General features: G+C 42.6%; 7 protein-coding genes and 11 pseudogenes across 9 annotated transcripts in view; 9 read left to right on the top strand and 9 right to left on the bottom strand.

The window, feature by feature from the left end:
* Nucleotides 1-9,266, top strand: part of GABRE (gamma-aminobutyric acid type A receptor subunit epsilon) — a 19,242-nt gene extending 9,976 nt beyond the window's left edge. The window contains exons 5-9 of one of the 2 annotated variants that reach the window (XM_059678600.1): nucleotides 582-664; nucleotides 2,015-2,152; nucleotides 6,636-6,788; nucleotides 6,905-7,104; nucleotides 7,383-9,266. In XM_059678600.1, coding sequence (XP_059534583.1) covers nucleotides 582-664; nucleotides 2,015-2,152; nucleotides 6,636-6,788; nucleotides 6,905-7,104; nucleotides 7,383-7,745 — 937 coding nt within the window. In that variant the 3' untranslated portion in view covers nucleotides 7,746-9,266. The remainder of the gene's footprint in view (nucleotides 1-581; nucleotides 665-2,014; nucleotides 2,153-6,635; nucleotides 6,789-6,904; nucleotides 7,105-7,382) is intronic. The other variant, XM_059678601.1, reaches the window with a different exon arrangement.
* A 14,257-nt stretch (nucleotides 9,267-23,523) lies between these two features.
* LOC132224803 (melanoma-associated antigen 10-like) lies at nucleotides 23,524-24,534 on the bottom strand (the record flags this gene model as incomplete). The annotated part of the gene is made up of 1 exon (XM_059679906.1): nucleotides 23,524-24,534. A coding segment is annotated over one exon (1,011 nt), but the record flags the coding sequence as incomplete, so codon positions are not given.
* Nucleotides 24,535-82,488: 57,954 nt separating this feature from the next.
* LOC132223357 (sterol carrier protein 2-like) lies at nucleotides 82,489-83,352 on the top strand (annotated as a pseudogene).
* Nucleotides 83,353-110,633: 27,281 nt separating this feature from the next.
* On the bottom strand, nucleotides 110,634-111,630 carry LOC132224802 (melanoma-associated antigen 4-like; annotated as a pseudogene).
* A 13,673-nt stretch (nucleotides 111,631-125,303) lies between these two features.
* On the top strand, nucleotides 125,304-126,643 carry LOC132224801 (heat shock transcription factor, X-linked member 3-like; annotated as a pseudogene).
* Nucleotides 126,644-127,881: 1,238 nt separating this feature from the next.
* LOC132224799 (protein EOLA1-like) lies at nucleotides 127,882-129,206 on the bottom strand (annotated as a pseudogene).
* Nucleotides 129,207-131,835: 2,629 nt separating this feature from the next.
* LOC132224798 (melanoma-associated antigen 10-like) lies at nucleotides 131,836-135,318 on the bottom strand. Its single transcript, XM_059679905.1, has 4 exons — nucleotides 135,063-135,318; nucleotides 134,840-134,992; nucleotides 132,779-132,950; nucleotides 131,836-132,712 (listed from the first exon to the last, which is right to left on the bottom strand). Exons 1-4 carry the CDS (start codon nucleotides 135,316-135,318, stop codon nucleotides 131,836-131,838), a joined length of 1,458 nt encoding a protein of 485 aa, XP_059535888.1.
* Nucleotides 135,319-141,163: 5,845 nt separating this feature from the next.
* Nucleotides 141,164-142,138, bottom strand: LOC132224797 (melanoma-associated antigen 4-like; annotated as a pseudogene).
* A 15,864-nt stretch (nucleotides 142,139-158,002) lies between these two features.
* On the top strand, nucleotides 158,003-159,611 carry LOC132224792 (melanoma-associated antigen 9-like). Its single transcript, XM_059679888.1, is given in 2 exon segments — nucleotides 158,003-158,035; nucleotides 158,538-159,611. Coding segments are annotated over 2 exon segments (1,107 nt in total).
* Nucleotides 159,612-186,801: 27,190 nt separating this feature from the next.
* Nucleotides 186,802-188,410, bottom strand: LOC132224791 (melanoma-associated antigen 9-like). The gene is given in 2 exon segments (XM_059679887.1): nucleotides 186,802-187,875; nucleotides 188,378-188,410. Coding segments are annotated over 2 exon segments (1,107 nt in total).
* Nucleotides 188,411-204,274: 15,864 nt separating this feature from the next.
* Nucleotides 204,275-205,249, top strand: LOC132224790 (melanoma-associated antigen 4-like; annotated as a pseudogene).
* A 5,847-nt stretch (nucleotides 205,250-211,096) lies between these two features.
* On the top strand, nucleotides 211,097-214,579 carry LOC132224789 (melanoma-associated antigen 10-like). Its single transcript, XM_059679886.1, has 4 exons — nucleotides 211,097-211,352; nucleotides 211,423-211,575; nucleotides 213,465-213,636; nucleotides 213,703-214,579. Exons 1-4 carry the CDS (start codon nucleotides 211,097-211,099, stop codon nucleotides 214,577-214,579), a joined length of 1,458 nt encoding a protein of 485 aa, XP_059535869.1.
* Nucleotides 214,580-217,200: 2,621 nt separating this feature from the next.
* Nucleotides 217,201-218,525, top strand: LOC132224788 (protein EOLA1-like; annotated as a pseudogene).
* A 1,238-nt stretch (nucleotides 218,526-219,763) lies between these two features.
* Nucleotides 219,764-221,100, bottom strand: LOC132224787 (heat shock transcription factor, X-linked member 3-like; annotated as a pseudogene).
* Nucleotides 221,101-234,781: 13,681 nt separating this feature from the next.
* LOC132224785 (melanoma-associated antigen 4-like) lies at nucleotides 234,782-235,778 on the top strand (annotated as a pseudogene).
* Nucleotides 235,779-252,779: 17,001 nt separating this feature from the next.
* Nucleotides 252,780-254,912, top strand: LOC132223845 (axin-1-like; annotated as a pseudogene).
* Nucleotides 254,913-282,817: 27,905 nt separating this feature from the next.
* GABRA3 (gamma-aminobutyric acid type A receptor subunit alpha3) lies at nucleotides 282,818-510,788 on the bottom strand. 2 transcript variants are annotated; one of them, XM_059678914.1, is made up of 10 exons: nucleotides 510,615-510,788; nucleotides 432,673-432,838; nucleotides 424,387-424,508; nucleotides 415,364-415,431; nucleotides 385,551-385,771; nucleotides 360,392-360,474; nucleotides 343,782-343,925; nucleotides 334,715-334,867; nucleotides 324,111-324,322; nucleotides 282,818-283,324 (listed from the first exon to the last, which is right to left on the bottom strand). In XM_059678914.1, the coding sequence occupies exons 2-10, from the start codon at nucleotides 432,810-432,812 to the stop codon at nucleotides 282,989-282,991; spliced, it is 1,479 nt and encodes a 492-aa protein (XP_059534897.1). In that variant the 5' UTR covers nucleotides 432,813-432,838; nucleotides 510,615-510,788; the 3' UTR covers nucleotides 282,818-282,988. The 2 variants fall into 2 exon arrangements, with proteins under 2 accessions (XP_059534897.1, XP_059534898.1); XM_059678915.1 differs by having other exon boundaries at nucleotides 282,818-283,321.
* Nucleotides 352,834-352,917, bottom strand: LOC132225310 (U4 spliceosomal RNA; annotated as a pseudogene).
* Nucleotides 510,789-576,716: the final 65,928 nt, after the last annotated feature.

Below are 576,716 nucleotides of genomic sequence, written 5' to 3'. Positions count from 1 at the left end.
ATACAGACACTAAGGCCTAAAAATAGAAAGGTGGTACTTAAGGCCACACCAAGTTTCTGGCAGAGCTGTAACTGGTACCCATTTACTAGGCTCCAAGTCCAGAGCTCCCCTAATAGAATGTATCAGTATGACTGCATTGCCTGGACAATTCCATCCAGAGAGGGCACTGGATATAAGGACACATTCATAGTGTTGGAATTGTCTAGGTGGAGCAGTAACACAGTGGTCAGAAAGATAACAAAGACCAGGTTGGGTACCTGAATGCCTGGCAGGGGAAGGTTGTAAATGGCTGGTGTAGGGAGTGGAGAGGTGATAGAGAGTGGACAAGTGTTGGCAGTTTCTGGAAGCTGGGATGGGCAAGAAACAAAAGCCCATCTATGTCAGTTCTTAAAGTTTTCTGATGATGGAGACCAGAGTAGCCAGATACTTCCAAGCTGTTCTTCCTCTCTTTTTGTCTTTCCTTTGAGCTTTTTGACTCAAATCCCACTGTTGCCATTCATTGGTGGTGATCCTTGGGCCCAAGTTGAATGTATATGTAAGTGTTCAGAGCCAGCCTAATGAGGCTTCTTTCTCCCTTCCAGGATGACCATTGATGCTGGATGTTCATTCCACATGCTCAAATTTCCAATGGATTCTCACTCTTGCCCTCTGTCTTTTTCTAGCTGTGAGTACCTTCTTAGGTTTCTGGGGGCCCAGAGTCATACTGGGATCCTCCTTTTTCTCAACTTTGCCCTTTATATTTCTCTTAAGTTGGTGCCAGGGTTGCCAAGGACCACCCAATCCATGCTCATCTCCTTTCCTGCTGACAATACTGTGTTGCTAAATCTGGGTCTCATGTTGGGTTCTTTTCTCTCCCTTTCACTCCATCTCAAGTCTGTTATCCACCACTGAAGTGTATCTCATGTATGTCTGTTCCTTTCCATCTCCACTGTCACTAACTTGGATAGGTCTTTTTCATCTTCCATTTGGACTTTTGCAACATCTTCACTTTGAAGCTGAACATGTCCAAAACTAAATATATAGTCTACTCCCAACCTCTACCCCCAAAATAAATGTGCTTCTTCTGTGTTCTCACCCATCTCATTGAAAGGCATCATCACCCACTTCTAGCCAAGAACTTTGATGCTTCTTTCTTCTTCACCTGCTACATCTAATAAATTTCATGGTGTTGACAGTCCCTTCCAAATCGCTATTGATCTTGTCTGTCCCTCTGCATTTTCACTACCACAGCTTTGAATCCTGCCTTCATTCATTTTATTATGCCTGGATTACTGCACTGGCCTCCCATAACTGGTATCCTTGTCAACAGGCTATCTTCATATTATGACCAGAGTGACATAGCTGAAGAATCATTTAGACCAAGTCATTTCTTAGTTTCAAATCCTTCCTTATCTCTCATGTACCAATTCCAAATCATTACAATGTTCCTCAAGGCCCATCACAAATTGGCCCCTAATACCTACCCTTGTATACTTCATTTAACGTCTGTTAGCTATCCATCCTGAACTTTTAGCATTTCTTAATACAAAGATATGTTTATCTCTCTGTGCATAGAACACCCTCCTCACCCTTTCAGCATCATACATATAGAGAAAACTGACTCAACTTTAAAGACTTATTGGGAATGTCACCTACTCTAAGAAGTCTTTTCTGGATATATCCCTAAGTGATCTTTCCTCCTCTATCTCCCTACTGTCCAAAGGCAGAGGTTTCTCAGAACAATTTTATGAATTACAGATGTATACTCATTGTCCAACTCAATAAAATGTGAATGCTTAAGGGGCAGGGTTCCTGCCTTGTTCATCTATGTATTTCCAGAACAAGGCCTGGTACTGAAGAATGCTCAATAAATGCACTTATTGAATGGACTTCAACAATGAGGTAAGAGAGGCAAGGTGCCACACTGGTGAGGCCAGAGTCAGGACTCCAAAGCATTGTTCAGACTCCATGCTGGTGGAGACCTCCACAAGGCTTCCCAGTCTCACATGACCCTCCTTCCCATATTGCTTTACAGTTTCCTATCCTGAGAATGAGATAATGTACAAGTGGAAAGATTTCAAGCTTGAAATCAATGAGAATAATTCCTGGAAGCTCTTACAGTTTGATTTTATAGGAGTGAGCAATGAGACCGAAATTATCTCAACCATGGACGGTAAGTGCCCCCTTTGGAACCAGGGCTAAGCAGAGGCCCAGGAGGGTGGTAGGGATGAGTGAAGGTAGCCATCATACATACAAATGCTATGTAATCATCCCATGGAAATATTGTAGAACATGGCTCCTGTCTTGTTAATGCTAAGCACTTACAACTGTTTGCAGAGGAAACTGAGACTTTGTAACTACATCTCAGTCTCATCTGCAAAGAAGTAAGTGCTTTGCCAAGCCCCGCACAGGGTAAGTAGATAGAGTTGTATTGTCAGAATTTGCAACTAGCTTTGTCATGCAGACCCTTCAGTTTCAAGTCTTTGTTACAACTGACCTACTTGAATGACTATGAGGAATGTAGCTCATGTGAGTTCTCCATACCCAGAACCAATCCAACCCAGCTGAGTGAGAAGCAAAGACTTTCCTAACAGGAGATGGAAGCTAGAGTTCTAATGTCAACCAAGTGAGGTCTGGGGTAGTATGGAGGAAGTTTCAGCAGCTACAATGGCTGCTGCATCAACATTTATTTTAAAGGAGCAGCTCTGACAAGCACAGATTTCTGTCAAAGGCTTCATTATAAATTCAACATGGGTATGTAGTGACCACTGGTTTTCTGATCTTGTTCCTAAAAGGATCAGATGGGAGGGTCCTGGGTCTCATATTTTAGCTTCCAATTAGGTGTGAGCATCTTTGCTTGTGTTCCTAGGTGATCTGAATAAGGAGCCAAGGGACCTCCTCAGGGTTGCTCCCAGAGCAGCCCTGGAAATCCTCTTCACACATACTGGCCAAGTCAGGGCAGTGGAGGCACTGCTCTCATCATCTCCAGAATGCGGATGAAGCCATTCACCAAATCAACCATTTGCCATGGGAGGCATCTTGCTTTGTGTCCATGAGGCTAGGCAGGAAATATGCTTTTGCTTTACTTGTTGAGTGACTAGGTGAGGGATATCTCATGCTCATCTGGCTAGAGCTTTGCTTGCACAGTACTAGGTAGGGGGAGAGGTCTGCTTTACAAATGCTTTCCTTTTTCTTGGGAATTCTGGGTAAGCAGTTTTACTACTTTTGACTTGGAATCCTGATCTTCTGTCAGCTAACCATGGGCCTGCCTCTTGCCTTTCTGCATCTCAGTTTCCCCAAACAGGTAGGACCCATCATCAAAAGTGGCAGAGGAGACAAGGCCCAGGGGCTTTCAAGTCACTAGTGGTTCCGTTTAGTAGATGGTTGTGCATTGTTTCAAAATGGTACCCTAGTGACTACAAAGCCCCAGAGCCAGCATCATCACTAAAGCAATGGCAATAGGTAAGCACCAGTCTTCCCTGGGAGAGATAAGGGTTTTTATGGATAAAAAAAGGAGGGCTTTTTTTTTTTTTCCTGCTAGAGACTAATTGATTTGGAATCATGGTTTCTCCAGTATCACAGTTATCTTTGGGACTGATCCCAAACTCTTCCACTTCCAGTCGCCTCAAGGACAGTCTCTCCATAAGTAGCAAACTTAAGTATTAAGATCCTAAAGGTTCAGAAAGCAATGGTAGCTTTATACGCTGGCTACCTTTGGTGTAGAGCCAGAAGGTTCTCTGAGAGCCCAGCCTTGACTCCAGTGAGTAAGCCAGCCTTCACTGGTGGCTGTTGAGACTCTGATGGAATTTTACCTATGATTAGGACTTTGCTTTCTTTTCTTTTTTAAAATTTGTCTTTATTGTTGATAGTATTACAGATGCCCCCTTAGTTTTTGTTTTTTCCCCATTGAGTTCTTCCACCAGGCACCCACCCCTCCTAGGCCTTCACCACACTATTGTCTGTGTCCATGGGCTAGGCATATATTCATATAAGTTTCCCAGTTCATCTCCCCCTACCCACCTACCCACCCCTGCCTTAGGACCTCACTTTCTTGAGAGTTTCTTCCTTCTGTAGATAATTCCGTCCATCAGAAAGCTCTCCCTGTTCATCTGAAATTAGAGTCTTTGGAACTTCCACCCATCGGATCTAGTTCTTTCCCCCTAAAATCATTGAGCTTACAGTAAGTCCAGTCACTTTCCAACAAGGTCAAGATTAAAGGGTCAGTATTATGGTTGCAGCCCTGGGTCACATTCTTGTATAGACTATAGAACACTAGTTCCTTTTTCTTCCTTGTTACTCAGAATTTTGGGTCCACTCATCCTTCTAGTCTCAGTCCTTTGGACACAGTCTTCTTAATTGTGCCCCCCTGACAGTGCAGTGACCAACTGGGGTTCTGACCAAAGCAGATAAGAAGACAAGAGCAGAAAACACCTCTGCCTTTTTTTGGGGGCTTTGGTTCCTTAGCCCTAGGTATTTCCATCTTGTTTCCCCCTTACTCATTCTCCTGCATTCCTCAGAAATAGCAAAGTGGTATGTGTTAGCATCCTTCTCTCAGCCTTCAAATATAAATTTCTGTTGACAAGTGAAGAAGGTTCGTCTTTGGCTGGAATAAATAAAATAAAAATAGTAAAAGCCAATAAGATAATAAATCTTCTTGCAATAAGTATACACTGAACAAACTTTTGTGTGAGTGGTTGTAGCTAAATAGGGTTGTGCTAAATTTTAGTCAAGACCCCAGGACAACTTGATAAATTGGAACTAGGAACTTGATAAATACATTCTGGCTAGAGACAAGTGTGAGTGCTCCCTGCAGCAACCCTGGAGTTCTATCCCCAACACTACTAGTCTGGACACAAGCATTCCACTAACCCCAAGACATGTCCTTGCCTTTTTCCAGAATATTCTGTGAAATCTTGTCCATTGTCAGTGCTGCCAAGGTGAGTAGGAAAGGCTGTTGTTCTCACTCAGCTCCAACACACTTAGACTGGAAAGGTGATCTACTTTTCAAAATTGGAGGACAAATGGCCAAGTTAGTGTTCTGGTCTGCTTCACAAGGCTTTGTGAGGCAGCAGCAAGACTTGCTGAGCGTGTTCTAGGTTCCAGGATGTGCCAGGCTTAGATGATGGGCAGAATCAAAGTCACCGGGGTGCTCTGAAAGGGTTTGAAAGGGGTTTCAAGGCCAAGGAATTCTATAGTATCACTGAGGTGGGAGTTTGGAGCTTAGCTTCACTAAAGAGCCAACATTTGAGCTATTATACATCCAATGTGATGTTGAGAAAGAAAAGGGATGTTTTGGCTTCAGAAAAGTCCCCGAAATTTTTGGAGTCATGGTGGGCATGCAGTGTTTGAGATGAATGTTTCATAGTAGAGGGCAACATGAAGGGTACAATAGAAAATACCAATTGGAGAGGTAGGTTGTCATTAGGTCCTATTGAAGTCATCAACCATCTAGGGCAGTGGTTCTCAACCTTCCTAATGCTGTGACCCTTTAATAGTTCCTTATGTTGTGGTGACCCCCAACCATAAAATTATTTCCGTTGCTACTTCATAACTGTAATTTTGCTACTGTTATGAATCATAATGTAAATATCTGATATGCAGGATGTATTTAGGCGACCCCTGTGAAAGGGTCATTCAACCCCCAAAGGAGTCGCGACCCACAGGTTGAGAACCGCTGATCTAGGGAGAGAGCCAACATCAAGGACATGATGCCCAAATGAATGTCAAGATCTCAGCCGCCTGTGTGCGTATACTCTGCATACCTGACATCTAGAGGACTAAATAAAAATTTCACTTTCAGCTAATTCTTGTTTTTCCAAAACACTCAATTTGGGTTATGGTACTAGATTAAGAACAGGGAGTCCAGGGTTAGAATATTGGTATAAATATGCAAGTTATTGCAGGGAATCTGAGAATAGATAGGATTAGCTTAGGGTATGGTGGTGTGTGCATATGCGTGTAAGATGTTAGTTGGAGTCAGTCCATGGTGGGCCTTTGGTGTCAGGTACATAGTGTAAACTTGATTCTATAGCTCTTCTGGAGCAGGGAACCACCAGAGGTATGGGGTTAGGCTAGTGATTTTTTTTTGCCTTTGTTGGAATAGTGCTAACTAAGGCATTTCACCAGCATATGAATGTACGGAAGGAGGCCTAATGGATTATGTGCTTCCCCCACCACCTCAAAGACCACCCTTGGCACTTTTGCTGAGAATACATATTGTAAGGGCTAGTAGTGCATGTGTAAAGCTGTGATTCTGCAGAGTAGATGTGGCAACTCAGTGGACGTAAAGGCCTCAGTAAGACATCTGGACATTAGCTATGTGGTCCTAATATTTAGAGAGCTAGCTGATTTTTCACTTTCATCTGACTCTTCTGCCATCCTGGAAAGGCAGATGTAGGGTATGGGACAATGAACTGAGAAAGAAGCAATTAAGGTCCTTCTCCTGGCTTAGCTCTTAACTGACCATGGCTCTTGCAAGGTGTCTCCTTTCTGGGCTTCTGATTCTCTGTAGGTGGCACTAGAATAATATGCCTCTAACCTAGGACTGTGGTAGGGATCCCATGGGCTGAACAATGGGACCTTTAATATGCATGTCCTGCCTGGGGAAGACCCTTATGTCATTGCTGTAATAAAGTGGTATTTTTTATGTTTTCCAGGTGATTTCATGGTCATCACGCTTTTCTTCAATGTAAGCAGGCGATTTGGCTTTAATGCTGTTCAAAACTATGTCCCTTCTTCTATGACCACGGTCATATCCTGGATTTCCTTTTGGATCAAGAAAGAATCTGCTCCAGCCAGGACCTCTTTAGGTGAGTAGGTAAGGTGGGCATCCACCTGGGCACAGAATTGCCTTCTCAGGGATCCTTTCAGCAGTGTGATATTTGGATACGTAGCTAAGCCTACCTCCACTCCTGTGCTTTAACAGGCATCACCTCTGTACTCACCATAACCACATTGGGTTCCTGTTCCCAGAAGAATTTCCCACGTGAATCCTATGTAACAGCCTTGGATATCTACATTGCTATTTGCTTCCTCTTTTGCATTTTTGCTCTGGTGGAGTTTGCTGTGCTTAACTTCTTGATCCACAACCACACGAGACCCCGTGCTTCTCCGAGACTTCGCTATGTATGAACTGGGTATGGGCGTGGTAGCATGGTTTGGGAGTATTGAAGCATGCAAGTAAGGGCACTAGAATTCATGGCACATGAGTAGCCAGCTCACTGTGTAGTGTGTGTGTGTGTGTGTGGGGGTAAGCTGAAGTGTTATGGGGAGTTGAATAAACTTTCTAATGTGATGGTGGGAATTTGGGGAAGGGGCAAAAAAAAGTGTGCCAAGGACAGAATCTCTAGAAACCCCTGAGGCTTGGTTCATCTTTACTTTTTCCCCTTCCTTGTTCATTTCAGCCTCCTACCCGTGCCCGTGCCCGTGCCCGTGACCTTACCCCACCCCGTACCCATGCCAACCAACAGCAGCAGGAAAACGTTTTTGTGTATGACTTTGAGGAGTCTGATGAAGAGAATGATGAAGAGGATGGCCCATCTTGCCCAGCTCAGCAGTCCCTCAACCCAAGACTCACCCAGCGCCGTCGCAGCTGCTGCAGGATCTGCAAGTACTTGTGCGTGGTCCGCAGTTGTGATGGCAGTTTTTGGCAACAGGGCCGCCTCTTCATCCACATCTACCGCCTGGATAACTACTCACGAGTTATTTTCCCAGTGACCTTCATCTTTTTCAATGTGCTCTACTGGGTTATTTGCTTTAACTTGTAGGTACCAGCTGGTACCCTGTGGGGCAGCCTCCCAAGTTCCCCAGGAGGTCCCACACCCCTTGCCAAGGGAGTTGGGGGAAAGCAGCAGCAGGAGCAATTAGAAAGTGTCTTTCCTCCCCCCCTCCCCCAGCCCATTCAATGAATACCCATGGCAGCCCATTTAGAGTAAAATGGCTCACCTCTCTATTCCTCAAGGGGCATTGGTGATGTTCAGGCTTAAAAATTGCAGGCTGTCAGTGACCAGCTCCCTAAGACCATGCCCACGTATGAGCATATTAACTATCTCCCAACAGTGTTGACAAACACTGCTTTTTTCAAGAATCCTAATACTGCCTTTGTGGTGCTCCAGGCCCAGATCTGGCCTCAGCCTCAAAGTGCACCGACCAGCTGCTTCCCGGTTTCTGACACTTCCTTAAGATGCTGGTCAGCAGTGTAATAAGGTGTGTGTGTATCCTCCATCCTTAGGTGAGATTATTATATTATTGGTTCTATTTCCCTGCCCACCTTTCCCTGCAGATAGAGCTTGACATTATCCCTTTAAAAGGAGAGCCAACACTTGAGCTTCTTTAGGACAGTATCCCCACTCTGCTGCTGTGATGCCTCCCTCTCCCTCTCCTACCCCTGCCTCTATCATTCATCTGCACTACCAATTCAATGCCTTTCATACAGTGGGTTTATATTTTTGTGTGATAATAGTAATAACCCCCTGCTTTATATGCCACCTTCTCCCTCCTCCTTGACCTCTGTGACTCTTAATGTAACTACCCCAGTGACTTTCCCAGCCCCAACCCAGGTGCTAGGCCATGGTGACTTCCCAGGGTCAAGAAATGAAGGGAACTCTGCTTTGCAGTGGGCATTGCTTGCATTGATTGGTGCCCTCTATGGCACAGCATAGAAGTTCTGCCACTTCCTTGGTCCCTGGATCCATGAGCCAGTCCACTCTTATCCCTGGGGCACTCTCACAATCACAATCAATCAAATGAATTCCCTTAAATTTATACAGCACTTTACCTTTTTTCAAAAACACTTTTGAAAAACTATTCTATTATAGCCTTATTATAGCCCTGTGAAAGATTCGGGGCAGGATTCTTATCCCCATTTTGCAGATGAGAACCCTGAGGCACAGATTTCTATGGGACTGTGGATCTCACTGGAAACTACCCAGGAGCCCACTGTCATTTTCTAGACTACATGATAGGGCTAGGCATCTGTGTTCACCATGATTCAATTCTATAGCCTCTGCTGGCACCCCAGTGGCAGGGCCCAGAGTAGCAGCCTCTCTTCAGCTTTGTTCTACTCAATTCCTGGGCCTCAGGTGCTCAGACTGCCCTCAAGATCCAACCTCTCCTGGCTCTGACAACCCAGTGAGGTCAAATTTGAACATGCCCCAATGCTTGTATATGCTGAATGAAATCTGTGTCTGTATTTTATTGGGGGGGGGTAGGGTAGGGGTTCCATCTGCTTTTTGTCACCATCACCTGAAAAGGGGAAATATATGAATAAATATATCAGCAAAGCATACAACGTGTGACTGGTTTCTCAATCACTCAAGTTTGTTCTCAGCTCAGGTTTTAAATCTTAAAGTAGGGGGATGAAGACACATTTGTAATACCTTAATAAAAAAAAATCTTAAAGTAACGATCCAACCTTTTGACTGTTTCACTCTCCCATCCATGATCTACAGACCTACAAAGCATGCATATGAACCTGCTCTCAGTGCACGAGTGAAAGAGAGAAACTAAATAGATAGCCCCTTTTATTGATCCTTTTACTTGCTTCTATACCTCTGCATAGAAGCTATATACCTCTCCATGTCCATTTTGTTTCGCCCATGATTCTAGCCTCACTTAGAATGCTCCTACAGACCATCAAACTCAGAACATTTTCCCCACCATGTAAAGAGGGAGATGCCTAGGCACAGAGAAAAGTGTCTACAGTTATACAACTATTGAGTAATGGAGAGGGATGAGACCCCAGAAATCCCAATACCCTGTTTTGGCTTGGAGTAAGCCTGGAGATCTTGGTTGATACATCCTTCAAATGAAATGTCTCTAAAGATATATTAGGAAGTGTTGGTCCTAGCATCCTGTGACACATCCAGCTCTAAGGAAACACAGAAACAATAACAAGAACTGAAGAGACAAATGGCATCTGAACAGCCAACATTTTTGCAATAAAGTTTGTGAAATAATGCTGAAACACCTTCCCTATAAGAATTCCACATGTCCTACTGTGTATGTCCTAACCCACCACAACTTACAAGTAATAATTTAGAAGAAGGTAAATAGCTCTTCATTTTTACTTACATTACAATGAAGCTAGGAGAAAACAAAAGTTAGCCTGACTCTTGAGCAATGAAGACATGCAAATTTGTGAGCACTTATATGTAAATGCATTTTAAAACAAAGAATTAGTACAAATGGGATACCTTAGTCACAGTGCAATAAAGCTAAGAACAAAGAAAATTCCCACCATTTGTACAATTTGTACATGAGTGAGGGGGTGGGGGGCTAAAGGGGGGATAAGGACATATATACAATACCTTAATCAATAAAGAAAAAACTTCTCAAGAAAAAAAATTATTAACCAATGTCACCCCAATAAATTCAATAGAATTTTTTTTAAATGAAGAAATTGCCAAATAGGTCCAGAGACATGGAAGCATGCAAACAGTAATTTAAAAATGAAGAAATGGAGAAAGATAAATATCACATTATCTCACTCATTTGTGGAATATAATGAACAACATAAACTGATGAACAAAAACAGATCCTGAGACAGAGAAGCATTGATCAGACCGTCAAACCTCAGATGGAAGGCAGGGGAGGGTGGGGGTAAGGGGTAAAGATCAATCAAAGGACTTGTATGCATGCATATAAGCCTAACCAATGGACACAGACACCAGGAGGGTGAGGGCATGAGTGAGGGGTTGGGTGGCTAAAGGGGGGATAAGGACATATATACAATACCTTAATCAATAAAGAAAAAAGTTCTCAAGAAAAAAATTATTAACCAATGTCACCCCAATAAATTCAATAGAATTTTTTTAAATGAAGAAATTGCCAAATAGGTCCAGATACATGGAAGCATGGAACAGAGGACAGATCTCAGAGGGCTGAGTGTGGCTGGGAGAAATTAACAAAATAACTTGTATGCATATATGCATAGCCCATGGACACAGACAATAGGGTGATGAAGGCCTGAGGTCGGAAGGAGCCCAGTGGAAGGGGACAATGAGGGAAAAGATGGGGGACATCTGTATTACTCTCAACAATAAAGATAAATTTCAAAAACTAAAGAAATTAAAAACATAATTGGGGGCATAATATCTAAAATTAATAAAAACTAAATATTAAAACACATCAGATGCAGCTAACACTGCACTTAGAGAAAATTAATAATTTAAGCATTTCAATTACTAAACACAATGGAAGAAAAATGAGCTAAGTATTAACTTGGAGTTAAGAAGAAATTGGAAAAAATAATAAAAGCAGATTATACTTTAGAAAAGTTTTTGGGAAAGATTAATTTTAAAAATAAATAGTGTAGAGAGAGCTAGTTAATCATGTAAAAAAACAATAAAAAGACTGTCTCTACTTCTCTCTTTACATTGAAATTACAGATCAATTAAAGACATAAACTTTTAAAGAAAATCATACGACAATATAGGTGAAAATGTTTATATTTTGGGGATGGAAAATAAAACACCAGAAGCTATACAAATATTGAAAATTGTGTCCCTTTTAAGAATGAATAATAAAAGCAAAAAAAATGTATAGAAAAACACACTGTCACTGGTTAGTTTTTCTCTGCTGCAGTCTCTGAGACTGAGATTAGCATGCAGGGGATTGACTGGGGACTCCTCTTAGGGTCAATGCCTGTGGGAGAAGAGATTGGCTTGCAATGCATTCATAATAAGGGCCTCATCTGAACACATGGGGAATTCTAAGATTGGGTTGGGCCTTCTGAATTTTTAAATGGGAAAAGGGGCTGGTCTGGTATACTCTTGTGCTGACCAGTCACTGAATGCCAGTATGAACTTGGGACAAAAACTTGTGTATGTGTGGATAATCCCTCAACTATCATTCTCCAACAATCTTAGCAGCTGGAAAAACAAGAGCTTCTATGCCAATAATAATAACTTTCATTTCTTGGAGGAATTTCTGAGAAGGTCAAATTTGCCTTAAATTCCCCAACTTTTTCAATCACTACCATGTGACAGGAGATTTCAAATTCAGGATCATGTTTCATTTCCATAGGATCCTGTAAATATCAGCTGAGTGGGTTTGCTATTTTCCCTCAATAACACTTTTCTACACTTCCCTTTGAGATAACCTATATAATCTCAGTTGGCTGAGAATTATCTCTTTCCTTCTGATGCATGACCAAAATCTTGTGAGTTTCTGCTACCCTCTGCATGACTGAACATACCTGAACACCTATACAGGTGCCATCAGGTACACTGAAAATGATTATTTTCCTGGGGTATACACACACAGACATGAAACAGTGGTAGGGGGAGATAATTATTTTTAATTTGTAATTCGGATGAGCATGTCTACATAGAAACCATTTTTCACCTACAAGGGGGCTCCAAGTTTGGGGGAATTTAGCCTCTGTAGATGTTTGCTCCACAGTGATTTCCATTGTCTTCCTGAATCTACCACTTATGAAGGAGGCATTGGGATTTGACCCCCTAGGTAAGCTGATTCATCCATGTATGTGTTCAGTGGCCAGTTTCAAATAAGACATCCCATTACACTCCTGCTGTAACAGCAGGTATTCTAACAAACCTTCTTTCTAACTTCAGGGTGACATCCCCAAATTGGTAGATTATGGGCCCAATCATACTGTACTCATTGATTCATTTGGAAAGCATGTTAAGAATGTGCTGAAGGAGGGGCTCTGCCTCACAGAGTCCCAGCAACCGCTGCAAACCTTGGAGAGAAAGCTGCCCTCGAGTTCCGACCGAAGCCAGACAGTCCCACTTCTCCCGTTTGAGTCTGGCTCCCTAGAGACTCGCCCGGATCTGGAGCTCAGAATCTGAGACTCCCTCCCGATTGAAAGCACCAACTGCACCCTCCACCACCAGCCCGCTCCAAGCGCACTCAGTACCTGAGTATTTCACTTCAGCACTGCGCCTCCTCTGAGTCTGGTTAGAACATTAAGTTCCTTGCCAGTGATCTAAAACACATTGAATTCTAGAGGAGAGAAGATGGCGGCGATATAGGCAGATGCGTCCCAGGTCGTGTCCCGGAGCAAATGGAGTGAGCAGCTGAAACCAGTAGCACCCACCCCGAATTGGCGAAATTGCTCAGCTGGTGAGATGGTTTGCAGCCAGAAGAGTAGAACTCCCCTGGAAAGATCCAAGCAACGGCAACCTCCTGAGCACCACACCTTCTGCTGAGGAACAGCAGCTGTACGTGAAACCTCGCCCCACCAGCCAAAAGAGCCACCACAGCTGTGAACAGCACCCACCAGAGGAGCTGCTGCCAACTGAAGAGCAGCTGCTACTGCAACCACCCGAAGAGCAACCAAAGACCAAGGAGTCACTGCCACCAAGGGAGCAACCACTGAACGACTCAACGTCTAGATATGTCAGTGAGATCAAACATGGGTAGACAAAGAAACCCCCAAAGGAAAGAGAAGGAGGACTCTCCAGAAAAGCAGCTAAGTAATACAGAGGCATGCAACATGACAGAAAAAGAATTCAGAATAAGGGTCCTAGAGTGCATAAACCGGATGGAGGAAAAAATCGACAACCTCTACAAGAAGCAAGAAGAAACAGATGAAAAAATCAATAACATATGGAAGAAGCTAGAAGAAACAGATGAAAAAATCAACAACTTAAGTAAGACCCAAGAAGAAATGAAGAGTGATATAGCTGCAATGAAAAAAACCATTGAAAGTATCAACAGTAGACTAGGAGAAGCGGAGGACCGAATTAGTGAATTAGAAGACAAGGAAGCAAAACACACCCAAAATGTACTGCAATTGGAGAAAAAAATTAAAAGACGGGAAGAGAGCCTAAGGGAGCTTTGGGACAACATGAAACGAAACAACATACGAATAATAGGGGTACCAGAACAACACAAAGATGAACAAGGATTAGAAAACCTATTCGAAGAAATAATATCAGAAAAGTTCCCTGAGGAGGGGAAGAAAAAAGTCACACAAGCCCAGAAAGTCCCAAACAAGGTGAACCCGAAAAGACCCACACCAAGACACATCATAATTACCATGGCAAATGTTCAGGACAAAGAGAGAATCTTACAGGCTGCAAGAGAGAGACGGAAAGTTACATACAAGGGATCTCCCATTAGATTGTCAAATGATTTCTCAACAGAAACACATCAGGCCAGAAAAGAATGGACAGAAATTTACAAAGTGATGCAAAGCAAAGGACTGAATCCAAGAATACTCTATCCAGCAAGGCTATCATTCAAACTTGAAGGGGAAATAAGAAGCTTCACAGACAAAAAAAGGCTAAGGGAGTTTATCACCACCAAGCCAGCAATGCAAGGAATGCTAAAGGGACTAGAGTAAAAAGAAGAAATAAAAAGCTCAGAAAGAAAACAGCCACACAAAAAAAGAAATGGCTACAAACAAATACCTTTCAATAATAACTTTAAACGTAAATGGACTAAATGCTCCAAACAAAAGACATCGAGTGGCTGAATGGATAAAAAAACATGACCCATACATCTGCTGTCTACAAGAAACCCACCTCATTAGAAGGGACTCACACAGACTGAAAGTGAAAGGATGAAAAAATATCTTTCAGGCAAGTGGAAAGGAAAAGAAAGCTGGGGTAGCAATACTTATATCGGACAAAACAGACCTCAAAGTGAAGGCCATAACAAGAGATAAGGAAGGCCACTTCATAATACTAAAGGGATCAATACAACAAGAAGATATAACCCTGGTAAACATATATGCACCCAATGCAGGAGCACCCAAATTCATAAAAAAAAACTCCTGGAAGATATCAAAGGAGAGATAGACAACAATACAATCATAGTAGGGGACTTTAATACACCACTGACAGCACTGGATAAGTCCTCTAGACAAAAAATCAGCAAAGATACAGCAATCCTAAATGACTCACTAGATCAGATGGACTTAATAGACATCTTCAGAACACTTCACCCCAATGCCACGGAATATACATTCTACTCAAGTGCTCATAAGACATATTCAAAAATAGACCATATATTGGGTCACAAGCAAAGTATCCCCAAATTCAAGAAGATTGAAATCATAAAAAGCGTCTTCGCAGACCACGATGGCATAATATTAGAAATAAACTACAATAAAAACAACCCAAAATACTCAAACAACTGGAAGCTGAATAGCATGCTATTAAATATTGATTGGGTTACCAATGAGATCAAAGAAGAAATTAAAAACATCCTGGAAACTAATGACAATGAAAACACAACAGTCCAAAACTTATGGGACTCAATGAAAGCAGTCCTGAGAGGGAAGTTTATAGCTCTACAGGCCTATCTCAAAAAAACAAGAAAAAATGGTAGTAAATCATCTAACTCTACAACTCAAAGAATTAGAAAGAGAGCAACAAGAAAACCCCAGAGTGAGCAGAAGGAAGGAGATAATAAAGATTAGAGCAGGAATAAATGACATAGAGACCAAAAAAACAATACAGAAAATCAATGAAACCAAGAGCTGGTTCTTTGAAAGGATAAACAAGATTTACAAACCTCTAGCCAGACTCACCAAGAAGCAAAGAGAGAGGGCCCAAATAAACAAAATCAGAAATGATAGAGGCGAAATAACAACAGACCCCACAGAAATACAAATGATTGTTAAAAAATACTATGGACAGCTCGACTCCAACCAACTAGACAACCTGGAGAAATGGACAAATTCCTAGAAAAATACAACATTCCAAAACTCAATCAGGAAGAATCTAAAAATCTCAACAGGCCAATAACTATGGAAGAAATTGAAGCAGTCATCAAAAAGCTTCCATCAAACAAAGGGCCAGGACCAGTCGGCTTCACAGGGGAGTTTAACCAAACATTCAAGGAAGAACTAAAACCTATCCTCCTCAGACTACTACAAAAAATTCAAGAGGAAGGAACACTTCCAAGCTCATTCTATGAAGCCAGCATTACCCTAATACCAAAACCAGGTAAAGACAACACAATGAAAGAGAATTACAGGCCAATATCCCTCATGAACATAGATGCCAAAATACTCAACAAAATCTTAGCAAATCGGATCCAGCAGTACATCAGAAAGATCATACACCATGACCAAGTAGGATTTATCCCAAGGATGCAAGTATGGTACAATATCCGCAAATCAATAAACGTGATACATCACATAAATAAATTGAAAGAAAAAAACCACATGGTCATATCAATTGATGCAGAAAAAGCATTTGACAAAATTCAACACCCATTTTTGATAAAAACTCTCAGTAAGGCTGGAGTAGAAGGACCATACCTCAACATAATAAAAGCCATATATGACAGGCCCACAGCCAACATCGTACTCAATGGACAAAAACTAATACCACTTCCCCTAAGAACAGGAACAAGACAGGGATGCCCCCTCTCACCACTCCTGTTCAACATAGTACTGGAAGTGTTAGCCATTGCAATTCGGCAAGAAGAAGAAATAAAAGGCATCCAAATTGGAAAAGAAGAAGTAAAACTGTCCTTATTTGCAGATGACATGATATTATACATACAAAACCCTAGAGACTCCACCAAAAAGCTACTAGACTTAATACATGAATTTGGCAATGTAGCAGGATACAAAATTAACCCCAAGAAATCTTAGGTATTTCTATACACCAATAGTGAACTTTCAGAAATAGAGATTATAAAAACAATCCCGTTTACCATCGCACCCCAAAAAAATAAGCTACCTAGGAATAAACTTAACAAAAGAGGTAAAAGACCTCTACTCAGAAAACTACAGGACATTGAAAAAAGATATAGAGGAAGACATAAACAGATGGAAGAACATACCGTGTTCATGGATTGGTAGAATCAACATTATTAAAATGTCCATAGTACCCAAAGTAATCTATACATTCAACGCACTTCCCATTAAAATATCAATGGCATACTTCACAGATCTAGAACAATCTCTCCAAAAATTCATCTGGAATAAAAAAAGACCCCGAATAGCTGCAGCAATCCTGAAAAAGAACAAAGTAGGTGGGATCTCAATACCAGATATCAAGTTGTATTACAAAGCCACTGTTCTCAAAACTGCCTGGTACTGGCACAAGAATAGGCATATAGATCAATGGAATAGAATAGAGAGCCCAGAAATCGGCCCGAACCAATATGCTTAATTAATATTTGACAAAGGAGGCAAGAACATACAATGGAGCCAAGATAGTCTCTTCAATAAATGGTGTTGGGAAAATTGGACAGATATATGCAAGAAAATGAAACTAGACCACCAACTTAAACCATACACAAAAATAAACTCAAAATGGATAAAGGACTTAATTGTACAACAGGAATCCATAAAAATTCTAGAAGAATCCAAAGGCAACAAAATCTCAGACATATGCCGAAGCAATTTCTTCACTGATACAGCTCCTAGGGCACTTGAAACTAAAGAAAAAATGAACAAATGGAACTACCTCAAAATAAAAAGCTTTTGTACAGCAAAAGAAACCATCAACAAAACAATGAGAAACCCACTGTGTGGGAAAACATATTTGCCAATGTCATATCTGATAAGGGCCTAATCTCCAAAATTTATAAGGAACTCATACAACTTAACAAAAGGAAGATAAACAATCCAATCAAAAACTGGGCAAAGGACCTAAATAGACACCTTTCAAAAGAGGACATTCAGAAAGACAAGAGACATATGAAAACATGCTCAAAGTCACTAATCATCCGAGAGATGCAAATCAAAACAACAATGAGGTACCATCTCACACCTGTCAGACTGGCTATCATCAACAAATCAACAAATGACAAGTGCTGGAGAGGATGTGGAGAAATAGGAACACTTGTGCACTGCTGGTGGGAATGCAGACTGGTGCAGCCACTATGGAAGACAGTATGGAGTTTCCTTAAAAAACTGAAAATGGAACTCCCATTTGACCCTGTGATCCCACTTCTAGGAATATATCCCAAGAAACCAGACACACCAATCAGAAAGGATATATGCACCCCTATGTTCATAGCAGCACAATTCACCATAGCTAAGATCTGGAAACAGCTTAAGTGCCCATCTGTAGATGAATGGATTAGAAAACTGTGGTACATCTACACGATGGAATACTATGCTGCTGTAAAAAGGAAGGAACTCTTACCATTTGCAACAGCATGGATGGAACTGGAGAGCATTATGCTAAGTGAAATAAGCCAGTCAATGAAGGAAAAATGAAGGAAAAATACCACATGATCTCACAAATGGATAATAGAGACCATTATAAACTTTTGAACAATAATAGATACAGAGGCAGAGCTGCCTCAAACAGATTGTCAAACTGCAGCGGGAAGGCCGGGGAGGGTTGGGGGGCAGGAGGTAGGGGGGTAAGAGATCAACTAAAGGACTTGTATGCATGCATATAAGCATAACCAATGGACATAAGACACTGGGGGATAGGGGAGGCTAGGGGACTGTCTAGGGCTGGGTGGGGGGGGGAATGGACACATATGTAATACCCTTTGTAATACTTTAAGCAATAAAAAAAAAGAATGTGCTGAAGACATCCAGCAGGTTGTCTGAGTATCTAAAGGTCACTGTTCAAATTCAAAGAGATTTTTCCATCAGAGCAGTTCCAGGGTGAGGGATGGATGATCAGTACTTCAGCAGGGAGTAGACATGTTCTAAGCCGGGGGAGGGGGAGTGTAGGGGTGTAGGAGGTAGGAGATTTGGGGTTGTTCCACCATGAGTGGCTGCAGCCTTCAGAGGAGGCAACAGTGAGAAGTAGACCAGAATCCAGCGATGGACAAGGGGGCACACAGGAGAAGGGTGCTTTCATGTGGAAAAATGCATGGACTGGACAGAAATGCCAGCATCTCAGCTCTCAAGGGACTCTGGGACTTGGGCAGGAGGAACCTAGGTAAATAAAGGTCACAGACAGTACCCAGATTGTGTTTGATTCATACTGTCACCTTCCTTCCTCAGGCCTGCTTTTAGTATCTTGGGCTCAGGGTCCCTCTTTTTATTGCCTGAGAGACATCATGCACTACTAAGAAGAAAAATGATTTATGAGTCAGAAGGTTAGGCACAGTCTGGGATGGGTGGGAACAGCATGGACTTTAGAGGAATTCAGACCAGGGATCCAATCTCTGCCTGTCACTTACTAGCTATGTGATCCTGGGGACATTAGCTGGCCCTAAGAGCCCCAGGTTCTTCATCTGTGAAGTAGGTGGGTTTGATAAGCCCTTTTTCGTAGGACTATAGGAATGTATGGAGTGTTTGTAAAGCACTTCCCACTGTGTGTGTGTGTGTCTGTGTGTGTGTTTGTGTCTGTGTGTGTGTGTTTGAATTTATTTTTATTGTTGAGGGTATTACAGATAAACCCATTTCCCCCCACTTTGACCCCATCTACCTGGCTCCCACCCTACCCCAGGCTTCACTGCACTATTGTCTGTGTTCATGGGTTATGCATATATGCATTCAAATTCTCTGGTTTATCTCTTCCCACCACCCTTCTCCCTTTCCTCTGAGGTCTGTCTGTCTGTTCCATGCTTCCATGTCTCTGGATCCATTTTTTTATCAGTTTCTTTTGTTCATTAGATTGCACATATAAGTGAGATCATGTGGTATTTGTCTCTTTTTGATGGGTTTATTCCACTTAGCATAATACTCTCCAGGTCCCTCTGTGCTGTTTCAAAGGGTAAGAGACCTTTCTTTTTTACAGCCGGGTCTTATTCCATGTTGTAAACATACCAGTTTCTTTATCTACTCATCTACTGATAGGCACTTGGGCTGTTTCAAAATCTTAGCTGCTGTAAATAGTGCTGCTAATAACATAGGAGTACAAATATTCTTTCTGATTGGTGTTCAGGATTCTTAGGATATATTTCTAGAAGTGGGATTGTAGGGTGAAATGGCAGTTCCATTTTTAATATTTCGAGGAAACTCCATACTGTTTTTCACAGTGTTTGCTCCAGTCTGCATTCCCACCAGCAGTGCATTAGGGCTCCCTTTTCCCCACATCCTCACCAGCACTTGCTGTTTGTTGATTTATAGATGGTTGCAATTCTGGTTGGTCTGAGGTGATGCCTTATTGTCATTTTAATTTGCATCTCTCCCATGATTAGTGACACTGAGTATTTTTTTCATATGTTTCTTGGCCATCTGTATGCCTTCTTTGGAGAAGTGTATATCCAGGTCTTTTGACCATTTTTAAATGGATTGTTTGTCTTCCTTTTGTTGAGTTCTTTATATACTTGTTTTTTATGCATTAATATGAAATACAATAGGACACATAATGTTAAATTAGCCCAAAATACTGCTTTATACATAAAACTCAGTTCTATTTCATTCCAGAGGGTCAATTATTATTTTAAACTACAGGCCCGGGGCATGAAACTCATGCACAGCCTGCACCCTCTACAATCTGTGACCCCTCAAGAGATGTCTGACTGTCTGGTGGGATCGGGCCTAAATGGGCAGTTGGATATCCTTCTCACAATCCAGGACTGCTGGCTCTCAACCGCTCGCCTGCCTGCCTGCTTGATCACCCCCTAACCACTCCCCTGCCAGCCTGATCAATGCCTGACTGCTCCCCTGCCAGCCCGATGCCCCTAACTGTCCTCCCTGCAAGCCTGGTCACCCCTAACTGTCCTCCCTTGCCGGCCTGGTTGACCCCAACTGCCCTCCCCTGCTGGCCCGGTCACCCCTAACTGCCCTCCCTTGCCAGTCTGGTCACCCCTAATTGCCCTCACCTGCTGGCCCAATTGTCCCTAACTGCCCTCCCCTACCAGCCTGGTCACCCCCAACTGGCCTCCCCTGCTGGCCCGGTCACCTCTAACTGCCTTCCCCTGCAGGCCTGATAGCTCCTAACTGCCCTCCCTTGAGGCCTGGTCCCCCACAACTGCCCTCCACTGCTGGCCCGGTCACCCCTAACTTCCCCCCCCTGCAGGCCTGATCACTCCCAACTGCCCTCCCCTGCAGGCCCGGTCACCCAAATGTCCTCCCCTGCAGGCCTGGCCACCCCCAACTGCCCTCCTCTGCTGGCCCAGTCACCCCTAATTGCCCTCCCCTGAAAGCCTGATCACCCCCAACTGCCCTCCCTTGAAGGCCTAGTCCCTCCCAACTGCCCTCCCCTGCTGGTCTGATCACCCCTAACTGCCCTCCCCTGCCAGCCTGGTTCCCCCCAACTGCCCACCCCTGCAGGTCTGGTCCCTCCCAACTGCCCTCCTCTGCTGTCCCAGTCACCCCTAACTGTCCTCCCCTGCAGGCTTGATAGCTCCCAACTGCCCTCCCTTGAGGCCTGCCCCCCCCCCAACTGCCCTCCCCTGCAGGCCTGATTGTCCACAACTGCCCTTCCCTGCAGGCCCAGTGCCCCCAAAATGCCCTTCCCTGCAGGCCTGGTCACCCCCAACTGCCCTCCCCTGCTGGCCCAGTCGCCCCTAAGTGCTTTCCCCTGAAGGCCTGATGGACCCCAACTGCCCTCCCTTGAAGGCCTGGTCCCTCCTAACTGCCCTCCCCTGCTGGTCTGATCACCCAAAGCTGCCCTCCCCTGCAGGGCTGGTTTCCCCCAACTGCCCTCCCCTGCAGGCCTGGTTGCCCCCAACTGCCCTCCCCTCCTGGCCTGATCGCCCACAACTGCCCTCCCCTGCAGGCCATCTTGTGGTGGCCATCTTGTGTCCACATGGGGGTGGCCATCTTGTGTGTTGGAGTGATGGTCAGTTTGCATATTACCTCTTTACTAGATAGGATTGTATTTTATTTATTTCAGAGAGAGAAAAGGAAATGGAGAGAAAGATAGAAACATCATTGATGAGAGAGAATAATTGATTGGCTGTCTCCTACAGATCCCTTACTGGGGATTGAGCCCATATCCAGGCATATACCCTGACCAGAAATGGAACCATGACCTCTTGGCTCATGGGTAAATGCTCAATCACTGAGACACACTGGCTGGGCAAGGGTGAATTATTTAATTTGGGGGTAAGAAGGTCTTCCCCAGCTTCCCCTAGAAGCAGCTCAAACCTCCTAGAATATGCATCAAAAACCAACTTCTTCCTTCCCTCCCATTTTGTCTTACAACCAGATAATAATTTTCATTCATTTCAACCTTACTAAATATCAAGCCTTTGCTTAGAACTGTGCAAATTACACTCAAGATCATCTAATTAAAATATTTTCTTTAATAGAGTGGATCTGGTATTCCATGGCCAGAGAAAGGAGCGTCAGTCTTAGAGGCTTCTGGGTACCACCTCAAAGGAATATCACTGGATTTTCCAGAAATCCTTGAGGATGATGGGTATAAGACACATAGTATAGTGTATTCAAGTGTATTGGGACAAGAGTATAGGACACCTTCTCTACCTGTCCCAAGTGCAGACTGCTCTGGATTATCCACTATCCCAAAAATAACTGTTAATTGCAGTTTTCCATTCTGGGCTTTTCTCTCATCCCCCAACACATGCTGTCTGTAAGTCTGGCAGTGGCCATCACCCAGCTTCCTTACAATCAACTCCCACAGAAGGAATCACAGTTCCCCAAAGCCCCAAATGTCCTGGTTTTGGCTATTTACACTTGAGTGCTCTTCCCTAGAGCCCCATCACTTCTCCCTTTCTTTTACTTGTTCCATAGGTCTTATGGGACTCCTCACCCCCTTCCTTATATGTCTGTGGTTTCTAGACTATCATTCTATGGGTGGTGTGTCCTGCTTATACTAGTGTCCCCACTACTAACACAAGGCTTTCCTAAGAGCCGATGTTTAATTAATGATTGTAGAAGAAATGAACCAATGAGCAGGGGTCTTATTTAACCATATTTAATTTCTCCTACATTTTTAAATAAGCCACACATATACAGGTATACATCTGATCACAAAATAAGATGGAAGGTTTCCCAATTTGTTTTACAAAATACTAAAATGCAGAAAATCTTAAAAGCAGCAAGAGAAAAACAACTTACTATATACAAATGAACCCCCACTCAGTCCCATAAGACTATCAGCGGATTTTTCAGCTGAAATTTTGCAGGCCAGAAGGGAGTGACACAATATATTCAAAGTGCTGAAAGATTCAACCTTGAATGCTCTTCCCAGAAAAGTTATTCAGAATTTGTGGAGAGATCATGTTTTCAATATAAGCAAAAGCTAAAGGAGTCCATTACCACTAAACTGGCCTTACAAGAAATATTAAAAGGACTTCTTTTAAACTGAAAATAAATTGTGCTCATTTGTGACAAGAAAACATACGAAAGTATAAATCTCAGTGGTAAAGGTAAATATACAGTAAAGGTAGTAGATTAATCACTTATAAAGCTAGTATGAAAGTTAAAAGACAACAGTAGTAAATGACTATAAATACAAAATAGGCAAAACACTCACTTCTTAAACTGGATAAACTGCAACACATTTGTGACCAATGTTATTTATAAACTTAGAACTTTGAGTTAATTACACTTTCCATTAATAAGAACAACATCAGAAAAATTCCAAAAACAAAATATTTCCAAACCACCGTCACAGGAACACGAAGATGTCATATACTGAATCTCCCCAATCCCTATTCAGCTTATTCATTACTTAGAACATTTTGACTGCTCGCTTCAAAATCAGAGTGAAAAATCTGCCTCAGATTTCACTTAGGGTAAGAGAAGCTGATGGATGTGGCTCTAGAATAGGCCCAGACCCTGGTCCTAGCTGCCCCATTCTCACTGACAATAAATCTGCCCTGGGATCTCTCTTCCTCATCTTTCAAAGCCTCTTCATAGCAGTGAGGGAAGGCCATGGGGATAATATCATTGATCTGGGTCAAAAACTCCAAGACTTTCAACTTGGTGGTTTCAGCATGGGCCCTGGGACCCCACAGGAACTCATACTGTGCAGGATCACTTCTGGGGACCTGCCGGTACTCCAAGTACTGTTCCTGCACCCAAACTCTGGTGAGGAGCTCCCTGGGCTCCCCATAGATGAAGTGCTCCCTCCCATCATACACCCCCATAACACTCAGCATTTTCCAGATGACCGCCTCAGGAGCACAGTTGCCATTCATGAAGATAACACCCAGAATATTTATCAAGAGGCCAGTCTTGGGCACGCTCTGCTCATCATTCAACATCCCTTTGCAGGTGAGGCCCAAGGTGTTGACCAGGACATAGGTGTGGTTGGTAGGATCCACTTCCTTCACATCAATGCCAAAGACCAGCTGCATGCACTCTGATACTTGGTCAAAGATCTTAGGGAAGTGATCCTTGTACTCTTTGATGACACTACTTAACACTTCCGCTTTTGTGATTGGTTCCTTTGTTTTATATTTGAGGAGCAGGAACCCCACCAGATCAGCCACCTTATCTTCTATGGCATCTCTAAGCAAAGACCCAGTGTCTAGCAGAGCCTGCGAAGTGCTTGGCCCCTTCTTTTCCTGGCTACTGGAACCCTGATATGATTTGATTGATGGAGTGACTGCCATGACAGTGGGAGAGAAGTAGGCTCTCTGAAGAAGCTGGAGGGGACATGGTGCCCTAGCAGCAGCATCATGTACCTTCATGATTCCTGTTGTCTGAGGATTGCAGGAATGGGGGGAAGAAGAGGAGGAAGAGGAGGAGGAGGAAGAGGAGGAAGATGAAGAGGAGGAGGAAGATGAAGAGGAGGAGGAGGAAGAGGAGGAGGAGGAAGTGCAGGAACATGAGGAAGAGGAAGAGGAAGAAGAGCAGGAGCAGCAGGAGGAAGTACAGGATGAAGAGGAAGAGGAAGAGGAGGAGGAAGAGGAAAAGGAGGAAGAGGAAGAGGAGAAAGAAGAGGAGGAGGGAGAGGGAAAGCAGGAGTTGGAGGGGAAGGAGACACTTCTTCCCCTGTCTAAGGAGGCTTCTTCCTCCTTAGTTTCAAGAATCTGTCCACGCAAGAGGCCCTGTGCCTCACTTTGGGACTGAAGGCCTTCCTCAGGCATGCAGTACCAACACTTTGGAGTAGGAAGCATGATGACTCCTGTTGGCAGTAATATAAACAGGAGGCGGGCGATGAAATCCACACAGGCCTGGGGGAAAGAGGACATGTGAGTGACCTCAGTTGAGAAACACACCTTTGGAAACTCTGACAAAGGTGACTTTCAGGTCTCTTTAGGGATGCTTTTGGGCCTCATGGGAATCTCTCCTCCTGGGCAGTCTGCCCCTTAAGATATCCTGAATGAGGAAGTAAGATGGCTCCTCAGGGTGCAGCCAGCACTCCCAAGATTCTGGGGCTAACAATGGAGTAAGGTGGGGTTGGGTGCTGTGGGGTTCCCCCTGTTTTGAGATGGGGAGTCTCAGGGGACACATTAAGGTCATGCAACTCACCTTGACTGCTGGCACCACCTGCACCTCCTCTGCTCTGTGACCTGAGGTCATGTGCCTTTACCTCCCAGTTCCTGGAGCCCTGTAAGAGGCAATGAGGTAGCATCTCAGGGTACAGACTGCAAACACAGTCCTGGGACTCCAGTTCTCATAGGAGAAGTAAGCTGGACTCTGAGGCACCCTTTGTTCTGAGACACTGGTCACTTCTGTGCTCACTTAGGGTCCTCAACTTATTTCTGGGGTCCACCCCTCTGCTGGACTGAGACATAACTCTCTGAATAAGATCCCATACCTCTGAAACTGAACAGAATGAAGTGAGGGGGCCCTGTATCTAGCCACACCTGCCCAGGGCTTCCAGGGGAACAGAAAGGGTGGCCAAATACCATGGAGTACATCTGTCCTGGGATGTAGGGTCTACTCAGTCCTCACCTTGATGCCTGGCAGGTCTCTGTTTACTTGAGGCCACTCTCCTTAAACAAAGGTCTCACCTTTATGTGAGACCAAAGATGAAAATGACAGGCCACCTAATGCAGCCACACCACTTCAGGTCCTCTCATGGCTGACAAAAGGGACAGGGAGGGCTAGGCTTTTGTACATTCTCTTGTGGGTTCACTCAGTCTTCTCTCACAATCCTTACCATGACTCCTCAAAAGGCCTGGGCCTCCTCCCTCTGCCTCCCTGAGTACAGCCCTCTATGGTTAAACCTCTCCTTTCTCAGATGCTCAAGCAGGAAGTCATGAAACATCACATTCTCAGCCCCTCCCCCACCCCAGCTGAAGTGGCCTTGGATTGACAGCAGGGGACTTTCTGTGGAATCCCCTTTGTTCTGGGGTCCAGAGTCCCATAGTTCTCCCTCTGTGTTCTCACCTTGACTCGCAGCAGGACATTGGCCCCTCCTCTGTTGACCTGAGGTCTTCTGGTCATACCAAACCCTCAATCTTGCTTAGACCAAGATGCAGAAGTTAAGAAATTCCACTGTGGTCATCCTGCACTGAGGCATCCCAGGCTTACTCTACTCCAGAGTCCAGGTTCCCTCCATTCTCCCTTTCTGTTCTGGTATAACCTAGGTCCTCCCACTGCCATCCAGAGGCCCTGTTTTTTTCCCTTACACGAAGTTTCCAAAACATCTCAGACACCAAAGGGAAAGTCAGGAAACTGTGGTCCTCCCCCACCGTGGGCTCCTAGGAGTGAGTGTTCCAAGGTGCCTTAATCCTCCCTCTACATCCACGCTCTCACTTCCTGCTGGACCTGGGCATTCCCTCTGTGAACCTGAGGCCCTTTTCTTCTTCTTTTTAGGCCCTTTTTACATTTTTAAAATTTATTTCTTTAGTTAAACTTCACCTTAGGATATTTTTCAATTGATTTTTAGAGAGAGGGTGGGAGGGAAGGGGAGAGACAGAGACAGAGAAACACTGATGTGAGAGAGACACATCAATTGGCTGCCCCCTGCCTGAGCCCCAACCAGGGCCAGGGATCGATCCTGCAACCTAGGTAAGTGCTCTTGACCAGAGTCAAACCCAAGACCTTTCAATCTGCAGGTGGATATTCTATCCACTGAGCCAAACTGGCTAGGGCTAGGCTCTTTTCTTTATACCAATTCCCTAGTATCTCTCAGACTAGGATGTAAAAGTCAAGACACGCTGTGTATGGTAACTCTGCCCTCTGGGCCTTCCAGGTCTGATTCTCTTCTGGGGTCCAGGGTACCTCTGTCCTCCCTTGATTCCAGTAGGTTCTGGGCCCTCCCCTCTGTGGACCTGAGGCCCTTTTCCTGATACCACATTCCCAGGATTTCTCAGACACATATGTGGAAGTCATGAAACACTGCATGTGGTCATCCCACCCTGGGGACTCCCAGGGCTGACAGCAAGGGTGGGCTTCTATGGGGTCCCCTCTGTTATGGGATCCAGGGTAGCTACATCTTCATGTTGACTGTGGGAGGTCCTGGGCCCGCCCTCTGCCAACCTGAGACCATGTTCCTTAAAATGAATCCTCAGAGTCTGTCAGACTAGGATGTGGACATCAGGAAATGCTGCGCTTGGTCATCCCACCCTGGGGACTCTCAGGGCTTACAGCGGGGGAGGGCTTTGGTGGGATCCCCTCTGTTGTGGCTTCCAGAGTCCCATTAGTGTTTCCTTGGGGTCTTCACTTTGACTCTGGCAGGACTTGGGCCAGTCCTCTGAGTATCTGAGGTCCCACTCCCTATACCAAAGCCCCCAAGTCTCTGAGACCTGGATGCAGAAATCACCTGGTGTTGTAATCTTGCCCTGGGTGGGATGATTCTGTTCTAGGGTCCAGGGTCACTCTCTCCTCCCTCATGTTCCTCAGCTTGAGTCTTGGCAGGTCCTGGGATCCTCCCTCTATTGACCCAAGGCCGGACTCCTCAGATCAAGGCCTCACTGCCCTGAGTCCTCCGCAGGAAGTCAGTGTAGGTCACATCTGGTGCCAAGCCCAGCAATTCCAAAGCCTGGTGGCAGGGGCTGAGATGGATTCCATAGGGTCCTCTAGCCCTGCCTCTGATCCATACTTTGACAGGGCCTGGGCCTCCTGTTCTCTATGAACCTGAGTCTGCAATCCTCAGACCAAGGCTCTGACTCCCCGAGTTCCCTGAGGAAGTGGGGGTGGAGGGGGGGAGGTGCAGTTTTCAACATACAAACAGGAAGCCCAACTTCAGGAATTTAAATTCCTGTCTCATTCACCTTGTACTGTTAAACCCCAAATCTAGATACTGTATCTACTATGATCACCCCCAAGATTTTAAACAAAGCTAAGATAACCAGTTGAGCAACTCTATTCATTAAAGACAGCCTAAAGGCAACGATTTCAACCTTGAAAACAGAAAGCTGGGGAGAGCCACATGGACAGTGGAAAAAGGGGGGTGAGATGGAAAATGTCTCTGGTAGTAGCCAAGAAGTAACTGGTTTTCAAGGTGCATAAGAGCAACCTGTAATAGGGAAGCAGAATGATTCACATCTCCACAGAGACAGTCACATTACCTTGAAAAGATTTTAGGTAAATCTTATGAAAACTAGCTAATGGTGAAGGATGAGAAAGAACAATGAACCTCTGAAATGGGTGGCCTAGGGAAACATTTGGAGGAAGCATTATCTCCCTACCATGTGACCCATCAGAACTGAACATGGGGTCAATAAGTTTGAGAAGGCTTAGGAGTGCTAAAGAAATGCCCCCTTTCTCTTACCAAAGCATCTCGGCCTCCTCACCACTCCCCATGGAAGTGTCAGGATGGTGCTTTATGATGTCTAAGTTTCTCTCCCAGAGCTACCATTAGCTGGAGGAGAGGCTTCCTGATTAATTAAAGCCTAGGGCGTGTGCCCCCTCATTGTCCTAGAGAAAAGCATATGTTCAGGAGGCCTGGGGTAGGGCCCTGGGAAATTTTGGCATACTAAAGGTGACCAGGAAACCACAAACTCCTAGTGCAGTTATGGAACATTCAACCCCATTCACCAAAAGAAGGTAAAAGAGGAAGAAGCCCTGTTAACCCAGGTCCAGTGTCCAGGATAAAAGGATCACATCCAAAATTCTCCTCCTCTTCTTTAGTGGCATATCCCCAAGACTCCCTGGTCTTGCCTGGCAGATACCATCCTCAACCCATACTTTTCCTCATGAAGAATTTTTTCCCTTTCATCCCAGCCATTTCCCTACAAACCAATGTCCTTCTGTTCTCACTCTGTTGTCCTTCCAGGTACTAAAGACATCCATGGGGGTGAAAATATGTCTTTAAGTGAGTTCAAGGAAAGGAGCCTTTCCAAAAATTCCTACCCCTTCAAGAAAACCTAAGAAAGCTATAAAGCCAACAATATGTGGCCATTATCACAGGGCAAATGAGGAATGGAATAAAAATGATCCGGAGAAAGACCAAGATAATGTAGAAAATTCAACACCTCAAATGATAACTTGGGCAGCCAATAACTTCAGAGCAAATCCAAACACTTCAGAACTATGTATGAAGTCTCTGAAGTCTGGCCCCCAAGAAATGTTGACAGTGTGGAAGCCAAATTTTACACCTACAGGGTACACCAATAGTGATGATTAAAATAAAATTGATAAGTGGTTCACTTCTAGTCTACGCAAAATTTGCAGACAATTTTTATTAAATTTATTGGGATAATATTGGTTAATAAAATTAGATTTCAAGTGTACTCCTCTGCAACACATCACTTGTATATTGTATTGTATTGTGTATTCACCTTCAATAACTATCTCCCCTTTACCCTCTTCTACCTTCCTCCTCCCCCCTTTCCCTCTGGTAACCACCATATTGTTGTCTGTGGCTATATGGAATTTTTTTTGTCCTTAATCACTACTCAGCACCTGAAGCTCCCTCTACTCTGAGAGCTGTCAGTCTGTACTCTGTATCTATCAGTCTGTTTCTATTTTGTTTTGTTTTTGTTTATTTTGTTCATTAGATTTCATAAGTGAAAGCATATGGTAGTTGTCTTTCTCTGATTGGCTTATTTCACTTAGTTTAATATCGTCTAGGTCAGGGGTGGGCAACCCCTGGCATGCATGCCAAACATGGCACGCCAATAACTTTTGCTGGCATGCGAAACCCTCTCCTATAATCTTCCATTTACAATTTTTTTCTTAATATCAACTTTTTTTGTTTTTCAGATAAATTCCGTGTAGGTGCATCTTACATAAATAAATAATTTTACATAACAAGTTATCTTAAAGACCATAGACATGGATTGACGAGAGAGGGGAAGAGCAATTTCAATAGTGTCGAAAACGAACTACTGAAGACTTGGAATAGTGAACGTGACCAGGAAACCACAAACTCCTAGTGCAGTTGCGGAACATTCAACCCCAGAATTTTTTTTTTCTGTTTAAAAAACTTTGCAACAGAGTTACTCTCCATGTTTTTATCCACATACGCTTGTGAATCTTTGTTCTCAGTGATGAATTTTGTTAAGTCTCATAATAGGAGTAGCCTGATGGATGAAAGTAGTAGCTCCTGCATATCTCTGAAGGTCAAGAAATATAAACCTGATGTAAAATCTCTGTCATCAGTGATGCAGGAGCAAAAGTCTCACTGATAATATCAAATGGAGTCATAAAGTTTTCTGTCGGACTATCAGTGTACATGTATACATTAAAAAATAAATGTATTTTTCATCATCATATACTGTGTTTTTGTCACTCCAATGAATTTTATTATTTCTTCAAGGTTCTTCACATACGTACACCTTAAGAGATACCAAGTAGGCATAACATGTTCTCAAAAAATTAGGGTTGGCACACAGAAGAATTTTGAGTCAGAGATTTTGCTGGTTTTGGCACGCACTCACAAAAAGGTTGACCACCCCTGTTCTAGGTCCATCCATACTGCCATAAAGGTAAGATTTTCTTCTTTTTATGGCTGAGTAGTATTCTATTGTATAAATCTACCACACTTTCTGAATCCATCCATATAATGGTGGGCACCTGGACTGCTTCCAAATCTTGGCTATTGTAAATAGCATTGCAAGGAACATAGGCATGCATATATTGTTTCCGGTTTTAATTAAAAAAAATTAATCCTCACCCAAGGATAATATTTTTATTGATTTTAGAGAGAGGAAGGGAGTGATGGAGAGAGAGAGAGAAACATCAATCCGTTGCCTTAAGTACTAGTATGTGCCCTGACTGTGTGGATAGACCCAGCAACCTAGCTATGTGTCCTAGCTGGGAATTGAACCCGTAACCTTTTGGTTTATGCATCGATGCTCCAACCAAATGAGCCACTTGACCAGGGTGGTTTTTAATTGTTTTATTATTAGACTTTTAATTTTGAGATAAGTGTAGACTCACATGCAGTGGTAAGATATAATGCAAAGAGAGCCTTGTTCCCTTTAGCCAGCTCCCCTTAATAGTAATCCTATCTAATAAAAGAGAAACATGGTTATTGGCGTATGACTGCTACCCTTCCCATTGGCTAATCAGGGCGATATGCAAATTAACTGCCAGCCAAGATGGCGGCTGGCAGTCAGGCAGCTTAAACTGAACATGAGGCTTGCTTGCTTCAGTGACGGAGGACTGCAACGTTCCATGCCTGACTTGCCGGCCTCTGAGCTTGCAGCTTGAAACATTGTAACAAATATAGAAGCTAAACAAAACCCCAGAAGCCAGCTTTCAACCGGCTGGGATCTCAGAGCTGGAGTTGATACAGAGTTTCGATTATAGAACCTAAACAAACCAGATACCTGCTTTCAGCAGAAGAGGCCTCAGAGCTGGAGCCAGAGCTAAAACTGGCCCAGAATAAAAAAAGAAAAAAAGGAGCAGTTGGGAGCTTCAGTCCCAGCCTGAAAACATCCCTCAGCCCCTCACCCAGACTGGCCAGCACCCCAGTGGGGACCACCACCCTGAAGGGTGTGTGACCAGCTGCAAACAGCCATCATCCCCTCACCCAGGCTGGCCAGGCACCCCAGTGGGGACTCCCACCCTGATCCAGGACACCCTTCAGGGCAAACCAGCCAGCCCCCACCCATGCACCAGGCCTCTATTCTATATAGTAAAAGGGTAATATGCCTCCCAGCACCGGGATCAGTGGAGCCGAGAGGCCTCCTGGGACAGGAATCAGTGCGACAGGGGGCAGCGCCCAAACCCCCTGATCGCCCTAAGGCTCTGTGTGTGACAGGGGGCGGGGCCACAACCTCCCTATCCGCCCTGCTCTGTTTGTGACAGGGGAAGGCACCCCAACCCCCTGATCGGCCCTGCTCTGTGCCTGATAGGGGGGAGCTCCCCAACCCCCTGATCGCCCTGGGGCTCTGTGTGCGACAGGGTGCGGCGCCTCAACCTCCCCACCCCATAGGCCCTGCTCTGTATGTGACGGGGTAGAGCCATAACCTCCCCATCGGCCCTGCCCTGAGTGTGAGAGTGGCAGTGCCCCAACCCCCTGATTGGCCCTGCTCTGTGGGTGATAGAGGGAGGGGCCTCAAACACCCCCCCCCCACGGGCCCTGCTCTGTGTGTGATGGGATAGAGCCATAACCTCCCCATCAGCCCTGCCCTGAGTGTGACAGTGGTGGCGCCCCAACCCCCTGATTGGCCCTGCTCTGTGTGTGACAGGAGGCGGTGCCCCAACTCCCCTATCGGCCCTACTCTGTGAGTGACAGGGGGTAGCACCCCAACCCCCTGATTGGCCCTGCTCTTTGCATGACAGGGGGTGGCGCCGCAATCTCCCCATCGACCCTGCCTTGAGTGTGACAGGGGGCGGTTCCCCAACCCCCCAATCGGCCCTACCCTGAGCGTGACTGAGGGTGGCATCACAACCTCCCGATCCGCCCTGCTCTGTGCATGACAGGGGGCGGCGCCCCAACTCCCCAATAGGCTCTGCTCTGAGCCCGACCAGGGGCTGCACCTAGGGATTAGGCCTGCCCTCTGCCACCTGGGAGCAGGCCTAAGCCAGCAGGTCGTTATCTCCTGAGGAGTCCCAGGCTGCGAAAGGGCACAGGCTGGGTTGAGGGACCCCCACCCCCCCGCCCCCATGAGTGCACAAATTTTTGTGCACCGGGCCTCTAGTAATACTATAAAACTGTAGTAGTGTACTATCACAACTGGTATTTTGATATGGATGTATTGGAGATATAGAACAATTTCATCATTTCAAGAATCTTTCATGTTATCCATTTAGGGCCACTTCCTCTTTCCTCCTTTCTCTAACCCCCCCCCCCCCAACCCCTGGTAACCATTCATCTGTTCTCCATTTAAATACTGTTGTCATCTGAAGAATATTATATAAATTGACTTGTACAGTATGTAAGTATTTTGGATTGGCTTTTTCCCACTGAATATTCTCTACAGATTAATCCAGGTCATTTTTGTATATATTAATAGTTCATGTCTTTTTGTTGCTGAGTAGTATTTCATGGCATATATGTACCACAGTTTGTTTGACCATTGCCCTATTGAAGGACATCTGAATTGCTTCTGGTATTTTTTTTAATTGTGAATTTTGGTAGTTTGTAATGAAACTGTTCTGAATGTTCATGTTTAGGCTCTGGATGAAAACAGGTTTTTTATTTCTCTGTAAAAATGTCCAGGAATGTATGGATCATATGGTAGTCACATATTTAGTTTTATAAAAACTTGCCAAACTATTTTCCAGAGTGGCTGTGTGTATCATTTTGTATCCCCACAAAGAATGTATAGTACTTTTAAACTTCACTCTTGGAATACCACAGTGACATGGGAGATATGAAACAATGTGGAAATAGTGTATTCTCTTAAGTCAGGTGGACTGAGTTAGAAACTCAGCTCCACCACTGATAAAATGTATGACCATAGAATATCTACTTAACTTTTCCATACTTCAGTTTCCTCATGTATAAAAAGGTGATAACAGTAGTGCCAACCTTATAAAATTGTAGAGAATGTTTATAGCTTGGCACAATATCTGACACCAGGAAAACTCAGATACATTAATGGTGGCTATTATGCTTATTAAGACAAAAAAGGTCTCTTCCCTCTACAGAACTTACAGTTCTGATAATCTAGGCCAGTACTACTCACAGTGTGGCTCCCAGAACCATCCTTGATGGAAGTTGTGCCAAAATGTAAACTAAACACACTGTTTCATACAACTGACATTTATTTCCTAGCAAGGTTTTCTCAATGAATGAAGCAGTGCATTGATTTACATCCTGCAGCAAGCTTTTCATTTTATAACCAATGAGTACTCTGAGTAGCACTTCTTCAGAGAACTAACAGACCTCCCTAGTGTAACTAGGGAGAGGAAATGGCTCTGAGCTTTAAGCTAGAAACTAATATTCACTCTAGCTCTGCCACTGACTTGCAAAGTGACCATGCATCAGTCACTTAAACTCTATTTCTTTATCTGTACAGTGGTAATAATTGCCTCTGGCTCCTTCCTTCCTCCTCCATGAGTTTCATGTGCTCTTGAGGTTAACAACAATGCCAGGAGGTACTTTGATGGCCTTGAGTGGGGGAGTAAGTCAAAGCAGCCTCTGGGGACAGGTAAGGTTGGCAGCTCTTTATGGCTGCAGAAAAGTTGAGAAGGAAGAGTCTTTTTTAAAAACTTTATTGATATATAATTGATACATAAAAATTGTACACATTTAATATACATATCTTGATGAGTTTGGAAATATGCATACATCTGTGATAGTACTACTGTGTGAACTAGCAATCCCACTTCTGGGCATTATCCAAAAGAAATGAAATTAGGAACTCAAATAGATGCCTGCACTTCAATACTTTTAGAAGCACTAATCACAATAGCCATGATATGGAAATAACGCTAATGTCCACAAACAAATGAATTAATAGAAGAAAATATGTATATGTATATATGTTTTCCAGCCTTAAAAAATAAGGAAATTCTGTCATTTGTGACAACATGGATGAACCTTTAGGACATCATGCTATGTAAAATAAGCTAGTTACAGAAGGATAAATACAACATGATTCCACTTATATGAGGAATCTAAAATAGTCAAATCCATAAAAGAGGAAAGTCAAATGGTGGTTGCCAGGATTGGTGTTAGGGGGAAACGGGAAATTGTTGCTCAATGACTATAAAGTTACAGTTTTTTCCCTGGCTGATGTGGCTCAGTTGGTTGAACGCTGGTTGTCCTGTGCACTGAAAGGTTGCCATTTTGATTCCAGGTCATGGCACATACCCAGATCGTGAATTCGATAGATCCCCAGTCGGGGTGCATACAGGAAGCAACCAATCATTGTCTCTCATATCAATGTTTCTCTATCTCCCTCTCCCTTTCTCTCTCTCTAAAATCAATAAAAATATATATTTTTGAAGTTACAGTTCTACAAGATAATTTCTAAAGATGTGCTATTTGACAAAGTACCTAGTCAACAATATGGTGTTGTGCACTTAAACACTTGTTGAGAGAATATATCTACTGTTCAATGTTCTGAGAGAGAGAGAGAGACCGAAACTCAGATGTGGTGAATCCCACTCTCTTAGGTTGGAGAGAGGTATCCAAAGGCAACCAAAAGCATCATTCATTCTCTCGCGAATGATGTTTTATATCCAAGCTAAGTGCCTTCCACTTACAAAGTACTCTTTAATTTTGAGACTGACAATGACTTTGGTCATCTCATTGTTTAAAATCTTCCCAAACATTATTAGTACAAGCATGGGACAGATATAAAATGGTATAGGCAGCTGAATTTCTAATGGGGATGACATTAAGGCTCAAAGCGCCAAGTGCATCCCCACAGGCAATCAGCCAATTAAAAAAAAACATTGGCCCCACATTCTCATTAGAGCACTAATGTGGTCCTTCTTGGAATTAGTAATAGCCCAGCACTAATGGCTGCAAAAAGGACCATACTGTTTCCCCAGTCATTAATTCCCAGAAAAAAAAAAAAAAAGGGAGACCGCATGGACGTGATTACTGCTTTAATACACTCATCAGATGAAATGGGCAGGTTAACTTTCTCAGAGGGAGGCAGTAATCTCAGTACATGAACTCATCCCTCTCCCCTACCTCTATTATAGAGGCCCTCTGGCAGCAACAGTCAATTCTTTGCTAGGAAGCTGCCTGGATCTACCTGAGGACATTTCAGTTCATACTGTCAAGTTCTCTGCTGCCCACTTGCTGAAGGACTCAGCTAGCTGAGAGAGGAAAGGCCAAAAACGGGGGGGGGGGGGAAGAAGTTGGTACAAACATGCTACTGACTGCTGCTTCTGTTGCTATTGCTGAAGCAGAGTATTATAGCTTTTAATAACAACAACTAGTCCCCAGTTGTGGATTACATAGTACTAGTATGTCAGCCTTCATGAAGGAATTTTAAAACATATAATCTCCATTGAACAGACTGTCAAACCTCAGAGAGAAGGAAGGGGAGGCTGGGGGATAAGAGATCAATCAAAGAGCTTATATACATATAAACACAACCAATGGACACAGACAATGAGGAGGGTGAAGGCCAGGGCTGAGTGGCAGGGGCAGGCTGGAAAGATAAAAATAATAAAACAAACAAAAAACATAATCTCATTTTATTCTGACTAAAATACCATTATTAACCTCATTTGACAGATGAGGTTACTGAGGCAAAGAGGTCATGTAAATTACCCAAGGTTACATAGCTAGTAAATGACTCATCCAGAATTAGAAGGCAAATCTCTGACCCCACGTGCAGGTTTCTTCCCATTGGACATATTTTCCCCATGTAGTATCAGTGGAAACTATATAAAGTCAAGAAACACACTAGGATAATAATTATAGCTCCCATTGCTTAAGTATCTCCCAGGGCCTAGGGACTTCCCTCAATTCTTGCTTTGGAGATTAAGTGATACAGTCAGTGGGACTCTCTTAGCAATATTATGACTCACAACATCCCCATCCTCCATCCTCTTACAAGAAACTTCCTTTTTGCCTGTCTGTCACATTAATTTCTCTTAGTATGGAGCTCCCCTGGCAGCTACAGTGGAGGAAGGAGTGTAGTTTAGGTAGGGCAATGGATAGGTAGTCGGGAGAGAACACCATCAGTATGGAACTTGGGAAAACTGAGTTTTGTTTTGATTTTGGAAACTGGATTGGTTGTAGGAGTCCCCACAGCTTCTGTGGCTCCCCCACCATGAAATTTAGTTGGATGTACAAATTGCCTTTCCCATTACACCATGAGCTTCTGGAACACAAGGACTCTCTCTTTGTTCTCTTTGTGACCCCAGCATTCAACACAGACATGACACATAATAACTGTTCAACAAATGTGTTTGAACAAGTACATGGAAAACTGTCTGGCTACTGCCCTTGCCTTTCTTTGTTGCCTCAGATCACTAGATCAGTCAAAGTAGTTTGGAAAAGCATATTGAGGTATCACTGTAGAACAAACACCATGGATGAATAACATAGAGACAGTTTGTGCCCAAATTTGTATGTGTAAAGAGCCCACCAGGCACACTTTCTGTCAGATCACAATAGCCTGCCCCAGGCAGATTGGAACAAGCACTACCCTATTACAGCAAACTTTTCTGCAGACAACCTGAAGAGTCATATTCCCATGTATAACAACCGTTCACCCAGGACACTTGGTTCCACCACTGGTCTTAGTATTAAGTGGCCCTAGCCTGAGTAAGCAAGCCCTTAGGAGGAGAATTCAAATGTCCAGGGTCGGATGAGATGGGGATGTCCTGGAGGTGGAGTTGCTGAGTATATCGGCACACACAACCTTTCCTTGGCAAGCTGGGCAAATTGTTCATTTCCACTGCCCTGTGCCATAAGAGGAGGCTCCCAACCAGATTTGGGAACAGAAAGAATATTTAGGATAAGAATTGTGTATCATTTTCAACCCTATAGATGCCACAACAGTTATCTTTCTGCATCAGTGTCAGGAAGAAATATTGGTCTTACTTCTCTCTGTCTTCTTAAAACTGTTGATGGAGTTGTAGTTAACACTGTAATGCACAGGGAAAAATTGAGGCACAATTGATGACAGTCTATAATTAAGTGCTAAATTGTCTGGCATGAGTCTTAAGTGTTGTAGGAAGTCAAAGGAAGGGTAGTCCATGAAGGCTGATTAATGAGTGGGCAACTGGAGTTCTGATGTCTGAGAATCTATTGCTCTAGTCAGCACATATTTCCTGGAGAAGATGGGACTGCCACCTTAGAGGGTGGGGATAACTGAACTTTGTGGAAAGGGCTATAGATCAAGGCACAGGAAATGCTGGAACAAAAGCAAGGAGACAGATTTGAATTAGAACCAAGAACAGGAGATTTGGCTCTAACAAGAGTGGGGTGGGTTGTATAGGGAATCAGGGTGCTCATATGGCTGGCTACTGGGGAGGGGAGCCATAGAACCCAGGCTCAATGACTCTGATCTATTAGGCTTTTCAGAAACTAGACAGCAGCTGTGGGCAGATGAATCTAGACTCCAAAAAAATCCATTTTCGAAGGTGAATTCCTGAGAGTCTGAAGCACACCTCTATTTGTCAAGGAGTTCCCACCTTTGTATAGGCCAGTGATGGCGAACCTTTTGAGCTCGGCGTGTCAGCATTTTGAAAAACCCTAACTTAACTCTGGTGCCATGTCACATATAGAAATTTTTTGATATTTGCAACCATAGTTAAACAAAGATTTATATTTTTGATATTTATTTTATATATTTAAATGCCATTTAACAAAGAAAAATCAACCAAAAAAAATGAGTTTGCGTGTCACCTCTGACATGCGTGTCATAGGTTCGCCATCACTGGTATAGGCAATGCCTCATTCAATTCCTGTGACATCCCTAGGAGGGAGGTATTATAAAGAAACCATAGACTCCAAACAGACATAGGCTGAGTGGGGATATCAGAGTAGGTTGGACAGTCATCTCCCTTCTATTCCAAAGCAAGCACTTTGGGAAGGTGTAGAGGTAGCAGATGTCAACCTGTGCTTCTTAGAATCCAGAAGCATCTTACACCCATAATTCCTCTTTTTGTTCACTTCTCGTAAACATGCACCTGCTTAGCAAAGACAATAATACTATCATTGATCTTAGCTTGCGTCTATACCATGCTACGTACTTTAAGGAAACTAATTCATTTTATCCTCACAACAATCACATGAGGTGAGTGGTGGTGTTATTACCTCTATTTTACAAGAAAGGAAACTGAGGCAGAGAGTTTAAGCAACTTGTGCAAGGTCACATGACTGGTAAGTGATTCCACATCAGGTAGCCTGTCAACACAGCCAACCCTCCTGCCTGCCTCACTCCAATGCTGCCTTCTGGTCACATCCACCATGGACTCCCAATAGGAAATGTCTCATTCAATGCCCATAACAACCCTGGATTCAAGCGACTATTCAGGGAGCCAAAATTCTGAACAGATGTGGTCTGACTAGAGAGATTAGAGTATGTAGGAAAGTCATGGAGTAAAAAGCCCTAATTCAGAGCCAACTTGCTTCTTTTTCCCAACTTGCCATCATCATTGCTGCCCCAACCTATCAGCAGTAGTAACAGCAACAATAACCCTGGAACCTTCTTGGAGCCCCAAGCCAACTTGCTCCATTTGAGCACCCCTGGATTCCTATCAAAAGAGGCAGAGCATATGTAGCATTGTGGACCATCTTGGGCTACTAGTATGCTGTGGGCCTTGGAGGAAGGAAAAAGGGATATAAAGTGCTGGTAGCAGCCAGGGGAAACAGGTGGGAGAAGGTAATAATGAACCCAGGGCAAAGGAAAATGAGGGAAGGAGAAAAAAGAGGTCATGAGATGCAGGCATTTTAGCAGAGCCTAGATTGAATAGTTGATATTGGGGGCAAACTACAGTGAGATCAAAATAAGACCTGAAATCAGCCATTATGAAAATGAGCTGCCTTGATGTTGGACAATGAATAGGTATCTTCCAGGCTGGTGTCCTATATAGCGAGAGAGTAGGTTTCTGGAGTAGAATCTAGTGAGGATACAAGCTACATCAGGCTCTAAACTTCATAGATTACAGACCCCAGTTTGCCTTAGACAGCTGTGTTAACCTTTGTTGTGGTTTTGACTCCTTGTCATAATAATACTTTAAATGCATTACATTACAAAGGGAACAAATTATATCAAAATAGTAAACAAAATTTGTATGATATACTAACATAAATGCTTCCTTATTGATGTATGGAATAAAATACTTAGTGGTGAGTATAAAAACTACTGGAATTCCAAAGTAAGGTAGCTACAAAGGCTATCCAGAGGTAGATACAATGATAATGTGATATAAAAATATCCGTGATTTCTCTTGGAGACAAAGATTAACGTATTACTAATGTTGTTGTGGTTCATTGCCTACAAAATGGAATGAAATGAGAAATGTCAGAAGTTAACAAAAACAGAAATTCAATTTTTCTCCCAGTATCACAGGGTCCCTCATTGAGGAAGATGCATAAGGCAATGGGGATTGATTAGACTTGGGACTGGATGCCTGAAGAGCTAGTCCCAGGTTTCCTACTTATCATGTGCTTGAAAATGGATTCTGACTCTTGATGGCCAGAGCATAACTCCATTTTTTCCTCCCACAAATGTTTATGAGAATGTGAGGCTGCTGAATTCTCTGCCCTGGTTCTGGACACCAGGCACAGGGAAGCCCAACCCCAAGTCCAAATCAAAGTTCATTGACCTACCAGTGCCCTACACAGGTCCTCATGTTAACAGGCCCATTTTTGTTAAATAAGAAATATGGTTCCTCTTGTACTTTAACTGGTTCTGGGGGCCATGACTGAAAAGAAATGCTGACAAAGGTCATGATTCTGCATTGTTGGAATAAGCCAGTGTCACTACAGGGGAGTCCTATGAAGCAAGCACTGGCTGGATACAGTGTAGAATATTTTTTATAAAACCAGTTATACTTTTACAGTAAGCCAAAGGGAATTTGGCAGACAATGCAAATGACAGAGTAAGGAGTGTGTGTGTGTGTGTGTGAGAGAGAGAGAGAGAGAGAGAGAGAGAGAACGCAAACAAAAGAGAGCAAGAGAGAGATAGAGAGCATAACTGAGAAAGAGACAGTGAGTGAATGAATCCTAGAAAATAAAAATTAGAGGCCTCAGAGGCCATTTGATTCAACTTCTTTGTCTCAGTTGGAGACACAAAGGCCCGGGAGGGTATGTGCCCTAGTAAGCCCACACAGCCATTCAGGGCTGAGTCACTAGTCCGTTGCATGCTCTTTTACCTCTATATCTCTTGCTTATTTGATCAGAGATGAGCATGAGCCAACTGGCTTCTGGAAGCACTGTTCAAAATGTCTACCAGTTCCCCTTGTATCTATTCTGTTCTGTCTCTGGTGACAAGCACAAGAATAAATATCACAACCTTGAGGAAAGGAGCCATATGCTGGATATGGTTATACATTGGATATGCCATGTTTAAATCAATGGCGGGCCCCACCGAGCAGAAGTACAATGTGATTCTGTAAGCAGGATGTGGCCAGCCATGAAGTGGATTGGGCAGGGACTTGGGGCAGGAAGAAAATCAGAAGTAAGGAGGAGAATGGATTTCCTGCTGCTGCTTTAAGGTCAGGAAAAGGTGAAGAGAAGAGGGGCTGGCCTGGAAAATGTGACATTTAGTGGGATCCAGGCTGCTCAATCTGGCCTTGACCACAGGGTATGGAGTATGAGTGTAACGGGTTTCCCTGCATCTATAACTTCCTCCTCTGATTTCCAGAGGAGTCAATGAATAGGTGATTATTATTATATCATTATAATTATCACTTATTATTTTGCTCTTTTATTACTTAGTTGAGTTTTTTACCCATTTTGGTTGGCAACTCCCTGGTCCTGACTCACACCCACGGCCAAATGGGGCACTAAAAAAGGTTTAAGACTGTGAACTCCATCTCAGTTTTGAGGCCCAGCTCTGCCTCCTACCAACTGAGTTAGATGACTTAAGGGAACTCCCAGTCTTCCTGAGTCTCAGTTCCAAACTTGCAGAATGATAAAGCAGATTTCTACCTATCAAGAGGAGCACACCATGAGCTGATGTGACAAAGCTCTGATCACTGTACAGAGCTCTCCCTTTCTGTCTTTGGATGACCTAGATATTGCCTATTAGGAAGCAAGCTCCCTGGGGATCATGTTGCTTTTTGGCTTGCAAGAGGGAGCTCTTGACAGAGACACCAGCACATTCAAAAGTGAAATCTGAAAAGAATGTAATTTTCTATTTTTTCTTCTTGCACAAAAGGGAAAATTATTTACTGCATTGCTCCCCAGAGCTGGAAGTCAGTCAGCTATTGCCACATCCAGATTAAGGAGTGACAAATCTGTAGCTTGCCATTAGAGTTTATGGACAATTTATGAGACTAAAACATGCATCAAGCTCTGACCTTTCAGGCCAGAGAGCTGCAACAGGGGAAAGGCCAGAGGTCACCTAGCCAGCCTCCCACCTCTGAAAACACACATTTCAGCTCTATGTCAAGGCCAAATTGCCTGCAGTTATAAACATTAGTATAAGAATAATGTTTGCTGGGCACTGGAATACACAAGCCAATCTCCAACCAGAGGTGGGACACAAGAAAGAGCACAAGCTCTGGAATCAGACAGACCCAAGTAGAACTTTGCATAAGTTCCTTCCCTTTACTCAGCAGAGGTTTCACCAGTAACCTTCAAGTGCATCTGTAACCTTGACCTTTATTGTATCTCCTGGCTTCCAGATACTTACTAAAGAATTCAATATGGAGCACCTCCAAAAATATGAATCTTTTTCAAAACAATTCCTTGATTCCCCTCCTTTGCACACGCATCCATTAACCTATACACACATGTCTATAAACTCACTGTTTCCTTGATCTGGTGCCCTTTCACCTATTCAAGGACATCACTCCAGTAATTTCCTCTATCTGTAACATAAAGTTTTTCTTCTCTATTAGATCATCTCCATCAACATGCAAGCATGCCATATATCTCTCATTTTTAAAATACCTAAATTTTTGCCTGGCCAGTGTGACTTAGTGGTTGAATGTCGACCTGTGAACCAGGAGGTCACAGCTTGATTCCCGGTCAGGGCACATGCCCTGGATGTGGGCTTGATTCCCAGTAGGGGGCATGCAGAAAGCAGCTGAAAAATGATTCTCTCTCATCATTGATGTTTCTATCTCTCTCTCCCTCTCCCTTCCTCTCTGAAATAAATAAAAATATATTTTTTAAAAATACCCAAATCTTGAGCTTCATATTCCTCCAACTACCGCCTTTCTCTTAACCCACACAGAACCAAACACCTGCAAAGATTTGACTCTCTAACTCCTCTTCTTTGTTTCACATTCTCTCCTCAATCCTGTCAGCTTATGACCCATCAGTTCACCTAAATGGTTCTTATCAAATCACCAAAGACACATCTTCATGAAGCTCATGACACTCTTTTCTGTGGATTAGACCTAGAATTAGACTCACCCAGTTTTTGCTCCACTTTAGCTTCTCCCTCTGAATCTGATTCCTGAAGCTTCTTCCTCTTCCTGATCTCCAAATGTTGAAGTGTCCCAAGGATCCATCCTTGACCTTCTCTATTTCATCCACACTACCTCTATAGGCGATCTTGTGTTTCAAAATACAATTTAGGTAATGAGACCTCCCAAATTTATCCATGACCTCTCCCTTGTTTACTGCACTCACATATCAAACTATTTGTTATTTCCATGTGGATGTGTGATAGGCATCTTAGACTCAGCACATTACAGAACACAGTTTTTGATTATACAGCTCCAGCCATTAACATGTCAGCTTCTCCCACAATTTCTTCCCATATCAATAAAGGGCATTTGCTCAGGCATTCCTCAAACTTACTAGTCAAACTTGACTCTTCTTCTTCCATCACCAAGCACGTCCTACCCATTTACCAGTGTTATCAATAATATCTTCAACATTTAGCATTCAACCACTTTCCACTAGATCAGATGGACTCAATTGACATCTTCAGAACATTTCACCCCAAAGCCAAAGAATATACGTTCTTCTCAAGTGCACATAGGACATTTTTAAAGATAGACCACATAATGAGTCATATGGTAAAGTCTCTCCAAATTCAAGAAGATAGAAATCATACCAAGCATCTTCTCAGACCACAATGGCATAATATTAGAATTAAACTATAATAAAAACAATAAAAAAAATTCAAACACTCGGAAGCCAAATAACATGCTATTAAACAATGATTGGGTTACAAAAGAGATCAAAGAAGAAATTAGAAACATCCTGGAAATGACTGACAATGAAAACACAACAATCCAACATCTATGGGACACAATGAAAGCAATCCTGAGAGGGAAGTTTATTGGTCTACAGGCCTACCTAAAAAAACCCCAAAAAACAAAAAAACAAGAAAAGAGTGGTAATAAATAATCTAACTCTACAACTTAAAGAATTAGAAAGAGAGCAATAAGAAAAGCCCACAGTGAGCAGAAAGAAAGAGATAATAAAGACCAGAGCAGAAATAAATTACATAGAGACAAAAAAATATTAAAGATAAATGAAACCAAGAGCTGGTTCTTTGAAAGGATAAACAAGATTGATGAACCTCTAGCCAGGCTCACCAAGAAGCAAAGAGAAAGGACCCAAATAAACAAAATCAGAAATGATAGAGGCTAAATAAAAACAGACCCCACAGAAATACAAAGGAATGTCAAAAAATACTATGGACAACTCTACTCAACACATTGGATAAGCTGGAGGAAATGGACATATTCCTAGAAAAATACAACATTCGAAAACGAAATCAGGAAGAATCTAAAAATCTCAATAGGCCAATAACTATGGAGGAAACTGAAGCAGTCATCAAAAAGCTTCCAGCAAACAAAAGCCCGGGGCCAGATGGCTTCACAGGGGAGTTTTACCAAACATTCAAGGAAGAAATAAAACCTATCCTTCTCAGGCTATTCTAAAAAATTCAAGAGGAAAGAACACTTCTAAACTCATTCTATGAAGTCAGCATTATCCTAATACCAAAACCAGATAAAGACAGCACAATGAAAGAGGATTACAGGCCAATATCCCTCATGAACATAGATGCCAAAATCATGAACAAAATTTTAGCAAATCGGATTCAACATTACAGCAGAAAGACCATACACCATGATGAAGTAGGATTTATCCCGAGGATGTAAGGATGGTACAATATCCGCGAAACAATAAACATGATACATCACATAAACAAATTGAGAGATAAAAATCAAAGTCATATCAATTGATGCAGAAAAAGCAATTGACGAAATCCAACACCCTTTCTTGATAAAAACCCTCAGCAAAGTGGGAATAGAGGGATCATACTTCAACATAATAAAAGCCTTATATGACAAGCCTACAGCCAACATCATACTCAATGGACAAAAACTAAAACCATTTTACCTAAGAATAGGAATGAGATATGGATGCTCACTTTCACCACTCCTCTTTGACATAGTTCTGGAAGTGCTAGCCATAGCAATTAGATAAGAAGAAGAAATAAAAGGTATCCAAATTGGAAAAAAAAGACATAAAACTGTCATTATTCGCAGATGACATGATACTGTACATAGAAAACCCTAAAGACTCCATCAAAAAATTATCAGACTTCATAAATGAATTCAGCAATGTAGTAGGATACAAAATTAACACTAAGAAATCTATTACATTTTTATACACCAATAGTAATTTTACAGAAAGAGAGACTAAAAAAAGAAAATACACCATCACACCAAAAAAATTAAGATACCTAGGAATAAACTTAACTAAGGAGGTAAAATACCTGTATTCAGAAAACTATAGGGCACTGAAAAAAGAGATAGAGGAAGACATAAACAGATGGAAGAACATACCATGTTCATGGATTGGTAGAATCAACATCATTAAAATGATCATACTACCCAAAGCAATCTATAGATTGAATGCACTCCCCATCAAAATACTAACGGCATATTTCATAGACCTAGAACAAACTCTCCAAAAATTAATCTGGAATAAAATAAAGACCCCAAATTGCTGCAGTAATCCTGAAAAAGAAGAACAAAGTAAGAGGGATCTCAATACCAGATATCAAAAGGTATTACAAAGCCACTGTTCTCAAAACTGCCTGGTACTGGCACAAGAACAGACTTGTAGACCAATGGAATAGAATAGAGAACCCAGAAATCGACCCAAACCACTATGCTCATTAATACTTGACAAAGGAGACAAGAACATACAATGGAGTCAGGACAGTCTCTTCAATAAATGGTGTTGGGAAAATTGGACAGATACATGCCAAAAAAAAAAAAAATGAAACTAGACCACCAACTTACACCACACACAAAAACAAACTCAAAATGGATAAAGAACTTAAACATAAGAGAGGAAACCATAAAAACATTATAAGAATCCATAAGCAGCAAAATCTCAGACATATGCCAAAGCAATTTCTTCACCAATACAGCTCCTAGGGCAATGGAAACTAAAGTGAAAATAAACAAATGGGACTACATGAAAATAAAAAGTTTTTTATACAGCAAAAGAAACCATAAACAAAACAAGAAAGCCCACTGCATAGGAGAACATATTTGCCAATGTTATGACCATTAAGGGTTTAATCTCCAACATTTACAGGAAACTCATACAACTTAACAAAAGGAAGATAAACAGCCCAATCAAAAAATGGGCAATGGACCTAAAAAGATACTTTTTGAAAGAGGATATACGGAAGATTGAGAGACATATGAAAATATGCTCAAAGTCACTAATCATCTGAGACATGCAAATCTAAACAACAATGCAGTACCATCTCACACCTGTCAGAATGGTTATCATCAACAAATTATCAAATGACAAATGCTGGTGAGGATGTGGAGAAAAAGGAACCCTCATACACTGCTGGTGGGAATGTAGACTGGTGCAGCCACTGTGGAGAACAGTATGGAGTTTCCTCAAAAACTAAAAATGGAACTCCCATTTGACCCAATGATCCCACTTCCAGGAATATATACCAAGAAACTAGAAACACCAAACAGAGAGGATATATGCACCCCTCTGTTCATACCAGCACAATTTACCATAGGTAAGATTTGGAATCAGCCTAAGTGCCCATCAGCAGATGAGTAGATTAAAGAACCGTGGTACATCTACACAATGGAATACTATGCTGCAATAAAAAAAGGAATTCGTTGGAGAGAGAAAATGGCGACCAGCAAGAAGGTAGGAGGGAGAGAGTGTGAGAGCGCAAGGAAGTGATAGAGGAGTGTGTGGAAGCGTGTGGTGTGTGTGTATGAGCTAGGGACAGTTAGATTCTGCAGGTCTTCTAAGGGGCTGCTAAACCGGGCAGCCTTAGGCGGCAGAGTCCCGCTCCTTGCGCAGACACTCCTGGGCGGCCAGCACAGGCACTGCGACCACGCCATCTTGGGAAACAGAGCTGCTTGAGACTAGGATCCTGGCCTCAGCACCACCTAGTCTGATCTCAGACACAAACCAGGACCCTGCAGCCACTGGGGACAGAGACCTGTGATCACAGCTACAGACCTGCGGACACCAAAAGTTCAGAAATCCCTGCGGCAAATCCGTGAGTAACAGAGCCCATCTCCCCTTCCTGCAGGCTCACGGGCAGTGTCAGAGTAACTAACTGATAGACCCACCCCTTGTCAGGGTCTCAGCACTGCAGGAACTTTGGCCTGGAAGTGCACTAGCACCTTGGAACTGATCCCCTGTAGGGCCGGATTCAGGAGTCCTGGGCTGGGAGCAAAAGCCCGAACACAGGGAACATCATACGCGCACTGCCGGCTTCGGAGCCCTGCACACTGCTGGCTTCTGAGCCCTGGGCTGGGAGCAATGGCACGAACACCAGGAACTGGTCCTGCTCACACTGCCTGCTCCAGGAGCCCTGGGCTGGAAGCAAATGCGCAAACCCCAGGAACTGATCCTAAGTGCACTGCGGGCTTCAGAGCCCTGGGCTGGGAGCAATCATGCGAACACCGGGGACCCCGATTCTCTGGGCAGGAGGCAGCACCAAGCACCAGTGACTTGATTGTGTTTCTTACCACTTGCACTTGAGATCCTGATTCCTTGTGCATTCATACTAAGAGCCAGTGACTCCAATTCCTGGTGCAAGGGCACACAGGGACCCTGATTCTCAAGGCGAGGTCGCGCGAAGCAACAGAGACTCTGATACTGGATTCTTGGGGAAGTCTGACTCCTGGCGCATGCTAGGGGGCTCTGGTTTTCAACACGCTCCGGGGGGGGGGGGGTCTCTGTTTCATCAAGGTGCAGGCAGGGTCTCTGATTCTAAGGGCGCGCACGAGGCCACATTGAGCACTGACAACACTGACCCTGAGTGAGCCTGGTTCCCAACAACCCACAACAACCACACATCTTAGTGTCAGAGCTCTTCAGTGACACTAGGTTGGTGGGAGGCTCCCACTGCACACAGCCCAGGCCCACGCAACTCGACGTTTGAGCCATCGGGAGATAATCAGAATGAAGAGACGAAACAACACCCAGAGGAAAGACAATGAGGAGTCACCAAGAAAGGAAATTAATGAAGTTGAAGCATGCAACATGACAGAAAAAGAATTCAGAATAATGGTTGTACAATTCATTCACCGGATGGATGAGAAAATCAACAACCTATGCAAGAATCAGGAAGAAATGAAAAGTGATATAGCTACAATCAAAAACACCATGGAATGTTTCAACAGCAGACTAGAAGAAGCAGAGGACCGAATTAGTGAGTTAGAAGATAAGGCAGAGAAACAAGCTCAATCTGAACAGCAACTGGAGAAAAAAATTAAAAAGCAGGAGGAGAGCCTAAGGGAGCTTCGGGACAATATGAAATGAAGTAACATACGCATAATAGGGCTGCAAGAAGGACAAGAGGAGCAGCAAGGGTTAGAAAATCTATTTGAAGAAATAATGTCAGAAAACTTCCCAGATATGGGGAAGAAAAATTTACGCAAGTACATAGAGTCAAAAGCAAGATGAACCCCCAAAGACCCACACCAAGACACGTCATAATAACGATGACAAATGTACAAGACAAAGAAAGAATCTTAAAGGCTGCAAGAGGGAAACAGAGAGTTACCTACAAAGGATCCCCCATCAGATTATCAAATGATTTCTCAACAGAAACACATCAGGCCAGAAAAGAATGGACAGAAATTTATAAAGTGATGCAAAGAAAAGGACTGAATCCAAGAATACTCTATCCAGCAAGGCTATCATTCAAAATTGAAGGGGAAATAAGAAGCTTCACAGACAAAAAAAGGCTAAGGGAGTTTATCACCACCAAGACAGCAATGAAAGAACTGCTAAAGGGAATGGTGTAAAAAGAAGAACTAAAAAACCCAGAAATAAAAGAGCCACAAAAAAATAGAAATGGCTGCAAACAAGTACCTTTCAATAATAACTTTAAAGGTAAATGGACTAAATGGTCCAATCAAAAGACATCGAGTGGCTGAATGGATAAAAAAAACATGACCCATATATTTGCTGTCTACATGAGACCCACCCCAGAATAAGGGACTCACACAGACTGAAAGTGAAGGGATGGAAAAATATCTTTCAGGCAAATGGAAATGAAAAAAAAGCTGGGGTAGCAATACTTATATCAGACAAAATAGGCCTAAAAGTGAAGGCCATAACAAGAGATAAGGAAGGACACTTCATAATACTAAAGGGATCAATACAACAAGAAGATATAACCATATATACCCAATGCAGGAGCACCCAAATACATAAAAAAAACTCCTGGAAGATATCAAAGGAGAGATAGACAACAATATAATCATAGTAGGGGACTTTAATACACCATTGACATCACTGGCTAAATCCGCTAAACAAAAAATCAGTAAAGAAACAGCAATCCTAAATGACTCACTAGATCAGATGGACTTAATTGACATCTTCAGAACACTTCACCCCAAAGTCACAAAATATACGTTCTTCTCAAGTGCTCATGGGACATCTTCAAAAATAGACCACATATTGGGTCACAAACAAAGTCTCCCCAAATTCAAGAAGATTGAAATCATACCAAGCATCTTCTCAGACCACGAAAGCATAATATTAGAAATAAACTACAATAAAAACAACTCAAAATACTCAAACACTTGGAAGCTGAATAGCATGTTATTAAATATTGATTGGGTTACCAATGAGATCAAATAAGAAATTAAAAACATCCTGGAAACTAATGACAACGAAAACACAACAAGCCAAAACCTTTCGGACACAATGAAAGCAGTCCTGAGAGGGAAGTTTATAGCTCTACAGGCCTATCTCAAAAAACAAGAAAAAAATGGTAGTAAATCATCTAACTCTACAACTCAAAGAATTAGAAAGAGAGCAACAAGAAAACCCCAGAGTGGGCAGAAGGAAAGAGATAATAAAGATTAGAGCTGAAATAAATGACATAGAGACCAAAAAAAAAAAAAAAAAAAAACAGTACAGAAAATCAATGAAACCAAGAGCTGGTTCTTTGAAAGGATGAACAAGATTGACAAACCTCTAGCCAGGCTCACCAAGAAGCAAAGGGAGAGGACCCAAATAACCAAAATCAGAAATGATAGAGGCGAAATAACAACAGACCCCACAGAAATACAAATGATTGTTAAAAAATACTATGGACAACTCTACTCAACACACTGGATAAGCTGGAGGAAATGGACATATTCCTAGAAAAATACAACATTTGAAAACAAAATCAGGAAGAATCTAAAAATCTCAACAGGCCAATAACTATGGAAGAAATTGAAGCAGTCATCAAAAAGGCTCCAGCAAACAAAAGCCCAGGACCAGTCGGCTTCACAGGGGAGTTTTACCAAACATTCAAGGAAGAACTAAAACCTATCCTCCTCAGACTACTACAAAAAATCCAAGAGGAAAGAACACTTCTAAACTCATTCTATGAAGTCAGCATCACCCTAATCCCCAAACCAGGTAAAGACAACACAATGAAAGAGAATTGCAGGCCAATATCCCTCATGAACATAGATGCCAAAATGCTCAACAAAATATTAGCAAACCGGATCGAGCAGTATATCAGAAAGATCATACACCACGACCAAGTAGGATTTATCCCAGGGATGCAAGGATGGTACAATATCTGCAAATCATTAAACGTGATACATCACATAAATTGAAAGAAAAAAAACACACAGTCATATCAAATGTGCAGAAAAAGTGTTTGACAAAATTCAACACCCATTTTTGATAAAAACTCTCAGCAAGGTGGGAGTAGAAGGATCATACCTCAACATAATAAAAGCCATATATGACAAGCCCACAGCCAACATCATACTCAATGGACAAAAACTAACACCATTTCCCCTAAGAACAGGAAAAAGACAGGGATGCCCACTCTCACCACTCCGTTCAACACAGTACTGGAAGTATTAGCCATTGCAATTAGACAAGAAGAAGAAATAAAAGGCATCCAAATTGGAAAAGAAGAAGTAAAATTGTCCTTACTTGCAGATGACATGATATTATACTTAAAAAACCCTAAAGACTCCATCAAAAAACTATTAGACTTAATAAAAGAATTCGGCAATGTAGCAGGATACAAAATTAACGCCAAGAAACCTATGGCATTTCTATACACCAATAGTGAATTTGCAGAAAGAGAGACTAAAAAAGCAATCCCATTTACCATCGCACCAAAATAATTAAGCTACCTAGGAATAAACTTAACTAAAGTGGTAAAAGACCTCTACTCATAAAACTACAGGACGTTGAAAAAAGAGGTGGAGGAAGACATAAATAGATGGAAGAACATACCTTGTTCTTGGACTGGTAGAATCAACATCATTAAAATGTCCATAGTGCCCAAAGCAATCTATAAATTCAACGCACTTCCCATTAAAATACCAATGGCATACTTCACAGACCTAGAACGAACTCTCCAAAAATTCATCTGGAATAAAAAATGACCCCGAATAGCTGCAGCAATCCTGAGAAAGAACAAAGTAGGTGGGATCTCAATACCAGATATCAAGCTATATTACAAAGCCACTAGTCTCAAAACTGCCTGGTACTGGCACAAGAACAGACATATAGATCAATGGAATAGAATAGAGAGCCCAGAAATCAGCCCCAACCAATACGCTCAATTAATATTTGACAAAGGATGCAAGAACATACAATGGAGTCAAGATAGTCTCTTCAATAAATGGTGTTGGGAAAATTGGACAGATACATGCAAGAAAATGAAACTAGACCACCAACTTACACCATACACAAAAATAAACTCAAAATGGATAAAGGACTTAAATATACAAAGGGAAACCATACAAATACTAGAAGAATCCAAAGGTAACAAAATCTCAGACATATGCCGAAGCAATTTTTCACCGATACAGATCCTAGGGCATTGGAAACTAAAGAGAAAATAAACAAATGGAACTACATCAAAATAAAAAGTTTCTGCCTAAGAAGAAGAAATAAAAGGCATCCAAATTGGAAAAGAGGAAGTAAAACTGTCCTTATTTGCAGACGACATGATATTATACATACAAAACCCTAGAGATTCCATCAAAAAGCTACTAGACTTAATACATGAATTTGGCAATGTAGCAGGATACAAAATTAACCCCAAGAAATCTGAGGCATTTCTATACACCAATAGTGAACTTTCAGAAATAGAGATTATAAAAACAATCCCGTTTACCATTGCACCAAAAAAATTAAGCTACCTAGGAATAAACTTAACTAAAGAGGTAAAAGACCTCTACTCAGAAAACTACAGGACGTTGAAAAAAGAGGTGGAGGAAGACATAAACAGATGGAAGAACATACCGTGTTCATGGATTGGTAGAATCAACATCATTAAAATGTCCATACTACCCAAAGCAATCTATAAATTCAACGCACTTCCCATTAAAATACCAACGGCATACTTCAGAGATCTAGAACGGACTCTCCAAAAATTCATCTGGAATAAAAAAAGACCCCGAATAGCTGCAGCAATCCTGAAAAAGAACAAAGTAGGTGGGATCTCAATACCAGATATCAAGTTGTATTACAAAGCCACTGTTCTCAAAACTGCCTGGTACTGGCACAAGAATAGGCATATAGATCAATGGAATAGAATAGAGACCCCAGAAATCGGCCCGAACCAATATGCTCAATTAATATTTGACAAAGGAGGCAAGAACATACAATGGAGCCAAGATAGTCTCTTCAATAAATGGTGCTGGGAAAATTGGACAGATATATGCAAGAAAATGAAACTAGACCACCAACTTACACCATACACAAAAATAAACTCAAAATGGATAAAGGACTTAAATGTACGACGGGAAACCATAAAAATTCTAGAAGAATCCAAAGGTAACAAAATCTCAGACATATGCCGAAGCAATTTCTTCACTGATACAGCTCCTAGGGCACTTGAAACTAAAGAAAAAATGAACAAATGGGACTACATCAAAATAAAAAGCTTCTGCACAGCAATAGAAACCATCAACAAAACAACGAGAAAACCCACTGTGTGGGAAAACATATTTGCCAATGACATATCTGATAAGGGCCTAATCTCCAAAATTTATAGGGAACTCATACAACTTAACAAAAGAAAGATAAACAATCCAATCAAAAAATGGGCAAAGGACCTAAATAGACACCTTTCAAAAGAGGACATTCAGAAAGACAAGAGACATATGAAAACATGCTCAAAGTCACTAATCATCCGAGAGATGCAAATCAAAACAGCAATGAGGTACCATCTCACACCTGTCAGACTGGCTATCATCAACAAATCAACAAACGACAAGTGCTGGAGAGGATGTGGAGAAAAAGGAACACTTGTGCACTGCTGGTGGGAATGCAGACTGGTGCAGCCACTATGGAAGACAGTATGGAGTTTCCTTAAAAAACTGAAAATGGAACTCCCATTTGACCCTGTGATCCCACTTCTAGGAATATATCCCAAGAAACCAGAAACACCAATCAGAAAGGATATATCCACCCCTATGTTCATAGCAGCACAATTCACCATAGCTAAGATCTGGAAACAGCCTAAATGCCCATCAGTAGATGAATGGATTAGAAAACTGTGGTACATCTACACGATGGAATACTATGCTGCTGTAAAAAGGAAGGAACTCTTACCATTTGCAACGGCATGGATGGAACTGGAGAGCATTATGCTAAGTGAAATAAGCCAGTCAATAAAGGAAAAATACCACATGATCTCACTCATTCATGGACAATAGAGACCATTATAAACTTTTGAACAATAATAGATACAGAGGCAGAGCTGCCTCAAACAGATTGTCAAACTGCAGCGGGAAGGCCGGGGAGGGTTGGGGGGCAGGAGGTAGGGGGGTAAGAGATCAACTAAAGGACTTGTATGCATGCATATAAGCATAACCAATGGACATAAGACACTGGGGGATAGGGGAGGCTAGGGGACTGTCTAGGGCGGGGGGATAAAATGGATACATATGTAATACCCTTTGTAATACTTTAAGCAATAAAAAAAAAAAAGTTTCTGCCTAGCAAAAGAAACCATCAACAAAACAACAAGAAAGCCCACTGAGTGGGAAAACATATTTGCCAATGTCATATCTGATAAGGGCCTAATCTCCAAAATTTTTAGGGAACTCACACAACTTAACAAAAGGAAGATAAACAATCCAATCAAAAAATGGGCAAAGGATCTAAATAGACACCTTTCAAAAGAGGACATTCAGAAAGCCAAGAGACATATGAAAACATGCTCAAAATCACTAATCATCCGAGAGATGCAAATCAAAACAACAATGAGGTACCATCGCACACCTGTCAGAGTGGCTATCATCAACAAATCAACAAATGACAAGTGCTGGAGAGGATGTGGAGAAAAAGGAACACTTGTGCACTGCTGGTGGGAATGCAGGCTGGTGCAGCCACTATGGAAGACAGTATGGAGCTTCCTCAAAAAAAAAACCCTAAAAATGGAACTCCCATTTGACCCAGTGATCCCACTTCTAGGACTATATCCAAAGAAAGGAGAAACACCAATCAGAAAGGATATATGCACCCCTATGTTCATAGCAGCACAATTCACCATAGCTAAGATCTGGAAACAGCCTAAGTGCCCATCTGTAGATGAATGGATTAGAAAACTGTGGTACATTTACACGATGGAATACTATGCTGCTATAAAAAAAGAAGGAACTCTTGCCATTTGCAACAGCATGGATGGAATTGGAGAGCATTATGCTAAGTGAAATAAGCCAGTCAATGAAGGAAAAATACCACATGATCTCTGCAGGAGTCCATTCATTGTCTTCACTAGCTGAGTTTAGACAGAGACGCCCCCAAAAGCTAGTAGCCATTGAAAGTCCTAGTAAAGGTCAGGGCTTAAAAGTCCTAGCAAAGGTCAGGGCTGTGCACCACCCAGTTAATCTAGGAACCACCCAGTTAATTTAGGTAATAATAGTTGAAGCATCCCCACCTTAGTTCACTTAATTCCTTAGATACTTATGTAGATCCTTGTTGATTATTGTTAATCAGATACTCCCGGAAATCTATTGATGAGCTAATCAGATTGTCTATTCCTGGAAATTTTCTGCTGATCTGTGTGTCATTGAAACCTCCTTACCCTAAGGGCTACTCCAGATCAATAAAAGATTAGAGTGGCCTGAGCATGGGAGGAAGTCCTTCGGGACTTGCCCGCCTGGTCCCCCAATATTGCAAAATTATCTCATGTCTTTTTCTCTCATTTGTTGTGCAGCTCCTCTCTCAGATACCGAACCCTACTCCACGCAGAACGTGGAGGGAGTCTTACTCAACATCTGGCGCCCGATGGGTAATCTGGAAGTGCAGGCCTGGCTGGAGCGAGAAAAGAAAGTTTTCACCAAAAAGGTGTGGAAAACTCACCGAAAAAAGGTGAGGGGAAGTCTACCACACGCAATGCCCAGGATCAATTACAGAAGCCCGGGTCTGTTAGTACACTGTGAACGTTTTCTTAACCAGGCTAACAAACGGGGCAGGATTTGGCTTTAAAAAAGTAGATTCGGCTTTAAAAAGGTATATTTGGCTTTTAAAAACTAAGAAATTTTATTATAGACTTTTGATTTGCATGTTTCAAGTGTTAAAATTTTAGAAGGTAATCTTTTACAGTTTTTGCATGTTATTACAGAACATAACCTTTGTTTTTCTTGAAAAAGGTACTCTTTTATATCAAGCTGAAAAAATAGTGCCATGGTCATCTTAATGTGTTTTCCTACCCAAATTAAAATCTTAGTTTGTATTTGGAATATATCTGTAATAAGAAATGGAACCCCGCTGCCGAATCTCTCTCTGGTTTGGAGAGATTCAAAGGTGGCAGGAGAGCGCAGAGCAATAAGTTCTCCTGCAATGAGATTACTTAATGTTCTGTTTAAGAATTACCTGAGAACATGTCGGGAAGTGCAAAGTCTAGCCAATGTCACCTTGGGTGCTAGCTATTACTTTGGAAAACGAAAAAGGAAAAAAACTTTAAAATCTGTTTTTCTATTAAGCATGACTTTGGGAACAAATACGCCATCTGAGTCATTTGCTGAAACTTCCCCCAAAGCAGGATATGGTGGAAAGGAAAAGGGAGCACGTGGCGATCCAATATGGACACCTCCTCTAATTTAAAGTCTCCTTCTCATAATTGAAAAGTTTTACAAAAATTTAAAATGCGTCTGGGATTTCTGTTCATGTGTAAAGAGAAAACTTGGCTTGAAACTAATGCGCGCTCGTTCCGATTTTGGGCATTTAGATAGAATTTTGAGCTAGAGTCTCTCTTTACAAATGTGCAGAATAAAACCCAAGACTGATTATTTCCTAAATAAAATGGCGAATTTGACCCAGGGTAGAAATTCTAGCAACAAGATTGGTATTTTTCCATAATAATGTTAATGAATCCTATTCCAAAGATAACTTTAAGACCTCTAAAAGGAATATCAGTAAAATTGTCTCTGTTACAAAAATTTGCTAAAGTAAATGCCTTAAAATAATTGAATTTGAATCTCAAAAATTATTAAAATCTCTAATTATTAAAATCTAAATATCCCGGTAAAAAACCGGCCCTTTGTTTATTGAAAAGGCTGGCCAAAACATTTCTAATGAGAAAAGGGGCTAGTTGCTTCCCTCCTGTAGCAAATTCTTTAAGAATGTGGTCAATTTACATCTGATTGGTCCAGGGTAGGACAAACCTGTTCTTCCAGGGAAAACAGTTCCTACCCCAGGCCAATTTTGAAAATTCCCACCGGCAAGCAAGGGGAAGGAAACAATGTAGCTACAACCTTGTTTCTTGACCTTCCCCAGAAGAAAAAATTATGGTCATTTTAAAATCAAAGGCTGGGCAAGGCTTGCCTTGCCAGCCTCAAGTGTGGTTTTCCAAAGCTGTGTGAAATTTAAGACCTTGGAGTTTATACCTTGGTGTCTTGAAGTGACATAATACTGAATTAAATGAGATCTGAGTATGCCTTGTACAAATTCTAGAGGACAGTATTAAATCTGCTGGTTGATTATGTCTTGCATTTTTAAAGTTTAGTCTTAATGTTACTGATTGAGAAATGCTACATATTTGACTTGCAAGCTAAAAGTTTAAAATTCGGATTAAATTGGGAAAAATTGTATAATTATGATAGCTAAATGCCTTAAAAGTAAAAAATAATTTTTTATTTTTGAGAAAATAATTTTTGTTTTCTCTGAAATAATTGGAATTCAAAATATGTTGCTTATTGATCTGATTAAAAAAGAGGATTAATTTTGTGATCTCAACTGAAAATTTTTAATACAAAAACCAGTTTAAACTTAATTGATATTCTTTAAAATAATTATAAAAGATATAAACAGCTAATGGGATTTCTGCATGTCTGAATATAATGTTGGCCATTTATCTTTTAGGGATTTTGTTTATTGTGAGAATAAGGAAATCATCTTTCCTGTCAGAGAACAGTGTAGACAGCCACAATGTTGGGCTGCATGACTTGGTAGCCGCCATGTTGGCCGCATGGCTCACCACTCCCCCTGGGGGCCGCCATCTTGGAACAACAAAGGCCCCTCCCTCTGACTTAGCCTATCACAAAAGGAATGTCTGCTCACTGAGGCATGATGGGATTTCAGGGGTGGAGTTTTAAGGCGGAGTTTTACTGCGGAAATGTGGGTGAGGCAGAAAGTGTGCTTGCCTCTCAGATTTATTTAATACTACTTTTAAGAAGATATTTTTAATGCTTAATAAATTAGCAATCATGGTCTTAATATAATTTCAGTGGTATGATAGACCAATGTTTTGAGCAGTTGGCTTTATAAGGGCTGACAATAGAGCTCATATTTCTCAAAAGGCTTGTAGATACATTTTTAAAAGATATCATAAATTCTCAGTAGAACCACAGTTATTCATATATCATAAACAAATTAAGAGTAATTGATTCCATGGTCAAGACTAGATCCTATTATGTTGAGAACTGTTTTTAAGTGTTGAATATGTTTTAATTAGATATGTATTTGGAAGTTTTTCCCGAGTGCAATATTTTAAAATATAATATGCTTGGTTGCATAAGGAATTTCTGCCAAATAAAAGAAAGAATTGATTTATTAGTAGCAAAGTCTTTATTTAAACTAGAAATGTCTTTTATTTAAAAGCTCCTCACTGCTGCATTTTAAATTAGGCTGGTAGTGAAGCAGCATTGCATCTCGTGTATCAACATAAAACTACTAAATCTACTAATCTTTGTAAGCAATTGAATCCTAGTAAAGTAAAATTCTTCTAAAAAGTTACTGAAGGCTTCCCATGATCCCTCTGTATATGCAAATAAGCCAAAAGGGAATGCTGTTTAAAAACATTATTTTAAATTTAATAAAAAGGAGAAATTTTAATATTTTGAAATATTTTCCACTAATATTTAAAGGATAATCTAATGATTTGCTGTTAAAATACCAAATCTGAAAATAAGTACAGTCACCATAAATGTTTACTGACTTTGACTTGGAATACATGGCCTTGCGGCACTATCAGTCAACATCCAAGAAGTAACCCTATAAGTTACTTGGTGTAAAAAAGAAAGATTTTTCTTTTTTAAGTTAAAGTTCTCCAAGTGTAATCCAGCAGGAGGAAGACAAACCAGGCAACCAACAGCCCAGAGACCACCTGGAGCATGGTAAAGTGAAGTATGGTAACAATTCTTTCAGGTAAAAACTATAGTTTCATACTGGTCTTAGAAGGCACATTTTTCCTTTACCTGGGAAGGACAGCATAGCTATCCCAAGGTCAGGGGGCTCCAGATAACTTGTCTACTCTGCTCTGGAGACCCAGAACTGTAATTTAGATAGCATGCTGTCTCTGCTTCTGTAAATTTCTTCTCTTTTTGAAAACTAGGTTCCTCATTCCAAACCTTGAGTTTAAAATTAAGTTGTCATGACCTAGAGCAAAGAATATTCTTACATGGTATTATTCTACAAGTTTCATTAATAATTTTTGATGCTTTACAACAGTATATTGTGCATTTATCCCAAACAAATTTACAAATGAATTTGAATGTTTTACATGAAGGGATTTATTCCTTTCCACTGTGTGGAGGGCCTCCTGGAGAAGGCACTTAAGCATTCTGTATTGACCTATCTTGACTTTTTTTGCCAAGAGGAATCAATTGTCTACAGCTGTTATCTGAGCTCTCCATTCAAGCTGGGATCATGAAAAGCTGGTACCATGGATCTGTCTCTTGCCCAATGGTGTAAGCTGGGCCCTCTCTGGAGAAGAAACCTGGGTTCCCTATGATCAATGCCGGGACCCCGCCAGCAGGCAAGGGGATCCAAAGGCAGTTGCTGGGCATGGAGGTCAGAGGGACATAGGCTACCAAGGAGACAGAACTGAACCTCACATTACCCTACTTGGCCCAGAAATGGCTGGTAGTCAAAGATGGGTAAGACCCCACAGGGTGGGGCGACCTAAGACAGGCACAGTCGGGGGCCAGTAGGAGAAAACTTGGGGATCAACAGAGGTGGGGCACAGATCCTCACCCCCCCAATGGTGCACGGGCTTGAACACTCGCCCCTTCTGAGGAAGGTCTCCCTGTCCCCATGGCTGCTTCTTGCTTCCCATGCCCAGCCCAGATCAGGAACCAAATAACAAAAGAGATTTGGTCCAGCTGAAATCAGAATCCAGATAAACAGAGGCTTGGCTAACAGACCCTATGCCTAAATCTAGCCTAACAACAGGAATTCTCAGAGCCTTCACAAGGATGTAAAGTGATCCTTTTCATTAATATTTACAGTGTAAATTAAGATTATTGTTATATATTAAATTTGACAGCAAAATAGTTTTCAAATTAAAGTCAAGTTTTCAAATTAATTAAATTTGGCTAATTTGAGATAAGTAATTATTCAAAAACTATTAACCAAAATTTTCATTTTGTGGTAAACATGCTATGAACCTAAAGCATGTTCAGGTTCATTTGTTTGTGTGCAAAAAATTAATATTTAAAGCTATCTAGACTGCATTATAAAATTTCCAAGAAGCCTCCTAATTAAATCAAAAAAAGGGGGATAGTGGAAAAATGCCATGTAAGGAAATAGATCTTATAACTAAATTAAAATTTTTTCGTTAGCGAGACAACCAGAAAAAACACACATTATGCCAGGGTAAGCCAGGAAAGATCATTTTAAAGAAAAGACCCCAAGTAAGGTTTTTTCCTTTAACCTTTGGTCAAGAATATGTTTGTATACTTTCAGAGAACAGCTACAAGACCATGTGGATTCCTGTAACAACAGATCCCAGAAAGCCAGCCACAAAGACAGAAGAGACAGTTCAGAGATTTAGATGGTGCCATGCTAGCAGTCTGCAACTGTGCGTCGCTGCAGGGTGCCCAGGACCAGACCAGAAATGACCGGACCTGCATTTTCCACCATCCAGAACCAACATTTCATTGCTGGCATGTACACATGAACTTTTGGACATTGAAACATGGACCCAGAACTGTTGGACATTGAAATTGGGACTTGTTCTTATATTTCTAGTTTACAGATACTTGAGTTTTTAAAGAAAAAATAAGGGGGAGATGCCGGAGTCCATTCATTGTCTTCACTAGCTGAGTTTAGACAGAGACCCCCCAAAAGCTAGTAGCCATTGAAAGTCCTAGTAAAAGTCAGGGCTTAAAAGTCCTAGCAAAGGTCAGGGCTGTGCACCACCCAGTTAATCTAGGAACCACCCAGTTAATTTAGGTAATAATAGTTGAAGCATCCCCACCTTAGTTCACTTAATTCCTTAGATACTTATACTCCCGGAAATCTATTGATGAGCTAATCAGATTGTCTATTCCTGGAAATTTTCTGCTGATCTGTGTGTCATTGAAACCTCCTTACCCTAAGGGCTACTCCAGATCAATAAAAGATTAGAGCGGCCTGAGCATGGGAGGAAGTCCTTCGGGACTTGCCTGCCTGGTCCCCCAATATTGCAAAATTATCTCATGTCTTTTTCTCTCATTTGTTGTGCAGCTCCTCTTTCAGATACCGAACCCTACTCCACGCAGAACGTGGAGGGAGTCTTACTCGACAGATCTCACTCATTTATGGATAACAAAGACCATTATAAACTTATGAACAAAAATAGATACAGAGGCAGAACTGCCTCGAACAGACTGTCAAACTACAGCAGGAAGGCCGGGGAGGGGGGGCAGGAGGGGGGAGGTAAGAAATCAACCAAAGGACTTGTATGCATTCATATAAGCATACCCAATGGACATAAGACACTGGGGGGTAGGGGAGGCCAGGGGATTGTCAAGGCCGGGGGAAAAAAAGGAGACATATGTGATACTCTTTGTAATACTTTAAGCAATAAAAAAATAAATAATACAAAAAGGAATTCTTACCATTTGCAACAGAATGGATGGAACTGGAGAGTATTATGCTAAGCAAAATAAGCCAGTCAGAGAAAGATAAATATCACATGATCTCATTCATTTATGGAATATAATGAACAACATAAACTGATGAACAAAAACAGATCCAGAGACAGAGAAGCATTGATCAGACTGTGAAACCTCAGAAGGAAGGTAGGGGAGAGTGGGGGTAAGGGGGAGAGATCAAAGGATTTGTATGCATTCATATAAGCCTAAACAATGGACACAGACACCAGGGGGGTGAGGGCAGGAGTTTGGGGGGGGGGAGGGGGATAAGGACACATATGTAATACCTTAATCAATAAAGAAAATTTTTTTAAAAGCAAAAAAAAAAATAAAAAAGAAAGTTAGGCTAATATTTAGAGAAGAATTTGTAGGCACTGCACAGGTTGTGTTATAGTATGAACATGGCCTGGGAGGCAAGCGACATTGTTCTCACATGTACCTACCTGGACACTTCTCTAAGGAATAGCCTCTCATTTATCCATGGTACTAGCACCCATAAATGCTGTTGCTACTTTTTAAGATGCAAGCAGCAGGGCCCTATGTTATTCTGAGTTCTTTGGGTTATCTGCCTGGGAGAAGGGGTGTTAGACCCTCACAGTTCTCCCAGGGTAAAGGCCAGGATGGTGAGATTCAAGCCTCTTTTCCAAGTCCTTTGAGTAGGAGACAGTAAAGATGGGCAGCAGTGGCCATCTTGCATGTTAGTTGTCTACTGCCTGCAAGGTGCTGAAAAGACTATAACTGCCTCAATTGTGGAGCTCCATATTTACCTAGTAACTCTTGCAACTGGCGATCTTCCCAGTCCAATGGGCATTTGCCATATTTACTGTTTTACAACTGCCCCAAACCAAACCTCTTTCTCTCCACAGTGATAAGGGGCAGGAATTCATGGAAGGAGGTCTTCAGCTCCTTTGCAGCACAGGGCCTCTTGGCACTCTTGACCCCCTGGTGTGGGGATTCACAGGAGCTCCACACAAGCAATAGCTCTGCTTCATCAGACAGGTGAGTAGGACACAGTCCCACTTTCTGAGTCCTTGTAAAGAACTACTCTCTTCCACTTCATGCTTTCAGGTCATTTCCCCCCACCCCCTGACCAGCTGCAGAGCTACAGTGGTGCCTGGGCACATTACTCTCCGGCTCCCACCCTCTAGAAGGAAGCTCTCCGTCAGAAGGTGATTGGATTACAGGAGGATTATCTTTTTCCAGATATAATTGTTTCTTCAATCTTTAATTCTCTTTAAAGATTACACGCAACAACCAGCACTTGATAAATTATAAAGAACATTAGTAACTGATCTAGTTTTCAAGTGGCACTGCTTTCACAGAAATTTAAGTATATATGTTTAAGAGTGCATTATCTTTGGGAACAGCCTAAGTGGACAGCCTAAGTGCAGTGGCCTTTCCAAATTGTGCCTGAAACCTCTGCCAAGGGACCAGGTAATCCAGAAAGCTAAATGGGGCTCCCAAATACAGAGGAAAGCCAAGGTATTTATTTACCCATTTGCTTATTCACTCAATCACAGGTTCACTAGCTTATCAAATTAGTTAACTTATTCATTCAGTCGCTCCTTCTTATATTCAGTGGCTGGGTTATTTTTTCCCTTCCTTCTCATCTGCTCACTTGCTAGTTAACACACTTTTTTCTTCTCTTCTCCCCTTACTCACTTCCTTACTCACACAGTTTTCATCCATCTCCCCTGCTCTATAACACCCATTGAACCATGATGACTTAGGGTTTTAGCTGACTTTATAGATTTTCTCCAAATACATCTTAATGTGTAAAGAAAATCATGAGCTCTCACGGTATTAGCTGGCTTTTATTTCATTTATTTAATGACCCTGAGAGTTTTCTCTGTGCAGGAGGCAGAGAAACAGAGATGATATTGACCATAATCTTACCAGGCTTGCAGTCTACTTGGATAAGCATTTTAATAAATGCCTATATTTGCTACAGGAATCCAAAATCTCTTGATTCTGGCAGCAAATATGCATGCAGGCTTTCTTCCTGAGCATTTATTCTGAACCAGATCCTAGGGGTCCAGAGAGGACTAACACGTGGTCCTACCTTCACAGAGTTCAATATCCAATGGTGAAGAAAGATATAGGACTAGATAATTGGCATAAAATATGGGTAATCTGAGTTACTGGAGACATAGTTATACATAAATCAGGTAGTCATGAACTCTGCTTAGTGAGAATTTAAGAAAGAGTCAACATTAGCTTTAGGCCATAAAGGAGGGATAGGATTTTGTTGAACAAAGGTAGATGAAAGGAAAGTGTTTGTTAAATGTACAATTGCAGAGAAAATAATTTTGGACAAATTACCAAAATGTGTGATAGATGGGTTTGAAGATTTACTTGACTTATTCTATGCCCACCAACACTTGAACATAATCATTATTAGATCTTAGATTTAGTTGAGACAGGTTAAAAGCCAGGACAAGTGGAATAGGGAAACTGAGACAGATAACTAAATGGTCAAGCAGTTTACAGCCATTTATTAAATCCAAAAATCCTACCTTCCCTAACTAAGAACACTTCAGAGTATATAGTTTACACTTGTCCCCAACCAGAGGGTAAGTAGCTTAAATCACCCTACACTGGGAGATAGATAACAGAAATACAATTAGTGCTATTTGTGCCAACCACACCTAAGAGCAGATGAAGCTAGGGGACTAAATTCCATTTGAGTGTATCACCATAAAGCTGATGAATATTCTATTGAGAGCCTCTCCTAAGACCTCTCCTAAAAGTCCTGCCTTTAGAAAACAGTTAAGAACCCTCAAGAGAAAGACCCAGCCGGGCTCACTCTGAAGTATACCCACACCTTTCTTCCCTCTCAGATGTGCAACTTTACTTTTTTTCTCCTAAACTCTAAGGCAGTGATCAGCAAACTCATTAGTCAACAGAGCCAAATATCAACAGTACTTCTTCAAAATAGACTCGCCCAGGCCGAAAACTGACTTCTGTGCATGGGCCATGAAGTTTCAATCGTACTGTACGTGCATGCCCGTGTGGTATTTTGTGGAAGAGCCACACTCAAGGGGCCAAAGAGCTGCATGTGGCTCGAGAGCTGCAGTTTGCCGACCATTGCTCTATGGGCCCCCATGAGACTTGCAACCAGGAGAGCAGCAGGCAGTGACAGCTGGTCCCCCAGGCTAACCCCCTGGATCTGCCTCCAAGACTCCCTTCTTTCCGACTTTTCAATGAGCTAACAGCAGCCTTGACGTGGCTCACTTATGTCAATGTCTTTTACTTCTCAGTGAGTTCACATAGCTTGCGTGGCTCACTTTCCTATAACCTTTCTAGAGAGCCAAAGAATGCACTGCCTAAGCTTTCTTCTGTTGCTTCTTCTGCTCTAGACTTTTCAGTGCTTCACCTGAGCTCACTACTTTCCTGTAATGTTCCTAGAGAGCCAAAGCAGAGAACTGCCTAAATTCTCTTCTGTTGCCTCTCCTATCCTAAGCCCTTCCTTGTTTCACTGTCCCCAGCTTGTGTGTGTGTGTGTATGTGTGTGTGTATTAATTCTCACCCAAGAATATTTTTCCATGATTTTTAGAGAGAGTGGAAGGGAAAGGAAGAGACAGAGAGAGAGAAATATCAATGTGAGAGACATCAATTGTTTGCCTCTCACACAAGCCCAGACCAGGGCAGAGAATCGAGCCTGCAACTGAGGTATGTGCCCTTGACCAGAATCAAACTCATGACCCTTCAGTCCATAGGCCAAGGATCTAACCACTGACCAAAACTGACCAGGACTCACTGTCTCCAGCTTTAATAAACGTATTCTCAAAATCACCTGGACTTGTGTCATGACATTTCTCCTGCACAGTCAAAATCCACACACTACTGGCAGCCCCAAGGCAGGCCAGCTGTGGCCTGGTCCCTTTTTGGTGACATCAGTCACTATTACTGAGAGGAGTTAGTTTGACACACAAGCAGACAAGGCAGGGGTCCAGTGGAAAACAAAGGCAGGTGGAACATACGCAGGGGCAGACATAGCAGTTTGAGTAAGCCTAATCACAGAAACATGCAGGAATAACAAAATGTTTTTAGACACAAAGCGGGAGGTATGTGAAGCTAGGGAGGGTCTGCAACAATAAGGTGAACTGACACATAAGAACAAGGAAAGTTCAGGTCCGTTAATGGGCAAGAACAATTGAGGGAATCAATCAGGTGGCCACAGGGGTAGATATAGAGCAGGCTTGTAGCAAATATATACCCCTAGACTATAAGGCTTCACAGAAAAATCATTATAGGGCCTCCCTCCCCATGTGGGGAGTCTGAATCTGCTTGTAATAAAATTTCCACACTTTTGCTTAAATCTTCTGGTCTGTGATTTCATTCTTTGGCTTCACAAGACACGACTCTGGGAAAAAACCTTGGCTTGCCATCCTGGTTATCATTATTAGTTCTAAATATTATTCTAGGTGGTTACAGAGGAGGTGACAACTTTCCAGGCCAAATAAAAGCAGCATACTTGTGCAGCTCCATTTCTGGAGAAGAACATGGTATATCTCTGGACCATGTATTGTCTTCTTGCCCCATAGTCCTTCCCATGTTACCTTCCACCTATTCTCCAATCACCTTTGCCCTAGTCTGCCTGAGAGCAGTTCACTCATTGGGACTCAGAGAGAGCCAAAAGCACAGAGTCCAGTACCTGATCCTCGTTGAGGAGGAGAGAGGGCTCTTGGCTCAAGAAGGCAGGGAGGAGAGGTGGGGTAGATGAGAGGGCTCTGGCAGGTCTACTCAGCATGAGGCAAGTGGTGATGTTAGGAAAGCTTATGTATGTGTGAGATCAATAGAAGTCACCACACCCTCAGGACCCCAGCACTCCACAATCTTTCTCACTTCTGGAGGTTTGAATTGCTCACAGACTACAGCCCAACCTACATTGTGGCTATCTTTTTTTTTTGAAACATTACTTTTATTTTATTTTTTGTTGTTCTTAATCTTCACATGAGGATATTTTTTCATTGATTTTTAGAAAGAGTGGAAGTGAGGTGGAGAGACAGAGAAAGAGAAACATTAATGTGAGAGAAATATACCGACTGGTTGTCTACCACAAATGCCCTATCCAGGGCCTGGAATGGAACCTGCAACTGAGGTAAATGCCCTTGACCAGAATCGAACCTGGGACTCTTCAATCCGCAGGCCAATGCTCTATTCACTGAGCAAAACTGGCTAGGACCATGGTGGCTGTCTTGCATGTTCACTGCTCAGAGGCTGGTGCCAATATCTGAAGGCACTTCTTCCCTTTTGCCCACCACTACTTTCACACAGATCCCAGAGGGTCGGATAGATGAGTGTCATCTGTGTGAGAGAATAGGCTTTGAAGTAAACCACTTAACTCTTCAGTGTCTCAGTTTCTTTGTTGACAATTTGGGGTTAATGACATTTACCTTGAAGAGGCGTGCAGATTAAAATAAATAATGCATGCAAAGCAGCTATTTATGTTAAGTAATTCTTCACCTGAGGTCACTGGAATCTCATGGGGGGGACTAAAACCTTAATCTGAGAGTCACTTCAGCTTGGAAATACATATCATTAGGTATTCTCAATAAGTTTAAACCTTCACCTCCCACCCCCACCCCCATTAATGTTGTCTGACTTACAAGGAGAAATTTGTGATGGTAGTCACAGCTAATTTCTCTACTGCTCTGTAGAGGATTTGGCACTTTTGTTCTGTCCTGTAGGAGGAAATCCAGCCTTATTTTCCCTTGCCAAGTGCCTCCCATTGTGGCACTCTGTGGGTTCCCCTGTTAGACACAAATCCCATATCAAGACTGGCTAAATAATTTGTAGAGTTCAGCACAAAATAGAAATGTGGGGGCCCTTATTCAAAATGATTAAAAATTTCAAGATATGGACAGTAGAGCATTAAATACAGCATGAGCCTCCTGTGACTAAACTGGTTGAATGCCCATGAAATGGACCTTTCCCCAAATCTATCTCCAGTGCCCTGATCCTTTTGAAATACAGTCCATAGCAAAATCTTATATTAATCTGAAATATATTTACACTGGAAAAGATACCTCTGAGCAAAGAGTTCCCTCCAGGCTGTTCTCCAAAGAGCTCACCGGGCAGCTGTCTGGTGATTATGGACAGCTAACGCCCTCAGAATCAGAGTTCTGACACCACATCCCTGGTGCATAACTAGGTCTCCTCTGTCATCAACCAGTAACTGCCTTTTCTCCTGCTGTTAATTTTTTCCATTGTTTCAAGTGACTTGATTTGAATAAACTTTTGTTCAACTAATCTCTTAAAAATTTTAATATGCCTCAGTTTATCTTTTAACAGCTCTATTATTAGTCCATTCTTTACAAGGTTAAGTTTACCATAACTAATATAAGAGGTAAGGGTGTTCATTTTTTTATGTCCCCCTCTCAGCCAGTGATCTGGAATTGGATGCTCATACTTACTAAACTCAAGAAAGAAGCCACCAATTCCTCAAGATTTGTGGTTATCAACTTGTTACTTGGCCTCACTCAGAGAAAAGTACCTACATGTGGCACTTCTTGTCATGCCAATAATTGGCAGCTGGCCTTCAAGGGAAGTCACTCTTACAAAAGGCTCCAGGGAAAGAAAACAACACCAGGTAGAAGGGATTTGGGCCTGGTTTTGAGATTGGGGCACTCATAGCAAGCCTGAATGGTATCTTCCAGGCTTCCAGCTTTCTTGACTTCCCCAAGATTGATAAAGACTTTGTATCCTTCAAAGTCTATGCTCAGGGTGGCTCAGGCTTGGAAGTAGGGAGAGCATATTCTTTTACTCATATGAAAATAATTATTTGGTTGTAGGAAGGCCCCAAGATGAAGACTATCTCCAAATTCTTCAAGCTGCTTTATATTTTCCAAGAACATTATGCTTTATTTCAAAAAACTTTAAGGAACAAGAACAGAAATGAAACAAATACTCAATGAGCTATCTTAGGAGGAAATGAGGTCAGGTTATGAGGATTGTTTTGTGTTTTTTTTACAAAAAGCTGCCTCTGGGGGCTGGAACAGACTGGCACTTGAGTTAGTAGCTCACTGAGGGAATGTGGAATGCCACTGCTGATATACAGGGCTCAGAATCCAAATCCATTGATGTAACAACTGGGGCACTAAGGCCCAGAGATAGCAAGGGGCTTGCCTATGTCACCCAGAAATTCAGTGGTGGAGTTTCGATAATAATTTATTTGACTACCCTCTTGTGTAATTACTGCCCTAGCCTGAATCCAGGGCGACCAGGCTGGCAGGGGAGGACAGTTAGGGGTAATTGGGCCAGTAGGGGAGCAGTTAGCTGGCAGGGGAGTGGTTAGGGGGTGATCGGGCTGGCAGGCAGAAGCAGTTAGGGGCAATCAGGCAGGCAGGCAGGTGAGCAGTTCAGAGCCAGCAGTCCTGGATGGTGGGATTGGGCCTAAATGGGCAGTCGGACATCCTTCAAGGGGTCTCAGATTGGAGAGGATGCAGGCTGGGCTGAGGGACACACACGAATTTCTTGCACAGGGCCTCTAGTGTTGTCATAAATGACAGGATTTCCCCTTTTTTTTTTTTTTTTAAAGAACCTTTATTATTGTAAGTATTTCAGACGTCCTCCTTTTCACCTCTTATTAACCCCCTCCACCCTGCTCTTGTACCCTCCCTAGGTCTTCCCCACTATTGTCTGTCTATGGGATATGCATATCTATAATAATAAAAGCATAATATGCTAATTAGACCAGTTGTCCTTCTGGATGAAGGCTGGGCTGTGACGGAAGCCCGGCCCCAGGTGCCGGAGCGAAGCACAGGTCCCAGGTGTCAGAGAGAAGCTGGTGCTCGCAGCCAGGGAAGGAAGCCCTACTCTTGCACAAATTTCATGCATTGGGCCTCTAGTATGCATATAAGCTCATTGGTTAATCTCTTTCCTCAACTCCCTCCCTCTGAAATTCATCAGTCTGTTGCATGCTTCAATGCCTCTGGCTGAGTAATAATACTGCAATGAGCACGAGAGTGCAAGTATCTCTTTGAGATCCTAATTTCAATACCTTTGGATAATATATGCTCAAAATTGGGATTTCTGGATCCTATTACATTTCTGTTTTTAATTTTTGAGGAACTTCCACACTGTTTTTTATAATGCCTATACCCATTTACATTCCTGCCAACAGAGCATAAGAGTTCCCTTTTTTCATATCCTCACCAACACTTGTTAACCATAAATTGGAAAAATTAACATTGTTAAAGTGGCAATACTACCAAAAGCCATCTATAGATTTAATGCAATACCTATAAAAATTCCAATAACATTTTTCACAGAAATAGAATTTTTAAAAATCCTAAAATTCATACAAACCCACAAAGGACACCAAACAGCCAAAGCAATCTTGAGCAAGAAGAACAAGACTAGAGACATCACACTTCCTGATTTCAAATTATACTACAAATCTATGGTAATCAAAAGAGAATGGCATTGGCACAAAAACAGACATATAGTCCAATGGAACAACATAGAAATCCCAGAAATAAATTTACCCATATATGATCAACTGTTTTTCAACAAGGGTGCCAAGAATGTACAATGGGAAAAGTATAGTCTCTTTAATAAAGGATGATGAAAAAATTGAATATCCAATGCATAAGAATAAAATTGGACTCTTACCTTACACAATACACAGAAAAAATCATTTCAAAATGGATTAAAAACTTAAACGTAAGACCTGAACCATAGGCCTCTTATAAGAAACATAAGGGAAAATCTCCTTGACATTAGTCTTTATAATGATTTTTTTGGATAGGACACCAAAAGCAATAATAAACAAGAGGGACAAGGGATACAATAAATAAAAAAGCCTCTGCACATCAAAAGAAACAATCAACATAACGAAAAGTTGACTTACAGAATGGGAGAAAATTATTTCAGAGCATATATCTGATAAGAGGTTAATATCCAAAATACATAAGGAACACACACAAAACTCAATAGCAAAAACCCCCCACAAAAAACCAAAACAGCAGCAATAACAAAAACCTAAAAATTACAAAATTGGGCAAAGGGGCACTCACATCCCCCCACAACCACATCAAAATTATAATTAAACCACAGAACTGACTGAAATCTGGCTGAATGGAAGTCCTACAACTAGAGAATTAAAAAAGAATCCACATTGAGATGGGTAGGAGTGGTGGAGGTACAGAACAGGCTGGTCCTATACCCACATGTGTTGTTGTTGTTGTTGTTGATTTTAATCTGGAGGTATATCTTGGTTATGGAGATCTATGTGAGGAGCAAGACCTCCTTAGCCCAGGGTTCTAATGCTGGGAAGAGAAGTCCCCATAACTTCAGACTATAAAAACCAAAGGGAGTTGTGGCTGAGTGACAATGAGGCTGCTGGAGTATCAGGTGTTTCCCTTAAAGGGCAAGCACAATGATTTACATGGACTCACTCCCTCTGAGCTCCAGTTCTGGGGCAGCAGCTTGAAAGGATCCAGGAACATACAGAGAGGAATTAAATTGTCTGGTAATAAGAGCAAGAACTGGGGGACAGCTTTCTCCCAGACAAAAGTGCTGGGGGAGGTCATTGTTCCTATGCTGAGACCCTCCTTGCCCCAGAGCTCACTGGCAGGCACCATATATGAGTTTCCATCAACGTGGCTCATGCTGTTTGCCTGGCCCTGATGACCCACTGAGACACCACTCAACCCTAATTGTAGGCTCACCTAAGCTGTTTGAAATGGTCTTTCCATATGAATATCCAGTAATGGCTCAGGCTTCACACTTTTCTAAAATCTCTCAAACAAGAAGCAGCTGGCCTCAGCAAGCTCCATGCCTCTCAATAAAAGGCCCCATATCAGTGCTTGTGCAGCAGCCTGTCTTGGTTCACAGATTGGCCTCTCCTGGGCATCCTCAAGCCCAACAAAAGTAGCAGCCATCTGTAGATCTCTCTGTAGCTTCTGCTGGGTGGCCCCAGGCATGGCACAGACAGTAGTTTACTTTGCATCTCCTGAGCGGCCCTAGAGCCAGTGCACCTGATAGTCAGCTTCGGACTACACCATATTACAACCCTATCTATCACATCCATGAGTGACACACTCAAGGGACCACCAAAGGCCCACTGATGTAAGTCCTGCTGTGTAGGGGTTTCTCCTGCACAGTAGCTCTTCACCTATAGTCACAGCTGCTCTTCACAGCCAATTGGCCTGGGGCTCAATCCCTCCCAGTGATACCAACAGCAAGCATGATTAATTACAACAGGACAGTGCACACAGCCCACACAGTGTGTACTTAGAGTGTCTACCTCAGGTGATTGAAGAGACAGATCCACTGGGCCCTGTTGGACAACTACTACAAAATATCACTCTACCAGTTCCAAGAGATATAGAAGCTCTACCTAATACATAGAAACACACAGGGAAACAGCCAAAACTTGGGAATGAAAAAAACATGCCACAAAAGAAAGTACAGAAAAAATCTTCAGAAAAAGAACTAACTGAAATGGAAGCAAGTAAACTACCAGACACAGAGTTCAAAACAATGGTTACTCAAGGGTGCTTAAAGAACTTAATGAGAACTTCAAGGAACTTAGTGAGAATTTCAAGGAAATTAGTGAAAACATCAACAACATAAAAAGGACCAGTCAGAAATAAAGCATGAACCACCTGAAATAAAGAATAATTTATAGGGGATTAACAGTATAGTAGAGTATGCTGAGAATCAAATGTGGAATATAAGAAAGCAAAAAGCACCCAATCAGAACATCAAAAAGAAAAAAGAATAAAAAATATGAAGATAGTGTAAGGGGCCTCTGGGACAACTTCATACATACCAACATTCACATCATAGGGATGTGGGAAGGAGAAGAGAGGAAGGAAGAAATTGAAAACCTATTAGAAAAAAAATAATGAACAGAAAACTTCCCTTACCTGGTGAAAGAAATAGAGATTAAAGTCCAGGAATCATAGAGTCCCAAACAAGAGTAACCCAAAGAAGCTCACACCAAGACACATCATAATTAAAATGCTAAAGGTTAAAGACAAAGAGAGAATCTTAAAAGCAGCAAGAGAAAAGCAGTTAGTTACCTACAATGGAGTGCCCATATTACTGTCATCTGATTCCTCAACAACAAATTTTTAGGCCAGAAAGAAATATTCAAAGTGATGAAAAGCAAGGACCTACAACCAAGATTATTCTACCCTCCAAAGCTATCACTTGGAATTGAAGATCAGATAAAGAGTTTCCCAGACAAGAAAAAGCTAAATGACTTCATTACCATTAAACCAGTATTTCATGAAATTGTAAAGGGTCTTTCAGAAGAAGGAGGAGGAGGAGGAGGAGGAGGAGGAGGAGGAAGGGGAGGAGGAGGAGGAGGAGGAAGGGAAGGAGAAGAAGATGACAAAATATGAACAATAAATACATGCCTATCAACAATTGAATCTAAAAATCAAAATAAATGAACAAGGAATCTAATGAACAAAAGAAACTAATGAATAAAATAGAGGCATGGAAACATGGTACAGACTTAATCTCAGAGGGAAGGGAGGAGGGGGAGAGGGAAGAGATTAACCAAAGAACTTATATGCATATATGCATAACCCATGGACACGGGCTATAGACTGATGAAGGCCTGGGGTGAGGCATGATCTAGTTGGAGAGGGGCAATGGGAAGAAAATGGGGCATCTGCAATACTCTCAACAATAAAGATTTTAAAAAGAAATTAATAAAAATGGGCAAAGGACTAAATAGACATGTCTCCAAAGGAGACATACAACTGGCCAACAAATATATAAAAGATGCTCAACATCACAATCATCAGGTAAATATGAATCAAAACCAACTCACACTCATAAGGGATATCTACATAGACTGAGGCACTATATTTTATGCAGATCCACCTTCTGTAGCACTATGCCCTTCAGATTCCAGCCACTTCAGATACCCTTACCTCTGTATTCTGCCCTCTCACTCCATGAGAATGCCATGCTTTCCTTTGCTTTGATTCTAATCACTGCACTGTAATTGGAAAACTTTCTCCAGGCTGAGATTAGGTGACTTCAGGCTTACATTGTGAGTTTACTTTGTCTTCGTTATCTGAGTCACGTGCTTCCTATTACCTAGTGTCTGAAAACAGTTGTCTCATACACTTTTTATAGTTTTTATGGTAGTTATTTGCTGAAAAGCTTGTCTACTATACACAAATTGTGCTTATGGCATACAATGTATAACGTATCAAAATGTATGGAGAAAATAAAATTATCACAATACTACCACTCAGGGAAAAAACACTCTTGCATTTTGGGCTCTTTTCCTTTCATGCATTTTCCTATATATACATGCAATGTTTATGCAAAAGTGAGATCAGACTGCATATATAAAGTTGCATCCTGAGTTTTTCACTTAACATTATATGGTGACTGATTATAAAATCAGCACATGACAGCTATATAAGTTTTGAAAAGCATACAAAAACAAAAGGTGAAAATAACTACTCTAATCTCCCCATCCAAACATAACCACTGTGGGTGGCCAATTTAAGTGGCAGAAACATCCTGTGTCTGGTTTATTCTTAGATAATCAAATTCAATAGTGTTTAGCCCTTTTCCTGTTCCATGACACCAAGGGAATATAAAACACTCCCCTAAATAGTTTACAAAGTCTTCTCTCTAATCTGGTTTTATCCCCTTGTTTTACAGACAAAAGCCTGAAATCCAAGAAAGTTAACTTCTTGCCCATGATAATTGCAAGGGTTCTATCCAAGGTTCCAATTCCCTGAAACACAGCACATATTGCTATATCCAGCTATTTCCTCCTTTTTAAAGTGGACAATCTTTATTGTCACCAACATCCCCGCTCCCCAACCACCAATGCCCTGAGTGACTTACAGAGAGTTTAATGAAGTCAAATACAGCCTGAAGTGGCAGAATAAATAGAAGCTTTGAGGATACATGGGGAGTAACAGAGTAAGGCAGATTATGTGATTGGAAAGGAGGCCCTGAAGTCTTCCAATGAAGAGAGAAGATGGCTTATTTATTGAATTATTCATTTGTTCATTTATGGTGGGAAGAAAACAATTGTTATTTTAAGACCTATCTTCAGTTTGAATGTGTTGGCTCTGGAAGAAAGCTGAATTTTATAAGAAAAAAAATCCTTTGTTTATAAAAATCACCTTATTAGGGTCATGTGGCCATAAGAGGTAGAGCCAGTGGGCAAAGTGGAAGTGGAAGGGGAAAGATAAACAAGAATTAATTTTCTCAGCATAATAAAGTAACAGGTGCTTTCCCCTTTCTGCCAGTAAGCAGGGAAGAATGGAGTTTGAAAAGTAGAATTGATGGGGAATCTTGGAAGGTGGAGGAAGAATTTAGAGAAGTAGCACACAGGTCATAAGGGTGAAGGTGAGAGTGATACTATGATACTACACAGTGCATTCCCTGGGGCCACAGGAGAGTCTAGCATCACATTTAATTATACTTTGTTATTGTGCTGGGCTGTAATCTCTCTCTGCTAATAATTTCTTCTTTTTCTTCTTCTTCCTCCTCCTTTCTTTCTTCTTTTTGTTCTTGTCCTTGTTCTTATCTTCTTGTTCTTCTTCATCGTCATCATTATCATATGTATTGAGTGTGTACTACATGCAGGCACTGTGCTATTTAATGTGCTATTAAATTATGTCATTTAATCCTCACAAACAGTTCATGAAATAGAGGTTATGAATATTCTAATTTTCAGATGAGGAAACAAGCACAGAGTGGTTAAATAACTTGTTCAAAGTGAACTATCTAATAAGTGGTTCAGTTAGGACATAACTCCAGGTCTGTGCTTTAAAATAGTGATCTTCACACTTTGGTGATTTCCCATCCCACCAGTTAAATGCTTTGATCAACTATCCCCAATATATATACAAATATTCATTTATAACTCATATACATGTACCACTAGACAATCTCTGTATTATAAATATGTTGCACATCTATATTATAAAACATTTAAATCAAGAATTTTGAGCTATTTGTAGAAGACGGCGGCCAACAGGATGACAGTGAGGGAGAGAGTGTAAGTGAGTGAGGGAGCAATAAAGGAGTGTATGGACATGTGGGGCGTGTGCATGTGTGTGTGTGTGTGTGTGTGTGTGTGTGTGTGTGTGTGTGTGACAGTTATATTCTGCAGGACTGTTGGGGGCTTGCAGAACAGGCTCCCCTAGCTGGGCAGCCTCTACTACCATTGCAATCTCTCCCAGGATGGCAGGCTCTGCTGCAGAGACTGTGCCATCTTGAAGGGGAGAGCAGCTGTGAATGGAAGCCCAGCCACACCTCCACACAGGGAGACCTCAGACACCACCCAGGACCCTACAGCCACACCAACTAAGGACCTACTGCCTCAGATGCAAGCCCACAAACACCAAGACTCCAGCCTCCCCAGCTGCAGGCTCCTACAAAATTTGTCCAGGGGAGACAATATGGTGGCTGAATAGGTGGACATATCCTGTGATTCTCACAGAGCAATTAGAAGAAATAGCTGAATCTAATAATATCCACCTGGAATTGGTGAATTAAACACAGCTGGGGAGACAGTCCATGGCCGGAAAGGACAGAGGATGCATGGAGAATGAGAGTGAGCCACATAATCAGACACCTTGAGAGGAGCAAAAATAGAGAGACAAAGAAACAGCCCCCATATGAAAGAAAAGGAGGAATCACCAGAAAAGGAAGTAATCAAAATGGAGGCAAGCAATTTGTCAGAGAAAGAATTCAGAGTGATGGTCATAAGGACACTGAAAAGGATGGAAGACAAGTTCAACAACATGTGTAAGAATGAAGAGGAAATGAAGGAGAACCAAGAAGAAATGAAGAATAACATAGCTGCGATAAAGGACATAATGGAAACCATCAATAGACTAGAAGAAGCTGAGGACCGCATTAGTGAGCTAGAAAACAAGGTAGTAAAAACCACCCAAGCAGAGCAGCAATTGGAAAAAAAAAAAACTTAAAAAGCAGGAGGAGAGCCTAAGGGAGCTTTGGGACAATATGAAATGAAACAACATCCACATAATAGGGGTGCCAGAGGAGAGAAAACTGAGCAAGGAATAGAACACCTGTTTGAAGACATAATGACAGAAAACCTCCCTGATATTGGGAAGAAAAAACTCACACAAGTCCAAGAGCTCACAGAGTCCCAAACAGGATGAACCCAAAAAGACTGACACGAAGACATATCATAATTAAATTGGCAAACACCAAGGACAAAGTAAGAATCTTAAAGGCTGCCAGAGAGAGACAGAAAGTTACCTATAAGGGATCTGCCATTAGACTATCAACTGACTTCTCAACAGAAACACATCAGGCCAGAAGGGAATGGAATGAAATATACAAAGTGGTGCAAAGCAAGGGAATGAATCCAAGAATACTATACCCAACATGACTATCATTCAAAATTGAAGGTGAAATCAGGAGCTTCACAGACAAAAGAGGGTTACGGGAGTTTATTACACTAAGCCAGCAATGCAAGAAATGTTAAAGGAACTTCTGTAAAAAGAAGAAATAAGAAAGGGAGAAGGAAGACAGGCATCAAGAATAAAAATGGCAACAAAAAAGTACCTATCAATAATAACCTTGAATGTAAATAGATTAAATGCTCCAATCAAAAGACAGAGTAGCTGAATGGATAAGAAAACATGACCCATGTATCTGCTGTCTACAAGAGACCCACCTCAAAACAAAGAACTCACACAGACTGAAAGTGAAGGGATGGAAAAAAAAATTTCAGTCGAATGGAAATGAAAAAAACACACACAACAACACAAAAAGCTGGGGTAGCAATACTTATATCTGACAATAGACCTCTAAGTAAAAGCCATAACAAGAGATAAGAAAGGCCACTTCATAAAACAAAAGAGAGCAATTCAACAAGAGGATATAACTCTGGTAAACATATGCACCCAACACAGGAGCACCCAAATACATTAAAAAAAAAATCTGGAAGATATCAAGGGAGAGATTGACAACAATACAGTCATAGTAGGGGATTTTAATACCCCATTGACACCACTGGATAAATCCTCTAAACAAAAAATCAGCAAAGAAACATAAATCCTAAATGTAACTCACTAGATCAGATGGAATTAATTGACATCTTCAGAACATTTCACAGCAAAGCCACAGAACATACATTCTTCTCAAGTGCACATGGGAGATTTTCAAAGACAGACTACATATTGGGACACAGGCAAAGTCTCTTCAAATTCAAGAAGATAGAAATCATATCAAGCATCTTCTCTTATCACAATGGCATTAAATTACAAACCAACTACAATAAAAACTGAAAAAAATTGAACATGTGGAGGCTAAATAGCATTCTATTAAACAATGATTGGGTTACCAAAGAGATCAAAGAAATAAAAAGCATCCTGGTATCAAATGGCAATGAAAATACAACAATCCAAAACCTATGGGAACAGTGAAGGCAGTCCTGAGAGGGAAGTTCATAGCTCTCCAGGCCTACCTCGAAATAACAAGAAAAATGGTAATAAATTATCTAACCACACAACTCAAAGAATTAGAAAGAGAGCAACAGAAAAGCACAGAGTAAAGCAGGTGAAATCAGGAGCTTCACAGACAAAAAAGAGTGAAGGGAGTTTATTACCACCAAGCCAAACCAAAAGCAAAACAAACAAACAAACAAAAAAACAATACAAAAGATCAATAAAACCAAGAGCTGGTTCTTTGCAAGGATAAACAAGATTCATGAACCTCTAGCCAGGCTCACCAAGAAGCAAAGAGAGAGGACCCAAATTAAAAAATCAGAAATGAAAGATGTGAAGTAACAACCGACCCCACAGAAATACAAAGGATTATGAAAAAATACTACGAACAACTCTATTCCAACAAACTGGACAACCTAGACAAAATGGATATATTCTTAGAAAAATACAAGCTTCCAAAACTCAATCAGGAAGAATAAAAAAACCTGAATAGGCTGATAATTACCAAATAAATTGAAGCAGTAATAAAGAAATCATCCAGCAAACAAAATCTCTGGTCTGGACAGCTTTACAGGGGAGTTCTATCAAACGTTCAAAGAAGAACTAAAACCTACCCTCCTCAGATTATTTCAAAAAACTCAAGAAGAATTTCCAAGCTCTTTCAAGAAAGAGCACACTTCCAAGCTCTTTCTATGAAACCAGCATTACTCTAATTCCAAAACCATATAAAGACACCACAAAGAAAGAGAACTACAGACCAGTATCCTTGATGAACATAGATACTAAAATCCTCAAGAAAATTCTAGTAAATCAAATTCAGCATTACATTAGAAAGATAATACACCATGACCAAGTGGGAGTTATTCCAGGGATACAAGGATGGTACAATATCTGCAAATCAATAAATGTGATACATCACATAAAAAATTGAGACAAAAATTACATAATCATATCAATCAATGCAGAAAAAGCATTTGACAAAATCCAACACCCTTTCTTGATAAAAACTCTCAGCCAAGTAGGAATAGAGGGATCACACCTCAACATAATAAAAGCCTTATATGACAAACTTACAGCCAACATCATATTCAGTGGGAAAAAACTAAAACCATTTTTCCTAAGAACAGGAACAAGACAAGGATGCCCACTCTCACCACTCCTGTTCAACATAGTACTGGAAGTGCTAGCCATAGCAATCAGACAAGAAGAAGAAATAAAAGGCATCCAAATTGAAAAGAAGAAGTAAAACTGTCCTTATTTGCAGATGACATGATACTGTACATAGAAAACCCGAAAGACTCCATCAAAAAACTACTAGACTTAATAAATGAATTCAGTAATGTAGCTGGATACAAAATTAACACCCAGAAGTCTATGGCTTTTTGATACAACAAACTAGAGGTCTGATGCACAAAATTCATGCAAGGGGCTTGGCCCTCTCAGCCACAGTGGCTTGCTTTGGCCCTCGCAGCTGCAGCGGCTTGCCTCCTGAAGGTTGTTCGGCTGTCCAGTTTAATTAGCATATTATACTCTTATTATTATAGATTATGAACTCTCAGGAAGAGAAACTGAAAAAACAATCCCATTTACCATTACACCAAAAAATCAAGCTACCTAGGAATAAACTTAACTAAGGAGGTAAAATACTTATACTCAGAAAAATATAGGACAATGGGGGGGAAAAAAGGGGAGATAGAGGGTCAGTGTGCAGAGCTCTGCTGGCAGCTGCAAGGGGAAGCCAGAAAAAGACAAGTTCCTGGTGCAAAGTTTGCTCTGCAGCACAATTTAGGCATTGGAGGAGTTGTAGTTGTCACGATCTACAAGATGGGTTTTCCAACTTTTGGAGAGACGAGATGGTGGTGGAATAGGCAGGCACGTCCCAAGGCTTGTCCCGGAGCGAACAGAATGAGCAGCTGAAACAGATAACATCCACCCCCGAATTGGCGAAGTATATTCAGCTGGTGAGACAGTTTGCAGCCGGGAAGGGCAGAGTTCCCCTGGAAAGGTAAAAACCAGGGACCTGGGCAGGAAAGTTTGCCAGATCTCTGAGCCTAGAGGGTCAGAGGGAGACCGAGAGACACCCAGCCACATCCCTTGGGACAGGCACAGCCTCTGACTGGGGAAAGGAAATCTGCAAGACTGTTGGCTCCGGAAGATTTGAGATCTGGGTTCCATAATTACGGAGGACTGAGCCTAAAGGGGGCAGCCTGAAGCGCTGACCAGACCATGCAGTGCCAGTAAGAGAGGAGTTTACAGAGACTCAGTCTTCCTCATTTCTGCGGCCAGCATTTGTTTGTTTTCACTGAACCCTGTTCATAGGACATTTTGGATACAGACCCTCACCCGTGCTGAAGAGCAGGAGAAGGTGCGGATGAGTGGAATCTGGGAAGAGGCTAGGGAGAGAAGAGGGTCCAGGAGAGGTGGCAGCAAATTGAGTGCTGAGTCATGCCTGAGCCCAGGACTTGGGCAGCCATTTTCTCCTGAGGATATAACTCCTCCCTCCAGCCCCCAGGCAAGGAATACAGCCATACCCAGATTCCAACTTGAATGGTATGAAGGATTAAACAAATCTAATTAGTCCCTGGGAGTTAACAGGGTCTGGCCTATAGAGGGGCCTTCAGTCCCAACAACAGAAAAAAAAATCACAGACACTCCAGAAAACTGGGATCTTAAGCCAGCCAAAGGAATGACATTTCAAGTTTTCATTTTTATTTTTTTATTATTATTTTATTAGGTTTTTTTGCTTTTTTCTCTGTTCTCCTTTATTGTTCGTTGCTTTATTTTCTACTTTTTTCCCACATTATTTTTTCATCATTCAATTTTATTTTATTATTTTTACTTGTTATTTTTTATTTTTATACCATTTTTTAAAATCAATTTTTTTGTAAATATATTATTTTGTTCCCTTTCTATCTCTTCTTATCCACTCATCCCTTTTCTACCTCTGCTATACTGAAGTGAGGTCCTCTCCATATTTATCTAATTCTTAATCTTATTTCCTGTATATCAGCTCAGCCTCTACAGATTCTGCCCCCACCTTATTTATTGGGTGTTTGGTGTTTGTATTTCTTTGGTTTATCTATTGGTTCTGTGGTGTTTTCTCCATATATATATATATATATATATATATATATATATATATATATATATATATATGTGAAAAGAAAAATATATATATATATACACTCCTTTTTCCTTTCTCTCCTATATTTTTTTTTATTTTTTCTCTCTCTCTCTTAGGTATCATTTGTACTCTCTTTTCTCTCCCCTAATTCTCTTTTCTCAGGTGGCCACTTATATTGGGGTTATCAGTGTCATGAGTACATTCATGCTTTGTTCCCCTTGAGTCATGTCTTGTTGAGGTGAATTTTATCCAGTCTGGCTAAAGTGCTAGAGAGCAAGCCACATAACCAGACACCTGGAGAGGAGGAGCAGCGACGAATGCAGCTCATTCCCGTCCAAAGAGCAGCAGCTGTGCAAGCAGCCCACCCCCATCTGAGGAGCAGCAGACTTGAAATCAACCTGTCCAAGTCCAAGGAGAAGTAGCCTCACAAGCAGCCCACCACATCAGAAGAACAACAGCAGTGTGCAGCCAGCCCCCATTCAAGGATCATCAGCCACATGAGCAGTCCACCCCAGTTCAAGGAGTAGCAGCTGTGTGTGTAGCCCGCCCCCATCCAAGGAACAGCAGCCTCATGATCAGCATACCCTCTGTCTGAGGAACAGCAGCTGTGTGAGAAGCCTCCCCCCAACCAACCAGAGGAGCCACCACGGCTGTGAACAGAACCCACCACATGAGCTGTTGCCAACTGAGGAGCAGCTGCTACCACAACCGCCTGGGGAGCAACCGCAGCCCGAGGAGCCACAGCCACCCAAGGAGCAGCCCCTGTATGACTCAACATCTAAATCTGTTGGTGAGATCAAACATGGGTAGACAAAGAAACCCCCAAAGGAAAGATGAGGAGGACTCACCAGAAAAACAGCTAAGTGAAACAAAGGCATGCAACATGTCAGAAAAATAATTCAGATTAAGGGTCCTAGAGTGCATAAACCGGATGGAGGAAAAAAATCAATAACTTATGCAAGAATCAAGAAGAAACAGATGAAAAAAAATCAACAACTTATGTAAGAATCAAAAAGAAATGGATGAACAGCCACTAGCGAGGCAAGCCACCATGAGGCCACAGAAGAACCACCTTGCATTTTTGCCAAGAACCATTCATCTGTGCCTTAGTCCATCATGGCCAAACAAGATGAACCCGAAAAGACCCACACCAAGACACATCATAATTACCATGGAGAATGTTAAGGACAAAGAGAGAATCTTACAGGCTGCAAGAGAGATACGGAAAGTTACATACAAGGGATCAAGGGATCTCCCATTAGATTATCAAATGATTTCTCAACAGAAACACATCAGGCCAGAAAAGAATGGACAGAAATTTACAAAGTGATGCAAAGCAAAGGACTGAATCCAAGAATACTCTATCCAGCAAGGCTATCATTCAAAATTGAAAGGGAAATAAGAAGCTTCACAGACAAAAAAGGTTAAGGGAGTTTATCACCACCAAGCCAGGAATGCAAGAAATGCTAATGGGACTGGTATAAAAAGAAGAAATACAAGATGGGTTTTCCCAAAGCTGCCAGAACTCATCAAATTGAAGCTGCTCCAACCAGCACTGCAGTTAAAGGATTTAAAGCAAATCTTGTCTTTAAGGAGATTGAGAAGAAGCTTGAAGTGGAAGGGTAACAGCTTGTGAAAATCGGCAGTGTTTTTGCCTTCAAGGTGAAGGATGGCCCTGGGGGTAAAGAAGCCACCTGGGTGTGGATGTGAGGAATGGCAAGGGATCGGTGCTTCCTAACTCAGATAAGAAGGCTGATTGCACAATCGCAATGGACTTGATGGTTTTAATGACAGGTAAAATGAATTCTCAGTCAGCCTTCTTTCAAGGCAAATTGAAAATCACTGGCAACATGGGTCTGGCTATGAAGTTACAGAATCTTCAGCTCCAGCCAGGCAAAGCAAAGCTGTGAAGAACTTCCTGTGCGTACCTTTGAAAATCAAGATGAGACTTAGAGATATATATCTATGTTATTTCACTGTCAGAACTTAGACTGAAACCAAGCATTGGCAAATAGCATGAGATATTTTTTTAAGTGGGTTTGACCAATCCTGTTTTTCCTAAGCTCTGGGTGAATAGAGCCTGATTGTGTACTACTGCTTTGCTGAATTGCATATAACTGTACATTACAAAGTTAATATGGCAATTATGGTTTTGGGTAAAATTGAGATCCAGAATAAAATTAGGAACAGCAAAATCCAAAAACTGTGTAAACAAAAGCTTTCATTTTGCTTATGAAGTATATTTGAGTATTAGTCTGCTGAAGAGTTAATTTAAGTTTTCTTTGGCAGAACTAGGGGAGAAACAAAATACCAGAAGCTGGCCAGAAATTAGTGTTGTGTACTTAATGACCTTAATCTGTTTTCCATTAATACAGTGGTTCTCAACCTTCCTAATGCCGCAACCCTTTAATACAGTTCCTCATGTCGTGGTGACCCCCAACCACAACATTATTTTCGTTGCTACTTCATAACTGTAATTTTGCTACTGTTATGAATCATAATGTAAATATCTGATATGTAGGATGCATTTTCATTGTTACAAATTGAACATAAAGCATATTGATTAATCACAAAAACAATATCAATTTATATATTTATTTTCCGATGGTCTTAGGCGACCCCTGTGAAAGGGTTGTTAGATCCCCAAAGGGGTCGCAACCCACAGGTTGAGAACAGCTGCATGAATAGTTTTTAAAATTCTGTGCTGGCGTTAAAACAATTAAAATTTTTGCATTTTGTGCCAACAGAATGGTATTTTCTTCCAAGATCTAAATAAAAACAATATCAGAGCTTGGGGGGAAATTTTATAGCTGAACACAGGCCTATTTTTAAAATAAAAACATTTTTAAATTAGTTTTCTTCCTGAAAAATCAGTGTTAAGTTATTTTAATAAATTTTGCTTTGATATGAACAGCTTAAAAATTATCTCATTTTAATTTAAGTTTATCAAGTTCAATCCTATTATAATTTTTCTTTTTATATGTTTTGTTAAATAATTACCCACATTTATCTTTCGTCCTAGTTTTTCTAATGCTAATGTTATTTCTTATAACTCAGTAAGATATGGGGTACAATAATGGAAGAATGTTTAATATAAAATTAAAATTGCTCTTCCTAAAACAAAAAGAAAAAAGAGGTAGAGGAAGACATGGAAGAACATACCATGTTCATGGATTGGTAGAATCAACATCATTAAAATGTCCATACTACCCAAAGCAATTTATAGATTCAATGCAATCCCCATTAAAATATCAACGGCATATTTCACAGACCCAGAACAAACTCTCCAAAAATTAATCTGGAATAAAAAAAAGACCTTGAATAGCCACAGCAATCCTGAGAAAGAAGAATAAATTTGGAGGGATCACAATACAAGATATCAAGCTATATTACAGAGCCACGATTCTCAAAACTGCCTGGTACTGGCCTTGTGTTATAGACCAATGGGGCAGAACAGAGAACCCGGAAATAGACCCAAGCCATTATGCTCAATTAATATTTGACAAATGGGGCAAGAGCATACAGTGGAGTCAACACAGTTTCTTCAATAAATGGTGCTGGGAAATTTGGTCAGATACATGCAAAAAATGAAACTAAATCACCAACTTACACCATACACAAAAATAAACTCAAAATGGATAAAAGACTTAAATATAAGATGGGAAACCATAAAAATCTTAGAAGACTGCATAGGCAGCAAAATATGACATATGTCATAGCAATATGTTTACTGATACAGCTCCTAGGGCAATGGAAACTAAGGAGAAAATAAACAAATGGGACTACATCAAAATAAAGAGCTTCTGCACAGCAAAAGAAACCATCAACAAAACAACAGGAAAGCCCACTGCATGGAAGAACATATTTATTTGTCAATGCTATCTCAGATAAGGGTTTAATATCCAAAATTTACAAGGATCTCATACAACGTAACAAAAGGAAGGTAAACAATCCAATCAAAAAATGGGCAAAGGACCTAAATAGATACTTTTTGAAAGAGGATATATATAGAAGGCTGAGAGACATATGAAAACATGCCCAAAGTCACTAATAATCTGAGAGATGCAAATCAGAACAACAATGAGGTACCATCTCACACCTGTCAGAATGGCTATCATCAACAAATCAACAAATGACAAGTGCTGGTGAGGATGTAGAGAAAAAGGAACGCTTGTGCACTGCTGGTGGGAATGCAGACTGGTGCAGCCACTGTGGAAAACAGTATGGAGTTTCCTCAAAAAACTAAAAATGGAATTCCATTTTGATCCATTAATCCCACTTCGAGGAATATAGCCCAAGAAACCAGAAACACCAATCAGAAAAGATATATGCACACCTCTGTTCATTGCAGCACAATTTACAATAGCTGAGATTTGGGAACAGCCTAAGTGCCCATCAGAAGATGAGTGGATTACAAAACTGTGATACATCTACACAATGGAATACTATGCTCCTATAAAAGAGAGGAAACTTTTACTGTTTGCAACAGCATAGATGAAACTGGAGAGCATGATGCTAAGCGAAATAAGCAGCTGGAGAAAGATAAATATCACATGATCTCACTCATATGTGGGATATAATGAACAGCATAAACTGATGAACAAAAATAGATCCAGAGACAAGGTAACGCTGAACAGACAGTCCGACCTCAGAGAGAAGGCAGGGGAGAGGGGTTAGAGATCAACCAAAGGACTTGTATGCATGCATGTTAGCATAACGAATGGACACAGACACTGAGGCAGTGGTGGCTTGTCCTGGGGGGTGGGAGTGGTTGGTGGGGTCAATCGGGGAAAAGGAGATATATGTAATACTTTAAATAATAAAAAAATGAATTTTGAGGATGATATAAATATGAGCTAATGCCTATAAATATTGTATAAATACTGATGGCTTTACTCTGAAATTTGCTAATATCTCAAGGCATAATATACATTTATTGTAAGGTTCATCCTTAACAGTAGTGATGAAATTTCATATTGTCTTGATAATTTCAACTTTTTGTCAGTTTTTTTTTGTCACATATGATTTACTTGTCATGTAGCGTACAAAGGATTTGTTCCCAGATTAGTTGTAGTGTTTGTGGTGCAATTTTCTTGTCACTCATTTATGCTTGTATTGTTAGTGTTATTTTCAATCTTCTACTTCTTTGCAGAAAACTTTTTAAAGCAGTTATCTACTTTGGGAGAGTTATTGGAGTTAAAATTAAATGACGTCTTTTTAAATTGAATTTATTTGGGTGACAATGATTAATACAATAATATAGGTTTCAGGTGTATAATTCTACAATACACCATTTGTATATTGTATTATGTGATCGTGTCTTTATTTTAGTCATTCTAGAGTGTGTGATAACTTGTACACAAAGTTCATAACACTTTTACTCATGATGGCCAAACAGTGGAAACAACTCAAATGTCCATCAATAAAGGAATAAGTAAAGAAAATGTGGTCTAGGCATATAATCTAATATTATTTGGCTATAAAAAGGAATAAAGTACTGATACATACTGTAATATGGATGGATCTTGAAAATATACTAAGTGAAAGAACCCAGACACAAAAGGACATATATTCTATGAGTCTGTTCGTATGAAATATCCTAAGTAGGCAACTTCAGAGAAAGAAATTTAGTAGTTGCCTGCAGCTCAGGGGAGAATTTAGGGGAAATGAGGAGTGATTGCCAATGGCCATAAGGTCTCTGTTTGGGGTGATGAAAATGTTCTGTAATTAGATAATGGTGATGGTAATATAACTCTGGAATATACTACAATCCACTACAATATACTATAGGGGATAAAATGTTATTGTACTAAAGGGATGAATTTTATGAATTATATCTCTTTCCTCAGGATACCACTCCCATAGCGCAGGACTCAGGACTATCTGGCACATAAATGGACAAAACAAGGTAAGTATAACAGTTCAACATGCATACTCCATAGTGGGTAGATAAATTTGTCTCAGTTTTTAAATTTAAAACACTGGTTTGAGAGGTGAAACAATAACAGGAAATGATAAGTTCTATAGTGTGAATGCAGGAGTGGGTATCTGAGATAAAATGAGGAGGGTATTTGTAAAGGGGTTAAGGAACTGGCAAGTTGAAAAGTTGGATGAATTTGCAACATATATGGATGCTGAAGTCATCCATGATGGTAGAACTTAGGATGCAAAGGAACACTGTGATCCTGGTGCCAAGTCCTCAATAAATGGCTAAGAGATCTGTAGATTAGAAAATTAAAGAAAAAGAGAATGTGGTATACTTAAATGATATAGGACTCAAATACTAAACAAAAGTTTCTTTTTTAAAAAATTCTGTTTTACCTGAAGTGGGAGAGTCATAATCTGGAGCATAAAGGTCATCAATACCATTTGTAGATACTGAGGTATGCGAGGTGTGAAAAAGATAAATAATCTCAGCTTTCATTAAAGACAGCCACAAGAAAAGGAGCATTTTCAGAGGGAGCCTGAAAGTCATTCTGACAAGCATTGGAGGGAGGAGCAGCAAAGAAGAGGCAGAAAAACTGTAACAAGTAATCACAATAATACAAAATGCATTATAATTTTTTAGCAGGAGCAAGTATCACTCTTCCAGAGCTTCTGTATTGCAGTCAATGAATATCACACTGTAGGCCGCATACTATAGTTTCTATATGCCGCCAAAAATGTGGTGTAGGAATCATCACTAGTAGAGAGATTTTTTTTTTAAAAGTAAAGCTGAGAGAGGAAAATAGACTTGTCCAATGTTCCTTAGACAGTCAATGTCAGATTCACAAAGCAAGAAATTAGGTGTTGACAGCTATGGCAAGGGGGTTGGTTTATACTCTGTAGCTCCTTTATTCTACTATCCAAGAACAGATTCCTTGTAATGAATTAACTTCTAGTTCAGCTCATTTGACTTTTGATCCACAAAAAGGAGAGAGCCAAGATCCAGGAACACCTTGGGTCCTTCCATGCCTTGTTATTCTGGTAAGACATCTGTGGACGTTTTAAAACATGGCTTCAAATTCTTTATACACTCCTCATTGAGAGATGAGGTCTATATAACCTGCCTCATTTGAATGTGGGTGAGTTTGTGACTTCTAAAACCAATAGAGTACTAAAGAAATGATGTTATATCACTCTTGATGTTGGTTCATAAAAAAACCACTCATCTTCCTCCTGAGTCATTGAAACACTAGTTGTTGAAGCCTTGAACAGCCATGTAAAAACTCCAATCATTCTGAGGCCACTGTGCTGGTAAGGCCATGTGTAAGTGTAAGGAGCGGGTTATAGGGTTAAGCCTCGGACTGACCTGTTGGCAAAGCCACAAACAAGTCCCAGCTTAGAGGGCACAGCCCTCTTAGCATAATTAAGCTTGACCTTATGACAATCCCTAGATCTTATCTGGGTAGCTAATGGGCTGTGGGAGGTGAAGCAAGTGCTGCCAAAACAAGTGAAACTCGCAAAAACATTGTAACTATGGTGGCCAATACCTTGTTTACCTCTGGCTATAAAATAAAGGCTCAGCTTGCTGTCTGGGTCTTTCTCTGTAGCCTCCGCCAGGCACAGGAGATCCATGTAGTCCCAGCTTATTTTCTCTGTCTGTATTTTCTACATCCTTTACCGCCTCCCCCTCAGGCTCACCGAACCCTGGCTGAGCTGGTCCGGCACATGTAAGTGCTTGGGTAGACAGGCCCAACTGAGCCTAACCTTCCAGACATCCCTGTCAAGGCACCAAACATGTTAATGAAGCTGTGGTGTACTCAGAAGATCAGCCCCATCCTCCAGCTGAATACCTTTGAGCGATCTCCGTCAATGACAAGAATCACTCAGGTAAGCCCTGCCTGGATTCCTAACCCATGTAATTGTGAGATATAATAAAATGGCTGTTGTTTTAAGCGACTAAATTTTGGAACAGTTTGTTGTATAACAATAACTACCAGAACATAGGACCAGAAGAGAAAAACACTCAGTTCCATCCCCCTATTAGTCTCATCCCCTGCCACATACTCCTACCCTTGTATACCTTGTGCTGCTGACATATAGGACTTCTGGCTGTTCTCTGAGCATAACTTTCACTCTCCCATCACTGTGACTTTGGTCTTGCTATTCCATCCATTTGAACTTCCCTTTTCATCTCCCCACCTGAACTCACACTCAGCATTCAAGGTCCAGCTTCAAGGTCAGCTGCTTTATCCTTCTTTTACTGATTTCCTTGGGGATTTAATAGCTCCTTTTGCTATTGTTCTCATTTGCTTACCCTTCAATCCAGCACCTTATCTGGAGTCAGTATATTTTATGGTCTGCCTGTCTTAATTCCTAGATTATGCGTTCTCCAGAGGGTAAGGACCAGGTCTTGTTCTTTTTGGCATCTCCTTCTGTGTCAAACATGTTATCTAAGTGGGTTTCCAGAATGTATTAAGGATATATAAGAGGCCTTGATGGCATAAGCTCCATTTCTTAGAGGGAAGACAGCTCAGATAAGGGGAAATGGAAGTTATGGCATGGCGAGATCAGGTTTTCTGGTATTTATTTGCAGGAGTAGTGGGTCATTTGTGCACAGGGGTCATTCTCATGGTAAATGAATATAAAGAGCCTTCCCTAAGGACTTGGGATAGAGCAGGGATCATGGAGGCTACTGAAGAAGTGGACTTCCCAAAAAATAGATCTTTCCCTCAGAGAATCTCCCATTTTCATCATGTGGCTTACAAAGTTGTACATGGTACTGGATTGGCTGCTCAGAGCTGATAGATCAGAGCAATTGGGAAGCTGTGGCAATATGCCACCATGTACCACCAGGTAGTTAGAAGTTTGAAATGGCCCTTCACATATGTCCCCACCTTGTATACATGTAATGAGCCCTCAAGTTTGAACACATGAGCCTGGAAATCCTGGCCTAAAGGTTATGAACAAGAGAGCAGTGAAGAGAGAAAGAGAGACTAATTATACTATTTATTATACTGGCTTAGTTCCCCCAGTTTTTCAATCTTGGGGACCTGATTTTCTGTTTGGCATGGATTCTGATTCCTCCCAGAAATGCCCACTTCTACCCCAGGATGCAATGAGGAACTATCAAACCCTCTGCCTGACACCTGAGACATGGCAGCCTGATTTGTTCCCATGCTCTAAATAAGTAAGGATCTTGGATTTCCATCTATAAAATGTGGGACCTTGGCTGGCTTGTATCTCAGGGTTCCTTCTTCCCTGCCTCCACCAGCAGTAGCTGGAACTGAAATGAAGCCTGAGGTCTCCCACTGAGGAGGCTCTGGATCCTGGAAATTCCCATGCAACTGGGCATTGGGAAGTTTCCAAGGATATATTGGGACTTCTGTACTTGGTAAGGCCAGGGGAGCAATTAATAACAGGTTAATCACAGTCTAAGATGCCCACTCTACTTATTTACTTAGTCATTATTTGATGAAGTCAATTAATAAATTTTGGATGGATTTTTAATTCCTGTGAGGCACCTACAATGAGAAGGTGACAATGGGCAATTAACAAGGCAACAGGTTATAAATGACAATGACCTTACAAGGAGCAGAAAGTCCTGTCCCCAATCTCTTGGTTTCATAAACAGAGGAAGTATTTTGAGAAAGTTAGAACTGGTGATATAGAAGATGCCAAGAGAGAACATCACTAAGTAAACCTCACTGTGACTGATGCAGCTTTAGAAAACTCAAACTTTTATAACCTTTGTGGCATTATTAGAACTAGAGAATCAAGACTAAGGAACTATAAGCTGTTGCCCTTTGTGTTGGAAGCAATCAGACTCCTCTAGTCACTCTCTCAGAGATGTACAAGGGCCAATTTAAAGCTAGTGATGTGGATATTTAGGAGAAGTGCTGTGATAATAAACCCTAGATCACAGGGATTGGTGCCAAGGTAACTCAAACTTAGGGAGAACCAAGAACCTACGTGGGAAGGCAAAGCAAGGAAACACATGAGAGACCCCAGTCCTGGAGCTCAGGATGTCCATGAGTTAGGTTTTCTACTCTTCCTCTGGCCTTCACTAGAAGCAGTGTCCTTGATGGCATGTTGATAGCAGAAAGTCTGATGGGCTTGCCTGCCTTGCAGTCTGAGAGTATTGCATGTATAAGACAGCAGTTGCCAAGTCAGACTCCAGCAGTTGCCATGTCAGACTCCAAGAGTAGCTTAGGAGTTTTCCTATAGAACAGCCACTAGCCAGAAAAGCCACCATGAGGCCACAGAAGAACCACCTTGCATTTTTGCCAAGAACCATTCACCTGTGCCTTAGTCCATCATGGCCAAACAGCTAATCTGTGCCCGATGCCAGAAGATTACACATCTGCCTCAGATTAAATCCCAGGTGGGGGGTATAAGGCATTTACCCTTCCCAGAAAGTTGCTGCCAGATATTAATGAAAAAGTAGTTTCAGAATTTCCAAAATAAACCAGCTTATTTGAAAAAAAAATGATAGAGAAATGATAGATTTGTGGTGCAGGTCACCCTATAAAATGCCTGTAAATCCCCCTGGGGATCTTGTTTAAATGCAGATTCTGACTCAGAGTGTCTGGAGCAAGCCTGACATGCTACACTTATAATAAGCTCCCAAGTGATGCTGCTACTAGTGGCCCCAGGCCACCACTGGAATAGCCAAGACTAAACAATGTCCAAGTCAAACCCTAGATGGGCCAAGCCAGGGCAGCTACCTGGTGCCTCATGGGAAATGCCCAGGTAGGAATGGCATCCTTGGGCACAAGGTAAATAATAATGATGATAGTTGTTCACAGTACTGGGCTCAGAGTTGGGATTCCAGAGGCCCGATCTGTAGCACCTTTCATCCCTTATAGGTTCTGGACTGAAGAGGCAGACACACGAGTCAGGCAGGTGGATATGGCAGAAACAGTTCAACTGCTGGTAAAGGCTGGATGAAAGGCCTTGGCTTAGGTAAGCAGTCACCAATCCCTTCCCCAATTCTGCAGATGAGCGCTGCCCCCTCCCCAGGCATTGATACAGCTGGTCAATCCCTGCTTACTTCTGAAGGCCAGGGGACTTTCTGCTTGGCATAGAACATATCATTAAAGCGTCACTGCACCCTGAATGAGGGCTGGCCTCTAAAACAGAGGGGCAAGAGGGGCCTGCTGTGGAGGGAAGAATGTGTTCAGCTCCCTTTCTTAAGCCCTTCACCTATGGGGAGGAGAGAGGAAAAAGCAAGGAAAGTGGAGGATCTTGTCTGAGCTGTAAACAGCTCTGGGAGCTCCTCCTGCAAGGTGAGACCTGAAAAGCTGGTTGTCTGATCTCCTGTTTGTTAAGCTCAAAAATTCTCTTTTACTCACCTTTTCATACCTCAGTCCGGCTGGCTGTAGTCAGACTTAGCCAGGATCACCACCTTTTACTGCTCCTCTCAGCAGTCTCTCCTAAGATTCGTGGACATAGTTCTAATCTGGTCAGCCTCTCTGGGACCTTGGGCATCCTGCAAATTCTATTACTGCTTGACTGTGGGGAACTGCCCTGAGTCATGGTCTTTGCCTGGGAAATGGGGGTTGTATGAAAATGGCAATGCAGAAAATATTTTATGAAATAAAACTTTAGGATCAAATTGCTTTCCTTGTGAATCCTTCCATGTCTTAACAAAAGGAGAGTAACAGAGCAGGGAGTTCCAAGCATCCATTTCCTACACTGGAGTCACCATTAATCTGACAAAAATGTTTCAGAATCAACTTTTTTTTTGAATTTTGAAATCCAATCAAAGACATAAAACAAGTTGGAAAGTGCTAAATAAAGAAAGAGCTTGTTCTTCCAAAATGGCGACCAGCAGGAAGGTAGGGAGGGAGAGAGTGTGAGAGTGCAAGGAAGTGATAGAGGAGTGTGTGGATGCGTGTGGCGTGTGTGTATGAGCTAGGGACAGTTAGATTCTGCAGGTCTTCTAAGGGGCTGCTAAACCTGGCAGTCTTAGGTGGCGGAGTCCCGCTCCCTGCACGGACACTCCTGGGCGGCCAGCACAGGCACGGCGACCACGCCATCTTGGGAAACGGAGCTGCTCCAGACTAGGATCCTGGCCTCAGCACCACCCAGTCTGATCTCAGACGCATACCAGGACCCTGCAGCCACTGGGGACAGAGACCTGTGACCACAGCTACAGACCTGCGGGCGCCAAAAGTTCAGAAATGCCCGAGGCAGATCCACGAGTAACAGAGCCCATCCCCCCTTCCCCGCAGGCTTGGGGGCAGCACCAGAGTAACTATCTGATAGACCCACCCCTTGCCTGGGCCTCAGCGCTCCAGGAACTTTAGCCTGGAAGTGCGCGAGCACCTTGGAACTGATTCTACGTGCACTGCCAGCTTCTGAGCCCTGGGCTGGAAGCAAACACGCGAACCCCAGGAACTGAGCCTAGGGGCACTGCTGGCTTCTGAGCCCTGGGCTGGAAGCAAATGCACGAACCCCAGGAACTGAGCCTAGGTGCACTGCCCGCTTCTGAGCCCTGGACTGGGAGCAATCCTGCGAACACCAGGAATTGGTCCCACGCATCACAGGCCCAGGGACACCGATTCTCTGGGCAGGTGGCAGCACCAAGCACCAGTGACTTGACTGTGTTTCTTTTCACCTGCGCCTGAGATCCTGATTTCCTGTGCATTCATACTAAGAGCCAGTGACTCCAATTCCTGGTGCAAGGGCACACAGGGACCCTGATTCTCAAGGCGAGGTCGCGCGAAGCAACAGAGACTCTGATACTGGATTCTGGGGAACTCTGACTCCTGGCACATGCTAGGGGCTCTGGTTTTCAACACGCTTCAAGGGGGTCTCTGTTTCAGCATGGTGCAGGCAGGGTCTCTGATTCTAAGGGCGCGCACGAGGCCACATTGAGCGCTGACAACACTGACCCTGAGTGAGCCTGGTTCCCAACAACCCACAACAACCACACATCTTAGTGTCAGAGCTCTTCAGTGACACTAGGGTGGTGGGAGGCTCCCACTGCACACGGCCCAGGCCCAGGCAACTCGACATTTGAGCCATCGGGAGATAATCAGAATGAACAGACGAAACAACACCCAGAGGAAAGACAATGAGGAGTCACCAAGAAAGGAAATTAATGAAGTTGAAGCATGCAACATGACAGAAAAAGAATTCAGAATAATGGTTGTACAATTCATTCACCGGATGGATGAGAAAATCAACAACCTATGCAAGAATCAGGAAGAAATGAAAAGTGATATAGCTACAATCAAAAACAACATGGAAAGTTTCAGCAGCAGACTAGAAGAAGCAGAGGACCGAATTAGTGAATTAGAAGATAAGGCAGAAAAACAAGCTCAATCTGAACAGCAACTGGAGAAAAGAATTAAAAAGCAGGAGGAGAGCCCAAGGGAGCTTCGGGACAAAATGAAACGAAGTAACATACGCATAATAGGGCTGCAAGAAGGACAAGAAGAGCAGCAAGGATTAGAAAATCTATTTGACGAAATAATGTCAGAAAACTTCCCTGATATGGGGAAGAAAAAAGTTACACAAGTACAGAGAGTCCCAGACAAGATGAACCCCCAAAGACCCACACCAAGACACATCATAATAACGATGACAAATGTACAAGACAAAGACAGAATCTTAAAGGCTGCAAGAGAGAAACAGAGAGTTACCTACAAAGGATCCCTCATCAGATTATCAAATGATTTCTCAACAGAAACACATCAGGCCAGAAAAGAATGGACAGAAATTTACAAAGTGATGCAAAGAAAAGGACTGAATCCAAGAATACTCTATCCAGCAAGGCTATCATTCAAAATTGAAGGGGAAATAAGAAGCTTCACAGAAAAAAAAGGCTAAGGGAGTTTATCACCACCAAGACAGCAATACAAGAAATGCTAAAGGGACTGGTGTAAAAAGAAGAACTAAAAAGCCCAGAAAGAAAACAGCCACACAAAAAAATAGAAATGGCTACAAACAAGTACCTTTCAACAATAACTTTAAACGTAAATGGACTAAATGGTCCAATCAAAAGACATTGAGTAGCTGAATGGATAAAAAAACATGACCCATATATTTGCTGTCTACAAGAGACCCACGTCATTAGAAGGGACTCACACAGACTGAAAGTGAAGGGATGGAAAAATATCTTTCAGGCAAATGGAAATGAAAAAAAGCTGGGGTAGCAATACTTATATCAGACAAAATAGACCTCAAAGTGAAGGCCATAACAAGAGATAAGGAAGGCCACTTCATAATGCTAAAGGGATCAATACAACAAGAGGATATAACCCTGATAAACATATATGCACCCAATGCAGGAGCACCCACATACATAAGAAAACTCCTGGAAGATATCAGGGGAGAGATCGACAACAATACAATCATAGTAGGGGACTTTAATACACCTCTGACATCACTGGATAAATACGCTAGACAAAAACTCAGCAAAGATACAGCAATCCTAAATGACTCACTAGATCAGATGGACTTAATTGACATCTTCAGAACACTTCACCCCAAAGCCACGGAATATACATTCCACTCTGATGCTCATGGGACATATTCAAAAATAGACCACATATCGGGTCACAAGCAAAATCTCCCCAAATTCAAGATTGAAATCATAAAAAGCATCTTCTCAGACCAATGGCATAATATTAGAAATAAACTACAATAAAAACAACCCCAAATACTCAAACACTTGGAAGCTGAATAGCATGTTATTAAATATTGATTGGGTTACCAATGAGATCAAAGAAGAAATTAAAAACATCCTGGAAACTAATGACAACGAAAACACAACAAGCCAAAACCTTTAGGATACAATGAAAGCAGTCCTGAGAGGGAAGTTTATAGCTCTACAGGCCTATCTCAAAAAACAAGAAAAAATGGTAGTAAATCATCTAACTCTACAACTCAAAGAATTAGAAAGAGAGCAACAAGAAAACCCCAGAGTGAGCAGAAGGAAGGAGATAATAAAGATTAGAGGAGAAATAAATGACATAGAGACCAAAAAAACAATACAGAAAGTCAATGAAACCAAAAGCTGGTTCTTTGAAAGGATAAACAAAATTGAAAAACCTCTAGCCAGGCTCACCAAGAAGCAAAGAGAAAGGACCCAAATAAACAAAATCAGAAACGATAGAGGCGAAATAACAGAACCCACAGAAATACAAATGATTGTTAAAAAATACTATGGACAGCTCTACTCCAACAAACTAGACAACCTGGAGGAAATGGACAAATTCCTAGAAAAATGCAACATTCCAAAACTCAATCAGGAAGAATCTAAAAATCTCAATAGGCCAATAACTATGGAAGAAATTGAAGCAGTCATCAAAAAGCTTCCAGAAAACAAAAGCCCAGGACCAGACGGCTTCACAGGGTAGTTTTACCAAACATTCAAGGAAGAACTAAAACCTATCCTCCTCAGACTACTACAAAAAATTCAAGAGGAAGGATCACTTCCAAGCTCATTCTATGAAGCCAGCATCACCCTAATACCAAAACCAGGTAAAGACAACACAATGAAAGAGAATTACAGGCCAATATCCCTCATGAACATAGATGCCAAAATGCTCAACAAAATCTTAGCAAATCGGATCCAACAGTACATCAAAAAGATCATACACCATGACCAAGTAGGATTTATCCCAGGGATGCAAGGATGGTACAATATCTGCAAATCAATAAACGTGATACATCACATAAACAAATTGAAAGAAAAAAACCACATGGTCATATCAATTGATGCAGAAAAAGCATTTGACACAATCCAACACCCATTTTTGATAAAAACTCTCAGCAAGGCGGGAGTAGAAGGATCATACCTCAACATAATAAAAGCCATATATGACAGGCCCACAGCCAACATCATACTCAATGGACAAAAACTAACACCATTTCCCCTAAGAACAGGAACAAGACAGGGATGCCCACTCTCACCACTCTTGTTCAACATAGTACTGGAAGTACTAGGCATCGCAATTAGGCAAGAAGAAGAAATAAAAGGCATCCAAATTGGAAAAGAGGAAGAAAAACTGTCCTTATTTGCAGATGACATGATATTACATATATAAAACCCTAAAGACTCCATCAAAAAACTACTAGACTTAATACATGAATTTGGCAATGTAACAGGATACAAAATTAACCCCAAGAAATCTGAGGCATTTCTATACACCAATAGTGAACTTTCAGAAAGAGAGATTATAAAAACAATCCCATTCACCATCGCACCAAAAAAATTAAGCTACCTAGGAATAAACTTAACTAAAGAGGTAAAAGACCTCTACTCAGAAAACTCCATGACATTGAAAAAAGAGATAGAGGAAGACATAAACAGATGGAAAAACATATCGTGTTCATGGATTGGTAGAATCAACATTATTAAAATGTCCATACTACCCAAAGCAATCTATAAATTCAACGCACTTCCCATTAAAATACCAATGGCATACTTCACAGATCTAGAACAAACTCTCCAAAAATTCATCTCATATAAAAAAAGACCCCGAATAGCTGCAGCAATCCTGAAAAAGAACAAAGTAGGTGGGATCTCAATACCAGATATCAAGATGTATTACAAAGCCACTGTTCTCAAAACTGCCTGGTACTGGCACAAGAATAGGCATATAGATCAATGGAATAGAATAGAGAGCCCAGAAATCGGCCCGAACCAATATGCTTAATTAATATTTGACAAAGGAGGCAAGAACATACAATGGAGCCAAGATAGTCTCTTCAATAAATGGTGTTGGGAAAATTGGACAGATATATGCAAGAAAATGAAACTAGATCACCAACTTACACCATACACAAAAATAAACTGAAAATGGATAAAGGACTTAAATGTATGACAGGAAACCATAAAAATTCTAGAAGAATCCAAAGGCAACAAAATCTCAGACATATGCCGAAGCAATTTCTTCACTGATACAGCTCCTAGGGCACTTGAAACTAAAGAGAAAATGAACAAATGGGACTACATCAAAACATATTTGCCAATGTCATATCTGATAAGGGCCAAATCTCCAAAATTTATAGGGAACACATACAACTTAACAAAAGGAAGATAAACAATCTAATCAAAAAATGGGCAAAGGACTTAAATAGACACCTTTCAAAAGAGGACATTCAGAAAGCCAACAGACATATGAAAACATGCTCCAAGTCACTAATCATCTGAGTGATGCAAATCAAAACAACAATGAGGTACCATCTCACACCTGTCAGAATGGCTATCATCAAGAAATCAACAAACGACAAGTGCTGGAGAGGATGTGGAGAAAAAGGAACAATTGTGCACTGCTGGTGGGAATGCAGACTGGTACAGCCACTATCAAAGACAGTATGGAGTTTCCTCAAAAAACTAAAAATGGAACTCCCATTTGACCCTGTGATCCCACTTCTAGGAATATATCCCAAGAAGCCAGACACACCAATCAGAAAGGATATATGCACCCCTATGTTCATAGCAGCACAATTCACCATAGCTAGAATCTGGAAACAGCCTAAGTGCCCATCAGTAGATGAATGGATTAGAAAACTGTGGTATATCTACATGATGGAATACTATGCTGCTGTGAAAAAGAAGGAACTCTTACCATTTGCAACAGCATGGATGGAACTGGAGAGCATTATGCTAAGTGAAATAAGCCAGTCAATGAATGAAAAATACCACATGATCTCACTCATTCATGGATAATAGAGACCATTATAAACTTTTGAACAATAATAGATACAGAGGCAGAGCTGCCTCAAACAGATTGTCAAACTGCAGTGGGAAGGCCGGGGAGGGGTGGGAGGCAGGAGGGAGGGGGGTAAGAGATCAACCAAATGACTTGTATGCATGCATATAAACATAACCAATGGACATAAGACACTGGGGGGTAGGGGAGGCCAGGGGACTGTCAAGGGCGGGGGGAAAAAAGGGACACATATTTAATACCCTTTGTAATACTGTAAGCAATAAATTTTTTTTTTAAAAAAAGAAAGAGCTTGTTATGTTTTGTTAAAACAGTGATGTAGGATTCCTGCTTACCTCCTACCACCCCAATTGCCCTGCTCAGGAGCAGCTATGGGGATGATGGTCCACATTCATAGTACAGGATGCTCATGCCAGAGGGAAGAAATATAGACCTTATTCTCAAATAATTGTGGTTGTGCATTTTTCCTGTCTGATGGCTCCCTAAAATAATGATTTAGGGGATTGTCTTTGTTTACTCCCCTCATAATTCTCTCATTGCTGGAGTGGCCTCCTGAATAGTATTTTAGGAAAGCACTTAAAGGCATACACTGTCCACAGCTGATTGTGGCAAGAAACAACAGAAGGGGCAAACAGGAGAGAGAATGAAAGCCTGGCAATGAAGAGGCTGGGGTAGAAGATACATAGGTAAATAAGAGCTTAGAAAATCTTCCACACACATCCTATAATCCAGAAAAGCATGATCATACCCAAGGACAGATCCATGCTCAGAAATACCTGAGACCAGTTTAAGCTCTGAAAATTAGGCCCCACTTAAGCAGGAAGTGAAGGTTAAGGAAAAACAGTAGCTCCTGGCTGAGCCTTGAAGAGGCCCCAACTCAAGCCAGTCTTCAAAGACACACAACTACAACCCACAAGAAGAAGTAAGAACAAACCCTGGGGAGGGGAAAAGAGTAATATTTCCACAGTTACCACATTATAGTATTCAAAATGGCCAGTTTCAAACAAAAATTATGAGCTATGCAGAGAAACAGAAATTTTGGACCATTCATGGGTAAAATAAGGAAATTAACAGAAACTGTCCTCGAGGAAATCCAGATATTGGACTTACTAGACAGAGGCTTTAAATCAATTGTCCTGATTGTGCTCTAAATACTAAATAAAACCAGGGACAAAAAAACTAAAGAAAAACAGCAGAACTATGGCTCATCAAATAAAGAATATAAATAAACAGATAGAAATGACAAAATGCAAAAGAAACCGAACAGGACTTTGTGAAGGAAAACTACAGTAACTGAAATGAAGAATTCACTAGAATTCAACAGCAGATTTGAGCAGACAGCAGAGTCAGTAAACTTGAAAGTGGGTCAATTAAAATAATCATGAAGATCAAAAGAGAAAAGAAATGAAGAAAAATGAACAGAACCTAAAGGACCTGTGGGACACCATCTATATATATATAAAAGCCTAAGTAACTATTTGACTGTTCCACCATTCAACCATTCAACAGGTAGCTATGATGTGCACTTACCACCAGGGGGCAGACGCTCAATGCACAGGCATGGAAACATGGAACAGACTGATGAATCTCAGAATGAAGGGGGGAGCAGGGAGGGTGGGAAGAGATTAACCAAAGATCTTACATGCATACTAAAGGTCTGGTGCACCCATTCGTGCACTGGTGGGGTCCCTAGGCCTATACTGTGGGAGCTGGGCTGAAACCAGCAGTCCAACATCCCCTCCAGGGGTCCAGGATAGCGAGAGGGCACAGGCCAGGCTGAGGGACCTCACTGGTGCTCATATCTGTGCACTGGGCCTCTAGTGAATTATAACAACACTTGTATAATGAAAGCCCCAAAAGAAGAGGGAAATGAGGAAGGGTCAGAAGGAATATTGAAAGGTACAGTAGCCAAAATTTCCTAAATTTGATGAAGTACATGAATCTACACATCTAAGAGGCTCAATAAAACTCTGAGATAAACTCGAAGATCCACATTGAGAAACATTATAATCAAACTGTCCAAAGTCAACAATAGAGAATCATGAAAGCAACAAAAGAGAAGTGAATTGTCACCTAAAAAATAATCTTAAGATTAACAGCTGACTCTTTAATCAAAAGCCATGGAGGTTAGAAAGCAGCAAGATGGCATATTTACAGTGCTCAAAAACAAAAATGAACTGACAGCTAAGAATCCCTTACCTGAAACAACTATCCTTCAAAAATGAATAATTGTCACATTCCCAGATTTTCATTCTTAAAAAAGGGGATGACAGAACTTGTTCCTGGAAGACCCATCCTACAACAAATGTTAAAAGTGGTTCTTCAGATGGGGAAATGAAAGGAAACTAGATGGTTACTCAAAGCTATGTAAAGAAATAAAGAACTCTAGGAAAAGTAAATAGATATGTGTATATATAAAGCATAGATTTTTGTATACAGTGGGGCCTTGACTTACGAGTGTCCCAACTAACGAGTTTTTTGAGATACCAGCTGTATCTCGGCCGATTTTTTTGCATTGAGTTGATAGAGTAATTTGAGTTAGCGAGCTCCTTAATGAGCTCGGTCTCAAAACGAGTTAAACTCGTAAGTCAAGGCCCCACTGTATTTGATTTGTGACTCCATTCCTTTCCCAAGTATAGTTTTAAAAACAAATGCATAAAGCATTTTAAATAAACATGTGAATGGCCAATGTGTAAAGATATACTTTGTAATAATAACAGTATAAGAGGGGCAAGGAGTTGTACGGGAGCAGAGTTGTTCTGAATGCCATTGAAGCTAAGTTGCTATCAATTCAAACTAGATTGTTCTAGGAAAGGACAGGACTTGGTTGGAAAGTCTGTAAGGAGGATTCTCTGAAAGTCAGTGGCCTCTATGGCAGTGGCTCTCAACCTTCAGACCCTTTAAATACAGTTCCTCATGTTGTGACCCAACCATAAAATTATTTTCGTTGCTACTTCATAACTGTAATGTTGCAATTGTTATGAATCATAATGTAAATATCTGATATGCAGGATGGTCTTAGGTGAACCCTGTGAAAGGGTCATTCAACCGCCAAAGGGGTCGCGACCTACAGGTTGAGAACCGCTGCTCTAGGAGGACCTTGCTGAAGGCAGCAGGCCCTACCTTGACTTTTCCAAACAAGTCTGAGCCACCAAGTGTTTTACTGGAATCTCTATGTTTATTCTCAAGACCCAACCTTGTAGAAGCATGTGATTTCTCAAGGATACTTACCCTGCTGACCCTGCTGATAGCATGTAGTAGTTAATTTTAGGTCAAGCTGTTGTTACAATAAAAGTCTAAGGAGGCAGGTGAACAGGGTGGCCTGGTGCCTCTTGCCAGGCAGCCCCTTAGCTCTCTCTTTCACAGAAACGAGTGTCAAAGTAATCATTCATCTTCCGCTCAGGGTCTTCTGGTCAGTCCTAGTAGATTGTTATAATTTTAGATTATTAATTGTAACCACTAAGAAAATGATTTTAAATATATGTGGAAAGGGAGATGAATAGGGAATCAAAAGAGTACACTAGAAAAATAATCAAGTTAATACACTGGAATGTATTGGAGGAACTGGAAGAATAATAATGAAGGAGTTAATTAACAAAAATACGTAGAACATATAGAAAACAACTAGCAAAATGGTAGGAGCCCTTCTTAACCAGTACTCACTTTAAATATAGATAGATTAAATTATCCAATTAAAAGGCAGAGATATAAAGAATTCTCGCAAACATTTAAAGAACAATTAAAATGAATCTTTTTCAAACTCTCTCCAAAAATAGAAGATGGAATACTTCTTAACTTATTCTGAGAAGTGCCAGCATAACCTTGATACCAAAGCCAAACCATGGCATTATAAGAAAACTATAGGCCAATATCCCTTAGGATTATACAATCAAAATTCCTCAACAAAATGTTAGCCAAGTGAATGAAAGAGCTTATGAAAGGGTTTATACACTATGACCAAATGTGGTTCAACATACAAATCTCAATTCATACAATACAGTAAATGCCTAAAATAATGGAAAAAAACATGATCATTTCAATTGATGCTGAAATAGTATTTGACAAAATCCAATAACTTTTAATGATAGAACATTCAGCAAGTTACAAGTAGAAGGGAACATCCTCAACATGATAAAGGACATTTATGAAAAATTAAAAGATAACATTATAGTCAATAGTGACAGACTGAAGGAACTTTCCACTAAGATCACACACAGAAACACACGCAGATCACAATACTGAAAACAATGAAGAGGAGCACTGCTGAGTTGTGACACAACTTCAAGAGGCCTGTATACATACACTTGCAGACCCCAGAGGAGAGACAAATGGGGGGGATGGAAAATGTATATCAATGAAATATCTACAAATTTGATGAAAACCATAAACCCAGAGATCCAAGAAACACAGAGAATGGGAAGAACAAGAAACATGAAGAGAACTACACCAAGGTCCATGATATTTAAATTACTTACAATCAATGATAAACAGACAATCTTGAAAGTACCTAGAGAAAAACAGAGACTTTACTACAGAGGAACAAAGATAAGGGTAAGAGTAGATTACTTGTCACAAACAATGAAAGCAAGAGAGTGGAGCAATATCTTTAAAGTACTGAAAAATTAAACTGTCAACCAAAATTCTATATAGAGTGAAAATATATTGCAAAACAAAGGTGACTTTTTCTGAAATACAAAACCTTAAAGAATTAATCACCAAGAGGCATTCACTGTAAGAAATATTAAAGAATGTTTAAAAGAAATGTTAAAGTCCTCCAGGCAGATAGAAAACAACACCAGATAGACATTTGGATCTACACAAAGGAATGAAGAGCACCAGGAATTGCAACTTCATCCATAAACGTAAGAGTGTTTTTCTTTATGTAAATATCTTTAAGAGATAACTGTTTAAAGTAAGGATAATAACAGTGTATCATAGGATTTACAACATAATGTACAGTAGAAGTAAAATGTATGCCAACAGTAGAGGAAAGACTAAGAGAGGAGAAATGGAAGCATACTGTTGGTTTTTGTGTATTTGACCCTTCTGATCTAATGGGCATGGCAAACTGTTTTCCTTTTTGTACCAAGACCCCAGCAAAGTGATCAGGTGAGCCAGGCCTTGAAGTTGCACCCATCATTTAAATGTGAACACGGTGTAACTAGAGGGGCTGCATGCTGTGAATTGCAGATCCAAATTACTCCTCTCTGTTCTCTTCTCTGTGGAATAAGGAGCTCTTATAGAAAACACTTCCCCTGTGTTCTTAAAGTGGATTCAGCTACACAGCTGTAATAGGTTTTGGTTGAGATTAGGAAAGCTGAATATCCGTCAAGGAGATTGTGTACCAAGCTGGGAGCAGGGGCAACAGGTGAAAAGTAAAATGAGCCAAGAGCCCTGTTTTTGGTGAGGGCATTTCAACATGACCTATAAATAATTTCACAAGAGGAAAGTACAGGTGGGAAAACAGAAAGAGCCTTCCAAATTACTCAGTGCTGAGAGGATACAAGGTCAAGGGAGGGACCTCTTTCCAGAAGTGAGTTTGAAGCAGACCCAGGCCTAGGAACACAAAGACAGGGATTGGGATAAACACCAGGGAAGGGCCTGTGCAAAATCCTATGGGGGCTTCTGGTTTGGAAGGAGAGTAACCAGTCCCATGCTGACAATATGGAACAGACGAGTAGTTAGGAGGACAGTGTGGGCCTATGTGTATCTAGTTCAGAGGTGGTGGTTAATAAGGACTTGAGGAAACAAGAAATGGGATGGGAGAGTGTGCTGGGGCTGCAGAGGTTGGGGGCCACAAGTTGTTGGCAGTGCTGGAAAACCAGGATGAAAAATTGGCATTCAGTGTATTGGACAGAATGGACTCTACCTCTATACACCTGTGCAGGAGCATGAGGAAGTCCATGTCTAAAGAAAGGTCTTCTAGCACAGAACTTTCCCAGCTGTGCTCAGGGACAACCTTAGAGTTCTGTGCCTGGTGTCAGGACCCACTGCCCCCAAAGGGAAGAAAAGGTGCTGGACTAACAGGACTCTGGGTTTATAGTCTTCATTTCAACCAGACTACTCTGCCTTCCTTATGTGTGTGGAATGGATTAGTGTGGAAGGCTTTATTGGAATAAGAGGTTTCACTTTTAAAATTCTGACCACAATAGACTACCAGTAGATACAGGCTGCATCTTGGAAATGTATCAGTTAGATATAGGATGTATAGGATGGATTCATGAATCCTAGCCTCCTGGGCCCAAGGTTGCCTCCAGTCCCTTGTGCTGCTTGGCATAAGCAACTTTAGTTACTACAGAGCTGCCATCTGCCTAAACAAGGTTAGAGAAAGTATCTGAGTATTGGTGGATGTACGCTCGGCCTTGACAAGGATGCCTAGAGCAGAGTATTTAAAGTGGCATGTATATGACTGAAATCCATCAATCAGAATTTTTTTTCTGTTTTATATATATGATGACTATAGGGTACCATTCACTGTTTCAAAGTGGGGAGCCTGACCACTGCCTGGGCCTTCCCCTTTCATGGAAGAAACCCGAAGTGTTCTAACTGCTCACGTAACTTCAATATCGCTATGGGACTCTGTTACTGAGGGTGCCAAAATGGGCACCTCTTCCCTGGAGCCAAACACCATCTTGGAGATGGAGCTGCTCTCAACAGGATCATCCCTGGTGTTTCCTGCATTGGACCCCACACATTCCCAGGTTAAGGTCCCAAGTTAAGGTGCCATTCCCATGGATTTTCCATTCACCCTGAAAGCATCTACACCTAGACCAATCCGGTATCCTAGACAGTATCTGCTGGCAATGTAGGCCAGCAGTGTTATCCACAGGACACATGCCCTTGTTGTGCCAAGAAATCAGAAACCCCACAGGCAGTAGGACCAAGGAACAATGTACACATAGTTTTTCCAAGCATGTCCACACCCAGCCCATTGTCTGCAGAGTCTGAAATGATTAGTCCTGTGACTTTCCCCTTCTGATTTCACCTTCCTTGCAGCAGGCACAGCTCATGGGTATTCCTTACCTATCTCAGCTCTCGGTCCCCAGTCACCAACCCCACTCATTCACATAGCCCCAACCTCTATGTGCGGTTGCCCTACATGCAGGTGTAAAGTCCCCAGCTGCTAGTAGGCATCATGACAGCTCCCAGCCCCGGGACACCACTAGAGTAGTCAAGAGATGTGGTTCATCTGAACGATGCAGGGAGCCAGCTATACTCTTCCTGTCAGAGGCAGCGGGACTCTAAGGATAAGGACTGGAGTCTGGCAGGCCACCGGGCCATTCTTCAGATAGACCCTGCAACATCCAGCTGGTGAGGATGATTCAGAGATTTCCCCAGCCTAACCCTGCTCTTTGTCCTGTATTGCTCTCCTCCCAACCTACTCTCCTTTGGGCTCTTTCTCCCTAGCCTGAACTCTTGACTGAGTACCCTGACTGCCATCCTGCCTGGGGCCCTCTGAACTTGGTGCTGCATGTGGTCTCTCTTGTTGATTCTGGCAATTGCTCTCCCCTCAATCTTCCAATGCCCCTCACTGGCTGACGGTGTCCTGTTGGGTCCCCTTCCCTGGCTCCTGACTGAATCCGTGCTTCTCAAAGTAAAAGGGAAGTGTTTTGTTGACATTTCAGAATTTCAGAATGTTAACTCATGCCCAGAGGAATCCTGTTGCTCAGAACATTACTGCATGAATCCAGGTTTGTCTGGGAGAGAAATGAAGTTAGTATTATTTTCAATCAAATTTGAAAATGGGGGAGATACAAATTAAAACAAGAGTGAAGAGATAGTTTTGCCCACTATTCTAACCAAAATTTAAAGGAATGATAAAACATAGTTGAAAGTAAAAAATATTCACATAAAAAATTTGAGCATGTAAATGGTATGGCATTTTTTAAAATTTCAGCAATATTTATAAAAACCTGAAATATTCAGACCCTTTGCATTTTAAGCTTATAGCCACGCTGTTAGCTAGGGTCACCTCTGAGTAGGAGGCTGAAATTTGGAAGGACTTCACAAGGAGGCAGCTATCTACTTTTAGAATTTTTTCCAAGAGAATACATGCATTATATACAGAATTATGTTTATAATTAAACTATTTAAATACACCTAACAGCAGATAACGTTGCTGTGTATTAGTCAGTTGAAGTAACTGCAAGCTGATGAGACAGAGGAAAACTGAAATACGAATGACTTAACATAACAAAAGTCTTTTTGTGAGCATATAAATTTGGATGCAGTTGGGCAGGAGATCTCCTCTATCGGGTGACTCAGGGATCTGGGATAATTCAAGATGGTAGTCCCACCATCTCAACGCAGGGATGCTATGCTTGCTGTTGAATGAAATAGGAAGGCTGGAACTGTCATACTGGCTCCCGGATGTCTGGGTGTGACACTATTTCTGATCAGCTCTCAGTGACAACAGGTAGATGACCCTTCCTAACAACAAGTGGACTGGCAATGTAGTTTTCCCATACGCCCACAAAGGAGAGGAAGACAAAATGTAGACGAGACCTTGTAATCTCTCCCATACACTGTTACATATCAGGTGCTAAAAGAACAATTATAATTTGTTATGACAATAACCTCCATTACTTGGAGGAATTTCTGAGGTCAAATTTGCCTTAAATTCCCCAACTTTTTCAATGACTACCATGTGACAGGAGATTTCAAATTCAGGATCACGTGGAATTTTCATAGGATCCTGCAAATATCAGTTGAGTGGGTTTGCCATCTTCACTCAATAACACTTTCCTACACTTCCCTTTGAGATAACCTATATAAACTCAGTTGGCTGAGAATTATCTCTTTCCTTTTGATGCATGACCAAAATCTTGTGAGTTTCTGCTACCTTCTACATGACTGAACATACCTGAACACTTATACAGGTGCCATCAGGTACACTGAAAATGATTATTTTCCTGGGGTACAGACACACAGACATGAAACAGTGGGGGGGGGGAATGATAATTATTTTTAATTTGTAATTAGGATGAGCATGTCTACATAGAAACCATTTTTCACCTACAAGGGGGCTCCAAGTTAGGGGGAATTTAGCCTCTGTAGATGTTTGCTCCACAGTGATTTCGATGATCTTTCTGCATCTACCACTTATGAAGGAGGCATTGGAATTTGACCACCTAGGTAAGCTGATTCATCCGTGTATGCGTTCAGTGGCTAGTTTCAAATAAGACACCCCATTAAACTCCTGCTGAAAACAGCAGGTATTCTAACAAACCTTCTTTCTAACTTCAGAATGACATCCCCAAATTGGTAGATTATGGGCCCAATCATACTGTACTCATTGATTCATTTGGAAAGTATGTTAAGAATGTGCAGAAGACATCCAGCAGGATATCTGAGTATCTAAAGGTCACTGCTCAAATTCAAAGAGATTTTTCCATCAGAGCAGTTCCAGGGTGAGGGATGGATGATCAGTACTTCAGCAGGGAGTAGAAATGTTCTAAGCTGGGGGCGGTGGGGGTGTAGGGGAGGTAGGAGATTTGGGGCTGTTCCACTGTGAGTGGCCACAGCCTTCAGAGGAGGCAACAGTGAGAAGCTGGTCAACAGGCCAGAATCCAGGGATGGACAGGAGGGCACACAGGGTAAGCCCAGGGGAAGGGTGCTGTGATGTGGAAAAATGCATGGACTGGACAGAAATGCCAGCATCTCAGCTCTCAAGGGACCCTGGGACTTGGGCAGGAGGAACCTAGGTAAATAAAGGCCACAGACGATACCCAGATTGTGTTTGATTCACACTGTCACCTTCCTTCCTTAGGCCTGCTTTTAGTGCCTTGGGCCCAGGGTCCCTCTTTTTATTGCCTGAGAGACATCATGCAGTACTGAGAAGAAAAATGACTTACAAGTCAGAAAGTTAGGCACAGTCTGGGATGGGTGGGAACAGCATGGACTTTAGAGGAATTCAGACCAGGGATCCAATCTCTGCCTGTCACTTACTAGCTATGTGATCCTGGGGACATTAGCTGGCCCTAAGAGCCCCAGGTTCTTCATCTGTGAAGTAGGTGGGTTTGATAAGCCCTGTCTCACAGGACTGCAGGAATGTACAGAGTGTTTGTAAAGCACCTCCCACAGTGCCCGGTGGAGATAGGAACTGTGATGAATGGCAGTTATTTTTAATATTATATTACCCCAAGCCCTACCATCCTCTACTCTGGAAGGGTTTTTGCTGTTATTCTTGTTGTTATCTACTACATCTCAGGGAGCATGTACCTCAGTAGGATATGCAATACTAAACTATCAAAGACATGGATGGGCCTTGAGAACATTATGCGAAGTGAAATAAGTCAAACAGAGAAAGCTAAGGAACTATATGATTTAACTCATATGTGGAATATAAAAGTGAAACTTATGTACACAAACAGAAGTGTGGTGGTTGCCAGAGGGAGGGGGGTGGAGGAAGAAAGGGGTTGCAATATCAGGTGACAGGAGAAGATTTGACTTTGGGTGGTGGGCACATGGTCTTAAATACAGATTTTGTAAATTAGTAATCCGCACATGTAACCTATATGTTCATGTCGACTAATGTCACCCCAATAAAATCCTACATAATAAAAAAAATTAACTACACAAACACTCGGCTTTGTAAATAAAGCTCAGTAAATGTTACTTCCTTCTTGCAGGATACATTTTAAAATTTAGGGGTGGGGGAGCCTTTCCCAGCTGGATGCAATTAAAAGTTCCATGAAATTGAGCCAAAGACCAACTCTGTCCGTCCCTGCCAGCTGCTCTTCCATCCAAACCATTATTATCATTCATTTTACTCCCAACAAAAATCTATACATTGCTTAGAATTGCCCAAGTTACATGAAAGGTAATGTAATGAAATGGAGTCAGCTCTGGCTACCCCAGGGCATGAAAAGGGGTGCCTGGCACAACATCTGAGAGTCTGGCTGCTGCCAACACCCAGCTTCATTACAATCAACGTCCACAGAGGGAATCACTGTTTCCCAAACACCAAACTGCCCTGGCTGAGGCCATTTACACTTGGGTGCTGTCCTCTCGAGTCCCACTACCTCTCCCCTTCTTTTGCTTCTTCTGTACGACTTAGGGGACACCTCACCCCCTTCCTTATAAGACTTCAGTACCTACACTATCATCCTGTGGGTGGGTGTGCCCTGCTCTTTCCAGTGGGCAGCGGATCAGTCAATGTCTGGGGAATAAATGAATCACTGAGCAGGGGTGGTCTTCATTCAGATAAAATGTATCCACTTTCTTGAATGAACCAAGCAAACCCAAGGATCCTTATGTAAATTTGTCTCATAAAAAGACAGATGAGAAGGGATAAGAAGCAAGAATCAACAACCTTTTGCTTTTATTTTTCTATTTCTTGACTCCATCCACTGCACCGCTGAATTCTTTTACATGTCCAAGGAAATCCTGTTCTGATACCATGTCATCTAGTTTGGGGTCACAAACTAAGCTGAAAGGTGTTCCACTTTGTGTTACACAGTAGCAAATCTATTACTCCTTTTTTTTTTTTTTTTTTGTTAATTCTCACTGGAGGATATTTGTCTCCCATTGATTTTAAAAGAGAGTAGAAGGGAGGGGGAGATACAGAGAGAGAAACATCAATGTGAGAGAGACACATCTATTGATTGCCTCCCGCGTCCTAGGTATATGCCCTTGACTGGAAATGAACCCGAGACCCTTCAGTCCTAGGGCCACACTCCAACCACTGAGAAAGTCTGGCTAGGGCAGCAAATCTATTACTCTTGAACTGGACAAGTACAAATACATGTGTGACCAGTGCCTTTCAGACACTTAAATGCTGAAGCTTATGAAACCTTCTATAAAAAAGAACATTTGAAAATTCCTAAAGGAATCAAGGATACATTTCTAAATCATCACAGGAACCCAAAGATGCCACAGCCCTTATTCCCGCAACTCGCCCTAGAACTCACGACCTAGAACAATGACTGCCCTCTTCTCAAAAGCAGAGGAAAGAACTAGCCTCACATCATGTCCAGCAGGAGAAGCTGCCAGACAGGGGCCTGAAGTGTGCTTGTGTGTAACTTAGCTCAGGCCCCCTCTTCCTCACCACTCGGAGCCTCTTCGGACAGGGATAGATTGGAAGTGGGATCCCTTCTATAAACCCTGAGCAAAAACTCCAGGACTTTCAACTTGGTGGTCTCAGCGTGGGCCCTGGGACCCCACAGGAACTGGTAGCGAGCAGATTGCTGTTGGGCACCTGCCGGTACTCCAGGCACTTTTCCTGCACCCAAACTTTGGTGAGGAGCTCCCTGGGCTCCCCATAGATCCAATGCTCCTTCCCATCATGCACCCCCCTTACATGCAGGGCTTTAAAAACTTCCTCCTCAGGGACACAGTCGCCCTCTGCAGCAATAAGCCACAGAAGTGTGACCAGGAGGCCAGTGTTGGGAAATCTGTGCCCATCGCCCACCATCCCATCGTAGGTGAGGCCCAAGGTGGCCACCAGGACATAGGTATGGTTGCTGGCGTCCACTTCCTTCACATCAATGCCAAAGACCAGCTGCATGCACTCAGAGGCTGCGCTGAAGATCTCAGGGAAGTGGTCCTGGTGCTCTTTGATGACACTACTCAGCATTTCTGCCTTTGTGGTCGGCTCCCAGGTGCGATACTTGAGGAGCAGGAATGCCACCAGGCAAGCCTTCTTCAAACATAAGGCACCTTGGAGAGAGGACTCAGCCTCCTCAGAGCCCTCCCTGCTGCTTGTCCGCTCCTTATCTGGGCTGCTGGAGCCCTCATCTTCAGATTGGCTACATGAAGAGGATGCCATGGCGGGGGGGTGGGGTGGGGGGAGGCAGGCACCCTGGAGGCTATGGGGAGGACTTGGTGTCTCAGCAGCAGCTGCCTCCTCCAGGCTGTCTTGGAATAGTCCTGAGAGGAAGATACAGAGTAGGTGGGAGATATAGCCTCCTCCTCCTCTACCTCCTCAGGCCCAAGCAGCTGCACCACCACCAGTTCCTGGTTCTCCCTTGTGTCCTGATGGTATTCCTCAGGCTTACAGAACTCACTCATCTGATGGTGATGCATGATGACATGTGCTGGGACAGAGTGGGGGAAGGTGGCCAATGGGGGCCTGTGAGAGAGAGGAAGTGTGAGGGGCCTCAGCTGAGAAACACACCCTAGGCAGATCTGACAACGGTGACTTACAGGTCTCTTTTTTTAGGAGTGCTCTCAGGCTTCACACGGTTCTCTCCGCAGCGACCTGTCCAGTAAGATCCTGAAGGAGGAAGTGAGATGGCTCCTCAGGGTGCAGCTGGCACAATCCAAGGTCCTGGGAAAGACAGTGTGGTGAGGTGGGATTGGGTTCTGTGGGGTCTCCTCTGTTCTGGATGGGGGATCCCCTCCATGCTCACTCAGGGTCTCCTCCAGTCCACAGGCAGGGCCTTCTTCTCCCCCTCTGCTGGCCGGAGACAAAACTCTCAGAACAAGACTACACACTTCTGAAACTAACCAGAAGGACTTGGGGTGGCTCCACATCTGGCCATACCTGCCCAGAGTCTAATAGTTGTCACCAAGGAACAATAATGTGTAACCTTACTCTACTGATTCCATCTGTCCCACTAAGCCTTTACCCTGTCACTGTCCAGGAACTGAAACGACTCTATCTGCGAACCTGAGGTTACCCTCCTAAAGGAAAGGCCTCATCTCCATAGGTAACTGAGGAGGAAGTGAGGGGAGCCAGTACACCCACAATTCCAGGTCTCCCCATTCCTGGCAAAAATGGCTTGGCAGACCTTGGGCTCCATGTATGCTTGTTTTCAGGGTACCCTCATTCTGCTCTGTAACCACCCTGCCAACTCATGGGAACTTGACTCGACCTCTGTCCAGACACTCAGACAAAGGCCTTCCCCTCCCCCAGACCACCAATCTAGAACTCAGGAAGTGTCTTAGACTGACAGCTGTGCCCAGGGTTTCCAGGGCTTAGAGTAGGAGCAGGCTGGATTTCTGTGGTGTCCCGTTTTTGTCTCAGGGCTTGGGGTACACCCATTCCTCCCTTGGGGCCCTCACCTTCACTTTGGCAAGACCTGGGACTCTTCTCACTGTTGAGCAGATACCCCTCCTCAGATGACCAGACTTTGTCCACTCAGATGAAGGTCCTCACCTACCTGACAGCCCCAAGAGAATGAGGAGGCACCACACTGCACAAACTCCAGGGGTAGCCTCAGATGGCTACCATCTTCCCTCTCAACATCTCCCCACCCCCCATCGCACCCCCACGGAATCCCTGCCATCATCATAAAATGCTGGAAGCAGGGACTGGGCCCTCTGTCCTGGTTGCATTCCCGGTGCCTATTTGGCTATTCATTTTAACTCCTGCCAGGGCCTGCCCCACTTTCATGCCTCCCACCTGGGATACTCTATCTCACCCCCTTACAGAAAGACCCCACCTCACCGAAGGCTCCCCACTTTCCCACCCATGATAGAAAGGAGCGTGCCACTTAGGTCCACTGTTGTTCCTTTCAGGGTTGAGGACTGGGGACAGCTGCCCTTTGTACCACCCCTCCTTTCTGAGAAGGGGGTGTGCCTTGAGGCTTCATGGATGATCAGCACTTTCGCACCAGGCAGATCCTGGGACTAGTCCCTCTGCTGATCTCAGGTTATCTCTGAGACCTGCGTCCCCACATCCCCAGATCCCCCCATCCTCATGCATGTGGCAATAGCAGGAGTTGGCAACATCCAGTCCTTTCTGCCAGGGTCTTCCCGGGTCTGAGAACAGGGCAAGCTAGACACTGTAACGTTCCTCCCCTTTGGAGTGGGGAAGCTGCACACCTTCCCCCTCTCGAGCAAACCTTTTCTTGAGGTCTGCCAGATCCTGGGACTCTTTTCTATGCTGACCAGATGTGGGCCCCTCTACTGACATGCAATTGGCCCTCAAGCCTCACTGCCCTGAGAGCCCAAGGCAGAAGGAAGGGTGCACCACCTGAGGCTACCCCTGCCTACGGACTTCAGGAATGACAGAGGCAGGGCTGCTTTCAGTGGGAACCCTCTGAGGTGCAAGTCCCTTCAGTGACCTGAAGACCTCTGCTGGATTTCTTCCTGGCAGAGACTAAATCTATCCCTTCTCCTAACCCGAGGATGCAGCCTGCAGGCCAGGGCCGCCCTCTGCTGTCCTGAAGCCACAATCCTCAGACCAAGGCCTTCACATCCTGAAGACTCCTGAGGCAGAACTCAGGAAATATCTCATGTGGTTTTCCTTTTCTGGAGTCCAAGTGCAGGGCCACACAATCAATCTCTGCTTGGGAGTTCTAGGTCCTCCATCCACCTTCAAGGTCCTCACCTTAATTCCCCACAGAACCTGCCCCTCCCCCCTGCCCCCACGCCTCGGCCATCTGAGGCCCTGTTCCTGATACCAAGTCCCAGTTGCTCTCAGACCCACATGGCAGATGTAAGGAGATGCCACACAGGGTCATCCGCCACGGATTCTTGTACCACTGACAGCATGGTCAGGCTTCTGTAGGGGTCCCCTCGGTCTTCCATTATGGTTCTCACTTTGACCCCTGGGAGGTCCTGGGAGGTCCTGGGATCCTCCCTCTGCTGACTTGAGGCTTGGCCCCAGAGACCAAAGACCTCACTGCTCTGAGACACCCCCCCCCCACTCCCAGGGGAAGCCTGTGGACATCACATTAGGTGACTAAAGCTGTGGACTATAAGGGCTGATGGGAGGAGTGGAGATGGACTCCATGGTTCCTTGGCCCTCCCTCTTGTCCTCAATTGATTCCCAGCAGGACCTGGCCACTGTCCCCTGCCCACCTAAGTTTGCTCTCATTACCTCATACTAAAGTCCTAATCGCTCTCTGTCTCCTGAAGCAGTTTTCAATGGATGCCACATGCAGCCAACCTATCCAGGGGCTCCCATGGCTGACAGTGGAGATGGAGCTGGATTTTGTTCCTTATCCTCTGAGAGCTAGATGACTCAGTTCTCCTTCAGGGTCTTGACACACATACGAAGAAGCACCTGTACACCTCCCTTTGCCAGCCTGAGACCGCTCCCATTAGAACCAAGAGCTGGGTGCTCCAATGAGGAAGTTGGGGGAGGGCACAGCCTCACCACTCTGCCCTGGGTCTCTCAGCGCTCCCTCTGGTCCTCCTCTTGATTCCAGGCAAATCCTGGGTCCCTCCCTCTGCTGACCTGATGTGGCTCCCCTCAGACCTTGTGGTTGACTCACAAATTCTCCAAGAAGGTGGGGAGGTGGGTTGCAGGAAGTAGCATTCAGCCAGTCAGCTCAGTCCCTGGGACTCAGGGTGCTGACAGAAGGGGCAAAGCTGGATTCTGTGGTGGTGGTGGGGGTGGGCAATCCTCCCTCAGGGTCATACCGGGACTCTCTGCAGGACTAGGCTCCTTCCCTCTGTGGACGTGTAGCAATCCTCCAGACTTGGTCCTCGCTGCTCTCAGACCTCCGGGCAGAAGTCACTGAACATTATACCTGGAAAGCATTCGCGGCACCTACCATGGCAAAGAGCGAGAGTGAGCTTTTGTGGAGCTCTACCTTGGGGGTTCCTGGGTCCCCTCAGTCCTCCCTCCTGGTCCTCACCTTGACTCTGAAAGGCCCTGGGCCCTCCCTCTGCCTCCCTGAGGCCCTGTTCCGTTCACTGAAGCCCACAGGCTCACTGACCCGGATGTAAAGCCATGGATGCCACTTGGCTCTGGGCAGCAACTCTGCCCTCCCCTCTGTGGACCTGACGCCCTGCACGTTTTATCAAGTTCCAAGCCTGGCTCAGACCTGCTGCTGAAGTCAGGGGACACCGCATATGGTCATTCCCCCTAGAGCACCCCATGGCTTGTAGAAGGGGAGGACTTTTATGGGGTCCCCTACATTGTGGGGTCCAGGGTCAACTCCGTGCTCCCGCAGCTGACCTGTGGCGCTGCTCCTTACACCAGACCTGGATGGGGAAGTCAGGAAACTATGCCTGTGGTTAGCCTGCCCACTGGGCCTCCCGGACTGAGGATTCTGGGGTCCAGGCCCCCAATCTCCCTCAGGGTCCTCAACTTGACAGGAGGAGGACCTGAGGACCCCCCTGTGCTGCCTGAAGCCCTGCTCCTCCTACCAAAGCCCCCGTGTCTCTCAGACCCAATGCAGAAATCACAAAGCACAATGCGTGAGAGCACCCCTCCTCCACCCCCAGGAGGCCTGCCCAATGGACACAGTTCTGGGGTCCAGGCCCCCAGTTTCCCTCAGGGTCCCCACACTGATTCCGGGCAGGTCCCGGACCCCCTCTGCCAAGCCGAGGGTCTCAGACCCGGAGGACTGGGAAGTCAGGCCTCGCCGCTCGTGATCACCCCGCACCTTGGGGCTCCCGGGACTGACTGCTCTGGCCCAGAGTCACCTTGTCCCTCCCACGGCCTCACCGTGAGGCCTGCAGGTCCTGGGACCCTCCCTCTGTCAACCAGGAGGCCGGACCCCCCACACGGAGGCCCTCACCCCGAGACCCCAGGGAAGGCCTGTGGGCCTCACTCCCCAGGGCTCCCGGCAGGGGCTGAACTAGCTCCCGGGGACCTCCGTCTGGTCCTCACCCTGATTCCAGGCAGAGCCTGGGCCCGCTGGTGCCGACCTGAGGTGGCTCCCCTCAGCGCCTGTGCCGTCTACTGACCCGAAGCCGGCCTCCCAAAGATGGCGCTCAGCTCCCTCAGGCTTCTCAGGGGGAAGTCAATGAGTCAGTGACATCACTTCAGGAAACCAATTGTGGGGTCACCCAGGCCTACTGACCAATGTGGAGTTCTGCTCTTGGTGCCGAGCCCCCCTTCTGGTCCCTACCTGGGCTGGATGGCCTGGGACCCCACCCTGTGCTGACCTGGGTCTGTGCCCCTCAGGCCAAGTGCAGGCCTCCCCAGGTCCCTCTGGGTCCTAGAGTCCGGGAGGTGGGCGGGAGTGCGCAGCCGGACAGCCCTGCCTGAGGTACCCGGATCTGACAGGACTACCAGCCTGGCTCCCGGGGTGGGCCCTCTGCGTGGGCGGCTGGAGCCCTCAGTCCTTATTGGAGGGTCCTCACAGCCCTGGCTTGGACACCGTGGTCACATCACGGTTCCCAGAGGCGGCGCTGCAGAGCCGTGGTTCCTGGGGGAGTATCAGACCCTAACTGCCTCCCCTGCCCCCACTTCCCATGGTGCCTCTTCCCCAGACCGCCTGGCACTATGGAAACATTGTGTTCTACATGTTTCCTTTCAGTAAAGTCACAGAGCTACAGCAGGGATTTGGAGCGGGCCTCCAATCTCCCCCAGTGTCCTCAACTTCACAGCAGCACGGCCTGCCCCCCACCAACTCCACCTGAAGCCCAGCTCCTTCTACCAACGCCCCCCCCACCCCCGTGTCTCTCAGACCCAATGCAGAAATCACAAAGCACAATGCGTGAGAGCACCCCTCCCCCACCCCAGGAGGCCTGCCAGGTGGACAGTGTTCTGGGGCCAGGCCCCCAGTCTCCCTCAGGGTACCAACACTGAATCCCGGCAGGTCCCGGACCCCCTCTGCCGACCTGAGACGCTGGTGTGACAGGAGCTGCCCGAGAGTCTCAGGCCTGGAGGACCCGGAAGTCAGGCCTCACTGCTCCTAGTCACCCCGCGCTGCTCATAGTCGCCCCGCGCCTTGGGGCTCCCGGGACTGACTGCTCTGGCCCAGAGTCACATTGCCCCCCCCCCCACGGCCTCACCGTGAGGCCTGCCGGTCCTGGGACCCTCCCTCTGTGAACCGGGAGGCCGGAACCCCACATTGAGGCCCTCACCCCCGAGACCCCAGGGAGGCCTGTGGCCCTCACTCCCCAGGGCTCCCGGCAGGGGCTGAACTAGCTCCCCGGAGACCTTCGTCTGGTCCTCACCCTGATTCCAGGCAGAGCCTGGGCCCCGCCATTGCTGACCTGAGATTGCACCCCCTCAGCGCCTGTCCTCCCGCCCCTCCCCCGTTCTCTGAGGAGGTGGGCGAGGGGGGGCAGGAAGTAGTTCCCCGTAAGACGCCCCACCGAGGACTCTCAGTGCTGACAGGAGGGCCTCCCTGGTCCTGGGGCCTCCGTGGTCCATCAGGGTCATACCTGGACTCTGCAGCACTGGGCTCCTGCCCTCTACGGACCCGAAGCCGGCCTCTCAAAGATGGCGATCTCCTCTCTCAGAATTGCCGGGCGGAAGTCAGTGGGCGGAACTTCCGGACTGGCTCTCTGGGTCCTCGGGGCTGAGGGTAGGGGCAGAGAGCGGATCTAGGGGCCTGGAAATCCTGTCTCTGTTCCCTCCTCCATCTGACCACACCAGGACTCCCTCCCTCTGTGGACTTCAGTCTGTGTCCCTCAGGCCTAGGCTCTAACTCCCTGGATTGCCCAGGCAGGTGGAGGCATATGCTCAGCCGAGAGCCCCACCCAGGGTCCCTAGAGCTGACAGGAGCACCTGGAGATGGATGCTGTCGTGCCCTCTGTTCTGAAGCCAGTGGACACCAAAGCCCTCACCCAGGAGGGCCTCACACCCCTTGCAGAGATCGCTGCAGTACCAGGACCGATGCTGCGGGGGGCGCTGTAGCTCCCAGGATGTGTCAGGGGCAGAGAAGAAGGATTATTAGGAGTGTGGATTAAAAAGTGAAAACAGCCGAAACCGGTTTGGCTCAGTGGATAGAGCGTCGGTTTGGGGACTGAAGGGTCCCCGATTAGATTCTGGTCAGGGGCATGTACCTTGGTTGCAGGCACATCCCCAGTGGGGGATGTGCAGGAGGCAGCTGATCGATGTTTCTCTCTCACCGATGTTTCTAACTCTCTATCTCTCTCCCTTCCTCTCTGTGGAAAATCAATAAAATATGTTAAAAAAAAAAAGTGAAAACACCTGCAGTGGACAAGGGATATGTAGACAGACAACCACAATCCCACACCTCCCCAAATCCCTGCTGCTGCTCAGCATATTCAGTAGCAGCTAACCTTTAGAACCCACAGTTTCCACAGTGTCAACTAAGCTGGTGAAGACACCCCATAAGACCCTTTGTTCTTCTTTGCTCTCCAACCCTTCCAACAGGGATAGGAAGAAACTGGGATCCTTGCTATTGGCCCTGAGCTAATATTTCAAGACTTTCAACTTGCTGCTTTCAGCATGGGCCCTGGGACCCCACAGGACCTCGTATGGTGCAGGATCACTTTTGAACTGGGTAGTACAAATACAGGTTTGGTCAATGTCATTCACAAACTTAGATGCTGAAGCTTGTGAAACCGTCTTTTTTTTATTTTTTTAATTTTCATTGTTTTAATATTATTATTTTTTAATTAAATCTTTATTGTTCAGATTATTACAGTTGTTCTTCTCTTTCCCCCCATAGCTCCACTCCACACGGTTCCCACCCCACCCTCTGCCCTTACCCTCCTCCCCCCACTGTCCTTATCCATAGGTGTACGGTTTTTGTCCAGTGTCTTCCCGCACCCCCACACCCCTTCTCCCACAAGAATAGTCAGTCCAATCCCTTTCTATGCCCCTGGTTCTATTATATTCACCAGTTTATTCTGTTCATCAGATTATTTATTCACTTGATTTTTAGATTCACTTGTTGATAGATGTGTATTTGTTGTTCACAATTTGTATCTTTACCTTTTTCTTCTTCCTCTTCTTAAAGGATACCTTTCAGCATTTCATATAATACTGGTTTGGTGGTGATGAACTCCTTTAGCTTTTTCTTATCTGTGAAGCTCTTTATCTGACTGTCAGCTGATTTCTCAACAGAAACGATGCAGGCCAGAAGGGAGTGGCAAGAAATATCCAAAGTGATGAATACCAAGAACCTACAACCAAGATTACTTTACCCAGCAAAGCTATCATTCAGAATTGAAGGTCAGATAAAGAGCTCGTGAAACCTTCTATGAAAAGAAACAACATTTGAAAAATTCCCATAGAAAACAAGGATAAATTTCTAAATCATCACAGGTACCAAAAGATGCTACAACCATTTTCCCCGCAACTTGCCCTGGGCCTCACAACCTAGAACGTGGACTTCCCTCTTCTCAAATGCAGAGTGAAGAATTAGCCTCACATCTTGCCCAGCTGGAGAAGGGGCCAGACATGGGCCTGAAACGTGCCCGGGTGCAACTTGGCTCAGGCCCCCTCTTCCTCGCCACTCATAGCCTCTTCAGGCAGGGATGGGATGGAACTAGGATCCCTTTTCTATAATCCCTGAACAAAAATTTAAGGACTTTGGACTTGGTGGTCTCAGCATGGGCCCTGAGACCCCACGGGAACTTGTGGTGTTCCTGATCACTGTTGGGCACCTGCAGGTACAGCAGGTACTGTTCCTGCAGGCAAATGTTGGTGAGGAGCCCCCGTGGGATCCCCATAGATCCAATGTTCCTTCCCATCATGCAAGCCCATGACCTGCAAGGCTTCCCAGATTTCATCCTCGGGGACACAGTTGCCCTTTGTGGCGATCACCCACACAAGTGTGACCAGGAGGACATTGTTGGGAAATCTGTGCTCATTGCTCACCATCCTGCTCCTAAGGTATCTTGCAAAAGAACGGATCACAAAGGCAGAAATGCTGAATAGTGTCATCAAAGAGTACCAGGACCGCTTCCCTGAGATCTTCATCCAAGTCTCCAGTGCGTGCAGCTGGTATTTGGCATTGATGGGAGGGAAGTAGACGCAATGACCACTCCTATGTCCTGGTCACCACCGTGGGCCTCACCTATGACTGGGGGCTGATCAAGAAAGAAGACCTGACCAAGAGAGGCAGCAATACACAAGGAGCATTACTGGATAGGGCCTGGACTGGGCTGAGGAAGAGAAGAGTCCCTCACAGCAGGAGACCCTTTATGGGTTTTGGGGTCAGGAGGGCACTGTCCAGAAGGGAGTACTATAGTTTGAATGCTTGTGTCCTCCTAAAAGGCTGATGTTTAAACCCTAACCCCTAAAGATGACAACATTAGGAGGTTGGGCCTTTGGAATGTGCTTAGGTTATGATGGCTGAGCCCTCAGGGATGGGAGTAGCACCTTATAAAGAGTCTCCAGAGAGATGCACGCTACTTCCACCATGTGAGGACACAGCAAGGAGGGCCCTCACTGCAGCACACTGGCACCTTATTCTTGGACCTCCAGCCTCCAGAACAGGGGGAAGGAAATCTCTGTTGGCGATAAGCTACTCAATCTGTGGTATTTTGTTATGGAGTTCTTATCAAGTTTCCAGTCTCCCTCAGACCTGAATGCTGAAGTCAGGAGACACCCCATGTGGTCACCAGCCCTGTGGCCTTCCAAGGCTGAGAGCAAGATGTGGTTTTGTGCAGCTTCTACATTGCGAGTCCTGGGTCCCCTCAGGCCTGACACAGGGTCCCCATCATGACCCTGGCAGGTCCTGGGTCCTTCCTCTGCCTCCCTGGGGCTGGTATGTGTACGAAAGCCCACAGGCTCTGAGACCATGCAAGGGAAGACCAGGTCTCAGGTGCCAGAGGGAAGCTGGTGCCAGCAGCCAGGGGAAGGAAGGCCTACTCTTGCATAAATTTTGTGCATCAGGCCTCTAGTTCTTTCAACAATAAAGAATTATTATAGCAGCCCCACTGGGGCTGGGGAGGAGTGCAAGGGAACAGCTGGAAGGCTGGCATTGGAGAGGAGGCTCACGTGTCTAAGTGAAGTTGCTCAGCAGCTTGGGGGAGTGGCTTGAGGCCTTAGAACCACAAGACTCTCTTTTATCTACTCTTAGCAGCCAGGCCAGCCTCAAGGGCCCCAGAGACCAGAGCTCAGTATTTTCTCTATGGCTGCAAGGCTATGCAGATGCAGCAGCCAGGTCAGGACCGAAATCATTTTTCCCTAGGGTGCGGCTGTATTGGTAGCCCACTCAGCTGTGCTGTGCTGTGCTGGAGTCACATGACTTTGGGGACTCTGTTCATAAGGTGGCAACACACACGGGTCATCTCTGGGGCCTTTGGAACTCTGAAGAACAAACCCATCACCTCTGTCAAAGGGTCCTGAGCATGGCGCCTAATAAATACTGTCTGACTGGTGATTGTGGGACCCAGGGTTGAATTTCTGGGACTGAGCAGGCTTACAGAGGGAGGCTATTTCCATAATGCATTTCTTCAACTCCATTGAAGTCAACAGTGTGAAAATTTCATCTTCAGAAGGAAAGAATGAGCCTGATGTCCTAGATTATTCATGACAATGGAAATTTGGTGGTTCTTGAATCAAAGATCCTCTAGAAACCTCGGGACTCAAGAGTGCCTAAAACATATCAAATAAACACCCTTTCCCCACAAAATGACAGACTCTGGTTTCCAGAGGCTTCTCTCCAATTTCCTTCCAATAAAATGGGCAAGTCCCTTTAAATAAGCCATTAGCAGAGTCATGAGCTAGCAAAGGCCACAAGGACACCTCCTTTTCAGCCTTTAAAAAACTCGCTTAAGGAACAATTCTTTGGTAGGCAACCAAAGGGAGCTGGCTGTCTAACCAGAGACACTAGGTGGAGCCTCTCTTTGAAAAGCCAGCCATTTTTATCCTCTAGGGCAGGGGTGGGCAACCTTTTTGTGAGTGCGTGCCAAAATCAGCAAAATCTCTGACTCAAAATTCTTCTGCGTGCCAACCCCAATTTGTTGAGAACATGCTATGCGTACTTGATATCTCTTAAGGTGTACGTATGTGAAGAACCTTGAAGAAATAATAAAATTCATTGGAGCGACAAAAACACAGTATATGATGATGAAAAATGCATTTATTTTTTAATGTATACATGTAAACGGATAGTCCGACAGAAAACTTTATGACTCCGTTTGATATTATCAGTGGGACTTTTGCTGCTGCATCACTGATGACAGAGATTTTACATAAGGTTTATATTTCATGACCTTCAGAGATATGCAGGAGCCACTACTTTCATCCATCAAGGTAATCCTATTATGAGACTTAACAAAATTCATCACTGAGGACAAAGATTCACAAGAACAAAGTATGTGGATGAGAACTTGGAGAGTAATGCTGTTGCAAAGATTTTTTTTTTTTGCTGTTTTTAGTATTTTTTATTTTTATTTTTATTATTTTTTTATTGCTTAAAGTATTACAAAGGGTATTACATATGTGTCCTTCCCCACCCCCCCTGCACTTGACAATCCCCTGGCCTCCCCTACCCCCCAGTGTATTATGTCCATTGGATATGCTTGTATGCATGCATATAAGTCCTTCAGTTGATCTCTTACCCCCCCTTCTGCCCCCCTAACCTCCCCGGGCTTCCCACTGTGTTTGACAGTCTGTTTAAGGCAGCTCTGCCTCTGTATCTATTTTTGTTCATAAGTTTATAATGGTCTTTATTATCCATGAATGTGTGAGATCATGTGGTATTCTTCCTTCATTGACTGGCTTATTTCACTTAGCATAATGCTCTCCAGTTCCATCCATGCCGTTGCAAATGGTAAGAGTTCTCTCTTTTTTACAGCAGCATAGTATTCCATCATGTAGATGTACCACAGTTTTCTAATCCATTCATCTACTGATGGGCACTTAGGCTGTTTCCAGATCTTAGCTATGGTGAATTGTGCTGGATGAACATATGTGTGCATATATCCTTTCTGATTGGTGTTTCTGGTTTCTTGGGATGTTGCAAAGATTTTTAAACAGAAAAAATTCTCTGGAATGGCATTCCAAGTCTTCAGTAGTTTGTTTTCGACGCTATTGAAATTACTCTTTCCCTCTTTCGTCAATCCATGTCTATGGTCTTTAAGATAACTTGTTGCGTAAAATTATTTATTTATCTGATATGCACCTACACTGAACTTATCTGAAAAATAAAAAGTAAATATTAAAAAAAAATTGTAAATTGAAGATTATAAGAGAGGGTTTCACGTGCGAGCACAAGTTACTGGCATGCCATGTTTGGCACTCGTGCCAGGGGTTGCCCACCCCTGCTCTAGGGCATGTCTTCCATGAATAAACTTATTTTTGAATGAATGCTTTGTAAACATGTTTAGAAGTACAAAGACCCTGGACTGAACCCAAATCTAGACTGGGTGCTCATCTTTAAGCTGAGAGGCACCTTGGGGTATTTTCTTCCCTAATGCCTCTGGATTCCCTTTCAGAACAAAGGAACCACCCTCAGAGAGGACAAATAACACCACTTAGTGGAAGGGCTGGGACCAGGACCTAGGACCCGTGCAGGTGGTGCCTTTCCATCTCCCTATACAGAGTGATTATTAAGACCAAAGTTACCCAAAACAGCTAGAGAACATGGATCACCGAAACCACTGTCGTATCCTCTCCTCTATGGTGAAGATGACTTGAATTTTGCTTTTGTGCCATCCCACACCCAGGCTCACATCTAAGTTCAACTACATATTTATGATTATTTTCATATCAGCTTCCTTCAGTCACAGCTAGCTAAACAAGATGGAATTTAACTTAGTAGTGAGTCTGTGTATGGTTCTTGAAAAGAAGCTAACCCAAGAGCAAACAAAATGATTCAATGTACCTATCTTCAAGGCTATGGCAGAAGAGGAACACAGTGGTGTGTGTGTGGGCGGGGGGGGGGGGTTGGGAGGGGTAGGGGGCGGAGGGCTTCTGGCAAGGAGAACAGAGATGGCTTCAGAGTGAGTCAGTGAAATGCTTTGTTTCCCCAGAGCTGAATATGTGCCCAACCACAAATCACCAATGAAAAGGGGAAGTACCAAAGGAGATCCAATTTGGAAGTGGGAAGCCTGAAATCTGGGAAAGCCAAAGCCCACCCACCTCACTGAAGAAAGGAAATGGGGCATAGGGGAGGCCTCAAGGGAGTCTGAATCTGAGGGTCTTGGGAGGGTGATTTGAGAAGACACATGCAGGTGCCCCAAAGTGAACCCATCTTGGGTAGTGAGAAGAGTTCCTATGTGGAAGACATAGAAACTAAAGCCAATGTTATTGTGACCTGAGAGTGGTGAGATTTGGCGGCAAGCCAAGCTCAAGAGGGGGCGGCTCTGAGGACATCAGAGGGTGTGGCTGCCCATTCCCACTGCAACACCGTGTTTAACATCTTCTCTCAGGTGCTTTGGGTAGCACTGAGGTTGAGGAATGAGTGGAACATTCCCAACTGTGCTGAAACACAGCCCTATTCTAGGGACAACTGGACCCAGGGCTAAGACAATAGGACTCTCTTTTGGGCTCATCTGAGCACGACCTGCCAATCAGTAGGCACAGCTGGAAGAGACAAAGCAGGAAGCTTGTGAGGGGTGCATTGAAAATGGGGGCTACCTACTGAGACTAGGCAAACCACCATTTTCTGAGAGACACAGTCCCCCAGGAGCCCATCTGACCCAGCCAGTCTTGGTGGTTGCCCAGGCTAAGACTAACCAGGGCCTTGCCCTTGAGCAACAAAGAGGCCATGAACCGCCTGCACCCCTTCTGTAGGGATGGGGGTGGAGATAGGATCATGACCTCTCAACACATCCAGTGAACTAGCAACAAGAAAAAATCTTCCTGGCAGCATATGAACACCTTTTATATTAACCTGAACACTATTTCTCTATACTTTTAGAAGAGAGAGAAGATGGGGGCCCTCCCGATATCCACTCCCCTACACTTGGCCAGGGCCCACACTCCAGAGCAGCCATAAGTCACCTTTGTGACATCACATGACTTAAGCAGCTGGTTGCCCCACGACCGAGACTCTAGAATATTGAGGACAGTGTATGTAGGACGTCACTGCTGTGACCAAAGGCATTTCTGACCCCACTTTTGAAGTGATAGGATCCTGGGTACCAAGTGCTTTTTGATGTAGAGCATCAACATGGCTAATCAGAATACCCCTGAGATGCAAGAAGCCAACCTGGCCCCATCAGAGGATGGACAACCACCAATAATGTTCCAATATGATACATCCCCAGATCCTCATGTGTGTCCAAGGCTTTGGAGGGGCACGGGGACCAAGAAGAGAGCCCAGATCCAAGCCCCCAAGACAACCGCAACCACTGGACCCAAACAAAGGCACCACCAGTGTGGAAGGAAACAACATTCTTCTTGGGCTGTCCTTCCCAAGAAAGCTTTGGAGGATAGTGGAGGATGAGGCCTTCTCGTCTGTGTGTTGGAATGATGACCGAGACACCGTGATCATTGATGAAAATCTTTTCCAGAGCGAGATTCTTTGCCGAAGGGGCGACGAGCAAATCTTTGAATTGAAAAGCCTGAAGAGTTTCATCTGCTTGCTGAACCACCATGGCTTTAGCAAAATATGCCCAGGAAACTCTTCAGTTTGCTCTGCAGGGAACAGGATGGTGGTAAAGTAGAAAGTCCTCCCATTTCCCACGTTCCCTGTTTCTCAAACATCTTCCTAGTGGACCCAGCAGAACAATATACTGAAAGGGCATGATTTCAGGGCCTAACCCCTATTCATATGATACAGTATTTATGAAAAGATGAGAAAGTATAGATTTTCATTTGAAACTATAGCCCCCTTAGAGATAACCTGCAGGGATGAGTAAAGACTCTGAGCGGCCAGTTAATGTCAAATAGGTATACTTTCTCCACAAGTGACTAAATTAATTAATTTTGTTTCAGATCTACAGAAATTGCAATTTCCAGAGAGGCAAGCCTTGCCTCCTCCAGAACATTACAACACAAGGCAACCCGGTGACATGCATTTGTCCAGGGACCAGTGTCACCCCCCCCCCCAAAAAAAGATGAAGGTGGCCCCCACAAGACACTCCCCAAGATCACACCACCAGAGCGGCGGCAAAGAAGCTGAACAAAAGGCTCAGGAGACAGGCAAGAATGATTGGGGACCCAATGCCCCCCCCCCCGGACATTCGAGATCACAGTTCCTCAGCCCATGGAGAGTGCCAGGGAGGTCCAGTGCCCAAGTGCAGCAAGTGGTTCAAGTGGGGAGGGTACTTTTGGCAGTGTCATGTTTGTTCCCTGGGATATTGCCGGAACCAAATGACATAGGGGATCTGCCACCCCCCCCCCACCCTCATCAAATGAACCGCTACAAGGTTCAGTGATGTCTTTGTACAACATGTGCTATTCCACACTGACCGCTGGCGTTTCAGTCATGACTCCATCAAGGACCCTGACTAGGCTGAGGAGGAGCAGGAGGGCTCCTCAGATAACAAATGTTCAGTCTGTGAGCGGTTCAAGCACAATGCAGGCCCATAATGTCACAGGCTTTGTAACCATGAATCCATTTCCACTTTAATAAAGAAAGGCAAAAACTACATGGTACAGAAGAAACAATCCAATGAGAATTGTGAGTCTGTGTTCTTCTGTTTCCATGCCACACACCTCATCAGAATGAGCCTGAGGAGGCTAGAAATCCTGGCTCCAGACAGGCTTTTGTCCCAGTTGTCCTCGTTCATTTTCACACCCTCGACAAGGAACTGGCTAGGGGGTCCTGAGGCAAGCCCAGGAAGATCTGGTCTCCTGATCCTTGCCTACTGGTCAGGAGACAGAAATGCCCAGCATCACCTTATATTAGTCATGCAACTTGAAACAGGAGGGTCTTTACTCACAGATCTCCCTATGATGCCAGGAAGTTTCTGATCAGCATCAGAGTGTCTCTAGCCCAAGTTCCAGGGGCCTTGCAGAGAGGCCCACCTAGAACCCGGACCACCCCATCTGCTAAGCAGTGTACGACAGAGCCAGTCTGACTCAGAAGACTGGCCATTCCAGGCAATGCCTGCGAGAAACCACATCATCCTCACAGCTAACAGCTATTAGTAACCCCGCTAAAAGGGACCCAAATAAAGATTGCTCATACAGAAAACAAACGAACAAACAAACAAAAATAAAACACAAAAAGCCTCTACCCATCACTTTTCCATCAGAGTTGTATTTCAGAGCCGTTCTTGGGTCACAAGGTAGCTATGTGACATGTGTAACACAAGCTCTCGTGAGCCCAGGGACACTTTTACAGCAGACCAGTCACTTGCCAGGACAGACAGCTCCTTTATTTCAAAGTCTGATGTCCCTTTCACCGTGAGTGAGGCCAGGCCTGGCTGGTCACCCTCTGGCAATCATTCAGTGCCCGCTTCCAGACCGCCCACAAGGAACCCTGGGTGCTGCTGAAGTGTTCTCTGAGTTTGACCAGAACAAAAACATGGGCGTCCCAAACAATAACCAGTTCTATGAAAGCGTTTTTCTCTGTAAAACCCAGGACTGAGCAGGACCAAAAATAGTGATAGCACCAAGATATTTCCTGACAGCTTTCCCTTTTCCCTAAAGGTCAGAGTCCTTGACACAGTCAATGAGCCCAGGGAGGCATCTCACAAGGACAGTCCCCTACATCTGGGCACAGAAATCTGTTTAGTTGAACAGCAGATGGTGGGTAGTGCTGTCCACGGTGGTGCCAGTTCAGTTCTACATCCGCGGCATGATGGCCCATTGATGGTCATGATTCAGCTGGATTCTCGGTGACCTTCCTGTGGAGTCCTCCTGCCCCTAGGGGACAGGTGCTGTGGGATGCCTACCTGGAAGGTATCCTTTCCCCCTTTCCTGGGTATGGGCTCCAGTAAGCACCTGGGGTTTGAAAGTGCCCTTGGGTACTTCTGCTTCAGGTTGGTCAGTACAGCCTGCTTTTCCAGCTCCACAACCTCCTCAGGAGCACATTTTCTGGGCCCGCAAAGATTCCCCAAAGTCAAGGAGCCCTGGGAACCACGAGAGAAGCATTGAGATGTTTTTCCTTCCATAAACCAAAGGCTTCTCTTGAGAGAAAACATTTATTCAGAGTTTTACCCACTAGAGGCTAAGCTGATTTCACCAAAGAGACACAGAGTCAGCTGGGTCCCTCTGACTGAGCACTTCCGATGTGTCAAACTCTGCTCAGGGAACCCTGGGTGAGGCCCAGGAGAGAGGGAAATGAAGTGGACAGAGCCTGGTCACTACTGGGCAGGTCCCAGCCTGGCTGCTAGGGGCAGCACCTGCAGGTCAGAAGGGCCCCAGCTGCTGTGGGGAACCCACAGGCAATCAGACCCCAAGCTCTTCACCAGGTGCAAGAAGCTGGTGTGGGACCTCAACCACTGAGGGGTGAGGGAAAAGGCCCAGGATGCTATGGGCTGTGGGGGTGGGGCAGGTGTGTGAAGTCAGGCAGACAGCCTGAGTCTGGAGGCCACCTGACCCTCTCTGTGTGCTGTGCAGCCTCCTCTGGTCTGTCACTCACACACACATGCATGTACACACATAAACACACATGTGGGCATACAGGCAACACCGCATGCAGACTTGGACCTGTCCCTGCGTCTCAGATCAGCAATGGGAACTGAGGCCCAGTGTGGACAGAAGGGTTCACCCAGGTCGTAGGAACTCGGCCCTCGGAACCCCAGTCTGGGCCCCTTGCTGCCCCTTTGAAGGTGTGCTGCTTACACAAACTACAGCCCCACTGCCACAGGTTGAAAAGAAAACAAGCCCCAAATTCCTGAGCAAGGTTCTGGGGGTCCTCTTGGAGGGGTGTGGGTTGCTCCCGGGGTGTCACGCCTTGCCAGCGCTACTCCTCTCCCAGACTTCTCCCTTTGGGAGCAGAGCCTGAATCTGCGTGGGGTTCCACCCCAGCCTCTCCAGCAGCAGCTCCAGCCAGGGGGCTCTTCCCAGTCCCTGTGAGCAATGTGGATGGTGATGGTGCCGTTCCTGTGGCGGCTCAGTAGGGTCGCCAACGAGTCTCCAGAGTCATGACCCCATTTAAGACCAAGCCTGCATAAGGCTGCCAGGAGAGGCAGGAGAACTCCATCTCCCCGGAGATCCCTGGGCCTCACGTGGCCTGTAGGAACCCAAAAGTGTGAATGTCAATCAGCATCATGCATCAGCCCTCCGTGTTCATGGTCTGTGGGCTGACCTCTCCCCCCAACGTCCCCTGGGGCCCTGGAACCCCACTGACAGGGATGGTGGGAGAGCAGAGAGTGTTGGCTCCTTCTTCCTATCCCCACTCACTCAGCTGCCAGGCCCCATGGAAAGGGCTGGTGATGCAGATGCCTCATCCATCAGATGGAGTCTTTGGGGAGCTCAGGAAAGAAGGTGGAGACAAGTAAGGAGAGGCACTCAGGACAGGGTGTGGTCATTTCCACAAAGGAGGTCACTGAGGCCAGGGGAGCACAGAGGAGGGAGAAAGGGTGCTTTGGCTTCACACCGGGTGAGTGGGTTCTAGTCCTCTCCCAGCGCAGACCCTCCTGGGCTTTCCTTCTCCTGCCCACCCCCACCCACCCTAACACTGTTAGCTCCCTCCTCTTTTCACCCCAAGGTGCTGCAGTCCCCATGCACCCCAGTCCCTCTTCCAGAGCTTCTGGTTGCAAATCCTTGGGCTCCAACCACATCTGGACCCTGGGACACCACCGTGTGAGCTCAGATCATCCTGCCAGGTGTCTCCCTCGGACCCCTTGGGAGCCACCCTCCTCCATCCCCTGGCTGCACCACTGCTATCTGCTGTCAGAAGACACTCCTGGCCCCCACCTGAGTCTACAGAAGGACTAACGAGCAGGAAGAATTGGCACCAGTACCCACACACCAACCCACTTCGAGGACCTGGGATGGGCATGATCCAAGAATCCTAGAATTCAATCCTCAAATAACGGGGATAGGGTAGTGTCACTGTCACCCAGTCTACAGTTGAGAAGGTGGCACAGAAGGATGACTAGACGGCCCATGATAATGGGGGCCCTGACTGCTTCACCCACTGTCCTTGCCTTTTACATGGGGAAGAGGGACCTAGTACCTGGCAGAGCTCAGATTCCACTGGGCTGAGTACCTGGCTGCCGGGAGCCGGTCCATCCTTGCTGTTTCAAGGGACCTGGCATATATGGCATACGGTTCTTAATATGTTTGCTCACCTTCTTGGCACTATGTGTTTTAACCAAGGTCACCTCTCCGAGAAAGGTTGAATCCCCAGGTAGGGATTTTCCCCTGAAGTTAGGGAGGGAATAAAACCCCTCAACTAAGTGCCAGGTGGGTAATTAATCATTTTAACTACGAACAATCATGCTTAAGCTACATAATCTTTACTCCCTGGAATGGAGATAAGAAACGCCCTAACCTTTGGAATAGAGATTGATAGGATTTGAATCAACTGGTATAAATACAGATGCAACCAGACAGCGAGACAGAACTTCAGACAGAACTAAGAAGAGAGAACCTACAGACAGAGCCTACAGAGAACCTATAGACAGAAGGACTTCGCTGGAGAGAACATGGCAAAAGATCCTGGACTGAATCTGACTACAGAAATTGGCAAGAGAACCTGACTAGAACCTGGTGACTGAACCTGGCTGGAGAACCTGGACAGAACCTGGCTGGAGATCCTAAGCAGAAACTCTCTGGAGATTGAGACCAGAACTTGGCTGGAGATCCTGGCTAGGCTGCTGATCAACTGAACGCTGTCTCCGTGTCATTCCTTCTTCGCCGACTCCGTCCACACCTTTAGGGACCCCTGGACCTGCTGGGGTTGGACCCCAGCACCTGGCCCGTAAGAGGACAGTCACAACTGGTGGCTATACATCATCATCATTGGGCCTGAGCTTCAGTTGCACACTACACATGAGCAACCTCCCCCTCTGGTTGACTCTCCCCTCCTGTCTAAAAGGACGTAAACATCACTTCATCTATTATGTCATCCTGTTTAAGAAATCATACCCACTCTCAAAGACAAAGACCCGGGGACAAAAGCTGCCTTCTGTTCACTCCCTTCCCAACCCAGTGTCCTGCCAGTCCCTCCACCCAGCTCCTCTCCTTTGTATCCCCTCCCTCTCTCTGGCTGGGGTGCCTTTCCCTGTGAGGACAGAGGCTCAATGAATGTTTAGGGTGTACATGAACCAGTGAGAAGGGTATTTTTTTACTGTTTATGTTTCTACATTCTTGAATAAGCTACGAAAATCTAGCTCTCTGTGTGTGTGTGTGTGTGTGTGTGTGTGTGTGTGTGAGAGAGAGAGAGAGAGAGAGAGAGAGAGAGAGAGAGAGAGATACAAGAATTCAAAAATTAACTGTTTTATTTCTGTTTTACAGCTAAGTTCTTTCACATTGAAAAATACGATTCCAATTCCATATTATCTTGTTACAGAGTACCAATAAAATGACAGATTCCTAATTAGTTTTACAAAATAGCAAAGCCCTTTCTCTTTAGTTAAATAACAATAAACGTGTGACCTGTGTCATTTGTAAAGTTAGGTTCTGAAGCTAATAAACATTCTACTTAAAGTAACATTTTAAAATACCAAAAATAAAAGAAGATACATTTCTAAGTCACCCCAATGGAACAGAGACACAAAGATGCCATTCACTATGATTCCCTCATCCCCAGTCAGGCCCTGCACTAAGTGCTTAGATTACGACTGCCCCCCTAAAACACAAAGTAAAGAAATCTGCCCTGGATTTCAGTCAAGGCAGAAGAAGCCACTGGGCATGGCAGAAGAGCTTGCACTGGCCATGGCAGTAGTATCATCTGTGGTCCTAACTCTGGCCTGGGCTCTCTGTTCCTCCTCTCTCAAAGCCTCCTGATAGAAGTGTGTGAAGGATCTGGGGTCACCCCCACTGACCTGGGACAAAAACTCCAGGACTTTCAACTTGGTGGTCTCAGCGTGGGCCCTGGGACCCCACAGGAACTCGTACCGTGCAGGATCGCTGTTGGGCACCTGCCGGTACTCCAGGTACTGTTCCTGCACCCAAACTCTGGTGAGGAGCTCCCTGGGCTCCCCATAGATGCTATGCTCCATCCCCGCATGCACCCCCATGGCATTCAGTGCTTCCCATATCCTCTCTTCGGGGACACAATCATCCTCCAAGACGATTATACTAAGGATGAGTATCAGCAGGCCCGTCTTGGGCATACTGTGCTCATCGCTCACCATCCCATCATAGGAGAGGCCCAGGTTGGTGACTAGGACATAGGTGTGGCTGGTGGGGTCCACTTCCTTCACATCAATGCCATAAACCAGCTGCATGCACTCAGAGGCCTCCCTAAAGATTACAGCAAAGTGGTCCTGGTGCTCTCTGATGATGCTACTCAGCATTTCTGCCCTTGTGGTCTGCTCCTTTGTGCGATACTTCAGGAGCAGGAACCCCACCAGATCAGCTACCTTATCATTAATCACACATCTGGGCAAGGACTCTGTACCTGGCAGGGCCCAGGAGGTACTCGGACCCCCCCCTTCTTCGCTGATGGATTGGCTCAAGGGAGCAGCAGCGGCAAGGGCAGTAGGGGAGGCATGGGCACTTGGAGAGCTCACGGGAGAACTCGGTGCCCCAGCAGCAGCAGGAACCTCCTCCTCCTCCTCATTCTCTTCCTCCTCCACATTCTCCTCCTGCTCCTCCCCCCCCTCCTCTGAGGTGCTTGGGTTACTTGAAAGCAGAGGATAGCAAGAGGAAGAGGTGGAGGAGGAGGAAGAGGAAGCAACAGGGGTGGAGGAGGAGGAGGAAGAATCCTCTTCCACAGGCACGGGAATCTCAAGCGAGGAGCGTTGACTCTTTGGAACTCGAGGCATGATGACTCCTGTCAGGCAGCCACAGGAGTGCGGGCAGGAGGTGCGCAATGAGGACTCACAGGCCTGGGGGAGAGAGGAAGGGTAAGTGGCCTCAGCTGAGTACACCCTTGGCCACTGTGAGAAAGGGGGACTACAGGTCTCCTCTTTAGGGGTGCTCTTGGGCCTCACTGGGGTCTCTCCTCCTGGGTGGCCTGTACCCTAAGATCCTGAATGAGGAAGTCAGATGGCTCTTTGGGGTACAGCCGGCATAGGCCAGGGTTCTGTGGCTGGCAGTGGGGTGGGGTCGGGTACTGAGGGCGTTCTCATCGATTCTGGCATGGGGGAGACCCTAGGGACACATTCTAGGTCAGGGCAGGCACCTCACCTTGACTGCTGGCACTGCCTGGACCTCCTCTGCTCTGTGACCTGTGTTTTGTGCCTCAGACCTAGGCCTTTATCTCCTGGTTCCTGGAGTCCCTGTAAGAGGAAACGAGGAAACACCTCAGCGTGCAGGTGGCATGCACAGCCATGGGCCTCCAGTGCTGACAACAGGGAGGCCGGGATGCTGTGAGGTCCCCACTGTTCTGGGCTGGATGGTCTCCTGCGTCCTCCCTCGGCATCCTCTCCTTTCCCCTGGCAGGGCCTGGAACCTCCCCTTGCTGGACCTGAGGCAAAACTCTCAGAACAAGGCTACATACCCCTGAAACTGAACAGAAGAAAGTGAGGGGGCCCCGCAGCAGACCACACCTGCCCAGAACCTCCCACGGGATACAGTATGTCATGGCCAAACTCTGTGGGGTCTATCCGTCCTGGGACGGGGAATCCCCTCAGTCCTAACTGTGACATCTGACAGGGTCTTGGATAACTTCCTGTGCTGACCGGAGGCCACTTACCTTCAGACTGAAATGCTCACCTTCCTGAGTCACTGGTGGAGGACGTGAGGGACAGCACGGCTAGCCACCACGTTCCACTTTCTCTCCTGGCTGACAGAAGTGGCAAAGTAGGGCTGGGACTCCCCCTGTTGTGATGTGAGGGGTTCCCTCAGTCCTCAGCTGAACCTTGAAAAGAGACAGCAAGACTCGGGAGCAGGGGAGGAGCATTAGGGTTCCTTCTGTCTTTCCTCAGATTGCTCACCTGCAAAGAGGTCAGGGTCCGGGCCACCTCCCCCTCCTCCTTTGCTGACCTGCATGTGCTCCCCTCAGTCCAGGTCTCTCACCTATCTGAGGCCCCCCCTTCCCCCCCCTCCAGCCACATCAGAGTGCTCTCAGTTGGACAGCCCTGCCTGGTGTGTCAGAGCTGAAAGTGGAAGTGGGGTGCATGTCTGTGAGGCCCACATTTGTTCTGGAGGACAATTCTCCCTCCTTCCTCCCGCATGGTCAATAGCTTGGCCACTTGCAGTGCCCGAGTGTCCTGGCTCTGCTGTCCATACGCCTCACCCTTTGTGTAAGGCCAGACCTCTTTCATCTTCCTGAGAGCAAAGGGAGCGGGAGAAGCCATGGGAAAGCGATTCCAGAAATCCCAGGGCTGAGAGCAGGTGCGGGCTTCTGTGGGGTTCCCACTGTGGTGGGATCCAAGGTTCCCTCAGTTCTCCCTTAGGATCCTCCCTTGACTCTGGCAGGTGCTGGCCCCACCCTCTGCTGATGTGAGGTCCTGCTCTTTATACCCAAGCCCCAGACTGTCAGACCCAGATGCACCAATGAGGAAATGCCCCCTAGGATCATCCTCCACGAGGCCTGCCGGATGGACTATGGAGGGCCCTGGGCCCACCCTCTGCCGTTCTCAAGTATTGTTCCCGGTACCGACCCGGTTGTGGTTGTGCAAGTCAGCGCAAGCTGTGTGTGGTCATCCTCCAGCGGGATCCCAGCACTGACTCTGGTTTGGTTTCCAGGGTCCCTGCATCCTCCCTCAGGGTCCTCACCTTGGCTATGGCAGGTCCCTGGCCCACCATCTGCCGAGATGGGGTCCTGCTCCCTGTACAGAACCCCCAGAGTCTCTGAGAGCAGCCAGGACTGACTCTGGTCTAGCTTCCAGGGTCCCTGGCCCACCATCTGCCGAGATGGGGTCCTGCTCCCTGAACAGAACCCCCAGAGTCTCTGAGAGCAGGACTGACTCTGGTCTAGCTTCCAGGGTCCCTGGCCCACCAACTGCCGAGATGGGGTCCTCCTCCCTGTACGGAACCCCCAGAGTCTCTGAGAGCAGGACTGACTCTGGTCTAAGTTCCAGGGTCCCTGGCCCACCATCTGCCGAGATGGGGTCCTCCTCCCTGTACTGAACCCCAGAGTCTCTGAGACCAGGACTGGAAGCGGAAGGGAGGAAGGGGGTGTGTTCATCCTCACAGGTGGCCCCCATCTGCTCTGGCAGGCGCCGGCCCCGCCCTGTGCTGTCGGGGGTCCTCATCCTCACAGCCACCCCCAGAGACTCTCAGACCCGCCTGCGGAGGTCAGGTAATGTCCCGCGTGTGCCCCTCCCGAGTCCTGCGGGCTGGCTCTGTGGGGGTCTGGGGTCCTCCCATCCCTGACTGCCCTCTGACCAGGACTCTCGGAAGCTGCTCTGCCCTCCATGCGGAGGAGAGGCCCAGCTCCTTACCACCGCCCCTTCCCAGCCCCCGCTGTGCAGTCGGGGCAGCCCGCATGGCCACCCGCCATGGGGCCCCTCGCAGAGGACAGCAGGGGCACCTGTGCGGCTTCCCGCTGCGGTGCGGTGGGACCCGGGTGCTCACTGGGACTCCCGCAGGGCCCAGCCCGCCTCAGCCCCAGTGAGGTCCGCCCCACCCGGGCAAGCCCCGCAAGGCCCGCGTCATGGGAGCCCATGGGAAGGTCACAGAGGCTGCCTAGGGCTGTGGGCTTCACCCCCTGCGGGCCCGGGGCTGGCTCTGCTCCTGACGGCAGGGTCCCTGGGTCCAGCCCCGTCTGAGGGACCCGGGTGGCCTCGGGGCCTCCTCCCACGCAGCCGCCCGCCACATGGACCCTGGAGGCCCTGGGCCCTGTGGAGCGACGCGCCTCGCCCCTCACCCCGAGTCCCCAGACCTGGCTGCGCCAACCACGACCGGCCGCGTGTGGCCAGCCCCAGGGGCCTCCCGGGACAGAAACCGTTGTCCCAGGGCCCGGAGTCCCTCGCCTTCCCGGGCACCCTCACCTGGACTCGGGCGGGTCCCGGGCCGCCCTCGGGATGTGAGCGCGGTCAGGATCTCCTGGGCATCCCCAGCGTCTCAGAGACCCGGATGCGGAAGTGAGGAACGTGCTGGGGCAAGGTCTCTGAGACCCGGATGAGGCATGTGTGGTCCCCGTCCCAGAAGCCCTTCCATGTCGAGCCTGTGGTGGGGGCAGGGTCTCTTCCTCCCCCGCTGCTCACCGTGACTCTAGGCAGCTTCTGCCCCCCTCTGCTAACCCGAAGCCCTGCTCTTGATGGGTGTCCCCGCCTGAGGCCCGTCCTGGAAGGCAGGTGGACCCGAACAGAATCGGAGGTTCTGCTGCCTGCCTCAAGGACAGCCAAAAGCAGGGGGCGGGTGCTGCCCAGAAAGGAAAGGATTGATTCCCGAGTCACCTGACCTGGGCCAATGGTGGACTCCTGTCCCAAAGACCACTGTCCTCCTCCTACCTAAGCCCGCCTTTCTTGTTGTTGTCTTCATTGCCAACCGTGTTACAGAGGTCCCCTATTCCTCATGGACCCCTTCCAGCCGGAACCAGCCCCTGCCCCAGGCCTTCACTACACTATTGCCTGTGTCCATGGGTTATGCACCCAAGTTCTTTCTACCTCTCAGGATCTATTTTCTTCATCAGTTAATTTGCTCTTTGGACCCCACATATGAGTGAGATCCTGTGATACTTGCCTTTCTGGCTTATTTCGCTTAGCATAATAGCCCCTGGGTCCCTCCATGATGTCTCAAAGGGCAACAGAGCCTTTTTTTTTTTTTTTTTTTTTTTTTTTACTGCTGTACAGTGTTCCATGGTATAGATGTACTACAGCTTTTTTTACCCACTCATCTGCTGATGGGCACTTAGGCTGTTTCCAGATCTTAGCTATTGTAAATTGTGCTGCTACCACTATAGGGGTGTGTATATTCTTCCTGATTGGTGTTTCGGGTTCCTTGGGATATATTTCCAGAAGTGGGATTACTGGGTCAAATGGGAGTTCTATTTTTAATTTTTTGAGGAAACTCCATACTGTTTTCCACAGTGGCTGCACAAGTCTGCATTCCTACCAGCAGTGTACTAGGGCTCCCGTTTCTCCACATCCTTGTCAGCACTTGTCATTTGTTGATTGGTTGATGGTAGCTATCCTAACAGGTGTGAGGTGATACCTCATTGTCATTTTACTCTGCACCTCTCCGATGATCGGGGACTTTGAGTATTTTATCATGTCTCTTAGCCATCTGTATGTCCACTTTGGAGAAGTGTCTATTTAGTCCTTTGCCCATTTTAAAATTGGATTGTCTTCCTTTTGTTAAGTTGTATGAGTTCCTTATATATTTTTGGTTATTAACCCTTTACCAAATGTATCATTGGCAAATATGTTCTTCCATACAGTGAGCTCCCTTTTCATTTTGTTGATGTTGTCTTTTGCTGTGCAGAAGCTTTGCATTTTGATATAGTCCCATTTGTTTATTTTCTCTTTTGTTTCCCTTATCCTAGGTCTTAGGAGATGCATTGGCGAACATATTGCTAAGAGAGAAGTCTGAGATTTTGCTGCCTTTGGTTTCTTCTAGGATTTTTATGCTTAAGACTTTAATCCATTTGAGTTTATTCTTGTGTATGATGCAAGTTGGTGGTCTAGTTTCATTGTTTTGCATGTGCCCGTCCAACTTTCCCAACATTGTTTATTGAAGAGCATGCCTTGATTCCATTGTATCCTCTTGTATCCTTTGTCAAATATTAATTGAATGTAATGTCTTGGGTTGATTTTTGGCATCTCTGTTTTGTTGCATTGATCTATATGCCTGTTCTTCTGCCAGTACCAAGCTGTTTTGATTACAGCGGTTTTGCAGTATAACTTGATATCTGATAGTGTGGTCACTCCAACTTTGTTCTGCTTTCTCAAGATGGCTCTGGCTATTCAGGGTCTTTTTTTGCTTCCATGTAAACTTTTAGAGTATTTGTTCTAGATCTGTAAATATGCCATTGGTATTTTAATAGGGTATGCATCTAATCTATAGATTGCTTTGGGTGGTATGGACATTTTAATGATATTAATTCTAGCAATCCATGAACACGGTATATTCTTCCACTTCTGTATATCACCCCCTATCTCTTTTTTCAGTGTCCTGTAGTTTTCTGAGTACAAGTCTTTTATCTCCTTGGTTAACTTTATTCCTCAGTACTTATTTTTTTGTTGTTGTTGCAATGGTAAGTGGGATTTTTTGTTGTTGTTGTTTAGTTTCTCTTTCTGAGAATTCATTGTTGGTGTGTAAAACTGCCATCTAGTTCTGGGTATTAATTTTGTATCCTGCTACATTGCTAAAGTCATTTATTAAGCCAAGTAGTTGGTTGGTGGAGTCCTAGGGTTTTCTATGTAGAATATCATGTCATCTGCAAATAATGACAATTTTACTTCCTCCTTTCCAATTTGGATGCCTTTTGTTTCTTCCTCTTGTCTGACTGCTGTGGCTGAGACTTCCAGTACTATTTATAATAATAAAAGCGTAATATGCTAATTAGACCAGACCCCTGAATGAACTTTCGGACATCATTCCGGGCATCCTTCTGGAGGAAGCCACTGTGGCGGGGGCTGAGGCAGGGGCAGTTACAGGTGATCAGGCTGGGAGGCGAGCAGTTATGGACAATGAGGCAGGCAGGCAGAGTCATTAGGGGCGATCAGGCAGGCAGGCAAGTGGGTAAGGGTCATGAGGCAGGCAGGCAGACGTGGTTGGTGCAATTAGGCAGGCAGGCGAGTGGTTAGGGGAGATCAGGCCATCATCTGAGCAGTTAGGTGCAATCAGCAGGCAGAGGGCAGGTGAGTGGTTAAGAGCCAGCAGCCCCAGATTGAAAGATGGATTCTCACTGATTCAGTTTTGGAAGATTGTATATTTCTGTGAATTTGTCCACTTAATCCACATTGTTCAGCTTATTGGCATAAGGATTTTCATAGTATTTTCTTACAATCCTTTGTATTTCTGTGGGGTCAATTGTTACCTCACTTCTTTTGTTTCTGATTTTACTTTTTTGGGTCTTCTCTCTTTGTTTCTTGAATGTGGTTAAAGGTTCATCAGTCTTGTTTATATTTTCAAAGAATTAACTCTTGGTTTCATTGATCATTTATATTATACTTTTCATCTGTATGTCATTTATATCTGCTCTGACTTTTATGTATTTACTTCCTCCTACTTGCTCAGAGCTTTTCTTGTTGTTCTCTAATTTTTAAGTTGTATGGTTAAATATTTTATTAAATTTTTTTCTTTTTTTGGATGTAGGTTTGTAAGTGCTATGAACTTCCCTCTCAGGACTACTTTGCTGTGTCCCATAGATTTTGATTTGTTGTGTGGTACTTTTCTTTTGCTTCCAGGAAGTTATTTATTTCTTTTTTGATCTTGTTAGTAAGTCACTCATTGTTTAGTAACATGCTATTTAGCCTCCATGTGTTTGAATATTTGTGAGTGTTTTTACTGTAACTGATTTCTAATTTCATGCCATTTATTTAGGAGCACCTAAATAAAGAAAATTAAAAAAAAAACATTAGAGGATTTGAAGGGAAAGATCAACAGCAATGAAGTCATAGTAGGGGACTTTAATAGCCCACAGACTTCACTGCATAGGTATTCCAGACAAAAAATTACCAAGAAAACAGTGACTCTAAATGGCAGACAGGTTCAGGTGAATTTAAATGACATTTACAGAATATTTCACCCCAAAGCTGCAGAATATAAGTTCTTCTGATGTTCACATGTGTTATTCTCAAAGATAGACCACATGTTAAAACACAAAACAAGTCTCTACAAGTTCAAGAAGACTAAAATCATAACAAGCATCTTCTCGGATAACAATGGCATGAAATTAGAAAAAGCTGCCACCCCCAGCTTCTTTACAATCAACCCCAGCAGAGGGAATCACAGTTTCCCAAGTACCCTGGCTCAGGCCATGCACATCATTTTTTAACTAAGGTATTACATATGTGTCCTTATCCCCCCATTGCTCTCCTCCACCCCCCACTCATGCCCTCACCCCCTGGCCTCTGTGTCCATTGGTTAGGCCTATATGCTTGCATACAAGTCCTTTGGTGGATCTCCCCCCCGCCTTACCTCCACTCTGCCCTACCTTCCCTCTGAGGTTTGATGGTCTGATCAATGCTTCTTTGTCTTTGGATCTGTTTTTGTTCATCCGTTTATGTCGGTCATTATGTTCCATATATGAGTGAAATCATGTGAGGTTTACCGTTCTCTGACTAGGTTATTTCGCTTAGTATAATGCTCTCCAATTCCATCCATGCTGTTGCAAGTACGCTGCGGTAAAAATGAAGTCCATTCACAAGTGAGTGCTGGTCGCTGGAGGCCCACCGCCTCACCTCTTCTGTAACTTGTTTGCAGGATTAGGGGGACACCTAACCCCTTCCTTATATGACTTCAGCTCCTACACTATCATCCTGTGGGTGGATATGCCCTGCTTATGTTAGTGTGCCCACTACTAACACAGGGCCTTCCAGAGGACACAGGCTCAGTGAATGTCTGGGGAGTAAATGAACCACTGAGCAGGGGTCGTCTTTATTCAGATGAAATCCCCCCCCCTTTCTTGCCAGAACCAAGGATCCTTGGAGAAGCTGTTTCATGGAAAGACAGATGAGAATATATAAGAAGCAAAAATTAACAACCTTTTGCTTTTATTTTTCTATTTCTTAACTCCATGGATTTTACTGCTGAGTTCTTACACATTTCCAAGGAAATCCTATTATAATGTCATGTTATCTAGATTGGGATCACAAACTAGGATGGGAAGGGTCCCAATTTTCATTACACAGTAGCAAATCTCTTACTCTTGAGCTGGACATGCAGAAATATATATGTGATCAATGTCATTTACAAACTTACATGCTAAAAGTTTATGAAAACTTCTACGTAAAGGAACATTAGAAAATTTCCTTAAAAATTCACAAAATAATAAATCATAAATTTCTCAATCACAATAGGAACCTAAACCTTTCCCTGGGCCTCACTACTGGTTTGTTCTCAAACAGAGTTGAAAATTGGATGCACTTTATGCCCAGCAAAAGAAGTTAATGCACATGGACCTGAAAAGTGCCTGGATGCAACTCTGGCTCAGGCATAGTGTTTCTTATTGCACTCAGGCTCTTCAGGCAGGCGTGGGAGGAGATGGAAATCCCTACTAACCGTGTGCATAAACTTGAGGGCTTTCACCGTGGTGGTCTCAGCGTGGGCCCTGGGGCCCCACAGGATCTCATAGCATGCAGGATCGCTATTGGGCACCTGGCGGTACACCAGGTACTGTTCCTGCACCCAAACTTTGGTGATGAGCTCCCTGGGCTCCCCATAGAGCCAATGTACCTTCCCATCATGCAACCCTAAATCATTCAGTACAGCCCAGATTTTCTCCTCAGTGGTATAATCACTCTCTGAGGCGATCACACACAGAAGTGTGACCAGGAGGCCTGTGTTGGGAAATCTGTGCTCATCGCTCACCATCCCATCATAGGTTAGCCCCAAGGACATAGGTGTGGGTACTGGGGTCTACTTCCCTCACAACAATACCGAAAACCAACTCAGTGCACTCAACGGCCGCACTGAAGAGCTCAGGAAAGTGCTCCTGGTGCTCTTTGATGACACTACTCAGTATTCTGCCTTTGTGGTTGGCTCCTTTGCACGATATTTCAGGAGCAGGAACTCCACCATTTCCATCATCTTTGAACGCAGTGATTTGTGGAGCAAGAAATCGGCATCATCTTCAGGGCCTCCCTCAGTGTTTGGACCCTCTTCATTTTGGATGCTGGAGCTCTCACCTTCAGATTGGCTGCATGGAAAGGCTTCCATGGCATGGGGGGAGGGGCAGGCACGCTGAGGACTCTGGGGAGGACTTGGTGTCTCAGCAGCAGACACCTCCTCTAGGCTGTCTATAAACAGGACTGAGGGGGAGGAGGAGAGAGACAGGGCATCTTCCTCCTCCTCCTCCTCCTGCATAGCCCAGAACAGCTCCTCCGCCACCAAGTCGGGGATCTCAACTGGGTACGGAAAGTCTTCCTCAGGCTTCCACGGCTCACTCATATGATGACCAGGCATGATGACTCGTGCTCGAACAGTGACCGAGTGTGAGCAGAAGATGGGCGATGAGGAACCACGGGCCTGGGGAAGAGTGGGAGTGAGAGAGGCATGAGCTGAGAAACACACCCTAGGCGGCTCTGACAAAGGTGACTTCCAGGTCTCTCCTTTAGGGGTGTACATGGGACTCACAGGGCTCACTCCTGATCAGCCTGCCCACTAAGAACCTGAAGTAGGAAGTGACATGACTGTTCAGGGTATAGAAGGCACAGCACAGGGTTCTGTAGCTGATGGTGGGGTGTGGAGGTGTCAGGCAATGTGAGGACCCTCTGACACGGGTGGGGAGCCCATGGGGACATATTCATGGTCGGCACATCACCTTAATTCCTAGCACTTCCTGGCCTCCTGCTGCTCTGTGACCTGAGAATATGTAGAGTAGACCAAGGCCTTCACCTCCTCCAATCCGGGGCCTCTTCTGGAGGGAACAAAAGGGCACCTCAGCATGCACATGGCAAGCACATTCCTGGGACCCCAAAGCTGACAGGAGGGGCGGCAGGACTCTCTGAGGTCCCCTCTGTTGTGGGTGGGAGGTTCCTCTTTGCACGTAGGATACCCACCTTTCCCCTGCCAGAGCCTGGCCCCTCACTGCCTTCTGCTGGCCTGAGGTCAAATGCTCAGAACAAGACCACACACACCTGACACTTCAGTGAAGAAACTGAGGGGGCTCCACATGTGATCCCTCTCCCAGAGGATCAAGAAGGGGTGACTGAAGATTTGGGTCCATCTACCCTGGGTTAAGGCTCTGATCACTTCTCACCATGACGCTCTGCAGGGTTTCAGACCACTCTCTCTGCTGACTGAGCCCAATCTCCTTAGACTTAGGCTTCACCTCCCTGAGGTACAGGAGTAGGAAGTGAGCTGAGCTAATCCAGGCACTATTCCGAGTTTCCCCATTGCTGACAGAGGAGGCAGGGTAGGTCTGGCTTCCCATGTGCTCTGCTTCCCTTCAAGGCTCACCTTGATTCCTTGCAGGAACTGGGACTCCTCTCTCTGCTGACAAAATGTGGTTCGGTGGATGATAGGATGTGTGGTCTCACACCAAGGTCCTCACCTTCCTGAGAGCTCTGAGACAAAAGTGAACAGGAGCTCCATCTGTCCCCACCCTTGTCCAGGTTCCCACACAACTAACACCAGGGCCTGGGCCCATCCGCTCTGGGTACAGAGTTCCCTTAGTCTGGCCTGAGGATACTTGCCTTTCTTCCTGGCCTGGCCTGGATCTGAATCCGGCTGAACTGATTTCACCCTGAATAACTTTCCTCAGTGAGAAAAGCTCAGGAGGAGCAGGCATGTGGAAAGGGAGAGCATGTCACACCCTGCCTGGGGAATCTGGATGCTGAGGACAGGACACTCCCTGATGCTGAGGGCTCTCTTCTGTTCTCAGGGAGCACATAGCTGCAGTTTCCCACAAGGAAGCATTCACACCTTTATGACCCTTCCACAACCTCAGCTTCTCTTTGCATGAACTGAAGTCATTCCCTCTGACCAAGGCCCTGTCCTTCCCGAGTGCCCTGAGACAAACCTGTGAAGGAACCAGCTCTGCAGACCCATGCCAGGCCTTTCCCAGGGCTGACAGCAGCACAGACTGGGTTCAGGGCACCCATTGTCTGGAGTGTGGTATCCTCCTTCCTCCCCGAGCTACCCAGGTTTACTCGGAGAGTGCCTGGGACCTTTCCCTTCCGCTGAACTGAGAATGAATACTGCAGGCAATGCCCACCATCTCTCAGAGACCTCCAAGGTGGACTTCAAGACACACCACATTGACTATCGTGCCGAGTCACCCAGTTGTGCCAGCAGAGCCTAAGCCAGCTGGTCCCTGTTTTTACTGGGGTGGGAGGTACCACCATCCTGCCTCAAGACCCACACTTTAATTACCAGCATTGCCTGGCACACCTCCCATGTTGCCCTGAATCCAGCACCTTCAGGAAAATGCCCTCACCTCCCTTTGCCACTCCTAAGGTAGAAGTTTGGAAGCAACCCAAATCCACAGGCCTACCATGAGGCTTGCAGGTGCTGCTGGCAGGAAGAGGGACACTGCGGACACTTATGGCCTTGGCCAAGCCTCGGGCATACATACTTCAAGGTGTGCTAGGGGCTTCCTGAGTCCTAACTCGGCTCCTCACCTGGTATCCTGGCAGAGCCCTGCAGCCCCCTTCTTTGCCCACCTGGAGCCTGACCCCTCAGAGCTCAGGGGGTGGAGTCCGCTTGTCTTCCTGCAGGATCCTCACCGTGACTCCTGGCTGGAGCTGGAACCTCCTCTCTGTCAACCTGAGAGGCCCAAGTCAGGAATAGAGCCTGTGGTCATGGACACGGGGCCTCCCAGGGTTCAAAGTAGGGGTAATGTGGGACATCTCTGTTGTGGGGTCCCGGGTCCCTCAGTCTTCCCTTTGCATGTTCACCTGGACTCGGGGCAAGACCCGGGTCCTCCCCTCTGCCGCCTTTGTGGTTCCCCCTGAACTGCCAGGGCTGACATCAGGTCTGGGCTTCTGCGCTTCCTCTCTGCATGGTCACCCACCATAGGGCCTCCCAACACTTTGAGCAGGGCAGACTTCTGTGGACTCCCCTCCGGTTAGGGTTCCTGGATTCCCCCAGTCCTCCCTGGGGGTCCTCGCCTTGACTCTTCCCTCTGCCCACCTGAGACCGGGCTCCTTACACCGAAACCCAGAGCTTGTCAGACCTGGATTTGAAAGTCAGGAAAATCACCTTGACTCTGGGCAGTGCTTCTGCATCCCTTCTGTGGACCTGAGGGAGGCCCTACAGTTTTCATCAAGTTTCCAGTCTCCCTCAGACCTGCATGCTGTAATCAGGAGACACCCCATGCGGTCACCAGCCCTGTGCCCTTCCAAGGCCGAGAGCAAGGTGGGGCTTTGTGCAGCCTCTACACTGGGAGTCCTGGGTCCCCTCTGTCCTGACACAGGGTCCCCATCATGACCCTGGCAGGTCCTGGGTCCTTCCTCTGCCTCCCTGGGGCTGGTTTGTGTACGAAACCCCACAGTGTCACAGACCCTGATTTGAAGGCATTAAATGCCACTTGAGTCCGGTTAGTACTACTGCCCTCCTCTCTGTGGACCTGATTCCCTATCTGGCTTTTTTCATTTTTATTTTTTAATTTTTTAGTAATTCTTTATTATTGAAAGTACTAGAGGCCTGGTGCACGAAATTTATGCAAGAGTAGGCCTTCCTTGCCCTGGATGTTGGCACCAGGTTCCCTCTGGCACCTGAGACCTGGGCTTCTCTCAGAGCCCTGGCTTCCGGCCCTGGCTTCCTGAGGAAGGACTCCCGAAGGGTGTCCCGTCTAATTAGCATATAATGCTTTTATTATTATAGATTACAAATGACCCCCTCCACCCCACCCCTGTCCCCTTCCCCCGCCCTCACCACCCAATCATTGTGTCCATGGGCCATGCATATATGCACACAAGGTTCTTGGTTGATTACTTCCCACCCTCCCCACCTGCCCTCTGAGATTCCCCAATCTGTCCCATGCTTGCATGTGTCTGTATCTATTTGGTTCATCAGTTTACTTTGTAACTTTGATTCCACATATGAGTGTGATCATGTGATATTTATCTTCCTCTGACTGGCTTATTTCACTTAGCACGATATTCTCCAGGTCCCTCCATGCTGTCTCAAAGGGTAAGAGACCCTTCCCTTTATACAGCTGCATAGTATTCCATGGCATACATGTACCACGGCTTTTTCATCAGGTCATTGATGGGCACCTGGGCTGTTTCCACATCTCAGCTATTGTAAATTGTGCTGCTATGAACATAGGGGTGCATACATTCTTTCTCATTGGTATTTCCGGTTTCTTAGGGAAATATTCCTAGAAGTGTGATTCCCTACACTTTTCACCAAGTCCTGAGTCTCACTCAGTCCTGGATACAGAAGTCAGGAAACTTGGCACTTGGTCTTTTACCAGGGAACATCCCCAGGCTGATAGCAGCGTAGGGTTTATGGGGTCCCCTGGTTGTGGGGTTCAGGGTGCCCTCCATCCTCCTGTGGCTGTGTTCCTTACAGTGAGCCCCAGCCTATCTCAGACCTGCATGCGGAAGTCAGGACACACCTCAAAGGGTCATCTGACATGGGGTCTCCCATGGCTCATAGCAGGGGAAGCCCTTTATGGGGTCCCCTATATTGTGGGGTCCTGGGCCCGTCTGTTCTCTCTCAGCGGACTTGTGGCTCTGCTCCTTACACCAAACCCAATGCGTGAGATCACCCCTCCCCTACCCCCAGGAGGCCTGCCCAATGGACACTGTTCTGGGGTCCAGGACCCCAGTCTCCCTCAGGGTCCTCAACCTGACAGCAGCAGGACATGGGGGCCCCCCTGTGCTGCCTGAAGCCCTGCTCCTTCTACCAAAGCCCCAGTGTCTCTCAGACCCAATGCAGAAATCACACAGCACAATGCGTGAGCTCACCCCTCCCCCACCCCCAGGAGGCCTGCCCGATAGTTACTGTTCTAGGGTCCAGGCCCCCAGTCTCCCTCAGGGTCCCCACACTGACTCCGGGCAGGTCCCGGACCCCCTCTGCCGACCTGAGACGCCGCCATGACACGGAGCCGCCCGAGGGTCTCAGACCTGGAGGACCCGGAAGTCAGGCCTGGCGGCTTGTGGTCCCCCCGCGCCTTGGGTCCCCCGGGACTGACTGCTCTGGGCCCAGAGTCACCTTGTCCCCCCCACGGCCTCACCGTGAGGCCTGCAGGTCCTGGGACCCTCCCTCTGTGAACCGGGAGGCCGGACCCCCCGCACGGAGGCCCTCACCCCGAGACCCCAGGGGAGGCCTGTGGGCCTCACTCCCCAGGGCTCCCGGCAGGGGCTGAACTAGCTCCCGGGGACCTCCGTCTGGTCCTCAACCTGATTCCAGGCAGAGCCTGGGCCCGCTGGTGCCGACCTGAGATTGCACCCCCTCATTGCCTGTCCTGTCTACCGACCCGAAGCCGGCCTCCCCAAGATGGCGCTCAGCTCCCCCAGGCTTCTCAGGAGGAAGTCAATGAGTCAGTGACATCACTTCAGGAAACCAATTGTGGGGTCACCCAGGCCTGCTGACTGGGGCGGAGTTCTGCTCCTTTGTGCCCAGCCCCCCCTTCTGGTCCCTACCTGGGCTGGATGGCCTGGGCCCCCACCCTGTGCTGACCTGGGTCTGTGCCCCTCAGGCCAAGTGCAGGCCTCCCCAGGTGCCTCTGGGTCCTAGAGTCCGGGAGGTGGGCGGGAGTGCGCAGCCGGACAGCCCTGCCTGAGGTACCCGGATCTGACAGGACTACCAGCCTGGCTCCCGGGGTGGGCCCTCTGTGTGGGCGGCTGGAGCCCTCAGTCCTTATTGGAGGGTCCTCACAGCCCTGGCTTGGACACCGTGGTCACATCACGGTTCCCAGAGGGGGTGCTGCAGAGCCGTGGTTCCTGGGGAGCATCAGACCCTACCTGCCTCCCCTGCCCCCACTTCCCATGGTGCCTCTTCCCCAGACCGCCTGGCACTATGGAAACATTGTGTTCTACATGTTTCCTTTCAGTAAAATCGCTGAGCTACAGCAGGGATTTGGAGCGGGCCTGTGGTTTCGGGGTTATCTGTCTACCTTTGCTTGTCATTGCAGGCTTTTTTCCTTTTTGATCCTCATTCATAGTAATTATTACATTTTGCACCTCTACCTAGTTTGTATACATTTTATTTATGCATACATCTTTGCATATATGTATATGCACGCATAAATCTGGATATATAGTGTATGTGTACACATATAGCCTAAATGTTGATCAGGTGTGTTTATATATCTATAGGTGCCCATACTACATACCTAAATATATATTGCTATGGTGATCTTCCATACAGTTTATTATGCATTTGAGTAATCCAGATCTCCATTTTTGAATTTTCTAGCTAGATGATCATATTATCAACAGGTACTGTTTGTTTCTCTTACATATTCATACCTCATATTTACTTTTATACCCACAGCCCACATCTCTGACTTGTCCCTGCCTTTAATGGAAATGCTTTTAATGTTTCACACTTAAGTAGGTTGCTCTCAATTTTAGGAAATGGAAATTCCCTTTTGGCTAAGTTTGTTCAAAGTTATTTCCCTGAACTCATATTAAAGTTGTTTATTTGTCTGTGGGTTTTTTTGTGGGATTTTTTGTTTTGTGTGTGTGTGTGTGTGTGTGTGTGTGTGTGTGTGTGTGTGTGTGTGTTTTGCAAGGATCTCTCTCTGTAGCCATTGGCATGAAAAAAAATTTTTTTCTACTGTATTTTGTGTGCATAGACTTGCAACAGAATTTTTTTATAACATTAAATCCTCATTTTATTTATTGGATATAGGCTGATAGGCTGCTTGTTCATATAATGCACTGTTGAGTTGAATAAGCCATTAGTATGTACAGGCTATTTTATGCTATGTGAATGAACTTGTTCCAAAAGCTCCGTTTGTGGGAATTTCTCAGGATTTTGAATAAAAGAAAGGTAGTCTGGGAGGACGAGTTGTACAATTGCCCATCTTTTTGTATGCTTTGGAAAAGTCAGCATAAGAGTCTGATGAGTTCTCCCTGACCATTTGATAAGACTTCCCTTTGAACCTTTCTTTTTTTCTGGAACATTTGAGGGTGGCTTCAGCTTTGAATCCAAGTTTCAGTTTGTGGCTCTATCAAAGTTTATTCATGAATTCACCTCTTGAAGGAAGACTCGGTTGGGAATTATGAATCAAACTGCTCTAATCATGCATCGTTTTGGTGTTTTTTATGGACCCCAACTTCACTTGATAAAGCTGACGACTAGGGTTTCTGAATCGAATGGCAAGTCCATGTTTGACTTTATCAGAATATGCCAAACTTTCTTCTAAAGTGGCTGTAACATTTTCTTCCCTATTAACAATGAAGGAGAGTTCCTCATCCTCTCCCAAGTTTGGCACTTGCAGGTTTGGGGACTCTAGCCATTCTGATAGCTTTGCAGTTGAATATTTTCTGTAGTTCACATTTGCATTTTCTTCATGAGAAACGATGCTCAGCATGCTTATGTGTGCTTTTAATTTTCTTTAGTGTGTGATCTATGGTATATATCCTGTTTGGTGAAGTGTCCTTAAATCAGTTATATATTTGTATTGGTTTGTTTATTTCCATCAGGTAGTTAAAATTATGTATTTGGGACATGAATTCCTCATGAGATATGGGACTTAAGACATTTTCTCCCTGTCTGTGATTTGCCCAACTTGAGATAGTTTTCATCAGGTATCTCCTCTATAAAGTTACTATTGTTCCTCCCTTTTAGAAGGAAGTCACTGGACACAAGAGACCCTTAAAGAGTGGGGTTATGCCCTAACCGGTTTGGCTCAGTGGATAGAGCGTCAGCCTGCGGACTCAAGGGTCCCAGGTTTGATTCCAGTCAAGGGCATGTACCTTGGTTGCAGGCACATCCCCAATAGGGGGTGAGCAAGAGGCAGCTGATCTTTCTCTCTCATTGATGTTTCTAACTCTCTATCCCTCTCCCTTCCTCTCTGTAAAAAATCAATAAAATACATTTTAAAAAAATAGTGATGTAATGGCCCACCTCATTGGAGAGTGGGTATCTATCTACATGATTGATTTAGAATGCAGATACTCCAAGGGAGATTTTTCTACTCTTACACATTTATGGATTTACTCAAACCCTGATTTATCTCAGTAGGGTATTTGCTTTTTGCTTTGTATGACAATCAATACTACTTTATTTTTTTGTTCAACTTTTTCCATTTTTGGCCATTTGAAGTTCTTTCCATTGATTCCCAAGTATGTCCCCTTGACCTACTTCCAGTATTGTACTTTTTAGCACCACCTCACTTTCTGCCACTACAAGATGTTGTAGGCTGTCTTGTCTGTTCCCTGCTCTAGTCATAGCATAAGCCATCTCCCCATGGATTTCTGCTTCCTTCTATTACAGAATGGTATTAGAAACCTAGAAGTGGGCACTTGGTGGGCTCATGATTCCTGGAGTGTTTTTGTTCTAGCTGTCTCAGTTGAGAGTGAAAGTAAACATAAGTGTGTATATAAGCCTATGTATATACATATATCTATAAATATGTATGTCACCATAGGTGTCTGTGTTAAGCTTAACACAAATTCATACTGATGTCTCCAGCTCTAACCCATTATTACCACAAGGGACCTCTGGTCTGCTCCCCTGGATTATCTCTAACTCTTTACTCTATCAGTGAGAATTCTGGCTCCCAACATCCACAATCCTTATAATTCCTTGGCCACCTCCAGGATATATGTATAGTGGTTTCAGATTGAAAACTAATACCCCTGTGGGAAATACATCTACATTTATGATTCATATATGCTTCTACTCATTAAGGAGTGACAGAGAGAATTAAGGGACATGAAAAATGCAATGTATAACCTAATTTGGTTTCACTACAAACAAAGAAATATGTGGGAGAATTGCAGCCATCTGACTGTGGAAGGAATATAAAGAGGATACACTGGATTGTTGGTTTGTCTGGATGATAAAAATTATGTTTTAAAGTCCTTATGTTTTCAGAGTTTTCACCCTCAGGTATGTAGGACTGAGCTGACTTGGTATCTGAGATTTGGTTCGAAGAGCTTCAGCAAGAAAATTAAAAATGAAGGAAGGAAGTAAAGGAAGAAGGGATAAAGGGAGAAAGGAAGGAATGGAGTGGGTAAGCAAGGAAGAGGAAAAATAAAAGGAGGAAGTGTAACAAGAAGAAATGAATGGAGCACATAAGGCACCATAGCAATGCTCCTGGGTGATAGGAAAACTGGAGTTCTTATTGTTTTCTTTAGTGTTGAGTATGTTTGACAGTTTTATGGAGCAGTTAAACGTGGAGACTTAGCGCCATATCATGAAATAGAGTAGTTAATTACACATATAAATGGGCAATGATAAGGAGGTTATTTAGGTCCTAAGTTGGAGCCAATCATCAGAGTTTATGGACATTCTGGTGGCTCCTTCTGTCTGTTCCAATATGGCTTGTCCCTGAGGCCTGGCCTATATGAATAAGAAAAACCCTTTTAAAATCTTATCAGAGAAACACATGGAAATGCTTTTCATCTAGAAGGCATCAAATGCATGCAGGCTGAATTGTATTTGCACCAAAAAGGAACCGGCTTTCATGGTGAGAGCACAAGGGGTCAAGTCAGAGGGAGTCTTGTGGACAGGCATATGTGATGTGCAGACTACCTGTGGGGGAAGTGCAAACAAGCCTGTAGGAGTTGAGGGTGTGGTCGTGAGCAAGGCCTCCAGGGACTTCACAATGGCCTTGAGCCATTGATGGACACAGAAAGGCTCTGCCTCCACGACATGGACAGTGCTGTTCAGAGGCACAGGTTCAAAAGCTGCCCAGAAAATCGTGTCAATACTGAAAGGGGAAGCCTGGGACAGGAACACAGTGTGGGCCACAGCAAAGATGCAAAGCAGGTGAGGATGCACTCTGAGCTGCCATGAATAACTCACATCTTTCATATGCTGATTGTAACCTCTGCACCACCCAATGAACACACTGACTTTGATTAAGGGGTAGGGACACATGGCAGCTCAAGAGGGCACAGGGAGGCTTTGAGGAGATGATCCCTGTGTCTTGCTCAGCATAGTATGTGGTCTATGGTGAGCTCGCAACTGACATTAATTTGGATTTCAAAGACTCTGTGTTGCGGTTCGATTCTCCAGAGAATATCTCAACTTAAAAGCATCTTGGCCCCCTTAGGGGAATGTCCTTACCTCCTTCCATAAACCATTAATTTCTAGCTCCAGAGCCAGAATCTGCAAGGTGTTTGGAGTCCCAGGCCACAGATTCAGCAAACAGAGGGTCATCACAGCTAGATACCAGATTTCTGGAATGTTCTCCCATTGACATCCAGGACACAAACCCCTTTGGAGTAGACACTGCCTTGTCCAAGCCCTGCAATCCCTCTCTTGCGCCCAGTGTGAGGCTTTGGCATCCTGCATACACAGCCTATAATACATGGGGGAGCCCTTGTTTGAAATGACCTTGCTGCTCAGCAAAGACTTGTGGTCAGCACTGTCATAGAACCACCAGATGTCATCAGACAGGCCTCTGTTGTGTTCTGGATCCATTCAGTGAGGCAGGAACCTTCCTCCTGCCCTCTGCAGTACTGCTATACTGTTGACCAAGAGCCTTGCCCATTCCAGGACAACCTTGCCTTCCCTTCCCTTTATCTCAGAAAAGGGTCACTGGACTTCTGCACCTGCACTCCGGCCCAACCCTGCCAAGTCAATCAGAAACCTGGTGGTGGGGCCTCTCTTCCTGTTGTCTTTCCCTCCACAGGTTCCAGTTCTTCCAGTCCACCTCCATTTCCCGTCCAAGTCCAGAGTGTCCCAGTAGCCCCTATAAAACTACCATCCCTCTGGATGATGACAGCAGATTCCCTATGGGTCTCTTGGTCCCTCCTATGGGTTTCCCACTCTCTTCTGCACCCACTAGTCAGATAAATTTTTTAAACATGCAAGATGAATGTGCTGCCTTGGCTGCTTTTCTCATAGAGTCGTTCAGGCATATTTTTGGTGCAGAAAGTGGAAGTGGGGAGCTTGTTTGGATCATGGGCACTTGCAATGAGTATACGGTCATGGGTGGGCAGGAGGGGAAGGGGTCAACTAGGACTTGGGAGCAATTCATGTGGAGCAGTCAAGTGATGAAGGTCCCTGAGTGCAGGGTAATAGAGTGAAGATGGGAGTGCTTGAGTTTTCCCCCCTTTTCTCCACCTGCCTGGGCCTCCTGGAATCCAGCGATACCTTCCCCTTCCCTAATACAAAAGGCAAACCCTGATCAGGAGGACAAGAGTGTCAGGGAGGGTTGATGATTCTCCCTTCTTGGAGAAACTGAACCCAACCATGGAAACATAGAGTTCTAATAAGGAATTGTCTCACGTGGTTATGGAGGCTCAAGATGCTTTGGGTAAAACTCTCAAGAGGCTTACTTGTGCTTTTTCTGCAGTTGACAACAGCCATCTGAAGGTTTGAGCTGTCTCTTAATAATGTCACACACACCCAATAAATAAACACTTACGACAATGGCCAATATTTGGTACAGTGACAACACCAAATGCTATCAAGGATATGGAATGGCAGGAACTTGCATTCATTACCTGTGGGAAAGCGAAATAGTACAGCCGTATTGGAAGCAGTTTGGGCAGTTTCTTAGTATAGTAAGCATAATTTTAACATATGACTCAGCAACTCCATAAGTATTTACCCCAAGTTGATGATGCTGTATCTGTGTAGGCACATCTATTGTTAAAAATTTACCACTCTGGTTGGGGACCATTGATAATGGCGGAGGGGCATTATACATGTGAGGGAGTAAGGACTTACTAGGATATCTGTATACCATCATATTTATTTTTCTCTGCCATCTAAAAGCGTTGTAAAAAAATAACTCTTAAAACAAACACAATATGAACCATAGAATCCGAACAACAAAATTTGAGCAGGCCCTAAGGGGGACTGAAAATTGTGATGAGCTGGCACTTGTGTCTGGGGTGGGAGTAGGGGGAGTAGGGAAGTTGGGAGGGGCTATAGGCTGTATGACACAGATGACAGGGAAAATAGGAAGAAGGATTTTAAACTTATGCTCTATATCTTGGCACAAATGTGGGGCATTCAGACCACAAATGTCAGTAACCTTAAGGGTATACCACTTCCTTGGGAAAGCTGGGACAGTTGAGGTATGTTATTCAGAGTCTATGCTAATAACCACCTGACAACCATCTTGGTGGGTTAGTGCTGGCTTTTCAAAAATTATTATCTGAATAGTATGTAAAGAACAGACTAATTAGAATAGTGAGTAGCAGAATAAATCATGTATGTTAAGAGTAAGTATTCTCTTGTAAAATACCTGGGATAGTATATCATCCTATCTAATAAAAGAGAAAAATGGTAATTGGCGTACGACGATACCCTTTTCATTGGCTAATCAGGGCTATATGCAAATTAACTGCCAACTATGATTGGCAGTTAACTGCCAACTAAGATAGGCAGTTAACTGCCAACAAGATGGCGGTTAATTTGCATATGTAGGCACAATGCAGGGAGGCGAAAGGGAAAGCAGGAAGAAGCCCCCTGCCACTGACAGTGATCGGAAACCCAGGGGGGAGCTAAGAGCAGCCATGATCGGAGGATCAGGTGCCTTTTCCGCCCTGGCCAGTGATAGCAGGAAGTAGGGGTGGAGCCAGCGATGGGAGCTGGACACGGTCGAAGCTGGCAGTCCCAGGAGCTAGGGGTCCCTTGCCTGGGCCTAAAGCGGAGCCCACGATCGTGGGGCTGCTGCAGCTGCGGGTCCCCGCTGCCCGGGCCAGACGCCTCAGCCAGAGGCATTAGGCCTGGGGAGGGGCGGAGCCTGCAACCGTGGGGAGCTGGGGGTCCCCTGCCCAGGCCTGACACCTCTGCCAGAGGCCTCAGGCCTGATCAAGGGGCCGATCCGGTGATTGGTGATCGGAGGGTGATGAGGGTCAACTCCTCTGGCCGAGGCATCAGGCCTGGGCGGGGGGCGGAGCCGGGGATTGGGGGGATATGATGGTCCCCTTGCCCAGGCCTGAAGCCTGGGTCAGAGGCGTCAGGCTTGGGCGGGGGGTGGAGCAAGCGATCAGTGGGAGATGGGGGTCCCCTGCCCAGGCATGATTCCTGGGCCAGAGGCCTCAGGCCTGGGCGGGGGCCAGAGCCAGTGATCAGGGGAAGATGGCAGTCCCCTGTCCAAGCCTGACACCTCTGGCGGAGGCGTCAGGCCTGGGCAAGGGGCCGATCAGGCGATCGGAGGGTGATGGGGGTCTATGCCTCTGGCGGAGGCGTCAGGCCTGGGCAAGGGGCTGATCAGGCGATCGGAGGGTGATGGGGGTCAACGCCTGAGGGCTCCCAGTATGTGAGAGGGGGCAGGCTGGGCTGAGGGACACTCCCCTCCCCACACACACCCAGTGCACGAATTTCGTGCACCGGGCCCCTAGTATAGAAATAAACACATAAGTGCATATGTTCCATCCTATACTAATGACAGACAAACACGCAAATTGGCCATACTTTCCCTATGCCTTAAGCCACGCCCACCAGCCAAGCATAGCGACTATATGCAAATTAACCCAACGAAGATGGCAGCCGGCAGCCATGGAGCTGGAGCGAGCAGGAGGCTTGCTTGCTCCAGTGATGGAGGAAGCCAAGGTTCCCCGCCTGCCACAGCCTGGCTCTGAGATCCACTGAAAGCAACAAAGTTTCAATTATAGAAGGTAAACAAACCCCAGATACCTGCTTTCAGCCAGCCATGGCCACGGAGCTGGAGCGAGCAGGAATGAGTTGCCCCTAGCGATGGAGGAAGCCAAGCTTTCTGCAGGCCTCCGCTAAAGGCAACAAAGTTTCAATTATAGAAGGAAATAAATCCCAGAATTAAAAAAGAAAAAAAAGAAAAAAAGGAGAGGCTGGGACTTACGCTGCCAGGGTGCTTGGTCAGCCTGAAAATGGCCCTCAGCCCCTCACCCAGACTGGCTTCTCTACTGCTCCTCCAAATCCTGGGCGCAACAGCAAAACCCGCAGCATCATTTGTGCTACTGCAGGATCTTTGCAAGGGGTGTGAGGCCCTCCTGGGTGAGGACTTTGGGGTCCACTGGCTTCAGCACAGAGGGCACTACAGCATCCATCTCCTGGTGCTCCTGTCAGCTCTAGGGACCCAGGGAGGCCCTCCTGTCAGCACTGAGAGTCCTCGGTGGGGCATCTTACTGAGAACTACTTCCTGCCCCCCTCGCCCACCTCCTCAGAGAACGGGGGGAGGGGCGGCAGGACAGGCGCTGGGGGGAGCACCTGAGGTTGGCAAAGGCGGGCCCAGGCTCTGCCTGGGATCAGGGTGAGGACCAGACGGAGGTCCCCGGGAGCTAGTTCAGCCCCTGCCGGGAGCCCTGGGGAGTGAGGGCCACAGGCCTCCCTGGGGTCTGGGGGGTGAGGGCCTCCCTGTGGGGGTCTGGCCTCCCGGTTCACAGAGGGAGGGTCCCAGGACCTGCAGGCCTCACGGTGAGGCCGTGGGGGGGGACAAGGTGACTCTGGGCCCAGAGCAGTCAGTCCCGGGGGACCCAAGGCGCGGGGTGACCATGAGCAAAGAGGCCTGACTTCCGGGTCCTCCGGTTCTGAGACCCTCGGGCGGCTCTGTGTCATGGCGGCGTCTCAGGTCGGCAGCGTCTCAGGGAGTCCGGGACCTGCCCGGCGTCAGTGTGGGGACCCTGAGGGAGACTGGGGGCCTGGCCCCAGAAGAGTGTCCATCGGGCAGGCCTCCTGGGGTGGGGGAGGGGTGAGCTCACGCATTGTGCTTTGTGATTTCTGCCTTGGGTTTGAGGGACACGGGGTGGGGGATTTGATAGAAGGAGCAGGGCTTCAGGCGGAGTGGAGGTGGGGCAGCCCGTGCTGCTGTGAAGTGGAGGAAACTGGGGGAGAAAAATGGGGATGTCTCCAGTTCTCTGAGGGCATTTGCTTGCACCACAGACAGTGTTCCCACTGAAAGCAGCCCTGCCTCTGTCATCCCTGAAGTCCGTAGGCAGGGGTAGCCTCAGGTGGTGCACCCTTCCTCCTGCCTTGGGCTCTCAGGGCAGTGAGGCTCGAGGGCCAATTGCATGTCAGTAGAGGGGCCCACATCTGGTCAGCATAGCAGAGTCCCAGGATCCGGCAGATCTCAAGAAAAGGTCCACCCGAGACGGGGGAAGGTGTGCAGCTTCCCCACTCCAAAGGGGAGGAACGTACAGTGTCTAGCTTGCCCTGTTCTCAGACCCGGGAAGACCCTGGCAGAAAGGACTGGATGTTGCCAACTCCTGCTATTGCCACATGCATGAGGATGGGGGGATCTGGGGATGTGGGGACGCAGGTCTCAGAGATAACCTGAGATCAGCAGAGGGACTAGTCCCAGGATCTGCCTGGTGCGAAAGTGCTGATCATCCGTGAAGCCTCAAGGCACACCCCCATCTCAGAAAGGAGGGGTGGTACAAAGGGCAGCTGTCCCCAGTCCTCAACCCTGAAAGGAACAACAGTGGACCTAAGTGGCACGCTCCTTTCTATCATGGGTGGGAAAGTGGGGAGCCTTCGGTGAGGTGGGGTCTTTCTGTAAGGGGGTGAGATAGAGTATTCCAGGTGCAAGGCATGGAGGTAGGAGAGGCCCTGACAGGAGTTAAAAATGAATAGCCAAATCGGCACCGGGAATGCACCCAGGACAGAGGGCCCAGTCCCTGCTGCCAGCATTTTAAGATAATGTTAGGGACTCCGCTGGAGTTGGGAGCGGGGTGGTTGTGGCGGCATTTAGGGGAGATGGTAGCCACCTGAGGCTTCCCCTGGAGTCTGTGCAATGTGGTGCCTCCTAATTTGTCTCTTGGGGCTCTGAGGTAAGTGAGGACCTCGGTCTGAGTGGACAAAGTCTGGTCATATGAGGAGGGGTATCCACTCAACAGTGACAAGAGTCCTGGGTGTTGCCAAAGTTAAGTTGAGGACCCCAAAGGAGGACTGAGTATACTCCAAACCCCGAAAAGAAGACAGGACCCAACACAAATCCTGCCTGCCCCTACTCTGAGCCCTAGAATCCCTGTGCGAGGCTGTCAGGCTGAGCCCCTTCTCATTTCTAGATTGGTGCTTTCCAGGAGGGCTTTGTCTTGGGGTCTGGACAAAGGTCAGCTGAGGCAGGATCCCACAAGTTGACAGGATAGTCACAGTGAAGAATGAGGGGATCTCTGACACCAGGAGCCCAGGCCTGCCAAGCCTTATTGGTCAGGAATGGGGAGACCTGGAATCAGTGGGTGCACTGGCTCCCCTCACTTTCACCTCAATTATCTATGGAGGTGAGACCTTTCCTTTAGGAGGGCAGCCTCAGGACAACACATGGAGTTTTTTCAGTTCCTGCAGTGTGACAAGGTAAGGACTGAGTGGGACATCATCCCAGGACAGATGAACTCAATAGAGTATAGTTATGGTTCCTTGGTGACACCTGTTAGACTCTGGGCAGGTGTTGCCAGATGTGGGGCCACCCTAAATCCTTCTGGCTAGTCTCAAGGGTGTGTAGCCTTGTTCTGAGTGTTTTGTTTCAGGCCAGCATAAGGGGAGGGTAAGGTCCTGGAGTGGACAGATGAAGACTCTGAGTGAGCATGGAGGGGATCCCCCATCCAGAACAGAGGAGACCCTGCAGCACCCAATACCACCTCACCACACTGTCTTTCCAGGACCTTGGGTTGTGCCAGCTGCACCCTGAGGAGCCTTCTCACTTCCTCATTCAGGATCCTCCTGGACAGGTCGCTGAGCAGAGACACCTGTGATGGCAAAAAGCGCTTCAGAAAAAGAAACTAGTAAGTAGGCTTTGTCAGAGCCCCCTAGGATGCATTTCCCAACTGAGGCCCCTCACATTCCCTCTCTCTCACAGGCCCATGAGTCCCCAGTACCCACTTTCTGCCCAACTGCTGTCACGGTCCCAGCACACATCATCATGCGTCACCATCAGAGGAATGAGCTCCACAAGCCTGAGGAAGACAATCAGGACTCAAGGGAGAACGTCGACCTGGTGGTGGTGCAGCTGCTTGGGCCTGAGGAGATAGAGGAGGAGGAGGCTATATCTCCCTCCTCCTCTGTCTCTTCCTCCCTCTCAGGACTATTCCAAGACAGCCTGGAGGAGACAGCTGCTGTTGAGACATCAAGTCCTCCCCACAGCCCTCAGGATGCCTGCCTTCCCCCCTCTGCCATGGCAGCCCCTCCATGTATCGAACCTGAAGATGAGGGCTCCAGCAGCCAAGATAAGGAGGAGGCAAGCAGCAGGGAGGGCTCTGAAGAGGCCAAGTCCTCTCTGCAAGGCACCCTACGTTTAAAGAAGGCTTGCCTGGTGGCATTCCTGCTCCTCAAGTATCGCACCTGGGAGCCGACCACAAAGGCAGAAATGCTGAGTAGTGTCATCAAAGAGCACCAGGACCACTTCCCTGAGATCTTCAGCGCAGCCTCTGAGTGCATGCAGCTGGTCTTTGGCATTGATGTGAAGGAAGTGGACCCCAGTGCCCACACCTATGTCCTGGTCGCCACCTTGGGCCTCACCTATGATGGGATGGTGGGCGATGGGCACAGATTTCCCAACACTGGCCTCCTGTTCGCAGTTCTATGGGTGATTGCCTCAGAGGGTGACTGTGCCCCTGAGGAGGAAGTTTGGAAAGCCCTGCATGTAAGGTGCTTGCATGATGGGAAAGAGCATTGGCTCTATGGGACGCCTAGACAGCTCCTCACTAATGTTTGGGTGCAGAAAAAGTACCTGGAGTACCGGCATGTGCCCAACAGCAATCCCACGCTCTATGAGTTCCTGTGGGGCCCCAGGATGAAGGTCCTCGAGTTTTTGCTCAGGGATTGTACAAGGGATCCAAGTTCTGGCCCATCCCTGTTCGAAGAGGTTCTGAGTGATGAGGAAGGGCAGGCCTGAGCCAAGATTCAGTCAGGCACACTTCAGGCCCATGTCTGACATGATGGGACACCAATTCTTTAGTCTGTTTGAGAAGAGGACAGTCAATGTTCCAGGTCGTGAGGCCCAGGGCTATTTGGGGAAATAAGGGCTGTAGCATCTTTGGGTTCCTGTGATGATTGAGAAATGTATCCTTGTTTCCTTTAGGAATTTTCAAATGTGTCTCTTTTCCTAGAAGGTTCCATAAGCTTCAGAACCTAATTTTGTGAATGATATTGACCATACATGTGTTTGCACTATCCTGTTTGAAAGTAAGAGTTGTGTTATTGTGTAACACAAAATGGGACGCTTTTCAGCTTAGTTTGTGATTCTCAGATAGATAACATGGCATTAGAAGAAGATTTTCATGAAAATGTGAAAGAACTCAGCAGTATAATCAATGGAGTCAAGAAACAGAGAAATAAAAATAAAAGCTTATTAATTCTTACTTAATATGTCTTCTCAGCTGTCATTCTATGAAAGGAACTACATAAGGATCCTAGGATTTGCTTGGTTCATTCAAGAAAATGGAGGCATTTCATCTGAATAAAGACGACCCCTGCTCAGTGGTTCGTATATTCTCCAGACACTTACTGAGCCTCTGTCCTCTGAAATACCCTGTGTTGGTAGTTGGCACCAACATAAGTAGGACCTCCCCTCCCACAGGATGACAGCGGGAGCCAAAAACATATATTGAAGGTGTCAACGTAACCCCTAAGTGCTATAGAACAAGTAAAAGAATGGGAGAGGCGGTGGGGCTCCAGGGGACAGCACTCCAATGTAAAAGACATGACCAGGACAGTTTGGGGCTTTGGGAAACTGTGATCCCCTTTGTGGGGGTTGATTGTAATGAAGCTGAGTAGTGGCAGTGGCCCGATCTTGCTGAGAGTGTGTTTTGGGCTTGAGGGGAGAGCATGAAAAGAGAAGTTGCTTGGAAATTCCTTCAGGATCATGTATAAACCAGAGAGAAATTCCCACCCGAGGCAGGTGGAAGGGTGTCTGCCCTGTACTTCTATCCCACTGTAGGATTACACAGTGAAGAGACCGGTGTTTTAGCCACATTACCTGCAAGGATTCCCGAGAAGTAAGGGTCCTGCTCCTTGAAGCAATGCCCCCAAGGTACTGCACAGGCACTCTTCTCCCTGGCCTGGGAAAGCCAAGTCTGACTCCATTGAAAAAATATACTATTTCGGTTTCTGCTGGGGCTGACCAGCAGCCCCTGAGTGATGGATGAATGATTACTCTGACACTCGTTTCTGTGAAAGACAGGGCTAAGGGACTGCTTGTCTTGAGAAACCAAACAGCCCTTTTGCCTGCCTCCTTAGGCTGTTATTGTAACAACCGCTTGAACTAAACTATCAGATACTATCAGTAGGGTAAGTATCCTTGAGAAGACACATGAGTCTGCAGTGTCCTTTAAGCAAGGACTTCTAAAGACTACACATAAAGATTCCAGTGAAACACCTGGGGGCTCAGACTTCTTTGGAAAAGTCAAGGCAGGGGCGGCCACCTTTGGCCAGCTCCCCCTGAAGGCCCCCCACCTTTCAGAGATTCCTCCTTATAAATTTTTCAACCAAGTCCTGTGCTCTCCCACATCTCCCCATTTTCTGTTTTGCTGGCTGCAGAAAACTGAAGGAGGCAGCGAACTTTCTGCTTTGGAATGTTGGGGTCCATGAAGTGTGTTCACTGCTTGAGTTCTGATCTTTTTTTTAAAATTTAAAGTATTACATATGCCTCCTTTTTCCCTGATATACCCCTCCCCCACCACTCCCACACCCCAGGACAAGCCCCCACCACCCCAGTGTCTGTGTCCACTGCTTATGCTAATATGCATTCATGCACGTCCTTTGATTGATCTTTAACCCCCTTCCTCTGCCTTCTCTCTGAGGTTGGACGGTCTGTTCAGTGTTACCTTGTCTCTGGATCTATTTTTGTTCATCAGTTTATGTTGTTCATTATTTCCCACATATGAGTGAGATCATGTGATATTTATCTTTCTCTGACTGGTTTATTTCGCTTAGCATAATGCTCTCCAGGTCCATTTATGCTGTTGGAAATGGTAAAAGTTCCTTCTTTATTATAGCAGCACTAGAAGCAGGATGCACTAAATCAGCGGTTCTCAACCTGTGGGTCGAGACCCCTTTGGTGGTCGAACAACCCTTTCACAGGGGTCGCCTAAGACCATACTGCATATCAGATATTTACATTACGATTCATAACAGTAGCAACATTACATATATGAAGTAGCAATGAAAATAATTTTATGGTTGGGTCACAACATGAGGAACTGTATTTAAAGGGCCAGAAGGTTGAGAACCACTGCACTAAATTCATGCAAGGGGCTTGGCCCTCACACCCTGGCCAGGCCTCACAGCCCCTTGCAGCCCCAGACAGCCCATGCAGCCCCTCCCTGCCTCAGCTGGCCCTTGCAGCACTGGCTTCGTCCCAGAGGATTGTCTGGACTGTTGTTCTGCTGTTTGGACTAACTCCTTTGTCAAATTAGCATATTAGCTCTTTATTATATAGGACTAGAGGCCCGGTGCACAAAAATTTGTGCACTCGGGGGGAAGAGGGGGTCCCTCAGCCCGGCCTGTGCCCTCTCACAGTCTGGGACCCCTCGGGAGATAACGACCTGCTGGCTTAGGCCTGCTCCTGGGTGGAAGAGGGCAGGCCCAATCCCTAGGTGCAGCCCTTGGTCGGGCTCAGAGCAGGGCCGATTGGGGAGTTGGGGCGCCACCCCCTGTCATGCACAGAGCAGGACCGATTGGGAGGTTGCAATGCCACCCTCAGTCACGCTCAGGGTAGCGCCGATTGGGGGGTTGGGGCACCGCCCCCTGTCACACTCAAGGCAGGGTCGATGGGGAGGTTGCGGCGCCACTCCCTGTCACGCACAGAGCAGGGCCAATCAGGGGGTTGAGGAGCTCCCCCCTGTCACTCAGAGAGTAGGGCCGATAGGGGAGTTGGGGCACCATCCCCTGTCACACACAGAGCAGGGCCGATCAGGGGGTTGGGGCACCGCCACTCTCACACTCAGGGCAGGGCCGATGGGGAGGTTATGGCTCTACCCCGTCACACACAGAGCAGGGCCCGTGGGGGCAGGGGGGTTTGGGTGCCGCACCCTGTCACACAGAGAGCTGCAGGGCGATCAGGGGGTTTGGGCGCTGCCCCCTGTCACGCTGATCCCGGTGCCAGGAGGCCTCACGGCTCCGCTGATCCAAGTGCTGGGAGCATATTACCCTTTTACTACATAGGGTAGAGGCCTGGTGCATGGGTGGGGGCCAGCTGGTTTGCCCTGAAGGGTGTCCTGGATCAGGGTGGGGGTCCCCACTGGGGTGCCTGGCTAGCCTTGGTGAGTGGATGATTTGCAGCTGGTCACACATCCTTCAGGGTGGGGGTCCCCACTGGGGTGCCTGGCCAGCCTGGGTGAGGGGATGATGGCTGTTTGCAGCTGGTCACACACCCTTCAGGGTGGGGGTCCCCACTAGGGTACCTGGCCAGTCTGGGTGAGGGGCTGAGGGCTGTTTTCAGGCTGGGGGTGACTTAAGCTCCCAACCGCTCCTTTTTTCCTTTTTTTTTTTTTTTTTTTTTATTCTGGGCCAGCTTTAGCTTGAGGCTTGGCTCCAGCTCTTAGGCCTCTGTAGGTTTCTGGCCTTTGCATACAATGTTGCGATCCTCCTTGCTGAAGTCCTGTGGTATTCGTTACAATGTTTGAAACTGCCAGCTCAGAGGCCTGCAGCCGCAGGCGGGGAACGTTGGTTTACTTCGTCACTGAGGCAACCAAGCCTCATGTTAATTTCAAGCTGCCTGGCTGCCAGGCCGCCATCTTGGCTGACAGTTAATTTGCATATCTCGCTGATTAGCCAATGAAAAGGGTAGCAATCGTACGCCAATTACCATGTTTCTCTTTTATTAGTGTAGATAGTATTCTATTGTGTAAATGCACCACAGTTCTTTAATACACTCATCTGCTGATGTACTAAGGCTGTTTCCAAATCTTAGCTATTGTAAATTTTGCTGCTATGAACATAGGGGTGCATATATCCTTTCTGATTGGTGTTTCTGGTTTATTTGAATATAGTCCTAAAAGTGGGATTACTGAGTCAAATGCAAGTTCCATTTTTAACCTTTTGAGGAAACTCCATACTGTTTTCCACAGTGGCTGCCCCAGTCTGCATCCCCACCAGCAGTGCATGAGGGTTCCTTTTTTCTCCACATTCTCACCAGCACTTGTTGTTTGTGGATTTGTTGATGATACCCATTCTGACAGGTGTGAGATGGTACCTCATTATTGTTTTGATTTGCATCTCTCAGTTGAATAGTGACTTTGAGCATGTTTTCATATGTCTCTTGGCCTTCTATATGTCCCCTTCCGAAAAATTTATTTAGGTTCTTTGCCTATCCCATTTTTTGATTGGATTGCTTATCTTCCTTTTGTTAAGTTGTGTGAGTTCCTTGTAAATTTTTGAGATTAAACCCTTTTCTGAGATTGCATTGGCAAATATGTATTCCCATGCAGTGGGCTTGCTTTTTATTTAGTTGATGGTTTCTTTTGATGTGCAATATCAAAGATATTGCTATGACATGTCTGATATTTTGCTGCCTATGGAGTCTTCTAAGATTTTTATGGTTTCCCATCTTACATTTAAGTCCTTTAGCTATTTGGAGTTTATTTTTTTTTTTATGTTGTAAGTTGGTGATCTAGTTTCTTTCTTTTTTTTCTTTGCATGTATCTGTCCCACTTTCCCAACACCATTTATTGAAAAGACTGTCTTGACTTCATTGTATGCTCTTGCCTCCTTTGTCAAATATTTTTTTTAATATTTTATTGGTTTTTTTACAGAGAGGAAGGGAGAGGGATAGAGAGTTAGAAACATTGATGAGAGAGAAACATTGATCAGCTGCCTCCTGCACACCTCCCACTGGGGATGTGCCCGCAACCAAAGTACATGCCCTTGACTGGAATCGAACCTGGGACCCTTCAGTCCGCAGGCCGGTGCTCTATCCACTGAGCCAAACTGGTTAGGGCGTTTGCCAAATATTAATTGAGTATAATGGCTTGAGTCTATTTCAGTGTTCTCCGTTCTGTTCCATTGGTCTATATGTCTGTTCTTATGCCAGTTCCAGGCAGTTTTAAGAATCGTGGCTTTGTAATATAGCTTGATATCTGGTATTTTGATTCCTCCAACTTTGTTCTTCTTTCTCAGGATTGCTGTGGCTATTCAGGGTCTTTTTTTATTCCAGGCAAATTTTTGGATAGTTCTTTCTAGGTCTCTGATGTATGCTTTTGGTATTTAAATGGGGAGTGTATTGAATCTATAGATTTCTTTGGGTAGTATGGTCATTTTAATGATGTTGATTCTACCAATCTATGACTACAGTATGTTCTTCCATTTGTTTATGTCTTTCTCTATCTCTTTCTTCAATGTCCTATAGTTTTCTGAGTACAGGTCTTTTACCTCCTTAGTTAAGTTTCTTCCTAGGGATCTTAATTTTTTAGTGCAATGGTAAATGGAATTTATTTTTAGTTTATCTTTCTGTGAGTTCATTATTGGTGTATAAAAAGCCATAGATTTCTGGGTGTTAATTTTTTATCCTGCTATATTGCCAAATTCATTTATTAAGTCTAGTAGGTTTTTGATGGAGTCTTTGGGGTTTTCTATGTACAATATCATGTCATCTGTGAATAATGACAGTTTTTCATGTTCTTTTCTAATTTGTATGCCTTTTATTTCTTCTTATTGTCTGATTGCTATGGCTAGTACTTCCAGTAATATGTGGAACAGGAGTGTTGAAACTGGGCATCCCTGTCTTTTTCCGGTTCTTTGGGGAAATGGTTTTAGTTTTGGCCCGTTGAGTATGATGTTGGCTAAAGCCAACAACCTAAAGGTTTGTCATATAGCGCTTTTATTATGTTGAGGTATGATCCCTCTATTCCTACATTGCTGAGAGTTTTTATCAAGAAAGTGTGTTGGATTATGTCAAATGCTTTTTCTGCATCGTTTGATATGGTTATGTGATTTTGTCTCTCAATTTGTTTATGTGATGTATCACATTTATTGACTTTTGGGTATTCTACCATCCTTGCACCCCATAATACATCCCGCTTGGTCATGGTGTATGATCTAATGTAATTGCTGGAATTTTGTTGAGGATGTTAGCATCTATGTTCATCAAGGATAGTGGCCTATAGTCCTCTTTATTTGTGGAGTGTTTGTCTGGTTTTGGAATAAGGGTAATGCTGGCTTCATAGAAGGACCTTGGAAGTGTGCCTTCCTCTTGAATTTTTTGGATTAGTCTGAGGAGGATAGGTTTTAGTTGTTCTTTGAATGCTTGGTAGAACTTCCCTGTAAAGCCATTCAGACAGGGCTTTTGTTTGCTGGAAGATTTTTAATTACTGCTTCAATTTTTTCAGTAGTTATCAGCCTATTCAGGTTTTTTTATTCTTCCTGATTGAGTTTCAGAAGCTTGTATTTTTCTAAGAATATGTCCATTTCATCTATGTTGCCCAGTTTGTTGGAATAGAATTTTTTCATAATCGTTTGTATTTCTGTGGGATAATTTGTTATTTCACCTCTTTCATTTTTGATTTTGTTTTTTTGGGTCCTCTCTCTTTGATTCTTGGTGAGCCTGGCCTAGAGGTTCATCAATCTTGTTTATCCTTTCAAAGAACCAGCTCTTGGTTTTATTGATCTTTTGTATTTTTTGTCTGTATATCAATTATTTCTTCTCTGATATTTATTATTTCCTTTCTTTTGCTTACTCTGGGATTTCCTTGTTGCTCTCTTTCTAATTCTGTGAGTTGTAGGGTTAGATAATTTATTACCATTTTTCTTGTTTGAGGTCGGCCTGTCTCAGGACTGCTTTCCCTATGTCCCATTGATTTTTGATTGTTGTGTTTTCATTGTCATTTGTTACCAGGATGCTTTTTATTTCTTCTTTGATCTCTTTGGTAACCCAGTCATTGTTTAATAGCATGGTATTTAGTCTCCATATGTTTGATTTTTTTTGGATCATTTTTATTGTAGTTGATTTCCAGTTTTATGCCATTGTGATCTGAGAAGATGCTTGATATGATTTCAATTTTCTTGAGTTTGAAGATACTTTGCCTGTGTCCTAATATGTGGACTATCTTTGAAAATGTCCCATGTGAACTTGAGAAGAATGTATATTCTGTAGCTTTGGGGTGAAATGTTCTGAAGATGTCAATTAATTCCTTCTGATCTATTGAGTCATTTAGGATTGATGTTTTTTTGCTGATTTTTTGTTTAGAGGATTTATCCAGTGGTGTCAATGGGGTATTAAAGTCCCCTACAATGATTGTATTACTGTTGATCTCTCCGTTGATATTTTCCAGAAGTGTTTTTATGTATTTGGTTGCTCCTGTATTGGGTGCATATATGTTTACCAGAGTTATATCCTCTTGTTGAATTGCTCCATTTAGTATTATGAAGGGGCCTTCCTTCTCCATTTTTATGGCCTTCACTTTGAGGTCTAATTTGTCAGATATAAGTATTGCTACCCCAGATTTTTTTTCATTTCCCTTCACGTGAAATTTCCCCCCCATCCCTTCACTATCAGTCTGTGTGAGTCCTTTGTTCTGAGGTGGGTTTCTTATAGACAGAAGATATATGGGTTATGTTTTCTTATCCATTAAGCTACCCTATGTCTTTTGATTGGAGCATTTTATCCAGTAACATTTATCATTATTATTGATAGGTTCTTGGTTGTCACCATTTTTATTCTCTATGCCTGTGTTCCTTCTTCCCTTCCTATTTCTTCTTTTTACAGAAGTCTCTTTAGCATATCTTGTATTGCTGGCTTGGTGGTAATAAATTCCCTTAGACTTTTTTTGTCTGTGATGCTCCTGATTTCACCTCAATTTTGAATGATAGCCTTGCTGGGTATAGTATTTTGGGGTTCAGTCCCTTGCTTTGCATCACGTTTCATATTTCATTCCATTGTTCTTGGCCTGATGTGTTTCTGTTGAGAAATCAGTTGATAGTCTGATGGGAGATCCTTTATAGGTAACTTTCTGTCTCTCTGGAAGCCTTTAAGATTCTTACTTTATCATTGGTGTTTGCCAATTTAATTATGGTGTTTCTTGGTGTGGCTCTTTTTGGGTTCAAATTTTTTGGGACTCTGTGAGCTTCTTAGGCTTCTTGTGAGCATTTTTTCTTCCCAATACTAGGGAAGTTTTCTGTCATTATTTCTTGAAACAGGTTTTGTATTCCTTGCTCAGTTTCCTCTTCTTCTGGCACCCTTATTATGCAGATATTGCTTCATTTCTTGGTCTGTTTCCTCTTCTTCTGGCACCCCTATCATGAGGATTTTCTTTCGTTTTGTGTTGTCCCAAAGCTCCCTTAGGCTCTCCTCCTGCTGTTTAAGTTTTTTCTTCCAGTTACTGCTCTGCTCGGTTGTTTTTTCCTACCTTGTTTTCTAGCTCGCTGATGTGGTCTTCACCTCCTCCCAGTCTACTGTTGATGCTTTCTATTGTGTTCTTTATTGTAGCTATGCCATTCTCATTTATTCTTGGTTCTTCTTCATTTTCTCTTGATTCTTACACATGTTGTTGAATTTGTCTTTCATCCTTCTCAGCATCCTTATGACCATTGCTCTGAATTTTTTTCTGTGACAAATTTCTTGCCTCCATTTCATTTACTTCCTATTCTGGTGATTTTTCCTTTTCTTTTGTATGGGGGCTGTTTCTTTATCTCCACATTTTTGCTCTTCTCAGGGTGTCTGTTTATGTGGCTCACTCTCCACCATTTTGATCACAAGGCACATAATAAAGCTCAACAAGACATGAGACATTGGGAACAAAAATGAATGTATTTATGACACCTATGATCCCAAATAAAGGTGAACACCAGAGAAAAGGAAATTGGCGGGGGGGGAAGAGCACAAAAATGATATTGAGAAAAGAAAAGAAAAAGGTAAGAGAGAAAAGAAAAAGAAGAAAAAAGAAGGGGAAAATATACATATATGGATATATAACTCCACAAAACCAACAAATAAACCCAAAAATGCAAACAACAAACACCCAGAAAAAAAGGGGGGGGCAACTGAATCTGAAGAGGCAGAGCTTATTTCCAGAAAGTAAGGTAAAGGAATTGAATGAATGGGCAAATGGCCATGATTGAGTATAGAGAAGATAGAAAGAGAATGAGTGTATAAGAAAAAAATTAAAAAAACAAAATACTCATTTTATATGTAGATATCATCTATATATGATGTATAGATGATATATATATGATTTTTTCCTTTTCATATATATATATACATATATATATATATATACATATATATATATATATATATATATATATATATATATATATATATTCATCTATTTTTGGAAAAGGAGAATACAGTACAGAGCAAATAGGCTTGAGTTTGGTGAGTAAAACTAATTAAGCTATTAACAAACAAGGAGAGGAAAAACAGAATCATAAAAGAAAAACGACAAACAAACAACAACAACAACAACATTGGCTAGTGCAGAAAGAGGACAGAGAAAGAGAAAAGAATAGTAATGCATCAATAAAGCAGATAAAAATGATGAATTTTTAAAAAGGAGTACAAAGAGAGGTGAGAGAAAATCTAAAGTAGGAACAGGTGGATAAAAACAGGATGAAAAAGGGAGAAGTGAGGAAGAAAAGATTTGCAGAAAGGAAAAAATTAGATAAGGTAAAATAATGATAAAAATAACAATAAAAATAGAATGTAGAACACAAATCCAAAAATACAAGATTAATAATAAGAATGATAATATAAAATAAAGAAAAAATTAATTTCTTAAGTAACCTATAAAAAGTAAAAAAAGTGCAGTAGTGACGTGTTGTTCGCTTCAGCTGAGTTTTAACGTCCCATGGGGGATGATTTAAGACCCCTCTCTGTCTGCCCCGTCTGTTTCCTGTTAGGTAGTCAGCACAGTGTTGTAGTTCCCAGCTACCTAACACTCCTCTGTCAGAATCCACGGCCTTGTTTTCAGGCAGGTGGGATCAATCTGTCCGATTTGTTTGACTGCCCCCTTTCAATTGTATTTACACAAGCATCTATTTCTGACACAGGCTCTAGGCTGGGGTGTTGCTGTATTACTTTCCAGGACCAAATGGCCCCTCAACTCAGTCCCCAAGGGCTCCCTGGGGGTATTCTGTATCCTTGTTTCCCTGCTGAGCTCAAGGCGGGGTGAGGCAGTTCTGCTAGGAGGGGCTCGCTGTTCAGGAGAAAAATGTCTCTTCAGGGTTGGAGGGACCAGGCTGTCTCAGAGCTGGCTTCCTAGTTGACTCTCCCTATTTTGCTCCCCAGCTTCCACAAAACCTTTTCCTGAATTGCATCCTTAGTGAGTGTTTGTAATTGAAAGATCCTATGTACTGGGATTAGCAAGTAAAAGCAGGGAAAATATAAAGATAGAGCAACAGCACCTCAGAGCGAGCATCTCTCTCCCCCTTGCACTGTGAGGCTGGTGCAGAACTTCAGGCTGCCTTTCTGAGGGCAGCCTGCTATGCCTGTGGACTTAGATCTAGAGTCCCCCACTGCCAGCAGCCCTGTGGACCCCCTTCCACAGTCGAGTGTTACCTGTGTCCCCAAGGGATGCAGACTTGGTGCAGCCCAGTTTCCTTCTGACCCTTTAGTCCTGGTTGCACATGACTCTCTCCAGCCCAGGTCCAGAATGCTACTGTTCTCCAGGCGCCCTCTGTCTCTTTCGGGCCATGGATTGTCCCACCAGCTGTGTTTAATTCGCCAATTCTAGGTGGATGTTATTCAATTCAGCTGTTTCTTCTATCTGCTCTGTGTAAAGGCACAGAACACGTCCTCCTATTTGGCTGCCATTTTTTCTCCCCCTGGACAAAATGTTTAGGAGCCGGCGGCTGGGGAGGCTGGAGTCTTGGTGCTCATCAGTTTGCAGGTGAGGCAGCAGGTCCCTGGCTGGTGTGGCAGTAGGGTCCAGGGTGGTGTCTGAGGTCTCCCTGGTGAAGGTAAGGCTGGGCTGCCAATCACAGCCGCTCTCCCCTTCAAGATGGCACAGTCTCTGTAGCAGATGCGGATACCCTGGGAGAAATTGCAATGGTAGTAGATGCTGGTCCCCCAGCCCCAAACAGTCCTGAAGAATATAACTGTCCCTCACTCACACATGCACCCACACCCCCACACATCCATGCACTCCCCTTTTTCTCCCTCATTCCCTCACACTCCCTTCCTCACTGCCCTCCTGTCGACCACCATCTTCAAAACTCCACTTGAGTTCTGATTTTGTAGACTATAAGAAAAACAAAGAGAATTACAATGACAGCAATGGTTAGTCCAGTCAGGTACCAATTGATTCAGGGAAACCATGTGGTGGGGTCTATCCACTCTAAATGCCCCTTTACTGTATTCCAAGCAGTAGTCTGTTTTTCATGTTCATTGATAGCAAGTAAGGACTCTTTAATTTTCCTTGGCAACATCTTTACTCCTTCAGTGAGGTTATAGTGGAGGACACCCCATAGATCCTTTTTAACATCAATCCACTGATGGAGCCTATGTAGATTGGGACCCATAACAAAGACACAGGGGTGAGTGGTGCAAATGAGGCTATGGTCAGTATGATTATCAGTAAAAGTCCTACTATAGTGGCTGGAGTTCTGGTAGTCAGCGTGCTACAGTTTCAAAGGGCTGAAAACATGGCCTAATCTCCATCGGGTTTTCTGAACTGGCAAGCGTAGTACTCGAGGTCGTGGGGAACTCATCCCTCCCTCAGTCCAAACCACATGCCTGCATAACCGATGTAACTAGTATGAGATGCACGGTGTACCAGAATGTCAGTGATTTCCTTGACAAACTTCCCAATGGAATGCTTCAGCTGAGGGGTCCCTGCCGGGGTCCAGCCCCAGCAGGTCCAGGGGTCCCCAAAGGTGTGGACGGAGTCGGCGAAGAAGGAAGGACACAGAGACAGTGTTCAGTTGATCAGCAGCCTAGCCAGGATCTCTATCCCGGATCTCCAGCCAAGTTCTGGTCTGGATCTCCAGAGAGGTTCTGCTGCTTATTGTCTTGTTACATCCGTATTTATACCAGTTGATTTTAATCCTGTCAATTTCTATTACAAAGGTTAGGGCGTTTCTTATCTCCATTCCAGGGAGTAAAGATTATGTAGCTTAAGCATGATTGTTTGTAGTGATTAACTACCCGCCTGGCACTTAGTTAAGGAGTTTCATCCCCTCCCTGACTTCAGGGAAAAATTCCTACCTGGGGAAACAACCTTTCTCGGAGAGGTGACCTTGGTTAAAACACACAGCGCTAAGGGGAGCAAACATATTAAGAACAGTATGCTATATACGCCAGGTCCCTTGAAACATATGCTGTGCAGATGTTTCTTTCCTGCAGCGACTGTGTCAAGCAGCAAGGATGGACCGGCTTCCGGCAAATTCCCCCTTTTTTATTTTTTAAATGCTCACGCATGCAAATCAGTGGCCACCTCTCAGATTGGGCCATTTAAGTCTCGGAAGAAGAGTGGCAAGCAATGATAGTGAGCATAGCTATAAACATAGTGGATGGAGCGCAGAAGGAGCCCCATTCCTGTAGAAGGTTGCCAGCCTCTTCAGTCAAGGGATTTCAGCTGTCCTCAAGTTATTGGTTTGATTGTCTTTGTTGGTCTGGCTAGCGGGCGGCGTCACTGGTGACAGGCTTCCCGAAGCATCAGCAAGTTGAAGGGCTGCATCAAAGGGTCCATCAGGGCCGTGGTTGATGGTGGTGTCAATGTCCAAGGAGGAGTAAGCTGTGCCCTCTGGATCCAGCTGATATGGAAAATGGAGGGTAGGAGAAAAAGAAGAGAAAGCAAAAGAACTACAAGGCATGGAAGTGTTTAGAAAAAAGAGGGAGAAGAAAGGGAAGAAGGCAGCATCCTGACACAGCCCTTTCCTTCAGCTTCCCCTTTCCCTGTGGTCCCAGGTAGAAATAGGAAACAAGTCCTGTTGCAGTGAGAGGGCAGCTGTTGTCAGCCAGTCTCTGTCTTTACCTGGGTCCCGATCTGAGCTGAGCATGGGAAGCAGGAAGCAGCCATGGGGACAGGAGACCTTCCTCAGAAGGGGCGCGTGTTCAAGCCCCTGCACCATTGGGGAGGGGGGTCTGTGCCCCACCTTTGTTGCACCCCAAGTTTTCTCCTACTGGCCCCCGACTGTGCCTGTCTTAGGTTGCCCCACCCTGTGGAGTCTTACCCGTCGTTGACTACCAGCCATCTCTGGGCCAAGTAGGGTGATGTGAGGTTCAGTTTTGTCTCCTTGATAGCCTATGTCCCTCTGGCCTCCATGCCCAGCAACTGCCTTTGGATTCCCTCGCCTGCTGGCGGGGCTCTGGCATTGATCATAGGGAACTCAGGTTTCTTCTCTAGAGAGGGCCCAGCTTACGCCATTGGGCCAGAGACAGATCCATGGTACCAGCCACCATGAGGCTTCAACCTCAGCATGAACAGAGAGCTCAGGCAACAGCTATGGGCAATTGGATTGTAAGAAGAGGGTCCCTCTTGGCACAAGGGTAAGAGGCGCCAATACAGGACAAAGGAGAGTCCTGGAACAGGGCTTTCTCAGCCCAGGATGTCAGGCTCTAGGCACAAGACAACTCCATGTATGGGACATATACTAGACACCCCCTAGTCATGGCAGAAAAGGGAGGTGCCCTTCCTGGAACAGTAGGGTAGGGAGATTCTAGAAAAGGCTGTGTTCAGGAAAGAAGGAGAAAGGCCAAAGAACCAGCAAACAAGTAGTTAGATTTTTAAAAAAAGGAAAAAGGGAAGATGTGGGGCAAAGCTGGGACATGTGGAAAGACAAAAAGGAGGCACATGTGATCCTCCCAATGGACAGATAGTTCCAGCTCAGGGCTGCACATCTGCTGCAGACGGGCACTGGTCAGGTGTGCTATGATGAGGCAGAGATGGCGGGCGGTGAGACATAAGGTCGGACTAGACGGTCTGGAATCCACACAGGTGAGTCTGTGCCCTGTGGAAATATACAAGCATATCCTCTCCCCTGGGTTAAAAGTACATCAGGTCCCTTCCAGGCTCCTGTAAGCAAGTCTCTCCATTTGACGAGGGCTTTAGGTTTAGTTAGATCAGGGTTCCAATGCCTGTACATTGGGGAATTTCCCTCAGAATCTACATTTAGTATATTAATTACAAATTGAGCATGTTGTAGAACATGATGAGGAGAGGAATATTTAAACTCATTTTCTTGTAATTTTTTAATTTGTGTTTTTAAAGTTTGGTGAGCCCTTTCTACTATTGCTTGGCCTTGAGGATTGTAGGGTATTCCTGTAGTATGTGCGATGCCGAATGTAGAGCATAAGTTTTTAAAAGCTCTAGAGGTATAGGCAGGCCCATTGTCAGTTTTAAGTGCCCTTGGTATTCCTAGGTAGGAAAAGCATTGGAATAGATGTTGACTTACATCTTTAAAGGCTTCTCCTGTACGTGCAGAAGCAAGGATAACATGAGAAAAGGTATCAATACAAACATGCACATAGCAAAGTTTGCCAAAAGATGGGACATGAGTAATATCCATCTGCCATAAGTCACAGGGTCTAAGTCCTCTTGGATTAACTCCAGTAGCAGGGCTAGGAAAATGAGTAGGACAATGGCCGCAGTCACGCACAATACTTCGAGCAGCTTCTCTAGATATGCGATAATATAGACGGAGAGCAGAAGCATTTTGATGGTGAATGGCATGAGACCGCCGGGCTTCTTCTAGAGCTGTACAAACTACTGGGCGAGTTAGTAAATCCGCCTGATAATTTCCTTCACTTAAGGGTCCTGGTAGGCAGGAATGAGCTCTAATATGTCCAATATAGAAAGCCTTTTCTCGTTTGTGAATGCAAGTTTGTAGCTGAGTTAACAAAGAGAAAATGGCTGTTCTTCCTTGTGGGAGAGAGGCGGTCTCAATATGAGGAAATAATTTAACTATATATTGAGAGTCAGTGTACAAGTTAAAGGGAACCTGTTGCAATTGTTCAAAAGCATAAATGACTGCCAAAAGCTCTGTTCTCTGAGCTGACGTCTCTAGAGTTTGTTGAACATGGGTTATTGAGTCAATGATTGTTACTGCCCTACCATTAGAGGAACCATCTGTGAATACTAAGGAGGCAGGAGGTGATAATGGTTCTTTTGAACATTTAATAGGAAATATAAATGGATGTAGGGAGAGAAATTGCAATATAGGTGATCTTGGCAAATGATGTAAAATTTGTCCTGGGAAGTTACCTATAGCTATTTGCCACTCTTCTTCAAATTGTAATAGTGTGTCTAATTGTTCTCTTTTATAAGGTATTATTATCTCAGTAACTTCTCTTCCAAAGAGTTCGATACTGCGTCGTCTACCTTTGATAATGAGAGTGGCCACTAGGGAGGGATAGGGTGGTACAATCTTCCTAGGAGTGACAGGTAAATGTATCCATTCTAATGGTCCTTCCTGCCACAAGCATCCTGTAGGAGTATATTTAGTGGCTAGAATAATTAAGGCCCAAGATTTGGAATAATCTAGATACTGTAGTTGCTGTTTATTGATGGCCTGTTCTATTTTTGCTATAGCCTTTTCTCCTTCTACAGTTAATTGTCGGGGAGACTTAGGGTTAGAATCTCCCTTTAAAATGTCAAATAGAGGTTTCAAGTCAAGAGTGGTTATTTTTAGATATGGCCTGACCCAGTTGATATCACCTAATAGTTTCTGATAATCATTCAATGTGTTTAAATGATCTTTTCTTAATTGTAGAGGCTGATGGGTGATAGTAGAGGTATGTAATATTCTGCCTAAGTATGAAAAAGAAGGTTCAGTCTGAATCTTTTCTGGGGCTATTTTTAGACCATGTTCTTCTAAAGCAAGGATGGTCTGAGTAAGAATTTCCTGTAAAGTAGCCCGATCTTTATGAGCTAGTAAAATATCATCCATATAATGAATAAGATATAGATCTGAAAATTTCTTTCTAATAACTTGCAATGCCTGATCTACAAACTTTTGACATAATGTAGGACTATTTTTCATCCCTTGTGGGAGAACCTTCCATTGGTATCTCTGATAAGGCTGTTTAAAGTTTTCTGATGGTATGCTGAATGCGAATCTTTGACAATCAGCTGGGTGAAGAGGTATAGTGAAAAAACAATCCTGTAAGTCAATAACAACAACACAATACTCCTGTGGAATTGCCACAGGGGAGGGCAATCCAGGTTGTAAGGAACCCATATCTTCCATGGTGGCATTTATGGCTCTTAGATCTTGCAAAAGTCTCCACTTGCCTGATTTCTTTCTTATTACAAATATGGGTGTGTTCCAGGGACTATTTGATGGCTCTATATGTCCCTCTGCTAATTGCTGATCAATTAATTGTCGGGCTGCTGATATTTTCTCAGATGTTAAGGGCCATTGCTCAACCCATACTGGTTGTGACGATTTCCAGACTATGGGATCAGCAGTCCTAAGGGCAATGGCCCCAATTACAGATCCTGTCGAGGAGTGTGAGGTATTACTTTCCTTTCCTAATCCCTTTCCTGGATTAAATCTCGTGTCTAGCATCTGTGATGTTACTCTATCACTGGGGCTATATAATACAACTCCCATTTGAGACAAGATATCTCTTCCCCATAATGTAAAGGGGATAGTCGTAATTACATAGGGACAGAATGTTCCTGAATGTTGATCTTCATCAGCCCAAGTTAGAATCTGAGAACTCTTTTTTACATTAGATGCCTTGCCTAGTCCTACTAGGGAAGTGGAGGTGGTGTGCGTGGGCCATGAAGAGGGCCAATCCTTCTCTGCTATGCAGGAAACATCTGCTCCTGTATCCAATAGACCTTCAATTGGTTTTCCCTGAATTTGTAAAATTTTTGTAGGTCTAGTAGCATGGATTTCTTGTATCCAAAATGCTGCATCACTAGATCCAAAGCCTCCAGCCCCTCTAGCTTCCTGGGTAACAGCTGTCCCTATTTTATGTATTGGTAACAGGAGTAATTGGGCAATTCTCTGGTTGGGCTGAATCTGTATAGTTGTGGTGGGTGGGGAAAGTAAAATCTGTATTTCTCCTGTGTAGTCTGCATCAACAACTCCTGGGATGACTAAGATCCCCTGTAAGGAGGTGGAGCTCCGCCCTAATATTAAACCTACAGTTCCCTCAGGCAGCGGCCCAGACACTCCTGTAGGAATGGCTACTACTGGTGAGTCTGGGGTTAGTATTGCATGGGTGGTTGAGTGGAGGTCCAATCCTGCACTGCCTGGGGTTGCCCTGAAGAGGTCACTGACTGATCGAAATTTGCAAAGGGGTTGAAGGTTGATGCCCCTATTATTGCAGGGGCCTGGGGCTGGCCCCTTCTCAAGTTTCCCAATTGAGGTGATGTGATATAACCTCCTTGGGAGCTATTTGTAGAGTTTAAAGGCCGACCATTTTTATGGTATTTTGATCTACATTCCTTTGCCCAATGGAATCCTTTCTGACATCGGGGACAAATGGTTTTTGGAGGATTAATATTATTCCCTAACGTATTTCCAGGCTGTCGAGGAGCTTGCCATCTGGCCTGAGTATTATTATTATTTTTATTTGGGCATTCTCTGCTAAAGTGCCCAGATAAGCCACAAGAGTAGCAGTTCATATTTCTTTTATTACCTATATTATTGCTGGCTTGTCCTATAGCCTGTACATATTGAGGGTATGTCTCCCCTTTGAGAGCTGCAGCTATAGCTACACCCTGTATAAATGCTGGACTTACATCAGCACACTGTTTTATAAAATCATTTATAGTTCCTGTTCTGCGAATCGGCCTTAATAAAGCCTGACAGGTATTATTAGCATTTTCAAAAGCCAGTTGTTTGATTAGGATATCGGCTGGCTCTTTGTTATTGATTACTCTCTTGACTGCCTGCATGAGGCGAGAAAGGAAATCCTGATATGGTTCCTCGACCTTCTGTTTAACCTCTGTAAGGGTGGTTGTTTTTCCTGCTGTACACGGTAGGGATTTCCAGGCACTTACTGCACAACTGGTTACTTTGGTAAGTGCCTCTGTGGGCATATTCATTTGCTCCTCAGCCGTGTTAAAATCACCTTCTCCTAATATCATGTCTAGGGTTATTCCTTTTCTGGTTTTTCCGCTAGTGGCTACAGCTTTCTTAGCAAGATCATCATATTCAGTTTTCCATAATAAGTAATCGCCTCCTGAGAGACAGGATTTACAAACCTGTGACCAATCATAAGGAGTCATCCATTTACTGGCTAGGGTTTCTACCAAGGTTTGTGTGTAAGGAGCTAGAGGTCCATATTCAGAGCAGGCCAATTTTAATTCTTTAAGTACTTTGTAAGGTATAGGCTCCAAGGTGGGGTTTCTATTCCCACCAGACTCATTCTCATATGTAACTGGGAAGCAGAGTGAGAATTCAAGATCTCCATTAGCTTCAGCTTCTCTTATCGCCCTTTGAAATTTAGACATGGAGCTCCTAGGAGCCACAGGACCTGGTTTAGGCTTCCTTTCTAATTTGGGGAGCCTGTTTTGAATGGGAAGGCCACTCTCCTCTCTACTGACTGGAAAGGACCAATGGTCATGTTTATGATATTTATTCTCCTCCCGATCAGTAGGCATAGCTAAATTGCTTTTAGATTGAGCTGAAGACAATGATGATGTATCCTCTCTGGGTGGAGCCGAGGGACTATTTAAATTTTGAGAAAGTTCAACCGTTTTTGCCTCTGGTGCCAAGGTGTCACAGATTGATTCCCAGAGGGAAAAGAAACATGGCAGGACCTCGTCAGATTCATGGTGTTTCTTTAATTGCTTTCCTACTTCAACCCAAGTTTTTAAATTAACAGTTCCATCCTCTGGAAGCCATTGACATACTTCTTCTATAAAACTTTCTGTCTCACTGGGAGTAACCTTAACTCCAATTCTGCTAGTAAGCATATGCGTTAAAAGATTAATACAAAGTCTTTTTTCTTTAGACTCAGTATGACCCATCCTGTCAATCTAAGTTTTGTACTAACTACCCGCTTACCCTACTTATCCTCTATAGGGGGGGTCTGAAGCACCCTACGGTGCAGTCCTATCCGTCCCAAGTACGGGGGGACTTACCTAAGGGGTCCCTGTTCGGGCGCCAGATGCCGGGGTCCAACCCCAGCGGGTCCAGGGGTCCCCAAAGGTGTGGACGGAGTCGGCGAAGAAGGAACGATACAGAGATAGCGTTCAGTTGATCATCATAGCCGGGTTCGCTTGTCAGGGTCTCCAGCCAGGTTCTGTACAGGTACTCCAGTCAGGTTCAGTGTCCAGGTTCCAGTCAGGTTCTCCTGCCAATCTCTGTAGTCAGGTTCAGTCCAGGATCCCTTGCCATGTTCTCCCGCTAGGCTCTGTCTCTAGGCTCCGAGGCCAGTCCCGGTCCAGGATCCTCTGGCATGCTCTCGCCAGCGAAGTTCTTCTGTCTCTAGGCTCCGTGTAGGTTCTGTCTTCTGAATTCTGTCTCCTGAGTTCTGAGTCTTTCTGTCTTGTTACAACTGTATTTATACCAGTTGATTCAATCCTATCAATCTCTATTACAAAGGTTAGGGCGTTTCTTATCTCCATTCCAGGGAGAAAAGATTATGTAGTTTAAGCATGATTGTTCGTAGTTAAAGGGATTAATTACCCGCCTGGCACTTAGTTGAGGGGTTTTATTCCCTCCCTAACTTCAGGGGAAAATCCCTACCTGGGGATTCAACCTTTCTCGGAGAGGTGACTTTGGTTAAAACACAGCGCCAAGAAGGTGAGCAAACATATTAAGAAAAGTATGCCATATATGCCAGGTCCCTTGAAACAGCAAGGATGGACCGGCTCCCGGCAGGTCCCACCACTTATTTTGCTTACACAGAGGGATGGGAGGCACAGTAACATTAGTCAGACTGCTGCAGGCCAGACTGCCTGCTGAGAGAAAGGTTAGATGGGCCTTCATCTGGTCATGTTTAGGAATTATATGTAACCAAATCTGATTATGAGCAATCATACAGTACAGAGAGGAATTGGAGGAGGGAATGCATAAGGCTACAATTAAAAACAGGTCTTATTGAATTCATGCAAAGAAACGTATTGCCACCTATTCTTAATAAGTTCTTAATATATAATTTACCAAATTGCTTTAAAAATGTTTCCTTACATATGAAAAACAAAAAGTGTAAAAATTAGTGATACTTTCAACAAGTGTTATAAAATCTATATAATTATTTTTCTATTCATTCAGCCCCATATTAAAATTTTTGTTTTTCCTGATTTTTCCTGCTAGTACTTCTATCAATCCAGATACTTTATAGAGTAGTGCAAATGACATGGAATCTTGTCCTTTCTGCAAAACGCAATACTCTAGAATTATAATTAGAGCTATAAATGAAAGCATAATATACTTATTATTTGACAAAGCTTCCCATGTACCTTAAGTAGAAAATTTTCTTTCATGGGAGAGAAAACAAACACTTGAGGCATTCCAGAGCCTATTGGAATGATCTAAAGCCAATTCTAGGACAAGGAAAAGTTTCTTAAAGTTCAAACCCTGGGGAGGTAGTCAAATACAGTAGACTAAAAGATTATATATTATTACTATTAAACTATATTAAGTGATCTATTCATTTAAAGTAACCAAGTTCCTGATTAACATTACATAACCATTTTAATTATATATAATCTATAATATATATTATATAATATATATAATATATATTATTTATAATATATAATATATATATATTATATAATATATATTTTATATATATACTAGGGGCCCGGTGCACGAAATTCGTGCACTGGGTGTGTGTGTGTGTGTGGGGGAGTGTCCCTCAGCCCAGCCTGCCCCCTCTCACATACTGGGAGCCCTCAGGCGTTGACCCCCATCACCCTCCGATCGCCTGATCGGCCCCTTGCCCCGGCCTGACGCCTCTGACAGAGGTGTCAGGCTTGGACAGGGGACCCCCATATCCCCCTGATCACTGGCTCTGGCCCCCGCCCAGGCCTGAGGCCTCTGGCCCAGGAATCATGCCTGGGCAGGGGACCCCCATCTCCCTCTGATCGCTTGCTCCACCCCCCGCCCAAGCCTGACGCCTCCGCCAGAGGTGTCAGGCTTGGACAGGGGACTGCCATCTTCCCCTGATCACTGGCTCTGGCCCCCGCCCAGGCCTGAGGCCTCTGGCCCAGGAATCATGCCTGGGCAGGGGACCCCCATCTCCCACTGATCGCTTGCTCCACCCCCCACCCAAGCCTGACGCCTCTGACCCAGGCTTCAGGCCTGGGCAAGGGGACCATCATATCCCCCCAATCCCCGGCTCCGCCCCCCACCCAGGCCTGATGCCTCTGCCAGAGGAGTTGACCCTCATCACCCTCCGATCACCAATCACCGGATCGGCCCCTTTACCAGGCCTGAGGCCTCTGGCCTAGGTGTCCGGCCCGGGCAGCGGGGACCCGCAGCTGCAGCGGCCCCGCGATCGTGGGCTCCGCTTTAGGCCCAGGCAAGGGACCCCTAGCTCCCGGGACTGCCAGCTTCGACCGTGCCCAGCTCCCATCGCTGGCTCCACCCCTACTTCCTGCTATCACTGGCCAGGGCGGCAAAGGCGCCTGATTCTCTGATCATGGCTGGGGGGCAGGGCAAAGGCGGCCCCAGGGCCGCCTTTGCCCTGCCCCCAGCTCTTAGCTCCCCCCTGGGTTTCCGATCACTGTCAGTGGCAGGTGGCGTCTTCCTGCTTTCCCTTTCGCCTCCCTGCATTGTGTCTACATATGCAAATTAACCGCCATCTTGTTGGCAGTTAACTGTCAATCATAGTTGGCAGTTAACTGCCAATCATAGTTGGCAGTTAATTTGCATATAGCCCTGATTAGCCAATGAAAAGGGTATTGTCGTGCGCCAATTACCATTTTTCTCTTTTATTAGATAGGATATATATGTATATAAACTTTGCTTCCTTGGCAAATACAGGAAAAACTTTTTTACTTTCAGAAATAGGCTTATTTTTCCAATAGAAAATATACTCATACTAGAGGCCCAGTGCATGAAAATCGTGCATGGGTGTGTGTGCATGTGTGTCCCTCAGTAAAGCCTGCACCCTCTCCAATATGGGACCCCTCAAGGGATGTCCAACTGCCCGTTTAGGCCCGATCCTGGTGGGCAGTTAGAAATCCCTCTCACAATCCAGGACTGCTGGTTCCCAAATGCTTGCCTGCCTGCCTGCCTGATTGCCCTTACCCGCCTCTGCCTGCCAGCCTGATGACCCCCTAACCACTCCCCTGCCAGCCAGATCAATGCTTAACTGCTCCCCTGCTGGCCCGATTACCCCTTACTGCCCTCCCCTGCAGGCCTGGTCACCCCGAACTGCTCTCCCCTGCAGGCTGGATCCCCCTAACTGCCATCTCATGCAGGCCTTAGTCCCCCCCAACTGCCCTCCCCTGCAGGCCTGATCACCCCCAACTTCCCTCCCCTGCAGGCCTGGGTCCCCTCCAACTGCCCTCCCCTGCAGGCCATCTTGTGGTGACCATCTTGTGGCCAGATGGGGGAGGCCATCTTTGACCACATGGGGGATGCCATCTTGTGAGTTGGAGTGATTTTCAATTTGCATGCAGGTTGTGACTAATTAGCATAGCAGGGCTACTAATTATCATATCCCTCTCTTATTGTGTTGGAGTGATGGTCAATTTGCATACTGACCATGACTAATTAGCATATCTGGTCATGACTGATTAGCATATCCAGGATAATTAGCATATCCCTCTCATTATATAAGATTATTACGAAGCGTAACAGAGATAACATGATCTAGACAACTCCCAGGAGGATGTAGAAAGGGTAGGTGTGCATGTGAGGATATTGCAGGTCCTGGGGTATGTTCCCGGACTGCAGTAACTCCTGGGCCTCTAACGGCTTCAGTGTAAAAGTACCATTTTTTTCCTTTACAAGAAGAGTGCCCCCCACCCCACTGCTGCTGCTTCTGCAGCTATTCAAGGGTATTTCTGTAGCTCCGGTCCTCTTGAATAAATACTTGGGGAGTTAAATAATTATTTCCCATATTTTTCTTTTTATAATTAGACTAATAGTATGAAATCTTGTATATAAGAAGAAATTTTAAAAAGAGAAACAGAAAAAAAGCCCTACAGTAAATGAATGAGTATTCACAAAAGGGTGGAGTGGGATATTAGCCTTAGAATTCAGCTCACACTAACCCAGCACAGCAAATGGGTTCTAAGGGGCACAAAGCCCAAACAGCAGAGATGGGGGATTCCCTATGTTCATAAAATGGTGAAGTGCAAACTACATCCCCCAAAGATAAGAAAGCAAACAAAAAACATCAATCAGTAACCAAGTTCCATTACAGACAGACAAGAACTTCTACTAGCTAAGAGTTTCCAGTGGCTGATGCCTTGAGAGGGAGAGCAGGAAGTGACCCCAAGATTAAGAATTCTTGGCAGCTGCTGGGAAGTTCCTGCAATTTCTGCCACATGTTCACCCTGTCACAAGTAGCTGGGTCCCTAGGCAAAGTGAAATATGCCTCATCTTTAAACAAATTAAACCAAACAACAAAGATGCAAAGACAACAATCAGCAGAGACACTCTATGTATGATATTTACAGGTGTGCACAACCCACAGACAAGACTTAAAAAATCAGAGTCCTTTCCATGGATCTTTCAGAAGATGTCTTATAGTGCCTGGGACTTATAGTCAGAATGCAGCCCAGAGGGCTCCCAGGTGGGGTCGCCAGTGAACACCCACAAACAGCCTGTTGTTCATAGATCTCATTATGTTCTGCTCTCCATAATAAATGTTGACTGGCATCCAGAGTTGTTTTGACCAAAATCTGCCAGTCCCAAGGCATCATGTGGTAATTTTTCGACAAAGCATTAAGGAGTCCTTTAATAAATGGACTGTTAGGCCCACTTTCTCTAATAATTTTCCTTATTTCTTTAAAGGTATTAAAGGAGAGTGGTTCATGAATCCAACTACCTTGCTGATCTTGCATAAGTGGGCATGCCTAACATAACTTGCCTGACACAGGATCCCGTAACTGAGGATCTAGTTGAGCCTTCCCACACCAGAGGCAGAAAATCAGGAAAGGATTCCTCTGATGGTGGGGCCTTAGGTATTACAGGCTCTACAGGCTCTATTTTGGGAGGAGGGGTCATGTTAAATCCTGGCATTCTGTAAACTTTTGATCCTCAATATGAAGTGGGGTGGCCACCTTCTTCCAGCTCCCCCTGGGGGCCCTGGACCTTTCAGAGAGTCCTCCTTACAAACTTTCCAACTAAGTCCCATGCTTCCCCACAGGTTTCCTTGAGTGTACCTTGGCCAAGTTTAAGCAAGGGCCAGATTTACTGACAAGAAATGAAGAAAAAGTGTTGGTTTTAATGGAAGAACCGCATGCAAAAGTCGAAATGATCTAGTCTTGGACTGGAATTCTGGGGAACTGTGGGTTAGTTGCACCTTGTTGGCAAGGACTCCACACCCAAATCAAATAAGCTATCATCTAGTAGGGAAGTAACCCAGCAGCAATTTGTGCAGATGACCTATTTGGTATTCAATTGCACTGCAAGGTCAATGGAAGGTCATGGAAACAAATGTGTGGAGGACAGAGTGGTGTGGTCTGGGGTGATAATAATAGGAAAAGTAACTTCCAACCACTGTAGATCCAATAGATGCAACTGTCCATGTCCATGCCCATTCAGAAGGCAGCAGAGACTCACAGGTAAATATTGTGACCTTGCATCGAAAGGAAGAAAAAAATCTCGGATCCCTATGAGTTTTCAGCAGGTATTGCCATGGGAAGTGCAAAAAGATCCATGTATATTTTCCCTTGAAAAGTGAGATGCCAGATTGTGTACCTTTAAGGCCCTGGGAAGGGATAGAAGGGTTCAAAAGAGGAGCCGGCCCACTGGAAGCTGGCTACAGGAATTCCTTAACACCTCCTGCACCCCTAGGCTCCTGAGCCGCTCCAATATACCCATCAGCTGAGTGGTGATAACGAGGCTGGCAGCAAGCTGGCCCTGTTGGTATGGTGGTATCCTCCTTCTGGGGCCCTGCCCGTTGCCGCCATCACCACTGCTGCCCACTCTCTCTCCACCCTGGTCCCAGTCTGCACATCTTGGGGCTTTGCTTTGCCTGTGTCCCCACAGACAACCGCTCAGATCCCGGTAACAATGTTCATATACAGTTATCTTCACATGACAGCCACCAGAAGAGTATCCCCTTTCAGCCAGTGTGGTTCAGGCAGAGGTGGCAGGATGTGAGGTATCTTCCTGGTGAGTGCCCTAGTGATTGATAAATAATAATCATTGTCATGTGAACATGTGACTAATTACTGCGACTGCAAGTTATCTCTCTCTCTCTCTCTCTCTCTCTCTCTCTCTCTCTCTCTTCCTCTGTCTCTCTCTCTCTCTCTCTATATATATATATATATACACTATAATATATATATGTATATATATATATATATATATATATATATATATATATATATATATATATATATATTATGCAAAGTGTCCCCTTGGGAGTTCAATGGGAGATGGGGCCTTTGATTGCTCACTATGCCATGTGCTGCCCTCTAGGGGGCGGCACAGAACAAAGGAAGGCCCCAGCCAGCAGCAGGAAGTCCCTGATAGGCCCTGATGGCCATCCAGGCCTAGGGACCATACCCATGCAAGAATCTCATGCACCGGGCCTCTACTTTTCAAATACTTCCCTTTGTTACACACAAATGCTTGATTAAACTATTGGCCTTGTTCAGGTGATTATTAGGGGTTGGTGTTAGAGACTAAGGCTGAGGCAGAGAGGGTGGCAGGGGTGCCTTGGCAGTTACCCACAAAACCATCTTGGATTTTGGGATCTATACATGCAATCTGAGAAGATAAAAGGCTGTAGCAGATGGCAGGGGTGGTCACCAGGTTGCCCCCCAGGGGTAGTTCCTGGGGCTCCTTAGCTGAGTCCTTGGGTCAGAGAGGATCAAGCAGACCACTGCTGAACTGCAAGTAGGCCAGGTCAGGGAGAGGCCCCAGGTGTACATCTACACGATGGAATACTATGCTGCTCTAAAAAGAAGGAACTCTTACCATTTGCAACGTCATGGATGGAACTGGAGAGCATTATGCTAAGTGAAATAAGCCAGTCAATGAAGGAAAAATACCACATGATCTCACTCATTCATGGATAATAGAGACCATTATAAACTTATGAACAATAATAGATACAGAGGCAGAGCTGCCTCAAACAGATTGTCAAACTGCAGCGGGAAGGCTGGGGAGGGTTGGAGAGCAGGAGGGAGGGGGTTAAGAAATCAACTGAAGGACTTGTATGCATGCATATAAGCATAACCAATGGACATAAGACACTGTGGGGTAGGGGAGGCTAGGGGATTGTCAAGGGTGGGGGGGGGGGAAAGGACATATATGTAATACTCTTTGTGATACTTTAAGCAATAAAAAAATAATAATAAATAAATAAATAAAATGAAAAAAAGAGAAAATTTTATGGTTGGGTCACAACATGAGGAACTGTATTTAAAGGGCCAAAAGATTGAGAAACACTGACTTAGGGGATACTTCAACACCTTCATTATATGTCTGCAGCTCCCACTGTCATCCTGTGGGAGGGGAGGTCCTACTTATGTTGGTGCCAACTACCAACACAGGGTATTTCAGAGGACAGAGGCTCAGTAAGTGTCTGGAGAATATACGAACCACTGAGCAGAGGTCGTCTTTACTCAGATGAAATGCCTCCATTTTCTTGAATGAACCAAGCAAATCCTAGGATCCTTATGTAGTTCCTTTCATAGAATGACAGCTGAGAAGACATATTAAGTAAGAATTAATAAGCTTTTATTTTTATTTCTCTGTTTCTTGACTCCATTGATTATACTGCTGAGTTCTTTCACATTTTCATGAAAATCTTCTTCTAATGCCATGTTATCTATCTGAGAATCACAAACTAAGCTGAAAAGCGTCCCATTTTGTGTTACACAATAACACAACTCTTACTTTCAAACAAGATAGTGCAAACACATGTATGGTCAATATCATTCACAAAATTAGGTTCTGAAGCTTATGGAACCTTCTAGGAAAAGAGACACATTTGAAAATTCCTAAAGGAAACAAGGATACATTTCTCAATCATCACAGGAACCCAAAGATGCTACAGCCCTTATTTCCCCAAATAGCCCTGGGCCTCACGACCTGGAACATTGACTGTCCTCTTCTCAAACAGACTAAAGAATTGGTGTCCCATCATGTCAGACATGGGCCTGAAGTGTGCCTGACTGAATCTTGGCTCAGGCCTGCCCTTCCTCATCACTCAGAACCTCTTCGAACAGGGATGGGCCAGAACTTGGATCCCTTGTACAATCCCTGAGCAAAAACTCGAGGACCTTCATCCTGGGGCCCCACAGGAACTCATAGAGCGTGGGATTGCTGTTGGGCACATGCCGGTACTCCAGGTACTTTTTCTGCACCCAAACATTAGTGAGGAGCTGTCTAGGCGTCCCATAGAGCCAATGCTCTTTCCCATCATGCAAGCACCTTACATGCAGGGCTTTCCAAACTTCCTCCTCAGGGGCACAGTCACCCTCTGAGGCAATCACCCATAGAACTGCGAACAGGAGGCCAGTGTTGGGAAATCTGTGCCCATCGCCCACCATCCCATCATAGGTGAGGCCCAAGGTGGCGACCAGGACATAGGTGTGGGCACTGGGGTCCACTTCCTTCACATCAATGCCAAAGACCAGCTGCATGCACTCAGAGGCTGCGCTGAAGATCTCAGGGAAGTGGTCCTGGTGCTCTTTGATGACACTACTCAGCATTTCTGCCTTTGTGGTCGGCTCCCAGGTGCGATACTTGAGGAGCAGGAATGCCACCAGGCAAGCCTTCTTTAAACGTAGGGTGCCTTGCAGAGAGGACTTGGCCTCTTCAGAGCCCTCCCTGCTGCTTGCCTCCTCCTTATCTTGGCTGCTGGAGCCCTCATCTTCAGGTTCGATACATGGAGGGGCTGCCATGGCAGAGGGGGGAAGGCAGGCATCCTGAGGGCTGTGGGGAGGACTTGATGTCTCAACAGCAGCTGTCTCCTCCAGGCTGTCTTGGAATAGTCCTGAGAGGGAGGAAGAGACAGAGGAGGAGGGAGATATAGCCTCCTCCTCCTCTATCTCCTCAGGCCCAAGCAGCTGCACCACCACCAGGTCGACGTTCTCCCTTGAGTCCTGATTGTCTTCCTCAGGCTTGTGGAGCTCATTCCTCTGATGGTGACGCATGATGATGTGTGCTGGGACCGTGACAGCAGTTGGGCAGAAAGTGGGTACTGGGGACTCATGGGCCTGTGAGAGAGAGGGAATGTGAGGGGCCTCAGTTGGGAAATGCATCCTAGGGGGCTCTGACAAAGCCTACTTACTAGTTTCTTTTTCTGAAGCGCTTTTTGCCATCACAGGTGTCTCTGCTCAGCGACCTGTCCAGGAGGATCCTGAATGAGGAAGTGAGAAGGCTCCTCAGGGTGCAGCTGGCACAACCCAAGGTCCTGGAAAGACAGTGTGGTGAGGTGGTATTGGGTGCTGCAGGGTCTCCTCTGTTCTGGATGGGGGATCCCCTCCATGCTCACTCAGAGTCTTCATCTGTCCACTCCAGGACCTTACCCTCCCCTTATGCTGGCCTGAAACAAAACACTCAGAACAAGGCTACACACCCTTGAGACTAGCCAGAAGGATTTAGGGTGGCCCCACATCTGGCAACACCTGCCCAGAGTCTAACAGGTGTCACCAAGGAACCATAACTATACTCTATTGAGTTCATCTGTCCTGGGATGATGTCCCACTCAGTCCTTACCTTGTCACGCTGCAGGAACTGAAAAAACTCCATGTGTTGTCCTGAGGCTGCCCTCCTAAAGGAAAGGTCTCACCTCCATAGATAATTGAGGTGAAAGTGAGGGGAGCCAGTGCACCCACTGATTCCAGGTCTCCCCATTCCTGACCAATAAGGCTTGGCAGGCCTGGGCTCCTGGTGTCAGAGATCCCCTCATTCTTCACTGTGACTATCCTGTCAACTTGTGGGATCCTGCCTCAGCTGACCTTTGTCCAGACCCCAAGACAAAGCCCTCCTGGAAAGCACCAATCTAGAAATGAGAAGGGGCTCAGCCTGACAGCCTCGCACAGGGATTCTAGGGCTCAGAGTAGGGGCAGGCAGGATTTGTGTTGGGTCCTGTCTTCTTTTCGGGGTTTGGAGTATACTCAGTCCTCCTTTGGGGTCCTCAACTTAACTTTGGCAACACCCAGGACTCTTGTCACTGTTGAGTGGATACCCCTCCTCATATGACCAGACTTTGTCCACTCAGACCGAGGTCCTCACTTACCTCAGAGCCCCAAGAGACAAATTAGGAGGCACCACATTGCACAGACTCCAGGGGAAGCCTCAGGTGGCTACCATCTCCCCTAAATGCCGCCACAACCACCCCGCTCCCAACTCCAGCGGAGTCCCTAACATTATCTTAAAATGCTGGCAGCAGGGACTGGGCCCTCTGTCCTGGGTGCATTCCCGGTGCCGATTTGGCTATTCATTTTTAACTCCTGTCAGGGCCTCTCCTACCTCCATGCCTTGCACCTGGAATACTCTATCTCACCCCCTTACAGAAAGACCCCACCTCACCGAAGGCTCCCCACTTTCCCACCCATGATAGAAAGGAGCGTGCCACTTAGGTCCACTGTTGTTCCTTTCAGGGTTGAGGACTGGGGACAGCTGCCCTTTGTACCACCCCTCCTTTCTGAGATGGGGGTGTGCCTTGAGGCTTCACGGATGATCAGCACTTTCGCACCAGGCAGATCCTGGGACTAGTCCCTCTGCTGATCTCAGGTTATCTCTGAGACCTGCGTCCCCACATCCCCAGATCCCCCCATCCTCATGCATGTGGCAATAGCAGGAGTTGGCAACATCCAGTCCTTTCTGCCAGGGTCTTCCCGGGTCTGAGAACAGGGCAAGCTAGACACTGTACGTTCCTCCCCTTTGGAGTGGGGAAGCTGCACACCTTCCCCCGTCTCGGGTGGACCTTTTCTTGAGATCTGCCGGATCCTGGGACTCTGCTATGCTGACCAGATGTGGGCCCCTCTACTGACATGCAATTGGCCCTCGAGCCTCACTGCCCTGAGAGCCCAAGGCAGGAGGAAGGGTGCACCACCTGAGGCTACCCCTGCCTACGGACTTCAGGGATGACAGAGGCAGGGCTGCTTTCAGTGGGAACACTGTCTGTGGTGCAAGCAAATGCCCTCAGAGAACTGGAGACATCCCCATTTTTCTCCCCCAGTTTCCTCCACTTCACAGCAGCACGGGCTGCCCCACCTCCACTCCGCCTGAAGCCCTGCTCCTTCTATCAAATCCCCCACCCCGTGTCCCTCAAACCCAAGGCAGAAATCACAAAGCACAATGCGTGAGCTCACCCCTCCCCCACCCCAGGAGGCCTGCCCGATGGACACTCTTCTGGGGCCAGGCCCCCAGTCTCCCTCAGGGTCCCCACACTGACGCCGGGCAGGTCCCGGACTCCCTGAGACGCTGCCGACCTGAGACGCCGCCATGACACAGAGCCGCCCGAGGGTCTCAGAACCGGAGGACCCGGAAGTCAGGCCTCTTTGCTCATGGTCACCCCGCGCCTTGGGTCCCCCGGGACTGACTGCTCTGGGCCCAGAGTCACCTTGTCCCCCCCCACGGCCTCACCGTGAGGCCTGCAGGTCCTGGGACCCTCCCTCTGTGAACCGGGAGGCCAGACCCCCACAGGGAGGCCCTCACCCCCCAGACCCCAGGGAGGCCTGTGGCCCTCACTCCCCAGGGCTCCCGGCAGGGGCTGAACTAGCTCCCGGGGACCTCCGTCTGGTCCTCACCCTGATCCCAGGCAGAGCCTGGGCCCGCCTTTGCCAACCTCAGGTGCTCCCCCCAGCGCCTGTCCTGCCGCCCCTCCCCCCGTTCTCTGAGGAGGTGGGCGAGGGGGGCAGGAAGTAGTTCTCAGTAAGATGCCCCACCGAGGACTCTCAGTGCTGACAGGAGGGCCTCCCTGGGTCCCTAGAGCTGACAGGAGCACCAGGAGATGGATGCTGTAGTGCCCTCTGTGCTGAAGCCAGTGGACCCCAAAGTCCTCACCCAGGAGGGCCTCACACCCCTTGCAAAGATCCTGCAGTAGCACAAATGATGCTGCGGGTTTTGCTGTTGCGCCCAGGATTTGGAGGAGCAGTAGAGAAGCCAGTCTGGGTGAGGGGCTGAGGGCCATTTTCAGGCTGACCAAGCACCCTGGCAGCGTAAGTCCCAGCCTCTCCTTTTTTTCTTTTTTTTCTTTTTTAATTCTGGGATTTATTTCCTTCTATAATTGAAACTTTGTTGCCTTTAGCGGAGGCCTGCAGAAAGCTTGGCTTCCTCCATCGCTAGGGGCAACTCATTCCTGCTCGCTCCAGCTCCGTGGCCATGGCTGGCTGAAAGCAGGTATCTGGGGTTTGTTTACCTTCTATAATTGAAACTTTGTTGCTTTCAGTGGATCTCAGAGCCAGGCTGTGGCAGGCGGGGAACCTTGGCTTCCTCCATCACTGGAGCAAGCAAGCCTCCTGCTCGCTCCAGCTCCATGGCTGCCGGCTGCCATCTTCGTTGGGTTAATTTGCATATAGTCGCTATGCTTGGCTGGTGGGCGTGGCTTAAGGCATAGGGAAAGTATGGCCAATTTGCGTGTTTGTCTGTCATTAGTATAGGATGGAACATATGCACTTATGTGTTTATTTCTATACTAGGGGCCCGGTGCACGAAATTCGTGCACTGGGTGTGTGTGGGGAGGGGAGTGTCCCTCAGCCCAGCCTGCCCCCTCTCACATACTGGGAGCCCTCAGGCGTTGACCCCCATCACCCTCCGATCGCCTGATCAGCCCCTTGCCCAGGCCTGACGCCTCCGCCAGAGGCATAGACCCCCATCACCCTCCGATCGCCTGATCGGCCCCTTGCCCAGGCCTGACGCCTCCGCCAGAGGTGTCAGGCTTGGACAGGGGACTGCCATCTTCCCCTGATCACTGGCTCTGGCCCCCGCCCAGGCCTGAGGCCTCTGGCCCAGGAATCATGCCTGGGCAGGGGACCCCCATCTCCCACTGATCGCTTGCTCCACCCCCCGCCCAAGCCTGACGCCTCTGACCCAGGCTTCAGGCCTGGGCAAGGGGACCATCATATCCCCCCAATCCCCGGCTCCGCCCCCCGCCCAGGCCTGATGCCTCGGCCAGAGGAGTTGACCCTCATCACCCTCCGATCACCAATCACCGGATCGGCCCCTTGATCAGGCCTGAGGCCTCTGGCAGAGGTGTCAGGCCTGGGCAGGGGACCCCCAGCTCCCCACGGTTGCAGGCTCCGCCCCTCCCCAGGCCTAATGCCTCTGGCTGAGGCGTCTGGCCCGGGCAGCGGGGACCCGCAGCTGCAGCAGCCCCACGATCGTGGGCTCCGCTTTAGGCCCAGGCAAGGGACCCCTAGCTCCTGGGACTGCCAGCTTCGACCGTGTCCAGCTCCCATCGCTGGCTCCACCCCTACTTCCTGCTATCACTGGCCAGGGCGGAAAAGGCACCTGATCCTCCGATCATGGCTGCTCTTAGCTCCCCCCTGGGTTTCCGATCACTGTCAGTGGCAGGGGGCTTCTTCCTGCTTTCCCTTTCGCCTCCCTGCATTGTGCCTACATATGCAAATTAACCGCCATCTTGTTGGCAGTTAACTGCCTATCTTAGTTGGCAGTTAACTGCCAATCATAGTTGGCAGTTAATTTGCATATAGCCCTGATTAGCCAATGAAAAGGGTATCGTCGTACGCCAATTACCATTTTTCTCTTTTATTAGATAGGATGATATACTATCCCAGGTATTTTACAAGAGAATACTTACTCTTAACATACATGATTTATTCTGCTACTCACTATTCTAATTAGTCTGTTCTTTACATACTATTCAGATAATAATTTTTGAAAAGCCAGCACTAACCCACCAAGATGGTTGTCAGGTGGTTATTAGCATAGACTCTGAATAACATACCTCAACTGTCCCAGCTTTCCCAAGGAAGTGGTATACCCTTAAGGTTACTGACATTTGTGGTCTGAATGCCCCACATTTGTGCCAAGATATAGAGCATAAGTTTAAAATCCTTCTTCCTATTTTCCCTGTCATCTGTGTCATACAGCCTATAGCCCCTCCCAACTTCCCTACTCCCCCTACTCCCACCCCAGACACAAGTGCCAGCTCATCACAATTTTCAGTCCCCCTTAGGGCCTGCTCAAATTTTGTTGTTCGGATTCTATGGTTCATATTGTGTTTGTTTTAAGAGTTATTTTTTTACAACGCTTTTAGATGGCAGAGAAAAATAAATATGATGGTATACAGATATCCTAGTAAGTCCTTACTCCCTCACATGTATAATGCCCCTCCGCCATTATCAATGGTCCCCAACCAGAGTGGTAAATTTTTAACAATAGATGTGCCTACACAGATACAGCATCATCAACTTGGGGTAAATACTTATGGAGTTGCTGAGTCATATGTTAAAATTATGCTTACTATACTAAGAAACTGCCCAAACTGCTTCCAATACGGCTGTACTATTTCGCTTTCCCACAGGTAATGAATGCAAGTTCCTGCCATTCCATATCCTTGATAGCATTTGGTGTTGTCACTGTACCAAATATTGGCCATTGTCGTAAGTGTTTATTTATTGGGTGTGTGTGACATTATTAAGAGACAGCTCAAACCTTCAGATGGCTGTTGTCAACTGCAGAAAAAGCACAAGTAAGCCTCTTGAGAGTTTTACCCAAAGCATCTTGAGCCTCCATAACCACGTGAGACAATTCCTTATTAGAACTCTATGTTTCCATGGTTGGGTTCAGTTTCTCCAAGAAGGGAGAATCATCAACCCTCCCTGACACTCTTGTCCTCCTGATCAGGGTTTGCCTTTTGTATTAGGGAAGGGGAAGGTATCGCTGGATTCCAGGAGGCCCAGGCAGGTGGAGAAAAGGGGGGAAAACTCAAGCACTCCCATCTTCACTCTATTACCCTGCACTCAGGGACCTTCATCACTTGACTGCTCCACATGAATTGCTCCCAAGTCCTAGTTGACCCCTTCCCCTCCTGCCCACCCATGACCGTATACTCATTGCAAGTGCCCATGATCCAAACAAGCTCCCCACTTCCACTTTCTGCACCAAAAATATGCCTGAACGACTCTATGAGAAAAGCAGCCAAGGCAGCACATTCATCTTGCATGTTTAAAAAATTTATCTGACTAGTGGGTGCAGAAGAGAGTGGGAAACCCATAGGAGGGACCAAGAGACCCATAGGGAATCTGCTGTCATCATCCAGAGGGATGGTAGTTTTATAGGGGCTACTGGGACACTCTGGACTTGGACGGGAAATGGAGGTGGACTGGAAGAACTGGAACCTGTGGAGGGAAAGACAACAGGAAGAGAGGCCCCACCACCAGGTTTCTGATTGACTTGGCAGGGTTGGGCCGGAGTGCAGGTGCAGAAGTCCAGTGACCCTTTTCTGAGATAAAGGGAAGGGAAGGCAAGGTTGTCCTGGAATGGGCAAGGCTCTTGGTCAACAGTATAGCAGTACTGCAGAGGGCAGGAGGAAGGTTCCTGCCTCACTGAATGGATCCAGAACACAACAGAGGCCTGTCTGATGACATCTGGTGGTTCTATGACAGTGCTGACCACAAGTCTTTGCTGAGCAGCAAGGTCATTTCAAACAAGGGCTCCCCCATGTATTATAGGCTGTGTATGCAGGATGCCAAAGCCTCACACTGGGCGCAAGAGAGGGATTGCAGGGCTTGGACAAGGCAGTGTCTACTCCAAAGGGGTTTGTGTCCTGGATGTCAATGGGAGAACATTCCAGAAATCTGGTATCTAGCTGTGATGACCCTCTGTTTGCTGAATCTGTGGCCTGGGACTCCAAACACCTTGCAGATTCTGGCTCTGGAGCTAGAAATTAATGGTTTATGGAAGGAGGTAAGGACATTCCCCTAAGGGGGCCAAGATGCTTTTAAGTTGAGATATTCTCTGGAGAATCGAACCGCAACACAGAGTCTTTGAAATCCAAATTAATGTCAGTTGCGAGCTCACCATAGACCACATACTATGCTGAGCAAGACACAGGGATCATCTCCTCAAAGCCTCCCTGTGCCCTCTTGAGCTGCCATGTGTCCCTACCCCTTAATCAAAGTCAGTGTGTTCATTGGGTGGTGCAGAGGTTACAATCAGCATATGAAAGATGTGAGTTATTCATGGCAGCTCAGAGTGCATCCTCACCTGCTTTGCATCTTTGCTGTGGCCCACACTGTGTTCCTGTCCCAGGCTTCCCCTTTCAGTATTGACACGATTTTCTGGGCAGCTTTTGAACCTGTGCCTCTGAACAGCACTGTCCATGTCGTGGAGGCAGAGCCTTTCTGTGTCCATCAATGGCTCAAGGCCATTGTGAAGTCCCTGGAGGCCTTGCTCACGACCACACCCTCAACTCCTACAGGCTTGTTTGCACTTCCCCCACAGGTAGTCTGCACATCACATATGCCTGTCCACAAGACTCCCTCTGACTTGACCCCTTGTGCTCTCACCATGAAAGCCGGTTCCTTTTTGGTGCAAATACAATTCAGCCTGCATGCATTTGATGCCTTCTAGATGAAAAGCATTTCCATGTGTTTCTCTGATAAGATTTTAAAAGGGTTTTTCTTATTCATATAGGCCAGGCCTCAGGGACAAGCCATATTGGAACAGACAGAAGGAGCCACCAGAATGTCCATAAACTCTGATGATTGGCTCCAACTTAGGACCTAAATAACCTCCTTATCATTGCCCATTTATATGTGTAATTAACTACTCTATTTCATGATATGGCGCTAAGTCTCCACGTTTAACTGCTCCATAAAACTGTCAAACATACTCAACACTAAAGAAAACAATAAGAACTCCAGTTTTCCTATCACCCAGGAGCATTGCTATGGTGCCTTATGTGCTCCATTCATTTCTTCTTGTTACACTTCCTCCTTTTATTTTTCCTCTTCCTTGCTTACCCACTCCATTCCTTCCTTTCTCCCTTTATCCCTTCTTCCTTTACTTCCTTCCTTCATTTTTAATTTTCTTGCTGAAGCTCTTCGAACCAAATCTCAGATACCAAGTCAGCTCAGTCCTACATACCTGAGGGTGAAAACTCTGAAAACATAAGGACTTTAAAACATAATTTTTATCATCCAGACAAACCAACAATCCAGTGTATCCTCTTTATATTCCTTCCACAGTCAGATGGCTGCAATTCTCCCACATATTTCTTTGTTTGTAGTGAAACCAAATTAGGTTATACATTGCATTTTTCATGTCCCTTAATTCTCTCTGTCACTCCTTAATGAGTAGAAGCATATATGAATCATAAATGTAGATGTATTTCCCACAGGGGTATTAGTTTTCAATCTGAAACCACTATACATATATCCTGGAGGTGGCCAAGGAATTATAAGGATTGTGGATGTTGGGAGCCAGAATTCTCACTGATAGAGTAAAGAGTTAGAGATAATCCAGGGGAGCAGACCAGAGGTCCCTTGTGGTAATAATGGGTTAGAGCTGGAGACATCAGTATGAATTTGTGTTAAGCTTAACACAGACACCTATGGTGACATACATATTTATAGATATATGTATATACATAGGCTTATATACACACTTATGTTTACTTTCACTCTCAACTGAGACAGCTAGAACAAAAACACTCCAGGAATCATGAGCCCACCAAGTGCCCACTTCTAGGTTTCTAATACCATTCTGTAATAGAAGGAAGCAGAAATCCATGGGGAGATGGCTTATGCTATGACTAGAGCAGGGAACAGACAAGACAGCCTACAACATCTTGTAGTGGCAGAAAGTGAGGTGGTGCTAAAAAGTACAATACTGGAAGTAGGTCAAGGGGACATACTTGGGAATCAATGGAAAGAACTTCAAATGGCCAAAAATGGAAAAAGTTGAACAAAAAAATAAAGTAGTATTGATTGTCATACAAAGCAAAAAGCAAATACCCTACTGAGATAAATCAGGGTTTGAGTAAATCCATAAATGTGTAAGAGTAGAAAAATCTCCCTTGGAGTATCTGCATTCTAAATCAATCATGTAGATAGATACCCACTCTCCAATGAGGTGGGCCATTACATCACTATTTTTTTAAAATGTATTTTATTGATTTTTTACAGAGAGGAAGGGAGAGGGATAGAGAGTTAGAAACATCAATGAGAGAGAAAGATCAGCTGCCTCTTGCTCACCCCCTATTGGGGATGTGCCTGCAACCAAGGTACATGCCCTTGACTGGAATCAAACCTGGGACCCTTGAGTCCGCAGGCTGACGCTCTATCCACTGAGCCAAACCGGTTAGGGCATAACCCCACTCTTTAAGGGTCTCTTGTGTCCAGTGACTTCCTTCTAAAAGGGAGGAACAATAGTAACTTTATAGAGGAGATACCTGATGAAAACTATCTCAAGTTGGGCAAATCACAGACAGGGAGAAAATGTCTTAAGTCCCATATCTCATGAGGAATTCATGTCCCAAATACATAATTTTAACTACCTGATGGAAATAAACAAACCAATACAAATATATAACTGATTTAAGGACACTTCACCAAACAGGATATATACCATAGATCACACACTAAAGAAAATTAAAAGCACACATAAGCATGCTGAGCATCGTTTCTCATGAAGAAAATGCAAATGTGAACTACAGAAAATATTCAACTGCAAAGCTATCAGAATGGCTAGAGTCCCCAAACCTGCAAGTGCCAAACTTGGGAGAGGATGAGGAACTCTCCTTCATTGTTAATAGGGAAGAAAATGTTACAGCCACTTTAGAAGAAAGTTTGGCATATTCTGATAAAGTCAAACATGGACTTGCCATTCGATTCAGAAACCCTAGTCGTCAGCTTTATCAAGTGAAGTTGGGGTCCATAAAAAACACCAAAACGATGCATGATTAGAGCAGTTTGATTCATAATTCCCAACCGAGTCTTCCTTCAAGAGGTGAATTCATGAATAAACTTTGATAGAGCCACAAACTGAAACTTGGATTCAAAGCTGAAGCCACCCTCAAATGTTCCAGAAAAAAAGAAAGGTTCAAAGGGAAGTCTTATCAAATGGTCAGGGAGAACTCATCAGACTCTTATGCTGACTTTTCCAAAGCATACAAAAAGATGGGCAATTGTACAACTCGTCCTCCCAGACTACCTTTCTTTTATTCAAAATCCTGAGAAATTCCCACAAACGGAGCTTTTGGAACAAGTTCATTCACATAGCATAAAATAGCCTGTACATACTAATGGCTTATTCAACTCAACAGTGCATTATATGAACAAGCAGCCTATCAGCCTATATCCAATAAATAAAATGAGGATTTAATGTTATAAAAAAATTCTGTTGCAAGTCTATGCACACAAAATACAGTAGAAAAAAATTTTTTTTCATGCCAATGGCTACAGAGAGAGATCCTTGCAAAACACACACACACACACACACACACACACACACACACACACACACACACAAAACAAAAAATCCCACAAAAAAACCCACAGACAAATAAACAACTTTAATATGAGTTCAGGGAAATAACTTTGAACAAACTTAGCCAAAAGGGAATTTCCATTTCCTAAAATTGAGAGCAACCTACTTAAGTGTGAAACATTAAAAGCATTTCCATTAAAGGCAGGGACAAGTCAGAGATGTGGGCTGTGGGTATAAAAGTAAATATGAGGTATGAATATGTAAGAGAAACAAACAGTACCTGTTGATAATATGATCATCTAGCTAGAAAATTCAAAAATGGAGATCTGGATTACTCAAATGCATAATAAACTGTATGGAAGATCACCATAGCAATATATATTTAGGTATGTAGTATGGGCACCTATAGATATATAAACACACCTGATCAACATTTAGGCTATATGTGTACACATACACTATATATCCAGATTTATGCGTGCATATACATATATGCAAAGATGTATGCATAAATAAAATGTATACAAACTAGGTAGAGGTGCAAAATGTAATAATTACTATGAATGAGGATCAAAAAGGAAAAAAGCCTGCAATGACAAGCAAAGGTAGACAGATAACCCCGAAACCACAGGCCCGCTCCAAATCCCTGCTGTAGCTCAGCGATTTTACTGAAAGGAAACATGTAGAACACAATGTTTCCATAGTGCCAGGCGGTCTGGGGAAGAGGCACCATGGGAAGTGGGGGCAGGGGAGGCAGGTAGGGTCTGATGCTCCCCAGGAACCACGGCTCTGCAGCACCCCCTCTGGGAACCGTGATGTGACCACGGTGTCCAAGCCAGGGCTGTGAGGACCCTCCAATAAGGACTGAGGGCTCCAGCCGCCCACACAGAGGGCCCACCCCGGGAGCCAGGCTGGTAGTCCTGTCAGATCCGGGTACCTCAGGCAGGGCTGTCCGGCTGCGCACTCCCGCCCACCTCCCGGACTCTAGGACCCAGAGGCACCTGGGGAGGCCTGCACTTGGCCTGAGGGGCACAGACCCAGGTCAGCACAGGGTGGGGGCCCAGGCCATCCAGCCCAGGTAGGGACCAGAAGGGGGGGCTGGGCACAAAGGAGCAGAACTCCGCCCCAGTCAGCAGGCCTGGGTGACCCCACAATTGGTTTCCTGAAGTGATGTCACTGACTCATTGACTTCCTCCTGAGAAGCCTGGGGGAGCTGAGCGCCATCTTGGGGAGGCCGGCTTCGGGTCGGTAGACAGGACAGGCAATGAGGGGGTGCAATCTCAGGTCGGCACCAGCGGGCCCAGGCTCTGCCTGGAATCAGGTTGAGGACCAGACGGAGGTCCCCGGGAGCTAGTTCAGCCCCTGCCGGGAGCCCTGGGGAGTGAGGCCCACAGGCCTCCCCTGGGGTCTCGGGGTGAGGGCCTCCGTGCGGGGGGTCCGGCCTCCCGGTTCACAGAGGGAGGGTCCCAGGACCTGCAGGCCTCACGGTGAGGCCGTGGGGGGGACAAGGTGACTCTGGGCCCAGAGCAGTCAGTCCCGGGGGACCCAAGGCGCGGGGGGACCACAAGCCGCCAGGCCTGACTTCCGGGTCCTCCAGGTCTGAGACCCTCGGGCGGCTCCGTGTCATGGCGGCGTCTCAGGTCGGCAGAGGGGGTCCGGGACCTGCCCGGAGTCAGTGTGGGGACCCTGAGGGAGACTGGGGGCCTGGACCCTAGAACAGTAACTATCGGGCAGGCCTCCTGGGGGTGGGGGAGGGGTGAGCTCACGCATTGTGCTGTGTGATTTCTGCATTGGGTCTGAGAGACACTGGGGCTTTGGTAGAAGGAGCAGGGCTTCAGGCAGCACAGGGGGGCCCCCATGTCCTGCTGCTGTCAGGTTGAGGACCCTGAGGGAGACTGGGGTCCTGGACCCCAGAACAGTGTCCATTGGGCAGGCCTCCTGGGGGTAGGGGAGGGGTGATCTCACGCATTGGGTTTGGTGTAAGGAGCAGAGCCACAAGTCCGCTGAGAGAGAACAGACGGGCCCAGGACCCCACAATATAGGGGACCCCATAAAGGGCTTCCCCTGCTATGAGCCATGGGAGACCCCATGTCAGATGACCCTTTGAGGTGTGTCCTGACTTCCGCATGCAGGTCTGAGATAGGCTGGGGCTCACTGTAAGGAACACAGCCACAGGAGGATGGAGGGCACCCTGAACCCCACAACCAGGGGACCCCATAAACCCTACGCTGCTATCAGCCTGGGGATGTTCCCTGGTAAAAGACCAAGTGCCAAGTTTCCTGACTTCTGTATCCAGGACTGAGTGAGACTCAGGACTTGGTGAAAAGTGTAGGGAATCACACTTCTAGGAATATTTCCCTAAGAAACCGGAAATACCAATGAGAAAGAATGTATGCACCCCTATGTTCATAGCAGCACAATTTACAATAGCTGAGATGTGGAAACAGCCCAGGTGCCCATCAATGACCTGATGAAAAAGCCGTGGTACATGTATGCCATGGAATACTATGCAGCTGTATAAAGGGAAGGGTCTCTTACCCTTTGAGACAGCATGGAGGGACCTGGAGAATATCGTGCTAAGTGAAATAAGCCAGTCAGAGGAAGATAAATATCACATGATCACACTCATATGTGGAATCAAAGTTACAAAGTAAACTGATGAACCAAATAGATACAGACACATGCAAGCATGGGACAGATTGGGGAATCTCAGAGGGCAGGTGGGGAGGGTGGGAAGTAATCAACCAAGAACCTTGTGTGCATATATGCATGGCCCATGGACACAATGATTGGGTGGTGAGGGCGGGGGAAGGGGACAGGGGTGGGGTGGAGGGGGTCATTTGTAATCTATAATAATAAAAGCATTATATGCTAATTAGACGGGACACCCTTCGGGAGTCCTTCCTCAGGAAGCCAGGGCCGGAAGCCAGGGCTCTGAGAGAAGCCCAGGTCTCAGGTGCCAGAGGGAACCTGGTGCCAACATCCAGGGCAAGGAAGGCCTACTCTTGCATAAATTTCGTGCACCAGGCCTCTAGTACTTTCAATAATAAAGAATTACTAAAAAATTAAAAAATAAAAATGAAAAAAGCCAGATAGGGAATCAGGTCCACAGAGAGGAGGGCAGTAGTACTAACCGGACTCAAGTGGCATTTAATGCCTTCAAATCAGGGTCTGTGACACTGTGGGGTTTCGTACACAAACCAGCCCCAGGGAGGCAGAGGAAGGACCCAGGACCTGCCAGGGTCATGATGGGGACCCTGTGTCAGGACAGAGGGGACCCAGGACTCCCAGTGTAGAGGCTGCACAAAGCCCCACCTTGCTCTCGGCCTTGGAAGGGCACAGGGCTGGTGACCGCATGGGGTGTCTCCTGATTACAGCATGCAGGTCTGAGGGAGACTGGAAACTTGATGAAAACTGTAGGGCCTCCCTCAGGTCCACAGAAGGGATGCAGAAGCACTGCCCAGAGTCAAGGTGATTTTCCTGACTTTCAAATCCAGGTCTGACAAGCTCTGGGTTTCGGTGTAAGGAGCCCGGTCTCAGGTGGGCAGAGGGAAGAGTCAAGGCGAGGACCCCCAGGGAGGACTGGGGGAATCCAGGAACCCTAACCGGAGGGGAGTCCACAGAAGTCTGCCCTGCTCAAAGTGTTGGGAGGCCCTATGGTGGGTGACCATGCAGAGAGGAAGCGCAGAAGCCCAGACCTGATGTCAGCCCTGGCAGTTCAGGGGGAACCACAAAGGCGGCAGAGGGGAGGACCCGGGTCTTGCCCCGAGTCCAGGTGAACATGCAAAGGGAAGACTGAGGGACCCGGGACCCCACAACAGAGATGTCCCACATTACCCCTACTTTGAACCCTGGGAGGCCCCGTGTCCATGACCACAGGCTCTATTCCTGACTTGGGCCTCTCAGGTTGACAGAGAGGAGGTTCCAGCTCCAGCCAGGAGTCACGGTGAGGATCCTGCAGGAAGACAAGCGGACTCCACCCCCTGAGCTCTGAGGGGTCAGGCTCCAGGTGGGCAAAGAAGGGGGCTGCAGGGCTCTGCCAGGATACCAGGTGAGGAGCCGAGTTAGGACTCAGGAAGCCCCTAGCACACCTTGAAGTATGTATGCCCGAGGCTTGGCCAAGGCCATAAGTGTCCGCAGTGTCCCTCTTCCTGCCAGCAGCACCTGCAAGCCTCATGGTAGGCCTGTGGATTTGGGTTGCTTCCAAACTTCTACCTTAGGAGTGGCAAAGGGAGGTGAGGGCATTTTCCTGAAGGTGCTGGATTCAGGGCAACATGGGAGGTGTGCCAGGCAATGCTGGTAATTAAAGTGTGGGTCTTGAGGCAGGATGGTGGTACCTCCCACCCCAGTAAAAACAGGGACCAGCTGGCTTAGGCTCTGCTGGCACAACTGGGTGACTCGGCACGATAGTCAATGTGGTGTGTCTTGAAGTCCACCTTGGAGGTCTCTGAGAGATGGTGGGCATTGCCTGCAGTATTCATTCTCAGTTCAGCGGAAGGGAAAGGTCCCAGGCACTCTCCGAGTAAACCTGGGTAGCTCGGGGAGGAAGGAGGATACCACACTCCAGACAATGGGTGCCCTGAACCCAGTCTGTGCTGCTGTCAGCCCTGGGAAAGGCCTGGCATGGGTCTGCAGAGCTGGTTCCTTCACAGGTTTGTCTCAGGGCACTCGGGAAGGACAGGGCCTTGGTCAGAGGGAATGACTTCAGTTCATGCAAAGAGAAGCTGAGGTTGTGGAAGGGTCATAAAGGTGTGAATGCTTCCTTGTGGGAAACTGCAGCTATGTGCTCCCTGAGAACAGAAGAGAGCCCTCAGCATCAGGGAGTGTCCTGTCCTCAGCATCCAGATTCCCCAGGCAGGGTGTGACATGCTCTCCCTTTCCACATGCCTGCTCCTCCTGAGCTTTTCTCACTGAGGAAAGTTATTCAGGGTGAAATCGGTTCAGCCGGATTCAGATCCAGGCCAGGCCAGGAAGAAAGGCAAGTATCCTCAGGCCAGACTAAGGGAACTCTGTACCCAGAGCGGATGGGCCCAGGCCCTGGTGTTAGTTGTGTGGGAACCTGGACAAGGGTGGGGACAGATGGAGCTCCTGTTCACTTTTGTCTCAGAGCTCTCAGGAAGGTGAGGACCTTGGTGTGAGACCACACATCCTATCATCCACCGAACCACATTTTGTCAGCAGAGAGAGGAGTCCCAGTTCCTGCAAGGAATCAAGGTGAGCCTTGAAGGGAAGCAGAGCACATGGGAAGCCAGACCTACCCTGCCTCCTCTGTCAGCAATGGGGAAACTCGGAATAGTGCCTGGATTAGCTCAGCTCACTTCCTACTCCTGTACCTCAGGGAGGTGAAGCCTAAGTCTAAGGAGATTGGGCTCAGTCAGCAGAGAGAGTGGTCTGAAACCCTGCAGAGCGTCATGGTGAGAAGTGATCAGAGCCTTAACCCAGGGTAGATGGACCCAAATCTTCAGTCACCCCTTCTTGATCCTCTGGGAGAGGGATCACATGTGGAGCCCCCTCAGTTTCTTCACTGAAGTGTCAGGTGTGTGTGGTCTTGTTCTGAGCATTTGACCTCAGGCCAGCAGAAGGCAGTGAGGGGCCAGGCTCTGGCAGGGGAAAGGTGGGTATCCTACGTGCAAAGAGGAACCTCCCACCCACAACAGAGGGGACCTCAGAGAGTCCTGCCGCCCCTCCTGTCAGCTTTGGGGTCCCAGGAATGTGCTTGCCATGTGCATGCTGAGGTGCCCTTTTGTTCCCTCCAGAAGAGGCCCCGGATTGGAGGAGGTGAAGGCCTTGGTCTACTCTACATATTCTCAGGTCACAGAGCAGCAGGAGGCCAGGAAGTGCTAGGAATTAAGGTGATGTGCCGACCATGAATATGTCCCCATGGGCTCCCCACCCGTGTCAGAGGGTCCTCACGTTGCCTGACACCTCCACACCCCACCATCAGCTACAGAACCCTGTGCTGTGCCTTCTATACCCTGAACAGTCATGTCACTTCCTACTTCAGGTTCTTAGTGGGCAGGCTGATCAGGAGTGAGCCCTGTGAGTCCCATGTACACCCCTAAAGGAGAGACCTGGAAGTCACCTTTGTCAGAGCCGCCTAGGGTGTGTTTCTCAGCTCATGCCTCTCTCACTCCCACTCTTCCCCAGGCCCGTGGTTCCTCATCGCCCATCTTCTGCTCACACTCGGTCACTGTTCGAGCACGAGTCATCATGCCTGGTCATCATATGAGTGAGCCGTGGAAGCCTGAGGAAGACTTTCCGTACCCAGTTGAGATCCCCGACTTGGTGGCGGAGGAGCTGTTCTGGGCTATGCAGGAGGAGGAGGAGGAGGAAGATGCCCTGTCTCTCTCCTCCTCCCCCTCAGTCCTGTTTATAGACAGCCTAGAGGAGGTGTCTGCTGCTGAGACACCAAGTCCTCCCCAGAGTCCTCAGCGTGCCTGCCCCTCCCCCCATGCCATGGAAGCCTTTCCATGCAGCCAATCTGAAGGTGAGAGCTCCAGCATCCAAAATGAAGAGGGTCCAAACACTGAGGGAGGCCCTGAAGATGATGCCGATTTCTTGCTCCACAAATCACTGCGTTCAAAGATGATGGAAATGGTGGAGTTCCTGCTCCTGAAATATCGTGCAAAGGAGCCAACCACAAAGGCAGAATACTGAGTAGTGTCATCAAAGAGCACCAGGAGCACTTTCCTGAGCTCTTCAGTGCGGCCGTTGAGTGCACTGAGTTGGTTTTCGGTATTGTTGTGAGGGAAGTAGACCCCAGTACCCACACCTATGTCCTTGGGGCTAACCTATGATGGGATGGTGAGCGATGAGCACAGATTTCCCAACACAGGCCTCCTGGTCACACTTCTGTGTGTGATCGCCTCAGAGAGTGATTATACCACTGAGGAGAAAATCTGGGCTGTACTGAATGATTTAGGGTTGCATGATGGGAAGGTACATTGGCTCTATGGGGAGCCCAGGGAGCTCATCACCAAAGTTTGGGTGCAGGAACAGTACCTGGTGTACCGCCAGGTGCCCAATAGCGATCCTGCATGCTATGAGATCCTGTGGGGCCCCAGGGCCCACGCTGAGACCACCACGGTGAAAGCCCTCAAGTTTATGCACACGGTTAGTAGGGATTTCCATCTCCTCCCACGCCTGCCTGAAGAGCCTGAGTGCAATAAGAAACACTATGCCTGAGCCAGAGTTGCATCCAGGCACTTTTCAGGTCCATGTGCATTAACTTCTTTTGCTGGGCATAAAGTGCATCCAATTTTCAACTCTGTTTGAGAACAAACCAGTAGTGAGGCCCAGGGAAAGGTTTAGGTTCCTATTGTGATTGAGAAATTTATGATTTATTATTTTGTGAATTTTTAAGGAAATTTTCTAATGTTCCTTTACGTAGAAGTTTTCATAAACTTTTAGCATGTAAGTTTGTAAATGACATTGATCACATATATATTTCTGCATGTCCAGCTCAAGAGTAAGAGATTTGCTACTGTGTAATGAAAATTGGGACCCTTCCCATCCTAGTTTGTGATCCCAATCTAGATAACATGACATTATAATAGGATTTCCTTGGAAATGTGTAAGAACTCAGCAGTAAAATCCATGGAGTTAAGAAATAGAAAAATAAAAGCAAAAGGTTGTTAATTTTTGCTTCTTATATATTCTCATCTGTCTTTCCATGAAACAGCTTCTCCAAGGATCCTTGGTTCTGGCAAGAAAGGGGGGGGGGGATTTCATCTGAATAAAGACGACCCCTGCTCAGTGGTTCATTTACTCCCCAGACATTCACTGAGCCTGTGTCCTCTGGAAGGCCCTGTGTTAGTAGTGGGCACACTAACATAAGCAGGGCATATCCACCCACAGGATGATAGTGTAGGAGCTGAAGTCATATAAGGAAGGGGTTAGGTGTCCCCCTAATCCTGCAAACAAGTTACAGAAGAGGTGAGGCGGTGGGCCTCCAGCGACCAGCACTCACTTGTGAATGGACTTCATTTTTACCGCAGCGTACTTGCAACAGCATGGATGGAATTGGAGAGCATTATACTAAGCGAAATAACCTAGTCAGAGAACGGTAAACCTCACATGATTTCACTCATATATGGAACATAATGACCGACATAAACGGATGAACAAAAACAGATCCAAAGACAAAGAAGCATTGATCAGACCATCAAACCTCAGAGGGAAGGTAGGGCAGAGTGGAGGTAAGGCGGGGGGGAGATCCACCAAAGGACTTGTATGCAAGCATATAGGCCTAACCAATGGACACAGAGGCCAGGGGGTGAGGGCATGAGTGGGGGGTGGAGGAGAGCAATGGGGGGATAAGGACACATATGTAATACCTTAGTTAAAAAATGATGTGCATGGCCTGAGCCAGGGTACTTGGGAAACTGTGATTCCCTCTGCTGGGGTTGATTGTAAAGAAGCTGGGGGTGGCAGCTTTTTCTAATTTCATGCCATTGTTATCCGAGAAGATGCTTGTTATGATTTTAGTCTTCTTGAACTTGTAGAGACTTGTTTTGTGTTTTAACATGTGGTCTATCTTTGAGAATAACACATGTGAACATCAGAAGAACTTATATTCTGCAGCTTTGGGGTGAAATATTCTGTAAATGTCATTTAAATTCACCTGAACCTGTCTGCCATTTAGAGTCACTGTTTTCTTGGTAATTTTTTGTCTGGAATACCTATGCAGTGAAGTCTGTGGGCTATTAAAGTCCCCTACTATGACTTCATTGCTGTTGATCTTTCCCTTCAAATCCTCTAATGTTTTTTTTTTAATTTTCTTTATTTAGGTGCTCCTAAATAAATGGCATGAAATTAGAAATCAGTTACAGTAAAAACACTCACAAATATTCAAACACATGGAGGCTAAATAGCATGTTACTAAACAATGAGTGACTTACTAACAAGATCAAAAAAGAAATAAATAACTTCCTGGAAGCAAAAGAAAAGTACCACACAACAAATCAAAATCTATGGGACACAGCAAAGTAGTCCTGAGAGGGAAGTTCATAGCACTTACAAACCTACATCCAAAAAAAGAAAAAAATTTAATAAAATATTTAACCATACAACTTAAAAATTAGAGAACAACAAGAAAAGCTCTGAGCAAGTAGGAGGAAGTAAATACATAAAAGTCAGAGCAGATATAAATGACATACAGATGAAAAGTATAATATAAATGATCAATGAAACCAAGAGTTAATTCTTTGAAAATATAAACAAGACTGATGAACCTTTAACCACATTCAAGAAACAAAGAGAGAAGACCCAAAAAAGTAAAATCAGAAACAAAAGAAGTGAGGTAACAATTGACCCCACAGAAATACAAAGGATTGTAAGAAAATACTATGAAAATCCTTATGCCAATAAGCTGAACAATGTGGATTAAGTGGACAAATTCACAGAAATATACAATCTTCCAAAACTGAATCAGTGAGAATCCATCTTTCAATCTGGGGCTGCTGGCTCTTAACCACTCACCTGCCCTCTGCCTGCTGATTGCACCTAACTGCTCAGATGATGGCCTGATCTCCCCTAACCACTCGCCTGCCTGCCTAATTGCACCAACCACGTCTGCCTGCCTGCCTCATGACCCTTACCCACTTGCCTGCCTGCCTGATCGCCCCTAATGACTCTGCCTGCCTGCCTCATTGTCCATAACTGCTCGCCTCCCAGCCTGATCACCTGTAACTGCCCCTGCCTCAGCCCCCGCCACAGTGGCTTCCTCCAGAAGGATGCCCGGAATGATGTCCGAAAGTTCATTCAGGGGTCTGGTCTAATTAGCATATTACGCTTTTATTATTATAAATAGTACTGGAAGTCTCAGCCACAGCAGTCAGACAAGAGGAAGAAACAAAAGGCATCCAAATTGGAAAGGAGGAAGTAAAATTGTCATTATTTGCAGATGACATGATATTCTACATAGAAAACCCTAGGACTCCACCAACCAACTACTTGGCTTAATAAATGACTTTAGCAATGTAGCAGGATACAAAATTAATACCCAGAACTAGATGGCAGTTTTACACACCAACAATGAATTCTCAGAAAGAGAAACTAAACAACAACAACAAAAAATCCCACTTACCATTGCAACAACAACAAAAAAATAAGTACTGAGGAATAAAGTTAACCAAGGAGATAAAAGACTTGTACTCAGAAAACTACAGGACACTGAAAAAAGAGATAGGGGGTGATATACAGAAGTGGAAGAATATACCGTGTTCATGGATTGCTAGAATTAATATCATTAAAATGTCCATACCACCCAAAGCAATCTATAGATTAGATGCATACCCTATTAAAATACCAATGGCATATTTACAGATCTAGAACAAATACTCTAAAAGTTTACATGGAAGCAAAAAAAGACCCTGAATAGCCAGAGCCATCTTGAGAAAGCAGAACAAAGTTGGAGTGACCACACTATCAGATATCAAGTTATACTGCAAAACCGCTGTAATCAAAACAGCTTGGTACTGGCAGAAGAACAGGCATATAGATCAATGCAACAAAACAGAGATGCCAAAAATCAACCCAAGACATTACATTCAATTAATATTTGACAAAGGATACAAGAGGATACAATGGAATCAAGGCATGCTCTTCAATAAACAATGTTGGGAAAGTTGGACGGGCACATGCAAAACAATGAAACTAGACCACCAACTTGCATCATACACAAGAATAAACTCAAATGGATTAAAGTCTTAAGCATAAAAATCCTAGAAGAAACCAAAGGCAGCAAAATCTCAGACTTCTCTCTTAGCAATATGTTCGCCAATGCATCTCCTAAGACCTAGGATAAGGGAAACAAAAGAGAAAATAAACAAATGGGACTATATCAAAATGCAAAGCTTCTGCACAGCAAAAGACAACATCAACAAAATGAAAAGGGAGCTCACTGTATGGAAGAACATATTTGCCAATGATACATTTGGTAAAGGGTTAATAACCAAAAATATATAAGGAACTCATACAACTTAACAAAAGGAAGACAATCCAATTTTAAAATGGGCAAAGGACTAAATAGACACTTCTCCAAAGTGGACATACAGATGGCTAAGAGACATGATAAAATACTCAAAGTCCCCGATCATCGGAGAGGTGCAGAGTAAAATGACAATGAGGTATCACCTCACACCTGTTAGGATAGCTACCATCAACCAATCAACAAATGACAAGTGCTGACAAGGATGTGGAGAAACGGGAGCCCTAGTACACTGCTGGTAGGAATGCAGACTTGTGCAGCCACTGTGGAAAACAGTATGGAGTTTCCTCAAAAAATTAAAAATAGAACTCCCATTTGACCCAGTAATCCCACTTCTGGAAATATATCCCAAGGAACCCGAAACACCAATCAGGAAGAATATACACACCCCTATAGTGGTAGCAGCACAATTTACAATAGCTAAGATCTGGAAACAGCCTAAGTGCCCATCAGCAGATGAGTGGGTAAAAAAAGCTGTAGTACATCTATACCATGGAACACTGTACAGCAGTAAAAAAAAAAAAAAAAAAAAAAAAAAAGGCTCTGTTGCCCTTTGAGACATCATGGAGGGACCCAGGGGCTATTATGCTAAGCGAAATAAGCCAGAAAGGCAAGTATCACAGGATCTCACTCATATGTGGGGTCCAAAGAGCAAATTAACTGATGAAGAAAATAGATCCTGAGAGGTAGAAAGAACTTGGGTGCATAACCCATGGACACAGGCAATAGTGTAGTGAAGGCCTGGGGCAGGGGCTGGTTCCGGCTGGAAGGGGTCCATGAGGAATAGGGGACCTCTGTAACACGGTTGGCAATGAAGACAACAACAAGAAAGGCGGGCTTAGGTAGGAGGAGGACAGTGGTCTTTGGGACAGGAGTCCACCATTGGCCCAGGTCAGGTGACTCGGGAATCAATCCTTTCCTTTCTGGGCAGCACCCGCCCCCTGCTTTTGGCTGTCCTTGAGGCAGGCAGCAGAACCTCCGATTCTGTTCGGGTCCACCTGCCTTCCAGGACGGGCCTCAGGCGGGGACACCCATCAAGAGCAGGGCTTCGGGTTAGCAGAGGGGGGCAGAAGCTGCCTAGAGTCACGGTGAGCAGCGGGGGAGGAAGAGACCCTGCCCCCACCACAGGCTCGACATGGAAGGGCTTCTGGGACGGGGACCACACATGCCTCATCCGGGTCTCAGAGACCTTGCCCCAGCACGTTCCTCACTTCCGCATCCGGGTCTCTGAGACGCTGGGGATGCCCAGGAGATCCTGACCGCGCTCACATCCCGAGGGCGGCCCGGGACCCGCCCGAGTCCAGGTGAGGGTGCCCGGGAAGGCGAGGGACTCCGGGCCCTGGGACAACGGTTTCTGTCCCGGGAGGCCCCTGGGGCTGGCCACACGCGGCCGGTCGTGGTTGGCGCAGCCAGGTCTGGGGACTCGGGGTGAGGGGCGAGGCGCGTCGCTCCACAGGGCCCAGGGCCTCCAGGGTCCATGTGGCGGGCGGCTGCGTGGGAGGAGGCCCCGAGGCCACCCGGGTCCCTCAGACGGGGCTGGACCCAGGGACCCTGCCGTCAGGAGCAGAGCCAGCCCCGGGCCCGCAGGGGGTGAAGCCCACAGCCCTAGGCAGCCTCTGTGACCTTCCCATGGGCTCCCATGACGCGGGCCTTGCGGGGCTTGCCCGGGTGGGGCGGACCTCACTGGGGCTGAGGCGGGCTGGGCCCTGCGGGAGTCCCAGTGAGCACCCGGGTCCCACCGCACCGCAGCGGGAAGCCGCACAGGTGCCCCTGCTGTCCTCTGCGAGGGGCCCCATGGCGGGTGGCCATGCGGGCTGCCCCGACTGCACAGCGGGGGCTGGGAAGGGGCGGTGGTAAGGAGCTGGGCCTCTCCTCCGCATGGAGGGCAGAGCAGCTTCCGAGAGTCCTGGTCAGAGGGCAGTCAGGGATGGGAGGACCCCAGACCCCCACAGAGCCAGCCCGCAGGACTCGGGAGGGGCACACGCGGGACATTACCTGACCTCCGCAGGCGGGTCTGAGAGTCTCTGGGGGTGGCTGTGAGGATGAGGACCCCCGACAGCACAGGGCGGGGCCGGCGCCTGCCAGAGCAGATGGGGGCCACCTGTGAGGATGAACACACCCCCTTCCTCCCTTCCGCTTCCAGTCCTGGTCTCAGAGACTCTGGGGTTCAGTACAGGGAGGAGGACCCCATCTCGGCAGATGGTGGGCCAGGGACCCTGGAACTTAGACCAGAGTCAGTCCTGCTCTCAGAGACTCTGGGGGTTCCGTACAGGGAGGAGGACCCCATCTCGGCAGTTGGTGGGCCAGGGACCCTGGAAGCTAGACCAGAGTCAGTCCTGCTCTCAGAGACTCTGGGGGTTCTGTTCAGGGAGCAGGACCCCATCTCGGCAGATGGTGGGCCAGGGACCCTGGAAGCTAGACCAGAGTCAGTCCTGGCTGCTCTCAGAGACTCTGGGGGTTCTGTACAGGGAGCAGGACCCCATCTCGGCAGATGGTGGGCCAGGGACCTGCCATAGCCAAGGTGAGGACCCTGAGGGAGGATGCAGGGACCCTGGAAACCAAACCAGAGTCAGTGCTGGGATCCCGCTGGAGGATGACCACACACAGCTTGCGCTGACTTGCACAACCACAACCGGGTCGGTACCGGGAACAATACTTGAGAACGGCAGAGGGTGGGCCCAGGGCCCTCCATAGTCCATCCGGCAGGCCTCGTGGAGGATGATCCTAGGGGGCATTTCCTCATTGGTGCATCTGGGTCTGACAGTCTGGGGCTTGGGTATAAAGAGCAGGACCTCACATCAGCAGAGGGTGGGGCCAGCACCTGCCAGAGTCAAGGGAGGATCCTAAGGGAGAACTGAGGGAACCTTGGATCCCACCACAGTGGGAACCCCACAGAAGCCCGCACCTGCTCTCAGCCCTGGGATTTCTGGAATCGCTTTCCCATGGCTTCTCCCGCTCCCTTTGCTCTCAGGAAGATGAAAGAGGTCTGGCCTTACACAAAGGGTGAGGCGTATGGACAGCAGAGCCAGGACACTCGGGCACTGCAAGTGGCCAAGCTATTGACCATGCGGGAGGAAGGAGGGAGAATTGTCCTCCAGAACAAATGTGGGCCTCACAGACATGCACCCCACTTCCACTTTCAGCTCTGACACACCAGGCAGGGCTGTCCAACTGAGAGCACTCTGATGTGGCTGGAGGGGGGGGAAGGGGGGGCCTCAGATAGGTGAGAGACCTGGACTGAGGGGAGCACATGCAGGTCAGCAAAGGAGGAGGGGGAGGTGGCCCGGACCCTGACCTCTTTGCAGGTGAGCAATCTGAGGAAAGACAGAAGGAACCCTAATGCTCCTCCCCTGCTCCCGAGTCTTGCTGTCTCTTTTCAAGGTTCAGCTGAGGACTGAGGGAACCCCTCACATCACAACAGGGGGAGTCCCAGCCCTACTTTGCCACTTCTGTCAGCCAGGAGAGAAAGTGGAACGTGGTGGCTAGCCGTGCTGTCCCTCACGTCCTCCACCAGTGACTCAGGAAGGTGAGCATTTCAGTCTGAAGGTAAGTGGCCTCCGGTCAGCACAGGAAGTTATCCAAGACCCTGTCAGATGTCACAGTTAGGACTGAGGGGATTCCCCGTCCCAGGACGGATAGACCCCACAGAGTTTGGCCATGACATACTGTATCCCGTGGGAGGTTCTGGGCAGGTGTGGTCTGCTGCGGGGCCCCCTCACTTTCTTCTGTTCAGTTTCAGGGGTATGTAGCCTTGTTCTGAGAGTTTTGCCTCAGGTCCAGCAAGGGGAGGTTCCAGGCCCTGCCAGGGGAAAGGAGAGGATGCCGAGGGAGGACGCAGGAGACCATCCAGCCCAGAACAGTGGGGACCTCACAGCATCCCGGCCTCCCTGTTGTCAGCACTGGAGGCCCATGGCTGTGCATGCCACCTGCACGCTGAGGTGTTTCCTCGTTTCCTCTTACAGGGACTCCAGGAACCAGGAGATAAAGGCCTAGGTCTGAGGCACAAAACACAGGTCACAGAGCAGAGGAGGTCCAGGCAGTGCCAGCAGTCAAGGTGAGGTGCCTGCCCTGACCTAGAATGTGTCCCTAGGGTCTCCCCCATGCCAGAATCGATGAGAACGCCCTCAGTACCCGACCCCACCCCACTGCCAGCCACAGAACCCTGGCCTATGCCGGCTGTACCCCAAAGAGCCATCTGACTTCCTCATTCAGGATCTTAGGGTACAGGCCACCCAGGAGGAGAGACCCCAGTGAGGCCCAAGAGCACCCCTAAAGAGGAGACCTGTAGTCCCCCTTTCTCACAGTGGCCAAGGGTGTACTCAGCTGAGGCCACTTACCCTTCCTCTCTCCCCCAGGCCTGTGAGTCCTCATTGCGCACCTCCTGCCCGCACTCCTGTGGCTGCCTGACAGGAGTCATCATGCCTCGAGTTCCAAAGAGTCAACGCTCCTCGCTTGAGATTCCCGTGCCTGTGGAAGAGGATTCTTCCTCCTCCTCCTCCACCCCTGTTGCTTCCTCTTCCTCCTCCTCCACCTCTTCCTCTTGCTATCCTCTGCTTTCAAGTAACCCAAGCACCTCAGAGGAGGGGGGGGAGGAGCAGGAGGAGAATGTGGAGGAGGAAGAGAATGAGGAGGAGGAGGAGGTTCCTGCTGCTGCTGGGGCACCGAGTTCTCCCGTGAGCTCTCCAAGTGCCCATGCCTCCCCTACTGCCCTTGCCGCTGCTGCTCCCTTGAGCCAATCCATCAGCGAAGAAGGGGGGGGTCCGAGTACCTCCTGGGCCCTGCCAGGTACAGAGTCCTTGCCCAGATGTGTGATTAATGATAAGGTAGCTGATCTGGTGGGGTTCCTGCTCCTGAAGTATCGCACAAAGGAGCAGACCACAAGGGCAGAAATGCTGAGTAGCATCATCAGAGAGCACCAGGACCACTTTGCTGTAATCTTTAGGGAGGCCTCTGAGTGCATGCAGCTGGTTTATGGCATTGATGTGAAGGAAGTGGACCCCACCAGCCACACCTATGTCCTAGTCACCAACCTGGGCCTCTCCTATGATGGGATGGTGAGCGATGAGCACAGTATGCCCAAGACGGGCCTGCTGATACTCATCCTTAGTATAATCGTCTTGGAGGATGATTGTGTCCCCGAAGAGAGGATATGGGAAGCACTGAATGCCATGGGGGTGCATGCGGGGATGGAGCATAGCATCTATGGGGAGCCCAGGGAGCTCCTCACCAGAGTTTGGGTGCAGGAACAGTACCTGGAGTACCGGCAGGTGCCCAACAGCGATCCTGCACGGTACGAGTTCCTGTGGGGTCCCAGGGCCCACGCTGAGACCACCAAGTTGAAAGTCCTGGAGTTTTTGTCCCAGGTCAGTGGGGGTGACCCCAGATCCTTCACACACTTCTATCAGGAGGCTTTGAGAGAGGAGGAACAGAGAGCCCAGGCCAGAGTTAGGACCACAGATGATACTACTGCCATGGCCAGTGCAAGCTCTTCTGCCATGCCCAGTGGCTTCTTCTGCCTTGACTGAAATCCAGGGCAGATTTCTTTACTTTGTGTTTTAGGGGGGCAGTCGTAATCTAAGCACTTAGTGCAGGGCCTGACTGGGGATGAGGGAATCATAGTGAATGGCATCTTTGTGTCTCTGTTCCATTGGGGTGACTTAGAAATGTATCTTCTTTTATTTTTGGTATTTTAAAATGTTACTTTAAGTAGAATGTTTATTAGCTTCAGAACCTAACTTTACAAATGACACAGGTCACACGTTTATTGTTATTTAACTAAAGAGAAAGGGCTTTGCTATTTTGTAAAACTAATTAGGAATCTGTCATTTTATTGGTACTCTGTAACAAGATAATATGGAATTGGAATCGTATTTTTCAATGTGAAAGAACTTAGCTGTAAAACAGAAATAAAACAGTTAATTTTTGAATTCTTGTATCTCTCTCTCTCTCTCTCTCTCTCTCTCTCTCTCTCTCTCTCTCTCTCACACACACACACACACACACAGAGAGCTAGATTTTCGTAGCTTATTCAAGAATGTAGAAACATAAACAGTAAAAAAATACCCTTCTCACTGGTTCATGTACACCCTAAACATTCATTGAGCCTCTGTCCTCACAGGGAAAGGCACCCCAGCCAGAGAGAGGGAGGGGATACAAAGGAGAGGAGCTGGGTGGAGGGACTGGCAGGACACTGGGTTGGGAAGGGAGTGAACAGAAGGCAGCTTTTGTCCCCGGGTCTTTGTCTTTGAGAGTGGGTATGATTTCTTAAACAGGATGACATAATAGATGAAGTGATGTTTACGTCCTTTTAGACAGGAGGGGAGAGTCAACCAGAGGGGGAGGTTGCTCATGTGTAGTGTGCAACTGAAGCTCAGGCCCAATGATGATGATGTATAGCCACCAGTTGTGACTGTCCTCTTACGGGCCAGGTGCTGGGGTCCAACCCCAGCAGGTCCAGGGGTCCCTAAAGGTGTGGACGGAGTCGGCGAAGAAGGAATGACACGGAGACAGCGTTCAGTTGATCAGCAGCCTAGCCAGGATCTCCAGCCAAGTTCTGGTCTCAATCTCCAGAGAGTTTCTGCTTAGGATCTCCAGCCAGGTTCTGTCCAGGTTCTCCAGCCAGGTTCAGTCACCAGGTTCTAGTCAGGTTCTCTTGCCAATTTCTGTAGTCAGATTCAGTCCAGGATCTTTTGCCATGTTCTCTCCAGCGAAGTCCTTCTGTCTATAGGTTCTCTGTAGGCTCTGTCTGTAGGTTCTCTCTTCTTAGTTCTGTCTGAAGTTCTGTCTCGCTGTCTGGTTGCATCTGTATTTATACCAGTTGATTCAAATCCTATCAATCTCTATTCCAAAGGTTAGGGCGTTTCTTATCTCCATTCCAGGGAGTAAAGATTATGTAGCTTAAGCATGATTGTTCGTAGTTAAAATGATTAATTACCCACCTGGCACTTAGTTGAGGGGTTTTATTCCCTCCCTAACTTCAGGGGAAAATCCCTACCTGGGGATTCAACCTTTCTCGGAGAGGTGACCTTGGTTAAAACACATAGTGCCAAGAAGGTGAGCAAACATATTAAGAACCGTATGCCATATATGCCAGGTCCCTTGAAACAGCAAGGATGGACCGGCTCCCGGCAGCCAGGTACTCAGCCCAGTGGAATCTGAGCTCTGCCAGGTACTAGGTCCCTCTTCCCCATGTAAAAGGCAAGGACAGTGGGTGAAGCAGTCAGGGCCCCCATTATCATGGGCCGTCTAGTCATCCTTCTGTGCCACCTTCTCAACTGTAGACTGGGTGACAGTGACACTACCCTATCCCCGTTATTTGAGGATTGAATTCTAGGATTCTTGGATCATGCCCATCCCAGGTCCTCGAAGTGGGTTGGTGTGTGGGTACTGGTGCCAATTCTTCCTGCTCGTTAGTCCTTCTGTAGACTCAGGTGGGGGCCAGGAGTGTCTTCTGACAGCAGATAGCAGTGGTGCAGCCAGGGGATGGAGGAGGGTGGCTCCCAAGGGGTCCGAGGGAGACACCTGGCAGGATGATCTGAGCTCACACGGTGGTGTCCCAGGGTCCAGATGTGGTTGGAGCCCAAGGATTTGCAACCAGAAGCTCTGGAAGAGGGACTGGGGTGCATGGGGACTGCAGCACCTTGGGGTGAAAAGAGGAGGGAGCTAACAGTGTTAGGGTGGGTGGGGGTGGGCAGGAGAAGGAAAGCCCAGGAGGGTCTGTGCTGGGAGAGGACTAGAACCCACTCACCCGGTGTGAAGCCAAAGCACCCTTTCTCCCTCCTCTGTGCTCCCCTGGCCTCAGTGACCTCCTTTGTGGAAATGACCACACCCTGTCCTGAGTGCCTCTCCTTACTTGTCTCCACCTTATTTCCTGAGCTCCCCAAAGACTCCATCTGATGGATGAGGCATCTGCATCACCAGCCCTTTCCATGGGGCCTGGCAGCTGAGTGAGTGGGGATAGGAAGAAGGAGCCAACACTCTCTGCTCTCCCACCATCCCTGTCAGTGGGGTTCCAGGGCCCCAGGGGACGTTGGGGGGAGAGGTCAGCCCACAGACCATGAACACGGAGGGCTGATGCATGATGCTGATTGACATTCACACTTTTGGGTTCCTACAGGCCACGTGAGGCCCAGGGATCTCCGGGGAGATGGAGTTCTCCTGCCTCTCCTGGCAGCCTTATGCAGGCTTGGTCTTAAATGGGGTCATGACTCTGGAGACTCGTTGGCGACCCTACTGAGCCGCCACAGGAACGGCACCATCACCATCCACATTGCTCACAGGGACTGGGAAGAGCCCCCTGGCTGGAGCTGCTGCTGGAGAGGCTGGGGTGGAACCCCACGCAGATTCAGGCTCTGCTCCCAAAGGGAGAAGTCTGGGAGAGGAGTAGCGCTGGCAAGGCGTGACACCCCGGGAGCAACCCACACCCCTCCAAGAGGACCCCCAGAACCTTGCTCAGGAATTTGGGGCTTGTTTTCTTTTCAACCTGTGGCAGTGGGGCTGTAGTTTGTGTAAGCAGCACACCTTCAAAGGGGCAGCAAGGGGCCCAGGCTGGGGTTCCGAGGGCCGAGTTCCTACGACCTGGGTGAACCCTTCTGTCCACACTGGGCCTCAGTTCCCATTGCTGATCTGAGACGCAGGGACAGGTCCAAGTCTGCATGCGGTGTTGCCTGTATGCCCACATGTGTGTTTATGTGTGTACATGCATGTGTGTGTGAGTGACAGACCAGAGGAGGCTGCACAGCACACAGAGAGGGTCAGGTGGCCTCCAGACTCAGGCTGTCTGCCTGACTTCACACACCTGCCCCACCCCCACAGCCCATAGCATCCTGGGCCTTTTCCCTCACCCCTCAGTGGTTGAGGTCCCACACCAGCTTCTTGCACCTGGTGAAGAGCTTGGGGTCTGATTGCCTGTGGGTTCCCCACAGCAGCTGGGGCCCTTCTGACCTGCAGGTGCTGCCCCTAGCAGCCAGGCTGGGACCTGCCCAGTAGTGACCAGGCTCTGTCCACTTCATTTCCCTCTCTCCTGGGCCTCACCCAGGGTTCCCTGAGCAGAGTTTGACACATCGGAAGTGCTCAGTCAGAGGGACCCAGCTGACTCTGTGTCTCTTTGGTGAAATCAGCTTAGCCTCTAGTGGGTAAAACTCTGAATAAATGTTTTCTCTCAAGAGAAGCCTTTGGTTTATGGAAGGAAAAACATCTCAATGCTTCTCTCGTGGTTCCCAGGGCTCCTTGACTTTGGGGAATCTTTGCGGGCCCAGAAAATGTGCTCCTGAGGAGGTTGTGGAGCTGGAAAAGCAGGCTGTACTGACCAACCTGAAGCAGAAGTACCCAAGGGCACTTTCAAACCCCAGGTGCTTACTGGAGCCCATACCCAGGAAAGGGGGAAAGGATACCTTCCAGGTAGGCATCCCACAGCACCTGTCCCCTAGGGGCAGGAGGACTCCACAGGAAGGTCACCGAGAATCCAGCTGAATCATGACCATCAATGGGCCATCATGCCGCGGATGTAGAACTGAACTGGCACCACCGTGGACAGCACTACCCACCATCTGCTGTTCAACTAAACAGATTTCTGTGCCCAGATGTAGGGGACTGTCCTTGTGAGATGCCTCCCTGGGCTCATTGACTGTGTCAAGGACTCTGACCTTTAGGGAAAAGGGAAAGCTGTCAGGAAATATCTTGGTGCTATCACTATTTTTGGTCCTGCTCAGTCCTGGGTTTTACAGAGAAAAACGCTTTCATAGAACTGGTTATTGTTTGGGACGCCCATGTTTTTGTTCTGGTCAAACTCAGAGAACACTTCAGCAGCACCCAGGGTTCCTTGTGGGCGGTCTGGGAGCGGGCACTGAATGATTGCCAGAGGGTGACCAGCCAGGCCTGGCCTCACTCACGGTGAAAGGGACATCAGACTTTGAAATAAAGGAGCTGTCTGTCCTGGCAAGTGACTGGTCTGCTGTAAAAGTGTCCCTGGGCTCACGAGAGCTTGTGTTACACATGTCACATAGCTACCTTGTGACCCAAGAACGGCTCTGAAATACAACTCTGATGGAAAAGTGATGGGTAGAGGCTTTTTGTGTTTTATTTTTGTTTGTTTGTTCGTTTGTTTTCTGTATGAGCAATCTTTATTTGGGTCCCTTTTAGCGGGGTTACTAATAGCTGTTAGCTGTGAGGATGATGTGGTTTCTCGCAGGCATTGCCTGGAATGGCCAGTCTTCTGAGTCAGACTGGCTCTGTCGTACACTGCTTAGCAGATGGGGTGGTCCGGGTTCTAGGTGGGCCTCTCTGCAAGGCCCCTGGAACTTGGGCTAGAGACACTCTGATGCTGATCAGAAACTTCCTGGCATCATAGGGAGATCTGTGAGTAAAGACCCTCCTGTTTCAAGTTGCATGACTAATATAAGGTGATGCTGGGCATTTCTGTCTCCTGACCAGTAGGCAAGGATCAGGAGACCAGATCTTCCTGGGCTTGCCTCAGGACCCCCTAGCCAGTTCCTTGTCGAGGGTGTGAAAATGAACGAGGACAACTGGGACAAAAGCCTGTCTGGAGCCAGGATTTCTAGCCTCCTCAGGCTCATTCTGATGAGGTGTGTGGCATGGAAACAGAAGAACACAGACTCACAATTCTCATTGGATTGTTTCTTCTGTACCATGTAGTTTTTGCCTTTCTTTATTAAAGTGGAAATGGATTCATGGTTACAAAGCCTGTGACATTATGGGCCTGCATTGTGCTTGAACCGCTCACAGACTGAACATTTGTTATCTGAGGAGCCCTCCTGCTCCTCCTCAGCCTAGTCAGGGTCCTTGATGGAGTCATGACTGAAACGCCAGCGGTCAGTGTGGAATAGCACATGTTGTACAAAGACATCACTGAACCTTGTAGCGGTTCATTTGATGAGGGTGGGGGGGGGGTGGCAGATCCCCTATGTCATTTGGTTCCGGCAATATCCCAGGGAACAAACATGACACTGCCAAAAGTACCCTCCCCACTTGAACCACTTGCTGCACTTGGGCACTGGACCTCCCTGGCACTCTCCATGGGCTGAGGAACTGTGATCTCGAATGTCCGGGGGGGGGGCATTGGGTCCCCAATCATTCTTGCCTGTCTCCTGAGCCTTTTGTTCAGCTTCTTTGCCGCCGCTCTGGTGGTGTGATCTTGGGGAGTGTCTTGTGGGGGCCACCTTCATCTTTTTTTGGGGGGGGGTGACACTGGTCCCTGGACAAATGCATGTCACCGGGTTGCCTTGTGTTGTAATGTTCTGGAGGAGGCAAGGCTTGCCTCTCTGGAAATTGCAATTTCTGTAGATCTGAAACAAAATTAATTAATTTAGTCACTTGTGGAGAAAGTATACCTATTTGACATTAACTGGCCGCTCAGAGTCTTTACTCATCCCTGCAGGTTATCTCTAAGGGGGCTATAGTTTCAAATGAAAATCTATACTTTCTCATCTTTTCATAAATACTGTATCATATGAATAGGGGTTAGGCCCTGAAATCATGCCCTTTCAGTATATTGTTCTGCTGGGTCCACTAGGAAGATGTTTGAGAAACAGGGAACGTGGGAAATGGGAGGACTTTCTACTTTACCACCATCCTGTTCCCTGCAGAGCAAACTGAAGAGTTTCCTGGGCATATTTTGCTAAAGCCATGGTGGTTCAGCAAGCAGATGAAACTCTTCAGGCTTTTCAATTCAAAGATTTGCTCGTCGCCCCTTCGGCAAAGAATCTCGCTCTGGAAAAGATTTTCATCAATGATCACGGTGTCTCGGTCATCATTCCAACACACAGACGAGAAGGCCTCATCCTCCACTATCCTCCAAAGCTTTCTTGGGAAGGACAGCCCAAGAAGAATGTTGTTTCCTTCCACACTGGTGGTGCCTTTGTTTGGGTCCAGTGGTTGCGGTTGTCTTGGGGGCTTGGATCTGGGCTCTCTTCTTGGTCCCCGTGCCCCTCCAAAGCCTTGGACACACATGAGGATCTGGGGATGTATCATATTGGAACATTATTGGTGGTTGTCCATCCTCTGATGGGGCCAGGTTGGCTTCTTGCATCTCAGGGGTATTCTGATTAGCCATGTTGATGCTCTACATCAAAAAGCACTTGGTACCCAGGATCCTATCACTTCAAAAGTGGGGTCAGAAATGCCTTTGGTCACAGCAGTGACGTCCTACATACACTGTCCTCAATATTCTAGAGTCTCGGTCGTGGGGCAACCAGCTGCTTAAGTCATGTGATGTCACAAAGGTGACTTATGGCTGCTCTGGAGTGTGGGCCCTGGCCAAGTGTAGGGGAGTGGATATCGGGAGGGCCCCCATCTTCTCTCTCTTCTAAAAGTATAGAGAAATAGTGTTCAGGTTAATATAAAAGGTGTTCATATGCTGCCAGGAAGATTTTTTCTTGTTGCTAGTTCACTGGATGTGTTGAGAGGTCATGATCCTATCTCCACCCCCATCCCTACAGAAGGGGTGCAGGCGGTTCATGGCCTCTTTGTTGCTCAAGGGCAAGGCCCTGGTTAGTCTTAGCCTGGGCAACCACCAAGACTGGCTGGGTCAGATGGGCTCCTGGGGGACTGTGTCTCTCAGAAAATGGTGGTTTGCCTAGTCTCAGTAGGTAGCCCCCATTTTCAATGCACCCCTCACAAGCTTCCTGCTTTGTCTCTTCCAGCTGTGCCTACTGATTGGCAGGTCGTGCTCAGATGAGCCCAAAAGAGAGTCCTATTGTCTTAGCCCTGGGTCCAGTTGTCCCTAGAATAGGGCTGTGTTTCAGCACAGTTGGGAATGTTCCACTCATTCCTCAACCTCAGTGCTACCCAAAGCACCTGAGAGAAGATGTTAAACACGGTGTTGCAGTGGGAATGGGCAGCCACACCCTCTGATGTCCTCAGAGCCGCCCCCTCTTGAGCTTGGCTTGCCGCCAAATCTCACCACTCTCAGGTCACAATAACATTGGCTTTAGTTTCTATGTCTTCCACATAGGAACTCTTCTCACTACCCAAGATGGGTTCACTTTGGGGCACCTGCATGTGTCTTCTCAAATCACCCTCCCAAGACCCTCAGATTCAGACTCCCTTGAGGCCTCCCCTATGCCCCATTTCCTTTCTTCAGTGAGGTGGGTGGGCTTTGGCTTTCCCAGATTTCAGGCTTCCCACTTCCAAATTGGATCTCCTTTGGTACTTCCCCTTTTCATTGGTGATTTGTGGTTGGGCACATATTCAGCTCTGGGGAAACAAAGCATTTCACTGACTCACTCTGAAGCCATCTCTGTTCTCCTTGCCAGAAGCCCTCCGCCCCCTACCCCTCCCAACCCCCCCCCCCCGCCCACACACACACCACTGTGTTCCTCTTCTGCCATAGCCTTGAAGATAGGTACATTGAATCATTTTGTTTGCTCTTGGGTTAGCTTCTTTTCAAGAACCATACACAGACTCACTACTAAGTTAAATTCCATCTTGTTTAGCTAGCTGTGACTGAAGGAAGCTGATATGAAAATAATCATAAATATGTAGTTGAACTTAGATGTGAGCCTGGGTGTGAGATGGCACAAAAGCAAAATTCAAGTCATCTTCACCATAGAGGAGAGGATACGACAGTGGTTTCGGTGATCCATGTTCTCTAGCTGTTTTGGGTAACTTTGGTCTTAATAATCACTCTGTATAGGGAGATGGAAAGGCACCACCTGCACGGGTCCTAGGTCCTGGTCCCAGCCCTTCCACTAAGTGGTGTTATTTGTCCTCTCTGAGGGTGGTTCCTTTGTTCTGAAAGGGAATCCAGAGGCATTAGGGAAGAAAATACCCCAAGGTGCCTCTCAGCTTAAAGATGAGCACCCAGTCTAGATTTGGGTTCAGTCCAGGGTCTTTGTACTTCTAAACATGTTTACAAAGCATTCATTCAAAAATAAGTTTATTCATGGAAGACATGCCCTAGAGCAGGGGTGGGCAACCCCTGGCACGAGTGCCAAACATGGCATGCCAGTAACTTGTGCTCGAACGTGAAACCCTCTCTTATAATCTTCAATTTACAATTTTTTTTAATATTTACTTTTTATTTTTCAGATAAGTTCAGTGTAGGTGCATATCAGATAAATAAATAATTTTACGCAACAAGTTATCTTAAAGACCATAGACATGGATTGACGAAAGAGGGAAAGAGTAATTTCAATAGCGTCGAAAACAAACTACTGAAGACTTGGAATGCCATTCCAGAGAATTTTTTCTGTTTAAAAATCTTTGCAACATCCCAAGAAACCAGAAACACCAATCAGAAAGGATATATGCACACATATGTTCATCCAGCACAATTCACCATAGCTAAGATCTGGAAACAGCCTAAGTGCCCATCAGTAGATGAATGGATTAGAAAACTGTGGTACATCTACATGATGGAATACTATGCTGCTGTAAAAAAGAGAGAACTCTTACCATTTGCAACGGCATGGATGGAACTGGAGAGCATTATGCTAAGTGAAATAAGCCAGTCAATGAAGGAAGAATACCACATGATCTCACACATTCATGGATAATAAAGACCATTATAAACTTATGAACAAAAATAGATACAGAGGCAGAGCTGCCTTAAACAGACTGTCAAACACAGTGGGAAGCCCGGGGAGGTTAGGGGGGCAAAAGGGGGGGTAAGAGATCAACTGAAGGACTTATATGCATGCATACAAGCATATCCAATGGACATAATACACTGGGGGGTAGGGGAGGCCAGGGGATTGTCAAGTGCAGGGGGGGTGGGGAAGGACACATATGTAATACCCTTTGTAATACTTTAAGCAATAAAAAAATAATAAAAATAAAAATAAAAAATACTAAAAACAGCAAAAAAAAAAAAAATCTTTGCAACAGCATTACTCTCCAAGTTCTCATCCACATACTTTGTTCTTGTGAATCTTTGTCCTCAGTGATGAATTTTGTTAAGTCTCATAATAGGATTACCTTGATGGATGAAAGTAGTGGCTCCTGCATATCTCTGAAGGTCATGAAATATAAACCTTATGTAAAATCTCTGTCATCAGTGATGCAGCAGCAAAAGTCCCACTGATAATATCAAACGGAGTCATAAAGTTTTCTGTCGGACTATCCGTTTACATGTATACATTAAAAAATAAATGCATTTTTCATCATCATATACTGTGTTTTTGTCGCTCCAATGAATTTTATTATTTCTTCAAGGTTCTTCACATACGTACACCTTAAGAGATATCAAGTACGCATAGCATGTTCTCAACAAATTGGGGTTGGCACGCAGAAGAATTTTGAGTCAGAGATTTTGCTGATTTTGGCACGCACTCACAAAAAGGTTGCCCACCCCTGCCCTAGAGGATAAAAATGGCTGGCTTTTCAAAGAGAGGCTCCACCTAGTGTCTCTGGTTAGACAGCCAGCTCCCTTTGGTTGCCTACCAAAGAATTGTTCCTTAAGCGAGTTTTTTAAAGGCTGAAAAGGAGGTGTCCTTGTGGCCTTTGCTAGCTCATGACTCTGCTAATGGCTTATTTAAAGGGACTTGCCCATTTTATTGGAAGGAAATTGGAGAGAAGCCTCTGGAAACCAGAGTCTGTCATTTTGTGGGGAAAGGGTGTTTATTTGATATGTTTTAGGCACTCTTGAGTCCCGAGGTTTCTAGAGGATCTTTGATTCAAGAACCACCAAATTTCCATTGTCATGAATAATCTAGGACATCAGGCTCATTCTTTCCTTCTGAAGATGAAATTTTCACACTGTTGACTTCAATGGAGTTGAAGAAATGCATTATGGAAATAGCCTCCCTCTGTAAGCCTGCTCAGTCCCAGAAATTCAACCCTGGGTCCCACAATCACCAGTCAGACAGTATTTATTAGGCGCCATGCTCAGGACCCTTTGACAGAGGTGATGGGTTTGTTCTTCAGAGTTCCAAAGGCCCCAGAGATGACCCGTGTGTGTTGCCACCTTATGAACAGAGTCCCCAAAGTCATGTGACTCCAGCACAGCACAGCACAGCTGAGTGGGCTACCAATACAGCCGCACCCTAGGGAAAAATGATTTCGGTCCTGACCTGGCTGCTGCATCTGCATAGCCTTGCAGCCATAGAGAAAATACTGAGCTCTGGTCTCTGGGGCCCTTGAGGCTGGCCTGGCTGCTAAGAGTAGATAAAAGAGAGTCTTGTGGTTCTAAGGCCTCAAGCCACTCCCCCAAGCTGCTGAGCAACTTCACTTAGACACGTGAGCCTCCTCTCCAATGCCAGCCTTCCAGCTGTTCCCTTGCACTCCTCCCCAGCCCCAGTGGGGCTGCTATAATAATTCTTTATTGTTGAAAGAACTAGAGGCCTGATGCACAAAATTTATGCAAGAGTAGGCCTTCCTTCCCCTGGCTGCTGGCACCAGCTTCCCTCTGGCACCTGAGACCTGGTCTTCCCTTGCATGGTCTCAGAGCCTGTGGGCTTTCGTACACATACCAGCCCCAGGGAGGCAGAGGAAGGACCCAGGACCTGCCAGGGTCATGATGGGGACCCTGTGTCAGGCCTGAGGGGACCCAGGACTCGCAATGTAGAAGCTGCACAAAACCACATCTTGCTCTCAGCCTTGGAAGGCCACAGGGCTGGTGACCACATGGGGTGTCTCCTGACTTCAGCATTCAGGTCTGAGGGAGACTGGAAACTTGATAAGAACTCCATAACAAAATACCACAGATTGAGTAGCTTATCGCCAACAGAGATTTCCTTCCCCCTGTTCTGGAGGCTGGAGGTCCAAGAATAAGGTGCCAGTGTGCTGCAGTGAGGGCCCTCCTTGCTGTGTCCTCACATGGTGGAAGTAGCGTGCATCTCTCTGGAGACTCTTTATAAGGTGCTACTCCCATCCCTGAGGGCTCAGCCATCATAACCTAAGCACATTCCAAAGGCCCAACCTCCTAATGTTGTCATCTTTAGGGGTTAGGGTTTAAACATCAGCCTTTTAGGAGGACACAAGCATTCAAACTATAGTACTCCCTTCTGGACAGTGCCCTCCTGACCCCAAAACCCATAAAGGGTCTCCTGCTGTGAGGGACTCTTCTCTTCCTCAGCCCAGTCCAGGCCCTATCCAGTAATGCTCCTTGTGTATTGCTGCCTCTCTTGGTCAGGTCTTCTTTCTTGATCAGCCCCCAGTCATAGGTGAGGCCCACGGTGGTGACCAGGACATAGGAGTGGTCATTGCGTCTACTTCCCTCCCATCAATGCCAAATACCAGCTGCACGCACTGGAGACTTGGATGAAGATCTCAGGGAAGCGGTCCTGGTACTCTTTGATGACACTATTCAGCATTTCTGCCTTTGTGATCCGTTCTTTTGCAAGATACCTTAGGAGCAGGATGGTGAGCAATGAGCACAGATTTCCCAACAATGTCCTCCTGGTCACACTTGTGTGGGTGATCGCCACAAAGGGCAACTGTGTCCCCGAGGATGAAATCTGGGAAGCCTTGCAGGTCATGGGCTTGCATGATGGGAAGGAACATTGGATCTATGGGGATCCCACGGGGGCTCCTCACCAACATTTGCCTGCAGGAACAGTACCTGCTGTACCTGCAGGTGCCCAACAGTGATCAGGAACACCACAAGTTCCCGTGGGGTCTCAGGGCCCATGCTGAGACCACCAAGTCCAAAGTCCTTAAATTTTTGTTCAGGGATTATAGAAAAGGGATCCTAGTTCCATCCCATCCCTGCCTGAAGAGGCTATGAGTGGCGAGGAAGAGGGGGCCTGAGCCAAGTTGCACCCGGGCACGTTTCAGGCCCATGTCTGGCCCCTTCTCCAGCTGGGCAAGATGTGAGGCTAATTCTTCACTCTGCATTTGAGAAGAGGGAAGTCCACGTTCTAGGTTGTGAGGCCCAGGGCAAGTTGCGGGGAAAATGGTTGTAGCATCTTTTGGTACCTGTGATGATTTAGAAATTTATCCTTGTTTTCTATGGGAATTTTTCAAATGTTGTTTCTTTTCATAGAAGGTTTCACGAGCTCTTTATCTGACCTTCAATTCTGAATGATAGCTTTGCTGGGTAAAGTAATCTTGGTTGTAGGTTCTTGGTATTCATCACTTTGGATATTTCTTGCCACTCCCTTCTGGCCTGCATCGTTTCTGTTGAGAAATCAGCTGACAGTCAGATAAAGAGCTTCACAGATAAGAAAAAGCTAAAGGAGTTCATCACCACCAAACCAGTATTATATGAAATGCTGAAAGGTATCCTTTAAGAAGAGGAAGAAGAAAAAGGTAAAGATACAAATTGTGAACAACAAATACACATCTATCAACAAGTGAATCTAAAAATCAAGTGAATAAATAATCTGATGAACAGAATAAACTGGTGAATATAATAGAACCAGGGGCATAGAAAGGGATTGGACTGACTATTCTCGTGGGAGAAGGGGTGTGGGGGTGCGGGAAGACACTGGACAAAAACCGTACACCTATGGATAAGGACAGTGGGGGGAGGAGGGTAAGGGCAGAGGGTGGGGTGGGAACCGTGTGGAGTGGAGCTATGGGGGGAAAGAGAAGAACAACTGTAATAATCTGAACAATAAAGATTTAATTAAAAAATAATAATATTAAAACAATGAAAATTAAAAAAATAAAAAAAGACGGTTTCACAAGCTTCAGCATCTAAGTTTGTGAATGACATTGACCAAACCTGTATTTGTACTACCCAGTTCAAAAGTGATCCTGCACCATACGAGGTCCTGTGGGGTCCCAGGGCCCATGCTGAAAGCAGCAAGTTGAAAGTCTTGAAATATTAGCTCAGGGCCAATAGCAAGGATCCCAGTTTCTTCCTATCCCTGTTGGAAGGGTTGGAGAGCAAAGAAGAACAAAGGGTCTTATGGGGTGTCTTCACCAGCTTAGTTGACACTGTGGAAACTGTGGGTTCTAAAGGTTAGCTGCTACTGAATATGCTGAGCAGCAGCAGGGATTTGGGGAGGTGTGGGATTGTGGTTGTCTGTCTACATATCCCTTGTCCACTGCAGGTGTTTTCACTTTTTTTTTTTTTAACATATTTTATTGATTTTCCACAGAGAGGAAGGGAGAGAGATAGAGAGTTAGAAACATCGGTGAGAGAGAAACATCGATCAGCTGCCTCCTGCACATCCCCCACTGGGGATGTGCCTGCAACCAAGGTACATGCCCCTGACCAGAATCTAATCGGGGACCCTTCAGTCCCCAAACCGACGCTCTATCCACTGAGCCAAACCGGTTTCGGCTGTTTTCACTTTTTAATCCACACTCCTAATAATCCTTCTTCTCTGCCCCTGACACATCCTGGGAGCTACAGCGCCCCCCGCAGCATCGGTCCTGGTACTGCAGCGATCTCTGCAAGGGGTGTGAGGCCCTCCTGGGTGAGGGCTTTGGTGTCCACTGGCTTCAGAACAGAGGGCACGACAGCATCCATCTCCAGGTGCTCCTGTCAGCTCTAGGGACCCTGGGTGGGGCTCTCGGCTGAGCATATGCCTCCACCTGCCTGGGCAATCCAGGGAGTTAGAGCCTAGGCCTGAGGGACACAGACTGAAGTCCACAGAGGGAGGGAGTCCTGGTGTGGTCAGATGGAGGAGGGAACAGAGACAGGATTTCCAGGCCCCTAGATCCGCTCTCTGCCCCTACCCTCAGCCCCGAGGACCCAGAGAGCCAGTCCGGAAGTTCCGCCCACTGACTTCCGCCCGGCAATTCTGAGAGAGGAGATCGCCATCTTTGAGAGGCCGGCTTCGGGTCCGTAGAGGGCAGGAGCCCAGTGCTGCAGAGTCCAGGTATGACCCTGACGGACCACGGAGGCCCCAGGACCAGGGAGGCCCTCCTGTCAGCACTGAGAGTCCTCGGTGGGGCGTCTTACGGGGAACTACTTCCTGCCCCCCCTCGCCCACCTCCTCAGAGAACGGGGGAGGGGCGGGAGGACAGGCGCTGAGGGGGTGCAATCTCAGGTCAGCAATGGCGGGGCCCAGGCTCTGCCTGGAATCAGGGTGAGGACCAGACGAAGGTCTCCGGGGAGCTAGTTCAGCCCCTGCCGGGAGCCCTGGGGAGTGAGGGCCACAGGCCTCCCTGGGGTCTCGGGGGTGAGGGCCTCAATGTGGGGTTCCGGCCTCCCGGTTCACAGAGGGAGGGTCCCAGGACCGGCAGGCCTCACGGTGAGGCCGTGGGGGGGGGGGGCAATGTGACTCTGGGCCAGAGCAGTCAGTCCCGGGAGCCCCAAGGCGCGGGGCGACTATGAGCAGCGCGGGGTGACTAGGAGCAGTGAGGCCTGACTTCCGGGTCCTCCAGGCCTGAGACTCTCGGGCAGCTCCTGTCACACCAGCGTCTCAGGTCGGCAGAGGGGGTCCGGGACCTGCCGGGATTCAGTGTTGGTACCCTGAGGGAGACTGGGGGCCTGGCCCCAGAACACTGTCCACCTGGCAGGCCTCCTGGGGTGGGGGAGGGGTGCTCTCACGCATTGTGCTTTGTGATTTCTGCATTGGGTCTGAGAGACACGGGGGTGGGGGGGGCGTTGGTAGAAGGAGCTGGGCTTCAGGTGGAGTGGGGGGGGGGGCAGGCCGTGCTGCTGTGAAGTTGAGGACACTGGGGGAGATTGGAGGCCCGCTCCAAATCCCTGCTGTAGCTCTGTGACTTTACTGAAAGGAAACATGTAGAACACAATGTTTCCATAGTGCCAGGCGGTCTGGGGAAGAGGCACCATGGGAAGTGGGGGCAGGGGAGGCAGTTAGGGTCTGATACTCCCCCAGGAACCACGGCTCTGCAGCACCCCCTCTGGGAACCGTGATGTGACCACGGTGTCCAAGCCAGGGCTGTGAGGACCCTCCAATAAGGACTGAGGGCTCCAGCCGCCCACGCAGAGGGCCCACCCCGGGAGCCAGGCTGGTAGTCCTGTCAGATCCGGGTACCTCAGGCAGGGCTGTCCGGCTGCGCACTCCCGCCCACCTCCCGGACTCTAGGACCCAGAGGGACCTGGGGAGGCCTGCACTTGGCCTGAGGGGCACAGACCCAGGTCAGCACAGGGTGGGGTCCCAGGCCATCCAGCCCAGGTAGGGACCAGAAGGGGGGCTCGGCACCAAGAGCAGAACTCCACATTGGTCAGTAGGCCTGGGTGACCCCACAATTGGTTTCCTGAAGTGATGTCACTGACTCATTGACTTCCCCCTGAGAAGCCTGAGGGAGCTGAGCGCCATCTTTGGGAGGCCGGCTTCGGGTCAGTAGACGGCACAGGCGCTGAGGGGAGCCACCTCAGGTCGGCACCAGCGGGCCCAGGCTCTGCCTGGAATCAGGGTGAGGACCAGACGGAGGTCCCCGGGAGCTAGTTCAGCCCCTGCCGGGAGCCCTGGGGAGTGAGGCCCACAGGCCTTCCCTGGGGTCTCGGGGTGAGGGCCTCCGTGTGGGGGGTCCGGCCTCCTGGTTGACAGAGGGAGGGTCCCAGGACCTGCAGGCCTCACGGTGAGGCCGTGGGAGGGACAAGGTGACTCTGGGCCAGAGCAGTCAGTCCCGGGAGCCCCAAGGTGCGGGGTGATCACGAGCGGCGAGGCCTGACTTCCCAGTCCTCCGGGTCTGAGACCCTCGGCTTGGCAGAGGGGGTCCGGGACCTGCCCGGAATCAGTGTGGGGACCCTGAGGGAAACTGGGGGCCTGGACCCCAGAACTGTGTCCATTGGGCAGGCCTCCTGGGGGTGGAGGAGGGGTGCTCTCACGCATTGTGCTTTGTGATTTCTGCATTGGGTCTGAGAGACACGGGGGCTTTGGTAGGAGGAGCAGGGCTTCAGGCAGCACAGGGGGGTCCTCAGGTCCTCCTCCTGTCAAGTTGAGGACCCTGAGGGAGATTGGGGGCCTGGACCCCAGAATCCTCAGTCCGGGAGGCCCAGTGGGCAGGCTAACCACAGGCATAGTTTCCTGACTTCCCCATCCAGGTCTGGTGTAAGGAGCAGCGCCACAGGTCAGCTGCGGGAGCACGGAGTTGACCCTGGACCCCACAATGTAGGGGACCCCATAAAAGTCCTCCCCTTCTACAAGCCATGGGGTGCTCTAGGGGGAATGACCATATGCGGTGTCCCCTGACTTCAGCAGCAGGTCTGAGCCAGGCTTGGAACTTGACAAAACGTGCAGGGCGTCAGGTCCACAGAGGGGAGGGCAGAGTTGCTGCCCAGAGCCAAGTGGCATCCATGGCTTTACATCCGGGTCAGTGAGCCTGTGGGCTTCAGTGAACGGAACAGGGCCTCAGGGAGGCAGAGGGAGGGCCCAGGGCCTTTCAGAGTCAAGGTGAGGACCAGGAGGGAGGACTGAGGGGACCCAGGAACCCCCAAGGTAGAGCTCCACAAAAGCTCACTCTCGCTCTTTGCCATGGTAGGTGCCGCGAATGCTTTCCAGGTATAATGTTCAGTGACTTCTGCCCGGAGGTCTGAGAGCAGCGAGGACCAAGTCTGGAGGATTGCTACACGTCCACAGAGGGAAGGAGCCTAGTCCTGCAGAGAGTCCCGGTATGACCCTGAGGGAGGATTGCCCACCCCCACCACCACCACAGAATCCAGCTTTGCCCCTTCTGTCAGCACCCTGAGTCCCAGGGACTGAGCTGACTGGCTGAATGCTACTTCCTGCAACCCACCTCCCCACCTTCTTGGAGAATTTGTGAGTCAACCACAAGGTCTGAGGGGAGCCACATCAGGTCAGCAGAGGGAGGGACCCAGGATTTGCCTGGAATCAAGAGGAGGACCAGAGGGAGCGCTGAGAGACCCAGGGCAGAGTGGTGAGGCTGTGCCCTCCCCCAACTTCCTCATTGGAGCACCCAGCTCTTGGTTCTAATGGGAGCGGTCTCAGGCTGGCAAAGGGAGGTGTACAGGTGCTTCTTCGTATGTGTGTCAAGACCCTGAAGGAGAACTGAGTCATCTAGCTCTCAGAGGATAAGGAACAAAATCCAGCTCCATCTCCACTGTCAGCCATGGGAGCCCCTGGATAGGTTGGCTGCATGTGGCATCCATTGAAAACTGCTTCAGGAGACAGAGAGCGATTAGGACTTTAGTATGAGGTAATGAGAGCAAACTTAGGTGGGCAGGGGACAGTGGCCAGGTCCTGCTGGGAATCAATTGAGGACAAGAGGGAGGGCCAAGGAACCATGGAGTCCATCTCCACTCCTCCCATCAGCCCTTATAGTCCACAGCTTTAGTCACCTAATGTGATGTCCACAGGCTTCCCCTGGGAGTGGGGGGGGGGGGGGTGTCTCAGAGCAGTGAGGTCTTTGGTCTCTGGGGCCAAGCCTCAAGTCAGCAGAGGGAGGATCCCAGGACCTCCCAGGACCTCCCAGGGGTCAAAGTGAGAACCATAATGGAAGACCGAGGGGACCCCTACAGAAGCCTGACCATGCTGTCAGTGGTACAAGAATCCGTGGCGGATGACCCTGTGTGGCATCTCCTTACATCTGCCATGTGGGTCTGAGAGCAACTGGGACTTGGTATCAGGAACAGGGCCTCAGATGGCCGAGGCGTGGGGGCAGGGGGGAGGGGCAGGTTCTGTGGGGAATTAAGGTGAGGACCTTGAAGGTGGATGGAGGACCTAGAACTCCCAAGCAGAGATTGATTGTGTGGCCCTGCACTTGGACTCCAGAAAAGGAAAACCACATGAGATATTTCCTGAGTTCTGCCTCAGGAGTCTTCAGGATGTGAAGGCCTTGGTCTGAGGATTGTGGCTTCAGGACAGCAGAGGGCGGCCCTGGCCTGCAGGCTGCATCCTCGGGTTAGGAGAAGGGATAGATTTAGTCTCTGCCAGGAAGAAATCCAGCAGAGGTCTTCAGGTCACTGAAGGGACTTGCACCTCAGAGGGTTCCCACTGAAAGCAGCCCTGCCTCTGTCATTCCTGAAGTCCGTAGGCAGGGGTAGCCTCAGGTGGTGCACCCTTCCTTCTGCCTTGGGCTCTCAGGGCAGTGAGGCTTGAGGGCCAATTGCATGTCAGTAGAGGGGCCCACATCTGGTCAGCATAGAAAAGAGTCCCAGGATCTGGCAGACCTCAAGAAAAGGTTTGCTCGAGAGGGGGAAGGTGTGCAGCTTCCCCACTCCAAAGGGGAGGAACGTTACAGTGTCTAGCTTGCCCTGTTCTCAGACCCGGGAAGACCCTGGCAGAAAGGACTGGATGTTGCCAACTCCTGCTATTGCCACATGCATGAGGATGGGGGGATCTGGGGATGTGGGGACGCAGGTCTCAGAGATAACCTGAGATCAGCAGAGGGACTAGTCCCAGGATCTGCCTGGTGCGAAAGTGCTGATCATCCATGAAGCCTCAAGGCACACCCCCTTCTCAGAAAGGAGGGGTGGTACAAAGGGCAGCTGTCCCCAGTCCTCAACCCTGAAAGGAACAACAGTGGACCTAAGTGGCACGCTCCTTTCTATCATGGGTGGGAAAGTGGGGAGCCTTCGGTGAGGTGGGGTCTTTCTGTAAGGGGGTGAGATAGAGTATCCCAGGTGGGAGGCATGAAAGTGGGGCAGGCCCTGGCAGGAGTTAAAATGAATAGCCAAATAGGCACCGGGAATGCAACCAGGACAGAGGGCCCAGTCCCTGCTTCCAGCATTTTATGATGATGGCAGGGATTCCGTGGGGGTGCGATGGGGGGTGGGGAGATGTTGAGAGGGAAGATGGTAGCCATCTGAGGCTACCCCTGGAGTTTGTGCAGTGTGGTGCCTCCTCATTCTCTTGGGGCTGTCAGGTAGGTGAGGACCTTCATCTGAGTGGACAAAGTCTGGTCATCTGAGGAGGGGTATCTGCTCAACAGTGAGAAGAGTCCCAGGTCTTGCCAAAGTGAAGGTGAGGGCCCCAAGGGAGGAATGGGTGTACCCCAAGCCCTGAGACAAAAACGGGACACCACAGAAATCCAGCCTGCTCCTACTCTAAGCCCTGGAAACCCTGGGCACAGCTGTCAGTCTAAGACACTTCCTGAGTTCTAGATTGGTGGTCTGGGGGAGGGGAAGGCCTTTGTCTGAGTGTCTGGACAGAGGTCGAGTCAAGTTCCCATGAGTTGGCAGGGTGGTTACAGAGCAGAATGAGGGTACCCTGAAAACAAGCATACATGGAGCCCAAGGTCTGCCAAGCCATTTTTGCCAGGAATGGGGAGACCTGGAATTGTGGGTGTACTGGCTCCCCTCACTTCCTCCTCAGTTACCTATGGAGATGAGGCCTTTCCTTTAGGAGGGTAACCTCAGGTTCGCAGATAGAGTCGTTTCAGTTCCTGGACAGTGACAGGGTAAAGGCTTAGTGGGACAGATGGAATCAGTAGAGTAAGGTTACACATTATTGTTCCTTGGTGACAACTATTAGACTCTGGGCAGGTATGGCCAGATGTGGAGCCACCCCAAGTCCTTCTGGTTAGTTTCAGAAGTGTGTAGTCTTGTTCTGAGAGTTTTGTCTCCGGCCAGCAGAGGGGGAGAAGAAGGCCCTGCCTGTGGACTGGAGGAGACCCTGAGTGAGCATGGAGGGGATCCCCCATCCAGAACAGAGGAGACCCCACAGAACCCAATCCCACCTCACCACACTGTCTTTCCCAGGACCTTGGATTGTGCCAGCTGCACCCTGAGGAGCCATCTCACTTCCTCCTTCAGGATCTTACTGGACAGGTCGCTGCGGAGAGAACCGTGTGAAGCCTGAGAGCACTCCTAAAAAAAGAGACCTGTAAGTCACCGTTGTCAGATCTGCCTAGGGTGTGTTTCTCAGCTGAGGCCCCTCACACTTCCTCTCTCTCACAGGCCCCCATTGGCCACCTTCCCCCACTCTGTCCCAGCACATGTCATCATGCATCACCATCAGATGAGTGAGTTCTGTAAGCCTGAGGAATACCATCAGGACACAAGGGAGAACCAGGAACTGGTGGTGGTGCAGCTGCTTGGGCCTGAGGAGGTAGAGGAGGAGGAGGCTATATCTCCCACCTACTCTGTATCTTCCTCTCAGGACTATTCCAAGACAGCCTGGAGGAGGCAGCTGCTGCTGAGACACCAAGTCCTCCCCATAGCCTCCAGGGTGCCTGCCTCCCCCCACCCCACCCCCCCGCCATGGCATCCTCTTCATGTAGCCAATCTGAAGATGAGGGCTCCAGCAGCCCAGATAAGGAGCGGACAAGCAGCAGGGAGGGCTCTGAGGAGGCTGAGTCCTCTCTCCAAGGTGCCTTATGTTTGAAGAAGGCTTGCCTGGTGGCATTCCTGCTCCTCAAGTATCGCACCTGGGAGCCGACCACAAAGGCAGAAATGCTGAGTAGTGTCATCAAAGAGCACCAGGACCACTTCCCTGAGATCTTCAGCGCAGCCTCTGAGTGCATGCAGCTGGTCTTTGGCATTGATGTGAAGGAAGTGGACGCCAGCAACCATACCTATGTCCTGGTGGCCACCTTGGGCCTCACCTACGATGGGATGGTGGGCGATGGGCACAGATTTCCCAACACTGGCCTCCTGGTCACACTTCTGTGGCTTATTGCTGCAGAGGGCGACTGTGTCCCTGAGGAGGAAGTTTTTAAAGCCCTGCATGTAAGGGGGGTGCATGATGGGAAGGAGCATTGGATCTATGGGGAGCCCAGGGAGCTCCTCACCAAAGTTTGGGTGCAGGAAAAGTGCCTGGAGTACCGGCAGGTGCCCAACAGCAATCTGCTCGCTACCAGTTCCTGTGGGGTCCCAGGGCCCACGCTGAGACCACCAAGTTGAAAGTCCTGGAGTTTTTGCTCAGGGTTTATAGAAGGGATCCCACTTCCAATCTATCCCTGTCCGAAGAGGCTCCGAGTGGTGAGGAAGAGGGGGCCTGAGCTAAGTTACACACAAGCACACTTCAGGCCCCTGTCTGGCAGCTTCTCCTGCTGGACATGATGTGAGGCTAGTTCTTTCCTCTGCTTTTGAGAAGAGGGCAGTCATTGTTCTAGGTCGTGAGTTCTAGGGCGAGTTGCGGGAATAAGGGCTGTGGCATCTTTGGGTTCCTGTGATGATTTAGAAATGTATCCTTGATTCCTTTAGGAATTTTCAAATGTTCTTTTTTATAGAAGGTTTCATAAGCTTCAGCATTTAAGTGTCTGAAAGGCACTGGTCACACATGTATTTGTACTTGTCCAGTTCAAGAGTAATAGATTTGCTGCCCTAGCCAGACTTTCTCAGTGGTTGGAGTGTGGCCCTAGGACTGAAGGGTCTCGGGTTCATTTCCAGTCAAGGGCATATACCTAGGACGCGGGAGGCAATCAATAGATGTGTCTCTCTCACATTGATGTTTCTCTCTCTGTATCTCCCCCTCCCTTCTACTCTCTTTTAAAATCAATGGGAGACAAATATCCTCCAGTGAGAATTAACAAAAAAAAAAAAAAAAAAAGGAGTAATAGATTTGCTACTGTGTAACACAAAGTGGAACACCTTTCAGCTTAGTTTGTGACCCCAAACTAGATGACATGGTATCAGAACAGGATTTCCTTGGACATGTAAAAGAATTCAGCGGTGCAGTGGATGGAGTCAAGAAATAGAAAAATAAAAGCAAAAGGTTGTTGATTCTTGCTTCTTATCCCTTCTCATCTGTCTTTTTATGAGACAAATTTACATAAGGATCCTTGGGTTTGCTTGGTTCATTCAAGAAAGTGGATACATTTTATCTGAATGAAGACCACCCCTGCTCAGTGATTCATTTATTCCCCAGACATTGACTGATCCGCTGCCCACTGGAAAGAGCAGGGCACACCCACCCACAGGATGATAGTGTAGGTACTGAAGTCTTATAAGGAAGGGGGTGAGGTGTCCCCTAAGTCGTACAGAAGAAGCAAAAGAAGGGGAGAGGTAGTGGGACTCGAGAGGACAGCACCCAAGTGTAAATGGCCTCAGCCAGGGCAGTTTGGTGTTTGGGAAACAGTGATTCCCTCTGTGGACGTTGATTGTAATGAAGCTGGGTGTTGGCAGCAGCCAGACTCTCAGATGTTGTGCCAGGCACCCCTTTTCATGCCCTGGGGTAGCCAGAGCTGACTCCATTTCATTACATTACCTTTCATGTAACTTGGGCAATTCTAAGCAATGTATAGATTTTTGTTGGGAGTAAAATGAATGATAATAATGGTTTGGATGGAAGAGCAGCTGGCAGGGACGGACAGAGTTGGTCTTTGGCTCAATTTCATGGAACTTTTAATTGCATCCAGCTGGGAAAGGCTCCCCCACCCCTAAATTTTAAAATGTATCCTGCAAGAAGGAAGTAACATTTACTGAGCTTTATTTACAAAGCCGAGTGTTTGTGTAGTTAATTTTTTTTATTATGTAGGATTTTATTGGGGTGACATTAGTCGACATGAACATATAGGTTACATGTGCGGATTACTAATTTACAAAATCTGTATTTAAGACCATGTGCCCACCACCCAAAGTCAAATCTTCTCCTGTCACCTGATATTGCAACCCCTTTCTTCCTCCACCCCCCTCCCTCTGGCAACCACCACACTTCTGTTTGTGTACATAAGTTTCACTTTTATATTCCACATATGAGTTAAATCATATAGTTCCTTAGCTTTCTCTGTTTGACTTATTTCACTTCGCATAATGTTCTCAAGGCCCATCCATGTCTTTGATAGTTTAGTATTGCATATCCTACTGAGGTACATGCTCCCTGAGATGTAGTAGATAACAACAAGAATAACAGCAAAAACCCTTCCAGAGTAGAGGATGGTAGGGCTTGGGGTAATATAATATTAAAAATAACTGCCATTCATCACAGTTCCTATCTCCACCGGGCACTGTGGGAGGTGCTTTACAAACACTCTGTACATTCCTGCAGTCCTGTGAGACAGGGCTTATCAAACCCACCTACTTCACAGATGAAGAACCTGGGGCTCTTAGGGCCAGCTAATGTCCCCAGGATCACATAGCTAGTAAGTGACAGGCAGAGATTGGATCCCTGGTCTGAATTCCTCTAAAGTCCATGCTGTTCCCACCCATCCCAGACTGTGCCTAACTTTCTGACTTGTAAGTCATTTTTCTTCTCAGTACTGCATGATGTCTCTCAGGCAATAAAAAGAGGGACCCTGGGCCCAAGGCACTAAAAGCAGGCCTAAGGAAGGAAGGTGACAGTGTGAATCAAACACAATCTGGGTATCGTCTGTGGCCTTTATTTACCTAGGTTCCTCCTGCCCAAGTCCCAGGGTCCCTTGAGAGCTGAGATGCTGGCATTTCTGTCCAGTCCATGCATTTTTCCACATCACAGCACCCTTCCCCTGGGCTTACCCTGTGTGCCCTCCTGTCCATCCCTGGATTCTGGCCTGTTGACCAGCTTCTCACTGTTGCCTCCTCTGAAGGCTGTGGCCACTCACAGTGGAACAGCCCCAAATCTCCTACCTCCCCTACACCCCCACCGCCCCCAGCTTAGAACATTTCTACTCCCTGCTGAAGTACTGATCATCCATCCCTCACCCTGGAACTGCTCTGATGGAAAAATCTCTTTGAATTTGAGCAGTGACCTTTAGATACTCAGATATCCTGCTGGATGTCTTCTGCACATTCTTAACATACTTTCCAAATGAATCAATGAGTACAGTATGATTGGGCCCATAATCTACCAATTTGGGGATGTCATTCTGAAGTTAGAAAGAAGGTTTGTTAGAATACCTGCTGTTTTCAGCAGGAGTTTAATGGGGTGTCTTATTTGAAACTAGCCACTGAACGCATACACGGATGAATCAGCTTACCTAGGTGGTCAAATTCCAATGCCTCCTTCATAAGTGGTAGATGCAGAAAGATCATCGAAATCACTGTGGAGCAAACATCTACAGAGGCTAAATTCCCCCTAACTTGGAGCCCCCTTGTAGGTGAAAAATGGTTTCTATGTAGACATGCTCATCCTAATTACAAATTAAAAATAATTATCATTCCCCCCCCACTGTTTCATGTCTGTGTGTCTGTACCCCAGGAAAATAATCATTTTCAGTGTACCTGATGGCACCTGTATAAGTGTTCAGGTATGTTCAGTCATGTAGAAGGTAGCAGAAACTCACAAGATTTTGGTCATGCATCAAAAGGAAAGAGATAATTCTCAGCCAACTGAGTTTATATAGGTTATCTCAAAGGGAAGTGTAGGAAAGTGTTATTGAGTGAAGATGGCAAACCCACTCAACTGATATTTGCAGGATCCTATGAAAATTCCACGTGATCCTGAATTTGAAATCTCCTGTCACATGGTAGTCATTGAAAAAGTTGGGGAATTTAAGGCAAATTTGACCTCAGAAATTCCTCCAAGTAATGGAGGTTATTGTCATAACAAATTATAATTGTTCTTTTAGCACCTGATATGTAACAGTGTATGGGAGAGATTACAAGGTCTCGTCTACATTTTGTCTTCCTCTCCTTTGTGGGCGTATGGGAAAACTACATTGCCAGTCCACTTGTTGTTAGGAAGGGTCATCTACCTGTTGTCACTGAGAGCTGATCAGAAATAGTGTCACATCCAGACATCCGGGAGCCAGTATGACAGTTCCAGCCTTCCTATTTCATTCAACAGCAAGCATAGCATCCCTGCGTTGAGATGGTGGGACTACCATCTTGAATTATCCCAGATCCCTGAGTCACCCGATAGAGGAGATCTCCTGCCCAACTGCATCCAAATTTATATGCTCACAAAAAGACTTTTGTTATGTTAAGTCATTCGTATTTCAGTTTTCCTCTGTCTCATCAGCTTGCAGTTACTTCAACTGACTAATACACAGCAACGTTATCTGCTGTTAGGTGTATTTAAATAGTTTAATTATAAACATAATTCTGTATATAATGCATGTATTCTCTTGGAAAAAATTCTAAAAGTAGATAGCTGCCTCCTTGTGAAGTCCTTCCAAATTTCAGCCTCCTACTCAGAGGTGACCCTAGCTAACAGCGTGGCTATAAGCTTAAAATGCAAAGGGTCTGAATATTTCAGGTTTTTATAAATATTGCTGAAATTTTAAAAAATGCCATACCATTTACATGCTCAAATTTTTTATGTGAATATTTTTTACTTTCAACTATGTTTTATCATTCCTTTAAATTTTGGTTAGAATAGTGGGCAAAACTATCTCTTCACTCTTGTTTTAATTTGTATCTCCCCCATTTTCAAATTTGATTGAAAATAATACTAACTTCATTTCTCTCCCAGACAAACCTGGATTCATGCAGTAATGTTCTGAGCAACAGGATTCCTCTGGGCATGAGTTAACATTCTGAAATTCTGAAATGTCAACAAAACACTTCCCTTTTACTTTGAGAAGCACGGATTCAGTCAGGAGCCAGGGAAGGGGACCCAACAGGACACCGTCAGCCAGTGAGGGGCATTGGAAGATTGAGGGGAGAGCAATTGCCAGAATCAACAAGAGAGACCACATGCAGCACCAAGTTCAGAGGGCCCCAGGCAGGATGGCAGTCAGGGTACTCAGTCAAGAGTTCAGGCTAGGGAGAAAGAGCCCAAAGGAGAGTAGGTTGGGAGGAGAGCAATACAGGACAAAGAGCAGGGTTAGGCTGGGGAAATCTCTGAATCATCCTCACCAGCTGGATGTTGCAGGGTCTATCTGAAGAATGGCCCGGTGGCCTGCCAGACTCCAGTCCTTATCCTTAGAGTCCCGCTGCCTCTGACAGGAAGAGTATAGCTGGCTCCCTGCATCGTTCAGATGAACCACATCTCTTGACTACTCTAGTGGTGTCCCGGGGCTGGGAGCTGTCATGATGCCTACTAGCAGCTGGGGACTTTACACCTGCATGTAGGGCAACCGCACATAGAGGTTGGGGCTATGTGAATGAGTGGGGTTGGTGACTGGGGACCGAGAGCTGAGATAGGTAAGGAATACCCATGAGCTGTGCCTGCTGCAAGGAAGGTGAAATCAGAAGGGGAAAGTCACAGGACTAATCATTTCAGACTCTGCAGACAATGGGCTGGGTGTGGACATGCTTGGAAAAACTATGTGTACATTGTTCCTTGGTCCTACTGCCTGTGGGGTTTCTGATTTCTTGGCACAACAAGGGCATGTGTCCTGTGGATAGCACTGCTGGCCTACATTGCCAGCAGATACTGTCTAGGATACCGGATTGGACTAGGTGTAGATGCTTTCAGGGTGAATGGAAAATCCATGGGAATGGCACCTTAACTTGGGACCTTAACCTGGGGATGTGTGGGTTCCAATGCAGGAAACACCAAGGATGATCCTGTTGAGAGCAGCTCCATCTCCAAGATGGTGTTTGGCCCCAGGGAAGAGGTGCCCATAATGGTACCCTCAGTAACAGAGTCCCATAGGGATATTGAAGTTATGTGAGCAGTTGGAACACTTTGGGTTTCTTCCATGGAAGGGGAAGGCCCAGGCAGTGGGCAGGCTCCCCACTTTGAAACAGTGAATTGTACCCTGCAGTCATCATATATATAAAACAGAAAAAAAATTCTGATTGATGGATTTCAGGCATAAACTTACCACTTTAAATACTCTCCTCTAGGCATCCTTGTCAAGGCCGAGCGTACATCCACCAATACTCAGATTCTTTCTCTAACCTTGTTTAGGCAGATGGCAGCTCTGTGGTAACTTAAGTTGCTTATGCCAAGCAGCACAAGGGACTGGAGGCAACCTTGGGCCCAGGAGGCTAGGATTCATGAATCCATCCTATACATCCTATATCTAACTGGTACATTTCCAAGATGCAGCCTGTATCTACTGGTAGTCTATTGTGGTCAGAATTTTAAAAGTGAAACCTCTTATTCCAATAAAGCCTTCCACACTAATCCATTCCACACACATAAGGAAGGCAGAGTAGTCTGGTTGAAATGAAGACTATAAACCCAGAGTCCTGTTAGTCCAGCACCTTTTCTTCCCTTTGGGGGCAGTGGGTCCTGACACCAGGCACAGAACTCTAAGGTTGTCCCTGAGCACAGCTGGGAAAGTTCTGTGCTAGAAGACCTTTCTTTAGACATGGACTTCCTCATGCTCCTGCACAGGTGTATAGAGGTAGAGTCCATTCTGTCCAATACACTGAATGCCAATTTTTCATCCTGGTTTTCCAGCACTGCCAACAACTTGTGGCCCCCAACCTCTGCAGCCCCAGCACACTCTCCCATCCCATTTCTTGTTTCCTCAAGTCCTTATTAACCACCACCTCTGAACTAGATACACATAGGCCCACACTGTCCTCCTAACTACTCGTCTGTTCCATATTGTCAGCATGGGATTGGTTACTCTCCTTCCAAACCAGCAGCCTCCATAGGATTTTGCACAGGCCCTTCCCTGCTGTTGATCCCAATCCCTGTCTTTGTGTTCCTAGGCCTGGGTCTGCTTCAAACTCACTTCTGGAAAGAGGTCCCTCCCTTGACCTAGTAACCTCTCAGCACTGAGTAATTTGGTAGGCTCTTTCTGTTTTCCCACCTGTACTTTCCTCTTGTGAAATTATTCATAGGTCACGTTTAAATGCCCTCAAAAATAACAGGGCTCTTGGCTCATTTTACTTTTCACCTGTTGCCCCTGTCCCAACTTGGTACACAATCTCCTTGACGAATATTCAGCTTTCCTAATCTCAACCAAAACCTATTAAAGCTGTGTAGCTGAATCCACTTTAAAAACACAGGGGAAGTGTTTTCTATTAGAGTTCCTTATTCCACAGAGAAGAGAACAGAGAGGAGTAATTTGGATCTGCAGTTCACAGCATGCAGCCCCTCTAGTTACACCCTGTTCACATTTAAATGATGGGTGCAACTTCAAGGCCTGGCTCACCTGATCACTTTGCTGGGGTCTTGGTACAAAAAGGAAAACAGTTTGCCATGCCCATTGGATCAGAAGTGTCAAATACAAAAAAACCAACAGTATGCTTCCATTTCTCCTCTCGTAGCCTTTCCTCTACTGTTGGCATACGTTTTACTTCTACTGTACATTATGTTGTAAATACTACAATACACTGTTATTATCCTTTTTTTCTTTTAAAATATTATTTATTTATTTATTTATTTATTTATTTATTTATTTATTTATTTTTATTGCTTAAAGTATTACAAAGGGTATTACATATGTGTCCTTTTTCCCCCCCGCCCTTGGCAGTTCCCTAGCCTCCCCTATCCCCCAGTGTCTTATGTCCATTGGTTATGCTTATATGCATGCATTCAAGTCCTTCAGTTGATCTCTTACCCCCCTCCCTCCTGCCCCCCAACCCTCCCCTGCCTTCCTATAGCATTTTGACAATCTGTTTGAGGCAGCTCTGCCTCTGTATCTATTATTGTTCAAAAGTTTATAATGGTCTCTATTATCCATGAATGAGGGAGATCATGTGGTATTTTTCCTTCATTGACTGGCTTATTTCACTTAGCATAATGCTCTCCAGTTCCATCCATGCCGTTGCAAATGGGAAGAGTTCCTTCCTTTTTAGAGCAGCATAGTATTCCATCGTGTAGATGTACCACAGTTTTCTAATCCATTCATCTACTGATGGGCACTTAGGCTGTTTCCAGATCTTAGCTATGGTGAATTGTGCTGCTATGAACATAGGGGTGCATATGTCCTTTCTGATTGGTGTTTCTGGTTTCTTGGGATATATTCCTAGAAGTGGTATCACTGGGTCAAATGGGAGTTCCATTTTCAGTTTTTTGAGGAAACTCCATACTGTCTTCCATAGTGGCTGCACCAGTCTGCATACCCACCAGCAGTGCACAAGTGTTCCTTTTGCTCCACATGCTCTCAAGCACTTGTCGTTTGTTGATTTGTTGATGATAGCCAGTCTGACAGGTGTGAGATGGTACCTCATTGTTGTATTGATTTGCATCTCTCAGATGATTAGTGACTTTGAGCATGTTTTCATATGTCTCTTGTCTTTCTGAATGTCCTCTTTTGAAAGATGTCTATTTAGGTCCTTTGCCCATTTTTTAATTGGATTCTTTATCTTCCTTTTGTTAAGTTGTATGAGTTCCCTATAAATTTTGGAGATTAGGCCCTTATCAGATATGAATTGGCAAATATGTTTTCCCACACAGTGGGTTTTCTTGTTGTTTTGTTGATGGTTTCTTTTGCTGTGCAGAAACTTTTTATTTTGATGTAGTCCCATTTGTTCATTTTCTCTTTAGTTTCAAGTGCCCTAGGAGCTGTATTAGCGAAGAAATTGCTTCGGCATATGTCTGAGATTTTGTTGCCTTTGGATTTTTCTAGAATTTTTATGGTTTCCTGTCGTACATATAAGTCCTTTATCCATTTTGAGTTTATTTTTGTGTATGGTGTAAGTTGGTGGTCTAGTTGCATTTTCTTGCATGTATATGTCCAATTTTCCCAACACCATTTATTGAAGAGACTATCTTGGCTCCATTGTATGTTCTTGCCTCCTTTGTCAAATATTAATTGAGCATATTGGTTTGGGCCGATTTCTGGGCTCTATATTCTATTCCATTGATCTATATGCCTGTTCTTGTGCCAGTACCAGGCAGTTTTGAGAACAGTGGCTTTGTAATACATCTTGATATCTAGTATTGAGATCCCACCTACTTTGTTCTTTTTCAGGATTGCTGCAGCTATTCGGGGTCTTTTTTTATATGAGATGAATTTTTGGAGAGTTTGTTCTAGATCTGTGAAGTATGCCATTGGTATTTTAATGGGAAGTGCGTTGAATTTATAGATTGCTTTGGGTAGTATGGACATTTTAATAATGTTGATTCTACCAATCCATGAACACGATATGTTCTTCCATCTGTTTATGTCTTCCTCTATCTCTTTTTTCAATGTCATGGAGTTTTCTGAGTAGAGGTCTTTTACCTCTTTAGTTAAGTTTATTCCTAGGTAGCTTAATTTTTTTTGGTGCGATGGTAATGGGATTGTTTTTATAATCTCTCTTTCTGAAAGTTCACTATTGGTGTATAGAAATGCCTCAGATTTCTTGAGGTTAACTTTGTATCCTGCTACATTGCCAAATTCATGTACTAAATCTAGTAGCTTTTTGATGGAGTCTCTTGGATTTTGTATGTATAATATCATGTTGTCTGCAAATAAGGACAGTTTTACTTCCTCTTTTCCAGAAAGGATGCCTTTTATTTCTTCTTCTTGCCTAATTGCAATGGCTAACACTTCCAGTACTATGGGGAACAGGAGTGGTGAGAGGGGGCATCCCTGTCTTGTTCCTGTTCTTAGGGGAAATGGTGTTAGTTTTTGTCCATTGAGTATGATGCTGGCTGTGGGCCTGTCATATATGGCTTTTATTATGTTGAGGTATGATCCTTCTACTCCCACATTGCTGAGAGTTTTTATCAAAAATGGGTGTTGAATTTTGTCAAATGGTTTTTCTGCATCAATTGATATGACCATGTGGTTTTTTTCTTTCAATTTGTTTATGTGATGTATCACGTTTATTGATTTGCGGATATTGTACCATCCTTGTATCCCTGGGATAAATCCTACTTGGTCATGGTGTATGATCTTTCTGATGTACTGCTGGATCCGATTTGCTAAGATTTTGTTGAGGATTTTGGCATCTATGTTCATGAGGGATATTGGCCTGTAATTCTCTTTCATTATGTTGTCTTTACGGGGTTTTGGTATTAGGGTAATGCTGGCTTCATAGAATGAGCTTTTAAGTGTTCCTTCCTATTGAATTTTTTGTAGTAGTCTGAGGAGGATAGGTTTTAGTTCTTCCGGGAATGTTTGGTAAAACTCCCCTGTGAAGCCGTCTGGTCCTGGGCTTTTGTTTGATGGAAGCTTTTTATGACTGCTTCAATTTCTTCCATAGTTATTGGCCTGTTGATATTTTTAGATTCTTCTTTATTGAGTTTTGGAATGTATTTTTCTAGGAATTTGTCCATTTCCTCCAGGTTGTCTAGTTTGTTGGAGTAGAGCTGTCCATAGTATTTTTTAACAATGATTTGTATTTCTGTGGGGTCTGTTGTTATTTCGCCTCTATCGTTTCTGATTTTGTTTATTTGGGTCCTGTCTCTTTGCTTCTTGGTGAGTCTGGCTAGAGGTTTGTCAATCTTGTTTATCCTTTCAAAGAACCAGCTCTTGGTTTCATTGATTTTCTGTATTGTTTTTTTGGTCTCTATGTCATTTATTTCTGCTCTAATCTTTATTATCTCCTTCCTTCTGCTCACTCTGGGGTTTTCTTGTTGGTCTCTTTCTAATTCTTTGAGTTGAAGAGTTCGATGATTTACTACCATTTTTTCTTGTTTTTTTTGAGATAGGCCTGTAGAGCTATTAACTTCCTCTCAGGACTAATTTCATTTTCCTGAGATTGGATTGTATTGGATTGTTGTGTTTTCATTGTCATTAGTTTCCAGGATGTTTTTAATTTCTTCTTGGATCTCATTGGTAACCCAGTCAATATTTAAAAACATGCTATTCAGCTTCCAGGTGTTTGAGTATTTTGGGTTGTTTTTATTGTAGTTTATTTCTAATATTACGCCATCGTTGTCTGAGAAGATGCTTTTTATGATTTCAATCTTCTTGAATTTGGGGAGACTTTGCTTGTGACCCAATACATGGTCTATTTTTGAATATGTCTTATGAGGACTTGAGTAGAATGTATATTCTGTGGCTTTGGGGTGAAGTGTTCTGAAGATGTCTATTAAGTCCATCTGATCTAGTGAGTCATTTAGGATTGGTTTCTTTGCTGATTGTTTACCTAGAGGACTTATCCAGTGCTGTCAGTGGTGTATTAAAGTCCCCTACTATTATTGTATTGTTGTCGATCTCTCCTTTAATATCTTCCAGGAGTTTTTTTATGAATTTGGTTGCTCCTGCATTGGGTGCATATATGTTTACCAGGGTTATATCTTCTTGTTGTATTGATCCCTTTAGTATTATGCAGTGGCCTTCCTTATCTCTTGTTATGGCCTTCACTTTGAGGTCTATTTTGTCCGATACAAGTATTGCTACCCCAGCTTTCTTTTCCTTTCCACTTGCCTGAAAGATATTTTTCCATCCTTTCACTTTCAGTCTGTGTGAGCCCCTTCTAATGAGGTGGGTCTCTTGTAGACAGAAGATGTGTGGGTCATGTTTTTTTATCCATTCAGCCACTCGATGTCTTTTGCTTGGAGCATTTAGTCCATTTACATTTAAAGTTATGATTGAAAGGTACTTGTTTGTAGCCATTTCTTTTTTTGTGTGGCTGTTTTCTTTCTGAGCTTTTTATTTCTTCTTTTTACTCTAGTCCCTTTAGCATTCCTTGCATTGCTGGCTTGGTGGTGATAAACTCCCTTAGCCTTTTTTTGTCTGTGAAGCTTCTTATTTCCCCTTCAAGTTTGAATGATAGCCTTGCTGGATAGAGTATTCTTGGATTCCGTCCTTTGCTTTGCATCACTTTGAAAATTTCCGTCCATTCTTTTCTGTCCTTATGTGTTTCTGTTGAGAAATCATTTGAGAATCTAATGGGAGATCCCTTGTATGTAACTTTCCATCTCTCTCTTGCAGCCTGTAAGATTCTCTCTTTGTCCTGAATATTTGCCATGGTAATTATGATGTGTCTTGGTGTGGGTCTTTTCGGGTTCAACTTGTTTGGGACTCTCTGGGCTTGTGTGACTTTTTTCTTCCCCACCTCAGGGAAGTTTTCTGATATTATTTCTTCGAATAGGTTTTCTAATCCTTGTTCATCTTTCTGTTGTTCTGGCACCCCTATTATTCGTATGTTGTTTTGTTTTATGTTGTCCCAAAGCTCCCTTAGGCTCTCCTCCTGTCTTTTAATTTTTTTCTCCAATTGTGCCGGGGTCCTGCCCCAGCGGGTCCAGGGGTCCCCAAAAGTGTGGACGGAGTCGGCGAAGAAGGCATGACTCGGAGGCAGCATTCGGGTGATCATCATAGCCAGGTTCCTCTAGCCAGGTTCAGTAGCCAGGTTCTATTCAGGCTCTCTTGCCAACCTCTGCAGTCAGGTTCAGTCCAGGATCCCTTGCCATGTTCTCCCGCTAGGCTCTGTCTCTAGGCTCCGAGGCCAGTCCCTGTCCAGGATCCTCCGGCATGCTCTCTCCAGCGAAGTTCTTCTGTCTCTAGAGAACGTTCTGTGTAGGTTCTGTGCCTAGGCTCTGTCTCTCTTGGTCCTGTCTTCCAAGCCCTGTGTTCTGAGTTCTGTCTCTTGCTGTCTTGTTCTGAGTTCTGTCTGTTGTTGTCTTGTTGCATCTGTATTTATACCAGTTGATTCTAATCCTGTCAATTTCTATTACAAAGGTTAGGGCGTTTCTTATCTCCATTCCAGGGAGTAAAGATTATGTAGCTTAAGCATGATTGTTCATAGTTAAAGTGATTAATCACCCGCCTGGCACTTAGTTGAGGGGTTTTATTCCCTCCCTAACTTCAGGGGAAAATCCCTACCTGGGGATTCAACCTTTCTCGGAGAGGTGACCTTGGTTAAAACACAGCGCCAAGAAGGTGAGCAAACATATTAAGAACCGTATGCCATATATGCCAGGTCCCTTGAAACAGCAAGGATGGACCGGCTCCCGGCACAATTGCAGTACATTTTGGGTGTGTTTTGCTTCCTTGTCTTCTAATTCACTAATTCGGTCCTCCGCTTCTCCTAGTCTACTGTTGATACTTTCAATGGTGTTTTTTATTGCAGCTATATCACTCTTCATTTCTTCTTGGGTCTTTCTTTAGTTGTTGATTTTTTCATGTGTTTCTTCTAGCTTCTTCCATATGTTACTGATTTTTTTATCCGTTTCTTCTTGCTTCTTGCATAGGTAGTTGACTTTTTTATCTGTTTCTTCTAGCTTCTTGCATAAGTTGTTGATTTTTCCCTCCATCCGGTTTATGCACTCTAGGACCCTTATTCTGGATTCTTTTTCTTTCATGTTGCATGCCTCTGTATTACTTAGCTGCTTTTCTGGAGAGTCCTCCTTCTCTTTCCTTTGGGGGTTTCTTTGTCTACCCATGTTTGATCTCACTGACATATCTAGACGTTGATTCGTTCTGTGGCTGCTCCCTGGGTGACAGTGGCTCCTTGGTCTGTGGTTGCTCCTCGGGCGGTTGCAGTAGCAGCTGCTCCTCAGTTGGCAGCAGCTCCTCATGTGGGTGCTGTTCACAGCTGTTCTGGCTCTTCTGTCTGGTGGGGGGAGGCTTCACGTACAGCTGCTGTTCCTCAGACTGAGGGTGTGGTGCTCAGGAGGCTGCTGTTGCTTGGATCTGCTGCGTTGATTTAAAGGCACAAAATACAACACAACAAGGCACCACATACCCGGCACTAAACACAAATATATTCACGATATTAATAACCCCAAATAAAGGTGACCACCCGAATTAAGAGAATTAGGGGATAAGGAAGAAAGGAGAGAAAAAGAGAAAAGAGAAAAAAGAAAAAAAAAGAAAAGTAGGGAAGAAAAAAAAAAGGAGTGCAAAAATAAAATTGGGAAAAAGGAGAGGGAAAGAAAAGAGAAAAAAAATGAGAAGGAAAAAAAGAGCGAAAAGGGAGAATGAAGTAGAAGAGGGGAAGAGACTATGTATATGTGTAGAAAACTCCTATAGAACCACCACTAATCCCAACAAATTCCAGCAACAGCTCCCTGGAGATGAATGTAAACTAGAAACAACCAATAATATCAAGAGAGGCAAGGGAAAACAAAAGCACAAAAATAACCGGGGGGGTGGGGGGGAGTGTGGAGGTAGGGGAAAAAACCAGCAGAAAAAAAAAAGAAAAAGAAAAAGAAAAACAGCCTTACATCCAGTCCTAAAACACACACACACACACAGACACAAAAAAAACCAAACAACAACAACAACAACAAAAATATATTCAACAATCAAGCAAACAGCAACAAAACAATAGAAAGATTTAAGGAGGAAAAAAACAATTTGGATAGTGAAGCAAGATAAGGGATATGTGTATAAGGATTTAAAGCAGTGGATTGGAAATAGGATCTATAAGTAGGGTGAAATTTTGTCAGGAGGTAAACAGAAGGAATAGGGAAAATCTAAAGCAGGAATAGGGTAAGAGAAACAGGACAACAAAAGGGGAAAAGTGAGGGAGAGGGTTTTAGAGTAGAGGTAAAATTGAGGTAGGGAAAATTGATGCTAAAGGAACGATGAAAATAGAATGGAGAACACTAATCCCAAAATAAAATAAAGAGAAAATAAAATGCACTTTAAAAAATGGTAAAATGGTAGCAGTAACAATACTGGTTAAAAATAAAAATGTAGTAATTAAAAGGGTAAAATCAGGTGATGGAAAAAGAAGAAAAGAAAAAAAAATTGGTTTCTTAGTTAAAAGGTGAAAAAAGAAAAAAGAAGAAAAAAAAATTTGCAGTAGTGAAGGTCCTTCGGTTCTTCTACTCATCAGTCTGGCTCGCCTTAGTCCTGTCAGGTATTCAGGAGAGTGTTGAATTTCCCTGAGATACACTGTTCCTCCATATTGTAAATCACAGTCCTGATTTTAAAGCAGGCCGTATTTGTTTCCCAGACTGCCTTAATTTGTATTTAGCTAAGAGTCAGTTTGTGGCTCAGCCTCTGGGTGGCAGTGTTTTTGGGTTGGCCTCTGAGGCTATAGGGCCTCTCTGTCCAGTAGCTTGGGTTTATCGTCTCTATTGCACTTAACACTGGTGTGGGGAAGTCCACTGCTCAGAGCTGGTTCCTTAATAGTTACCCGCTCTGTGTTGCTGGGATTGAAAATCCCTCTATAGGCCAGACCCTGTTAACTCCCAGGGACTGATCAGATTATTTTAATCCTTGATCTCCTTCAGGGTGGAATCTGGGTGTGGCTGTGGTCTTTGCCTGGGGGCTGGGTGGGGGAGTCCCACCCTCCGGAGAGAATGGCTGCCCGGATCCTGGGCCCAGGGGTGTCTCAGCACTCAATTCGCTGCCACCTCTCCCGGCCCCCCCTCTCTCCTCAGTCTCTCCCCAGATTCCACTCTTTCGCACCTTCTCCCTCTCTTCAGCGCAGGTGAGTGTCTGTATCCGAAATGTCTTATGAACAGGATTCAGTGAAAACAAACAAACAAACTCTGGCTGCGGAAATGGGGAAGGCTTAGTTTCTGTAAACTCTTCTCGTACCGGCACTGCCTGGTCTGGTCAGCTCTTCAGGCTTCCCCCTTTAGGCTTAGTCCTCCGTGATCACAGAACCCAGATCTCAAAACCCCTGGCGCCAGGAATCCCGCAGATCTCCTTTCCCCAATCAGGGGCTGTGCCTGTCCCAAGGGACGCAGCTGTCTGCCACGTGGTCTCCCTCTGACCCTCTGGGCTCAGAGGTCTGGCAAACTTTCCTGCCCAAATCCCTGTTTTTTGTGTTTTTTTTCCACCTTTCCAGGAGAGTTCTGCCCTTCCCGGCTGCAAACCGTCTCACCAGCTGAGTAATTTCGCCAATTCGGGGTGGGTGTTATTAGTTTCAGCTGCTCACTCCATTTGCTCCTGGACACGACCTGGGACACATCTCTGGCACGCTGGCATGGCCCGGCCCGCTCCGCACCAGAGACCTTGGGTCCAGACGGTCTCCGCCCACACCAGCTCCCTGGGAGGGAGGCTGGCAGGGACTCACTGGCCCAGAGTCTAGGGCGCTGCTACCGGGAACACACCGCCTGGTTTCTCTGTTATTATCCTTACTTTAAACAGTTATCTCTTAAAGATATTTACATAAAGAAGAAAAACACCCTTATGTTTATGGATGAAGTTGCAATTCCTGGTGCTCTTTATTCCTTTGTGTAGATCCAAATGTCTATCTGGTGTCGTTTTCTATCTGGCTGGAGGACTTTAACATTTCTTTTAAACATTCTTTAATATTTCTTACAGTGAATGCCTCTTGGTGATTAATTCTTTAAGGTTTTGTATTTCAGAAAAAGTCACCTTTGTTTTGCAATATATTTTCACTCTATATAGAATTTTGGTTGACAGTTTAATTTTTCAGTACTTTAAAGATATTGCTCCACTCTCTTGCTTTCATTGTTTGTGACAAGTAATCTACTCTTACCCTTATCTTTGTTCCTCTATAGTAAAGTCTCTGTTTTTCTCTAGGTACTTTCAAGATTGTCTGTTTATCATTGATTGTAAGTAATTTAAATATCATGGACCTTGGTGTAGTTCTCTTCATGTTTCTTGTTCTTCCCATTCTCTGTGTTTCTTGGATCTCTGGGTTTATGGTTTTCATCAAATTTGTAGATATTTCATTGATATACATTTTCCATCCCCCCCATTTGTCTCTCCTCTGGGGTCTGCAAGTGTATGTATACAGGCCTCTTGAAGTTGTGTCACAACTCAGCAGTGCTCCTCTTCATTGTTTTCAGTATTGTGATCTGCGTGTGTTTCTGTGTGTGATCTTAGTGGAAAGTTCCTTCAGTCTGTCACTATTGACTATAATGTTATCTTTTAATTTTTCATAAATGTCCTTTATCATGTTGAGGATGTTCCCTTCTACTTGTAACTTGCTGAATGTTCTATCATTAAAAGTTATTGGATTTTGTCAAATACTTTTTCAGCATCAATGGAGATGATCATGTGTTTTTCCATTATTTTAGGCATTTACTGTATTGTATGAATTGAGATTTGTATGTTGAACCACATTTGGTCATAGTGTATAAACCCTTTCATAAGCTCCTTCATTCAGTTGGCTAACATTTTGTTGAGGAATTTTGACTGTATATTCCTAGGGGATATTGGCCTATAGTTTTCTTGTAATGCCATGGTTTGGCTTTGGTATCAAGGTAATGCTGGCACTTCTCAGAATAAGTTAAGAAGTATTCCATCGACTCTGGGCTTGAGCTCCCCGCTTGGGGAAACGATCGCTGCTGCCTCCCCAGGACCGGCCAGAGTTGGTCTGGACTTGTGTCCTCGCGGAGCAAGCCGGTGAGAGTGGGCGGCCAGCGTTGGCGGCTCCACTGCGGCATGCCTGCGCCCCGTCCTGCCTGCTGCGCTGCCACTGAGGGCATGGGCCACGCTGGGCAGCGCCCTGCTGCGCCGCTTCAGGAGCTGGCCCTGGGCCCTGCCGCCGCCTCTGCTGTTGGGCGCAGGACAGTTGATTCACTTTGGAGCTATAAGTACTGATGTATTAGGGTGCAGCGCTCATTGTTCATTGATGCAGAGTCTCCAAATGAATATTCAAGAGCAGGGTTTCCCCTTGGACCTCGCAAGTTTCACCGAAGATGCCCCCAGACCTCCAGTGCCTGGTGAGGAGGGTGAACTGGTGTCCACAGACCCCAGGCCCGTCAGCCACAGCTTCTGCTCCAGGAAAGGTGTTGGTATTAAAGGCGAAACTTCAACAGCCACTCAGAGGCGCTCAGATCTGGACCTGGGGTATGAGCCTGAGGGCAGTGCTTCACCCACCACACCGTACTTGAAGTGGGCCGAGTCATTGCACTACTTACTAGACGATCAAGATGGGATAAACCTGTTTAGGACTTTCCTGAAGCAGGAGGACTGTGCTGACCTGCTGGACTTCTGGTTTGTCTGCACCGGCTTCAGGAAACTGGAGCCCTGCGACTTGAATGAGGAAAAGAGACTGAAGTGGCCAAAGCTATCTACCGAAAGTACATCCTTGATAACAATGGCATCGTATCCAGGCAAACTAAGGCAGCCACCAAGAGTTTCATAAAGGACTGCATTATGAAGCAACTGATTGATCCTGCCATGTTTGACCAGGCCCAGACTGAAATCCAATCTACCATGGAGGAGAATACTTACCCCTCCTTCCTCAAGTCTGATATTTATTTGGAATACACAAGGACAGGTTCAGAGAGCCCAAAGCTCTGTAGTGACCAGAGCTCTGGGTCAGGGACAGGGAAGGGCATATCTGGATATCTGCCACTTTGAACGAAGACGAGGAATGGAAATGTGACCAAGATATAGATGAAGATGATGGCAGAGACCCTGCTCCTGCCGGTAGGGTGACACAGAAGCTGCTCCAGGAAACAGCTGCCCCTCGGGCCTCCTCAAGTAGACGGTACAGCGAAGGCAGAGAATTCAGATATGGATCCTGGCGGGAGCCTGTCCACCCCTACTATGTCAACTCTGGCTATGCCCTCGCTCCAGCCACCAGCATCAATGACAGTGAGCAGCAGAGCCTCTCCAGCGACGCAGACAGCCTGTCCGTCACTGACAGCAGTGTGGATGGAATCCCACCATACAGGATCCATAAGCAGCACCGCAGGGAGATGAAGGAGAGCATCCAGGTCAACGGGCGAGTGCCTCTACCTCACATTCCTCGTACTTACCGAATACCAAAGGAAATTCGCGTGGAGCCCCAGAAGTTCACTGCGGAGCTCATCCACCGCCTGGAGGCTGTTCAGCGGACTCAGGAGGCAGAGGAGAAGCTAGAGGAGTGACTGAAGTGGGTGCGGATGGAGGAAGAAGGGGAGGATGGCGATGTGTCCTCTGCCCGCCTGGGGGCCAGTCATAAGCTGCCTTTGGCCCCGGCCTGGCACAGCTTCCCACCCCGCTACATAGACGTAGGCTGCACAGAGCTTCGGGATGCACATGAGGAGAACCCCGAGAGCATCCTGGATGAGCATGTGTAGCGGGTTATGAGGACTCCAGGCTGCCAGTCGCCCGGGCCTGGCCACCGTTCCCCTGACAGCGGACACATGCCCAAGATGTCAGGAGTGCTGGGGGGTACAACCTTGGGGCACAGTAAGCACGTGCCCAAATTGGGGGCAAAGCTAGAAGCGGCTGGCCTGCATCTCCATAGGCACAGCCACCACCACAGCCACCATGGTGTGGCCAGGCCCAAGGATCAGGCTGAGGCCAAGGCCATCCGCCGGGTCCAGAGCAGCTTTGCATGGGGCCCGGGGCTGCACAGTCACACAGCCAAGACCCGAAGCCACTTAGAGAGTGTGGGCACCATCCCCAATGCCAACGACAGCCTGGCCTACAGTGGGAAGGCCGGCACAACCTCCAAAAGAAATGCCAAGAAGACTGAGTCAGGGAAGAGTGCCAGTACTGAGGTGCCAGGCCCTTCGGAGGACGCAGAGAAGAACCAGAAGATCATGCAGTGGATCATTGAGGGGGAGAAGGAGATCAGCAGGCACAGGAAGGCTGGCCATGGGTAAGCAGCACCTTGTGTCCTGGGGGTGTGGGCACAGACATGCAAACTGGCTGGTGACCTCCAGAGCTGCTTTACCAGTGTCCAGAGTGGCATAGCCCCACCCACTGTCTTACTGCAAAACATGTACAATGGAAGCAGTTATTCAAAGGGATCCGGTTCGAGCTGTCACAGCACAAACGCGTTGACATCTGCCCTGTGTGAACCTGTGATGGGGTGGGGTCCCGGATGCAGCTTCAGTGTCCTGGGCAGGAGTGCCCACTGGTGAGGTGAGGTCAGTCTGAAGTCACCGTGCCTCTCGCTGCTGCCCCACACTGAGGAGGGGGCCTGCTGTCACATAGCTGCTCTCACACATGACACCTCCACATGAGAATGACCTAAGGCATCGGGGCAGTGAGGCAGGTACCTGACCCTTACTCCAGCCGGGGCTTCAGCAGAAGCCTCTGTGTTTACACCTGATCATGCCCTCAGCAGTGGGTGGGAGAAGGTTCTTGTTTAGTGTGCGTCCCTCTGAGCTCTAGATTATCCCACTGGGCTAGTCCATCCTAAGGTGCACAGGGCTGGCTTAGATGGGCCTAGGCCAGAGGTGGGTGATGCCCAGGGGCCCTGGGCCTGGAGCTGACGGCATCTGTCCCTCAGTGGGTGGACCATCCCCTCGTTCCTCAATCTCAGATTTCCCTGACCCTCAGCATTTTTTGGCCATCGTTAGGGAGGACTGAATATACATGTGAGGCAAGTGAGCCTGACCTTGGGAATGAGCCCCCCCACCAGTGTCCAGACCCCGTTACAGCCACAAAGCCTGTCCTAGTGAGGGGTCCTCACCAGGAGCCCCGCTCCTGCTCTGGTTGGAATGGGTTTGATTCTCAGCTTCTCTGAATTTCTCTCTTATGGGTCTGTCCCAGCCAGTCCTCCCACCCCAAAAGAAGGATTTCTGTGGCTGAAGAGTTAAGAGGTACATCTAGAAATAGCCTCCCCAGGTTCTAGAGGCTCTTGCTGTCAGTCAGATGGGCTATTTTAAATTATGGCCTTCAGTGTCCCCACCAGGCCCTCTCTGGCCTCCCAGGAGTCAGGACCATGAGGCCTCTGTCTTCGTTGTTCTTACATAAGGCAGGTGGGCTGGGGGCATGGGGGCAAGGAAAGGAATGGGTAGGAGATGGGAAGTGAGGGGTAGGGAGTTAAAAGGGTTGAGAGGATGGGGGTGTGGGAGGTTGGGAAGTGGAGAGTGGTAAGGGGTAGTGGGGGGCAGAGGTCTCCCTATGGCCAGCCTTGTGGGGGTTTTAAGGAGGAGGAGCCCACCTCCCCGGGGTATCTTTCTTTGGGCAGTTCTGGTGTCATGAGAGCATTGGGCCAGGCCACTTCAAAGGGGGCCATCTTGGGTTCCCTCATCTTTGCTCCTGGAGATCCCCCTTTCAAGCTGTAGCTGCAAGAAGCTGATGTTTTCAATGGAATCCCATCAAGTGGTGGAGTGATGGTGTGTTGCACAGGTGTAAAGCACATTCTCCATGTTAAACAACAAAGAGAAGGCACTTCGAGGAGAAAAAATTATGTTTAGAATTATGCCAAGTGTGTTCAGTATTTTTTAATTGGGAAGGAAATAGATCAATATTCTGAGTGGCTATTCCTAAATTATGGATTATTAATATTTTTTTTCTTTGACGTTCCTATGTATTTCAGGTTTTTCACAAAGAACATTAAATACCAAAACATCTTAAAAAAAAAAAAGTATTCCGTCTTCTATTTTTGGAGAGAGTTTGAGAAAGATTAATTTTAATTGTTCTTTAAATGTTTGGGAGAATTCTTTATATCTCTGCCTTTTAATTGGATAATTTAATCTATCTATATTTAAAGTGAGTACTGGTTAAGAAGGGCTCCTACCATTTTGCTATCTGTTTTCTATATGTTCTACGTATTTTTGTTAATTAATTCCTTCATTATTATTCTTCCAGTTCCTCCAGTACATTCCAGTGTATTGACTTGATTATTTTTCTAGTGTTCTCTTTTGATTCCCTATTCATTTCCCTTTCCATATATATTTAAAATCATTTTCTTAGTGGTTACAATTAATATTCTGAGTTTATAACAATCTGCCAGGACTGACCAGAAGACCCTGAGCTACAGATGAATGATTACTCTGACACTCGTTTCTGTGAAAGAGAGGGCTAAGGGGCTGCCTGGCAAGAGGCACCAGGCCACCCTGTTCACCTGCCTCCTTAGACTTTTATTGTAACAACAGCTTGACCTAAAATTAACCATTAGATACTATCAGCAGGGTAAGTATCCTTGAGAAATCACATGCTTCTACAAGGTCGGGTCTTGAGAATAAACATAGAGATTCCAGTAAAACACTTGGGGGCTCAGACTTGTTTGGAAAAGTCATGGTAGGGGCTGCTGCTTTCAGCAAGGTCCCCCCAGAGGCCCCCTGACTTTCAGAGACTCCTCCTTACAGACTTTCCAACCAAGTCCCGTCCTTCCCCAGAACAATCTAGTTTGAATTGATAGCAACTTAGCTTCAATGATGTTCAGAACAACTCTGCTCCCATACATCTCCATGCCCCTCTTATACTGTTATTATTACAAAGTATATCTTTACACATTGACCATTCACATGTTTACTTAAAATGTTTTATGCATTTGTTTTTAAAATTATACTTGGGAAAGGAATGGAGTCACAAATCAAATATACAAAAATCTATGCTTTATATATACACGTATCTATTTACTTTTCCTAGAGTTCTTTATTTGTTTACATAGCTTTGAGTAACCATCCTTTCATTTCCCCACATGAAGAACCACTTTTAACATTTGTTGTATGATAGGTCTTCCAGGAACAAGTTCTGTCAGCCCCGTTTTTAAAGATGAAAATCTGGGAATGTGACAATTACTCATTTTTGAAGGATAGTTGTTTCAGGTAAGGGATTCTTAGTTGTCAGTTCATTTTTGTTTTTATTTGAGCACTGTAAATATGCCATCTTAATGCTTTCTAACCTCCATGGCTTATGATTAAAAAGTCAGCTGTAATCTTAAGATTCTCTTGTAGGTGACAATTCACTTCTCTGGTTGCTTTCATGATTCTTATTGTTGGCTTTGGACAGTTTGATTATAATGTTTCTCAATGTGGATTTTTGTGTTTAATCTCAGAGTTTTATTGAGCCTCCTAGATTCATGTACTTCATCAAATTTAGGAAATTTTGGCTACTCTACCTTTCAATATTCCTTCTGCCCCCTTCTCCTTTTCCTCTTCTTCTGGGACTTTCATTATACAAGTGTTGTTATAATTCACTAGAGGCCCAGTGCACAGGTTTGAGCACCAGTGAGGTCCCTCGGCCTGGCCTGTGCCCTTTCCCTATCCAGGACCCCTGGAGGGGATGTTGGACTGCTGGTTTCAGCCAAACTCCCACAGTATAGGCCTAGGGACCCCACCAGTGCACGAATGGGTGCACCAGACCTTTAGTATGCATGTAAGATCTTTGGTTAATCTCTTCTCACCCTCACCCCTCACCCCTTCTTTCTGAGATTCATCAGTCTGTTCCATGTTTCCATGCCTGTGCATTGAGCGTCTGCCCCCTGGTAGTCAGTGCACATTATAGCTACCTGTTGAATGGTTGTATGGTGGAACAGTTACTTAGGCTTTTATATATATATAGATGGTGTCCCACAGGTCCTTTCAGTTCTGTTCATTTTTCTTCATTTCTTTTCTCTTTGATCTTCAGGATCATTTTAATTGACCCACTTTCAAGTTTACTGAGTCTGCTGTCTGCTCAAATCTGCTGTTGAATTCTACTGAATTCTTCATTTCAGTTACTGTAGTTTTCCTTCCCAATGTTCTGTTCGGTTTCTTTTGCATTTTGTCATTTCTATCTGTTTATTTATATTCTTTATTTGGTGAGCCATAGTTCTGCTGTTTTTCTTTAGTGTTTTGTCCCTGGTTTTATTTAGTATTTAGAGCACAATCAGGACAATTGATTTAAAGCCTCTATCTAGTGAGTCCAATATCTGGACTTCCTCGGGGACAGTTTCTGTTAATTTCTTTATTTTACCCATGAATGGTCCAAAATTTCTGTTTCTCTGCATAGCTCATAATTTTTGTTTGAAACTGGCCATTTTGAATACTATAATGTGGTAACTGTGGAAATATTACTCTTTTTCCCTCCCCAGGGTTTGTTCTTACTTCTTCTTGTGGGTTGTAGTTGTGTGTCTTTGAAGACTGGCTTGAGTTGGGGCCTCTTCAAGGCTCAGCCAGGTACTACTGTTTTGCCTTACCCTTCACTTCCTGCTTAAGTGGGGCCTAATTTTCAGAGCTTAAACTGGTCTCAGGTCTTTCTGAGCATGGATCTGTCCTTGGGTATGATCATGCTTTTCTGGATTATAGGATGTGTGTGGAAGATTTTCTAAGCCCTTACTTACCTATGTATCTTCTACCCCAGCTTCTTCATTGCCAGGCTTTCATTCTCTCTCCTGTTTGCCCCTTCTGTTGTTTCTTGCCACAATCAGCTGTGGACAGTGTATGCCTTTAAGTGCTTTCCTAAAATGCTGTTCAGGAGGCCACTCCAGCAATGAGAGAATTATGAGGGGAGTAAACAAAGACAAGCCCCTAAATCATTATTTTAGGGAGCCATCAGACAGGAAAAGGGCACAACCACAATTATTTGAGAATAATGTCTATATTTCTGCCCTCTGGCATGAGCATCCTGTACTATGAATGTGGACCATCATCCCCATAGCTGCTCCTGAGCAGGGCAATTGGGGTGGTAGGAGGTAAGCATCAATCCTCCATCACTGTTTTAACAAAACTTAACAAGCTCTTTCTTTATTTAGCACTTTCCAACTTGTTGTATGTCTTGATTAGATTTCATAATTCCAAAAAAAGTTGATTCTGAAACATTTTTGTCAGATTAATGGTTGCTCCAGTGTAGGAAATGGATGCTTGGAACTCCCTGCTTTGTTACTCTCCTTTCGTTCTTTAATACATGGAAGGATTCACAAGGAAAGCAATTTGATCCTCAAGTTTTATTTCATAAAATATTTTCTGCATTGCCATTTTCATACAACCCCCATTTCCCAGGCAAAGACCATGACTCAGGGCAGTTCCCCACAGTCAAGCAGTAATAGAATTTGCAGGATGCCCAAGGTCCCAGAGAGGCTGACCAGATTAGAACTATGTCCACGAATCTTAGGAGAGACTGCTGAGAGGAGCAGTAAAAGGGGGTGATCCTGGCTAAGTCTGACTACAGCCAGCAGGACTGAGGTATGAAAAGGTGAGTAAAAGAGAATTTTTGAGCTTAACAAACAGGAGATCAGACAACCAGCTTTTCAGGTCTCACCTTGCAGGAGGAGCTCCCAGAGCTATTTACAGCTCAGACAAGATCCTCCACTTTCCTTGCTTTTTCCTCTCTCCTCCCCATAGGTGAAGGGCTTAAGAAAGGGAGCTGAACACATTCCTCCCTCCACAGCAGGCCCCTCTTGCCCCTCTGTTTTAGAGGCCAGCCCTCATTCAGGGTGCAGTGACGCTTTAATGATATGTTCTATGCCAAGCAGAAAGGCCCCTGGCCTTCAGAAGTAAGCAGGGATTGACCAGCTGTGTCAATGCCTGGGGAGGTGGCAGCGTTCATCTGCAGAATTGGGGAAAGGATTGGCAAGCCCATGGTTACTGCTCACCTAAGTCAAGGCCTTTCATCCAGTCTTTACCAGCAGTGGAACTGTTCCTTTCATATCCACCTGCCTGACTCGTGTGTCTGCCTCTTTAGTCCAGAACCCCATAAGGGATGAGGGGTGCTACAGATCTGGTCCCTGGAATCCCAACTCTGAGCCCAGTACTGTGAACCATTATCATCATCATTATTTACCTCGTGCCAAGGATGCCATTCCTACCTGGGCATTTCCCATGAGGCACCAGGTAGCTGCCCTGGCTTGGCCCACCTAGGGTTTGACTTGGACATTGTTTAGTCTTGGCTATTCCAGTGGTGGCCTGGGACCACTAGTAGCAGCATCACTTGGGAGTTTGTTCAAAATGTAGTTGTCAGGCCTGTCCCAGACACTCTGAGTCAGAATCTGCATTTAAACAAGATCCCTAGGTCAGGGTCCTCAAACTTTTTAAACAGGGGGCCAGTTCACTGTCCCCCAGACCGTTGGAGGGCCGGACTATAGCTTAAAAAAAACTATGAACAAATTCCTATGCACACTGCACATATCTTATTTTGAAGTAAAAAAACAAAACGGGAACAAATACAATATTTGTATTTGCATGTGGCCCCCGGGCTGTAGTTTGAGGACCCTTGCCCTAGGGGATTTACAGGCACTTTACAGCATGGGGTGCACTGATTTCAGATGCTTGCTTTTAGTCTGTATGGAGCCAAGAGCAATTCAAATGGGTAGTGAGGTTTTCACAAGGATAACTATTCTTTTTCTGTGCGGAATTCTCATGTCCACCTTTAGTGTTATATATTTTTTATCTTTGCATTGTGCAGTTATCCAAGCAGGAAAAATTACATAGACTAATATTATCGTTTCTATCTACTAATGGAATTATCTTGTTTGTTTTGTGTTTTCAATCCGTAGCAATAACATTACTCTTGAAAATTCTATTGTAAATATTTACATCTATAACCCTTACCAAAAGTGAGGTTTGAATAATAGGATGTAAACAGTGCTGTTCTGTGAAATTCAGACTTTATATTCCAAATTTGGAGTGCCCAGGGCCCCTGGCTCAAAGACTTGGGGTGTGTTAAACACCTGCTCTGAGCAGGGGACCCCACATTTCTGTTGAATGAGACCAATGGAGGGGGATAGATCTATCCTCAGTGTTTTCTTTAACAGGAACCAAAAGACCAACACTCCCAATTACTGAGCTCTATCCAGGCTAAGTGGTTTGTGGGGACAGGGAGCAGGAGTTTTCAGGATGGTACAGTGAGTGTCTCCATCTTTTTCCAGAGTCCGGCCTACATAGACCTAGGTTCATCAGTGCCCTCATGGTAGGCTTTGAGTAAAGTTTTAGAATAGGGCTCAAACTATAGTGACCAGTTCCAAGGCTAATGTGGATGAACTCTTGGGAACTCACCTATTTCTTTTAGTATGACTGGAACTTTCTGAATGTCCCTCTCTCTACCCTGTAGAGCCTAAACTTGGTTCTGAAACAACAATCATTTTAATTGTGTCCCACATTTTTCTAGGCCAGTGGTTCTCAACCTTCTGGCCCTTTAAATACAATTCCTCATGTTGTGACCCAACCATAAAATTATTTTCGTTGCTACTTCATAACTGTTATGTTGCTACTGTTATGAATTGTAATGTAAATATCTGATATGCAGGATGGTCTTAGGCGACCCCTGTGAAAGGGTTGTTCGACTGCCAAAGGGGTTGTGACCCACAAGTTGAGAACCGCTGTTCTAGGAGAACTCAGAATCCCTTAGATTAATAATTCATTTATTTAGTTCATTCACTCATGACCTTACTCTGTGTCAGGCTCAGTCCTGAGAACTAAAGATGTAATAATAGCTTGAATTATTTGGTTATCAGTGCTGGTTACTTGGCTGTCTTCCACAGAAGTGTGAGCTCAGAATCAATCTGCTGGTATCAGTCTTGTGTCAGGGCATAGGGAATAGACAATAGACTATTTATGTCTGTACTTTCCAGGTCATGCAATTGCCAGGCACAGAACAGCCACTGTTACTCTGCCTCTGGGAGGAGTAGGGCAGAGAGATGCACAGGGACTACAAACCATAGTGTAAGAGAAAAATAACCATGAAAGGGAAGCAAAGAGGGAGTAAGGAAAGGGTCATCTTTTTTTTTTTTTTCTTTAACTTTTTCTCTTTCACTGTCAGACCTCCAAGCCTCCTCCTGCATTATTGAACTTTTCATTCTTTCCACCTACCTCCTTGAGGGTTGACAATTAAATGACTCTCACTTTAAAGATGTCTCCAGTGAGCAGTCAGGGAGGGGAATTTGAGCAAATAAGGGATTGTGGGAGCTGGAATATCTTTATTTAATGTCCTATCTGTGAGTCTTTGGGGAAGCCCCTGAGCTCTGGTTTCTGGGCAGGATGCTCACTTCTTAAGGCATCATTTAGGCTTAAGATTCCCCCTTTACAGAAGACCCAGGCAAGGATGAACAAGAGACAGGCCTGGGCAGCAGTGTCTCAGAGGACCTCTTGGAACAGGAAGGATCCTGAATTAGTCACATTCTGTCAACCAGGAAAGGGAAGCACATATTTCCATATCAGAAAAAGGGATTCCCAGGGAAGAGAGAAGTGATTCTGCTGCCATAGGTACCAGCTTTCATCCACAGCCTTGCCTCATTACCCTGGTTCCTAGGAAAACTTAAACTGAAGCCATTACTGCTTCATGTTATGACAGCCAATTTTTTGTACAGTATAAATTTCCTTTAATATGAACACACATACACAATTATGATCAGAATAAATATTTTTATTTAAAAATGTTTTTTGACAATAGTAATTTATGCCTTTATTTTTAAATTTAATTATTTTATTTTATTTTTCCCATGACCATTTATCCCCTCTATGCTCTCTTCCACCCTACCCCTTCTCCCCCTCCTGCAAATCACCACACTGTTGTCCATGTCAATGAGTTCTCTTTTTTTTTCTTTTTTGTTCAATCCCTCTACCAGTTCTCCCAATACTCCCCCCACCGTGACCAGAGCTGTGTGTCTGATCTCTATGAGTCTGTCTCTATTTTGCTTAGTAGTTCAGTTTGTTCATTAAGTTCCACATATGAGTGAAATAACGCGGTACTGGTCTTTCTCTGACTGGCTTGTTTCACTTAGCACAATACTCTCCAGGTCCATTCATGCTGTTGCAAAGGGTAAAATTTTCTTCTGTTTTACAATAGAGTAGTACTCCATTAAGCAAATGTACCACAGCTTTTTTATCCACTCATCTACTGAGCTCTTTTGCCCATTTTAAATTGGATTATTTGTGGGTGTGTTTTGTTGTTGTTGCGGTTGTTTTGCTATTGAGTTGTATGAATTCCCTATATACTTTAGATATTAACTCCTTATCACATATATGGTTTCTAAATATTTTTCCACTCTGTAGGTTGTCTTTTTACTTTCTTAATTATTTTCCTGTGCAGAAACAATTTAGTTTGTAGTCCCACTTGCTTATTTTTGGTTTTGTTACTTGTGCTTGGTTTTGTTGCTTGTGTCATATCCAAAAATCATTGCCAAGACCCATGTGAAGGAGCTTTTTCCGTATGTTTTATTTTATGAATTTCATTACATCAGGTCTTAATCCATTTTGAATTGACTTTTGTATATTATGTAAAATAGGGGTCTAGTTTCATCCTTTAATGCCGGGAGCCGGTCCATCCTTGCTGTTTCAAGGGACCTGGCATATATGGCATATGGTTCTTAATATGTTTGCTCACCTTCTTGGCGCTGTGTTTTAACCAAGGTCACCTCTCCGAGAAAGGTTGATTCCCCAGGTAGGGATTTTCCCCTGAAGTTAGGGAGGGAATAAAACCCCTCAACTAAGTGCCAGGCGGGTAATTAATCACTTTAACTACGAACAATCATGCTTAAGCTACATAATCTTTACTCCCTGGAATGGAGATAAGAAACGCCCTAACCTTTGTAATAGAGATTGATAGGATTGAATCAACTGGTATAAATACAGTTGTAACAAGACAGAAAGAGACAGAACTCAGAACACAGAACTCATAAGACAGAAAGACTCAGAACTTAGAACAGAATCAAGAAGACAGAATCTACACGGAGCCTAGAGACAGAAGAACTTTGCTGGAGAGAGCATGCCGGAGGATCCTGGAGAGGGACTGGCCTCAGAGCCTAGAGACAGAGCCTAGCGGGAGAACATGGCAAGGGATCCTGGACTGAACCTGACTACAGAGATTGGCAGGAGAACCTGACTGGAACCTGGACACTGAACCTGACTGGAGTACCTGGACAGAACCTGGCTGGAGATCCTAAGCAGAGCCTCTCTGGAGATCAAGACCAGAACTTGGCTGGAGATCCTGGCTAGGCTGATGATCAACTGAACGCTGTCTCCGTGTCATTCCTTCTTCGCCGACTCCGTCCACACCTTTGGGGACCCCTGGACCCGCTGGGGTTGCACCCCGGCACTTTAACATATGAATATTAAATTTTCCCAGCACTCTATTGGAGAGACTTTTCTTCATTGAGTATTATTGGCTCCCTTGTCAAATATTATTTGACCATATATACTTGGGTTTATTTTTTGGCTTTCATTTCTGTTCCATTGATCTATTTATCTGTTTTTATGCTAGTATACTGCTTTGATTAATACAGCTTTATAGTATAACTTGAAATCAGGAACTGTGATGCCTCCCTCTTTTGCTCTCCTTTTCAGGATTGCTTTGACTATTGAGAGTCTTTTGTGGTTCCACATAAATTTTAGGGTTTTTTTTTTTTTACTTTTGTGAAAATGCCATTAGAATCTTGATAGGGATTGCATTGAATTTATAGGTGGTTTTTGGTAGTCTTGACATTTTTTAAATTGTTTTATTGCTTAAAGTATTACAAAGAGTATTACATATGTCTCCTTTTTTTCCCCCGCCCTTGACAATCCCCTGGCCTCCCCTACCCCCCAGTGTCTTATGTCCATTGGTTATGCTTATATAACCTTTGGTTGATCTCTTATCTCACCCTTCCTGCCCCCCAACCCTCCCCGGCCTTCCTGCTGTAGTATGACAGTCTGTTCTAGGCTGCTTTGCCTCTGTATCTATTTTTGTTCATAAGTTTATAATGGTCTTTATTATTGATAAATGAGTGAGATCATGTGGTATTTTTCCTTCATTGACTGGCTTATTTCACTTAGCATAATGCTCTCCAGTTCCATCCATGCTGTTGCAAATGGTAAGAATTCCTTCTTTTTTATAGCAGCATAGTATTTCGTGTAGATGTACCACAGTTTTCTAATCCATTCATCTACTGATGGGCACTTAGGCTGTTTCCAGATCTTAGCTATGGTGAATTGTGCTGCTATGAACATATGGGTGCATATATCCTTTCTGATTGGTGTTTCTGGTTTCATGGGGTACATTCCTAGAAGTGGGATCATGGGGTCAAATGGGAGTCACATTTTTAGTTTTTTGAGGAAACTCCATACTGTCTTCCATAGAAGCTGCACAAGTCTGCATTCCCACCAACAGTGCATGAGTATTACTTTTTCTCCACATCCTCTCCAGCACTTGTCATTTGTTGATTTGTTGATGATAGCCATTCTGACAGGTGTGAGATGGTACCTCATTGTTGTTTTGATTTGCATCACTCAGATGATTAGTGACTTTGAGCATGTTTTCATATGTCTCTTGGCTTTCTGAATGTCCTCTTTTGAAAAGTGTCTATTTAGGTCCTTTGCCCATTTTTTTTATTGGATCGTTTATCTTAATTTGTTAAGTTGTATGAGTTCCCTATAAATGTTGGAGATTAAACCCTTATCGGTGATAACATTGGCAAATATGTTCTACCATGCAGTGGGCTTTCTTGAGGTTTTGTTGATGGTTTCATTTTCTGTGCAGAAGCTTTTTATTTTGATATAATCCCATTTGTTTATTTTTCGTTTAGTTTCCATTGCCCTAGGAGGTGTATTGGTGAAGAAATTGCTTTGGTATATGTCTGAGATTTTGTTGCATTTGGATTCTTCTAGTATTTTTATGGTTTCCCATCATACATTTAAGTCCTTTATCCATTTTGAGTTTATTTTTGTGTATGGTGTAAGTTGGTGGTCTAGTTTCATTTTTCTGCATGTATCTGTCCAATTTTCCCAACACCATTTATTGAAGAGACTATCTTGAATCCATTGTATGTTCTTGCCTCCTTTGTCAAATATTAATTGAGCATATTGGTTTGGGTCGATTTCTGGGCTCTCTATTCTATTCCATTGATCTATATGTCTGTTCTTGTGCCAGTACCAGGCAGTTTTAAGAACAGTGGCTTTGTAATACAGCTTGATGTCTGGTATTGAGATCCCACCTACTTTGTTCTTTCTCAGGATCACTGCAGCTATTTGGAGTCTTTTTTAATTCCAGATGAATTTTTGGAGAGTTCACTCTAGGTCTGTGAAATATGCCATTGGTATTTTAATGGGAGGTGCGTTGAATTTATAGATTGCTTTGGGTAGTATGGACATTTTAATGATGTTGATTCTACCAATCCATGAACACGGTATGTTCTTCCATCTGTTTATGTCTTCCTCTATCTCTTTTTTCAACATCATGGAGTTTTCTGAGTAGAGGCCTTTTACCTCTTTAGTTAAGTTTATTCCTAGGTAGCTTAATTTTTTTGGTGCGATGGTAAATGGGATTGGTTTTTAATCTATCTTTCTGAAAGTTCACTATTGGTGTATAGAAATGCCATAGATTTCTTGGCGTTAATTTTTATCCTGCTACATTGCCAAATTCATTTATTAAGTCTAATAGTTGTTTGATGGAGTCTTTAGGGTTTTTTATGTATAATATCATGTCATATGCAAATAAGGACAGTTTTACTTCTTCTTTTCCAATTTGGATGCCTTTTATTTCTTTTTCCTATCCAATTGCAATGGCTAATACTTCCAGTACTATGTCATACAGGAGTGGTGACAGTGGGCATCCCTGTCTTGTTCCCGTTATTAGGGGAAATGGTGTTAGTTTTTGTCCATTGAGTATGATGTTGGCTGTGGGCTTGTCATATATGGCTTTTATTATGTTGAGGTATGATCCTTCTATTCCCACCTTGCTGAGAGTTTTTATCAAAAGTGGGTGTTGGATTTTTTCAAATGCTTTTTCTGCATAAATTGATATGACTATGTGTTTTTTTCTTTCAATTTGTTTATGTGATGTATCACGTTTATTGATTTGCGGATATTGTACCATCCTTGCATCCCTGGGATAAATCCTACTTGGTCATGGTGTATGATCTTTCTGATGTACTGCTGGATCCGATTTGCTAAGATTTTGTTGAGGATTTTGGCATTGATGTTCATGAGGGTTATTGGCCTGTAATTCTCTTTCATTGTGTTTTCATTTCCTGGTTTTGGTATTAGGGTGATGCTGGCTTCATAGAATGAGCTTGGAAGTGTTCCTTCCTATTGAATTTTTTGTAGTAGTCTGAGGAGGATAGGTTTAAGTTCTTCCTTGATTGTTTGGTAAATCTCCCCTGTGAGGCCGTCTGGCCCTGGGCTTTTGTTTTCTGGAAGCTTTTGATGACTGCTTCAATTTCTTCCATAGTCATTGGCCTATTGAGATTTTTAGATTCTTCCTGATTGAGTTTTGGAATGTTGTATTTTTCTAGGAATATGTCCATTTCCTCCAGGTTGTCTATTTTGATGGAGTAGAGTTGTCCATAGTATTTTTTAACAATGATTTGTATTTCTGTGAGGTCTGTTGTTATTTCACCTCTCTCATTTCTGATTTTATTTTGGTCCTCTCTCTTTGCTTCTTGGTGAGTCTGGCTAGAGGTTTGTCAATCTTGTTTATCCTTTCAAAGAACCAGCTCTTGGTTTCATTGAAATTATGTATTATTTTTTTGGTCTCTATGTCATTTATTTCTGCTCTAATCTTTATTATCGCCTTCCTTCTGCTCTGGGGTTTTCTTGTTGCTCTCTTTCTAATTCTTTGAGATGTAGAGTTAGATGATTTACTACCATTTTTTCTTGTTTTTTGAGATAGGCCTGTAGAGCTATAAACTTCCCTCTCAGGACTGCTTTCATTGTGTCCCATAGGTTTTGGATTGTTGTGTTTTCGTTGTCATTAGTTTCCAGGATGTTTTTAATTTCTTCTTTGATCTCATTGGTAACCCAATCAATATTTAATAACATGCTATTCAGCTTCCAAGTGTTTGATTATTTTGGGTTGTTTTTATTGTAGTTTATTTCTAATATTATCCCTTCGTGGTCTGAGAAGATGCTTTTTATGATTTCAATCTTCTTGAATTTGGTGAGACTTTTTTGTGACCCAATATATGGTCTATTTTTGAAAATGTCCCATGAGCACTTGAGAAGAACGTATATTCCGTGGCTTTGGGGTGAAATGTTCTGAAGATGTCAAGTAAGTCCATCTGATCTAGTGAATCATTTAGGATTGCTATTTCTTTGTCGATTTTTTGTCTAGAGGATTTATCCCGTGATATCAGTGGTGTATTAAAATCCCCTATTATGATTGTATTGTTGTCAATCTCTCCCTTGATATCTTTCAGGAGTTTTTTTCATGTATTTGGGTGCTCCTGCATTGGGTGCATATATGTTTATCAGGCTTATATCCTCTTGTTGTATGGATCCCTTTAGTATTATGAAGTGGCCTTCCTTATCTCTTGTTATGGCCTTCACTTTGAGGTCTATTTTGTCCAATATAAGTATTGCTACATCAGCTTTTTTTTCCATTTCTACTTGCCTGAAAGATATTTTTCCATCCCTTCACTTTCAGTCTGTGTGAGTCCCTTATTCTGAGGTGGGTCTCTTTTAGACAGCAAATATATGGGTCATGTTTTTTTTATCCATTCAGCCACTGGATGTCTTTTGGTTGGAGCATGCAGTCCATTTATGTTTAAAGTTATTATTGAAAGGTACTTGTTTGTAGCCATTTCTATTTTTCGTGCCTGTTTTCTTTCTGAGCCTTTTATTTCTTCTTTTTACACCAGTTCCTTTAGCATTTCTTGCATTGCTGGCTTTGTGGTGATAAACTCCATTAACCTTTTTTTGTCTGTGAATCTTCTTATTTCCCCTTCAATTTTGAATGATAGCCTTTCTGGATAGAGTATTCTTGGATTCAGTCCTTTGCTTTGCATCACTTTGTAAGTTTCCGTCCATTCTTTTCTGGCCTGATGTGTTTCTGTTGAGAAATCATTTGAGAATCTAATGTGAGATCCCTTGTATGTAACTTTCTGTCTCTCTCTTGCAGCCTGTAAGATTCTCTCTTTGTCCTGAACATTTGCCATGGTAATTATGATTTGTCTTGGTGTGGGTCTTTTCAGGTTCACCTTGTTTGGGACTCTCTGTGCTTGTGTGACTTTTTCTTCCCCACCTCAGGGAAGTTTTCTGATATCATTTCTTCCAATAGGTTTTCTAACCCTTGTTCCTCTTTCTGTTGTTCTGGCACCCCTATTATTCATATGTTGTTTCGTTTCATGTTGTCCCATAGCTCCCTTTGGCTCTCCTCCTGTCTTTTCATTTTTTTCTCCAATTGCAGTTCAGTTTGGGTGTGTTTTGCTTCCCTGTCTTCTAATTCACTAATGCGGTCCTCCACTTCTCCTAGTCTATTGTTGAAACTTTCAATGGTGTTTTTTATTGCAGCTAGATCACTCTTCATTTCTTCTTGGTTCTTACATAAGTTATTGATTCTTTCATCCATTTCTTTTTGATTCTTACATATATTGTTGATTTTTTCATCTGTTTCTTCTTGCTTCTTGCGTAAGTTGTTTTTTTTCTCCATCTTGTTTATGCATTCTAGGACCCTTAGTCTGAATTCTTTTTCTCTCATGCTGCATGCCTCTGTTTCACTTAGCTGCCTTTCTGGCGAGTCCTCCTTTTCTTTCCTTTGGGGGTTTCTTTGTCTACCCATGTTTGATCTCACCAACAGATCTAGATGTTGAGTCATTCAGGGGCTGCTCCTTGGGTCGCAGTGGCTCCTCGGGCTGTGGTTGCTCCTCAGGTGGTTGTCGTAGCATCTGCTCCTCAGTTGGCAGCAGGTCCTCTGGTGGGTGCTGTCCACAGCTGTGGTGGCTCCTCTGGCTGGTGGGGGGAGGCTTCACACACAGCTGCTGTTCCTCAGTCAGAGGGTGTGCTGATCATGAGGCTGCTGTTCCTTAGATGGGGGAGGGCTACCCACGCAACTGCTACTCCTTGAACTGGGGCGGACTGCTCACATGGCTGCTGATCCTTCAATTTGGCTGGCTGCACGCTGCTGTTGTTCCTCTGATGTGGTGGGCTGCTTGTGGTGCTACTTCTCCTTGGACTTGGACAGGTTGATTGCAAGTCTGCTGCTCCTCAGATGGGGGTGGACTGCTTGCAAGGCTGCTGCTCTTTGGACGGGAGTGAGCTGCATGAGTGGCCGCTCCTCCTCAGACGGGAATGTGCCACTCACCTGGCTGCTGCTCGTTGGGCAGGTGCAGGCTGTTGTGGCTCTGCTCCTCGGATTGGTGCATGCTGTGCAGGGCTGCTGCTCCTCGGACATGGGTGGTCTGCTCGTGTGGCTGCTGCCCCTCAGACCGGGGTGGGCTGCTGCTGCTCCTCGAATGGGGATGGGCTGCTCACAGAACTGCTGCTCCTTGGAGGGGGGCAGGCTGCTCACACAGCTGCTGTTCCTCGTATTTGGCAGGCTGCCTGTGCGGCTGCTGCTGCTTGGACGAGGGCAAGATGCTTGTGCAGCTGCTGCTCCTCGGACTAGTGCAGGGTGTGGGTTGTGTGCAGCTGCTGCTCCTCGGATGGGGGCAGGCTGCTCGTGTGGCTGTTGCTCCTCCGACAGGTCAGAGTGCTCGCGTGGTTGCTGTTCCTCGGACGGGGAAGCAGGTCACTCACACAGCTGATGCTCCTTGGACAGGGGCAGGCCACATGAAGCTGCTGCTCTTAGGCTCGAGGCAGGCTGCTCACGGGGCTGATGCTCCCTGGACAAAAGCATGCCGCTCATGTGTCTGCTGCACATGTGGTTGAAAAATAATGTGAAAAGAAGTAGGAAATAAAGGAACAAACAAAAAAAGGAGAACAAAGAAAAAAGCAAAAAAAAAAGCAACAAACAAAAAAAGGGAAAACAAAGAAAAAAGGGAAAAAAAAGCTAACAAAATAATAATAAAAAAATAAAAATGAAAAATTGAAATGTCATTCCTTTGGCTGGCTTAAGATCCCAGTTTTCTGGAATGTCTGTGATTTTGTTTGTTGTTGTTGTTGTTGGGACTGAAAGCCCCTCTATAGGCCAGATCCTGTTAACTCCCAGGGACCTAGTCTTGATATTTTAACAATATTCTTTCAACACACGAATGCAGGATACCATTTCATTTATTTATGTCTTCATTTTCTTTTATCAGTGTCTTGTGGTTTTTCAGAATAGTGATCTTTGGCCTCCTTTGTTAAGTTTATTCCTAAATATCTTATTCTTTTGATGATATTGTAAATGGTATCACTATTTTAATTACTTTTAAAAAATATATATTTTATTGATTTTTTTCAGAAAGGAAGGGAGAGGGATAGAGAGTTAGAAAACATCAATGAGAGAGAAACATCGATCAGCTGCCTCCTGCACACCCCACACTGGGGATGTGCCCGCAACCAAGGTACATGCCCTTGATCAGAATCAAACCTGGGACCCTTCAGTCTGCAGGCTGACTCTCTGTCCACTGAGCCAAACTGGTTAGGACTATTTTAATTTCTTTTTCAGATAATTCATTGTTAGTGTATAAAAACTCTTACTGGTGCCCTGGCTGACGTGGCTTTCAACTTTTTGGAGCATTGTCCTATATACTGTAAGGTTGAGGGTTCGATTCCCGGTTAGGGTACATACCTAAGTTGTGGTTTCCATCTTTGTTCAGGGCATGTATGGAAGGCAACCAATCAATCTTCTCTCTTATATTTATGTTTCTCTCTTTCTTCCCCTCTCTCTGGAATTAATGAGCATATCCTCAAGTGAGGATTAAAGTAAAATAAAATAAATAAAATAAAATAATAAAATAAAATAAAATAAATAAAATAATAAAATATAAAATAAATAAAACAAAATAAATAAATAAATAAAATCACTACTGGTTTTTGCCTGATAATTTTGTATTCTGCAACTTATTTACTTCATTGATTAGATCTAACAGTTATTTGCAGATGAAATAATCTTACTAATAAAAGCTTAGGTGGTCTTCACGCCATCACACCATGATGCCCTCATGCCATCACAAGATGGCCGCACCTGCCACAGACCTGGGACCCCCAGCTCCGGCCTACCTCTTTGGGGCAATCCTTTCAGGAGCCCCGGATAGGTGGGCAGGGCCTACCTCTTTGGAGCAATTGATCGCAGTGCTCCTGCACTGTGAGAGGGCACAGGCCAGGCTGAGGGACACCCCTCCCCCCAAGTGCACACATTTCATGCACCGGGCCTCTAGTTTTATATATATAATCTGCAAATAGAGAAAATTTTACTTCTTTCTTTTCAATTCTGATATCCTTTACTTTTATTTCTTTTTTGATTGTTCTGGCAAGGACTTCCAGTAGTATGTTGAATAGGAGTGGTGAGCATGAGCACCCTTGTCCTTTTTCTAAACTTAGAGGAAAAGTTATAAACCTTTTTCCATTTAGTATGATGTCAATTATGGGATTTATTATGTTGAGGTGTGCACCTTCTTTACCTAATTTGTTAAGAGGTTTTTTTAAAAAATCATGAATGGATGTTGAATTTTGTCAAATGCTTTCTTCTGCATGTTGAGATGATCATATATTTTTTTTCTTTCATTCTCTTAATGTATTTATCATATTGATTGATTCATGCATGTTGAAAAATCCTTATATACCAGGTATAAATCTCACTTGGTCATGATGAATGATCTTTTTACTATGCTGCTGAATTAGGTTTACTAGTATTTTATTGAGAATTTTTTGCATCTATATTCATCACGGATGTTGGTATATAGTTTTCTTTGCTTGTATTATCCTTCTCTGGCTTTCATAGCAGTGTAAATACTGGTCTCATAAAATAAGTTTGAGAATGTTCCCTCCTCTTCAATTTTTGGAAGAGTTTGAGAATTGATGTTAATTTTTAAATGTTTGGTAAAAGTGAACCCATCTGGTCATGGGCTTTGCTTCATTGGGAAACTTTTGATTACTGATTCAATTTCCTTATTAGTGATTGGTCTATTCAGACTTTCTATTTCTCCTGATTTGATCTTGGTAGTTTGTATGTCTATGGATTTTCCCAGTGTTTTGGTTTATAGTTGTTCATAGTAGCTTATAATTTTGTTGATTTGGGTTCTCTGTGTTTGTTTGTTTGCTTTTTCTTGCTTAGTCTAGCCAAAGGTTTCTCAATTTTGCATATTTTTTAAAGAAGTTCTTGGTTTAGTTCATCTTTTCTATTATTTTTCTGTTCCCTGATTCATTGATTTCTGCTCTAATCTTTATTATTTCCTTCTGTCTTCTAACTTTGGGTTCAGTTTGTTCTTTTTCTAGTTCTTTAAGGTGTAGAGTTAGCTTGTAAATATTTGGGATATTTCTTGCTTCTTAATATAGGCATTTATTGATACGAACATTCCTCTTTGAGTTTCTTTTGCTGCATCCCATAAGTTCTGATATGTTCTGTTTTCATTACATTTGTCTCAAGGGACTTTAATTTCTTCTTTGATCAACTGGTTGTTCAGTAGAGTGCTGTTTAATTTCTATGTATTTGTAAAATTTCCAGTTTTTCTCTTATTACTGACTCTATTTTCATACCATTGTGGTCAAAGAAGACACTTGGTTTGATTTAAATCATTTTTAATTTACTAAGACTTGTTTTGTGGCCTACATATATTTTATCTTAGAAAATGTTCCATCTGTACTTTAGAACAATGTGCATTCTGCTGTTGTTAGAATTTTCTCTGTATATCTATTAGATCCATTTGTTCTATCATGTTCAAATTTGCTGTTTTCCTGTTGACTCTCTCTTTGGATGATTTATCAATTATTGAGAGTTGGGCATTAAAATCTCCAACTATTATTGTATTGTTGATTAATTCTCCTTTTAGCTCTGTTAGTATTTGTTTTATATATTTAGGTGCTCTGAGGTTGGCCACACAGATATTTATAGTTATTAAATCTTGATGGATTGAGCCCTTTTTCATTGCATAATGACCTTGTCTCTTTTTACCATTTTTAAATTCTATTTTGTCTGATGTGAGTATAGCTATTCTGCCCTTTCTTTGGTTATCATTTGCTTAAAATATCTTTGTCATTTCTTCACTCTCAATCTATGTGTGTCATTAAGGCTAAAGTGAGGCTCTTGTAGGCAGCATATTATTGACCTACATTTGTTAATCCATTCAGTATTCTGTTTTTTTAATTGTATAACTCAATCCATTTATGTTTACAGCAATTATTGATATGTAGGGCCTTACTATTGCCATTTTGTTTATTGTTTTCTGGTTGTTTTGCAGACCCATTGTTCCTTGTTTCTTATCCTTTTTTGTGTTTTTTATGTCTTGCAGTATGCTTTGATTTCTTTATCATGCTCTTTTGTGTAATTACTACAGATATTGCCCTTGTGGTTACCATAGACTTACACAAAATATCTTAAAGTTATAATGGACTATTTTAAACTAATAACAACTTAATGTCAATAGAATTTCTGAGCTTTACACTTTTACTTTTCTTTCCTCTCACATTTTAGGTTATTGATGTAACAATTTACACATTTCTTATATTGTGTAACTAATAACCAATTATTGTAGTTACAATTATCTTTGCTACTTTTGTTTTTTTCACTTTTAAACTAGAGTTGTAAGTGAATTATGCCCCACCATTACTATATTACAGATTCTAACTTTGGCCATATATTTACCACTAACAGTGAGTTTTGCACTGCCTTCTTATGTTTTTATAGCATTAATAATTAGCATTTTTTTTATCACCACTCTAAAAACTCCCTGTAGCATTTCTTGTAGATCAGATCTAGTGGTGATGAATTCCCTCAGCTTTTGTGGGCTTCCCCCCCCCCCTCCGCAAGGAGGGGAAGGCTTATCTCTCCTTTTTATTGGAAGAGCAAGCTTAAGCAGGTATAGTTATTTTGGTTGCCAGTTTTTTCTTTTGATATTTGAATATGTCATCCCCCTTTTTTTCTAGACTGAAAAGTTTCTGTTGAGAAATCTGCCTGTATTTTTATAGCAGTTTCCTTGTATGCAACTTTTCTCTTGCTGCTTCTAAAATTGTCTTTTGTCCAGTCAGTGTTGCTCAGTGGTTGAGCACCAACCTATGAACCAGGAGGTCACAGTTCGATTCCCGGTCAGCATACATGCCTGGGTTTTAGGCTTGATCTACAGTGGTGGTTATGCAGGAAGTAGCTGATCAATGATTCTCCCTCATCATTGATGTTTCTATCTCTCTTTCCCTCTTTCCTTCCTCTCTGAAATCAATAAAAATATACTTTAAAAATTCTGTCTTTGACTTTGGACAAATTAAGTATAATTTTTCTCAGTGTAGCCCTATTTAAGTTCAACCTATTTGGGCCTTTTGTATCTGGATGTCTGTTTCCCCAGGTTTGGGAAGTTTTCAGCCATTATTGCTTTATGCATGGTGGGACAAAAGTAGGTTTATAGTTCTTCATATGGAAAATAAAACTATATATATATCAGTGAAATATGCTAATTATCCAATATGGAGTCACATCACGACTGGTTAAAATGGTGGGTGGGGCTGTGGGGCCTTGGTGCTGGACTCTGCATGGTGAGCGATGTTGTCCTACGCAGGCAGAAGCCCCATGGGGCCCACAGCTGAATCCCAACACTGACCTGGGGTTTTTTAAACTTTACTGGAGCTGCTCCCCCCACCCCCACCCCCAGGACTGTGCTGCCTGCAGCAGGGTGCCCCAGCAGCGTCCTGATAGGCAGGCAGCCAGGGAGAGCCAACTGGTGTTGGGGCTGCAGGGAGCCACAGAGGGGCAGGAGGCTGGACCCAAGCTCCCCGGGGTCTGAGGAGAGCACCTGAAGGAAGAGGAAGCTTCAGCAAAGTGGCCAGCCAGGAGGCCAGCGGCTCAAGGGGCCAGAGCAGTGCAGAGGCGGAGTGCACCCGAAGGGGCTCGGACTGGGGCAGGGGGCCAGAGAGCAGGGATCTGCCTCACCTGCAGAGAGCGAGGTTCTGCAGTGGCCCCAAGACGCGGGTCGGCCAGGCAGGAAACAAGAGGTGATGACTGCTGGTGTGTAAGGATGCCTGGGTGGAGGAGCGCGGACCTGCAGCCCTGAGGGGGGTTTGAGGGGCGCTGCCACCCCAGTGGAGGGGCGCTGCACTGCCGGGTACCCCACTGTGGCGGTTCAGCAAAGCTCCTGGCGCTATCTGGGCCTTGCCACAGTCTGCACACTTGAGGGGCCATGACTCCTGCTCCTGCCTTGGCCCCAAAGCAAGCCCACACCCACCCCGCCCCAGTTCCCACTCAGCCCCACCCCAGGGCAGTGCGCCCCTGCACGGTCAGTGTGAAGCCTACCACCTGCTCCCCAGAAGAGGGGGGCAGTAAAGAATGGGGGTGGGGGAGAAGAAAGAATGCGGAGCATCCACGATGAAGAGGTGCTTTAGAATGAGTCTCAGAAGCCTCACAGGTAGGTTTCTTCTGTTTGCCCCATGGCTGTCCCTTAGGAAAGGTGGAAAGCACAGTTGTGAGGGCTCCCTGCACGCTGAGTCCAGTTCCACAGCCAACTGGAATTGGCCTCAGTTTCCTGGTCTGTAAAATGGATTAAGCGTGTCCCAGTGCCTTCACTGAGCTTTGAGGGCCAATTGAAATACTGTATAAAGAAAATGAGTGAAGACGTGAGAAAGAAAAGGAAGGGCAAGCAACACAAAAGAAAGATTGGAAGGAACCTGTACCAGTGGTTTTCAACCTTCTGGCCCTTTAAATACAGTTCCTCATGGTGTGACTCCCAACCATAAAATTATTTTCGTTACTACTTCATAACTAGTTTTGCTACTGTTATGAATCATAATGTAAATATCTGATATGCAGGATGGTCTTAGGCGACCCTTGTGAAAGGGTCGTTCGACCCCCAAAGGGGTCGCAACCCACAGGTTGAGAACCAAATCTATTGTCACTTAAATAGGGAATATAGTCAACAGCATTGTAATGACAGTATGATGCCAGGTGGGTACTGGAACTATCGGGGAACACTTTGTAAAGTACGTGATTGTCTAACCACTATTCTGTAATTAATATAAAACCTGAAACTAATACAAAATAATATTGAATGTAAAGAAATGAAAATAGGAGTGAAATTTTCATAAATTTCAAAGTTTAAATAAAGGCTGTAAAGGTAGGAAGGGGGAGCATAGAAATAGTGTTTTTCATTTTACCACTTTATTGTCTTTTCAGTACATGAAAAAGACAGTTGTCTTTATATGGTGCTTTTATACTTTTCAAAGTCATTATCTCATTCGATGTTCAGGGCAACTTAAAGACAAGATAATTATTCCCTCCACTATTCAAAGAAAGGAAATCTTGTCGTCTGGCCCCAATGATTCAATTGTCAAGCCCTTATTGTAAAGCAGGGTTAGTGAAATTTTCTGTGAAGGGTCATATCTATAGTAATAAAAGCCTTGGGGGTGATCAGGCCAGCAGGGGAGGGCAGTTGGGGGCCATCAGGCTGCCAGGGGAGCAGTTAGGCGTCAATCAGGCCGGCAGGGGAGTGGTTAGGGGGAGATCAGGCTGGCAGGCAGAAGTGGTAAGGGGCAATCAGGCAGGCAGGCAGGTGAGCTATTAGGAGCCAGCAGATTGTGAGAGGGATGTCCGACTGCCAGTTTAGGCCCAATCCCACAGTCCGACATCCCCTGAAGGGTCTGAGATTAGAGAGGGTGCAGGCTAGGCTGAAGGACACCCCCCACCCAATGAACAAATTTCATGCACTGGGCCTCTAGTAAGAAATAAATAATGATACAAGAATCAAGTCTTGTGAGTTTTGCATACTACAACTGTATACTTACTTTTGTCCTATCCTGGGTATACTTCCTGTTCATTTCTGTTTCTTCTCTTTTGGAATTCTCATGCTATTCTTTTTATTGTGTTCCATAAGTCCCATAGGCTTCCTACACTTTTTTTCATTCTTTTTTTTTTTCTTTTTGTTCCTCTGACTGGATAATCTCAAATGTCCTATCTTCCAGGTCACTGATTCTTCTGCATGGCTGAGTATACTTTTGGTATCAGGAAATTTTCCTATGGAGGCATCCATGTGGGCCTCACATGGTTGTTCTGGGGGTACAGTGGAACTGGACAGGGACTGTGGAATGCCTGCAGTAGTAGGACATCCATAAGTTGACCATAGAGCTGAAACATGCATCAAGGGTCAGGTTGCCCAAGTCCCTGATGTTATTTCGGACAAGAAATCCTTTTATAGGATTTGAAATGCTCTGCCAAGGAGACTTTCCCCATCCCTTAGGATTCAGGCGATTTCCTCAAGCAGATCTCATGAGATTATTCACCAGATTTTTCCCAAATCTGTAATAAATAAGGGTCATATATATTTCCCAACACATGGACCAACTAACCAGACACTCTCTCTGCCTAAGGGAACTATTTCCTAAAGGAAATAATAATCAAGAAAAATAAAGCATTTAGAATTGCCGTAAAAATGACTTTATTTTCTGGGAGTGGGTGAGTTTTGCTGAGGAAGCAATACAGGTGTTTTACTCTCTGTCATATCTAATCTAATAAAAGAGAAACATGGTAATTGGCGTACGGCCACTACCCTTCCCATTGGCTAACCAGGGAGATATGCAAATTAACTGTCAGCCAAGATGGCAGCTGGCAGCCAGGCAGCTTGAAACTAACATGAGGCTTGCTTGCTTCAGTGATGGAGAAAACCAACATTCCCCGCCTGCCTTGCAGGCCTCTGAGCCTGCAGTTTGAAACATTTTAACAAATATAGAAGCTAAAAAAAAAAAAAAAAAAAACCCAGAAACCAGCTTTCAGCTGGCTGGGATCTCAGAGCTGGAATCAGAGCTGGAGTTATACATTGTTTCGATTACCTACTTTCAGCAGCGGAGGCCTAAGAGCTGGAGCCTCAGAGCTAAAGCTGGTCCAGAATTTAAAAAAAAGAAAAGAAAAAAAGGAGTGGTTGGGAGCTTCCGTCACCCGCCAGCCTGAAAACAGCCCTCAGCCCCTCACCCAGACTGGCCAGGCACCCCAGTGGGGATCCCCACCCTGAATGGTGTGTGACCAGCTGCAAACAGCCATCATCCCCTCATCCAGGATGGCCAGGCACTGCAGTGGGGACCCCCACCCTGATCCAGGACACCCTTCAGGGCTAACCAGCCAGTCCCACCCATGCACCAGGCCTCTATCCTATATAGTAAAAGGGTAGTATGCCTCCCAGCACCAGGATCAGCGGAGCCGAGAGGCCTCCCGGCACCAGGATCAGCATAACAGGGGGCAGCGCCCAAACCCCCTGATCGCCCTGTGGCTCTGTGTGTGACAGGGGGTAGGGCCACAACCTCCCTATCCTCCCTGCTCTGTTCGTGACAGGGGAAGGCGCCCCAACCTCCTGATCAGCCCTGCTCTGTGCCTGATACGGGGGAGCTCCCCAACCTCTGATCGCCCTGCGGCTCTGTGTGTGACAGGGTGCGGCGCCCCAACCTCCCCCCCCCCCCACCACAGGCCCTGCTCTGTGTGTGACAGGGTAGAGCCATAACCTCCCCATCGGCCCTGCCCTGAGTGTGAGAGTGGTGGCGTCCCAACCCCCTGATTGGCCCTGCTCTGTGGGTGATAGAGGGAGGTGCCCCAACCCCCTGATCCGCCCTGCTCTGTGTGTGACAGGGGGTGTTGCCCCAACTTCCCTATCGGCCCTACTCTGAGTGAAAGGGGGGAGCTCCTCAACCCCCTGATGGGCCCTGCTCTGTGCGTGACAGGGGGCAGTGCCCCAACCCCCTGATTGGCCCTGCTCTGTGTGTGACAGGGGGTGGCGCCGCAACCTCCCCATCGACCCTGCCTTGAGTGTGACAGGGGGCGGTGCCCCAACCCACCAATCGGCCCTACCCTGAGCGTGACTGAGGGTGGCATCGCAACCTCCCAATCCGCCCTGCTCTGTGCATGACAGGGGGCGGTGCCCCAACTCCCCAATTGGCCCTGCTCTGAGCTGACCAGGGGCTGCACCTAGGGATTGGGCCTGCCCTCTGCCACCTGGGAGCAGGCATAAGCCAGCAGGTCGTTATCTCCCGAGGGGTCCCAGACTGCGAGAGGGCACAGGCAAGGCTGAGGGACCCCCCCCCCCGTCCCCCTGAGTGCACAAATTTTTGTGCACCGGGACTCTAGTTAGATAATAAGACCCCTGAGTTAATCAAGCTATGTTTTCACCTGGGTAACATTTTTGACCACTATAATAGGTGTCTTGCTCTGGGTAAACATTTTTTTTTCTAGCATAGTCCAGTGGTGTGAAAAAGTGGAAAATAAGGGTGGCATGAGAGTTGGGGTGAAAACCAAGAGCAGAGTACTACCTATGTTAGGCAAAGAGTGATTTAAAAAAGTTCTTCAGCCCAAGTACAATTCAGAAAGAGTTTAATAAACAGCCACTAAACATTGCATCAAAGCATTTGGAAACACAATTTCTACAGAGGCAAATGTCAGGCTTCCATTCTAATTCCATAAGATGATCATTAACAACCCCACTCCCACCCCCCATCCCCACATATCCACAGCACTACACTCTTCTAGTCATAAATTTATCTACAGACACAGTCTTAGGAATAATGGGACTGGCATGCATTATTCCGGCAATGGCAAAAAAGCAAGGTGTAGAGGGAAAGGATGGATGAAAATTCAACCAGCAGCTAATGATAGAGCCCTAGGAGCTTTGTTCAGGGGTAGACAGGAAGAATTTGTTTTTTGGTACCATCTGTGGCTTTACTTTGGGCTTCTAGGATATTCTGGATGAATATTCTGTCACCTTAATCTCATTCCCTTGAGCCATTACCATTAGAATTGGTCTCCTTGGGTAACATATTGTGACTTTCTAAAAATCATTTTGTGTCCAAGCAACCTGCATTCAGGACCCACCAAGCCTATTGATATTGTGCTGATCCTGAGATTAAAATGGACTTCCGTTCTCAATTCTATCTTCACTTTGGCCTTTGGAAAGAGAAATATGATGATTCTTTATTACAGACACTTGTAAAGAGCCTAGGAAAGTCACTCCAACATCAAAGATTTAGTTTATCTACCTTGTAAAAATATTATAACTGTCTCTTTTACTCACATTAAGAACAAATTATATCAGATGGCACCTAAGTAATATATTATTAAACTGGTAATAAAGTTAATTATTTAGTTGACTCAAAAATCAACTAGACTCTGATTTACTGCTCCTTAGAATCAGCATTAACAGAGGACCAGAATTCCCTGACACATGGGAGCAAAGATATTGGGCCTGGACTAAGGTATGGAATGTGGAGAGTGTGGTAGGAAGAATTTTATTTTTGTCTGCCAGTTCCCTGTCTTTTTGAGCAAGAATTTAAGCCTTAACTACCACCCAGCCCATATCTGTTGTCCCATCCATTACTTGACTAGGTACCTTAGCAGGGAAGTGACTTTTCTATCACTCTAATCCTTTTAAAATTATTGTGTAGGCATTTGATATAGATCTTTTTTGTTTCTATTCATACCTTTTTAGTGTAAATTTAAAAAAAATATTTGATCCTTTTCTTAAAGAGTTTGCAGGTGGCAATGAATCTAAACTAAGCAGTGGTCAGCTGGCTACAAGGGTTGAAGGCTTGAGAGAAGAGGGCTTTTGCTGGAGGAGATATGTACCAAAAATGTTACTATTTTTCTGTGGAGCTGGACATGTCAAGGAACCAGTCACCTTGGTGTCAGGCTGGCCCAGTTTATTCTATCAGTTTTGACCATACATGATAATCAGTGGTGAGTCTCAACTATTCCCATTAACCTCCAAGCCAATAAAGGGGCTGAGGGCCATGTTAGAGGATAGCACTAGCACCTGCCTTTGCTATTAATACTTACACTTAGTGGGCCCTGCTGTAGGCAGGGAAGGTGGCAGGCAGGACCAATGAAATAGCCCTGCATGGATCCCTACTGAGTCAGAATTATCTGATCTGGGCCAGTTAACAATCCTCCTTGGTTTGGACCTCTCAAACAGCCAAGGCTCCCACTACAAGTAATAGACCCTCCTGTACTTTTTGCACTGGGCAGAGTGCAATAAAATATATGCAGTTACCTCAACTGGGGAAGACTGGCAGACTAAGATGAGCAACTGGACAAATGGCAGTGTTTGGCTCTGATGAGGGTACACTCAGCAATGTTAGAGGAACAAGTAATTTTTCTGTTGCTTTTTTTCTTCATTGAGGTTCATAAATATGAATTGAGAGTAATAGCTTGGTAGAGGGTTAACAAGAAGAATCCTGAAACACATGAAGGGGAGCCCCAGGGTTTAGGTGCTTGGATGCTTCCTAGGGTATACTGTACTCTGGTTGCTGTGCTGCCACTATCTACTGTTTGCGAATCATGCCCTTAATAGCTGACTCCCGGTTGACATATGTGGCCCAATAGACCAGATTGAAAATGGCAAAGAGCACAGGAAAGACGATGCGGGAAATTTTGTCAACCTTGCTGACACTATTGTAGGTCTTGGTTTCAGTTGGGATGTCCGGCACGTAGGTGGTCTTCGGTGAAGCAATGGTAGTTGGTGTTGAGGGGGCACTGGGAGCAGCACCCTGGGAGATGGTGGAGAACTCAGTGTCCTTAGCCAGATTGATGGGATAGGTGGTCCCCACGATGTTGAAGGTGGTGCCTGTTTTCTTTGTCGGAGCTGCTGGTGTTTTCTTCTAGGGGCCAGAAAATGTAGGGGAAAAGGGGGAACAAAAAATCTAATTAGTTATTTACATTGAGCACCTTCAGAAGCTGTAGAAAGGAGGAACCCTGAGGGAAGTTAAGGCACAGGGGGCCTAAAGCCAATAACACTGAGTAGACATGTGTATGTCTAAAAACTTGTATCATCTGGTTTACTAGCTATGTGGTTTTGGCCAAGTAACTCCTCCTCTTTGAGCTTTAGTTTCTTCATCTGTAAAATGATGATCAAAATATTTGGCAGGGTTGTTGAGAGAATCAGATGACAGAATGGTGGTAGAAATCACTTGACAACTGTAAAATGTTGGTCACATGTAGGGTCCTATATAATCATGTGATTTTATCCTTATGGTAACCCTAATGAGGTAGGTGGGTGAGATTACTCCTATTTGACAGATGAGAAAAAGCCTCAGACTGAGTGGCAGAGCCTACAATAGCCACTTGGGCTCCTGACTTTTATCCAGGGCTCCTCCATGCTGCTTTCTATAGGCACAAGACACTTTTTAGTTACCCAAGAAATAACTCCAAAAGGCTTCAGTTATCAGTGGCACATCTCCTGTGGGGAAGAGAGCTGGTGAGTCTGAAAGTAACTTTGCCTTAAAGATACAATAAATACTATGGTATGTTTACATCTATCATTACAACAGTATCTCAACCTTCATACATTGTAAATGTGTTCAGCAAACTAGGGGGCACACCAGAGTTTTCCACTCTTGCAAGGCTGCAGGCCAGAGCCACAGCCTCCCAGGAAGCTATGCAAATGCTCCCCTCTGACACAGCAAAGGCAAGGACAGCTAGGGGTTTGCTATAACACTCTTCTTTGGATTTTTTTCCAGATTAAAAATATTCAATGGGAAACAAGTATGCACACATGTGCCAATTTATTCTCACATATATAATTTGGGTATATATGGACCCTCTGTGTAGAAAAGAGAAGAGACAAAGGTCAGGCCTGGGTTGGAAGAGAGAGGCTGAAGAATGGGAGGCCAAGGGAGCAGGCAAGTCCCAGACTTAGCCCAAAGTTAGTGGCCAAGTTCATAGTCTGTAGTGTTTTCAGCCTCACTCCCCACTCTGGCTTTTTCTGCCTTCCATCCCTCTTTGTTTCTAGGGACAAGTGGGGATAGATGAGCTTCAGAAATGCCCAAGAGTAGGGCATTTTATTGCCCTAATTTCACACACCTTACATTGTTCCCTTTCTCAGTGTTACTTTGCAACCTCTTCACTCCTCTACTTCCTATGTGTTTTCCTTCCTAGGTTTCTCTACTTCCTCCATCTCTTATTGACCCCATTCTCCCACAATCTCTTCTCTTTTCTTCTTTACATAAGAGTCCCCATCATTTTGATTCCTTTTTCCCTGTAGACCACACTGTCATTTACCTTCCTGATCCTAATAACTTCTGCCAAATATTTACTGGGCCAAAAATTATGCTAGGTATTTATGGACAGGTGGGAAAGTTAAAATATGAGTCAGTTTTAGTCCCTGTTTTCCAGAAGTTCACAGTCCAGTGGGAGAGATAGCCTTCTGATCACATCGCCACCATATAATGTGATCAGACCTCTAATAGATATGAGCAGAGTATGATAGAAATTCAGTAGAGAGAGGGGCAAGGTACTTACAAATGTTGGAAATGGTGGCTCAGAGAAAGCAATTAAGTTTATAAGCTTGGTTACAAAAAAAAGAGCAGGAGCTCATCATATAGCGATGCTGCAGGCCAGTTCACAGGCCAAAGGGACTGTTTGTTTGAAGGGTGACAAGGAGTCTGCTGTAGCTGAATTACAGTGTGCACAGCAAAAGCATTGGATGTCATGTCCTCCTGTTGTGCTTGCTGGTGCTAGCTTTAGGGTTTTCAATCAGGGAGAGGGTGTTGGTTTAAGTAAATGAATAATCTGACTAATAGGACGTTTACAAAGCAATACTGGTCTTTCTCTTTGAGGATTACAGTCACTTTGCTACAAGTAGAAGTGGGGAGGAACTTTAAGGCTTCTAAAGGTCTTATAAATGCTTTAAATACTACATGGGACTCATTTATAATTAGCAAATTTATTGTGTGAATAGAGGCCTGCTGCTAAATGCCCTAGCTGTTAGATAAAAGAACACTTTACTGTTTGACTGCTTACTTATTAATTCAGTTATCAATCTCTTTTTCTCAAGGGTAAACACACACACACACACACACACACACACACACACACACAAAAGAAAAAAACAACCTACTACCCTGACTTTGCTGGAAGCTTTCACACATTATTTTATTTAGTCATCTTATAAGCTGGTTAAGACAAAGTCTCCAAAAACAATCATTCTGGACAGCAAACACTTTCTTTAGCTTCATATATACTTTGTATTCTACAGGTGGGGAGAAGCAGCATTTGATTCAACTGCATATTTTTAAGTAATAAAAGAAAATATATTTTAATTTCCCTTGCCCTTTCCAACATGGCACATTTTAATAAGCCCACATAATTTTTACTTAAATCGTCAAAGAAGAAAATCAAAGCAAAAGTTGTGGTGTCACTAATGCAGGAGCCGGAATCAGAGATTATTGGTTAATATTTCTGCATCTAGTTTTCTAATACTTCACTATGCTCTGGAATTTGATAAATACAAACTAGACTGGCTTACCTTTGACCGAGTTGCAATTCTATTCCTACCTCCCTAGCCAAGTGCCTGGTTCTTAGGCATGCAATAGATGATTACTGAATGAAAAAAATGACACCCCCTCCACTCAAGATTCTTGATGTACTATACTCTACAGAGAGTGTATCTCTACAGTTCCATAATTCATATACGACAAAACTGAAACTGACTTCTCCAAGGTCCCTCAAGCAGTCTGACCCTAGGACAAGAATGCCTTTCCTTCTAGAAAGCTACCTCATCTGGGTTTTGGGATGAGACAATGAAAACTTTTATGAACTGATGCATGTCCAACTTGAGTTTTCCTCAAATGGCACTCCTATCTATTGTTTTCAGAAGTACCATTTAGAGGATTAGTTCTAGCCCTGAATGTACTTGACACCCAGCTAGGGTTATAGAACATATGCATATATGATTCAGTGCCTCTATGCCAACTTCCTAACAATCATCCATTATTCCTAAAGCCCAGTTTTCAGAAGTGGGGCAAACTGTGGTAACTTGAACTCAAATACAAATCAGAGCAATGACAAAAAAACGAACAACACATTTTTCAATGAGAAAAGTACTTAAATAGAGATTAATCCAAAGAAGAAATACAAATGGCCAGCAACCACATGAAAAGATGTTCAACACAGTGCACTAATCATAGGGAAAGACAAATAAAAACCCACCTCACACCCATTAGTACACCTACTATCAACAACAACAACAAAACCAGAAAATAAGTATTGGCAAGGATGTAGAGAAATTGGAAACCTTGTACAATTTTAGGAATGTAAAATGGTATAGCTTCTATGGAAAATTGTATGTTGGTTCCACAAAAATTTAAAAATAGAATTGAAATATGACTCATCAATTCTACTTCTGGGTATATATCTCCTCAAATTGAAAGTAAGGTCTCAAAGAGATATTTGCACTTACATATTCATAGTAGCATAATTCCCAATAGCCAAAATGTAGAAGAAAGCCATGGTCCATAAAAGAATAAATAAAACATGGTATAAAGATGCAGTGGAATAGTATTCATCCTTAAAAAGAAAGGAAATACTAACACATACTTCAATATAAATAAACCTTGAGGACATTATGCTAAATAAAATAAGCCGGTCACAAAAAGACAAATACTGTATTATTCCATCTACATGAGAGTACACAAGAGTAGTCAGATTCATAGAGATAGAAAGTAGAATGGTGATTCCCAGTGGAAGGGAGCTTGGAGATTCATGGTTGTTTAATGGGTACAGAGTTTCTGTTTTGCAAAATGAAGAGTTCTGGAAATTTGTTAGACAACATTGTGAATATACTTAACACTACTGAAATATACATGTAAAATGGTTAAGCTGGTAAATTTTAGGCTGTTTTATGAGGAAGATTAATTAAAATAAAACAGAACTAAAATGTAAGGGAGAAAGTACAAGAAGCATGCAGAGAGTCAGATAATGTCAAGGGAATTCAAAAGAGAAAAGGAGCATGCAAGATTAGGAGGAGGTCAATAAGCCATTAAAAAGGGGAGAAAATGCAGGTGGAAGAAAAGTAATCACTTGGAACAGTTTTCTGAAACAGTGGGAGATATCCAGAGCATAAGTGGGGAATTATCTGGGGCCACATCACAGCTAAGGAAAGAATGGATAAGACTCAAATACTATCTGTGCTTTGGTGGGATGAAAGGTACACAGTAAGTTAAGGCAAATCTCATACAATAATTTTCACATTCCCCCATGCAGAAGTTAAAGTGAATGGTCAAGATTTAAAATAGATTTTATAGGGAATAGAAGATAGAACTGATTAGGGACACAGAGAAAGATTGCAGGCATAAGTTGAAGGACCAGCAGAATTCAAGAGTATAAGATCATAAATGTCAGCAATCCATTGATGTCTGTGGAAATTTTTTTCAGAGAGAAGTAGAGGAGTTGGATTGAAGTGAGTGAGGAAGTTGAAAGTGCTGGTGAGTGACTGCAGTGATACTCCATGCAGCCAAGGCTGGATAGAAAAGGAAGGGAAACAGAGGGAATCATGGATTTTGAGAAACTACAGAGGTTATTCATTCATTTGTTAAGTATTTACTGAGCATCTACAACTTGGGAGGTTCTCTGCTAGGTGCTGGGGCTGCAACACTGAAGAGTAAAACATGGCCCTTTCCCTCAAGGAGCTCACATTACAGAGAAGAAGGGCATGTAATTAACATGTAAGCAGCTAAATGTGTACAGAAATGTAATAGTGGTGATATATTATGCAAGACAGTGGCAGAGAAGGATGATGAGTTCTAGTAAGAGAGAGTATCTTTTTGGAGGTGAGCAGAGATCTGAATAAAATGAGAATGCAAGCCATGAAAAGATTTGAACAACAAAACTTCCAGAGACAGAAAATAGTATTGACAAAGCACTTGGGGTTAGAAAGGGAGTGACTTATACAAAGATCATCAAGGCCATAACTGAGTGAAGTAAATGGAAAAAAAAAAGAAAAAAGGACAGGGAGTAATGTGAGCACCCCTTTATCATGTCACCTAGGAAGTAACCTGGATCTGAGTGTGTGGGAGGGGCCACATGGTGGAGCTTGGGGCCAGCAGAGGGCTCTGATGGACATACTAGCATAGAAACTGAGGGACCCTTTATTTCCAAAGAAACTCTTGACAGAGAGCAGGATGTGGACTGGACAGTGGGCTCCAGGAAGGAAGATCAGTCCTGCCCAATTGGAGTGCAGGGGAGGTGCTCTTTCTTCCATCTGCAGAATGCCTGTTTCTCTTCCACCCTGCAGCAACCCAAGCCATGGGGAAATTGTGCTGGGCTGGAAATCTGCACACCTGCAGCTGGGCCTGGACAGAGGCACCATCCATTGGGAGTCAGTGGACTCAGTCATTGGGCCTCCTTGGAGCCTGGTCAGAGGCCCCACCAAATTGGGGCCAGCAGCACTAAAAGTTTCGAGTGCCAAGCTGGGCTTATTTATTTATTTATATTATTACTAGAGGCCTGGTGCATGAAATTCGTGCACTTGGGGGGGGTCCCTCAGCCTGGCCTGCATCCTCTTACAGTCCAGGAGCCCTCAGGGGATGTCTGACTGATGGCTTAGGCCCGCTCCCCACGAGGCCGAAGCAGGCAGTCAGACATCCTTAATGTGAGCCTGGCTTCTGGCTGAGCAGTGCTCCTCCTGTGGGAGCACACTGACCACCAGGGGGAAGCTCCTGTATTGAGCATTTGCCCCCTGGTGGTCAGTGTGCGTCATAACAACTGGTCATTCTGCTATCGGGCTGAAATTGGCTCTCTGACATCCCCTGAGGGGTCCCAGATTGAAAGAGGGTGCAGGCCAGGCCGAGGGACCCCAACGGTGCACAGTCAGGGCCCAGACACCAGCAGCAAGCTAACCTACCAATTGGAGTGTCTGCCCCCTGGTGGTCAGTGCACATCATAGCAACTGGTCAACCAGTTGACTGCCCCCTGGTGGTCAGTGTACATCATAGCAAGCAGTTGAGCAGCCTTAGCATATCATTAGCATATTATGCTTTGATTCGTTGAACGGCCAACTGGACAACCAGACACTTAGCATATTAGGCTTTTATTATATAGGATTATTATTTTTTTTTATTTTAAAAGCCCCTCCTGCTTTAGGTGGCAGCAAGGGGGTACCAGCAAGCCAGGCAGAGCTGAGACATTGGAAGGAAAGGAAATGCCTACCCTCCTCCTAAAAATTATGGTCACAACACCCCATGTGAGTCTGTTCAAACCATCTTGGCCAGGATCTAGATTCCCCTCCCCCACACAGAGCCCAGGTATGTGAGCCAAAGTGAAAAGCTCAGAACAGAGACATTCAAGGTGTGAGATATAAGGCAGATCCAATCTCTGGGCTATGGAGGCCATGATCACCAGACTAGTAGGGCCTCTGCCCTGCCAGACTTCAACCAGGTTGCCCAGGGACAGGCAGAGCCAGGCAGAGTCTGTACCACTGGGTACCACAAAACACATAGTACATAAGACCACCCCACAAAATCTGGGTGGCATAGCAGTTTAATACATATAAACAAAAACAAATGGACAGCAAAAATGGGTAGACAAATAACCCCCAAAATAAAAGAAAATGAGGAATCACTTGTGGGAAGCTAATTCCAGCATGTCAGCAGGGCTTAATCATCTGGAATGGCTGAGGGCATTTCCCCAAACCTGAAAAGGATGCATAGGTGATTGCTTGCTGCCAGACAGCTGAGGGCATTTCAATCTACATGTTATTGCCTCCTGCTGGCCAAATACCTAAACAGCCTTAGGCAGTTCCCCCAATCTGACAATGGATTCTGTATACTAAACCTTGGCCTTTGATATGTATATCTACCTTGATTTAGGACAATTTGTGTTAATAAAAAGCAAGGAGTCCAGAGAGACAGCAGAACTTGGTTCCTTTAGCTAAGTCTTCTCTGGCTCCCCAAAATACCTTCCAAAATTATGTTTTGTCTCTAGACTCTTTAATCATTTACAGTGGCCCCTTCTCCAGATTCCTGAAACCCTTCAAGATTCTGGATTAAGACCCCCAGCATTAATTGGCTCCTCATACATGGACATTTGGAGAAGAATTTGCCTGAACGGAAAAAACACTGGTATGGTGGTAAGATTGAACTGTGTGTAAAGATTGTACCAAGCTCTGGAAGTCACGAACTAGAGTGGGCAAGAAAAGTCTTTTGTTTTAAGTCAGATTATAATGGGGAAGGATTTGATGAAAAGGCAAAATTATAAAGAAATTGGAATATTAAAAGGTACTTTTTAAAATCAGGCTTAAAAAGGAGTGCTGTGGTTATCTTTAAGGTGGTTACTTGTTCAAATCATAAAATACCTAATTTGTATTGGGGATTGAAAATCTAAAATTCTAAAAAGTCACCAGATCCTCTCCCTCTGGAGAGGAGTGACTGGGCAGCTATAGAGATTAAAACTGTCAGCTTTCTCCCCGGGAGATGCCTTAGTGCTTTGTTTAAAAATTACCAAAGAATGCATTGGGATAAGCAAATGTTGGCAAAAATAACTTTAAGAGCTAGTCATTACTTTGGAAAATGGAGTAGAAAAAGATTTAGGAAAAGAACTTGGATTTGGTCTTGTTGATCTGTTGTTATCTATTAAGCATGCCTTTAGTTTAATTGGAAAGAGAAACACGGCCAGGTCAGTAGCTAAAATTTCACAAAGTAAGCAGGAGGTGCGGGGAGGGAGACACATGGTGATCTTGTCCCCCTCCTGAATGTGCTAGGAAAAGTCTCCTTCTCGCCATGAAAAGTTTAACAAAATTTAGAAATGCGTCTGGGATTTCTGTGCTTGCAAAATGCATGCAACAATATGATTTCAGATATTAGATAGATTTTGAGCTAACTTAACTCTCTTTGCGATGCTACAGAATAAAAACCCAAACCTGTTTCTTCCTCAGAATGATGGCAGATTGACACAGTAAAAAATGTAGGCTAGGTGATAGCAACAAAAATTGGTATTTCCATAATAAAGAGTAGTTTATCCTATCTAATAAAAGAGAAACATGGTAATTAGCTGTACATCCGCTACCCTTCCCATTCGCTAATCAGGGTGATATGCAAATTAACTGCCAGCCAAGATGGCGGCCGTCAGCCAGGCAGCTTGAAGCGAACATGAGGCCTCCTTGCTTCAGTGACAGAGGACTCCAATGTTCCCCGCCTACCGCTGCCGGCCTCTGAGATTGCAGTTTGAAACATTGTTACAAATATAGAAGCTAAACAAAACCCCAGAGACCTGCTTTCAGCCAGCCGGGATCTCAGAGCTGGAGTTGAAACAGTGTTTCGATTATAGAACCCAAACAAACCACATACCTGCTTTCAGCAGCGGAGGCCTAAGAGCTGGAGCCAAGCCTCAAAGCTAAAGCTGGCCCAGAATAAAAAAAAGGAAAAAAAGGAGTGGTTGGGAGCTTCAGTCACCGGCCAGCTTGAAAACAGCCCTCAGCCCCTCACCCAGACTGGCCAGGCACCCCAGTGGGTACCACCACCCTGAAGGGTGCGTGACCAGCTGCAAACAGCCATCATCCCCTCATCCAGGATGGCCAGGCACCCCAGTGGGGACCCCCACCCTGATCCAGGACACCCTTCAGGGCAAACCAGCCGGCCCCCACCCATGCACCAGGCCTCAATCCTATATAGTAAAAGGGTAATATGCCTCCCAGCACTGGGATCAGCAGAGCCACGAGGCCTCCTGGCACCAGGATCAGCATGACAGGGGGCAGCGCCCAAACCCCTGATCGCCCTGCAACTGCGTGTGACAGGGGGCAGGGCCACAACCTCCATATCTGCCCTGCTCTGTTTGTGACAGGGGAAGGTGCCCCAACCCCCTGATCAGCCCTGCTCTGTGCATGATAGGGGGGAGCTCCCCAACCCGCTGATCACCCTGTGGCTCTGTGTGTGACAGGTTACAGTGCCCCAACCCCCTGATCGGCCCTGCTCTGTGTGTGACAGGGTGCGGCACCCCAACCCCTTGATCCGCCCTGCTCTGTGTGTGACAGGGTGCGGCGCCCCAACCACCCCCCCCCCCCACGGGCCCTGCTCTGTGTGTGACAGGGTAGAGCCATAACCTCTCCATCGGCCCTGCCCTGAGTGTGACAGGGTGCGGCACCCCAACCCCCTGATTGGCCCTCCTGTGTGTGACAGGGTGCGGCACCCCAACCCCCCCCACTCATGGGCCCTGCTCTGTGTGTGACGGGGTAGAGCCATAACCTCCCCATCGGCCCTGCCCTGAGTGTGACACGGTGTGGCGTCCCAACCCCCTGATCCGCCCTGCTCTGTGTGTGACAGGGCGGTGCCCCAACTCCCCTATCGGCCCTACTCTGTGAGTGACAGGGGGGAGCTCCTCAACCCCCTGATCAACCCTGCTTTGTGCATGACAGGGGTGAGCTCCCCAGCCCCCTGATGGGCCCTGCTCTGTGCATGACAGGGGGGAGCTCCCCAACCCCCTGATCGACCCTGCTCTGTGCATGACAGGGTACGGAGCCCCAACCCCCCTGATGGGCCCTGCTCTGTGAGTGACGGGGCAGCGCCCCAACCCCCTGATCAGCCCTGCTCTGTGCGTGACAGGGGGTGGCGCCGCAACCTCCCCATCGACCCTGCCTTGAGTGTGACAGGGGGCGGTGCCCCAACCCCCCAATCGGCCCTACCCTGAGAGTGACTGAGGGTGGCATCGCAACCTCCCTATCTGCCCTGCTTGGTGCATGACAGGGGGCGGCGCCCCAACTCCCCAATCAGCCCTGCTCTGAGCCCGACCAGGGACTGCACCTAGGGATTGGGCCTGCCCTCTGCCACCCGGGAGCAGGCCTAAGCCAGCAGGTCGTTATCTCCCGAGGGTTCCCAGACTGCAAGAGGGCACAGGCCGGGCTGAGGAACCCCTTCCTCCCCCCTGAGTGCAGAAATTTTTGTGCACCGGGCCTCTAGTTTAAATAATAATGGACAGTGTTCCAAAAGTTAACATTAAAACTGCTAAAAAAGTCAGTAAGTCCTCAATGTTACAAAATTTGCCAAAGTAAATCTCTTAGATAATTATAATTGGCTCTAGAATCCTAAAATAGTTGAAACTTAAATAAATAATATATTAATTATAAAAATCTAAGTAGCCCAGGGGAAGACTGGCTATGCCCTTTGTTAATTAAGAAGGCTGACTTCCCAGGGCAATCTCTAAGGAAGAATGTGATAATTTTGCATTTGAATGGCTACATTTGGCAGCTTAAAACTTTGGGAGTTTGTTAAACAAATAAATAATAAAAATTTTAAAATGACAAAATATTGAAATATTAATCTGAATTTGCCTCATGAAAAATCTAGAGGACAGAATTAAAGCTATTAATTGATTATGTCTTGTATTTTTGAAATTTAGTCTTAAAAATATAAAGATATTATTAATCTAAGAAATGCTAAATATTTGACTTGCCGGCTCTAAAAGTTTAAGGTTCAAATTAAATTGGGAAAAATTATACAGTTGCGGTAACTAATGCCTAAAGTATAGAAATTTATTTTTGGGAAATAATTTTGGTATTTTGTCTGAAAAAATTAGGAATTCAAAATATATTGCTTATTGGCCTAATTAAAAAAGAGGATTAATTCTCTGATCCCAAGCGAATTTTTTTTGTTTACTTTTATTTATTTTTTATTGCTTAAAGTATTACAAAGGGTATTACATATGTGTCCATTTCCCCCCTCCCCCCGCCCTAGGCAGTCCCCTAGCCTCCCCTATCCCCCAGTGACCTATGTCCATTGGTTATGCTTATATGCATGCATACAAGTCCTTTGGTTGATCTCTTACCCCTACCTCCTGCCCCCCAACCCTCCACGGCCTTCCGCGGCAGTTTGACAATCTGTTTGAGGCAGCTCTGCCTCTGTATCTATTATTGTTCAAAAGTTTATAATGGTCTCTATTATCCATGAATGAGTGAGATCATGTGGTATTTTTCCTTCATTGACTGGCTTATTTCACTTAGCATAATGCTCTCCAGTTCCATCCATGCCGTTGCAAATGGTAAGAGTTCCTTCCTTTTTAGAGCAGCATAGTATTCCATTGTGTAGATGTACCACAGTTTTCTAATCCATTCATCTACTGATGGGCACTTAGGCTGTTTCCAGATCTTAGCTATGGTGAATTGTGCTGCTATGAACATAGGGGTTCATATGTCCTTTCTGATTGGTATTTCTGGTTTCTTGGATATATTCCTAGAAGTGGGATCACAGGGTCAAATGGGAGTTCCATTTTCAGTTTTTTGAGGAAACTCCATACTGTCTTCCATAGTGGCTGCACCAGTTTGCATTCCCACCAGCAGTGCACAAGTGTTCCTTTTTCTCCACATCCTCTCCAGCACTTGTCGTTTGTTGATTTGTTGATGATAGCCAATCTGACAGGTGTGAGATGGTACCTCATTGTTGTTTTGATTTGCATCTCTAGGATGATTAGTGACTTTGAGCATGTTTTCATATGTCTCTTGCCTTTCTGAATGTCCACTTTTGAAAGGTGTCTATTTAGGTCTTTTGCCCATTTTTTGATTGGATTGTTTATATTCCTTTTGTTAAGAAATATGAGTTCCCTATAAATTTTGGAGATTAGGCCCTTATCAGATATGACATTGGCAAATATGTTTTCCCACACAGTGGGTTTTCTCATTGTTTTTTTGATGGTTTCTTTTGCTGTGCAGAAGCTTTTTATTTTGATGTAGTCCCATTTGTTCATTTTCTCTTTAGTTTAAAGTGCCCTAGGAGCTGTATCAGTGAAGAAATTGCTTCGGCATATGTCTGAGATTTTGTTGCCTTTGGATTCTTCTAGAATTTTTATGGTTTCCTGTCTTACATTTAAGTCCTTTATCCATTTTGAGTTTATTTTTGTGTATGGTGTAAGTTGGTGGTCTAGTTTCATTTTCTTGCATATATCTGTCCAATTTTCCCAACACCATTTATTGAAGAGACTATCTTGGCTCCATTGTATGTTCTTGCCTCCTTTGTCAAATATTAATTGAGCATATTGGTTCGGGCCAATTTCTGGGCTCTCTATTCTATTCCATTGATCTATATGCCTATTCTTGTGCCAGTACCAGGTAGTTTTGAGAACAGTGGCTTTGTAATACAACTTGATATCTGGTATTGAGATCCCACCTACTTTGTTCTTTTTCAGGATTACTGCAGCTATTCGGGGTCTTTTTTTATTCCAGATGAATTTTTGGAGAGTTCTTTCTAGATCTATGAAGTATGCCGTTGGTATTTTAATGGAAAGTGCATTGAATTTATAGATTGCTTTGGGTAGTATGGACATTTTGGTGATGTTGATTCTACCAATCTATGAACACGGTATGTTCTTCCATCTGTTTATGTCTTCCTCTATCTCTATTTTCAACGTCCTGTAGTTTTCTGAGTAGAGGTCTTTTACCTCTTTAGTTAAGTTTACTCCTAGGTAGCTTAATTTTTTTGGTGTGATGGTAAACGGGGTTGTTTTTATAATCTCTCTTTCTGAAAGTTCACTATTGGTGTATAGAAATGCCTCAGATTTCTTGGGGTTAATTTTGTATCCTGCTACATTGCCAAATTCACGTATTAAGTCTAGTAGCTTTTTGATGGAGTATCTAGGGTTTTGTATGTATAATATCATATCGTCTGCAAATAAGGACAGTTTTACTTCCTCTTTTCCAATTTGGATGCCTTTTATTTCTTCTTCTTGCCGAACTGCAATGGCTAACACTTCCAGTACTATGTGGAACAGGAGTGGTGAGAGGGGGCATCCCTGTCTTGTTCCTATTCTTAGGGAAATGGTGTTAGTTTTTGTCCATTGAGTATGATGCTGGCTGTGGGCCTGTCATATATGGCTTTTATTATGTTGAGGTATGATCCTTCTACTCCCACCTTACTGAGAGTTTTTATCAAAAATAGGTGTTGAATTTTGTCAAATGCTTTTTCTGCATCAATTGATATGACCATGTGGTTTTTTTCTTTCAATTTGTTTATGTGATGGATCACATTTATTGATTTGCGGATATTGTACCATCCTTGCATCCCTGGGATAAATCCTACTTGGTCATGGTGTATGATCTTTCTGATGTACTGCTGGATCCGATTTGCTAAGATTTTGTTGAGCATTTTGGCATCTATGTTCATGAGGGATATTGGCCTGTAATTCTCTTTCATTGTGTTGTCTTTACCTGGTTTTGGTATTAGGGTGATGCTGGCTTCATAGAATGAGCTTGGAAGTGTTCCTTCCTCTTGAAATTTTTGTAGTAGTCTGAGGAGGATAGGTTTTAGTTCTTCCTTGAATGTTTGGTGAAACTCCCCTGTGAAGCCGTCTGGTCCTGGGCTTTTGTTTTCTGGAAGCTTTTTGATGACTGCTTCAATTTCTTCCATAGTTATTGGCCTGTTGAGGTTTTTAGATTCTTCCTGATTGAGTTTTGGAATGTTGTATTTTTCTAGGAATTTGTCCATTTCCTCCAGGTTGTCTAGTTTGTTGGAGTAGAGCTGTCCATAGTATTTTTTAACAATCATTTGTATTTCTGTGGGGTCTGTTGTTATTTCGCCTCTATCGTTTCTGACTTTATTTGGGTCCTGTCTCTTTGCTTCTTGGTGAGTCTGGCTAGAGGTTTGTCAATCTTGTTTATCCTTTCAAAGAACCAGCTCTTGGTTTCATTGATTTTCTGTATTGTTTTTTTGGTCTCTATGTCATTAATTTCTGCTCTAATCTTTATTATCTCCTTCCTTCTGCTCACTTTGGGGTTTTCTTGTTGCTGTCTTTCTAATTCTTTGAGTTGTAGAGTTAAATGATTTACTACCATTTTTTCTTGTTTTTTGAGATAGGCCTGTAGAGCTATAAACTTCCCTCTCAGGACTGCTTTCATTGTGTCCCATAGGTTTTGGATTGTTGTGTTTTCGTTGTCATTAGTTTCCAGGATGTTTTTAATTTCTTCTTTGATCTCATTGGTAACCCAATCAATATTTAATAGCATGCTATTCAGCTTTCAGGTGTTTGAGTATTTTAGGTTGTTTTTATTGTAGTTTATTTCTAATATTATGCCATCGTGGTCTGTGAAGATGCTTTTTATTATTTCAATCTTCTTGAATTTGGGGATACTTTGCTTGTGACCCAATATATGGTCTATTTTTGAATACGTCTTATGAGTATTTGAGTAGAATGTATATTCCTTGGCTTTGGGGTGAAGTGTTCTGAAGATGTCTATTAAGTCCATCTGATCTAGTGAGTCATTTAGGATTGCCGTTTCTTTGACGATTGTTTGTCTAGAGGACTTATCCAGTGATGTCAGTGGTGTATTTAAGTCCCCTACCATGATTGTATTGTTGTTGATCTCTCCTTTGATATCTTCCAGGAGTTTTTTTTATGAATTTGGGTGCTCCTGCATTGCGTGCATATATGTTTACCAGAGTTATATCTTCTTGTTGTATTGATCGCTTTAGTATTATGAAGTGGCCTTCCTTATCTCTTGTTATGGCCTTCACTTTGAGGTCTATTTTGTCCGATATAAGTAATGCTTCCCCAGCTTTCTTTTCCTTTCCATTTGCCTGAAAGATATTTTTCCATCCCTTCACTTTCAGTCTGTGTGAGTCCCTTCTAATGAGGTGGGTCTCTTGTAGACAGCAGATGTTTGGGTCATGTTTTTTTATCCATTCAGCTACTCGATGTCTTTTGGTTGGAGCATTTAGTCCATTTACATTTAAAGTTATTATGGAAAGGTACTTGTTTGTAGCCATTTCTTTTTTTGTGTGGTGTTTTCTTTCTGAGCTTTTTATTTCTTCTTTTTACACCACTCCCTTTAGCATTTCTTGCATTGCATTGCTGGCTTGGTGGTGATAAACTCCCTTAGTCTTTTTTTGTCTGTGAAGCTTCTTATTTCCCCTTCAATTTTGAATGATAGCCTTGTTGGATAGAGGATTCTTGGATTCAGTCCTTTGCTTTGCATTACTTTGTAAATTTCTGTCCATTCTTTTCTGTCCTGATGTGTTTCTGTTGAGAATTCATTTGATAATCTAATGGGACATCCCTTGAATGTAACTTTCCGTCTCTCTCTTGCAGCTTGTTAGATTCTCTCTTTGTCCTGAGCATTTGCCATGGTAATTATGATGTGTCTTGGTGTGCGTCTTTTCGGGTTCACCTTGTTTGGGACTCTCTGGGCTTGTGTGACTTTTTTCTTCCCCACCTCAGGGAAGTTTTCTGATATTTTTTCTTCGAGTAGGTTTTCTAATCCTTGTTCCTCATTCTGTTGTTCTGGCACCCCTATTATTCGTATGTTGTTTTGTTTCATGTTGTCCCAAAGCTCCCTTATGCTCTCCTCCTGTCTTTTCATTTTTTTTCTCCAATTGCAGTACAGTTTGGGTGTGTTTTGCTTCCTTGTCTTCTAATTCACTAATTCGGTCCTCTGCTTCTCCTAGTCTACTGTTGATACTTTCAATGGTGTTTTTTATTGCAGCTATATCACTCTTCATTTCTTCTTGGGTCTTAAGTTGTTGATTTTTTCATCTGTTTCTTCTAGCTTCTTGCATATGTTATTGATTTTTTCCTCCGTCCAGGTTATGAACTCTAGGACCCTTATTCTGAATTCTTTTTCGGTCATGTTGCATGACTCTGTATCACTTAGCTCCTTTTCTGGCGAGTCCTCTTTTTCTTTCCTTTGGGGGTTTCTTTGTCTACCCATGTTTGATCTCACTGACATATATTGACACTGATTCGTTCAGTGGCTGCTCCCTTGGTGGCAGTGACTCCTTGGGCTGTGGTTGCTCTTCTGGCGGTTGCAGTAGCAGCTGCTCTTCAGTTGGCAGCAGCTCCTCTGGTGGGTGCTGTTCACAGCTGTGGTAGCTCTTCTTGCTGGTAGGGGGAGGTTTCACGTACAGCTGCTGTTCCTCAGACAGAGGGTGTGGTGCTCAGGAGGCTGCTGTTGTTTGGATCTGCTGCGTTGATTTAAAGGCACAAAATACAACACAACAAGGCACCGCCTACCAGGCACCACTCTGTGTTGTTGCTGGAATTCAAAGCGAATTTTTTTAATACAAAATAGTTTAAATTTAATTGATATCTGTATATAATCTTTAAATTATATACACACACACACACACATCTATCTATCTATCTATCTATCTATATCTATCTATATAGATAGATAGATATAGATAGATAGATAGATAGATAGATAGATAGATATGTATATATATAAATGATGGTCTTTCCAAGTTAAATTTCAAGATTATAACGGAGGGATGATTTTTGGAAAACTCCAAGGGCCCTGAGTGATTCAAAAAATTTGTTCTCTCTTCTTAAAGGAAATATTTGTAATTTAACTGATCTAATATACTTGAAATCACATGGAAAGCTTTATCAAATAAAAATTAATAACTATATTTTACTTATACACATACATTTTAAATGTTATGAAGGTTTTGGCCTCTAAGGAGGGTAAAATAAAGTAGCAAAATATTTTTTAAATTAAGCCAAATTTTTCAACAGCAGTGGAATTTTAAGATGGAATTTTAAAAACAGAAGCCCTAGCGGTGTTTTAAATAGCGGTCTGCATTTTAAATAGGCTGGAAGTGGGGCAGCACCTGCGCCTCATGAATCAAACATATAACTTACTAACTTTGCTTTTTTAATAAAAATACCTATTTTAATTACTTAACAAATTAGCTTTTTAAAAATATAATCAAGGTCTCATATAAATTAAGTTATATGAGAAGCCAATATTTTTATAAGCAATTGAATCTTAGTAAAGTCTTCTATGAAAATTACTGAGGCTTCCCATAATCCCTCTGTATATGCAAATTAGCCAAAGGGAATACTCTTTTAAAAGTAATATTCTAAGCGTAATAAAAAGGAGAAATTTTAAAATTTTGAAATCTCTTCCACTAATATTTACAGGGTAAACTGAAAATTATTATTCTGACACTAAATCTGATCATTAATAGTAGTCACCATGACTATAAGGAGAGCCGTTTAATGTGATTACATGGCCTGGCAGTATTGATAAGCATCTAAAGATCAACCACATTTGTTACATTTGTTGCTTTGTGTAAAAAAAAAAAGAAAAGTGTCTTTTTAAAGAAACTCTCTAAGTGTGACCTAAAAATTACTCTGGAAGGAAATAGCGGTTTCCTTCGAATGTCTGGAAAACTGTAATTAAAAATCAATATATTAGGCCTCAAAAAGAAAAGTAATTAACTTGTATTTTTACCTCCCCAAACATAGCTAATCTAAAATTACTCAAAGACTAATAGCAGAAATTTAAGTAATGTCATTTACTGTCCACAGCCAAGGACAAGTAAAGTAAAAAAAAATAAGCTTTCTTTCAAATTAATTTAAATTGGCAAGTTGAAATAAATATTTATAGGAATTTAATTGTACAAGACAGGAACCTGTTCTTAAAGCATTAATATTTTACTGACAATTCATCTCATAGTCAAAATTGCTTAGCATGCAATGAATACAAAGCAGTCATATTTCTGTGCAAAAAAATTAAATTAAAAGTTATCAAGAGTGCATTATAAGATTTCCAAAAGTCTCTTAATATTATTTAAATCAAAAAGGGGGGAGGGTAGTAGAATAATCCCCTGTAAGAAAACATCCTGTAAGAAAATTACATCAAGCCTTAATTGCTTTAAATTTTTTACTTTGAAAATTATTTTTCATTTGTAATGCTAATAGCAAGACACCCAGGAAGAGACACATGGTGTCAAAATAAGCCAAAGGAAAATCATTTGGAATTAATTGACATTTACACAAAATTGAATGCCAAGGCCACAGAATATACATTCTTCTCAAGTGCACTTGGGACATTTTCAAAGACAATCCACATGTTAGGACACAAACTAAGTCTCTGCAACTTCAAGAAGATTGAAATAATATCAAGCATGTTCTCAGACAGATCACAATGGCATGAAATTAGAAATCAACTACAATAAAAAACACTCCAAATCATTCAAACACTTGGAGGCTAAAGAGCATGTTATTAAACAATGAGTTACAAAAGAGATCAAAGAAGAGATTTTAAAAAATCCTGGAAACAAATGAAAATGCACATACAAAAACCCCAAATCTATGTGACTCAGTGAAAGCAGCCCTGAGAGAGAAGTTCACAGCACTACAAGCCTAGCTCAAAAAAAAAAAAAAAAAAAACAAGAAAAACTGTTAGTAAGTTCTCGAAGTCCAGAACTTAAAAAATTAGAAAGAGAACAACAAGAAAAACCCAGAGTAAATAGAAGGAAGGACATACTAAAGAGAAGAAATAAATAACATAGAGACTAAAAATAATACAAAAGATCAATGAAACCAATAGTTAGTTCTTTGAAAAGATAAACCAGATTGGTGAACCTTTAACCAGACTCATAAAAAAAACGAACAAAAAACAAAAACAAAAAACAAAGAGGACCCAAATACACAAAATCAGAAACAAAAGAGGTGAAGTATCAATTGACCCCACAGAAATACAAAGGATTGTAAAAAAAAAAAAAATACCATGAATGACTGTATTCCAGGAAACTGGATAATCTGAATGAAATGGAAATATTTCTGGAAAAAATGCAATCTTCCAAAACTCAATCAGGAAGAATCAGAAGACATGAGTAGGTTGATAATTACTGATGAAATTGAAGCACTAATAATAATAATTTAAAAAACTTCCAGCAAACAAAAGCTCTGGTCCAAATGGCTTCACATGGGAGTTTAACCAAACATTCAAAGAAGAACTAGCATGTATCCTCCTCAAACTATTCCAAAAAGTTCAAGAGGAAGGAACACTTCCAAGCTCTCTCAATGAGGCCAGCATTACCCTAATTCCAAAACCAGGTAAGGACAGTACAAAGAAAGTGAATTGTAGGCCAATAGTCCTGATGAACATAGATACTAAAATTTTCAACAAAATATTAGCAAATTGAATCCAGCAAAACATTAAAAATATCATACACCATGACCAAGTGGGATTTATTCCAGGGGTGAAAGGCTGGTAAATATTCACAAATCAATAAATATGATATATAACATAACCTGATTGCAAGACAAAAATCACATGGTCATATCAATTGATGCAGAAAAAATCATTGGACAAAATCCAACACAATTTTTTTTTATTAAAAACTGTCAGCAAAATGGGAATAGAGGGGTTATACCTCAATATAATAAAAGCCATATATGACAAACCTATAGCCAATATCATACTCAATGGGCAAAAACTAAAACCATTTCCCCCAAGAACAGGAAAAAGACAGGGGTGACCACTTTCACCACTCTTGTTTAATATCCTAGATAATAAAAGGGTAATATCCTTTTAATCCTATATAATATCCTTTTATCCTATATAATATCCTGTATAATAAAAGGGTAATATTCAAATTGACCCTAACAGCAGAACGACTATGACACACACTGACCACCAGGGGGCAGACGCTCAATGCAGGAGCTGTCCCCTGGTGGTCAGTGTGCTCCCACAGGGGGAGCTCTGCTCAGCCACAAGCCAGGCTGATGGCTGCCAGCACAGCGGTGGTGGCAGGAGCCTCTCCCACCTCCTCAGCAGCACTAAGGATGTCCGACTGCAGCTTAGGCCTGCTCCCTGCTGGGAAGTGGACATCCCCTGAGGGCTGCCGAGCTGCCAGAGGGATGTCTGACTGCCAGCTTAGGCCAAATCCCCCGGGGAACGGGCCTAAGCCAGCAGGTGGACATCTTCCAAAGGGTCCTAGACTGTGAGAGGGCACAGGCCAGGCTGAGGGACCTCCCCCCCCCCCGAGTGCATAAATTTTTGTGCACCAGGCCTCTAGTAGTACTGGAAGTCCTAGCCATAGTGATCAGACAAGAAGCAAAAATAAAAGTCATCCAAATTGGAAAGGAGGAAGTAAACCTGTCATTATTCATAGATGACATGATATTTTACAAAGAAAACCCTAAAGACTCCTTCAAAAAACTACTAGATTTAATAAATGAATTCACAGTGTAGCAGGATACAAAATTAACACCCAGAAATCTATGGCCTTTTTATACAACAGTAATGAACTCTTAGAAATTGAAACTAAGAAAGCAATCCCTTTTACCACTGCAACAAAAAAATTAAGATACTTAGGAATAAACATAACCAAGGAGGTAAAAGACCTGTACTTGGAAAATTACAGGATGTTGAAAAAAGAGAGAGAGGAAGATATATACAAATGGAAGGATACCATGTTCATGGATTGGTAGAATCAACATCATTAAAATGTCCATATTACCCAAAGCAGTCTATAGATGCAATGCAATCCCTATTAAAATACCAACAGTATATTGCACAGATCTAGAACAAACACTCCAAATATTTATATTGAACCAAAAAAGACCCCGAAGAGCCACAGCAATCTTGAGAAAAGACAAAGATGGACGAATCAGAATACCAGATATGAATTTTAGTACAAAGCCACTGTATTCAGAAAAAGCCTAGTACTGGCACAAGAACAGGCATATAGATCAATGGCATAGAACAGAGAACCCAGAACCCAGAAATTGACTCAAGCCATTAAGCACAATTAATATTTCACAAAGGAGGCAAGAGCATATAATGGAGTAAAGACAGTCTCTTTAATAACAGTCTCTGGGAAAATTGGACAGATACATGGAAAAAAAGGAAACTAGACCACCAACTTATACCATACACAAGAATAAACTTAAAATGGATAAAAGACTTAAATGTAAGTTGTGAAACTATAAAAATCTTACAAGAAACCATAGGCAGCAAAATCTCTCATAGCAACATGTTTACCCATACATCTCCTAGGGCAGTGGTCGGCAAACTGCGGCTCACGAGCCACATGCAGTTCTTTGGCCCCTTGAGTGTGGCTCTTCCACAAAATACCGATTTCTGCACATGGGCCACGAAGTTTCAATCGCATTGTACATGCACGCCCGCACATTGTGGAAGAGCCACACTCAAGTGGCCAAAGAGCTGCATGTGGCTTGCGAGCCGCAGTTTGCCGACCACTGTCCTAAGGCAAAGGAAACAAAGGACAAAATAAACAAATGGGACTATCTATCTATACTGAAAAAGGGGAATATGCTAATTAGACTGGGAGACCTTCCGGAAGTCCTTTTGGACAAAGCCGTGGCTGCGAGGGCCGAGGTAAGCCGCCAAGGCTGGGAAGGCCCATCACAGAGCCCCAGCTGGGTGAGCAGGGCCTTCCTCTATGCAGCATTGATCACAGAGCCCTGGCAGGGTGGGCAGGGCAAGCAGGGACTCCCTGAGGGCGGGGATCAATGGCAGAGCCCAGGCCTGGTGGGCAGGGCCTCCCTGTGGGCGGGAATTAATGGTGAGCCCAGGCCTGCTAGGAAGGGCCTCCCTCTGCTCTGCCATTGATTGCAGAGCCCAGGCCTAGTGGACAGGGCCTCCCTGTGGGCAGGGATGAATGGCAGAGCCCAGGCCAGGTGGGCAGGGCCTCCCTGTGGGCAGCAATGAATGGCAGAGCCCAGGCCAGGTGGGAAGGGCCTCCCTCTGCAGGGCATCAATCTGAGGTCCCAGTGATCCATCGCCGCACAGAGGGAGGCCCAGGCCATCGGCCAGTAACACTGTGGCAGGTGGGCAGGGCCTGCCAGCTATCTCCCCACAGAGGGAAACCCAGACCAGCCAAGCGATGTCACCCTATGCCTTTGCCTGCACAAGGAAGCAACCAGTGGTGGAGTGAGGGTGGTGCCTCAGAGAAGGCAAGCAGTGGCAGCCTCGGGGGTGGGGCCAGCTTCTCGTAGCCATGGGAAGGAAAGCCCCTGATAGGTCCCTTCTCCTGCCAACCCTGCCCCCAATTGCCCCCCCCCCACTCCTGACACTGACAGTAGGGAGGAGGTACTGTTTTACCAACAGCATTTACAGGAATTGCTGCAAATTTACTTCTCAGTGGAAGAACCTTTCATTCCCAGTATAAATTACCAATTCCATTAAATGAAACTTCAATTTCTAGACTCGATATAAAGAGTGAAGTTGCTAAAACCAGTAAAAAGGCCAAACTTCTCATTATTGATGAATGCACTATGGCATCCAGTCATGCTATAAACACCATAGACAGATTACTAAGAGAAATTATGAATTTGAATGTTGCATTTGGTGGGAAAGTTCTCGGAGGGGATTTTTGACAATGCCTCAGTATTGTGCCGCATGCTACGTGATCAGCCATAGTACAAACGAGTTTAAAGTACTGTAGTGTTTGGGGATGTTTCAGAAAGTTGTCTCTTGAAACAAATATGAGAGCAGAGGATTCTGCTTATAGTGAATGGTTAGTAAAACTTGGAGATGGCAAACGTGATAGCAGTTTTCATTTAGGAATGAATATTATTGAAATCCCCTGTGAAATGATTTGTAATGGATCTATTATTGAAGCTACCTTTGGAAATACTATATCTATAGATAATATTAAAAATATATCTAAATGTGCAATTCTTTGTCCAAAAAATGAGAATGTTCAAAAATTAAATGAAGAAATTTTGGATATACCCGATGGAGATTTTCACACATATTTGAGTGATGATTCCATTGATTCCATTGATGCTGAAAAGGAAAACTTTCCCATCTAATTTCTTAATAGTATTACTCCTTTGGGAATGCCATGTCATAAATTAAAATTGAAAATGGGTGCAATCATCATGCTACTGAGAAATCTCAGTAGTAAATGGGGTCTTTGTAATGGTAGTAAATTTATTATCAAAAGATTGCGACCTAACATTATCAAAGCTGAAGTATTAACAGGATCTGTCAAAGGAGAGGTTTTTCTGATTCCAAGAATTGATTTGTCCCCTTCTGACACTGTCCTCCCATTTACATTAATTAGAAGACAGTTTTCCATGATGCCAGCATTTGCGATGACTATTAGCAAATCACAAGGACAAACTCCAGACAGAGTAGGGATATTCCAACCTGAACCTGTTTCGGACATGGTCAGTTATATGTTGCTTTCTCTAAAGTTCGAAGAGCGTGTGTCATTAAAGTTGTAAATACTTCATCACAAGGGAAATTGGTCAAGCACTTTGAAAGTGTTTTCACTCTTAATGTGGTATATAGGGAGATAATAGAACAAGTTTAATCAATTTATCAGTCATTATTTGTATCAATGTTGTTTTTATATCATGTTTTTGTTGTTTCATATCATGTGTTCATCGTTTTTATATCATGTGTTTGTTGTTATATCATGTTGTTATTGTTTATTTATTAATAAATGTATATATTATTTTCATATACATTTTACTAATTTTCTTTCATCTCTGACACTTCTATTATAAAGGGCAAATACCAATATTAAATATTTCCTCTAAATAGTCCTGAGGGGAGAACCAAGATGGCGGCATAGGTTAACGCCGGAGTTTGCTGCTTTGAACAACTACTTCAAAAGTGAAACTAAAACACGGAACGGACATCACCCAGAACCACAGGAACGCTGGCTGAGTGGAAGTCCTACAACTAGGAGGAAAGAGAAACGCGCACGGACACTCAGAGGAGGCGCAGTGGTGAAGTCAAATTCTGAGGTGCGGAGTGTGCCGAGCGGGCTGGCGGCGGAGGGCGCGGTTGTTGTTCTCAATCGGGAGGGAGTCGCAGACTCTGAGCACCAGATCCGGGCGAGTCTTTAGGGACCCAGACTCAAACGGGAGAAGCGGGACTGTCTGGCTTCGGTCAGAGCGAGTGCAGCTTTCTCTCCGAGCTTTGCAGCGGGTGCTGGGACTCAGAGAGGCAGAGCCCCTGGGGACAGGACTGAGAGCCGCCATAACTGCTCTCTCCGGCCCACCCTGTTGATCCTGTGCGACCCGCCCTGCCCAAGCCCTGCACAGAGGCATTTGCCGGATAGCCTCAGGCAAAGGCTAGATTAGCACCTCCCTAGAGGACAGAAGTTCTCTCACTGCTGACACAGCTGATTCTCATAGCCACTTGGCCTGGAGGTCAAACCCTCCCTGGAATTAGCTACAACAATCAAGATTTAACTATAAGACTTCGAACAAAGACCACTAGGGGGTACACCAAGGAAGCATAACAAAATGCGGAGACAAAGAAACAGGACAAAATTGTCAATGGAAGATATAGAGTTCAGAACCACACTTTTAAGGTCTCTCAAGAACTGTTTAGAAGCTGTCGATAAACTTAATGAGATCTACACGAAAACTAATAAGACCCTCGATCTTATATTGGGGAACCAACGAGAAATTAAGCATACACGGACTGAAATAACGAATATTATACAGACGCCTGACAGCAGACCAGAGGAGCGCAAGAATCAAGTCAATGATTTGAAATGCGAGGAAGCAAAAAACATCCAACCGGAAAAGCAAAATGAAAAAAGAATCCAAAAATGCGAGGATAGCGTAAGGAGCCTCTGGGACAGCTTCAAGCGTACCAACATCAGAATTATAGGGGTGCCAGAAGATGAGAGAGAGCAAGATATTGAAAACCTATTTGAAGAAATAATGACAGAAAACTTCCCCCACCTGGTGAAAGAAATGGACTTACAGGTCCAAGAAGCGCGGAGAACCCCAAACAAAAGGAATCCAAAGAGGACCACACCAAGACACATCATAATTAAAATGCCAAGAGCAAAAGATAAAGAGAGAATCTTAAAAACAGCAAGAGAAAGAAACTCAGTTACCTACAAGGGAATACCCATACGACTGTCAGCTGATTTCTCAACAGAAACTTTGCAGGCCAGAAGGGAATGGCAAGAAATATTCAAAGTGATGAATACCAAGAACCTACAACCAAGATTACTTTATCCAGCAAAGCTATCATTCAGAATTGAAGGTCAGATAAAGAGCTTCACAGATAAGGAAAAGCTAAAGGAGTTCATCACCACCAAACCAGGATTATATGAAATGCTGAAAGGTATCCTTTAAGAAGAGGAAGAGGAAGAAAAAGGTAAAGATACACATTATGAACAACAAATATGCATCTATCAACAAGTGAATCTAAGAATCAAGTGAATTAATAATCTGATGAACAGAATGAACTGTTGATTATAATAGAATCAGGGACATAGAAAGGGAATGGACTGACTATTCTTGGGGGGGAAAGGGGTGTGGGTGATGTGGGAAGAGACTGGACAAAAATCGTGCACCTATGGATGAGGACAGTGGGTGGGGAGTGAGGGCGGAGGGTGGGGCGGGAACTGGGAGGAGGGGAGTTATGGGGGGGAAAAAAGAGGAACAAATGTAATAATCTGAACAATAAAGATTTAATTAAAAAAAAATATTTCCTCTAATTAATTCCCTTTTAATGTGCATGAATTTCATGCACCAGGCCACTAGTGTGTGTGTGTGTGTGTGTGTGTGTGTGTGTGTGTGTGTGTGTGTGTATTCTAGAGGCCTTGTGCATGAAATTCATGCACTCGGGGGTGGGGAGTGTCCCTCAGCCCAGCCTGCACCCTCTCCAATCTGGGACCCCTCAGGGGATGTCTGACTGCCAGTTCAGACATCCCTCTCACAATCCGAGACTGCTGGCTCCCAACTGCTTGCTTGCCTGCCTGTCTGATTGCCCCTAACCACTTCTGCCTGCCAACTTGATCACCCCCTAAACACTCCCCTGCCAGCCTGATTGACACCTAACTGCTCCCCTGCCAGTCTGATTGCCCCCAACTACCCTCCCCTGCAGGCCTGGTCACTCCCAACTTCCCTGCTCCTGCAGGCCTGGTCACCCTCAACTGCCATCCCCTGCAGGCATGGTCCCCCCTAACTGAACTCCCCTATAGGCCTGCCCTCCCCTGCAGGCCTGGTCACCCATAACTGCCCTCCCCTGCTGGCCTGGTCACCCCCAACTGCCCTCCCCTGCCAGCCATCTTGTGGCTGTGGGAGCTGCCATATTTGAGGGTGGGGCAGTCAATTAGCATATTTCCTCTTTATTGGCTATGGGCACCAACATATTTGAGGGCAGGACAGTCAATTAGCATATTCTCTCCTTATTGGCTGTGGGTGCCACCATCTTTGCAATGGCATGAGGGTCAATTAGCATATTCCCCCTTTATTAGATAGATTATATATATATATATATCTACACTAATAAAAGAGAAAAATGGTAATTGGCGTACAACGCTACCCTTTTCATTGGCTAATCAGGGCTATATGCAAATTAACTGCCAACTAAGATGGCAGTTAACTGCCAACAAAGATGGTGGTTAATTTGCATATGTAGGCACAATGCAGGGAGGTGAAAGGGAAAGTAGGAAGAAGCCCCCTGCCACTGACAGTGATCGGAAACCCAGGGGGCAGCTAAGAGCTGGGGGGCAGGGCAAAGGCGGCCCTGGGGCCACCTTTGCCCTGCCCCCCAGCCATGATTGGAGAATCAGGCGCCTTTGCCGCCCTGGCCAGTGATAGCAGGAAGTAGGTGTGGATCCAGCGATGGGAGCTGGGCACGGTCGAAGCTGGCAGTCCCAGGAGCTAGGGGTCCCTTGCCTGGGCCTAAAGTGGAGCCCACGATCGCGGGGACGCTGCAGCTGCGGGTCCCCGCTGCTCGGGCTGGATGCCTCAGCCAGAGGCGTCCTGCAGGGGCAGGGGCGGAGCCCACACGATCGCGGAGCCCCCCGCTGCCACTGCGGGTCCCCGCTGCCTGGGTCGGATGCCTAGGCCAGAGGCGTTAGGCCTGGGCATGGGCGGAGCCTGCAACCACGGGGAGCTGGGGGTCCCCTGCCCAGGCCTAATGCCTTGGCCAGAGGCATTAGGCCTGGGCAGGGGCAGAGACTGCAACCACGGGGAGCTGGGGGTCCCCTGCCCAGGCCTAATGCTTCAGCCAGAGGGAGTCTCAGGCTCTGAGCTCCAGTTCCGAGCGAGTCTCTGGGGACCCAGACTCATACGGGAGAAGTGGGACTGTCTGGCATCGGTCGGAACTCGAGGGCAGCTTTCTCTCGGAGGGGCTTGCAGTGATTACGGGGACATTGAGAAGTGAAGCCTCTAAGAGCAGCCATAACTGCTAGCCCCGCCCTGTTGATCCCATGGGACCCACCCCGCCCAAGCCCTGCAGGGAGGCTTTTGCTGGATAGCCTGAGGCAGAGGCTAGATTAGCACTTCCCTAGAGTTCCAGGAGCCAATGTACCCAGAGGTCAGAGTGGGACCATCCAGTTTGCAGCTCCGTGGAACCATAAAGGACACACTCATGGGGCAGACTCCATGAGCACCAAAGCCCCACTGAAACAAGTCTTGCCCCAGAGGGGTGTCTCCAGCACAGAAGTTCTCCCACTGCAAACACAGCTGATTCTCACAGCCAATTGGCCTGGAGGTCAATTCCTCCCAGTGATACCTACAACAATCAAGGCTTAACTAATATATGCCACATTATAATGTATAGTTGTTGTTAATTATTTCTATTCCAGAACTATTTCTGTATCTATGTGTGGAAATTTGTTTGATTTCGCAAATGTTAAGCTTTTGATTTGAGCTTGTTCTCTCAAACTTTAGAAATCCTTTTTTGATTAATAATTCAGAAGACAGTGCACTCTAACCAACATTCACTAATGTTGGCATATATTCGTTCACTAATGCCAGCTTACAAATATGAATCTGGTATCTCACATGTACTCATTTGTGTCATTGATGACAATATTTAAGAGCGAGGGGTCAAAGATAAAGCCCTGTGGATCATCACAGGGATGTCCAATTTAGGTTGATGTCCACTCATTAGTCAAATCCATTTGATTTCAATTGGTCAACCAACTCCTTCAGCCTAATTGTAATATTTTTCCACTGTACTTCTTCTTCATGAAGACATCATTTAAAAAGTTAGTCAGATGTCCTGGTAAAGTCTCTGATATTTCCTGGTCCACCAGTCTAGCGAATTTTTCATAAAATTTCATAATGTTAGTTTGGCAAAATTTCTTCTTAGTGAACGAGACTAGATATCAGTTATTAGTGCTAATTGCTCTTAAAACATCTGTTTAATAGAATATTCTAGGGACCTATGAGTTTACTATGTCAGAGTAAAGACAGCTTTGCTTTCTTCTCTTCCCTAGAACCAACCAAAAACTATAAGGAAAATGAGAGATATGAACCAAAACTCCATCTTTGATGAAACATGGAAGCATTTTTAAGCCTAATTCCAAAAAGTAAAGGTTCTCAAATGTAATAAAAATTGTATCTGAGTGAAGAAGACACTGAGGATGACTGCTGTTTTGTGTTTCAAGCCAATACTAGAGTTCTAGAATGCTGGTGGCATGAGTGGAGTGAGCAAAAATAAATGACTCATTTTTAAACAAACAAGTTATCAGACTGGTAGTAAAAACAGGCTTGTTAATGAGAACATCATGAAACACAGTTTGACCACCAAACAATGGCAGAGAAGATAGAGACTGAAAAAAGTTATAGGATATAATATTACACACTCACAAACACACATCACTGCTTCCATACATAGAGGGATTTCCTTTAAGCAAGGGAAACTTTTTGCTAGTTACAAGTAGAATCAAAACTACAATGAGGAATACTCATAAGAATTTATATAGACAACAGATGGTGCTCAAGTTACTCTCAAGTATTCACTCTCAACTATTTACTACTATTCTGTTCACTCTCTCAGTCCCTCTCCAAAAAGATACTTTCACACATGGTAAAGAATTCCTCTAATTAAGTTTCAAGTAATTATTGAAAGCAAACCAATATGATTATTGATGCAAAATATGTTGCAAAAAGGAGGAAAGAGGACCAATAAAGGATTGTGGAACCAGATATAATCTATAATAATAATAATAATAATAATAATAATAATAGCATAATATGCTAATTAGACCTGACAGCTGAATGTCCTTCCAGACGACCTTCTGGACTAAGCTGAGGCTGCGAGGGCTGAGGCAGCTGCAGCAGCTGCAAGGGCTGAGCCCCTTGCACGAATTTCATGCATGAGGCCTCTAGTACAAACATAAAACAAAAAAATAAGTCAATAGGAATCATAAAATTAACACAGGGAAAAAATAATAGTGTCAAGAATCCAAGATAGTTGCAGAGTAAGTAGAAGTTGCACTCCCTTCTTCCCAGACCAAACTAGAATTACAACTAAAATATTGAACAATCAACTTGAATAACTAATTGAAGACTAGCTGAACATAAGTTTTATAACTAAGCGTTTATAAATAAAGCCACATCAAGATTGGTAAGAATAGTGGAGACACAAAATGGACTGGCCCTGCATCCACATGAGGCATCTAAGAATCGGGAGAAATATCACAGCTACAAATGTTTCCCTTAAGGAGCATGGGCCCTCAACTCCAAGCAGAGCTCCCCAGACCAGAGCACCAGAGCCAGGAAGAAAATCCCATACAATATCTGGCCATGAAATTCAGTAGAGATTCTGCCCCCCCAGGGTGAGACAGGAATCTGCTAAAAACTCAGATGCCCTTTTAAAGGTTTAGCACACTAAATCTCAGTCACAGCCACTTACTCTAGGTTCCAGCAGAGGGAGAGTGGTTCTGAATAGACTAGAGTCCTGTGAGGAGAGACTGAGTTATGTGGCTCTGGAGAGAAGGCTAAAGGGATAGCTACTAGGGTCTTTGTGCTGAGTCCCTCTCCCATACCTCTCACAGAGGCAATCTTTCTTGGGTTGGGCTGAGTACTCCCCTTCATATGGCATCAGCATGGGAGATTGCAATAGCCCCACCCTGATGACACTGTCATTCACCTGCAAGCTCTCACCCTGTGAAAGAGTCAGCTGCTTGGGTCCAGGGTATAGAAGTATGGGGAGACCCAGGGGGTGGCACAGACTAAGTTATGTGGCTCTGCGGCAAGGGCCATTCCCCATACCTTCCTGTGAACCTGACAAGTACCACCCCCCACCACTGGATAATCACTAGCCCCACAATCATGACTACTTACAGCCACATCCTGCCAAACTCCAATTCTCCAGGAGGTCCAGGAAGAATCTGGGACAGACTGAATTGTGTGGTTCTAGGGTTGGGGCAATTTTTTCCTTTCATGCTTGACCTGTACACAGCTCTCCCTTCACATGACCAAGTCTTGGTTATCTGGGCCTGACAAACTCTGCTGGCTTTCCCCAGACAACTCCCAGAGACTCCACCTCATGACCAAAATCTGCAGACACCTGATGGTGGGAGATGACGTTGGTGTACCCTGGCACTTTTGCTGAGTGGCTTCAGATCCAGCACTGGCACCAAGTTTGAATCTGGGGAACATCACGCAGTAAGAACCTACCTCATCCAACTCGAATACCACCAGAGGCTTTCAGTGACTGAGCCTAAAAGGCAGCTGACAGGAAGAGGTAGATGGAGGGTATCTCCAGGTGACTCAGGCCTTTTGCTGACCTGCTACTAGGCGTGGTGAGGGTGATAGCCTACCTTGGTTTCACCTTGGCCCCTCCCATCATTACCCAAGTCCTACAGAGGCAACTAGAAACTTTGGATCACGTTGTAGCTCCAAACAGGTAGCATAGGGACAGTCAAAGGAAGCATCTGATATTGACCTGAACCAGAGTCCCTCTTAAGAAACTCCAGAAGCAACACACCTGGTGGTGGGCTTTTGACCACATCTATAGATTCAATGAAATCCCCATTCAAATACCAATGGCATATTTCACAGACCTAGAACAAACTCTCCAAAAATTCATTTGGAATAAAAAAGACCCCGAATAGCTGCAGCAATCCTGAGAAAGAAGAACAGAGTTGGAGGGATCACAATATCAGATATCAAGCTATATTATATTACAAAGCCACTGTTCTCAAAATTGCCTGGTACTGGCACAAGAACAGACATATAGACGAATGGAACAGAACAGAGAACCCAGACATTGACCCAAGCCATTATGCTCAATTAATATTTGACAAAGGAGGCAAGACCATACAATGGAGTAAAGACAGTCTCTTCAATAAATGGTGTTGAGAAAATTGGACAAATACATGTAAAAAATGAAACTAGACCACCAACTTAGGCCATACACAAAAAATAAACTCAAAATGGATAAAGGACTTAAATGTAAGACAGGAAACCATAGAAATCTTAGAATAATCCATAGGCAGGAAAATATCAGACATATGTTGTAGCAATAAATTTACCCATACAGCTCCTAGGACAATGGAAACTAAGGGGAAAATAAACAAATGGGACTACATCAAAATAAAAAGCTTCTGCACAACAAAAGAAACCATCAACAAAACAACAAGAGAGCCCACTGCATGGGAGAACATATTAGCCAATGTTATATCCAATAAGAGTTTAATCTCCAAAATTTATAGGGAAGTCATACAACTTAACAGAAGGAAGATAAACAATCCAATCAAAAAAGAGCAAGGGACCTAAATAGACACTTTTCAAAAGCGGACATACAGAAGGCCGAGAGACATATGAAAACATGCTCAAAGTCACTAATCATCTGAGAGATGCAAGTCAAAACAATGAGGCACCATCTCAAACCTGTCAGAATGACTATCATAAACAAATCAACAAAAGATGAGTGCTGGCGAGGATGTAGAGAAAAAGGACCCTCATGCACTTCTGGTAGGAACGCAGAGTGGTGAAGCCACTGTGGAAAACAGTATGGAGTTTCCTCAAAAAATTAAAATACCTAGATATCAGCTTATATCTTAAACTTATATAAACCATTTGACCCAGTAACCCAACTTCTAGGAATATATCCCATGAAATCAGAAACACCAATCAGAAAGAATATATGCACCCCTATGTTCATACCTGCACAATTTACAATAGACAGGATTTGGAAACAGCCTAAGTGCCCATGAGCAGATGAATGGATTAAAAAACTGTGGAATACACAATGGAATACTTTGCTGCTGTAAAAAAGAAAGAACTCTTACTATTTGCAATTACATGGATGGACCTGGAGAACATTATGCTAAGTGAAATAAGCCAGTTGGGGAAAGATAAATGTTACATGATCTCACTTATTTGTGGAATATAATGAACGAAAATAGATACAGAGACACAGAAGCATCAAACAGACTGCCAAAACTCAGAGGGAAGGCAAGGGAGGGTGAGAGGGGGGGTTAAGAGATCAACCAAAGGACCTGTATGCATGTATATAAACAAAACCAATGGACAAAGACAGTAGGGGGATAAGGGCATGTGCTGAGGGGGTGGGAGTGGCCAAGGAGAGGTCGTTGAGGGAAAAAGGAGACATATATAATACTTTAAACAGCAAAGAATTTAAATTATCTTAATACAGAAAAAGCCAGGGGCCGTCAAGACCAAAACAACTGGATGGACAACGGAACAGCAGGCTGCGTGGGACAACCAGGCCAGCAGGGGGGTTAGTGACAGATGACCAAACTACTGAACAGTAGGCTGCGTGGGGCAGCCAGGCTGGTGAGGGGAGGCCGTTGGGGGAGACCAGGCCAGCAGGAGGGCAGTTGAGGGCAACCAGGCTGGCAGGAGGGGCAATTGGGGGCAACCAGGCAGGCAGGGGGGCAATTAGGGGTGACCAGGATGGCAGGGGTGGCAGTTGAGGGTGACCAGGCCAGCGGGGGCCAGTTGGGAGAGACTAGGCCAGTGGGGGGGGGCAGTTGGGATGCAACCAGTCTGGCAGTGGGGTCAGTTAAGGGTAATCAGGCAGGCAGGCAGGTGAGCAGTTAGGAGCCAGCGGTCCCAGATTGTGAGAGGGATATCTCCAGGACTGGGCCTAAAGCAGCAGTTGGACATCCCCCGAGGGGCCCCAGATTGGAGAGGGTGCAGGCTGGGCTGAGGGGACCCCCCACCTCCGTTGCATGAATTTTGTGCACCGGGCCTCTAGTAAAAAAAGAACAACAAAGCCCAAAGTGAGTAGAAGAAAAGAAATAATAAAGACAAAAGCAGAAATAAATTTAACAATGTCTAAAAAAACAACACAAAATATCAATGACATAAAGAACTGGCCCTTTGTCGTACATTTAAGTCCTTTATCCATTTTATACGACAGGAAACCATAAAAATTCTAGAAGAATCCAAAGGCAACAAAATCTCAGACATATGCCGAAGCAATTTCTTCGCTGATACAGCTCCTAGGGCACTTGAAACGAAAGAGAAAATGAACAAATGGGACTACATCAAAATAAAAAGCTTCTGCACAGCAAAAGAAACCATCAATAAAACAATGAGAAAACCCACTGCGTGGGAAAACATATTTGCCAATGTCATATCTGATAAGGGCCTAATCTCCAAAATTTATAGGGAACTCATACAACTTAACAAAAGGAAGATAAACAATCCAATCAAAAAATGGGCAAAGGACTTAAATAGAAACCTTTCAAAAGAGGACATTCAGAAAGCCAAGAGACATATGAAAACATGCTCAAAGTAACTAATCATCTGAGAGATGCAAATCAAAACAACAATGAGGTACCATCTCACACCTGTCAGATTGGCTATCATCAACAAATCAACAAACGACAAGTGCTGGAGAGGATGTGGAGAAAAAGGAACACTTGTGCACTGCTGGTGGGAATGCAGCCTGGTGCAGCCACTATGGAAGACAGTATGGAGTTTCCTCAAAAAACTAAAAATGGAACTCCCATTTGACCCTGTGATCCCACTTCTAGGAATATATCCCAAGAAACCAGAAACACCAATCAGAAAGGACATATGCACCCCTATGTTCATAGCAGCACAATTCACCATAGCTAGAATCTGGAAACAGCCTAAGTGCCCATCAGTAGATGAATGGATTAGAAAACTGTGGTACATCTACACGATGGAATACTATGCTGCTGTAAAAAAGAAGGAACTCTTTCCATTTGCAACGGCATGAATGGAACTGGAGAGCATTATGCTAAGTGAAATAAGCCAGTCAATGAAGGAAAAATACCACATGATCTCCCTCATTCATGGATAATAGAGACCATTATAAACTTTTGAACAATAATAGATACAGAGGCAGAGCTGCCTCAAACAGATTGTTAAACTGCAGCGGGAAGGCCGGGGAGGGGTGGGGGCAGGAGGGAGGGAGGTAAGAGATCAACCAAAGGACTTGTATGCATGCATATAAGCATAACCAATGGACATAAGACACTGGGGGGTAGGGGAGGCCAGGGGATTGTCAAGGGCGGGGGGAAAAAAGGGACACATATGTAATACCCTTTGTAATACTGTGAGCAATAAAAAAAAAGAACTGGCCCTTTGAAAAGATAAATAAGATTGATACATTTTTAAACAGACTCATTAAGAAAAAAATGGAAAGGAACCAAATAAGTAAAATTATAAATGAAAGAGGAGAAGTAACAACTGACACCATAGAAATACAAAGCATTATAAGAAAATGTTATGAACAACTATATGCCAACTATTTGGATAGTCTGGAAGAAAGGCATAAATTACTAGAAACATACAATCTTCCAAAACTGAATCAAGAAGGGACAAAATTTGAACAAACTGATTACAACTAATGAAAGTGAAGCTATAAAAAGGGTGAAAAAACAAAACAAAACAACTCTCAACAAACAAAAATCCTGGACCACATGGTTCACAGGTGAATTTTACCAAACACTCAAAGAACTAACACCTGTCTTTTCAAGCTATTCCAAAAACGTCAAGAGGAGGGAAGACTCCCAAGCTCATTTTATAAGGCCTAATTCCAAAACCATATAAAGACATTATGAAGAGTGAAAATTATAGGTAAATACCCCTGATGAACAGAGATATAGAATTATTAGCAAACCAAATTCAGCAATACATTAAAAAGATCATGCACCATGACCAAGTGGAATTTATTTCTGACATGAAAGTTTGTTACAATATCCACATATCAATTAATGTGATATAGTACATAAATAAGATGAAGGATAAAAATCATATGATCATATCAATTGATGCAGAGAAACCATTTGACAAAATCCCACACTCATTTATGATAATAATTCTTAGCAAAGTGGGAACAGAGAAAACATACCTCAACATAATAAAGGCCATATATAACTAACCACAGCTAACATCATACTCAATGGGGAAAAACTACAAGCATTTCCGTTAAGGTCATGAGTAAGACAGGGATGTCCACTTTCACCACTCTTATTCAACATAGTACTGGAAGTCCTAGCCACAGTGATCAGACAACAAGAAGAAATAAAAGGCATCCAAACTGGAAAGGAGGAAGTAAAACTGTCATTATTTTCAGATCACATGATATTGTAAATAGAGAACCCAAAGACTCCACCACAAAACTACAATAACTGATAAATGAATTCAGTAAACTAGCAGGACACAAAATGATTATTTAGAAAATGGTTGCATCTTTTTATACCAATAATGAACTATCAGAAATGGAAACTACAAGAACAATTGTATTACAATTATGTAAAAAAAAAATACCTAGGAACAAATTTAACCCAAGGAGATAAAAGACTTGTATTTGGAAAATTACAAGACACCGAAGAAAGAAATTGCAGAAAATACAGTTAAATGGAAGTACATACCATGCTCATGGGTAAGAAGAATTAACATTATTAAAATGTCCTAGAGAAATCTAAAGATTCTATCAAAATACCAATATATTATTTCACAGAACAAGAATAAATAGTCCAAAAATATATATGGAACCACAAAGATCCTGAGTAGCCACAGCAATGTTGAGAATGAAGAAGAAAGTTGGAGGTATCACACTATCTGATTTCACAGTATAGTATTGGCATAAAAACAGACATATAGACCAATGCAGCAGCATTGAGAGCCCATAAATAAACTCACACTTTTATCAACTAGAGGCCTGGTTCACAGATTTGTGCATATTGAAAGGAAATTAATTACAAGGTGGCCGGTGGGGCTGGACTAGGTGAGACAGGATGGACATGTCCTGGTGTCAACCACCCGCGGTCCCTCCCTGGCCAGCCACACCTGGGGCAACGCCAGGGCTTGAAGGGCATCTGTGGAGTGAGCAGGGTCCCTTTGGCAGGTGGGGTCCCTCGGCCTGGCCTACGTGGATGGGGTCGAAACTGGCTCTCTGACATCCCCTGAGGGGTCCTGGATTGCAAGAGGGCAGTTGTTGGGTGATGCACCTTGGAATTGGGCTCCTTCCTCTTTGATTCTGGGTGCATCACCCAAGAACCACAGCTGCCAAGTCACTGCAGCTTGGAAGCTCCTGCATTGAGCGTCTGCCCTCTGGTGGTCAGTGTGCATCATAGTTACTGGTCTGAGGGTTGAACAGTTGAAGAGTTGGATGGTCACTTAGGTTTTTATATATATATAGATTAGTATTTGACAAAGGAGGCAAGAGCATACAATGGAGCAAAGAGAGTCTATTTAATAAATGGTGCTGGGAAAATTTGCCATACAAAAATGAAACTAGAACACCTTCTTCATCATATACAAAAATAAACTCAAACTGCAGTAAAGATTTAAATGTAAGACTCAAAACCATAACATTCCTAGAAAAAAAAAACAAAGGCAGTAAAATATCTGATATTTCTCTTAGCAATCTTTTTTTCTGATATATTTTCACAGAGAAGGGAAACAAAAGAAAAAATAAACAAATGAGACTACATCAAACTAAAAAGTTTTGGTACAGCAAAGGAAACAAAATGAAATGACAGCCCGCTGAATGCGAGAACACATTCGCCAATGAGATCTCTGATAAAGGGTTAATATCCAAAATTTATAAGAAACTCATACAACACAACACCAACAACACAAACAACCCAATTATACAATGAGCAGAGCTCTTGAATAGACACTTCTCCAAAGAGGACCTACAGCTGGCTAACAGACATATGAAAAGATGTTCAATGTCACCAATTGTTAGAGAAATGCAAGTTACCTGTCAGAATGGCTATCCTATCTAATAAAAGAGAAAAATGGTAATTGGCGTACGACGATACCCTTTTCATTGGCTAATCAGGGCTATATGCAAATTAACTGCCAACTATGATTGGCAGTTAACTGCCAACTATGATTGACAGTTAACTGCCAACTAAGATTGGCAGTTAACTGCCAACAAGATGGTGGTTAATTTGCATATGTAGGCACAATGCAGGGAGGCGAAAGGGAAAGCAGGAAGAAGCCCCCTGCCACTGACAGTGATCGGAAACCCAGCGGGGAGCTAAGAGCTGGGGGGCAGGGCAAAGGCGGCCCTGGGGCCGCCTTGGCCCTGCCCCCCAGTCACGATCGGAGAATCACGCGCCTTTTCCGCCCTGGCCAGTGATAGCAGGAAGTAGGGGTGGAGCCAGCGATGGGAGCTGGACACGGTCAAAGCTGGCAGTCCCGGGAGCTAGGGTTCCCTTGCCTGGGCCTAAAGCGGAGCCCACGATCGCGGGGCCGCTGCAGCTGCGGGTCCCCACTGCCCGGGCCGGACACCTAGGCCAGAGGCCTCAGGCCTGGTCAAGGGGCCGATCCGGTGATTGGTGATCGGAGGGTGATGAGGGTCAACTCCTCTGGCCAAGGCATCAGGCCTGGGCAGGGGGCGGAGCCAGGGATTGGGGGGATATGATGGTCCCCTTGCCCAGGCCTGAAGCCTGGGTCAGAGGCGTCAGGCTTGGGCGGGGGGTGGAGCAAGCGATCAGAGGGAGATGGGGGTCCCCTGCCCAGGCATGATTCCTGGGCCAGAGGCCTCAGGCCTGGGCGGGGGCCAGAGCCAGTGATCGGGGGGAGATGGGGGTCCCCTGTCCAAGCCTGACACCTCTGTCAGAGGCGTCAGGCCTGGGCAAGGGGCCGATCAGGCGATCGGAGGGTGATGGGGGTCTACGCCTCTGGCCGAGGCATCAGGCCTGGGCAAGGGGCCGATCCTGCGATTGGAGGGTGATGGGGGTCAACGCCTGAGGGCTCCCAGTATGTGAGAGGGGGCAGGCTGGGCTGAGGGACACTCCCCCCCCCCACACACACACCCAGTGCACGAATTTCGTGCACCGGGCCCCTAGTTATCAATAAATGCACAAATGATAAGTGTTGGTGAAGATGCGGAGGAAAGGGAACCCTTGTGTACTGTTGGTGGAAATGCAGATTGGTGCTGCCACTGTGGAAAACAGTATAGAATTTCTTTTAAAATTCAAAAATTGAATTTCCTATGACCCAGAAATTTCACTTCTGTGGATCTATACAAAGAAACCTAAAATATTAATTGGAAAGAATATATGCAACTCTATGTTCATTGCAGCATTATTAATAAGTGCCAGGATATGGGAGCAATCCAAGTGCTCATTAATACACGAGTGGATAAAGAATGGAGGTACATATATATATACAATGGAATATCATTTGGCCATGAAAAAGTATGGAATCTTACCATTTGTGACAGCATGGATGGACCTCGAGGGTGCAATGCTCAGTGAAATAAGTCATTCAGAGAAAGAAAAATACATTATGATTTCACTTATTTTTGGAATCTAAATAATAAAATAAATGAACAAACATAGCATAAATAGACTCACACGGAGAGAATGAAGAGCAGACTGAGGGTTACCAGATGGGAGAGGTGTTGGGAGATTGGGTGAAAAATGTGAAGGGATTGAGACATACACATTGGTAGATTAAGAATAGTCATAGAGATGTAAAGTACAGCATAGGGAATATAGTCAACAATATTGTAATAACTATGTATGGTGCCACGTGGGTCCTGCAAATATAGGGAGAACACTTTGTAACATATGTAATTGCCTAACTGCTGTGCTGTACACCTGAAGCTAATATAAAATAATATTGAATGTAAAAAAATAAAAATATTACCACACAAATAAAGGTGAAATAGTGGTGAAAAATAGAGATATGGAAGATAGGCTTGAGAGAAATGAGCAAAATGAAATGGAAAATAATAGTTAAAATTTATTAGGGAAAACAGAAAATAACACTTAAAAGTTATTAGGGAAAATGGTAGATATGAAAGACAAATTTCAATTATATATATAATTTGTGCTTCTAGGAAGAGAACAGAACAAAGATATGTTTTAGGAAAGCTTTCCTGTAACAAAGATAACTGTAAATCTATAGGCTTAAAGGTTAATATGCTGTCCTGGGAAAACTTCATACGGATGGATCAATATATATCATTGTCAAATAACTAGAATTTGTAAATAAAAGAAACATGCATATTGGCTAGGCCATAAAATCAAGTCCTCTATTATGTACAATATTCTCAGGTTGATTTTAAATTTCTTCATAACAACATTCAATATCTACATGGACGTCAGAGAAAGAAAATGTGACTTATGAACTGTAAAACAGCCTAACTATAATTCAAGTATGCACATAATTGACAGTTTTACACATGGAAGATAGCAGGAAATATGGTTCCCATGAGCCCTTCTTAAAGAAACTTCTGAGGATAGCCTAAGTTAACTGAGCAATGAATGAAAAAATGAATAAAAGGACTATTTTGAGAAGATAATTCATTTAAATGTATTAAATGTATTAAACTATGACTAATCAACTATAAGAATTATGTCTGCCTAATAGCATATAAGTTATATAAAATCGTCAATTCAGAAATGGTAGTAAAATAAATCAAATTTGGTAGATGTTGGGGACTGGTAGAGAGACGAAGTAAAAGCTAGGATAAGTACTGGTATGCTAATTTTTATATCGTATAGTGAATGAGGGGTCAATAGACCCTGTCCATGGCTGATAAATTAAGTATTACATAGATAAATATTTTAAGGATAAAAAGGTAACAACTAGACTAAGTATGATAATAAAATTAACCAAAAAATCCCCATATTAGAATAGATGGAAGAAATAGAAACATGCTTATTTCTCTTAATTTATAGTAAGGAGTTCATAAATTCTATCTAAATAGTTAAAATCTATTTTAAAATTTTGTCAACTCACCAATCTGTATTCTATGGAATATATATATTTTCTTCCAGTTTGAAAAAAATACACTTCATTATCTTTTCTCTGATCCATGATTCTTCAAAGAGTACTGGAATGGTTCTGTGACCACATCTACCAGGTTATTTTAGTGTCTTTGGATAGTCTTCATTTAGACCTAGAGATCTGACTCTTAAATTAGCCAAGGACAAAAATCTTGATTTCACTGTACTATTGTTTTATTCCTACCAAATTCCATTGGTTTATTTTTTCTCTCCTATTTTTCTTTCTTCTTATCTGTCCACCGATCCAATTTAACATTTGTTCAGTTTTTACTGAGTCAGATGCTGTGAAAGAATGCTGGCTAGTTACAAAGATGGTGCAGACAAGCCTCTGCCCTCAAGAAGATTAGTCTGGGGCAGAGGCCAATAACACTAACACAAATATGCTTTTAATATCAAGAGCAATCTCCCTACGCCACCTAACCCCAAGAAAAGCTGAAGTTACCTTGCTGTTCTGAAAAGGCTCTGTGAAGAAAATCGTATTTCCTCTGGGTTATGAAGAATGAATAGGTCTTCACCAGGCAGGAAAAAAAAAAGAATGCTCCAGGCTCCAGATAGAGTAAAAAATTAAGCAAAGACACAGAAGGAATGATGATCACTTTGGTTTGATTGTAATGGGAACATACTGGAAAGTGAGGGGCTGGGTTGAAATTAAAGTCCACTCTTCTGGTTGACTTTGTAAATACAAAGGGTTTCCCTTGAGTCTAGCAGTATCACATTTAGGTTTGGTCCCTCACCACCAGCTATCAGTCCTCTATGATACATACCCTCTTTTCTTTGCCCCCAGCAAACACCCCACATTGCCAAGAAGCACTCCAGTTGAGAAATGGATTGATGACCCCAGTGAATAGCACACAGCCTTGGCCAGTTCCCACAGGCTGCAGGCTGCCCACTCCTGGTTACAATACAGTTCTCTCAGGAGTGTTTCCCAGCCCCCACCCTTGCTGTATCTCACCTTCATCTCCAGGGCCTCTGGCACCTTCTTGCCTTCCCAAGCCCAACTCCTCTTGGTGAAGTAGTTGACAGTGGCAAATTCGATCAGCGCAGAAAATACAAAGGCATAACAGACGGCTATGAACCAGTCCATGGCCGTCGCATATGCCACTTTAGGTAAGGAGTTTCTGGCACTGATACTCAGGGTGGTCATGGTGAGAACAGTGGTGACACCTGGGGAGAGAGAAGATAAGAACCCAGTTGCCAATCAAAGACACTTAGAGCATATTCAATAAGATCACCAACTTTCTATTTAAAAGGAGGAGCTATACCCACCCTCCACTCAAACATTCCCTTTAAAATAAAAAACAGAGAATGTAAAAGTGGGATGGTTCTACCTAGTAACCACTCCATCCCAATTCTCACAGCAATAGGGATCTCCAGTATAACGATTCTAAAAGTTGTCCTCTAGCCTCTGCTTAAACATTTCCATTGAAGAGTAGGTAACATATTTTATTGTAAGGGATAATTTTAATTAGATAAAATTTCTCTCATGAGCTGAAATTGCCTTCTTCTAACTCCTGGCTCATTGACTGATCTCAGAGTTCTTTCTCTAGCAAGACAGGAAAGAAAAGTTTGTTCCCTCCTCTGCAGGACAAGCCTTAAAGATTTGAAGAGGGTCACTACGGTTCCTCATGAATCTGTTTATCTCCAGAATGAACATAGTTCCTTCTCTTGTTTCTCCTCCCTCATTCTGGTAATTCTCTTCTAAACACCCCAGAGCTGAGCCCAAGACTAAGGACATGGTCTGAGGTCAGTAGGCTATTCACTTCCATTATCATGGACACTATTATCCTAATAATGCAACAAACTATTGTGGAAATGATTCTTTAGTTGCATCACAGTCTAGGTCTTATTGACTGAGCTTCATGGACAATCAAAGCTATTCCAATAGTTATTTTTGTGAGTTTTTGCCAAACCAGAGCTCACTTTTAAGTCAATTGATTCTTTTTCTTGGTATTAATAACTTGAATTAAATACTTTTCTTTATTCTCTTTAAAATTATATTTATTTATTTATTAAATTTATTGGGCTTATGTTGGCCAACATGAACATATTGGTTTCAAGTGTGTTTTTCTGGTTACAAGATCTGTATATTGTGCCATGTGCTTATCAACCAAGGTCAAATCTTCTCCTGTCACCATATATTAGGACCCCTTAATCCCCCAACCCCCTTCCCTATGGCAACCAGCACAACACTGTTTGTGTTCATGAGTTTCCATTTTATATCCCATATAGGCCTGGTGTACGAAATACATGCCAAGGGGGGTCCCCTCAGCCTGGCCTGCACCCTCTCCAATCGGGACCCCTTCAGGGATGTCTGACTGCCGGTTTAGGCCTGATCCTAAACCGGCAGTCAGACTTCCCTCTCACAATCCTGGACCACTAGCTCCTAATTGCTCACTTGCCTGCCTGCCTGGTCGCCCCTAACTGCCCCCCTCTGCTGGCCTGATGGCCCCTCACTGCCTCTGCGTGCTGGCCTGATCACCCCTAACTGACCCCCATGCCTACTTGGTTGCCTCTAACTGTCCCCTCCCCCCGCTGGCCTGGTTGCCCCCAACTGCCCCCCACTGCTGGCCTAGTTGTCCCTCACTGCCCCTCTGCCAGCCTAATTGCCCTCAACTGCCCCCCCCTGCTGGCATGGCCACCCCCAACTGTACCCCCCCCGCTGGCCTGGTCATCCCTAACTGCCCCCCTCTGCTGGCCTGGTCTCCCCTAACTGCCCCCCTGCCAGCCTGGTTGCCCCCAACTGCCCACCCCTCCCAGCCCAGTCACCCCTAACTGCCCTCTCCTGTCAGCCTAGTTCCCCGCCCCCCCAAAATGCCCTTCCTTGCTGGCCTGATCACCCATAACTGCCTTCCCCTCCTGGCCATCTTGTGGCAGCCATCTTGTGCAAGGGTGTGATGGTCAATTTGCATTTGCATATTACCTCTTTTTTATATAGGATATGAGTGAAATCATATAACTCAGCTTTTTCTGACTGACTTATTTCACTTAGCACAATATTCTCAAGGTTCATCCATGTTGTTGCAAATGGCAGTATCTCACCCTTTATTAGCACATATTCTTTATCCAGTCCTCTATCACATGACACTTTGGTTGTTTCCATGTCTTGGCCACCATGAGTAATGCTACAATAAACATAGGGTTGCATATATCTTTGCGAATACATAATTTCTAGTTTTTCAGTTATATACCCAAGAGAAGTATTGCTGAGTCATATGGTAGCTCTATTTTTAATTTTTTGAGGAATCACCAGACTGCTTTTCATAGTGGTTGTACCAGTCTACATTCCCACTAGCAGTGAATGAAGGTTCCCTTATATGGGTCTGTAGTTTTCATTTTTTGTGTTATCTTTGCCAGATTTTGGTATCAGGGTTACATTGGCCTCATAGAATGTGTTAAGAAGTAATGCCTCTTATTCAATTTTTTGGAAGAGTTTGAATGTTTGGTAGAATTCACTGGTGAAGCCATCTGGTCTTGGACTTTTACTTTTTGGGAGATTTTTTATGGTTGCTTCAATTTAATCACTGCTGATTGGTCTATTTATATTTTCTAATTCTTCATGATTTACTCTAGGAAGGTTACTAGTATATATTTCTAGGAACTTTTTCCAGGTTATTGAATTTTGTGGCATATATTCTTTCATAATGTTCTAGTATGATCCTTTGTTTATCTGTGATGTCTGTGGTGACTTCTCTCTCATTTCTGAATTTTATATGGGTCTTTTCCCTTTTTTCCTTAGTGAGTTTAGCCAGGGGTTTGTCAATTTTATAAATTTCTCAAAGAACCAGCTCTTTGTTTTATTATTTTTTTGTATAGTCTTTTTGTTCTCTATTTCATTCAATTCTTCTCTAATTTTATTATTTCCTTTATTCTGCTGATTTTGAGTTGCTTTTGTTCTTCTTTTTCTAGCTCTTTAAGATTTGATGTTAGGTTGTTTACTTGGGATTTCTCTTGTTTCTTGAGATAGGCCTGTGATGATATAAACTTCCCTCTTATTACTGCTTTCGTCGCATCCCAGAAGTTTTGATATGTTGTATTGTCATTCTTACTTGTCTACATATCTTTTGATCTCATCTTTTATTTCTTCTTTGACCCAGTCATTTTTTAGTAGTATGTTGTTTAATCTCCACATACTTCTGGGCTTCTTTACTTCGTTTTTTGTAGTTGATTTCTAATTTCAAGTCATTGTGGTCAAAGAATATGTTTTGTATAACTTCAATCTTCTTTAATTTGTTGATGCTAGTTATGTGACCTATGGTCTATCCTTGAGAATGTTCCATGTGCACTGGAGAAGAATCTAATCTAATGTTCTGTGATGAAAGGTTCTATAAATGTCTATTATGTCCATTTGGTATAGTGATTCATTTAAGGGTGATATTTCTTTATGATTTTCTGTTTGCTTGATTTCTCTAGAGCTGTCAATGGAGTATTAAAGTCCCCAACTATGATTGTGTTTTGATCTGTTTCTCCCTTTAGTTCTGTGAGTAGTTGTTTTGTATATTTCAGTGCTCTCTGTTTGGGCGCATATATATTAAGAAGTGTTATGTTTTCATGATGTAATGCCCCTTTATCATTATAAAATGTCCATCTTTGTCTCTCCTTATCTTTATTTTCTTTAAATCTATTTTGTCAGATGTGAGTATGGCTTTACTTGTTTTTATGTGGATGTTATTTGCTTGGCGAATCATTTTCCACCCTTTTACTTTGACTCTACCTTCGTCTTTGCAGCTTAGATGTGTCTCTTTGTAGGCAGAATATGGCTGTGTTTTGATTTTTGTTCCACTCTACTACCCTGTGCCTCTTTATTGGTGAATTCAGACCACTTACCTTTAGGGTAATTATTGATGTATGAGGATTTCCTGTAGCTATTTTATATTTTATTTTTTGGTAGTGTTGTGCCTCCATTGGTTCTTTTCCTTTCTGTTTCTGCCTGTTGTTTTTGTTTGATGGTATTCCATACCCTTTCCTCTGTTTCCTCTTCTTTTTTAAGCTATGTGACCTGGTTTGGGGATTTTTGTGTGTGACTACCATTAGGTTTATAAAAAATAAAGTTGCATATATACCAAAGTTTTTTTTTTTCTTTTGAATACATCTGATCTTCATCCTCCTTTGCCAGTTCAGACCTTTATTCCCTCCCCTTTTAAGTTTTTGTCATCACTAATTATCCCTGTTTTTGCTATAAGCTTTTTGGTGATCTTACTCATAGTGTTATAACCTTATGTTCTTTGTTTCAGATAGAATAACTTCCTTGAATATTTCCTGCAATGAAGGTTTTCTGGTGATAAAATCCTTCAGATTCTGTATGTCTGGGAATGTCTTTATTCCTCCTTCATATTTACAGGATAATTTGCTGGATATATTATTCATGGCTGGTAATTTCTCTCTTTCAGAACTTTAATATTTTGTTCCATTCTCTTTTGTCTTGTAGAGTTTTTGCTGAGAAACCAGATGAAATTCTGATGGGTTTTCCTTTGTAGGTCACGTCCTTCTTTTCCCTGGATGCTTTGAGAATTTTTTCTTTCTCACTAATTTTTTACAGTTTTAATACCAACTGCCTTGGAGAAGATCTCTTTGGATTAAGGTAACTAGGTGCTGTTTGCTTCTTGGATTCGAGGATCTAGTTCTTTCCATAGATTTGGGAAGTTCTCATCCACTATTTGTTTGAATAGACTCTCTGTCCCCTGCTCCATTTCTTCTTCCTCTACAATGCATATAATTATAATATTGCTTTTTCTGATGGATTCAGATAGTTCTCATAGAAGTCTTTCATTTTTCTTTATGCTCAGGTCTCTCTTCTCCTCCCTCTGCATCATTTCTGGATTCTTACCTTCAATATCATAATTCTTTCCACTATGTGGTAAGCTCTGTTTTCTATGCTCAGTAGTTTACTCTTAATCTCCTTAATTGAATGCTTCATTTCCAGGGTTTCTGTTTGGTTCTTTATAAAGTTTCAATCTCTTTGGTAAAGTACTCATTTTGTTCATTGATTTGTTTTCTGAGTGCACTAAATCATCTGTCTGCATTTTATCACATCTTATTGAGTATTTTCAGAAGTGAATCTTGAAATCTCTGACATTTTTATTACGTATTTTCATGTGTTCCAGCATGCTTTCTGGAAATTTTTCATATTCTTTCTCATCATCCTCATTACTATGGTTACTTATAGTATTTGCTGTTCTTCTTTGCCTATGCATTTATCTCTGTCTATATATTATTTTTCCAGTAGATGGCATTGAATCACAAGATTTTTTTTACCTCTCTGATCTCCCAGTCTTGACCTCCATGGCTTTGGTAAGAGCACATCCCCGCTGCTTGGGGGTGGGGTTTTGTTTTGCCCTCACTGTAATGGCGACCCCTGACCTCCACAGGGTCTTCCCAAAGCCCCCCTCCTGGGGGTCAGTCTCAGAGGGAAATAGCAATCTTACTGCAGCAGCTATTGGTTTACAGATGCTACCTCCCTGAACCTGACACATAGGGCAACAGGAGGTGAGTTTTGGGAGTCCAAGCCACAGCAGGGCTCTGTGGTTCTGTTTCTTTGAAACACAACCACCAGTGGTACATCAATGAGAGCCGCATGGTAGAACCCTGTGCTCTGTTGACTCAGACACTGTTTGCTCCCTTGCTGCTTGGTCTGCTTGGTTGCCCCCCCTCCCCTCTTCATACACCCTCCTCCTGCCACATATCTCTGTTCCTCCTGGCAAAGGAAGTACTTGCTACTACTGGCTTTCTCCTCTTTCCAGGCTGAGCCACGAGCTCCCAGCCTACAAGGCTGCTATGGGCCATCTGTGCTTTCCTGCCTTCTTGGCTCCCTATTTATTCCTGATTGCCCACATGTTTCAATGTGTGGGTCTCTTAGGCTTGTGTCTGTGTTAAACAGGGATTTCTTTGTTGAATTATAGTTGGTTAACTTGTTGAAATTTCAGGGAGAGAGGCTAAGGGGTTCTCTCATGCCGCCATTCCTCTGACGTCAGTCCCTATTTATTTTTTCTAATCTGTTTAAATTTTAGATATACATTTGATCTCTATAATGTTGTGGTTAACAATATAAATTTTAGAGTCAGAATGAAATATACTGAAAATCTGGCAATCCCACTTACTATTAATATGACCTTGAACAAGATGTTTTACCCGTCTCAGACTCAGTTTTATCATATGTAAATTGTGTGCAGATTTGTTGGGGGATCCAGTGATGTTTGCAGAGCTCATAGCACAATATCTGGCACATGGTAATCTCTCAATAAATAGTAGCTTCTATAATTAACATCACCCCTAATTTTACTATTTTTATTAACAATAGTCTTGTCATAATTACTGACTATTTATGATTATAAACACATTTAAAACAATATTATAATAATTTTATAATTGATAGTAGTAGTAGAAGTCAGAAGTCCTGAGTTCTGTCACTTACTTGCTTTTTATCTTAGGTAATTATCTTAATTTCCCTGTGCCTTTATTCTCTCCTATGAATAGTCCCTATATTCTCCATCCCCCAGAATGGTGATGAGGCAGTTGCTGTAATCCAAAGTCATCCAAACTTAGGGAAGGGAGAATAGTCAAAACCTTTGTGTTGGTATGCTCAAGAGCATGGAAATGTAAACCTCATGAACTAGATCAAATAGAGCATGGAAAGAAGTCCAAATGGGGTGAGCTATGTTATATATAAAAAGAAAGTAGATAAGTCCTATTAACTCCACCAGAAAGTTAGCCATGTGTACTGCAGCCTCTGGGGCCTCCTCTCATACCTTGCCTCCTGGATCACCTTGCTAATATTTGCTACACAAATGAAAATCCAGACTGAAAGAGATAGTACAGTTTAAACATAGATACCCTAAAGGAGCACCTTTGAACAAATTAGGCAGAGTCATCCTTTCAGGAATCAGCCACATAGCTAGTACATATTAACAAACTATCTGAATTTATAGCCTTATAAGCTCTGAGAATGGACCCAAGGTTCAGTAACTCACCACAACAAGCAATGAGTAATTCATGGGAGAAACAAGTTACCTCATTTATGATTATCACCTTATGCAGTTGTCCACTCTTGACATATTCACAGCACTATGCCAATGGATGGATAGAAAAACTCTGAAACATAAGTGTTTCTGTGCCATATCTCAGTAGAGACTTTTAGAACTCTGGCCTCTAGGTCTTAATTAGAACTGTCATCTTGTAAAGTGCTCTTAGCTACTCAAAGCTGTTAGCATCCTCAGTAAAGCATTTGGTATACTTAATGGATGGACAAAGAAGTATGGCATTTTAAAAGAGATACAGGCCTGTCACCCAGTGCTTCTCTTTCAAGACTCTTCTAGAAAGGTTTTTGTGACTGCCCTGCTTCACTTCCTTTGAGCACTTCTAAAAGTCTAGTATACTTCTGCAATAACAAGTCTGTTACAGCAAACCATGAGTTGCATGAGAGTAAGGACCATGGATAATGTCTCTATTTTCTCAAACCTGAACACAATGGAGTAGTCCCCTAGTTCAACCATCACCAACTGGTGGTCTGTGGACCACTGGTGGTCCATGAGGTCTGAAAGGTTGGTGACCACTGCACCTAGCTCATGTGTAATGAGTGGAACTGCTCTTCTCAGCCTACAGCCCATGGACTGCACCACATTTGCTTCTGTCATAGTGAATAATGTACTTTTTAATAGTAACTATAGGTTGTTATTATCCTATATAATAAAAGGCTAATATGAAAATCAACCAAATGGTGGAATGACTGGTCACTATGATACGCACTGACCACCAGGGGGCAGACGTTCAATGTAGGAGCTGCACCCTGGTGGTCCGTGTGCACCCATAGGGGGAGCGCCACTCAGCCAGAAGCCAGGCTCATGGCTGGCGAGTGTAGCGGTGGTGGCAGGAACCTCTCCCGCCTCCACCACAGCGCTAAGGAGCAGGAGCAGTGAGCAGGCAAGCGGTAAGGAGCAAGGGGTCCCAGACTGCGAGAGGGATGACTGACTGCCGTCAGTCATAGACATCCCCCAAGAAGTCCCCCCTGAGTGCATAAATTTTGTGCACCAGGTCTCTAGTCAATAATATAGTTCTTATTCTCTTCTTTACCCTAGCTTTAACTGTCTATTCTGTGTCTTGCAGAATTAGGTCCTAGGGATACAAAAACTAAAATGTTTCAGACTACAGTATTCAAAATGAGCACACACTCTCCCCAATAGATAATCAGAATTAATCATAATTCATAAACCTGTTGAGCTCAGATACCACCACAGGGGCAAGCATTTTTGTTAATTTATTGTCAGCCAGGTTTAATATATTTTACAAAGTGCATTACTGAATATGACCCAGTGCCCCATTCCCTTTCTACACTTTTCTCCAAAATCTTCTAACTCCCCAACTCTGCTTCTTATGACAAGCAAATTCACCTATCTTCTAACCCTCTTCTCCGAATGCGCATTCCTCTTTTGATCTTAACTGAAACCTGACTCTCCTATTGTATATACCATTTTGGTTCTCAAAAGCTGGTTGATCATTCAGAATCAAGATATCCAGTGGTAGGGGTCCATATTTTCCTTGATCTCTATTACTCCTTAGTCCAACACACAATCATAGTCATGTGATAATCTGTGCTCCTGTGATATTTCTAATATCAGGTGATATCCATGTCCACTCTTTTTTTTACTTTTTATTGAATTTATTGGGGTGACACTGGTTAACAAAATTATACAGGTTTTGGGTGCTCAATGCCACAATACATGACCTGAACACTGTATTGTGTATTCACCACCCCAAGTCAAGTATTCTTCCATCACCGTTTATCCCTATACCCTCTCTCATAAGTATCATCTATTGAATACTTATATTACCTCAAAAGTTCCTTTGAGACCATTTCATCCCCTTCTTGGCCCCAGGTAACCACCTCATTCCTTTTTAATGCCCTGCTTTGCTTTCCTTCACTATGGATTAGATCCCCTCCCCCAGCGTTTCATATAAATATCATACACTATGTACTCATTTGTGTCTGCTTTCCTCCACTCAGCATAATATTCTTTTCTTTTAAGATATATTTTTTATTATCTGGCCAGCATGGCTCAGTGGTTGAATGTAGACCTATGAACCAGGAGGTCACAGTTCAATTCCCAATCAGGGCACATGGCCGGGTTGTGGGCTCGATCCCTAGTGGGAGCATGCAGGAGAAAGCGATCAATGATTCCCTCTCATCATTGATGTTTCTATCTCTCTCTCCCTCTCCCTTCCTCTCTGATAAAAATTCATTTTAAAATATAGATATATTTTTATTAATAAAAATATATTGATATAATAGTATCAGCTCATGTGATTAACACTCCAGTTTTTAGTTCCTTATACTATATGAGTCCCTGAATATTTCCTTTAATTTTTTATGAGCTCAGATATTTTTTAAAAAGGATGGTTCCTATGTTTCACTAGCTTTTCTAGGATTTGTAAAGAAAAATTTTTCAGGGTATTTAATTTGTTATATTTTCAAAAATGGGCACCTTTAATCTACTCCTATATAGATTCTGCTCCCCCCATTTCACTAGAACTATTCTTTTCAAAATTACTAACAACCAATCATATCATCATACTCAACATACAGTTTCTATCTGCATGTTACCTAAACACACAATAGAATTCATCCCAGATGATTATTCCCTGCTTCTTGAAATACTCTTCTTCTCTTGATTTCTATAATATTACACCCTTCTACTTTATTTTTCCTACTTTATAGGTTACTGTTTCTTTCTCCATTGCTATCTCCTTCTCTACCTGACCTAAAATACTGCTTTTTTTCCCCCTGAAACATCATTTACTACTTAAGTACACTGTATAACTTCAGCAAATTGGTAGGAAATATTGGCCATCAGTGTGGATATGCAGCACACCCAAGTATATGACTCACAGCCACCATGCCATGGAGGCAGTTTAGTAGACTAAAATAGTTAATTAATATTTATCTCCTAAAAAATCTTACAATGCAGAAACAGAAAAATGTTATATGCTGTAATTCTCCCAGGAAAAAGTGGTAATAATATACAAGCCTTTCCCTAGACATCAGTAAATTTATATTGAAGAAAATGTCTCCGATTGTAGGTACTATTAAAAAACCTACAAACTGTATAGCCTTTAGTAAATACCAGATAATTCATACTTTCAAAAAGGCTAGAGGAGAAGCAGCAAGGTTATATGTGCATACAAAAAATGGGTTATAAAAATGCTTCCAATCCTCCTCTCTGTTTCAGTTTAGTTTCCCAACCTTCACTTTCTGGAGTCTGCTCATTAATTTCCTCTTTTTCACTAAACTTTCCAACCCTCCCCAGCTCCTGGAACAAGCCTGACTGAGACAGTAAGCACTACAATAACCTTACTACTTCAACACTCTTCTTATTCCCACTTCTTTGTTAAGAGTTTAGTTGTCTGAAATACCAGGATCTAATGACTCAGTTACTAATGCTGGGCTAAGGTGTTGCTCCCATTATCTCCAGTAATGGTTCTTCTAGCTTCTCACACGTACTCTGAGTGCCCATCATAACACTTTGAAAATGTCTCCCCCTGCTTCATTCTCCGTAAAATGACACTCACCAAAGACTGTGCGAGCCGGAACAGACTCTCTGTTCAGCCAGAAAGACACTTGTGACAGAATGACAGTCATAATGCATGGCAAGTAGGTCTGGATCACAAAGTAGCCAATTTTTCTCTTGAGGTGGAAGTGGGTTGTCATGACAACATATTCTCCTGGAAAGAAAGTAAAATTAGGTGGCATGTAACCGAACAAACATTGTTGGATTGAGGTGGCTTCCAATTCAGTTCACAAAGCTCCTTAAGCTTATATTCAAAACATCCTGGCACCTCCCAAATCCATGAAACCAGATATCATGAAGTAGTGAAATAAATAAAAAATATTTAAAAAAATAATTAAGATCTTACTATGTGCCAAAAAACTTTGAGTGTTTTGGAAGTATTTACTTTGCACCCTTCCAACAACCCTGTAAGGAAGGTACTAATTATTATCCTTTGTTAAATTCAATAGTTAATTATAGCTCTTACTGGATTTGTCTGAAGCATTTTACACAGTCGAGCCCTCCATCCTCCTGGAATGACTCTCTTCAAGGAATTTCTAGGCCATGATGCTCTTCTGGTTTTCCCCCTACCTCATTACTTCTCCAGTCTCATTTGCTGATTCCTTTACATTTCTAAACACTCGAGGATGTCAGGACTTGTACTCTTTTCTGTCTCACTCACTGCCTTTGCTTTCTCAGTCTGTGTCTTTAAATAATACATCAAACTCTGATAATCCCCAATGTATATCTTCTTAGTGGGCTTCCTTACTTGTTATGAGTTGAATTGTGTCTCCTGGAAAGATATGGTAAAGTCCTAACCCTGAGTACCTAATATTGTGACCTTCTTTAGAAATAGGGTTGTTGCAGATATAATTAGTTATGATGAGGTCATACTGGAGTAGGATGGGCTGTGATACACTATGAATAATCCTATATAATAAAGGGCTAATATGCTAATTAGATCAAATAGCAGAATGACTGTCCGGATGACCTTCAGGACGAAGCCGGGGCTGCGAGGGCCATGGCTGCGAGGGGCTGCAAGGGCTGAGCCCCTTGCATGAATTTTGTGCATCGGGCCTCTAGTGCTCTTATAAAGAAAAAAACACACAGGGTGATGTTATGATGACATGTGATGACAGAGGCAGAGATTGGAGTGATAAATCCACAAGCTAGGGAATGCCGAAGGCTGCAACCTTCAGAAATTAGGAGGCAAAAGCACAGAACAGATTCTGCTTCAGAACCTCCAAAAGAAACAAACTCTGCCAACATCTTGTTTCAGACTTGTAGCCTCCAAAACTGAGGGATAATACATTTCTATTGTTTTAAGCCACCCAGTTTGTGGTACTTTCATACACAGACCTAGGGTTCCCTACACTACTCTGGACCTATGTATTCAATTACCTATTATACATCATAAACATCATCACTTGGGGATCTAATAGGTACCTTGACCTAAGATGTCCAAGTCATAGATTTTACTCTCCCCATCTCTCACCCCCTTCAACTGGCTCTCCCAACAGATTTTTCCCATCTCAGTAAATGATAGCTCTCAGAAGCACAGGCCAAAATAAAATTCTTCTAAAAGTTAGAATCATCATCATCTCTCTCTCTCTCTCTCTCTCTCTCTCTCTCTCTCTCTCTCTCTCTCTCTCTCTCCCTCTCCCTCTCCCTCTCCCTCTCTCCCCCTTGTATATACCTTCATGTACATACATGCATACACACACAGATACCCAATCAAACAACAAACATTGACAGTTCTTTCTCCAAATACTATATATACATAATTTGACAACTTCTCACCACCTCCACCACTGCCACTCTGGTCTAAGCCACTAGAGTACTATAAAAGCTTTCAAACTGGTCTTGCTTCTGTTCTTGCCCTCTTCAATGCATTCTTTGCACAGCAGCCAAAATGATCATATTAAAACATAAGTCAGATTTGGTCTCTCTTTTGTTCAAGACTACCATCTCTCAAAGAGTAAAGGCCAACTTCTCTTAAATGATCCCCAAAGATCCATCCAATCTGACTGCTCCACTATCTTTCTTGTCAGAGATTTTTATTTTTTACCTCTTTTTCTCCACCCACATTTGGCTTTAGCAGGTCTCCCAAATGAGGCAATTTCCCACTTTCCTACCCTACCCACTCCCTTCTACCTAAGCCAAGGAAGCACCATCTGTTTACGCAAAGCTCAAAATACAATACATATTGTATGTGTATTCACAATCTACCTTTTTATATGAACATGAAAAAATAAGGCTTATTTTAAATTTAGCAAATAATTCTCATACAAAATTATGGAATGTGTTCTTCATTATAACTTTGGAGTGTCTCTCTTTTCTTTCCCTCTGTTTATTTTTCAATGTTTTTATCTGTGTCTTTGTTCCCCACTCCCTTCACTTCTTTCCTGTCTATGTGCATTTCTATTCTTTCTTCTCCCTGTCCTTCCCTTCATTCTTTTTCCACTGAGAAGGCATTGAAGATTTATTTTTAATGACAATTGGACTTTGATTAGCATGGGAAATTTCCCCCCTTTCCCAGCTTAGGCTCATACCCCATAAACTCCTATCTATTGACCTATATTTTATAATCTGAAATATTTAATAAATAAAATATATAGTAAATATTATTCATAAATTAGATATATTCTCTGGAAATGAAAGGCGAAACAAGTGGACTTTGCAAAATCTTATCAAATTACCCATTTGCCTTAAATGACTGAATATATTTTATTCAATCCTTTCCTTTTATATCCCTCTTTCCTTCAATTTCTGTCTTTCTATCTCTCTTTCCAAAGAATCAAAGAGGGTGACTGAGATCAGCAAAATGGTGGAATAGGACATATAAGCTGTAGTATCCAATCACAAAAATATAGATTCGCAACTATCCACAGACAAGAATGCCTTTTTGAAAATACCAGAACCTGGAAGTAAGGCTGAAATGCCCTCTTAGAGCACAAAACAAAGCATCGAACAGACTGTCAAACTACCACAGGAACTCTGGGGGAGTGTTGGGGGAGGGGAGGGCTGTAAGAGATCAACTGAAGGACTTGTATGCATGCATATAAGCATAACCAATGGACACAAGACACTGAGGGGTAGGGGAGGCCAGGGGAATGTCAAGGGGGGAAAAAAGAGACATATATAATACTCTTTGTAATACTTCAAGCAATAAAACAAAATTAAACATAAATGAATAAAATAAAAGGGTAAGAGAAGTGGTTTCACTTTGCGGCCTACTTCCCCGCCCATCCCCCCCCCCCACGCCACCCCCCAGACCTGCACTCAGTGTCATGCTTAGCAGGCTCCTCTGAATCTAAGGTTTATCCAGTGGGAAAGGAGAGCTCATGGCAGATGGACGCTTCCAGTATTCCAAGGCATTCCCCTGGAGGCCGGCTTCTGTCTAGCCCCATGGGGCACACTGGGGGAATTGGCAGTGTTAAACAACTTGCTGTCAGCTAAGAACAAAGAAGGGGGCTCGGGGAACTTACAGCCATCAGTGCCAGATTGCAATCTCTTCTGATGAGAGTCCAGCAGTCTGCCTTGCCTGCTTAGAAATTCAACCTCTGAGAGAAACCTGCGGCTCTGGCAACCAGTTAAGTACAGGATAGGCGGAGGTCCCGCCCAACAACGGAGGTCTGGCCAACAGCAAAACTCAGAGCAGACTTCCAGCAATGGTGGTGGACCAATCAAAAGGGCCAAATTCCTTGGTTTCCTGATGCGCTCAAAAGGCGACCTCTGGTGGTTAAAACTTGCCAGCTGCTCAGCCTAGGGTGGTGATGCACTCGCCCCCGCCCCCGCCCCACCCCACACACCCACCTCACCCCCATCCTGGACCTCCGTCAATCCTGCCATTCCGGGGGGGTCAAAATGGTGAAGGGATTAAGCAAACGGAAAAGAAAAACAATATGCAGGCAACCGTATGGTGATTAGCAGCGGGAAAGGGGGTGGGAATGTAGAAGAGAGCAGAGGGGGGACAAAAAGTAATGTAAGGAGACTTGACTTGGGGTGGTAAACACACAATACAATATACAGATGATGTATTATAGAATTGTATACCTGAGACCTATACAATTATATTAGCCAATGTTATCCCAATAAATTCAATGAAAATAAAAACCCCGCTGGCCACGTGACGTCAGAGCAGCAGCTGTTCTGTCCACTTCCTGCGACAGAGCTTAGGCAGTGACCCAGTCCGCCAACACAATGACCTCTAAGAATCAAAACCCGCTGGCCACCTGCCCTACCACACGCCGACCACAGACAAGGCAATTATGTCGGGCAAGCCGTTAGATATGCCGCATATGCGGCAACTCCTGGGAGTGAAATTCAAAGGCAGTGTAGCCGCGGGAGGGGGATGACATTGGAAACAAAACCCGCTGACCATTTGGCTTGAAAGTGACAGCCGACCCAGTCCACCCACAGATTGAACACCAGAAAACATTACAAGCTGGCCACTCAGCCTAGAGCAGCGTCTCTGCTGTCAGTATACACCACAACCCCTGGGAATCAAACAGCCTCGGAGTGGAAGCAACTCCTTTCTGAAAAACAGTAACTTGAAGTAAAGATAATTTCTCTGGGGAACAAATATGCCCGGACATGTGGCCTGGAGCAGCAGTACAGGGATTTGACTTTCAAGGGTTGCCGTGTACGCAGCAAGCTTTACTGGCTCATCTGACACGTTCCCCAGGGAATTGTCTTGTCTTGGTCAGCAGGCAGCTTTGGTGACCCTATGCCAGTGGGTTTTGATTCTCAGGGATCATGGCGGCCTGGGATGCAGCCACCCCCAGGCTGATTAGAATGGTGGTTTTCAGGGGCTAAAGGGTAAGGAAAATGGGGAGATGCCAATCAAAAAGCACAAACTTTCGATTTTAAGATGAATAAAATCGGGATGAATAGCTGGGGATCTAATGTACATCTGAGCATTGCTGCCTCTTCAGGAGCGCACTGACAACCAGGTGGGAGCTCCTGCATTGAGCGTCTGCCCCCTGGTGGTCAATGCACATCATAGCGACTGGTATTATATACATGATTTCTAAGAGTAGGTCTGGAGTGTTCTCAATATATATATACACACAAAAGATAGTTTATTGGATTGTTCTAATCATTTCATAATGTATATTATATATAATCACTTTGTAAGTCTTAAATGTGTACAATTTTATTTTTCACTTATATTTGAATAAAGTTGGGGAAGAGGAGCAGAGGCAAAAAGAATTCTCCTCAGTAAAGACTGAAGTGTCTTTTAGTTATTTGGGAAGATTTCCCATTTCAGATAGTATTGCAGACTGAGTCCACTGTGGAATAGATAAAGGTCAATAGAAAGCTACTTTAGCACATTTACAAGTTCATAACCTAGATAACTTCTGTGAAGGAAAATTACAAGTAGATGTTTAGAAAGCCTAACAAGTACATTCACTGCATTAATTAACTGAATAGGTTGTGTTAAATACAACTATGATACTTTGTATCTCTTTACATCCTTGCATCCTCTTCTCTGCCAAAGTGGAAACTGAAGGTTTGATCAGATTAGATTTTTCCTAGTTCTCTATTCTATTTACACCCTTGTGCCTCAGCTTATTAAGCTTAAGTAACATCTGTGTTATCTGTGAAATACACAAGGTATAATATAACATATACTAGAGCCCTGACTGGTTTGGCTTAGTGGATAGAGCATCGGCCTGCGGACTGAAGGGTCCCAGGTTCGATTCCGGTCAAGGGCATGTACCTTGGTTGCGGGCACATCCCAAGTGGGGGGTGTGCAGGAGGCAGCTGAATCGATGTTTCTCTCTCATCAATGTTTCTAACTCTCTATCCCTCTCTTTCTCCCTTCCTCTCTGTAAAAAATCAATAAAATATATTTTAAAAATAAAATATACTAGAGGCCTGGTACACAAAATTCAAACAAGGGGGGGGGGCGTCCCTTAGCCCAGCCTGTGCCCTCTCACAGTCCAGAACCCCTTGGGGGATGTCCACCCACCAGCTTAGACCCGATCCCCAATCCCCCTGCTGGCAGTCAGACATCCCTCTTGCAGTCTGGGGCTCTCACAGTCTGGGACCCCTCGCTTCTTATTCCCTGTCTGCAGTGGAAGCAGGAGAGGTTCCCACCACCGCCACTGCGCTCACCAGCCATGAGCCTGGCTTCTGGCTGAGCGGAGCTCCCCCTGTGGAAGTGCATCGACCACCAGAGGGCAGCTTCTGCATCGAGCCTCTATTCACTAGTGGTCAATGTGCATCATAGTGACTAGTCATTCCACCATTTGGTCGACTTGCATTTAGGGTTTTATTATATAGGATTATATAGGATAATGGATGTGTATTCATGAATTACTATCTATGGATCAGAAATGCAGAACAGCCTAGCAAATTAATGCTTTATATAACTGCACATATTTTCATAAAGTGGATCATTATATTCTTCTTCTTTAAAAATATACTTTTATTGATTTCAGAGAGAAAGGGAGAGAGTGAGTGAGAGAGAGATAAACATCAATGATGAGAGAGTAACATTGATAGGTTGTTTCCTACACAACCCCCCACTAGGGATTGAGCCCACAACCCAGGCATATGCCCTGACTGGGAATTGAACAGTGACATCCTGGTTCATGGGTTATGCTGAACCACTGAGCCACACCAGAATGATTTCTTTCTCTTCCTGCTGGTGTTGTTGCCTCTCTCTGTGTGCCTTATTGTGAAAGATTACTCTTTAAGTAGTTTAGAGAACTTTCCCTGCCTTTGCACTATATCCTACTATGCTCCATCTGTGTTAAGTGCACAAATATTTGAGGATACGATGAAAAACACATTCACAATTTATCCAGTTCCTAAGGCTGTGAATGATACAAGGGGCTTCTTTAAGAGCTTGCAAAAATTCATACAAAGTGAGTGGATATATTTTCTTAAATTCATGTTTGGTATTTTTCCAACTATCTATGTTCCTTGAACTTTATCTAGTCTCCTGTATTCTTTTAATCCTCATCTTTCAGAGTTCTCTTTGTGTTTCTTTCAATCTCTTATTTTCTGCTTTGTCTTTACTTAACCTTTGCTACATGTGTAAAGACACAATATACTAGTATACAATGACCATAATATACTTATTCTAATGAATGGTCAAATTTCTAGGAAAGATGGAAAAATAAGATCATATACCCAAATCTTCCTCTTAGAAAATTAATTGCAAAATTTTTCCAAATGTGGGAAAATGGAATCAGTGTTGAAATAGGGAATGGTATAAACAATTAGCCACAGATTTTAAAGACTTTTATTCATTTATTTAACACATGTTTGAATCTGCAGCAAAGAGCAGGAGCCCTCTGGTTAGAATTACTTCATACCAAGGACTGACAGCATTCAGAGAGAAAGAAATTCATAAAAAATAGAACTTCCATAGATTATAGGTCTTTCCCTATTATCTATGGTTCAGCTGTCTATTAATATGTTGAGTAGCATATTCAGAATTCATAAAGGAATATCTATAATTTATAGTGACATAAAGACAATATACATATGTGATGTAATAATATGTAATCGGTACCTAAATCAAAGGGTATCCAAGGGTGTACAGCAAAGTCTCCCTCTCATAGCTGCCCTAAACCACCCATCTCATTTCTCCCTCCTTTAACTACAATTAACAGTTTCTTGTGGATATTTCTAGAAATAATAACCCTATACAAACATATATCCCTATATATCTTCAGTGTTCTGTGCTCTGCATTTTTTTTTCACTCAACAGTATATCCTGCAGATATTTGCAATGAACAGTAACATCAAGGACTTCATCATTACTTCTTAGAGCTGCAGAGTATTGAATTATGCAAATGTATTTTAATATACTAAATTACCTTTTTACTTATGTACTTTGTATCATGCTTTTAAACTAATTTGAGATGTAGTCTAATTATATCTGCAATGACTCTATTTTTAATAAGGTCACATTCTGAGATACTGGGGTCAGAACTTCAACATGTGAGGGGACATAATTCAACCCGTGACACATGCATTGCCAAGATTGAAGGAAAATTGGCATGCCCATACACTGATAATGGGAGTGTGAATTGCTTAACCTTTTAGAATGGCAATTTGTACATATGTATTAACTTTTCAAAAATGTGTCTACTTTCTGAAATAGCAGTCTTGATATTCTGTCTCTATCCTAGGCAGATAATAACACAGGAATAAAATGCTATATGGAAAAAAGGTCTACACAGGGTTGATTATAGCATTAAGTCACATAAAATAGTAGTAGATAATTGGCTAAATTGAGTATGATTCACATATGAGGTCATTAAAAATGAAAATATTATTTTACTGAATTTAACAATGAAATGCTATACCTGTCAGTGATAACAGCACTTATCACATCATTGTCAAGAATACTGTGACATTGAAGGAAAGCTTTTTACTTCTCTTTTTAAATTTCAAAGTAATTAAAACATATAATAATAATGTCCAGTCTAATTATTAAAATACTGCTATTTATAACTAACAAGAAATAACAAGTATTGGTAAGAATGTGGAGAAAAGGAAACCCTTCTTCATTGTTGGTGGGAAAATAAATCGGTGCAGCCACTATGTAAAACAATATGGGAGTTCCCCACAAAATTAAAAATAGAATGACCACATGATGCAGCAATCCTACTTCTGGATATTTAGCCAAAGAACACAAAAACACTAACTTGAAAAAATATATGCACTCCTAAGTTCACTGAAGCATTATTTACAATAGCCAAGATATGGAAGCAACCTACGTGTCTATGGATAGAGGAATGGTGAAGAAAATGTGGTACATATACACAATGGAATGTTATTCAGCTATGAAGAGAAGAAAATATTGCCATTTTTGACAACATGGATGGACATTGAGGGCATTATACTAAGTAAAATAAATTATACAGAGGAAGACAAATATTGTATAATCTCACTTATATGTGGAATCTAAAACAAAACACAATCCAAAAAAACAAGCTCACAGATACAAAGATTAGTAGTTGCAAGAGATAGGGGTGTGTGGGGGGGGGATAAGGGTGGGGGTAACAGTTACTAGTATATGGTACAGATTATATATAAAAATTCTTGTTAAATAAAGTAAATACCTGTACTAGAGCGGATTATATCTGTCCCAACAACATGGCCCAGCAGGTCATATTGATTCAGGCGAGAACCGTCCTGTGCTACTTCCACAGATTTGTTCTTCCCAAGGGTCCAAGAATAAACCACTTCAGCTTTTGTATAGGCATCTAAGGCATAAAAGGGTCAAGAAGGAGATGTTGAAGGGAAAGAAAAATGGTTATTTTTGATACTAAACTTGCATGAGTTTAAAATACAACTTACATCCCAAAAGAGTTCTGGGTAGGTATTCTCTCTTCAACTGAAGTACATGTGTCCATCAATCTAATAAACAATCATTGTATAACCACTATTGTTTAAGCTGAGAACACAGAAATGAGTCTAAAGTGGTCTTTTCCTTCAATGACGCACAGTCTTTTGCACTGCCAATAAATTGTTAACTTTTTCCTTCTCTTGGAGTGTAAAGAGTGGGGATAAGAGTAGGAATAGATAAAATATAATCGAATGCAGTTGTCATAAATTGAGATGCTTATAGGAGATAGAGAGGTACCTTAAATTAGTAAATTAGGCTAGTTGTGAGAAAAATTAACTGCCACAAAATGTAACACATTTTCTTTAATTAGTTATAGGGTGACCATATTAGATAAAGTTAAAAAAAAAATCATACTGAAAAAAAAAAAAAAAACTACACAGAGGAAACCAAGATGGCAGCATAGGTAAACACCTGACATTGCTGCCTCGCACAACCACTTCAAAAATACAACTAAAAGACAAAACGGATATCATCCAGAACCACAGGAAGGTTGGCTGAGTGGAAATTCTACAACTAGAAGGAAAGAGAAAAGCACACTGAGACTCAGAAGAGGTGCAGAAGTAAAGTGCAGAGGTACGAAGGCGCACGTGGAAAGGGCTGGCAACTGAGGACATGTTTTTGTGGGGTTTTTTTTTTCAATCAGAAGGGAGTCTCAAGCTCCTGACTGCTCTGAATTCTAACTTTGGGCAAGTCTCTGGGGACCCAGACTCATACGGGGAGAAACTGTACTGTCTGGCATCTGGTCAGAACTTGAGGGTGGCTTTCTCTCAGAGGTGCTTGAAGCGATTACCAAGACACTAAGACACGGGGCCTCTTAGGGTAGGACTAAGGATCTGTCATAGCTGTTTGCTCCACCCTGTTGATTCCCTGAGACCCCGCCCCACCAAAGCTGTGTGAAGAGGCTTTTGCATATGAAAGGCCTGGCCTTTGCAACCTGAAAATTACCTAACAGACTGAAGCTGGGTCAGAGAGACCCAGAACATCCAAGATAAGGCCCAAGGCCCCACAGCAGCTTGTATTGCTTCACAGCTGGGCCTCATCTGGGCACCTCCAAACCCCAAACAAAGAAGAGGAATCTGAAGATCTCTCCATAGCTCCTGCTGGGTAGCCTCAGGCAGAGGCTAAATTAGCACCTCCTTAGAGATCCAAGAGCCAGGGTACCCAGTGGTCAGAGTGAGACCATCGAGATTACAACTCCTCAGATCCATAAGGGACACACTCAGGGGGAAGACTCAGTGAGCACCAAAGCCCCACTGAAGCAAGTCTTGCCCCAGAAGGGTGTCTCCAGCACAGAAGTTCTCCCACTGTAGACACAGCTGATTCTTACAGACAATGGGCCTGGAGGTCAATTCCTCCCAGTGATACCTACAACAATCAAGGCTTAACTACAACAAGACTGTGCACAAAGCCCACAAGGGGGTGCAACAAGAGTGTCCTCCTCAGGTAACTGGGGAGGCTGAGCCACTGGGCCCTATAGGACACCTAGCACAGACAGACACTCTATCAATACAGGGAAGCATAAAAAATGCAGAGACAAAAAAACAGGTCACAAATGAAAGAAATGGAGGAAAGCAAACTACTGGATATAGAGTTCAAAACTACAGTTACAAGGTTTTTCAAGAATTTCCTAGAAACTACTGATAAATTTAGTAAGACCCTCAATAAGTCTAGTGAGACCGCTGATAAATTTAGTGAGACCCTCAAGAAATCTAGTGAGACCCTCATGGATATGAAAAAGGACCAACTAGAAATTAAGCATACACTGACTGAAATAAAGAGTATTATACAGAGTTGCAACAGCAGACTAGAGGATCCCAAGAATCAAGTGAAAGATTTGAAATACAAAGAAGCAAAAGACACCCAACCGGAAAAACAGAAAGAAAAAAGAACCTAAAAATATCAAGATAGTGTAAGGAGCCTCTGGGACAACTTCAAGCGTACCAACATCCGAATTATGGGGGTGCCAGAAGAAGAGAGGGAGCAAGATATTGAAAACCTATTTGAAGAAATAATGACAGAAAACTTTCCCTACCTGGTGAAAGAAATAGACTTACAAGTCCAGGAAGCGAAGAGAACCCCAAACAAAAGGAATCCAAAGAGGACCACACCAAGACACATCATAATTAAATGCCACAAGCAAAAGACAAAGAGAGAATCTTAAAAGCAGCAAGAGAAAAAAAGTCAGTTACCTACAAGGGAGTACCCATATGACTGTTAGCTGATTTCTCAACAGAAACTATGCAGGCCAGAAGGGAGTGGCAAGAAATATTCAAAGTGATGAATAGCAAGAACCTACAAACAAGATTACTTTACCCAGGAAAGCTATCATTCAGAATTGAAGGTCAGATAAAGAGCTTCACAGATAAGAAAAAGCTAAAGGAGTTCATCACCACCAAACCAGTATTATATGAAATGTTGAAAGGTATCCTTTAAGAAGAGGAAGAAGAAGAAAAAGGTAAAGATACAAATTATGAACAACGAATACACATCTATCAACAAGTGAATCTAAAAATCAGGTGAATAATAAATCTGATGAACAGAGTAAAGTGATGATTATAATAGAATCAGGGGCAGAGAACGGGAGTGGATTGACAATTCTTGGGGGGGGGGAAAGGGGTGTGGGGGTGCGGGAAGAGACTGGACAAAAATCGTACACCTATGGATGAGGACAGTGGGGGGGAGGCATTAAGGGCAGAAGGTGGGGTGGGAACTGGGTGGAGGGGACCTATGGGGGAAAAAAAGAGGAACAACTGTAATAATCTGAACAATAAAGATTTAATTTAAGAAATCATACTAGGGCTATTTTAAGTCTTAAAGAAACGAAAATTTTCAAATGACATAGCAATAATTAATAATTACTATTTTTTAAACTTATTACTATTCTGATTTGAAAAACACAAACCTGCCATCTTTTTTCTGCACCAGGATGTTAATGATAGGTCTTGCATTTAGAATTCCAATGGCAAGTAAAGAATTTAGTACAGATTAGTTTTAACAGGGGTGTAGGTAAGGGAAATGAGTTGGGAATGAAGGGAGAGACATGTTTTCTTTCCAGACATGGATTAACTGTTTGCACAGTTTATTTTATATTTCGGATGAGCATCTTGTCCTAACTCCAGCACCTGGGCAGATAAAGGGAAGTTGACCTCTATACTGTTCACCCATTTCATCCAAGTTTTGGACTGGTGTTATGTCCATAATATGTTCTATTTAAATGTTTTACTACAAAACAAATAATTCCTAGTGAATTTACTAATGAACAAATATAAACTCTGTGTCCATACAAAACCTTGCACCTTGGGTATACATTTCATAACAGTCTAACAGTAACCTTTACACACACCAATTGTGATCTGCTTATAGTACACTTCTTAGGACTTCATCAGTATGCCCAAGTAAACCATTTCCTGATTTTTTTTGTAATGGGCAACATGCCAAAAAGTTCTTCATTCACATCAAAATTCTCATTGAAATCATGAAAAATTATACATAACTCTATGGTATTTATATATATGTGCTCTCATAAACTACAAAAGAAAATACCATAAGAAATCCAATTTTTCCACATAGTTGCCCTATTTGGTTTCAGTAATTTCTTTAAAACAGTGACAGAAATACTTCTAGTTCAACATACAATTTCTTCTGTGATTAATAGATATTTTTATAAATCTAGCATTTATAAAATACTACAGGCCCAGTACTCAAAATTCATGCACAGGGGGGTGTCCCTCAGCCCAGCCTGCACACTCTCCAATCTGGGACCCCTCGGGGGATGTCCTACTGCTGGTTTAGGCCTGATCCCTCTCACAATCCAGGACTGCTGGCTCCTAACCACTCACCTGCATGCCTGCCTGATTTCCCCTAACTGTTTCTAACTGCCAGCCTGATCGCCCCCTAACCACTCCCCTGCCGGCCTGGTCACCCCCAACTGCCCTGCGTGGCTGGCCCAGTCACCACCAACTGCCTTCCTCTGCCAACCTGATGGCCTCCAGCTGTCTTCCCCTGCAAGCCTGGTAACCCCCAACTGCCCTCTCCTGTCAGCCTGGTCACCTCCAACTGCCCTCCCTTGCCAGCCCGGTCACCCCTAACTATCCTCCCCTGCCGGCCTGGTCACACTTAACTGCCCTCCCCTGAAGGCCTGGTCCCCCCCAACTGCCCTCCCCTGCAGACCTGGTTGCCCCCAACTGACCTCCTCTGCTGGTCTAGTCGCCCCTAACTGCCCTCCCCTGCTGGCCTGATCACCCACAACTGCCCTCCCCTGCCGGCCATCTTGTGGCTGTGGGCGCCACCATCTTTGCGGGTGGGGAAGTCAATTAGCATATTCCCTCTTTATTAAATAGGATTTGTGACAGTGTGAGGGTCAATTACCCATCGTTGTGACAGTGTGAGGGTCAATTAGCATATTCCCTCTTTATTAAACAGGATTTTAATGCCTAGGAAGGTTTGTTGCTTAATGATTAACTGCATTTCCCAGTAGCAACACTTTGTGTATGCATTCAAACACAAAACTTATTGGACTTTCAGGTTCAATAAACAAATAAGCAATAAATACATAAAAGAAAAATCCGGAATTTTATGTGACATTCCCCAAATTTCAATCTTAATAAATAATTTCAAAAGTTATAAACACTGTATATATCAAGTAAATCACATCTGCAAACCACCAATGTACAACCTCTGGTCTAGAGACTCTCCTATAGATGGCTATGGTCTTCTGTGATTCATCCTTGGAAACAAAGCATCTGCTGCTTGCTATGGGGTATTGAGGGCTCCCAACTGGAATTGTAGATCTTCAAATTAGTGTCATCAAGAAGAAATGGAGATCTTCTCAGGACTCTTCTCATAACCTTACCCAAATCTATTCTAAGACTATTAAGTGAGGACTATACCAGGGCTATTAGTGAAATGTGATTTCATGTCTTCTAATTTTCCATCTTTAGTATATATGTTTTGGGTTCCACTACTCAAGAGAATCATCTATGTATGTCTTCTTATCTTTGCTGTGTAGATGGTTGTAACTCCCTATGTTTAAAGGACAATGCAATGTTCTGCCCCATATACCCAAGAGTTTGAAAATATAAAAACTAAAACAGGTTTTTTGAGGGAAAGGGTAGGATATAAAATATATTTTCTACCACTAAGAAAGAAAAAGAATTTCTTGCTGGGTCTCTTAACTTAAGCTGAGTACCTTGAGCATTAAGAACCTGAATATTAGCTCCAAACTCCAAACATTTCCTAGTATAGATTTGACAATAAATTGTGCAGCTACCAGTACCTAAGAAATTTCAATGGGCCCCGAGTGGCAACTTGTTTCATACAAAAATCAATGGATTAATTTCTGTGGAAAAAATATATGGTAATAGAGGAATTATGGAGGAAAAATATTCTCTTCTCATATGGTGGAGGTCAAAGTAGGAAAGGCATAAAATAATAGTGGAAGAGAATAGAGAGAGAAATAAATTTTAAAAAATTGAAAACTACTTGATTGTCTGTTCATAGTCTGACCCTGTACTGGTAAACAAAGGTTAATAAAGCATAGTAACTACCATCAGGGTGCCCACAATCTATTGGGAGAGACAGAGAGCTTACAATGGTCATAGTACAAGCCTGAACATGAAAACTATGCACACTAGTGGAACAAAAACAAGTATTAAATGAAACCGGAGGATGGCACTATCGGTTCTGCTCCAAGTGCAATATTAAATAAGCCAGTTAGAGAAAGATAAATATCACATGATCTCACTCATTTGTGGAATATAATGAACATAAACTGATGAACAAAAACAGATCCAGAGACAGAGAAGTATCGATCAGACCATCAAACCTCAGAGGGAAGGTAGGGGAGGGTGGGGGGTAAAGGAGAGAGATCAACCAAAGGACTTGTATGCACGCATATATGCCTAACCAATTGACACAGACAACAGGGGGGTTAGGGCATGAGTGGGGGGTGGAGGAGGGCAATGGGGAGATAAGGACACATTATGTAACACCTTATTCAATACAATTTTTTTTAAAAAATAAAGAACAATTCATAAAGTAGCCTTGGCCCTGGCTGGTGTTGCTCAATGGTTAAAGTGTCAGCCTGCACACTGTAGGGTGCAGGTGCTATTTCCTGTCAAGGGCATGTACCTATTGCAGGTTCCATCTGGCCATGGCCAGGGGTCTTTGCAGGAGACAATCAATTGATGTGAGATCTCTCTCTCTCTCTCTCTCTCTCTCTCTCTCTCCCCTCTCTCTTTCCCTCCCTCTCTTCCACTCTCTCTAAAAATCAATGGAAAAATACTTAGAAGATGAGGCCACCTTTTATACGTGAAAGGACATTCCTAGCAAAAGAACAACACAGCAAAAGCAAAAAGCATATAAAAATATGGAGTATTAGGGAATTCATGGCATTCCTGGACTTAGAGGCTAGAAAAAAGCTAATGTCATATTATGCCATATCCTAATTGCCCACACTAAGAAAGAAAGATTTTAGTCCATAGGCTGTAAGTTATTGTGGACCTGACCAAAGCATAAAGATAATATATCCAGATTTATGCTTTGGAAAGCTCCCTCTAGCTGCAGTATGGATTACTAGTTGGAAAAAGTGAAACTGTAGCCAAGACAACAGTCAGAAGGTCATCACAATGTTTGGAATGAGTAACCCTTAGGGTTATATATAGTAGTAGACAGTGGGTTGAATTGAGTGGGACAAAGAGGAGATTTCAAAGGTAAAACATTATAACTGATGGTTAAGGAAAGAGGACGTTTAAGGAAATAATCTAGATGGTCCTGAATTTATAGTTTTTGCCAGTAGGCGGATAATAATGGAATTCATTCACCCACCAGGGAACAGAACTCTTTCCCTTCAGGCTTTCTCTTTCTTCTCTCCTTCCTCCATGCCCTTTTGGATTCCTTTAGCTCCTCAGCTTTCCTCCCATGGAGTCTTACTTCTTCTTTTCAGTTCTAATCTTTGTATTTTCATGGAGGAGCAAAGATAGAGTCAGGGGAGGTGAATACTGCAGAAAGGATATCTACCAAACTATAGAAACTACTGCATTCCCAGAATGGCCCCCTCAATATATATTGTATGGACTATGACAGTGATGGCGAACCTTTTGAGCTCAGCGTGTCAGCATTTTGAAAAACCCTAACTTAACTCTGGTGCTGTGTCACGTATAGAAATTTTTTGATATTTGCAACCATAGTAAAACAAAGATTTATATTTTTGATATTTATTTTATATATTTAAATGCCATTTAACAAAGAAAAATCAACCCAAAAAATGAGTTTGCGTGTCACCTCTGACACGCATGTCATAGGTTTGCCATCACTGGACTATGATGACACAAGCATGTCATTGCTTTTGTTGTTTTGCCAAATGTCTCCTGTTACTTGAGCCTTGGGATGTGTCAGGCTCTAGGAAAATGGGAAGTAAAAAACAATCCTGCCAAAATAGCACCAATAAAAAAGCATTTCCTTTGAACTCATATTGTCAGAGTTTGCTTGTTTGCTTGCTTATTTGATTCAGCCAATCACTCTTTTAACAAATATTAAATCATTATTTTACCTAGTTAAGGTTCGTAAGTCATAAGACATTTGAGGTCACATCCCTTCATTGAAGTTATATTCTACTGGGGAAAGACAGAAAAGAAAGAAAGAAAGAAAGAAAGAAAGAAAGAAAGAGAGAGAGAGAGAGAGAGAGAGAGAGAGAGAGAGAGAGAGAGAGAGAGAGAAAGAAGGAAAGAAAGAAAGAAAGAAAGAAAGAAAGAAAGAAAGAAAGAAAGAAAGAAAGAAAGAAAGAAAGAAAGAAAATATCATACAGTAATATGTTCTGTGAAAAAAATGGAACAGTTTATGGGGTAGGGAGGGGTTTCATTAAGCACAGTGATCAGAGAAGACCTCCTTGAGGGAGTAGCTTTTAAGCTGAGACATGGAAAAGGAAAAAGACTCAGAGTTTGATGGAGAACATTTCAGGTAAAAACAATAAAACAACAAGTGCAAAGGTTTCTAAGTGAGAAAGATCCTGCTGAGTTGTAGGAATGGGCAGAAGGTCAATGTAAAAGAGAGAAACAGATATGAGATGAGGTTGAAGAGATAAATGACAACTAAAACCAAGACAGGGAACACAAAAGAAGGTTTTATAGAAAAAATAATCCATTAAATTTAGGCATATTCAGTAAAAATACAAGGGTTTTATAAACCTAACAACTAATGCCTAAGGTTAGCATACATATGAAACCAAATGGAAACAGACACTGTATAGGTTTATAACTAATCTAATAAAAGAGAAACATGCAAATTGGTGTCACTCTGCTACACCCACCAGCCAATCAGGATGAGCATGCATATTAACCTAACAAAGATGGTGGTTAATTTGCATATGCAGGCACAGAGTGAAGACTGAAGGCTCCGCCAGAGCAAAGACTGAAGATTACTGAAGATTGAAGATGACTGAATACTGAAGAGGCTTGCCTTCTCTGTGGTCAGAGTGGAGAAGCCTCCAGGCTTGGCTGGGTCCCGGGTACTGGAGGAAAATCGGTGCTGGCAGCCAGGGGAAGGAAGGCCTATTGCATGAATCTCTTTATGCAACGGGCCTCTAGTACATTTATAATCCTCAGGACTTTAAATTATCCAAAGTGACATGACAATGCTATAGGCACTAGTTACTGGCAACACAGAACAAATTTTTGTATCTCAAGTATGGACTATATATTTCTTGCTTCTATTAAGATGATCATGTGTGTTTTGTTCTTTATTCTGTTAATATGGTGTATATCCTTCACTGATTTTGGGGAAAAGTTTTCAGTTAGCAATAATTACACCTCGGATAAAGCTCATTGGCTAAAATACTGCCACTGTGAAGGGCTATATTCACTAATTTGGGATGTTAAGCCCGGTTTATATTCCTGGGATAAATTCCACTTAAAGATAGTGTATAAGTTGCTTGGTTCAGTTTGCTAGGATTTTGTTGAAGAGCTTGTGTCTATATTCATAAGGGATATTTGTCTGTGGTTTTATTGTGGACTTTGGTTTTAGTATCTGAGTAATACTGACCTGGTTGAATGAGTTAAGAAAGGTTATTTCCTCTTCTATAGTTGGCAATACTTTGTGAAGACTTAGCATTAATTCTTCTTCAAATGTTTGATAGAATTCAATGATGAAGCCATATGGGCCTGGCTTTTCTTTGTGGAAAGTTACTAATTTAGGTATTTTAAAATTTTTGTAGCTTGTGTGTTTCCATGGATTTTTCCATTTCTTCTGGACTATTTAATTTGTTAGTGCTCAGAGTATTTCTGTATAATCCTGTATATTTATATAAGGCAATCGTCATGTCACCTTTTCATGATTTCAGTAATTTGATCCTTCTTTCTCTTTTTTTCCTTGGTCTGTCTAGCTAAAGGTTTGTCAGTTTTTTAAATCTTTTCAAAGAACTAACTTTTATATTCTTTAATGTTTTTTTCTATGCTCTATTTCATTCAATTTCACTCCAATATTTATTATCTTCTTCCTTGTTGTTTTGGGTTTGGCTTGTTCTTCCTTTTCTAGTTTGTTAAGGTCAGGTTTTTGATTTTAGATTTTACTTCTTTTTAATATATTTTACAATAATAAATTTCTCTCTAAACACTGCTTTAAACTGATGCATTCCATAAATTTTGATATGTTGTGCATCATTTTCATTTATTGCAAAATATTTTCTAATTTCTCTTGTGATTGCATCTTTGACCTATTGTTTACTTAGGGATAAACTTATTTGTGAATTTTCCAAATTCCCTTCTATTAATTGCTTTCTAATTTCATTCAATTTAGGTCACATAACACATCCTGCATCATTTCAGTATTTTCAAACTTATTTAATCTTGTTTAATAGTCTAACCCAGAAAATGTTCCATGTGTACTTGAAAATAATGTGCATTCTGATGCTGTTTGGTAGACTGCGTATAAATGTTTGTTAGATCTAGTTGGTTTATCGTGTTGTCTTCTCATTCTATGCCGATGTTAGGTTTAGTTGTTTTATTTAAAGTGGAGTCTTGAAATATTCAGTTATTATTGTTGAATTATCTATTTCTCCCTTCAATTCTATCAGTTTTGGTTCATGTATTTTGGGGTTCTGTGGTTAGGTGGAAAAAAATACACACACACACACACACACACACACACACACACACACACACTAGAGGCCCAGTGCACAAAAATTTGTGCACTCGGGGGGCATCCCTCAGCCCAGCCTGCCCCCTCTAACAGTCTGGGAGCCCTCACAGGATGTCCTACTGATGTCCCTGTGGGAAGCAGGCCTAAGCCGCAGTCTGGCCTCCCTCTGTGGAAGGCAACTGGCCGATCAGGTATATAGATACTTCTGAAGGCAGCACAGACTCCTTCCTTATTTCTTTCCTCTGTGGTTGGAGAATAGGGGACTAAAAGGTGGAGACAGAACTGTGGCTGGGCCTGGGGCTCCTGTAGGCAGCAGAAAGAAGGAGGGGGCTGGGGAAAGTCTAGACAAAGTTTTCTTCAATTGTCCTCCCTTCCTCTGGGCCCCTCGCTCTGTTCTTTCCTTGTCGTGGTAGATGCTTGGGCCTTGGACAGACAGGAGCCCAGCGATGGTGGAGTTCAGCCCCCTCACTTCTCAGCTGAACATACAACTGCCTCACATTCCAAGTGGAGTTGTTTTCAAGTGGCTAAAGTGCTGGCAATTCATGCCTCCCGGTCTTTCCACTCTCAGGTTTCCTCCTTGGGTCAGTTGCAAACTTTACCAAGACACCAAAGCAACTCTGCCCTGGTAGTTTTGCACCGGCTCTTGCCCGGGCCGGGCCGGGCACTCTTCCTTGAGGTCTCTGGGTCCACAGTCTGAGGTCACCCAGAGCCCGTTCCCCTGGACAGGTGGGGCAGGGGGGCTAGCTTGAAGAGCTGGAGGAAGATGGCAGAGTAAGAGTTGGTATGAACCAGAGCCTGCTTAGCCAGACTTCCTAAGCTCCCCACCGGGCCCAGGCTGGGCCCCTTCCCCACACCAGGAGGATCCCAGCTGAGGTCCCCTCCCTGCACCCAGCGCTCTCCTCCCTGTTCTACCACCGGGGGAAGGGAACAGCTCACCTGCTCTGGACCCTGCCAACCTGGCAGGCTGAGGCACAGGCGGTGCAGCCTAGGGTGCTGGTGGCTGCGAGCCTTCTCCCCCTCCCTGAAGCATGGGGCAGGGTTGCAGCAGCTCACAGCTGCCCCTGGGCACCATGCATGGAGATACTGCTCTCCACTGAGCCACCATCTGCCCAGGACCTGTGGGGGTTGGGGTGGCCTCGGGCTCCCACTGGCCCCACTGAAGCCAGACTCGGCTTGGCCGGCCATCCCTGCCACCCGAGGGCTGCGCATGCCCTACGGGCCTCATGAATCGCTGTGGTCTGGCTGTCCCATCCCAGGAAGTGGCCATCCTGATTGCCATGGCTCACTCCCCGGTGTAGTTGGGCCTGCCCAGCAAGCATGTAGGCAGGAGCTGGGCCTCTGAGGGGAAGGAGGAGGGATGCGTGGGCCAGAGCAGAAGTGGGGAACTTGGAGGTGTAAACACAGCCCCCCCCCCATGTCCGTCCTGCCGGCCCCTCGCGCTGCATTCCCGAACCCCTGGGTGCCCCTGGCCAGCACTGTGCTCTTGGGCCTGGGGTGGGGATGAGGGACCTGGAGCTACAGCCTGAAGGCAGCCCTCAGTGACTTGGAATCACAGTGGTTGATCAGGGAGGGATGTGGGGTGCCAAATTCCACCTCTCTCTCTTCTCTCTCTCTCTCTCTCTCTCTCTCTCTCTCTGTCTCAGAGGGCCCTGTGTCCCCGGCGAGTGGGCGGGGCTCAGGTCCCACTCACCATTGTATTGCTGCCTGCTCTGTTGCTGCTGAGGTGTCAGTGGCTGGGGCTGCTGACCTGGCCCAGGCCCCTGGCCAGCCTCCTGCACCTGGACCCCAAGCAGCAGCGGAGCTTCCAGCAGCCAAAGCAGCAGCAGTGGCCAGTGCACCAAGTGCCTGGAGCCAGCTGGGAGGCAGCAGTGGTGGCCAGAGTCCCAGCTCCCCTCTGCCACCGGCCCCACCGAGAACACCCCGGCACAAAGTTTCCAGCTCCCAGCGCTGGTGGCTGGGGACTTCTTAGGTGCCTCGTCCTCCCCACCGCCTGCGCTTCATGAATCACAAGTTTCTGCAGAGGCGGCAGCTGCAGGACTCAGAGTGAGAGACAGGGGAGCAGGCCGAGTGCAGCTCGGCCTCGACAGAGGGCACCAGCGCAGAGGAGATCTCCCTGGTGGCAGGGGGAGCCGCTGCCCGCTGGGGAGATCTCCTCTACTCTGGTGCCCTCCATCAAGCCTGAGCCCGAGCCACGCTCAGCCCCCTCCCCCGTCTCCCACTCTGCATCCTGCAGCTGCCACCTCCGCGGAAACTTGTGATTCATGAAGCACAGATGGTGGGGAGAGCCCAGGTGACTCCAGCACTCCAGTGTCACATCCCGCCTTCCTGGCCCTAGGCTGGCTGGCTCCTGGAGGGCGGGCGGGGCTCATGCTAAGGCAAGCGATACTGCCGATCCCTCGCCCGCCCCCGGGTCGCACACAGGAGTGGGCTCCCTGTCTCCAGTGGGCGGGTGAGGGCTCAGGCAAGGTGATCAGCACCGCTTGCCTTGGCCCCAGCCCCCGCTTGCCCCCGGATCTCACACAGGAGTGGGCCCCCTGTCTCCAGTGGGTGGGCAAGGGCTCCAGCGAGGCGATTGGCACCGCTTGCCTTTGCCCCAGCCCCCGCCCAACCCCCGGTCGCGCATGGGGGCCTGGATGGCGGCTTGCACTGTCCTACCTTGCCTGCAGTATGCAAATTAGCCGCCATCTTAGTTGGCAGTTAATTTGCATATCTCCCTGATTAGCCAATGGGAAGCATAGCGAAGGTACAGTCAATTACCATGTTTGTCTATTATTAGATTATATATATATAATATATCTTTATAATAGTTATATCTTCCTGATGAATTGACCCTTTTATCATTAAAAAATCCTCAAGGCATCTGGAGAGTGGGAAAGAAGATGAGAATAGGGTTACCTGGTCTTACTGAGAATCAGGTGTTTTTTGTTTGGTTGGTTTAGTTTGGTTTGGTTTGGCTTGGTTTGGTTTATTTTGGTGTTTTAAAGCACTTCTCAGATTGTTGTAAGCCTTTGGTTAGAGTTTGGAGAAAATTTATTTTGGCAATTTATGGAGGAATGTATTTTCAGAAGTTCTTACTCCACCATTTCAGAATTGCTTTCTCATTAGAGTTTATTTAAGGTTAATAAACTTAAGAATTTAAGTTTTTAAGTTTTAAGAATTTAAGTTTTTAAATTTAAGAATTTAAGTTTTTCTGCACACTTTAAGAATTTATATCACTCTCTCCTTCTTGATGTACTTTGTCTTCCAGGGCAACATGTTCTCATAAGTTTTCTCATAATTCACCTGTCCTGTCCTTCAATATACTGAGTTATTCTCTTCTCTGTAGCTTCTAAATATTAGTGACTCTGGAAAAGTCCTTGATATTCTTATCTATATACAGTATTACCTAGTGACCTCCAGGCTATGGCTTTAAATATCACCTATATGGATGACACTTTAATTAAGTCTCTAGTCAGATATCTGTTCCAAACATCACACTTACATCCTATATCATCAGTATCCACAAGTACTTTTTGGTGTCCCTTATCAAGTACAACCCCCACCAAAGGGTAACCAGTATCCTGACTATTGCTTCTATGTGGAAATTCTTTCCTGGAATTTACCAGGAAATCTATATATTTTCCTGAATACCAAATACTGAGAAAAGTATTTGATAAATCGGCAAAATGGAAAATGTATTACAATTTTACTATAAGGATTAAATCTTAATAATAGACATAGAGACATTACTGATTTGAAGGGATCTACTAATGTCAAATAAAAAGCAAAAGCAGGAAATGATGGCACATTGAGTTGAAAATTTTGAAATTTCCAGATATCAGTGCAGAAGTACATATTGATCTGATCAGTTGATTTTGCTTATTATCAGTGTGCATTTGTGGCCCTGTATGATGCTAATGTTGAGCTATTCTTACAAATTATATATTAATAAGCCTATATGCATAGTGTATAATATATAAACCCTGTGATTGATCTTTCAGGAAATAAGAAGTTTGAGAATCAAAATAAACCTCAAATTGGCAATTTTGACCTTTGAATTGGTATAGTGCTATTTACCTTGCTAAGAGATCCAAACACATGAAGATTAGCTGGCGTTTTTCAGTTTTTTCAGTGTTTGAATATCTTTTAAATTACTGGTCTTTGCTATACTTTTAAACATACTCTCTTATTTATTTAAAAAAGTGAATCAAGTTACTTGTCAAGTGAAATAAGCCAGTCAGAGAAAGATAAATATCACATGATCTCACTCATTTATGGAATATAATGAACAACATAAACTGATGAACAAAAACAGATACAGAGACAGAGAAGCATCTATCAGACCATAAAACCTCAGAGGGAAGGTAGGGGAGAGTGGGGGTTAAGGGGGAGAGATCAACCAAAGGACATGTATGCATGCATATAAGCCTAACCAATAGACCCAGACAACAGGGGGTGAGGGCATGAGCGGGGGGATTGGGGGGGTTAATGGGGGGATAAGGACACATATGTAATACCTTAATCAATAAAGAAATTTTTAAAAAAGAAAAGTTACTTGTCACTACTTTTGCCACTATCACTCTGATCTGAGCCATTATCAGCTCTCATCTTAAATATTAATAACCTATAACCAGATGCCCTGCTTCTCTCCTTCCCATACTTATATTTTTAGAGAGCATTCATAATGATTTTTTAAATATATTTTATTGATTTTTTACAGAGAGGAAGGGAGAGGGATAGAGAGTCAGAAACATCGATGAGAGAGAAACATCGGTCAGCTGCCTCCTGCACACTCCCCACTGGGGATGTGCCCGCAACCAAGGCACATGCCCCCTACCAGAATCGAACCTGGGACCCTTGAGTCCAAAGGCCGATGCTCTATCCACTGAGCCAAACCGGTCAGGGCCATAATGATTTTTTTAAAAACATAAGCCAGATAATATAATTATTTTGTTCAAAATATTCCAATCATTCCCCATTTTCCCTCAAAATAAAATTCAAAGCCCTTTAATGTCCTACAGGACTCTGGATGACCTGGCCTGCTCTTTGATGTCATCTTCTCCTAGTGCTTTCTCCCTTACTCACTCTCTCCAGCCACACTGGCCACTTTGATGCTCTCACAACAAATCATTCACCTTTCTGATAAGGTTCTTGCCCCTCCCTGAATGTTCTCTCCACCTGGAGCACAGCTGCCTCAGATAGCTGTGTTGTTAACACTTTTTCCTTCTTAAAATTTCTACTCAAGTCACCTTTTCAAAGAGGTATATGCTGATAACCCTATTTTAAAATTTCAATGGCAACATGTATCCTCTACCTATACATGACTTATCTCCATTATACTGTAGTAATTTCATGTCTTCAATTGTGCTTCTCAGTTTACAACATACTTCATACTTTACTTTTTTATCCATTGTTTATTTTATCTCTCATCATCACTCTCCTCTATAATATAAGCTGCACAAGGGCTGGGTTTTTGTTTTATTCATGGATGCATTCCAAGTTCCTAGAATAGAGCTTGGAACACAATCTATAAATATTTGACAATGATTGAAAAATATGTCAAACATAATTATTTGGGTCTTTTCAAATGCTCTGTCTATTTCAAAATACAGAGCTAAATCTAATTTAGACATGATCAACATAGACGTTGATATATTGCTTTGATTACTCACATAAAACTCTGAAATTGAGAGTAAGAAACTCACTCAAATTCTTTTCAATTTTTATTTCTCTAATTATTTTTAAAATGGGTTGTGTATCTACTAATTTTTCTGTAAGATTTACAGCTACCAGCAAAGGCAATACGGTAAAAATGAGAAAATCTCCAGAGTTTCTTCCTGTTTACCATTTACTGTAGAGAATTGGATAGAAGTATATGAGGGTGCAGGTAGAATAAACATTTCAAAAATATAACAACATTCTATTTGAGGAATCTATAGCAGCTCTGTCTTCTGGACAATATAAGAAACAGATGTTAATATTTCAATCTAATGACATGAAATTAGTCCAAATAAGGTTTGCTTGAAAATTCTATTAAAAGTCTGTCTCCTCCTGATCAGTTAATACTACTCAACCCTACTTTCCCTTCCCTGTTTTCATACCAACCTGGATTAAAGGCCTCAACTTTAGAAATTACTAGGGGGACAGAAGAGTAAATATTTAATTTCTTTTTTAAAAAAAGCTCAGGCAAACAGAAAGTGAGAAAATACGTACAGCTTCCAAACTTCAGTGGGCAGGCATGCACATCCATGGGAAAATCTTCCAAATGCATGGGACACTCAGCATGAATTGTTAACCTAAAAGTAAGGAGAACAGAAAATGAAGTCAAGCTAAACTGAATGATATTAAACATAAAGCTGAGTTCCCATTATTATCAACAAAGTGCTCCTCAGAATAATTGGATTTTTTTGGTTTAGGTTCATGGAGGTCCACATATTTATAACACAAAGGATGGAGTAAATGAAGCAGTTAGCCTCTCAAAGCACCATTCAGTATTTAGAATTTTTATCAGATCTGAATCCCACCTTACTACCTTTAGTAAAACAAATATAACTTATGCCCTAGCTGAGCTCCCTTAACTACTATCCCCATCCAAAGAAACCTTAAAACAGCAGGTTTTGATTGATTTACTCTGATAGCATTTTAAGAATTTCTAAAGTAACTCTCTTCAGTAGGCTATCATGTAAGTTAACCAATTTAAAATTTTCACTGGCGAGGAGAGATGTGTAGAAAGATTATTCTGATAATGAACAGGCACAAAAGATATCTCTGCTGCTCACAGCAACTACTACAGCTTTGCTAAAGGAGATGACTCTTGGAGAACAGATGCACGTGCGAACACACACACATACACACACACGCACACACACAGAGCAACTGGTCAGAAAAATGCAAAGGTGATGAAAGACATCAAAAACTTCAGAGGCCAAGTCTGAAGAGCTCATGGTTTCTTAACAGAAACAACATATGGGAGAGACTGTGCATGGATTCCTCAATGGAAAACTCGATGGGGTACAATTTGTCATGCCCTATACTCATATACCTACTTTACTATGGTCAAATAATCTATTCCAAGGTTTCCTTTCCAATTTCTTTCAAAATTTTTGAACCTCATCTTTCCTTGACCTAGATCAGGGGTGGGAACCTTTTTTTATGCCAAGAGCTATTTGGATATTTATATATCGTTTGCAGTCCATACAAAATTATCACTTTAAAAATTAGAGGAGACAGAAGATGGCGGCGATATAGGCAGACGCGTCCCAGGTCATGTCCCGGAGCAAATGGAGTGAGCAGCTGAAACTAATAACACCCACCCCGAATTGGCGAAATTGCTCAGCTGGTGAGACAGTTTTCAGCTGGGAAGGGCAGAACTCCCCTGGAAAGGTAAAAAAAAAACACAGGGATTTGGGCAGGAAAGTTTGCCAGACCTCTGAGCCCAGAGGGTCGGAGGGAGACCGCGTGGCAGACAGCCGCGTCCCTTGGGACAGGCACAGCCCCTGACTGGGGAAAGGAGATCCGCAGGATTCCTGGCGCCGCCGGGGGATTTGAGAGCTGGGTTCTGTGATCACGGAGGACTGAGCCTAAAGGGGGCAGCCTGAAGAGCTGACCAGACCATGCAGTGCCGGTAAGAGAAGAGCTTACAGAAACCAAGCCTTCCCCGTTTCTGCGGCTGGTGTTTGTTTGTTTGTTTTCACTGAATCCTGTTCATGGGACATTTCGGATACAGACACTCACCTGTGCTGAAGAGAGGGAGAGGGTGCGGAGGAGTGGAATCTGGGGAGAGACTGAGGAGAGAAGGGGGGCCGGGAGAGGTGGCAGCGAATTGAGTGCTGAGACACCCCTGAGCCCAGGACTGGGGCAGCCATTCTCTCCAGAGAGTGAGACTCCTCCCCCCAGCCCCCAGGCAAGGAGCACAGCCACACCCAGATTCCACCCTGAAGGAGATCAAGGATTAAAATAATCTGATCAGTCCCTGGGAGTTAACAGGGTCTGGCCTATAGAGGGATTTTCAATCCCAGCAACAACACAGAGCGGGTAACTATTAAGGAACCAGCTCTGGATAGTTGACCTCTCCAAATCAGTTTTAAGTGTGATAGAAAAGCCGTATAGCCTCAGAGGCCAACCCCAGAACACTGCCACCCAGAGGCTGAGCCACAAACTAACTCTTTGCTAAACACAAAATAAGGCAGTCTGGGAAACAAATACAGCCTGCTTTAAAATAAGGACTGTGGTTTACAACACAGAGGAACAGTGTATCGCAGGGAAACTCAACACTCTCCTGAATACCTGGCAGGACTAAAGGCGAGCCAGACTGAACAATAGAGGAACCGAAGGACCTTCACTACTGCAATTTTTTTTTTTAGTTCTTCACCTTTTAACTAAGAAACCAATTTTTTCTTCTGTTTTTTCTTCTTTTTCTCTTTTTTTTCCATCACCTGATTTTAACCTTTTAATTACTACCTTCTTATTTTTAACCAGTATTATTACTGCTACCATTTTACCAATTTTTAAAGTGCCATTTTATTTTCTCTTTATTTTATTTTGGGATTAGTGTTCTCCATTCTATTATTGGTTGTTTCTAGTTTGCATCCATCTCCAGGGAGCTGTTGCTGGAATTTGTTGGGACTAGTGGCGATTCTATAGGAGTATTCTCCTCATATAAAAAGTCTCTTCCCCTCTTCCACTTCATTCTCTCTTTTCACTCTTTTTTTTTCTTTTCTTTTCTCACTTTTATTTTCCCCCCTCCTTTTTCCCAATTTCATTTTTGCACTCCTTTTTTTGGTCCCTACTTTTCTTTTCTTTTTTCTCTTTTATCTTTTTCTCTTCTTTCTTCCTTATCCCCTAATTCTCTTAATTCGGGTGGTCACCTTTATTGGGGGTTATTAATATCGTGAATATATTTGTGTTTAGTGCCTAGTACGTGGTGCCTTGTTGTGTTGTGTTTTGTGCCTTTAAATCAACGCAGCAGATCCAAGCAACAGCAGCCTCCTGAGCACCACACCCTCTGCTGAGGAACAGCAGCTGTACGTGAAACCTCACCCCACCAGCCAGAAGAGCCACCACAGCTGTGAACAGCACCCACCAGAGGAGCTGCTGCCAACTGAAGAGCAGCTGCTACCGCAATCACCCGAAGAGCAACCACAGACCAAGGAGTTACGGCCACCAAGGGAGCAGCCACTGAATGACTCAACGTCTAGATATGTCAGTGAGATCAAACATGGGTAGACAAAGAAACCCCCAAAGGAAAGAGAAGGAGGACTCTCCAGAAAAGCAGCTAAGTAATACGGAGGCATGCAACATGACAGAAAAAGAATTCAGAATAAGGGTCCTAGAGTGCATAAACCGGATGGAGGGAAAAATCAACAACTTCTGCAAGAAGCAAGAAGAAACAGATGAAAAAGTCAACTACCTATGCAGGAAGCAAGAAGAAACGGATGAAAAAATCAATAACGTATGGAAGAAGCTAGAAGAAGCAGATGAAAAAATCAACAACTTAAGTAAGACCCAAGAAGAAATGAAGAGTGATATAGCTGCAATAAAAAACACCATTGAAAGTATCAACAGTAGACTAGGAGAAGCAGAGGACCAAATTAGTGAATTAGAAGACAATGAAGCAAAACACACCCAAAATGTACGGCAATTGAAGAAAAAATTTAAAAGACAGGAAGAGAGCCTAAGGGAGCTTTGGGACAACATAAAACGAAACAACATACGAATAATAGGGGTGCCAGAACAACAGAAAGATGAACAAGGATTAGAAAACCTATTCAGAAGAAATAATATCAGAAAACTTCCCTGAGCTGGGGAAGAAAAAAGTCACAAAAGACCAGAGAGTCCCAAACAAGGTGAACCCGAAAAGACCCACACAAAGACACATCATAATTACCATGGCAAATGTTCAGGACAAAGAGAGAATCTTACAGGCTGCAAGAGAAAGACGGAAAGTTACATACAAGGGATCTCCCATTAGATTATCAAATGATTTCTCAACAGAAACACATCAGGCCAGAAAAGAATGGACGGAAACTAACAAAGTGATGCAAAGCAAAGGACTGAATCCAAGAATACTCTATCCAGCAAGGCTATCATTCAAACTTGAAGGGGAAATAAGAAGCTTCACAGACAAAAAAAGGCTAAGGGAGTTTATCACCACCAAGCCAGCAATGCAAGTAATGCTAAAGGCACTGGTGTAAAAAGAAGAAATGTAAAGCTCAGAAAGAAAACAGCCATACAAAAAAGAAATGGCTACAAACAAGTACCTTTCAATAATAACTTTAAACGTAAACAAACTAAATGCTCCAACCAAAAGACAGCAAGTGGCTGAATGGATAAAAAACCATGACCCATACATCTGCTGTCTACAAGAAACCCACCTCAGTAGAAGGGACTCACACAGACTGAAGGTGAAAGGATGGAAAAATGTCTTTCAGGCAAATGGAAAGGAAAAGAAAGCTGGGGTAGCAATTCTTATATCGAACAAAATAGACCTCAAAGTGAAGGCCATAAAAAGAGATAAGGAAGGCCACTTCATAATACTAAAGGGATAAATACAACAAGAAGATATAACCCTGGTAAACATATATGCACCCAATGCAGGAGCACCCAAATTCATAAAAAAATTCCTGGAAGATATCAAAGGAGAGATCGACAACAATACAATCATAGTAGGGGACTTTAATACACCACTGACAGCAATGGATAAGTCCTCTAGACAAACAATAAGCAAAGATACAGCAATCCTAAATGACTCACTAGATCAGATGGACTTAATAGACATCTTCAGAACACTTCACCCAAAGCCAGGGAATATACATTCTACTCAAGTGCTCATAAGACATATTCAAAAATAGACCATGTATTGGGTCACAAGCAAAGTATCCCCAAATTCAAGAAGATTGAAATCATAAAAAGCACCTTTGCAGACCACGATGGCATAATATTAGAAATAACCTACAACAAAAACAACCCCAAATACTCAAACACCTGGAAGCTGAATAGCATGCTATTAAGTATTGATTGGGTTACCAATGAGATCAAAGAAGAAATTAAAAACATCATGGAAACTAATGACAATGAAAACACATCAATCCAAAACCTATGGGACACAATGAAAGCAGTCCTGAGAGGGAAGTTTATAGCTCTACAGGCCTATCTCAAAAAAGAAGAAAAAATGGTTGTAACTCTACAACTCAAAGAATTAGAAAGAGAGCAACAAGAAAACCCCAAAGTGAGCAGAAGGAAGGAGATAATAAAGATTAGAGCAAAAATAAATGACATAGAGACCAAACAAAAACAATACAGAAAATCAATGAAACCAAGAGCTGGTTCTTTGAAAGGATAAACAGGATTGACAAACCTCTAGGCAGACTCACCAAGAAGCAAAGAGAGAGGGCCCAAATAAACAAAATCAGAAACGATAGGGGCAAAATAACAACAGACCCCACAGAAATACAAATGATTGTTAAAAAATACTGTGGACAGCTCTACTCCAACAAACTAGACAACCTGGAGGAAATGGACAAATTCCTAGAAAAACACAACATTCCAAAACTCAATCAGGATGAATCTAAAAATCTCAACATGCCAATAACTATGGAAGAAATTGAAGCAGTCATCAAAAAGCTTCCAGCAAACAAAAGCCCAGGACCAGACGGCTTCACAGAGGAGTTTTACCAAACATTCAATGAAGAACTAAAACCTATTCTCCTCAGACTACTACAAAAAATTCAAGAGGAAGGAACACTTCCAAGCTCATTCTATGAAGCCAGCATTACCCTAATACCAAAACCCCTTAAAGACAACACAATGAAAGAGAATTACAGGCCAATATCCCTCATGAACATAGATGCCAAAATTCTCAAGAAAATCTTCGCAAATCAGACCCAGCAGTACATCAGAAAGATCATACACCATGACCAAGTAGGATTTATCCCAGGGATACAAGGATGGTACAATATCCGCAAATCAATAAACGTGATACATCACATAAACAAATTGAAAGAAAAAAACCACATGGTCATATCAATTGATGCAGAAAAACCATTTGACAAAATTCAACACCCATTTTTGATAAAAACTCTCAGTAAGGCGGGAGTAGAAGGATCATACTTCAACATAATAAAAGCCATATATGACAGGCCCACAGCCAACATCATACTCAATGGACAAAAACTAACACCATTTCCCCTAAGAACAGGAACAAGACAGGGATGCCCCCTCTCACCACTCCTGTTCAACATAGTACTTGAATTGTTAGCCATTGCAATTAGGCAAGAAGAAGAAATAAAAGGCATCCAAATTGGAAAAGAGGAAGTAAAGCTGTCCTTATTTGCAGACAACATGATATTATACATACAAAACCCAAGAGTCTCCATCAAAAAGCTACTAGACTTAATATATGAATTTGGCAATGTAGCAGAATACAAAATTAACCCCAAGAAATCTGAGGCATTTCTATACACCAATAGTCAACTTTCAGAAAGAGGGATTATAAAAACAATCCCGTTTACCATTGCACCAAAAAAATTAAGCTACCTAGGAATAAACTTAACTAAAGAGGTAAAAGACCTCTACTCAGAAAACTACAGGATGTTGAAAAAAGATATAGAGGAAGATATAAACAGATGGAAGAACATACTGCGTTCATGGATTGGTAGAATCAACATCATTAAAATGTCCATACTGCCCAAAGCAATCTATAAATTCAACGCACTTCCCATTAAAATACCAACGGCATACTTCATAGATCTAGAACAATCTCTCCAAAAATTCATCTGGAATAAAAAAAGACGCCAAATAGCTGCAGCAATCCTGAAAAAGAACAAAGTAGGTGGGATCTCAATACCAAATATCAAGCTGTATTACAAAGCCACTGTTCTCAAAATTGCCTGGTACTGGCACAAGAATAGGCATATAGATCAATGGAATAGAATATAGAGCCCAGAAATCGGCCCGAACCAATATGCTCAATTAATATTTGACAAAGGAGGCAAGAACATACAATGGAGCCAAGATAGTCTCTTCAATAAATGGTGTTGGGAAAATTGGACAGATATATGCAAGAAAATGAAACTAGACCACCAACTTACACCTTACACAAAAATAAACTCAAAATGGATAAAGGACTTAAATGTACGACAGGAAACCATAAAAATTCTAGAACAATCCAAAGGCAACAAAATCTCAGACATATGCCGAAGCAATTTCTTCACTGATACAGCTCTTGGGCACTTGAAACGAAAGAGAAAATGAACAAATGGGACTACATCAAAATAAAAAGCTTCTGGACAGCAAAAGAAACCATCAACAAAACAACGAGAAAACCCACTGTTTGGGAAAACATATTTGCCAATGTCATATCTGATAAGGGCCTAATCTCCAAAATTTATAAGGAACTCATACAACTTAACAAAAGGAAGATAAACAATCCAATCAAAAAATGGGCAAAGGACTTAAATAGACACCTTTCAAAAGAGGACATTCAGAAAGCCAAGAGACATATGTAAACATGCTCACAGTCACTAATCATCCGAGAGATGCAAATCAAAACAACAATGAGGTACCATCTCACACCTGTCAGACTGGCTATCATCAACAAATCAACAAATAACAGGTGCTGGAGAGGATGTGGAGAAAAAGGAACACTTGTGCACTGCTGGTGGGAATGCAGACTGGTGCAGCCACTATGGAAGACAGTATGGAGTTTCCTCAAAAAACTGAAAATGGAACTCCCATTTGACCCTGTGATCCCACTTCTAGGAATATATCCCAAGAAACCAGAAACACCAATCAGAAAGGATATATGCACCCCTATGTTCATAGCAGCACAATTCACCATAGCTAAGAACTGGAAACAGCCTAAGTGCCCATCAGTAGATGAATGGATTAAAAAACTGTGGTAGATCTACACGATGGAATACTATGCTACTGTAAAAAGGAAGGAACTCTTACCATTTGCAATGGCATGGATGGAACTGGAGAGCATTATGCTAAGTGAAATAAGCCAGTCAATGAAGGAAAAATACCACATGATCTCACTCATTCATGGATAATAGAGACCATTATAAACTTTTGAACAATAATAGATACAGAGGCAGAGCTGCCTCAAAAAGATTGTTAAACTGCAGCGGGAATGCCGGGGAGGGTTGGGGGCCAGGAGGCAGGGGGGTAAGAGATCAACCAAAGGACTTGTATGTATGCATATAAGCATAACCAATGGACATAAGACACTGGGGAGAGGGGAGGCTAGGGGACTGTCTAGGGCGGGGAGAAAAATGGACACATATGTAATACACTTTGTATTACTTTAAGCAATAAAAAATATAAAAATAAATAAATAAATAAATAAATAAATAAATAAATAAATAAATATTAAATAAAAATTAGCCTGCTGGAGAAACCAAGATGGCGGCATAGGTAAACACCTGAAATTGCTGCCTTGCACAACCACTTCAAAAATACAACTAAAAGACAAAACAGACATCATCCAGAACCACAGGAAGGCTGGCTGAGTGGAAATTCTACAACTAGAAGGAAAGAGAAAAGCACACTGAGACTCAGAGTAGGTGCAGAAGTAAAGTGCAGAGGTACGGAGTCTCGAGCGTGTGTGGAAAGGGGCTGGCAATGGAGAGCGCTGGTGTCTTTTGCAATCAGGAGGTAGGCACAAGCTCCCTATGGCCCTGACTCCAGTTCCAGGCTAGTCTCTGGGGACCCAGACTCATACCGGAAGAAACTGGAATGTCTGGCATTGGTAGGAACTCGAGGGCGGCTTTCTTTCAGAGGTGCTTGTAGCGATTACCAGGACACTGAGACCCGGGACCTCTTCGGGCAGGACTGAGGATCAGCCATAGCTGTTTGCTCCGCCCTGTTGATTACGTGAGACCCTGCCCCACCCAAGCTGTGCACAGAGGTTTCTGCATATGAATGGGTTGGCCCTTTGAGATCTAAAATTACCTAACAAACTGCAGCTGGGTCAGAAAGACCCAGAACATCCAAAAGAAGGCCCAAGGCCCCACAGCAGTTTGCATTGCTTCACAGCTGGGCCTCATCTGGGCACCTCCAAAACCCAAACAAATAAGAGGAGCCTGCAGATCTCTCCATAGCTCCTGCTGGGTAGCCTCAGGCAGAGGCTAAATTAGCACCTCCTTAGATATCCAAGAGCCAGTGGTCAGATTGGGACCATCCATATTACAACTCCTCAGATCCATAAGGGACACACTCAGGGGGCAGACTCAGGGAGAACCAAAGCCCCACTGAAGCAAGTCTTGCCCCAGAAGGGTGTCTCCAGCACAGAAGTTCTCCCACTGTAGACACAGCTGATTCTCACAGACAATTGGCCTGGAGGTCAATTCCTCCCAGTGATACCTACAACAATCAAGGCTTAACTACAACAAGACTGTGCATAAAGCCCACAAAGGGGTGCACCAAGAGTGTCCACCTCAGATAATTGGGGAGGCTGAGCCACTGGGCCCTATAGGACACCTAGCACAGAAAGCCACTCTATCAACACAGGGAAGCATAAAAATGCGGAGACAAAGAAACAGGTCACAAATGACAGAAATGGAGGAAATCAAACTACTGGATATAGATTTCAAAACCATGGTTATAAGGTTTTTCAAGAATTTTCTAGAAACCGCCGATAAATTTAGTTAGACCCTCGAGGATATGAAAAAGGACCAACTAGAAATTAAGCATACACTGACTGAAATAAAGAATAATATACAGAGATCCAACAGCAGACAAGAGGATCCCAAGAATCAAGTCAAAGTTTTGAAATACAAAGAATTAAAAAACACCCAACCGGAAAAGCAAAAAGGAAAAAGAATCCAAAAATATCAAGATAGTGTAAGGAGCCTCTGGGACAACTTCAAGCATCCCAACATCTGAATTATAGGGGTGCCAGAAGAAGAGAGAGAGCAAGATATTGAAAACCTATTTGAAGAAATAATGACAGAAAACTCACCCAACCTGGTGAAAGAAATAGACTTACAAGTCCAGGAAGCGAAGAGAACCCCAAACAAAAGGAATCCAAAGAGGACCACACCAAGACACATCATAATTAAAATGACAAGGGCAAAAGACAAAGAGAAAATCTTAAAAGCAGCAAGAGAAAAAAAGTCAGTTACCTACAAGGGAGTACCCATATGACTGTTAGCTGATTTCTCAACAGAAACTATGCAGGCCAGAAGGGAGTGGCAAGAAATATTCAAAGTGATGAATAGCAAGAACCTACAACCAAGATTACTTTACCCAGGAAAGCTATCATTCAGAATTGAAGGTCAGATAAAGAGCTTCACAGATAAGAAAAAGTTAAAGGACTTCATCACCACAAAACCAGTATTATATGAAATGCTGAAAGGTATTCTTTAAGAAGAGGAAGAAGAAAAAGGTAAAGGTAAAAATTATGAACAACAAATACATATCTATCAACAAGTGAATCTAAAAATCAAGTGAATAAAAAATCTGATGAACAGAGTAAACTGGTGAATATAATAGAATCAGGGGCATAGAAAGGGAGTGGACTGACAATTCTTGGGGGGGGGGAAAGGTGTGTGGGGGCTGCAGGAAGAGACTGGCCAAAAATCGTACACCTATGGATGAAGAGAGTGGGAGGGGTAAGGGCAGAGGGTGGGGTGGGAACTGGGTGGAGGGGAGCTATGGGGGGGGGAGAGGAACAACTGTAATAATCTGAACAATAAAGATTTATATAAAAGAATTAGCCTGATATATTTGTGCCGGGAGCCGGTCCATCCTTGCTGTTTCAAGGGACCTGGCATATATGGCATACGGTTCTTAATGTATTTGCTCACCTCCTTGGCACTGTGTTTTAACCAAGGTCTCCTCTCCGAGAAAGGTTGTTTCCCCAGGTAGGGATTTTTCCCCTGAAGTTAGGGAGGGGATGAAACTCCTTAACTAAGTGCCAGGAGGGTAGTTAATCAATTTAACTACAAACAATCATGCTGAAGCTACATAATCTTTACTCCCTGGAATGGAGATAAGAAACGCCCTAACCTTTGTAATAGAGATTGACAGGATTAAAAGGAACTGGTATAAATACAGATGTAACAAGACAGCAAGACATAGGGCTTGGAAGACAGGACCAAGAGAGACAGAGCCTAGGCACAGAACCTACACAGAACGTTCTCTAGAGACAGAAGAACTTCGCTGGCGAGAGCATGCCGGAGGATCCTGGACAGGGACTGGCCTCGGAGCCTGGAGGCAGAGCCTGGCAAGAGAGCATGGCAGGGGATCCTGGACTGAACCTGACTGTGGAGATTGGCAGGAGAGCCTGACTAGAACCTGGTGACTGAACCTGACTGGAGTACCTGGACAGAACCTCTCTGGAGAGCCTAAGCAGAACCTCTCTGGAGATCCAGACCAGAACTTGGCTGGAGATCCTGGCTAGGCTGCTGATCAACTGAACACTGTCTCCGTGTCCTTCCTTCTTCGCCGACTCCGTCTACGCCTTTGGGAACCCCTGGACCTGCTGGGGCAGGACCCCGGCATATTTGGGCAAACATTTAACTAACTCACTCCTAATGCCTTGGCAGGGTCAGATAATGATTTCTTGGGCCTATTTTGCCCTCAGGCCAGATGCTTCCCACCCCTGGCCTAGATAGTAGCGTACTATATAGAAATGAGACCCACAAGCAAAAATTTAGAATTATTTGTGACCTATATTATTTGAGCTGTTTCTAGGTAACTTGTATAAATCTTGCTTACATTGGATTCAATCCCTATCATGCTCTTAGAGTTGTAAGTTGCCAACTGGTAAGCACCTCCAATCCTGGCTAATTGTTAAACTGGATGAATATGTGACACCTCACAAATGATCAGCACAACAACACTAGATATTGCCCAAAGCAGGCTGGCTAAAGCAAGCATGCTTAGGTGTGTATTAGCAAGACCTCTACCTAGGCCAGTAGGCAGAAATCAATTGTGTGCCCTTCAGTAAATAATCTAGATAGCCCATGTCCTTGCAGCTCTTACTGATCCCTTAGGTATTTGCAAAATTTCCCATATGTCCTGGAGAAAACTTCAATTCTCAAGTTAGTCTACAATATCTCACCGATCCACTCTGTTTTTAAGTCATAAAGGAGGTTTTATGCCTCAAAGAGTTTGATACAAGAGAAATGTATTTCACTGAGAAACCTGCTTCTTGTGTTGGACACTTAAAAATTCCATGAGTTTAATAAAGAAAATTGTGTTTCTTCTCTTCACTTAATATTTTTAAGATACTGATTTTTATGAGTAATTACAAGAGGAAATTACTTTACGTCTACCTAGTAGTGCTGGGGACATGGAAAATAAGAGCACAACAAATAGATTACCAAAGCAAAATGCAAAGGCATTGATTTCTGATTAGGACCAAAACTTATCCTAGCTAATAAAAGGGTAATATGCAAATTAACCATCACTCTGTCACAAAAATGGTGGCACCCACAGCCACAAGATGGCAGCACCCAGTCCTCTCAGTCCTGCCAGAGTCTCCCAGTTCCAGGGGCATGGCTTCTGATAGCAGGCAGTGTGGGTGGCCTGGCGGGATGCTTGCTTTGTCACCAAAGCGACAAGGCAAGCGTTCCACCCCAGCCACGGAGGGCCTCTGGCCAGGTTGGGCACAGAACGCTTGCATCGTTGAAGGCCAGGCTGGAGGACCCCGAATTTCGTGCACTAGGCCTCTAGTTTATAATAACTCTCCTATCTTCCTTCCCATCTACTTCTTGCCCATCCCTCCTAAGCAGAGCAGAGAGGATAAAGCAGAGATTGATGAGGGCAGGGTACCTCACCAGCTAAATTATGCTGTGCTCTTTTCATTGGCTCTTAAACATATCCTAAAGCTCTCTAACCTCTTGTGTCATACTGCCTTCCTTTCTTGCCTTCCCTCTACCTTGCCACAACTTTCAGGACTTCTTTAAGCTTTTTCTGCAGCAGAAAGCACCCTGACTGTACTCAGGCTAGTATACTCATTACCACAATCTATGCCATAAACATCTCCATCCACTCCAAAAAATTCCCCTACCCACTTTTTAAATAATAATAATTATTATTATTTTGTGTGATAAGTACACTTAACATAAGATGCCCACTTTGGAAAATTTTAAGTATTGTTAATTGGCAAAGTATTTGAATAAACACCACTCCAAAAAAGGCATACAGATAGACACGGCTATATGAAAAGGTGCTCAACATTATTAATCATTATGAAAATGCAAATCAAAACCACAATGAGATACTGCTATGTGTGAATTATAATAACTAAAATATAAAACCTGACAATATCAAGTGTTGACAAAAATTTGGAGAAAATGGAGCCTCATAAATTACTGGTGGAAATATATAATGCTAAAGCACACTTTGGAAAACATTTTGGCAGTTTTTTAAAAATTTCAACATAAACTTCCTTTAAATTTTATAGTTCCAATTCAATTCTCCACTACCCAAGAGAAATGAACACATATGTCCACAGAATCCATAGAAAGACCTATTAATAGCAGAATTATTTATTATAACAAAAAAACAGAAAGAATCTAAATGTCCATCAAATGATGAATGAATAAACAAAATATGAAACATCCATATTAGGGAATATTAGTCATTAACAAAAGGGAATACACACAACATGGATAATCTCAAACACATTATGCTAAATAGTATATACTGTACAAAATGTCATATATTGTATGATTCCATTCACATTAAGTACCCAGGAGAGGAAAATCTATTGACACAGGACGTAGATTAGTGGTTGCCAAGGACTAGGGCTGAGAATGGATGGTGACTAGAAATTTTTGAAGGGACTTTTGGAGGTGATGGAAATATTGTAAATCCACATTTGGTTATTATTGCACAACTCCGTATATTTAATATAAATCCCTGAAACTTGAAACAAATGAATGTTACCATATGTAAATGATAGTTCAAGAAAAGCTCTTATAAAATTAAAAAGCAGAAGTGGGATTTAAGCATAGCCTTGAAGACTACCAAATTTACAACACAGCTTTACCTCTTCATAGTGGTGTGCAAGTTATTTCAGTTCTCTGTGCTTTGTTAGCTTACATTTTACAGATGCTAATTAAAGCTCTAAGATAGGATGGTATTATGAAGTGGGTGATGGTATATAGGGAAGCCAGGAAGTCTGAGGACTGAGATCCAGCATAAAACAATTGGGTTAATGTCTTTTCCACTGAATTTTAGCACACCAGTGATTCTCAATATTTCATCTGCTTCCAACAGTATGTGCTGCCCATAGGTAATATTGCTTTTACCTCAGGAAAAAGGTACATGTATATGAATCTCAAAGTGGGAAGGGGCATAAAATAAGGGATAAACGGTAAGTGGAATATGGTAGTTTGAAAATGTCTAAACCAATGATTATGCTATACTATTTCATTGACTTAAGGATCCCTACTATAGAGTTGCTTTCCAGAGGCATTAGAGGAGAATCTGTTTCCTTGCCTATCTTAGCTTCTTAGATGCTGTTTATATTCCTTGGCTCATGGCCCTTTCCTCTATCTTCAGAGATAGCCATGTTGCAGCTCTCTGATCTTTTTTCTACACTTATATTTCCCTCTTACCATAGCTAAGAATGATTCTTAGCTTTCAGGACTCTTGTGATATTATTTCAGATGGTTGAGTAATCCAGGATACATTCTCCATCTGAGGGTCCTTAATTTAATCACATCTACAAAATACCCTTTGCCATGTACATTTATAGTTTCTGAGAATTAGGACATGAGCATCTTTTAGGGGCATTACTATGTCTACCACACATAGCAAAACAAAGAAAACAAACAAAAAATCAAAAGACTACTGATAAGCTTGGAGAAAATTTTTGTAATATATCATAAACAAGGCTAATATCCTTTATACATAAAGAACTCTTAAAATAAGAAAATTTAATGGAAAAATGGGCAAAATCATGGGCATACAATGCACAAAATGATTTCAAAATGGCCTTTGAACATATGAAAATATCTTCAAGATCACACATAATTAGAGAAATACAAATTAAAAATACACAGAGATATCATTTCTTATCTATTAGATTGGAGAAAATGTACACATTTAATAACTCATTCTATTGGTGAGACTATGTAAACAGTCTCATACATTGCTGGTGAAAATATAAATTGGTACAAACTTCTTGGAGGAAAATTTGGCAACATCCAACAACACTCAATGTGCATTTACAATTTGAATGAGCATTTTTCATTTTTTGGTATTTGTTCTGAAAGTACACTTCTAACAATATAAAAATGCATAGTCACATGGTTATTCATTGCTACACCATTTGTAATTGCAAATTGTTGCTTAAATTGTCTCAAACTTATGCTTGCTCTACATATATTCCTTTTTATCCTGCTATTCAATTTTGTAATCCTTCATGGGCAGTTTCTATTCTATTTTCTACATAGTAGAACCAAATAAATGTTTGTTGATTTGAAAATTACTAGGGCTAAATAAGCATTTGTTATAAGAAATCTCATTTTGGAATGAAGCTTTCATATAATTTTAAAAGGGGGGGGATCCCTGCTATTGACAAAGTCACTGAGTTGTTTCTTTTCTACTTCTTTGGAATTGAGACAAATTCATGACTTGGTTATTTGGTACTCTTATCTGATCTTCATTGGAAATACAGTGGAATCTCAGTTCTTGAACTTAATTCATTCTGGAAGGCTGTTTGAGAAGTGATTGTTTAAAAATCATTTTTCCCATTAGAAATAATATAAATTGAATTAATCCATTTTAGACCCCCAAGTGATTCCATTTTAAGCTTTTTCAATTGCCTGTGATCATTGTTTCACGAGCACTTTCACACCTTAAGCAATATCAACATTCTTGATGGTCTCTTATGTTTCAAAATTATGCCAATAATCAATCTCAAAAGTAGCCAGATCAGATAACACTCGAACACCTCTATCACACTTTGCAATCATTTTTCTTCAGCTCTATTGTTGTTCTCACAACTTTCATTTTTACTTTGCTGCTATCACTAACCTTCTTAGGACCTATGGTGACTTTCTGTATTTATTTAATAATAATAAGCAGCAACAAAAGCTAAAAACAACACGAAAATATTCACAGCACAATTTCCTGAGATGTTAAGAATGTGAGGTTGAGTGTTAAATTGACTAATACTCGTGCATTCTCTCCTTTGCCATCTGAGAGACAGGTGACTGATCATACAGTTATCAGCATGAAAGGGCCTTTGGGGCAAGAACCAAGTTTTGTTTAACAACTGAGATATTTTTCTGTGCACAACTTGGTCAAGAAACAAACTGTTCAAGATGGCAAATGTTTGAGAACCAAGGTTTGACTGTATGTACATTTTCAGAATGAGCACACATATCAGAGATTATTCTTACTATACTGTTTCATGATTTTTATATTGTACTATATCATTAATACAAAAACCAGTATTTATTTTGCACTTATTATACAGTGCTTTGCATTTTTAGGATTTTTTTGTACATGTTTCCTGAACTAGATTGAATATCACATGTAAGTCATCTGCTTTTAAGTGGGAATTCATCCAATGCACTAAACCAACAAGAAAAAAAATTCTAATTCATATGCTATTACATCCATGTCTTCAGTGTCCATTTGCCTTTGGCCTACTGAAAGTGACCCTTCTGGAAAATGAAGCTCTCATCTTCGTATCTTGATAATACCTCTCACTTTACTAAGCTAATTTCCTTTTTTTTTTTTGAACCTTCGACTATTGCAATGTCTAGAACACATTTCTTATCCATAATGCTGGGGAGCTATGCACATGATATTTGCAGGCCTTAAAATATATATGCCATACCTCAATTGAGAATTCTAAAAATTAGAAAATGAATATGAATAACTTACTTATTAACAACTGCCCTACAGAAAAACACAAAATTATTTCTAGATTTTTTCATATAGAATAAAAATCTGCAAAGTGGTGGCATAAAATAGGAAAAACATATCTAGAGAAAAAATATGTTCCTGAACTAACTGGAGTCCTAAAAGTTAAACATCTAAATGTTATTGAGTATATGCACTTACTGTTCAGCTAGACTGTCAACACATTGAGAGTATGGAGGAAGGAGTAGCTTACATTTATAGGGACAAGGTTTCTCTGAAGCTTAGTATGAGCCCCTAGGCAATATGTCACCTAGGCCTTTTAGAAGTGGAACAATCTGGTCTGCATTCAGAAAACTGTTATTTTTTTTCCTTCTAAAAAGCAAAGGGTAGAAAACATTACTTCTGGAGTGGCCGATGTGCCAGACAAGGTATTTCTATCATTGTGGATTAAAGGGCAGGATCTGGGATTTATGGTGTAAAAGAAAAGGTAGTAAATTAATAGCCATTACCAGTAGAGGAGTAGAGGATGAGTCACTTGAAATATACCACTATCAGCCACCCAAACTAAGCAGCACATTAGTCACAAGAATCCCAATTGTCTCAGATTTCCCGTTAAATCCTGGAACTATAGGCAAAAGACTTCAGTACACTGGAAGGTCAACACTCTACCACTGCATTTAGCCTTTAGAGGAAGCACATCTCAGTTTTAACAATTACTCAGATGAATAGCCCCAGCCTCATTTTCTCATATTCCCACTGTCCCCAACTCTCCAACCATCTTCAAATACTTGTGATTTCACCAAAGCTTTCATGCTTCTGTGTCTTTGTACACATTGATCACCCCCCTTGCCTGGAATGCCATTTTTTTTCTTTATATGTGCAATAAATTTCCTTCAAGTCCTTCCTCAAATACTACCTCTTCACAATGCTTTGTATGTGCCCTACAGGCATAGTTGAGTTCTCTGGCTCACAGAAATCCCAGAGCACTTTGGACAAATACTTCAGTTTTTATCACTGTTGAAATAACCTTCTAGCCCCAAGATAATGCTACTCTTGCCTGGAGGGCCATGTCAGCAAACTGAAACTTAAATAACTCGTGTCCCTATAAAACTCCGCTTGACCAGAAACATAGTATACCCAATCAGACAATCCCCAAATGCCAAGACAACTCCAGGCCTTCTCATACTAAACATGGTTAACTATGTGCCCCTGCCAATCAGGTTTTTTCTAGTTTTTTCTTCTTCGTTCTTTATTCTTTATCCTATAAAAGCTTCCTGCCTTCTGCCCCATTTTGCAGTTCTTCTCATGGAGTCTGTTCACTTCATGACATGTTAATAAAGTTTGTTTGTATTGCCTAAATTGTTTTCTTTGATCATTTTAACAGCACATAATGTTATTAGTCTATTTATGTGTCTGTATTCTGCACTGGACTGTGAGCAACTTGAGAGAAGTGTCTCTATCATTGTAATCCTATCCCTAGTATGGTGGTTGAATAGTTAATAGATGCTTCTTTTTTTAATAACTATTTCTGCAAGATAGGCAGAGCAGGTATTTTCAGCCCATTTCCCAGAAAAATAAACTGAGGCCCAGAGCAGAGAAATGCCTTATCCATGGTTATACTGTTGATCTGTGCCAGAGTTAGGACTCACAGCTAGAGCTCCTAATCCCAATTTTAAAGTCCATGTCACTACAACATAGGTCTCTACTCTGTTTAGGGGTAGCATCTAAAATAGCTATGTTCTTTGGAACTAGAGGGAACCTTCTGATGATCTGTAAATCCCCCTTGAGTTAGAGTGAGCTTTTTAACTCAATCTGCTTGGAGATCAGCATCTTGCCTTTGAGAATAAAAGAAATTCTTGTTGGTTCAAGACCCCAATTTCCTCTTGCAGCTGGCAAAAATGAAACAAATGTGTGAGGACCTGTTGGGAATACATTCTTTCTTCCATCCCTCCAGCTCAAATATCAGTTTCCCTGTGATGCTCTCCCATATAGGGGCCCAGGCCTCCAAATCATGATGAAACGTGTAATTTTTAGCTCACAGCACTTCACTGTTGGCTGTTTGTGAAACTTCTATTATGCCTTATACAGTAGTACAGTGAATAATGTGTCCTATCTTTTCTGCAACATATGAGCTTTTAGAAGATAGGGGTTAATATCACCATGTGGAGTGCATAGAATAATTTGTAATTGACTGAGGACTTGTACTATTACTTGATTCTCACCTCATTACAAGCTTTCTCAGAGTCCAAAATGAGCCACTCTATCATCTATGCTCTTAGTTCTATTCATTAGATTGAGGTTCACTAAGTATGAACTACTTCTGTGAGTTAGTTGCGAGCTAAATGAATAAGGAACTATAAGTGGAATCTCCTAAAATCATTACAAAAAATGACCATGTGCAATAAAGCTATCAATGCTTGGTTGTTTTGATTACATTAAATCATATACAACTAACAATGTGACCTAAATGCTTTCCCTGGTCCCTGTCCATTCCATAGGTAGTCTCTATAATGAAGACACAAGGACAAGCCATTTACATCTAAAGTAGGAAGATAAGAGATTTTCTGTTAACATTTGAAGTCCTGGCATCATGCACAATTTATCTTTCAAAACATTTGTCTTGGAAATCCCCAAGTATATAAGCAAAACTGACTCACTCATATAATCAAAGAATAAAGGAAGGCATGAAGGTCTGAATTTGACAGCAAGCCTCTTAATTGGTTCAGAAAAATACCACTTTCTTCTTGATGATGCAAGATGGAGAAATGAATGTTTATTTTCTTTAATTCTACATTAAGTATAGGACCCTATTATTGTGTATCCTAATACATAGAAGACACTCTGTGCAATGTATTCAATTTTACAAAACCCCATTGTGTCTAAGTAATTATAAAAGTGAAGACATTAATACAAACACTTCTACAAGGTGGACATGTTCCAGTACATATGTCAAGCAACTGACATGGCTTATCGTATTCACTCCCCACAACTGCCTTGTGAGGCAAGTATTGTTTTGATTCACCCCATTTTACAGAGGAAGGTCCAGGCATAGTCTTACTACAGAATATATATTCTGAATCTGTCATATTTGAACTATAACATGAATGATCTGATCATGTTTCTCACTTTAAGAAAAACAATAATGTCTCCCTGTAACTACAGGATAAACATGTTGTATCACTTCCAAACTATTATCCCTCATCTCTCATGCAGAAATGTTTCCAAAAAGGTATTCCATTTGGCTGTATTTCCCAATATACTGCCTTCTCACTGTTATTTTCCAAAAGCTTATTTATTCATCCACATTCAATGAAAATGTTAACACTTGGATTATCGTTTTTCCTAACCTTTAGTACTTCCATTATCCTAGGGGACTAATTTACTTATAGGAAGCACTCATACAAAATCCTGACCCCCATCAACTTCCAATCAGGCACTAAATACCACCAATGCTACCTTTTGAAGATATAATCGATCCATATTTAAAAACAAACCTTACTTAGCCCTAGCTGGTTTGGCTCAGTGGATAGAGCATCGGCCTGTGGCCTGAATGGTCCCAGGCTCAATTCTGGTCAAGGGCACATGCCCAGGTTTCGGGCTCAATCCTCAGTAGGGGGAATGCAGGAGGCAGCCTATCAATGATTCTCTCTCATCATTGATGTTTCTATGTCTCTCTCTCCCTTCCTCTCTGAAATCAATAAAAATATATTTTTTAAAAAACCTTATTTAGTGGAAAAAGCAGTAGTTTTAAGCCAGACAGTCCTTAATTTGCTTAATAACTGCATCATCTTGCATAAGTCATTATTAATTTTAAGCTTTGCTTTCTGGATCAATTCAATAGAAATAATACCTATTTTGAATAGTTTTTGTGAAGATCAGAGTTGTTTTAATAAAGTGACTGGCAATAGTAGCTCTCTAGTACACAGTAATTTTTATTAATATTTTTATTAAAGTATTGCAGCTCATAAAACTAGGCACCTCATCTTCATCCTTGCTTTCCTTTAATCTACCTGCCACACTGCTCCCAGAGTGATCTATCTAAAATGCAAATCTGTTTGTATCATTCCTTTGTAATAAACTCTTTTAATAATGAATCCCTATAATTTTTATGCCAACATAGCTCATAAGCACCCCTTCTTCAACCCAGTCCACTTCTCTGCACTTTACTCTGTGGTCCAGTCACACTGAATTTCCTTTAGTTTCTATAATGTATTATTACCACCTCCTCCCTCATTCCTCTGGCCTTCATCTCTCTCTCTCTCTCTCTCTCTCTCTCTCTCTCTCTCTCTCTCTCTCTCTCTCCTCCCTCCCTTCCTCCCTCCCTCCCTCCTTCTTTATCTCCCTCTCTCTCCCCACCTTATTCTCTATGAAACATTTTTTTCCTATCTTTTACTCTAATTTAACTCTCCACTTCTTCTTAGTCTCAGTTTAAAAGTGAATTCCACTGGAATTCATTGTGGCTATTCTCCATAGACTCACTTTATTGTTCCTTCTAGATGCTCCCATACTACTCTGTGCTTCCTCAATCATAGTACTTATTCTACTTTACTGTCATGATTTATTTGTTTTCCCCAATAAAATATAAGCGAGGGTAGAGACCTCATCTATTCTTGCTCATCACTGTGTTCCTAGTTTTATGATGAATTGTGTCAATTCATGAATACCTGCCTTTGTATATGCTATTTCCTCTGCCTAGAATACCCTTCTGTACCTTACCCTATACCTACACTTTCTTCAAGATTCAAGATATAGAATAAGCATTGCCTCCTTTCTACAACTTCCCTTGATGCCGCCATGTGATGTTGGATGTTCTTGCACTGTAATTCTAACACATTTTGCACCTCTCTCTGTTTAAGGACTTTTATATTATTGTGCAGCTATCTATGCACATATCTGCTTTAACCATTGGACTGTAAGTCATTAAAAGCATGACATGTGTCTTATTTATCTCTATAGATCAGCACTTATTCCCAAATCCACAAACATGATAAGCACTCATAAATGGGTTGAATGAATGATTCAAGTCAATGGGATAAAATCTAGTTAAATTTAATGAGTACTTATACCTCATATTAAAATAATCACTGGAACTGTTTTACTGTTATATATTATGCAACATTCATATACCATAGGTATAAAGAAAAATGCAATGAACATATGTATCCATAGCTTCATCAATAAATAAAATGTCATTAATAGAAATGCAGTTCCCTATATATTCATATCTGATAAAATGGAAAATTCATAAACATGTGCATCACTTTGATCTGGGTTATGTTCATTTTTCTATATCATTCCAATTTTAGTATGTGTGCTGCTGAAGTAAGCAGCAGGTAATGAGCTTTGGCCTGCATTTTTATGGTTGTCTTGAGGTCTCAAGATGAGACAAGACAAAGCTTCATTCTCAACTGCCCTAGTTACACAGCCATGCAATCCTTGGTAAAATTTTTCTAACAAACTATCATTCTTTAGTTTTCTCATGGAATCCAGATATAATTTCTGAGGATCAAAAATAATAACAGTAATGTGGTAGAGTAACAAACACTTTCTGAAAAATTCTAAGTGTTCTTCAGACCTTATCCAATTCATGATTTTTATGTGTCTGCAAGAAGGTAGCAGCTATATTGTTACCTGAATGAGAAAACAGGTAATTTGTATCTTATAAAAAGTCACCAGATGAATAAATCGTGGTGTCACAAATAGAGCCAAGCATTTATTTTCAGTCTTGAACTTAGGTCTCCCTCTGGACCCATTGTCCTGGGTCCAAGGTGAAGCATATACTGTGTAAGGGAACCAATGGCTTCATCATGTTTCTAAACTTCTGTACCTCCTCTATTCTGTACTTTAGAATAAGCACAAGGTCATTCTGCATAGACTCCTATCTTCCTAAACTTGTCCAATTCAGGCTAAAATGAAGGGCCCACTGGTCATCTTCTTCCCATTCATCCAACTCTATCTTCAGGTGGCTAATCCTTTATTCAACTTCATCTTCTGCCTTTCTCAATGAGCATCCTCAGTCTTCTTTATAATTCCACATCTCCATCCCCCCAGAACCCAGGAGTTTTCATTTGCAGCTACACCCAGGCTTTTGTGCAGGGAGGGAAGTGCGGACTTGTGGTACCTAAGGAGACTGCGGTGGGAAGCATTATGTGGAGATTTGGCAAAACAGCAGCCAGGGGCATTTGGTTGTAGGCCCCCAAACCAAAATGTCCATTTTTCCTGAAAGGAGCTAGCTGCTCCCAGTAGTTTCATGGTGGGAAAAGAAAAAAGACCCACTCTAGTCAACACAGCCTACCCCACCTGCATGATCCCTGCATGCCACACCCTGCATTTTGAGCTTTTCAGAGGAAACAAAAGCAGAGGCCAAACTTATGGGTTTGAACAGTCTCAAGGAGCCCTCAGTGACAGGACAAGGGAAGAGGGGGTCTGCCCCAATATCCTGGGAACCAAACTGATATTTTCCCCACACAGGAGAACTGATAAAAACTCTGTTTCCAGCTGATTCTCTCTGCCAAGCCAAGAGCAGAGTTCTATTTTGGGCAACTCATGGAAGAGTAGCTCTGGGACAGGGAAACACACCCACCATATTCCCTGAAAGCTAAACAGCACCTCCCCCACCTAAAGCCCTTTCAGAAACAGACTATTGAATGATTAAGATTGAAAGCTGGCTAGCAGGCAAAGGCGGGCAGAGGTGGAGCCCAGAGAACCAAGGGAAGTTGCTGACCCAGCCCTGGGCCCCATGATGCTAACAAACCTACATTAGAGAGCAGATTGGCCCCTCCTGCTTGCAGCCAAGGCCTGTGGATACAGACACAAACTGTGGATTGCTTGGAGCTTCCAGCAGGATTCAGAAAGCAAAAGGACAGTGTCTGACAATGATTAGCACCTAAGCACCTAACAGGAAGTCCAGAATTGGCAGGCAGAAGAGTAGGATCCAAAGGGAGCCTGGGGTGGGGGCAGGCTAGAAGATGTCAAAGGGGGAAGAAGGGGGACATATGTAATACTTTCAGCAATAAAGATTTAAAAAAATAAAAGATATAGGGTTAGGCAAAAGTAGGTTTGAAGTTGAGAGTACACAAAATACGGAGGTTATTCTTGTATTATTATCTACTAGAGCCCCGGTGCACGAATTTGTGCATGGGTGAGGTCCCTCAGCCTGGCTAGTGATCAGGGCCGATCGGGGCCATTGGGCTCAGCTGGCCGGGGGGAGGGGCTGCAGGAGGTTGGATGTGGGAGTGCACTGACCACCAGGGGGCAGCTCCTGAATTGAGTGTCTGCCCCTTGGTGGTCAGTGCACATCATAGCAACCACTCAACCAGTCGTTTGGTCATTAGTTTGTTCAGTCATTCGGCCACTTAGGCTTTTATAAATATAGGTTGACTAGAGGCCTGGTGCACAAATTCGTGCATGGGTGGGGTCCGTTGGCCAGGCCAGCAATCGGGTCCAATTGGGGGCATGGGGAGGAGCCATAGGAGGTTGTCCAGCAGTGGGAGGGGCAACAGGAGGTTGGCCGGCCACCCTGATCTGGGCCAATGGGGCTGGCCTGCCAGGGGGAGGTTGACTGGCCACTGGAGGTTACCTGTGGGAGTGCACTGACCACCAGGGGGCAGCTTCTGCATTGAGCGTCTGTCTCCTGATGGTCAGTGTGCACCATAGTGACTGGTTGTTTGGTCGTTTGGTCGGTCACTTAGGCTTTTATATATATAGATACAAACAATGATTTAGTTTGTAGTTATTTTCCATACAAACAACTGTAAAGCTTCTTTTGCCTAACCCTGTATATCATACTATTCTACTCCCAAAGCATAAAAACCATCACAATCCCCCAAAGCACAAAAACCATCACAATTTTATGTTTCTGATGATTCATTATACATTGCTTAAAACAGCATTCACCAACCGGTGGTCCGTGAGGTCTGAAAGGTTGGTGACTGCTGACTTAAAAGATATAGTTTTAAATTCTTCGGAAACTTCACTTATATCAAACTCCTCAGCATTCCAAGACCATGTGGCATTAAACATATGCTGCCGTAATTTTGCACATATATATATATATATATATTAGCATTGTATGTTTCAGAAAATATCCATCATTAGCCCACATGACTCTCATAACCTGCATCATAGTAGTTCGTTTTTACAGTTAAAATTAGCCTATTCTGACTGTCACAATGTTCATGCCTATGTATATGGCTGTGAGTCTGTGTATTTAAGTGTTCTTGATAATGTATATGCATGTATATTAGTGCTCATGTGTCTTGGAGTATGCAGCATTTATACATCATGAACATATATCTCTGTGTTTTTTAGAATGTTCATATGGTCAACTCTCAATTTATATGTGTATCTATACTAGTATATATATATATATATATGTCCATGAGTGTGTATATCTGGAAATGTGTTAAGAGTACACACCTATGTGTGCATTTAAAACCTGTAATCTTGAAAGGATTTTCAATGGATAGCCTAAAACATGCTGCTTTAAAACCTAGTCGTACCCACAAGTATATTTTAGAAAGGGATACCACTTTCTGACCTCATTGTGTAGAGGAGGGTTCCATTGTCTATCAGTCTGAGCAACTTGTTAGGTGTGGTCATGTTATGGGCCACCGATTTCTTCCCATTGTGAAAGAAGGTGTCAGGGGTCCAGATCTTACTAGCCAGAAGATTGTTCAGTGGAAGGACCTTCATCGGTCCATCAAATTTCAGTCTTTCATCATGCCATGTCTGTCGAAAAAATACGTCAATGGTGTACTCCTAGGGACAAAAAAGAGAGAGAACAATGTTTGAGTAGAGTTCTAGTAAGGACGCAGTGTCCTTACCAAATATTAATTACCTTGCAATATTTCCTCTGTTGCAGAGTTGCAGCAGCCTATTAACACTAGTTACGGTGAGTATAACAAATGATTATGATTGAAAAATAATGCCATGGAGATCAGCAAGTAAGTGATAATATATCTGACAAGATTTTGCTTAGGAAAGTCACTGCCAATACTGCCCTGCACATCATAAAAGCTAACCACACTGAGCTGGTTTTGCTCAGTGGTTAGAGCATCAGCCTGCGCACTGAAGGGTCCCGGGTTTGATTCTGGTCAAGGGCACATACCCGGGTTGTGGGCTTGATACCCAGTAGGGGGCGTGCAAGAGGCAGCTGATCAATGATTCTCTTCTCATAATTCATGTCTCTCTCTCTCTCTCTCTCTCTCCCCCCTTTCCTCTCTGAAATCAATAAAAATATACTTTAAATAAATAAATAAATAAATAAATAAATAAATAAATAAATAAATAAATAATAAAAGCTAACCACAAGATCTTGTCTTATAAAAAGGCAAGAGCTCCCTTCACCATGTTGAGGCATCTCTAGTAAGAACAAATTCCTTACCTTGTCTGCTCCTACTAAATGATCCCATATGAACATGAAAGGCCAATATAATAATCACCACAAATACAAAACTTTAAATTTTAGAACATATTTCATTTGAGCCTCAAGTAAAAATGTTTGATGAATTAATATATTAATATATTTAATAAATAAGGAACTCTTACAGATAACTTAAAAAGGAACAAACAAATAGAAAATGGGTAAATGACATGAACAGAAAATTCATGAAATGGATAAAAATGGCTAATAAAAATGAAAATTTTCAAAATTGATGTTAATATAAACACAAACTAAAATAATAAATGTTCTATGTTTTGGGAACAGCAGACTAAATCATTTGGATGTTAAATCATTTAGTTATAATCACTAAATCATTATAACTATCAACTATAAAATTTGAATAAATAAATAGAAAGATAGAACGATAGACTATTTTAAAGCAATGGAAAGTGACTAAAGCAGGCAAATACTTGAGAAAAGTGTACTATTGAAAGATGGCAATAGCAATGGATTAAAATTACATTTGTGGCTTCTCTTTCTTAAAGGTGTTCCTCCAAACCTCGACTTCACATGTTATGATAACACAGCCTTACTGGCTCAAAGTGGCAAATAATCTGAAAATTTAGGGGTGAGAGTCCTAGAATAGAGCCACAGTAGGAATGGTACCCTAAATCTGGGTATATACTCTGCCCCAAATCCTAGCTAACCACTATACTAACTATACACATATGAGGAAGACCTCATGTTTAAAAAATTAAGACAGAAACAATAGTGGAGTCTTCCACTAAATCACCGATAACAGAACTGTTCTGGATGGTGATTGTTTGACAGAAATTTTATTGGCATAATATCTCAGAGGAGATTGCTTAAGGCTGGCCAAAGAGATGAAAATTCAGGGGGAGACCCTGGAAGCAAGATAACCACTGAGAGGGTATGTCTCAAACTGAGTACAAACTCTGTCCAAATCCTTGGCTAACCACTAAAGTACATAAGGCATGGGGGACACCTTTAGGTAGCCAGGCAAAATAAACAACCAGAAGCTGCTTAAAATCCATTAATGGCCTCCAATCATACCTGCAATAAATTCTAATATCCTTCCCTTATCTAGGAAGCACTTAATAAACTGGCCCTTACCTTCTTCTCTGAGCTCTTCTTCTTTTTTATTGCTGACAGTATTACAGATGTCCCCTATTTCCCCACTTCCCTCCGCCAGCCAGGCCTTCATCACACTACTGTCTGTGTCCATGTGCTATGCAGGTATGCATACAAGTTCTTTGGTTAATCTCTTCCCATTTCCCAACCCCCTTCTCCTCTTACAGCTGTCAGTGTGTTCCATGTATGCATGCTTCTGTTACTATTTTTTTTCATCAGTTTATTTTGTTCATTAGATTCCACATATAAGTGAGATCATATGTGGTATTTGTCTTTCTCTGGCTTATTTCACTTATCCTATCTAATAAAATGGAAACATGGTAATTAGCCGTACCTCCGCTACCCTTCCCATTGGCTAATCAGGGCGATATGCAAATTATCTGCCAGCCAAGATGGCGGCTTGGCAGCTTGTCAGCCAGGCAGCTTGAAGTGAACATGAGGCTTGCTTGCTTCAGTGACGGAGGACTCCAACATTCCCTGCCTGCCGCTGCCGGCCTCTGAGATTGCAGTTTGAAACATTGTTACAAATATAGAAGCTAAACAAAACCACAGAAACCTGCTTTCAGCCAGCCGGGATCTCAAGAGCTGGAGTTGAAACAGTGTTTCGATTATAGAAACCAAACAAACCAGATACCTGCTTTCAGGAGTGGAGGCCTAAGAGCTGGAGCCAAGCCTCAGAGCTAAAGCTGGCCCAGAATAAAAAAAAAAGAAAAAAGAAAAAAGGAGCAGTTGGGAGCTTCAGTCACCTGCCAGCCTGAAAATAGCCCTCAGCCCCTCACCCAGACTGGCCAGGCACCCCAGTGGGGACCCCCACCCTGAAGGGTGTGTGACCAGCTACAAACAGCCATCATCCTGTCATCCAGGCTGGCCAGGCACCCCAGTGGGGACCCCCACTCTGATCCAGGACACCCTTCAGGGCAAACCAGCCGGCCCCACCCGTGCACCAGGCCTCTATCCTATATAGTAAAAGGGTAATATGCCTCCCGGCACCGGGATCAGCATGACAGGGGGCAGCGCCCAGACCCCCTGATCGCACTGCGGCTCTGTATGTGACAGGCGGCGGGGCCACAACCTCCCTATCCACCCTGCTCTGTTCATAACAGGGGAAAGCGCCCCAACCCCCTGATCATCCCTGCTCTATGCCTGATAGGGGGGAGCTCCCCAACCCCCTGATTGCCCTACGGCTCTGTGTGTGACACGGTTTGGCACCCTAACCCTCACCCTCCCCCCACAGGCCCTGCTCTATGTGTGACGGTGTAGAGCCATAACCTCCCCATCGGCCCTGCCGTGAGTGTGACAGGGTGCGGCACCCCAACCCCCTGATCCGCCCTGCTCAGTGTGTGACAGGGGGCAGTGCCCCAACCCCCTGATTGGCCCTGCTCTGTGCGTGACAGGGGGTGGCACCACAACCTCCCCATCGACCCTGCCTTGAGTGTGACAGGTGGCGGCGCCCCAACTCCCCAATCGGCCCTGCTCTGAGCCCGACCAGGGGCTGCACCTAGGGATTGGGCCTGCCCTCTGCCACCCGGGAGCAGGCCTCAGCCAGCAGGTTGTTATCCCTCGAGGGGTCCCAGACTGTGAGAGGGCACAGGCCAGGCTGAGGGACCCCCCCTTACCCCTGAGTGCACAAATTTTTGTGCACCAGGCCTCTAGTCTATAATAATAAAAGTGTAATATGCTAATTAGACCAGACAGCCAAATGACCTTCCAGACATCCTTTTGGATGACCTTCTGGATGAAGCTGGGCTGCGAGGGCTGAGGCAACCACTGCAGCTGTAAGGGCCAAGCCCCTTGCATGAATTTCATGCATTGGGCCTCTAGTTTCACTATAATGGTCTCTAGCTCCAGCCCTGCTGTTGCAAAGGGTATGAGATTCCTCTATTTTACAGCAACATAGTATTCCATGGTGTAAATGTACCACAGCTTTTTTATCCACTCATCTGCTAATGGGCTCTTGGGCTGGTTCCAGATCTTAGCTATTGTAAATAATGCTGTTGTGAATATAGGGGTGCATATATTTTTCTGATTGCTGTTTCGGGATTCTTAACACATTCTATGTGGGAAACATATTTATATGTTTTACGTATTTATGCGTTCTACCAGTGTAGTAGTGCGCGGACACGTATTAATACATTTTTTATAGACTAGCAGTAGAATGCAGATAACGTATAAATACGTAAATTGAAGTTACCGTAATTTTACTGAACGTTGCCATTTGCACAAAAAAATAGCAAAAATGGCCCGTGCCACCTGTTAGCACGTGATAAAAACTACCCGCAAACAATGTGTTAAGATATATTCCCAGAAATGGGATGGCTGGGTCAAATGGGAGTTCCATTATTAATTTTTTGAGGAAACTCCATACCGTTTTCCAAAGTCACTGCACCAGTCTGCATTCTCACTAGCAGTGCACGAGGGTTCCCTTTTCTCCACATCCTCACCAGCATTTGTTGTTTGTTGATTTATAGATGGCAGCCATTCTGGCATGTGTGAGGTGATACTTCATTGCCATTTTAATTAGCATCTCTGGGATGATTAGTGACATTGAGCATTTTTTCATGTGTCTGTTGGCTACCTGTATGTCCTCATTGGAGAAGTGTCTATTCAAGTTCCTTGCCCAGTTTTTAATTGTATTGTTTGTATTCCTTTTTTGAGTTGTATGATTTCTTTACATATTTTAGAAATTAACCCCTTATCCGATTTATCATTGGCAAATATGTTCTCTCATACTGTGGATTCCCTTTTCATTTTGGTGATAGTTTATTTTGTTGTGCAGAAGCTTTTTAGTTTGATGTAGTCCCATTTGTTAATTTTTTCCCTTGTCCTAGGAGATATGTCATTGAAAATTCTGCTACATGAAATGTCTGAGATTTTACTTAATTTTCTTTTTCAGTTAAATTTATTGGGGTGACATCTATATATATAAAAGTCTAAGTGACCTGCAGACTGGCTGACTGGCTGGTAGCTATGATGTGCACTGACCACCAGGGGGCAGACACTCCAACCGGTAGCTATGACAGGCATTGACCACCAGGGGGAAGATGCTCAATGAAGAAGCTGCCGAGCTGCAGTGACTTGGCAGCTGTAGTTCTCCGGTGATGCACCTGGAACCAGAGAGGAGGGAGCCCAATTCTGAGGTGCATCACCCAACAACCGCCCTCTTGCAATCTGGGACCCTTTGGGGGATGTCAGAGAGCTGGTTTTGGCCCAATCCCCACAGGTCAGGCAGAGGGACTCCACTAGTGCACAAATCCGTACACTGGGCCTCTAGTTGGTTAATAAGATTTTATAAGTTTCAAGTGTTCATTTCTATGATACATGAACTATATATTGCATTGTGGCCCCTCACCAAATGGAATACTACTTACGCATAAGAAAAGATGAAATTTTGCCATTTGGGGTAATATGGATGGGCCTTGATTATATTATGCTAAGGAAAATAAGTCTGAGTTCATTTTTAACCATTCTTCCCTCTACAGATTACCTAATCTGGCTTTTCTCTTCCTCTAGCATACCCAGCATATTCCTGCTTAAGGATTAGAATATTACATACTTTATTGTCTAAACTGGAACACTTTTGAGAGTGATAGGAGGTTTTATCAACAATTATACCAGTACAACAGGTATAAATCAGGACTGTGACAGGTAAAATGTTAGAACTAGACTGCTACATAAAACCAAGATCCTGAAGGACTCAACCTCAGCAAAAAGGTTAATTACATAAAATGAACTAGACAAAATCAGTCTACAAAATGAAAATTCAGAAAGAAAACATGTCTATCAAAGCATGAATTATGAATGAAGAAGGGTTTAGAAGAAGCATTTCTACTGAGATTTAACAACCTGATTCCTAATCTTATATGGGATTCATATTAAATGTATACTATCTGCCTGATTTGGGGCTTTTAAGCAGAAACATTAACATAAAATTGGTCTAAAGATGGGGATACCTTTAGATTGACTTGCAAAAGCAAATACAAAAACACTGTGGAGGGACATGACTACAAATAAATGCTTTCTGAAAATCAGCTCACAATCCACAACAACAACAAATGCCTAAGGAAATGGTCATGAGCGAGAGTCAGCTGATATACTAATAACATATAACTAAATTAAACCCTCTCCAATAACTTAATAACAGAATAATCAAACATATTATAAGGGAACTATGATTAAGATGATACAGACATAGGAGAAATCAAGATGGCGGTATAGGTAAACATAAGAAATTGCTGCCTCACACAACCACTTTAAAAATACAACTAAAAGACAAAACGGACATCATCCAGAACCACAGGAAGGCTGGCTGAGTGGAAATTCTACAACTAGAAGGAAAGAGAAAAGCACACTGAGACTCAGAGGAGGTGCAGAAATAAAGTGCAGAGGTACGGAGGCGCACACGGAAAGGGCTGGCAACTGAGGACGCTGTTGTCTTTTTCAATCGGGAGGGAGTCTCAAGCTCCCGACTGCTCTGAACTCCAGTTCCGGGCGAGTCTCTGGGGACCCAGACTCATATGGGGAGTAACTGGACTGTCTGGCATCAGTAGGAACTCGAGGGCGGCTTTCTCTCAGAGGTGCTTGCAGCGATTACCATGGGACACTGAGACCCAGGACCTCTTAGGGCAGGACTGAGGATCTGCCATAGCAGTTTTCTCTGCCCTGTTGATTCCCTGAGACCCCGCCCAACCCAAGCTGTGCACAGAGGCTTTTGCATATGAAAGGCCTGGCCTTTGCAATCTAAAAATTACCTAACAAACTGCAGCTGGGTGAGAGAGACCCAGAACTTCCAGAAGAAGGCCCAAGGCCCCACAGCAGCTTGCATTGCTTCACAGCTGGGCCTCATCTGGGCACCTCCAAACCCCAAACAAAGAAGAGGAATCTGAAGATCTCTCCATAGCTCCTGCTGGGTAGCCTCAGGCAGAGGCTAAATTAGCACCTCCTTAGATATCCAAGAACCAGTGTACCCAGTGGTCAGAGTGAGACCATCCAGATTACAACTCTTTAGATCCATAAGGAATACACTCAGGGGGAAGACTCAGTGAGCACCAAAGTCCCACTGAAGCAAGTCTTTCCCTGTAAGGGTGTCTTCAGCACAGTTCTCCCACTGTAGACACAGCTGATTCTCACAGACAATTGGCCTGGAGGTCAATTCCTCCCAGTGATACCTACAAAAATCAAGGCTTAACTACAACAAGACTGTGCACAAAACCCACAAAGGGGTGCACCAAGAGTGTCCACCTCAGATAACTGGGGAGGTTGAGCCACTGGGCCCTATAGGACACCTAGCACAGAAAGCCACTCTATCAACACAGGGAAGCATAAAAATGCGGAGACAAAGAAACAGGTCACAAATGAAAGAAATGGAAGAAATCAAACTACTGGATATAGAGTTCATAACCATGGTTATAAGGTTTTTCAAGAATTTTCTAGAAACCGCCGATAAATTTAGTTAGACCCTCAAGGATATGAAAAAGGACCAGCTAGAAATTAAGCATACACTGACTGAAAAAAAGAATAACATATAGAGATCCAACAGCAGACAAGAGGATCCCAAGAATCAAGTCAAAGTTTTGAAATACAAAGAATTAAAAACCACCCAACCGGAAAAGCAAAAAGAAAAAAGAATCCAAAAATATCAAGATAGTGTAAGGAGCCTCTGGGACAGCTTCAAGCGTACCAACATCCGAATTGTGTGGTTTCTAAAAGAAGAGAGAAAGCAAGATATTGAAATCCTATTTGAAGAAATAATGACAGAAAACTTCCCCTACCAGGTGAAAGAAATAGACTTACAAGTCCAGGAAGTGAAGAGAACCCCAAACAAAAAGAATCCAAAGAGGACCACACCAAGACACATCATAATTAAAATGCCAAGAGCAAAGGACAAAGAGAGAATCCTAAAAGCAGGAAGAGAAAAAATTCAGTTACCTACAAGGGAGTACCCATACAACTGTCAGCTGATTTCTCAACAGAAACTATGCAGGCCAGAAGGGAGTGGCAAGAAATATTCAAAGTGATGAATAGCAAGAACCTACAACCAAGAGTACTTTACCCAGCAAAGCTATCATTCAGAATTGAAGGTCAGATAAAGAGCTTGACAAATAAGAAAAATCTAAAGGAGTTCATCACCACCAAACCAGTATTATATAAAATGTTGAAAGGTATCCTTTAAGAAGAGGAAGAAGAAGAAAAAGGTAAAGATACAAATTATGAACAACAAATACACATCTATCAACAAGTGAATATAAAAATCAAGTGAATAAATAATCTGAAGAGCAGAATAAACTGGTGAATATAATAGAATCAGGGGCATAAAAAGTGAGTGAACCTACTATTCTCAGGGGGAAAAGGGGTGTGGAGAGTGCAGGAAGAGACTGGACGAAAATCATACACCTATGGATGAGGACAGTGGGGGGGGGGGTAAGGGCAGAGAGTGGGGTGGGAACCGGGTGGAGGGGAACTATGGGGGGGGGGGGGGAAAGAGGAACAACTGTAATAATCTGAACGATAAAGATTCAATTTAAAAAAATATGATACAGACATCAAAGGATATATTGAGAACAATAGAAAAAAATCCAAATATTATGGAGTAAGACAATGGTTCTCCTCCTGTGAGTCGCAACTCCTTTGGCAGTCCAACGACCCTTTCACAGGGGTCGCCTAAGACCATCCTGCATATCAGATATTTACATCATGATTCATATCAGTAGCAATATTACAGTTATGAAGTAGCAACGAAAATGACTTTATGGTTGAGTCACAACATGAGGAACTGTATTTAAAGGGCCAGAAGGCTGTGAATCACTGGAGTAAGAGCAAGAAAAAACAGATTTTTTATTTTTTTTGTTTAAATGCCTTTATTCTTTTATTTAAATTTTTATTGCTTAAAGTATTACAAAGAGTATTATATATGTCTCCTTTTTTTTTCTCCCCTTGACCCTCCCCTAGCCCCCCATGCCCCCCAGTGTCTTGTATCCATTGGTTATGGTCATATGCATGCATACAAATCCTTTGGTTGATCTCTTAACCCCCACCCCCCACCCCCCAATCCTCCCCAGCCTTCCCCCTGTAGTTTGACAGTTTCTTCCATGTTGCTCTGCTTCTGTATCTATTTTTGCTCATCAGATTATAATGGTATTAATTATCCATAAATGAGTGAGATCATGTGGTATTTTTCTTTCATTGACTGGCTTATTTCACTTAGCATAATGCTCTCCAGTTCCATCCATTCTGCCGCAAATGGTAAGAATTCCTTCTTTTTTATAGCAGCATAGTATTCCATCGTGTAGATGTACCACAGTTTTCTAATCCATTCATCTACTGATGGGCACTTAGGCTGTTTCCAGATCTTAAGTATGGTGAATTGTGCTGCTATATACATAGGTGTGCATATATCCTTTCTGATTGGTGTTTCTGGTTTCTTGGGATATATTCCTAGAAGTGGGATCACAGGGTCAAATGGGAGTTCCATTTTCAGTTTTTTGAGGAAACTCCATACTGTCTTCCATAGTGGCTGACCAGTCTGCATTCCCACCAGCAGTGCACGAGTGTTCCTTTTTCTCCACATCTTCTCCAGCACTTGTTGTTTGTTGATTTGTTGATGATAGCCATTCTGACAGGTGTGAGATGGTACCTCATTGTTGTTTTGATTTGTATCTCTCAGATGATTAGTGACTTTGAGCATGTTTTCATATGTCTCTTGGCTTTCTGAATGTCCTCTTGAAAAGTGTCTATTTAGGTCTGTTGCCCATTTTTTGATTGGATTGTTTATCTTCCTTTTGTTAAGTTGTATGAATTCCCTATAAATGTTTGAGATTAAACCCTTATCAGTGATAACATTGGCAAATATGTTCTCCCATGCAGTGGGGTTTCTTGTTGTTTTGTTGATGGTTTCTTTTGCTGTGCAGAAGCTTTTTATTTTTGATGTAGTCCCATTTGTTTATTTTCTCTTTTGTTTCCAATGCCCCAGGAGCTGTAACAGTGAAGAAATTGATTAGGCAGATGTCTGTGATTTTGTTGCCTTTGGATTCCTCTAGTATTTTTATGGTTTCCCATCTTACGTTTAAGTCCTTTATCCATTTTGAGTTTATTTTTGTGTATTGTGTAAGTTGGTGGTGTAGGTTAATTTTTTTGCATGGATCTGTCCAATTTTCCCAACACCATTTATTGAAGATACTCTCTTGACTCCATTGTATGTTCTTGCCTCCTTTGTCAAATAAAAATTGAACATATTGGTTTGGGTCAATTTCTGGGCTCTCTATTCTATTCCATTGATCTATATGTCTGTTCTTATGCCAGTACCAGCCAGTTTTGAGAACAGTGGCTTTATAATACAGCTTGATATCTGGTATTGAGGTCCCACCTACTTTGTTCTTCTTTCTCAGTATTGCTGCAGCTACTCGAGGTCTTTTTTTTTATTCCAGATGATTTTTTGGAAGGTTCGGTCTAAATCTGTGAAATATGTCATTGGTATTTTAATGGGAAGTGCTTTGAATTTATAGATTGCTTTGGGTAGTATGGACATTTTAATGATGTTGATTGTACCAATCCAAGAACATGGTTGTTCTTCCATCTATTTATGTCTGTTTATGTCTGTTCATGTCTTTCTCTTTCTCTTTTTTCAACCTCCTTTAGTTTTCTGAGTAGAGGTCTTTTACCTTTTTAGTTAAGTTTATTCCTAGGTACCTTAATTTTTTTGGTGTGATGGTAAATGGGATTGCTTTTTTAGTCTCTCTTTCTGTAAGTTCCCTATTGGTGTATAGAAATGCCATAGATTTCTTGGCATTAATTTTGTATCCTGCTACATTGCCAAATTCATTTATTAAGTCTAATAGTTGTTTGATGGAGTCTTTAGGGTTTTTTATGTATAATATCATGTCATCTGCAAATAAGGAGAGTTTTACTTCTTCTTTTCCAATTTGGGTGCCTTTTATTTCTTCTTCTTGTTTAATTGCAATGGCTAATACTTCCAGTACTATGTCGAACAGGAGCAGTGAGAGTGGGCATCCCTGTCTTATTCCTGTTCTTAGGGGAAATGGTGTTAGTTTTTGTCCATTGAGTATGATGTTGGCTGTGGGCTTGTCATATAAGGCTTTTATCATGTTGAAGTATGATCCTTCTATTCCCACCTTGCTGAGAGTTTTTATCAAAAATGGCTGTTGGATTTTGTCAAATGCTTTTTCTGCATCAATTGATATGACTATGTGTTTTTTTCTTTCAATTTTTTTATGTGATGTATCATGTTTATTGATTTTCAGATATTGTACCATCCTTGCATCCCTGGGATAAATCCTACTTGGTCATGGTGTATGATCTTTCTGATATACTGCTGGATCCGATTTGCTAAGATTTTGTTGAGGATTTTGGCATTGATGTTCATGAGGGATATTGGCCTGTAATTCTCTTTCATTGTGTTTTCATTCCCCGGTTTTGGTATGAGGGTGATGCTGGCTTCATAGAATGAGCTTGGAAGTGTACCTTCCTCTTGAATTTTTTGTAGTAGTCTGAGGAGGATAGGTTTTAGTTCTTCCTTGAATGTTTGGTAAAATTCCCCTGTGAAGCCATCTGGCCCTGTGCTTTTGTTTGCTGGAAGCTTTTTGATGATTGCTTCAATTTCTTGCATAGTTATGCGCCTATTGAGATTTTTAGATTCTTCCTGATTGAGTTTTGGAATGTTGTATTTTTCTAGGAATATGTCCATTTCCTCCAGGTTGTCTAGATTGGTGGAGTAGAGTTGTCCATAGTATTGCTTAACAATCATTTGTATTTCTGTGGGGTCTGTTGTTATTTCGCCTCAAACATTTCTGATTTTGTTTATTTGGGTCCTCTCTCTCTGCTTCTAGGTGATCCTGGCTAGAGGTTCATCAATCTTGTGTATCCTTACAAAGAACCAGCTCTTGGTTTCATTGATTTTATGTATTATTTTTTCTCTCTGTCATTTATTTCTCTTCTGACCTTTATTATCTCCTTCCTTCTGCTCACTCTGGGCTTTTTTTGTTGCTCTCTTTCTAGTTCTTTGAGTTGTAGAGTTAGATGATTTACTACCATTTTTTCTTGTTTTTTTGAGGTAGACCTGTAGTGCTATAAACTTCCCTCTCAGGACTGCTTTCATTGTGTCCTATAGATTTTGGATTGTTGTGTTTTCATTGTCGTTACTTTCCAGGATGTTTTTAATTTCTTCTTTGATCTCATTGGTAACCCAATAAATATTTAATAACATGCTATTCAACTTCCAAGTATTTGAGTATTTTGGGTTGTTTTTATTGTAGTTTATTTCTAATATTATGCCATTGTGATCTGAGAAGATGCTTGGTATGATTTCAATTTTCTTAAATTTGGGGAGACTTTGCTTGTGACCCAATATGTGGTCTATTTTTAAAAATGTTCCATGTGCACTTGAGAAGAACGTATATTCCGTGGTTTGGGGGTGAAATGTTCTGAAGATTTCAATTAAGTTCATCTGATCTAGTGAGTCATTTAAGATTCCTGTCTCTTTGCCGATTTTTTGTCTAGAGGATTTATCCAGTGATGTCAGTGGTGTATTAAAGTCCCCTACTATCATTGTATTGTTGTCAATCTCGCCCCTGATATCTTCCAGGAGATTTTTTATGTATTTGGGGGCTCCTGCATTGGGTGCATATATGGTTATCAGGGTTATATCTTCTTGTTGTATCGATCCCTTTAGTATTATGAAGTGGCATTCCTTATCTCTTGTTATGGCCTTCACTTTGAGGTGTATTTTGCCAGATATAAGTATTGCTGCCCCAGCTTTTTTTTCATTTCCATTTGCCTGAAAGATATTTTTCCATCCCTTCACTTTCAGTCTGTGTGAGTCCTTATTCTGAGGTGAGTCTCTTGTAGACAGCAAATATATGGGTCATGTTTTTTTTATCCATTCAGCCACTCGATGTCTTTTGGTTGAAGCATTTATTCCATTTATGTTTAAAGTTATTATTGAAAGGTACTTGTTTGTAGCCATTTCTTTTTTTGTGCCTGTTTTCTTTCTGACCTTTTTATTTCTTCTTTTTACACCAGTCCCTTTAGCATTTATTGCATTGCTGACTTGGTGGTGATAAACTCCCTTAACCTTTTTTTTTGTCTCTGAAGCTTCTTATTTCCCCTTCAATTTTGGATGATAGCCTTGCTGGATAGAGTATTCTTGGAGTCAGTCCTTTGATTTACATCATTTTGTAAATTTCCGTCCATTCTTTTCTGGCCTGATGTGTTTCTGTTGAGAAATCATTTGATAATCTAATGGGAGATCCCTTGTATGTAACTTTCCGTCTTTCTCTGGCAGCCTTTAAGATTCTCTTTGTCCTGAACATTTGCCATGGTAATTATGATGTGTCTCTGTGTGGGTCTTTTCGGGTTCACCTTGTTTGGGACTCTCTGTGCTTGTGTGACTTTTTTCTTCCCCACTTCAGGGAAGTTTTCTGATTTTATTTCTTCCAATAGGTTTTCTAACCCTCGTTCCTCTTTCTGTTGTTCTGGCACCCCTATAATTCGTATGTTGTTTCGTTTCATGTTGTCCCATAGCTCCCTTAGGCTCTCCTCCTGTCTTTTAATTTTTTTCTCCAATTGCAGTTCACTTTGGGTGTGTTTTGTTTCCCTGTCTTCTAATTCGCTAATTCGGTCCTCCGCTTCTCCTAGTCTACTGTTGAAACTTTCAGTGGTGTTTTTTATTGCAGCTATATCACTCTTCATTTCTTCTTGGTTCTTACATAAGTTATTGATTTTTTTCATCCATTTCCTTTTGATTATTACATATATTGTTGATTTTTTCATCTGTTTCTTCTTGATTCTTGCATAAGTTGTTGATTTTTTCGTCCATCTGCTTTATGCACTCTAGGACCCTTAATCTGAATTCTTTTTTCTGACATGTTGCATGCCTTTGTTTCAATTAGCTACTTTTCTGGCAAATCCTCCTCTTCTTTCCTTTGGGGGATTCTTTGTCTACCCATATTTGATCTCACCAACATATCTAGATGTGGAGTCATTCAGAGGGCTGCTCCTTGGGTGGCAGTGGCTCTTTGGGCTGTCATTGCTCCTCGGGCGGCTGTGTTAGCAGTTGCTCCTCACTTGGCAGCAGCTCCTCTGGCGGGTGCTGTTCACAGCTGTGGTCGCTCCTCTGGCTGGTGTGGGTAGGCTTCTCACACAGGTGCTGTTCCTCAGACAGAGGGTGTGCTGATCACGAGGCTGCTGTTCCTTGGATGGGGGCAGGCTACACATGCAGCTGCTACTCCTTGAACGGGGGCGGATTGATCATGTGGCTGCTGTTCCTCGACTAGGGCTGGTTGCACACTGTTGTTGTTCCTCTGATGTGGTGGGCTGCTTGTGGGGCTACTTCTCCTTGGACTTGGACAGGTCGATTGCAAGTCTGCTGCTCCTTGGATGGGGGTTGGCTGCTTGCACGACTGCTGCTCTTTGATTGGGAGTGAGCTGCACACGTCGCTGCTCCCCTCTCCAGGTGTCTCGTTATGTGGCTTGCTCTCTAGCACTTTAGCCAGACTGGATAAAATTCACCTTAACAAGACATAACTCAAGGGGAGCAAAGCATGAATGTACTCACGACACCAATAACCCCAATATAAGTGACCACCTGAGAAAAGAGAATTACGGGAGAGAAAAGAGAGTACAAATGATATCTAAGAGAGAGAAGAAAGAAAAAAAAAGAAAAAGATAGGGGAGAAAAGAAAAAGGAGAAAATATAAATATATATATGGAGAAAACACCACAAAACCAATAGATAAACCAAACAAATACAAACACCAAATACCCAGTAAAGAGTGTGGGGGCAGAATCTGTAGAGGCTGAGCTGATATACAAGAAATAAGGTTAAGAATTGGATAAATATGGGAGGGACCTCACTTTAGTATAGTGGAGGTAGAAAAGAGATGAGTGGATAAGGAGAGACAGAAAAGGAACAAAATAATATATTTACAAAAAAATTGATTCAAAAAATGGTATAAAAATAGAAAATAACAAGTAAAAATAATATAAAATTGAATGATGAAAAAATAATGTGAAAAGAATTAGAAAATAAAGCAACAAACAAAAAAGGGAAACAAAGAAAAAGCAAAAAAAAAGAGCTACTAAAATAATAATAATAAAATAAAAATGAAAAAATGAAATGTCATTCCTTTGGCTGGCTTAAAATCCCAATTTTCTGGAGTGTCTGTGATTTCTTTTTTTTTTTTTTCTCGAAAAAACAGATTTTTTAAAAGGTCTATTTTAAGTAGATCTTCTGTAAAAGAAAAATAGTCTTGAAAATAAATTGATGTTACATAGATTAGATATCATTAAAGAGAGATTAGAAAATTGAAAAATATATGTGAAGAAAAATTGCTCAGTGTAAATTCCAGACAGATAAACGAAAGGGTATATACCATGAAGTATGAAAGGGAAAGGTTCAGTATCTATATATATTAAAGGCTAATATGCTAAGTGTCTGACCTTCCAACCAGTCGTTATGATGCGCACTGACCACCAGGGGGCAGATGGTCAATGCAGGAGCTGCCGAGCTACAGTTACTTGGCAGCAATGGTTCTCAGGTGATGCGCCCAAAACCAGAGAGGACTTAGCCCAATTCCTCACAGGGACACGCGATTCCACCTTCGGCAGTGGGTTATGTTGTTGCTGGGGCACGGTTGGCCCTGAATCTGGTTTACTGCACACTTGCATTTGCGTTCCACATCCTGTGTGACAGCAACTTTGCAGAGTGCCCTCTCACACTCCAGGACCCTTCGGGGGATGTCAGAAAGCTGGTTTTGGCATGATCTCCACAGGCCAGGCCGAGGGACCCCCACCTGCCAGAGGGACCCCGCTCACTCTGCAGACACCGGGGAAGGACTGCGGGAGGTTGGCTCCAGGTTGTGTCCAGCCCGTCTTGTCCAGTCCCACCCTGCCAGCCACCTTCTAATTAATTTCCTTTCAATGTGCATGAGTCTGTACACCAGGTCACTAGTAATCTAATAAAATTCTAAAGTTAGAGAGAACATGAAGGGGAAGCAATACTTAAAGTACTAATGAATGATAGCCTCTCAAAATTATTGAAATATATTCATCCTTAGCTTCAAGAACCAAAATGAGTTGAGAGCTCAATATAATAAAATAGATCCAAACCAATATATAGTGAATTTGAAGAATACCAAAGAGGAGACCTTTAAAAGCAAAGTAGAAAAGGCATATTACTTACAAAGAAATAACAATTTGACTGATAGCAGATGTATTGAAAACAACAATAGGAACCAAAAGACTTCTATAGCCAACTAGAGTATCTTTTAATATGAGATCAAAATAAAGATAATTTTACACAAAATTCTATTATCTCATGTCTGGGTCACCCACACCATTCAGGTCTCATTCAAAAGTCTCCATATCAGAGAAGCATTCTTTGACCATTCTATCATAAATAGCAATCTCCCTTCTTATTACCATGCATCATTTTTTCTTCATGCATTATTTTATCAGATAGCACTAACAAAATGTGTTTTTATTTGCTTACTATTTCTTTCATTCCACTAGCCTGGAAGCTCCGTGAGAGCAGAGACTTTGTTCTGTTTGTTGCTATATCCCTGGCACCTAAAACTCTACCTGACATATAGTATGTGCTCTATAAATACTTTTGAATAAATAAATTAGTGAATGAATCTTGAAGAAAAGAAGTACTAAAATAAGTTCTTCATGTGGTTGAAAATGAAACAACCAGGAAGATGCAAGAAGGAAGAGTGAGCATAAGTGTTGACAAACTTAAGGGTAAACTAAACAAATAATGGTTCTTTGTAAAAGATAATAATGGCTATAAAAACAAAGTGGAACAAATAACTAGAGTAAATAAAATTGAAGGAGGGTATAGTAATATGTGAGTAAATGCATTCTCATATTATTTGGGATGAGACTGGAAATATCAGACTTTAAGTCAAGTGTGTATGTTAACATTTAAAGTAACCACTAAAGAATATACTAAAAATAGAATGTAAAACTTACAATACTGTGTGTGGGGGGGAAATGAATGGGAATGAAGTTGTTTCAATCCTATAGAAGGCAAGAAAAAAGCATAGGAAAAAATGAGAAAAAGAATACATAAAACAAAATTAATAAGGATAAATATATAATGTAGCCATATGCTATGTATATATACAAGAGACACACCAAAAGACACATAAAAACACAGGTCACAATAAAATGGTGGAAACATCTGTTTGGAAAAATCCAAATGAAAATAAAGTTTTATAACTAGAAAATACAGACATAATGGACTGTAGGACAAATATTATTCCTTGGGATATAATATCACTATACTAAAAAATGGAGTATCTCAAGTGGAAAAAAAATCTAAGTTTTCTTGTATGGGTAAAATGTCCTCAAAATACATAAGGCAAAAACTGAATTACAAAGAGAAAGTCAAAAACTTGTAGAATCTCAATACTAGTAAATGAAAGACCAATCAGACCAACAATATGGATGATTAAGATACATGAACAATGGCCTAGCTGGTGTGGCTCAGTGGTTGAGTGTTGACTTATGAATCAGGAGGTCACGGTTTGGTTCCCGGTCAGAGCACATGCCTGGGTTATGGGCTCGATCCCCAGTGTGGGGCATGCAGGAGGCTGTTGATTGATGATTCTCTCTCATCACTAATGTTTTTAACTCTCTCTACCTCTCCCTTCCTCTCTGAAATCAATAAAAATATATTAAACAAATAAAAACAACAACAAAAAGAAAGATGTATGAACAATTAATTGATAAGCATAAGCCAAGGAACACATAGACTTATCCACTAACACTTAACGAAACACACATTTTTACCAAAAATGAATGATCATGTGCTAAGCCATAATACAAATTTTGATATAAGTGACCCTTGATTTTGGGGTCCTTGATTTAATGGACTTCAGATTTAATAGATTAAATTTTCAGGCTATATGTCATATGGGAAAATGTACACCTTGTTAATTTTAAAATGCTTTAAATCAATATTTGATTACAATTAAATTAAGTTATTTTTTTGTTATTAACTTACTGTCATTTTAAATAAATTTTAGCAAATAGGTCATGTGTTGGAAAAAACACTAGTAGTTTTGGCAACATAAATAAATATTACATATCTACAATTATAGTCTACATATTTAAATTCAAGACACACCACTCATAGACAATGAGTGATTAGCATATGATCTCATGGCATTGAGTGCAGTAATTGATTCTGTTGTCTCCTGGTGTGACTTTCTGCAACAATTTTAACATGTGATGTCAATGTTTCGATGTGTGCTAATCTACACTCCAGTCATATGCATTTGTTTGCTCATGGTGACTAATAAATGCATACATTTACTAGACTCATTCAGTATAAATTTAAAATTACAGTAATTCATATAGAAAACTTTTCTGTGAAATAAAATTTTGCATACATAATTTTAATTACACAAATATATCTACCTAACTAAAAACAGGTAAGCTAGCTAATTGGTCAATTTTTAACATATGTATTTGGCAAACTTTATTACATAATGGACATTTGGCTTTAACGGACACATCTTTGCTCGAATTAGTCACTTATATCAAGATTTTACTGTAAAACACACAAAAGATTCCATATCTTATAGACCACCTTCTTTCTGCATTAAATTAGAAGTTGATAACAGTCTTAGATGTTTTGGCTCAGTGGATAGAGTTAGGCCCTCGGACTGAAGGGTCCTGGGTTCGATTATGGTCAAGGGCACGTGCCATGGTTGCAGGCTTGATCCCTGGCCTCAGTCAGGCCACATGTGGGAGGCAACCAATCGATGGGTCTCTCTTACATAGATGTTTCTCTCTCTCTGTCTCTCCCACTCCCTTCTACTTTCTCTAAAAATCAATGGAAAAATATCTTTGGGTGAGGATTAACAAAAAAACAAAATTAATAACAAAGTTTTATTTTTGAAAATTTAAAAACCCACTAAAGTTTTTAAGAAACAAAGAAAAAATAAATAAATATATTAGAAAATATCTGGAACAGAACAACAGTGAAAATGCTTGTGTATGAAATCTTATAGTGGACTCTTCAAGTGGTACTGGGAGGGAAATTGACAGCCATAAAGAAGGCTTAAAGATAGCCTTAAGAAAAAGGAAAACTATAAACTAATCTACTTCAAGAAACCAGAAGGACCACAGAGTACTCCAAGGAAAATATAATACAGACAAAAGAAAACATCAGTGAAACAGAAAACAAAAAAGAAATAATACAGGTGATGAACAAAACCAAAAGTAGACTGCTTTAACATTACTAAAAATATAGAAAATTTCTCATAAGTTTAAGAAAAGAAGATAAAATAGGAGAAAACAGTTTGGGGTAGTGGTAGGAATATAGATTAAATAAGATTGGCCAAAAAAGATGACAATTTTTGATGATGGGTGTTAGGTACATGAGATTCTATTAAACTACTAGAGGTCTGGTGCACAAAAATTTGTGCACTGGGGGTTGGGGTGGAATCCCTCAGCCCGGCCTGTGCCCTCTTGCAGTCTGGGACCCCTAGGGGGATGACCACCTGCTGGCTCAGACCTGCTCCCTGGGGGATTGGACCTAAGATGGCAATCAGACATCCCTCTGGCAGCCCAGCAGTCCTTGGGGGATGTCCACTTGCCAGTGGGGAGCAGGCCTAAACTGCAGTCGGACATTCCTAGCGCTGCTGAGGAGGCAGGAGAGGCTCCCACCACCACTGCTGTACTGGAAGCCATCAGCCTGGCTTGTGGCTGAGCAGAGCTCCCCATGTGAGAGTGCCGTGACCACCAGAGGGCAGCTCCTGCATTGAGCGTCTGCCCCCTGGTGGTCAGTGTGTGTCATACTGACCAGTTATTCCCAGTCTTTCTGTTGTTAGGGTCAGTTTGTATATTACCCTTTTACTATATAGGATAGAGGCCTGGTGCACGGGTGGGGGCTGGCTGGTTTGCCCTGAAGGGTGTCCCGGATCAGGGTGGGGGTCCTGCTTGGGTGCCTGGCCAACCTGGGTGAGGGGATGATGGCTGTTTGCATCTGGTTGCACCCCCTTCAGGGTGGAGGTCCCCACTGGGGTGCCTGGCCAGTCTAGGTGAGGGGCTGAGGGCCGTTTTCAGGCTGGTGGGCGACTGAAGCTCCCAACCACTCCTTTTTTTCTTTTTTCTTTTTTTATTCTGGGATTTATTTACCTTCTATGGCTGTCACTGGAGCTGAGAGCCGGCTCCAGCTCTGAGGCCTGGCTCCAGCTTGAGGCCTCGGCTGCTGAAAGCAGGTATCTGGGGTTTGTTTGGCTTCTGTAATTGAAACACTGTTGCAGCTCCAGCTCCGAGACCTTGGCTGGCTAAAAGCAGGTATCTGGGGTTTGTTTAGCTTCTATAATTGAAACATAGTTGCTTTCGGAGCCGGGCTGCGGCAGGTGGGGAACCTTGGCTTCCTCCATCGCTGGGGCAACCAAGCCTCATGTTCGCTTTAGCTGCGTGGCTGCTGGCCGCCATCTTGGTTGGCAGTTAATTTGCATACCGCCCTGATTAGCCAATGGGAAGCGTATCGGAGGTATGGTTAATTACCCTATTTGTCTTTTATTAGATAGGATTTTCTCTACTTTGGTGTGTCTCTGTGGGATATAATCACTTCCAGCCTGTGATTATCTCTTGGGAGGGAGCGGAATGGAGTTAGCTTAAGGTACACAGGGAACTTCATGTATATCTTTAGATTTTAAAAAATAAAATAAATATTGCAAAATTTTTAAGATTTAAAACATTTGGATGATGGATACCTATTCTTAAATATATTATTCTTGACAAAGTAAAAACTATTGGGGAAAATCACATTATGATTATTTGCTCCATAAGTATCCTGTGATCTTTGGCCAAAAGCTATCCAATTTTTACCTGACTATTCTCAAAATGCAATTTCAAAAAAGGAAAGAAGGAAGGAAGGAAGGAAGGGAGGGAGGAAGGAAGGAAGGAAGGAAGGAAGGAAGGAAGGAAGGAAGGAAGGAAGGAAGAAAGAAAGAAAGAAAGAAAGAAAGAAAGAAAGAAAGAAAGAAAGAAAGAAAGAAAGAAGGAAGGAAAGCAGGAAATCAATTCTTTCCTTGAAAACTGACCCATGTGTACTCTCCAAAGATGAGTGCCTCCAATTTGACAAATTCTGCTGTTCTGTGAGGCATTTAAATTCCATCTTCTAGATAATAAGCCTAGCCTAAGTCTGTCTCCTGGGAAAGACACAATGAATTTCCTGTACCAGTCAGAGATGATGTAAGGACATGTGGCTTTTGGGGAAGAATTTTTGGCTTGGTATTAGAGCTTGAATGTCTTCAACTCCTACACTGTGCAGTGTTTTAAAGCAGCCAACAAAAAGGGCCTCCGAGGTTGATTCCACATTAACAGGGTCTGGGGCCAAGGTACATGACAACTACATTACAGTAAAGGCACTGTCATTGTCCCACATGCAGGCTACCTTCCTCCATTTGTTTTGGCCTTCCAGACTTCCCTTTGCTCTTTGCCTTCTCTCTATTATTTTCTATTTTAGAGAATCATAATACATATGCCTCTTTTAGTTGCATTTAGCCCTTGAAATTGTCTTATTAGCATTGTTTATGTGTCCTGCCTGTCTATTTTACATAAAGTAGCCAGGAAATTCCCAGTCATGGAATCCTAGGCAAAATCCTATAGACATAGACCCTCTTTCTATATTGCATCTAGAAATATGGTATCCTAGGAATAAGAGGAAATTGATAGCCTAAGAGGCTTTCAAAATAGACAAAGGCTCTCTGCTTCTGTACCCAAGACCATCAATAAGTGAGGATTTGAAATGGACATAGCCATTTTTCCCAGTGCTAGAAAGGAAACAGGTACAATAACTTCAAGCCCATCACCACCAGGAAAGAGGTCTCTATGCTACTTTCTTTTTAATTAACACCATTTTTTTCCTATACAGTCTTTGAATACTCTGATAACTTTGCATGATTTTCATAAGCAGTTGTCAGAACAAAATGTAAGTCACCTGAATATGTTACCAAGAATTATAATCTCTTTTATTGGTTCTTATCTCCAGTCCTCCATTTTATTTTTCTAATCAATTTGGACTGTTGGTTCTCTTATTACATAATCTACTTTCTTTATTACCTGGCTGTCAACCACATACCCTAAGAAGTTTCTCTGAGAAGTGAGAGTTGGGCACTTATTATCTACCAAGTATCTATCTAAGCAGTTAAAGTATCCCTGGGGAAAAAGGTGAGGTTGATAACACCTCGAATTGGCATTTTAAGTTTCCCAGTTATTCTTTCTGACTCTACTAATACTACTACCCTTTGTCCTTTTTATTTTTAATCACTAGCTTTATCAGTACATTCAGAGAAATCATTAATGAATACATAACTCAGAACCCTGGACCCCTGCACCTCTGGCATGTTCAAGGACCAGAACAGAGCCTGAAGCTTTAGGAGGAGAGCTAAAATACAAGCTTTGTCAGAAGCTGGTTTGGACCAAGATACATATACATTGTGAATTTATTACCATACTAACTTCGATTACCTTAATTGTTTGTGTATGTGATAAGGACACTTAAGATCTATTCTCATCAACTATCATCTATCAGCTTTCTACTTTCCTTTCCAGTCATTGACCATATGCATAGCATGCCATCCTTAAGCCAGTATCCCAGTTCCTCTGCATTCTAATCCAAATGTTCTTTGGGAGACAGGGAAAATTTCTACTTGCCAAAAGCCATTACTCATTGGCAAGGAATAAACACACACAATTTGAGAGAGAAGTGACAATGAAACTGCATTTTTACTAAACCTTTTTCAGCCTCCTCCATTGTAACCTCCACCATCTTTTCATACATTGAAAAAATGGTCTAAACTCTTCTAAAAATAGAAAATCAGAGAAGTTCACGTGGCCTGTTTATTCAAATTAAGATTGTATCCCTTATTCTGTTTCTCTTCTGGGAGACCATTGACACAAAATTGGTATTGCTACTTAGGAGCTATATATGGTGTGACCATCAAGCTCCATTTATTACAAATGGTTAACACAAGCCTTTCATTTAAGACTAGAGGCCCGGTGCACAAAAATTTGTGCACTCGGGGGAATGGGGGTCCCTCAGCCCAGCCTGTGCCCTCTCACAGTCTGGGACCCCTCAGGAAATAATGACCTGCTGGCTTAGGCCTGCTACCAGGTGGCAGAGGGCAGGCCCAATACCTAGGTGCAACCCCTGGTCGGGCTCTGAGCAGGGCTGATTGGGGAGTTGGGGCGCCACCCCCTGTCATGCACAGAGCAGGGCGGATTGGGAGGTTGTAATGCCACCCTCAGTCACGCTCAGGGTAGGGCCGATCATGGGGCTAGGGCACCGCCCCCTGTCACACTCAAGGCAGGGTCGATGGGGAGGTTGCGGCGCCACCCCCTGTCACACACAGAGCAGGGTCAATCAGGGGGTTGGGGAGCTCCCCCCTGTCACTCACAGAGTAGGGCCGATAGGGGAGTTGGGGTACCACCCCCTGTCACAAACAGCAGGGCAGATCAGGGGGTTGGGGCGCCGCCCTCTATCACCCACAGAGCAGGGCTGATCAGGGGATTGGGTCGCCACCACTGTCACACTCAGGGCAGGGCCGATGGGGAGGTTATGGCTCTACCCCGTCACACACAGAGCAGGGCCCGTGGGGGGAGGAGGGGGTTGGGGCGCCGCATCCTGTCACACACAGAGCAGGGCTGATCAGGAGGGTGGGATGCTGCACGCTGTCACACACAGAGCCGCAGGGCGATCAGGGGGTTGGGGAGCTCCCCCCAATCAGGCACAGAGCAGGGATGATCAGGGGGTTGGGCGCCTTCCCCTGTCAGGAACAGATCAGGGTGGATAGGGAGGTTGTGGCCCCGCCCCCTGGCACACACAGAGCTGCAGGGTGATCAGGAGGTTTGGGCGCTGCCACCTGTCACGCTGATCCTGGTGCCAGGAGGCCTTGTGGCTCCGCTGATCCCGGTGCTGGGAGGCATATTACCCTTTTACTATATAAGATAGAGGCCTGGTGCATGGGTGGGGGCCAGATGGTTTGCCCTGAAGGGTGTCCTGGATCAGGGTGGGGGTCCCCACTGGGGTGCCTGGCCAGCCTGGGTGTGGGGATGATGGCTGTTTGCAGCTGGACACACACCCTTCAGGGTGGGGGTCCCCACTGGGGTGCCTGGCCAGTCTGGGTGAGGGGCTGAGGGCTGTTTTCAGGCTGGTGGATGACTGAAGCTCCCAACAGCTCCTTTTTTTCTTTTTTTTTTTTTCTGGGCCAGCTTTAGCTCTGGCTCCAGCTCTGAGGCCTCTGCTTCTGAAAGGAGGTATCTGGTTTGTTTGTGTTCTATAATCGAAACACTGTATCAACTCCAGCTCTGAGATCCCGGCTTGGCTCCCTGAAAGCAAGTTTCTGGGGTTTTGTTTAGCTTCTATATTTGTAACTATGTTTCAAACTGCAAGCTCAGAGGCCGGCAGCGGCAGGCGGGGAATGTTGGTTTCGTCCGTCACTGAAGCCAGCAAGCCTCATGTTAGTTTCAAGCTGTCTGGCTGCCAGCCGCCATCATGGCTGGCAGTTAATTTGCATATCTCGCTGATTAGCCAATGGGAAGGGTAGCAGACGTATGCTAATTACCATGTTTCTCTTTTATTATATAGGACTAGAGGCCTGGTGCACAAAAATTTGTGCACTCGGAGAGGAGGGGGGTCATCCCTCAGCCCGGCCTGTGCCCTCTCGCAGTCTGGGACCCCTTGGGAGATAACGACCTGCTGGCTTAGGCCTGCTCCCGGGTGGCAGAGGGCAGGCCTAATCCCTAGGTGCAGCCCCTGGTTGGGCTCAGAGCAGGGCCGATTGGGGAGTTGGGGCGCCACCCCCTGTCATGCACAGAGCAGGGTGGATTGGGAGGTTGCGATGCCACCCTCAGTCACACTCAGGGTAGGGCCGATTGAGGGGGTTAGGGCACCGCCCCCTGTCACACTCAAGGCAGGGTCGATGGGGAGGTTGCGGCGCCACCCCCTGTCATGCACAGAGCAGGGCCAATCAGGGGGTTGGGGCGCTGCTCCCTGTCATGAACAGAGCAGGGCCCTTCAGGGGGGTTGGGGCTCCGTACCCTGTGATGCACAGAGCAGGGCCTATCAGGAGGTTGGGGAGCTGCTCCCTGTCATGCACAGAGCAGTGCCCATCAGGGGGTTGGGGAGCTCCCCCCGTCACGCGCAGAGCAGGGCCCATCAGGGGGTTGAGGAGCTCCCCCCTGTCACTCACTGAGTAGGGCCGATAGGGGAGTTGGGGCATTGCCCCCTGTCACACAGAGAGCAGGGCGGATAAGGGGGTTGGAGTGCCGCCCTCTATCACCCACATAGCAGGGTCAATCAGGGGGTTGGGACGCCACCACTGTCACACTCAGGGCAGTGCCGATGGGGAGGTTATGGCTCTACCCCATCACACACAGAACAGGGCCCGTGGGGGGTGGGGGTTGGGGCGCCACCCTCTATCACCCACAGAGCAGGCCCGATCAGGGGGTTGGGGCGCCGCCACTCTCACACTCAAGGCAGGGCCGATGGGGAGGTTATGGCTCTACCCCGTCACACACAGAGCAGGGTCCGTGGGGTGGGGGGGTTGGGGCGCCGCACCCTGTCACACACAGAGCTGCAGGGTGATCAGGGTGTTGGGGATCTCCCCCTATCAGACACAGAGCAGGGCCTATCAGGGGGTTGGGGCGCCTTCCCCTGTCAGGAACAGAGCAGGGCAGATAGGGAGGTTGTGGCCGTGCCCTCTGTCACACACAGAGCCACAGGGTTATCAGGAGGTTTGGGTGCTGCCCCCTGTCATGCTGATCTGGTGCCGGGAGGCCTCGCGGCTCTGCTGATCCCGGTGCTGGGAGGCATATTACCCTTTTACTATATAAGATAGAGGCCTGGTGCATGGGTGGGGCTGGCTGGTTTGCCCTGAAGGGTGTCCTGGATCAGGATGGGGCTCTCCACTGGGGTGCCTGGCCAGCCTGGATGAAGGGATGATAGCTGTTTGCAGCTGGTCACACACCCTTCAGGGTGGGGGTCCCCACTGGGGTGTCTGGCCAGTCTGGGTGAGGGGCTGAGGGCTGTTTTCAGGCTGGTGGGTGACTGAAGCTCCCAACTGCTCCTTTTTTTCTTTTTTCTTTTTTATTCTGGGCCAGCTTTAGCTCTGGCTCCAGCTCTGAGGCCTCAGCTGCTGAAAGCAGGTATCTGGTTTGTTTGGGTTCTATAATCGAAACTCTGTATCAACTCTAGCTCTGAGATCCCAGCCAGCTGAAAGCTGGTTTCTGGGGTTTTGTTTAGCTTCTATATTTGTTACAATGTTTCAAACTGCAAGCTCAGAGGCCGGCAAGGCAGGCGGGAATGTTGCAGTCCTCTGTCACTGAAGCAAGCAAGCCTCATGTTCAGTTTAAGCTGCCTGGCTGCTGGCCGCCATCTTGGCTGGCAGTTAATTTGCATATCGCCCTCATTAGCCAATGGGAAATGTAGTGGTCGTACGCTAATTACTATGTTTCTCTTTTGTTAGATAGGATGCCTATAAAATCCAAATAATAACCAGTTTACAGCTTATATCTTATGCTCTGCATTAAGTTTCTTTCTCCAACTTTCCCCTTAGAAAAATCTACAACTGTTCAGCTTTCATCTCTGCCCAATTCCCTATTGTCACAGCTCCTTATTTTCATAGGTAGAGAAGCCACCAAAACATGGATGGAGAAGCCTAAAGCTTGGAGCCATCAATTAGAAACTCATTAGTCTTGCTATTCAACAGTGTCCCCTGAAAAAAGTTACTTTCCTGTCTTTATCGGCAGGACTTGCTACTAATATTTCATTTAATTTCAGCAAACACAGAGTACCTGTGTCAATTCCTGTGCTAGGTACTGGAGATACAGAAATGTACCTAACATGTTTTCCACCTTTGAAGAACTTTTAGTCAAATGGAGGAACACAGTTATAATTTTCTCCTCAAATTTAATTTTTCCCATCTCATTCATTTTTGCATTTAACAAACTGCTGTGAGTCTACCAAATACCAAACAATGAATTAGGCACTGGTGGTACTGATATTAACAAAACAGACATGGAACTTTCTGTCAAACACAGGATCTATGTCTTCGGAGGTCAGTGGTTGACCAAGGAGTGAAATGGCTATAAAGGATTGTGGGTGGTGCTGGTTTAATGATTAAAACGGCACCGTAATTCCATCACTTTGTTAATAAAAGTCTGTCTCTATTTCCTTAAAAAGTACTCTAGACCAAGTGAGTCAAGAACCCAGCCAACTATAATAAATTTTCATCTATTTTTTCCATGTTATCTGTGGTCTCAGGGGAGCCTGGGTTCATGCTTCCACTAGCTGCTAAGGCCTGATGCTTCACCAAAAGTCATCCCTGACCCTGGGTCAATTGCCCAGTCTACCAAGTAGCACATGCATAAGTTTTCAATGAAGAAGTTTTTAAAAGCACCAGAAATGTGTTTCCCAGCCAGAGTGATGAAAGCTATTCTGCCTTGTGACAGGATTGAAGTGCAGCTAAAAAATAACCTGAAGTTTATTTGACCAAAGTCTTCCCTCCCTATTAGGAAACAGCCATTTTTCTACGTAATCATAAGGAAGAAAAACAAACAAGCAAGTGGAACATGAAACTTCAAAAGAGATAGAAAGTCTGGATTGTTTGAAATGCCTTCAGGGTTGGCCTGCTTGGGTTGGGAAGGAGCAAAGAGAGGAGCTGGTTTGGGCAGGGGCTGTTTGTGTGTTTGTAGTACCCCTAGATTTAGGAATCTATTTGCACATGTGTGTCTATGGAGTGCCTAGGGTAACATGTGGGTTGTTTGTATTCTGTGTGTATTTTCTTACATGCATATACATTTTTCTGAATGTATTTATGGATGTTGGTGCATGAATGAGAGTGAGTGAGTGTATGTGTGTGTGTGTGTGTGTGTGTGTTCAAACTTCCCTCACAACCACTCATGACTCCTTCTCCTGAGAACTAACCTGCTTCTGCTTCTCCAACTGATTCCTAGAACTGTGTGACTGAGAGTCCTGTGAAGTCAACATGCCTAAACCAATTCTCATCCTCCAGTCTTTTGCCTCCAGTCTTTTTGTTCAAAAAGTAGCTTCAGTTGCTTTCTTATGAAAATCTTAATTATTAACTAATACCCAGAAATACAAAGAGAGAGCTTCATATTCTTGGTGAATCTGGTTATCCTCAATGGCCTATGAGCTCTCTCTGAATATAGGGATTTCCAGAACCCCATAACGCAGATTTGGACTTTTAAGGAGTACTTGTTGAATTACCAACTAGCAACAGTTTTAATGCACACCTACATCTGAATCTGTGGGAATTAGTAGTCAACAGGTTAAAAGGGGCAAGATAGACATACAGGCATTCCTGCTGACCCTATGAAAGATCCATTACCTCTGTCCCCCATGTCAAACATGCCCCTCAGTGAGCTCTCCCTGTGTGTCAAGCACTCTATTAAAAGCCAGAGAAACTATAAAGACTTGGTACTTGCCCTTAAGGAGTCTACAGGGAGTCTACTATATCCATGCACACCCTTCTCTTTATTCCACACCTGAAATACAAAGTTTAGGCCTCTACCATCCCCCTGCCTTCCCTCACAACCACTCATGACTCCCTCTCCTGAGAACTAACCTGCTCTTCCAACTGATTCCTAGAACTGTGTGACTGAAAGGAGAGTCCTGTGAAGTCAACATGCCTAAACCAATTCTCATCCTCCAGTCTTTTGCCTCTTATAGTCCATCCTGTACAGAATACCAGATCAATCATTCTAAAACAAAGCATATTTTTACTGCCCTACTCAATGTTTCTGTATTATGTAAAGGGCAAATTCTATTATGTCCCTATACACTGTCTATATTTACCCAACATGTCTAAAGAAGCTCTGTCCCTTGCTAAGTAGTAGTCTCACTGAATATAGTGATACAGAAAAAAATAAGTAATAAACATGGACATTTCATATTTTTAAATATATTTTTTCTGATTTAAAAATTGTTATTTTCAATACAAAGGCACTCATTCAACAAAAATTTACTGAGCATCTAATAATTGCCAGGCATACGGAGCAGATAATAGCTTTTTTTGTTCCCTGATATAATAATTATTCAATCAATATCTGATACTCAGTAGATATTAATCAGATGGTCCATTAGGATGGGGTCTCCTGTCTCAACTCTCCTCTGCATTCTTTGCTTTGGCACCAATGGAGAACAATAGGAGAAGGGAAAGTCCTTGCAAATGACTCAGGAGTCATCCCCTTTCTAGCTCTACTGTGCTCCGCCTTGTTCCTTAAATATGCTCCAAAGCTAATTGCTCACATCAGTAGAAGGATAAGTTTCCAGAAGTGGCTTAGACTCTTACTCCAAACACTCTGCATCACCCCGGCCAAGCCAAGTCCCTGGACCTGTTTGCAAGGAACAGACTTCTTTGATAACACCACTGGCTGCTTAACTGAGAGTGCCCACCACAATGTTCTCTTCACATGACTTATCAGTACTAATATTGTGTGGTGATGGCAAAATGTGAAGGGAGAAGTCAGGGAAAATTTAATTGAGGATAGGAAGCCAGGTTGATTTTGAAAGATGTGTTGTATAAAGAAGGGAAGGATACTCCTGTTGAGGGTATTTGCTTTTTATGCAAATATGTGGGGAGAGCAGGGCAAGAGATGGATTCAGCTAAATGTAGGTTGGTAAGGATAGAGAATTCATCTGAGATAAGACTTCTCCATAGGACATAGCTACAAGGCCCTGCCATAGAGGAAAAAACACATTTTATTTGATCTGATGTATCATCTTTCACTCTTACTTTACCAGGAACTACACTTACCATGTCAGTATCTGACACAGGGCCAAAACTGGTCACGTAGATATCAGTCTTCACTTCAGTCACTGCATCTGGGCCAAAGAAAATAGAAAAGCAGAGTGTCATGAAAACCTGTGGCCTTAGCTCTGAGAAAGACCAGTGCAATACTTGGAATGATAACCAGCTTGCTATATCTGAGAAAGGGTATTTGGCACAGTCAGAGGGAAACCCCTAAAAAAACCCCTCTTACTTGTACTATTTCTTCATGGAGAACATGCTAGGTACAGATACAAAGTCCATCCCATTAGGTGTCATTGAGAATTACAGCAGAATCCCAAAGCTTAGTGAGAGCCCTTAGAGATCTCTGGAATCACCTGTGGTGGACATTCACACTGGGAATATCCTTACTTGTGGTAGGTTACAAATATTCCAATATCCAACTCTCTTCCACTTCCAGGAACATAAAATGAATGCATTCCCACTCCACTGCCTGCTTAAAGTAGGGAGGGGTCATGGGACTGGTTTTGTTTATGTGAGGAAGTAATATGTGTCCCTCCCTGGGTAGAACAATTATGGTCCCATACAAGCCCCTCCCTGCCGTGGTCTTCATATGGTCAACATCATATGTTGATGTGGAGCTACCATAAGATTGATATAGCCTGGAATGATGAGCCAACACATGGAGAACAACTCCCCTAAAGGGTTGCCCATGGACACAATAGTGTGGTGAAGGCTTGAGAGGGGATAGGAGTGGGGAGAAGGGGATCATGCAGGGGAAGTGGACATCTGTAATACTTTCAATAATAAAGGTAAATTAACAAGAGTCTAGATCTACAATAGACTTTGCATGGGTGAGAAATAAACTTTTGTTGGGTTAAGTGACAAATATTTGGAGATGACTGACATTACCTCATTCACTCTCTTCGCATTTATTTTTCTTTCTTGTAACTGTCTACTTTCTAGTCTGCCTTCCTACCTAATCCAAGAATCCCTGAAGGGCAGTTTCCCTGTTTTGTTATCTCTGTATCCTCAGTACATAGAAAAGGAACCTATTACTCAGATAGTGATGACTGAATAATTTGATCTGAATGGATGAATTCATCACATATTTGCCAAGTTGGAAAATGATACCCAAAAAAGTAAAGTTATTATACTATTAAGTTTCTCTTTTCTTGCTTGTGTCAGCCCTGTCTACCCCTTTGCAGCCCAGACTAGTATATCCATTCCAGCATACCTCAAACAGAGCATAGCGCTGCATAGTCCAGCCTAACAAAGCCCATTCCAACCTACCAAACACCCCATCATTACAGTAAATTCAAACAAGTCCCACTCTAGCCCAGCACAGCTGACCCCAGTAGAGCACACCAATAACACAGCTAACACAAACAGAGTCCACACAAGACTCAATATGTGTATGTAATGAGACTGGCTAATGCAGTCTATAGCACTATTTCTTTTCCCTCATGGAGAAGGAAACACACCTACTCCATGTGTAGCATATTCACTCTACTCATCCAGTCCTGGGTTCTGGCCCACACGTACCTTAGATTTGCTTGACTTCCCACTTTCCAGAATCATCCCTTAGGCTTAATACACTGTTCGCCTACTCACATACTAGTATACTCAAGGCCACTGCATGCATCCACAAACATTTAATTTTCAGAAGAGATTATGGGTATCATCCTATATAATACAAAAGAAACATGTAAATTGACCATCCATCTGCTACACTCACCAGCCAATCAGGAATGAGTATGCAAATTAACCTGACAAAAATGGCGGGTAAATCTGAATACACAGGCACCAGGCAGAGAGCAGAGTGGGAGAGCAGGCAGAGAGTGGAGCAGCTTGGGGAAATTGGCTCTTGTGTAAGCCAGATGGAGAGGAGAGAGGGAGAGCTTGGCAAAGTGGGACAGAGCCAGAGCAGTAAGGGAAAACCAAGATCACGGGAAGTACCAAGAATTCTGGGAATAGTAGTTTTGGTGGCAGCCCCAGGACCGGAAGTGGAAGCCCAGAGCACGGGGAGCACCAGAAATGCTGGGAATCATAGTTCTGGTGGCAGACGAATCTCCTAGACACTAGAGCAAAGTGAGCCTAGAGCAAGTTACTGTTGTGGTGGGGGATAGAGGGAAAGCAAAGGTGAGAGACATAAGTAAAATCAGAGTGTCTAAGAAAAATTAAAGGGAAGATATCCTAAAACTTCCAGAAAATCTCCACCAATGAAGCTAAGGAAAAAAAAAAAAGCCTCTATTATTCTGTGAGCAACAAACCAAACTGAGTTGGGGGTCTCAGACAATTCGCTCATATCATTTCAAGGACAGACATAAACTCCCAGATTGGAGAGGGCTCCCCTGAGGGGTCCCAGATTGGAGAGGGTGCAGGTCGGGCTGAGGGACCCTCACACCCCCCAGTGCATGAATGTTGTGCACTGGCCCTCTAGTTTAATAATAATAAACTCTATAGTCAATTTATCAAAACACACAATTTACTCCCAAGCTTAATCAGCAAATGACATGTCTCTGAAACAAGAGTTGTGCTTTAAATAGCCTCTCATCCAGGGCACAGATATCCTTTGAAGCCATTTCTGTGCTTGAAGAAGAGACAACACTTCAGAACCCAGAGCATGCACCCTAAAGACCTGTACCTTCAGATACAATGCCAGGTTCGTTGGCTGGAGAAGCACTGCTCTTTCTCTTAGTACAGAAAACAAAATTAATTAATTAATGGGAGATTCAAATATAATTCAAACAATTATATTTGAATCCAATATGCCAGGCAGGACATAATTAGACATATAACAACTTTCTAAACCAATATACTAGTAATTGCAAAATTGCAAGATAGTTATGCAACCTAAAAACAGGGGGCCCAGACTACAGAAAAAAAAAAAGGAGAGCGAGAATGGTAGCAAAATCAAGTGGCAGGAGACTGCTCTAGTTTCAATGGGACAGTAGAGTCACTGGAGGTAGAAAGGGAAGTAGCTAAAATAAGAGTCTTGGACTGGAATTGGAAGGCTTGCATTCTAGATCTTTGAAGCCTGGCTTGCTAAACGCCTTACCAAGAATGTTTCCTTTTTGCTGCTCTCTTGTACAACAAGGGTTTCGGACCAGTCAAATTCTGAATTTTCACTCAGAACAGAGGAACTCTACTAGGAACTCTCTGACTGTAGCACCAAGCAAAAAGCATCTGACTAAAGGTACCAGATGGTAACAAGTGGCATGCTTTCTTTGCTGCCTAAGGAAGATGGGAGGTTTTGTGCAAATCTGATGCTCCTCCTCCTCTCTCAATTGTTTGTGTTCATTTAAAAGGCAACCATTGATTGCTAAGAAAGAAACAGTGTGGGGAGAGGCTGCTTTCCCAAATTAGGGCCTAGCCAAGCTACAGAACTTTCACTGACTTTACTGCAGGGAAAGTTGGGAAGTTTGGTATTGTACACTGGACACTTAATTCCTTCTTCTCCATTTCCATCCCATTTGGTAAGAATATGGCAAATAAAGAGAATTAGGAGAAGTGGTGTAAATGAAAGGAAGAGGGAAACAATAAGGGGAAAGAAAGGAATAGGAAAGTGGTCATTAGAAAAGGATTGAAGGAAAACGGAAAGAAAGGATGAACAGGAAGAAGTAAAACAGTAGGACAGTGGAAAAGAAAGAGACTGAGAAGAGGAAATAAAACTAACTACACAGAAAGTTATAGGGCAAGAGATAGCCAGAACTAAGAGTGAGAGAGAGAAAGAGAAAGCAAGAGAGAAGATGCTAAGAGAAAAAGAGAGGTAATGCTCTTTTCATCAAAATAGCCAGAAATCTCTCATGTAGAGGGATGTGGAGACAGGGATTGTTACTTATGTCCTGGCAGCTCAAGTGAGGGAGGGTTGTGAATTTATGTTAATATCCTTAGAGCTCTGACCCTCTACTCAAAGGCTAGGCAAATACAGGGAAACTTGACAGTGCTCCAGTACTTCACACAGGGACCACCAAGCCCCAATGGCTAAATTCCATTTCCAGACTAGGAAATCCAGCTGCCTTGGATCAGAGTATATAACAACACTCAGGGAAGTCTCCTGCAGAAGTATGGCACAGTGGTTAAAAGCATGACTAACTGGGTTTGAGTTCAGGTTGTGCCTTTTGTCTTTGTGTCTGTTTCTTCATGTGAAAAAACTGGAATAATGATAGCACTTACCTCAGAATTGTTTAGAGGATTTAAAGAGATGATATTAAAAAGGGGACATCTGTAATACTTTCAACAATAAAGAAAAATAATAAAGAGATGTTATTTAGGCCAGTAGTTAGAACAGATCCAGTGTTCAGTATACATTAACTGCTGCTGCTGCTTAATACTATTCCAGAGGTGATACAATAAAGCCAGGTGGACAGAACTTACCTGGAAGTTTAAGATCTTGGGTCCCAGACATAGAAGACAATATCCACCCACCACTACAGCTCCTCTGTTTGAAGCAATGATTAGGAATTTGTCATTTCACTTAAATAAATGAAAATCTAAGTGAATTAGACTAAACCTGATAATGGCTCTAACTTATACAATAGCTCCTGCCCACAGGAGAGACAAATGTGAAACATAAATTAATGGGCAGATAAGAGGAATTTCCCCACATATGTAATACCTTAATCAATAAAGAAAAAAAAAGAGGAATTTCCCCTGCTTTTTAAACAAGTGTTTTCAGACGCTCCTTGACTTTTTCTTAATTTACTTTGGGTACCCAATTTCCTTCCAATGTTATCCTCTGAAACAAACGGTAAATAGAATTTTCTTTTCTTTGGTAAATTTACTGTGGCATTAGGTCTCCCATCAATGGGAAACTCATCAACCAGTCTCTATGCCATTTCTAATTGTTTTTTTAAAAGAATAAAGATAAGCCAATAAGTGATCACTATGTTTATATTAAATATATTGCTCATAACAAATTGGATTTTCTAGTTTAACCTCAAATAGATCCCCCAAGAAACTGTGAATTTTCTCTTTTGATCAGAAACCAGAGTAGTTGGCCCAATTATAGTGCTCCACCACAGCATATATATAAACACTGCTCCACCACACAACAAGGTCTGCTTCTTGTTCTTTTGAGATTTAAAGATGTTAAGAAATCAAAAGAAAGTCATCACAGTACCCCTTAGTTTGTTCTTTTTGTTCCTTTTCAGACTAAATATCCTTATTTCCATTAACTGTGTCTCCCCTCTTTTGACATGGTTTTAAGAACCCTCACTATCCCCCATTCACTTTCCTCTGGCTCAGGTCTGAAGTTTTACTGTCATTCCTGAAATATGTTTTGTAGAAAAAGTTTGTTACAATTCCACTAGAGACAAGGTCCTAAAATGAATTATGTGAACAAAAGTTAACTATACCCCTTTAAATCATTTTAAGCACAGATGTACTCTTCAGTCCTTCCCAAAGACAGTTTTCTTAAGAATAGTGAGGCTTTGAGGATTGGAACGTTAACTAAACAAAATAAATAAATAAAAATTTGACATTTTTGTTTTCTTTTAGATCACTGGAAATTTTGGAGAATAAGTGTTTATTGTAGTGCACACTTTTCATCTTGAAGGGAGACCAAGCTGCTGAAAACCAGGTGCCATGTGACTAGCTGTCTGGGTCAGCTAGCTACATGGATTTAGGGAGTGGGCTACAGTGACCTTGACAGGCCCTCAAGGATTGGAGAGCTGGATTTCTCTGTTCTCGTGCTAATGATCTTTCCATTTGTCTTTGACAATCCTTGGGGGGTAAGTAATCAGTGACCCATCTCCCAATAGCATGAATTACTGGTTAAATCTCTGGAGTAACCAGAAACAGGTGGCCTAAGGAAGCAGAAATTATAAGACTGTGTCAGAGGTCCTGAGCTATAATTTAAACTTTGCAACTGACTCACACATCGTTTTGCAGGCTGTTCTGACAGAACTCACAACTTTCATATTTGGTCTCTTAGAAATCTAGCACTGCGTTTATGCTGCTCCATCTAGTGTCTGGTACCTAAAATGTACAGCAAATTTTCAATAGCTAGCTATACGCAATGCGTGTTTATAAACACCAGTAAAAAATACTACAAGATTTAAGAGAGACCACAATTACCACCTACGTAATCACTGTGGGTTCTCGTTCATTCCACTATTGCTAGAACCTGACCCTCCCACAGGTAGTACAGAACAAAATTAACTGCCTGTTTCCCAAAATTCTCTGGAATTTCAGTCTTAAAGAGACCCTAAAATATGCCTTTCAGTCCCAAGCTAGATAACAGTTGTTGGCATTAGACAGCACTCAGATCACTCAACTCCTTTCACCGATTCCACACAAACACTGATTCCTGTACCATAACCCTCTGCATTTCATCTTCCTTTAAATCTGGCATTTAATACTTAAATTGTAAAGCACCAAAACATATCTCAAGTTTCAATTCAAATGGTTGCATTTGTCTTTCACTCATTCTGGATATTCCTCTCCTGCAACCTTTCCCCTGCACCTATTATTTGTTGCCTAACCCAATACTTACCCAAAAAACAATGCAAAAATCACTGAATCTCATTTCAGTTCTTGGTACAAACCTGAGCAGTGCTACTGACAAACTCTATTATCTTGAATGGCACTTTTACCTCCCTGAGCCACAGTTTCCTTATCAAGAATATGAAGGGTTTCAGCACAGATATATCTAAAATTCATTTAAAACTAGTATATAAATCTTTGGTTTCCTGGTTTCTAAACCCAGAGTAAGTCAGAAGCACTAAATTAGAAACAAAAAGATAGGCACAGTAGAAAAAACAAACAAACAAGAAATAAGCAGTAAAGAAGAAGATAGGAAAAATAATAATATCCAGGTTTTGTTCCATGGAAATAAAATATTCAAATGGTATTTTTCAGTTTTCTCTAGAAAGGATGTTGTGCTCAATGCTCCCAGTGGTGTTACTGTAGTCTACAGCAGCACCTTCCTAGAATATCTTTGCCCTCAGAATTTTCTAGTGACTTCCCTTTCTTGTGATAGGGACCAATGGCAATATTTGGATTTGTAGTCCTAGCGGAAAAAGGTAAGTATATGGAACTATCCACCCACATGGAAAGAAATGTCGGTATCAGCTGTAGAAGAAATGAAAACAATCGAGAGCAGCCTCAACAGAGATTCATACCTCTTTGCTGCAATAGAGTCCATTCCTGAGAGCTAAGAGGGTTTCCATGGGGCAACATTGTAACAAAATTAGAGAAAGAAGTTGATGCAGTGCCCAAATAATGACCAAGAAAACACAATGTCTTCTCTACTTTCAGAAAAAGCTGAAAGCCAGGGGAGAAATAACAGAATTTTTAAAACAGCTGAAATTTCCCAAAATGTTACAAGGATGCTTTGGTATTTTCCCAGTTTTAAAATTCCCTACTGAATTTTAGCTTAAACATAAAATTAATAAATGGCAAAACCATTGGTATAGGAACGTGGACTACTGGTCCTACTTCAAGTTAATTATACCTTAGTTTCCTTATCTATAAGAATGGTAGTTATAAGTCAAACAGAAAAAGCTAAAAACTATATGATTTCCCTCATATGTGGGATATAAAACTGAAACTTATGAACACAAACAGCAGTGTGGTGATTGCCAGAGGGAGGGGGTTGGGGGGAGAAAGGGGTCCTAATATAAGGTGACAGGAGAAGATTTGACTTTGAGTGGTGGGCACATGGTGCTATATACAGATATTGTAACAGTAATCACATATGAAACCTATATGTTCATGTTGACTAATGTCACCCCAATAACATTTAATTTAAAAATGGTAGTTGCTTTTGTTATTATTCAAATATTAAAAAATACTATGGTTTCCAAGGCCAAAATATATTAAAAGATGCTACCAGTCATATACATTACCATCCTTAAGAAGTGTTTGGGACGTCCAGGTAAGATGGCACAAGTAACTTCATATCTCAGTATAACACTCTGATCCAAACACACAATAATGAGATAAAGCACGAAATATATGACAAAACGATATAGTTGTTTCAAATAAAAGATCAAAATATCATGGGATTAGAAACAAAACAAAGGTGTAAGGATGAAGCCAGAGTTATGAGTCTGAAAGTAACTACAGTAAAAGAGACTAAAATATTACTCTGTAAAAAAGAGAAGGCTGGAAACAGGCCGAGTGTTTACTGGTCGGAGCTGGGGCTCTTCTTTTAAAGAAGATAGAAAAAGTTAAGCTGAACTGATGCTTAGGGCTCTGTTTGAGGCTACAAGCTTGGGTTGGGGGGTGGGTGGGGATAACATGATAGACAAAGAAACAGTTTTGGGATTAAGAATTGAGCCAAGTAAACTTGTTGGACCTAGAGTGGATTAGCAATATCACAATAGAGAAAATACTTCAAAATACTATTGTAAATCCACTTTGGAATAGGGCTCAGAGTAGAAGAAAACCACACACACACACACACACACACACACACACACACACACACACACAATAGACTGTAAGAAAAAGATGGTGAAGAACTAAAATTAAAACAAAACTAAAGTGGCTTCTGGGCATGGTGGATTAAGTGCCATGCAATCTTTCTCTCCCACAGATTCTAAATAAAATCTCGGAACACAATATAAAAGCACCTACTCAAGGACTGAACAGTAAAACAAACAGGTGATTTATGGAGGGGATTCAAAACTTGGCGAAGGAACCCTTTTTTTCTCCTTTTTTCTTGCAGTTCTGCCACAAAGGCAGAGCTGCATAGCGGGACACAGCCACAAACAGCCAAAACTCTGATTTTAAAAAAACAAACAAAAAACATCTACCATGGCCGACATGGTTCAGAGCATTGCCTACGAACCAGGAGGTCACGGTTCGATTCCCAGTCAGGGCATATGCCCAGATTGTGGGCTCGATCTCCAGTGTGGGGTGTGCAAGAGGCAGCCAATCAATGATTCTCTCTCATCATTGATGTTTCTATCTCTCCTTCTCCCTTCGTCTCTGAAATCAATTATATGTGTGTGTGTGTGTGTGTGTGTGTGTGTGTGTGTTTAAAAAGCACCTTTTCTGATGAACACAGCCAAGCAGAAGATCTTAAAGTAGTAACTGACCTCCAAGACCAGGTCGCAGCCGATTGTCATAGCCATCCAGAAGACGGTCCAAGATTCTGGTGAAGATAGTGATGTTTTCAGTGCTGTCATCGGGAATATCTGGGGCATGTTTGGGAGAGAGTCTGGGGCAGTAGAAGGAAAAACAAATGAAAAAGAATAGTTCTTAATAGAAAACAATTATATGTCTAAACACTTCAATTCAAGAAGATTTCAATCAATAGACTGGGTTAATTAAATAGCCTTGTATTTTAACCAAACCAATAGGCACTTCCTATTTGTCACAATGATTACCTATGCAGGGGGCAGACAGTGGTCACTATACTTGTACTCTTATTCCAGCACTGGCATGAGCTTTACCAAACAAATGACCCAGCCCCAACTCACAGTAGAGAAACACAAGGAGAAATCCTGGACAGAATGTCCCTAGAAATAGTACCTGGCATAAAGTTGATTCAGCAAATTTTGTCTCATAAAATGAAAGGAACTCAAAATAAAACCAGGAAAACTTTTAAACTAGGAACTCTCCTTTTTCTAGTCTAGAGAAACACAGTACACAGAACAACAGAGCCAGACAAAGCTTTGAATTGCATCTAGTCTTTTTACATCCCGCCTATGGAGATAGGGCAACAAAGCAATAGTAACCCGTTAAATGTTAAAGTTATCAGACCTCTTAAGAGATTCCCTAAAATCTCTATTTTATACATAAGGAAATAAACTCAGAGAGGACACCAAATTTGCCCACAGACATACTGCTGGTGAGAGGCAGAGATAGGACTGTAATCTAAGTTCTCTGGTTTTCTAGGAACGCTTAGCTACCTCCTACTTCTCCATCTTGGATGTCTTTTGTAAGCCTTTCAAAGCACTAGTCACTATACTAACCACCTAATCAGGCCCTCCTGAGGAGCTTATTGTGGTTTGATAGGACTAGAAATAAAGGTCCTAAATAGTTCAGGGAAAACAGAAAATTGTAGAAGAAATGGCAGTTGACAAGAAGCATGATGTGAAATTAAGTAATAAACCAAAAGTCAGAAATTCTTGTGATTTATTTTGAATAGACCAGTTAAGTAAGTTACAGTGCTGTATCTCCTTAGGTCTGCTTTCCCCATTCTTACTTTGGATCCAAAGGTTGCAATTAATAGATACTAGTAGATAATAACTATTCCTAGCATCCAGTTAATCAGGGCTATAAAAGACATAGAATAACATTTGAGGAGTCTTACAAAACACTCAATAGTATCCCCACCAATATTTATCCCTAGCAGTGAGAAAGGTTCTTGTTCTGAAAAAGACACTGAGAAAGATCTACAGAATAGTAGAAACATCTGAATTGAAAAGTTTTACTCTAAATTGTCACCCTCTAGCTAATAATCCCAGAAAATTCATTTTGAACCCCCAATTTTCCCCCTTAATTCATAAACTTAATTAAATTCAATTGATCATTCAATGCATCTTTATTAAGCATCAACTATGTACCTATTACTGTTCTACATGTTACGATAGAGTAAGGAAAAAAGGTAAAACAAGATAAGTAATCTTTCCCTGCTTACAGGGTTTCTGAGATAATCAAATGATAACATAGATACTCATGGAGGGAAAAATAGAACTAAGCTTAAAGAATCTGGAGACATGCATTTGAATTTATCAGTTGTGTGACCTTAAGCAAGTCATGTAGCACCTCTAGTAAGTTTTTCATCTTTAAAATTAAAATAACTTCATAGGTATGTTGTCTTATTATTCATATATTAAGTACTTATTAAAATTGCCAAGCTTAATGCTTAATATCTAGAAGTATTCACAATTTGTTTTTTCTTTTTTAAAAATAATATTTTATGTACTTGAATGCATTAAAGTTTAAATAGTAACAAAATATTGGCACACCATCAACCAAAAGCCATAAAGAAAGCTTTGGTCAGAGAAGCATTGAAACCCAGTGAAGAGTAGAAAGATTGACTGGTTTAGTGGACAGAGTGCTAAAAGTGATACAGATTCATTGGGAAGTAGCGGGGAGAAGGGAACTGTAGTGAAGAATTAACTGAGATCAATATGCTAAAGAGATATTTACAGACACCCTTCCAGATGATAGCCCATAGATGGCTCAATCAACCAATATTCTGAATCCACATTACATAAAAGTCTGTTGGAGTTCAATTGATTTTGTGCAAAACTCTTTCTGATTATCTCTTATCTCTCTGCCCCACTCCCATAGCCACCAGCTCAAATATCTAAATCAATCCTGGTGGCTGGTATTCTTACAATGGAGAGTCCTGATATTCATCACCTTAACCAAGAGATCCTATTTAGCATCAGTAATACTGAGGCGACTTTGCCTTGTGACGTGATGCAATAGGAAGTCATAGCACCACCTACCAAGTATTCTTCATCCTAGCTTCAAATGTCCATCCATGGCCTGTGTCACAAATGCTACATTTCTACTTTAAAAGGGAAATGTATTTATTATTCCTTCAGGTCTTATAAGAAAATTGGACCTGCCCCATTTTAGCAAGTGCCATCCAGTCAGTCTGTGGCTGGGATATTAAGTATTCAGAGATTGAGGGATTAATATATGAACCTAAATGTTCATGTACATAAAAGAAATGGGTATGTGCCTAGTTCTTAAATAAAAGTGACCAAATGCATGAAAAGCAATATATTGTTGCAGTTGGTAACAAGGACTCTAAGAGCCAGGTTGTCTGGGGTTCAGTCCTGGCTCTGTGACTTTCTAGCTGGGTGAGCTTTGGCAAGTTACTTGACTTCTCCATGCTTCCATATTTCATCTCTAAAACAGGTATAACAGCCACAAATAGCTAGTAGATCTGTTATAAAAAATAAGTCAACATATGTAAAGGACTTAGACTCATGCTAGGTACATAGTAAGAATTATTTAAATATTTGCTTTAAATTAACATAATGCAATGTGAAAACTATAAATAAAAATAAAGTCTCCAAAGAGAACCTACAGATGACCAATAGACATGAAAAATGCTTAAGGTCACTAATCATCAGCGAGATGCAAATTAAAACAACATTGAGGTATCACCTCACACCTGCCAGAATGGCTACCATCAATAAATCAACAAACAACAAGCACTGGCGAGGATGTGAAGAAAAGGGAACCTTTTGCACTGTTGGCGGGAATGCCGTTTGGTACAGCCAATGCGGAAAATAGTATGGAGTTTCCTAAAATAACTAAAAAAGGGAACTGCCTTTTGACGCAGCAATCCTACTTCTGGGAATATATCCTAAGAATCCTGAAACACCAATCAGAAAGAATATCTACATCCCTATGTTTATAACAGCGTTACTTACAATAGCCACCATCTGGAAACAGCCTAAGTACCCATTGGAAGATGAGTGGATAAAAATGTGTACAGTAACACAATGGAATACTACCCGGCTGAAAAAACAAAACAAAACAAAACAAAACAATTCTTATCCTTTGTGGCAATATGGATGGACCTCAAGAGTACTATGCTAAGCCGAATAAGCCAGTCAGAGAAAGACAAATACCATATGATCTCACTGATATGTGGAATCTAATTAACAAAATAAACTGATGAATACAATGGAACTGGAAGCATGGACACATGGAACAAACTGGCTGGTGTCCAAGGGGATGGGAGTGGGGGTGAGTGGATCAAGAAGATGAAGGGACTAGCTAAAGAACATATATGCATACCCTATGGACAAGGACAGTAGTTTGGTGAAGGCCAAGGGAGGCGGAGCTGGGGATGGTTAGAGTGGGCAAAAGGTGGGAAAAGAGAGGACACCTGCAATAATGTGGATATTAAAAAAATTTTTAATAAAAATACTTGAAGAGATAAGGTTTGTGTATTTGGAACTTCTTCCTTACTTAGAATATCTATCATTGCACAATGAAATCAGATACATGAAAAGTTAATAAAGCAGAATTAATCTGTTTTTTTTTTCCAGAGTGAGGTAAAGAACAAAAAGAACCTCACATGGGCCAAGTATCTAAAGACATATTAGTTCAATTCTATAGCCCTCTGCCCAGAGATGGAAAGACTCAGAGTACATTAAGGTAATCAACCCTGCAAAAATAATTAGAAGAAATCTTAATGCTTCCAAGAATATGGGACAGTAGCCAAATGTAAAACAAGAACAAAAAAGCCACTATCAAAGAATAAAATACACTGTGTAATACTGAACTATTTCAAGGCTAAGGGCATCATTTCTAGTAATGACATTCCTTGAATGAAATGGGATTTTGAATCAAAAGAAGTTTTATAAAAAAGTCAAAAGTAGTTCAATATAGCTGAATAACACAGAATTTGGTGATAGGAGGACTAAGAAATAAGTCTAACAAGATGGGTAGAGGCTAGGACTTAATGGGCCTTATAAAATCATGTTAAGAAGTTTAGATTTTAATCTATGGACAATAAAAACCCATTAAATTACTCTAAACAGAAAAGATATGACTTAACATGCACTGTAGAAGAAACACTAGCTACAGAGTGACAGTTACTCTGGATGGGAGCAAGACTTTAGGAAGTAAAACCAATTAGAGACTCTTATAGTAGTCCAAGTAGAAGAAAACATTGTATTAAATTAGAGTGGTAGCAGGAAAGTTGGAAAAAAGTAGATGAATCCAATGGATGTGGGAGGTAAAAATGACAGCTCTTGGTGATTGATTTAATATGAAGAGTGAAGGGTAGAAAATTGGCCAAAATGATTCCAAGTTTCTGGCTTGAGCAACAGGATGCATGTTGTGTTTGCTTGTTCTTAGTTTTTAGAGTTGAAGGAGAGAGATGGAGATAATGCTACTATTTTAGACATACTCACTTTAAACAGTTTATGAAATAGCCAAGTGGACATGTCTAATATATAGTTAGAATTAGAGGTCTGACAGTCAAGAGAAGGTAGGAACAGTGATTGAGATAAGAGTCATCAGTATATCTACACTAATAAAATACAAAGATGCTAATTGACTGCACCTTTGCTATGCCCTAAGCCATGCCCACCAGCCAATCAGAGCGACTATATGCAAATTAACCCAACCAAGATAGTGGCCGGCAGCCACGGAGCTGGAGCAAGCAGGAAGTTTGGCTGCCCAGGCGATGGAGGAAGCCAAGCTTCCCTCCTGCTCTGAGCCAGCTGTGGCCTCCGCTCATGGCAACAAAGTTTCAATTATAGAAGAAAAATCCCAGGTACCTGCTTCCAGCCAGCCTCCACTGGGAGCTTGGGTGGCTGGGGGTTGTGACCAGCATGCAAACAGCCATCAGCCCCTCACCCAGGCTGGACACACCCTCATGGGGTGAGGGTCCCTGCTGGGGGGGGCGGTGAGCCAGCCTGAAAATGGCCTTCAGTGCCTCACCCAGACTGGCCAGGCACCCCAACAGGACCCCCCACCCTGAAGGGGCTGTGGCCAGCCTTCAAACAGCCATTAGCCCCTCACCCAGGCTGTCCAGGCACCCCAGGGGGGACCCCTACCCTGAAGGGACTGTGGCTAGCCTGCAAACAGCCATCAGCCCCTCACCCAGGCACCCCAGGGGGAACCCCCACCCTGAAGGGGAGTGGCTAGCCTGCTAACAGCCATCAGTCCCTCACCCAGGCTGGCCAGGCACCCCAGCGGGGACCACCATCCTGAAGGGACTGTGGCCAGCCTGCAAACAGCCATCAGTCACTCACCCAGGCTGGCTACACCCTCATGGGGTGAGGGTCCCTGCTGGGGGGCTTGGCCAGCCTGCAAACAGCCATTAGCCCCTCACCCAGGCTGGCCAGGCACCCCAGGGGGTACCCCCACCCTGAAGGGACTGTGGCCAGTCTGCAAACAGCCATCAGCCCCTCACCTAGGCTGGCCAGGCACTCTTATATAATAAAAGGGTAATATGGAAATTGACCCTAACAGCAGAGCAAATGGGAATGACTGGTCACTATGACACACACTGACCACCAGGGGGCAGATGCTCAATGCAGGAGCTACCCCCTGGTGGTCAGTGTGCTCCCACAGGGGGAGCTCTGCTCAGCCACAAGCCAGGCTGATGGCTGCCAGTACAGCAGTGGTGGTGGGAGCCTCTTCTGCCTCCTCAGCAGCACTAAGGATGTCTGACTGCAGCTTAGGTCTGCTCCCCACTGGCAAGTGGACATCCCCCGAGGGCTCCTGGGCTGCCAGACGGATTTCTGACTGCCAGCTTAGGCCTGATCCCACCAGGGAGCGGGCCTAAGTCAGCAGGTGGTCATCCCCCAAGGGGTCCCAGACTGCAAGAGGGCACAGGCCAGACTGAGGGACTCCTCCGAGTGCACAAATTTTTGTGCACCGGGCCTCTAGTGTATATATATACATATATATATATATATATATATATATATATATATATATATATATATAGTAACAATGTCATGGGGATGAATTAAGTCACTTAGAGTCTATATAGTGAAAAAGAGCACCTGATTTAAAACAAAAACAAACAAACAACAAAAAACACACCACCATCACCTGTGCAATGAACAATGGAAGAGAAGATTACCAGATTACAAAATATCTTTATATCACAAAAGCTTTGATATAGCTGTGCAATATTGTAGCAAATATTATAGAAAGCATAGACATAAAAGTATAAAGAAATCCAGGTGTAGTATTGGTGGTATATCTAGATCTCTTTCACCAGGCCAGAGAAACCATCCACAACAACTTTAAAGTATTACCATCTGCTGAAGGGAGCCTAGGAGGTTATCTCTTCCTCTATTCAGTCCTCAGGCAATTAATGATTGAGGTGAGGCTACAAAAGCCCACTGCCTCAAGGTGGGCCACTGCCTCAAGGTGGGCCAATTCTTTAGTGCCATTCATGTTCTATAGCGCCCTATGGGATCAAATGGAAGCTATACTTTAAGTGAAATCATGCCTTTGCTTTACTTCTTCCTCTTTCCAACTTGCTTCTCTTACTTCCATATAACTTTCTTTGAGAGCACCGTCTCAATAAATCATTTGCTTAAAAACCTTGTCCTAGGCACAGACAATAGAGTACTGAAAGCCTGGGGCCGAGAAGGTGGGGGCGGACTGGGGGGGGTTAATGGGGGTAAAAAGGGGACATATATAATACTTTCAACAATAAAGAATTATTTTTAAAATAATAAAAAAAATAATTTATCTGTTCTAATTTCTAATGCTATAAATGTTTATAGATATAACCCACATAAACTAAAGTTCTTTCAGGTCCTCAATAATATTTAATTATTGGACCTGGCTGGCACTGGCTCCTGAGAGCAATTGGGTGGATATCTTTCCAGCTGTGTTCAATAACATCAGGTTAACTAGACATGCAAATATAGTACATATTTCCTTATAAAAAAAGGGAATATGTTTTCTTCCACTTGGACTACTAATCTAAGAACCAGAGCATTGTGGTATCTCTGAAGTCAAAGAAAGAATTTTGTTTAAATTTACATTTATTTTATGCATATTTATGTTTTATTTCATAAGAAAAAGGAGTTAAGGAAGGAGTAAAGAGTCAACAATGTGGAATGTTGCCACATGGTACTAAAGAAATTATGTTGTACTAGAGGCCCAGTGCATGAAATTCGTGCACAGGTAGGGTCCCTTGGCCTGGCCGGCGATCAGTGTCTATCAGGGCCTTCTGGCTGCCAGCTGGAGCCTTCTTTCCAGCTACGGGCCGGGCCTTCATTCATTCCACATCACCCCCTGGTGGTCAGTGCACATCATAGCGAGTGATCGAACTCCCGGTCTCCTGGTTAAACTCCCAAGGGGACAATTTGCATATTAGCCTTTTATAAATATAGGTAAGAACAGACAAGTGATGATTTTAGCAACAGAGTCAACATTGGCCATGTTGGTTGCTTAAGTTGCCTTAGAATTCTGGGGTTGGAAGTCAGCACCAGTGGAGCAGAGTGAAAGATAGATAGAAAAAAAACAAAGAAAAACACTCCTTTAAAGATGACTGTAAAGAGGAGAAAAGATTTAAGGCACCATCTGAAGGAAAGTTTAAATTTAAGATGGAAGATTCTTGATCACATTTAAATATTAATAGGACAGAGCTAATAAATAAAAAGGACAGATGAAAGGCTCAGAGCAAATGACTGGACAGAATTGCCTTTTGGGTGTTATAGAGAGAATTCAAACATGGGCTAGGAAGTTGCCTAAGAGATCTCTTTCTACCTTGAAAGTCTGAGCTGTTAATGCTTTTACAAATTCAATGCAATGTCTAGTATCAAGGACCAGAGTCCTTTGGTTCATCTGGAAAAAAAATAAAAATTTTTGTTCAAGACAAGAATTTATCACAGGATTCTTTTCTTAGAGTTAAGCCATCTTACCCGCCAATATCCTGCTTCACAAAATCCCCAGGCTCTTGTCGTCTTGATTCCCCTTGGCCAGTTGTTTCAGGGGGAATATTCATCAGGAAGAGAAGCCCAAAGCTGGTCATGTAGAAGTAACTCATTTTTTTGATTATCATCTTCTTAGGCACCAACTTGGAGAGTCCTGTGAGATCCATGTTGAGGGAAAGAAAAAGGGGAAATAGTAGGTAAGGGGAAGGAGAAAGAAGAAATTTCAAAAAAGATTTTAACTCTATTAGACTCATTTAACTTCCTTGGTATCTAGTTACTTAATGCTTGATGTGACAATTCCTTTTCTCCAGTTAATCAATGTCACCAAAATTCATTTCCAACCTACCCCTCTTTAAATTTACCAGAGCCCATCTAAGTAAAGGTACTGTAAAGAACTCTAAATCAGTAAACAGTAGCCTTAAGGTTACAGCTCCATTTCTTTCCTTGCCTTATTATGATTAGGTGACTCACAGAATTTCTCTTAGCCTCAGTCACCTCTTATAATCCAAAAATTTAAAATAATATCTCTTGCCTTCGTTTTATTTTCTACCACTTCTCTCTGATCTCTACTGCCACAAATGCCTTTGCTGTAGTTAAGTATTGTAGAAAACACCAGAATATTAAGACCTGGAATATCTTTAGAGCATAATTAGGATTGATTCTCATCTTGATACAGTTAAACAATTTTCCTGAAAACCCTGTGTGGGTGGCTTTTGCCTCCTCATTATGCAGTTTATACAATTTGAATATTCTTAATTTAATATACTAGCTACAGGCTCCCCAACACAATCTGGTATAGGCATAGAAAAATATGATACAGGAGAACGTGGACTTCTGACATAATGAAATGTCCACAATCATAGTATTAGATTGTATCACATAAATTATGGACCAATATGCAACAATTTTGTTTCACAATGGCAATTTCTTGTCAATCTAATATATGTGCTGTGGCATTCATGATTCAAAGCTGTATAGGAGATGATGGTCATTTTGCAGAAATGAACAGAACAGGTCATGGAATATAAGTAAGAAAATATGGTGTATGCACAGACAACTCTAATATAGTCAGAAACCATAATATATGTCCAAATATCCATAGTGCTTTGGAAGATCCTAATGTTGTATGATCACATAACAAACATCAATGCTTAGATAACCATCATACACAATTGACAATTACTTTACAGGAACAAAGAGACATGGTACAGGATATAAGTCCAAATTACAGAAATGATCCATGGAATGTAAGAAAGAACCATGGTGGGTGCTCAAAAAACATAAATGCATAAGTAATGATCCTGGAGAAGATGGCCATGCTGCACAAGCAAAGAGACTAATAGTGTGTGTGCAACTGTGCTATTCTAGCATGAGTTACATTCAAATAATCATGATAAATAAGCAGCAAACCTCCACACTAAGACTAGGTGCTAATGAACAGAAGCAAATACCCATGATTTGGAAGCAGATACTATGATATATAGTATGATACATAAAAAGAGAAGAATTCTATATTAACTTAATGACTAAGGTGCATGTTTAAATAATCATTATGCATGAGAAGACTGCATCATATATAGAAGAAGTTGGAGATAATATGTGCCCTCCAACTACCATGACACTTTGTTAGCAAGCTTCATTATTACAATGCATGTGGAGATATGTATGGTAAAACAATTTAACCATGCTAAATGTCAGAAAACCATAGCACATGAGCATAGTAGTCACTGAACAAGAGAAGAGGGACCTGATACTCACTCCATTAAGACATTGTACATTATCAAAAGCATGCCACCTATCCAGCCAGTGTGGCTCAGTGTTTGAGCATCGATCCATGCACCAAGAGGTCATTGGTTTGATTTATGGTCAGGGCACATGCAGGGGTTGCATGCTTGATCCCCAATAGGGGGCGTGCAGGAGGCATGCAATCAATGTTTCCTTCTCATCAATATATGTTTTGTTTTCACATAGGTGTTTCTCTCTCCCTGCCTCTCTTTCTAAAAATCAATATAAACATATTTTAAAAACTGTAAAAAGCATACCTCTTGGATTGTTGTACAACAATATGAATATATGTAACACTACTAAAATGTGCATTTAAATATTTAAGACCTGTTATTTTTTTTACCATGATTAAATTTTTAAATTAAATTTATTGGGATGATATTGGTTATTAAAACTCTACATACTACTGGAATAGATATCCTTTGAAAGTTAGCAAATTTCTACAAAACAAGTCCAACCCTGTACAGAGAACTGTAGCATATTAGCAGAAATTAGTATTAAATGAACATGCATACATCTATGGTACATGATCAGATGACCATCAAAGAAGTGCAGAAAAGGACCGTAGAGATGAGCAGAAACCCAAAATTCTCATGACAAAATTGGTGAATTTTCTAGTTACTGTAGTGCATAAACTGAAAAAGATGACATTTGAACACAGAGCCTTTAAGCATAATAAAGTATCTATGTAGCTTAAGACAACTATTGTATATGCTTAGATAACCATGATTCATGTGAAGAAGTATTTGGTATATTAGTCCTTAACTATGATGTGTGCACATAAAATGTGTGTATCATGACAACCCTGATATGAGCAGATGGCTATGCTAGCATAGCAGACTCCCATGAAGCAGGAACAGAGGGCCATGGTCCAAGAGAAGGCAGACATACTAACAGAATTGTGTTTTCTTGAAGGGGCAAAAGTATTCTTTATTAGTCATTTGCTATTACACTATGGTAGCAAACTGGAGTAAATAGTTATGTACAAAAGCAGGAGCCACCCAATATATTAGTTCACATTATAAATGGAATACATACTGTTACAGCAAAGGTTCTCTTGAGCATTATGTGCCTACTAGAGGCCCGGTGCACAAAAATTTGTGCATTCGGTGGGGGGGGGAGGTGGGGAGGAATCCCTCAGCCTGGCCTGTGCCCTCTCGTAGTCTGGGACCCCTCGGGGGATGACCACCTGCTGGCTTAGGTTTGCTCCCCGAGGGATTGGGCCTAAGATGGCAATCAGACATCCCTCTTGCAGCCTGGCAGCCCTCGGGGGATGGCCACTTGCCAGTGGGGAGCAGACCTAAGCTGCAGTCAGACATCCTTAGCGCTGCTGATGAGGCAGGAGAGGCTCCCACCGCCACCGCTGTACTGGAAGCCATCAGCCTGGCTTGTGGCTGAGCAGAGCTCTCCATGTGGGATCGCACTGACCACCAGAGGGCAGCTCCTGCATTGAGCGTCTGCCCCCTGGTGGCTAGTGTGTGTCATTGTGACCAGTCATTCCCAGTCTTTCTGCTGTTAGGGTCAGTTTGTATATTACCCTTTTACTATATAGGATATAGTCCTGGTGCATGGGTGGGGGCCAACTGGTTTGCCCTGAAGGGTGTCCTAGATCAGGGTGGTGGTCCCGCTTGGGTGCCTGGCCAGCCTAGGTGAGGGGCTGATGGCTATTTGCAGCTAGCCACACCCCCTTCAGGGTGGGGGTCCCCACTGGGGTGCCTGGCCAGCCTGGGTGAGGGGTTGAGGGCCGTTTTCAGGCTGGCCGGCAACTGAAGCTCCCAGTCTCTCCTTTTTTTCTTTTTTCTTTTATTCTGGGATTTATTTACCTTCTATAAGTGAAACTTTGTTGCTGTCACTGAAGCTGAGAGCCGGCTCCAGGTCTGTGGCCACGGCCTGGTGAAAGCAGGTATCTGGGGTTTCTTTAGCTTCTATAACTGAAACTTTGTTGCTTTCAGAGCTTAGAGCCGGGCCACGGCAGGCGGGGAACCTTGGCTTCCTCCATCACTGGAGCAAGCAAGCCTCCTGCTTGCTTCAGCTTTGTGACTGCCAGCTGCCATCTTTGTTGGCTGTTAATTTGCATATCACCCTGATTAGCCAATGGAAAGAGTAGTGAAGGTACGGTCAATTACCCTTTTGTCTTTTATTAGATAGGAAATCACTATATGTTTTGTTATGTCTCAATTTCTCCACCAGTGTTTTTAATTAATTAATGTATTTATTTATTCATTTATTTATTGAAAATTTGTATTGTTTCTTTTTTATTTTATTGATTTTTAGAGAGAGAGAGGAAGGGAGTGAGAAACATCCATGTGAGAACAAAACAATGATCAGCTGCCTCCTGCATGCCCCCTACTGTGGATCCAGCCAGCAACCCTGGCATGTGCCCTAACCAGGAATCAAACTGGCAACCTTTCATTCAGTGCATGGAAAAATGCCCAACCAACTGAGCCAAACCAGCCAGGGCTATTTTTATAATACCTGAATTAGAAAATTTTTATTACTAATTTATGAAAAAATACTATATACATTGAACCAAAACTCAGATTCTTTTTATTAAAAATGTAAACTTGCAAATGGTAAGAATTCCTTCTCTTTTATAGCAGCGTAGTATTCCATGGTGTAGATGTACCATTTTACCATTTGCAACAGCATGGATGGAACTGAAGAGCATTATGCTAAGTGAAATAATCCAGTCAGTGAAAGAAAAATACCACATGATCTCACTCATTTATGGATACTAAAGAACATTATAACCTGATGAACAGAAAGATAGCTACAGAGGCGGAGAAGCATCGAACAGACTGTCAAACTACAGCTGAAAGGCTGGGGAGGGTTGGGGGAGGAGGTAAGAGATCAACCGAAGGACTTGTAAGCATGCATATAAGCACAACCAGTGGATGCAAGACAATGCGGGGAGGAGGGGGCGGGCAGGGGGAGTACATGTGCTGGGGGGTAGGGGAGGCAGGGAGAAGGTCAATGTGGAAGAAAAGGAGACATATGTACTACTATTTGTAATACTTTAAACAATTAAATTAAATTTAAAAATGTAAACTTGTTACTTTTCCTTTTCAATAAAACCCCTTTAACTGCAGCTTCATTTTTAAACATTCCTATTTTAAAACCAAACTTATACCTAATCCTAAATGCAACTCTAACCTTAGCCATAATTTAAACCTAACCCTGGTACTATCCTCAACCTTAAACCTAACTTTTACTCTAACACTAACTTTAAATCTAACCTCAACCCAAATGTTAAACCTAATCCTTACTCTAACCTAATCCTAATGTCATCATTTTCTTAACCTTTAAAATATTTTAATTATTTTTAAATTACAGTTTATATTAAATCTTATTTTGTATTAGATTCAGGTATACAGCATAGTGGCTACACTATCATATACTTTACAAACTACCCCCCCCCTCCATTTTCAGTACCACCTGGCACGATGCATAGCTATTACAATATTACTGACTATATTTCATATGCTACATTTTACATTCCCATGACTATTTTGTAACTAACAATTTTTACTTCTCAGTCCCTTCACCTTTTCACCAAGTCCCCCAAACCCCTCCCTGCTGGCAACCATCAATCTGTTTTCTTTTCTTTTTTTAAAAATATATTTTATTGATTTTTCACAGAGAGGAAGGGAGAGCGAAAGAGAGTCAGAAACATCGATGAGAGAGAAACATCGATCAGCCGCCTCCTGCACATCTCCCACTGGAGATGTGCCCGCAACCCAGATACATGCCCTTGACCGGAATCGAACCTGGGACCTTTCAGTCCGCAGGCCGACACTCTATCCACTGAGCAAAACCGGTTTTGGCATGTTTTCTGTATCTATGAGTCTGTTTCTGTTTTGATGTTCATTTATATTGTTTTTTATAATCCACATATAAGTGAAATCATATGGCATTTTGCTCTGACTGACTTATTTTACTTAGCATAATAACCTCTAGGTCCATCCATAATGTAGCAAATGGTAATATTTAATTCTTTTAATCTCTAAGAAGTATTCCATTGTAAATATATACCACTGTATTTTAATCCACTTGTCTATTGATGGACACTTGTATTGATTCCATAGTTTTGCTATTAGAAATAACTAGAAGCCTGGTGCACAAAATTCGTGCACTCAGGGGGGTTCCCTCAGCTCGGCCTGCGCCCTTTCCCAGTCCAGGTGCCCTCGGGGGAGTGGGTCTAAGTTGGCAGTCAGACATCTTTAGCACTGCAGCGGAGGCAGGAGAGGCTCCCACCACCGCCGCTGCCCTCGCCAGCCATGAGCCTGGCTTCTGGCTGAGCGGCACTCCCCCTATGAGAGCGAACTGAAAACTAGGGGACATCTCCTGCATTGGGCATTTGCCCCCTGGTAGTCAGTGCGTGTCATAGCGACCAGTCATTCCACTGTTCAGTCGATTTTCATATTAGCCTTTTATTATATAGGATGCTGCAATGAACACAGGAGTGCATATATCATTTCAAATTAGGTTTTGAGTTTTTTTCAGATAACTCCCCAGAAGTGGAATTGTTCGATTATAAGGCAGTTTCATTTCTAATTTTTTGAGGAAATTCCATAATTATGATTTTCCATAGTGGTTGTGCAAACATGCATTCCCACCAACAGTGAATGAGGCTTCCTTTTTCCCCAAATCCTCACCATTTCTTGGTTGTTGATTTATTGATGATAACCATTTTGACAGGTGTGAGGTCAAATCTTATTGTGGTCCTAATTAAATTTTTCTGATTATTAGTGACATTGAGCATCTTTTCATATGTCTATTGGCCATCACCATGTCCTCTTTGGAGAAGTGTCTATTCAGGTCCACTTCCCATTTCTTAATTGGATTGTTGTTCTTCTGGTGTTGAGTTTTCTAAATTCTTTATAAATTTTGGATATTAACCCCTTATCAGATGTATCATTGGTGAATATATTATCCCACTCAGTGGGCTGTCTTTTCATTTTGTTGATAGTGTCCTTTTTTGTGCAAAAACATTTTTGGTTGTATGAGGTCCATTTGTTAATTTTTTTCTTTTACTTCCCTTGTCCAAGGAGATATATCAGAAAAAAATATTACTAAAAGAAATGTCAAATTCTATTGCCTGTTCTCTTCTAGGTGTTTTATGGTTTTGAGTCTTATATTTGTCTTTAATCTATTTTGAGTTTATTATTGTATATGGTGTAAGAAGGTGGTCTAGATTTATTTATTTTTGCCTGTATCTGTCCAATTTTCCCAGTACCATTTATTGAATAGACTGTCTTTACTCTATTGTACATTCTTGCATTTTTTTGTCAAATATTAATTGACTACAAAGGGGTAGGTTTATTTTGGGACTCTATTCCATTTCATTGATCTATAAGTTTGTTTTTATGCCCATACAATGATGTTTTTATTATGATGGCCTTGTAGTACAGTTTGGTATCAGACAGTGTGATTCTTCCAACTTTATTCTTCTTTCTCAAGATTGGTGTGACTATTCACATTTTTATGTGGTTCAATATAAATGTTTGGATTATTTTTTCTTGTTCTGTGTAATATGCCATTGTTATCTTGATAGGAATTGCATTGAATCTATAGATCACTTTGTGTAGTATGGACATTTTAACAATGTTAATTCTCCCTATTCATGAGCATGATATATGCTTCCATTTATTCTTCAATTTCTTCAGTATCTTATAATTTTCTGAGTACAGGTCTTTTACCTCCTTGGTTAAATTTATTCCTAGGTATTTTTAATGCAATTTTAAAAGTGATTGTTTTGTTTCCCTTGTTAGTAGTTCATTATTGCTGCATAAAAATCCAACTGATTTCTAGATATTTATTTTGTATTCTGCCGCTTCACTGAATTTGTTTATAAGTTCCAATATTTTACTTGGTGGAATCTTCAGGGTTCTTTATATACAGTATCACCACATCTGCAAATGATGATAGTTTTACTTCTTCTTTTCTAACCTGGAAGCCTTTTATTTCTCTTCTCTGACTGATGTGGCTAGGACTTCCAGAACTCCGTAGAATAAGAGTGGTGAAAGCGGACATCTTTGTCTTGTTCCTGATCTTACGGGAAATGCTTTTAGTTTTCCCTCTTCAGTGTGTTGTTAGCTGTGGGTTTATCATATATGGCCTTTATTATGTTGAAATAAATTCACTCTCTTTCCACTTTGCTGAAAGGTTTGTGTTGTGTGTTTTTTTTTTATCATAAATGGGTGCTGGATTTTATCAAATGCTTTTTCTGTATCTATTAATATGATCATATGATTTTTATTCTTCATTTTGTTTATGTGATGTATCATATTAATTGACTTGTGGATATTGTACAAACCTTGTATCCCAAAATAAATCCTACTTGATTATGGTGTATGATATTTCTAATGTATTGATGAATGTGATTTGCTAATATTTTGTTGGAAGATTTTTACATCTATGTTCATCAGCAATATTTGCCTGTAATTTTCTTTCTTTATAGTGTCTTTATCTGGTTTTGGTATTAGAATAATCCCTGGCCTCATAAAATGAGATTGGGAGTCTTCCCTCTTTTTGAATTTTTTGGAATAATTTGAGAAGGATAGGTGTTACTAATTTGAATGTTTGGTAAACTTCATCTGTGAAGCCATTTGGTCTAAGGCAGGAGTTCTCAACCTGTGGGTCGCGACCCCTTTCACAGGGGTCGCCTAAGACCATCAGAAAACACATATATAATTACATATTGTTTTTGTGATTAATCACTATGCTTTAATTATGTTCAATTTGTAACAATGAAAATACATCCTGCATATCAGAAAATACATATATAATTACATATTGTTTTTGTGATTAATCACTATGCTTTAATTATGTTCAATTTGTAACAATGAAAATAAATCCTGCATATCAGATATTTACATGACGATTCATAACAGTAGCAAAGCCCTAACTGGTTTGGCTCAGTGGATAGAGCATCAGCCTGCGGACTCAAGGGTCCTGGGTTCGATTCCAGTCAAGGGCATGTACCTTGGTTGCTGGCACTCCCCCAGTAGGGAGTGTGCAGGAGGCAGCTGATCAATGTTTCTCTCTCGTCGATGTTTCTAACTCTCTATCCCTCACCCTTCCTCTGTAAAAAATCAATAAAATATAATTAAAAAGTAGCAAAATTACAGTTATGAAGTAGCAATGAAAATAATTTTATGGTTGGGGGTCACCACAACATGAGAAAATGTATTAAAGGGTCGTGGCATTAGGAAGGTTGAGAACCACTGGTCTAAGGCTTCTGTTTGTTGGGATCATTTTGATTATTGCTTCAGTTTCATTCCTTGTGATCAGTCTGTTTAAATTTTCTGTTTCTTCTTGATTTGGGTTTCTTTTACATATGTTTTTATTAATTTCAAAGAGGAAGGGAGAGGGAGAGAGAGCTAGAAACTTCAATGATGAGAGAGAATCATTGATTGGTTGCATCCCAGACTCAAGGGTCCCGGGTTCGATCCCAGTCAAGGGCATGTACCTTGGTTGCTGGCATGTCCCCAGTAGGGAGTGTGCAGGAGGCAGCTGATCGATGTTTCTCTCTCATCGATGTTTCTAACTCTCTATCCCTCTCAATCCCCCACTACTGGGGATTGAGCCCGCAACCCAGGCACGTACACTTGACCAGAATCGAACCTGGGACCCTTCAGTCCGCAGACCAACGCTCTATCCACTGAATCAAACCAGCTAAGGGCTTGATTCAGTTTTGGGGGATTATATGTTTCTAGGAATTTATCCATTTCTTCCAGATTGTCCAACTTGTTAGTATATAGTTGCTCATAATATTTTCTCATATCCTTTATATTTCTGTGGTGTCAGTTGTTACTTTTTCTCTTTCCTTTCTGACTTTATTTATTTGGATTCTCTCTCTCTCTCTCTCTCTCTCTCTCTCTCTCTCTCTCTCTCTCTCTCCCTCTCTCGTCTTGTTAAAGGTTTATCAATCTTTTCTATTGTTTCAGAAAACCAACTCTTTTTTTAAAAAAAAATTTGTTTTATTGCTTAAAGTGTTACAAAGAGTAGTACATATGTCTCCTTTTTTTTCCTGCCCTTGACAATCCTCTGGCCTCCCGTACCCCCCAGTGTCTTGTGTCCATTGGTTATGCTTATATGCATGCATACAAGTCCTTTGGTCCAACTCTTTTTTTTTCTTTGAATGTAATTTTTATTTTTTATATTTTTAAAATTTTGTTTTATTGCTTAAAGTATTACAAAGAATATTATATATGTCTCCTTTTTTCTTTTCTCCCCTTGACCTTCCCCTGGCCTCCCATAACCCCCCGTGTCTTGTGTCCATTGTTTATGCTTATATGCGTGCATACAAGTCCTTCGGTTGATCTCTTACCGCCCCCCCCCAACCCTCCCTGGCCTTCCTGCTGTAGTTTGACAGACTGTTCAATGTTGCTCTGCCTCTGTATCTATTTTTGTTCATCAGTTTATAATGGTCTTAATTATCTATAAATGAGTGAGATCATGTGGTATTTTTCTTTCATTGACTGGCTTATTTTACTTAGCATAATGCTCTCCAGTTCCATCCATGCTGTTGCAAATGTAAGAATTCCTTCTTTTTTATGGCAGCATAGTATTCCATCATGTAGATGTACCACAGTTTTCTAATCCATCATCTCCCAATTTTTTTAAAAAATACTTTTTCCCTTTATTGAAGATATTACAAATGTGTCCTTATCCCCCCAATGTCCCCTCATTCCCCCCAATCCTGCCCTCACCCTCACCCCGTTGTCCACATCCATCACTTATGCTTATATGCATACATACACGTCCTTTGATCTTTCCCCCTCACCCCCACCCTCCCCTGCCTTCCCTCTGAGTTTTGAGCATCTGATCGATGCTTCTCTGTCTCTACATCTGTTTTTGTTCATTGGTTTATGTTGTTCATTATAATCCACAAATGAGTGAGATCATGTGATATTTATCTTTCTCTGACTGACTTATTTCACTTAGCATAATACTCTCCAGCTCCATCCATGCTGTTGCAAATGGTAGGAGTTCCTTCCTTTTTACAGCTGCATAGTATTCCATCATTTATTTAATTATGTTTTTATTTATTTTTACGGAGGGAGGAAAATGAGGAATAGATAGAAACATCAATGAGAGGGAAACATCATCAATTGGCTGCCTTCTGCACACACCCTACTGGGGATTGAGTCTGCAACCGAAGCATGTGCCTAGGCCAGGAATCAAACCAGCGACCTCTTGGTTCTTGGGTTGACACCAACCACTGAGAAACACTGGCCAGGCTCAAATAATCAACCTTTGTATTTTTATTAGACTCTCTTTTGTTTATTTCTGCTCTGACTTTTTAAATTTATTTTCTTCTACTCACATTGGAATTTGTTTATTGTTCTTTTTCTTGTACCTTTAAGTGTAGGGTTACATTGTTTATTTGAAAAATTTATTGTTTCTTGAGGGAAGCCTATCTATAATAATAAAAGTGTAATATGCAAATCAACCAAACGGCTGAACAGCAGAATGACTGTCTGGATGACCACGCTATGACATGCACTAGCGCCAGGCCAGCCAAGGTGGGTGTGATGTGATTGACCAGGGGGGACCTGCCATAACCCCACTATCTGCCCGCAGAGGGTGGCCCACGCCACTGGCCGGCAGGAAGATCAATCGAGGGGGAAGGGGGGCTGGGGTTGGACGTGGGCAGTGCCAGGCCAAGGTGGGTACAGGCGGGGGGCGGGAGTGGGGCTGACTGCCGGCAGCCAGAGGGAAGCCCAGGTCCAGGCAGCCAGAGGGAAGCCAGTGCCGACAGCTGGGGGAAGGAAGGCCTATCCTTGCACGAATTTTGTGCATCGGGCCTCTACTAATGTTATAAATGTCTCTCTTAGGACTGCTTTTGCTGTGTCCCACAAATTTGGGATTGCTATGTATTTATTTTAATTTGTTTCAAGGTATCTTTTGATTTCTTCCTTGATCTCACTGCCATCCCATTCATTATTAGTAACATGTTATTTAGCTTCCATGTGTTTGTATTTTTAGGTTTTCTTTTTAAATTAACTTCTGGTTTCATAGCATCACAGTTAGAGAAAATGCTTGATATGATTTCAATCTTCTTAAATTTACTGATACTTATTTTGTGTCCTAACACATGGTTTATCATAAAAACTGTACCATGTGCACTTGAAAAAAATGTATATTCTGCTACTTTGGGGTGAAATCCTCTGAAAATATCAATTAAATCTATGAGATAAAATGTATAGATTAAGGCCAATATTTCCTTGTTAATTTTATGTCCAGAAGATCTATCAATTGATGTCAGTGGTGTATTAATATCCCCTACTATGACTGTATTACTGATGATCTCTCCCTTTAGGTCCATACAAATTTGCTTTATATATTTAGGTGCTCCTAGGTTGAGAGTGTGTTTACAAGGGTTATATCCTCTTACTGGTTTGATCCTTTTATCATTATGTAGTGTTCTTCTTTGTCTCTTATTATAGCCTTTGTTTAATGTTTTTGTCATTTAAGTGTAGCTACCCCAGCTTTTTATTTCATAACATATATCTTTTCCATCTCTTTAATTTTAGTCTGCCTGTGTCTTTTGTTCTGAGTTGGGTCTCTTATAGACAATATTGTTTTGTTTTCTTATCCATTCAGCTACCCTGTCTTTTGATTGGAGCTTTTAAGCCATTTACACTTAAAGCTATTATTGACAGGTTCATATTTATTATCATTTTATTCTTTATATCAATGCCTCCCCCTTTTTTCTTATTATTTTTTATAAATACTTTTATTAATTTCAGAGAGGAAAGGAGAGGGAGAGAGAGGTAGAAACATCAATGATGAGAGAGAATCATTGATTGGCTGCCTCCCGCACACCCCTACTGGGAACAGAGCTCACAACCGGGGCAAGTACCCTTGACTGAAATCAAACCTGGGACCCTTCAGTCCACAGGCCAAAGCTCTATCCATTGAGCCAAACCAGCTAGGGCTCTTATTCTTAAAGAGGACCCGGAGGCAGGTCCAAGGCACCCTAAGTTCTGCCTCCACCTGCCTCTGCCTGCCAGCTGCCTGTTAGGCTTAGTCAGTACTCGAATTGCTTGAGATAGGTTCTTAGTGAGTCACCAGGCAGAAGTAAGTGGTGTTCACCTGATTGATAGTGATCTGTAGGGTTACATTGTTTATTTGAAAAATTTATTGTTTCTTTAGGGAAGAAACAATACTTAGTGCCATTGCTGGTTTTGAGTTCACTCAGCAAAAGTCCCAGGATACACCAAGGATAGCTGCCTTCCACTGGGTTCTTGCAGACCTTTGTGGTGGGGCAGGATATCAGGGAATCATCAGGGGGAGGCCAGCAGAGTTCATCAGACACTAAATGAGCAACATTTGGCCATGTGAAGGGATTGTTCTTCACTGGTCAGGTATTCAAGGGAAAAATGATCCCTTTCCTAGAAGCATACTACTCAGTCTGTCCTGGATTCTGTCGGGACTTCCTGGAGAGCAAGAGCTCAACAGGCTGGGGCCACAAGGAGATGGGAGGGTGGGGCTAGTGGATCTCCTATGAGGGGTGGTGCTGGCCAGGCCCTCAGGAAGGTGTAGGGAATGGCTCTTGCTCCAGAGCAAAACAACTCAATTGCTGACACTTCCTGAGTCTTCTGGGACCTCTATACCCAGGACCTGGCAGCTGATTCCTCCAGAGGGGATGCACTCTGCAGCGCAGAACAACAGGAGTTGGGAGGCTGGTGCCATATGGAGGAGAGTGCTCAACCCAAGAAAAATGGCATCTGGTGTGGGAGAGGGACTCAGCACAAGGACATTGGCAGCTGTCCCTTTAGTTCTCTTTCTGGAGCCACACAGCCCAGTCTCTCCTCACACATCTCTTTTCTGCCCTGAGCTGCCCTCCCTCCACCAGAGCCTAGGGTGAGTGGCTGAGAACGAGATTTTGTGCCCTTTAAGAGAACACCTCAGTTTCTAGCAGCCTCCTGTCTCTCTCCCCTGTTGACAGAATCTCTGCTGATTTTCACAGCCAGATGTTATGTGGGCACCTCTTCTCAGGTCTGGTGCTCTGGATTGTGGAGCCCAGCATGGAGTTGAGACCCTATGCTCCTCAAGGAGAACCTTTGCAGCTGAGATACACTGTTGGATTCTCAGTTGTTGAACGTGGTAGTGAGACCAGTCCTTTTTGCCTCTCGGTCCTTCCTACCTGTCTCAATGTGGCTTCTTTTGTAAATCATTGGTTATAAGACTTCTGTTCAGCTAGTCTTCTGTTTATTATGCATATTGATTGTTCTATATTTTAGTTGAAATTCTAGTTTGGTCTTGGGCGGAGGTGAGTATAACTTCTATCTGCTCCACTGCAGTCTTGGGTCATCCTCCTGACATTCATTTGTGTCAATTTGTCGCCATAGTTTCATTTGAGGCCATCTAATTGTACCCATCCTTGAAGCACTGCCATTATTAAAGTTTTTGGAGTCAGAAACATCTCAATTCCAGTTCTTGATATACTACATAGAAATCTGACATTGTCTGAGTGATTTGACTCAACATTCTCATCCAAAAAGGTTGATAGTAACAACACTTCCATATAGTAGTATTGTGAGAATTAAATGGCATAATTTATGTACAGAATTATGTTTGACATACAGTAATATTTAGTGACTATAAGGTACAGGTCATTGTTTTTTACCTCTTGGCCTCCAATGAACCTCAGCTCTATTGTTATCTAGTTACTCATTCCCATATGCCAAATCTTGTTATTTACAAATCCAGCATCTCAAATAATTACCTGACCACATCTTTCCAACACTTTTCATCCAGTACCTTCATACTGTCAATTCTTGTATCCTCCTAACATCTAATCTCTTGAACCTGCCACCTTTAAATTCTCCATCATCACCTTCATGTTTTTACATCCTTTTTTACCTTACTTGGATTACATACATAGTCCATAATTAAAATAATTATAATCATTCTCTGGTATGTACCCTGAACACACTTGCCACTTTCTGACCTGTTGTAACTGCCTGGGAAAATATAAACACTGATTAAATCCATTTCTTGGCCTGCAAATGAGTAGCTACTTATAGCTAGATAAAAATACATAAGTGTGCCTATATGGACTTTCTTTAAATTTTCTTCAACATACTTCAAATTCCCCATGATCCTTTTACATTTGTCAAACAAATTTACTCTCCCAATTTCTGAAATAACATTTTTTACTTTCTTTTCTTTCCTTAAACCTCCAATATTCTCCTCCCAGGCTCTCAGAAACTGGGTTTGCTTCTTATTTTACCAAGAAAAATAAAACAATAAGATTTCATCTTCCTACTATCAGTTATATCAAACTTCCTGAATCTGAGCCATGTATAGTATTCTATCTTTCCTTTGTTACCAGGGCTATCTAGGTGCTATGGATCCTGTTCCCTGCCTCCTGCTTAAGGATGTTACTTCATTAAATTTCTTTTTTAAAAAAATTAAATTTATAGTTTTTCATCATCATTTATCCCCTCTATGACTTTGGTAAATTTCTTTTCTCCCACACTTGTCAGGTTTTTCCTCTCTACTGGCTTATTCTCTGAAGCATAAAAATGATGTAATATCATCCATCATTAAAAAAATAAAGCCCTATAATCCGCAAATTAGTGAGATCATGTGGTATTTATCTTTCTCTGACTGGCTTATTTCACTTAGCATAATGCTCTCCAGTTCCATCCATGCTGTTGCAAAAGGCAAGAGTTCCTTTTTTTTTTTTTTTTACCGCAGCATAGAACAACATAGACTGATAAAAAGGGACAGACCCAAAGACCGATAAACAGCGATCAGGCTATCAATCCCCAGAAGGAAAGTAGGGGAGGGCAGGGGTAAGGGGAAGAGATCAACCGAAGGACTTGTATGCATGCATATAAGCCAATCCAATGGACACAGACAACAGGGGGATGAGAGCATGAGTGTGCGAGGCGGGGGGGGGGGGGGTTGGGGGTTAATGGGGGGGATGAGGACACATTTGTAATACCTTAACTAATAATAATAAAAAAATAAAGCCCTCTCCTGACCCTCCTCAAACTGTTCTCAAATTTCTCTGCTTCCCTTTATGCCAGTGGTTCTCAACCTTGGCTACACATTAGAATCACCTGGGAATCTTTTTAAAATTCTGATTTCTAGGCCTCATCTTCCAGAAATTCTGTTTCTTTGTTATGGGGTAAGGCCACAACATTAGTAACAAAGAAACAGACTATCTAAATCAGTGGTTATCAACCTTGGCTGCACATTAGAATCACCTGGGAATCTTTTTAAATTCACCCCATAACAAAGAAATAGAATTTCTGGAGGATGAGGCCCAGAAATCAGGATTTTAAAAAGATTCCCAGGTGATTCTAATGTGCAGCCAAGGTTGAGAACCACTGCTTTATGCTAACTCATTTCAATAATTTTTGTTATCACTATCTCAACTTTCTCACTTCTCCTTCTTTCAAACCACTTATGCCAATCAGGTATTTTCACTCATTACTCCACTGAAACCACTCTTACTATTTATTTATTCAAAAGTAAGGAGCACTATATGTACCAGGCACTGTTCTAAGTGCTGGGAATACAGCAGTGAATATAACAGCCCAAAAGGGAATCAGCAAAGAAAGAAAAGAACACTAGACCAAGAAGGCCAAGAAGTCCTCTCTTTCACACACCCACATCAAATCCACCCATACCCAGTTCACACCTACACCTTTATTTCTCTCTTTTATACCCTACATTCAAACTATCAACTTACCCTTTTGACTTCAGAACAGATTCAAACTATGACCACTTCTCACCACCTCCAATGTCCATAAACTTGTCTAACTTCCATGACTGTAATGAATGGCTTCCTAAAGTGTCTCTCTGCCCACTATAGTAAATTTTCTGCACAGTAGCCAGAGTGAGCTTTTAAAAATTTAAACCAGATTATATTATCCCAGTCTCAAAATTTTCCAGTGTATTTTCATTGGATCCAAAGCACTTGCTATGACCTATAAAGTTCTACTTGATGTGACCACTGGCTACCTCTCAATCTCTCCTCTTTCTACTTTCCTTCTCCCCTAATCACATCAAGTTAAACTGACTATCCTACTGTTGAGGATAATGTATTTTGTTCTCTATTCTTTAAGGCATATACACGTATACCTGCCATTCTTCCTCAATCCTACTATTAGCAGCAACACATAAAATTCTTTCAGTAACACTACTTTGGAATAAATAAAATAAAAACATAGAAATAAAAGATAAATGAAAGAAACTATATTGTTGATCTAGATAAACACACCAAAAAGTTTGCAATAATTGTTACATACTCAGTTTGTAACAGATTAAACTGACAAATATGAGGACAAATTCAAACATCATAATTAATAAAACTGAAAAATAGAAATTGACAATTGCTCTCTAAATAGCACATAATACTACTTCTTTTAAAGCACCATATCAAGGAAAATTATAAAGAGGTAAAAGTATAAAACAAAACATTATTTGGGGGGAATAAACCCAGAGCTGGACAGATGGATACATTCATAAATTGACACTCTTCAATGACTTAAAAATTAATCAAAATATAAAGAAAAACATCTCAATAAAATAAAAACAATAACCTGAGGAAAAAACAGAGTTAAAAAATTAAGTTGTGACATAAACCATAGCTTAGTATTTTCCAATAATGGGGATTCTGACAACATACAGATACACACACACACACACACACACACACACACACACAGACACTCACATAAGCTCAGATGCTCCAAGAGCTACAATTTCAGTGTATTAATCAATCAGAAGTGAGTCTGTATCCAATCCCAGGGGCATGCAGGAGAATTGCTTGTTTTTACTGAACATGGACAAATAAAAACAGAAAGACAGATACTACTCATCAAAGATTTTAAACCATAGGTGGGCTTGTCTCTCAGGTTTGCAATCTAAATTCAGATTACTGTTTGGTCCAAGAAACCTCAAGTCATGAATTTAGTTTAAAGTGAGTGAACGTATGCCCAAAGTGACCTAATGAAGTAAATATAAATAATTTCTGGAAGAGAATATCTTCATATTTGGCTTTGTAGAACCCACATAAACAACATTTTTAGAGGCATCAATCAGTATACAAAAATAACCAAGAACATGAGGAACCTAGCCACTATGAGAAAGAAACAACAAAAAACAAGTAGAATAGAAACCAAACCACATACATCACATGTTGAATTTTCAGACACAGATAATATAAGAACTATGGCCTTCACAAAAACATAAAACATCTACAGAGAACAAGAAATTATGAATAATAAACTAGGAGACTTGAAAAAGAACCAAACACTACTTCTGGAAATAAAAAGACTTTGGAAAATAAAGTGTATGTCTTACTAGAACCTATCCATATATATAAAACCCTAAACAACTGGTCGCTATGATGCACACTGACCACCAGGGGGCAGACATTCAATGCAGGAGCTGCCCCCCTGGTGGTCAGCGTGCTCCCACAGTGGGGAGCGCAACTCAGCCAGAAGCTGGGCTCACAGCTAGCACAGCTGCAGCAGCAAGAGCCTCTCCAGCTTCCATGGCAGTGCTACTGAGCAGCGGCAGCAGGTGCAGTGGAGCCAGGATAAGCGGGAGCCGTGTGGCGCCTGCCCTGGGCTTGAGGTCCTCCCCGGTCACCTGCTGTTTTGTGCACTACTATATCCCTTGGCGAATGCCAGGGCCTCTAGGGACCAGGCTGAAACCAACAGTCCGACATCCCCCAAAGGGTCCCAGATTGTGAGAGGGAGAAGGTTAAGGCTGAGGGACCCCACCCATGCATGAATCCATGCACTGGGCCTCTAGTAGTTAATATGATTATATAGGTTTTAAGTGTACAACTCTGTTACATCATATGTATGTTGCATTGTGTGCCCACCACCAAAGTCAAATCTGATTCCATCACCATATATTTGGCCCCCTTTACCTTTTACTGCCTCCCATTCCCTTTCCTTCTGGTAACCACCATACTGTTATTTGTGTCTGTGAGTTTTGTTTATTTGTTTGTTCATTTGTTGTTTTCAATTTTATGTCCCATATATGAGTAAAATCATGGTTCTTGATTTTTCTGTTTGACTTATATCACTTAGCATGATATTCTCAAGAGTCATCCATGCTGTTGCAAATGGCAGTATTTCATCTTTACTTATGGCTCAGTAGTATTCCGTTATATATATGTCTCACATTTTTTAAAATCTAATCATCTGTCAAAGGACACTTTGGTTGTTTTCATGTTTTGGCCATCGTGAATAATGCTACAATGGACATAGGGGTGTATATATATTTGCAAATAAATGATTTCAAATTTTGAGGTAGAAACCCAGAAGGGGGGTTGCTGGGTCATATGGTGACTCTATTCGTTTTTTTCCTCTTACAAATACTTTAATATATATATATATATATATATATATATATATATATATATATTATACTATATATATATATATATATATATATATATATATATATACTTTAAATCACTGTAACATCTTGGTTAAATGATCAATCATTGAAGATCTAACAGGGCACAGTGAGGCAGATGCTAAATCAAGCCTATTCTTAACTTTTTGAGGAGCCTCCACAGTGTTTTCCATAATGGCTGTACCAGTTTACATTTCCACCAGCAGTGAAGGAGGGTTCTTCTTTCTCCACAACCTTTCCAACACTTGTTATTACTTGTTTTATTCATAAGAGCCATTCTAACAGTTTTGATTTCATTTCCCTACTTCTAGTGAAGTTGAGCATCTTTTCATATATCTGTTGGCCATTTGTATTTATTCTTGGGAGGGAGAGGTATCTGTTCAGGTCTTCTGCCCATTTAAAAATGAATTGTTTGTTTGGTGTTGAGTTGTATGCATTCTTTATATATTTTGGATATATCTTCTCCCATTTGGTTGGTTGCCTTTTTGTTTTGTTGGTGGTTTGTTCTGTTGTGAAGAAGCTTTTTAGTTCGATATTGTGCTTTATTATATGATATTTATATGTGTGTATATCTCGTGTTTTAAGTTAAAATTCAGAAAAATAAGTTCTATGCACAATTAAATTCTAAAATTTTCATAATATTTATTATATTGATTCAAGAAATGCAACTAAAGCACTACTTTACTTGTCAAACAAACAAAAGCTTTTAAAAATGCAAAACAATTTTGTTGAAGATAGAACAAGAGAGGAATTATATATATATTAATGAGAGCATAAATCTGTGCAACATTCCTAGAAAAAAATCTGGCAACATAAATAAAAAGCCTACAAAATGTTCTGTCTCTGTAACTCTATTTCTAGAAATCTACTAAACAGAAGAAAATCATAGATGCAAAAAAATAAATTCAAATATATTTATCACAATATAACACTACATTAGTAAAATTATAAAAATAACTTAAATGTGCCTATTAAGAAAATGGTGAAATAAATAATGGTCATTGATACATCTGAATATTATACAGGTTAAGATTACATTTTAAATGTCTTTTCATATTGGACAAATGTACATGTTATATAAACATGTGCACAAATCCTATATAATAAAAGGCTAATATGCAAGGCGACCGAATGGCAGAATGACTTGTCTCTATGATATGCACTGACCACCAGGGGGCAGACACTCAATGCAGGAGCTGCCCCCTGGTGGTCAGTGCGCTTTCACAGGGGGAACACCACTCAGCTAGAAGCCCTTAGCCAGTGTAGTGGCGGTGGTGGGAGCCTCTCCCGTCTTCGCAGCAGCTCTAAAAATATCTGACTGCTGGCTTAGGCTCGCTCCTGAGGGTTCCCAGATGTGAGAGGGCACAGGCCAGGCTGAGGTACTCCTCCTCCCCAAGTACACAAATTTCATGCACCTGGCCTCTAGTTAGAATATATAATTCAGAAAGGTAAGTGTTCACCCAAGGAGATTGAGTGACTTGCTGATGGTCACAGTACCTGTTAAAACAAAAAATGGAATTGAACCCAGAAATGCTCAAAGAGAATAACTGGTATAGGAGCATATAATTAATATGAGTGCCCATCTGACCATAGTGAATTGTTTACACAAGATTGCTACAGTGGATAAATAAACATTACTAAGAGCTTAGACATAGAAACACATGTGGTCTGGCATGATAATCAGGACCCAATTATGAATTACCAACCTACACAGGCTCAGATAACCATGACCACAAAGGAGCAGATGTCGACATGCATAAGTTGACAACCATTATGTATAAACAGACATCAATATTCCAAGAGCACTCAGGCAGGATGTATGCTAAGGTGACAATGGTAAATAAGTAGACAGCAACAGTGAAGGAAAGAATCCACAACATTATCATTAATAGTATGAAGTCATTCAACCATGGAACATCTACACTAATAAAAGAGAAACATGGTAATTGGCGTACGACTGCTACCCTTTTCATTGGCTAATCAGCGAGATATGCAAATTAACTGCCAGCCAAGATGGCGGCCGGCAGCCAGGCAGCTTGAAACTAACATGAGGCTTGCTGGCTTCAGTGACGGAGGAAACCAACGTTCCCCACCTGCGGCTGCAGGCCTCTGAGCCAGCAGTTTCAAACATTGTAACAGATACCATGAGACTTCAGCCAGCAGATTCGCAACATTATATGCAAAGGCCAGAAACCTACTTTCAGCCAAGGCCTAAGAGCTGGAGCCAAGCCTCAAGCTAAAGCTGGCCCAGAATAAAAAAAAAAAGAAAAAAAGGAGCGGTTGAGAACTTCAGTCACTCCCAGCCTGAAAACAGCCCTCATCCCCTCACCCAGACTAGCCAGGAACCCCAGTGGGGACCCCCACCCTGATCCAGGACACCCTTCAGGGCAAACCAGCCGGCCCCACCCATGCACCAGGCCTCTACCTTATATAGTAAAAGGGTAATATGCCTCCCGGCACCGGGATCAGCGTGACAGGGGGCAGCGCCCAAACCCCCTGATCGCCCTGCGGCTCTGTGTGTGACAGGGAGTGGGGCCACAACCTCCCTATCCATCCTGCTCTGTTCATGACAGGGGAAGGTGCCCCAACCCCCTGAGCAGCCCTGCTCTGTGTCTGATAGGGGGGAGCTCCCCAACCCCCCCCCCACGGGCCCTGCTCTGTGTGTGACGGGGTAGAGCCGCAACCTCCCCATCGGCCCTGCCCTTAGTGTGAGAGTGGCGGTGCCCCAACCCCCTGATGGGCCCTGCTCTGTGTGTGACAGGGGGTGGTGCCCCCCCCATCGCCCCTACTCTGTGCGTGACAGGGGGCAGCGCCCCAACCCCCTGATTGGCCCTGCTCTGTGTGTGACAGGGTACAGAGCCCCAATCCCCCTGATGGGCCCTTCTCTGTGAGTGACAGGGGGCAGTGTCCCAACCCCCTGATTGGCCCTGCTCTGCGTGTGACAGGGGGTGGCGCCACAACCTCCCTATCGACCCTGCCTTGAGTGTGACAGGGGACGGTGCCCGAACCCCCCAATCAGCCCTACCCTGATTGTGACTGAGGGTGGCATCACAACCTCCCAATCCGCCCTGCTCTGTGCATGACAGGGCGGTGCCCCAACTCCCCAATCGGCCCTGCTCTGAGCCCGACCAGGGGCTGCACCTAGGGATTGGGCCTGCTCTCTGCCACCCGGGAGCAGGCCTAAGCCAGTAGGTCGTTATCTCCCGAGGGGTCCCAGACTGCGAGAGGGCACAGGCCGGGCTGAGGGACCCCCCCTTCCCCCCGAGTGCACAAATTTTTGTGCACCGGGCCTCTAGTGTAATAATAATGCTGGAACATACAACTATAGAATGGTGATTTCAGGCAGATATTGCATATGATTAACAATACTGAAACAGTTGCTTCAAGGAGCAGACACAACAATGAAAAATATTACACTGGTACATGCTCAAGAATCCATGGTGCATAAACTACTTAATTTTGTGCAACTGGTCATGATGAACAAACAATCCAGCAACATGTATTGAAAGGCATGAAACAGTAGATATTTAGAAATGAAAAGCAAAGAAGAATAATGATAAAAGAGTAGGTAATCATAGTACATGAGCCAATTATCTAATGCTTATAATACTTCATTCTCAGTACTGGTGTACACAATCATGGTTTAGGCACAGATAAGCATAGTAAATAAGTACACCCTTACAACTTATGAAATAAGGAAATGGTAAACCATAATTGAAAAATAAAATTTTAAAGAAGAGAGAAAAACCACATCATGCCTATTAGAATGGCTATCATAAAAAAGACAGGAGGATGTGGAGCAAAGGGAACCCTTGTACACTGTTAATGGACATGTTAGTTGGTATAGACACTATGGAAAAGAGTATGAAATTAAAAATAGAACTATATGACTCAGCAATTCCACCTCTGGGTATATATCTGAAGGAAATGAAATCACTATATCAAAGAGGTATCTGCACCCCTGTGTTCATGGAAATATTATTTATAATACCCAAGACATTTAAACAATCTAAGTGTTCATCAACAGATGAATGCATATGGAAAATATATTATATATACAAAATGGAATACTATGCAGCCATAAAAGAAGAAAATCTTGCCATTGGAACAACTTGGATGGACCTTGAGGACACTAAGCTGAATGAAATAAGCCAGACAGAGAAAGAAAAACTTTGTATGATCTTACTTATATGTGGAATCCCCCCCCCAAAAAAAAACCCAACCAAATTTAAAAAGAATTATATTTGTGGCTACCAGAGGTGTGGGGTGGGGAGGTGGAGAATTAGATGAAGATACACATGTCCAGTTATAAGATAAGTACTGGGGATGTAACATACAACATGATGACTATAGTTAAAATGCTGATTAGTACATTTGAAAGTTACTAAGAGAGTCAATCATAAAAGTTCTCATCATAAGAAAAAAAAACATTTTAAAAATAACTATATGAAGTGATGTATGTTACCAAACTTTGTGTGGTAATCATTTCACACTATATATATAAGTCAAGTCATTGTGATGCACATCTTAAACTTACAGTACTGTATATAAATTATCTATACATATAAAAGCCTAAGCGACCTTTACGACTGAACAACGGGAACGACCAGTCAACCAGTCGCTTGACGTACACTGACCACCAAAGGCAGACACTCAATGTGGGAACTGTCCCCTGGTGGTCATTGTGCTCCCACAGCCAACCTCTTGTGACCAGCCAATCTCCTGCTGTCTCTCTTCCCAGCCAGTCCCTCCCTCCAGCCAGCTGGCTAACCTCCTATGGTCCCTCCTCCTGGCCGGTCCCTCCCCGCCCCCCGCCCCTTCCCCTGGCCAGCAGGCCCCAATCGGTCTTGATCACCGGCCAGACCTAGGGACCTGATCACCAGCCAGGCCTAGGGACCCCACCAGTGCACAAATTCAGGCCTCTAGTATTTCAATAAGACTGAAAAAGTGGGGAAACAAAAAATGATACTAATTTTCTGCTTATTGAAGTATATGTGTTGCATGAATGAAACACACACTAATCATAGAAAGAAATGACTTTGGTCCTAAAATAGAGGATAATAATATAATAGGGAACAACCAGGCATAGATCAAAAAGGCACATGAATACCCACCAATGGGTTTTGAGAATTTAACCATGATGCATATCAATCTCAGAATATGAATTGAAACTTATAAAACAGGAAGAAGCAGCCATGGTGCAGGAATAAATGGACAAAGTATTCGTAAATGCATTCACGAATGCTCTATTATATGATAAAGACTTAGAGCATGATATTTTTAAAAAAATATTATTGCTTTCAGAGAGGAAGGGAGAGAGAGATATAAAAACATCAATGATGAGAGAGAATCATTGACTGGCTGCCTCCTGCACACCCCCACTGGGGATCAAGCCCACAACCCAGACATGTGTCCTGACCAGGAATCGAACTGTGACCTCCTGGTTCATAGGTCGATGCTTAACCACTGAGCTACACCAATGTAGCAATATTTTTTTAATGGCTTTGGTCCAGGAGCTAAAGGAATTAATGCAAATGGAGATCCCATGGTACCTGCCCAAATGACCACAGCATATGATAAAGAGGTACTATTGGAATCTGAGCATTTGACTAGATGCATAATCAAAACCCTGCTATTTAAGCTTACAACCATTATATAGGAGGAGATAGCACTGATTAAAGAGCAGATATATATGGCCCAAGTTCAGGCAGAAATTTCAATATAAAGGAACAAAGCAGATGACAATGATGCAAAATGAGACTCCAAACACCATATGATTATAATGCAGAGACAGCTCCGCAAAATAAGCTCTTAGCCATGGTATAGGTAGAAGGTATAGGAGCAGAGAGCAGTGATGAAAGAGAAGAACACCTCAGTGTAGGATCTGAAAAACAGCATGCATAAGTTAATGCATGGTCCAAGACACAGAAAATGACATTCCCAGTACAGGATTAAACTAAAATGGTTCATGCCAAGAAAATTGTGATATATGAAATGTAGTATGCACAGGAAATCATGGTTTATGATAAAAAACTTAAAGGAACCGAAAAACGTGACTTAGAGCTTGTTTACATTTTATGGTATGATATAAAAAAATAATACAGGGACAATGATTTGGAGGAAAAGCAGATGGAAATAGTGAAAAGGAAAACAGCACAGTATATGCTCAAATAGCAATGGGATATGAACAAACATCACTGGTATTTAAGCTTCTAACATACAATCTAATAACTTCAAAATATATGCTAACATCCTGGATATAGAGGCAAAAGGTAATACAGAAACCATCAGCAGTGATGGGAAACTGAAAAAGGAATTCAAAATGAAATAAAATTGCTACATAAATTTTTTCTATAACATGGAAAATGGCAATCTCATTACCAAGGAACTAAGAACTTTACATACAAAAACTATTTTATTTTCACAATAAGCATATCAGGTAGGTATTTTTGTATTATTTTAGGATCAAGGAAACTAAAGCAGAAAGGTAGAAAGTGACTTGTTTATCACAGTCTAACATCACTTTGTACCAATTCTGAAGTAGACAATGACTGCATTTTCAAAGAATCATAATGCATGAGTAGAAATCTATAGTACAACCCCAACAGGGAAAATGAACCAACAACTATATGTAAGAAACAACAGAATGATACAAAGGAAACAATCACATAGTAGAAATTGCACAGTCACAATATATTATGAAAAAGCCACAATACAATAAGGAATTACTTGGTTTATGATAAAAAACAAACAAGTAATTAGATAGCAATGGTGGGATACACCATGATCTATGCTCAGATGACCATAATGCAGAGACAACTCCACAAAATGTAAATATATATATATATATATATATATATATATATATATATATATATATGGCTAACATGCAAATTGTCTGCTCAGGAGTTTGGCCAGGAGAGTGGGAGTTTTATTGCTCACTATGAAGTGCGCTGACCACCAGGGGGCGGCGTGAAACATGGCAGGTGACCAGTGGCAGCAGTGGGGCACTAAAGGAGCAAGGGAAGGAGGAGGTGGGGAGGCGGAGAGGCCAGGCCTAGGGACCCTACCCTGCACGAATTTTGTGCACTAGGCCTCATATATATATATATATATATATATATATATATATATATATATATATATATATATATCACTGGTGTTTGAGTATTTGAACATAATATATATCAATAAATATACCTTGAAACATGAATGATCAATTATGATACAGGTAAATATGAAAATGGCACAGTAGTCATCTATTGTGCTATTCTTGTTCTAGGAGATTTGATGAGTAATGAAGAACACATCACAACGAATGGGCTTTCTTGAAGGAGTAGATATATTATTGAAAAAGGAGAAATCAAGGCATAATATCAGATGAGCATATTGAAAAGACTGCTACCACCAGCAATTTAGCATGTGGCTGAGATGTACAACCAGAAGCAAGCTGACAATCATAATAAAGAAGAGACATAGTAATGTAATATTATACTTAGCATTTACCATGTACCAAGCACTAATCTAAGCATTTTACATTTAATGCTGAATCCTCATAACAACTTTTGAGGTAGGTATTATTATCATTATCATTTTGCAGTTGAGAAAACAGAGACACAAAGGGGTGAAATGACTTGCTGGAAGGACACCAAACTATTAAATGACAGAACTTATATTAAGTACAAATACTTTAACTTCAGAGTCACCACTGTGTATATACACTGACGGTACAATGCTTCCTCAGTTGGATGTGGTACAAATTAAAAACACAGAGCACAGGAAAAAATGGCTTTGGTCCAGAAGTAGACGGCAATGTAGAAAATGTAGACACCATAGCACATGCTCAAACATCCGTGGTGCATGAACAGCCACCACAGGAGTCTGAGCATTTGACTACGATGCACACTCAGAAAGTCCTGCAACATGAGTTGACATCCAGTGTATAGGAGCAGGTACTGAAGACGAAGGAAGAAGCCAAGAAATTGAAATAACAAATAATCATGGTGCATAAAATGGTATTTATGGTACAGAAATTTCCATTCATAGTATAAACCAGATGATGATGGTGCTTTTTCACACACACACACACACACACACACACACACACACAATAAATGAACAGAAGATAGTAGTAACATTTCAAACAGTGAAAGAGCAGAATGCCTTATGCACATTCATATAACCGTGCATAATGAATCAACACCCATTTAGAGCCAAGAGACAAGTTACAGTAGAAAATAACCATGAGTGGAGATATCACAAATGGATTATGGTACATAATCAAAACATCTCAGTATATGAAGGATTGTTTTAGATGCAGATGAAAAAGGTGCATAGAGAGATAACCCTGGAACAGGTTCAGACAATAGCAGTTGATAATAGCCATCAGTGGTATTTGATCATTTGATCATGATGGACACAAATGAAGAAAAATACTCTACACTATATCATAGCAGTCATGACACAGAAACTAAGAGATATGGGTTATGGTACACAAAATTGTTTTCTGAGAAGAAAACCATGCTCACTGCTTATGACAAGTGGTACTCGGATACTGTGCTTTACAAAAAAGGCCATGGTACAGAAGGAACAGTTTTGTCCATGAATAGATAGATATCAGGTATGCTAAAGAAGACTTGACTCACAGAAATAGAGAATTATCTAATGGTTGCCATAGTGGGAGTATAAAAATATGAAGAGGAATTTTTTAAAAGGACAAATAAGCAAGTAAATAACTTAGCAGTTTCTCACACAGAGAGACATAAGAAAAAACTTAAAGGACAATTCGATGATCCAGAACTTGCATAAACAATACCAGGCTTGAATTCCAGTGCCCTTGCAAAATAATTATGCCCCACTCCTGGAAATCTTAGTATTTACTAGATAATAAAAACATTATTGCTTGCAGAACTTTTGGAACAGTGTCTAGGACACAGTTCCCATGAATTTGAAAAGAAAAAGAAAAAAAGGAGACGGCACCCAATACACAGATGGCCATGTTACATTAACAGCCACAACTAGTATTTGAGCACTTGACTATGACGCTTACCCACACAACCTGATGAGATGAATTGAAAGTGATGACACAGAAGCATAACACTATGATTCCTGAAATGAATGTGGTTAGTGATTTTTAAAACATAACAAATTCCTTTAGTTTTAGGAGCAGATTGTAATAATGAAACAGATGAAATCATGGTAATACTTAAATTACCAGGTGCATGAATAACTACCATAGGCATTTGAGCATTTGTCTCTGATGCACATTCAGACAAGCCAAAGACATGGAATAACATCTATCATTTGGGAATTTATAGACTCAGTGCAGGAAAAGGCAGGAGTGATTGAGGAGAGCAATGGAATAGGAACAAATTACCATAAAGCACAAAATGATATACATGATGTATAAAACATCATTTCCACAGCAAGCAGTAGGCAATAAAGTTCCTTCTCAGGAAATACGGGGTGTGAGCAGCCAAGCATGCTGCATGCTTAGACAACCACGGTGCATGAGCAAAAACTTATAATACAAAAACACATGGATATGATACAAAAGCAAACAACATGCCATGGAACATGGTAAAATGAACTGATATATGACTAAAGGATACAATACATGAATACATTTTCTTTAGGCCAGCAGCATATGGCAATAATGCTAGTGAAGATACCATGGCAGAAACTCAGTCATAATACTTGAACAACTACCATTGGTGTTGAAGCATTTTACTGTTATGTTCACCAAGACATCCCAAGAAAATGAGCTGGTAACTGCAAAATAGAGGCAGATGAACAAGGATATCAGGGGAGATAGATATATTAAAAGAGCAGAAAATGATAGTGCAGGAGCTAACAGAATATACAGATGACAATGATTCAAAGGGAGACCCCATGACATATGTTCACATCGTGGTTCTTAAACACAAGTATCTAAGCATTTTACCATAATGCACACTTAAAGAACCCCAGAATTTGAGCTGACAATCATGATACATAATCAAATTATATAGTATCATCATCACCATCATTGTCATCACCACATATATCTCAGCACGTCAGGCAGTATTTGAAATATTTATGTATAATAACTCATAATCTTTACAATAAACTTATGAGGTGTTATTATTGCTGTTTTGCAAGAAAATGAAGCATGGAGATGTGAATTGATATGACCAAGATCTCACACCTAAATTCAGGATAAAAATCCATTCATTTTGGCTCCACTAACCGTTCTCTTAAATACAACGATAAATGATAATATGCAGTGATTTTTCTGACAGACATGATACAATAATTTAAAACAGCAATAAATTGCTTGGTTCCGGAAGCAGATGGTGATGTTGTAAAAGTAGACACCATAGCACATGCTCAAACATCCACGGTGCATAAGCAGCCACCTAGGAGTCTGAGCATTTGACCATGAAGATCCTGCAACATGAGCTGACACCCAGGTTATAGGAATAGACAGTGATGACAAAGGAGAGAAAACTCATTGTAATAGCAACACCATGGTATACAAGTTAATATACAGGGAACAAAATATTAATCCCCAGTACAAGAGTAGACAATACTCATGTATTTTCACACAAACATAGAATTTAAGTGGAAATCCATAGTATAACTTTGAATGCAGTATATAAACAGAAATTCATTATGTATGTTTAGACTATCATGGAGAATAAATCAATTCACATATGAAAGAGGGAACTGATACAGAATACCAGAAAAAAACACAGAATAGAAAACTGTTCAAATGACTTTTAAAAATTACCAGAATATATGGCATTGGTCCAATAGCAGATTACCCTCACACATCTATAGGATATAAGTTGTCAATTATGATAAAGGTGTAGATGGACACGGTATAAAAATAACAGTTGTGCAATTCTTATTCAGTTATCTATACTAGTAAAAGGGTAATATGCTAATTAGACCAGGCATCTTCTGGACATCCTTCCAGATGTCCTTCCAGACAAAGCCAAAGTGGCGGGGGCCAAGGCAGAGGCAGTTAGGGGTGATCAGGCTGGCAGGGGAGAGCAGTTAGGGCAATCAGGCTGGCAGGGGAGAGCAATTATGGGGATCAGGCTGGCAGGGGAGAGCAGTTAGGGTGATCAGGCTGGCATAGGAGAGCAGTTAAGGCAATCAGGCCGGCAGGGGAGAGCAGTTAGGGGGATCAGGCTGGCAGGGGAGAGCAGTTATGGGGATCAGGCCAGGCCAGCAGGGGAGAGCAGTTAGGAGGATGAGGTTGGCAGGCAGAGGTGGTTAGGGGCAATCAGGCAGGCAGGGGTCCCGGATTGGAGAGGGTGCAGACCAGGCTGAGGGGACCCCTCTCCCTATCCATGCATGAATTTCATGCACCAGGCCTCTAGTAGTATATAATTAAAAAATCACCATGCAAATAATGAATGACTTTGGTCCAGAAGATGACAATGGTACAGAAGGAGATTCAAATGGACATGTGCTTAATTTAAAATAATCATGGTGAATAACTATCCAGAATTTATGTTTGATCCTGTTATACACTCAAACTATATCATTATAAGAGTTAAAAGCTATGATACATACAGGTAGCAGACACATGACAGGAGCAGACAGCAAATATGGAGGAAACAACCATTGTGCAGGAGCTAATGACCACAATCAAAGAGCTAATATCTATGTTATAAAAGTTATCATTCTTTACATAAAAAATTATGATGCTTCTCTTTTTTAAAAAGTTTTCTGTGTTTTTATTGATTCCAGAGAGAGGAGGGAGATGGAGAGAGTGATAAGAACATCAATGATGAGAGAAAATCATTGATCAGCTGCCTCCTGCACACCCCCTAGTGGGGATTGAGCCTGCAATCGGGCATGTGCCCTGCCTGACCAGGAATTGAACTGGTGACCTTTTGGTGCATGGGATGATGCTCAACCAATTGAGCCATTCAGGGAGGACATCTTTTTTTTACAATGCATGATAGATGAGCAACATCCATCACATGTATATATAATATATGGTACATTATATGTGCATAAACATAACAATTATCAATGAGCATATACACAAAGTTGGACATCCTGTAAGTGAAAATAAATATTGAATAATGTTTATTCAGATGCACATCATTATCCGATATACACACTATAGAATTAAGTTATTTCAATCACATAAAATGACAATGGTGCAAAATGAGAGCCCATGCCATTTGCTCAGATGGCTATTAGACCTAACCAGCCACCTCTTGTGTTTGAGTATTTGATCATGATGTACATATAGACAACCTTAAAATATGAGGCACAAATACATCAAGAAAATATCCAAAATACAGGAGAAATGATTAAACAAAAACATACATACATATATACATCAACAATAATAAAAGACAAAGATGCTAATTGACCATACCTTTGCTACACCCATCAGCCAATCAGAACAGTATGCAAATTAACCCAACAAAGATGGCCATTACATTTGCATACTGCAGGCGGGCGGGGTGGGGCAGTGCCATCCGCTGCCCGTTCCAACCCCGGGATTGGGCCTGCCATGTGCGACCTGGGGAGGCGGGGCAGGCACCGCGGGATCGGGCCTGCCATCTGCCACCCAGGGAGTGGGCCTAAGCCAGGAGGTGATTATCTCCCAAGGGGTCCCAGACTGTGAGAGGGCACAGGTCGGGCTGAGGGACACCCCCCCCCGCCAGTGCACAAATTTTTGTGCACCGGGCCTCTAGTACACACACACACACACACACACACACACACACACACACACAGACAACAGTGTGGTGATAGACAGTCAGCAGTCAGAGAGGGGGAGTGGGGGTTGGTGGAGGTGGGCAAAAGGGGGAAATAGGGACACAAAGAGACTTTACTTGGGGCAATGGGTGCATAATGTAGCATGCAGATGATGTTTTATTGAGTTGTGCACTTGAAACCTGTATGGCTTTGTGAACCAATGTCACCCCAATAAATTCTATTTAAAAATTAAAAATATACAGGGAAAGTTTGACATGGCATAGGAGCAAAGAGCAATATTGAAGTAGCAGGCAGATTTGACTTATGTATGAGTTACTAATAATGTTACCGGATATAATTATGACATAGAAGGTGGACAATCACAGATCAAGCTTAAACATCAGTGGTATATGAACAATCAAACAGTAGTGCTTACTCAGATGGACATAATGCCTAATTCAGAAACCATAATACAAAAGCAAATGTTGAAACAGTTGAATGTCAGATGATAGTGATAGAAATTTGTCTTAATCAACATATTTTCTCTCTTCAGTGGGTACATCACATCTTGCAGGAAGATGGAATTTAATCTAAAAATTCAGGTACTTCAAAAATTCTACTCAATGTTCCATTTATGTCTAAAAACTTTAGATTTTAAAAGTAAATAATAAGCCCTTACCGGTTTGACTCAATGGGTAGAGCGTCAACCTGTGGACTGAAGGGTCCTGGGTTTAATTTTGGTCAAGGGCATATGCCTGGGTTGCAGGCTCAATCTCCAGCGTGAGGCATGCGGAAGGCAGCTGACCAATGATTCTCATCATTGATGTTTCTATCTATCTCTCCCTCTTCCTCTCTGAAATCAATAAAAATATATTTTTTAAAAAGTAAATAATAATTATTATTCAAAAGGATTTTAAAAAGAAAACATCTTCAAGTGTAGATGCTGTTATGGATTGAATTATGCCACCCCCCCCCCAAAAAAAAAGAGAGGTTTAAGTTCTAACTCCTAGTACCTATAAATGTGACCTTTTTGGGTAATAGAGTCTTTGCAGGTATAATCAAGATGAGGTCATACTGGATTAGGACGGGCCTTAAATACAATGATTGATATCCTTAAGGGGGAAATTTAGACACAATCAGACAGGGAGAGAATGGCATGTGATAACAGAGGCAGGGATTGGAATGATGATACCACAAATCAAGGAATACCCATAACTACCCAAAACAGGAAGACACAAGAATAGATCCTCTTCTAGGGTCTTCAGATGAAGTACTGCCCTATCACACCTTTATTTTGGGCCTCTAGCCTCCAGAACTGTGATACAATATATTTCTGTTTTTTAAGCTACCCAGTTTTTTGCACTTTGGTACAGAAGCCCTAGAAAACAAATATAAATGGCATTGTTGCAAAAGGAGATGTCAAGGCACATGCTTAAATGACTCTATCACATGTATATTTCTGTAGTTTTATCATCTGAAGAAGATGCACACTCAGAAAACCCCCAAATATTATCAATCAGCCATGATATATGAGTAGACATGCACAGTACAGTGTGCTGACAGTCATCTGTTAGAAATAGAGAGTAATCATTTACAAGTATCTATCTTGTGTCTGTAGTCAACACTGTATTTGAGAAGACTACATTAATATATTTTTAAATAATGGAGCATGTCAAGAAAATAATGATTCATGAGCTAGTAATCATATTATAGTGGCTTAAAGCTCCAGTACAAATACACAATGTCATGGTGAATATTAAGGTAAACTGCAAAGAACATATGTTGTATATAACATGGAAGGTATAGGCCATGGCTCTACCCAAAGAGTCATGATATCAAGAAAAAATGACCATGGTAAGTGCTCAAATATCTATGATACATGGGAAGACCTGACTGACATATCCTTTAAAGTCATGATAATGACATCATGACCATGGTTCAGGTTCATGTGCATAAGCTCTTGCTATACAGAAGCAGATACTTATGATTCAGAAACAGAAGGCCATGGTCCTTGCTTGGATATCTTAACGTACAGAGACTCAAAGTGGCAAAGGCATACTGTAGGGCAGTGGTTCTCAACCTTCCTAATGCCGTGACCCTTTAATACAGTTCCTCATGTTGTGGTGACCCCCAACCATAAAATTATTTTCATTGCTTCTTCATAACAGTAATTTTGCTACTATTATGAATCATAATGTAAATATCTGATATGCAGGATGTATTTTCATTGTTACAAATTGAACATAATTAAAGCATAGTGATTAATCACAAAACAATATGTAATTATATATGTGTTTTCCGATGGTCTTAGGCAACCTCTGTGAAAGGGTCATTCGACCCCCCAAAGGGTCGTGACCCACAGGTTGAGAACCGCTGCTGTAGGGGAAGAAAACCATAAATATAACTTAAATATTGGATTAGTTGCCTATGATTTACGGCAAGATGACCATGATATGTGCTCAGGTGATGGTATGACCTTAATAGTATAATTAAGTTCAGAATGCCATGACACATAAAACTTAGAATATGTTCAAATCACCATGATGCTGATAAGGTGCCTATTGCACCTGAGTAGGTGACTATAGTGAATGCTTAAAATGACTATAATGTATTAGTAGTTGATCATGTTATAAAACCAAACATGACATTTGTTTGCACATTATACAGGAACATTAAAGTTACTGTAAAGGTAACTATGGTTAAAAAAAAATAGCTGAAGATAATGAAGCAGAAACGAAAGGCCATAGTGAAGAATGAGAATCAGATAATTAGCAAAGTATGATAAAAGTGCAATGATAGGAACAATACAGAGTGCTATGAAAATATAGGAACAAAACATTAAATTGAGGTTTGGGGAATAAAAGAAGATATCATGATAGAAGTAACATTTAAACAGAGAACTGAATGATGAATTTATGAAGCTCAGATTGAAAAAATAAAAAAGGAGAGGAAGAATTTCCTTTCACATAACAAAGACCAAAAGAAGCAAGAGATCATTCTAAACTAGAAAATAGAAAAGTATTTCAGTACTTCTGGTACAAGAGAAAATATTGGCTAGAAATAAGGCCAGAGGTCAGCAGAGACCAGTTCATGCATGGTCTTGCAAGCCACTACAAAAAGCTTACGTTTAATTTTTAGAGCAAAGAGAAATCATTGCATGATGTTGTGACACAGCAGATTTGCATATTAGAGAGATAATTCTGGTTTCTGGGTGCAGATTTGGCTCAAAGTGGGTAAAAGAGAGTAGAGATAGAAAGCAAAATTGATGCTGATAAGTAGATAAAGTAGTTGGAGTCACAATTCAGGAATATCTAGAAGGAAGAGAGCAACACTTTATAGGAATAGCTTTGAAGCTCTTCTGAGAACACATACATATATAATCTAGTGAACTCTGGTGACTTGCTTATTTGAGAAGTACATCATTAGATAGCCTAACACCATCTTCTGCAGCAGAAATCAAGATATTTATGCTGGAGAACTAAAATGCATAACATACACTAGGAATCTCAAGTAAGAATCTTGGCAGAGATGTTGGATAAGGAAAATCTCTCCCCTTGAGCAGAGAGAATAGATATACAGGGGTTGGCAAAAGTAGGTTTACAATTATAATACAAATAAATAATGCAATAATCAATAAACAACAATAAACTCTGTTTCATATACTCGCAAATATAAACCTACTTTGCCCATCCCTCTCTATATATAAACACACACACACACACTCACACACACACGATATATATATACATATATATGTATATATATATATATATTACTTTGGAAAGAATGAAAAATTTACATTAATTAATTTATTTTATTAATATTATTATTGGTTGCCTGGTTAAGAATATAGACATTTGCTTATTTTCTCCTTAGTTTCCCTTGCCCTGGGAGGTATATCCACAAACATCTATATATATATATATAAAAGGCTAATATGCTAAGTGACCAACTGTTCAACCATTCTACCGTTTGACCAGTAGCTGTGATGCACACTGACCACTAGGGGGCAGACGCTCAATGCACAGGCATGGAAACATGGAACAGACTGATGAATCTCAGAGGGAAGGGGGGAGGGGGAAGGGTGGGAGGATTAACCAAAAATATTATATGCATACTAGAGGCCTGGTGCACGGATTCATGCACCAGTGGGGTCCCACGGCCTGGCCTGTGGGGACTGAGCCAAAACTGGCTCTCCCACATCCCCTGAGGGGTCCTGGATTGAGATAGGGCATAGGCCAGACCGAGGGACCCCACCGGTGCCTCTAGTATTGCTATTAAAGATGTCTGAGATTTTGCTGTCTACGGTTTCTTCTAGGATTTTTATGGTTTCATAACCTACATTTAAGTCTTTTATACATTTTGAGTTTATTCTTGTATATGGTGTAAGTCGGTGGTCTAGTTTCATTTTTTGCATGTATCTGTCTAATTTTCCCAACACAATTTATTGAAGAGACTGTCTTGACTCTATTGTATGTTTTTGCCTCCTTTGTCAAATATTAACTGAGCTTAATGTCTTGGGTCAATTTCTCGGTTCTCTGCTCTGTGCCACTGATCTATATGCCTGTTCTTGTGCCAGTACCAGGTTGTTTTAATTATAGGGGTATTGTAGTAAAACTTGATATTTGGTATTGATCCTTCCAACTTTGTTCTTGCTTTCTCAAGATTGCTGCGGCTATTCAGGGTCTTTTTTGGTTATACATAAATTTTTGGAGTATTCTATATCTGTGAAATATTCCAAAATAAAATGGGCACCCTAGTACACTGCTAGTGTCCTATATAATAAAAACCTAATATGTTAAGTGTCCGGTAGGCCGGTCAGTTGTTCAACCAATCAAAGTGTAATAGCTAATGATATACTAAGGCTGTTCAACTGCTCGCTATGATGTGCACTGACCACCAGGGGGCAGACAGTTGACAGGTTGACCAGTCACTATTATGTGCACTGACCACCAGGGGGCAAATGCTCCAACTGGTAGGTTAACTTACTGCTAGGGTCTGGCCAATCAGGACTGAGTGAGATGGGCTGGACACACCCTAGAGCCCTCCTGCAGTCCCTCCCAGCTGGCCTACTTCCTGCACCCTTCCCTGGCCCCAATCATGTACCAGTGGGGTCCCTCGGCCTGGCCTGCACCCTTTCACAACCTGGGAGCCCTCAGGGAATGTCGAAGAGCCGGTTTCGGCCCTATCCCACAGGCCAGGCTGAGGGACCCCACTGGTGCATGAATTCATGAACCAGGCCTCTAGTATAAAAATAAAAACCTGCACAGCAAAAGAAACCTTCAACAAAATAAAAAGGGAGCCCACTCTATGGGAGAACATATTTGGCAATGATACAGCTGATAAAGAGTTAATACCCAAAATATATAATGAACTCATACAACATAACAAAATGAAGATAATCCAATTAAAAATGGGAAAAGAACTTAGACACTTCTACAAAGTAGAGATACAGATGGCCAAGAGACATATAAAAAATGCTCAAAGTCAATGAAAATCAGAGAGATGCAAATAAAATGAGGTTTCACTTCACACCTATCAGAATGGCTATCATCAATAAATCAACAATGACAAGTGCTGGCAAGGATGTGGAGAAAAGGGAACCCTAGTACACTGCTGGTGGGAATGCAGACTGGTACAGCCATTATGGAAAACAGTATGGCGTTTCCTCAAAAAGTTAAATTTGGGCTCAACAGACATGGCTCAGTGGTTGAACGTCAACCTATAAACCAGGAAGTCATGGTTCAATTCCCGGTCAGGGTACATGCCTGGGTGTAGCTTGATCTCCAGTGTGGGGCCGTGCAGGAGGCAGACAGTCAATGATTCTCTCTCATCATTGATGTTTCTCTCTCTCTCTCCCTTCCTCTCTGAAATCAATAAAAAATATATTTTAAAAATTAAATATAAAATTTACATTTGACACAGTGATTCCATTTCTAGGAATATATCCTAAGATACCCAAAATACCAATCATAAAATATGTATGCACCCTTATGTTCATAGCAGCACAATTTACAATAGCTAAGATCTGGAAACTGCCCAAGTGCCCATCAGTAGATGAGTGTATAAAAAAGCTGTGGAATACTATGCAGCAGTGAAAAAGAAGGATCTCTTACCCTTTGAGACAGCATGGAGGGACCTGGAGAGTATTATGCTAAGCAAAATAAGTCAGTCAGAGAAAGAAAGGTATCACATGATCTCACACATATGTATAATCTAATGAACAAAATAAGCTGATGAACAAAATAGATACAGAGACATAGAAGCATGGAATAGACTGTCAAATCTCATAGGGAATGCAGGGGTGAATGGGAAAAGATCAACCAAAAAACTTATATGCATATAGTATGCATAACCCATGGACACAAACAATACTGTGGTGAATGCCTGGGGCAGGGGGTGGGGAGGAAGGCTAGAAGGGGTCAATGGAGAAAAAAAAGGGGTCAGATGTAATACTTTCAAGAATAAAGATTTAAAAATATATAGACATTGAGGGTGAGTTCTATCTAGATGGTGGAGTAGGTAGATCCTGAACTCATATCCTTCCACAAACACATCAAAATTATAAGAAAATATAGAACAACCATTGTTCAAAACAAACTAAAGAATATTTGTGCATAATTCTTATAATTAATATATGAAGAAGAAGCCACTCTGAGATAGTTAGGAAGGTCAGATATATGGTCTGGTCAGGTCTGACACTCATAGTGTGGCGATTCAAAAAAGGGAGGGATATCTCAGCCATGAAGTTCCTCCCTGAGGAGCAAGGTGTTTGAGCCCCACACTGAGTTCTCCATCTCAGGGGACCTGTTCTGTTCTGGAAAGAGTAGTCCCCATAAAACCTTACTTTGAAACCCAGCAGAGATTTTGTCTGAGAGAGAAGAAGGGCAGTAGGAGATCAAGACGCTGTTCTTAAAGGGTTTATGCACAAACTCATTCACTTCAAGTTCCAGCTACATGCATCAGTTCAAGAATTGCCTGGGTCATATGGGGGAGAATTAAATTGACTAACTTTAGGGCAAGTGCCAGAAGGACAGGGATCAGTGGGAACTCTGGTGACAAAAGCACTGGCCATCACCACTGTTCCTTCATTTCATTTGTTGTGCTTTCCTTCACCTGGCTAACCTGGTGCAAGCAGGTGCCAAACCTCCATTAACCTGGCTAACACTGTTTGCCTTGCACTGATGTTCCCCTGAAATCCCACCACACCCAACCTGCTCACCCTAGTTAAAGCCTTTCCAAAGCAGCTTCAGGCCCACCACACACGGCAGGCAGCCAGGCTCAGCTTACATAGCAGCCTTCCCCAAACAGCCCCACACCTGACAAAATTAGCAGCCAGCCGCAACTTAGATCACAGCATTTCCTAAACAGTCCCAAGCCTGACAAAAGTGGAGACAGGCCTATGTTCACATCATAGTCTTTCCCAGGTTCCCCCAAGCCTGGCACAACTGGCAGTGGACCTCAGATCACACTTTAGCTCCTACCAAGTGTTCCCAAGTTCAGCATAAGTGATAGCTGGCTTCAACCCATATCATAGACTTTCCCAAGCAGTCCCAAGCCCAACAAATGCAGCAACCAGTCTCAGCTCAGCTCACATTGTAGCTCCTACAATGTGGCCCCAAGCCCAACACAAATGTTTACATTACAATTAATAAAAAAAAAGAAAAGAAAAAGAGGGAAGGCCCAAATAACTAAAAATCAAGATCCATGCATATATTCCCTACAATAGACTCAATTCATATCAAAAGACAAACACAAAGTGAAGCAAAAGGGAAAGATATTTTATACAAATGGAAACAAAAATAAAGTTGGGGTAGCAATACTTATTTCAGACAAAATAGATATCAAAACAAAGACTGTATCAAAAGACAGAGAAGGGTATTATATAATGATAATCCACAATCAAAAATGAAAGAGAAGTGCCAACTAGCCCCACAGGAATACAAAGGATTATGAGATTATTATGAACAATTATACATCAACAAATTGGACAATCTAGAAGAAACAGATAAATAGCTAGAAACATATAATCTTCAAAGACTGAATCAGGAAGAAACAGACAAATTACTAGAGACAAATTTGAATCAGTAATCAAAAAACGCCCATCAAACAAAAAAAGTCCAGGACCAGATGGATTCACACTTGAATTCTACAAAAAATTCAAAGAAGAGTTAACATCAATCTTTCTCAAACTATTCCAAAAAAGAAAATTAAGAGGATGGAAAGCTTCCAAACTCATTCTATGAGGCCAGCATTACCTTGATTCCAAAACTAGACAAAGACAGTATAGAAAAATAAATTACAGGCTAATATCTCTGATGATATAGATGCTAAAATCCTCAACAAAATATTCAAATTAAATTCAGAAATACATTAAAATAGTCATATACCATGATCAAGTGGGATTTATTCCAAGGATGGTTCAATAAATGAAAATCAATCAACATGATAAACCACACAAACAGAATGAATAAAAATCATATGATCATCTCAATAGATGCAGAAAAAGACTTTGACAAAATTCACCATTCATTTGTGATAAAAAAAAAACTCTCAATAAAGTGGGTATAGATGGAACATACCTAAACATAATCAAGGCTGTATATGAGAACCCTACAGTTATCATCATACTCAGTGCTGAACAGCGGAAAGCTATTTCTTCAAGATAAAGAAAACAAAACAAGGATGTCCACTCTCACCACTTTTATTCAACATCGAATTGGATGTCTTAGCCATAGCAATCAGACAAGAAAAAGAAATAAAAGTCATCCAAATTGGAAAAAATAAGAATTGTCACTATTTGCAGATGGCAAGCATATATATATATATATATATATATATGTATATATATATATATATATATATGAAAGCATCACATTCCTGAATTTCAAATTATACTAAAAAGCTACAGTAATGAAAACTGTATGATACTGGCACAAAGTCAGACACATAGATCACTGGAACAGAATAGAGAGCCCAGAAATAAGCCCATTCTTACATGATCAATTAATCTGACAAAGGAAGCAAGAATATACAAAGGGGTAAAGAAAGTCTCGCCAACAAATAATGTTGGAAGAACTGGACAGACTCAACAAAATATTCAAATTAAATTCAGAAATACATTAAAATAGTCATATACCACAATCAATAAATCAAGCTGGACCACTTTCTTATACCATATAAAAAATTAATTCAAAATGGATTAAAAACTAAAATGTAAGATCTGAAACTATAAAACTCGTAGAAGAAAACATCTATATATATATAAAAGCCTAAGCAACTGTTTGACCATTAGACCAGTAGCTATGGCTCACACTGACAACCAGGGGGCAGATGCTCTGACCGGTAGGTTAGCTTGCTGCAGGGGTCTGGCCGATTGAGACTTGGTGAAATGAGACAGACATGCCCTGGAGCCCTCCTGTAGTCCCTCCCTGGACCCGATTGGGCACCGGTGGAGTCCCTCAGCCTGGTCTGCATCCTCTCACAATCTGGGACCCCGTGGGGGATGTCAGAGAGCTGGTTTTGGCCTGATCCCCACAGGCCAGGCTGAGTGACCCCACCGGTTCATGAATACGTGCACCAGACCTCTAGTAGTCAATAAAGTCTTTGCATCTGTCTTAGTGATATGTTTTGGATATGTCTGTCAGGGCAAAGGCAACAAAAGCCAAAATAAGCATAGAGACCACATCAAACAACAATACTTTGGAACAGCCAAACAAGCAAATAAAAGCCTAGTGAATTGGAGAAGATATTTGCAAATAAAATATCTGATAAGGCATTGATATTCAAGATATATAAAGAACTCATAAAATTCAATTTAAAAAATCCAATTAAAAATGAGCAGTGGATCTGAGTAGACATTTTTCCAATGTCGACATACAGATGGGACTGTGGGACTCAGGCATGGTGCCCATGCCATATTGAAGGGGAATCCTTGTGCACTGCTAGTGGGAATGCAGACTGGTGCAGCCACTGTGGAGAACAGTATGGAGTTTCCTCAAAAACTAAAAATGGAACTTCCATTTGACCCAGTGATCCCACTTCTAGGAATATATCCCAAGAAACCATAAACACCAATCAGAAAGGATATATGCACTCCTATGTTCATAGTAGCACAATTTACAATACCTAAGATTTGGAATCAGCCTAAGTGCCTATCAGCTGATGAGTGGATTAAAAAACTTTGGCACATCTACACAATGGAAATTATGCTGCTATAAAAAGGAAGGAACTCCTACCATTTGAAACAGCATGGATGTCGCTGGAGAGCATTATGCTAAGTGAAATAAGTCATTCATAGAAAGATAAATATCACATAATCTCACTCATTTGTGGATTATATTGAACAACATAAACTGATGAACAAAAATAGATCTAGAGACAGAGAAGCATCGATCAGATGCTCAAAACTCAGAGAGAAGGCAGGGGAGGGTGGTGCTAAGGGGGAGAGATCAACCAAAGGACTTGTATGCATGCATATAAGCATAATCAATGAATACAGACACCAGGGGTGCGGGAATGAGTGGAGGTACGGGAGGACAAAGGGGGATTAGAACACATTTGTAATACCTTAATCAATAAAGGAAGAAATTTTTTTAAAGTTTAGTGCATCTTCCTTGTGGTACTACCTTATGAACATGATGATATTTTTTTAAATTAAATCTTTATTGTTCATATTATTACAGTTGTTCCTCTTTTTTCCCCCCATAGCTCTCCTCCACCCAGTTCCCACCCCACCCTCTGCCCTTACCCCTACCACTGTCCTCATTCATAGGTCTACGATATTTTTCCAGTCTCTTCCTGCACCCCCACACCCCTTTCCCCCAAGAATTGTCAGTCCACTCCCTTTCTATGCCCCTGGTTCAATTATATTCACCAGTTTACTCTGTTCATCAGATTTTTTATTCACTTGATTTTTAGATTCACTTGTTGATAGATGTGTATTTGTTGTTCATAATTTTTATCTTTACCTTTTTCTTCTTCCTCTTCTTAAAGGATACCTTTCAGCATTTCATATAATACTGGTTTGGTGGTGATGAACTCCTTTAGCTTTTTCTTATCTGTGAAGCTCTTTATCTGACCTTCAATTCTGAACGATAGCTTTGCTGGGTAAAGTAATCTTGGTTGTAGGTTCTTGGTATTCATCACTTTGAATATTTCTTGCCACTCCCTTCTGGCCTGCATAGTTTCTGTTGAGAAATCAGCTGACAGTCGTATGGGTACTCCCTAGTAGGTAACTGACTGTTTTTCTCTTGCTGCTTTTAAGATTCTCTCTTTGTCTTTTGCCCTTGTCATTTTAATTATGATGTGTCTTGTTGTGGTCCTCTTTGGATTCCTTTTGTTTGGGGTTCTCTGCACTTCCTGGACTTGTAAGTCTCTTTCTTTCACCAGGTAGGGGAAGTTTTCTGTCATTATTTCTTCAAATAGGTTTTCAATATCTTGCTCTCTCTCTTCTTCTGGCACCCCCATAATTCAGATGTTGGTACGCTTGAAGTTGTCCCAGAGGCTCCTTTCACTATCTTCACATTTTTGGATTCTTTTTTCTTTTTGCTTTTCTGGTTGGTATTTTTTGCTTCTTCATATTTCAAATCTTTGACTTGATTCTTGGGATCCTCTTGTCTGCTGTTGAATCCTTGTATATTATTCTTTATTTCAGTCAGTGTATGCTTAATTTCTAGTTGGTCTTTTTTCATATCCTCCAGGGTCTCACTAAATTTATCGGTGGTTTCTAGAAAATTCATGAAAAACATTATAACCGTGGTTTTGAACTCTATATCCAGTAGTTTGCTTTTCTCCATTTCTGTCATTGGTGACCTGTTTCTTTGTCTCCACAATTTTTATGCTTCCCTGTGTTGGTAGAGTGGCTTTGTGTGCTATGAGTCCTATAGGGCCCAGCAGCTCAGCCTCCCCAATTACCTGAGGTGGACACTCTTGGTGCACCCCCCTGTGAGCTTTGTGCACAGTCTTGTTGTAGTTAAGCCTTGATTGTTGTAGGTATCACTGGGAGGAACTGACCTCCAGGCCAATTGTTTGTGATAATCAGCTGTGTCTACAGTGGGAGAACTTTTGTGCTGGAGACACCCTTCTGGGGCAAGACTTGCTTCAGTGGGGCTCTGTTGCTCACTGAGTCTGCCCCCTGAGTGTGTTCCTTATGGATCTGAAAAGTTGTAATCTGGACGGTCCCCCTCTGACCACTGGGTACACTGGCTCTTGGATCTAAGGAGGTGCTAATTTAGCCTCTGCCTGAGGTTACCCAGCAGGAGCTACGAAGAGAACTGCAGATTCCCCTTCCATTTGGGGGGTTTGGAGGTGCCCAGATGAGGCCCAGCTGTGAAGCAATGCAAGTTGCTGTGGGGCCTTGGGCCTTCTCTTGGAAGTTCTGGGTCTGTCTGGCCCAGCTGCAGTTTGTTAGGTAATTTTCAGATTGCAAAGGGCCAGGGTATTCATATGCAAAAGCCTCTGTCACAGCCTGGGTGGGGTGGGGTTTCAGCAAATCAACAGGGTGGAGCAAACAGCTATGGCTTATCCTCAGCCCTGCCCTAAGAGGCCCCGCGTCTCAGTGTCCTGGTAATCGCTGCAAGCACCTATGAGAGAAAGCCACCCTTGAGTTCTGAGTTCTGCCTGCTGCCAGACAGTCCAGTTTCTCCCTGTATGAGTCTGGGTCCCCAGAGACTCACCCAGAACTGGAGTTGAGAGCAGTTGGTGGCTTGTGACTCCCTCCCAATTCAAAAAGACAGCCACGTCCTCAGTTGTCAGCCCTTGCTGCATGTGCCTCCGTACCTCTGCACTTTACTTCCGCACCTCCTCTGAGTCTCAGTGTGCTTTTCTCTTTCCTTCTAGTTGTAGAATTTCCACTCCGCCAGCCTTCCTGTAGTTCTGGATGATGTCCATTTTGTCGTTTATTTGTACTTTTGAAGTTGTTGTGGGAGGCAGCAATTTCCGGTGTTTACCTATGTTGCCATCTTGCTTTGTCATGATGACTATATTAATAATAAAAGTATATTATGTTGCTGTTTGTAACACAAACAGACCTACTTATTTATATTTCCTTTGTTATTAGTGAACCTGTACTGAAATTTTGATATATTGTAGTAATTTACCTAAAAATTATATCTTAGTAGTTACTAGAAACCTGTCTCTTGAAGAAAGCAATAATACTTATGTAATTTTGATTGTATCTTTTTAGAGATGCATAAGTACACAGCATTCCCTCAGATTCTCAAATTAGAGCTCCTGTGTACTCCTAATTGATTAATACTTAAAGATATTGGTCAACCAATGTTTCCCAACTATTGGGAAATTATTTGCCTCTTCAAAATTCATGTTGGCTACTTAAATAATTATTGCAAGCATTTAATACATTGTTATAATATTTGCAATCATTATCAATATTAAAATAAACCATGTAATATGATCTAAACTATCTCCTTTATTAATTAACATATATTCCAATATACTTTTTATATCATTTCCCATCACCTCCAACACAATAAATAAGAAAGACAGAAAAGACATACAGATGGCCAACAGACATATGAAAAGATGCTCAACATCACTAATCATCAGGAAATTGCAAATCAAAACCACAATGAGTATCACCACACCTGTCAAAATGGCTATTATCAAAAGTATACCAAAGAATAAGTGTTGATTAGGATGTGCACTATTGGTGGGACTGTAAACTGGTACAGCCACTATGGAAAACAGTATTGAGATTCCTCAAAAAATTAAAAGAACTACTATATGACCCAGCAATTTTGCTTCTGGGTGTTTATCTGAAGATATATAAAATACTAATTTGAAAATATATGTGTACCCCTATGCTCACTGCAGTATTATTTACCATAGCCAAGATATGGAAGAAACCTAGGTGTCCATCAATATACAAATGGATAATACATATGTGAGTATATATACAATGGAATATTATTCAGCCTTAAAAAAAATAAAATCTTGCCATTTGCAACATCATGGATAGACCAAGAGGGAATTATGGTAAGTAAAATAAGTCAGAAAGAGAAACTGAAAAACAAAACAAATGTAAAAATAACAAAACAGAAACAAAGTCATAGATACTGAGAACAAACTGTTGGCAAGTGGAATGAGTGACAAAAATAAAGGGGTTTTAGAATTACAAATTGACAGTTATAAAAAAAGTCATAGAAATGTAATCTACCTATATAAAAGCCTAATATGCAAAGTGTCCCCTCAGGAGTTCGACTGACCAGGAGTTCAATCACTCGTTATGGCATGCACTGACCACCAGGGGCGGCACAGAATGAAGGAAGGCCCAAGCCAGCAGCTGGCAGCTGGGGAAGAGAGGCCCTGGCTGGCAGCCAGCAGCCGGCAGCCTCTAAGGACCCTTCCTGTGCGTGAATTTCATGCACTGGGCCTCTAGTATATTCAATAATGTCCGAATAACTATATAAAGTGACAGATGGTTAGTAGATTTATTGTGGTGATCACTTCATGAGATGTATAAACGTCTAATCACTATGTTGTACACCTGAAACTAATATAATATTGTATGTCAACTATAATTAAAATTAACTTTATTACTTTTATACTAGAGGCCTGGTGCACAGATTTGTGCATCAGTGGGGTCTCTCAGCCTGGCCTGAGCCCTCTCGCAATCCAGGACCCCTCAGGGGATGTTGGAGAGCCAGATTTGGCCCAATCCCTGCAGGCCAGGTTGAGGGACCTTAGAATGCACATAAGATCTTTGATTAATCTCTTCCTGCCCTCCCCCCTTCCCCCTTTCCTCTGAGATTCATCAGTCTGTTCCGTGTTTCCATGCCTGTGCATCTCCTGGTGGTCATTGCGCATCATAGCTATCGGTCATTCGGCCAGATGGTTGCTTAAGCATAGATATATATGCTTATATATATATCATATCTTATTGAGATTTTTATATTCATTTTGTTATTAGCAGGAATTAATAAGTTTAAGTATATATATTCCTGATAGTTTTTCTAGTATTTTCAAATATGTATTGCAATTTTGCCCAAGTTTTATGACATTTTTAAGTTTATCTTTATTGTTGAAAGTATTACAGATGTCCCCCTTTTATTCCCCATTGACCCCCATCCACCCTGCACCCGCCCCTCCCAGGCCTTCACCACACTTTAAAAAATAAATAAATAAAATAAAAATATAGACATTAAAATTAAATAAAATGGCTCTCTTAGTGTAGTAGCAAATTTTTTTGCCCCGTGATCTTCACCCCCTAGTATTATGACAGTATATATTTTAATGTTACATGGTCAAAGAGACTTTAAAAACTGAATTAGTTAAAAATAAACTTACCTTCAAATGAAGAAATCATCGTAGGTTACCTAGATGAGCCCAATGTAATCACAAGGGCCCTTAAGTAAAGAAGAGGTAGGCAGAAGAGAAAGTCAGAGAGATTCAAAACAGTAGAGCAACTCAATCCTCTATTGCTAACATTGAAGATGAAGGAAAACATGAGCCAGGGAATGAGAAAAACTTCTGGCCAACAGCCAGCAAGGAAATGGGTACCTCAGTTCAACAAATACATGGAACTGAAATTGATTAGTATTCTAAGTGTTCTTGGAAGCAAATCCATCCTCAGAGCTTCCAAAAAAGAAATTTAGTTTCGAAAACCTTTTCTTTCAGCCTTGTGATGTTCTCTAAGCAGAGAACCCAGGCTCAGTCAACATACTTTGAACCTACACATGGTGAGATTAAAAATGTATGATGATCACCCTATCCCCATGGTTGGAAGAAGAAGAAGAAAAGGGTAAAGATACAAATTATGAACAACAAATACACATCTATCAACAAGTGAATCTAAAAATCAAGTGAATAAACAATCTGATGAACAGAATAAACTGGTGAATATAATAAAATCAGGGGCATAGAAAGGGGGTGCACTGACTATTCTCAGGGGGGAAAGGGGTGTGGGGGGTGTGGGAAGAGACTGAGCAAAAATCGTACACCTATGGATGAGGACGGGGGGGGGGGTGATAAGGGCAGAGGGTGGGGTGGGAACCGGGTGGAGGGGAGCTATGGGGGGGAAAAAGAGGAACAACTGTAATAATCTGAATAATAAAGATCTAATAAAAAAAAGAAACTAAAACATAAAGAAGTTTTACTTGGTCACAAACTAGCAACTAGTAAATGTCAGAGAGTAAGTGAACCCCACACTTCTGACTCCTGATTGTTATTTCCATACCTTATGAAAAATGAGAAGTACAGATTGGTAGTTACAAAATAGTCATAGTGATGTAAAGTACAGCATTTTAGAGTCAGTAGTATAATAACTATGTATGGTGCCAGGTGGGTACTAGAAATATCAGGCAAAACTTTGTAAAGTATATGATTATCTAATCACAATGTTTTATACCTGAAACTAATACAAAATGATATTAAATATAAGCTGTAATTGAAAGAAATAAAAAATGTAAAATAAATAAGCAAACAATTAAAAAGTGAATACTCCCTAAAGAATCACTATTATGGTGAGGATTCAGTTATATTATTGGGAGACTAGAGGCCCAGTGCATGTATTTGTGCGCCGGTGGGGTCCTTCGGCCTGACCTGTGGGGATCGGGCCGAAACCAGCTCTCCAACATCCCCCGAGGAATCCCGGGATTGCAAGAGGATGCAGGCCAGACCAAGGGACCCCACCGGTGTACAATCGGGGCCAGGGATGGACCACTGGAGGGCTCCAGGACATGTCCAGCTCATCTCGCCCAGTTCAGACTGGGGCTGATCAGGGCCGATTGGGACTCTCTTGCCCAGTCCCAATTAGGGCCATCAGGGATGGCCAGCTGGGGCAGGACCGCAGGAGGTTGGCCGGCTGGGGAGGGACCACAGGAGGGCTCCAGGGCATGTCCAGCCCATCTCACCCAGTCCCAATCAGCCAGACCCCAAGCTAACCTACTGGTCAGAGCATCTGCCCCCTGGTGGTCAGTGAGCATTATAGTGACTGGTCAAACAGTCAAACGGTAGGACACTTAGCTATTAGGCTTTTATATATATATATATATATATATATATATATATATATATATATATATATATATATATATAGATGGTGGGGTATATTTTGGCAAAGTTGTTGCTTGATATCTCTCATGTAGCACAGAGTTGAACTGGGAATGAATACTGAGTATTGGCAAGAAATACAATTTTACAATGGGTCTGCTTGGGGACCACTCTAGGATCCCCACAGGACAGGCTGAGGGACCCCACCAGTGCATGAATCCGTGCACTAGGATTGAGAGATTTGGATAAAGCCATGTCAAAATCAGCACTAAAGGATTTAGGAATCTGATATAGCTATTTGAAGTGCAAAAACTGTGTAGTTCTTTAACCCAGAGTTTTGTGGTTTCAGCCAAATCCATTAATCCTCTGTGCTCCCTGCTTTTTCAGCTTACTCACACACCACTCCCAAAAGCTCTACAATTCAACTTGATTTCAAAATTTAAGAATAACTAATTTAAATTCAGCAGGTTACCTGAAGGTAGAATGCAACTGCAGATAACCAAAACAAGATGTATACAAGATACTTTCATTTGTCCAAATCTAAAAACACAATAGTATAGAATCCTTCTAAAGAATATTGTTCATACCTGAATAAATGGTGGCCCAAGACAGAGTCTGCTAATCCAGAAACTGATGGGTAAAAGGTCTCATTTCTCTTTCCTCCAGGATGACACAGCTCAGTGCTAAGAGGGAAGTCACCAGCTAGAAAGAGTTCCCCTCTCTGTGAAAGGGAGAATGGGGTGAGGGAATGTTCCCCAGTCTTTTGGATGAACTATACAAAGGATCCACTTTGATTTCATCCCACACAGACTGGTAAAGCTGAGACATATAGAGATGTCTATGGTCAAGGAAGAAAAGTAGGGGCTACTATTATCAGCCACACAGAATAAACAACAATGTGTTCTTAGTGAACTGCTCTTCAGAGGATCCCAGCAGCTTTAACCACTGAAGAAACCAATGGCCAGCGCAGCCAATGCTGTGAATTCATTTCTGAATTCACAAATGACATCCCTCCCTGTTTCCTCCCCAACCCCTGCTTGAGACCACGATCTAGCAGTGTGACTACAAGACACCAGCCTAGCCTTTCATGGCTGACCTTCATTGCTTTGTGCACACACACCTGAGGCTAGCTGCTACAGCTGTCCACCTACCCTGAAGCCAAAGGAGTGTACTCTAACGGCCAGAGATTCCACAGGTATGCGTGGGGCAAGATTTAGCCATGTCTCTTGTCACTGGCCCACATCACTAGGCTTATCTGCAACTAGCCTTTCCAGATGGGCATTTGCACCACACTGGCCCAAGTTCTATAACCATCCTCCACTGCTATGTGTGAGCTTGAGGGAACACTGCAGGCAAAAGAAAGCATACTGATAGGGCCATTGTAGCTGCCAGTGAACCCACAGATTTCCTTGGCCCTTCCTGCTGGTCCTGGTCTCCACCACTATATGTATGTCTGCAACCAAGCCCCACCACTACACAGGCACCTGCAGCTAGTTCCTGCAGCTGACTGTATGTACACTACTGGCTCTGGCCACTATTACTGCCTGCCCTGATCCTTACTTAGCCCATACACCAGGAGGTTCTACTGAGTACACTAGCAACCCTTGCAGCCACTATGAACTTCCTACGATGCTCACAAAGGACCATACAGTTGTTGATGCTGTGGACCACATTGCCTGAGCTGATGAGACATCACACCTCCCTCCCCACCCCTATCTACAGAGCCACTACACATCCCTGTACTTGGTTCCTTAACCATTAGACCTGCAGTCATAGCATGGTCACAACCACAGGTGAAAAGTCTTTTCTTAACAAAGTCAGCCAGGAATCACAAAGAATCAGAGAAACATGATACCACCAAAGAAACACAGTAAACCTACAGTAACTTACCCCAAAGAAATAAAGACACATGTACAGCTTCCCAAATTTTAAATATTTGTTCAAAAATGCTTAGAGAGCTATAAGAGCACATGAAAAACTATTTAAGAAAATCAGGAAAACATACAAGAACAAATGTGATTACAATTAGCAATTGAGTCTTAGAAGAAGGTTCAGTTTTTGTTCATGGTCAAAAATCACACAAATGACAATAGGAATTTGAACTCTATGATCATTGCCTCTTGTAATACCAGACACTAAATCCATTCTACATCATCTACCATATGTACATCATCAGAATGCCCTGCCCATTTTATTTCTAAATGTTATTCCAAATCAGTCCAATTCAATCTTCTCCATACTCCCCTCTCATGTTGCTGCCAGAATTATCACCATCACTACCAACAAAACCCCCAGTACAAGCTATCTTTATTATTCATCTAAACTAAAGATTATTCATCTAAACTAAAGCTTTTAACTTGCCCACATTGGTATGATACCGATGCTGCCTCCTCCACGTTTTCTTTGTTTTTGCTTTTTATTTTGAAATAGCCTAGCTGTCCAACAAGTTCCAAGAATAGAACATACTTTGTTCAGAATCACCAATAGTTAACATGTCACATTGTGCCTCTATACCCATAAATATTTCATTGTGTACTTACTAAAGAACAATAGTATACTTTTATATAAAACTCATGAAAATTATCAAAACCAAAAAATTTAGCATTGATATATTGTTATCTAGATTCCAAATTAAAATTTCACCAATTGTTCCAATACTGCTCTTTATAATTATTCTTTTTCCCCAGTCCAGAATCCAATCTAGGACCACACATTATATTTACTTTTCATGTCTTTATTCTCTTTTAATCTGGAATATTTTCCCAGCCTTCCTTTGTTTTCCATGGCCTTGACAGTTTTGAATAGAAAATACCAGTTCTTTTGTAGAATGTTTCTCAGTTTGAGTGTGTAATGTTTTCTTATTGTTATACTGTGGTTCTGGGTTTGGGGCAAAAACAACACATAAAGCAATTTTGTGTACTTCTTGCTGCATCACATTAGGAAACACATGATTTTTTTATATTTATGTTAAGTTTGATCAATTGGCTAAATACTGACTGCCAGGTTCTCCAGTACATTACAGTTTGCTTCTGTTTTTACTTATGCAACTGGAGGATATCTGCCCCTATCTACTTTTCTATTCCTACTCTACCCCCCTATTTTGCTGTTCTTAAACAAAGCATGTTTGATCCTGTCTCAGAGGCCATACATAGGTCCAGAAAACTCTTCTTCACCTTGCTTGCATGGCAGGCTCCTTTCCATCCTTTAAATTCAGTTTAAGTAGTATCTTCTTAGAGAGGCTATGTCAAATTGCCCTATCTGAATTAGGTGTCCTCTGCTTTCCCCTATCACAGAACCTTGTGCATTTCAGTCGTATTACTTCTCAAAATTTCTAATTATTTATCATGAAATTAAAAATTATATAATCTAGCCCTGGCCACGTAGCTTAGTTGGTTAGAGTGTCAACCCAATACATCAACTTTGTACGTGTGATCCCCAGTCAGGGCACATACAAGAATCAACTAGTGAATGCATAAATAAGCTGAATAACAAAATCTCTCTCTCTCTCTCTCTCTCTCTCTCTCTCTCTCTCTCTCTCTCTCTCCTCTCTCATCAATCAATAAATAAATTTAAACATTAAAAATTATATAGTCTATCTTCCCTTACTAGATTATAAGTTCCACAAGGACAATGTCCTTTTTCTATTTAGTTCAGGTTTGCATCTCCTGCTCCATTCATAGTGCCTGGCATGTAAGCAAATCAACTAATATTGGTTGAGAAATGAGGAGCTAGCATTCTTTACAGCCATTTAAGAATAAATCAAATTATCTCCCTTAATTCAAAAACTGGCATCATAAGATAAGCATGGTGTAAGATAAATATTCTGGAATCATACAGACTCAGATTCAAATTCCATATCAGAATAATTAATCTGAGCTTTCAGAGCCTCAGAATTTTTAGAGGTGAATTAGTCATATCATCATTTACTTCACTGGCTCATTGGGATTAAATTTTTGTAAAACAAACTAGAGTCATGCTTAGTGTGTAAAGAAAGTTTCATAAATAATAGGGTTAACCTTCTTTCTGGATTAAGAGATAGTCCCTCTTTCTAAAAAACACTCATAAATCATACTACCTATCTTGCTGTGTATTCATAAGTACAGGTGAACTACTTACTCTTTATACTCAGTTCCACTCTGGACCCAGCCCTGTGGTGGGAATAGAAGGGATTCTACCTCTAATCTAAAGGACCCTTAATAAAAATCAGTTTTTCCCAGCAGGTAGATATATTTTAATTGTATTTTCTCTATTATTCTATTGCATTCATTATGAGAGTTTTGTATTATTTAATTTATGTGCCTGAGTTTATCTCCCATTAGATTTTCTCAGAGTAATAATAATAATCTAAATACATATAAAAGCCTAAGTGACCAGCCAACTGGCCAGTAACTATGACACACACTGACCATCAGGGGGCAGACACTCAACACAGAGCAGAAACCACAGACATGGAAACATGGAACAGACTAATGAATCTCAGAGGGAAGGGGGGAGGGGGAGGGTGGGAAGAGTCTAACCAAAGATCTTATATGCATACTAGAGGCCTGGTGCATGGGTTTGTGCGCCAGTGGGGTCCCTCGGTCTGGCCTGTGTCCTCTCGCAATCCAGGACCCCTCAAGGGATGTCGGACTGCTGGTTTCTGCCCAATCCCCACAGACAAGGCCGAGGGACCCCACCAGTGCACAAATCTGTGCACCAGGCCTCTAGTGATAAAATAATAATGTTAGCAGCAAACACTTACTATCATACTTCAGGCAATATAACATGCTATCAATTTTAAGAAACACCAATACTTTATATACCACTAAGAAAATAGAAATGTTGCCAAATAAATAATAGTATATCATTGATAGATATGACTCATCCAGATTTCAAAATATTAAAATGTGGAGAGAAAATTTGCTTCTTAAAATTGAAAAAAAACATAGTCTGTATCAGGCACTATTCTAAGTACTTCACAACAACTCTATGAGGCAGATATGTTATACTGCCTCTTGATCAATCCTCTATGATCTAAATATCTTCTAAACATCTCTCTACTCCACTCATTCTTCTACATCCCACTCTGGCACCACTATAGTCTGAGTCACCATCATATCTCTCCATTACTGAATTCTCCCTCCATATCTAGGTTTGACTTCCTTGAAAGCCAACCCATTTTGTGCTGCCAGAATTAGCTTTGAAATATGCAATTTTGACCATGGCATTCCCTGTTTAAAGCCCTTCAATAATTTATCTATGACCTTGAAATAGGGTCCAAACTTAATACTGCCTATAAGACACTGCATGAGCTTCTGGTTAAAATTGTTGAGTTGGTAAGTGTGGTATTCAGAATCTCCCACAACCACATCAAAATTACAACTCAACTACAGAACAACTATAATTCAGAACTGCCTAAACCTAGCTGAACAGAAGTCCTACAACTAAAGATATAAAGAAAAAGCCTCATTGAGACTGGCAGGAGGGGCAGAAACAAGGAACAGGCTAGTCTCACTCCCACATGTGGTAGTTAAAAGTCAGGAGGGATAGCTTGGCTATGGAGGTCCCTCCTAAGGAGTGAGGATTCCCAGCCCCACATCAGGAACCCCAGGCCTATGTTCTGGTGCCAGAAAGAGAAGTCCCAATCACTTCTGGTTGTAAAAACCAACAGGGATTGTGGCTGAGTGAAACTAAGGTTGTTGGAGTCCCAGAATTTCTTCTTAAAGGGCCTACATACAGACTTACTCAGATTCATTCACTCTGAGTTCCAGTGCTGGGGCAGCAGTTCAAATGGCGTCTTGGACAAATGGGGAGGAACTAAATTATCTGGCTCACAGAGGCCATTGTTCTTTTGCTGAGTTATTTCCCACAGAGCTGGTAGATTGGCACCATATTTGAGTCTCCATCAACCTGGCTAACACTGTAGCTCTAACCTGGTGATTTCCTTAGCCACCCCACACAAATTGTGGGCCTACCAAAGCTGTTTCCAATGACTTTTCCATACAAATGACCACCCTAGCCTAGACTTTCCTAAAATATTTCAAACAGGCAGAATCTGCCCTCTGTGTACCCGTGACATCTTGCTAAGTGGCCCCAGGCCCAGCACTAGTGGCAGCCCAACCTGGTTTACAGCTTGATCTCTCCTGGGCATCTCCAAGCCCAGCACAAGTAGTGGCCATCTTCAGATCACTCTGCAGCTGGTGCCAGTTGACACCAGGCAGGGCACAGGTGGTGGCTGACCTTGCACCTCTCAGGAGGTCCCAGAGCCAGTGTAGCCAGTGGACAGCTTCAGAGGACACTGGATTGCAGTCCTACCACCTCCACAAGTGACACATTCAAGGGGCAGACTCGGTGGGCACCAAATCACTGAAGAAAGTCCTGCTCTGCAGGGTCAGCTCCTGCACAGCAGCTCCTTTGCTGTAGTTGCAGCCAGTCCTAGTAGTTGATCAGCCAATGGGTCAATCATCCCAGGCATGCCAATAGCAACCAAGGTTCAACTACAACAGTACAGTGCACACAGCCCACACAGCAGAGCACCTAGAGCATCCAGACTGGGGAGGCTCAGCCACTGGACCCTACAGGACACACCTACTACTACATAAGGCTACTCTACCAAGTCTGGTAGATGTAGAAGCTCTACCTGATACATAGCAACAAACACAGGGAAGCAGCCAAAATGAGGAGACAAAGAAACAGGTCCCAAATGAAAGAAGAGGACAAAACTCTAGAAAAAGAACTAAACAAAATGGAGACAAGCAATTTACCAGATGCAGAGTTAAAACAACTGGTTATAAGGATACTCAATTAACATGGGGGAAGAGTAGATGAACTTAGTGATAACTTCAGCAAAGAAATAGGAAACATAAAAACAGTACTAAAAAACATAAAAAAGGCCCTAACCGGTTTGGCTCAGTGGATAGAGCTTCGGCCTGTGGACTGAAAGGTCCCAGGTTCAATTCCGGTCAAGTGCATGTACCTTGGTTGCGGGCACATCCCCAGTAGGAGGTGTGCAGGAGGCAGCTGATCCATGTTTCTTTCTCATTGATGTTTCTAACTCTCTATCCCTCGCCCTTCCTCTCTGTAAAAAAAATCAATAAAAAACATAAAAAAGAACTAGTCAAAAATGGAAAATACATTAACTGAAATGAAAAATACATTTCAGGGAGTCAACAGTAGAGTAGATGAAGCAGAGAATCAAATCAGAGATTTGAAATACAGGAAACAGAAAACAACCAGTCATAACAGCAAAAAGGAAAAGTTTAAAAAATGAGGATAGTAAGCCTCTGTGACAACTTCAAGCATATCAACATTTGCACCATGGGGGTTCTAGAAGGAGGAGAGAGAGAGCAAAGAAATGAAAACCTATGAAAAAAATAATGATGGAAACTTCCCTAACCTGGTAAAGGAAATAGACATACAAGTCCAGGAAATGCAGAGAGTCCCAGACAAGATGAATCCAAAGAGGCCCACACCAAGACACATCATAATTAAAATGCCAAAGATTAAAGGCAAAGAGAGAATTTTAAAAGCAGCAAGAGAAAAGCAGTTAGTTACCAATAAGAGATCTCCCATAAGACTGTCATCTGATTTCTCAGCAGAAACTTTGTAGGCTAGAAGGGATTGGCTGGCAAGACATATTCAAAGTGATGAAAATCAAGGACCTACAACCAAGATTACTTTACTCAGCAAAGCTATAATTTAGAATCGAAGGTCAGATAAAGAGCTTCCAGACAAGAAAAAGCTAAAGGAGTTCATCACCACCAAACCAATACTGAAAGAAATATGAAAGGTCTTTTAGGAGAAGTAGGAGAAGGAGAAGGAGGAGGAGGAGGAGGAGAACAAGAATAAGAAATCTGAATAATAAAATGGAAATGAATATATACCTATTAACAACTGAATCTAAGAACAAAATAAACTATCAGAACAGAAAGCGACTTATAGATACAGAGAGCATTTTGATGGTTGCCAGATGGGAGGGGGGTTGGGGAATGGATAAAAAAGGTGAAGGTATAGAAGAGAAAATTGGTAGTTACATAATAGTGCATGTAGAATACAGCATTAGAAAATATAGTCAATAATATTGTAATATCTATTTATGACACCAGATGGGTATGAGATTTATTGAGATGATCAATTAGTGGGTTAGATAATGTTTGATCACTGGGTTGTACATCTGAAACTAAAATAAATTAAAAAATTGTATGTCAGCTATAACTGAAAACAAAAAAATATTTAAAAGTAAATAAATAAAGACACTGCATATGACCTACATAATATTTTATCTATAGTCTCATCCCTCTCTCTCTCTAAATTCATCATATTGGCCTTCTCTTACCTCCAAAAATGGAACATGAATTTTCCCATAATCATGATCTTCACACAACCTTTGTATCCCTGAAATATTTTCTTCTCCATCTTTCACCTCTCATCCCATCATTATTGGAATGGCCAGTAGAGCTGTACTTTCTAAGCTTGAATATCACTTCATTAAAGGAAGTTTGCCTATAGAGCATACAATGGAGTCAAAACAGCCTCTATAATAAATGGTGATGGGAAATTTGGTCAAATACATGCAAAAAAATGAAACTAGATCACCAACTTACACTATACACAAAAACAAACTCAAAATGGCTAAAGGACTTAAACGTAAGAAAGGAAACCATAAAAATCCTACAAGACTCCATAGGCAGCAAAATTGCAGACATATGTTGTAGCAATATCTTTATAGACACAGATCCTAGGGCAAGAGAGACTAAGGAGAAAATAAACAAATGGGACTACATCAAAATAAAAAGCTTCTGCACAGCAAAAGAAACCATCAACAAAACAACAAGAATGCCCACTGCATGGGAGAACATATTTGCCAATGTTATCTCCAATTAGGGTTTAATCTCCAACATTTACAATGAACTCATACAACTTAACAAAAGGAAGATAAACAACCCAATCAAAAAATGGGCAACGGACCTAAATAGATACTTTTCAAAAGAGGACATGCAGAAAGCCAAGAGACACATGAAAACATGCTCAATGCCACTAATCATCCGAGAGATGTAAATCAAAACAACAATGAGGTACCACCTCACACTTGTCACAATGGCTATCATCAACAAACTAAAAGTGCTGGAGAGGATACAAAGAAAAAGGAACCCTTCTTCACTGCTGGTGGGAATGCAGACTGGTGCAGCCATTGTAGAAAACAGTCTGGAGTTTCCTCAAAAATTTAAAAATGGAACTGCCATTTGACCCAGTAATACCACTTCTAGGATTATATCCCAAGAAAACAGAAACACCAATCAGAAAGGATATATGCATCCCTATGTTCATAGCAGCACAATTTACAATAGCTAAGATTTGGAAACAGCCTAAATGCCCATCAGCAGATGAGTGGATTAGAAAACCATGGTACATCTACACAATGGAATACTACGCTGCTATAAAAAAGAAGAAATTCTTACCATTTGCAGCAGCATGGATGGAACTGTAGAGCATTATGCTAAGTGAAATAAGCCAGGCAGTGAAAGAAAATTACCACATGATCTCACTCATTTATGGATAATAAAGAACATTATAACCTAATGAACAAAAAGATAGATACAGAGGCAGAGCAGCATCGAACAGACTGTCAAATTACAGCAGGAAGGCTGGGAAGTGTGGGGGTGGTAAGGGATCAACCGAAGGACTTATATGCATGCATATAAGCATAACAAATGGACACAAGACACTGGGGGGGGGTGTGAGGGCATGTGCCGGGGGGTAGGGGAGGCCAGGGGAAGGTTAATGGGGGAAAAAAGGAGACATATGTACTATTTGTTATACCTTAAACAATAAAAAAGAAAGTTTGCCTATAATGCCCCTTCCCACTAAGTAGGTCTGCATTTTAATTACTTTACAATACTTTTTACTCCATAGTATTCATCTCACATGCAAATTACTTGTTCAAAATATTCCTTCCTTTTTAGATTGTGAGCTCCAAGAGAACAGGGACCAGATCCATCTGGTTCCTCATCATATCCTCAATGCCTAGCACAGTGAATTGATATATTTCACATACTCAATAAATAGATATTAAAATTAAAATGGAAATATCTTTTGTCCCTTACCAAGAAAAAACTCATACTTAAGAAAGGTGTTCATGAACTAGAACTTGAAGATATTTGAGAAGTTCTACAGAGATTGATGACACAAGATCTCCAATAAGCAAACACTGAACTTATCAGTTCTAGCCACAATGTTCATATCCAAATCCTGCCTGGACCTGTTGCAGTATGCCAAAACATCTGGAGAGCTTTCACCCATCCATATGTATTGTTTATATGACCCTAAACGTCCTTATATGAGAATACAGGTTATATCTTAAATTATTATTTTACTTACCCCTAGGAGGTTTTCTTGGCAAAGCAACAAGACTATTAACAGATTGAGACTCACAGACCTACGAATTAGAGACAGTAATTCAAGAACTTAATCATCAGGGAAGGAGAGACACCCTGTGTCATTTGCACAATCACCTTAGGCTGCTGGCTTGGTTTACAACTAGCCCTACTGTAAGAGTGCACTGATTCAGCTGAAACCAGTTTGGCTCAGTGGATAGAGCATCGGCCTGCGGACTGAAAGGTCCCAGGTTCGATTCCGGTCAAGGGCATGTACCTGGATTGCGGGCATATCCCCAGTAGGAGATGTGCAGGAGGCAGCTGATCGATATTTCTCTCTCATCGATGTTTCTGACTCTCGGTCTCTCTCCCTTCCTCTCTGTAAAAAATCAATAAAATATATTTTTTAAAAAAAGAGTGCACTGATTTATATTCCCTTCCAACACAGCACCCAGATTCCAAAACACAACCTGCAGACAGTGATTCAGAGTCCTGGTGCTATGCTGCAGTGTTCTGCCTCTCATCCAAAGAGCTACTCTAAATAGTAATCCTTGGGGCTTCAGGCAGACAGATGAAGCTGTTTACTAAGGAGTAACTGCAGATTTGTAGTTTGTTCCCAGGGTACAGGAATATAATCAGGAATGTGAAATGTATCTTGTTCAGGCAACCTACCTTTATCTAAAAATGGGGAATCTGTAGACCAGACACAAAAATAGGGAAAGGTAACATTCATATATACCAATTTCAGCTTCCAGCCCCCACATTTCATATAACTAGGAGCATTGCTGTAGCATGGATACTGTCCAGGATCCCCAAATGCTTCTAAAGACTGCATCATTTATATATTTCTAAACAGATATTCAGAATGCAGGAAGAAATCACTTCTCAAGTAAAGATGATAATGAGTTCTAAGATTGAGTATTTACTTCTTTCTGCCTGTGTGTTAATGCAGCTGGAATACCACTTGTAATAATGAGATACTTTTTGCAAGCATTTAGCAAGTATATACCCACTCCCCAAAAGCAAGTTTCTTTCTCAAACTAATCCCAGCTAAAAACTGAAAAATATCACTTGAGAGCAAGCAAAGAATGAGAGGGCAGATGTAATATAGACCACTGAAAATGAGAATCCTCTTAATGGGTCAACAATATGGAAGAAGAAGAAAGAAAATGGATAGGGATAAAGGAGTCCAGGCACAAAAACAGCCAAGCCTTTGTGTCAGTGAAAGAAAGCAGAAGCTTAAAGGTTAAAGGAACACAATTGAATTAAAAGAGAGGGGAGACACGTAACAGTATATATGGGCAAGTAAGACAAGTCAGGAAAACTGGTAGGAAATAAACTGAGTGAAAGAAACACAATCAGAAGTACAAGCAGTAGCTCAGTTGGTTAGAGTGTTGTCCAGATAAACCAAGGTTGTGGGTTTGATCTCCAATCAGGGCACATACAAGAATCAATCAATGAATACATAAATAAGTGGAACAACAAATCATTGTTTCTCTCTCTCTCTCTCTTTCTCTCTCTCTCTCTCTCTCTCTCTCTCTCTCTCTCTCTCTCCAAAGAAATAAAAAATAAGAAGTACAAGTTCAGCCACATCAGAATTATTTGTTAACCATTCCATTCACTATTCCTATCAATCTACCGCCTATATATATATCTCCAACCCATCTTCTCTCTTTCTCTTTCTTCCTCTCTTCCTCTTCTCTCCCTATCTCCCCAGATACTACCCTATCAAAGTGGCATTATTTACTTTCTCACATTCACTCTGACTATCGGTATGTAGCATTAATCCAGTCTTCACAGAGCAACCAGAGGGGGCTATTAAAATGCTAATCAGATTACTTCTCCCTTGCTTAAAACTATTCAAAACCTCCCTACTGGTGATGGGAAAATACTAAACTCTTGAATTTAACCTACAAGGTTTTGTAAGAATTAGCAAAATCCTACCTCTTAAGTGCCATACCAGCCTCCTCTCACTATCCCTAATACATTGGTACCATGCTTTCCCACCTTAGAGATGACTGAGGGCTATGGCAAAACCTCCAAATGGCCATTCATCCCTCTGGAACCCAAAGATTACTTATTGTAAGTTCTGATATCAACCTGGGGACCGTGACTTTTCAAACTCCTATTCTCTTGTCCTCCCATCTGTCACAAGACTCTCCTGCTGAGATAACCACGTTGCCCAATAAAACTACAAAAATGTCTCTGCCATCAGTTTGGGGCCCTTGTTTTATGCAATTCCAGTGTTCCTGCCTTCATATACAAAAACACCTGCCTAATTGATGTAGCCTGAGTGGACTCAGGCTTCCATTGCTTCACAACCTACAGTGATATTCAGATATATGAAACTTAGAATCTATGATCACAGCTTAAGCATGGAACTCTAATCAAGAACTCTTCACAACTATGACCCTGAATGCTGAGTAGTAATTACATGAAGGAAATTTTTTCTATTTATCTAGAAATCCCAAGGTATCATCATGTGAAGCTAACACTACAGGTTTACATAGGAAAAATATCCTCCCTCAGGTCCAAACATAGAATATAGTAATGACAGCTAAATCATAAAATATACATTAGAAAATAAAAACACTGTAATTATTTTTAAAAAGAAAAATAGAAATGTGTCCATAGAGCTGAAATAAAACAAAACAAAGAAAAAACAACTTAGCAACAGAGGGATCTAAAGCCACTCACCTACTAGAAAGCAGGCAGAAGCAGCCAGGTGTTCAACTCCTATGGGGTAATATAAACCAACAGTACTATAGGATAGCAAAATGAGATCACTGCAGGAAACAGGAGGTGAAGCAGGGATTTCCTGCCTGCACATAATGGCTTTTAAAATGCTATGATGAGTACAGGAAACTGGGGTTGACAACTGAGGTGCTACTAGGATGGTAGGGAGTAATAGAGATAGCTATGCAACTGAGAATTGCATGCATCCTCATAAAATAAAAGCCCCAAGCTGCTAACATAAGAACTAGTTTTGAACTAGGGATCTGATCAGATTAAACATAATCAGGCCATACCTAAATGATATAATAAGCATGAATTTTCAAAATCAAGGTAAGCTTGTATCAAGTTAAAACTCCAAACCCACAAAATAAAAACCATGCAAAAATAGTAAACAAATGCAACAAATATGAGGTTAAAGACCCAGAGAAATACAGTAATTTGAAAAAAAGGACTTTAAATGTTTAATTCTGAAAGAACTAAAGGAATAAGCTTCTGAAAAGTAAGAACAAGAGGTTATAAAATAAAAAAGACATGAATCAGAAATGGCAGATACTAAAAAAATAGAAATCATGTAAATCAAGACTATAGACTCTGAAAATAAATATTATAGCTGTTTCAGAGGTAGAAAATAGTATAGAGGAGTGATAATGGTATACACACACACACACACACACAAATATATACTGAGTGGCCAGATTATTATGACCACCTGACATTTGTAGGCAAATTAGCTATAATTTCGTGCTGAAGTTGCTAGAGGGCCAGATCATTATAAACGTCTGATAGCACAACATACCTAAATATCGTTGCTGATCAAGTTCATCCTATCATGTTGATGGCGTATCCCAATGGAGATGGCTTCTTCCAACAATACAATGCACCATGCCACCGTGCTCGTATTGTGCAGGAGTGGTTTCAAGAACATGATGGAAACTTTACCTTGCTTAGGTGGCCCCCACAATCACCAGATCTCAATCCAATTGAGCATTTGTGGGATGAAATTAAAAGAGCCATCAGGCAGCTGGTTCCACAACCATCAAATCTCACAGAACTAGACAGTGCTATTCATCAGGCATGGTGTCAGATTCCTCACATCACCTTTCAACATCTCTTGGAGTCAATGCCAAGAAGAATCGCCGCAGTACTGAGGGCAAAAGATGGCCCAATGAACTACTGATGGGGTGGTCATAATAATCTGGCCACTCAGGGTCTGTGTGTGTGTGTGTGTGTGTGTGTGTGTGTATACGCACATATATATGTAGATATATACATATATATGTGGATATATATATATATATAAATATATATATATATATATATATATATATATATATATATAGTTGTATACTAATTTAAACCATCATTGGCAAAAGAAAGACATTTGCATATATACTAAGCAAAGTTTACTACCTACAGATTCTGAAAAGAGAAAATACGTGCAAGAAATAACTATAAGAAAATATATAAGAAATTGTAAATTACAATTTTTTAAATCTTAAGAGTCCTTCTCTATGTGTTTTTATTTGTTTTGCTTAATTCCTTCACCTTTTCCACACCACCCCTCCACCCCTCTGACAGCTGTCAGGCTGTTCTCTGTATCTATGAGTCTGTTTCTATTTTGTTCATCAGTTTATTTTCTTCATTAGATTCCACATATAAGTGAGATCATATGGTATTTGTCTTTCTCTGACTGGATTTTTTCACCTAGCATAATACTCTCCAGATCTATATCCATGCTATCACTAAAAGAAACCAACGTCACCCCAATAAATTCAATAAAAATTAAAAAAAAACAATCTTCAGTTAAAGATAGTCAATTGAACAAAAGCATTCTCATCTGCTTTGTACTGAAACCCTACCAAAGTAGAAGTAAAGTGATTTACTTCTACTTTGACAAAGAGACTGGGAGATGTGACAAAAAAATTGCATGGGACACATCCAACCTTATTTGTCACCCAGAATATAAGATATTATATCTGTATCTCCAATGAAGACATTCAGAATATCCATTTCTGTTGAACCTTCTCAGTCTAAGGGAAAATACCTAAAATTATTGACATCATAGTTCTCAACAAAAGAATCTCATCAGATAATATACATTTTCACTCAGCATTTCTGAGCAGATTTTTAAAATATGTTTTCATTCGGTTGATCTCTTACTGCCCTCCTCCCGCCCCCCAACCCTCCCCGGCCTTCCTGCATGCATATAAGCATAACCAATGGACACAAGACACTGGGGGGTAGGGGAGGCCGGGGGAATGTCAAGGGGAAAAAAAACAAGACATATGTAATACTCTTTGTAATACTTTAAGCAATAAAACAAAATTTAAAAAATAAAATTAAAAAAAAAATAATAATGCAAAAAAATAAATAAATCATGACTCAGAAAAAATATGTTTTCATTAATTTTAGAGAGAGGGGAAGGGAGAGAAAGAAACATCAATTATCTGTCTTCTGCATACACACCTCCAACGAGGGATTGAGCCCACAACCCGGCCATGTGTCTTTGACCGGAATCGAACCCAGGACCCTTCAGTCCACAGGCAGATGCTCTATGTACTGAGCCAAACCAGCTAGGGCAAAGGAATATAATATTTATAATAGGAAGAATAATGGCCTTCGAAAGACATTAATATTCTAATCCCCAAACCTATGACTGTGTTATATTGCATGGCAAAGTGGGATTAAGGTTGCAGATGGAATTAAGGTTGCTAATCAGCTGGCCTTAAAATAGGGAGATTTTTCAGGGTTATCTGGGTAGGCTCAATGTAATCACAAGGGTCACAGGAGGAAGGAGTGTCAGTATCAGAATGCTGTGATGTGAAAAAGACTTGACCTAACACTAATGACTTTGAAGATGGAGGATGAGGGGTGTGTGTCAAGGAATGCTGGTGGCCTCTAGGAACCTGAAAAGGCAAGGCAATGAATACCGCACCCTTTTCCCCCAGTATCCAGATAGGAACACAGCCTTGACAACACCTAGATTTTAGCCCTGGAAACCCTCCAGAACTGTAAGAAGATAATTTTTCTGTTGTTTTAAGCCATTAAATTTGTGCTAATTTGTTACAGCAGCAATAGAAAACTAATACAATATATTATCTGGCTCAGCTATGAATAGCATTAACATAGTCATAATAACAAACATTAATCAATATTATGCTGTTGATCAATATTAAAACAAAGAGTTTGGGGTGGTAGAAGAATCTTGTGTATGTTTCACAAGCAGGGAATTTTGAAAGTACCTAAGTCTTATCTACCAGAGTGTGATATTACTAAATAGTGCCTAAACATTTAAAATTAAGAAGGAGCACCCTAGCCAGTTTGGCTCAGTGGACAGAGCGTCAGCCTGCGTATTGAAGGGTCCCAGGTTAGATTCCGGTCAAGGGCACATGCTCGGGTTGTGAGCTTGATCCCCAGTAGGGGATCGTGCAGGAGGCAGCCAATCAATGATTCTCTCTCATCATTGATCTCTCTCTCTCTCTCTCTCTCTCTCTCTCTCTCTCTCTCTCTCTCTCTCTCCTCTCTGAAATCGATAAAAAAAATCTTTAAAAAAAGGAGCAATATGAGCATGTTACTTAAAGATAGAATATAAATACTCAAAGAATTATCTGAAAGGGTTGAAAATGGTTGCTTCTGGGAAAAAAAGCAGGGAACTATTATTCTTTTTAACAAACCTTGGAGAAATATTTGACTTTAAACCAATTTCCATAATTTTGATAAAAATAAAAACAAATTTTTAAAAATCAAAAGAAAATTTTATAAATCGCTTTAGGCAATTGCATTAAAAAAAACAGAATAAATAATTTCCTATAAAATAATAGAAGAAAGAGGAAACTAGTATAGAACAGAAATTGAACCAGGTGGTTAAACAAAGAATCCCCCTTCATACATCTGTAGTGAGAGGGAATGAGATCATACTAGAATCAAAAGTCAACTTTATTAAACTATCATGAATTTTAATCTCACCTTCTACAAACTGTTCCATAAAATGGAAAAACATGAAAAACTATGTAACCTATTTTGTGAGCTAGTATAATATTGATTTAAAAATTGAACAGAAACAATAAAATCAACTTATAAACAGTAAATTTTTAAAGGGCAAACAAATAAATATGGTCCTGGCCACCAGGATGTTTAGTTAGTTAGAGCATTGTCCTGATATGCCAAGGTTGCAGGTTTGATTCCTGGTCAGGGCATATACAAGAATCAACCAATGAATGCATGAATTAGTGGAACAACAAATCTGTGTGTGTGTGTGTGTGTGTGTGTGTGTATAAAATAAATAAATAAATAAATATCATAAATAAATAAATAAATATCATAAATAAATTAATTAGATATGGTCATATATAACACATAAAGTAGATTTATCCCAGGAATATAAAGACAATTTAATATCAAATAATTTATCAAAGCAATTGACAATTCTGAAAAAAGGGGACAAAAAAGGTTGACAGTAATGCTGCCTTTATAATTATTCAAAGTGTATGTATACATTTTTGGAGGGACACCCTATACATGTTAACATATTATATCAAAAGAAGTATATGAACATCTCAAGAAAGAAAAAAAAGCATGCAAAGAAATTCCCCTCTTATTCATAATAAAACTCTTAGCATATCAACAGACTTAAAAATCCAAGGAAATTTCCTTAATTTAATAAAAAATATCTCCAGAAACCTACACCAAATACTATACTTAACTAAGACCCTTTATAAATAATCTCACTTAAGTTGGGAACAAGACTAGGACAGTGCCATCCCTACATTAAGCATATTATATTGTATTTTTAGCCAAAACAATAATAAAAGAAATAATACATTAATATAAGAATTTTAAAAGTAAGACACAATTGTTGATATTTGCAACAGATATAAAAACATGGAAAATTCAAAAGGATCAATAACAACTTATAAGAATGAATAAGAATCTTCAAAGCTGCTAGATATAAGATTGACTTACAAATATCAATTAGCAAATATAATAGAAAAGGGGATTCTAATTAAAATAGCCATTATAATAAAAGGTATTTATCAAAAATTATAAAGCACAGCTAAATAAGTGCATATAGGAGTATTTATAGCATTAAATGCTTATAGTAGACAAGAAAAAACTCAAACCAATTACTAAGATTCCATCTTATGAAACTTGAAAATGAAGAGCAAATTAAATCCAAAAGCAAGCAGAAGAAAATAATGATAGAATTCAATAAAATAAAAAACAATAAAAAGTAATCAATGAAACCAAAAGCTAGTTGTTTCAAAAAATTAATAAAATTTATAAACTTCTACACAGATTGATAAAGAGAAAAAGACAAAAATCACAATTATCAGCAATGAAAACAAGTATATCACTACAGACTTTATAAACATTAACAGGATAATAAAAAATATTATGAACAAATTTATGGAAATAAACTTAATGTAGATGAAATGAACAAATTCCTTTAAAAATATAAATGATCAACCTTCACTCAAGAAGAAATAGATAACCTCAATATCCCTTTGTCTATTAAGTAACTTAAATTCATACTTATAAACCTTACTAGGGATATAAAGTACAGCATAGGTAATACAGTCAATAATATTTTAATAACTATGTATGGTGTCAGGTAAGATACTAGGTTTCTTAGAGGAATCACTTCCTAAGTTATATAAATGTCTAATCACTATGCTGTACACCAGATATTAATATAATATTGAATGTCAACTGTACTTTAAAATATAAAATTAAAATATAAAAAAGAAAAAACTTATCATGAAGCAAATTTCAAATAAGAAACCTGCAAAAGCCCAGATGGCTTCACTAGTAATTTCTCCCAAGCACTGAAGGAAAAAACACTACCAATTCCACATAAATTCTTCCAGAAAATAGAAGAGGAAGGAATTACCCAACTCATTTTATGAGGTCAGAATACCTCTTTACCAATACCAAACAAAAACAAGAAAAGAAAATTAAAGGTCAAAATCACTAATGTAATATAGACACCCAATAAAACAAATGGAATCCAGAAATATATAACGAGGATAATATATCATAGCCAAGCAGCGTTTTATTCTGGGAATACAAAGGTGATTCAACACTTGAAAAATAATCACTATAATTCATCATATCAACAAACTTAAAAAGATAATTTAAATAGCAATGACTGGGTAGCTCAGCTGGTTGCAGTATAGTCTCCTACACCAAAAAAGGTTGCAGGTTCAATTTCCCGTCAGTACACATACCCAGGTTGTGGGTTTGATCCTAGATCAAGGAACATATGGGAGGCAACTGATCAGTTTCTCTCTCTCTCTCTCTCTCTCTCTCTCTCTCTCTCTCTCATGCTCTCTCTCTCTCAAATCAATAAACATATCCATGGGTGAGGATTTAAAGAAAGATCATTTGAATAGATACAGCAAAAGCATTTGAAAAACCCAACATACATTCATGATAAAATCCCTCAGTAACCCATAAATGGGATATTCATTATTATGGTTGAGTATCCATTCACTACTTGATGGGCATTTATGTTGTTTCCATTTTTTAGCTATTACAAGTAAAGCTGCTATAGATGTTTTTGTACAGGTTTTTGTTTGCACATATATTTGCATTGATGCTAGGTAAATATCTATGAGGGGAATTTCTTGGTTATATGGAAAGTGAATGTCTGACTTTATAAGACACTACCAAACTCTTTTCCAAAGTGGCTATATTATTTTATACTAGAGGCCCAGTGCATGAATTCATGCATGGGTAGGGTCCCTCTGGGTGGCCTGCAGGGATGGGGATGGAACCTGCAGTCCAATGCCACCTGCAGCTCCTACCTGCCACTCTCACTCCCGCTCATTCCAGCCCCACTGTGCCTGCCACAGGCTCACACCCAATCAGTCCTGATCAGGGGAGGCTCATGCTGCCACAGGAGTGCTCGCTCACTCGCCAGCCATGAGCCCTACCTCTGGTGCCCTCTCAAGGGAAGTGGCCAGCGGGATTGAGCTGAAACCAGCTCTCTGACATCCCTCAAGGGGTCCTGGATTGCGAGAGGGTGCAGGCCAGGCTGAGGGACCCCACAGGTGCATGTGCATGATCAGGCCGGGGATGGACTATAGGAGGGCTTCAGGGCGTGTTTGGCCCATCTCACTCAGTCCTGATTGGCTGGACCCCAGCAGCAAGCTAACCTACCAGTCGGAGCATCTGCCCCCTGGTGACCAGTGCACATTATAGCAAGCAGTTGAGCAGCCTTAGCATATCATTAGCATATTATGCTTTGATTGGTTGTTCGGTTGTTCTGCCATTTGGTCTATTTGCATATTACCCTTTTATTATATAGGATTCCCACTAGTAGAGAGTCCTACTTGATCAACATACAAAACCATAAAGGAATAAAATAGACCAATGATTGCACAGGGTTGTAGGTAGGGGAGAAAACTGAATGCAGGGGGCACAAATGAACCTTCTGAGGTGAGGGAAATTTTCTATATTTTTATTGTGGTGATGGTTGTGGTTATATGTTTGGCAAAACTCTTTGAAATATATAACTCTCAAAGGGGAACTATCATGTAAATTTTAGTTTAATAAACCTGGCTGGAAAAGTAAAAGATGCCTAGAAATATGTCTTATATGTAAAAAGTATTATTAATAAAATTACAAACTTCTACCAATGATTGTAAAAATGGACCTGCATAAACACCGAGAATAAAATAACATATTTATGACTAGGAAATATCTTTATAAAAAAGATGTCAATTTTTCTCTAAATCATTCTACTGATTTAGTAAAATTTCAAGATGATTTTCTTGAAATTTAAAAATCTTATTTTAAAATTAAGATAAGGGAACAATGGGTAAAACGTAAGATAATTTAGAAAGAGCAGAAAAATGTTGTGGTTGTGGGCTGGGAAAGGGCAGAGAATAAAGAATAACTGACCTTACAAACATCAGATTCATAAAGTATTCATAATTAGAACAACTCAAGTGTAGACAAATGTATTAATGGGGCACATAGACAGCTTAGAAATAGGCCCAAGTTAAGTGTAGAAACTGGGTAATATGATGGAATTTGCATTCTAAATCTATTATATATAAATGATATTTAAACAAGTGGTATTTGGCATAGAAAAAATTGACTCATATTTTATATCGTATGCAAAAATAAAATCCAGATGGTTTAAAAAAGTAAATGTAAAGCAAAATTTGAAAGTGCTGCATAGAAAATTTGGAGAACATTTTTTATGATCATGGGATAAGAAAATATTTCTTAAATGTGACACAAAAGTCACAATTTCTGAAGGAAAAGATTAATAAATTTATCATGAAAATTTTAAGCTTTAGTATAATAAAGAACCCCATAAACAAAATAGAAAGCCAAGGTGACATGCCAGAAGCAGATATATGCCACATATGTACCTGACAAATAATTAGTATCCAGAACATATAAAGAACTCAAACAAATCACTAAGTAAAATGTGACCAAACAGAAAATAAGCAAATGTGGGTGACTCTGGGTACTATATTTTGGAAGTAGAGACAAAGGAAGCTGGGAGTAGATACAAGTGAAGATAAAGTTTATTTGTAATGTTTTATTTCATTAAAACATAGCTGAAGCAGGAATGACAAAATGCTAACATTTGTTCATTCTGAGCAGTATATGGTGGTTATTTGCTCTTTGTTTTAGATACTTCTCTGAGTTTCTTTAAAAATATTTTAAATTATTCAAAATTATAAAAGAATAAAACAAGAAAATAAACTTGTAAACTATAAATTTATAATAATAAATTTGAGCAAAGTAAAAAAATAGAAGTTAAAATTATAAATAATAATTTCCCCATATACCAGTCATAATAAATTAGCAGAAATAATGATAGAAAGATTCACCTTCACACAATTAAAAGCATAAAATAAATGTTACTTCTATTAAACACTACACAGATAGACAAATTGAGATGTAGAGACCATACAGCTAGTAAATAGAAAAGCTGAAGTGATAATAATTTTAAAACTATAATAAAATTTAAACTTTGTTAACTAGTACAAGAAGCAACAGATGAATAATTTCAACAATAAAGATAAATTAAAAATAAATAAATAGCCCAGCCAGTGTGGCTCAGTTGGTTGAGCATCATCCATGAACCAGGAGGTTCAATTCTCTCTCAGGGCACATGCCAAAGTTTCGGGCTCTATCCTCAATAAGGGGTGTTCAGGAGGCAACTAATCAATGATCCTCTCTCATCATTGATGTTTCTATCTCTCTATCCCTCTCCCTTCCTCTCTGAAATCAATAAAAACATATTTTTTAAAAATAATAAAAATAAATAAAATAAATGGAAAATAGATTAATCCCAAAGAGAACCTACTATATACAACTATATATAACTACATATATATTCCTTGACCAGGAGGGAGTCAAATTGTGACCTCCTGGTTCATAGGTTGATACTCAACCACTGAGCCACACTGGCCAGGTGAGATTTTTAGTCTTCCTTCTGTGTATGGTGAGGACACATACTGTGTAAAAACATTAATACCTTTAAAATCATGTTTTAAATATAAAAAAATATTTTCTATTATCAACCAATATTTCCCTTTACCATATATCTTCTCTCCTAGGAAGAGATTACCTCATCCAATACATTTCATAATATGAGATAATCACCTTGCCTCTATTTCATAGTACCCTGTCCCATTTCCTTTTAAGCACCCTTAGTTTATTTCAAATTAGCAGTAGTGGAAATATGACCCAATATCAAAATTTACTACAGATTTTAGAATATAGTCTGTTTTTCCTTAGCTTTCAGGGCAGTCATGATTTCAGCAATCCCAGGAATAAAACAAGGAAAGGGCCTTACTATGATCACTTTCAAACCATATGAATACTTCCACCAAAATTAGAAATCTTCATCAGAATTTCCATTCAAAATCCTTAGTGTTGCTTAAATAAGTGATTGAGGCTGAACTACCTGCACAGGACCATGGGAATGTAGTATAGAGGAGAGCATAAACTATAGAACCTTACAGCTGGGAGGGTCTTTATAAATCATCTAGGTGTAGTCCAACCCTCCTCATTTTACAGTTATAGGAACTGATACTCAAACAAAACAAGTAATTTGTCACAAGAACTAAGTCAGCATCCAGGACAGGACTAGAATGTAGACTAGGCTATCTGAAACCCCATTTTAAAAGAGATTTTTAATATTTAACTCTTCTTTTTTTTCTTATCAAGTGCCTCTTTCTTGAACTTGTTAAATGGGGAGAATAAGGGGGTCTGAGAAGAGGGCTGGCTCATTGAGAATTTCAGTTAAGCAACATGATATATAACCTGGTTTTCAAATAAGCTTGTGTTCCTGTAGTCATGAGGCTGAAGGGAACCTCACTTTTCCTTATAGCAATATCATCTGCCAAACATCTGCATAATCCAATCTTAACAGTGAGCATCAGAGTAGAAAGGACTATTAGTAGGGAGAGGTGTCATTTATCAGTACTCAACTCTCCTGAAAAGTCTAATAATGTTGACCATGTCTTTCTTCTTAAAGCAGTGCAGTTTCCTCTGTACAATAATCAAAATGTATAACTATATAGTTCAATATTTTGTAGTGTAGGACAATATCTATCTCCCCATCTAAACCATGAACCCCAACGTGGCAATAACCATGTCTACTCTGCTAACCATTATATTCTCCATGCTTAGTAAATGGGATGTATTCGAAAGTATATGTCCAACCAATGCATGAAGCCTCTTTTCTCTTGGCTCTTTCACAATACTCTACTCTCCTAATTTTTCTTCCATACGTGTGACCTCTCCTTCTTTGTAGCCTTCACACAGACACATCTTTGTTTTCCCATCCTTGGATCCATTCTTTCTATTTCAAGCACCACCTCTTTATCAATTACACTCAAATCACTCTCTCCAGCTGTCTTCTTTCCAGCGTTCCAATTCCACATTTTTTCAACTGTACAGAATACCTCTTGCTGGACTATAGCAATAGAACTAACTGTGTGACCTCAGTCAAACCAAGTCACTATCCCTCTCAGGATCAATTTGCTCATCCATAATATGAAGGAGTTTCTTCTCTACAGTATACAGAGAAAAATCCTAATTTCCAAGTTAACATTCTACCTTATTTACAGTCAAGCCATCAACCTATATGAAAGTATTTTCACATACTTTCAACATATAATTTACTCCAACACAACTGAGCTCCTTCACCGTTCCCAATGTCCTCTGCTTTTCTGGCCTCTGCCTAGGACATCTTTCCCATCCCCAGACATCTTTCCCATCCCCCAAATGCTTCATGTTAAAAAACTGTTTAATTTTCCAAGCCCAATCCAAAGTGACTTTCAGGAACTGTCTTTGATCTCCTTGGCTGCAAGCCCTTTGCCTCTCTTTTATGGGTGTGGATCTCATTCTTGGAATATTATAGTTGTTTATATTATTTCTTCTATTTCTTACTTAACTCTGTCTTCTTGGAGAGCAGAGGCTATTCCTAAATCAGCCTATATCTCCCAAATTGCCTTTGGTTCATAGCATGCACTTAGAAACATTATACTGAATGGATTCAGGTTAGGCTGTATCAGTAGTCCTGATTAAAAGCCTCTGAGTTTCTGGAATAAAGACCAAAATCCTTATAAAGACCCACTCCAGCCATTCCACCTTTTGTTCAATTTCTTAAATTCACTATGCTTCTCTCATCTCAGGGAGCTCCTGCATGCTCTTCTCCTCATCACCTCCACCATCACTACCACCCCCACCTTCATGTTTCTATTTAGTCTTAATATCACTTTCTCAAGGAACCTTTTCTTAAACCCAATGCTAAGGCCAGTTTCCTCTGTTATATGTCTTTATAGCTCCCAACCCCCATACTTTTCCTTCATAGCATTTATTGTTGCTGAAATAACATAGTAGTGTGATAGTCTGATATATTGGCTCTTCCCCATCAAACCATAAGCTCCAAGTAAGCAAGGATGGTGTGTGTCTGTTTTGTTCACCTTTATATTATCTGCATGGTCTAACCACAGCACTGAATAAATAGCTATTGAACGAATGAATTGATTAATGACTGATTTAAAGGTAAAGACTTGGGACTTAGAGTGTACAGAATCTTTGCCTGTCTTCCTATAATCTAGTGATGGCGAACCTATGACACGCGAACTCATTTTTTTGGTTGATTTTTCTTTGTTTAATGGCATTTAAATATATAAAATAAATATCAAAAATATACATCTTTGTTTTACTATGATTGCAAATATCAAAAAATTTCTATATGTGACACGGCACCAGAGTTTTTCAAAAAACCCCAAAAAGTTAGGGTTTTTCAAAATGCTGACACGCCGAGCTCAAAAGGTTCGTCATCACTGCTATAATCCTTTCAAAGTAAAATTGGGATGCCAGGTAGCTCTCTGAGACAGGTAAGGTGGCCTTTTATTCACCATAAGAAATTTATAAAATAGGATAAATACTGCCTCTTCTAATGCCGGGAGGAAACCAAAATTGCCTTTCTTTAGTGACAGTATGACCCCAGAAGGCATAATTAACACCAAGTATCTTATTCATTCACTTAACAAACATTTATTAAGTACCTACTCTAAGCCATACACTAGGATTGTGGCTGATAGTATAATAAACTAGACTGATACAGCACCCTACTTAATTGGAATATTTAATCTAAGAATATAATTTATTATATATGCTTTAAAAAACCTTTTATGACCGTCAGAATACCAGAGGGTGGAAGATAATCTGGCAGAAATGATTTAGAAATTGTAACAAGCCCAATCTGGGCCTGTTAAATTAGATAGGCAGGTATCCTAGACCAGTGTTGGTCAAAGTGTGGTCCAGAAAGCAGTACTTGTCTGTGAATGTTTATTACCAGGCAGCGGTAACCTAAATGCAGAAACTGAGAATAAACACTTACAAAATGTTACAGCAATTTAACAAAAGTAATTTTTCTGTTGAAGCTAATAATAAACCTATCAACTTATATTTTTATGCTTTTTCTTTAAATTTTTAGTATTGTGTAGTTAATGTATTTTACTAAAGTAACAGTCTATGACAGAATGGAATATTTTGGAGGAAAAAATGGTCCTTCACCAAGATAGTTTGCAAAGCACTGGAACAGCAAATTCAGGATTACCTGGCAGTTTGTTATAATGCAAAATCTCAGGTGCCACCCCAGATCCTCTGAATCAGAATTAGTATTTTAACAAGATCCCTAGGGGATCCTTTTGCACATTAAAGTTAGAGAAGAACTGGCCTAGATGATTTCTAAAGCCCCTTAGAACCTTCAGATTTTATAATTTACTTCAGATAAAAAACTGCAGAGGTGATAACATCCACCTCATCATTTTATAGATGGAAAAACTGAGGTCAAGAGAGAAAAAGTCATGTGTCCAAGATAATTGGCAAATTAGCAGAGGTAGGAATATAACACATTTCCCAACACCCAAGTCAATTTTCCACTCTAGCATACTGCACGATCACTCCTATTCTACTGAATCCCACTCTGCACCATCCCTCAGTGATGTCATTGTTTTATCAGAAAGTATCTCAGAAACTACTTATTCTTCTTCCTTCCATAGACTGTGTTAACTTTAAATCACCACTATTTCAACTGTCTCCTTTATGATAATTACCTTTGACCTCTGCTTCTCAAATCTTACCATATGCATATTGTCTGACTGCTAGATGGATATTCTGAGCCTTCAGAAGGACTAGCACCAACTGATCCCTGGTCTTTAGAAAAAGAGAGCTTCTTTGTTCCCATCAGTCTACTTGATATCAGATATCAAGGAAGAGAGCACACACTCAATGCTGCTTTCAAAAGCTCAGTACTTTCAGTTTGTGGTTGACAATCAAGAGAATAGGACACTAGACCATATTAATAAAAGTCTAGGCTCCAAAATGAGGCAAATGATGACTCTTGTGGTATTGTCAGACCTGATCCTTGAGGGGAAAGGTATGATTGCTGTCTTGAACTGTCTGAAGAGCTATTATTAAGAAGAAGCAAATTTGTTTCAGATAGTCCCAAAGAACCAATGAATAAATGTTATGGGGAGACAGAGCTTGGCTTATAATGGAGATCATTATCTGACAATCAGAGTTGCTCAAAGATAGAAGGAGCCATCTAATGAGCTCTCTATCATTGCAAGGAAATTCAAATAGAAATCAGTCAACAAATTGAACGCTTGGAGCAAATTAAAGACCTGGGTGGAGAAATAAAGCTTAAGGATCTTTAGGGGTCATTCCAGTTTCAAGGTTTTAGTATTCTAAAATTTTCAGGGCAGCGTAACCCTAAACTGTCAGAAAATAAGAGTGAGATCTGGTCCTAAAAGAAATTGTTGTGGGTTTTTTTTGCTCAATGTGAGATGAATGAGGTTATGACAGTGGCAAAGTGAAGTCTTTCCAGGCATCCTTTTAAAAGGAAAGCAAGCTGGCCAAGAAAAGCCATTGGGCAAATTTTTTGTTCTTATGCTACACAAAGGCCAGAGTACTATTTCCGCCCCTCAACATGTCTTTCCAAGCAGCACCCTTCCTAGTGTACCTACATTTGTCTAACAGAGAAAGGTGCAAAATTCTCCCAAAGGAGGCAGTAGTGCTTAATTGTCTCTAGACTATGCATTCTGGAATCAAATTGTGTTTTAATTCCAAATTGGGACAGTTAATTACTGTGTAACCTTGGACAAGTTACTTAACCTTTCTATACCTCAGTTTCCTCATCTGTATATGAAAAGATAATAATAATATCTTCTTCATAGGGTTGCTATAAGAATAATACACATTAAACCCTCATCCCAAGATCCAAAATTTATTGAGCAGTTAGAAATATTATTAATAATGTTGCTGTTATAATTAATATCATGGACACATTAGTGTTGCTAACTCAAAAAGCCCCATTAAGCAACCAGGTCCCTCCCACTACCAGTTCAGAGACGCTATATTACAAGAGCTTCAGCCAGTCCTTGCATAACTCCAGACATCCAGAACCTGCTGTCCCTCAATAAACCATATCATTCACAACAGGAATCCTGGCTCCTCACCAGGTCTCTCTAAATCTAACAGCCACCCCTCCCCTAGTCCCTTGCCAAAGTCAGAAGAGCTGCAAACTGGAAGTCAGTTCCAGACAAACCATCAGGTGTTTCTTCCCTCCCGAGGACACAGCTGGATCAAATTCCATGCCTACCAGTGGGATGGGTAAGGTATCCGAATCCCTGGTCTAGACTGTCAGCTCAACTACCTGGGATGGGAATTGGTCAGGCAATGGGGTTTCCCACAGAGAAGCAAGAGAAGCCTCCCAAGTGTGTGAAGGAACTCAGTCCTAACCCCACAATGAGCCTCTTAAAGGAAGGGGGAAGCCTCAATCTGCTTTTAAAGGAAGCAGTTATTTACAACTTTGTACTCACTTGCACCTGGGGAAGGTAATAGGGAGATGGGGAAAGGGGCTACATGGTATTCTCTTTGTTTTTCATTTCTAACAAGGAGAAGCAGCTGCAGAGAAAGAGTTAAAGGAGAAAGGAAGCTCCAGCCATTACCCCATCCCCATACCTAAGGCTGTCTGGGGGGTCATGACAGTGCTGTCTGCTATGGCTAGGGGCCACTTGGTGGCTTTTTGCAGCAGCTGCTGCCTCCCCCCGCCCTACCCCAAGCAATTTGCAAGGTCAATGCTGACCTGCTTCCAAAGAGGAACAAAACAATTCACTGACAATGAAGCAAATCTCCCATACACCACATCTCAAATCCCCTCCCCAAATCAGGTTTTAATTTACCCTAGTGCCTTCCTGCCCAGATGCAGACTCTGTGCTTCCACCAGCCCTACTGGGGAACCCAGCATAGCATCACAGCTGCAGAGCATGTCTCGCCTTCCCCGCCAACCCAAGGAGACTCTCAGTACCGGGAGAGATGCTATCGCTAAAGGAGACCTGAGATTGGGGGAGGGGAAGGAGGGACATCTGGGTTTCTTACCAAGCGCCACAGTCACTTCCTGAAGTGGACAGAAGAAAAGGATGAATGAACTGAAACAAGTTAGAGGTTGAGCCCCCACAGAGCTCAGCTTCCTCTTCTCTTTCTCTGGGTCTCTATCCTGGTCCCTCTCTCCTCTGTCTCACTGGTTTGCTTGCTGGCTTGCCGCGCTCACGATCTCCCTCACCCTCCCTCCCTCTCTCTCTCTTCCTCTCTCCTCCCCCTGCTCTCCTCTCTCTCTCTCTCTCTCTCTCTCTCTCTCTCTCTCTCTCTCTCCCTCCCTCCCTCCCTCCCTCCCTCCTCCCTTCCTCTATCCCTCCCTCCCTCTCCCTCCCCTTCTTTCCTTTCTTTCTTTATATTTCTCCCCCTTCCTTCCTTTCTTCCCTCCTCCCCTCACCCTTTGCTGGCTTCGGATTCACCACTGACTGGTGCTGAGCACGCGGCTGTGCTGAGGCTCTCAATGCAGAGCTGCAAGGCTTTGAATCTGTGGTTGTTTTAGGAAAGACTGAAGTAGTGTTTTATTCTGTAAGGTATCCAGCAGAGAAATCTAGGGAAGCTCAAAGAGAAGGGGAGGAGCAAAGGAAGCAAGGGGGAGAGAAAGAAAGCAAAAGGCTAAAAGCAAATGGGAGGATAAAGGAATTACCATAGCTGATGTGTGGTGCTTACTAGCTGCTCCAAGACAGAGAGAAGTGGTCTGTATCCCTTACATCCCTTAGCCCAGGCTCCAAATAAAGCTTAGACAATCCTGTCCACATTACATTTCTGACAAATATGAGATTCTAAAAATTGTACATCAAAGGTTGTCATTCCCACCCAGCTAAGAAGAAAGAGTTCAGCGACATTGATCCCCTAATAACCCAAAGGCCACCCCACCCCCAACCAAGTAGAAGTATGAACCCAATTCAGAACTGTCAGCTGGAACTTCCCTTCAGGCAAAACAGAAAAGCAGCAGAACCACAATGCTTTCCTTTAAAAAAAAAGCCTCTGATGGGAATGTAAGTGTACATAAGTGTGTAACCCAACATGTGAGTTTGTACAAGGGGGAAGAAGAGGTGGAGAGAAAGAAATTAATTAACTCAACATATAAAATAATTATATTCTCATTGGGGTAAAAAAATAAAACCTGGGCAAAGTATAATAATAATGCAACAAAGGGTGGACAGAGACCTGGGCTAAGAATAAAACAAAGGAGCTTAAATTTGAGTTCTGCCTCTGAAAAATCACTCCACTGTTGCCTTCCAGTCATTTCCTCAATCTGGCCCTCATTATCTCAATGGCAAAATGAAAAGTGATGGATGTAGATGATCTTGAAAGACCCTTTTGGACCAAACAATCTAGGCTCTAAGACAGGAAAATCCCATGTGAAAGAGGAATTAATTTCTAAAGAGTAAATACATAAACTACCAAATTTCAAAGGTCCTCCAAAAGTGAGTACCCAAATTGAACCCCAAATCACACTTGATAGACCTTCCATTTTGAGTGTTTCAGGGGTAATGTGAATTTAAGCATATGTGTAAAAATCTGCTCCTATCAAAGAATTTAGCTTCCACCTACATACAATGATTAGCACTAAAATTCCCTTAATAATACACCTTATACTGTGTTTTCCAGTCCATTTAGTCAGAGTCAAAATGGATACACTGGCCAGTGCTGCTCTGTTGGATGGAAACAGTGTGCTATTTTTCTAAACCACTATCCTGTTGGATCCTTCCCCCTCAAAAAAAATTCCTAACACTCTACTCCTATCCAATAAGGCACATATGCTCCACTCCAACCACATACTTCTTCAAAAGCATATAACCAACATTGAGTAAAGAGACACACAGGGATCCTTAGACTCAGAGTCGGTGAACTGAAAGGACCCATAAAGATAACTGTCTTCTTGTAGAGAAAGAGAAACTGGCCTGCAGAAAAAATACAGTCTATATAATGTCATAGTGAACCAGTGACTAAATCAAGACCAGCACTCAGACTGCTGACCCCAGTTATAGTATTTTTGTCTACCAAAGCAACATGTAAGTTGTTCATAAAGCAAGTGTTTATGTGGGCACATAGTTAAGCACACTCCTTCCTGCAGAAGTATGGATTTTTGTGTGTATTGTTTTTGCATACATATCCATTGAAATGAACAGATTAGCAGAATAGCAAAAAGCAATAATATGAACTGGCATAAGACTGCTGTTTTATTTGCTAGGACTGTCATAACAAATTGCCATAAATCTGGTGGCTTAAAAAAAATAGAAATGTATTGTCTCACAGTTGTGGAGGCTAGGAGCCTGATATCAAGATTCTGGCAGGGCCCAAAAGCTCTGGAAGGAGAATCTTTCCTTGCCTCTTCCAGCTTCTGGTGTGTTTTTTAATTCCTTGGCTTGTAGAAACATCACTCCAATCTCTGCCTCAGCCTTGAAATTATCTTCTCTTTGGTGTCTGTGTGACCAAATCTTCCCATCTTTTCATTATAAAAACACTAGTCATTGGATTTAGGGCCCACACTAAATCCAGGATTATTTCATTTTGAGATCTTTAATTACTTCTGCAAAGACAACACACATCCAAATAAGATCCATCTTAGATTCTCAGTGCACATTTTTTTGGAGACACTATTCAACCCACTACAGTGGCCAACTTCTTTTTCAAATGAAGACATTAAACAAATAAACCATCTAGGGTATCATAATTTTAATATATATATATATACATATATATATATTAATACAAATAAGTTAGATGAAAATACTCTCATAACAAAAACGATTCTTTATACAATTTTAGCTATGTAAAAAATTAATAGCATTTTCATAAATGTTCTCAGTTCACTGAAAACCACAGAAAAACTGTTATGAGAATTACTTCTGGCAGTGACAAAGCAAAATCTGAATGCATTGAAAAATAATCATAAGCAGGCATGAATTGGAAAAGAGCTGACAATTGGAAGAAAGGAACAATACTAGGTGAGTTTACCCCTTTTTAGGAATTTTTTGCCTGAGGGCAGGCCCCAGATCAAAGCAGTAACTAAAACTCTAGACTCTGAGTCTAGAGAAACAATAAGTGAGTGTTGGAGTGCTAAATGCTTAACAAGTGCTAAGTGCTAAATGCTCTCCAGGAAAAATAAATAAAAGCCCTTGCTAGCATTTCCCAATTTCCATAGTGTAAATACTCTCACATGGCCAATTCCATCAATATGAACTTGAGCAGAGATGTGCAGTGCCAATTGGCTACCTAACACAACTGCTCACAGTCCTAGTGGCTTGAAGATCCAGAAGACAGAGTTCAAGATGACCGCTGAAGATGGAATGTGATGAGAGAAATATAAGAATGGACAGAACTACAAAATGGGAGACCCTAATTTTGTGTATAAACTGCCCAAATCTTTGGTGGAATCATAAATAATGCATGTGGGAACAGATTCCAAAGAGCTTAAATACAGCTGCCCACCATAAGGGAGAATCTGGAGTTTCAGTTAAGCCATATTAGCTGCTTAGTAAAACAAATAAACAAAAGCAACATTCCACAAAGAAATGAAAGAATATAGAAATCCTACACTATATCATTCACAAAGTTCAGGGTACATGCCAAGTTAAATAGGAAAAAAACAAAACACAAAGAAACAGGAAAATATTACCTATATTCAAGAGAAAATACAATCAATGGAGACCAGCCCTAAAATGGACCAGATGTAGAAATTAGCAGAAAAGGATTTTAAGTCATTTATCATAACAATACTAATGGACATAAAAGAAAATGCACTCTTAATAAATGAACAAGTGAAAAACCATAGCAGAGATATAAAAACAATTTTAAAAATCAGATGCAAAGTCTAGAACTGAAAATTAAGATATCTGAAGTAAAATTTACTGCATGGGCTTAACAGCAGATTTGAGATGAAAGAAGAAAGAGTAAGTTAACTTAAATACTAACTAATATATAGTATTCAATCTGAAGCACACAAAGAGAAAAGATTATAAAAGATTAACAGAGCCTCAGTGATCTTTTGGATAATACAAAGTTCTAATGTATATGTAATTTGAGTCCCAGAAGTCAAAGAACAAAAGAGGAAGAAAAATTTTTGAAAACAATGCCCAAAATATTTCCAAATATAATGAAATAAATATTTACAGTTTCAGGAAGCTCAATGAACCCTAAGTAGGTACACATCATAGTAAAATTATCAAAAATCAAATATAGCCCTAGCCGGCTTGGCTCAGTGGATAGAGCATCAGCCTGTGGACTGAAGGGTCCCAGATTCGATTCCGGCCGAGGGCACATGCCTGGGTTGCGGGCTCGTTCCTCAGTAGGGGGTGTGCAGGAGGCAGCCAATCAATGATTCTCTCTCATCATTGATGTTTCTATCTCTCTCTCCTTCTCCCTTCCTCTCTGAAATCAATAAAGAAATATATTAAAAAAAAGAATATCAAATATAAAGGGGAAATCTTGAAAGGAAAAAAAAAATAACATACTGAGGGGGGAAAAAATGACCACTCACCTCTCATAAGAAAATAAAAATATTTTTAAAGTGCTGAAATTTAAGAAAAAAAATCTACCAAGATTGAATTTTACTTCCAGAAAAAATATCCTTAGGAATAAAGACAAAATATGACACTTTCGAATAAGTAAACATTAGACCAGTTTGTCGCCAGCATATTTACAGTGTCAGAAATCCTACAAAAAAATTCTTAAGCATGAAAGGAAATAATACCAGATGAAAAGCATGATCTTCAGGAAAGAATGAAGAACATCAGAAATGGTAATATGTATAAAATATAATATAAGATTTTTATCTTTATATATATGAATTTAAGATAAATGACATTATAATATACAGTAGATAATGTAGACAGAATAATACACATGGCAACTAAAACATGAAAGAGGGGCAAAGATAAGCAGAACGATACATTGGCAAGGTCCTTACTTTTTTTTATTATTATTATTAGTTAAGGTATTACAAATGTGTCCTCATCCCCCCCATTAACTTACATTTTGATTTTACATAAGACAGTACAAGATTGACTCTAAGCAAACTTTTTGAAAAGTTAAGGGTGGATTTCTGATTTCCAGTTCCCCATGTAAGTGACTTGGAAGTCACCACTCCATCCTAACAAGTAAATCCTGGAAAAACTAAAAAAACATTACTCTTGGATACATAAGAAAGCTGGAAACACATATCAAACTGCTGTCTCCAAGACTGGAGAGACATAGAGCCAAATACAGGGATTCACAACTTACCACAAAAAAGACTCACTATCTGAAATTTCCAGGGTAGGAAAACCTGAATTGCAATTAATGAATTGCTGGAGGCTTAGTGTAGACAAGTATGAGGGTAAAAATTTCCAGGGGAACCCCACAATATTATGACATTTGCCTCCAGAAGCTTAACCAGGTTCTCACAAGTATTTGGAGAAAAATCCCCTCATGCTTCCTATGGCAGGGGAGAGGCAAAGGAACCATTTTGAAATACACCAGATGATTGGTCTTAAAAAGATCTGCCCGCATCAGAAGCTAGTTAATCAGAGCTCAATCTGCTAGTATAGTATCAAAGCCTAACTGATATGGGAGAAGGGAAATACCCAACTCCAGTTAGTTCTAGTCTTTTGTGTGAGAAAAGGAAAATACCCAACTCCATTCCACTCTAGCCATCCTGACCCAACAGGGGAGGGGTGAGGGGCAGGATAAAAAAACAAAACAAAACAAAAAAAAAAACACTGAGAAGTACTGTGAAGAGACACAAGCTCAAGAAAGACTGCAACCTAACACCTCACAACCACATCACTAAAGGCATATGTAAAGCAGTTCCTTATACCTGATATAGAATGTCCAAATATTAAGAAAAAATTACTAGACATGCCAAAGGCAAAAATCACATTTTGAAGAGACAGAAACAGGCATGACAAGGATGTTAGAATTATCAGACCAGCAACTATGATTAACATGCTAAAGGCTCTAATGGATAAAGTAGAGACACCATGCAAGAAAATTTGATAGGTATTTCATTGCATATATTAATGGCTTTGGTTATTATGGAAAGTTTAATAATATTAATTCTTCCAATCCTTGAATATAGGATAACTTTCCATTTGTTTGTGTTCTCTTCCATTTCTTTCATTAAAGACATAGTTTTCAATGTAGAGATCTTTCACTTTCTTCATTAAATTTATTCCTAAATATTTTATTTTTAGTATTATCATTAACAGAATAATTTTTCCTGATATTTCATTGTTAGTGTATAGAAATACAGCTGGTTTTCATATGCTGATTTTATATCCTGAAACTTTAAGGAATACATTGATTAGTTCCCACAGTTTTTTGGTTGACTCCTCAGGACTTTCTCTATGTAAAATTGTATCATCTGCAAATAATGACAACTTGCTCCATTTTGTACGTTTTGGATGCTTACTATTTCTTTGTCTTACCTGATTGCTCTAAATAGGACTTCTAGTACTATTTTAAGTAACAGGTGAGAGTGATAGCCATTGTCTTGCTCCTAATCTTAGAGGAAAAGCTTTCAATTTTTCACTGTTGAGTATCATGTTAGCTGTGGATTTCTCATATATGGCCTTTATTACGTTGAGGTGCCTTCCTCCTATACCCAATTTGTTGAGGACTTTTTGTCATGAAAGGATACAGTATTTTGTAAAATGCTTTTTCTGCATTTATTGAGATGATCATATGATTTCTATTAATGTGGTGTATCACATTTACTGATTTGTGTATGTTGAATCACTCTTGCATCCCAGGGAAAAGTTCCACTTGGTCATGGTTTGTGATCCTGCCGGGAGCTGGTCCATCCTTGCTGTTTCAAGGGACCTGGCATATATGGCATACGGTTCTTAATATGTTTGCTCACCTTCTTGGCGCTGTGTTTTAACCAAAGTCACCTCTCCGAGAAAGGTTGAATCCCCAGGTAGGGATTTTCCCCTGAAGTTAGGGAGGGAATAAAACCCCTCAACTAAGTGCCAGGCGGGTAATTAATCCCTTTAACTACGAACAATCATGCTTAAACTACATAATCTTTTCTCCCTGGAATGGAGATAAGAAACGCCCTAACCTTTGTAATAGAGATTGATAGGATTGAATCAACTGGTATAAATACAGTTGTAACAAGACAGAAACACTCAGAACTCAGAACACAGAACTAAGGACACAGGGCTTGGAAGACAGGACCAAGAGAGACAGAGCCTCTCTCTAGAGAACCTACACAGAACGTTCTCTAGAGACAGAAGAACTTCGCTGGCGAGAGCATGCCGGAGGATCCTGGACAGGGACTGGCCTCGGAGCCTGGCGAGAGAGCATGGCAGGGATCCTGGACTGAACCTGACTGCAGAGATTGGCAGGAGAGCCTGACTAGAACCTGGTGACTGAACCTGGCTGGAGATCTGAAGCAGAACCTCTCTGGAGATCCAGACCAGAACTTGGCTGGAGATCCTGGCTAGAGATCCTGGCTAGGCTGCTGATCAACTGAACACTGTCTCTGTGTCCTTCCTTCTTCGCCGACTCCGTCCACACCTTTGGGGACCCCTGGACCCGCTGGGGTTGGACCCCGGCATGATCCTTCCAGTGTATTGTTGAATTTGGCTTGCTAATATTCTGCTAAGAATTTTTGCATCTATATTCATCGGGGATATTGGTATGTAGTTTTCTTTTCTTGTAGTATCCTTTTCAGACTTAGGTATCAGGGTAATGCTGACCTCATAATAAAGGTTTGGAAGTGTTCCCTCCATTTCAATTTTTTGTTCAATCCCTGGCATGTCTGATCTGCTCAGTTTCTATTAATGCAGCTCCATACAGTAGTTGTATTCCTCTGCCTGATTGTTTCACTGAGCATAATGACCTCGAGGTTCATCCATGTTGTCACAAATGTCAGAATTTTCTTTTCTCATGGATGAATAATATTCCATTGAATATATACCACATATTTTTATCCATTCATCCATCAATGGATGCTTAGGTTGCTTCCATATATTGGCTATTGTAAAAAAAAAACTGCTGCAATGAACATGGGGGTACATATAACTTTTTTTCAGTTAGTGCTTTCAATTTTTCATGTAAATACACAAAAGTAGAATTCATGGGTTTTATTTGTAATTTTTTGAGGAACCTCCATACTGTTTACCATGATGGCTATCCTAATTTACATTCCCACCAACAGTATAAAATGGTTCCCTTTTCCCCACATCCTCACCAAAACTTGTTACCACTTGTGTTTGTTTTTTTTTTATACTAGCCATTTTAACAGGTGAAAGCTGATATCTCATTGTAACTTTGATTTGCATTTCCCTGAGAATTTTTTTCTTATGTTGAGCACCTTTTCATGTACCTGTTAGCCATTTGTATGACTTCTTTGGAAAAATCTCTATGCAGTTTCTTTATCCAATTTTAATTGAATTATGTCTTTTGTTTTTGAGTACTATGAATTTTTAAAATATGCTTTGGATATTAGCCCCATATCATATATGTGGTTTGTAAGTATTTTCTCCCATTCTGTAGGTTGCCTTTTCATTGTGTTGTTTCTTTTGCTATGGAGAAGCTTCTTAGTTTGATATATTCCCACTTGTTGACTTTTGATTTGTTGCTTGTCTTTTAGTGTCATATGAAAAAAAAATCATTGCCAAACCCAATATCAAGGAACTTTTATCCTATCTTCTAGAAGTTTTATGGTTTCAGGTCTTTTATTTAGGATTCAATTCATTTTAAATTATTTTTTATGAGTGATGCCATATGAGGGTCCAATTTCATTCTTCGCATGTGAATATCCAGTTTTCCAAAGCCATTTATTGAAGAGAGGATCCTTTCTCCATTGAGTATTCTTGGCTCCCTTGTTAAATACTAGTTGACTATATATGCATAGTTTTATATCTGTGGTCGCAATTCTGTTTCATTGGTCTTTTATGACAGTATCATACTGTTTTTGATTAATATTGCTTTATAATCTAGTTTGAAACCAGGAAGTGTAATGCCTCCAGCTTTCATACTTTCTCAGGATTGCTTTGGATATTTAGTGACTTTGGTGGTTTCATACAAATTTTAGGGTGTTTTTTTTCTATTTCTGTGAAAAGTGCCATTGGGATTTTGTTTTTTACACTATTGTGAATGGGATTGTTTTCTAAATTACTTTCTCAGATGGTTCAACCAACTGATTTTTGTATGTTGATTTTATATCCTACAACTTTGCTAAATTTATTAGTTTTCACATATTTTGTGAAAACTGTAGGTTTTTCTATACCTAAGACTATGCCATATGTAAACAGAGAAAAATTAACTTTTCCTTGCTAATTGTGATGCCTTTTGTTTATTTTTCTTGTTTACATGCTCTGGATAGGATTTCTAGTACTATGTGGAACAAGAGTTCTGGAGAGTGAGCACACTTGTCTTGTTCCCAGTCTTAGAGGAAAAGCTTTCAGTCTTCCACCATTGAGTATTATGTTAGCTATTCGTTTCTCATACGGAATATGGTTTTTATTATGTTGAGGTACATTCCTTCTATACCCAATTTCTTGAGAGTTTTTATTATAAAAGCATGTTGATTTCAAATGCTTTTTCTGCATTTGTTGAGATTTTCTTATTTTTATCCTTCATTCTATTAATATGGTTATCACATGTATTGACTTGCATGTGTTGAACCATCCTTGCATCCCACGGATAAATCCAACTTGATCATATTGTGTGACCCTTTTAATGTACTGCTGAATTTGTTTTTTTAGTATTTTGGTGGAATATTGCATCTATATTTACCAGAGATTTTGGCCTACAGATTTCTTTGCTTGTAGTATTCTTATCTGGTGCTGATATCATGGCATTGCTGTCCTCATAAATGAATTTAGTAGTACTCCTTCCTGTTGTACGGAATGTTCTATACTAGTATATGTCTGTTAGATCTATTTGGTCTATAGTGTAATTTAAGTCTGCTGTTTTCTTATTTTCAGTCAGGATCTATTCAGTGTTGAAAGTGGGGTATCTAAGTCCTCTACTATTATTTTATTACTGTCCATTTCTCCCTTGAGCTCTATTCATTTTATTTCAAAAATTTAGGTGCGCCAATGTTGGGTGCATATATACTTACAATTGTTATCTTTAATAATTTATTCCTTTATCACTATATAGTGACCACCTTTGTCTCTTTGACCAATTTTGTCTAAAAGTATATTTTACCTGGTATAACTATGGGACCCCTGCTCTCCTTTGGTTATCATTTGCATGGATATCTATTTCCATACCTTTACTTTAAGCCTATGTGAAATTTAAAGCTGAATTGATGTCACAATTTACATCGTTTTACATTGTGTATCCATTAAACAATTATTTTAGTTATATTTATTCTAATACTTTTGTATTTTAACTTTTACACTAGAGTTAAAATTATAAATAACAAAAATTGGAAAATAATCTAATAGGTGCTGCACAAAACAAGATATATAAATACACACAGATAACCAATAAATACAGAAAAATGTCTATCATTAGTTATTATAAAAAGTCAAAATAATGCTATAATATAAAAAACATTCACTAGAATGGATAAAAGGTCAATTTCTTTCTTAAAATATATTTTTATTGATTTCAGAGAGGGTGAGGGAGAGATAGAAACATCAATGATGAGAGAGAATCATTGATTGGCTGCCTCCTGCATGCCCCCTACTAGGTAGGGATCAAGCCACAACCTGGGCATGTGCCCTTGGCTGGAATCAAACCCGGGATCCTTTAGTCCACAGGCCAACGCTCTATCCACTGAACCAAACCAGCAAGTGAAAAAGGTCATTTTATATTTACTGTTGTCAAGTACATAGAACAGATGGAATTCTTATACATAAGGGGTGGAAGTTCAAAATGCTACAACCCCTTTCAAAAACCATTTGGCAGTTCTTCAAAATTTAATATACATCTATAACTACAGTCCAGCAATCCTACTCATAGATATGTAACCAATATATAGGAAATCATATTTTCACAAAAAGAATTGTTTAGAAAAGCTCATAGCAGCTTTATTCAAAATAGCTGAAAACAGGGGAGGGGAGGGGAAACAAAGTCTATAGCAATAGAATTGATAAACTGTAATATAGTCAAACACTGGAGTTCTAGTCAGTATGAAAGAAAAACCTGATAAATACAATGCTATGCATGGATCTCAAATATATGATGCTGAGTGAAAGAAGTGAGATAATTCAGAGTACACACTATTATTCTATTCATGAAGTGCAGTAACAGGTAAAATTAATCTATAATATGAGAAGTAAAGCAATGGTCACTTACAAGGCTATCTTGACTGGAAGGGGCACAAGAGAACTTTCTAGGTTAATGGAATCTTCTTTATTTCAATCAGTGTGATGGATAAATGAATATATTTGTTGATATTCGTCTTTTTTGTTTATTTAAGATCTGTGGGTCTTGCCCTAACCCGTTTGGCTCAAGAAATAGAGAGTCGGCCTGTGGATTGAACAGTCCTGGGCTTAATTCCTGTCAAGGGCACATGCCTGGGTTGTGGGCTCAATCTCTAGTGGGGGAGTGCAGGAGGCAGCCAATCAATGATTCTTTCTCATCATTGATGTTTCTATCTCTCTTTTCCTCTCTGAAATCAATAAAAATGTATTTTAAAAAAGATTTGTGAGTTTTGCTATTTGCACATTATATAGAAATAAAGCACTATTAGAAAATAAAAACAAAAGGATCACCTGAATATTACTATAAACTCTTAAAGAAATACAAAAGTAAAATTTTCCCACAGAGAAAAACCTAGGCCCAAACAGCTTTGCTTCAATTTCTACCAATCATTTAAGAAATAAGCAATTACAACCTAACAAAAGCTCTTCCATAGAATAGACAAAGGTGCAACACTCCCAAAATCATTTTATGAGGCTAGCATAACTTTGAGAACAAAACCTGACAAGGACAATATGAGCAAATAAAATTACAAGCCATTCTGATCCATGGTCATGAATGAACCAATCCTTAAAAATGTTAATAAATGCTGCTCTGGCCTGTTCGCTTAGTGATTAGAGCTTCAGCTTGTGGACTGAAGGGTCATGGGTTCAATTCAGGTCAAAGGCACCCGTTGCAAGCTTGGTCCTTAGCCCTAGTCAGAATGAGTGTAGGAGGCAACCAGTTGATGTGTCTCTCTCAGATCAATGTTTCTCTCTCTGTGTCTCTCCCACTCCCATTCTCTCTAAAAAATCAATGGAAAAAGTATCCTTGGGTAAGGATTAGCAAAACAAAAAACAAACCACAAATTGAAAGTTCATAAATTATATGCAACAATCTATAAACAGCCTAATATTTCATAACCTAGTTGAGTTTATCCCAGAAATATAATTCAGTTAAAACTTTAAAAATGAAATTCACTACATTAACACTTTAGAAGAGAGCATTATTTTGATTATGCAAAGAGTCATAAGAAAAAAAGCATTTGATAAAATTTGATATTAATTCTTTCAAAACAAGCAAACAAGGAACATAAGAGAACTTTCTTAATATTATACAGTATATCTATAAAAATACTAAAAACATGACACTTCTCTGTAATATATTAAAATACTTATCTTTGACATTGGGAATATGACAAGATGACTGCGATCATCACTACTATTCAACATTATAGTGGAAGTCCTAGTTCAGTGCATCAAGAATAAAATAAGAAATATAAATATCAGGAAAGGACTATAAAATTGTCATCATTCATAGGTTATACTATTGATTACATAGAAAAATCTAAAAGAACCTATGAATAAACCGTTACATTTTAAAAAGGACTTTAGCAAAATTACAGGATACAAAAATGAAATACAAAAATAAATCTTGTAAATATGAGCAAGAAACATTTAAGTTGTTAAAAGATCCCAGGTATAACATCATCAAAAATATCTATTCATACAATAAACTCAAAATGAATAGAAGACTTAAATGTAAATTGCAAAGCCATAAAAAACCTAGAAGAAAACATAGGCAATAAAATCTCAGACATCTCTCATAGGAATATTTTTGCTGATATGTCACGTAAGGCAAGAGAAATAGGAGAAAAGATAAACAATGGATCTACATCAAACTAAAAAACTTTTGTACAGCAAAGGAAACCATCAACAACATGAAAAGGGGCCCTGGCCGGTGTGGCTCAGTTGGTTGGAGTGTGTCCTATACACTATACACCAAAAGGTGGCAGGCTCAATTCCCAGTCACAGCAGATACCCAGGTTGTGGGTCTCTCTCTCTCTCTCTCTCTCTCTCTCTCTCTCTCTCTCTCTCTTGTTTATCTCTCTCATCAACTTTTAAAAAATGAAAATGGATCCCACTGTATGTAAGAACATATTTGCCAATGATAAATCAGATAAGAAATTAATCTCCAAAATATATAAAGAACTCACACAACTCAACACCAGGAACACAAGCAATCCAATAAAAAATGGGCAGAGGACCTGAATAGACACTTCTCCAAAGAGAAAATACATTGCCAATAGACATATGAAAAAGTTCTCAATGTCACTCATCTTCAGAAACATACAAGTTAAAACCACAAAGAGATATCACCTCACACCTGCCAGACTGACTACCAACAATAAACCAACAAATGACAAGCACTGGCAAGGATGTGGAGAAAAGGAACCCTCATGCACTGTTGGTGGAAATGCAGATGGTGCAGCCACTATAGAAAACAATATGGAGTTTCCTAAAAAAATTAAAAAGGAAACTGCCTTTTGACCCAGTGATCCCACTTCTGGGACTATATACTAAGAATTCAGAAACGCCGATTCAAAAGACTATATGCAACCATGCATTCATTGCAGCATTATTTACAATAGCCAAGATCTGGAAACAGCCTAAGTGCACATCAATAGATAAATGGATTAAAAAGATGTGTACAGCCGAAACCGGTTTGGCTCAGTGGATAGAGTGCCGGCCTGCGGACTGAAAGGTCCTAGGTTCGATTCCGGTCAAGGGCATGTACCTGGGTTGCGGGCACATCCCCGGTAGGAGATGTGCAGGAGGCGGCTGATCGATGTTTCTCTCTCATCGATGTTTCTAACTCTCTATCTCTCTCCCTTCCTCTCTGTAAAAAATCAATAAAATACATATATAAAAAAAAGATGTGTACATTTACACAATGGAATACTACACAGCCATAAAAAAGAAGAAAATCTTACCTTTTGGGACAGCATGGATGTACCTGGAGCTTATTATGCTAAGTGAAATAAGCCAGTCAGAGAAAAACAAATACCATATGACATTGCTTATATGTAGAATCTAATGAGCAAAAGAAACTGACAGACAAAATAGAACCAGAGGCATGTTTACATGAAACAGACTGATATTTGTCAGAGGGGATGTGGGAAGAGGAGGTTGGATGAAAGAAGGTGAAGGGATTAACCAAAGAACATATAGGCATAACCTATAGACATAGACAGAAGTATGGTAATGGCCAGGAGGAAGGGGGACTGGGGCTGGGGGGGGGGGATTGGAACAAATGTAATAATGTGAACAATAAAAAAAAAATGTTGTGCCAGAAACTACATCTGAAGGCTTTCCAAGTTCACATTGGCACTCCTGAGATCTTTAACTTTTAGATTGTACAGCTGAGGCATTAGGTTGTTTGTTGTGTACTGTATTGGGTATAAGTTTATCTTACTGTTTCTCTACTAAGAACTCTTTTTAAATGTGGTTTGATATTGTAGCACTTTTCACAACAGAACTATACTTGAACACTTCCAAACTGTACATAGTGTATGAAGCTTCTCCTCTCGATGCATTTATTATCTCTATGTGGAATTTCATATCTTACAGTGTCCTATAAATAAAGATTAAATTTTTAAAATATCTATTCAGATATGCCTCTGAGTAAAAGGTCATGGAGACAATAATCCTCTTCAACTAGAAAAAAACTTGGTAATTTTCGAATACCATCATTTTTAAAGGTACTGGATAGTTGTAGAAACAACAAGGATTAAATAAATTAACATTCTAAGCAGGAGAAAACTTTTCCAAAGTGAATTTACAGTCCTCAATTGTTTTTCTCCTCTGGAAAAGGCACCAACTCTGAGAAGAGGCTATGGATCAGGTTTACTCAAGCAAAAAGCCTCTACTGGGAGGAAGAAAAACCAACAAAGCTTTTAACAGTTTGACAGGACTGGTTGACAAATTGAAAAGTTGATGAGACTTAAATGCTCAGCAGATTTCCCATATCAGACATTTGCTGACTTCTGGTACTGCACAAGAATACAGGGAGCTAGGTCAAATACTTCTAAAAGGTAAAGTGAAATCTTCAGCAACCACCCCATTCTTAGGAAACAGACGTGTACCAGAATTTGAAGCTACAGAAGCTTGCAAACTGTGAATGGCAGATTGGGATCTTGTGTAGTCTTTCAGGGATTAAAAAAACAGAAACCCAAGTTTTACATCCTAGAGAAGAGAAAACCAAATGTAGACTGTTTTACTAAAACTTCAGCCCTAATTCAGCTCAGTACCTAATGAATTGAGATAAATACAGTGGGGCCTTGACTTACGAGTTTAATCGTTCCCTGACCGAGCTCGTAACTCAAATTACTCGTATGTCAAATCAAAAAGTTAACAAGTGAGACACGTGATGCTGGTCTGATGTTGTAGCATTCACTGTGGCTTTCGTTGCGCCAACTAGCGGTGGGGTATCTGAAGCTGGCTCGTAACCTGAATTTTAGCTCTCAACTCAAAGCAAATAATCAGCCGAGAGACGGCTCGGCTCCTATCTCAAGAAACTCGTTAGTCGGGACACTCGTAAGGCCCCACTGTATCCCCTTAATTTATCTGCCTAACAGGAGAAAGGTAGAAACCTCTCAAGAATATCTCATCAAGAGCCTCTATGGTTTTCTTATACATGTTGCAATGCATGAAATAAAACATTACTAGAACCACTACATACCTATTACAATTGCCAAAATCCAAACACTGGCAACAACAATTGCTGACAAGGTGTAGCACAGGAACTATCATTTATTGCTGTTGGGAATGCAAATAGGTACAGCCACATTGGAAGATAGTTTGGCAGTTTCTTACAGAAAAAAAACAAACAACAACAAAAAAAACTAAACATACTCTTACCATACAATCTAATAATCACACTCCTTGGTATTTACCCAAAGCAGCTGAAACTTATGTTCACACAAAAACATACACACAAATGTTTATAGCAGCTTTATTCATAATTTCCAAAACCTGAAGCAATGAAGATGTCCTTCATAAGAGTATAGATATGTAAACTGTGGTATATCCAGACAGTGGAATTTTATTCAGTGCTAAAAAGAAAGGAGCTCTTAAGCCATTAAAAGTCATGGAGGAAACTTAAATGCATATTACTAAGTGAAAGCAGCTAATCTGACAAGGCTACATATTGTAATGATTCAAATTATATGACATTCTGGAAAAGGTAAAACTGTAGAGACAATAAAAAAATCAGTAATTGTTGGGATTGTGATGGTGGAAGGGTTGAACAGATGGAACACAGAGGAGTTTTAGGCAGTAAAATTATTCTTCTGTATGATACTGTAATGGTAGATACATGTCATTATATGTTTGTTCAAACCCAAGAGTGATAACTAATGTAAAGTATGGACTTTGGGTGAATATGATGTGTCATTGTAAGGTCATTGATTACAACAAAGACACCATTCTGGTGGGGGATGTTGATAATGAGGAGGCTGTCCATGATTGGTTGCAGGGGGTAGATGGAAGATCTGTGTACCTTTCTTACAATTTTACTATGAACATAAAACTGCTTTAAAAATAAAGTGTATTAAAAATAGGACTACCCAGGTGGCTCAGTTGGTTGTAGTATCATTCCATACACCAAAAAACCCACAAGTTCAATTCCTGGTCAGGGTCCATACCTAGGTTGTGGGCTTGATTCCTGGTTGGGGTGTCTAGGGGAGGCAACCGAGTGATTGATGGTTTTTTCTCTCTCTCCCCCATCCCCTCTCTCTAAAGTCAATAAAACATCCTCTGGTGAGAATTAAAATACTGGTAATCCTATATAATAAAGAACTAATATGCTAATTAGACCGAACAGCAGAACTATCATCCAGACGACCTTCGTAGCCTGAGGCTGTGAGGGGCTGCAAGGGCCAGCTGAGGCTGCAAGGGGCTGCGAGGGTTGAAACCCTTGCATGAATTTCATGCATTGGGCCTCTAGTACTAAAATAAAAATGGTAGAGCCCAGCCAGTTTGGCTCAGTTGGTTGAGCATTGTCCCATGCACCAAGGGGTCATGGTTCATTTCCCCGTCAGGGCAAGTGCCCAGGTTGTGGGCTTGATCCACAGTGGGGACATGCAGGAGGCAGCTGTTTCTCTCTTATCCATGTTTCTGTCTCTCTCTTCCTTCCTCTTTCTCTAAAAAATCAATGGAAACATATTTTTTAAATGGTAGAGATAAGGAAAAGAGCTAAGGCAACATGATATATACCCTAAAAGAAAAGGTGAAGAGATGCCAAAGGATAGATGAGCTGGATAGTAAAATCATCAAAAATTACTTTAAAATTAGCTATGATGAACATTTAAAAATAGAGGAAAAATAAACAAAAGAAATAAAAGCATAAAGAAATTCAATAGGGAATTGTAATTACTGAAATCTCTGACATTTCTCTTAGCAATATTTTTTCTGATATATCTACTCAGGCAAGGAAAATAATAAACAAACAAACAAACAAACAAGATTATATCAAACTGAAAAGTTTATGCACAGCAAAGGAAACCATCAACACAACAAAACAAAAACAGCCTATTAAATGGGAGAACATATTTGTCAATGATACATCCGATAAGAACTTAACCAAAATTTATAAAGAGTTCATTAAAAAAATCCAATGAAAAATGACCAGAGCACATGAATAGACACTTCTCCAAAGAGGACATACAGATGGCCAATAGACATGTGAAAAGATGCTCAATATCACTAAGCATCAGATAAATGCAAATTAAAACAATGAGATGTCACTTCACAAATGGTTGTCATCAATAATAAATGCACAAATGACAAGTGTTGGCTAGGATGTGGTGCAAAAGGAATCCTTGTGCACTGTTGGTGGGAATGCAGACTGGTGTAGCCACTTTGGAAAACATTAGAGTGTACTCAAAAAATTAAAAATGGAACTTCCGAGTAATTCCACTTCTAGGAATCTATCCTAAACTGAAAGAATGTATGCACCCCTATGTTCATAGCAGTGTGATTTACAATAGCTATGGTCTGGAAACATCCCAAGTGCCCATCAGTAGATGAGTGGGTAAAAAAGCTGTGGTACATTTTCACCATGGAACACTATGCAGCTGTAAAAAAAAAAAAAAAAAAAAACAGTTGGAAGAAAGAAAGAAGGATCTCTTACACTTTGTGATAGCATGAAGGGAACTGAAGAGTATTATGCTAAGTGAAATAAGCCAAACTGAGAAAAACAAATACCATACGATTTCACTTATATGTGGAATCTAAACAACAAAATAAACAAAATTTAAGTAGACTCATAGTCACAGAGAATTAACTGGTTGTTGCAGAGGGGAAATGGGTTGGGGGACTGGGAGAAAGAGGTGAATGAATTAAGAAGTGGAAATTGATAGTTACAAAATAGTCATGAAGATGTAAAGCATAGTCAATAATATTATAATATTTATGTACTAGAGGCCCGATGCACGAAATTCATGCAAGGGGCTCGGCCCTCACAGCCCTGGCTGCCTGGGCCCTCGCAGCCCTAGCTTCATCCATAAGGTCGTCCAGATGACTGTTATGCTGTTAGGTCTAATTAGTATATTAGCTCTTTATTATATAGGATGGTGTCAATTAGGTACTGGAAATATCAAGAGGAATGCTACTATATACATTATATGATTGTCTAATCACTAAGCTATACACTTGAATCCAATACAAAATAATATTGAAAGTAAACTATAATTGAAAAATGAAAATAAAAAGAAACAGTGGAATATGCAAGAATGGAAAAACAAAGACCTCAATACATGGGTTTAACAATATAATAGATGAAAAGAACTGGATTACATAACTCCAAAATAAGTTAATACAAAATACTAAAACTGAAGCACAGAAACAATGAATTGGGGGGAGGGGGACAGAGCATAAAAGACATGTAGGACACAATCAAGGTCTAATATGTATGTCATGGGAGAAGGAATGTAGTAGAAGCGATATTCAAAGAGATAATATCCAAAATGTTTACAGAACTAATGAAAGACATAATCCCACAGAATCAAGCAGCTCAGTGCACCATAAGCAGAATTAACCAAAAGAAAACTGCATGTAGACCCATCATAATCAAATTGCTAAAAACTATAGGTACAGATAAAATCTTTAAAAGCAGCCAGAACAATATTAAAACTGAAGGCAAGCTTCTCAAAAGAAACAACATAAGCTAGAAGGCAATGTTATGATATTTTTTAAAGTTCTAAAGTAAAAATAAACAAACAGAACCACAAACATAAAACTATATGCCCAAGGAAAATATTTTTCAACAATGTGGGTGAAATAAAGAAGGTTTCAGATCAAGAAAAACTAAAAGAATTCCTCACCAGCAGACCAACACTATAAGAAAAAAAGAAAGAAAATTCTTCAGGAAAAAGGAAAATAATCCACACAAAAACATGGTAAATATAAATGAATATTGACACTAATAATATTTTATAGAGTTCAAGTTATGTGTAAAACTAAAATGCTTGACAAAAATAATGCAAAAATGTATGCAAGAGATAAGTGGAACTTAAGTGTTCTAGTAGTATCAGAGAAGTGCAAATAAATTGTATCAGACTGTGATAAGTTAAAAATCTCTGCTATACTTTCTAAGGTAATTATCAAATAGTAGAAGATGGTACAACTGATAAGTTAATAGAGGGAAATATGCAAAATAAAAATATTAATCTTAAGGCAAGAAGGAAGTCAAGGAGAAATAAAATACAAATGACTCAAATAGAAAATGCATGAATAGGTGGTAGATATATTCTAAAATAAGTTAGATGAGTAATTAAATGTATAAGCAAACCCAGTATGTCCAAGTTAAATACTACAAGTGCACTTTAAGTGTTAACATGCAAAAGAGTTGAATATAGAAAGACAAAAATGGCATACCATGAAATCATTGATAAAAAAAAAATATACCTTGTCTTAATGAATTCTAATTTAGTAAGATGCTGTGTTTAAAGTCACAGTAATTGGTAGTTACTATTCTAAGTCATACAAATTGGTAGTTGCTATTATTAGCTCCATTTTAATACATTAGGAAACTAAGACACAGAAAAGTCCGATAACTTGCTCATCAAATTTCCAACATATTGAATGAAAACAAAACTTCTAATATCAATATAGAATGCTAGAAAATAATAGGGATATTCCTTCATAATTTTGAAAAAAATAATTATTTCAAACCTAGAATTCTGTACCCAGCGAAAACACTAAGCAGTTTTGAAGCTAAAATAAATGTCTTTACTATCGTAAAATTTTTACTATCGACACACTCTGAAGGAGCTTACTGGAAAAGGTGCTCCAGCAAATTAGGACACAATTTAAGAAAGAAAAAAGAACTAAAGTTGAAAAGCAAACAAACAACAGCATCAACAAAACCCCAGAAACTCCAACCTAAAATAAAAGAGAAGGGAATTATAAGTTTTCTTGAAAATGGTTATTCCAGGATGAAAGCTATGCAGGAGACCATAGAGAGCAACCAGTCCATACTGGAGCAGCACTGAGGGTTTAAAAAAATGAAATTGAGAGATTACCTAATATTTCTGAACATAGTTAAGAGATATCTAAGCTTAATGATTGACTTGAAAAGTAAACACACAAGGTACCATGAACTCCAGGGAAAGCCGCAGGTTGTACAAGAGAAATGTAGCTGTGTTATATGTTACCAAAACCTATTGAGAGGATTGGAAGAAGGGACGTGTGTGTGTGTGTGTGTGTGTGTGTGTGTGTGTGTGTGTGTGTGTGTTAGTTGATGGGATTATCTGTGAGAAATGTGTCCTTATCATTCATATAGACAGTAAGCAGATAGTGATACCTGAACCGGTGAGCAGGAATTCTTCCAGGGATAATGTCTCAGGGAATCAAAGAATGAAGCCTCTGACCAGAGGAGTTCAGGCAAGGCAAGAATTTATTGCAAGCAAACACAGGCTCCCCACTCAGGGAGGGGATCCAAATGGGTTGCCTCCTAAGCATTCTGTTCTTCCCTTCATCTGCTAAAGGCCTGCTCTTTGTCTATCTGTGCCGCTCTCTGATTGGTCCCTGGCCTTTTTGCAACATTTTATTTTGCACTTGCAAGAAACACATCCTTGTCTCAAGACATCCTGTTTTTCTGATACCCTGTTTTTCTGCAAAACATTTTGTGGTCTCAGCTAGCTCCACGAGTCCTTCCTCTTCCACCCCTTACCCCATATACCTAATTCTGCTTCTAACTCCTTCCATTAATATCAAAAATAGGAAATACAAATAAGTAATAGTTTATAAATATTATTTAGAAATATGAAATTAACAGGAAAATGTGTAAAGTTTAAAGTGATTAAATCAGTTTAGAGAGAATCATAACGGAAGGGAATTAGGGCAGAGGACATTTTTCCTTGGAAGTTTAGTGTTACTATTAGCTTTTAAACTATGTATATAAGTGACACTGCTGGTAGAAAGAAAAATACTTTGTGCAAGTCTCTCTGAGACAGACTGGGTCTAGGTCTTAGCCTGATCTCATGGTTTGTTGCATAACTTTTGGACAAGAACTCCTGAGATTCTTCCAGACAAAAGAAAAAAATAAGAACAGTCAGTGTTGAGGTTTTAGCTGAGAGTGGAAGAAAAAATGACTTTTTTACTGGCACCAAAATACCACATTACCCAATTTTGTAATTTTTGCCAATACCACTCAGCTGTTCCAACATCAGGCATTTATCTTTAAGTTTGGGGGTTGGATGCACTATTTGACTTAACTGTGTTTATATGTTTCCTTGAAAATAAACCATAATTTTTGAAAGAATTGTTCCCAATGCAATGAATAACACACAGAGAGAGAGAGAGAGAGAGAGAGAGAGAGAGAGAGAGTGATTTTGCCATATCTATGATTATACATTACATTTTATGCCAAAAATTCCAAGGTTCTACCTATTGTCCCAGTATAATTATTCACAAATGTATTCCAATTTGGATGATACATTATATAGTTTTCCTACTAATACATGTAGGGATAAAGGAGAGACTAGACAGGTATTTAACAGTGTTATTTTCCAGGGAATTGGTGCATAAAACAGGAGGTTTGATGAGGATTAGGTAACCAGTAAGGCATTCTCCAACTTTAAACATAATGGTTTCTGATTATTTTTGTATGTGGACCAATTTAGTCCATAAGGAAGGCAAAAAGATGGTCTCTTCGTTGTTTCTTGGCATAAAATTCCAAATGATCCAGAATAAAACCATCTCTCTGCCAACTGTTCATACCTAACACTAACCACCAGTCCTCAGTCATCCCAGGCTCTTCCCCTAATGCAATAATTCACCATTACCCACTCAATCACCGAGATGCTTTTGGCTTATCTTTGGCAGAGATGGTAAAGCTCACTAAAAATGTCTTTTGCTCTCCTATATGTTCTAGTCCCCTTCATGTTGAGCAGCATCATGTGACTAGTCCTGACTAACTCAATGTGTGTAGAAGGGCATGTGCGACTTCTAGGCTGAGGTAGTTAAAAGCCACTCTAAGATGGCCCGGTTCCTTTTTTTTTTGCCATGAGAATTATGAAGGCCAAATGATGCAACCATAAGATGCCGTCAGTCTGGGCTCATGAGTGATTGGAGCAGAGCTCCAGTACTAAAAATGTACTAGAAAAAAGAAATTTACTAGAAAAAAAGAAATAAATATAAGTCATTAAATTGGGGACAGGAAGGAATGTGTTACCACAGGTTACCTAGTCCAACCTGACTAACAACCTTCACTGATAGGCATTACCGCACCATTTGCTAAGCAGCTCAGGCTGCATTTAGACTCTCTGTTGCCAAGTGAGGTATGTATAGTTTCTGCCTGAGGAAGGGGCTAAAGTAAGCCACCTAAGGTGTTATTTATTCTAAGAGCTATGAACAGAACATCTAGTTGTGCTGATGATCTCTGTGGAAAGAATAATGTGCTACTTGACCGTATCTTCTTCTGAGAGCAGATGCTCATGTCTGTTTATTGTGTAGACTCATCTCAACTTGCTATAAATGGAAGTAACCTTTATGTCTAATTTTTATAGCTGATTTTTGTACACAGCTTTTTCTTTATTTTCCTTATATTTTTCTCAACATAGCATTTCCTGAGAACATATGGGAAACGATTCAGGCTGAAAGTCATGGTCTCTTTCTTCAAGGATTTCAAAGTGTAATAAGGAAGTATAAATGTAGCCACCTAAATACAGTATAAGGTGGAATCAAGACATTGATTCAGCCTATCACAGCATGTCCAACTACAACAGCAATGACTTGATTACATTTTATTTAGGTGACTTTCAACCTGAATCATCTCCCACAATATAGAAAATACAAGGAAAATAAAGAAAAAGGTGTGTAAAAAAATCAGCTGTTAAAATTAGTTGCAGCTCCAGAGACATAGAAGCATGGAACAGATTGTCAAATCTCAGAGGGAAGGCAGGTGGGTGGGAAGAGATCAACCAAATAATTTATATGCATAACCCATGGACACAGACAATAGTGTGGTGAAGGCTCGGGGCAGAGAGTGGGGTGGGTTAGAAGGGATCAATGGGGGGTAAATAAGGGGTATATGTAATACCTTTAACAATAAAGATTATTTTTTTAAAAAAAGTAAAGAATTTCCCAGCTAGCATGGCTCAGTGGTTGAGCATCAGCCTATGAACCAGGAGGTCATGGTTCAATTCCAATTCAGGGCACATGCCCAGGTTGTAGGCTCGATCCCCAGTGTGGGGAATGCAGGAGGCAGCAGACCAATGACTCTCTCATCATTGATGTTTCTATCTCACTATCCCTCTCCTTTACTCTCCGAAATCAATAAAAATAGATTTTATTAAAAAATAAAAAAGGAAAGGATCAATGATGAGTAGCATTGTGTGATTACCTACCACCCAGCCCTGCAGAGCCTTTACAACACTAACAACAGAATAATCTCAGGCATTGAAACCTGGATATTACATTTTACTTGCATAAAATTCTTACAATGAGATAAATACTGTTTTGCTCACCATTTAGCATTAAACATTTTAAAACCTTTTTCTTGTACTTTATGTTTATATTAAAACATCTTTCAAAGTTTAATCCAAAGTATAGCCTGTGTCAAAACAATATTTAATGTTCTTTCTATAAAAATGTCCTTGGCAAAGACTTGAGGTACTAAAATGCATATGCATTAAAGATAACTTTGGTCAAACACATATGACCTACAAATTGTTATAAATTTATCATAAAGATATATGATGATCTGGCCATAGAGCTAGGATCCAAAGTTTTCTACACAAGGTTACTGGAAGAACCTGGTATGACCTAAACACAATACCAGTCTTAAATTATGCTATACATGTCTGCTCTGGGGATGGCTATGGAATGGATACTGCTTCTGCCATCTTTGTAGTAAGTATGAGTTGCCTGATGCACCTTGTATGGTAAAATCAACCACAGACAAAACTTCAGTGATAGAAGTTGAATCTCAGGTTGAGGAGTGTAAGAGCTATCACAAATAATAACTCTACATCACTCTGACTGTCCCTTTTACATCAAAGATGTGATTTAAAACCTTTCCCCAATAAACCTTTTACTTGGTTTCCCCAGAGCATAACAGAGAGATTGAAATGTTTTCAAAGAAAGAAAGAAACAAACAATATATATATATGAAGCTTTTAAAACGGAAACATAGATAGTAGAAAACACAAAAAAGAAACACAGTTCAGTTTGTATAGGTCCCACATACTCCATCTGCTGACTTGCTTCAAAGAGCTGATACAATCTTGCAGTACCTTGCCTTGATTCTTTTTTACCTTATTGCTACTGTGTTATCATGTTTTCACCAACCTACTACCCATAAATCCAAACAAATGCTATCCATGGTGTGGAAATAAACAGAGGGGAGGCAGGGAGGGAGAGATGGAAGGAAGAATAAGAAATTGATTCACCCTATGTTGACTATCTATTGAAAGTCTCCCACTCAAATCTGGTTTTCTGGTTGCTATGCTGAGGCATATGCCTCTGTCCCTGGTAAATAACCTCACAGATGATATTCCACCTTTACATAAAGGCTGTATGGCAAATACAGATATAACATTACCTAAATGCAGTATTCATATACTTAGATTTGCATATATTTAGAGAGAATAACAGGGAAGGTGTGGTGGGAAAGGGCATTTCACCATACACTGTGCTCCTCAAAGTATAATTCCAAAATTATCTAAAGCACAATCTCTTGCAAAATGTAAATTCCTATTTGCTGCAAAAGACTACTGAATCAGTGTTTGAGTGAGACTTACAAATCTACATCTTTATAACAGCCCAAATGATTCTGATATATCTGAAAATTTGAGAGTCCCCGGAACAAAGGCTCAGACAAAATTAGATTATTAAATCCTGATTATGTTAACACCAAACATCTATTATGTGCCCTGAATTATGCAATATGCTTTTATGCACATGAACTCTTATGAACTTCACACCAGCCCTGTTAAAAAGGTCTCATTTTGCTTTTAAGAATACAGAGGCATAGAGAAGTGATTTCCTAAGACTATATGGCTACTAAACGTGAAAATCAAAGGGCAATGTACTAGTCTCAAAGAGGTTTAAATGCATTAATATAGGTAAGGTACTTAGAGTAATACTCACCATGTATTCAGTTCTATACAAGTGTTAGCTATTATTTTATTGCTTTGATTATAATTGGGTACATTAGCCACAGATCTCCTCTACCAGCAACTGATATATCCAAAAAGCTGGACTCCTCTTCCTCCACCATAAGTTTCCATTAGGAACTGCTCACCCTCAGTATACACGACATCTCAGAGTCCCTGAAAATTTTGGGGAATGATCTCTAACTCTAATTCTATGCATGGAAAACTCTGTTCTCATAAGTCTGTTAAAAGAGCTGCTGTGTTCACCATTAGAACCATTCCATTATGTTTATACATTGAAAACCCAGACAAATTATAAGTAACTTCTCAGGTCTAGGAGGTAACATATTAACCTATTAAGTTCTTAAAAATCAGCCAACTGAAACTTACTTAAAATAAGAGTTCCAAGGAAATGTAAAATCACTTGGGGAAATTTCAGAACAAAGACGTTCACAATTTGTGACACTTGGGATAGGCTCTAGCACCAATTCATCTAACAGTGGCTGGCTCTTGTGCAAAATAACACAACTTAAGGCCTATCAGATTCTCTATAAGTAGAGCAGGTTTGTTTACTAAAAGCAACAGCAGATCTTGGTATTTTGGGGATCACTACACTATTTAGGTTCATTTTTGGAGAATACTTTATAGAAATGACATATGAGCAAGCACCTGTACAATTAATCGGTAGGTAGGGAGAAGAGAAAGGGCATCACAAACAAAATATAATATAAATACCCTCTCCATCACTCCATCTGGGTAGGGGGGAGCTGGAGAATAGCTCTTGAAAGAAGTCATACCTTTATACACACTTTCTGGTAGAGGCTAGTACAGAAGAGCACTGAAGAGGAAGATTGGCCAGGGAAGGCAATGCCTATTTTTCTCTATGGAACAACAGCAGGACACATATATGCCCAATATCCTGTGCTGCTGAGTTAGCTGCCCAAAGGAAATGAAATTTCATAATTCAAACAACCACTCTAATAACAGCAAGGCATAGCTCATCTAATACAAACACATGCTTCAGGTTCCTGCTACCCAATAAGGGGCCATTCTTACTGGAGGAATTTTAAAGTAATTCTTATTTACTTTTATCACGTTGACTCAAAATTTCAGAATCTTCATATTTTAGGGTTGCAAGGAATTTCCAAGTTCATGCTGCTGAGAGGTTGAGTAAGATAAGGAGAGATTAAGCATTGGTTAAGAAGCAATAAATGCTCAAAAAGATTTTTAGATTTGAATCAAAGTGAATTACAATGGGTTATCAGGCTTAGAAACACTACTTTGATTAAAAAAAATGTGACTATAATACATTAATACTTGATTTTCCTCTTTGGCTACTAAACTATCTCATCTCCCACTGCTGTTTTCAGACATTCTTTAAAGGAGGTTGATGAAGGCTCAAATATGATATCATAAATATATTCAGGGTTCTGGGATGAATTTTACCTGTGCTATAAATAGAATTTATTTGTTGTCCATCCTCTCTTGGAATGCAATTCCTTCTCTAAAAAACTTATTATAGTATTTTTCAATAAAGGTACTGCTGGCATCTGGAGTAGGATAATTGACTATCATAAGACACACTCCTGCAATTTCAAAGATTTTAAAACATCTATGTCTGCAAGCAGCATGTTCCCCTTCTTCTGTTACTATGAAACCAAAGAATCTAGACACATAATAGCAAATTCTCCTTAGTGAGATAATACCTCTCCTGGTTGAAAACCAATATATTTTTTCCAATATGATGATTCCTCTTGTTGGACACAAAATTAAAGATGAGTAGTTTTGCTTCTGTCTGACATCTGTTAACTTTATGCCAGCTGCTCCAAAATGCATAGCAGGTAGAGGTAACATCTCAAGGATAATTTTGGTAGGGGGTTTGGAGGGTGTGGACAGTGATGATTTATTGCTGTTCAGTTTTTGTTTTCTGTTTTAGGAGAGATAGAACTTTGATTTGGGACATGCATGTGATTGAAGATGTAAGTAGTTGGAAAAATACATTAGGAAAGGCACTAAAGTTGTAGATATGGGATTAAAGTCATTGAAGATATCACTCTGAAAGAGTAAATCAAGATAAGAGGTTTTATTTTATTTATTTATTTATTTATTTATTTATTTATTTATTTATTTATTGCTTAAAGTATTACAAAGAGTATTACATATGTCTCCTTTTTCCCCCCCTCCCTTGACAATCCCCTGACCTCCCCTACCCCCCAGTGTCTTATGTCCATTGGTTATGCTTATATGCATGCATACAAGTCCTTCGGTTGATCTCTTACCCCCTCCCTGCCCCCCCCACCCTCCCTGGCCTTCCTGCTGTAGTTTGACAGTCTGTTCAAGGCAGCTCTGCCTCTGTATCTATTTTTGTTCATAAGTTTATAATGGTCTTTATTAAGATAAGAGGTTTTAGGACTGAGCCTAATGGCACCATTTAAAAGGCAGGAAAGGAAATAACAGACATTGAGATTTGCCAGTGATCTGGGAGAACAATTAAGAGAAACCAATTAAGGTGACAAAAGCCAAAGGAAGGTAGAGTTCCAAGAGGGAAATAAAACAGTTTTGGATGCTTCTGAAAGATTGGGTATGATGAGGAATGAGTTTTGTCCAAGAATTTGATAAAGTAAAGTTCCTTAGAAAACTTGACAAGAGATGTTTCAGTAAAATGATGACATTAAAAACCTGTCTACAGTGGATTTAGGAGAGAATGGGAAGAGAAAGAGGAAATTGCAAGATAGAAAAGTCTCTTGAGAAATTTGTCTCTAAAAAGAAGCAGAAACATACTTAATGAAGCAGAAGGGAACTATGAGATCCAAGGAATTTTTAGCATTGTTTAAGATAGAAGGTATTATAGCATGTTTGTTGACAGATGGAAATGATTCAGTATAAAAGGAAAGGTTGGTGATGCAGGGGAGAGAGAGATGAGACTAACTGGAGTGCTGCCCTTGAGTAGGACCCAAGGTACAAGTGGAGAAATTAACATTAGTTAATAGGAGGAAGGCAGGTTATATGAATACAGATAATGAAAGGTAGGTCGATAAAGTGGTGAAGGCATGAGGAGGTTGCCTTCTGATTGCTACTATTTTCCCAGTGAAAAGAGGATTCCACAAATAAGTGAGATCATGTGGTATTTGTCTTTCTCATATTGGCTTATTTCACTTGGCATAAGAGGTTCCAGGTCCACCCACGTTGTCCCAAAGGGAACTCTTCATATCCACAGGGGGAATTTCCTGGGTCCATTTCTGTTCTCTCTTCTAACTAGCCTTTTTTAGTGACTGCTCTCTCCCAGCTTCCCATCCTTTATGAGAACAATATTGACTCCAATTCTAAAAATGACATTGTTTCCCTCCTTCCCTCACATCAATCCAAAGGGCACATCATAAAATAAAACTTTCTAGTCTTTGTTATAACTCACAAGTTACAAGCATTATGATATACACACCATGACAAGCATATGAGAAAGTATTATAGGAACATATATGTGGGACCTATTGCTGATGGGAAAGGTCAAGAAGGCTTGACAGGAAAAATGTCCCTATATAATGAATAAGAATTTAAAAATCCATGATGAAAGAGAAAAGGTATTCACACAAAAAAGGAAAAAAAGTATACAGAGAGACAAGTTTGCAAGTAACAGTCCAGTTTTCTGGATAAATAAACATAGCAGACAAGATAATAAAAGATAGATGGGGGTGACATGATTAGAAGAGTTGAAAGCCAGGGAATTGAATTTGGACTTTAAACCGCTCTGATAACCTGAAAGAACAGAGATTATTGTCATCATCATTTTACGGTGAAAAGCATAATGTGTAAGGCACAAAAGGTCTAAGATTTACTCTTGGTTCTGCCTCTAGCTAACTGTGTGAATTTGAACAACTTATTTTTTTTAATATATTTTATTGATTTTTTTACAGAGAGGAAGGGAGAGGAATAGAGAGTTAGAAACATCGATGAGAGAGAAACATAGATCAGCTGCCTCCTGCACACCCCCCACTGGGGATGTGCCCACAACCAAGGTACATGCCCTTGACCAGAATCCAACCGAGGACCCTTCAGTCCACAGGCCGATGCTCTATCCACTGAGCCAAACCGGTACTGGCTGAACAACTTATTTAACTCAGTTTACCCTACATATGTAAGAATAAGTTAGACTGAATGCTCTTTAAAGGTCCACCTTGCTCTGAAACAATGTTATTAAAAGAGTTTGATTTATTTCCCTTGTCAAACCTCTATGTGACATCTATTTATCTACAGTCCATATTAAATAGCTTTACTGAAGGCTTAAGCTAATAACTATTATTTCTCAGAAAAAATTTTTGATAATGAACAATATTTTAGAAGTTTTCCTAATCACCATGGACTGTAAAGGATTATCTGGGGGGTGGGGGAGAAGAGGTAAATTAAATTACCTCAACATTTTAAAACTGGGTAAGAATTGAGTTTGTTGCTTCCTTGATTTGTGCTGAAGTGGAGAAAAACAAACAAACAAACAAATAAATAAATAAAAGGAACTCTCCTTGAGGCTCAGACAGAAACAGTGAATGCTGGTCTCTCTGGTATCTCTTCTACAATGAACAACACATGCATAACAGCTAGCAAGATGTGGTTGGGGTTGAGCCTTACAGTCAGCAAGCCTGAGGGGAGATTCCACCCATGAATGAGATATCAGCAATCAAGACCCAATTACAACAGGAGACCCCAAATAACCCACACAAGGGACATACCTAGAGCATCCAGCTTCAGATCAAAGAGGCTGCACCACTGGGTCCCACAAGACATTTTCTATATAAGGCCACCCCATGAAGACTGGGAGGCATAACAGTTCTATATAAAACATAGAAACAAACACAAAGAGATAGCTAAAATGGGGGAGCTAATGAACAAAATACACTGACAAAATAGCTCTAGAAGCATGGATGCATGGAAGAGACTGACAGATCTCAGAAGGGAGGGGCATGGTGGGGACAGGAAGAGATTAACCAAAGAACTTATATACTTATGTGCATAACCCATGGACACAGACAATAGTGTGGTAAAGGCCTGGGGTGGGGCACAGGCTGGGTGCAGAGGGCCAATGAGTGGGGGAATGGGAGACATCTGTAATACTGTCAACAATAAACAAACATGAAAAAACTGGGTAAGAATTATTTTATAAAGCAACAGGTACACAAATAGCATAATATATCTACTATCTCTTTGTAACTCTGGAAAAGCAGGAGGAAAGGTCCAGAGGAAAAGAGAGGCAAGGTAGGCCAATATTAGAAAGATAATATGGACTTCAATCTTGAGACTGTGAAATGCGCTCAATTATTTACCTCTTTGAATGTCCAAATCACCATTGAAATAATAAAAAATATAAATAAAATAATACATTAAATGCAAAAGTCCAAATAGGGGAACCATTATTAGACCAAGAACAATTAAGAATTTCTACAAGGTAGAAATCAGGTATTGATGATGAAACTAGAGCACAGAATATGCAAATGTAAAATAGAAAGAGGAGAAAGATAACTCTTGCAGAGGTAAGAGACATGCTTTACAGTGGTGCTTCAAAGAAATTTGAAGCTTTGGGGAAACAAAAGCAGGAATCATAAGCAGGTTATAGAAAAATCATCACGGTGACAAAATATTGGAGGACAGCTAAGACAAACACTTATACCTCCCAACACCAACACAAATGTGAACATAATGAGGAAAGAAATGTAAGATATAAAAAGACCAAATTAAAATTCTAGGGGAAAATATAATACCTGAGATGAAAAAGCAGTGGATTGAAGTAACAATAGATTTCACATTACAGAAAACAAAGTGCTAACCTTTCAACATAGCAATAAAAACTATCCAAAATGAAATAGAGAAAAATAACATTTTTAAAAATATAGTCAATAATATGGTAACTGTATTGGTATAAGATGAGTACTAGACTTATCACTTTATCCTATATAGTAAAAGCCTAATATGCTAAGTGTCTGGTCCTATGGTCATTTGTTCAACCAATCAAAGAGTAATATGCTAATGAATGCTAAGGCCGCTCAACTGCTGGCTATGATGTGCACTGACCACCAGGGGGCAAACAGTCGACTGGTCAACCAGTCACTATGACATGCACTGACCACCAGGGGGCAGACACTCTGACTGGTAGGTTAGCTTGCTGCTGGGGACTGATCGGGACTGAGCGAGAAGGGCCAGACACCAGTCCCCTCCCAGCTGGTCAATCTCCCGCGTCCCTCCCCGGCCCTGATTGTGCGCCCTGATCGTGCACCGGTGGGGTCCCTCAGCCTGGCCTGCTCCCTCTCGCAATCTGGAACCCCTCGGGGGATGTTGGAGAGCTGGTTTCGGCCCGATTGCGCAGGCCAGGCCAAGGGACCCCACTGGTGCACGAATTCATGTACTGGGCCTTTAGTAAGTTATATAAATGTCTAATCACTATGTTATACACCTGAAACTAATTAACATATTATTGCACATCAACTGTAATTGGAAAAGTTTTTAAATAAAATGAGTATCAGTTACTGTTGGACAACATCAAGTGGCTTAACATGTGTAACTGGAGACTGAGAAGTGAGTAGGAGTATTTAAAGAAATAATGGCCAAAATCTACAAATTAGATGAAAACTAAACTCATAGATCTGATAGGGGCAGAAATAGAATATTGGGGAGCAGCTATAATTATAAGAAATGTTAACCATGCTCTGTTAATCATGATTGTTTTGTTATGATTAAAGAAGGCACATTCTAACCTGGCTAGGAGTTGCGTGTGGGACCTGGAAGTTCAACTGGAAATGCAGCCCATCCTCCCTATAAGGGAGCTGCCTATTATCTAAGAACCTTGTTGCAGAAACCAGAGCTGCCAGCCTTTTGAAGACCCCCAGCCTCTGTATACCCACAGGCCTCTGCAAATCCCCAGCCTGCATTCCCTGTTAATTGCCCATTTGGCATACCCTTTTGCCTACTTCCCCATGTAATCTTTGTCAATATAAGCAGCTGGTTTATGGGGAGATGAGAGTAGATTTTTGTGGATGACCTGCTGCTTTCCCATACTTCTGTCAGTATCGGAATAAATATTCATATAGGATTTAACCCTGTCTCTCCTTAATTGGCTCAAGTAGTGATAGGCAGCCTGGACCCATTGATTGTCCAGTTACAGATCCAAGCCCAATATAAAAAGGAGGTATTCGCAAAATGGAAAACTTGGTTTATGAATTCTGATTTTGAGGAATTGTGTTTTTTTCTTCATGGACACTTAATTATATTCTGATACTAATTTATCAGATTGATTTTTAGCATCAGATAATCCATCATTCACACGTTAAGTTGCTTGGTATCTGAATATACTGTTATATACTACTAAGAAAATAGAGATGAGCTTCCATTCTGAAAGCTTTGATGTGGTGACAGAATACTATGTTGCAGATACAACCAGCTGTGCTGTTACCTTAAAATTAGGCATTTGTAAATATTAAAACTTAAAAAAGATAGCAGCTGATGGACTATAAACCCTCACTGTTCAGATTAGACCTAACTCAGTTCTTCCTTTTTCTTTAACAAAAAAACTGTAGGAGACTTGTAGGTCAATACTGTTTTTGTCCTGTTTCTAATTTGCTGCTGATAATGTACATGAATTTAACGTGCTGGGTAAGCTGTGTCCTAGTTACTGAACAATTTATGCAATGCTACTTTGCCACATACAGTTAAAAGTAAAAGAGGGAGAAAAGACATTGTTTAATTAAAATAATGACAACATAGTGAGTGTGAGGCTTAAAACATATGTAGGAGTATAATGTACCACAAAAATAGCAAAAAGGTTTGAGGAGAGGAATGAAAGTGCAGTGTTGTGTGGTTATTATACTACATAAAAAGTACTATAATGTTATTTTAAAGTAAGACTTCTATTCAACATTCTACTGGAGTTATAATTCAGTGCAATAAAAATACACAGGGAAAATAACTATAGAGCTTAAGAAGGAAAGAATAAAACTGTATTTATTAGCAGAAGACATGATCATCTATATGGAAAATCTTAGCAAATCCACAAATAAGCTGTTAGAACTAATATGTAAATTATGAGAACTTTAGAATATATGAGGTCAATATATAAAATTAATTCCATTTCTATATATTAGTTATGAACACTCAGAAATTGACATAAAATTTACAATTATCATTTAAAATAGCATCCAAAAATGAAAAATTAAATACTTCCAAATAGCATTCAAAAATGTGCAAATGAAAAAGAAAAAAGTAACAACAGATGTACAAAATATGAACAACAGAATTTACAAAGCATTGTTGGGAGAAATAAAAGAACAAAATAAATCAAGAGGTATACCATGTTCAGAGATAAGTTTTATTATTGTTAATATTGATCTATATACTCAATGCAATGCCAGTCAGAACCTCAGCAGTCTATTTTGCAGAAGCAGACAAGTTGATTTTAAAATTCATATAAAATTGGAGAAGATACTATTTTGAAAAAGAAAATAATAATTATAGTTATTTAAAGACTTCCTATAAAACTACAGTAATCGAGACAATATTATTGGTATAAATATCAATACATAGATCAGTGAAACAGACTAAAGTGTGTGAAAATAAAATCAAGCATATATGTCTAACTGATGTACAAAGTGAAAGGACAATTAAGTAGTGAAAAGGTAATCAATAGGTTTGCATGGTAACAGATGATTACTAGAATTAGTGGGGTAATAACACTGTAAAGTATAAAAATGTCAAATCACTATATTGTACCCCTGAAACCAATATAGCCAATATAATATTGTATATCAACTAGAGTTAAATTTAAAAATCAAATTCTAAAAAAGGGAAATGGTACTGAAACAATTAAATATCCATATGCAAAAAAGCCTTGACCATTACTGCTTACCATATAGAAACATTAACTTTAAATCAATTGTAGATCCTAAATGTAACAGCTAAAATTATAAATGTTTTATAAGATAACAAGAAAAACATTTAGTGACTTTGAAACAGTAAAATCTTTCTTAAACAGGACATAACAGCCACAAAATATTAAAAAAAGGTAATAAATTGGATTTCATTAAAATTAAAGGCTTTTTCTCTTCCAAAGACGCTGTTAAGAAAGTTTAAAGGAAAGCCGCAGACTAAAAGAAGTTTTTTACAAACTACATATCTGACAAGGTACTTGTATAGAGATTGTCAAATTTTTACACCTCAAGAATAAATAAGCAAACAACCTAATTTTTTCATAGATAAAATATATGACCACTCATTTTATCTAATATACATGAATCTCACAAATTTATAATGACTGAAGGAAATAAGAGCCAATACAATAAAATATATACATTGTGATTGCATGCATATAATGTTGAAAAAATAAACACAACTATAAAATATAGTGTAGGGATGCACATATGGATGATAAAACTTTAATGAAAACAGATATTCTAAAAACAAAATTGAAGATATCAATTTTTTCTATGAAATAATTAAAGGAATAATTTGTAAGGGACACACAGTGGGCCTTTTGGGTGCTGGTAATGTTTACTTCTTGAGATGAATCTTGATACACAGCTGTTTGCTTTATAAACCAGGTGTTGCTTTTTATAAAATTGATGAAAAGAAAAATTTTAAGGAACCATGAGTAGAATAAAAATAGAAAGTGAAAATTATCAAGCACTAGAGAATAAAAAAGGTATAAGAAAAACTTCCTAAGCTGAATAGCATGCTAATAAATAATGATTGGGTTACCAATGAGATCAAAGAAGAAATTAAAAACACCCTGGAAACTAACGACAATGGAAACACAACAATCCAAAATTTATGGGACACAATGAAAGCAGTCCTGAGAGGGAAGTTTATAGCTCTACAGGCCTACCTCAAAAAAACAAGAAAAAACGATAGTAAATCATCTAACTCTACAACTCAAAGAATTAGAAAGAGAGCAACAAAAAAAAGCCCAGAGTGAGCAGAAGGAAGGAGATAATAAAGATCAGAGCAGAAATAAATGACATAGAGACCAAAAAAAAAAAAATACAAAAAATCAATGAAACCAAGAGCTGGTTCTTTGAAAGGATAAACAAGATTGATGAGACTCTAGCCAGGCTCACCAAGAAGCAAAAAGAGAGGACTCAAATAAACAAAATCAGAAATGAAAGAGGCAAAATAACAACAGATCCCACAGAAATTCAAAGAATTGTTAAAAATACTATGAACAACTCTACTCTAACAAACTAGACAACCTGGAGGAAATGGACATATTCCTAGAAAAATACAATCTTCCAAAACTCAATCCGGAAGATTCTAAAAATTACAATAGATCAATAACTATGGAAGAAATTGAAGCAGTCATCAAAAAGCTCCCAGCAAACAAAAGCCCAGGGCCAGACGGCTTCACAGGGGAGTTTCACCAAACATTCAAGGAAGAACTAAAACCTATCCTCCTCAGACTATTCCAAAAACATTCAAGAAGAAGGAACACTTCCCAGCTCATTCTATGAAGCCAGCATCACCCTAATACCAAAACCAGATAAAGACAACACAATGAAAGGGAATTATAGGCCAATATCCCTTATGAACATAGATGCTAAAATACTGAACAAAATTCTAGCAAATCGGATCCAGCAATACATCAGAAAGATCAGACACCATGACCAAGTAGGATTTATCCCAGGGATGCAAGGATGGTACAATATCCGAAAATCAATAAACGTGATACATCCTATAAACAAATTGAGAGATAAAAATCACATAGTCATATCAATTGACACAGAAAAAGCATTTGACAAAATTCAACACCCTTTCTTGGTAAAAACTCTCAGCAAGGTAAGAATAGAAGAATCATACCTCATCATAATAAAAGCCATATATGACAAACTCACAGCCAACATCATAATCAATGGGCAAAAACTAAAACCATTTCCCTTAAGAACAGGAACAAGACAGGGATGCCCCCTCTCACCACTCCTGTTCAACATAGTGGAAGTCCTAGCCATTGCGATCAGACAAGAAAAATAAATAAAAGGCATCCAAATTGGAAAAGAAGTAAAACTGTCCTTATTTGCAGATGACATGATACTGTACATAGAAAACCCTAAAGATGCCATCAAAATATTATTAGACATAATAAATGAATTCGGCAATGTAGCAGGATACAAAATTAATGCCGAGAAATCTATGGCATTTCTATACACCAATAGTGAACTTACAGAAAGAGAGACTAAAAAAGCAATCCCATTTACCATCGCACTAAAAAGATTAAGATACCTAGGAATGAACTTAACTAAGGAGGTAAAAGACTTATATGGGAAAAACTACAGGACACTGAAAAAAGAAATAGAGGAAGACATAAACAGATGGAAGAACATACCGTGTTCATGGATTGGTAGAATCAACATCATCAAAATGTCCATACTACCCAAAGCAATCTATGATTCAATGCAATCCACATTAAATTACCAACAGCATATTTCACAGATCTAGAACAAACGTTCCAAAAATTCATCTGGAATAAAAAAAAAGACCACAAATAGCTGCAGCAATCCTGAGAAAGAAGAACAACAAAGTAGGTGGGATCTCAATACCAGATATCAAGCTGTATTACAAAGCCACTGTTCTTAAAACAGCTTGGTACTGACACAAGAACAGACATATAGATCAATGGAATAGAATAGAGAACCCAGAAATTGACCCAAACCACTATGCCCAATTAATATTCGACAAAGGAGGCAAGAGCATACAATGGAATCAAGACAGTCTCTTCAATAAATGGTGTTGGGAAAATTGGACAGATACATGCAAAAAGATGAAACTAGACCATCAACTCACACCATACACAAAAATAAACTCAAAATGGATAAAGGACTTAAACGTAAGATGGGAAACTATAAAAATACTAGAGGAATCCACAGGCAGCAAAATCACAAACATATGCCGAAGGAATTTCTTCTCTGGTACTGCTCCTAGGGCAATGGAAACTAAAGAGAAAATCAACAAATGGGACTACATAAAAATAAAAAGCTTTTGCACAGCAAAGGAAACCATCAGCAAAACAACAAGAAAGCCCACTACATCGGAGAACATATTTGCCAATGATATCACCGATAAGGGTTTAATCTCCAACATTTACAGGGAACTCATGCAACTTAACAATAGGAAGGTAAACAATCCAATAAAAAAAATGGGCAACGGACCTAGATAGACACTTTTCGAAAGAGGACATACAGAGGGCTGAAAGACATATGAAAACATGCTCAAAGTCACTAATTATATGAGAGAAGCAAATCAAAACGACAATGCGGTATCATCTCACACCTGTCAGAATGGCTATCATCAACAAATCAACAAACAACAGTGTTGGAGAGGATGTGGAGGAAAAGGAACCCTTCTGCACTGCTGGTGGGAATGCAGACTGGTGCAGCCACTGTGGAGAACAGTATGGAGCTTCCTCAAAAAACTAAAAATGGAACTCCCATTTGACCCTGTGATCCCACTTCTAGGAATATATCCCAAGAAACAAGAAACACCAATCAGAAGGGATATATGCACCCCTATGTTCATAGCAGCACAATACACAATAGCTAAGATCTGCAAACAGCCTAAGTGCCCATCAGCAGATGAGTGGATTAGAAAACTGTGGTACATCTACACAATGGAATACTATGCTGCGGTAAAAAAAGGAATTCTTGCCATTTGCAACAGCATGGATGGAACTGGAGAGCATTATGCTAAGTGAAATAAGCCAGTCAGAGAAAGATAAATACCACATGATCTCACTCATTTGTAGAATATAGATAACAACATAGACTGACAAACAGGTATAGATCCAAAGACAGAGGAACAGCGATCAGACTATCAACCCCTAGAGGGAAAGTAGGGGAGGGTGGGGGTAAGGGGAAGATGTCAACCAAAGGACTTGTATGCATGCATATAAGCCAATCCAATGGACACAGACAACAGGGGGATGAGAGCATGAGTGGTGGTGGGGGGAGGTTGGGGGTTAATGGGGGGATGAGGACACATTTGTAATACCTTAACCGATAAAGAAATTTAAAAAAAGAAAAACTTCCTAAATATATCAAACATGAACAAAAAGAGTGGTATCACTGGAAATGACAGAGTAGGAAACTCCATGGTCTCCTTGCTCCACAAAAACAACAAATACATTGGAAAAAAAACTTCAGAATCAACCCTCAACTTTTCAGGACTTTGGAAAATAGTAAAAAACATACAACTCCAAAAAGTTTGATGAAGGAAGGAGCTTCTGCATTGTATTAAGAGGATGCTATGACTTTTTAAGTTGCCCCCCTACCATCTTCCACTCTCCAGATTAGCAGTGATCATGAAAATGGCAGCCCACATAACTGATGCAGCTTTGCTACTGCCAGAGGGAGAAGTATGGACCTTATTCTTTAAAAATTGTGTTTTGTTTTGTTTTTTTGCATCAACCAATCTGGCCACATCCTGAAGGACCATCACAAGGACATCTCTTTGTTTCATCAACTTAACAATAAATATGTTAAATGTTGTAGTCTAAATTGAAAAAGAGGAAAGATTGTCAGACTAGGTTAAATAATACCAAGACCTAAGTATATGCTGTATACAAGAAACTCATTTTAAATATTAAAGCATGTATAGATGAAAAGTAAAAAGATGGACAGAAATGTACCGTGTGCACGAATCACAATAAAACTGGAAGGGCTAGATTAATATCAGACAAAGTAGGCCTCACAGCAAGGAATTTGTCTGGGACTAAGACGGGCTTTTCAGAATAGTAAAGAGAATGGTATATCAAGAATCCATCATAGTTTTAACCCCAAAATAGAGCTTCAAAACCTGTAGCAAACTTGATCAAATTAAAGAGAAGTAAATGAAGTATTCCATAATATAACCCAATTTAACCTACCAGATTTATTTCTTGCTTATCCTGTGCTACATGCACACTCTAGATGCCTTATGATTTCTCAAACATGTAGTACATTTTCCCACCTCTGTGTCTTTAACTATACAGACCTCTATGCCTAAAATGCCTTCTACCCCATTGCCATGCATCCTAGTCCTCACATTTCAGGGTCAGATTCAAAGGCAACTTTTTAAAATTTTTTTTCCTTTACAGAAGATACAATCTCTTCTTCCTCTGAAATCTATCTTCCATCTGGTACTTGCTTCTCTTAAAGAATTGTAAGAGAACTTAGCTCCTAATCACAGGACCTGTTTACAGGTCCATCTCCTGAAGAGTAGAGCTCTGGGAAAAAAAAAAAAAGAGTAGAGCTCTGACTTATTCATGGCTATATTCCTAATGCCTAATTCTTACATAGCCACTAAATAAATGCTTTCTAACAGTAGAAAAATTAAGCAATTTTATCAGAGGAAAGTAATAGTTGAGGAGGAGGTGATCTTAGGTTGTAATGAAGCTTGGGATGTGTTCCAGTTTTATTCGTTCATTTATTCATTAACCCAGACCTATTTTCCTTCTTCCCTTAATACTTATTTGGTACTATAGCCTAAGTTCTATGCTAGTTAATAATCATCATCCCAACATTAACAGAACCTACTGTCTTTCTTACCTTTGAAATAATTAATAAGATGTTTTGATAAGGCTTTGTTACAATATAGAAGGCCTCTTTTTATTTCATGAAAGTTAGAGAAGTAATGTAGGAAGACACCTTTTGGCAATTTTAAAGCACTATTTTTTTTAAAAAAATATATATATATTATTGATTTTTTTACAGAGAGGAAGGGAGAGGGATAGAGAGTTAGAAACATTGATGATAGAGAAACATCAATCAGCTGCCTACTGCACACCCCCTACTGGGCATATGCCCACAACCAAGGTACATGCTCTTGACCAGAATCGAACCTGGGACCCTTCAGTCGGCAGGCCGACGCTCTATCCACTGAGCCAAAGCGGCTACAGCAGAAGCACTATTTTTTACAATTTATTTTTATTGTTGAGAGTATTACAAATGAACCCCATTTCTTCCCCTTTGCACCCCCAGCAGGTTCCTGTCCTGCCCCAGGCCTTCATTACACTATTGTTTGTGTCCATGGGCTATGCATATATGGATATAAGTTATTTGAAAAAAAATAAATAAAGCACTATTTTTACCTTGATTTTGCTTCCCATTAGGAACTATCTATGCTGGCTCCACATGTGTTCTTCTCTTTTTACTATTGTAGCACCAGTCTACAAATCTGTTGTAATCTATATAATATGTAAGCCCATATCATACTGACACAGAGCTGTAGTCAGTTATATTAACCTTTTGCTTTTATCGCCACCAACCTAGAAATCACTTGGAGAAAGGTAAATATAATAGTCATGGAGGTGAGGAAATTTCACAATGCTATGACTGATAATTTAGTAAGATCCCAGCTAAGGATCTATGACATAAACCCACAAAAAGGGATAATTAGGTTCTATGTACACATTTGATTGTATCAGCCACAAGATTAAAGGCTCAACAGAGATAGAAAAATTACTCTGTAATCTATCAGTACATTAGTATTTCATTTCATTCATGGGTTTCTTTCTATACTGTTTAAATGAATTATTTTTTATTATAACCTCTTTTTACCAAAAGAAAAGTCAAATAAGTTTGCTCAAGGTAAAATGATTGAAGAAGGGATGTAGGTTCAGGAAGAGAAAGGCCAAGAGAGAAGAGTAGACATAAACTTCCAACTTGGGCATTCATATGTTTTTATAAATCCCTGGGTCCAGATAGAGTTGAGAAACACTCCCTTACAACTGTGCTTCTCAAACATGAATGTATATGAAATTCACCTGGGGGATAAAAAAGTAAATTCTGATACAGTAAGTGTAGTGTGGGGCCTTATATTCTTCATTTCTAACAAACTCCCAGGTGATTTTGAAACTGATGTTTCATTGACCACACTTTGGGTAGCAAGGCCTTAGAGAAATTCTCCAAGATGTATCAAAGGAGACATATACAAGGACACTCATTAGAGCCCTGTTTGTATTTGCAGGGAGAGAGGAAAAAGGAAAAGACCTTAACTATTCCTTAGTACTATAATAGATAAATAATATGTAGATTTTCATAAAATGGAGTACTTTTTAAAAATATATTTTCATATGTAATACCCTTTGTAATACTTTAAGCAATAAAAAATAAAATAAAATATATTTTATTGATTTTTTACAGAGAGGAAGGGAGAGGGATAGAGAGTTAGAAACATCGATGAGAGAGAAACATTGATCAGCTTCCTCCTGCACACTCCCCACTGGGGATGTGCCCACAACCAAGGTACATGCCCTTGACTGGAATTGAACCTGGGACCCTTGAGTCCGCAGGCCGACACTCTATCCAGTGAGCCAAACCGGCTAGTCCATTGATATTTAGAGTGGAAGGGAGAGGGATAGAGAGAGAGAAACATCAATGTAAGAAACATCCCTTCAGTTGCCTTCCTTAGGAGCCCCGACCAGGGATCCAACTTGAAACCCCCGTATGTGCCAGGTATGTGCCCTGACCTAGAATCGAACCTGCAACCTTTCCGTGCATAGGACCACGCTCACGCTCAACCAACCTATCCACTTCAGCCCGGCCATTATACAATTTCTGGAATTTTATTTCAATTAATTCTTGCAAAGTCTGTGGGTTAGGTAATATTCACACTTTGCTGATGAGAAAAAACACACACACACACAAAAAACAACCTCTTCATTTTGAGACATTATTCTTCACTCATTGCCGCGTTTTCCTGCCAGCCGTAGAAAGGCTCCTGACAGCAGTTTCACTGGGTATCCGGAGCCAGAAGCATTCTCCTCACCACCACCCTTTCCAAAGCCTCCTCTGCACTGGCACTGAGGCTGCCCTGGAGGGCACCGAGGCTAGGTAACGCGAGACAATGACAGGATTTGGACCAGTGGAGCCACCGTACCCACCTCTCCCCTCTCAGCCTTTCCCTGCCGCTGGAGATAGGCCAAGGTTTGCACCGCTAGCACTTCGGACAGGAAGTGCTGCAGTCTCTCGCTCTCCAGAGCCGCTGTCGCCGCCAGGAGGTTATAGGGCTGCCCCGGAAGTCCTCCACACGCCTCCCCGCGGGGCAAACATGGTGGTGGACTGTGTGATGGAACTGCTATTTTTAGATACTTCTAAACACCCCAGCGCTGAGGTAAGACTCGGCTTCTTGATTCTGACTCTGCTTCTCGACTGTGGGACACATAATCCGTAGGCAGGCCTCGACTTTCCCTCCTGCCGTGGCCTTAAATTCCGCACGTACACACCCCCTCCCCCTGCTGGGCGTGGGCACCACGCGTGCCGGAGAGCATCGGTGGCCGGGACATTTCTCTGCGGCGTTATCTTAGGCTCCTGCGTGTTTGGTTGAGTTGGCTGTTCTGCTTGCTTTGCTCCCCTGCCCCTTTACCCCGTCAACTTTGGGCCTTGAAAATACCTTGGTTTAGCTCAGGTGGTGTTTGGGCGGGTCTCAGACTGCCTGTGTTTGACAGCAGTTCCGGAGACCGAGCAGGTCACGATGGCTTCCTGATCCCCAAATCCCTCCTCCCAGGTCCTTTTTCTAATGGGAGTTAGGTTGCCCAGGTGTGACACTCATTCGGTTTAGGATTCACCCATTAGGACATGACATATGTGCACGGATCGGCTTTTGTGTGGAGGATACCTGCGAGGAGGGGAATCAGCAGTGAAAGGAACCAATGGCAGATTTGGAACCCCCAGACCGGGAACCTCTCTCACTCTCCACTGCACTCCCTGAATGTCTCCCTTGGCGGCAGGCCTGGGCGTGTGGGAGGCTTGGAAGGCAAGCCTCCCACCCACTCTGCCATCTTTGTGGCTATGGGCCGGCCATTTTTGTGGTGGAGTGATGGTTAATTTGCATATTACCCTTTCATTAGATAGGACTAGAGGCCCAGTGCACAAAATTTATGCATGCGGGGGTGGGGGGGGTCCTCTGAGCCCAGCCTGCATCCTCTCCAATCCAGGACCCCTTGGGGGATGTCCGACTTCCCCAGGATCGGGCCTAAACTGGCAGTTGGACATCCCTCTCACAATCCTGGATCACTGGCTCCTAACTGCTCACCTGCCTGCCTTCCTGATCACCCCTGACTGCTCCCCTCTCCCAGCCTGATCGCCCCTCACTGCCCCCCTCCCCCACCCTGCCAGCTTGGTTGCCCCTAACTGCCCCCCTGCTGGCCTGATCACCCCTAACTGCCTCTGCCTGCCAGCCTGATTGCCCCCAACTGCCCCCCCCGCCCCGCTGGCCTGGTTTTCCAATGCAGCCTGCTGCTCAGTCATTTGGTCGTCCCTCACTAACCCCGCTGCCAGCCTGGTTGCCCCATGAAGCTTGTTCGGTAGTCCATTCGGTTGCGATGGTTGCTTAAGCTTTTATATAGATAGATTACTTCCTGGCTCTATGCAAAAAAACAAACAAACAAAAAACATCCGTTAGGCAAATCCACTAACCACTAAATTCCAGACACTCATCTCTCTGAGCATTTATAAATTCACAACCTGCACATGGAGCCAGATGGTGATAAGTTATCCTGCTTATCCATAGTTGATGTCTGGCTGGCTTTTTGTTTGGAGACAGGGTCAAATAAGGATGGCAATCGCAAGAGACAACAGTAACAATAGCCTTTCTTAAGCACTGACAAAAGCTAGAGCTTATGATGTTGGAATCCCCTATAATTCCCACTTTTAAGATATCACTTGATTTAGGGCACTCACAGATTCTAAATTTTAAAAGCAAACCATTCCCTAAGTCTCCAGAATATTGCTGAGAGAATAAATATTCTGTCTTGAGGGCATATCCTAAAGGGCAATAGCAATGTACAAAAAAGAAATTAAAACCTTCTAAAAAACTTGTTCTGTAATTACTCCATGAAAAATACCTCAATGATAGTTCTGGTAAAGATCTGTGCATCAAGAAAGGCTGCTTGACACTATAGCAAGAACAAAGGCTCTGGACTGGGGAAGACTGGCATTCTACTCTGGACCCTGCCACTTATTAGTTTCTTCACTGCATACAAATCACTTAAGCTCCCTGAGCCTAATTTTACTCAGCTATAAAATAGGAACCCCACCATCTCCTTTTAGGGTTTCTGTGAAGATTATTAGTCAGTCTCTAACACTCAATTGCCTCTGCAGGCTCCACTTCCACATGACCATTACATGGCCTCAAGGCTGCTTCCTGACCTCTTCTCTTATTACTACTCTTTCCTCTAGGACAAGCATGTCAAAGTCAAAGGCTAACATGGGCCAAATAAACAAGGTTTAAATTTATGTGGGCCACAAAAACACACACAAAAGCTTCAATTTTCATAGAAACGTAGATTTATTTTGGTAGAGACATGCTGAATCCAAAGGGCTGAAATAAATGTCATTGTTCACATAAAATAATAGAACATTTTAATAAAAAATAATATTTTTTCTTGAACATTCACATACCAGACACTGAATAACTTCACAAATTAAGCATCATGCAAATAAACCTATTTTTCTTGTTCTCTGAAAGCAAAATACTTCCTGATGCATACACCAAACAAGTCAGTACAAGATTAATGATGTGGCAATGGGCTGCTAAAATACTCACTGCTAGTATTAGTGGAGAGAAATGGTGCACCTGTGAGTAAGGCACATAAGGGAATCAGTCATTAGTGAACGCTGTAGTTTGTTATTAATAATTATGTATAACAGGATATTGTAAAAGTTAAGTGACAAAATTGTTATTAAAATGTTTCTTACATACCATTGTATTGGCTGGGCCGAAAAAATATTCCTTGTGGTTACATGCAGCCTGTGAGCCACAAGTTTGACATGTTTGCTCACAGCGGTTCTCAACCTGTGGGTCGTGACCATCGGAAAACACATAGAGCATATCAGATATTTACATTATGATTCATAACAGTAGAAAAATTACAGTTATGAAGTAGCAACGAAAATAATTTTATGGTTGGGGGCCACCACAACATGAGGAACTGTATTAAAGGGTCACGGCATTAGGAAGGTTGAGAATCTAGGAGATTCATTCCCATGATTTTAATTACTATAAGTTAATGATTGACAAGTATCTCCAGCAGTGAGAGCTCTAAGCTACACACCCATGCATCAATTTGACTATTTTACATATTCACTGAGATGCCCCAATTGTACCTCAACATAACATGTCCAATATTGAAATCAAAATTTCTCCCTCCTTTTCCTAAACATGTTTCACCTGCAGTCTTCTCAGTCTTGGTAAATGGCTCCACCATATACCAAGTAATATTAATTATACCTCCAAATTTCATTTTATTTTCAAAATTTTAATTATTGGTTCATTTATTTTTCTCTACTTTTATCCGGGAATGAATGAATATATATATAATTTCCAATATTATTATAGATGCCCCCCATCCCTGCTTTTGTTCCCCTCTACTCAGCCTCTATCCCACCCCAGGCCTTCACCTCACTATTGTCCCAGTCCATGAGCAATGCATATAAGCATGTAAGTTATTTGTTTAATCACTTCCATTCTCCCACCACTCCCCTCTGAGATTCATCAGTCTGTTCCATGCCTCCATGCCTCTGTATCTATTTTGTTATCAGTTTACTTTGTTCATTAGATTCCACAAATAAGTAAGATCATATGATATTTGCCTTTCTCTGACTGGGTTATTTCACTTAGCATCTCCGGGTCTACCCATGCTGCCTCAAAGGGTAAGAGATTCTTCATTTTTACAGCTGCATAGTATTCTTATCTATTGATGGGCATTTGGGCATTTTTCAGATCTTGGCTATTGTAAATTGCACTGCTCTGAACGTAAGGATGCCACATTCTTTTTGGTTATTGTTTCTTGATCCTTGGGTCAAGGGATCCAAGGGATCCAAGGATCCTTGATCCTTGACCCAGAAGTGGAATCACTGGGTCAAAAGACAGTTCCCTTTCTAATTTTTTGAGGAAACACCATAATGTTTTCCATAGTGTCTGCACCAGTCTGCGTTTCCACCAACAGTGCACTAAAGTTCCATTTTTTCCACATCCTCGCCAGCACTTGTTGTACGTTGATTTATTGATGGTAGTCATGCTGTCAGGTGTAAGGTGATAACTCATTGTCATTTTAATTTGAATCTCTTTGATGATTAGTGAGCATTTTTTAATGTCTATTGGCCATCTGTATGTCCTCTTTGTTTCTTGTTTTTTAATTTAATTTTAAATTTATTTCATTTTTTAAATCTTTATTGTTGATAGTATTACATATGTCCCCCTTTCTCCTTTCCCTCATTTCCCCCTCCACCTGGTTCCTGTCACACTCTAGGTCTTCACCACCCTATTGTTTGTGTCCATAGGTAATGCATATCCTATATAATAAAGAGATAATATGCAAATTGACCATCACACCCTCACACAAGATAGCCACCCCCATGTGGTCACAAGATGGCCACGCCCATGTTGTCACAAGATGGCGGCCAGAAGATGGCTGGCAAGAGAGGGCAGTTGGGGGCAAACAGGCCAGCAGGGGAGGGCAGTTGGGGGCGATTGGGCTGGCAGGGGAAGGCAGTTGGGAGTGACCGAGCCTGCAGGGGAGGGCAGTTGGGGGGGACCAGGCCTACAGGGGAGGGCAGTTGGGGGAGATCGGGCCTTTAGGGGAGGGCAGTTAGGGGAGACCAGGCCAGCAGGGGAGGGCAGTTAGGGATGACCAGGCAGGCAGAGGAGTGGTTAGTGGGTGATCAGGCTGGCAGGCAGAAGTGGTTAGTAACAATCACGCAGGCAGGCAGGCGAGTGGTTGGGAGCCAGCAGTCCCGGATTGTGAGAGGGATGTCCGACTGCTGGTTTAGAGATTGGGCCTAAACCAGCAGTCAAACATCCCCCGAGGGGTCCCAGATTGGAGAGGGTGCAGGCTGGGCTAAGGGACACCCCCCCCCCAGTGCAGGAATTTTATGCACTAGGCCTCTAGTATGCATATAAGTTCTTTGGTTAATCTCTTCTCATCCTCTCCCCCTTGCCTCTGAGATTTGTCAGTCTGTTCCATGTTCCCATGCCTCTGGTTTTATTTTATTCATAAGTTTATTTTGTTCATTAGAATCCTTGTTTGTTTATTTTGATTTGTAGATTCAGTCGTTGATAGATATGTATTTATTGCCATTTTACTGTTCATATTCTTTTATCTTTTCTTAACCCTTCTGGTCTGAAGTATTTATATTGAGAAATCAGCTAACAGTCTAATGCCGGGGTGGGCAAACTTTTTGACTCGAGGGCCACAATGGGTTCTTAAACTGGACCGGAGGGCCGGAACAAAAGCATGGATGGAGTGTTTGTGTGAACTAATATAAATTCTGCCGGGAGCCGGTCCATCCTTGCTGTTTCAAGGGACCTGGCATATATGGCATACGGTTCTTAATATGTTTGCTCACCTTCTTGGTGCTGTGTTTTAACCAAGGTCACCTCTCCGAGAAAGGTTGAATCCCCAGGTAGGGATTTTCCCCTGAAGTTAGGGAGGGAATAAAACCCCTCAACTAAGTGCCAGGCGGGTAATTAATCCCTTTAACTACGAACAATCATGCTTAAACTACATAATCTTTTCTCCCTGGAATGGAGATAAGAAACGCCCTAACCTTTGTAATAGAGATTGATAGGATTAAATCAACTGGTATAAATACAGTTGTAACAAGACAGAAACACTCAGAACTCAGAACAGAATCAAGAAGACAGAACCTACACGGAGCCTGGAGACAGAAGAACTTCGCTGGAGAGAGCATGCCGGAGGATCCTGGAGAGGGACTGGCCTCGGAGCCTAGAGACAGAGCCTAGCGGGAGAACATGGCAAGGGATCCTGGACTGAACCTGACTACAGAGATTGGCAGGAGAACCTGACTGGAACCTGGACACTGAACCTGACTGGAGAGCCTGGACAGAACCTGGCTGGAGAACCTAGCGAGGGAATATGGCTACAGAACCTCGCTGGAGATCCGAAGCAGAACTTCTCTGGAGATCCAGACCAGAACTTGGCTGGAGATCCGGGCTAGAGATCCTGGCTAGGTTGCTGATCAACTGAACCCTGTCTCCTTGTCCTTCCTTCTTCGCCGACTCCGTCCACACCTTTGGGGACCCCTGGACCTGCTGGGGTTGGACCCCGGCAAATTCAAAGTAAACATCATTACATAAAAGGGTACGGTCTTTTTTTTTAGTTTTATTCATTTCAAACGGGCTGGATCCGGCCCGCGGGCTGTATTTTGCCCACGGCTGGTCTAATGGGAACTCCCTTGTAGGTAACTTTCTGTCTCTCTCTCTTGCTGCCTTTAAGATTCTTTCTTTGTCTTTAACATTTGCCATTTTAATAATGCTAAATTTATTTTAATTCTTTACTCTTTTTCCATTATTACTACACAAGCTCAAGCCACCATTTATCTTTTGCCAGGACCATTTCCAGAGCATATTACCTTGTTTCCTTGCTTTCACTCTTGTGTCTCTAATAATTCTCCACGCAGCACAGGGGTTCTTTTTACAACAAAAATCAGAACCATGTCACTCATCTGCTCCCATTTCTCTTAGGTTAAAGACCCCAAATCAATATAATGTGGTCCACTGGGTTCTACATGATCTGAACACTGCTTACCTCTCCAGTTCTATCATGTCATTCTACCCCACTATTCTTTTTATTCCAAATCTCACTAGTTTTTCTTATTACTTGACACATACTATATCCTCTCCAACTTAGGCCTTAGCATATTTTATTCCCTCTACCAGAACTTAAGTTACTCACAAGCCTCAACTCCTTTCAGCTGGTTAACCTCTATTCTTTCTTCTGTCCACAGTTTAAACTTCACTTCCCTAATTGGATATTTATTTCCCCCACTTCAAACAGTGCCAGGTCCCCTCCATTAGTTCCCACATAATCCTGTGCTGCTTCTTCACAGCACTTAGCAACACATAATCATTTATTCTACTCAATTAATATCTGCCCACTCCCAAAAAACTAAGCTCCAAAAGTCCAGGGATTTTTGTCTTTTGTTCGAAAGTATATTTCCAATGCCTAGCACAATACCTGGAACATAGCTATAGTTCAATAAATGTTTGTGGACCTACTTCAATAGCTCTTTAATTGTTATTCCTACTTCTTTATATACCCTTTCAATTTTATTCATAACAAAAGATGAACAAAACAATTAAAATATTTGCCCACTGCCCTTGGGATAAATGCCAAACTCCTCAACATGACATAACATATTGCCTGACCAAGATATTGTTTGCCACTTTAGGTTCATCTTCCAACATTCCCCATTCCCACATCATTCTCCACAATGAACTATTTGCACTCTACAAACTCATCATGCTTTCTATCACTTCTCATTCTCTGCACTTTATCTTCTGTGCCTGAGAAGTTCTCTCCATATTCTTTAGTCTAGGGAACTCCTATTTTCCTTTACATACAAGCCTTAGAAATTATTTCTTTTAAAAGCTTTCCCTGACTCCCTAAGAATGTATTAGGCATCCCTCTCATACACTCCTATAACATATACTGCATTATCAAAGAATATGCTATTCAGTATTGCAGCTAACTTTCTATATACATCTTTCTCAATAAATTCCCTAAGAGCAAGAGCTATATCTCCTTTACTTTTGTATCCTGAGTACTTGGCGAGGTAAACTAGTAAAAAGAAAGCAAAATGTTTTCAATGAATTACTTTTTTTTCTTCTGAATAGCTCTATACCTCTCTTCATACTCCTATTATTGCTATTCTAGTTCAGACCCTTACAATTTCTCACTTATTCTTCTATAGCAACCTCTTAACTAATACCTATCCCCAAATCTATACTCTGTGCTAATTCCAGAATATCTTTGTGAAATATAAATTTGAACATTGTATCCCGTTGATCAAATTCTTCAAAGGTTTCTATCACTTAAAAGATAAAGTCTAAATTGCTTAGCATGGCACACATGATTATTTATATGAGATTATCAATGTGTGATGCTTAGCAAGGTGTCTGTCATACTTAAAGTACTCATAATTATTAGCTACTGAATTAGTAAGTTACTCTTGCGGCAATCACAACTCCCAAATCTGAGTGGCTTATACCAAATAAATGTTTATTGCTACTTTGAACAACAGAGGGCCTTCAGACCAGCTGTGGTTTGGTTGAGCTCACATGGTATCAGGTTCAAATCTGCTCCATGTACTGTATTTCTCATTCTGTGACCCAGGCAGAAGAAACAGCAGCTACCAGGGGACATATTTTCTCATAGATGGTAACAGGAGCACAGAAGCCAAGACAAACTATGCATGGATATTCAAAATCTCTAATGGGATATGACATATTTCTCATCTGCTCACATTGCATTGGCCAAAGCTCATCACATGGTTGGAACTGGAGAGCATTATCCTAAGTGAAATAAGCCAGTCAATAAAGGAAAAATACCACATGATCTCACTCATTCATGGACAATAGAGACCATTATAAACTTTTGAACAATAATAGATACAGAGGCAGAGCTGCCTCAAACAGATTGTCAAACTGCAGCGGGAAGGCCGGGGAGGGTTGGGGGGCAGGAGGTAGGGGGGTAAGAGATCAACTAAAGGACGTGTATGCATGCATATAAACATAACCAATGGACATAAGACACTGGGGGATAGGGGAGGCTAGGGGACTGTCTAGGGCGGGGGGATAAAATGGATACATATGCAATACCCTTTGTAATACTTTAAGCAATAAAAAATAAAATAAAATAAAATAAAAAAAAAGCTCATCACATGGTTAAATCAGAAGTAAATGGCACTGGTCAGTCACATGACAAAGGACATGGATGAAAAATCATAATACATGGAGGGATCAGAATTGTTGGGAAAATTTTAAACTACCAGAGCCTTCATTGTTATTCACGAAACTCTACAAACTTACTCCTATCTACCTTTGCAGTTTTATCTTCCGCTACTGCTGAACTTGGTAAATAGGCTGCAGAAATACTGTGGGAGGTAGTCTCTAAAAATAAGCCCCCCATGAGGCATGCCTCCTGGTATTGGTGTTCTTGTATAGGCCCAATACCTTGAATATAGGTGGACATGTGACTCATTTGTCACCAACAGGAAACAGTAGAAGTGACATTAAATGGTTTCTAAGCTAAGTCAAAAGAAGACTTTTAGTTTTGACCTTGGTCTCAGAAAAGTTCACTCTGTGATTCTCCTTCTTAAGAAGCTCCCTCTTAAAACCAGCCATTATACTATGAGAGGTCCACGCACATCAGGTGAATGAGAATCAGAAAATACATCAAAATGGGTAAGAAAGGCTATGACACACTGCCATAAACCTCAGCCCAGCATAGTGCCTTACAATTGAGAGAGAACCTTAACCCCAGCTTGCCCCTGAAGACAAAGTGTTTTGACTATACATCTAGCACTTCAACTTTTAAGGCTCCTTCCCAAGGAATGGATCTCCCAAAACACCTATCTCTGAAAGCCAACAGGGATTGCATTCATAAGACCTACAACACTATAGCAGAGAAAGAAGCAGTTCTTAAGGGGCACAAGCACACAAACACTCACTGTGACCATCCCACCAGGGCTCAGCATAGATAAAGGAAAAAAAAAAAAGCGCCCATCTCCCATTCTTTCCCTGAAAGGAATTTAACTACATGCATTACAACCTGCTGCCAGAAGGTCTGACTTCTAATTTTAGTGTGCATATAGGGGCTGCTGCAATCTTCCCCACAGACCAGGGAGTCCAGCAAGAACTTCCTACCCGCTCCTTCCAGCTGACTCGAATGATAAAGCCATGTCACCAGAATCTCACTGGAAGGAGCGTATACACATATCTGGCACCCCACCTTTTTCAGCTGCCACCCAAAAGATGGGACACTAAGTTACCTAGCTCTAATAGACAACACAGATTTTATTCATGAGTCCTATAGGACTATAACAAAAATAAGTAGCTTTTAAATGGGTGCAGGAGAATCCCCTCCATGGTTATGCCCCCAGGGCTCAACACAGAGAGAAAAGATAAAAATGCCCATCTCCCAGTTTCTCCCTGGAAGATTCTTAACTACTTATTTTCCTGGATGCTACCTGAGGGTCCAACTTGTAATCAGCTTGCACCTAGGTACTTACTGTGCATATAGGGAACACTGATGGGTCTTGGTACACCTTCAACTACTGGGAGCTACTAAGAACAAAAAAAGGCATCTTGGACATTCACACAAGTTTGTGAGGCAACCAAGAGCTCTCTCCAGGCTGATCAACAAGGTTCATCTCTTACATGAGACCATTCTGTCAAGACTAGGAAGGGTGGAGGTTTCATCTGATGCACAGATACCAACACAGAGAGTCAAGGAAAGTGAAGAAATTAAAGTCTATACTTTAATGAAATGGAGAAACATGATTTACCTGATAGAGTTCAAAATAATAGTCATAAAGATGCTCAGAGTTCAGGAGAACAATTCACGAACAATCTATGGAATGGGAAAAAATATTTCCAAACCACATATCCAATAAGTGGTTAATATCTAATATATACAAGGAACTCATATAACTCAACAACAGAACAAAACAAAAAAACACATACAAATAACCCAATTTCTAAATGGGTAAAGGGTCTGAATAGACATTTTTCCAAAGAAAACAGGAATGCCCAGCAGGTTTATAAATAAGTACTCAACATTACTATTCATCAATTAAATGCAAATGTAAACCACAATGAGATATCACCTCACACCTGTTAGGATGGCTATTATCAAAAAGACTAGAGGCCCAGTGCACAAAATTCATGCACTGGGGTGGGGGGGCCCTCAGTCTGGTCTGTGCCCTCTCACAGTCCTGGACCCCTTGGGGGATGTCTGCCTGCCGGCTTAGGCCCGCTCCCACCACCTTAGCCTTGTCCTGGATGCAGGTGAGGCTCCCGCCACCTGCGTTTGTCAGCTGTGAGCCCGCTGGCAAGCCTGGCTTCTGGTTGAGGAGTTCTCCTCCTGTGGGCGTGCACTGACCACCAGGGGGCAGTTCCTGTGTTGAGCGTCTGCCCCCTGGTGGTTAGTGTGCTTCATAGCAACTGGTCATTCCACTGTTCGGTCGATTTGCATATTAGCCTTTTATTATATAGGAATAGATGCCCAGTGCACGAATTTGTGCACCAGTGGGGACCCTTGACCTGGTCTATGGGATCAGGACGAAACTAGCTCGCTGACATTGCCTGAGGGGTCCCAGATTATGAGAGGGTGCAGGCCAGGCCTCGGGACCCCATCTGCCGGGAGCCGGTCCATGTTTGCTGTTTCAAGGGACCTGGCATATATGGCATACTGTTCTTAATATGTTTGCTCACCTTCTTGGCACTATGTGTTTTAACCAAGGTCTCCTCTCTGAGAAAGGTTGTTTCCCCAGGTAGGGATTTTCCCCTGAAGTTAGGGAGGGAATAAAACCCCTCAACTAAGTGCCAGGCGGGTAATTAATCCCTTTAACTACGAACAATCATGCTTAAACTACATAATCTTTTCTCCCTGGAATGGAGATAAGAAACGCCCTAACCTTTGTAATAGAGATTGGTAGGATTGAATCAACTGGTATAAATACAGTTGTAACAAGACAGAAACAGTCAGAACTTAGAACAGAATCAAGAAGACAGAGCCTACACGGAGCCTAGAGACAGAAGAACTTCGCTGGAGAGAGCATGCCGGAGGATCCTGGAGAGGGACTGGCCTCGGAGCCTAGAGACAGAGCCTAGCAGGAGAACATGGCAAGGGATCCTGGACTGAACCTGACTACAGAGATTGGCAGGAGAACCTGACTAGAACCTGGCTACTGAACCTGGCTAGAGGAACCTGGCTATGATGATCACCCGAACGCTGTCTCTGTATCATTCCATCTTCGCCGACTCCGTCCACACCTTTGGGGACCCCTGGACCCGCTGGGGTTGGACCCCGGCCTCTGGCGCCCGAACAGGGACCCCTAGGTAAGCGCCCCGCACTCGGGACGGATAGGACTCCACCGTAGGAAGAGGGTGGATAGTCTTCGCCGACTCCGTCCACACCTTTGGGAATCCCTGGAACAGGATTCCCTTAGGTAAGCCCCCCCCCCCTTGAAAACCCCCACACTCGGGACGGATAGGATTCCACCAGGGTGCTACAGACCCCCCTATAGAGGATAAATAGGGTAAGAAGGTGGATAGTACAGAACTTAGATTGAGAAGATGTTCCATACTGAGTCCAAAGAAAGAAGACTCTGTATTGATTCTTAGTTTGAGAAGATGTGCCATACTGAGTCCAAAGAAAGAAGACTCTGTATTGATCTTTAGATTAAGAAGATGTGCCATACTGAGTCTAAAGAAAAAAGACTCCGTATTGATCTTTTAACATATATGCTTGTTAGCAGAGGAATTAAGGTTACTCCCAGTCAGACAGAACATTTTATACAAGAAATACGTCCATGCTTTTCTGAGGAAGGAAAGGTGCCGGAAAGGTAAATGTAGAGGCATGGGAGAAGGTAGGCCCAAGGAGCCTTATCCTTAACCCCACTGCAGCCTTTCCACCCCGGGAAAGTGCAGGATTGGCAAGCTCTCCCTGGGGTGATAGATCAGGACTCAGGTAATAGCAGAAAGCGCCAATCCTACTCTTAAAATGGATACAAGAGAGCGTTTGAGGTTTTTCTTTTTAATGCCTGCTTTTAAAAAATAAAAAAGGGGGAATTTGCCGGGAGCCGGTCCATGTTTGCTGTTTCAAGGGACCTGGCATATATGGCATACTGTTCTTAATATGTTTGCTCACCTTCTTGGCACTATGTGTTTTAACCAAGGTCTCCTCTCTGAGAAAGGTTGTTTCCCCAGGTAGGGATTTTCCCCTGAAGTTAGGGAGGGAATAAAACCCCTCAACTAAGTGCCAGGCGGGTAATTAATCCCTTTAACTACGAACAATCATGCTTAAACTATATAATCTTTTCTCCCTGGAATGGAGATAAGAAACGCCCTAACCTTTGTAATAGAGATTGATAGGATTGAATCAACTGGTATAAATACAGTTGTAACAAGACAGAAACACTCAGAACTTAGAACAGAATCAAGAAGACAGAGCCTACACGGAGCCTAGAGACAGAAGAACTTCGCTGGAGAGAGCATGCCGGAGGATCCTGGAGAGGGACTGGCCTCGGAGCCTAGAGACAGAGCCTAGCGGGAGAACATGGCAAGGGATCCTGGACTGAACCTGACTACAGAGATTGGCAGGAGAACCTGACTAGAACCTGGCTACTGAACCTGGCTAGAGGAACCTGGCTATGATGATCACCCGAACGCTGTCTCTGTATCATTCCATCTTCGCCGACTCCGTCCACACCTTTGGGGACCCCTGGACCCGCTGGGGTTGGACCCCGGCCTCATCAGTGCATGATCAGGGCTGGGTAGGGACATGGAAGTTTGGTCAGCTGGAAAGGGGCTGTGGGAAGGCTCCAGGGCATGTCCAGCCCGTCTTGCTCAGTCCTGATCAGCCAGACCCTAGCAGCAAGCTAATCTACAGGTTGGAGTGTCTTCCCCCTGGTGGTCAGTGCATGTCATAGCGACTGGTCGACCAGTCTACTGTCTGCCCCCTGGTGGTCAGTGAAAGTCATAGTGAGTAGTTGAGCGGCCTTAGCATATCATTAGCATATTACCCTTTGATTGGTTGAACGGCCGATTGGACAACCAGACACTTAGCGTATTAGGCTTTTATTATGTAGAATGAGAGATAACAAATGCTGGTAAGGATGCAGAGAAAGATAATCTTTGTGGACTGTTGATGGGAATGTCATCTGATATAGACTATGGAAAACAGTCTGTAGAGGTTCTTCAAAAAATTAAAAACAGACTATTTTATCATCCAGCAATCCCTCTTTTGGGTATATATATATAAAAGAAAACTATTATCTTGTTGAGATATCTATACTCTCATGTTCATTGCAGCATTATTCACAGTAGCCAAGGTATGGAAATAACCCAAGTGTCTGTCGACAGATAAATGGATAATGAACATATGGTGTATATATACTAGTATAATGTAATAATATTCAGCCTTTAAAAAGAAGGAAACCTGCCATTTGCCACAACATGAATAAAACTGGAGGGCATTATGCTAAGTGAAATAAGCCAGACAGAGAAAGAAAACTAGTGCATGATCTCACTTGTATGCGGTATCTTAAAAATATAAAAAGGAGGGAAGGAAGGGAGAAAGAAAAAAAGAGAGAGGGAGGGAGGGAGAGAGAGAGGGACAAAGAAAGGGAGGAAGGAAAAAAAGAAAGAGAGAGAGGGAGGGAAGGAGGGAGGGAGGGAAGAAGGAAGGAAGGAAGGAAGGAAGGAAGGAAGGAAGGAAGGAAGGAAGGAAGGAAGGGAGGGAGGGAGGGAGGGAGGGAGGGAGGGAGGGAGGGAGGGAGGGAGGGAGGGAGGGAGGGAGGAAGGAAGGAAGGAAGGACAACTTATAGAAACAGAGAGTGGAAAAGTGGTTGGCAGGGCAGGGACTGAGTTGGGGAAATAGAGGTTGGTAAAGTCTACAAACTTTCAGTTATAAGATGAATAAGGCCTGAGGATCCAATGTGATACATGGTGACTATAGTCACTGTATTGTAAAATTGAAACTTACTAAGAGAGTAGAACTTAAATGTCCTCACACACAAATTAAAAGGTAAATATGTGAGGCAATGGGTGTATTAATTAACTCAATGTGGGGTATCCTTTCACAAAGTATGTGTATACCATATCATCATGTTGTGCAGTTAAGTATCTTACAATTTTATTTGGCAAATATACCTCAATAAAACTGAAAAAATAGGAAGCATTCATCTGATTACATTTCATGGTCAATAACCCCTGGTGATGTTTCTGGAGGTTTGGAGGTGGAATTTTGGGGAAGCATTTTTCCAGGCAGGAATGATGTCTAACATTCCCCCCCCCCCCTGCCACACACACACCCTGAACTTCTGATGCAGCAAGTTGCTACCAACTCATAATTCACTATAGCTGTGTTGAATGTTGAAAATCTTTAGTTTTCCCAAACCTCCTTTCAGTTCTCATGAAGTCTAACTATGTAGCTATTTTAGGTGTCTGCACTGAGATTCCTGCTCATTTCTTCACAAATCTTGACAATCCCTAAACCAATCTGTCCTGAGCAAGTCTCTGTTATTGTAAAAACAAGAGTCTGACACAAAGTCCTTGCTCTGCCATTTATTGGCTATTTGGCAATGAACTCATTACTTCTTCACTGAGCATACTTAGCAATCTGAGCAACATTTTCAGGGAATTGTATGGAATTATTGCTGCAATCCCTTCCTTACAATGAGAAAAATAGCAGAAAGTATTCCCATAGTGCCTCACACTTCTCTCAAAGTCCTTAATGCTAACAAAAAGTAAATGGTTATATTGCATGTGTCTGCATTCCTTCATCAGGCTGTTAGCAATCAGAGGGCAGACACTAGATATTCTTTTTTCTTTTTATGTCCACAGCCAACACAATAAGCACAGTATTTAACTCAAAATAGGTACCTAGTAAACATGTATTAAATAATCCAAAGGCAATTTAAGGTGAGGGGATCAGACATTAATTGACCATGCTGATAAGTGTGATGATTGACTCATAAAGGTGATAAAGATTATGTAAGTGCCATGCTTAGAAACAATTCTTATCTTTACCATGGCCCAGAGCCCTACAGTTTCCTGCAACTGCTGACTTCTTTGAACTCATTATACTGCAAACACGGCAGTCTCCTTACTATACTTCACATATACCAAGCAACTCCTACCTCAGTGCCTTTGCATTTGCTGTTTCCTCTGCCTAGATCCCTCTTCCCCTAGATATCCTCATGGATTACTCTCATTTCATTCATATCTCTGTCCAAATGGTACCTCCTTGGAGAAAACTTTTCTGACTATCCTTTCTAAGACAGAATGCTTTTTATCTCTCTAACCCATTAGCATGCTCTATTTTTCTTCATCAAACTTATCAATATTCAAAATTATAAATCTAATAGTATGTCTTCTTCTCCCACTAATCTATAAGCTTCAATTAGGGTAGGGATATTGTATTATTCACTGTGGCAACTCCAGCACCTAGAATAGTGCCTGGCATGCAGTAAGTACTCAAATTTTGTTGAAAGAATAAACAAATCAATGAATTTTTTCAGTCTGAGAGTTAAATGTCTGGCTGAGTCATCTGTTACCTAAATATTCTTAATAATTTTCACATCATAATTAAAATAGAAGTAGTAGAGCCAGGTATGTTACTAAGAATACACAGATACCCAACCTTCCAATTTCTAGATTCGTCTGGAGATACTTAATTTAGAAAATAAAATTGAATCCTTCATTAATTTACTCAAAATAAACCTCAAATGATTAAAATATCATGAATACAAAATCCAAATGAACAGCAAAAGACAAAACAAAGGTAAAAGAATTTGAACTGTATAAAATAAACTAATTTAGTTCCAATTTTCATTCAGAACAAAGAAGAAAACATCTTGACCAAATGCATTTATTTTCTTTCTCTAGTTGACCCACCATGTCCGGACAATCTATTATGATCAGTAGGGTCATGATGAATTCTGGTTAGGATCAGTAGGGTAAAAATGACATGACAAAAAATCTGATATATCAAAAGGAGTAACAGAAATAAAATATTTTCTTAAGAGGGTAGAGGAGGTGTGTGAGGAGTGGTGCCCTTTTCAAAATATGAAATATGACTGTCTCATTAAATATGTATATGCTGCTCAGGAACTCCTGGGTTTCCTGGACTTTTAAAAATCCAATGCCTATGATATTTCTACAATAATTTTAAGGTATCATAGATTTTATAAACAGCCATGAGGCTACTAGCTTAAGTCAAGATCTTTCTCTAGAGCAGTGATGGCGAACCTATGACACGCATGTCAGAGGTGATACACGAACTCATTTTTTTGGTTGATTTTTCTTTGTTAAATGGCATTTAAATATATAAAATAAATATCAAAAATATAAATCTTTGTTTTACTATGGTTGCAAAGATAAAAAAAAATCTATATGTGACACAGCACCAGAGTTAAGTTAGGGTTTTTCAAAATGCTGACACGCCGAGCTCAAAAGGTTCTCCATCACTGCTCTAGAGCAGTGAGAGGGAACTTGGCAGAGTCCTTGTGCTGATTGTGACCTTTGGCCTTAATAAAATCACCACTTAATTTTCAAGAAATATAAAATCTAACCAATCTAGTAAGTAGATATCTCATGTAACTGCTGAAATTCTTCTTTCCCACTTGTGTTCTACATTTGACATTGGAACATTCACATCCATAATGATGTCCCAATGAATGCACTAGCTGCACTGTTCCTCCCTGCTCTTTAATCTCACTGACCTCCTTGTGTTATCTGTATTTCACTCCAGGCACCTATTACCTTAAGCTAACTTTACTTTATACAACAACAACATCTGACCATACTTACTATAATCATCAACATGAGAAAACAACCATTCTATTAATGAATGTTCATAATTCTTGCAGTATAGATGTCCTAGTTACTGTTCTGGTAAAGAATTGCTATACTGTGGGCCTATAGCTGAGAGGGAAACATCCATCAGTTGCCTCTGGCATGCACCCTGATGAGGAATCGACCACACCACCTCTCAGTACATAGGATGATGCCCCAGCCAACTGAGCAACACTGGCCAGTGCTACCATTGGTATTTTTAATTAAAAATTTTACTGAGATAATTGTAGATTCCAATGCAGTTGTGAGAAACAACATAAAGAGTTCCCATGTACAGTTTATTTAAGTTTATTCCAATGGTAACATTTTGCAAAACTATGGTACAATATCACAACCAGGATATTGACATTGATACAATCCACCGATTTCATTCAAATTACTTGTTTTATCTGTACCCATTTGTGTATGTACATGTATGTTTATTATCACATCACCATCATAGTCAAGACACTGAACACTCTATCACCACAAAGATCACCCACATTTCCTTTCTATAACCTGCCCACTCCACTCCTACCTTCATAGCCCATCTCTAGCCCCTGACAACCACCAATATGTTCTCCATCTCTCAAATTTTCTCATTTCAAAAATGTTATATACATAAAATCATCTATTATACAACCATTTGAGATTAGCTTTTTTCGAAAAAACTCAGCATAATGCCCTTGAGACCCATCCAAGTTGTTGCATCAATAGTGTGCTCCTTTTTATTGCTGAATTTATTTCATGGTATAGATAGGCCACCGATTGTTTAACCATTTACCCATTGAAGGACACATGGGTGTTTCCTCCTCAATATTTCGCTATAAAATTTCTTGTACAGAATTTTGTGAGAACATAAGCTTACATTGTTCTGGGATAAGTGCCCAAAGATACAATTGCTGAGTTGTATTATAGTCACATGTTTAGTTTTCTATAAAACTGCCAAAATGTTTTCCAGAGTAGCTTTACCATTTTACATTTCACCAGCAATGTATGAGTGATCCAATTTTTATGCATCCTCACCTGCATTTGGAGTTGTAAATATTTTTTAAAATTTAGTCATACTGTGTATAGTGATATCTCATTGTGATTTTAATTTACATTTTCCTAATGGCTAGTGATGTTAAACATCTTTTCCTGTGGCCATTTTTGGATTCTGACAGTATCTTTATTGGCTTCTTTTAATGTTTAGCCAAGTTAGTTTTGAAAAGACCAGCATGATTCAACTAAGCAAGAAAAGCCAAGAGAAGAGGAGAGTGGGATCATATGAGGTTAGAATTTTAAAAGGAGACATTATTCATTCCAAGATCTTACTCAAACCTATGTTTCCATATTCATCTCAGTTCCTCATCCAGCACAATAAACTTTCCAGAAAAAAAATTACCAAATTCTCTAAATGGACTTGCAAATAGCTTTTCTCCTGTGAGGATACATTTCTTCACACTAATTTATCCAAAATAAAAGATGTAATTAGATTTAACTTTAGAGGTAAAAAGGATTGACAGACATAGTGAAATTTAAATTCATATACCTAAAATGTATGAATTTTATTTTATGTAAACTATACCTCAATATAACTGGTAAGCAAAAAAGTTAATGAGATGGGGATTATGATAGTACTAGAGGCCCGATGCACGAAATTTGTGAAAGAGTAGGCCTTCCTTCCCCGGCTGCCAGCACTAGCTTCCCTCTGGCACCCAGGGCCTGGGCTTCCCTTGAAGCCCCAGCTTCGTCTGGAAGGACGCCCGGTCTAATTAGCATATTACACTTTTTTTATTATTATAGATATAGACTAGTGTGAGAAAGCTTCCCTGACAAGACAACATTTTATCTGATTGCATTTAACCTCTAATTACATTATTTAACAGACAGAAATATATTCTCTCCCCCTCCCTTGCTCTTACCTTCTCTTCTGACCAGAAAATACTGTGAGAGAGATGTCCTCCTACTCCCACATTGAGGAAAGCAAGATGGAGATCAACTCCACCATCACCAAACTTTTGGCACCATCCTCTGTAAGGAAAAAAAGGGATTCTTTACTGTCAGAATCCTGTGACTCATTTTTATTTATAACAACCTACATACTTCAAAAACAGTATCTCACATAAAAGTTATTAAAATGAAAACAATATACTGTTGGTGAAAGTGTCTATAGTAGTATGATCTTTTAAATGATAATGTGAAATTCCTTTGACTTAGAAATTGCACTTATAGTAATCTATCTTCAGAAATGTATTTGTTCAACAAATGCCAAACACCTACTATGTGCCAGACACTGAGTTGGACACTGAAAAAACAGCATTGAACAGCTCAAAGTTGCAGTATGATAAGGTTGCTTCATTCCAGTAGGGAGGGAGACCACAAAAATCATGTCAGGTGCTGATTAGTGCCCTGACAGAAAATAAAGTAGAGTTGGGTTCATTTCATTGCTTTGTTCATAATCATTTATACCATAAATATATATAGCATGCATTATATTGCATTCATTACATATATATCAAATAATACATAATAAATATAAGAGAAAGCAGGATAGGGGAGTATGTTGATGGAGGAAAGTAAGGATGCCATTGTTTGTTGAGTGGTCAGGGAACACTTGTCAGATAAGGTGACATGTCAGAGTGACCTGAAGCAAATCAGGGGATGAGCCATGCAGAAAATCCAAAGCTTTGAGGCAGAAAGGGGTTTGAAGTGATTAAGGAAAGTTAATTGTGGCTGGAATGGTGTGAGCAATAGGATAAATAGAGGCCATGGAGGTAGCAGGTAACCATATCCTGAAGGCCCTAGTACAGTGGTTCTCAACCTTCCCATTGCCACGACCCTTTAATACATTCCCTCATGTTGTGGTGACCCCCCAACCATAAAATTATTTTCGTTGCTACTTCATAACTGTAATTTTGCTACTGTTATGAATTGTAATGTAAATATCTGATATGCAGGATGTATTTTCATTGTAACAAATTGAAAATAATTAAAGCATAGTGATTAATCACAAAAACAATATGTAATTATATATGTGTTTTCCTTTTTTTTATGATGATGAAAAATACATTTATTTATTTATTTATTTTTAATTGTTTTATTGCTTAAAGTATTACAAAGAGTGTTACACATGACTCCTTTTTCCCCCACCCTTTATATGTGTTTTCCGATGGTCTGAGGTGACCCCTGTGAAAGGGTCGTTTGACCCCCAAAGGGGTCGCGACCCACAGGTTGAGAACCGCTGCCCTAGTAGATCATGGTAAGGAAGTGAGATGGGAAGACATTGAAAGGTATCGAGTAGTCTTATGTTTTAAAATGAGTATACACTGGCTGCTGTGTGTAGGACAGGCTATAGGAAGTAAAAGATGCAGAAATGTACAGTGACAATCACTGCCTCTGTAGTTTAAAAAATAAAAAATAGAAACTGCTTGCATATCAATTAATGAGAGTAGATTTTTAAAAAATGGTGATGTAAATTTCTCCTGGACCTCAAGGCAACCATTCCAAAGAATGAGGCAAAACTGTATGTAATGATTTGGAAAGATGCCTAAGCAAATTGCAAAACAAAATGTCTCATAAAACTGGTAAAATCCTTGTTTAGAGAAAGACAAGTATCACATCATCTCACTCATATGTGGAATCTAATGAACAAAATAAACTGATGAACAAAATAGATCCAGAGACATTGAAGCAGATATTTCAGAGGGAAGGGTTGGGCAGGAAGAGATTAACCAAAAAACTTATGTGCATATATGCATAACCCATGGACACAGACAATAGTGTGGTGAAGGCCTGGGTTTGGGGGTGGGGTGCGATCAATGGGGAAAAAAGAGTGACATTTGTAATCTTTTTAAACAATAAAGATTAGCACATGGAACAAACTGGTAAGCTATGGTAGACAGAATAATGGCCTCTGGAAAATATTCACATCCTAATCCCTGGTATTGTGAAGGAAAAGCCCTATTATGTAAAAATACTGTTTGGAATTCTCTGCTATTCTTTAGACGGCCTCTTATTCTGAAAAAGTAACTTTGCTTTCTAGCCTGCTTGAATAGTGGGGGAGATAAACTTAGCTATCTGACCTTGTAGGCCAGAGACTAGATACACCCAATGCCATGCCAGGTGCATTTTTTAATTGGATAGAACTGTATAGTTTTCAAGGCTGCCGCCAGCAAGCACACAAAGGGCTGGCTCTTCTATAAAAAGGGAAGTTCTGTTTGTAGTTTTGCTTAGATTTTGGATTCATTTCCCTAAGCCCACCGCGGTGAATAAAGTGTAACTCCAAACTCTCAGAGCGCTGTTTGGTTCTGGTCCGGTTTTTCTGTAACAGTATCAGTGAATATGTTACCTTACAGGGCAAAAATGGTTTTGCAGTATGATTAAGTTGTAGCCCCTTAAAATAGGGAGATTGTGCTGGTTTATATAGGTAAACCCAACCTAATCACATAAGTCCTTGAAAGTGGAATTTTTCCAGCTGAATCAAAGAGATGACAGTATACAAAGGACTCAACACCCCGTTGCTTGTTCTGAGATGTACCAGGCTATGTGAAAGGACCAGAAAGAGACTTCTAGGAGCTAAGGGTAGCCCCTGAAAGACAGTCATCAATGAAAAGAGGACCTCAGTATTGCAAGGCAGTACATTCTGACAACACTTGAATGAGCATGCAAGCAGATTCTACCCTAGATCCTCCCGAAAGGAATGTAGCCTAGTGACAACTTGTCGTTATCCTAGTGAGACTGTAGCTGACTTCTTATCTCTAGAACTAAAAGATAATAAATACATGTTGTTTTAAGCCACTAAGTAGTGATTTGTTAACAGCAGCCATAGAAAAGTAATACATAATCTTTTAAAACAGGTGAGATTGGAGGAGAAGGATGGAGACTTATTTTTCTGTATTATTCACACAATATTCAAAATTTTACAAGAAGCAAATTCTGCTTTGGATCTCACAACAAAAGATCTCCAGGGGGAGGGGAGAGGGGAGACAGAAAAAGAGAGATTAGATCAAATTGCTGGCTTCTACCACAGAGTAGCTAAGTTAGCTTCAAAGTTTGCATTTCTAATGAGTTCCCTGGTGCTGCTGATGCTGCTGGTCCAGGAACCACACTTTGAACACCACTAGTCAAGAGAATAGGATACAGCCAGCCTTCCTAGAATCAAATTTTGGTTCTACCACTTTCAACGATTTGACCTTGAGCAAATTATTTAACCACTTTTTCTATATCTCTTCAGCTACAAAATGAGGATGATAATACTAATAATACCTACCTCACAAGATTATTGTGAAAATGAATGAGTTAATACATGTAAAATATTTAGAACAATGTCTAGCATATGGGCTAGAATTAGGTAAACATTACTATGTACTTTACTATGTACTTACCTTGTATCTTATTTTAATTCATCCAGAATTGTGTCCTCAAAGTCATTTATGTCCTTTTCCAACTGCCTCCCTTTTTTTCTCACTTTCTGACTTACTCATCCTTAAGAAAGCTTTTGTTGTAGCTGTCCTATTAACCTTTCAATCCATACCTTTGTAGATAGAAATCTTTCTTCAGCAAACCTGGCCTGCACTGGGGTATGAAAGCTTCTAGCTACAGACCAACAATTGCCCTTCTTCTTTTCCCTGCACCTTATTCTTCACTCTTCTTATCCCCTTTTCTTACAAGGAAAATACTTTGGGAAAAAGAGACTGCTATAGCAGCAAATCTCTCTCGGTCAGACTTCTCTTGTAATAGTTTAATAATTGGACTGGTCCAGCCCACTCTAGGTGAGAAGTTGATGAGGAGTATTGAAATAAATAATGTTATTTACTTCAACTTTCGCTAAACTAAATGGCTTAGGCATCATGCCGTGTCCTTTTGATAAGCCACCTCTAATCATGGTTGAAATTGTGGCTTATAAATAAATTCAATCAACAGGCAAGGCACTTTCCGCTCTTCAAATTGTTGGTCTCTGTTGCCAGCAGCAG

The sequence above is a fragment of the Myotis daubentonii genome, chromosome X, assembly GCF_963259705.1.
Source record: "Myotis daubentonii chromosome X, mMyoDau2.1, whole genome shotgun sequence".
In the NCBI taxonomy this organism is placed as follows: domain Eukaryota; kingdom Metazoa; phylum Chordata; class Mammalia; order Chiroptera; family Vespertilionidae; genus Myotis; species Myotis daubentonii.
Note: the sequence above shows the minus strand (reverse complement) of the source record. Positions and strands in the feature narration are given on the sequence as shown.

What these genes read in the sequence shown, in the direction of transcription:
- LOC132224798 (XM_059679905.1), bottom strand. Translation starts at nt 135,318, where the DNA reads ATGAGGACCCCCGACAGCACAGGGCGGGGCCGGCGCCTGCCAGAGCAG. An exon ending in GGACCCCATCTCGGCAGTTG is followed by an intron (nt 134,993 to 135,062) that starts GTGGGCCAGGGA and finishes GGTTCTGTTCAG; the next exon opens with GGAGCAGGACCCCATCTCGG. An exon ending in AGGGACCTGCCATAGCCAAG is followed by an intron (nt 132,951 to 134,839) that starts GTGAGGACCCTG and finishes GCTGCCTGACAG; the next exon opens with GAGTCATCATGCCTCGAGTT.
- LOC132224789 (XM_059679886.1), top strand. Translation starts at nt 211,097, where the DNA reads ATGAGGACCCCCGACAGCACAGGGCGGGGCCGGCGCCTGCCAGAGCAG. An exon ending in GGACCCCATCTCGGCAGTTG is followed by an intron (nt 211,353 to 211,422) that starts GTGGGCCAGGGA and finishes GGTTCTGTTCAG; the next exon opens with GGAGCAGGACCCCATCTCGG. An exon ending in AGGGACCTGCCATAGCCAAG is followed by an intron (nt 211,576 to 213,464) that starts GTGAGGACCCTG and finishes GCTGCCTGACAG; the next exon opens with GAGTCATCATGCCTCGAGTT.
- GABRA3 (XM_059678914.1), bottom strand. Translation starts at nt 432,812, where the DNA reads ATGATAATCAAAAAAATGAGTTACTTCTACATGACCAGCTTTGGGCTT. An exon ending in CCCACTGAAGTTTGGAAGCT is followed by an intron (nt 343,926 to 360,391) that starts GTACGTATTTTC and finishes TTTATGCCTTAG; the next exon opens with ATGCCTATACAAAAGCTGAA. An exon ending in TCCGGCTCGCACAGTCTTTG is followed by an intron (nt 324,323 to 334,714) that starts GTGAGTGTCATT and finishes CTCTCTCCCCAG; the next exon opens with GTGTCACCACTGTTCTCACC.